We start from the raw sequence: 516,310 nt of genomic DNA on the forward strand, positions 1-516,310 counted from the left end.
AAGGTACCCTCCCAGACACTGAAGCCAAAATGTGGGACGCCATCCTCCCATTATTTATCACAAGAACACGGCAGCCCTTTTGGTTGCCATGATCTTGCACAATTCCCCCCCATGCTTTTTCCAGATACTATGCCCAAAAACATGCATTTTGGGGAGAATTCGCACAAGATCACAGCAACCGAAATGGCCACTGAACTCTTGCGATAAAAAGGAAGATTTTTCCGGGAATTTTGTGGGATATGCAATAAGGATTTAAATAATCCCCAGAACAGCTATGGACCATGGTAGCTATTCAAACAGTGGATATTCCCATGGTTGTTCTGCCAGCTTGTGGCACACACAGCTTTCATTCAGCCAATATTTTGCTTCCTCTGCTACACAACAAACTTGAAGTCAGTTTCTGTAACATGCTGGTTGTTTCTGCTCACCTTCTGATCAGAAATATAAGACGGGTGGATGACAGAGAGTTTATAAGACAACAAGAGTTTCAAAGTGTGCAGGACCCAAATGCATTTTGAGAAAAGCAACTGACTGCTTGCTCTTAGGAAAACGATGGGGAAATATACTGAGAAGTGTGGGATGAATCAATGATTAATGGGAAGACAGATAAGCACAACCATAGCTGTCAACGTTTCCCTTTTTTAAAGGGAAATTCCCTTATTCTGAATAGGATTCCTCGCAAGAAAAGGGAAAAGTTGACAGCTATGAACACAACATGAGCAAACCAGGGCGAATACTCATTTTTGTGTAATCTCCCCACAAACAAGTCGTAACAAAATGCTCAATATGCCAGACATTGTCTCACCCTGAGTAAGCTTTGTGAAAACAGATTAAATGACTGCTTAATAAACAGGTTATCCAGAGGAGCCCTTAATTCACTAGATGGCAGCATTTACTTCTTGTTCCTAAAAAAACAGCACATTATGTATACAGTGGGCTAGTGGGTGAAGTAATCTTTCACAGAAAGAGTTGCAGGTTATAATGTTGATCATATAAAAAGAGGTGCTAAATAATTAACAGTAATGGCAAACCGATCTTCACCATTTTGATATGTTGACAAAGATTTTTCCAAGGCCCAAATTTTGAAAGTTCTGTCATCCCTTTTCAGCTAAAAACATTTCAGTTAAATTCTTTTCATTTGCAGTATTCCAGTAACATTAGAATCCAGAAAGGCGCAAATTTATGCTGCTTTCACAGTTCACAATAACTTGAAAAAAGAAGCGGAAAAACTGAATGAGAGTCACACTCCAGAAAGCATGCACTGGTACCATAATTACATACAGTGGAACCTTCGTCCCCGAACTTAATCCGTTCTGGGAGTCTGTTCTATTCCCAAAACGGTTTGGGAAGCAAGGCTTCCTGCAGCCAATTAGAAGCCATGGAAGTCACGCCGGGCATTCAGCTTCCAAAGAACGTTTGAAAACTGAAACAATTACTTCTGTTTTTTGTTCGTTCAGGAGCCAAAACAATGGGCTCCCAAGGCGTTGGGGAGCCAAGCTTCCACTGTATACCCAAGGATAGGGTTCCCATATTTCAGAAAGTGAAAATGCGGACAGAGAAGTTGTAGAGCTTTTTTGGGCAAAGTTTTTGAGCTCTTAAACTATTTTTAAGGAAATTCGCCAAAATCTACACTTCCAACATGGGTTGCCATACGTCCAGGACGTTTCAGTGTTTTCTGCCCAGACACTGTTTTTGACTGCCCAACACCAGCCATGTCTGTGAAATTCTGGATGTGTGGCAACCCTACCCAAAGACGGGCTCTGCGGGGAACTGGCTTTAGGCAACAGGTCTGTTGGCAGACCAACTCTGCGTTACAAAGATGCCTGCGAACATGACATGAAGGCTGGCAACACTGTGTGGGAATCACTTGCAGAAGTCCACAGTGCCTGGAGACGGACAGACAGGTTGTGAATTCATAGCAGTGACCAGAGGAGGAATGACTGCTGGGAGGAATGCAAAGAAACACCATGATGCATCTGCAACAGCACAACCAGACACCTTCATCTTCCCCAGCTGCAACAAAACATGTCTCTCCTCTATCAGCCAGTACAGCCACAGCAGGCACTGTAACTCTCCAGCCGTTTGACTTCAGTCCCAAAGGCACACTTCTCCATTATCTTCTGAGACAGACAGATGCCAACCACATAAAAAGGTAAAGGGACCCCTGACCATTAGGTCCAGTCGTGCCGACTCTGGGGTTGCAGCACTCATCTTGCTTTATTGGCTGAGGGAGCCGGTGTACAGCTTCCGGGTCATGTGGCCAGCATGACTAAGCCACTTCTGGCGAACCAGAGCAGCGCACGGAAACGCTGTTTACCTTCCTGCTGGAGCGGTACCTATTTATCTACTTGCACTTTGACGTGCTTTCGAACTGCTAGGTGGGCAGAAGCTGGGACCGAACAACGGGAGCTCACCCGTTGGGATTCGAACCGCCAACTTTCTGATCGGCAAGTTCTAGGCTCTGTGGTTTGACCCACAGCGCCACCCGCGTCCCTTGCCAACCACATACCAGACTGCATTTCCTTTTCAGACATCACCCTAATCACTTTGGACTAAGACCATGAGAAGAGCCCTCCTGAGCAGACCCGTAGCCTACGTTCTCCACCATCCTGTGGCCAACAGTGGCCAACCATAGATGCATGTGGGAAACTCTCAGACAGGACCCGATCACAAGAACGCTCCCCCTCCTGCACTTTCCAGCCACTGCTGTTCAAGGAGAAAAGAGCGGGTTGGGAAGCAAACTCAGGCACCAATTCTTACATAATAGTTACGATAATGACAGGTTAGTATGGAAACAGTGTTGGGGTAGGAGGTGCTCGATGGATCTGCTTTTTCAGCAGAGCTGATGGAATGAGCCCTGCTTCCCATCTCTCCCCGATGGGATGGTTGCTGCCAGATTGACAGCTGGGGGAGGCCTGATGGATGCACATAGAGGGCCCAAAACTGTATTGCTGCTTCCTTCTTGGAGCAAGTGCATTCTATAATCCCCACCACCAGGAAGCAGTTTGGAAGGAGGACCCAAGTTTCCCATGCTCAGGGTTCTTCTGTGGTGTTAAACCAATCGTATTGACTCTCTTCTCTAAGCCACTACCATCCCCACATCCCAGGAGATGGGCAGAGTGAGTACCGTATTTTTCCGTGTATAAGACGAGGTTTTTTTATTATTTAAAAAAATGCTAAAAATTGGGAGTTGTCTTATACACGGATAGTGCAGAGGTGGTACAGGCAATTGGTGGCTGCCACAAGCAGGAGATTGTCAGCGGCGTTTGGGCGGGTGATTGGTGGCTGCGGCAAGATCTGCTGGCGATTGCTACAGCAATTGGGCTGGCGAATGGCGGCTGCTGGCGGCGAGTGGGCAGATGATTGGTGGCTTCGTCAACCCATGCGATTGGCAGCAGCAGTCAGACGGGTGAGCGATTGGCATCAATCTTCCCCCCGCCCCCCCAAAAAAAGCTCAACAAGTGTGGGCAATCCCCCCCGGAAAAAAAAGCTCTCCCCCCATTTCCTCAATTTGGAGTCTGAAAAAATTGGGGTTGTCTTATACACGGGGGGTGTTACACACGGAAAACTACAGTACAGTGCTACCTCGGGTTAGAATTTAATTCGTTCTGGAGGTCCGTTCTTAACCTGAAACTGTTCTTAACCTGAAGCACCACTTTAGCTAATGGAGCCTCCTGCTGCCGCCGCACTGCCAGAGCACGATTTCTGTTCTCATCCTGAAGCAAAGTTCTTAACCTGAAGCACTATTTCTGGGTTAGCAGAGTCTGTAACCTGAAGCGTATGTAACCTGAAGCGTCTGTAACCCGAGGTACCACTGTACTTATTCCTCTTCCCAACTGCAGCACTTACCCTTCAGCATTACCCAAATTGGGAAGAGGTGGCAAAAGGGTTTAGGGCAATCACCATCACTAATAAGTTAATTTGTTTCTCAATTAGCTCTCACTGGGATTTGCCTCCCTTGGCAGAGGGATGGGGCTATCCTGTGATCCACTCTCCAGAAACCTTGTCCACCTCCCAGAAACAAATAGGATTATTTCATGCTATGGCACTGATTTCTGAGACAAACTTCTACCTGCTGGGATGTTAAATTACGTGTTAAGTACATTTAAGATGCTTTATTCTGAGGAAATAAATCTCTATTCCTAGTGAAGAAACTCAAGAGATTGTCTAATTAATGCATAACTTACACTGCAATAGTTTTGAAGCTTTCAGAACACTGCGGGGAGGAAAACACTTTCCCCCCCCAATGGATTTGCCCACAAAACTTGCAGAAATTGAAGGTACGTTCCCCAAATGTCAGTAATTTCCATCAAAACATGGATACTTTCCAAAGATGATTTGTTTCCTGAAAATTATGGGTCTTCCCCCCTCAGAATCCCAAACATTTATCCAAAGCAAGAAAGCAAAGTTTCTTTCTTTCTTTCTTTCTTTCTTTCTTTCTTTCTTTCTTTCTTTCTTTCAAAATGCAAATATAATTCAACACTAGCTAAGCCGGTCAAGCAAGCTAAGAGAAAATGCCTCGATAAAACATACTACTATTTGTTCTGTCCTTCAATTCACAACACTTGTTAGCTACTTTTCTTCTTTAGGTTGATGGAGGATCCATCTTCTTTGGCGATCACTCGTATCTGAGTCAGATTGTCTTCCATAAACACAGTTTTAACAATGAAGCCGTAAGTGACTGTGGAGGCCAATTCTGGACCCACACGTCCTTCCACAGTGGGGACATTGGCTTCCAGGCGGGAGTTGATCATGGTGTGGATTTGCCAAGCGTGCCTTCCTCTTAGCACGTTTCTCCCTTACGTTCTGAGTTCAAGTGACTTCAAAATCCATGACACCTTTGGTAAAGGCTATTCTCCAACTGGAGCGCTCACAGGCCAGCGTTTCCCAGTTGTCAGTGTTTATACAGTGGTACCTTGGGATGCGAACGGGATCCGTTCCGAAGCCCCATTCGCATCCTGAATGGAATGTAAGATGTGATGGCGCGTCTGCGTGTGCGCGGGTCACCTTTTGCCGCTTCCGCACATGCGCATGACGTCATTTTGAGCGTCTGCGCATGCGTGAGTGGCGAAATCCAGAAGTAACACGCTCCGTTACTTCCGGGTTGCCGCGGAGCACAACCCGAAAGTGCTCAACCTGAAGCACATTCAACCCGAGGTATGACTGTACTACATTTTTTTAGATTTGCCTTGAGACAGTCTTTAAACCTCTTTTGTTGACCACCAGCATTACGCTTTCCATTTTTAAGTTCAGAATAGAGTTGGAAGACAATTGCCTTGGAAGACAATAATCAGGCTTGGCTGGAATGTCTTTGTTACACATAAACATGTCTTTGTTACACATAAAGAGCTGCATTGATCTGGAGATGATGCCTTCACACATAAAGAACGTATGCAATTTTCCCAGGGATGTTACCATGTTAAGACTGCTATCACATTGGGAGATATTGTCCACAAAGCAGATTATTTCAATGCCTTTCTATTTATACTTTTAAAATGGCAATTGCTGACTTTCCCTTTCTTATGCATTCTGATATTGGGCATATTTACGTTAAGTCACACTGGGTTCAATGAAACATATTCAGAGGGGTTTTAAAAATATCTGATTGATGAAAATGGAAGAAGGCTGCAAAACATGACCATTTTTTAGCTCCTTCTAAAAAAGAGTTATAAATGTTATAAATCCATAAATACAATATGAACTTCAGGACATCTGATTTTCCACTTTTTGTTTGTCTGGGCCTAAAATCATACTTCCTGTTGTAATACCCCAGCTAATTACCTGTTATTGTGCTAAAGGTTGTCTCTTAAGTTGATAAGGACTACTTTGGAGTAAGCAATTTGTGGGCTGCCAGCCACAGTTCTTGTTCTTCACCCTCCTACACGCTTTGACATTCTTTACTTGAGCCAAGTATTATTTCAAGAGCTGTTAAATAGTTTCTGCCTTTTAGAAATATGAGAAAAATTCTCAACAGGCTTCCTCCAGAATGCACATGAGGGTCAAAGAAGAGAAGAACCAAGAAGGAAATTATTGACATGAGAAGCACTTCTACAAGTTACGCAGAATGAAGTAGCAAGAGTCTGAGGTCTGCCTCTTCGAATGAATGATTGCTTTTTCTTTTTCTTTAGTGCTTTTCTCAAGAGAGAGAGAGAGATGATCATCCCTTCATGTAGAAAATTAGCACGTCGGTTAAAAAAGTTGAGTGCCACCACTTCTCCTGAGTAGGTTAGTTTTACCTACATGCAGGTGGTACCGTGGAAGATGTTCTCCTGTCGCCAGTGTTGAAATGTTTTAAGATTCACCTGTAAACCCAGTCAGCTTCTGTAGATAAAATAGGAAGAGTATTACATTGTCCTTCCCCTCTGACAAAGCATGTTCTCCTTCATGGAGAGCACGTGTTGCGGTGGGGTCTAACAGGACACCCCCTCTTGGTTGCTGGGTGGGATTGTTTAAATGTCCAGGATTGTGATTGGCTATTCTGGGTTGTTGGGCAAATTATGATGTTGCAAATTTGTGGGATGGCTTGAGGGTTTATATACTTAGCACGCAGCATTTAACATTCCCTTTTGCTGCATGCATCGGATCACCCACCCACCCTCCCTAAGTTAGGGCTTGTGTGTCTGACCTTGGAGTCATCTGGGGGCAGGGGCCTGGTAGGAATTTTGTCCATTTGGCGGATTGGCTGGTGCCATTTGTTTTTTGCCTACTGCGTAGCAAATCGTCACAACTTGTAAGGTTGCGGTTAGGCATTGGTTAAAACTGGTTGGTGGAGGGGATGTGGTTGGCTGTGTCTGCCTCTCCAATGCTGCTGCTGCAAGGAAATTCCGTTAAAGGAATCCAGGGGCTCATCATGCTTTTGTCCAAATCCCTGGTAAGGGCTTGGGCCGCTCAGGCCCCTGGGAGCATGCGGGGAGAGGTGAGGGTCTAGCGCCCAGCTCCATTCTCTCCCCAAATGTTTTCTGTTATGTACTAAAGTTCTCACCCTGGGTCAGCAGGGGGATACTGTAGATAGTTCAGGTCCACATATGCAAATAAGGGATCGAAAGTGACGTTCAGTGATTGGATAGTTACAGAAAATGGTTACTGTTGCGTTCTAGTGGAGCTCTATATAAGCAGGCTGGCTGAACCCTTCAGTTCAGTTCTGTTCTGGCCTGTGAATAAACAAGAGCTGTTTGAAGAATTGCTGTATCATCTGATATGTTCACCCACAACTCAACATTTTCCTTTACTGACTTTTGCAGGGTTGTGGAAGTAAGTTCTGTCCCTGGATGGAGACAGATAGTCTTAACCAATGCCTAAGCAACCACTCACATTATGTATTTTTATAAAGTTGTGGTCAAAATTATGCCAAAAAACCTAAACAAAAATTCTGTGTGAACTGTGATTTATTTAGGGGGTGGCTTGGTGACCTCAGCACACAACAAAACATCACAAGATGTAGTGATAACCATCAACCTGGATAGCTTTAAAGGGGGATTAGCCACCGATAAGGCTATTCATGACTATTCATTAGGCCTCTGAATAAAAATTGCTCGCGACTGCAAGTGGAAAGAGCACTGTGGCACTAAGGCCCTGTTTGAGGTCTTCTCAGGGGCATCTGGTTAGCCACTGTGAGAATAGGCTGCTGCACTAGACGCTGGTCTTTGGACTGATCCATCAGGATTCCTCTTATGCTATGTCTTAATCAGGGCCGTCTTTACTCCAGGGTGCAAGGGGTGCGGGGCACCCGGGCACCAAATTCTGGGGGGCACCAAGTGTATTCTGGGGGGTGCCAAATGTATACCTACTGTATACCGGTCCCTCTCGATCAGGGGCAGTGAAAAGCAATGGAGCGAAAGTCCCCGCCCCCCTCCTTCGTCGCTCTATTACTTCGTAGCGTCAAATATTCCCAAGTCAGGAAACAAAAGCAGTTATTTCCGCTGCATCATTGTTGCAGGTGAGCAATTTTCCTCCCCCCCAAAAAAGTCAACAACTTTGGCTTTCCCCCCTCCCAGCGGCACATATGCTGGTCTTAATGTTTTCCGAACTTGGGTCTCCAACTGTTTTTGGACTACAGTTCCCATCATCCCTGACCACAGGTCCTGCTAGCTAGGGATGCTGGGAGTTGTAGTCCACAAACAGCTGGAGACCTGAGTTTGGAAAACACTGTGACTTCAACCAACCCTGGCTGTCAGGGCAAGTGCCAGGGGATTGATTCAGAGGGTATTGCAAAATTTCTGATGCCCCTCACTGAATGACCGTGTCCACCCTTGATGGCCAGCCCTTTCAGGTGTGGATTTGGGTATGGCTTCCTGTAGCCATGGAAGATACTAACACGACCACCACTCACCTCGTAACACTGCGCCCTGACTTTGCACTAAAGACTTAACCAGGTTGGAAGACAACAGATCATTAGCCAGGTTATCTCTACCACCAGCACAGATTTTTTTTCCCCTCTTATCGTGTGCAGATATTTTGCCAAGTAATTACAGAGCACAGCTGGCACCCACTAAGCCACTCAATAGCACATCTAAAATTGCAGAACAGTTTTCTATTCAGTGCAAATTGGAATGGGGTGGGGAAAGGAGGTCAAGGAATTTTTTTTGGTATGATCTCTGCCTTTCACTCTCTCTTCAGGAGAATTGATTTTGAAACTAGGCTTCTCTGCTGAAGGTTCTTCGACTTTACCGGGAGGCAGCCCTTTGTTCGCTGCTCTTCCTTATCACAATAGTGTCTGCACTGTGTCCTTATGAATCGGGGGGAACCTGATGAGGAAGAAGAGAGATATGTGAATTCAGCACTTCTCATCAACACAGCCCATGTTGGGTGTGCAGCCATAAAGGAAACACAGCTCTTAAAAAGCACATTTATTGTCAGAAAGAATTTTAACGCTGCATGGGAGGAGGTCGGTTTTGTTATTTGCTATGAAAAAAGTGAGGGATCAGAATGATGAGTTGGAACATTCTGAGTCTACAGTCTTCGATGCTCTTAATGTTTTAAAAAATAGTTTATTATTATTTATTAAATTTACATCTTGCCCTATACCCTCAGGTCTCGGGGTGGTTCGCAACATAAAATCGCAATATAAAAACACAAAATACGTAATAAAAATAAGAACAGGAACAACTCAATAATCCCTCATCCCCAACACATTTCAAAAGGGCATTGGATGTCAGTCAGCCAAAGCTCTGGTAGAAGAGGAATGTTTTCGCCTGGCGCCTAAAAGTGCATAACACTCCCTGGGGAGAGCATTCCACAAATGGGGAATCACTGCAGAAAAGCCCCATTCTTGTGTTTCCACCCTCTGGGTCTCTTGTGGAAGAGGCACATGAAGAAGGGCATCAGAAGTCCGGGTAGATTCATTTGGAGAGAAGTGGTCCTCCTTATGTGCCATGAAAATGAATCCAAGCACATTTCAGATTGTTGGTTTTTAATCCAATTGGCTTCAAATCCAAATATATAGTGTGATTTTTAAATATATATAGGCAACCAAAATGATCAAGGGCATGGAATGACGCCCCTATGAAGAATGGTAGTAGAGTTTGGTACTTCTTAGGTTACAGGAAAGGTCCGTATAGTTAACGCTATGGTTTTCCCAGTAGTGATGTATGGAAGTGAGACCTGGACTATAAAGAAGACTGATCGCCGAAGAATTGATGCTTTTGAATTATGGTGCTGGAGGAGACTCTTGAGAGTCCCATGGACTGCAAGAAGATCAAACCTATCCATTCTAAAGGAAATCAGCCCTGGAAGGACAGATCATGAAGCTGAGGCTCCAATACTTTGGCCACCTCATGAAAAGAGAAGACTCCCTGGAAAAGACCCTGAAGTTGGGAAAGATGGAGGGCACAAGGAGAAGGGGACGACAGAGGACGAGGTGGTTGGACAGTGTTCTCGAAGCTACAAGCATAAGTTTGACCAAACTGCGGGAGGCAGTGGAAGACAGGAGTGCCTGGCGTGCTCTGGTCCATGGGGTCACATAGAGTCGGACATGACTAAACAACTAAACAACAACAACAGGTTACAGGAAAGGCAAGCAAGTGGCAACATGACAGAAGTTTACAAAATTACGCAAGGAGAAAGTAGGGAGAGAAAGGTTTTGCTCCCTCTCTCATGACAGTAGAACTTGCAAGCATCCAATGGAGCTGAAAGTTCAAAGATTCAGGAGAGAAAAAGAAAATACTGCTGCACGCGGTGCCAAGTTAAAAATATGGAACTTGTGCCCCCAGGAGGAAATGATGGCCACCAATTTGTATGGCTTTAGAGGAGGACTAGACAAGTTTATGGAATATAAGATTATCTTTGGCCACTTCTTCTTCTTCTTTGGTGATCACTTGTAACGGAGTAAGATTGTCTTCCATAAACATGATTTTAACAGTGAGTCCATAAGTGACTGTGGAGGCCAATTCTGGATCCACATGTCCTTCCACAATGGGGACATAGGTTTCCAGGCACGAGTTGACCACAGTGAGGGTTCGCCAAGCGTACCTTCCTCTTAGCACGTTTCTCCCTTTCATCCCTAGTTTGAGCGTCTTCAAAGCCCATGACACGTTTGGTAAAGACTGTTCCCCAATTGGAGCGCTCGCAGGCCAGTTGTGATGGCTTGGCACTGCCTCCATTGTCCGAGGCAGCAGTGCTTCTGAATACCATCATGACTTTAATTTCAAGACACATAGGCCATGTTTGGACAAAATATTAAACCACAGTTCAGTGCTGCAGCGTAGTGGAGTGTTGAGGGGGGTGTTGCTGCAGTTTTGGGTGGAAATGGTCTTCAGAAAGGTAGCTTGTGCATGGGTGATGTGTTGTGCTTTTTTTGGTGACAGCTAATGGTTTGACATGGGTGGCGCTGTGGTGTGGTGTAGTGGTTAAGAGTGGTAGACTCATAATCTGGTGAACCGGGTTCGCTTCCCCGCTCCTCCACATGCAACTGCTGGGTGACCTTGGGCTAGTCACACTTCTCTGAAGTCTCTCAGCCCCACTCACCTCACAGAGTGTTTGTTGTGGGGGAAGAAGGGAAAGGAGAATGTTAGCCGCTTTGAGACTCCTTAGGGTAGTGATAAAGCAGGATGTCAAATCCAAACTCTTCCCTTTTTGCCAATCAGAAGGTTGGTGGTTCGAATCCCCACGATGGGGTGAGCTCCCGTTGCTCGGTCCCGGCTCCTGCCAACCTAGCAGTTCGAAAGCACATCAAAGTTCAAGTAGATAAATAGGTACCACTCTGGCAGGAAGGTAAACAGCTTTTCCGTCCACTGCTCTGGTTTCGCCAGAAGCGGCTTAGTCATGCTGGCCACATGATCCAGAAAAACTGTCTGTGGACAAACGCCGGCTCCCTCGGCCAGGAAAGCGAGATGAGCGCCGCAACCCCAGAGTCGTTTGCGACTGGACTTAACTGTAAGGGGTCCTTTACCTTTACTGTTTTGATATTTGGGGCTCAGACACAATCTCTGTTTTGTACTCAGCTCCCTAGTAAGCAACCTGTCCCCTGGACTAGCCAAGCTCCCTCAGCAGCCCACAACACTGTCTCAGATTTGCAAATGCAGCCATGGGTTCCAAACGATCGGTGGCCCCAGGTATATTCAGTGAGAAGGACTTTCAGCTGACCCTCATTCTGTTCAATCCAGCGATAGTCCAAAGGAAAGCTTTAAATATATATATATGCAAATTTGTGTTTATGTACAGAGACAGTGGTACAATTCAACAGCCCGGTCCTGGAACTGAATCCCATCCAGAAAAGCACTTAAGCAATCTGTTGAACTGAAATGAAGTGCAGTTGGTGTTTTTGTTGGACGGAGGCTAAGCAGGTGAGAGCAAGGAGGCCTTTTTAGTACGTCGCTGAGTGGAAAAGACATCCTTTTATTCTGAAATTTGAAGGTGACATATCCCTAGATCCTTTTCACAGGGAAATTTGGAACATGCTGAATTTTCCACAAGATCCTGCCATCCCAAAATGATGATACTGGCAAGGCGTTATTGCTATTATCAAGGAGACAACAGTGTTTTTAAGGGCACAAGAAAGAATTAATGATTCCTTCTCTGGTCTTGAACGGAGACTGCCACAAAATAGATCACTTGGTGGATTTATTCGCTGTTGTTTGGTGTAACTAAACAGGATCCTACGAGTGGGGGAGAAGGACCAGTCTCCTTTCCCACACAAGACTGTATTTCATCCACACTTGAAGGGTATTCGCATAGCTGAACTTCTTGCTCATGAAAAGAGGTCAAGAAAAGGAAAACCATAATTCCAGCCAGTAAATATATATAGATCTGAAAACCTTCAAGCACAAAAGGAGCATTTATACTTTTACGACTTCTGTAGATTATGGGTGTTCCCTACGCTTTGTCTGTCTCTTTTAATTCTCACCTTTTAACCTTTTTTTGAGGTTGCAGATTGGATGGCATTAACTTGACTCCTCTCCTGCTAATTAGGAAGGGAAGAGGGAGAATCTTGTCCCAGGGGATAATTCTTTGAAAAGCTCGTTTAGAACGACTTCCAAGTCCTGTTTTGACTTAGTGTTTGTCAACAATCCAACAATATCAAGTGATCAAGCAAAATCAAGAGGGCAAGAGGAGGCGGCGGTGGCGACGTTTAGGTCTCCAGCGGAGAATATGAGATTTTATAATAAAAGATATCAAGTCACTGATCAAAGGGCTTCTTCAGACATTGAAACAGAAGTAAACCCCAAGAGGATGCTGAACTTTATGATATAGTTTCAAGAGATCTTTGAGCCTGGGGTGCCAGTAGGGAGCCTTGCAGAGTGGAGGGAATTGTGCTTAATCTTTTTCAAAAGGCTGCTTCAAAAGGCTGTTTTCATGTCAGCTGGGAGAGAGGACAATCTCCAGATTGCAAGAAATAAACTCTGCATGTAATTCAACTCATCCTCGTTGTTATTATTGTGCATACTTTATTTGGTAGTGCTAGAAACAGGGACGCAGGCGGTGCTGTGGGTTAAACCACAGAGCCTAGGACTTGCCGATCAGAAGGTGGGCAGTTCGAATCCCTGCGACCGGGTGAGCTCCCGTTGCTTGGTCCCTGCTCCTGCCAACCTAGCAGTTCAAAAGCACGAAGTGCAAGTAGATAAATAGGTACCGCTCCGTCGGGAAGGTAAACGGCGTTTCCGGGCCCTGCTCTGGTTCGCCAGAAACGGCTTAGTCATGCTGGCCACATGACCCGGAAGCTGCACGCCGGCTCCCTAGGCCAAAAAAGCGAGATGAGCTCCACAACTCCAGAGTCGTCTGTGACTGGACCTAATGGTCAGGGTCCCCTTACCTTTACCTTAGTGCTAGAAACATATATCAGACTGTGGGTCTGAGAAATGGGGCTGAACTGCTATTACATGATGGGCATAAGAGCCAACTCCTAATGGCAGAGGTCCCTTCATTCCCACCCCCATAAAATAGTTGAGGGGGCTGCCCCTCCACCAATGGATGGGCATTCAAATGGTCTGTGTGCCCCATGTCTTGTGATTGATTATGCGGAATGGGGCTTACCTGGGGCCTCAATATTTTATTCAAGTTTGCACTTCTGACAATGAGCAAATATTCTGACAACCAAAGGAAGAGATTGGCTGCAAAGTTGGGGTCAACAGCACCCATGACGTCTTCTGTCAGATGGGGGGCGTTACAGAGAAGGCATTTATTTGGTGAGACTTCCCATGATAGGAAGCTAAGGGAGAGGGGCAAGAAAAACTTTCCCGTTGGAGCAGCTAGGCTGGAAGCCAGATGCAAACACAATCCATGCAATCAAATCTGCAAGCGATTAATTGCCACTTGGAAGAACGTGTCTTTACTGCACACTGCCAAGGCTGAGAAGGCTTCAATTTACCTAAACTAAAAGGCACTACCGTGGTACCTTGGGTTACAGGCGCTTCAGGTTATAGACTCCGCTAACGCAGATAGGGTTAAGAACCTCGGGTTAAGAACTTTGCTTCAGGATGAGAACAGAAATCGTGTGGTGGCAGCGGGAGGCCCCATTAGCTAAAGTGGTGCTTCAGGTTAAGAACAGTTTCAGGTTAAGAACGGACCTCCAGAACGAATTAAGTTCTTAACCCAAGGTACCACTGTAGTTCCTTACATAGTGGTACATCATGATCACAAGCATACCCTCCAACGTTCCTCAGATGAAAATAGGGACATTTCTCACCCACCCCAACTGACCCTCCTCAACTCCCCATTTTCTGGCTTCTCCCTGCCCCTGTAGTGTTGAATTGGAGGCTTCCTGTTCTTTTTCACCCAGAGTCTATTTATTAAGTCTGTCAGATAACTTGATAGACAGCATCAAAGCCTCAGAAATGCAAAGCAATATATGCTTGCGATGACAGATGCATAACCAGCTTTGAAGTTTGATTCTGTTATGTCACGTGCTTGCTATATCTTTATTTGGGGGTCTATAATTAGCTGTAGTTACTGCTTTATTGCTGATTTTGTAGGGATATTTTTAGAGTATCTCAGTTTCAAACAAATGACTTTTAAAAAAAAGATGTCTTGTATGTTGATGTCTGGATTTTGAAAAACGGTGCCATTAAAAAAAGGGAAAAGAAAGCTACAAACATTAAGGCACTATACAAGTGCTATTAAATGAAATGGTAACCTAACCTTTGCAGAAGATTCAGAACATTTTAAAAAAGAATGTGGGGGGCAGGGAATCTGGACGACAATCAGTCTTTGTGTTCTGGTTTTCACATCTACACCACAGGGGGGGGGGTGTTCATTGTGCATCTTTATACATTCCAAGTTCCAGCCACTCCCATGGATGAAAGTAGATGCTATTAAAATTCTACTAAAAGCCATGATTAGTGGCATCACCTATAACTCCCTAATTATAGGGACTGAATATAGCAATCAAGAAAGTCCAATCACTTGAAACTGGTTATAATTAATTTTCTAGCATTGCTGGGTGCATAGTGCTTCTGAGCTTGAACTTCCAGTTTTAGCGTAAATGATCTCAAGACGATTCATGCTGTGTCCGTTGAAGAGAGGGATGGCCACAGGTATTTATTGCTCATAGGTGAGGCTTTGCAGATGTGAGGTTGTTGCCTGCAGGGAGCAGTAGGCTGGATGAGGGCCAAATGAATAAGATGGAGGTGGACTGGCGGTTTTTTGAGTCTGGGAGTTGAGTAGATGGCCTGTTCCGGATGAGGCTGCACTCTTTTTGAAGGTGCATAGCTTGGGGCTTGATCCGTCTTTCTCACTGTAGGCTCAGGAAGTCATAAAGTGCTTATTATCAGTTACACCCAGTTTGCTGGTTACAGCCACTCATGAAGAGATATACAGTGGTACCTCGCAAGACGAATGCCTCGCAAGACGGAAAACTCGCAAAACGAAAGGGTTTTTGGTTTTTTGAGTTGCTTCGCAAGATGATTTTCCCTATGGGCTTGCTTCGCAAGACGGAAACGTCTTGCAAGTTTGTTTCCTTTTTCTTAAAACCGTTAATACAGTTGCAACTTGACTTCAAGGAGCAACTCATAGCACGCGGTGTGGTAGCCTTTTTTGAGGTTTTTGAAGACTTTGGTGATTTTTGAAGCTTTTCCAAAACTTTTCCGACACCGTGCTTTGCAAGACGAAAAAAAACCGCAAGACGAAAAAACTCGCGGAACAAATTAATTTCGTCTTGCGAGGCACCACTGTAGTCCATTCTCTAGTAACATCCTGGCTAGATGATTACAATGTCCTTTTTCTGGGGTGACCCTTGCTCAGAATTTTCAACTAGTGAAAACTTACTGGCTCCCATTCTCTTGGAATCGAATTACACTGATTCATGAGAATCCACACGGGTTCCCTATACACTACTATATACTACTACTACTAATTTGTTATTTCTGTGTCGCCCATCTGACTGGGTTGCCCCAGCCACTCTTGGAAGCTTCCCACAAATTTAAACACCAAACATTAAAAACTTCCCTATACAGGGCTGCCTTTAGATGCCTTCTAAAAATTGTATAGTTACTTGTCTCCTTGGCTTAGGGGTCAGAACTCCATACCCTCCAACATTTCTTCGATGAAAATAGAGAAGTAGTGTAGAAAGTAGAATCATAGAAACATAGAATGGTAGCGTTGGAAGAGACCCTAGTCAAACCAGCTGCAATGCAGGAATCACAGCTCAAGAATCCATGGCAGATGGCCATCTGACCTCTGTTTAAAAACCTGCAATGAAAGAGAGTCTGCCATCTTCCAAGCTAGTCAGTTGCACTGGCAAAGAAGCACTTACTTGTCAGGAAGTTCTTCATGTTTAGTCAGAATCCCATTTCTTGTAATTTGAATCAACGAAAGTAGGGCCAGCGAAAGGTGTGGCTGGGGAGAGGATATGACACAGGGAGACTCCCAAGGGCCAGACTCATGGAGGGCCAGACTCATGGAGGGCCACAATTGGCCCATGTGTACAAGGTGCAGGTTAATTCTGTGTTCAGGGCAGCTGTTTACCAGCTCCATTTGGTACGCAGGCCTCAACCCTACCTGCCTGCAGACCGTCTTGCCAGAGTGGTGCATGCTCTAGTTATCTCCCGCTTGGACTACTGCAATGTGCTCTATGTGGGGCTACCTTTGAAGGTGACTTGGAAACTGCAATTAATCCAGAATGTGGTAGCTAGACTGGTGACTGGGAGTGGCCGCCAAGACCATATAACACCAGTCCTGAAAGATCTTCATCGGCTCCCAGTACATTACCAAGCACAATTCAAAGTGTTGGTGCTGACGTTTAAAGCCCTAAGCAGCCTCGGTCCTGTATACTTGAAGGAGCATCTCCACCCCCATCATTCAGCCCGGACACTGAGGTCCAGCACCGAAGGCCTTCTGGCAGTTCCCTCGTTGCGAGAAGTGAGGTTACAGGGAACCAGCCAGAGGGCCTTCTCGGTAGTGGCGCCTGCCCTGTGGAATGCCCTCCCAGCAGATGTCAATGCAATAAATAAATATTTGACTTTTAAAAGACATCTGAAGGCGGCCCTGTTTAGGGAAGTTTTTAATGTCTGACGCTGTATTGTTTTTAATATTCAGCTGGAAGCCGCCCAGAGTGGCTGGGGAAACCCAGCCAGACAGGCGGGGTATAAATAATAAATTATTACAATATTATTATACCCCTTTTTCAAAGCTATATAGGAGCTGTTGTGTAGTGTTGGGGCGTGGGGCAGAGGGGCTGTTTATCCGGGTGCAACTGCTTTGCAGGTTTTATTTTTTAAAACAAAAACGAAGCAATCAAGTGGTTAAAAAGTTCATAAAATAATTAATATTAATAAGATAAATGACCGCTGCCACTGTCCGTTTCCCTCTCTTTGCTGGGAAGACCCTTCCCCACCAATATCACTGCAGCCTGGCCCTGACAGGAACCGTGGGTTAAGGGGTGCAAGACTTGCTTTGCCCCGGGGCACTGGCAACCCACGCAACACCACTGTATAGGAGCTCCAACACTTCTCCTTTACAAATGAACCCTTGCTTGTTACATGGTCCAAACGTAATAATGAGTACCGTTTGAAGAAGAGATTTGCCTCAGAGGAGAAATAAACAATATGCTGGCAGGCACTCTGTGTGCTATTGCCAAGAGACAGACAAAATGAACTCTTGTTGTTCCTACACACACACACCCAAGGCAGAGGCAGATATGGCATAACAAATGCTGAGAAATGTCAGTAGGCGGGCACACCATCTTTTGGCAGGTGGCAGCAGGACGTGTAGAGACAGGAGAGGGGGGAAACAGGGGCATGCAGCTGTTCATTTTTAAAAGGCAAAGGGTGGTCTGCGCCGCATGTCAAAACCAGAAGGTCGGCCAGCGAGACGTCTGTCACTTCTCGGAGGAGGCATTTTGCAAAACGTGGCATTGAGAGCTGCCAAATGTCATAGGGGATTGGTAGGTAGGAATCTGCACTGCAGAAAGTCTTCATGGAGCAATTGTGGTGCTTAGGGAGGTGGGGCCCCCGCAGTGCTCAAGCCACTATTTTACCACCACTATTTGCTCTGAAATTTCATTTTAATGAACTGACGAAAGAGTGGGTGGCTTCCTAATAGTGGATCAGCAGACTTGCGTGATTTTGTTTCCCCTGGAGGTATTCCCAGACGGTCAGTGTTTTGCAGGAAGTATTAAAGTTGGGGAAATTTGGGTTTCCGCAATCAAAGAGGATTAAAGTACTCTGTTGCCCCAACGGAACATAATCACTTTTTAAAAGAAAGCCACTTCCGAGATGAGGAGGAGGTGGGCTTGCGGGCTTCACGCCCCTCCCCACACTTGCGAGGGCTAGCTCCAGCCCACACGATAACAGAGGGAATCCTCGCCGCATCATACCCCAGGCCAGCCAATCGGCTGGCTCCGGGGGCGTGGCCTCAGCTATTTAGAACGGCCGCAGCCGAGGCTCCTCCTCTTTCCCTCGCTGCAGCCGACACGGTTTTCCCTCCCTTCCCACCCCTTTAGGTTAGGTTCTTTGACGTTGCTATGAACTTCGGTTGGTCGCCGTCAAGGGGCCAATTTTTCCAATTGGCAGATTGGCACCAGCCACTTGGTTTTCACCTACCTCGTAGCAAACCGTCACAACTCCTCGGTATTGGCGGTAGGCATTGGTGGGGGTACAGTCTATTGTCATGCAAATGAAGGGGGAAGGAGCACCATCACCTTCCCCCAAAAGGGTAGTCCGGTAAAGGATTCCGGGGGGCGTGGCCTTGTCCTAAGCCTAAGGAGGTGTGGGCCCACGGCACGCCCCCACGCGGTGACGCCAGGGGGAGGTCCTAGTTGACGTGCCTCATCAGGACTCCTCCCACTGGTGGTTAACCCTTACCGGCTTTCAAGCCCGTTGTTTGTTAGCACCAATGCCTAAGCCAATACCGCTCAATTCCTGTAATCAATAAAGTTGTGGCCTAATTTGACCCATTAACCTGAATTCTTGTGTCCTGTGTCTTTATTTCATTGGGGGAGGCAGGAACTTGCCAACCAAACTGAACTTTTGCAGGTAGGAGATATGAATTGAATGGTGCGGAATAAGGAAATGATTAACAGGAAGTTGTGTAAACAGCCTGCAAGCAAATCAGAAAGAATCCAGCTCAAATGCTTGCTGTCATATAACTGCCCCACAAACAAATCCCAATGAAAGCTAGATGACAGGCCTGAGACAATCGAATCTCAGTGTAAGTTTTGTGTAAGCAAAGCAGGATGAGTATTCAATATGTAGACTGTCTGGAGAAGCTGAGAATCTCCTGATTTTCTCATGCACAAGCCTGGCATGACACCCTGAGGGTGTCAGGAGTGCGTGCAGGAGCCAGGCCCTGTGACCAGTAGGACTTTGCAGGACTGGGGCCTTCCTAAGTTGGTTCTGAAGAGGCAAGGTATGGCCGCACAGGTGAGGCCGATTGATAACTCACAGCACCTGGTGGCAAGAGCCAGGAAGGGATATAAGGTCAGCATTTCCCTTCAGCTCTTTGCCACAGCAACACATTCCCTGCCTTGGTGCGTTTAGCTCCTTGACTCCTTGCTTCTTGATCCTCGGACCCGACTTCATGACTCCTTGCTTCTTCTTCTTTTAAAAAAAAATTTAAAAAAAAATGACTCCTTGCTTCTTGATCCTCAGACCCTTGGCTTCCTGATTCCTGGCTTCTGGACTCCCGTTCCTGCTCCCACCCCGCCATCTTGCTCCCGGTCCCAACGTCCCCAGCCGGGACTTTGATCGCCCGTGAACCAGGCCGTGACATAGGGTCAGCATTGGCTGCTTCCATTGGCCACCTGGAGTTTGGCCGGCCACAGCTCATGAGAACGGTTTGTGGGGCTACCAGTGTTAACCACAGTGTGTGAGCCAAGGGTTGCATCCCAACATTTCCCACATTGTTCCGGGGGATACCACTGGTTGATTCACTCCTGCAGCTGCTTCCCTTGGCCACTTCATACTGGAGTATGAGGAGTATTTCCCTTAGCCACTCCCTTCAGCCAAATACCAACCTACAGAATGAGGGGAAGAGGTCACACACAGAGAAAAATGGGCCTGGGTCTCCATTTTGCTTACAGGCCACCATCTTGTATTGCCCAAACCTAGTGTAAGAAGAAATGTGGTAAATGCACTTCTACGTTCTGTATTCATAAGACCCCATATTAAGCAACTCCAAGCAGTACTTTTAGTTTGGCTGCCCCCCGTTCTGTGGAATTCAATTTCCTGTTGAGACATAACAGGTGCCCATTCTCTGTCCTTCCTGGAAGCAGCTGAAGACATTTTTGTTCTGGCAATCTTTCCCAGCAGGATGAATATCATGGCTGTGTCTCCTATTTTTCCCAGTTAATTTGCTGTTATTTTCTGTCCTAATTTTAACTGCTTTTTAAAATGCTTTTCACTATATTGTGTACATCACCTGAATACATCATATTAGTGGAAGGTGATATATTACTGCTGCCGCTAATAATAACAATCATAGAATTTTTTTCAAGAGCTGTGTTTCCAGGATTGTACAGTCGTACCTTGGAAGTCGAACAGCCTAGTTCTCGGACATTTTGGCTCCCAAACGATCGAAACCCGGAAGTGATTGTTCTGGTTTTTGAATATTCTGTCCTGTTCTGGGCACCACAGTTCAAGAAGGACACTGACAAACTGGAACATATCCAGAGGAGGGCAACCAAAATGGTCAAAGGCCTGAAAATGATGCCTTATGAGGAACGGCTAAGGGAGCTGGGCATGTTTAGCCTGGAGAAGAGGAGGTTAAGGGGTGATATGATAGCCGTGTTCAAATATATAAAAGGATGTCACATAGAGGAGGGAGAAAGGTTGTTTTCTGCTGCTCCAGAGAAGCGGACATGGAGCAATGGATCCAAACTACAAGAAAGAAGATTCCACCTAAACATTAGGAAGAACTTCCTGACAGTAAGAGCTGTTCGACAGTGGAATTTGCTGCCAAGGAGTATGGTGGAGTCTCCTTCTTTGGAGGTCTTTAAGCAGAGGCTTGACAACCATATGTCAGGAGTGCTCTGATGGTGTTTCCTGCTTGGCAGGGGGTTGGACTCGATGGCCCTTGTGGTCTCTTCCAACTCTATGATTCTATGATTCTTTTGGAAGCCGAACGTCCAACGGAGCTTCCACGGCTTCCGATTGGCTGCGAGAGCTTACTGCAGCCAATCAGAAGCCGTGCTTTGGTTTTTTGAACATTTTGGATGTCAAACGGACTTCCGGAATGGATTCCGTTCAACTTCCAAGGTACAGCTGTATAACTAAAAGATGCAGTTGGGGAACCATATTTTTGAATCATCTCCCTGCTGTTAGAAAAGCAGAGTATGAGTGAATGCAGATCTATCCTAGACTTCTGCCTAATTTTCATATGAAATGAGTTTTAACTGGGAGGAAGATTCTAACAATTTGCCATCTACACCAAGAAGCAGTATAGTTCATAGAGGACTACAGCATTTTAAAAGGAGGAAAGCCCTGATTAATCTCCTAATCTAGTTGTTTGCTGCCCTTTTGATCTCACTTTGTGATGTGCGAAAGCCATGGCAAGATTCTTTCACCTCATCATGAGTTGATTTTGTGCGTCAGTGTGATTGTAATCCCTACACAGAGATGGTTGATATTATATATTGGGAAAGACTTGAGAAGTAGCAGGCTCCAAAAGCTGGCAGATAAATCTGGGTGGAATCCTACTGTAAGTCAAGTGGGAGAGGTTTGGATACAAACATGAGTGTTATTTATGGATAGCTATGGCAACAAAGGGCTGCAATGGGAAGGACACATACAAAACTGCGATTGGTTGTTGAAATATTATGCCATAATAAGTGGTAAAAATGAGCGGAGACAGTTTGGTACTCTTGGGTGATGGGAGCAAAGGGTCTGGTCCAGCTGTGGGGAAACTTCAGCCCTCAAGATGTTTCTGAACTACAATTCCCATCACCCCTGGCCATTGGCAATGTTTTCTGAGGCTAATGGAAACGGTGAGAAAAAGAGGCGCAGCAGGAGAATAAGTGTGAGGCTTGTGGGCTTTCTGAATCAGATGAGGTGAAAACTATGATTTTATCCCTTGGGCCTAAAGAGGAACAGTCACAATGCTGAGATAAATCCTTAAGCAGACTCCAGCAACCAGGGGTACGCAGAATCCTGTGGGTTTAGAAAGAGAACCTTAGAAAACAGAAGTGCCAGCGTTATATAAAGGTAAAGGTAAAGGGACCCCTGACCATTAGGTCCAGTCGTGACCGACTCTGGGGTTGCGGCGCTCATCTTGCTTTATTGGCCGAGGGAGCTGGCGTACAGCTTCCGGGTCATGTGGCCAGCATGACTAAGCCGCTTCTGGTGAACCAGAGCAGTGTACGGAAACGCCATTTACCTTCCCACCAGAGCGGTACCTATTTATCTACTTGCACTTTGACATGCTTTTGAACTGCTAGGTTGGCAGGAGCAGGGACCGAGCAACGGGAGCTCACCCCTTCGCAGGGATTCGAACCGCCAACCTTCTGATCGGCAAGTCCTAGGCTCTGCGGTTTAACCCACAGCGCCACCCGCGTCCCTGCCAGTGTTATAATAAGGTGTAAACAGGAAGAGGTGATCCTTAAGGTACTGCAACTCCATGCTGCTTAGGGTCTTAAAAGGCATCCTGCAGTTTAAAAATAAACAAACAAAAAACTATGATCGTCATGATGCCAAGATGATCAAGGGGGCAGAGAGGCACAGGAGCAGTTGACTCACTTCTGCTCCAGAGTGATTTCCAGCGTTGCAATGAGAGACCCTTTTATGAGTTTGGGAGCCTTTTTTTTTCCAATTAGAGCGCACAGCTGCTCAAGAGAAAGTGATGCCTGTCTGATGGGTAGCAGACACAAGGCAGGCACTCACGGCCTCAATGGGGGCCATTGTTCAGGGGGAAATCTTGCCATTCCAAATGCCCAGATGCTAATGGACTATTTTCTCCTTCATCACGGTCACTCTCTTCGTTTATCTAGCTGGGCTCTTTGAATCGAAGCGGCGGCTTTTGTGCACTTTGTAGATGAAGCACCTTCCAGCTTGGGCTTCAGGAATGTCATCTGGCTATGCTTTTCACAAGGGCTGTATAACTAAAAGTAGAGCATTTGCTTTGCATGCCAAAGGCCCCAGGTTCATCTCCAGGTAGGCCTAAAAACCCAGGAGAGGCTGAACCCCTTGCAGCCAGCGCTGGTTTGAGACATGGCATAGGAAGAGCCCTGCCGGGGAAGGAAGTACTCACAGAGAGCCAGTGTGGTGTAGTGGTTAAGAGCGGTAGACTCGTAATCTGGGGAACCGGGTTCGCTTCCTTGCTCATCCACATGCAGCTGCTGGGTGACCTTGGGCTAGTCACACTTCTCTGAAGTCTCTCAGCCCTGCTCATCTCACAGAGTGTTTGTTGTGGGGGAGGAAGGGAAAGGAGAATGCTAGCCGCTTTGAGACTCCTTCAGGTAGTGATAAAGCGGGATATCAAATCCAAACTCTTCTTCTTCTCACAGGGTGACAAGAGGATGGCAAGGAGATGGAGGGCAATGCACAGAAACCAGAGCAGCAGGACCCATCACGAGAGCCAGAGCTTCTCTATAGACATGGCAGGCTCTCAGGTGTACAGAGCATTGGGAGGTATGCTCTAGGACAGCCTTTCTCAACCTGTGGGTCCCCAGATGTTGTTGAACTACAACTCCCATCACCCCTAGCTAGCAAGGCCAGAGCTCAGAGTGATGATGGGAGTTGTAGTCCAACAACATCTGGGGACCCAAGGTTGAGAACCGCTGCTCTAGGAGGCTGTAACAGGCAAGGGCCCCCAGCCCAGCTCCTTATTTGACCAGGTGGGGCTCACTAGCTCTGGGAGAAGGTGTGTGATTCCTCAGCTTTAGGCTTGGAACAGGTGAGGGTCACCTGCCTCATAAAGCCCAGACGTGGCAATCAGAGCAGAGATGCTGTGTCTGCTCGGCTGCCCATGTTGGTGGGCCTTGGCTGGGATGCCCCTGGACCTCTATGGGACTGAGCTTTGTGTTGGACTCTGGACTGTATCCTGACTGCTGGACTTCAGACTTGGATTCACCTTCGACCTTGCTTGCATGGATGGTCTTTTAACTTTGGACTTGACATACTGACTAGCCGCCAGGTAGGCCAAGGGTTCAGGAGACTTTGCTTCTAGCTGCTCTCGTTCTTATAGGTTTGCATGCCTTCACGACACCAAGGAACTCTCAATTAAATTCTGGTTCTGTGTCCCTCAACCTTCCTTGGATGATTTGGTCAACCTAGGGCCTCTAGAATTTGTTGAGAGCTGCCTTCTAGGTGAAGTTTAGGCTCGCTCTTCTGCTCTTGCAAAGTGAAGCAGGCAAGCTCAGAGTAAGCGGTACGTTGTTTTCTGGACAAGCCTTCCCTTTGACAGGCGGACAAAGGAAGCGGTGACATGTGGAATTGTTTCTCGTCCTCTCTCTTACTATGCTAAGAATTCCAATTTGCTCAACAGCTGCTGTCACAACCACCACCCAACCTTTGATCTGGTCGGTTTAAGCAATGTGCCTCTTAATGCAGCAACAGATGCAGCTGATTAAATATATAAAAATGCAACAAACCAAAGCCCCTCCTGGAAACAAATCGCTTGCCACCTTGGTGCCTTGGGAAGCAATCAACGCTTGAAAGAGACTTGCAGAGCAAATCAGGCTGGAGGGGAAGGGATGGAATGTCACTGTAACTAAGGATATGTCAACATTTTAGTTATAACCATTTATTTTTAGGATTGCTGGTTTGGCTTTCAACAACAAAATTCACTGAAAGCTGAAGTTTATGTTACAATGCTTTGGGATGGATCTTAACTCTCACCAAAACTGTAGGAATAGCCTTTGCTTTACCTCTTCACTGCAGCTGAACTAGAATCCAAGGCGGATATCTTACCAGCTCCACCTGGTACACCGGCTGAGACCCTACCTGCCCACAGACTGTCTTTCCAGAGTGGCACATGCTCTGGTCATCTTGACTACTGCAATGCGCTCTACGTGGGGCTTCCTTTGAAGGTGACTGGGAAACTACAACAAATCCAGAATGCGGCAGCTAGATTGGTGACTGGGAGCAGATGCTGGGACCATCTAACACTGGTCCTAAAAGATCTACATTGGCTCCCGGTACATATCTGAGCACAATTCAAAGTGTTGGTACTGACCTTTAAAGCCTCAAACCTCTTCGGCCCTGCATACCTGAAGGAGCATCTCCACCCCCATTTTTCAGCTCGGACACTGAGGTCCAGTTCCAAGGACCTTCTGGCAGTTCCCTCATTGCAAGACGTGAAGTTACAGGGAACGAGACAGAGGGCCTTCTTGGTAGTAGCGCACCCCCACCCCACCAGATGTCAAGGAGATAAAGAACTATATGACTTTTAGAAGACACCTGAAGGCAGCCCTCTATAGGGAAGTTTTTAATATTTGATGTTTTTATCGTGTTTTCATATTTTGCTGGAAGCCCCCCAGACTGGATGAGGCAACCCAGTCGGATGGGCGACATATAAATATAACAGTAGTGGTAATAATTATAATTATGGATATTAATAATAGCCCAGCCTCAATTTTCTAACAGTACAAGTTCTGCTTATGCACACACTCACACATGCAAACAGCCCTGTGGGGCAGGCTCCCCATTTGAGGAGGCTAGGCAACATGCCCTCTGATGAGCCCTTTCTCTGCTGTTGGGCCCTGGTGGACTTGCCTAGTAGCAACGGTGCACACTAGCAAGCAGTAGTGCCATTTGGACGGAGGCTGCTGCATTAATTCCTCGCAATTCCCTGAAGCAAAACTGCTGTGGAAAATTAAACTGGCAGCTTGCGCCGCTCGAAGCATCGGGACGGATTCTTTATTCTTTCAAAGAGTGTTCTAGAGCTGGGTTCTGGGGCTGCAGCAGCTGCCCAGGTGCTAAGGTTGGCTCAGACTGCTTCTGGACACCCCAAAACATAAGATCTACCTTAGGGAAAAAGAAAGGGGAAAACTAGGGGCTCTGACGGCCAAGCATGTGACTACCTGCAAGAAGAGCGCACCATGGGTAGGCAAACTAAGGCCCAGGGGCCGGATCTGGCCCAATCACCTTCTAAATCTGGCCCGCGGACGGTCCAGGAATCAGCATGTTTTTACATGAGTAGAATGTGTCCTTTTATTTAAAATGCATCTCTGGGTTATTTGTGGGGCATAGGAATTCGTTCTCATCCCCCCCTTCAAAATATAGTCCGCCCCCCCCCCAAGGTCTGAGGGACAGTGAACCAGCCCCCTGCTGAAAAAGTTTGCTTATCTAGAAGCACCGGCCCTCTGCCAGCCAGTAGCCAATTTTCAGACAGCACTCAGTGTGTGAGGATAAGGGTATTTGCTTGAACGCTTCTACTGTGAGACAGTGGAATCTGCTAAGCTGTGGGTGGAGCCTGGCAAACTCTGAAGTTTACTGGGTTTTCGGGAGCCAGTGCCAGACACCTGAGGCAGTTAAGAATAATGACAACGGTGGGAAAAAGAATCCAGAAGTAACAGTTGGGTAGGTACTAATTATTGCATTAGTTGAGGCCAACAAAAACAATAACGTGCCAACTGTTGTTCCCTGGAACTATATTATTATTATTATTTAAAACATGAGAAGAGCTTTGCTGGATCAGGCCAAGGCAGGAGTGTACCTAGGGCAGGGTTTCCCAAACTTGGGTCTCCAGCTGTTTTGGACTACAACTCCCATCACCTCTAGCTAGTAAGACCCCCATTGGTCATGGATGATAGGGGTTGTAGTCCCAAAAAGCTGGAGACCCAGGTTTGGGAAACCCTAACCTAGGGGTTGGTCAGGTTGGCCCCAGTCAAGGGTGCAGGCCCAAGGGCAGGGGGGTCGCACAAATCACACCTCTCCACTCTGTCTCGGAGTGGCTATGAGCCTGCCCACCTGCCTGCTCCCTGGGTTGCTCCTCCACTGCTCTGGGAGGCCAGGTGAGGGAAGTTTCTTGTCCATGGTCTCTCTCGGCTTTGGAGGCACTGATAAGGCTCTTTGCCAAGGGCACAAGGGAGCCTAGGTATGCCTTTGGGCCAAAGGACCATCTAGTCCAGCACCCTGTTGTTCGAGAAGCCAACTACAGAGCCAGTGTGGTGTAGTGGTTACAGCGGCGTAGCGTGGGTTGTCAGCACCCGGGGCAAGGCAAGTAATTTGCGCCCCCTAACTCCTAACCTGCCGCCGCTGCCAGCTTCTTCTTGCTGCTGCCTGGTCTGGTCTGGCGTGGTTCTCTCCCGCGCTCAGCGCTGCGCTGGGCGGCCGCTGCACTGTCCCTCCCCCAGATAGTCCCTCGCTCTCTCTCCGCACCGCACGCCTGGCACCCACCCCCTCCACAGTGGGCGGCGACCCAGCGGCTCGGATCGGATTCGCACAGCCAGCACTGCAGTGAGAGTGAGTGAGTGAGCCAGGTAGGGGCAGAGAGCTGCAAGTGTGAGCGCGCCCCCCCCAGATGTTGTGCCTGGTGCGGCCGGCCCCCCCTGCACCCCCCACACTACGCCACTGAGTGGTTAAGAGCTGTGGACTCGTAATCTGGTGAACCAGGTTCGCTTCCCTGCTCCTCCACATGCAGCTGCTGGGTGACCTTGGGCTAGTCACACTTCTCTGAAGTCTCTCAGCCTCACTCACCTCACAGAGAGTTTGTTGTGGGGGAGGAAGGGAAAGGAGAATGTTAGCCGCTTTGAGACTCCTTTGGGTAGTGATAAAGCAGGATATCAAATCCAAACTCCTCTTCTTCTTCTCTGGGAAGCTGAACCTGAGTGCAACAACCTTCTCCCCACTTGCAATTCCCAGGAACTGGAATTCAGGACTATGCTGTCTTGGTCATGGAGACAGAACACAGACACAACAATCGCTTGTGGCAACTGATCGTTTTATCCTCCGTGAATTCGCCTATATAAGAACATTAACGGGGTGACATTCCACTCTGTCTTCAAGGAGCTCAGAACAGTGTGTACTTTATGTGTAGAAGAGAAAGAGAAAGGCAGAGTCTGTGACCACACAACCTCACGAAGTGTGAAGCGAGCAGAGTCCTCGATCCTATCCCCACTTACCTGGGAGTAAGCCCCGTCAAACTAAATAGCATTTACTTCTGAGCAGCCACGACCAGGAGTGCCCTTAAACCGAGGCAGGATTAACAACGCCAAGGTCACGCGAGCTTCTGCCTTCCATTCGAGCTGCAGGCAGCTCCGTCTAATAATTAAAAAAAACTGTTTTTTTAAAGCAGCCCCACATTTCCTATGGGCTTATTATTACTTATGTTTGTTCTGTTAAACACTCTCTCTCTCTCTCTCTCTCTCTCTCTCTCTCTCACACACACACACACACACCTTTCCACCGCCTAGGTCTCAAAGCGGCTCACCCACACAAAAATACGCAAAACTGAAAACCTCAAGAATCTCGAAACAAAAACAAGCTTTGCCCTTCCAGGAAGGAAATGCTTGATCTCTCCGGGCCGGCGGCGCGGGAGCCCTTCTGCTTTACCCAACTCCGAAGTCTCGAGCTGCGCGCCCGTTTCCAAACTCGGGCTGCGCCCTTGCGCCGGAGTTTCCTCCTTCAGCCCGCCCCGTCCGTCCTTTCTCCCCCCCCCCCCACCCCGCCCGGTTCTCCCCACTGCTCCTCCCCTCGGCTCGCCACGCTGCAAGGCTGGGAGCGCTCGGGGGCTCTCCCTGGTCCCTCCCTCCCTCTCCTCCTCCTCCTCCCTCGTCCTCGACGACTCTCTCGCTCTCTTTCGCTCGGGCGCCGAGGAGAAGTCTTGCGCGCTCCTCCGCGCGCCCTCTTTCGCTTCCCTTGCCCGTCCGCCTGTCTGTGCGCGCCCTCGATCACATGGTGCTTCGAGAAATGCTCCAAAGATGGCGGTAGCGGCGGCCGGAGGGGGAGGCGGCGTCGGCCGGGTGCAGCGCAGTGGCGCGCTGGAAGTTTTGGTGCGCGACCGGTGGCACCGGCTGCTGGTGAACCTGAGCGACGAGGCGCTGGTGCTGAGCGCCGACGAGGGTGGCGCTCCCGCCGCCGCCGCCTACAACGGCATCGGGGCGTCGGGCAGCAACGGCAATGGGACTTTCTGCAGCGGGGCAGCGCTGGGTCCGGCGTCGGGGGGCGCCTCGGCCGCCTGCAGCCTTTCCGGCGGGGGTTCTCCGGAGTCGCCGTCGGGGGGCGGCGGCGGCATGAGCCCTAAATCGGGTTTGATGAGCGGGGTGCGCACGGCTTTCACCGACCTGCCCGAGCAAGTCCCCGAAGCTATCTCCAACAAGAAGCGGTGCGTCAAGGTGCTGAAGCAGGAGATGGGCGGGCTAGGCATCAGCATCAAGGGGGGCAAGGAGAACAAGATGCCCATCCTGATCAGCAAGATCTTCAAAGGGCTGGCCGCCGACCAGACCCAGGCGCTCTACGTCGGGGATGCCATCCTGGCCGTCAACGGCACGGACCTGCGCGACGCCACCCACGACGAAGCGGTGCAAGCGCTCAAGAGGGCGGGCAAGGAGGTGGCGCTGGAAGGTAAGGGGTTAACAGGGCCAAGTCCTGCAAAGTTTCCTAAGAAAGAGACGGGGCGCGGGGGGGGGGGGGAGGAATAGTGAGCTGGTGGAGCGCACAGCCCTGCCCCCCCCCCAAATCGTGAAACGCTTCGCGCGTGTCTTCTGTGTATGAAGAGAAAGCCTTGTTTTTGGTTTAAATCTGGGCTGTGCGCCAGAGGCGCTCTTCACATGCCGAGAGGCGCTCTTGCGCTTTTAATCGCTTTGAGTGAAAGGAACCCGGGACGGACCGAGGGCAACGTCGGGTCCACCTGCTGGGGGTGCGTGGGAATGTGTGCGCGCGCGCTGACGCGGCTCTGACTTTGCAAAGCATTTCGCCCGTTGGCATCGGAAAGGGCATTGGAAGGTAGTTGGCTGCACTTGCTTGCAGAAACACCCACGGTATAGTATTTGCCTGTGGTGTTCGGCGGTAGCCAGGGTGGGTGCCTTCCACATCCAGCTGCACTCGCAACTTGCCGTGGCCAGAGATGATGGGAGTTGTAGTCCCGCAACATCTGGAGGGCCCCACTTTGGCCAACGTTGCTATACTCACCCCCGTGGTGCAGCCTGTTGCCTGTCACATCGACAAGTTTGGCGGGGCTTGCTCACGAGTAAATGAGTGGTGGATCATCCCCCTAAGGGCGTGTGTGCTAAAGAAAGGCTTCGGGTTTAAGTTCTTTGTTACGCTGAATGTTTATCTTTTAAAGATACATAGTAATAATGAAAATAAATGAGAAAAACGAAAGGCGTTGGATTTTGCTGTGCTCGTAGCCCTTTGGGAACTGGCAAGGTGGGTTTTGAAGCTACTGCTGCAGGACTAGGACTTCTTAACCAGAGCTCGTTGAGCATCTCTTATCATTCTCTTGCTGGTATTGAGCCTCCGCCTTGAAAACACATTATGGTGCTAAGTTCCTAGGATATGGTTTGTTATTACTGCGCAGGTGTGGAGAGCCATGTGGTCTTTGCCTGGCTGTATTAAGGTGTTTGGGCTTGAAGCAAAATACACAATTAGGGGCTAATCCCCTAGTTGGAGCCTGCAGTCCTAAGCACACACTTACCTGGGAGAAATGAACCCGACAGAACAGGATGAGATTTACTACCAAGTAAACACACATGCTAAAAGGGACGCGGGTGGCGCTGTGGGTAAAAGCCTCAGCGCCTAGGGCTTGCCGATCGAAAGGTCAGCGGTTCGAATCCCCGCGGCGGGGTGCGCTCCCGTTGCTCGGTCCCAGCGCCTGCCAACCTAGCAGTTCGAAAGCACCCCCGGGTGCAAGTAGATAAATAGGGACCGCTTACTGGCGGGAAGGTAAACGGCGTTTCCGTGTGCTGCGCTGGCTCGCCAGATGCGGCTTTGTCATGCTGGCCACATGACCCGGAAGTGTCTGCGGACAGCGCTGGCCCCTGGCCTCTTGAGTGAGATGGGCGCACAACCCTAGAGTCTGTCAAGACTGGCCTGTACAGGCAGGGGTACCTTTACCTTTACCTTAAACACACATGCTACAAACTGAGATAGGAAAGGACCTCTCTGTTTCTCTCGGAGGAACCATTCCTGGTTTGTGCATGTGTGGAGCCTTCTTTGGAGCAGAAAGAACAGGCAGCAGAGAAAGTGTTAAGTGTGCTTCCCCCCCCCACCGTTGTCCTCTCTGCAAACACCCCCCCCCCCCGCAACCTCTGCTCCCAGTTGCTCACACCAGATTCTGACTTTGGATTGTACAAAGGAGAGAGAGAGAGAGAGAGAGGAAAATTAGGGGAAAGTTGCATGTTTTTATGTGCAGTGTTGCCTTGCATAGTATGGTGGTTAGATTGCTGGACTAGGAAGCTTGGAGGCCAGGTTTCAAATCCCCACCTTCAGCCATGACCAACTTTGCAACCTTGGGCCAAATAACCTCTCAGCTCAGCCTACCTAACAGGATTGTTGTGTGAGGATAAAATTGAGGAGGGAAGACAACCATGTCTTTATCTCCTCGGAGGGATATCAAAATAATCAGTAGATAAAATTTTAAAAAAATGAAATGAGAGACAGACTAGAGCAGGCATCCCCAACCTGCAGCCCTCCAGATGTTTTGGCTTACAACTCCCATGATCCCTAGCTAACAGGACCAGTAGTCAGGGATGATGGGAATTGTAGTCCAAAACATCTGGAGGGCCGCAGGTTGGGGATGCCTGTTCTAGAGGTAGAATATGCCAGGACAAACGTCAAGGGTAGACAGGAATTTTCAAGCCTTTGTATGTGAATATTGAAACGACTCAGTGTGTATAAAAAGCATGAGGATTTGTTTCATCTGAATAGGGGGAAACAGCTGAGCAAAGATACCTTCAGTGTTACGTTTGACAGCCTCTCACAGCCATTTGCAAGCACATCTAGCAAAACAGGATTAGGGGCTTCACCAAAGGTAAAGAGAGGTGGGTTTGTTTGTTTATTTACTTAAAAAGAAAAAGGATGACAATTGGGAGATGCTTTCAGAAGATCCCTCTGCTGTCCCCCCCCAACCCTGTGTGACACCTTGTAAGTTAATAAGGGGTTAACTTCTAGAACTTTGCCATCTTATCTGTTGAAACAGAGAACAGTGGGTCAGATCAGGTCTTTCTGGCAAGGTGTGTAGTAGATAAAGCAAGCTTGGCTGGATACTTTTTGTTTCCTCATATCCGAGGAGCACTGTTTGTTTAAACTACTCTAAAGTTCAGCTCTTTTTGCAAGTGTCTGTCTGTCCGCCCCCACAACTGAAAACGTGAATGCAGATGTCGGAACTGCATTGGCTAAGAAGGTACTATACGCTGCATGCAAAGTGGTTTGCTTTTTCGCCCTGCTGTCAACAAACCCTTGAGGCCTCCTACATTTTGAAAAAGGCCGTCTTACGGCCCAGTGATATTTAATCGTGAGGTGAGGCTTCCTTCCAAATAAGAACATGCAAGATTTAGTGGCGCTTGTGAGAAGTCGTTCGGGTCACAAACGTGAGCACCCATCCCTCTCCAGACTCACAGAGATTAAGGGTTGTGCAACTCTAGATTCAAAGCTTGATCAGTGATGAGTGACATGGTTGTCCTGCGTGCTCTGTTTGAGCAGGAGCAGTCTGTGTGATAAGCAAAGGTTAACAGCATTCTCCTGCAAGGGCACTGCCCTGTGGACCAAAGTTGAGGAAATCATAACTTTGGGTGTGCAAAACCTCCGCTTAGTACCCTCCAGCTGTTTTGGGCTAGAACTTGCATCGGGCTTAGCAAATGTGGCTGATTCATGGATGGTGGGTGCTGTAAAAGGACCCCTGACCATTAGGTTCAGTCGTGACTGACTCGGGTTGCGGCGCTCATCTCGCTTTATTGGCCGAGGGAGCTGGCGCACAGCTTCCAGGTCATGTGACCAGCACAACTAAGCTGCTTCTGGCGAACCAGAGCAGTGCACAGAAATGCCATTTACCTTCCCTCCGGAGGGGTACCTATTTATCTACTTGCACTTTGACGTGCTTTCGAACTGCTAGGTTGGCAGGAGCAGGGACCGAGCAATGGGAGCTCACGCCGTCACGGGAATTCGAACCACCGACCTTCTGATCGGCAAGTCCTAGGCTCTGTGGTTTAACCCACAGCGCCACCCGCGTCCCTGGTGGGTGCTGTAGTCCAACACAATGTGGACGCCACCATGTTAGAGAAGACTGCGGGTAAGAGAACAGAGATGATACTTGTCACCCCTCAAGAGAGATTATGGGAATCTTTGTCTTAATTGCCCCTCCTTCCCTAACTTTGAAAACTATGGACCGCATTTTTAAAAGGTTTCCGAAATGGGACTTTGGAAGAAGGGTTACACCTAAAAGTTGTTGCTGCTCTCTTCTCGGTGTTTGTCAAAAGTAACCTGTGAGGGCAGATCCCCAGGAGCCAAATAGCAAAAAGTTACAGGAACAAAACATCCATTTTGTGGTTTTTTTAGAGAGAAAATGCCCTTGGTGATAACTTGCGTGCACACACGAGTTCATTGTCCTAGAGATTCCCGACCTCCAGTTCATTAGCATTTGTGAAGAAGGTTGACAGGCAAAACACCACTCGAAATCTCCTGTCTTCTTTTGAAAAAGGTTTGCTCAGCACTTGAAGCCTTGAAAAATGATTGGAACAGAATGATGGAGTAACAGTGCTTCAGGAAGTTGGAAAGCTCGTAAAACTTTCTCTGTAGTTGGATCAGCTGAGCACAGGGTTGGAATTTGCAAGCTTTTGTGTTTCATAGAACTCCTCATAAGGCAAAGTCATATGTCCTAAGAGACTACACAGGCACCTGCGCCCTCCCCCTTCCCGTCTAGAGATTTAATCCTCTGTTGAAACTTTAGGGATGCTATGAAAGCCAGGTGGGCCAGAACAAAATCAACACACACCTGTTGCATTAAACAGAAGCTTGGTATGCAGAAGGAAGCACCTGAAACGTTATTCATCATTCATGATCATCTACGAGTGTCAGCAGATCAAGCTGATGTGAAATGCATAGGAGCAGGAAGCTGTAAAATGTTGACCACCCCGGTAGAACCTAACTAGCTGATCGGGTGAACCATAGTTACTGGTATTGTTAATAAGAAAAAAGAAAAACTGTGTATTCATGTGTTCATGATGAACACATGAACCTCCATCGTTCTACCCGGACACTGAGGTCCAGCACCGAGGGCCTTCTGGCGGTTCCCTCACTGCGAGAAGCCAAGTTACAGGGAACCAGGCAGAGGGCCTTCTCGGTAGTGGCGCCCTCCCTGTGGAACGCCCTCCCACCAGATGTCAAAGAGAACAACAACTACCAGACTTTTAGAAGACATCTGAAGGCAGCCCTGTTTAGGGAAGCTTTTAATGTTTGATGTATCATAGTATTTTAATATTCTTTTGGAAGCCGCCCAGAGTGGCTGGGGAAACCCAGCCAGATGGGCGGGGTATAAATAATAAATTATTATTATTATTATTATTATTATCAATGACAAGCGGCTTTAATGAAAACTTTGGAAGTTGAAGAGTTGTAGGTAGCTTGAATATGTCCTTCACAACACAGTCAACATGATTTGCATATGCAGTCGTGCCTTGGATCCCGAACACCTTGGTAGTCGTCCGTTTTCGCTCCCAAATGCCACAAACCCGGAAGTGAGTGTTCCGGTTTGCGAACATTCTTTGGAACCCGGACGTCCAACGGGGCCTCCGATTGGTTGCAGGAGCTTTGGAATTTTCGGAAGCTGAACATCCGGCGCTGCTTCTGATTGGCTGCAGGACACTCCTACAGCCAACTGGAAACCACACTTTGGTTTTCAAATGGTTCTGGGGGTCGAACGGACTCCCGGAATGCATTCTGTTCGAAAACCAAGGTACTAGTGTATTGTTGTCCACCCCCACATTTTTCCTTCACAAAAACCCTGTAAGGTATAGGTGAATGGCCCAAGATGACAGAATGAGTTTTGAGGCTGATCAGGAACTGAACTGTGTTTGCTTTCTTCACCGCACTGCACTGTGGGAACTGTGGAACATACTGCAATCCTCTGTATCTTTACTTGCAAATACCGTAAGCCCCAAAGAATTTAATGGGACATTCTGTCTCGCAGGTGTGTTTAGGATGGCACCAGGAGGCTAAAATACCATCCGTGGTTGGTTTGTTTTTGCAGTAAACCCAACTGAACTCAGTGGGACTTATTTCTGGGTAAGCATGCCTAGAATTGGAATGCATCTTACTCTGGATTTGGGCCGTCTTTGAGCTGCTTTGCAGTGAATCATCTGAAAGGTTATCAATGGCTATGTTCTGCCTCAACTGTCAGAGCCATTAGGTAATTAATGGGGTTTCAGTTTAGAGATGGTGTTTAAAGTCTGTTCAGGAGCCAGTGCCATGGGAGGGCCTCTTCAAGGAAAGTTGTAGAAGTTTGTTTCGCATGCACCACCCACCTTGCTTTCCAGTTGTTGCCACTCTCTGCTTCCTTTGCAAACTAGAAACTCGCAGGGGTCTGTATCTGGCCCTGGGCTGCTGATTCCTACTTGGATGTCTAGCAATGGACACGTTTGCTAAACAGATGCCCAGGCGGGCAAAGCGAGGTTTGCATTGCGCTGTGCAGTGTTTCATTTTCAGAGAACAATTCCTGGCAGGTTGCAGATCGTGCGACATCTGCTTCGCCTTGGCTAAGTCCCTCATCTGGTTGGCATGCCCCAGAGCCCTGGTACTGCTATAACTGGCGAGGTTCAGAATTGCAAATCAGGCTTGCTGAAGTCATGAGACTGGCTTAGAGAGAACCCTCAAACATCTGAGGGTTGTTGTGGTTTTTTTTTTCTCTTTTAAAAAAATCCTTCCTGATCCCCGATCCTCCTGAGAACATAATTGGCACCGTGTTGTCTCATTTGAAACTCTTGTATTTTAAAAAAAGATTAAGAGCTTCAGCATTCCTTTAATACAAGGCCATGTGTGTGTCTCCTATATGCATGATCCCAGGGTGCTTTCTTACATTCCACTAAAGTCTTGGAGATTTAGGCACTTAACTTTCTCCAGATGAACTGTCCCACCCTGCTTACGTTATGCACATGGCTAGTTAGCCCTTTCTCATCTTGACAAATCAATTCATGCATGATTTTTTTTTTGGCGTACGAGTGCCTGCCACAGGAGAAAGGATGCGGAGGATTAATTAAAATCCGTTGCCACAGACAGCTGATTGCAGACTGAAGGTACTGGCGATGTATTTTGGAGTGGAAGAATTCTTGGTTTCAGTTCATATCGGCCCCAGAACAAACTAAAAATGAAGAGTGAGCGTTTTAGTCGAGACTTTGGCAGCCGAGGCTGATGAACTCTGTATGTTGTGAGAACGGAAAGTGAGATCCCTGGCCTGCAATCCTGTAGAAATGGGCCCATCTGACTCTTTTTGTTCATCCATTTGGTCCTGGCCTTATGGTAGGCTTCATTTGACTGCCTCCTCCACCCTTCTGGTGAGCTGGGCAGTTCTTGGAAATATCTGCTGTGGCAGGGAGCACAGAAAGGGGACCGTGTTCTGCCACAGCCTTGTGGGGATGAATGGGTATGTGGGCATAACTTCGGAGAGAATTTGGCCTTTGCTGTTTAGTTGATGATTGATGTGAGCAAACACTGCTTTCTGAAGTACTTTTCCACAGCTGTAGCAACTCACACTCCAGCCTGGACATGCTGTACTTCAGAGGCAGCTATATTTCCTTGAGGAGCAAAATATGAAGGTATCTTGAGAGAAGAGTCCCTCTCTCCTAAGTTTAGTGCTGTGCAGCAAACTTTAAGGGCCCAGAATGTAACCAGGTCAAACCCGAGTAAGGATACTTTCTTGTGAGGGCAGGTGAACCAGGGACCATCCAGATGTTGTTACCAACTTTCCTAGCAGTGCAAAGCTAGTCTGCACAAGTGACCAGCCTGCACACAAAATTTGTGGCAACGGCTGGGAAGGGTGGCCTAAGGACCTGAGGAAAAAAACACCCAACTGCTTTTTTCAATTTCATAAAAGTTTCCTTTGCTTGCCGTGAGATTTACAAGCCTAAACTATTCCAGTGCCTGCAGAAGTAGGGCAGGAATTTCAGTGTGTTTTTGAAAATTGGATGCGTATTGTGTCCCCAGGAAAAGAAAAGAAAAGCTTCCCTGAAAGTTTAGCTTTCATTTAAAAACAAGCAAGCAAGTCTCTGTTCCTTTTTACTTGGGAGAAAGCAGGCAGGCAGTATTCTTCCCAGTATCTCATTAAGGAGAAGTCCGGCTCCTCCCTTTTAGCCTTCTGCATGACTCCAGAATAACTGAGAAGCTCTAGGCAAGATATCTTGCTTCTCATCATCTCTCTTCAGCCCCAGTCAACATGGGAGTTGTAGTCCAGATGTTGTGGAGGGTAAAGGTAAAGGGACCCCTGACCATTAGGACCAGTCATGGCCAACTCTGGGGTTGCAGCGCTCATCTCGCTTTATTGGCCGAGGGAGCCGGCGTACAGCTTCCGTGTCATGTGGCCAGCATGACTAAGCCACTTCTGGCAAACCAGAGCAGCTCACGGAAATGCCGTTTACCTTCCTACTGGAGTGGTACCTATTTATCTACTTGCACTTTGAGGTGCTTTTGAACTGCTAGGTTGGCAGGAGCTGGGACCAAGCAACGGGAGCTCACCCCGTCGCGGGGTTCAAACCGCCGACCTTCTGATTGGCAGGCCCTAGGCTCTGTGGTTTAACCCACAGTGCCACCTGTGTCCCATTGTGGAGGGTACCACACCTAAACAAATCAATGTACTTATAGAATTCTATTCACCTGCCTGCATTCAGGTTCTGGCAGGAAGGTCATTGGACTATGCTGCTCAGTATTGTCTATACTGACTGCCAGCGCCTTTCCATGATTTCAGGCAGGGAGTCTCTTCCAGTCCTTGCAGGAGATGCTAGGGATTGAACCTAGGACCTGCTGCATGCCAAGCAGTGTTAGAAATTAGCCAGGTGCCGCCAGGCGCGTTTTGCTGCTGATGCTGGTCCAGTTGTGACCACATGGATGCCAGGTTGGCGGCTGACATCTCCATCTGGCTGGCTCCTCCAGCTGTCTTAAGCAGAAGGGCATATTACTGCATTTATATCCCACCTTTTTCTCCAAGCAGTACATGGTTCACCGCCTCCTCAGTTAATCCCTACAACGCCCCTGTGAGGTAGGTTAAGAGGCTGTGACTGACTCCAGGGGTCACCCAGTGAGCTTCATGAACGAGTGGGGATTTGAACCCTGATCTCCCAGGTCCTAGTCTGACACTCTAACCCAGGGTGAGCAGACTTTTTCAGCAGGGGGCCGGTCCACTTGTGGGGGGCCGGACTATATTTTGAAAAGAAGAAGAAGAACGAATTCCTATGCCCCACAAATAACCCAGAGATGCATTTTAAATAAAAGGACACATTCTACTCGTGTAAAAACACGCTGATTGCCGGACCGTCCGCGGGCCGGATTTAGAAGGCGATTGGGCCGGATCCAGCCCCCAGGCCTTAGTTTGCCTACCCAATGCTCTAACCACTACACCACACTGGCTTCCTAGAGTACTTCTGCATCTGTACGAATTAAGTAGGTAAATAAATATCAGAAAATCAAAATGTCAGAGAAGGATCTGAAATATTTTCCTTGAAGCTTGAATTTGTTTTGTTCTGGGTTGTTTTATTTGATGCTTTAATGTGTTGTAAACAGCTTTGAGATTTTTTCTTTAAAATATGAAGAGGTATACTAATGAAATTAATAATAATAATAATAATAATAATAATAATAGTAAGTGCCATTGCAAGAAGAAGAAGAAAAGTACCTAGACATTCCAATGTGGTGACTGCAGCTCGGGTTTAAGGTGCCATTTGGTGATTAACTTATATATCTGAGTTTCTAACACTAATGTCAAGCTGATCCTCTGCTACTGAGCCACAGCCCTTCCCTGAATTCAGCATTGATTTCTGACTACACTGTGGGTTAAACCACAGAGCCTAGGACTTGCCGATCAGAAGGTTGGCGGTTCGAATCCCTGCAACGGGGTGAGCTCCCGTTTCTCGGTCCCTGCTCCTGCCAACCTAGCAGTTCAAAAGCACGTCAAAGTGCAAGTAGATAAATAGGTACCGCTCCGGCGGGAAGGTGAACAGCGTTTCCGTGTGCTGCTCTGGTTCGCCAGAAGCAGCTTAGTCATGCTGGCACATGACCCGGAAGCTGTACGTCTGCTCCCTTGGTCAATAAAGCGAGATGAGCACCGCAACCCCAGAGTCAGCCACGACTGGACCTAATGGTCAGGGTTCCCTTTACCTTTACCTTTCAGCTTCTCCTGCCACGAGTGCTGTGTACCCTCCAGGGACCACCACAAAGCTTTTGCAGGCTACAAGGCTTGAGAGGGAAGCGTGTGTTGGATGTGTGTGTGTTGTCCTCTGCAAAAAAGTATTGTGCAAATTAGGAAGTTCCTTCGAAGCAATTTTGATGAGATCTGGCTTCCCCTGCACCGAGCAATCTTTTTTTGCTGGGGCTGTTTTGAAACCTTCTTTCGTAACTGCAATCAGAAATTGCATCCACTGGTTTCCCCACCACTAAAAGCTTGGGCAAAGAGAGGGAGATGGCTCAGACCTCACACTGAGAACGATCTAGCTCCCATTTCAGTAGATGGCAATTTGGAGCCTGTGTCCTTTATCTTCCTTTCTCCCTAAAAGTGGCCTCCTGGTGGGGGGTGAATGCATATTAAAAACACTCAGCATGGTAGGAAACATGTACATGGGTATGGACAGAAGTCAAACCTCCAGAAAGTCGTCCTTGATTAAGAAGAAGAAAATTGGCAGGACAAAGGGATGTTGCCAACTGCTGTGCCAAAGGTATTACTTGTTTCCTTGCACTGTTACGGTGAAAGGTACAAGATCTGGTGCAAGGTGCTCTTTTAACACCTGGTACCCCGCAAAGTTGTCACAATAGCCTGTCAATCTCCAAAGAGTGCAAGTTGGGAAACCTTCGTGTGTTGTGCCGTAAAAGCAACCGAGAGTTTGCTGGAGCCTTAAAGACTAACACAGAATTATAGAATTGAAGAGTTTGGAAGGGACCCGAACATGAAGTGCTGGTGAAAGGGTTCGGACACTGGCAATGTTGATGGCCGTAAATTCCAAATTGGGCAGGGAAAAGTCAAGGAGGCATGCGGAGAGGAATGGAATGTCGATCGCTGCTCAGAACGACGTTTGGCCGGCTTAGGGCTGCGCAGCGAGACTCTTGTACAGCAAAGAATGCATAGCTGTAGTGTTTGCACAACTGAAGCATTTCCTTATAAGTCTGTTGCGTACACACAAGGGGACAGAAGCACGTCCTCCGTTATTCCCTAGGCATTTGCTGTTAGCTGGGTAACTTGCACATCTGACTCCGGGCTTTATGATCCCTACATTCCTGTAAAATAAATACTTAGCAGAAATCCCCTGGGTGGTTTTTTGTCCTTGCTCCATTTGAGAAAAGCGGATGTGTGAGGTTGCCTCCAGACTGTCACTGTTTCGGCAGGGGGAGTTTAGGTTTATGCACTGAAGTGGACGAAAGCACTCTCTTGCAACAAACCCAACTTTAGAAAACAACTTTTTGTGGTTAGGAAAGTGACAGGGAAACACACCAAAAAGTGTAACACGAGCGAGTGACAGGTGGATGTAAAACTTCTACCGGATTGTCTTGCCTCTGAAATGGAGTGGATGAGAGCCAATAAACTGAAGCTCAATCCAGGTAACACTGAGGCCTTGTTAGTGGGTGGTTCCCTAGACCGGATAGCTGGGAGGTGGCCTGCTTTTGATGGAGTTATATGTGGGGCTGCCTCTGAAGATGGTTTGGAAACTTCAGCTAGCGCAGACTTCAGCAAACAGGTTGCTCAGATGATTTGACCATATTGCATGTATCCTGGCCCGACTGCACTGGTCACCAGTTAATTTCTGGACCCAATTCAAAGTGCTGGACCCCTGCAATCATCATCTGAGGCCATTTTTCATGTGCCTCCTCCGTGTGAGATCCGAAGAGTGGCAACAGAAGAACAGGACCTTTTCTGCAGTGGCTCCCCATGAGTGGAATGCTCTCCCCAGGGAGTCTCACCAGGCGCCTTCATTATACGTCTTTACGTGCCAGGCAAAAATGTTCCTCTTCTCTCAGTACTTTGGCTCGTTGAACAAATTATGACCTTTTAAACAGTGTGTGGAGGTTATTGTTTTTGTTTGTTACTATGTATTTTTGTGTTTTTATATTGTGTTTTTTATATTGTGATCCTCAGATGAAGAGCGTTATAGAAATTTAATAAAGAATAATAATAATAAAAGAATCAGGACAGTATTCAGGCTAGGATGATGGAGCGGTCCCTGCTATTTATACAGTGGAACCTTGGTTCTCCCGAAACCATTAGAAAACCAAGGTGCGGCTTCCAATTGGCTGCAGGAGCTTCCTGCACTCAAGCGGAAACCATGTCGGACGTTCGGCTTCCAAAAAAACGTTCGAAAACCAGAACACTTATTTCCTGGTTTTCAGCATTCGGGAGCCAATTTGTTCGTCAGCTGAGCCGTGCGAGAACCAAGGTTCCACTGTACCATAATGGTGATGCAGAGATAGATTCACTGAGGGACGGGGGCCGTGAATAGGGGACTCCCCCCCACGAAAAAAACCACCCTGCTTTAAGTCAGCTCTGCTATGAGATGCAGAAGGTGGGAAGGAAATGAGAATCGCATGGGGCTGCTGGAACACTTGAAAAGCCTACTCTGAGAAATCTACTTTCCCTGGAGTTGTAGAAGGGCCATGTAAAGATTTATTGAAGAATATTATCTTAAGACCTAATGTATCTTGTACGCAGCATAGAATTCATCCCTAGGAGTGTTTTAATAAACCTAATAAACTTCTCCAAAAATAAAAGATGGTATGTACAGAGAAGGTATTTCTGCCTGTGGCTTTTTCTGTGTGAAGAGCGCCTGAATTTTAAACATGTGTTCCTTAACCGCATATAGTAACTCTGAGGCAACATAAGTGCCAAACTTGCATTCTATAATTCCGCTGAATTCTAACCCTTTCCCAAGGAGATCTATTATGCATGCAGGAAGCGCCCCCCCTCCCCATGATCCTTCCTTCCATAGCTGTCAACTTTTCCCTTTTCTTGCGAGGAATCCTATTCGGAATAAGGGAATTTCCCTTTAAAAAAGGGAAATGTTGACAGCTATGCTTCCTTCCCTCATGCTACATTGCCAAGGGAGTTGCAAAAGGTGGAAGGGATAGGAAAGTTAGTTTTTAAAAAATAATAAAGTTGGTTTTTTTGTGATAATTTTTTAGCTTTCCTCCAATGCTAAATTTGGTCTGTGATCAGCAAAAACATCTGGAAGATACTGGACTGGAGATCTATCTCTCCAGTTTCAAGCCATCTTCAGCTATTTGTAGTAAAGCTGTGCCAAATATTATGTTGCGGTGGAAAGGAATGAAAACACCCTTTAAAGTTGGGGGGGGGGACGTGGGAAATTTCTGAGATTATTACTATTATTATTATTTTGTAGGGCATTATTTTATGTCAGTTCTAGAGGTGTTGGCCAAGGTTGGTTTTTTTACTCACCCCTCCTCTAGGTTTGCACTTTTTTTAAAAAAAAGCCTTGCATCATCTCTGATACTAGTATGTGTCTCTCAGGCCCCCAAAATGGCACAGTTCCTGGTATGTTGTTGTTTAGTCGTGTCCGACTCTTCGTGACCCCATGGACCAGAGCATGCCAGGCACTCCTGTCTTCCACTGCGTCCCGCAGTTTAGTCAAACTCATGCTGGTAGCTTCGAGAACACTATCCAACCATCTCGTCCTCTGTCGTCCCCTTCTCCTTGTGCCCTCCATCTTTCCCAGCATCAGGGTCTTTTCCAGGGAGTCTTCTCTTCTCATGGGGTGGCCAAAGTATTGGAGCCTCAGCTTCAGGATCTGTCCTTCCAGTGAGCACTCAGGGCTGATTTCCTTCAGAATGGATAGGTTTGATCTTCTTGCAGTCCATGGGACTCTCAAGAGTCTCCTCCAGCACCATAATTCAAAAGCATCAATTCTTTGGCGATCAGCCTTCTTTATGGTCCAGGTCTCACTTCCATACATCACTAGTGGGAAAACCATAGCTTTAACTATACGGACCTTTGTTGGCAAGGTGATGTCTCTGCTTTTTTCTGGTATAGGGGGAGAAATTTCTCAAACCCTGAATTTGAGAAATTTCTCCCTCTAGACCAGGGATGGCCAGGCTTTTCCTCCCCAACGTCCACATTCCCTTATTATAAACCTTTGGGGGTGGCTGGGGCGCACACCATAGGTGGGTGGAGCTAAGGGCAAAAGTAGGTGGAGCAAACTGTGGCTAATTTGCTCAGTGCCTTTGTACAGCAGCCTAACTTCTAGACAATGAGATCAAAAAGTCTTTGCATCCCAGTCAGATACGCAGAGTACAAATAATAAAATTATTAAACACAATTATCCCCATGCCTTTCTCCATCCAGAAAAAGCATGAAATGTTCTCATGGGACTTTTGCGAACGGTCTTCTGTAGGTGTGGCTGCAGCATGGGGCATGTGTATGTGTGTTTGTGCTGGACTTTCCGCATTGCATTAGCTTCTAATCATTTCACACTAGATTTGAAATGACCTGGAAAAAACTTAAGGCCACTTCAACAGTGTTCGAAACCAGCCTGGCACATTTTGTACCTGGGTTTCAACCACTTGCGACCAAGTGAAGATGCCTGTGCTATGTACTGAAGTTCTCACCCTGGGCCAGCAGGGGGATACTGTAGATAGTTTTCACTCAGGTCCACATATGCAAATAAGGGATTGAAAGTGATGTTCAGTGATTGGATAGTTACAGAAAATGGTTACTGTTGCATTCTAGTGGAGCTCTGTATAAGCAGGCTGGCTGAACCCTTCAGTTCAGTTCTGTTCTGGCCTGTGAATAAACAAGAGCTCTTTGAAGAATCACTGTGTCGTCTGATATGTTCACCCACAACTTAACAGCCTGGGTGCCAGGATGAAGCCTGACATCTCCAGAATCTGGAGTTGCATGCCTGGGGACCCTTGGATATGGACAAATATGGATATGGATAGTGTTTTCAAACACTAATACCCTGTCCTGTAGAATTCTATCAGTTATATTTTGTCTGCACAATCGGGATGAATTTCTGGAAGCAAATTGCTTTTTCTGTGCAGCCTGAGCAGGAGCTGTCGCCTTTAAGGAAAAAGAGGTCGGAATAGGCCAATATAGATGTGGACTGTCCCTGGATCAAGGGACTTTCTTTCTTTAAGTTCTCAAAGCTCTTAACCTAGCTCAAGGTTGTCGTCTGAACTGGCCAGATGTTTAACTGAGAATCCATCACAATCAGTCCATTGTTTTAAAAGCAAGAGTTGAGCAAGTAGACATTCCGTTTTAGCGATTGCAACCTTGGTTTAAGAAGTCATTTGGCCCCTAGTTTATATATCTATATACAGTGGTACCTCGGGTTACAGACACTTCAGGTTACAGATGCTTCAGGTTACAGACTCTGCTAACCCAGAAGTAGTACCTCGGGTTAAGAACTTTGCTTCAGGATGAGAACAGAAATCGTGCTCTGGCGGCATGGCGGCAGCGGGAGGCCCCATTAGCTAAAGTGGTGCTTCAGGTTAAGAACAGTTTCAGGTTAAGAACGGACCTCCAGAACGAATTAAGTACTTAACCTGAGGTACCAATGTACAGTGGTACCTCGGGTTGCAGATGCTTCAGGTTACAGACTCTGCTAACCCAGAAGTAGTACCTCGGGTTAAGAACTTTGCTTCAGGATGAGAACAGAAATCGTGCTCTGGTGGCGCGGCGGCAGCAGGAGACCCCATTAGCAAAAGGGGCACCTCAGGCTAAGAACAGTTTCAGGTTAAGAACGGACCTCCAGAACGAATTAAGTTCTTAACCCAAGGTACCACTGTAAGCCCCAATGAAATCAGTACAAATGAAGTCCGTAGTTTAATTTTAGTATGCAACCCTGAGCACACTTGGACCTATTTAAATGAGTGAGACTTGCTCCTCAGTAGGTATTTTTCAGGTTAGGCAGCAAGTCCCATTGTATATAAGCGTGCACCTTGGAATCCATGCAATGTTGGAAGGGTTGTTTTTTTTGACTGATTCTTACAAGCTGTAAACTTACCACATGAAAGAGCCTTACGGACACTCTGTGGTTTGTGGGCTGTATGCTGCCCGCCCCTGTAATTGAGATGTTTGCTTAGAAGTGCGGTAGAAAGCAGTTGACCAAACAAGTAACACAGATTCATCATTCTGCTCCCAAGCCAAGTTTCCAAAAGCGCTTGCAAATTCTCTACTCTCTCTCCCTCTGTGCATTTTTGTTTTGTTATGTGTTCATGGAATAAACAGTAGTTCCTGGGGGGGTCAGAATGGAAAACAGTCCATTCTTAAAGGAACGGGGGAAATTCTAGCCCAAACTGGCTTTGGGTGCTTTTACGACAAGGAAGGAAGGAAACTAGGCAAATAAAAGGCCTGTATAAAATAGGAGTTTCCTTGTGATTCATCTGCATTGTCATAAAAATTAATTGGAAGGGAGATGGCTCACAGTCGGCATCGACCACATGTAGCAAAACGGCAAGTTCTGCCCTCAAGCGTTTTCGGAGTTGCTTCTGCCAGTTTTTGTTTTACTGTAAGAATCTGAGCTTTTGACTGTGGTTCACTACAAAGGGTTCCAGGACACTTGCTGGGTATTGGATATCTGTATTTTATTTTGTGGGAAGCGGGTGGCGCTGTGGGTTAAACCACAGAGCCTAGGACTTGCCGATCAGAAGGTCGGCGGTTTGAATCCCCGCGACGGGGTGAGCTCCCGCTGCTCAGTCCCAGCTCCTGCCAACCTAGCAGTTCGAAAGCACGTCAAAGTGCAAGTAGATAAATAGGTACTGCTCCGGCGGGAAGGTAAACGGCGTTTCCGTGCGCTGCTCTGGTTCGCCAGAAGCGGCTTAGTCATGCTGGCCACATGACCCGGAAGCTGTACACCGGCTCCCTCGGCCAATAAAGTGAGATGAGCGTCGCAACCCCAGAGTCAGTCATGACTGGACCTAATGGTCAGGGGTCCCTTTACCTTTTTCATTTTATTTATTAGAAGGACCTCTGGTCACAGGGGTTGCAGCGGAAAGGTCTGGCTGAGGCCCTGAAGGCTTGGCAGTCTCAATGTAAGTATATGCTGCCCAGTGAATGTGCTTCTGTTCACAATACCATCCATTCGTGGTCTTTTGCCTTTCTTCCTCCACCATTTCCTATCTCTTTTTCCTTGCCCCAACCTGCCAATTAGCTTTCTGTAGCTGTCCAGCATGCTCAGTCCTCACTGGTCACTTTTTGGGGGGCTCCCTCCCACTCTTAGCTCTCTGCCCCCTTAAATATTTTTCTCTGCTTCTGCAAACCCTGCAGTGTGCACCAAAAATGGGCAAAAGGTCATTTTTCTCCTTCCTTGTGCCTTAATCACCACTGAAATGAGTCATTAACTTATTAAGATTTGCAGGTCAACCTATCTGCAAGAGCTCTTGGCAACCTGCAATCTTTTATCAGGTAATGATACTGTTTTACTAGGTTATTAATCCTATATACAGAGGGCTGAGCATGTTAGGTAGCTGTGGAATGCTTAAACAGTGTCTGGATACAGGATGGGGGGGGGGCAAAGGAATAGTGTAGCGTGGAATACAGCATAGTTGGTTGCCTAGAGCATGCCATGCTGTGACATTTTGTTTCAGTTCTTGCTTACCATGAATAATAGCTTGCTGAAACTGGTAGGTGTTATGTACTGAAGTTTTCCCCCTGGGCCAGCAGGGGGATACTGTAGATAGTTTAGGTCCACATATGCAAATAAGGGATCGAAAGTGACGTTCAGTGATTGGATAGTTACAGAAAGTTGCTACAGTTACGTTGTACTGGAGCTCTATATAAGTAGGCTGGCTGAACCCTTCAGTTCAGTTCTGTTCTGACCTGTGAATAAACAAGAGCTGTATGGAGAATCGCTGTGTCGTCTGATATGTTCACTCACAACTTAACAGTAGGTGAAATACAGTAGTGCCCACAGTTTAAATGCGCTCTTTTTCATCCTTACAAGGCAGTGTTAGTGACCATCACTCCAGTTCAGGGTCTCCAGTGTGCATCAGCAGTCTCATTGTTCGTATGAAGCTCTGCCCAAGTGCCAGAAAAGCACTGGGAACGCAGAGTCTTTTGCCTCTGCAGGTGCTAAAAATGTATGCTTCTCGGACCAGATGCCTCTGCTTGTGAGGAATTATTTGTGAACTTGATATTCCTTTCTTCCCCTTTTCTCCTTCCAATAGGGCAGTGTGTTTATTTTTATTTCCCCCCGGCACATTTCTCTCCTCAAATCCTTCCGAAAATTGCAGAATATGAAACTAGTTCAAGCATCTAGCCCAGAAAATGCAATTTTGGAGTCTGTTAAGCATTTTTCTCCTGCAGCGTGGTGTTTTCGGATGCAACTGTCAACTCTTGTTTCTCACTTCCCTCATGTTTGCCCATCTTTGGCATCAATTGAAACTGAATAATGATTTGAACACACACAGTCAAGGAATGAGTGTGAGTTTAGAAATAATCTACACTGCATGCAAACCTTCCTTCTTTTTTAATTCCACGAGGCCCAGTGTAAAACTCCAGAATAGTTCCATAACAGTTACCTGATCTCATACTTCAAAAATTGATATGTGTTGGGGGTTTTTTGGTATGGCTTTATGTGTGACTTTTGTTAACCTCCTGAAGTATATTTTTAAAATAGAAGTATAAATTACAATTGCATCTTACAGAAGGGTTACGTTTTGGGGGTGGCACATACATGCAAAAACATGTACGGTAGACCCTTGGGTTACGTTACTCTTGAGTAACGTAAACTTTGGGTTGCGAAAGCGGCAAACCTGGAAGTATTTTTCTGGATTTCGCCGCTTGCGCATGCACAGAAGCACTCTATTGTGCCCTGCGTAGAAGCGGCACCTCTCGATATGGATTATTTAGGGTGCGCACGGACCCCAGAATGAATTAAATTCGTATCCAGAGGGTCCACTGTATACTCAAACCACCCATTAATGAGCTCTTAAGGACCCAAGCGATTCCTGTTGCCTAAAAAACTCACTTACCAGTTGCAACCCTGACTTCACTCATTGGCTAAAAACACAGAAAGCCAGGAGCAGCCAGGCTGGCCCATTCGCAAAATCCTGTGGAAGGGTACCTGCACATTTTGTTGCATAACTTTCTTCCTAGGAGGGCTGGAGACTTACTTGAAAAAGAAAGCTCAGAGTCTTTGGCTCCTGCTGGGAATACCAGCGAAAGCCTTCACGAGTGCCATGGTGCCTGCAGGCGCCCAGCTGGCGCCACCGATGTAGTGGATTTTTTAAAAAAAATTGCAGTCCCCATAACTGCTTGGAAACTCAGTAGTAAATGTGTTCTGGGATTGGGGATGGAGGGAGACTTTGTTCCTTTTGAGAAACTCTTAACAAAAGGCACCTCTTAGGGTTCTAAAGTGCCTGATCCTGCCAGTACAATGCGGTTTAATTGTCCAAATCTCTTGCCTCTGGAGCTAAGCCCAGATTTGGGGTCATTATGTCCATTCTTCACACCAGTAGCTTTGCAGAGGTGGAAGCCTTGGTGGGGGGGAAGGGGGGGAGAAGCTTTAGGCTTTCAAGGCCTCTGGTTTTTCAATCCAAGTACATTCTCTGGTGACACAATCTTGGTATTTAGGTAGGTAGCCGTGTTGGTCTGACGCAGTCGAAATAAATAAAAATATTGTCCAGTAGCACCTTAGAGACCAGCTAAGTTTGTTTTGGGTATAAGCTTTTGTGTGCATGCACGAAACAAACTTAGCTGGTCTCTAAGGTGCTACTGGACATTTTTATTTATTTATTACAATCTTGGTATGTCATGAAAAGGGATGCGGGTGGCGTTGTGGGTTAAACCACAGAGCCTAGGACTTGCCGATCAGAAGGTCGGCGGTTTGAATCCCGCAATGGGATGAGCTCCCATTGCTCAGTCCCTGCTCCTGCCAACCTAGCAGTTTGAAAGCATGTCAAAGTGCAGGTAGATAGCTAGGTACCACTCTGGCAGGAAGGTAAAAGGCATTTCCGTGCGCTCCTCTGGTTTGCCAGAAGTGGCTCAGTCATGCTGGCCACATGACCCGGAAGCTGTACGCCGGCTCCCTCGGCCAATAAAGCAAGATGAGCGCCACAACCCCAGAGTCGGCCACGACTGGACCTAATGGTCAGGGGTCTCTTTACCTTTATGTCATGAAACCAGGTTCTTGGGACTTTGCAAGAGAAGGAAACATTTGGAGTGCTTATGAGTAAAATCTTGGTTCTTTGGCAGCATGGGTATGTAAACTCACCATTTGCAATTGCAATAGCCAAGCAAGTGCTTCTCCTGTGACTTTTGCAGCCTGTCTTCAGAGAGTGCATTGCAGGCCACCAGTCCTCTTCTTCCAAGGAGGCCTTTTCAGGGTTTGAGTCAGCTGAGATTCGAACAATGATTCCCCCCCCCCGAATGTTCATCAGGATCCAATTCTTCATCATTTATTACAGATGCAAAAGGATTTTGCAATAGCAAATGTTAGCTATATAATAAAAATAGTATCTGAAGAAGTGTGTATGCACACAAAAGCTCATACCAATAACAAACTTAGTTGGTCTGTAAGGTGCTACTGGAAGGAATTTTTTAAAAATAAAAATAGTATGTAAGATTTGGTATGTCAAGATCATTGTTACCCACGGTTTCTTTGCTTCCTGCACCAAGTTTTGGGGGGGAAATCCCCACTCCCCACAAGTCATTGGATCCATAAATATGAACATTTTGGAAAAGAAAATTAAGTTTCAGAATGATACTCCTTTTTATGGCATGAAGAAGAGGGAGCCATAAGACTTGCCGTCCTCCAGGCATGGGATGTTTGGTTTGTCTAAAGCTTTAGATCTTCTGGGTGTGGAATTATAGCCATTGAGTTTACTTTGGTTCATTACACACAAATAGATTTAGGGTGTATAGCCTTTGGGGACCAGCCCTAAACATAAGCCATGCAAATTGTTTGTTGGCTTCTTTGATTAATTCCCAACCCTTCCTCCTAAAGGAGTCCAAGGCAGCAAACACACCAGTGGTCTTAACATCGAAACAACGTCAAAAGCGTGTGGTTTATTTCTAACACATAAGTGTCCAGCTTTATCATAAGATTGTGCAGGGCCTTTAATTGGTAAGGTTTTTGTTCTCAGTAGAGTGACCCAGAACAACCTGCTTGAATCTGAAATACCCTGGCTTTGTTGTCTGGGTTATGGAACACTGTGTTATACGTAGGCATTGTGTTCCTCTAACAAAGCTGTCTTTGCTTCTTCCAATGCCCCCCTTCCTTTTTGAAACAGGGGTCTTCTCAGTTGATGAATATTGGCTAAACCAGTTAGATCTTCAGTAGCTGACTTGCGCTGAGTTATTATCACGGTCCTATATGTTGTATGGATTAAAAAAGCAAGTCGAAAAACCTGTGCCAAGGCAAAACCGATTCAGTGTGACCGAGTATAACTCCTGCAAGATAGGCCAGCTGGCATGCTTGACCCTTTTTCAGCATGGAATCCATTGTAGGGCATTGCACAAAGTGCTTGCCTTGGTCCAGGAAGGAGGTAAAGGTAAAGGGACCCGTGACCTTAGGTCCAGTCGTGGCCGACTCTGGGGTTGCGGCGTTCATATCGCTTTATTGGCCGAGGGAGCCAGCGTACAGCTTCCGGGCCATGTGGCCAGCATTACTAAGCCGCTTCTGGAGAACCAGAGCAGCCCATGGAAACGCCGTTTACCTTTCCGCCGGAGTGGTACCTATTTATCTACTTGCACTTTGACGTGCTTTCAAACTGCTAGGTTGGCAGGAGCAGGGACCAAACAACGGGAGCTCACCCCATTGTGGGGATTCGAACTGCCGACCTTCTGATCAGCAAGCCCTAGGCTGTGTGGTTTAGACCACAGCGCCACCTGCATCCCTAGGAAGGAGGTACCTTGGTTCAAATGCTGATCAGCTCCAGAGTCTCAGTGATCACATGGAAACTAGCCACAACCCTGGTTTCTGTACTCAACACAGTTAAAACAAGCCAGAGTTTCCTACGTTTGTGCATCATGGGGAAACTATGGTTGGTTCAAAAGCAGGTGCCTTCAGCCTCCTATGTGAATGGCGTGTCAGCCTGAGGTTTGTCCCAGAAATGCCTGAGTAAATCTCTTGAACTAGGCTGCAGTCTTTGAAATATGAATGTATGTAAATTGGGGGGTTCACATGCCATTGTAAAAAAAACCTGCCTCCCCACTGGTGGGTTTCTCTCAGACTGCAAATGTGCCGCATTGTTATCAGAAGCTGGGGGAAACTTCCAGCATGTTTATCAGCTTGTGTTCTTCTGCATCTTTCTGTCTTTGTGGAATTTCTGGAATCCTCCTCATAGTTGCCGTAGATCTTAAAGCAGCCTGCTTATCACATGGGAAGTCGGCGAGAATGAATAAGCATAAGCCAGTTGTAATAAACTGTGGAATGTTTTTCATTGCCGGGGCCAAAAGCTGTCTGATATAACGCAGCGTTTCCTGCCAATGGCATGGCGTAGCTCTGTGGGATCTTTAACCCCAAACGAAGGAAGGAACCGGTGCAGGGTAGATTGAGGTGGTGAAATCCATTTGCCGAAAAGCAGCTCATTCGCTCACACTAACCGGGGAGAAATTGGTGGGAAGTTAGCAGGGAGTTGCTAGCTTAGGTAATCATAACTGCTGGAGAGCAAATAAATAAATGAGAGAATTATTTCTTTTCTGTGGTGGCTCTCCCTTTGTGGAATGCTCTTTCAGGGATGCTCACCTGGCGCATATCTTTAAGTGCCAGGTGAAAACCTTTCTCTTCAGCCAGGCATTTGGCTGATTAACATTCTACAGCTTTTTAAATGTGTTTGTGGGACGGGGGTTATTGGTTTGTTTTCTTTTATTGTGTATTTTGCATTCTGATTTTGTATTTTTCTGATGTGAACCAGCCTGGGATCTTCGGGTGCAGGGCAGTGTGATAATAATAATAATAATAATAATAATAATAATAATAATAATATACTTCAGTAAATCTGCACTGCAGAAGCTGCAGGCACACTTTGCCAAGGAGATCTGTGTTAGCCATTTGTAGTGTATTAATTGCCTGAAATGAGAAACATTCTCCTAGAGCAGCCTTTCTTAACCTCGGCTCCCCAGATGTTGTTGGACTACAACTCCCATCACCCCTAGCTAGCAAGGCCAGAGCTCAGGGATGATGGGAGTTGTAGTCCAACAACATCTGGGGACCCAAGGTTGAGAAACACTGTCCTAGAGGCAACTAGGCAAGTAAGTGGCTAAATCAGATTGCATAAACTAGATGGGGGGGGTGCCCTCAAGGTAATGGGATTGGAAGGGACACCGAGGGTCATCTAGTCCAACCCCCTGAAATGCAGGAATCATGCTACAACTTCCAGCATCTGAGACCTTGGGCCTTGCAGCCACCATGCTGGCAACCCCTACTGGGATTAAGGGCTAGTTATTGTGAGATCTTTGCCTGCACTGTGCCAGTGCAGATGGCAGCTGCCATGACTGAAAGCTGCCCATCAAAGTCCACTGTGGTTTGGCCCTGTATTCGGTGTCGGTTATTGGCTCTGCTACCTGAGCCACCTTTTTCGTATTGGGCTCTGGCCCTCCACCGTTATATTTTCCCACAGGTGGACCCCTCAGGGTTTCAGTAAAGAAAGAAAGGAAAACGAAATATCGCAGGTCTGAAATCTGCTTGCGTCCACATTTAGATTACCGTATTTTTCGCGCTATAAGACGCACCAGACCACAAGATGCACCTAGTTTTTGGAGGAGGAAAACAAGAAAAAAAATATTCTGAATCTCAGAAGCCAGAACAACAAGAGGGATCGCTTCGCAGTGAAAGCAGCAATCCCTCTTGCTGTTCTGGCTTCTGGGATAGCTGCGCAGCCTGCATTCGCTCCATAAGACGCACACACATTTCTCCTTACCTTTTAGGAGGGAAAAAGTGAGTCTTATAGAGCAAAAAATACAGTATATACCCCAATATCCCCTGCGATGTTCGGAGAGAGCCCTCTGCAAGCAAGCTGATGCATAATAATAATAATAATAATAATAATAATAATTTATTATTTATGACCTGCCCATCTGGCTGGGCTTCCCCAGCCACTCTGGGCGGCTTCCAACAAAATATTAAAATACAGTAATGCATCAAACATTAAAAGCTTCCCTAAACAGGGCTGCCTTCTCTGAAGGCAGAAAGTTTTTGAAAAGCGCCGTTCTCGAGAATTCTCAGGCTCTTTTGGTCAGGAAGTGAAGGCAGCACATAGCTTCATTGTTTGAGCCAGGTGCACGATTGGATTCCAGGCAAATTGAACGCTAATCCAATCTCGAGGCCTTTTTCATAAGAAAGGCATCTGGGCGCATGTCAGGAGGATGGCAATTTGTGATGTACACTATATGCCATTTCTGCTAAAAGTGACATAGCCCAATATGTTCTCATAGATTCGTTGAGCTGGAAGAGACCACAAGGGTCATCGAGTCCAACTCTTTGCAATGCAGGAATCTTTTGCCCAGTATGGGGCTCGATGTATAGGTGGGTTCCCACACAGTGATAACAGCAAGAATCTTTATTGAACTACATAACTGGGAGACAGAGGCAAAGCAACTACTTATATACATTCCTGAAAACCTGGGCCACTCCCACTCCCAATGTGATTAGCTAGCTAAACTTCCAAGCTGCGAATCACAACTCAGAGTTCAAGGGCCAATGGCAGAGGCCCAAATCCTGAAATGTTCTGTGATTGGACAACGTGTATCGAATCAGAGCACAGGAGCTCAGATTCCTTAGTCAAGCTCAGGCAAACACAGACCACTGAATACATAACTGGGCTTGAACCCCTGACCCATTAAGACCCTCATGCCTTTTGTTGTGAGATTTCTGCATTGGCCTGGCTTGTTTGCCATGCGAAGCCAAACCATGGCTTAGCATGAGTGCACAAGAGGAGATCAAGGCCATCAGGGACCTGAAACCTCTCTTTTCTGCCTACTTAATAATAATTATAATAATAATAATAATAATATCATTTGCAACTCACAGTACATTAAAATGCAAGAAAAGAGCATTTCATTTAAAGACAGGTTATGTTCTTGCATGTTTTCCTCTGTCCTTCAACTGGGGCCAGTGATGTTCTTTCATATTTCTTTAGCCGGTCATATTCCCTTTTTCTTTCTCCTGGTATTATTTTGCTGGTTGTAGATAGGAACCTTTGGATATGCAGCAAACAATTTCATCCAAGCTAAGCTGAACTACTTAACCAAGTAGCAGCAAAATGTTCCAAAAAAGGATGTACTTGTGCATTTTATATTTGACTTCCTTTAGTAATGTTCCAAGATTGTTTTGTTATTTCTGTTGTTTGGGATATATATTTATATTGACTTCCTTTAGTAATGTTTTCTTTTGAAATGTTCCAAGATTGTTTTGTTATTTCTGTTGTTTGGGATATATATATTTGACTTTCTCCGGTAATGTTTTGTTGTGGATTGTTTTATTTGATGCTTTAATGTGGGTTGTAAACCGCTTTGAGATCTCCCCCTTTTACATATAAAGTGGTATAGAAATGAAATTAACAATAATAAGGAACTATAATAAACTGTCAAAATTATATACAGGGAAGCTTTTTAATGTCCCATGTTTTATTATATTTTTATATATGTTGGAAGCCACCCGGAGTGGCTGGAGAAGCCCAGTAAGATGGGCAGGGTATCATCATCATCATCATCATCATCATAACGATGACAGTCATGGAGGGCGGCACGTTTGTGTCAGATCAGAAGCTCCTTGCATGTAGAAAGCTAACACCTTAGAAGATTCCAGCCTAGGCTTGTCCCTGATGCACATGCAAGGGGATTCTGAGTGTTCAAACACGTTATATCTCTTCTTTGGTGATCACTTGTAGCCGAGTAAGATTGTCTTCCATAAAGGCTGTTCTCTAACTGGAGCGCTCGCAGGCCAGTGTTTCCCGGTTGTCAGTGTTTATACTACATTTTTTAAGATTTGCCTTGAGAGAGTTTTTAAACCTCTTCTGTTGACCACCAGCATTACGCTTTCCGTTTTTAAGTTCGGAATAGAGTACAGTGGTACCTCGGGTTAAGAACTTAATTCGTTCTGGAGGTCTGTTCTTAACCTGAAAGTGTTCTTAACCTGAGGGACCACTTTAGCTAATGGGGCCTCCCGCTGCCGCTGTCACACGATTTCTATTCTTATCCTGAAGCAAAGTTCTTAACCTGAGGTACTATTTCTGCGTAAGCGGAGTCTCTAACCTGAAGTGTCTGTAACCTGAAGTGTCTGTAACCCGAGGTACCACTGTAGTTGCTTTGGAAGACGATAATCAGGCATCCGTACAACCTGACCAGTCCAACGAAGTTGATGTTGAAGAATCATTGCTTCGACACTGGTGATCTTTGCTTCTTCCAGTACACTGGCATTAGTTCGCCTTGAACGCTGAAGTGATGTAATCCTGAAGGGCTTTTTCACTTTATTTCCACTGGCTTTCAGTCTACTTAAGGAGGGGCAGTTGCTCACCCTTCCTTTCCAGGAGAGCTTGATTTGTGGCAAGCCAGTCCGTGAAACAGCTTCTGCCCTCCTCGCTGCTTAGAACGCTGACTGATCAGGACATTTTTTCTTTTGCCACCCCTGCCAAGAATTCCAAAGAGCCAGTGGAGGATGCCCACCCATGCTTTAGCAAGAATGCGCAAACTTTGCCGTAGTTGCTCCAGGACACGTATTTGCAGCGAACCATCCAACCGTGCAATGTGGGTATAATGAATTTAGTTACAGCAAAAGTGGGGAACCTTTTCTATATATATATATATATATATATATATATATATATATATACACACACACACACATACACATTTTTATTAATTTTTTAACATATCATTTCCAACAGTCATTTAACATAACTTCTTATCTTATTCAATATTTTAGACTTCCGCCAACAACCTCTGAAGATTTTCCGTTCTGCATTTCTTAGTTTCTCTATTACTTTTAATTATCATTAACTAATAATGCTCTTCATAATCTTCCTTGCAATATTTCACATAATCCTCCTTACAGAACTTCTTGCAGTCCTACTAGCATAATCTGTTTACTACAGTTGCTTTTCAAATAGTTCAAATATTTACTCCAGTCTTCTAAGAATCTCTGGTCCCGCAGGTTTCGAATCCTTCCTGTTAATTTATCTAATTCTGCATAGTCCATTAATTTCATCTGCCATTCTGAGTGGGGAATCTTTTCAGCCCAGCAGGGCAAGATCTTTACGATTGGCAAGCCCAACACGGTGGGTGGGAAGTGCATAGCTGTAAACCTTATTTGGCGGAAAAGTCCCTTATCCCAGCGCCGTGTCCCGCTGCTGTCCCTTATTGATGATGTCCCTTAAATTTCCCGGGTTTCAAAGGAAGCAGCTCCTCTCCCTCCCTCCCTGCCAGCCAGGGAGGAAGGAGGCTCCAACTGTGTTGCTTGGCTGCGTTGCTCATCCAATAAGGAGTCTAAGAATGACTGGGGGGTGGAGCTTGCATGCCTTGTGCCGATTAAATCGGCCGCGTTGCCTGGGGACTCGCCTTTGCTCAGCGCTTCCCAGCAGAGAGGTGACAGTGGTTTTCCTTGCTGCATCCCCTTTGCCGAGTTGCTGCACTGTGGGAACCACCGCTTGAGGCTTCGTTTGGCTGCTGGCTGGGCTTTCTGCCTTTGGCTTGGAGGGGCTCAGAAGGTGAACATACCTGTGCTCTGAAAATCCCTTATTTTGGCTGCTGGTCCCTTATTTTTGAGGCTGCTGGTCCCTTATTTTCAAATCTGTAAGTTGACAGCTATGGGGAAGTGCATGATACCCCATCCACGGAAAGCTAGCCTAAACCATAGTTCAGCGTCGCATCCAGACAGAGCCAGCGAATACACTTGCAAATCAGCTTTGCAACTCCACAAACATTGCATCTGCCTCTACTCTTTGACATCTTGTGAGCATAACATTTCAGTTGTCAGGGAAAGTCACAGAAAATAGTCAAAGTGCAAGTTTTAAACTGGCGACATTATAATCGGTTATTGGTAGAATTTCTGATTCAGTGGTATATTTTAAAACCCTCAATTTCTGAGTAAAGGAAAAACAAACAAACCAGTTTTCGCAACTCTCTTTGGTTCACATATATATTATGAGAGAAAAAGCAGATAAAAGGGGGGAAACGTTGCCAACTAGAGAGACTTCAAAGGTGGTGGCTACATTAAGTTAATTGGTTTCCTGTTTAAATATCTGCAACTCATCCGGTGTTATCTTATAGATTTAGTAAAGAATCCATTAAGAAACAGAAGGGAGCCTGGAGCAAGGAGAAGCAATTCAGCTTTGCAAACCTTTTTTAAAAAAGGATTGAAATTACACGGGCTTTTAATATATCACTCGTGCTCAAATGTAAGCCTAAACTGTCCTTTTCATTGCATGTTCTGCCAGTCTAGAAGTTGATCTGGGTTAAAACATCCTAAGATAAAAGCAATTTTTAAAGAGTTGGCACAATAATGAATCAAGGCAAGCCTTTGGATAGATGCGTTCAAAGATGCATTTGCTTGAAAACTAAACCCCAAAGGGAGTGAAATGCTTAGTATAAAGTATTTTCTTATGGTGCTGCTTTTCATTTGATCTGGCTTGATTGATCAGACTTCGATATAACTCGAGGATTCTTGTTGGCTACTTATGAGATGAGAATGGTTCCTTTGTTTTTGCCAAGACTTTGTTTTTTGCCCACCCCCCTGCCCCACACTTAGTTTGCTGGGAAGTATCCCCTAATGATCCACTTTACATTCCTAATCTTTTCATTTGTTGCCACCATAAGGATAATTCTGCGGCCTCCTTATCCATATTTCTCTGTCGGCCTCAGAAAATGGAACACAAGTATCTTATCGAGAGGCTGTATCAAGGTGTTCCCCAAACCAGCTGGGACAAACTAAATTAAATTTAAAGACTATTTATTCTAGCGCCAGCATTTTGAAACAACTGGATACATGGATGACAGGGTTTTGTTTTGTTTTAAGTTAACAGTTATTTTAAATATTCATATGGCACTTTTCAGAGGAAAATCTCTCTGAAGTAGCTTCTCGCAACATGTCAGAATTTATTGTTGTTGTTTAGTCGTTTAGTCGTGTCCGACTCTTCGTGGCCCCATGGACCAGAGCACGCCAGGCCCTCCTGTCTTCCACTGCCTCCCGCAGTTTGGTCAAACTCATGCTGGTAGCTTCAAGAACAGTATCCAACCATCTCGTCCTCTGTCGTCCCCTTCTCCTTGGGCCCTCCATCTTTCCCAACATCAGGGTCAGAATTTATAGTACACAATAAAAATGAAGTGAATAAATAAATAAATAACTATTGGCCATGATAGTTGGGGCTGATGGGGGTTGGTGTCCAACAACACTTTAAAGCAGGGGTCAGCAAACTTTTTTAGCAGGGGGCCGGTCCACTGTCCCTCAGACCTTGTGGGGGGCCGGACTAAGTTTTACAGCTGTATTCACTGTGGATGTTACAGTTAGATCCTGTAGCATTTGTTAATGCAGTTTTATTACGTTGGGTGTTGTCATTTTTAGGGTGTGTTGCTTTGTATATTTTTAGAGCATATCATTTTGCACAGTAGGTAGCTTTTTCTGGAGCACAAGCGTCATAGCATGTCTGATTTTCTGCTGGTGTCTGATCTTCCTCCCAGTCGCCTCTATGGCTCACTAGACTCTTCTGTCAAATGACGCTGTGTGCAAGTTGACATACTTTTTTCGTACTTACAGAAGAAAGAAACAGCACCTGTTATTAAAAAAAAAAAGCTAGGATGATCAGCCCAGTAATTTGAGTTTTTTAAGGGATTAGCTGACCCTTTAATGGATTGTCTTGATTTCTAAACACTTAATTGTTAATTAATTGATTAAATATACTTGCATATTGTAAATGAGGCACGTTGGCCATGAGGAGCAGCTCTTGAGCTTTGCAACTCAGATTCGTTTCCTCCTGTGCAAATGTACAATTTCTCTGCCTTAATAAAAACAAAACCAAGGAAAAAGTCATCATTCAAATGAATATATTGCAAGAAGGACTTGTTTAAACAGATGAAAGGGTATATTAAATAAATAGAGATACTAAAGGGCTTAGAGGAAGAGCCACCATTAATCACAACCGGGAAGAGACTTCTCAAACAATTTTACGGGCAGGTAGAGAGTTTCCAAATTGAAGCTACAATCACATCTTGCCGATAGAGCCAACTGTATATTGTGACATATTGCTGAAAGCTACCTTCGGATACTTTGTCCCTAAAGGCACCTTATGGATATTTTTAAATAAATGATAACTTTTTATCATCCAGGTGTTTCTTTTGCCAGCTATCTAATCAATTAATTTACCCCACTTTTAAAGGCAAACCATCACAAAGCATTTCACTTAATGAATACAGATGGCCACCATCTTTCCCAGACTGTTTTCCCCTTTTTTCTTTTGGTTCGTTAAACTTCTGAGAGGTAGTTCAGATATCCCTGGCAGCGCATCTCCACAACCACCGTTATATTTCTCTTTATAACTCCTCCTGGAATGCCGCCAGTAGCTGTTGCTCTCATTGACTTTGTGTATCGTTAGCTGGCTGCTGGGTTGCAATAAAACTGATGGATCGACTGTAGCTCTGCCGGGTCCGAGGAACCAATGCACTGTGTGGCTTGGCGGAGCCAGAAAGGACAGGATAACCCCAAAGACCTTCTAACCTGAAGTTAGAAATATTTTAATATTTTGTTGGAAGCTGCCCAGAGTGGCTGGGGAAGCCCAGCCAGATGGGCGGGGGTATAAATAATTAATTATTATTATTATTATTATTATTATTATTATTGTGCATGAAGCAACAAAGCACAGAGCTCGGTGCTTCTCAGTTCTTGTTTGAGATGTTCTCAACACCAGAGGGAAACAAGAGAACTGCCACTGGTAGGGAGATACAGTGGTACCTCAGGTTAAGAACTTAATTCGCTCTGGAGGTCCGTTCTTAACCTGAAACTGTTCTTAACCTGAAGTACCACTTTAGCTAATGAGGCCTCCCGCTGCCGCCATGAGATTTCTGTTCTCATCCTGAAGCAAAGTTCTTAACCCGAGGTACTATTTCTGGGTTGGTGGAGTCTGTAACCTGAAGCGTCTGTAACCTGAAGCATCTGTAACCCGTGGTACCACTAATTTGGAAGGAGATACGCAGGCATGCTGTTTGCAATGGGTGTTGTTGTTTTTTAAAAAATCATAATCCCTGAATTCAGAGCCAGATTTATGTATGAGCTAAACAAGCTCATACATGACGGGACGTGGGTGACGCTGTGGGTTAAACCACAGAGCCTAGGGCTTGCCGATCAGAAGGTTGGTGGTTCGAATCCCCATGATGGGGTGAGCTCCCGTTGCTTGGTCCCTGCTCCTGCCCACCTAGCAGTTCGAAAGCACGTCAAAGTGCAAGTAGATAAATAGGTACCACTCCGGCGGGAAGGTAAACAGTGTTTCTGTGCGCTGCTCTGGTTTGCCAGAAGCGGCTTAGTCATGCTGGCCACATGACCTGGAAGCTGTACACCAGCTCCCTCGGCCAGTAAAGCGAGATGAGCGCCGCAACCCCAGAGTCTGTCACGACTGGACCTAACGGTCAGGGGCCCCTTTACCTTTTTAAACAAGCAATAGCTAAGGGCAGGGGTTGGCAACGTGTAGCCCATGGGCCGGATGCGGCCCATGAAGACCGTTTTATCGGCCCACAAGCCACCCCGAACTGAGCCGCCTGCTCAGCGACTCCCCCTGCCCCTGCACTGCGCTAAACCGGCACAGCACAGCACGGAGACTCTCCGAGTGGCACCAGAAATCGCGTCTGCACATGCGCAGATGCCAGTACGCTGAAAATCGCTTTTGCGCAGGTGTGATTATTGGTGTCTGGGCATGCACAGAAGCAGTTTCAAGCGGACATGCGCAGATGCGATTTCTGGCGTCATGGCTGCGCCGGTCTGGCCCATGGACGATCTCAATAGGAGTGATCCGGCCCATGACCGGTAAGCCTTGCCGACCCCTGGCTTAGGACCCCACTCTCTTGGGGGCCCCAAAAAAATTAAAAGGGAAAAAACTGGATGTACATTTCCAAAATATGAGATAAAAAACAAATAAAATAAAACCTACATGCAGCAACAGTGTTTTGTGTTGTGTAGGCTCCTATGATGTAAGTAACGGGCTCTGCCTGCTAGCATATATTCTACACAAAAAACAGCGGCGATTTGTTGTTGACAAAGGACAGCTGGGCATATAAAGGGCCCCATTACCTTCCGTAACTTAGGGCCTCACCAAACTTAAATCTGGCCCTGCCTTAATTGCCCCCAAATTTCTTCCATTCCAGGCTGTTCAGAGAGATTCAGGATTTGTCTGAATCTTCTACACATGACCATGACAGGGCTATAGGTGATTTAGTTAAAGGCCCTGTGTCCTTTAAAGTTCGTTTTTTAAAAAGTGGCATTATTAGACTAGAGAGAGAGAGAGAGAATCCGAGAACAGCAAAGTTTCCATTCCTTGAACTATGTTTGCAGTGCAATGCCAGCACTAAATGACCTGGCGGGAATAAGGAGGCGTCATAATCTTGTTGATGATGCACCTTGTTCAGTAGTAAATAACAGAACTGTCTGGATTGCCCTTCTTACAAAGGGAAACAAAAGTTTTTCTTCCATAAACTGTAAGTGAAACATCAGCAGTTGGTATCGCTGGGGATATTCCAACCCCCCACCCATGCAAACAAACAAACAAACAAACAAACAAACAAACACCCTAATCCCTGAAGCAGATTCAGGAGGATACATGGGGAAGGGAGAGGCTGTGAAAGTTACATTGCACAGCTAAAAGTCATTGTACTAACGCAACTTTTTAGTGGAATACTGCCCCATACATTTGGAGATGGCTGGGGAGAGGGATTGATTGTTACACCACTCTGGGATTTACAGTGGCACCTCAGGTTAAATACTTAATTCGTTCCGGAGGTCCGTACTTAACCTGAAACTGTTCTTAACCTGAAGCACCACTTTAGCTAATGGGGCCTCCCGCTGCCGCTGCACTGCCGGAGCAAAATTTCTGTTCTCATCCTGAAGCAAAGTTCTTAACCTGAAGCACTATTTCTGGGTTAGCGGATGTAACCTGAAGCGTATGTAACCTGAGGTACCACTATATAGCTCCGCAAGGGGTCACTGGACAACTCTTGGCACCCTTCACAAACTACAGTTCCCAGGATTCCTTGAAGGAAGCCGTTCCTGTTGAAGTGGTCTAATAGTGCTTTAGATTTATGGTGCAGACAGTCGCCTGAGTTACAGTATTCCCTGTGGAGCAAATACTTTCTGGGCTCCTCTGGAAGCAAATGCATTTTGGTGAAAAACTGATTGCGCTCCAAAGTCAATCTGATGGTGAGGCAGGGGTTGCGAAGGAGTTTTTTCTGCGACTCCAGATATGATGGTGAGTTAGTGTGAGAGAAGCTTATCCACCAGATCTCCCCAACGGGATCTTTAATTGGCTAGAAGTCAGCATTCTGCCCATAGAACCATAGTAGAGTTGGGACCATGAGGGTCTTCTAGTCCAACCCCCTGCAAGGCATGAATAATAATAATAATAATAATAATAATAATAATAATAAGTTATTTATACCCCACCCATCTGGCTGGGCTTCCCCAGCCACTCTGGGCGGCTTCCAACAAAATATTAAAATACAATAACGCATCAAACATTAAAAGCTTCCCTAAACATCTCTTTGCCCAACGTGGGGCAAAAACCCCTGACCCTGAAATTATGGGTTGTATATTCTATTGACTGAACTATCCCAGTGGGTCATGCCAATGGCAATGTCTTAATGCACCAGAGGAAGTGTTCGTTGGGAAACCACTCAAGGATTACAATAGCAATGTAGGTTTCAGCCACTAGCTTAGAAGGCTTCTCCCCCTTTTAAAGAGCCTTTTGTGTTTCTTTCAGCCTTTGCCGCCATGCCATATTTTCCACTGGTGGCAAACAAAGGCCTACATTGTGTCTTCAATAGACGGCCGGGCTTTGGACAAAACTGCAACCGCAGCACGTTTAACATTTTGCACGATTGCCACAAAGCATTTAAAAAGGAAATAAAAGTGGACGGTTCTGTTTATCTTCAGGCAGGCTCCTGTCAGAAATGTCTGCTTCCATTCTTTCTTTGGGTGACCAGCATCCAGGAAGTTCACAAAAAAAACAGCCTGGCTAAGATGACCACCCCAGCTTAAACTTTTTTCCCCAGCACCCCAGCGACTGCAACCGTGGTTTAAGGAGCCATTTGCTTGCTAGCTTATACAGTGTTACCTCGGATTAAGTACTTAATTCGTTCCGGAGGTCCATTCTTAACCTGAAACTGTTCTTAACCTGAAGCACCACTTTAGCTAATGGGGCCTCCCGCTGCCGCCGCACATTTTCTGTTCTCATCCTGAAGCAAAGTTCTTAACCTGAAGCACTATTTCTGGGTTAGCGGAGTCTGTAACCTGAAGCGTATGTAATCTGAAGGCTATGTAACCCGAGGTACCACTGTAGATCTAAGTTTCTAACATTCCCTACTTCTGTCAAGTGATTTGCAGGTTTTCTGCCATCTGGACATTGACCCAGACCTAAACCTGCTTAGCTTCAGCAAAGTGTAAGACTATATTGCTTGATGAGTTGCTGTCCTAGTTTAAGTTGCCCCAAAGAGCCTCATTTTTGTGAGTGGCTTGGTACATTTTATGCTCTTTGTGAATTTTTGTTTGCCTGAAACTTCTGATGTACTGCACTTTTACTGCAAGCAGGTCCTTTTTTTTTTTTTTAGGTAGGGTTGAGCCATGCTGTGTCAACAGTAAAAACTTGCTGATCTTCATTAGAATTAGGAAACGTTGAACAGAAGTGGGTTGATTTCGCAAAAGGATGTTTCACTGTAAAGTTTGCTTCCAATTAGCACAGTGTTTTCTCCATAAGTGACGTAACCTAGAAACTATAGGAGAGACCTGGTCCAGTTCAAATGAAATGTTCAGGAGAATAATCTTTGTTCTGGGCAATTGAGCAATTGAAGAAGTTGCTCAAATGCTGTGCAGTTGCTCTCATAACAGGCTGAAAACTTTGGGGGTGGCTTTGCAGGTTGGCGAAACAGGGCCTGCTGCCATCTACAGAACACCGGTAGCAAAAACGGAGTCGTCATCAAGAGATAGTGCTCAAGCCCTGGAAAACCTTACTGAGATTTTTTGAAGGCAGAGCGAGAATATGCATACATTGGTACCTCGGGTTAAGTACTTAATGTGTTCTGGAGGTCTGTACTTAAGCTGAAACTGTTCTTAACCTGAAGCACCATTTAGCTAATGGGGCCTCCCACTGCCGCTGCGCTGCCAGAGCACAATTTCTGTTCTCATCCTGAAGCAAAGTTCTTAACCTGAAGCACTATTTCTGGGTTAGCGGAGTCCGTAACCTGAAGCGTATGTAACCCGAGGTACCACTGTATAAATATTGTTAGGGTAATGCCATAAAAACTTTTATCATGGTTAGTATTCATATAGGAAGGGACGCGGGTGATGCTGTGAGTTAAACCACAGAGCCCAGGACTTGCCGATCAGAAGGTCAGTGGTTCGAATCCCCGCAACGGGGTGAGCTCCCGTTGCTCAGTTCCTGCTCCTGCCAACCTAGCAGTTCAAAAGCACGTCAAAGTGCAAGTAGATAAATAGGTACCGCTCCGGCGGGAAGGTAAACGGCGTTTCCGTGCACTGCTCTGGTTTGCCAGAAGCGGCTTAGTCATGTTGGCCACATGACCCGGAAGCTGTACGCCGGCTCCCTCGGCCAATAAAGCGAGATGAGCACCGCAACCCCAGAGTCAGCCACGAATGGACCTAATGGTCAGGGGTCCCTTTACCTTTACATTTACATTCATATAGGAGTTTTTCTAGATACTTGAAGTGCCTCAAATGCATTATCTTGTAAACTGGCCATCAACCCTGTAAGGTAGACCAATGCTGAGGAAGAGTGTTTTTTAAGGTACTCAGTTCTTGGCTGAACTGAAATTTGTACAAAGTGCCCCCGCCTTACTGCTCATTCTCATCACTGTTCTGCTGCAAAGACACCCTGTTCTGGAAACTTCTGTAAGCATTTATAATTACTTCCGTCTTACTGCTTCCTAGATTCTCAAAGTGCTGCATCAGCTTTTAAGAATGTGCAATTAGTTGGCATATATATATATATATATATATATATATATATATCTTTCAAGTTGAAATCAAACGCATTCTGGTCCAGTGGAATTTGCTGAGCCTTTCATGTCCGCTTTGTCCACTGTTCCTCTCCATGTATAGCACTTTTTTATTTTATGTTAGCAGATATTTTCCATGAGTCATCACTCCAAGTGGAAATTGATTATGCTGGGCCTGGTATTAAAGAGCAACATTAATATGTCAACAAAATTCTTAAGCAGGGGGCTGTGCCAAAGTGCTGAATCCAGCTAACCCTGTCCCTCGGAGTTGGAGAAAGGGAGAGGTAATTTTGATTCTGCTAGAAGGCTGCCATTATTATTATTCTTCAGCTCCCACGCAGACATGATTTTATGGGTTTCCTTTAACCATGGTTAAGTACTACAGCTGCATCGAGAAAACCATGGTTAAGGCAATTTCCTTCCCTACCTACATGCGAGTTATGAAGCAGATCCTGCTGGTATCTCTCTCTTTACATCCTTCCAGAGAAAGCTTGACAGACTCAACCATGGTTCTGCCTTATGCCTGGGATGCTACCCAGTCTGAAGGTGCTTACCATTAACCACGGTTCAGCATTGTGTCTCAACCGAACCTTAACAGAATGCGTAGCAGTACTTTGGAAGAAAAATTGTGGTGGAAGCCACTGTCTTTTGTTCCCTGTGTTTCTAACGTTGAGCAAAGGAATTTGGGATGTGAATTTGGGACGCGGGTGGGGCTGTGGGTTAAACCACAGAGCCTAGGACTTGCCAATCAGAAGGTCGGCGGTTCGAATCCCCACGACGGGGTGAGCTCCCGTTGCTCGGTCCCTGCTCCTGCCAACCTAGCAGTTCGAGTGCAAGTAGATAAATAGGTACCGCTCTGGCGGGAAGGTAAACGGCATTTCCGTGCGCTGCTCTGGTTCGCCAGAAGCGGCTTAGTCTTGCTGGCCACATGACCCGGAAGCTGTACGCCGGCTCCCTCGGCCAATAAATCGAGATGAGTGCTGCAACCCCAGAGTCGGTCACGTCTGGACCTAATGGTCAGGGGTCCCTTTACCTTTACCTTTACAGTGTTTGCCTACCAGGGTAGAAAGGTTTTCACTAGCTGGTGGGAAACAGCAGGAGAGGGGCACACTGAACTGGGGCAAGGTGATGTACAAACTGGGTGCTTCTACAGAGAACATAGACAGGATGTAGGCAAGGTCTTCTGCATCAGATATTTAGGTAGCAAGCATGCTGGTGCAGGAGGAGATGGTCCTTTCACTGTTGCATCCTCCTGAATATTCTGATATTCTCTCTTTCTCTCTCTCTCTCTCTCTCTCTCACACACACACACACACACACACCCCTATACCTGCAGAGGAACCTAAGCTTTTGTCGCTCTTCCTCACTGATTCCGTTGCTCAGACGTTCCATTGCACGACTCATTTCCACACTTCTGACAACATCCTCAAACGTCACAGGTTGCTGCAGATGGAAAAGTTCGGTTTCGTTTGCATTTTAATGAGAAACAGCAACCCAATTGGCACTCTTTGAACCAATACGCAAACCGAAACCCAGCTAAGGTTTCAAAATGTTACATCTATTGAGTTTTGTAATGCGCTTCTCCACCCAAACATCGTGTCCAAAAATGCATTACGTTGGGGGAAATAGTTTGTAAAAATGGGCATATTAGTCAAAACTGCATGCAAAAATGTGGTTTTGGTGGGAGTTGCGCTTAAACACTGAACAATTTTCATGAAGATTTTTTTTAAATTTAAAAAACCCTTTGTGATGTGCTGCGGAAATGAATTGTAGAGTTAAAAGGGACCCAGTTCTGGAAGTTGCTTGTGCCAATTAGTCATGTAGGTGCATAAGAATTTAAGAAGTGTCACACTGGATCTGGCCAGGATCTAGATCCAGGATCTGGATCTAATCCAGCCCATCTAATCTCACAGGAGGCTGCAAATCATGAGAGCAGGCACTGTAAAAAAATCACGATACAGGAAAAACCGTGAAGCCAGCCAATGCCTCTACTGAGCTCTGTCCTTATTTCAGACATTGTGATATATCGGAGTATCACAACCTTGAAAGCCAGAGAAGAAGAAGAAGAAGAAGAAGAGTTTGGATTTGATATCCCGCCTTTCACTCCCTTTAAGGAGTCTCAAAGCGGCTAACATTCTCCTTTCCCTTCCTCCCCCACAACAAACACTCTGTGGGGTGAGTGGGGCTGAGAGACTTCAAAGAAGTGTGACTGGCCCAAGGTCACCCAGCAGCTGCATGTGGAGGAGCGGAGACGCGAACCCGGTTCACCAGATTACGAGACTACCGCTCTTAACCACTACACCACACTGGCTCAAGAGATTGCCCAGCCCTTGTCTGCATAAAACCTGCAAGCAGGACATGAGTGCAATTGTGGAAGTGCCTGCAGTAGATGAACAGCGACGAAGCCTGCATTGTTTAAAACAACAATAGCAACATATCCGTGTCGTTTGGATGATTCCAGGGGATTTACTAGTCCGTAATTGCCAGGCTGAAGGTGGGTGGTAATAAAGGATCTGGAAGTAAGCATTAGTCTCCTACAGCTTTTTGCTGTGGCTTATCGCTGTGTCTCCCATAATTCTTTTTGTCCTTTAGTTTCGATGAAGCACAGAGTACCCAGAGCTGGCTGTAAACAAGGCCACCAGGTCGCCGATACGTTCTGTTATTACAGCTCTCATCCAATGCTGTAAGGACACACCATGCTTAAAAGTGGGGCAGGGGAGAGGGAATCTGTTCTGACCCAAATTCTGTCCCACACCCAAAAAAAGCTGGCGTTTGCGGGTCCTGTATAAGTTATGCACATGAAGAGGAATTTGCGTGGATTATAACAGGGAACAGAGGAGGAGGGGGGAGAAGAAGAAGAAGAAGAAGAAGAAGAAGAAGAAGAAGAGGAAGAAGAATTGCAGTGGCAGCAGCCAAATACTGCTGAATATTTCTTGCCACCTGTTCCTGGTCTGCACACGCAGCAGAAGGAAGTGAGAGAATGCTGGCAGTGTGGGGTAGTGGTTAGAGCAGGGATTTGAGCACTCCAGATGTTGTTGGAGTCCAAATTCCATGCTCTCCAGCTGGTAGGACCAGTGGTACCAGCAATTATGGGAGTTACAGTCCAACCAACTGCTGGAGGGGGCAAAGTTTACCAAGTCCTGGGTTTAGAGGCCTGGATCAGGACTGGGAAGACTCAGATGGAATCTCCTACTCAGCCATGAAGCTCACTGTGGGACCTTGACTGAGCAGACCCAGTCTACTGACCTGTCATGCTTGCTGTGAGAATAGAATAAGGAATAGTATGGCATAATGGTTAGAGTGTTGGGCTATGACCTGGCTGACCAGGGTTCGAATCCCCACTCAGCCATGAAGCTCACTGGTCCACCTTGCAGTCAGTCACTGCCTCTCAGCCTAACGTACCTCCAAAGAAGAACGGCAGCTTAAGTTGACAGAATATGCACAACTTGCAGGCTTAACATACAGAATAAGAGAACACGAAGAACATATGTTTAAAGAAGATTGGAATATGTTTCTTGAATATATGGGGGAAATTGTGTCCACTTGAAAACGTTGGCAGAATTAAGATAAAATCAACAGCGTAAATAAGTTTTGATGGATGTAATAATGGAATGCTGAATGTTAGTTTATGTAAAATATGCAGGGGTTTATGATATGCAAAATGAACCATGGAAAGAGAAGAAGGGAAGTCAGTAATATTTTAAGGTTAAATGAATACAGTGGTACCTCGGGTTAAGTACTTAATTCGTTCCAGAGGTCCGTACTTAACCTGAAACTGTTCTTAACCCGAAGCACCACTTTAGCTAATGGGGCCTCCTGCTGCTGCCGCGCCGCCGTAGCACAATTTCTGTTCTCATCCTGAAGCAAAGTTCTTAACCCGAGGTACTATTTCTGGGTTAGCAGAGTCTGTAACCTGAAGCGCATGTAACCTAAAGCGTATGTAACCCGAGGTACCACTGTACTCTAAATTGTAAAACAGAATGTGTGTGTGTGTGTGTGTGTGAGAGAGAGAGAGAGAGAGAGAGAGAGAGAGAGAGAGAAATGGGGAGGAGAACTATGTATCCCTCATGAAATACCGTATTTTTCGCTCTATAGGATGCACCTGACCATAAGACACATCTAGTTTTAGAGGGGGAGAACAAGAAAAAAATATTTCCCTCTCTGCACAGCGCCCCTTCAGCGAAGCAGCAGGAGAAATGGAGCCCCTTCCATTTCTCCTCCCACTTCGCTGAAGGGGCGCTGCGCAGAGAGGGAAAGCTGCGCAGCGCCTCTCCAGCGAAGCGAAGCCAGGAGAGCAAGAGGGATCGGTGCGCACCCATTGCTTTCGCTGAAGCCATGGAGCCTGTATTCGCTCCATAAGACGCACACACAATTCTCCTTACTTTTTAGGAGGGGAAAAGGTCTCTTATAGAGCGAAAAATACGGTAGTCTATCCAGCTCCATATTGTCTACACTGACTGGCAGAAGCTCTCTGTGATTTGAGACAAGGGTTTCACCTGGAGATCTTGAGGATTGAACCTTGGAACTTGCAAAGCAGATCCTCTTACTACTGAGACATAGCCCTTCCCCTGAAACTCGGTTGGGACTCTTGATCTCAGGGTCGTAGGTTTGAACCCCATGTTGGGTGAAAAATTCCTGCATTGCAGGGGGTTGGACTAGATGGCCCTTGTGGTCATCTTCGTGCCCGACAAGTCTATGAAATATATTAAATTTCTCTATATGCAAAAGAGAGCAGTTGGCGCAATAGCTCCTGCATTATGCAACACCTTCCCGGGGGGGGGGGAGGGGGGATGATGCAGGTGCTGACATTATATAGATTTCGGCGTGCAGTGAAGATAGTCTTCTTTTAGCTCTAGCATATTAGGAATGTTAATTTTGATCTGGTCCTGTGTTCTTTTAGAGATCTCTATGATGGTGGGCAACTCATAAATCGTGAACAGAAATAACATAGACCAGACCTCAGTTTCCCTTGGGGATGTTTTGGAGGACGTGTGTTGCTGGTCTTGACTTTACAGAACAGATGGCGAAACTGGGTTTGTAGTTTGTTTGTTTTCCCCATCCAGAAAAAAACAAAACAAACGGCTTCTGCTCAGAACTTAGCATTGCCAATAAAGTGTTCCAGTAAAAGGGGTTTGTGTGCCTAATTCAATTGGAAATTACAGTCGAAAACCATTAGCTCAGAATGCTCTCCGTCATTGGAATGCCAACACCACCGTCGGAATAAAAATACATGCCCAATAATCAGAGCTGTGCATAGACTCATTGCTAGAGCGAAGTTAAAATTCTGCAGTAAGGAGAAGCTGGATTCTGTGACCAGCATAAAGTATGCAACTTGAGCTGATTTGCCCATTTCTGCGCTTGTTTTGCTCTATAAGACTCACTTTTTCCCTCCTAAAAAATAAGGGGAAATGTGTGTGCGTCTTGTGGAGCAAATGCAGGCTGCGCAGCTATCCCAGAAGCCAGAACAGCAAGAGGGATTGCTGCTTTCACTGCGCAGCGATCCGTCTTGCTGTTCTGGCTTCTGAGATTCAGAATATTTTTTTTCTTGTTTTCCTCCTCCAAAAACTAGGTGCGTCTTGTGGTTTGGTGCGTCTTATAGTGCGAAAAATACAGTATTCTGCTTCTGCAAGGCAGGGAAAACTGCAAAGAACTATGCAGGTCACTGAGGTGCTGCCATGTGAAATTCTTCTTTTGTTTCTGAGAGACACATAGGCTGCTTTCAGATGTAATGGCCAGGATCCCGGCTAACCCTGAAGAGTCATAGAGTTGGAAGGGACTATGAGGGTTATCTAGTCCATGGGTAGGCAAACTAAGGCCCGAGGGCTGGATCCGGCCCAATCGCCTTCTCAATCCGGCCCGCGGATGGTCCGGGAATCAGCGTGTTTTTACATGAGTTGAATGTGCCCTTTTATTTAAAATGCATCTCTGGATTATTTGTGGGGGCCTGCCTAGTGTTTTTACATGAGTAGAATGTGTGCTTTTATTTAAAATGGATCCCTGGGTTATTTGTGGGGCATAGGAATTCATGTTTGTTTTTTTCTTCCCCAAAATATAGTCTGGCCCCCCACAAGGTCTGAGGGACAGTGGACCGGCCCCCTGCTGAAAAAGTTTGCTGACCCCTGAAGTCCAACCCCCGGCAATGCAGGAATCTTTTGGCCCAACATGGGGATTTAACGTGAGGAGATTTAAGATTCCCACCCTCTACTGAGTGAGGTGTCAGACCCCATGGAGAAGCCCCCACCATAATGGACTTGGAATTGTTCATGCAAGTCAGAGGCAGCCCAAAGTGCCTTGTCTCACGGACGTCTCGACTCAGCCTTGCCCCCGATAACCTCTCTGACCACAAGCCAAGCCTTAAAACCAGAGTTCCTACTTTGAGTGAAACGGCAAGTTGAAGTTAGTTGAAAATGGAAGTAGCTGCTTTCTGTTTCCTCATCTTGGCCATACTGGAAGAAGAGACAGGATCAAGTTCATGCACATAATGCTAAACCTGTGATTTAGGGTTTAACATCCAAACCAGGTCACAGTCGCGCACGTCTTACGAAAAGGGCTAGAAATTTGGTTTTACTTTCTTTTGTAAAAAGTTTAGATTCTCAGTGGAAATTTGTGTGTGTGTGTGTGTGTCAGATGCCAGAATAAGTATATCATGGATATTTATTTCAAGGAATAAAGAATCATAGGAGAGAGGGACATGAGGAGAGAGACCCTATAACCTTTGGCATTTGGCAGATCATAGATTCCAGTTCCCCTCAGGCCAAACTGCCTCTGTGCCGTTCTCTAAATGAATTTGCATCGGGTAAAAGGAAAGCCACAGCAAATTTTGTCTGTCTGCCTGGACTCTTCTTCTTTTAAACGACCCTGGAGAGATTCCGACTTCGTTTTTAATATAATGTTGCTTCCTTTGAAGGGAAGGACGAATGCAGCCTGTGAGGGGGGAAACCTGAGATAAGACGGTTTGCTTTTATGATTTAGATAGTGTCGTAAAGGCAACATTTTATGGAATAATCAAGGAGCCTCTTTCCTTCCTGTGCAGAGTGTGGCTGTAACAAGCCGTCCCGACCAGTTCATCTAACATTGCAGCTGTGTTTTTGTTCCGAAACAGGACCTGAGCGGAGAAAGTGATAAAATATGAGCTTAAATACCAGGGATGTTTCCCACTCTTTCTCACGGACATCAAGACCTGGCCTTGCAGCTAGGGAGTGGATTGTATGTCCGGTAGAACGGAATCTCCTCTTTGGCCTCAGATTTCCCTTTGGAAGATTGAAGCGGTGTTTGTTTTAGTGCGGAACGGTTAAGAATTGGGATGGGGTGCAGTGTTGTGACTTGCGGTGGGTCAGCAGATCCATGGGTACCGGTTTTGATGAATCTGCTCTGCGTCCGCAGTCAGAGGCAGCGATGCTTCTGAAAATCAGTTGCTGGAAACGGAAGGAAGGCAGAGTGCTCTTGGACAAGATGGGCCATTGGGCAGATCCAGCAGGCCACTTCTCATCCAGCTGGGATAGCTCAGTTGGTAGAGCATGAGACTCTGAATCTCAAGGTTGTGGGTTCTATTCCCACGTTGGGCAAAAGATCCCTGCATTGCAGGGGACTGGACACTGATGACCCTTGTGGTCCCTTCCAGCTCTATAGCTTTGTGATTTTATGATCCTAAATCTAGCCTTGCCTTGGTAGCCAGGCAGAATTTGGTTTTGCCATGAGCATCCTCTCTCCCCTCTTCTGAGGGTCTTCTGAGATCACCGTATTTTTAGCTCCATAAGACACACCTGACCATAAGATGCACCTAGTTTTTAGAGGAGGAAAACAAGGAAAAAAATATTCTGCGCAGAGCGTGTAAGCGGCTCTCGCTTTTCTTGCTTTAAAGCAAGCAAAGCGAGAGCCGCTTACATGGCTTTTGTCCCGCTTTGTGCAGCTCTCACTTTGCTTGTCCATCCCTCCTCCCACCTTGCTTTACAGTGAGGCGGGAGGAGGGGCAGTTGGGAGCCATAGCTCCCATCCATCCCTACTCCTGCCTCACTGTAAAGCCAGCAGAGCAAAAGCCGCTGACACGCTCTCTGCGACTCTTGCTTTAAAGCAAGAAAAGCAAGAGCCTCGCAGAGCGGCTCTTGCTCTGCTGGCTTCACAGTGAGTGACGGACGGGAGCCATGGCTCCGTCTCTGGAGGCATCCCTCAGCTCACGACTCCAGCGGCAGCCAAAGGATCCCTCTGCCGTCCAGTACATTCGCTCCATAAGACGCACAGACATTTCCCCTTACTTTTTAGGAGGAAAAAAGTGCGAAAAAATACGGTACTCTGAACTTGATTCCCTGCACGACTAGTGTTGAGGTTACCCTGCCTTCTTCAACAGCTGTGGAAAGAGGGCAGGAGATTATCTGTTTACAATTTATTTGTAAATATTCAATAAACTATTTCCATTCTTTTATAAAAAGTTTGTTGATTTCTTATTCTTCCGGTAAGTTTTGCCATTTCTTCATATTCCATAATTTTTGTATCCATTCTTCCTTTGTTGGGATTTCTTTCCATTTTTGGTCTTGCTTTGGAGTCCAGGAGACCCTTTATGGTCCTTTCTAACTCTGAATTTTGAACCAAAGGCAGGACTCCGCTACATTAGTAAAGAAAAAGCGCTTTAACTGTGTTATAACACGGTGACACCAGAGTTCCGTCTTTCGCCAATGTTATTTCCCATTATGAGGTTTACAACACGCTTTTCCTGAACCTTTTTTTTTATGTGTCTAGATCCAGCTGTAGTACAATCAGCAGTATAAAGAGACAAAGGTTTTCAAAGAACATGACACTTTGGGCCACAGAAGTGCGAGTCACGTGCTTGTTTGCTAACCCCACATGCAAACATTCCCTGCACATAGAAGAGTAGCATGTCAGGGTGATGGGTGTGCTAATTTTCTATGTGCAGGGAGGTTTTTTTTCCCCCTCAAGAGGGGAAACCTGGCGTTCAAGCCGGCAGCCCTGTAGTGTGCAGCACAGTTTAGGAAAAACCTTTATTAGTGTTTGGTTCTCCTGTTTACTGATCCTGGCTTTCTGTATTCTTTGCTGGGAAAATGCACTAAGGTTTCTCACATGGAACGCAAGAAGCAGAACTATCGGTTTAACCTTACCATAATAGCAAGATAAGAACACCAATTTGGGAAGGACAGGTGTTAAAAGGACTGCGCCGGCAACGGTTATCTGATAAGAGCCAGTGACTCAGGAAGATGAATTGTCTGGAAACTGCAGTATCGTTTTTTTAGAACGCAGTGGAAGCATATAAAACGATTCCCAGCAGGCAAGAGTCAACATCCTTGGGCAGAGTAACACGTCCTGGCAGAATCAGGGAAATTTAAAAATGTGAAATCGTTTAAATCAAGCGTTCAGAATTTGTCTTGCTGAATAAACGGAGTACTTTTCTTTTTTGCCTGCAAGCTGTTAGGAACTTAGGGAATGTCCGTACACAGAGTCAGACCATTGGCCCATCGACTTCAGCATTGTGAGTCGAGGACCCTCCACCCACATAGGATTATAATAAGACACACAGACATGTTATTTTAGGTTAATGGGCAAAATTAGGCCACAACCTTTATTTGTTACAGCATGTAAGTAGTACTGGCTTAGGCATTGGATGAAACAGCGATACAAGACTCCACCCCACACAGCCGAGAGTCATATCAGGGTTAACAACCAATGGGAGGAACTTGTTGGTGCAAATACAACTGGAAGCTCCCCTATGACGTCACCGGGGGTTGTGCCATGGCCCTAGCCACCAGCAGCGCATTGGACAGGATCCACGACCGCCGGATTCCTTTAACGGAATACCCAAAAGAGGAGGGGTAGATGATGGCGCATACCCAATCCTCCAACACAGCACACATATTCCAATGCCTAACTGCCACCCAAGCCAAAAGGCTCACCGCCAATACCCTCACAGCTGGAACCAATTCCTAATACTTCTGATGATGTCTGCCAACCACACATCATTTGCTTGATCAGAAAGATGGACGCCATCGTCACGAAACAAAAATGTTAAGTTGTGGGTGAACATAACAGACGACACAGCGATTCTTCAAACAGCTCTTGTTTATTCAGAGGCCAGAACAGAACTGAACTGAAGGGTTCAGCCAGCCTGCTTATATAGAGCTCCAGTACAACGTAACTGTAACAATTTTCTAAAACTATCCAATCACTGAACGTCACTTTCGATCCCTTATTTGCATAACTATCTACAGTATCCCCCTGCTGGCCCAGGGTGAGAACTTCAGTACATAACAAAAAACACATCGCTGAATCGGATGTCAGGGTGTGCAGTCACATGGCCATTCATATATAGCAGCTTGCGGGCCACTGCACGATTCAGAACAGGAACAGAATGAGAGAAGAGGGCTGCCGCGGCTGTTTCAATGCATTTAGCCCCGCACACCAGCCGGCCCTATTGGTTGGCTGGGAGGCTTGGCCGCGGCAGCAGAACCAATCAGGAGGCTACTCTCGCTCACAACCCCTCCCCTCTGGGAGGAGGAGAGGCTTTGTCAACACTGACTGACAGCATCTCTGCATGGTTTCAGGCAGGGGACATTCCCAGCCCTATGCAGTGATACTGTGACTTGAACTTGGGACTGTCTGCATGCAAAGCAGATGATTTCCCCAATCGTCTGGAAGCCAGGATGCGCTTCTAGTTCTCCTGAACACCAAACTTTGTAGCTGAAGCTTTAGGTGCTAGTCATACAACTACATTCCTCTCGTGATTTAAACCGTGGTTAGAGAAAGTGTGTTCTCCTTCATGGAGAGCACGTGTTGCGGTGGGGCCCGCCAGGACACTCCAAAGTTGGGGGCGAGCTAATTGATTGTTGGCCACTGATGCGATTGGGGCTTCCCTTGTTGTTGGGAAGAAGTTAATGTTGCCATTTGTTGATTGACAGCCAGAAATTCTAAAACTCCTTGCACAAGGCTAGGGCTTCCTCTTTTCGCCCGTGCATCGGATTGCCTGTCCCCCCCCCCCCCATATTTAGGGTTGTTCGCTTTGACCTTGCTATGCCTGTCATGGGGTCGTCTGCTCTTGGGGCAGGGGCCTGGTAGGAATTTTGTCCATTTGGCAGACTGGCTGGTGCCATTTGGTTTTTGCCTACTGCGTAGCAAATCGTCACAACTTGTAAGGTTGCGGTTAGGCATTGGTTTATGGTTTGGTTGGTTGAGGGGCATGGATTGGCTGTGCCTGCCCCTCTAATGCTGCTGCTGCAAGGGATTCCGTTAAAGGAATTGGGGGCTAACTATTGCTTGTCCACTCTGTCAAGGGGTCTCAGGTCATAGCAATGAGCTCCTGGTTGCATTTGGGGAGGGCTGAGGGCAGTTTCCCTGCTCCGACGCTACCCCCAAGTGTATTCTCCTTTTCTGACTTTTGCATCGTGCGGAATGTCAGTCTGTCCCCCATGGTGGGGGCAGATAGTCGCAACCAATGCCTAAGCAACCACTCACATTTTTGTATTTTAATAAAGTTGTGGCCAAAATTATGCCAAAAACCTTAAACAAAAAATTCTGTGTGATGTGTGAGTTATTGGGGTGGCCCTGGGGACCTCGACACGCAAACATTTTGGTGTCTTTGCTGCAAGCTGCTTCGCACCTGCGAGTCATCCCTTGATTGAAGTGGGAGTTAAGCGCACAAGTTGCGTGTGCAAACCACATATCTAAGTATAAAAACTTTATTGATTTTGGTGTGATTCACTCCTGCCTCACTTTGTCTGGATTACAGTCTGTCTTAGAAACTCGGATATGCAAACTAGCCGCACCTTAAAGCTAGGTTGCAGTCACCACAACAGAATCATAGATAAATCATAGAATTATAGAGTTGGAAAGGGACCCTGAGGATCATGGGTCATTTAGTCCATCACCCTGCAATGCAGGAATTTGCAACTGTCCCATACGGGGATTGAACTTGCAACCTTGGCATTTTTCTCGGTGTTTCGATTTCTGGGAATGGAGTTGAGAGATGACCTAACCTGGGGAGAAAACAGCAAAGACCTGATGAAGAGAGCACAGCAGAGGTTATATTTTCTGAGACTCCTCCGGAAAAACAATCTCTCAGAGGACCTGTTGATGGCATTTTACCATTGTACTGTGGAGAGTGTATTAACTTATGGTCTGTGTGTGTGGTTTGGGAGCTGCACGGCCAGGGAAAAAACAATGCTGTCCAGGGTTGTAAAGACCGGAGAGAGAATAATTGGGTGCACTCTTCCCACCTTGGATCAAATCTATGCTTCCAGGTGCTATAAGAAAGCTGCAGAGAAAGAGATAGAAATGGTCTCTTTCAGCTTCTGCCTTCTGGAAGAAGGTACAGGGTTATAAAGACTAGAACTAGCCGCCTGAGAAACAGTTTCTATCCAAATGCGATTTTGGTTTTAAATGCAGTGTAAGGTAGTCTCTATGGGAGTATATTGTATTTAATTATGGGGTATCAGAGTTTTTAGGTGGTTAACCAGGCTGGGATAGCTGGCTTGTTGGTTTTTGAATGTCTGATGTAGATTTTTTTCTATTTCATTGTTCTGTATGGGACAATGACAATAAAGAGTATCGTATCGTATCGTCGTATCAGTGGCTATGTGCCATTTTCCCCACGGGATATTACTACTACTATTACTCTTACTATTATTTCTTCTATACTGCTTTTATATTTTAAATAAAAAAAACTCAGAGCAGTTTACAGCACATTAAAACATCAAATCACACAATTGGAGAAGGGTCTGGAATATTTTCCTTGAAGCTAGAATTTGTTTTATTCTGGATTTGATGTTTTAATGCAGGCATGTCCAACTCCCAGGCAGTGATCTACCCATTAGAGTGAGCTTTTTTTTGGGGGGGGGGAGGAATACCCAAAGTTGTTGAGCTTTTATTGGGGCTTCACCGAAGTTGTTGATGTTGTTGGGGCAATCACTCAGGATCACACGATCCAGCAACGGCCTGCGATCGACCGGTAGATTGCGATCGACTGGTTGGACATGCCTGTTTTAAATGTGTTGTTGTGAACCATTTTGAGACCCCCCCCCTCCCTTAAAAATATAAAGCAGTATAGAAATGGAATGAAAAATAATAATAGCAACAACAAATCTTACCAGGGAGGGGTGGGAATGGCTCCTAGACATTTTGTGGTGGCGACTGTAACCTGTGGTTTAAGGTGCTGTTAGGCGTTTAGCTTATATATCTGAGTTTCTAACACTGGAAGCACCCAGGGAACGTGTGTGTGTGTGTGTGTGTGTGTGTGTGTGTGTGCTTGCATGCAGGTGAGTGAGATCTGAGAAACTGCAGATGAGAGACATTATAAATGTTAAATTGTTTATCTCGCTGTGACATTTGCAGAAAAGCTAGGACTTCGTTGTTGTCCTTTAAAAACCAGGAGACAAATTGACAGTGGCAAGGACCCTAAAGGCCAGCTTGCTGATGGCAACTAGCACTGTGTTTGTTTTATTTCTGTTGTCCTTTCCTAGATGACAAGGCTTCGGAGAGGATTGGGGCTGATATATAAGGCATTATACATCCAGGTGTATAATGGAAGCATAGAATTGTAGAGTTGGAAGGGACCACAGAGATCATCTAGTCCAACCCCCCTGCAATGCAGGAATCTTTTGTCCAACGTGAGGCTCGAACCCATGACTCTTGAGTTTATAAGTCTCTTGCTCTACCAACTAAGCTATCTCATTCCTTAATAGTCAATGAGAGCAGTGACTCTTGAGTTTATAAGTCTCTTGCTCTACCAACTAAGCTATCTCATTCCTTAATAGTCAATGAGAGCAGTGCAATCTAAAGTATTACTCTCTCTCTCTCTCTGTCTATAATAATAATAATAATATAATAATAATTTATTATTTATACCCCGCCCATCTAGCTGGGCTTCCCCAGCCACTCTGGGCGGCTTCCAAAAAAAATATTAAAATACTGTAATACATCAAACATTAAAAGCTTCCCTAAACAGGGCTGCCTTCAGATGTCTTCTAAAAGTCAGAGAGTTGTTCATTTCCTTGAGATCTGACAGGAGGGCGTTCCACAGGGCGGGCGCCACTACCGAGAAGACCCTCTGCCTGGTTCCCTGTAACTATCTGTCTTTCTCTGGTTCATGCTCAGATGGTGAATGTGCTGGACAGAGTTGGTGCCCCAAGTTCATAGGATTTGAAGGGTCTCCAAGGGTCATATAGTCCACCCCCCCAAAAAGCACTAATAGGTGCTGGACACCAGAGAGAGAGAGAGAGAGAGAGAGAGAGAGAGAGAGACAGAGACAGAGACAGAGAGACAGAGACAGAGACAGAGACAGAGACAGAGAGACAGAGAGAGAGATATTAAAGTAAGCAACAACACAAACTTCTCCCTGCAGGTTCACCATCTTTTAAAAAACGAGACAAAAGGTCAGGGAAGTTGGAGAATAAGGACAAACTCCAGATAGCTTCCCAGCTAAATTTTTAAACTTCTTGTTAATGTACTTTTGGGTGGACTCAAGGCTTGTGGAATCTGCCTTGTTTTGGGGTGGTTTTTTTACACTATACAGTAGAGAGAGAGAGAGAGAGAGAGAGCGAGAGAGAGAGAGCACAAGGTAGCATCTTGTGTTGTTAATGCTCAGAGTAGACCCCTTGAAATTAATGGACCTGTGTGTCTACTCTGAGGATGACAAACACTGAATACAACCTAAAATGTCTTCCCCGCCTTCGCCATTAGGTCCCCCGGCAGGTTGCAGAATAGACAATTATAAAAAGATGGATTAAAGAGTCGCAATTATAAAACAAGTAAAACCGTTCCAAATGGAGCAGAACAGCATAAAACCAGCAACAGAGGTGGGTCACACAGAAACAAAAATACCTTAATTCTCAAATACCCATGGGTAAGTGGCGTGTTTTCAGCATGGGGTGGAAGCTATACAATGAAGATGCTAGATTCATCTATTTGGGGGTGCGTGAGAGTCTTCCACAATCTAGAGCAAGGTTTCCCCAAAAAAGGACCTCCAGCTGTTTTTGGACTACAATTCCCATCACCCCAGACCACTTGTCTTGCTAGCTAGGGATGATGGGAGTTGTAGTCCAAACACAGCTGGAGACCTATTTTTTGGGAAGCCCTGATCTAGAGGTTGCCACAAAGATAGCCCTCTTCCAGGCCTCCTTTCCCAAACTTCTGAGGGAACCTGGTTCAAAAGATGTACAAGTCAAAGAACTACGAGTCCAGGAATTTGCTTTGAGCACCAGAACTGGAGCACACAGAGAAAGGCACGACTTTTAGCTCCTCTTCAGCTAAAGACATGGGAATCAGAAATCTCTGCAAATCAGACAGAGATCTACCAGTAAATTAAATTAACTTGCAGTTCTCTGAATTCTGGCATTATTCTGACGGTTTTTGAAGAGTGGGCCTCTGTTCCTAGTCCTCAGTATGTTCAGGCAAGAGATTCCGAACGAATAATGACACTTGCCAGCTGATGCCGTACGGATGTAACGATAAGGGTTATCTGCAAGTTATGTAAGTATTCCTAACACCAGGGCTAATTGAGATAAACTGTGATTGTCTTGTTGCCAAGAACATGTGACATACAGGCGCCTCCGTTCTCCAATTTGCTCACTCATATAATCCCGATAAATGGTCTTACGGCAAAGCGAAAACTGGTGGAGGGACAAAGGGTTATCCTATGACAGCAGGGCCCAAGAATCAGGAACAACTTCAGTAAAACACCCAGATTACATAATGTGTTTCCAGACAATGAAAAAAACCTGCCTAGACATATTAAGCAATTTTTCCCCCTAGGGGAAAAGTTGTTGCAGTCCAAAATGCAGCAGTTGGAAAGATCCTGTTGAGTGAGCATGCAAATGCCCAAAAATGGTGCACCGACAGGAAATGTGTCACAATCCAAGTTTGAACAAGGAAACTGGCCTCCAATCAGAGGGCATTTTGGCTTGTGTGCACATGTGGATTTTAGAGTGAGTGTTGTTGGCATCACCTCCTCTGATCACTCCCCCCCCCCAGCTCCCCAAATCAGGTCACCCAAGGAAACACACATGCAGACATACTGCTTTTCCAAGGGATCTGGGTAAAAGTTAGCTCCGGTAGAACACATCTGAGCCTTGAAAAAGCACACGGAGCTGAAAGAGGAAGCGGGAAAGAGTTTCGCTCGTCCAACTTCCTCCTTCAGCTCTCTGCACTTTTTACCGAGACCTTGAGGTCATCATTAATAGCTCAGTGAAAATGCCAGGAAAGGAATTGATAGTGAAACTGCCAATATCTTTTTTTATATATACATTTTTATTGATTTCTTAACATATCCGTTCCAACAGTCATACAACATAACTTCTCATCTCATACAATATTTTAGACTTCCGTCAAGACCTCTGATGATTTTCCATTCTTTATCACTTATTCTTAATTTCTGTATTACGTCTAATAATAATTCTCTTCACAGTCTTTCTTGCAACATTTCAAATAATCCACCTAACAAAACTTCTTACAGTCCTACTAGCATAATCTGTTCATCACAATTACTTTTCAAATAGTTCATATATTTACTCCAGTCTTCTAAGAATCTCTGATCCCACAGGTTTTGAATCCTTCCTGTTAATTTATCTAATTCTGCATAGTCCATCAACTTCATCCTCCATTCTTCTTTCGTCGGTAATTCTTCTTGCTTCCATTTTTGTGCCAGTAATATTCTTGCTGCTGTCATTGCATATAAAAACAACTTACAATCCTGTCTTTTAATATCATCTCCTACAATGCCAAGTAAAAATGCTTCTGGTTTCTTTATAAATCATTTCCCAGAAGTTTTTCACTTTTTTACATTCCCACCACATGTGATAAAAAGTTCCTTCCTTTTCTTTAGTGAAACTGCCAATATCATAATGCCATTGTACAAATCTATGGCACAACTCATTTGGTGTACTGTGCAAAGTTCTGGTTGCCTCGCCTCGAAAAGGACATTGTAGAGTTGGAAAAGGTTCAGAAAATGGCGGCCAAAATGCTCAATTTGTAAATCACAGCAATTTTGGGCCCTTTAGAATTCCCAGGCAACTCTGGGTGCCTTCTGCCAGTCTGCTTGTTTATTTTGAGAAGTGACTTGTCTGCTCACTCTTCATTTGTACAGCTCTCAACATATCGTAACCCAGTTTTGCATGGTGGTTTCCGAAGACCAAGGAGCAGGTTTGGGTCTGTGTTTGTATACAGTTGAATGCCATTTTAAATTAAAATGGTGGATGGATAGCTCAGTTGGTAGTGCACAAGACTCCTAATCTCGGGGTTGTGGGTTCAAGTCCCATGTTGGACAAAAAGATTTCTGCATTGCAGGGGATGGGACTAGATGACTCTTGGGGACCAACTCTGTAATTATATGCTTCTGTGGAGCCTTTCAAAATTACACTGATTTTAATCATTGTTTAGGAACTGCGCGAATCATTTGCTTTCTTAGGATTCCTGAGCAATGCTGGGTATGAGACTGCTAGTAGATTTAAGCATGGGAAAGTGAAGTCAACATTCAGTGGGATGAAATTTGGACCAAATACATTATTAGTCTGTATACAAATATTTGTCAATGAGCTTTCATTGTTATGACCTGCCAAAGTGAAGGATCCTTTGTTGAGATTGGGTATGGTGAAAGGAGTACATCTCAATATGTAGTAGAAGCGTCCTGTAGCTTTCATTATTTTGTAGCATTATAAACCAAGTTCCTTGTTGTGTAAACTTTCTGAACTACTTTCATCCTTCAGTGCTACGATAGTGATTCATGGTCTCCCTCGCCCTCTTATACTTTCTCTCCTATCTTACCTGAATTGATTTTTTAAAACTATTTTGGCTATGCTGGCTGGGGCTGATGGGAGTTAAAGTCTAGTAACATCTGGAAAGACAGAGGTTGCCTACTAACTTGGGAATGAAATATTCAAAGGTAGGGGGGTCCAAATGCTCAACATGAAACGCAATGAAATATTTCAACTGTAGGAAGCACAAATTACTTTGCAGCCAAGAAAGATTCTGAATTTACGGCTAGGTACCCACGAACAGAAAACGTCTTTTTAAAGTATTTTGCGAGAAGAAGTTTGTCTTGTTTCGCAACTCCTGGCGTTCCCTGCCATGCTGCTCTGCAAATATTTGAGATTCACTCAAACATACTGAAAGCGCTATGCCTGAACTCCTGGTATGTGGCATTTCTGCGCCGTAAAGGGCAAGTCCCTTGTGAATTATCAAGTTGCTCATCTGACTTGGTAAAACAGAAATAGGTTTTATGTAGTGAGGGAAAGGAGAGCACCGGAGGTCTCTCTGCTACCCAGTATTGGGGCCTTGGGGGGGCAGCTTTGCAAAGGTGGCTGCATGTTTTGCCCTCCGTAAACCCTTGTTAAACCTGGGACGCGGGTGGCGCTGTGGGTTAAACCACAGAGCCTAGGATTTGCCGATCAGAAGGTCGGCGGTTCGAATCCCTGCGATGGGGTGAGCTCCCGTTGCTCGGTCCCTGCTCCTGTCCACCTAGCAGTTCGAAAGCACCTCAAAGTGCAAGTAGATAAATAGGTACCGCTCCAGTGGGAAGGTAAACGGTGTCTCGGTGCGCTGCTCTGGTTTGCCAGAAGCGGCTTAGTCATGCTGGCCACATGACCCGGAAGCTGTACGCCGGCTCCCTCGGCCAATAAAGCGAGATGAGCACCGCAACTCCAGAGTTGGCCATGACTGGACCTAATGGTCAGGGGTCCCTTTACCTTTAAACCCTTGTTGCTTCTTTCCCAGGCTTCTGTGAATTTCTGCCATGTACCAGAGAGACCATTGGAGGAGATCCTAAATGCATAGGCTTTAATACTGGGGGTGGGGTTAACAATATGTGCTTCCCCCCACTCAGCAATACGTGACAGGTTACAGAGCCTCCATGTTCAGGGGTAGTCTACCTGGTGCCAGGTCCTAAGCTACTGAACAGGGTTGGCTCACCTGTTTTGGCCCAAAGGTTGCACTGAGGGCGTACGTACTGATGATGGGCGTTGACTATTGTGGGAAGCATGATGCTTGACGAAACCTGCTCCGATCCAGTCGGTTTTGATGGGATTCTGGCATTCTGCAGGCTCAAGGTGATGATCCTCCATCCCAAGTTTTTTGCTTGAGGAGGTTGTGGCCACCATCATTCATAGAGAACAGCCTTTACCAAAGGTGTCATGGTTCTTTGAAGACGCACGAACTCAGGACGAAAGGGAGAAACGTGCTAAGAGAAAGGCACGCTTGGCAAACCCTCACCGTAATCAACTCCCGTCCGTAAACCTATTCCCCACTGTGGAAGGACGTGTGGATCCAGAATTGGCCTCCAGAGTCACTTACATACTTGCTTTTAAAACTGTGTTTACGGAAGACAATCTTACTCGGCTATGAGTGATCGCCGAAGAAGAATAAGGGTCTCAATAGGCGACTGCTGCCAAACGATGACTTCCTTTAAGCCGGGCTGATGGCTCTTAATCAGATCTTTGATTGATAATATTCTGTTTACATAGACAGCTCCAACTGGAGATGCTGGGGGATTGATCCTGACCTTCTACATGCAAAGCAGTTGTCCCACCTCTCAGCTACAGGCCCTCCCCAGACAATGAACTGTAGTCCCTTTCGTTGCTGCTTTTTGCAACCTGCACGAGTCATAAGATGCTCCGGAAGCTTCTTAGTCTCATATATTTGATCAAATTTGCCCTGTTGCCTTCCCTTCGTTGGACGCATGCTTTTCTTCTTTACTTCCGCCCCCCCTTCACCTTCCCAAATGTCATCTGCGAATAGTAACAAAGGATTAATTGTGGAAATGTTTTGGGGGCTTGGCAGGATTGCACACAAATGAAGTGCTCTTTTGAAACAACTGCTCTGCCTTGCCTTGCAAAGCAAGCAACAATCGCCGAGCCCTCGGCAAGTGCCAGAGGATTAATTTGTTCAATTGCCGCTTCCTCGTTTCCTGTCATTTTCGGCATGGAGGGTGAAAGTACCGGCAGTGGGGATGAGGAAGGAACTGAGCATTGGAATTTTAATTGCTTGACCGCAATATTATTGTTAATTTTTTTTTGTAATTTTCCATACACAAAGAGACCATGGATTATTAATTAGTATGAGATGATTAGAGCTTCTGCCTGAAAGAGGTTGTGGGGTCAGCGATGTGAGTTTTTCAGATGTCGCTTTTAGCCTGCATTTGTCTGTAAGCTTCAGATCAGGGAGAAACTGAGGAAGTATTTGGAACCCAGATATGTAAGCTAATCTCCAAAGTGCACCTTAAAACTATGTTGCAGTCGCTGCAACAATAATCTCTAGATGCCTTTTTTTGCAATGAAATTTGTTTTTTATTATTTGTTACATTTCTATTCCACTTTTTATTTTAAAGAAAAAAACACTTCAAAGCGGTTTACAACTTATTAGAACATCAACTAAAACCATCCAGAATAAAACAAATTCAAGCTTCAAGAAAAAATATTTCAGGTCCTTCTCTAAGTGACCTTTTGCTTTCGCCATGTTTGTTTACCAACTTAATTTATAGAGCTGCCCCATTGCAGAAGTGCTCCAGGAAGCCAGGGTGGTGTAGTGGTTAGAGTGTCGGACTAGAAGCTGGGAGATCAGGGTTCAAATCCCCCACTCAGTCATGAAGCTCACTGGCCATAGCCTCTTAGTCTACTTCACAAGGTCGTTTTAGGGATTCAATGAGGAATGGGGGTGAACCATAGACACCTTGGAGAAAAAGCTGGAATACAAATGTAGCAAATAACGTCTTCTGCTTACTTGCTTAAGAAAGTAAGCCAGCCAGATGGAGATTCCCAGCCTGGAATCCAGAGATCTCCATCTGGTTGCAAGTGGAGCCACACAAGTCGCAAAACGCGCCTGGCTAATTTCTAACACTGGTTAGGTCTAACCAACCTTGGTGCCCTCCAGATGTTTCTGGAGTACACCTCTTGCACAACTCCATGCTGGCTGGGGGGATTTGTAGTCGAAAAGAACAAAAACCACCCAATGGGGCACCAGGACTGCAAAGGCTGTGCTAAATCACAGCTTATTACAAATCATGACCCAATATCCATACAGAGACAAAACAGAGGCTGAGGCAGAGTGGGCATTTCCTAATACAGTGGTACCTCTGGTTACGAACTTAATTCGTTCCGGAGGTCCGTTCTTAACCTGAAACTGTTCTTAATCTGAGGTACCACTTTAGCTAATGGGGCCTCCCTCATCCTGAGGTAAAGTTCTTAACCAGTGTACTACTTCCAGGTTAGCGGAGTCTGTAACCTGAAGTGGTTGTAACCCGAGGTGTTTGTAACCTGAGGTACCACTGTACGGTTGGCTGTCAAAACACTTGGTGTGATAGACAAGAACGGATCCTGCCTGCTTGATAAACTTTATTGAACTTCTTTGAAAGCCACAATGGATCCTGTCCTGACCAGGACAAGAGGCCAGCTAATATGAAACTGAAACGTGGCCATCAATACCTGTCTGCATGTGGGATTTGTAATACAGAATTTGGCCTTTTAAAGTAGGAAGTGCAAGGAGGGAGGGCAATCGGGGCTTCTCATAACCAACCTCCCAGCCTTGCGCCTTCAGATGGGCTGTAAAAATGCAAAGTTCATACGACAGATGTCATCATTATTTGCTGCTCTTTTACACTTTTGACCCATCTGGAATTTGGAGACACCAGACTCACTCTGGTGTATCATGCTTCCTGTTTAAGACCAAAACGTCCTTTTACCAGGTGTGCAATCATAGCTTCCAACACATCGAAGGCAAAAATGATCTTCTGGGATGCCATCTTCCTGTTTTTTTCCTCAAGAGAGGATGGCCATTTTGGGCGCTGTGATCTCACACAATTTCACACCGTGATCCCCTTCCCTTGAAGAAAGCATTTTATCAGACACAGCGCCCCAAAAACATGTGTTTTGGGGCACCGCGCAAAATCACGCCCCCCCTGTACTTTTTCGGGGTGAAATCATAGCATGAAATCACATGAGATCATGGCACCCAAAACGGCTGCCATCTTCTCATGAGAAAAAAATGGGATGCCCTTCTTTTTTCCAGGACACTTTCGGGCTATGGTGTAACATAAAGCATTTAAAGCCATAGGTAGATACAGAAGCTTCAAGTTCAGAAAGGCAGTTGGAGTACAATGAATAAAAATAGCTTTACAGAAAATCAGGTTGCTTGGACTTCAAATCATAAAAGAAACAGGAATGTATTTCTGAAAAATTCTGTACCCTTCGGGAAGATGTTAGGATCATTCACCGCTGACTACTGCCAGGTCTTCAGAGTCTGAAAAGGCTTGAAGGTATTTATAGGAATACTAGGAATATGTGCTGGAGCTGTCAGACAGTAAAAGCAGATATGGCCCCTATTTTCTGGTTTTGTTCCAAAATAAGATATTTGGTATAGACATAATAAACAAAATTGAAATTATAACAGGTTATCAATTATTATTAGACCCCTTGATTGTATTGTCCAGTTTTGTAAAGCACTCAGTGTTAACTGAAGGCATCACAATGTGAGAGCATCTTTTAACTGCTTCTCGAATGTTGATTACTACAAATTGGAAGAAAATAAGAACTTCCAACGATTGATGACTGGATTGCGCACTTATGAGAAATTGTACATGTTTAAATTGACAAATATACTAAGAATGAAGGAAAGAAGGCAGCAGAATAATATTTTTATAGAGAAATAGAGTAGTTTTGTGGTATATTGGAGCAACAGAACTCCAGAAAATGCACAACCCTATGCACTATTGGAATTGTGGTAGCACAATTCAATTGATTTTATGTTAAAACGTGGTTATTCACACTCCTCTGAATTTTGCGTTGTGGTTTTCCTGCCCAAAAAAGTATATAATCTAAGCGCACACAAAAATCAATACATTAGTGATTAGTAGCATACAAATATGTATCATATTCAAGGGAATGGCTCGCAAAAAAAAAAAAGCCTATTATTGAGCAAAATGTCACCAAAAAAATCCATGCCAGTTTTCATGCAGGCTTTGCTTTTTTAAAAAATAAATAAATTGCAAATTGATGTTCAATTGGGACATGCTGCATTTAAGAATTGAGAAATGAGAAACAGAAGCTGGGACTTGGCAGGGCGAAGTGGAAGGATGTTTTACTCTTGTTGACAATGTCCTGGGAACTGCATTCACATCTGAATGTTCCAGCCTGTTGTTTAGTTTTCAGTCTGAGTTGCGCTCTCTGGCTTTGGTCTCCCATCCCATCCCCTCTCCTCTCCTCTTCTGCATTTTAAAGAGCTTAGCTCAAGTTGCTCCATGAAGCATTAAGCTTTGCAAGGCCAGAAGTAGGTCTGCTTTGCAGTTGCATGGTGGCCGTACTGAAGAACGGTCAAAGCACGTCCGGCCTGGATTGACTTGTACGAAAAGCGATTCTTCAAAACTGTTGCTAAGTCGACACAGTGTAAAAACAATTAGCAAACTGAGTTTGGTGTGTGTATGTTTGTGCGTAATGTTAACTCTGGATGTGTATCTTCAATTCTGACCAAACTATGCTTCCTAGAGCACAATATACACAGGAGGCTACAAACAAAGAAAGCCCCCTGTGTATATTTTGATGTAGGAGGCAAAGCTCAAGTACAGACATACCTTGGTTGTCGAATGCCTTGGTACTCATACGTTTTGGCTCCCGAACGATCGAAACCCGGAAGTGATTGTTGCGGTTTTTGAGCTTTTTTTGGATGCTGAACGTCCGACGGGGCTTCTGCAGCTTCCGATTGGCTGCAGGAGCCAATCAGAAGCCACGCTTGGTTTCCGAACGCTTTGGAATTCGAACGGACTTCCGGAACGGATTCCGTTCAATCTCCGAGGTACGACTGTACAGTGGTACCTCGGGTTAAGTACTTAATTCGTTCCGGAGGTCCATACTTAACCTGAAACTGTTCTTAACCCGAAGCACCACTTTAGCTAATGGGGCCTCCTGCTGCTGCCGCACCGCCGGAGCACGATATCTGTTCTCATCCTGAAGCAAAGTTCTTAACCTGAGGCACTATTTCTGGGTTAGCGGAGTCTGTAACCTGAAGCGTATGTAACCTGAAGCATATGTAACCCGAGGTACCACTGTATACACTTCCAGAGTTAATGCTCAATACATTATTTCTGGTAAATGAGCCACCATAGCTGCTAGAGAGGGATGTGACAATTTGTGTCTCTCGGGCTTTTTAGACTCTTCTGCCCATGTACTATCTGAAACGAAAGGGACACATGGGTTGCCAGGTGCGAAATGTATTGGTTATTTTCAGGTGTCCTACCCCACTCTACGTCATGGTGCGCTCCTTGTCAAGTGTGCCTTAATGTTTGTCTCGACTGAGATGAATTTGACCCTGAATGTTGGGTGAGGAAGTATCTTGAGGGGGTAAGCAGAGGAGGGTCATCTAGGTCAATGGAGGCAGCAGGGCACCACATGAGTTACTCATGGTCTAGTGCTTCAGCAAAGGAGTGTTTGGCTCTCGGAACATTTTTTCGCTTACTCACCCTTCATTCTTCTTCTTTTCTACAGTGAAATACATGAGGGAAGCCACCCCCTACGTCAAGAAAGGGTCTCCGGTTTCCGAAATCGGCTGGGAGACCCCCCCACCCGAATCTCCGCGGCTGGGGAACGCGTCCACCGACCCCCTGTCTCAGCTGTCCCTCTCCATCCACAGAGACAAGAAGACGATCCCGCTCAAAATGTGCTACGTTACGCGGAACATGGCCGTGTCGGACCCGGAAAACAGGTAATGGGCATTGCTGGGGAAGTTGGGGGGGCAGGGGGAAGGTGTTTGACCTTTGGGGGGGCGGAGATAATATGCACTTACGCAAAAGTGCCAGATCAAAAGAAGCACCAACCTCTTCAACCGGGGGCTGAGCCACACTTCTGTTTGTTCCGTGGTTTATTCCATTTGTCTTTTGATTTCTAGTCACAGGTCTGAGAGGATTTAGTTCCGTCCTGCTGCTTTCTTTAGGAAAGCCCGCAATATACTGCTGAATCGGAACGAAGATCAATGCACAAGAAACCCGATTGACATTTGTTCTGATTCAGTGGTAAGCAGTGGGTTTTCCGGGGGGAAATCCATGGAACAAAAGAAGAACCTCTTGGATTCATGGGATAAACAGAAGTGTGGATGATCCCTATACAAAATAATAATAATAATGATGAAGATAATAGTAATAGTAATAAGAATAAGAATAAGAATAACAATAATAATACATATACATATAAACTTACAAATCATTACACCTTCACTATTTATTTTTATTATTCTTAATTACTAATACTGCTACAAATATTAATATTATTAATAATAATAATAATATCTGTGTGTGTATCCAGAATTCATAGAAACTCAGGTACATCCAAATCAACCTTATGGAATGTATTTGTGGCTCTACATATACTCCATTTTGAATATTAATATTCCAATTTTTAATTAGCTGATTTATTGACTCATTCATAGATATACAAAAATGCACGCCCATTGCAAAGTATCTTTTTTATAATATACTAAGAAAGACAACTACTTAATCTAAACAAAGAAACAAAGTATAGTAAATCATAGAATCGTAGAGTTGGAAGGGAACCCGGCGGTCATCTAGTCCAACCCCCCGCAATGCAGGAATCTCAGCCAAAGCATCCATGACAGATGACCATCTGGTTGGCCGCTATGAGAACAGGATGCTGGATTAGATGGCAACTTACCTGATCCAGCTGGCTGTTCTGACTCTCGGGGTGACTTTTTCTTTTTTCCTTTTTCCTTTTATTAAAACAAAACCATGTGGAAGTCTATACATCAGATCTTTGTTCTAGGCCAGGCATCCCCAACCTTCAGCCCTCCAGATGTTTTGGACTACAATTCCCATCATCCCTGACCACTGGTCCTGTTAGCTAGGGATCATGGGAGTTGTGGGCCAAAACATCTGGAGGGCCGCAGGTTGGGGATGCCAGTTCTAGGCCTTATATAAGAATTCACACAATTCTAGTGTGCTAACAACGAGTGGGTGTGATTTCTGCTGGCTGAGGTGAATCAGATGAACACATTTTACCAGATTATCTTAACTGGGTGAAAATTCCCATGTTTTCATCCTGTAACAACCCCACTGTTCAGGAATCTCTTGGGTGTTCTGCAAAGACTTCGCCATGCAACAGGTTTGGGAAGCTTTTTTTTTTTTGGCTCAGATCGGGAAAGAGTACGAGCAAATACACTTCTTAAAACTATACCTAGCCTTTTCAAAGCTGGTCAGCTTTCTTATGACTCACAGAAGGATGCTTCCAACATCCCCTTTTTCTTACACAGACAATATTTCTAAGTGAGGGCAAGGGCCGGGAAGAATGCATGCCACAGCTACATCGTCATGCAACCACGTTTGTTTCACTCTGAACGCATAAGAGGATCTCTGCTGGTTCAGAAAAAAAAAGTCCACGTAGAGCAGCCTTCAGCTCTCACAGTGATCATGAGAAACCCACAGAAAACACGAGCATATCTGGTACATTTACAGGGAATATAGTTTACCCAGTCCTGCCTTATCCCCAGAAGCACCACACCCAAAGTAATACAGTGGTACCTCGGGTACCACTCCTCCCTTTAAGGAGTCTCAAAGCGGCTAACATTCTCCTTTCCCTTCCTCCCCCACAACAAACACTCTGTGAGGTGAGTGGGGCTGAGAGACTTCAAAGAAGTGTGACTAGCCCAAGGTCACCCAGCAGCTGCATGTGGAGGAGCGGAGACGCGAACCCGGTTCCCCAGATTACGAGACTACCGCTCTTAACCACTACACCACACTGGCTCTCCTGAATGAATTAAGAACTTAATTCATTCTGGAGGTCCGTTCTTAACCTGAAACTGTTCTTAACCTGAGGTACTACTTTAGCTAATGGGGCCTTCTGTTGCCGCCGCGCCACCACTGCACGATTTCTGTTCTCGTCCTGAAGCAAAGTTCTTAACCCGAGGTACTATTTCTGGGTTAGCGGATTCTGTAACCTGAAGCATCTGTAACCTGAGGTACCACTGTAATGGTACCCACGATGCTCCTATAAATCACCTGACTGGGTCATACGTGAGGCTTCTCCAGGCCAGCTGATCTGCTGTTGAAATTGCTTGACGCTGCTGTAGATCGTAGGCCAGCTGATTGCTTGGCGTTGCCGTGGGTCAGCTACCTACATTACCGCATTACAAGTGAATTCTGGAAAGAAAGAACGTTACGTTTTAGGCAAATTCCTCTTCTACGCAGTGAAACTAGCCGTTTGTGCAGTGCATTGCGCTTCCGGCAATGAAGCCTGCATTCAGCAAACTGGCTGAGCCGGGAAGATGCCACGGCATGATTGAGAACATTCCAACTGCACGTGGAAGGACGCTGCCAACGTTAATTTTGGGAGGAGAGGATTGCGCTGTGTTGTATGGAAGTGGTGGTGGGGGATGAGACAGGAGCAGGTGGTTAAAGGAATTAGCGGATGGGGAGAAAGAACGTGATGGGGTAAAAAGCAAGGATCTGAAGCAGGGGTAGGCAACCTAAGGCCCACGGGCCACAAGCAGCCCACGGGGGTTGTTTAACCAGCCCACAAGCCGCCCCCAAACCAAGCCGTGGGGACTTGCTTCTGCGGTGCCAGAAATCGCATCTGCTCAGATGCTGAAAATTGCAGCCGTGGTACGCGATCCGGCCCACGGAGGGATCTCCACTGGAGAGAACTGGCCCAAGCAAGGTAAACCTTGCCAACCCCTGATCTGAAGCAGCAATGAGTGGTGGAGAAATGGAAGATGGATCAGGAGCTAAAACTGAAGGTGGTTTGCAAGAGAATCTCATCTAAGGTTTTGAGACAGGAGTAGGGTACCTCTAGAAAGGAAACGGGCAAGGGGAGAAGGCCCTAGGGCAGGCATAGGCAAACTCGGCCCTCCAGATGTTTTGGGACTACAACTCCCATCATCCCTGACCACGGGTCCTGCTAGCTAGGGATGATGGGAGTTGTAGTCCCAAAACATCTGGAGGGCCTGCCCTAGGGTTACAAGATGTAGAGTCTTGATAAGGCGGAGGGCCTAAAATCCTCATATTATTTTGAATCGCCTTGTCTTGGGAACCTTCTGCTCACTAGGGAAGTGAGAAAGGCAGAACGGCACACGGTACTTCCATGGTCCTTTGCTTCCTGGCGCTAAAAATAGGGCGAGCTTGTTGGTCCCTATTTTAAACATCTGTGGAACCAGCTGCACCCCAGCACACGGCAGCTCAACGCCATTGTCTCTCTCGCAGTTGCTAACCAAAAAGAAATAAAAGAAACCAATGAAGTCAGAGGAAGGAGAATATTCAACCCCCCCATATCACATCAATGAGCTTTTTGTTCCTACCCAGTACAGAGGCTTTTAAAGAAATTGGCTGCAAGTTCGCTGGCTTTCAACACTTCTCCGTCTGAAGGGGGCTTGAAAGCTGAAGTTTTTCAAGTTTAGGGAGAGGGTTAGGAGCATGGAAAGCAGTCGTTCTCGTGACTTCGACAGCGGAACAGCTGGATCTCTCAAATCCTTGCGGAAATCCTTGGCTCAGCTGCGGCCACATCCACACCCTAAATTTAAAGCACTGTGATACCACTTTAAACAGCTATAACCCCCCACCCCCCAAAAAAACCCCCAATCCTGGGAACGATAGTTTGCGGGAAGAAATAGAGGCCGTGAGAGATTTTACTTTCTTGGGCTCCATGATCACTGCAGATGGTGACAGCAGTCACGAAATTAAAAGACGCCTGCTTCTTGGGAGAAAAGCAATGACAAACCTAGACAGCATCCTAAAAAGCAGAGACATCACCTTGCCAACAAAGGTCCGTATAGTTAAAGCTATGGTTTTCCCAGTAGTGATGTATGGAAGTGACAGCAGGACAATAAAGAAGGCTGATCACCGAAGAATGGATGCTTTTGAATTCTGGTGCTGGAGGAGACTCTTGAGAGTCCCATGGACTGCAAGAAGATCAAACCTATCCATTCTGAAGGAAATCAGCCCTGAGTGCTCACTGGAAGGACAGATCCTGAAGCTGAGGCTCCAATACTTTGGCCACCTCATGAGAAGAGAAGACTCCCTGGAAAAGACCCTGAGGTTGGGAAAGATGGAGGGCACAAGGAGAAGGGGATGGCAGAGGACGAGATGGTTGGACAGTGTTCTTGAAGCTACCAGCATGAGTTTGACCAAACTGTGGGAGGCAGTGGAAGACAGGAGTGCCTGGCGTGCTCTGATCCATGGGGTCATGAAGAGTCGGACACAACTAAATGACTAAACAACAACAAAAAGGATGCTGAGGATTGTCAATAGCCCCTTACTCCTCTCACAGAGCTACAATTGTCAGAGTGGTTTAATAATAAGCCTCTCTTCTGAGAATTGTCTTTACCTGGCCCTTTGCTCCATCCACTGCGGTGGCAAGAACCTCAGAGACTAATTGGATGACAATAAATTGAGGATGGTGCCCTCTTCCTCCAATCCATCATTGATGCTATTGCCATGAATGGAGCCAGGCCTGGGCTCTTGGGGCTTCAAAACAGACCATGACTTTCAGACCCTGGGGAAAGAGAGCTTCAATCTCGCTCAGGTGTGAGACAATGCTCTGTTTTAGATAAGAGCTCACACTGTCATGAATAACCTTTGCTATCTGCAGGAAACAAGTAGTTTTGAGTCTCCCACACATTAAAAGAGGGTTTATCAGTTCTTGTGGCGTTTATTTCCTGTGGAAACTCTGAGCTCTCAGTTGACATCAGACGCCGTTGCTGTGTCCTGTATTCCCCCAAATGAGGGGAGACGGTCTTGCAAAAACACTTTAAGAGACCCCCGCAGCTTCTGTAGCTCCTCCAGCCCAAATCAAGACATAACTGCAGCTTATGCAATGTCAGCGAGTCCAGTTAAAATATTGGCAACTCCACTGTCGGTGGAAATTGATGAATGAAATCATTTTCTGTTCCAAGGCTTCAGCCAGAGCCGCATTTGGGTTAGGTCCACAGCGGTTCTCAACCTGTGGGTCCCCAGATGTTGTTGGACTACAACTCCCATCATCCCCGAGCTCTGGCCTTGCTAGCTAGGGGTGATGGGAGTTGTAGTTCAACAACATCTGGGGACCTACAGGTTGAGAAAGGCTGGGTTAGGATCTCTCCCTAATCCATTACTTCCTTGCTTCCTCTCTTTCCTTGGGGGCATGAGGAATCATCGCAGCAAGACCCCATCTGCACTCTGATACCACTTTAAACACCCCTTGCTGCCCCCAAAGAATCCTGGAAACTGTAGTTTGCTAAGGCTCCTGAGAGTTGTTAGGAGACCTCTGTTGCTGTCACAGAACTATAATTCCCAAAGTTCCCTGGGGGAAGAGGGATTGACGGTTAAGCCATTCTGGGAATTGTAGTTCTGGGGGGGGAATTGGATTGGGGGTGGGTTATCTCCTGGCAACTCTCAGAACAAAGTACAGTTCCCAGGAGACTTTGGGGGAAGCCATAAAAGTGGTATGATACTGTTTTAAATGTGAAGTGTAGATAGGGCCTAAAATATAGGATGTTGAATTGCATAGCATTTTATCACCACACACACACACACACATACAGTCCAGACAGTTCCTGTAAGACAAAACTTGGCATCCTGTGGCCTTTTGTGGGGAGAGTCTCCCTGCAGTCCCCCAATGCTGTCTGATCCAGCAGAGGTCTTCTTATGGAGAGCCAGTGTGGTGTAGTGGTTAAGAGTGGTAGACTCGTAATCTGGTGAACCGGGTTTGCTTCCCCGCTCCTCCACATGCAGCTACTGGGTGACCTTGGGCTAGTCACACTTCTCCGAAGTCTCTCAGCCTCACTCACCTCACAGAGTGTTTGTTGTGGGGGAGGAAGGGAAAGGAGAATGTTAGCCGCTTTGAGACTCCTTCGGGTAGTGATAAAGCGGGATATCAAATCTTCTTCTTCTCTTCTATGTTCATAAGGAACCTGTCCAATTTCAGGCCTCAGTCGTTACAGGGTTGTTGTTTTTTAAGACCCTATACATGCCTCCCCTTGCAGAATGTGGCTTGTTTCCTCTATTCAGTTATCAGGTAGTACCTTTTTGGACATTTTGCCTTAGGGAAAGGAAGGTAGAATAATAGGAAAGATATTCAAGTCTCTGCTTCAGATGTTCTGCTCAGGGAGCGTATAGAAGAGGAGCCCACCCAGGGAAATCTCAAATATTGGAATCAAAACAAATGGTTTGTACAAGCGATGCAAATCTGCTGCTTAATCTGCATAATGTTCCTGGCACGGAGTTTGGGTTTTTGTCTTGCGTCAATGTCCCTGAGCATACCTCACTGCTCCAATGAGAAGTGCTCTGCTATTTTAAAACGCAGCCCATGACATGTTCATGCTCTCTAGCAAAGTAACTTGGCCATCCATGCCCATAAAAGCAAAATCAGGCGGCTGACAGAGCCTATACACTTCAGCTATGTGCATAATAATACGTCTGGAAATCGTCTTTGATACAACTTTGAAGTACAGCTTGCATCCATATAGGGAAGTAGGGAAGGTTTAAAAAACCTGAAGTCGACTGTGGTGCAGCCATGGTATGAAATGACATTTTAAAACCTAAATATTGTGTGTGTGTTTGTGTGTTGGAGCAATCCTGTGTGCAAGGAGCTGGTCCAAAGCAAGTTGGTGTAAATTAAGCCAGCGAAAAGTTAACCCCGGATCGAAAACCCATTCTGCAGTGGGGCTGTTGCCACTGCTCTGTACGAACATTGACAAGAGGGAAAGCAAACATTGACCAAGAATTGACAAACTGTCCTTTGTCAAGTTGAAGCTGAATTGACTTAGGATTCAACCTAAGCTTCCCCCCTCTCTGATCCTGCACCCCTTTTTTTTGGTGCTTACATTGGCTGATCCGGGATGAGCAAGTTATGTTGGCTTCTCTTTGGCTGAGTCAGGCTTGGGGACTTGAGATTTCTGAGTTTGGCGGAGCAAGAATCAGCTGGTGCAGCCGGACATCCGCTGCATCCTCAGCTGGTCATCCCAGCAGATTTTGCCATGGGATCACCCCCTTTGTGTGTGTGAGTGTTGGGGTGAGGCTGTGGGAGCTGCAGTGAGTGTGGCTGGAGATGGGCTTCCTTAAAGGGACCCTGGACGGTGAAGTCCAGTCAAAGGCGACTATGGGGTTGCGGCACTCATCTCGCTTTCAGGCCGAGGGAGCCGGCGTTTGTCCACAGACAGCTTTCCAGGTCATCTAGCCAGCATGACTAAACCGCTTCTGGAGCAACAGGGCACCGTGGCAGAAACCAGAGCGCACAGAAACGCTGTTTACCTTCCCGCCGCCAGGGTACCTATTTATCTACTTGTGCTTTTGTGCTTTCAAACTGCTAGGTTGGCAGGAGGTGGGACAGAGCAATGGGAGCTCACCCTGTCGCAGGGATTCGGACCGCCAACCTTCCAATCAGCAAGCCCAAGAGGTCCAGTGGTTTAGACCACAGCGCCATACAAGGCACTCGCACAGGCCAGAGTTAGGTGTTTGTTTGATGCAGCCAGGAGAACAGAAACTAAATGCACCATGTTATAACAATGGGCATTTTTAAAGAAAGAAACCAATAGTAGAAAGCTGGAATGGTTCTGCTATGGACAAGGGAGGCTACGATTGTAATTTGCAGTTGCATATGTTAAATCCTGTTTGCCATTATGTTGTCCGTTCAACAACAACAATTTAAATTTGTATACTGCCCTATGCCTGCAGGTCTCAGGGCAGTACAACCACATAAAATTGCAATCTATAAACACAAAATACATAATGAAAATAAAAACAAGAAAAACCCAGTAATCCCCTGTCCCCCCCAACACATTTTTAAAAGGGTGCTGGATATCAATCAGCCAAAGGCCTGGTTTAATAATAATAATAATAATAATAATAATAATGTATTATTTATACCCCGCCCATCTGGCTGAGTTTCCCCAGCCACTCTGGGCGGCTTCCAACTGAATATTAAAGACAATACAGCATCAGACATTAAAAACCTCTCTAAACAGGGCTGCCTTCAGTTGTCTTTTAAAAGTAAAATACCGTATTTTTCGCTCTATAACACGCACCCGACCATAACACGCACGTAGTTTTTAGAGGAGGAAAATCCGTAGGCATGCCACCCTTAGGCATTCCCTCCATAACACGCACAGACATTTCCCCTTACTTTTTAGGAGGGGAAAAGTGAGTGTTATGGTGCAAAAAATACGGTAGTTGTTTATTGCCTGGTGCCTTAAGGTGTATCATGAATGTGCCAGCCAAACCTCGCTGGGGAGAGCAACAAGGCCCTGTTAGGCTCTTCGCCTGATTATGGGAGGGCTAAATGCATGTCGGAGACAGGAAATATTTTGGAAGTGAAAGGAGGAATGCTGGGAAATGACCACTGGCAACTCGGACTCTTTGTTTTTGCAAAGTTAGCCAAACAGCCCCTGAGAAAACGTGATACCATTCCTGTGTGTGGCCGATTGTGTATCATGACAGCCACCTCACGCTTAAACGTGCCATTCCTTTGGGCTGGTGTGGGTTTTATCGAAAGCCATTCCACGCACTGTGTTTGCATAACTGCGGTGGCGTGTGAGGATAAACACAGCTGTGGCACTGCCTGAAATATTTCTAGGCCAGGGAGAGTGGAAAAGGGAACTTTTATCGCCAAATAGCAGATAAACATAATGTTGCCTTTCAGAAGGCAGGTTGCCAAAGAGCGTAACACGTTTTAAGCCCTTTTCAAATCGGAGCTGTCCCGTCCGTTTGGCAAACGCGCTCTGCTTGCAAAACGTTTGCGCGGCACCTCGGCGACTGTGCCCAGCATATCGATGTATTTATGCGGGCAGGATGGGTAGGGAAATCTTCTGTATGTGGAAGGGCCACAGCTCACTGGGAGAGCTTCTGGTTTGCATGCAGAAGGTCCTGCGTTCAATCCCAGGCAACTGGAGACACTACCTGAAGTCCTGGACACCTGCTACTAGTCCATAGTGGTGTTTGTTATTGATGCATGGCTAGCTCAGTTGGTTAGAGCATGGTGCTGGTAATGCCAATGTGGCAGGTTCGATTCCCGTATGGGACAGCTGCATATTCCTGCATTGCAGGGGTTTGGACAAGATAATCCTCAGGGTCCCTTCCAACTCTACAATTCTGTGATTCTATGGTTTTTCTCACTTGTCAAAAGTTCAGCTGTAAATGCCTTGCAGGCAGTGACCTCCTCTGTTTGCACGTGTCATTCCGTAAAGCACCATGTACATTAAGTCTAGCGTATTCTTTGCTATTTTTTTTTTTATTAACAATTGCAACATAACAAATCATCAATACTAATCATCTTCATTATTTCCTCCCCTTTTCCCCCTCCCACCTCCCCAACAAACCCTCCCTCTCTCCCTCTTCCCAAGACTTCCCTCAGCTCCTCTCTCTGATTTCTCAACTCATATTGTTCTCTGCATATTGTAAAATTGTATACATCCTTATATTATCTATCCACTATATTAACCCAATAAATTTGTGTATGTTTATTCAAAACCTGCCAAGGAGTCCAGTTCATTTTGTTGTCTTTAGCGTATTCTTTGCTATTTGGACACACTCCCCAATAACAACAATTTCCTCAAGTGCTCAGGGTGCTTCTTGCACATTGAGGAGAGTTCCCATGTTTTCCTCTTCCGTGATGGAGCTGCAGCGATTGCTGGCCTGATAGGCTCTCTGCTCTTGAGCACAAGGTTTGGAAGCGGAAAACTTTTGTTTCTACTTTTGAACAAAGCACATCCAGTTCTGTTCAAGTTCTAGTTAATTCAAGCCAACCACAACCAGCCTGTGATAATTCGTGGCTTGTTTGTTTCCTCTTCACTTCGCTAACTAGAATTTAAACTTCGCGACCCACACCCTGCGGTATTTTCATTTTCATTTCTTTTTGCTTTTTAATTTGTATACAGCCTACCTATATACACAAGGCGGTTTGCAGCAACAAAAAATGCAATAAAGAACGCACGCCTTCTAATGATCCGATGCAATACGAAAAATCATAATAAAACATAACTTTAAAGTAGAATGACTTGTATCAAATAAAGTAATATTCAATATTCTATTAGAATATAATAGTGCAATTTGCACAAAACATGACCTGCAGTGAGATAGATAGATAGATAGATAGATGATAGATAGATGATAGATAGATAGATAGATAGATAGATGATAGATAGATAGACAGACAGATAGATATTTAATGTTTGTATTCTAGCAAAGTTCATAGGACTGGGCTGCTTTGCAATAGCCACACTAAATATTTTGAGACTAAACCTCCAGCCATTATCCTGATTCTGCTATTTTCCCTCCTGCAGGCTCGTAGAAGTTCATTCGCCAGATGCCAGGCACACCCTGGTTCTAAGGAGTAAGGATTCCGCCACAGCGCAGGCCTGGTTCCACTCCATCCACTCCTGCGTCAGCGATCTCATTCCTAAGGCCATCTCGGAGGTCAAAGATCAGCTGGGCAAAGCAGGAATTGCTGGAGCTCGAGAGATCAGGCACCTTGGCTGGCTCGCAGAAAAGGTAACAAGTTCCTCATTCTGTCCACAGGCCTTCCCTCTTGGGCTTGCCGCTCAGAAGTTCAGCGGTTCGAATCCCCGCAACAGGGTGATCTCACGATGCTCTGTCCCAGCTTCTGCCAACCTAGCAGTTTCAAAGCACGCCAGTGCAAGTAGATAAATAGGTACTGCTGTGGTGGGAAGGTAAATGGTGTTTCTATGTGCTCTGGTTTCCATCACAGTGTCCCATTGCACCAGAAGCGGTTCAGTCATGCTGGACACATGACCCGGAAAGCTGCCTGTGGACAAACGCTACACCTCATAGTCACTTTTGACTGGACTTAACCGTCCAAGGGGCCTTTAGCTTTTACCTTCTGAGCATTCTGAGGGAGGAGCGAGAAGGGTGCTCCAGGAGGCTGAGGCAGGCAAGGGCCCCCTTTCAGCTTCCCCAGCTGGAGTAGACTCAGGATAGGTGAGAGTCACGGGCCTCATCAAGCCCAGATGTGGCAGTCAGCATGCAAGGTATAAAAGGGAAGCAGAACAGAGGTGCCGTGTCTGCTCAGCTGCCCACGTTGATGGACCACGGCTTGGTTGTTCCAGGAGCTCTCTGAGATGGTACTTTTGGGGGCTGTGTACACCAGTGGGAACTTTCTGCCAGGTATTATGGGGGTTTGGGACAACAAATTTGTCAGATCCTCTTTTTGAAGCAGCCCAAGTGGGGTGGCCATCACTGCCACCTTTGGGAACAAGTTCCATTGAGAGCCAGCAAGTTCCATTGAGAGCCAGTGTGGTGTAGTGGTTAAGAGTGGTGGACTCGTAATCTGGTGAACCGGGTTCACGTCTCCGCTCCTCCACATGCAGCTGCTGGGTGACCTTGGGCTAGTCACACTTCTCTGAAGTCTCTCAGCCCCACTCATCTCACAGAGTGTTTGTTGTGAGGGAGGAAGGGAAAGGAGAATGTTAGCCGCTTTGAGACTCCTTCGGGTAGTGATAAAGCGGGATATCAAATCCGAACTCTTCTTCTACTTTTCTTTTCTCTGTCCTGAATCTTCCAACCTTCGGCTTCGTTGCATGCGCACAATCTCTAGTGATACAGGAGAGGAAGAAGACCTTTTCTGTTCCCACTCTTTCCATGCCATGTATAATTTTATAAGGTTCCCCCATGTCACCTCTGGCTTGCCTAAAATCCCAGACGCTGCAGCTGTTCCTCACAGGGGTCTTGCTCTACTCCCTTGATCATTTTGATCGCTGCACAATTGACCCTGACCTTTGCTCCCATAGTTCTTCCAGATGTTTCTGAAGCATTGTGGGATTTCATCTAGGGCCTCCTCTGGATATGTTTAAATTACCCCCACATCTGAACATCTTTTTCTAAGGGTTGGGGACTCTTTGTTCATGATAGGCTTTTTTCCAGCTCCCTGCATCATGGTTTTCTCCTCCTCCTATGGACTCCTAGAAGCAAAACGCCGAACTCCTCATAGCAAAATTTGCCCAAGCTGGTTACCTCCAGCTGCTGCTTTGAACTTCAACTCGCATCAGCACCAGCCTGGCTGTGTTGGCTGAGGCTGATGGGACTTGTAGTCCAAAAACAGCCGGTTGGGACAAAGGCTGCTTTATTGGAGAGAATGGGGCTCCAGCTGAGTAACGTTTTGCAAATCCCAGTTGGCGTTTGGGTGTCCGTCTATGAAATGCTGTGTGCTGTTGCTGCATTAATGCTCAGGACAGCAGGCATTCTATTCTGTCGTGATCAACTGCTCGGTTGGAGGTGGTGGCAGTATATTTAGCAACGATCGCATGGGCACTTCAAGGTACCTCAGCTGTTCTCCCTGCCCTGGGTCCACAGACTCAGCATTCTTGATTAAGGCAGAAGCTTAGCAAGAGAAAGTTGGTCCCAGTGGATATTGAGCTCTTTGCCCATTTAGGGCTTGTAAGAGGCATGGATCTTGGACAGTACCCAGAACTGAAAGCCGATGCCAACGTGTGATGCTCTCATAACACTTGGTAGTGCTTGGGGCTGGGGTGCCCTTTGTGTGGTATGCATCTCGTGTTTGTCGTTCCAACTTGAAACAACCTGCGCCCTTCACTTTTTCCTTGGAGGTCACTGCTTCTGATCTTGTGATGAAGTGCCAGGAGTTACTTACCACAAATAAACTGGGGTGTTGGTTTTGTTTGTTATTCTTGCAAGTGCTCCCCGGGACCCCTGAAACACACCGGACAGCCCTTTGATTCTTTGCAAGGCTGTGATTTTATGGTTAAAACACCCCCCAAAACACAAGATTCTAGCTCTTGGGACTTCAGAGAAGAACCTGACAAATTTAGGCAGCTTTTGCTGTAAAGAGCAATCCAGCCATGTAGGATTGCTACGGTTTGTTCATTTAAAACCCACATTTAGTCCTTTCCCACAGAGTCTTTGGTTCAGTGTGACTGCCACTGGTAACTATAATATGGGGTGCTTCCAATTGTTCAAAAAGCAGGTTGTGTATAGCATACTGGGACAATTTTCAAGATGTCTCAGTTTTCCAAGATTTCTGAAGAGTTCCATGTTCATGGCTAAAATTGGACTCTACACATGCATGATTCCCCATGTAGTTGCATGTGCCTCGAAGAAGAGCGACCGATCACTACCCAAATGGTAATTGGATCACAGTTTCATTTGCAATTTTTGTTAAAAAAAGAAAGGAAGGTATAAATGTTTCACGCGCAACGCTTCAGTTGGCAGTGGTCCTTTGTAGTCGCTGGTCTTAGCCAGCAGTAATTCACGTCACACTGCAAATGTCAGCTAGTGGAAAAGAAGACCCATCATCTTATTTACAAAGATGCTTTGAAGCATTGCAGCTTAGACTTTGCTTTAAGTCCCCTCCTCTGCAGGGTTTCCCCCCCAAATAATCGGAGACTGTGTCACCAATCTTCCCTCCATCCTCTTCATGCCTCTTCTGGTACTGGCAGACGAGGGAGGGAAGGGAGCTTAGTTGCATCAGGAGAGGAAGACACCTGTATTTCTTCACCAGCCTCACCCACCTCTGCCTCTTGGCCTCCTTTCTCTTCTGCTTCTGCTTCAGCTTCTTCTTCTGGACTTCCCTCTGCCACAGACTCTCTCTGCTCACTAAGCCCTGCTACCTCTTCTGCTTCCTACACCTCCTCCTCCCAGGCTTCTCCCTCTTCGTTGTCCCACCAGCAGTCCCCAGGCTCAGAGCCTTCTTCCCCTGGTGGTTCAACAGCTGGTTCCTCCCACCATTCATCTGCATCCAGCCAATCCATGACAATAAGGGTTTTTGGAACCCTTAACAACATATAACCTGCAGGAGCATAGGAAGTTTCCTTACACTGAGTCAGACTACTGGTCTACCCAGCTCAATGTTGTTTACACCGGTCCTGAAAGATCTTCATTGGCTCCCAGTACATTTCCGAGCACAATTCAAAGTGTTGGTGCTGACCTTTAAAGCCCTAAACGGCCTCGGCCCAGTATACCTGAAGGAGTGTCTCCACCGCCATCGTTCTGCCCGGACACTGGGGTCCAGCGCTGAGGGCCTTCTGGCGGTTCCCTCCCTGCGAGAAGCTAAGTTACAAGGAACCAGGCAGAGGGCCTTCCTGGTAGTGGCGCCTGCCCTGTGGAACGCCCCCCCCCATCAGATGTCAAAGAAATAAACAACTATTTTACTTTTAAAAGACAACTGAAGGCAACCCTGTTTAGGGAAGTTTTTAATGTCTGATGCTGTATTGTTTTTAATATTCGGTTAGAAACCACCCAGAGTGGCTGGGGAAACCCAGCCAGATAGGCGGGGTATAAATAATAAATTATTATTATTATTATTATTATTATTATTATTATTCTGGTAGCAATTCTAGGATTTTCAGCAGCAGTCTCTCCCAGCTCTACCCAAAGATGTTGGGGATTGAATTTGGGTCCTGTTGCACACTGAGAAGATGCTCTTACCACAGATCGGCTGTCCCTCCCCTAAATGGATTAAGTGCTGCAGCCATTGGGTTAGGTGGACAAAGCATCTGTTGTTGTGTAAGGCTTATTACAGCATAAAATATTCTCAAGCAGAGCTAAGAAGAAAGGAACTGGCCGCACCAGAGCTTCCTTTTTCTCCCTTCCCTGTCTCTCTTCTCAATTTTTAATGAGGCTCTGTATTAGTTGTCATTCCGCCCTTCCCCCAGTGATTAGTTCGAAAAGCAAAAGCTTGCAACATGTATCGGAAAGAACATTCTGCAAAGGTGCTGACCTTTCCTTTTGCAATAAACTCTCATTTGAGAACGAGTCCCAGGACTAAGCATGTGGTTGGATCAATCATGTTAGTTGGGGGGAGGGGGGTTGGCTTGGACAGTAATGCGCAGCTAATGAGTTGTACGCTGCGGACATTAACCTCAGACCTCAGGTGATTTAGATGCAGAGCACATTGCAAGATCACCTTAGGGCTTTTTAAAGAAGGAAGAAATAACGCACCATGCTGGCATGTTAATTGAAGTGGGCCATTGGCACAGTGGCGCAGAACGCAGGTTTACTGCTTGTACAATGTAATCAACGGTGGGGAAACAAGTCATTTTCTGTCCCTTGTTTTTTTCCCCTAACTTTTCTTTAAAAAAAGATGACTACATCATGGAGGAACTTAAAGGGCTGTGAAACAGGAAGGAGCACCTGAATGTTAGGCAATGGCTGTGTTCAGAAGCAACAGTAAACCGTAGTTTAGTGCTTCGAGAACAAGCTTGGATCTCACTTGCATGTCCACAGAGCAGGTCTGTTTTCCATACTTCCTTTTGTGGTATGGAACACAATCACAATGGCAACATGTTAAAAACCAAGCCTTATGAGGAATGGTCGAAGGAGCCTGGAAAAGAGGCAGCTGAGAGGAGATAGGGACCCCTGACCATTAGGTCCAGTCGTGGCTGACTCTGGGGTTGTGGCGCTCATCTCAGTTTATTGGTCGAGGGAGTGGGTGTACAGCTTCCGGGTCATGTGGCCAGCATGACTAAGCCGCTTCTGGCGAACCAGAGCAGCGCAGAGAAACACCGTTTACCTTCCCACTGGAGCAGTACCTATTTATCTACTTGCACTTTGTGCTTTCGAATTGCTAGGTGGGCAGGAGCAGGGACCGAGCAACGGGAACTCACCCTGTCACAGGGATTCGAACTGCTGAGCTTCTGATCGGCAAGTCCTAGGCTCTGTGGTTTAACCCACAGTGCCACCTGCGTCCTCAAATATATTCAGGGTTCTTACATGGAAGAGAGGGAGAGCTTGTTTTCTCTTGCTCCAGAGGCTAGGACCTGAACCAATGGCTTTAAGTTGCAAGAAAGGAGATTCTGACTAAATATCAGGAAGAACTTTCTGACATTAAGAGCTGTGGAATGGAGTGGAGAGGTGGTGGACTCTCATTCCTTGGAGGTTTTTAAGTAGAGGTTGGATGTCCATCTCTCATGGATGCTTTTGTTGATATTCCTGCATTGCAGGGAGTTGGATTAGATCATGGTTGGGGTCCCTTCCAAATCTGTGATTCTGTCATTCAGTGTCCTACGGGTGCAGAAATGCTTATAGTGATTCATGCAGCCTATATGATGGAAGTTCACCCCGTCGTGGGGATTCGAACCGCCGACCTTCTGATCGGCAAGCCCAAGAGACTCAGTGATTTAGACCACAATGCCACCCATGCCCTGTTGCTCTGTCCCAGCTCCTGCCAACCTAGCAGTTCAAAAACACAACAGTGCAAGTAGATAAATAGGTATCGCTGCGGCGGGAAGGTAAACGGCATTTCCGTGCACTCTGGTTTCTGTCATGGTGTCCCGTTGCACCAGAAGCGGTTTAGTCATGCTGGCCACATGGCCCAGAAAGCTGTCTGTGGAGAAACGCCAGCTCCCTCAGCCTGAAAGCGAGATGATCCCCACAACCCCATAGTCGTCTTTGACTGGACTTCACCATCCAGGAGTCCCTTTACCTTTTACCTATGTGCAGTGCAATGCAAACCTAATGGTAAAACTGTGAGCAAATGTCTGGGCATGAAAAACTTGCTTTCTAGAAAGTTACGGGATCTGCTTTGTCCTGAAGTTTGTAAGATTTCTGATTTCCAACCACAGCGCAGCAAGCCCTGGGCTGCAGTCCCAGCACACAACAATGTTCTCCCTCTCTGCCATCTACTTCAATTTAAGGATTAGGAAAGAAAAACAAACACAGCACACACAAGCAAGGAGCAAACGAGCCTGAGCAGAAACCATCTGACGGCAGCAGGATGTTGGGCACACGGAGGTTAGAATAAGCAGAGGGTCAGCCTGCCAAATGCCATTCTAGGCCACCTTGCCTGCCCATTGCTCACACTGACCAATAAGGACCAAAGGAATGTTGCCTTCTCAAAAGGAGGGACCACAGCTTAAAAGCCTAGAGCAACAAATGAATATAATGGGAAGCTCTCTGGCTCAGCTCCCTGTTTTCTTACTTTCTTGGTCTTCATGATCACTGCAGATGGTGACAGCAGCCACAAAATTAAAAGACGCCTGCTTCTTGGGAGAAAAGCAATGACAAACCTAGACAGCATCTTAGAAAGCAGAGACATCACCTTGCCAACAAAGGTCCGTATAGTTAAAGCTATGGTTTTCCCAGTAGTGATGTATGGAAGTGAGAGCTGGACCATAAAGAAGGCTGATCGCCAAATAATTGATGCTTTTGAATTATGGTGCTGGAGGAGACTCTTGTGAGTCCCATGGACTGCAAGAAGATCAAACGTCTCCATTCTGAAGGAAATCAGCCCTGAGTGCTCACTGGAAGGACAGATTGTGAAGCTGAGGTTCCAATACTTTGGCCACCTCATGAGAAGAGAAGACTCCCTGGAAGAGACCCTGATGTTGGGAAAGATGGAGGGCACAAGGAGAAGGGGACAACAGAGGACGAGGTGGTTGGACAGTGTTCTCGAAGCTACCAGCATGAGTTTGACCAAATTGCGGGAGGCAGTGGAAGACAGGAATGCCTGGCGTGCTCTGGTCCATGGGGTCACGAAGAGTCGGACATGACTAAATGACTAAACAACAACAACAACTTTTGCACGGATACAGAAAGTGGGACACCGGATGGACGAACTTGGAAGGCAGGCTGCCTAGCCGCTGGTGAGCGGGGCAAGCTTTTCCTGTGCTCAGCTCAGCATAACTTCCAACGAATGTGTCCAGAGTCTCATCCCGAGCTCTTTCCCAGCCTGCCCTGCAACTTGAATATTTAACCAGACGTACTGCAAGGGCTTGGAATCTGGGACCTTTGACATCGCTGAGTTGTGGTCTCTCCCCATGAAGCCTATAGAAGTTGGGAGAGAGGGAAGAAATAGCACAGAACCTCCAAGCAGAAGGCGTAATGGGGAGAGATGAAGGCAAAGGTGTTTAAAAATGGCCTGGGTATATTTTAGGAACAGCTAAGCAAGGAGCAGCAGGTGAAAGAAGCCTTTGAAGGAGCACACCAAGCGATCCTGCCCTGCTAAAGGAAAAAAGCTAGGGAACTTGAACATGGCGGCGGGGGAATGTACTAGATAGAAAAAACCCCTCGGAGGTCAATTGTCAGTGCCGGCCTTAAACATTTCACACACAAAGCAAAGAGTCAAGGAGTTGCTCCCTCCTCTTAATCCACTACCATAGCTCCAGATCGAAGCATGTTTTCTAATGAGGTCACAAGACAGATTGGAGGAAGGAAGATGTTGCCCCCTTCCGTAACGTTCTGTGTGGAATAAGAGCGGACACCCCAATTGTGAGTGAGGCCAGAAGTAGACTTGTCTGCCAGAAATCTCAGTCATATTTGCACATGTATATTTGCATGGTTTTTACCATGCACGGGCAGTTTTTGCATCTGCTTGCCCTGGAAGATACAAACTATGGCCTGTGGTTTAGCACTGCATCTAAACCCAGGGAACATGGTTTGACTCACAAGAAACCACAACCTGTAGGCAAAGTCAGGATTTGGAGATCATGGTTTGCTTGGATGTCATGTTTAGCCAGGGATTGTGCTTTGAACTTAAAGGAGTTAGACAACCCAGCAATAAACCATTAATCATGGTTTATCATGGTGTGCAAACTGGGCAGTTTTCAGAAGGGCAAAGCAAACCGCAACCCCTGTTTCGAATATGATACCAAGGCAGGGATTATGGTTTATTACCTCCCAGTGTGAGCAACAAGGAGTCAAAGCTGCTCATGGTACAGTGTTAGCTATGGTTTACTGTGGTGTACAAACTTGGCCATTTTCAGAAGGGGGACTTAACACATACCAGGGAAAGGTGGAACATGAACCAAGGCTGAAGATTTATTGAGATTAAATATAAACAGATATGTGCCTAGAGAGGCTATTGGTAGATTTCGTAGTTCAGTGAAGTATGGTTGGCTCTAAGACCAATTTAGCCTCACTGACCTCAACAGGAAAAACTGGTCTTAGACTATTTAATTATCTTTATTTTTAATTATGGTTGCAAACTTTTTTTAAATTGGCTTGTATATTTTAGTCATGTCTCTTCTATGGTTGTATACTGTTTGGAGATTGCAGTTCATATTTTTTAAAAAAAATAAATAAAATACTTTTGTACTTTGGTTGTCAAATGCCCTGGAACTTGGACATTTTGGCTCCTGAACGCCGCAAACCTGGAAGTGATTGTTCCAGTTTGCAAATGTTCTTTGGAACCTGGAAATCTGACAGGGCTTCTGCGGCTTCTGATTGGCTGCAGGAGCTTCCTGCAGCCAATCAGAAGCCACAATTTGGTTTTTGGACTTTTTGGAAGTCGAACGGACTTCCGGAACGGATTCTGTTCGACTTCCAAGGTACGACTATAGATCTAAGCACAGGCCTTAAATGGTTTGTGGATCAGTCTGGGATCCTGATTTGCTTCCAGCTGAGACCAAAGTTTGGACCCATTTTATCCAGAAGAACATGCTTTGATTTTTTCAGACAAATCTTGCCATTCTTATCGCAAGCTTATCTTCGGGGGAAGGGGGTTTCTACAGTTATTCTTCGCACCCCCAGCTGTTTTGCATTTGGTTACCCTCAGACTTTCCCAATAGCCTAAAGGAACATCCAGCCTGAGTTACTCCTTACATGGTTCAAAAGTGCTTTTCACAGCTGCCTGCATGTTTTACTAGGGATAACCAGCAGCTCTGGGATGTGGTTTGGGATCATATCCAGAGGAATGGGAAAGTCCCCCACATATTTAAAATGGGAACCAAATGCTGCCTGATAACGGTTATGCACCTGTTACCTCAAACGATTCGTGACCAGCGAGTTGGCTCCGAAAGGAAAAAGAGAGATCTGACTCAGAGATTTCAGAGCAAGGAAAGGAAAAGGAGAACATCTGCCAATACCAGCAGTTTTATTTTTAAAGTACATATGTATATATGTATTTTACCTTACAATTGTGCAGATGAGAACCACTCAGTTTAATGGGCTGATTAATCAACAGGTAAAACTTTAGGGACAAGTTTTATTATCCTCATCGTTATTATAGGCAGAATGAAAAAGAAGTTGGGAGATTATGGCAGATGAGTTTCATGCAGAAGTTCCTAGTTTCAACCTTGCCATCTCAAGGTGGAACTGAGAGAGACGGCTGCCCCAAACACCAAAGACCTGCTGCCTTTGAGTGGTTTAAAAGAGGATTGACAGGTTAGGCAGAGGGAGTAATCCTATGCACAAGAAGCTGGTGTAAAGCAAGCCAATGTAAAGAGACACCGGATTCAAACCCCGTTCAACAGTGAGGTTTGCTGCTCTGTCACAGCCAGGCCAACAAACCTCTACTTCGTTGGAGGTGTTTAAGTGGAGGTCGACTGGCCGTATGTTATGGATGCTTTAGTTGAGATTTCTGCATTGCGGGGGGTTGGACTAGATGACCCTTGGTGTTCCTTTCAACTCCACAATTCTATGATCCTCTGATTCTGTAAAATAGTGCTGTGTGCCAGGTTGCTAGGTGTCACGGTCCAGTTCACGGGCGATCAAAGTCCTGGCAGGGGATGTCAGGACCGGGGGCAAGATGGCGGGGTGAGAGCAGGAATGGGGGTCCAGAAGCCAGGAGTCAGGAAGCCAAGAGTCCCAGGGTCAGAGAGCCGGGAGTCAAGAAGCCAAGGGTCTGAGGATCAAGAAGCAGGGAGTCAAAAAGCCGAGGTTCAAGGATCAGGAAGCTGGAAGCCCAAGGCAGGGAGCGTGTTGCTGTGGCAAAGAGCCGAAGGGAAAATGCTGACCTTATATCCCTTCCTGGCTCTTGCTACCAGGTGCTGTGTGTTACCAGTCAGCCTCACCTGTGAGGCCGCGCCTTGCCTCTTCAGAACAAACTTAGGAAGGCCCCAGTCCTGCAGAGTCCTATTGGTCACAGGGCCTGGCTCCTGCACGCACTCCTGACACTAGGTCAAGTGTCCAAGCTGAATGGGCTTCAGATATCCAGCCTAAGTCCCACCCTCAGAACGCCCCATTTTAGGGCTTGCATCAACCTTGACTAAGCCAGGACGGGACATTACAACAACAACAACAACAACAACAACAACAACAACAACAACAACAACTTGTTATTTATACCCCACCCATCTGGCTGGGTTTCCCCAGCCACTCTGGGCGGCTCCCAACAGAATATTAAAAACACAATAAAACATCAAACATTAAAAACTTCCCTATACAGGGCTGCCTTCAGATGTCTTCTAAAAGTCAGATTGTTGTTTATTTCCTTGACATCGGATGGGAGGGCATTCCACAGGCAGGTGCCACTACCGAGAAGGCCCTCTGCCTGGTTCTCTGTAACCTCACTTCCCACAGTGAGGGAACCGCCAGAAGGCCCTCGGAGCTGGACCTCAGTGTCCAGGCTGAACGATGGGGGTGGAGGCGCTCCTTCAGGTATACTGGGCTGAGATCCGTTGGCATATCTTTGGCTGGACGGGGGTTGGGGTTGGTTGAACCAGGAATCAGCTGGCTGAACCAGAGATGGGCTGCGTCCTAAGCTGCTCATTGGATCTTGCCACAGGACAGCTCAGTTGGTAACTCTTCATCTCAGAGTTGTGCGTTCAAGCCCCAGATTGGGGGAAAGATTCCAGCAGTGCATGGGGTTGGATTAGATGAGCCCCACGGTCCTTTCCAACTCTGCAATTCTGTGATCAGTCCCCACAGGCTATTGATGGCTACTAACCCCGATGGCTGTGTTCTGTGTCCACTTTTGGAGGCCGCAGTCGCTTGGTAGTGGGAGAGTTCTCTTCTGCTTGTGAGCTTGCCATTGGCATCTTGGTTGGTCATTATGGGAATTGGATGCTGAGCTCTGCTTGCATTCTTAAGCCAGTCATATTAGACAGCATTGAACCAGGTGGTCCAATGGTCTGACTCCGAACAAGGGCAGTTTCCTGTGTTCCTAACATGATCTGCGTGTCAGAGGAACACGGCTTTTCAGATCATGGAATACTGCAGCACTGTGTAGCAAAAATTCGGAAAACACCCAGAGAACTGGAGAGTCAAGTTAAAAGCATTAAACTTTAGAGTCTCCATTGCAGATAGCATGTAATTTCCTAATAGGATTTCGGTTTAAAGATTGACAGCCTTAGCAATCTTCCATCGTTCAGTAATCTGGAGGAAATAATGCTGTATTAGACTCCATCCGTTTGTGGTGTGCATATCTAATTTAAAACTCCACATAACTGTCAGGTAGGAGAAGATTAAAAATAAATAAAAAATCCTCCTGCTGCTACCTCACGTAGACTTGAGTTATAATGTCGAGAGTATCTAGCGTTTAGTTTGCAAGCAATGGTTTGTCTCAGATAATTGATTAAACCCAGTAGGAACGTAGATGCCAATTTGGGGGTTGTGATCTTGTCATCTCTCATAAGCCAAGCAGCAGAGAGAGATCCTGGCTGTGAGAGGTCTCCCCTAAAAACTCAGGAGAAAAATACAATAAAAAAAAAAATTATGTTCAATGAGATGCTGCCCTAGATGATGACAACAACAATTTTATTATTTATACCACACCCATCTGGCTGGGTTGCCCCAGCCACTCTGAGCGGCTCCTAGCAGAATAGTAAAAATGTGATAAAACATTGAACATTAGAAACTTCCCGAAACAGGGCTGCTTTCAGATGTCTTCTAAAAGATAGTTGTTTATTTCCTTGACGTCTGATGGGAGGGCGTTCCACAGGGAGGGCGCCACTACCGAGAAGGCCCTCTGCCTGGTTCCCTGTAACTTCGCTTCTCACAGTGAGGGAACCAGCAGAAGACCCTTGGAGGACAGTGTTCGGGGGGTGGAGATGCTCCTTCAGGTATACTGGGCTGAGGCCATTTAGGGCTTTAAAGGTCAGCACCAACACTTTGAATTGTGCCCGGAAACAAACTGGGAGCCAATGTAGGTCTTTCAGGACCGGCGTTGTATGATCTCGGCGGCCACTCCCAGTCACCAGTCCAGCTGCCGCATTCTGGATTAGTTGTAGTTTCCGAGTCACCTTCAAAGGTAACCCCACGTAAAGCACATTGCAGTAGTCCAAGCAGGAGATAAGCAGAGCATGTGCCACTCTGGCAAGACAGTGCACAGGCAGGTAGAGTTTTAGGCGATGTCCCAGACGGAGCCACTCTGGACGCAGAATTAACCTGTGCCTCCATGGACAGTTTTGAGTCCAAATTAACCCCAAGACTTCACCTAATGCAGACTTTCCTCCTACATATTCCACCCTATGCCTAATTTAATGTGAATCTTCACTTTGCTTCCTTGCTGCCATTGGTTTCCTCGACTTGCTGCCATTTCATCATTACCTACCTCCCCCTGTTTGCTTTGGCTTCTTTCTCTTTTCTAGAGTAAACCTAGACAATCATGGAAACCTAGACAATCAGGGATCACATAGTGTTTTTATGAAGTCACGATTCTTTGTAGACAGTCTGGTCCTGGTACATGACAATGTCGCTGCGGTTAAGTGAAGCTGGTTTAAGAGCGCTCAGCTTGGCGATACAAACAAATTTGGACCACTACTTATTATCAATCAACCAATCAATCATTGCAATTATGCATTTATCTGCTGCTGTCTTCCCTGAGCATTCAGACTCCTAGCACCCAAATGGACCCACAGCCCAGGCTGCACAATCTCTCCCCTTCCCCACCTTCAACTCGCACCTCTTGTTTTCGTTAGGTACTTCCAGCAGTTCCTATTGTGCCCCGCGGGGAATTTTGTATGCCTTGGCAAACGCCCAGATCTGATAGCGACACAAGCCTGCATTGTAGTGTGCATTGGGATCAGGAAGAGATTAGCAATGGAAATGTAACCGTTCGCTTCTTTTCATTTCCCTCTTGAAATAATTCTCCCAGTATTGCCTCCTTCGTCTGTGGCTGGGGTCAGAGGTATAGTGCGGCCCAATTTCCTGCCGCGTGGGATGTACCAACATCCTGTGCTTACGGCTGTCTGCTCTAATCAGCTCCACCGCTGGAAATCGCCTTGGTTTCAGTGAGTTCACAAATGTAGCTCGGAGGGAGACAGGACACTGTAGATGTCGTGCGATGCGTTTCTGCATTGCAGTTTATTTTGCATCGGCCAATCAAATTTCATTATTTTTGTATTCGGAATCGCCTCCTGCACTTGAATCAAGATTATCTACTTAAAATAAAAATAAAAATGTGGATGTTGTCATTAATCAACCAGCAAGAAAAGAAATAAAAATACATAGCCTAATATGTATTTTAACATCTGTCAAAACGGGGCCACTTCCACACTGTGCAGAGTATCCAAAGGGATTAGTTGCCTAGATGCAGGTGGCGCTGTGGGTTAAACCACAGAGCCTAGGACTTGCCGATCAGAAGGTCGGCGGTTCGAATCCCTGCGACGGGGTGAGCTCCTGTTGCTCGGTCCCTGCTCCTGCCAACCTAGCAGTTCAAAAGCACGTCAGAGTGCAAGTAGATAAATAGGTACTGCTCCAGCGGGAAGGTAAACGGCGTTTCCGTGAGCTGCTCTGGTTCGCCAGAAGCGGCTTAGTCATGCTGGCCACATGACCCGGAAGCTGTATGCCAGCTCCCTCAGCCAATAATGCGAGATGAGCGCCACAACCCCTGAGTTGGCCATGACAGGATCTAATGGTCAGGGGTCCCTTTACCTTTACTAATGTCAGAAACTCACTCCAGGAATATGGAAAGTCTCTACCGGCAGCCTTTAAGCAGAGATGCCTCCTCATAGTAGCTTTAATTCTGCTCCCCCTATACTCTGAAATGGGAAAAGGGGAAATAAAGTTTGAAGCACTGGTTCAATTCTTTACCTGATGTGCTCACCTGAGGAGATCACTTCATGAAGATTTTTATTAGGCGCTTGTCCAGAATGTCAACTTTATTTTAAACCTAGGCTTTCTTTTTCCTTTTATATTATTTATTTGAAAACATATTTTATTTTCCTATACGTTAAAAAATCAATGCAAATTTGTTGAAAATAAAACAACCCATTTTCTTTCAAACAGGAGAACAAAACAAAAAATAACAATCAAAATTTCTCTTTTTTTAAAGTTTCTATTCATAGCTGGTTTGTAAATCTAGTGAAACACGGATTTTTATATCCTGAAAACTAGCCTTTATAAAACATGAGACTTCCCCAAAGCCAACACACCCTTTGCTTAAATCTCACAGGCTGAATGCCTGGTGAAATTTTCAGCCTGCTGATACTGTGTAATTAGTTTAATAAAAAGGAATTATAATTGGAGTGGCCCTTTCCAATTAATGAAAAATACAGAATGGCTTTCCAAAGCAGGGCTCTAATTTAATTATCGATTAGCTTCACAGTTTGAAAATATGCTTTTAAACCATTTGGCAAAGTCTAGATTGCGTGAGTCACTTGATTTAAGAACAAAATGTGTGTCCCGCAAGAAACCTGGAGTTTAGAAAGAAAAACATGGCAGCAGCAGCTACCTTTTGAATGATTTGCCCCTAGGTGGGTGGGGGGAATACTTTCCTTAAAGGTGAGATATGTATTATTCTTAGAGCAGTCAGAGGACAGTCCTCTAATTTGAAGGTCTGCCAGAGGATAGTCCTCTGCTTGAAGGCAACCTCTGTTTGGTCCAAGTCTGGTTTGAAGGTAAAGGATCATAAGAAGAAAGCCGAGGCCTTGTAGCTGCCCATAGCAAACCTGTTGGGTTGCCGGAACTCAGTGGTAGAGAACAAGCAGCAGATCCTTGGCATTTGCAGATCAGGATGGGGTTCTTCCCTGTCTGAAATATGGGAGACCTGGACTTCCGGGTCAGCGCCATCGGTGAATGGCGGAGTTCCTCCGATCGGAGGAACGGGCTCCGTGGAAATTGGGTCTTCCCGCCGCGGCGAAGGTGGGGACCCGCTAGAAATCCCAGGCGGAGGAAGCCTGGGAATGTGGGGTTCGGCAGGGCACCAGGAGCGCCCCCCCACGCACCGGGAACCCCATTTTGGGGCTCCGGAGTGAAGTGGGGTGAGCGGCGCGGTGCTGCGAACTGATTGCTATTTTTACGGAGTGAAGCCGCACAGCCATTGCCGGAGAGCACTGACTTTTTCCTGTGGACAATTGGATTTAAAACAAGTATCCGTGAGTAGAAACGGAAAATTGGATCAAGAAATATCTTAATTTGGCACCGAAGCGGGAAGGTTCAAAACAGGAAGTCCGCCTTCCGCTTTCTGTATATAGTCTAAAGCAAAAACTTTGTAAGCTAAAGCCTGGAAAGCCGTTAAAAAAGTCTAAATTTCCTTCATCTATAATTACTGAAACCCCCTTGGAAGTAGGAGAAAAGGGGGGAGAATTTTGTTTAACCCCTGCAGGAGAGGGAGTGAAGAAGGATAAGTTTCCGCCGTCTCTAACCTGGAAACGGGGTGTCAGAGACAGAAATAGTTGGAGAGGTTCATTGACTGTGAATGGAATACTTTGACAGATAGCTAAAGAAGAGAAATAAACTGATTCCAATGTTGCCTTTTGCATTCTAAAGAAAGAAAATATCTGAAAAATGAAAGTAACTTTCCTTTGTTGGACTTGCCTTAAAAAAAATGGATACAAATAGAAATTGTCTCCCCTAGAGGGAGCTTGTTAAATTGTTGCTGCAGTCTACGTGAGGACTCAACAGCTGTGAGATTAAGATCATGGGACTAGTCTTTTCTGACCTTGACTAAAGATGAGCTGGGAGAAAGACTGGGTGCTTGCTTTATGCAAGACAAGTGCCTTGCTGGAACAGATGCACGAGAAGATGGATTTGATGAATGAGAAAATGGACTTGATGACTGTTGTGGTTAACAACTCTGGACAAACAGGGAACATTGATACAGAAACCATCCAGGGACCAACTCATGAACCTGTACTGATTGGGCAAGTGCAGAAAATAATGGAGGAGGATGCGGTTGCACCTCAAATAATACAAATGGAGAAACCCGAGGCCCTACAGGAGCATAAGCCGCTGCCATTGAAGATGGAAGTTGGATTGGGCCAGGGGGAGTCTGGAGCTGAGGAGGTTCCTAATTTTGGAGAGACCTTGAAATATGTTTTTAAACACTTTTTGGATTACACTGATGACTGTGGGGAGTGGGACTGTGGGGAATGGGTGGGTTTGATGAAGGGAGATGGAGACAATTTTGGGTTGGAACCCCCCCAGAGACCTACTCCTCAATGAGAAAGGAAAGAAATTAAGAAAGAGACCAACAAATGACAAGGAAAAGGGCAAGTATAAACAAGAAGAAGAAGATCTGCAGAAGGGACATGGAAGAGACTTAAGGGCCTCGGACATAAGACTTCCAGGTTGATGGACTAGATGGAATGGACAGTAAGGACTGACACGACCCGAGACCAGGAAGAAGAGACGTTGGATGAAGATTGGAAGAAAATCTATAAAGAAATTTTTTTATTTGGGGAATTAGCCTAAAATAAATGAATATTAGGGAAAATGTTGGAATGAAACTATGTGACTAGCAGAAATGATATCAGGAGCTATGTATATTTGAGCATTAAGATTCAAGCTTTAAGGTATTTTAGGGTAAGATAAGGTTAAATAAATCAAGGTAATTTAAATAATAGAATATGGGGAAAGATGGGAAGGATTTGTTGAGTTAACTATTAGGTTAAAATGTTAAGATAAATTATTTAACAAAAATTGAGAAAGATGCAAAGAATTTGCTGAAATAACTAATTAAACTAGAATACAAAAAGGGAGGTGTGAGGAGGTCAATGAAACAAGCAAATGGAAGTTAAAGATATGTAATTTGGGATTTGTGTTTTTTTTTCTTTTTTTGTTTTTTGTTGCATTGCTGTATTGGTTTTTATGTTTTGTGGTTTTTTTCTTCTTTATGTATTATAGTGTTGTTTTTTATTTTTTCTCTTTTTTCTATTATTCTGAAACTATTAATAAATATTATTTTTTTTAAAAATGAAATATGGGAGACCTTCTGCCAGTCAGGCTGGACAGTACTGGTCAGATTCAAGTCTAATGTAGCTTCCCTTGTACCTAGACTGCAGACTGCATATGCCGACAGGTCTTCTCTATTTTTCTGAGATGCACTTGTATTGAAATTATAGCAGTTACTTCTGGATTTGCATCTGTGCATACAACAATTTTACGCAAATCAGTGCACTCTTGGGGAGCTATGCATAAATGACCACTACTAGAGAAGTGATTAAATCAATGAACTCATTGCCTTCCTGGCAGCATGTGCTTCTTGTCCCCCCACTTCAGACTAGCTGGTAACTGCAATCTTGACTTCTTTCCTTGCCATCATTTCACAGGCTCCATTTCTTCTTTTCCTCCCCAGGTGCTGGGAGAGAACGAGAGGCATTGGAAAGCTGTGCTTGTTGTACTGACTGAGAAGGATCTCTTGATGTACGAGAGCATGCCACGGATCAAAGAGGCTTGGTTCAGTCCTCTTCATTCATACCCTCTGCTGGCCACCAGGTACCTTTGTTGATGTTTTGTCACTGCTTCCATAACTAGTGACTGTGCACTGGGCCTTGAGATGCTGAGTCATGTTCACCGGCCACTCACTATCATCATCATCATCATTTATTTATTTATACCCTGCCCGTCTGGCTGGGTTTCCCCAGCCACTCTGGGCGGCTCCCAACAAAATATTAAAAATACAATAAAACATCCGACATTAAAAACTTCCCTAAACAGGGCTGCCTTCAGGTGTCTTCTAAAAGTCAGATAGCTAGTGGTTGTTAAGCTCTGGCATCACAGAGGGCAAGCCAGACCCTCGTTTGGCATGTTTGATGTCACAGAGGACATAAACGCCTGGCTTATATACCTGAGATTTTAACACTGCTTTGGACTACATGAGCAAGGCTGAGAGGTGGAGGGTCAGATGGGCAGCCCCCAACCTCCATACACACTGCCCAGGCTTGCGCCCCGGGGAAGTCACTTCTGGCACAGCAGTTTGACTTCACTCCTAGAGGCTCACTCAATTGTCTCTTGAGACAGACAGATGCCAACAACAATAGCTCCCAGGGCCGATGGTCAGGGGTGATGGAAATTGTAGTCCAGCAACATGTGAAGGGCACTTTGTTGGTGACCCTTTCTACAAGGCAGATGGGTTTTGATGAGGCAGCAATGTAAGGACATAAGAAGAGCCTTCTGCATCAGGCCAGTGGTCCATCTAGTGCAGTACCTGTTCTCACCTTGGCCAACCAGATGCATTTGGGAAGCCCACAAGCAGAACATCAGCACAACAAGCCCACCTGTGATTCCCAGCGATTGGTATCTGGAGGCGTACTTCTGTAGAGATAGAACATCGCTTCCTTTCTTAGGAAGGGTTCAGAATTCTGTTCTAAGGTTAACAAGAAACATTTGTCAAAGCGAAACCCTCTTCAAGTATTCTTAATTGGTCTTCTTCTTCTTTGGCGATCACTCATAGCCAAGTAAGATTGCCTTCCATAAACATGGTTTTAACAGTGAGTCTGTAAGTGGCTGTGGAGGCCAATTCTGGATCCACACATTCTTTCACAGTGGGGACATAGGTTGATCACGGTGAGGGTTTGTCAAGCGTGCCTTCCTCTTAGCACGTTTCTCCCTTTCATCCTGAAGTTGAGTGCCTTCAAAGCTCATGACACCTTTGGTAAAGGCTGTTCACCAATTGGAGCGCTCGCAGACCAGTGTTTCCCAGTTGTCGGTGTTTATACAGTGGTACCTCGGGTTATAGATGCTTCAGGTTACATACGCTTCAGGTTACAGACTCCGCTAACCCAGAAATAGTACCTCAGGTTAAGAACTTTGTTTCAGGATGAGAACAGAAATCGTGTTCTGGCAGCAGCAGGACCCCATTAGCGAAAGTGGTGCTTCAGGTTAAGAACAGTTGCAGGTTAAGAACGGACCTCCGGAACGAATTAAGTACTTAACCCGAGGTACCACTGTACTACATTTTTTAGATTCACCTTCAGAGGGTCTTTAAATTTCCTTTGTTGACCACCAGCATTACGCTTTCCATTTTTAAGTTCGGAATGGAGTAGTTGCTTTGGAAGACGATAATCAGGCATCCACACAACATGACCAGTCCAACGAAGCTGATGTTGAAGAAAACTGGTGATCTTTGCTTCTTCCAGTACGCTGGCATTAGTTCACCTGTCTTCCCAAGTGATGTGTAAAATTTTTCAGAGACACCCTTGATGGAATCTTTCAAGGAGTTGGGAGGTGGTGTTTAATTTGTATCTGGGGGTGGAGCAAAGGCCTTCTGTGAACCATGAATGCATATATGGCGGCAAACAGCAGGCTCTGTCTCCCTTTGTGCATGTCTTCAAATGCAGATCTGTGTGTATGCCCAGTGCTCTACATGGCCAGGTACCCTGGAAAGGCAGTGTTCCCTGTTGCATGGAGCGATGCCTATCACCTGTGTGGCATCATTGCAGGGCATGCCTTTGCATACTTCTGCAGAGGCTGACCCTGTGTGTCCCTTGTCAATGCAGAGAATTTTGCCTTGTGTCAAAACGGTTTTCGTAGCTCACGATTCCACTATTGGAAAAGAAGGAGAAGCAGAATTCTCCCCAGTCGCCGTTTCTCTGTGCACTAAATGATTTTATAAGCCTGTAAGATTTGTTTTCTTTGGCTGGTACTCCATGTGTGCCTCGCTTTTGGAACCGGAATTTTGCTCTTTGATTCTGTAACGTTTAGTTCTGCTTGGGAGCATTATAATTTATTATTCCTGCTCGATTTCTGGAATTAATACTGCTGCCACCAAAGAGGCAGATCAGCCCTGGATATTGCCAAGCCCTCCAGAAACATTCCTGGTGTTGTATCACCCTTCCTTCTTTCTGCTGCCAGCTGTTTCCACCAGAGATGCAAGCCTGCAATAAGGAAGACACTTTCCCATTGGGATAGGAGATAACGGAGGAACATCTGGTTACCATAGAGTGTCAGGAAGCAAGAACAAGTAGATGGATAAGGTGGGACAAAGGGAACATCACAAAGAGCTGGCTTTTGGCTTATGGGCACACTCTAAAGCAGACTTCCTCAACCTGGTACCCTAGAAGTTTTGGGCTGCAACTCCTATCAACAGGCCAGCTAGTAAGTTAAAAATAATGACTTGTGCAAGGCCACTTCATTTTTTTCCAGGCTGCTGGGGGTTACACTGGGATGCTTGCCACATTAGACACGTGAAGCGCAAATGAATTAAAACATGCAGAAAAATCCAAGTGGGAACTTCAGCCAGTTGCTGGTTAGAATCATAGAATTGTAAAGTTGGAAGGGACCGCAAGGGACATCTAGTTCAACCCCCTGCAATGCAGGGATCTCAGCTAAAGCCTCCTGGACAGATGGCCATCCAAAAACCTCCAAGGAAGGAGAGTTCACAACCTCCTGAGGGAGACCATTCCACTGTTAAACGGGCTCTTACTATCAGAATTTTTTTCCTGATGTTTAGTCAGAATCTGCTTTCCTATAAATTGAAGCCATTGGTTTGGGTACTACGCTCCAGAGAAGGAGAAAACAAGCTTGTTCCCTCTTCCATGTAACAGCCCTTAAGATATTTGAAGTTGGCTATCCCATCTTGAGAGTCCCATGGACTGCAAGAAGATCAAACCTATCCATTCTTAAAGAAATCAGCCCTGAGTGCTCACTGGAAGGACAGATCGTGAAGCTGAGGCTCCAATACTTTGGCCACCTCATGAGAAGAGAAGACTCCCTGGAAAAGACCCTGATGTTGGGAAAAATGGAGGGCACAAGGAGAAAGGGACGACAGAGGACGAGATGGTTGGATAGTGTTCTCGAAGCTACCAGCATGAGTTTGACCAAACTGCGGGAGGCAGTGGAAGACAGGAGTGCCTGGCGTGCTCTGGTCCATGGGATCACGAAGAGTCAGACATGACTAAACGACTAAACAACAACAACAAAATCCCATCTCCTCTTACTCTCCTCTTTTCCAGGCTAAACATACTCAGCTCCTTCAACTGTTCCTCATAAGGCTTCTTGGTTCTTGGCCCACTTCTCAGTCCACGTTGCACCCCAAATGTTTCTGGGAGCCAGAGCCCAAACCACATCTGGCATAAAGCATGAAGAAGCTCTTTCCTAGCTTGATACCAGTTTACTGATAAAGATCATCGCAAATGTTTTCCATTATATCCAATCTGGTGCAGAGTAATGCGTTCAGCCAGTGTGAGGATTTCTACTTGCGCAATCAAACTCTCCCCCCCCCCCCACTGTATGCACTCTAAATCTGTTCTGGGGATTTTCCCAACCCTCCAGAGCAGATTTGGGGCATGCATGTTGTGTGTAGAATTGCATTGCACAAGTAGCAATCCTTGCACTAGTGGAACATGTTAGTTGAACACCATCCTGTTTCAGCATTCGAAACTCCCATTGTTCTAGGCACGTTTTGCGACAGGGAACTTCATTCATGTGAGCAGTTTCTGAGCTCTGGGCGCGGTCCTGCACCTAAAATTTCAGATTAAAACTGCCACTGCTGGAACAAAAGGAGGACCTTTTTCTGCCTATCCACTTCCAGCCACTCTCTTAAGGCTGGAGAAGAGACCCTCATAAGAATATTAGGGGGTGGGCAGGGGAAGCGTGGCCTTGTTTTTTTGCAGTCTTCAGATGAGGACTAGACCATGTGAAAAATGAAGATTTTAGCTGCAGTTCATTCATTTTCATATGTGTGTGTGTGTTTTAACATATCATTTACAACAATTATTAAACATACTTTTATATCTTACACAATTTTTTTGACTTCCATCAATCACACCTGAAAATTTTCCAATCTTTTCACTTAATTTACATTTCTTACTTTCACTATTACATTTAAATATCATAACTAATGTCTCTCTTTTTTCTCTTCTTTGCAATATTTCATATATTTCTCCTTACAAAATTTCTTGTAGTCCTACTAGCATAACTTATTTATTACAGTTGCTCTTCAAATAGTTTGTATATTTCTTATAATCTTCTGCAAATCTCTGGTCCCGCAGGTTTCAAGTCCCTCCTGTCATTTTATCCAATTCTGCGTAGTTCATTAATTTTGTCTGCCAATCTGCAGTTCATTCATTTTCAGCTTTGTATTCTTATCATAAAAAGCGCGCCTAGACATTCCGTTGCGGCGCCCATAACTTAGGTTTAAAGTGCCATTTAGCACCTAGCTTTGATATCTCAGTTTCTAACACTGCCCAGTTCACCAAATGCATGGACCATTTCCTGGCTGAAGCCGTGAGGCTCTGAACACAATCCAGTTAAAACGCTGTGTACTACCAAAGGTACTCTTTGTCTGAGCACTTGGTGGCTTAGGGTATGCTCTCATGTGTCTAGCTTTGAGCCGGCCACATGTAGTGACAACTGCCAAGCTGTTGCTAGGCGAAACATTTCTCACGTATCGGAGGACAGCAAATGGAGACAAATGTGGAGGCAAGTGTTGGCCCCAGCTTGCAGAAGACTTAACCCGCCCAAATAGTGCAGGATTCCTGCACTGCGAGGAAACAGCACAAGACACGAAGGTTCTCAGGCCGGCGAGTCGGCATGTTCCTGCTAGCAGTGGCGTGAGGGACTCTGTAGCCTCTCAGTGACCCCGAGAGAGTTAGTAAGGGCGTCTAGAACACCCAATCCCTTCTTTGTACTGGCAGGAGGGTTATCTTAGGACAGCCACTCAGGGAATGACAACTAAATTGCCACAAGCGTGGAGCTGTTTGTGTCAGAGCGACGGCGCACCAACACACAAAAATGGAAGTGCTTAGGAGCACAGCAAGCTGCCTTGCTGGAGGTATTTTAGCAGAGGTTGGGTGGCCATCTGCCATGGATGCTTTCGTTGCGATCCCTGCCTTGTGGGGGTTGGACTAGATGACCCTTGGCACCCCTTCCATTTCTACAGTTCTGTGATTCTATGAGTCACATAGAGCAGCGCACGGAAACGCCATTTACCTTCCCGCTGGAGTGGTACCTATTTATCTACTTGCACTTTGACGTGCTTTCGAACTGCTAGGTTGGCAGGAGCAGGGACCGAGCAACGGGAGCTCACCCCATCACGGGGATTCGAACCACCGACCTTCTGATCGGCAAGTCCTAGGCTCTGTGGTTTAACCCACAGCGCCACCTGCATCCCTTGCCTTTCCCCTACCCTGAAGCTATTTGCATTTCTAAACACCAGTCTGTACCTCAAATCTAGCTGGACGATCCAGGCTGCAGGTAAGCTTGAAAAAGAATAGCAAGCGAGTTTCACCATCACAATGTGAATGCTCTGCAAGTTGCAGTACTTGAGAAACTGAGGACTCCTTGCCAATTCCAGCGTGGGCTGATCTGATCCCAGACTAGTGTATGAATTGAAACTCGGTTATCCCTTAGATCCATTAGCGGTTCCCAATTGGTGGTCCGTGGACTGGCTGCTATATAAACAAGCAGATCAGTGATTCCTAACACTCTGGTTGTTTTGACAGCATTCTCAGCTAAAAAAAAAAGGGGGGAACCAAAATGCATTTCAAATGTGTGTTGCAAGAGAGAATACTTTCAGGAATGCAGTGTCTTGAGTGACAATATTCCGATGCAGATTTAGTTGTGGGTTTAAAATGTGCTCAGGTTAATGCAGAAATGGGGGGGGGGGTGAGAGACACAGGCAGAGAGGACATGGGCAGGAAATGGACTTATTCCATCCTTATCAAGCTTTAAGCATGAGCCATGGGTCTACATCTCCTTGAGTCCCATCAGGGGGAAAAGGGGGGGGGGTACAGTGGTACCTCGGGTTACAGACGCTTCAGGTTACAGACTCCGCTAACCCAGAAATAGTACCTCGGGTTAAGAACTTTGCTTCAGGATGAGAACAGAAATCGTGCTCCGGCAGTGCGACAGGAGCAGGAGGCCCCATTAGCTAAAGTGGTACCTCAGGTTAAGAACAGTTTGAGGTTAAGAATGGACCTCCGGAACGAATTAAGTACTTAACCCGAGGTACCACTGTATAAGTAAATATATTATTATTATTATTATTATTATTATTATTATTATTGATAATATAATAATAATAATAATAATAATAATAATAATAATAATAATAAATGTTTCTTCTTGATCCCCATATTCCTGCAATTCTACAAGTCTATGATACTCAACATGCTGGAAAAACCTGCGTTTGTTTTGGATTTTTAGCTCTCCTGTGCCCTCTGCTGGGAAGTGCCGGTCCTTGAATGCACACACCCAGGGCACTGTTGAGATGGACCTTTTACCTGGCAAAGCCTCTCCATCTGGCTAATCTTCAGGTGAACTCTCTCACCGAGAGCTGAAAGCTCTGAGCTCATACAGTTCCCTGCAGTATATCAATTGTTCATCAACTTCTGAATGGCCCTGCTTGTTGAAGGGTTAAAAAAAAAACCCAAAAAGCACTGCTACATGAGTAACAAGTGTTTTGGGTTTCTCTCAAGCTACTAAACCCATGTGCAAAAATGCCTTGTGGCTTTCCCCCCTTATCTTCTGAATGCAACATCAACTGCTTTTAATTGAATTGGCTCACTTGGACCACTAAAGAAACATGAGTCCAAATGATTCTTTGGCTCTCTTTTCTCCTGCTGATCCTTTCCTTCCTTTTATCTTCTTCTTCTAACATCAGCACGTGATAAAGTATGTTGAAAATGAGCTGGATTCTAGGATTCTGTGTTATAAATCAAGCACTGCCAGGAATTGTTTCTTTTTGTTTTCCAGTGTATTTCTTATCAATAAACAATTCGGTGTGCCACGAGAACATTTTTATTCTGAAAGTGTGGCTCAGAGAAATAAGTTTGAGAACCACTGTATTAAACTAGTGTTTTATGTGAACACACATCAGGCTGGTACCTGCTGCCCTGCTTCTGCTGCAGTGTTGATGAAGCAAGAGTATCTGTGGAGAACAGGATGATGCCAGACTTAGAAAAACCTTTGGTCTTACATACTTCTGCTCAAAGAGCTCAAGGGACAATTATTGCAATTACTTTCTGTAATGAGCTGGCCTCTCTCTGTTTCTGCAGAGCTGAAGCCCAATAGTGTCAGATTTGCAAATGAATTCTGACCCAGGGAGAGGTTGCGGGCTCCCTTTCCTTGGAAGGTTTCAAGAAAAGGAACAGGAGGTATGAGGCATGCATTGAGGATGGTCAGCCAGCTGGCTGAGAGGCCGAGCTGGTTCCTCAGAGCAGTTTCCACTGTGAGCCTATCAAATTTGAACCAAGGCGTGGCAAAGGTTTGCTGCTCCCAGTTTCCCTTTGAGTATAGACAGCTGCAAATGCTGTTAAGAGGTGTAAGAAAAGGAAAGAAATCACACTTTCATGGTAGACCTCCCTTTGGATTTTTGTTGTGACCTGGCTAGGCCCGCACACATATCCTCTGTAACAGAAGGGCTATGGCATTTGAGGGAACCCTTCCCGTATTGACTTGCCTACCACAGAACCGCAGTTGAGCAACAGAACATTCTGGGCCATCTTCTGTCCTCAAAGGTGTGTATGGCTGTGTCTCTTACCCTGTAGAAACCCTCAGACTTTGACTTGCAGCCCCGGGTGGGATGCTTCCTTACTAAATGGAGGCAATTAGTTAGAGACCTCAGTTGGTAGAGATGAAACCTGTCTGTTCAAAGGGTGCTATGGTGGAAACAAAATTAAATCATGCCTCAGAAGTTCAGACCAGCACCTTTCCTAACAGTCCTGTCACTTGTTGTTGTTTAGTCGCGTCCGACTCTTCGTGACCCCATAGACCAGAGCACACCAGGCACTCCTGTCTTCCACTGCCTCCCGCAGTTTGGTCAAACTTATGCTGGTAGCTTCGAGAACACTGTCCAACCATCTCGTCCTCTTTCGTCCCCTTCTCCTTGTGCCCTCCATCTTTCCCAACATCAGGGTCTTTTCCAAGGAGTCTTCTCTTCTCATGAGGTGGCCAAAGTATTGGAACCTCAGCTTCACGATCTGTCCTTCCGGTGAGCACTCAGGGCTGATTTCCTTCAGAATGGAGAGGTTTGATGTTCTTGCAGTCCTGGGACTCTCAAGAGTCTCCTCCAGCACCATAATTCAAAAGCATCAATTCTTTGGCGATCAGCCTTCTTTTTGGTCCAGCTCTCACTTCCATACATCACTACTGGAAAAACCATGGCTTTAACTATATGGACCTTTGTGGGCAAGGTGATGTCACTATCAACTTCCAAGTTCAATGGCACTCCAGGAAATGCTTGCTTCTCATCTAATCGTTTCGCCACCTTTAGATAAGTGTCACGGCTTTTGCAAGGAAACCTTGAATAATATACTTTGATCCGATCTCGTCTGCTTGATGCAACCTCCAGTTTGAGTGAAATTGAATTATATAGCAGATACTGCAACTGGGACCTTCTGCATACCAAGCAGGGAATCTACTATTGTGAAACCCTCCCTCTAACGCCAACTTCTTGTTTTGTTCATTCCCCTTTAGGTTGGTACATTCAGGACCTGGGAAAGGCTCCCCCCAGGCCGGGATGGATTTGTCCTTTGCTACCCGTACGGGTACGCGGCAAGGAATCGAAAGCCATCTCTTCAGGACAGAGACCGGCAGGGACCTCTCGCTGTGGACGCGGAGCATAGTTCAGGGTTGCCACAACGCTGCAGAACTCTCAATGGAAATCACTACCGGTGAGCCAAAGCCATAGGGCCACAGTCGGCAACTATCCTTTGAAATAGGGGTAGGGAACCTACGGCTCCCCAGCAGCCATGACCCCTAGGTGGGAGAAGAGGGCACAATATTGCTTACCTCTGGTCTGTTTGCTGTCCAAAATGGCCAAGGGGTGCTGAAGGTCCCTTTGTCTGCTATATCCAGGAGTGGGCAAAACGAAGGGTTCTCTCACAATGTACAGTGCCTCGGGTTACAGACGCTTCAGGTTACAGACTCCACTAACCCAGAAATAGTACCTTGGGTTAAGAACTTTGCTTCAGGATGAGAATGAGCTATGGTGGCTCATTTACCAGAAATAATGTATTTAGCATTAACTCTGGAAGTGTATACAGTGGTACCTCGGGTTACATACGCTTCAGGTTACATACGCTTCAGGTTACAGACTCCGCTAACCCAGAAATAGTACCTCGGGTTAAGAACTTTGCTTCAGGATGAGAACAGAAATTGCGCGGCGGCGGCAGCGGGAGACCTCATTAGCTAAAGAGGTACCTCAGGTTAATAACAGTTTCAGGTTAAGAGCGGACCTCCAGAACGAATTAAGTTCTTAACCCGAGGTACCACTGTATGCTGCTATTTGCACTAGGGAGAAGTGTGTTTTGAGAGCCTTTTGCTTTGTTCACGCAGAGCTGAATTATATAATCGTGGAGAAGCCTCAAGTTCAGGAGTTCTGCTGCAAGCCACAGAGGCTGGGCTTATGGGGTGGGCTCCCAGACCCGCAGTTGCCATAAGGAAGACTACAATACGATACGATAATCTTTATTGTCATTGTCCCATACAACGAAATTGAAAAAATCTACATCAGACATTCAAAAACCAACAAGCCTGCTATCCCAACTATCCCAGCCTGGTTAGCCCCCTAAAAACTCTGATACCCCATAATTGAATACAATATACTCACATAGAGACTACCTTAAAGGTAAAGGGAGCCCTGACCGTTAGGTCCAGTCGTGGCCGACTCTGGGGTTGCGGCGCTCATCTCGCTTTATTGGCCAAGGGAGCCGGCATACAGCTTCCAGGTCATGTGGCTAGCATGACTAAGCCGCTTCTGGAGAACCAGAGCAGCACACGGAAACGCCGTTTACCTTCCCGCCGGAGCTGTACCTATTTATCTACTTGCACTTTGAGGTGCTTTTGAACTGCTAGGTTGGCAGGAGCAGGGACCAAGCAACGGGAGCTCACCCCCTCACGGGGATTCAAATCAACCTTCTGATTGGCAAGTCCTAGGCTCTGTGGTTTAACCCACAGCGCCGCCAGTGTCCCCTAAGAGACTACCTTACACTGTGTTTAAAACCAAAATCGCATTTGGATAGAAACTGTTTCTCAGGCGGCTAGTCCTAGTCTTTATAACCCTGTACCTTCTTCCAGAAGGCAGAAGCTGAAAGAGATAATTTCTGGGGTGTGCACTATCCTGTGCTATCTCTGCAGCTTTCTTATGACACCTGGAAGCATACATTTGCTCCAAGGTGGGAAGAGTGCACCCAATTATTCTCTCTGCAGTCTTTACAACGTTGGACAGCGTTGTTTTTCCCCTGACCATGTAGTTCACTGACCAGGTGGTTCCTGGTTTGTGTCCCAGCTATTGTGAGCCAAGGCGCCTGTCACAGAAATCGTGCCTGGCTAGGACCAATTTGCAGGTTCAGAGAGCCTATTAACCCCCCATGCTTTTAATTATTACTATTATATACAGCTGCAGTTGGTATTACTTCCTGCCTTCCAGGTATCTTCTCAGCTCCTGCTGATGCTCAGCCACGTATGCTGAAATATTAGTGCTACGCTGTTTTCCTGCTTGCAGTCATCGGAGCCTGTTTTCAGTTGTCATGGAGCCAATTAGTTCCCTATCCCCAAGCTTCTCTGCAAGCTAGAACCAAAATATTCAAAAGCCTTCAAATAGGCTTGTGACTCCCCACCCATTAACTATTACCAAATCCTGTGTCTTTTTCCCTTCAGCTTGCACCTACAAAAGCCAGGAATGCCGTCTGACCATTCATTACGAACACGGATTCTCCCTCACAGCTGAACCCCAAGATGGTGCCTTCCCCAAAACCATTCTACAGTTTCCCTACGAGAAGCTAAAAATGTCCTCGGACGATGGGATTCGGATGCTTTACTTAGACTTTGGAGGAAAGGAAGGAGAAATTGTAAGATTTTTATTTTTGTATTTTCCCCGCGTTGCCGTGAATATAGGTTGTTGTCGTTTGTAGCATCTGATCCTTCGATAAACGTTTTGGTACCGGGTGACAGTGATTGTGCAGCGCTGTGCTGCGAATTAGGTGCTTAAGAATTTGGAAAGTCTTTGAAAAAGCAGGTGTCATGTTACTAGATTCCTAGTAATCAGGAGACAGCTCCTTGCAGGCCTGAAGGTAGATATGCAAGGCTATGTGTACGCTACAGGTTTTTTAAAGATGAAGTTTCTGATCCTGGGCAACACAAATTTTGCAGCAAGAATATCTGCCATTCGTGTAAAATATACAAAAACAAATACGCACAGCTTTCACTTGATTGAAGTATTTATAGGCCTACCGTATAGCAAAGTCATTTAAATCACAGGTTTAATGTGCATTGCCATTGCACAGGGCCAGTGAACAACCTAGAAGGAGAAACGATGGCGCTTGACAGTAAAGTTCCCATTATCATTTCCTGGAAAGTGAATGGGGATAGCTCAGCTAAGGGAATCCCATTTCTAAGCACACACTCATTTTCAGCTTAGGACAATTCATCACCTCTTTATCCCGTAGTTAATGGGCAAATGCTCCCACAAAGGGTAGGAGTCAATGTCCTACTGCCTTACTTTGAAACCAGCTACTGGAGGTGCGCCTAAGGTTAGCTTCTCCCCTACCACCTTGCTCCAACTACTGAAAGATCAGCAAAAACAAGGATCAGCTGCATAGTCAGGAGAGAGAACAGCTACATTTGACATCTCCAGCCGTTGCTTGGCAGAATTGCTTTTTTACAGCCCTATGGACCACCTGTCTGATTTAGTCTGCTGCATAATCTACAACCACTTCACTTTCAAAGTGATGCTTTCATTCTAGTTTTGAGCTTACTGTAAGGATACTGATAACTTTTTTTTTCTTCATACGATCAAAAATAAAATTGTGGGTTGCATCGAAAGATCCCATTTCTAGTTACGGAACCATTCGTTTTGTTAGCAAGGCACCTTCGGCTGCAACCCAGATTTCCTTCTGTATACATCCTTTATTGAGTCATACTTCTTCTCTCTTCTGATTTCAGCAACTGGACCTTCACTCTTGTCCAAAGCCAATTGTGTTCATCATTCATTCATTCCTTTCGGCCAAGATTACAAGACTTGGGTTGGTAGCATAAGCACAGTCTGAAGGAAGAACGGAGGAGCTGCCTGCACAATCTAAATGGCAAGCGACATCTTGGCAACAGCAGAAGCTGCTAGGAAATATATATATATATATATAAAAATATAAAATATTCTGCACAGGAGCAATGCCCACGTCTGGACCAGCTACGAAAACAGAGCACAGAAAGGAGGAAGAGTTGCCAAGATGCTCGAGAGCAGGACATTTGCTTCGACTAACACACTGCAGGGGAAACAAAACTGATTGTTTGTAAATAAAGGAAATAAATAAATAAATAAATAATTGAAGGAGTAAATAGCTTAATACTACAGCGTGGCATTTCCAGTATACATAACTGTGCCCGTAGCAGTGCTAAGAGAGCAGTGGTTTTCAAACTGGGCTCTGAGAAACTGTGGGATGCCTGAGTTAGAAAATCAGCAATGCGAGAACAGCTCCCCTGAAGTCCACCATTTTCCCTGGCGTCGCCCAGCCGCAGTGGGGCAACGGTCAGCTTTAGGGTGCCTCTCTCTGTTTGTGTAGCATGACAACTGCTCCCCACAGATGGGGCTGGCAGTCTTTGTGGACTGATAAAAGTGTGTCCCAAAACATCCCAGAAATCTGCAGCCCATTGTGGGTGAGGAGAACCGGTTGAACACAGATGTGGGCAGGAGTTCTGAGACTATGCAGTTTGAAAACCACTGATGAGTGAAAATAAGGCCTAGGCAGATAGCAGAGCACAGCATTTTATCCACAGAAGATCTGGTGAAAAGTTGTCAAGATCTTGTGCACCTGTGGACTTTGTCTCCGCTGAGCCATCTTTCCGTTTTCAGAAAACTCCACTTTCCTGCCATTAATGCACCAGCCAGAGTAGTTTGCTTGTCCGGACAAAGGTGGAAATGGTTTGGAAATCTAGTTCTCTGTGAACATTGCACGAAAGGGCACTATTCCCAGGTGGAGAGGTCAGACTGCGGCAGCGTTGCCAAGCCAGACCAGAGCAGGGGGAAACCTCAGAATTATCCTTTGGTACTGTAGCTTAAGGGTTACAATGGCCACATGTAACATTCGGCTGTAGAAGCCGCTGTGCCCATTCAGTTAATAAATCCAAGCCAACTTTCGTAAAATGGAGTTGCTCAGTTAACAGTAATAACTTGTGGTGAGAGAAACAGTCTATATGAAATTATGTGATGCATTTCAAATCGTTTTACTCTAAAGACATTGAAGGCAGCGAAGATCCTTCTGGAAGAATTCTAAGATGGGGAGGCTCATTTTGAATTGAGCTGCGGCTAAAGGTCCTTCAGTGGTGATGCTTTTGCTGACAGGCTTCCCATGAGCCAAGGAACAAGGGAAAGGTTCTTTAATTCCTTCCTTCCCAGCAAGAAACTTTGGCAACCCTATATTATTGCCATTTCTCTCCCATTTGCTGGCTTCTTGACCCAAGTATAGATCCGAACAGCTGTGGTGTAAGAACACCAGCAGCACTCGGGAGCAACCAATCGCCATGGCAAAGTACTGTTTTATTGGGCTGCAGCAGACCCAGGGAAGCGGGTGGACTTAATTCAGTCATGACTAACTTGTCCATCGATGTCAATGGGTCTCCTCTGAGTATGACTTGGTTGGATACGACCCACAAAGAATCCTGCTTGAATGCAGTCTTCCAAATGCATCAACACTAAAACCCTGTATTGTACACACACACACAGAAAGAGGCAGAAAATGTGATCGGGAGACCCTGAGCTGGTGGCTTTCAGTATAACAATTATCCTTATTATTCATGCTTCCTGGAACACTGCTCATTTTTTCGATGTTGATTCCCTCTGACAGACAAAAGGGAGCTCAGTTGTGTTTCATTTTAATTGTGTTCCCTGGAAGTGGGACACGGCAACTAAATCTCTTTTTAGAGTTATTTTTGTACATGGGGGAAAATACATTGTTTTATATACAGAAGATACCAAGCGGGATCCGTATTACGGTGCAGATCTTAACCATGGCTAACGGAGCAAATGTTGCTAAGCATATCATGCACTTAACTTCATCCAGAACCGAGGATTAAGCCAGAGTTTCCTAACCAGGGTTTGAAGCTAATAATAAAACCCTGGTTATAGAGTATATGCTTGGCATTAATAACAGCTATGCCTGGTACTGGTATAATTGTTAATGATTGTAAATGCAGGCAGAGGAGGAAAAGTACTGAAGCTCTTGAGAAGGGAGGGATATGACAATAGCGGTCTTCCAAAAAGAGGTCTAACACACAACTCCTTTCTGTGAATGTAGTATTTCCCTGATCTAGGGCCCCACGTCCCACTCCAGTGCGCACAGAAGACTCTATGGGCTTCCATGTTTCACTTGAATGGACTTAGGAGTGGAATGCATCCAGGGGTAGGTCTCGTTCCTGCATTTAAAGCATAGGAACACCTTTGCAGGTAAGAGATCTCTGTAAGTGGAATAAGGGTGTCCATGTCAGTTGAAGGATGATAGAGGGATATGTGAGGCTGGGCTGATTTTTTTTACTTTTGTGAAAAATAAAGGAACATGCACATATACAGATGGAGAACCATCAATCCATGCACTTGCCAACGTCATGCAAAATACAAGTTCTTCGTTCAATACAAATGAAATTGCAAAGGGAGAGTATTTGTGGATTTGAATGACAGAAAATAACCCAGAATTACTGCGTATTGTAGGGAAAGTAAATGCATGTGTAAATTATACTGTCCCTAAACACTTTTTTAAAAAAATCACTGGAATGTTATAGATATACCTGCATTGTAAATAATCAGAATTTATCTATTAGTTATCAATTAATAAATAACACAGTATGTCATGTAATTTACGGTGCTCAGATTACAATATAAAGAATAAGCGAATAATTTGCAAAGAGAAAAAAAATGTTATATATTTATAGACAAATTAAATACAGATTTTGGATCGACTCATATTTGGTTGGAGTTGATAGAACGAATTATACGGCGCTACTCAAGATTTGTAAGAATTTAGTTTAAAATATTTATATTTTAGAGGAAAAAATACTATATTTAATAAAAAATTTATTTACTGGAGTTTTTGTGGGGTTATAATTTATATGGCAAGAACAGAATGCTTTGAGAAAGCATTATAGTTACATTCAGTGACGCTAGCTTGATTAACCCCAATGGAATTTCTACAACTGAGTTTTGGCTTGATAGAAGCAATTATTCTAGCTAAGTCTCCTTTTACAATTATCTCCCTTGAATCTTCTGAAACTGGTTGAAACTTATTGTGCACATCTTTGCTTTGACTGAGGCATTCTTGGTTCATCTATGGGGGTCAGCAGTCAGGTCTAGAGGAAGAATATTCCTCCTGGTGGCCTTTTGGTTCAGGGCTTTTCAACCAAAGCCACTGTTCTTGACACTTAATTTGTTATCAAGCGCAAGAGGGTTTTGTCTATCTTGTAAAACTTTTATGGCTAGTTGGTTAACCACAAGGAAGGTACTGACAGAGTTATGTGTCTAGTAAATCAGGCAAACAGGAAAAGAAGATAACACTGTCAACCACTTAGAAACCTGGCTTTTATTTCCTAAATAAAAAAGCTGTACAAGCCACATATAAAAAAAAAAGTATAGAAGATTTGATTGTGTTATTTATACAGTTTGAAATAATAATTGTGTGTGTATATATATACACACATACACAGATATATACACATAAGGCTCAATTCAAAGCCATTTTTTAAATGTCAGAGATATTTGAGGGTATTACACTGCAGGAATCACTGCTTTTAGGGACTTCCGCAACGTAACAAGGCACTCCCACGCTGTCCATTTAATGTGCTGTGCTTGCTCAAAATTGCCATCCTGGAATAGCAATGGTTTTAGCACATGTCATTTCTCCTTGCTCTTGTCTAAAACCCATTCAATGACCTGTAAACACATCCCAAGAAATGCATTTAGAATTAAAAATGAACATAAAGAGGTGTAAAATGATGCAATACAGAAATGTTGAATCTAATTAATACTGGGGCAGTTCTTTATAATTCAAGGATCTTCAAACAAAATGATAGCCAACAACTCTTACCAAACTCTGAATTCGCAAAACAAAGGCAGATATTCTGCTGGGCAAACAAACCATTTTACAGATCACACTCCACAAATTAATACTAAGGGGACAGTTTGGTCATCTTTCAGACTCATCCAGCAGCCCTATGAAGCCACTATTTGAGGCAATTCAATCTAGATAACCATAAGAACCACTTTGATAAGCCAAGCCAAGCCTCAGTACGATTTGTAATATTCTCCAGTACAGAAAACATAATCTGGACACATGTACACATAAGAGAGTCTCACCTGCTTAACATTGCTGGTTGCAGCTTTCTTCATTTCATCAAATAGTCCCCTAGATGTTTTCAGATCCTAAATAAGAACCATATTGCATCACAAGCGGAAAACTTAATGGATCGCAGTGTTAGATTTAAGGTTAGCAAGAAGGAATAGATGTATTAATATTCTGGAAAACAGAGCACTAAAGTAACACCAAAATGCATAAACTTCAATGGATGACAGCTGGCCTGTAGTTCATAAAAGCTTATGCCATAATAAATGAGTTACTTTTTAAGGTGATACAAGCCTCTTTGATTTTTTTTATCGCAAAGAGACTAACACAGCTATCCCACTGGAAATGGCAACAAATGGTAGTAAAAGCTGTACTGAACATTTCCAAATTTTGATATTCCACAGCCAAACAAACTAGTAAAATTAAAAAATCCCAATGCTCAGTGTTTTTATTTCTTTTTACTCCCCGGGCTACTGAGTCCTCTTAGCATATTTTTGCGTCTTGTCTTTGCACTCCTCTCTTGCTTGTCCACATTGCTACTGAACCCAATTTGCTATTTCAACCCCCAGATTTCGTGTGTGAGCATTTCTGAAATCATTGTGCCAGGTGCGGGGTTGCGATGCTTAATCAAAATCACGTGGGTCACCTATGCAATGAAAAGGTAGCATGGGCTAATGGGGCAGAGAGGGGCTGAGGACTGTTAAGAGCACAGGTGGAGGAAAATGGCACAGAGGATAGTATTCAAGCAATGTGAATTTGATTGCAGCAAGTGCCCAGAAACCGCCACTTTAATAGAATGAAAAAGGACACCGAACAAGGTACTTTGGCTCATCCCTATCAGAAGTGCATAATACTCTTAATCTCAGGGTCCTTCCAACTCTACAATTCTATGATTCTAAGTCAGTAAAAAGAAGGCCAGTTTGAGGGCAGAAAACCGTACTTTTCCATGTATGAGACTTGGTTCTTTTCTTTAAAAATAATGCCAAAAAGTGGGGGTCGTCTTATGCATGGATAGTGCATAGGGTGGGCGCTTGATTGGTTGCTGCTGCAGCTGTCAGCGGCTATTGGGCGTGTTATTGGTTGCTGCGTCAATGGATGGTGTTGATAGGCTGACGCTGTGGCAATTGGGCAGGCGATAGGCAGATTCTGCCGGCGAGGGGACAGATGAGAGGCAGATTTTTGGATGCGTGTGGGCGAGCGATTTTTAAATTTGAGTCCCCAAATGGGGGCATCTTATACACGGGAAAGTACGGTATATCCCACAGGCCACCCTTCCTTGTCAACATATCAAACCATAACACAATCACGCACTGTTCTGCGCATGCGGAAGCTGGAGAAAAGTACCTTTAGATAATACTTGGATATCTCAAACAGACGCTGGCTGCACGCCGCAAAGCATTTGTGATCTTCAGCAATGCCGTGCTCCTTGAGGGTTTTCACCACCACCTCCTTCAGCATCTTGAAGAAAAGCATTGGCAATGTATTGCACTTCTAAGGCCCAACACCCCCACACACCCCACTTTCAAGTCCACATTTTTTATCGGAGCAAAACCGTGCTACTAACGAAGGGGCCTGGGCACCAGCATTTCTCGGCTCAGCCCTGCTATATAGTCAGTGCCTGCAGCATTTTCACAGGTAACACATCTAAGCGAAATTTAGGCTTACGATCCGCTCAAAAGAAAGCTGCAAAGATCAAAGCTGCCTGATGAATATAAACTCTACGTTGCATGTGGACACCTACACACATTTTGCTGCAATCATATCTTTGCAGGCTTAGGTGCCAGACTAAAACATGATAGACGTCCCAGTGAAAGATGTAATTATGACGTGACCCCCTCATGCTAGAGCAAGTAACAAAACTTGTTCCAATTCTTTTTTTATTTGAACAAGCAAACAGATCGCTTGTTTACCTACCTCACAGGAATATGAATAAAATATTCATATTGTCCTTTGAAGATGAAACACTAGCTGCTAGGCATTAAAAAAAAAAAAACCTATCACATACACACACAACATCCTTGTTTGGATTTTTATTTAGTTGTTGTTTTATCCTCCTTTAATGTCTCTTCACCCCTTTGACTAATTACTTAAGCTGACAGTTCCCTGTACTGAAACTATTCTCCATCTAGGGATAAAATGGATATTGTCTTCTGCTGCCTAAGTGCATAAACAAGCATTTCCCAGAGCTTAAGAAACTGTGCACTAACTCTGTAATATGAACTATTTATAATGCGGTGCTATTGCTCACCGCTCAAAACAAAACTAAAATACACATATCCTTGGGGCATGTGCAGAGTATGAGCGGAACAGAGTTTCTTGGCAACAGGAGCAGCATGGGAATTTGAAGAAGAGACTCAAAAGGGTAGCCAAAGAGGATGGCAAGTAATTTGTTGAATTTATGGCTCAAATCTTCGCCCTGCCTTATTCAATCTAGGAACAGCAAAAGCAAAGACAGAACTTCATTTTTAGCTATCCGGAAAAGTTCTTTACCCGTGTATGCTTCTGAGATCTCGATTCCCTTGTGGGCTTCGATGTTTCTGGCTTTCCCCCACACCTCTGGCTTGCTGAGCTGCTCTTTAGGGCTGCTTTATGCATCCGACTGTAAGACTGTTTCACAGCTACTGAAGGCAGAGAGACTGAAAGCTCCTGGCATTGCCTTGTGACAACTCCTGAATGGCGACTCCCGCTGCTTCCGCTTGCCTGGGACAAGAGAGAATCTGTACTTTCAGATTTCCGCAACCTAGAAAGAAGAGTTGAGGGAACAAATCAGATGTTAAGATTATTCTGTTTTGTGCGCAGCTCAATTTGTCATGAAAACACCTCAAATCGTGTCAGATGCCAGCAATTAGAAACTATCCATCTGAAGCAGGAGAGAAAACATGACACATTTCTGCATCTGATCTTTCATCCAATCTGGCAGTGAGTTATCTAAACAGAACCAGTTTGGTGGGGCGTGACCCTCACTCGGCATCTTGCATCACGCAGCCCTATGGAGCTTAAGCAAAAATGCCTTTGGGTCCTGTTTCGACATATTCAAAGCTAACAAAAGGTTACAGCACAGGAAAAATAAGGCAGGGAGGGAGGAATTAGCAAAAGAGGATTAAGATTATCTGAACATTATGCCACAGAAATCTCTTCGGAATGAAAAGAGAGCTGAATTTACACATACTCAAAATATCTCACTTTTTTTTTTAAAAGTGTAGCATATCACCACTAGCATAGCTGGGGTTGGGGGCGCACTGGGCAGCCACTTACCACTGGGGGGGGGGGCGGCGCCTGCAGCACACCTGAGCCCGAATGCCTGAGCAGCTAGCTACACCACTGCATATTACCTCTTGTTGGGATGAAAGCCGTCCAGGTCCTTTGATCTGCGTCTGGATGCCTCTGTTTGAAGCTCCCTCTGCAAAGATTCCCCATCGGGGACACTCCCAGGCTCTGACAAAACCGCAGGAGATGGCAGAGGGCTCAACGCACAGGGCACGGGACAGGACTCCTTTGTGCAGGTGGTCTGCGTTTCGTAACGGATAAGGCGAGTCTGAAGTTCAGCAAACGCCACGTCTCTCTCCAAAGCTCTCCTGTTGTCCAGGCAGTATCTAAAGCGAAACATGAAACAGCTTCAGAAGCCTGAGAGGAGCACTGCAGAAGAACGGAGGTGTTTTCCTAATTAAGGGATAACTTAGTGCCCCTTGTTTACGTTTCAATATGAGAATGTCTGCCCTTATTTGAATTGCTAGTGAACCTCTGAAAAGGTCCTCCTGCAGTCTGCTATGATATGGGGTAAAAACCAACCTCATGGATCAAACCGCCTTCCACCTTAGTTTCAGAGTACCACACCTCAGCCCACAATTCACTGGCATCAAAAAGAATGCTATTTGTATATCCTATGCATGCTTACTCAGAAGTAGGTCCCACTAGGCTCAGTGGAGCTTACTTCCTAGTCAGTGGGTTTTGGATTCCAGCCTAAAAGAAGCCAAATGGTTTACAACTGTTCTCTTGCTCAGCATGTTTCCAGCAATGCTGTTACAAAGTTGTTGTTTTGCTGTGTTATTATTAAATTGTCTTTTGTAGTGTTTGTTTGAAATGCACCCCGGTTTTTTCGTTGTAAGCTGCTTTGAGCATGGTGTGTGTGTGTGTTCAGCATACAAATAAAATGAAGGAATAGATATTCCATCTATCAGATAATCCCCCGCTTGAACCCGTATCTGCCATGAATGAACTCATTAGATGGCCTTATGCAAGCCTCTGTCTCTTGGCCTCAGTCCTCCCCATCTGTAAAATGGGGGATAGTAATGACAGATCCTGAAGCTGAGGCTCCAATACTTTGGCCACTTCATGAGAAGAGAAGACTCCCTGGAAAAGACCCTGATGTTGGGAAAGATGGAGGGCACAAGGAGAAGGGGACGACAGAGGACGAGATGGTTGGATAGTGTTCTCGAAGCTACCAGCATGAGTTTGACCAAGCTGCGGGAGGCAGTGGAAGACAGGAGTGCCTGGCGTGCTCTAGTCCATGGGGTCACGAAGAGTCGGACACAACTAAACAACAAAAACAATGACTTGCCTTAACAGTGATGCTGCAAGGCTTACAACTAGCTATTCGTAAATGCTTCGCATGCACTATACAAAAGTATTATTAAGTATTATCCCTCAGAGGATTGTTTTAAAGACTCACTCAGATGAGGAGATGGCATGTTTGTGATGACGGCTATTGTGGAGTCCCATACCGAGGCGAAAGAAGGTCCTTCTACAAATATTTGCTGCCAACAGGCATGGATGAATCAAACTCAGAGCACAAAGCAATCTCAAATATAGCAATCAATGGAGCACATCCACATATGGATTAGAAGAGTCCTGCTGGTTTAGACAAGTGGCAAGCATTCTGAGTCCAAAAGTGACCGACCAGATACCTCCAAGAAGTGCACAAATAGGACCCAAGGGCAATAACCATTCTCTGATCATTTGTCCTCTCAACAGGGAGGTTCAATTTGGCCATTACGCCTAAAAGCATATACTTTCCACTTTAGCAGATAAGATGGGCGGGATTGGCTTGCCTGACAATTCAATCAACATGGAGGCACATAGCTATTATAATTATCTGAGCACCAGTACATCGCGCTTCCACCAGACTGTCAGGACAAATCAAATCATTTTCCGTTACCAAGATAATATTGTCATACATAGCCTGAAGTCTATTCCCTCCTCTAAAAAGAGAGTTTTTAATCAACGTAAGTAATGAATTCAATTTTGCCACTAGAAACAAGCTCATTATCTGATAAGACAAAAAAACTTCTTGCTTATCCATTTCATGGTATTTTGAGTTTCCTTGTTTGTATTCTGAGTTAAGCTTTGCTGCCCATTCTACAGAGCTGACATATTAATTTATCCTGAGTAATGCTGTCACTTTGCTCACTCTTTTTATGGCAACATCTTCCTCTCCTTCTCTTCTTCCCCCCCCCCCCCAATCCAGCTGTGTCTGATCATTCATGACAATGAGAAAATGTTACGCAAATTGGTTTTGATCAGGCGCAGCACCAAAGAAACGTTAAAAAAAATAATCAAGAAATTCCAAACTGCCTTTTTTTTGTACACAGCCCCACTAAAATGTTTGGGTGCTAATAAGCATTCCACAATCTGCTGAAGATGGTATTTGGCTCTCCCACCCCATACCAGCCACGATGCACTTTGCACCTCTGGTTCTCGTCGCTAAATTGTCAATACCACTACCATCATAAAACACTAAGTAGTAAAATTAAATGGATTTCAAAAAGTAATGGAAAAACAGCTGACATTCCTTTCCAAAACACACACACACACACACACACACACACACACACACACACAGGCAGACACACAGAGAGAGAAAATGCTACAAGTCCCAGGCACCAAATAATAATAATAATAATAATAATAATAATAATAATAATAATAATAAATTTATACCCCGCCCATCTGGCTGGGTTTCCCCATTCACTCTGGGCAGCTTCCAACAAAATATTAAAAACACAATAAAACCAAACATTAAAAACTTCCCTAAACAGGGCTGCCTTCAGATGTCTTCTAAAAGTCAGATAGTTGTTTATTTCCTTGACATCTGCTGAGAGGGCATTCCACAGGGCGGGTGCCACTACCGAGAAGGCCCTCTGCCTGGTTCCCTGTAGCTTCACTTCTCATAGTGAGGGAACCGCCAGAAGGCCCTCAGTGCTGGACCTCAGTGTCCAGGCTGAACGATGGGGGTGAAGATGCTCCTTCAGGTATACTGGGTGTAATCCAAAAGGATTACAATCCCTATTGAACTCTGGAACGGATACAGTGCCCTGGGATGAACATCCAAAAGCAAAACATTTGACCAGCAACAGTCAATGCAGTGACGCCCAATTGTTGTCGACTATAGCTCCCACTGGGAATTGTAGTTCACAATTCCTGGAGGGCACCAAGATTGACTACTCCTGAATCTGAGTTTAGGTCTCATCATGCAAATAAAATAGAGGAGGGCAGATAGCCACCTAATGCCATGGGCTCTGCACAGCTACAGTGCCATGGAAGTCTATTTGGATTTATGGAGGATGCGGTTTGTTGCTTACCCCAAACTGCCTCTTTCATTTGTATTCAGCTACTGAAAAGAGCTTCTGTAAGAAACTAATGCTGCTTCTCAGTATGCACGTTGCGCTTCCCAACCCTTCAAAGTGTTTAACAATCAATGACAACCACCAACTTAGTCCATGAAAGCTTGGGGAAAGTCCTTTGAAGTAGATACTAAACCATCTGAAGCAGCCTGTTCTACTTAATTCTTCCTCTATTTCATACTTCAGTAAGGCAGGCAATCATCACAACAGACCAACTTCTCCAGGACAAAGGGATTAAGGACTAAACTTCACCCATTCATACTCGGGACTTCTCGGGTAAGATGGGCATTTCGCAGGGAGAAGAGTAGAAATACCTTGGCTCTAATAAGACGTTCTTGGAATGTTCCACCGCTGCTACTATGTATTGGGCATTCTTGAGATTTACCTTCATCCTCACAGTGGAAACTAAAACAAGCACAGGGCACTGCGGAATTCCCAGAAAGGAATCCACTTTGGACATTATTGCGCCATACTAGATACCTCATGAGCAGTCTGATAAATTCAGATCATTTTCCACTAGTAGGTTAGAGCCATCTTCTTCTCCCCCCCCCCCAAATTTTTATTGGAATTTTATTTACAACATAACATAAACCCCCTACCCCCCCAATACACAAATCCACCCTCATTAAACGTGAACATAACATACAGTGAGCATAACATACAACAATACAAACAACCAAATAAAAGACTTCCTTTATCTGGCCTCCTTATTTACTTCTTATAAACTGTTTCCTTTATGAATAATTATTAAGATTTTTCTAATTATAACTTAAATATCCGCAAAGTCTCCTGCAGACATTAATCGAAACAAGTCCAGGTGTGTATTTTAGGGCACTGTTTTGTGAAGTATTCTCTACATTTCCCCCATGCTTTTTGAAACTCTTGTCTAGTGTGATCTCTAATTGCCTCTGATAATCTAGCCAGTTCAATACACTCTTAACGGTCTGAGTTAGAGCCATCTTCATGTCAAATAGGGTACACTACACTAGACTCTATGACACCCACTGTGATAAAACTATCAGAGAGCTTTTTCTAGTGTAGAGAACATGGTCAACCTGCTACAGTGGTACCTCGGGTTAAGTACTTAATTCGTTCTGGAGGTCCGTTCTTAACCTGAAGCACCACTTTAGCTAATGCGGCCTCCCACTGCCACCGCGCCGCCGGAGCACAATTTCTGTTCTCATCCTGAAACAAAGTTCTTAACCTGAGGTAATATTTCTGGGTTAGTGGAGTCTGTAACCCGAAGCGTATGTAACCTGAAGCATATGTAACCCGAGGTACCACTGTACTTCTAAAGAAAATGGTGGTTGCTCCTCTGTTATCTGATAGGGGCCCTGTTTCCAAGCATGGAATGATTCAAAAACGCCAGAAGCCCAGGACAGCTGTGCTTCCCATTGCAGGATCCAGATGTAGCATAAATACACAGCAGCCTCTGTGAGTATGCAGAGCTGCTGTTAGAGAAGATGTGCGTGGAGCCTCAGCCCATCACTGGGCTCAATATCCTTTAATGTAGGCATCACAGCATATATTCTCTGTTCCAAGGCCTCCTCTGCTGTCTACCTCCCATCCTGGCATAACAGAACCGCAGACTTAATTCATGGGCTGTCAGCAATTTTCCTTATTGCTTTGATTTGAAAGTGAAAAGTTACTGTCATAACATCTTAAGCACCCATTACCATAAAAACGTATAACTATTCAAATCAAAGGCGTAACGCTTTCATTCCAGACAATTAATTATTGCAAGATGCTAGCAAATTCAAATGATGCTTCCACTCGCATAATAATTAGACCAAATCTGAAGTGTGCGTGTGTGTGTACATTGGATATACACTGAGTAAGAGGACCGAGCGAACAGTTCACATCACTCACTTATAAAGGAACTTACTCGAGACCGTGATAGTGGCAGCCAGCAGCCTTTTCAAAGGGCAAGCTTCTGAGTTTTCGAGGAGTCAGCTCTGGCGTCAGAAGGAAAGTATTTTCACTGAACAGGGTGGGGAGGGAGAAAGAACTGATTTTAATTTGCAGCTATGGCTTATTTATAGAATGGAGGATAACTTTTTTACAGGAAGAACAGCAACTGTCTGCCACATTGGCACCATATTATTAAAATTACACTGGCACAGTTAAACCTCAATTCATAGTATGCAACAGGGGTGGGGAACCTACAGCCCATGGCCCAGTTTTGGCCCGTGAGGCCGTTTTCCCCAAAACACACCCACCTTTCAACCGGTGGGTGTCACTTATGCTGTCAGCTAGCGGGCGGGAAGGTGGGGTTCAATTCTGCATTGGTCCTGGGTGCCTGGCTCCCAGCAGGTAACAGGCATGCACAGACAAAGGGGGAGGAGTTTACACCCAATTGACAGCTGACAAGCCAGGGTTTAATCCTGCTCAGTTTAGCTGTGCGCCCCTGTTCCCAGCAGAAAACAGGCACGCACAGCCGAACAAAGAAAGCACCCCCCCCCCTGCAACTATAGGCTATTTGAGAGAAAGAGACTTCCTCACCACACCCCATGCCACCCCACCCAAGCCAATGCTTGGAAAAAAACTTAGAGCTTGCAAAGTGCTTGTTTCTGCACTCACTCTGGGAGAGAGTGCCAAAATAAGCATGCTTTACAGGCTTTCTTGGGCTATGTGTGCCTATTTCCAGCAGGGAACAAGTGTGCACAGACAATGCAGCAGGAAATAATAATAATAATAATAATAATAATATAACAACAACAACAACAACAACAACAATAATAATAATAATGATAAATAAATAAATAAATAAATAAATAAATAAATAAATAAATAAATAATAATAATAATTTATTATTTGTACCCCGCCCATCTGGCTGGGTTTCCCCAGCTACTCTGGGCGGCTTCCAACAAAGATTAAAAATACATTAGAATGTCACACATTAAAAACTTCCCAGCCTTCAGATGGCTTCTAAATGCTAGGTAGTTGTTTATCTCTTTGATATCTGATGGGAGGGCGTTCCACAGGGCGGGTGCCACTACCAAGAAGGCCCTCTGCCTGGTTCCCTGTAGCTTTGCTTCTTGCAGTGAGGGAACCGCCAGAAGGCCCTCGGCGCTGGACCTCAGCATCCAGGCTGAATGATGGGGGCGGAGACACTCCTTCAGGTATACAGGGCCGAGGCTGTTTAGGGCTTTAAAGGTCAACACCAACACTTTGAATTGTGCTTGGAAACATACTGGGAGCCAATGTAGGTCTTTCAAGACCGGTGTTATGTGGTCTCGGCAGCTGCTCCCAGTCACCAGTCTAGCTGCCGCAAAGAAATCAACCAAATACCACTTTTTTGGTAACTCATTGGATTAGTTGTAGTTTCCAGGTCACCTCCAAAGGTAGCCAAGTAGAGCGCATTGTAGTAGTCCAAGCGGGAGATAACTAGAGCATGCACCACCCTGGTGAGACAGTCTGTGGGAAGGTAGGGTCTCAGTCTGTGTACCAGATAAAGCTGGTAGACAGCTGCCCTGGATACAGAATTGACCTGTGCCTCCATGGACAGCTGTGAGTCCAAAATGACTCTCAGGCTGCGCACCTGGTCCTTCAGGGGCAAAGTTACCCCATTCAGGACCAGGGAGTCCTCCACACCTGCGCACCCCTGTCCCCCAAGAACAGTACTTCTGTCTTGTCAGGATTCAACCTGCTGGTCAGCTGACAAACAGCTGGGTGAAATCCTGATCAGTTTGGCTGTGTGCACTTGTTCCCAGCAGAAAGCAGGCAAGCACAGCCTGAAAAATGCAGGCTTCATATTCCCTGCTCCCTTCAGGGGGAGGGGAGGAAAAAAAGCGCTTTGCCAGCCCTGCGCTGAGCACTTCCAAACTGCAATGCCCCTTGCGCTGCAGTTCCCAAGAGCCTGATGGGCAGCTGGCATGTGGAAGCCCGTCCAAGGGATTTTGACAAATGGTTGGGGCAACCCAACTCTCAAAGGACGCCAGGTGATTGACAGGTGGGCAGCCCCACCCACCCGTCAAACTTGCGCCCCCCCCCCCCAACAATCCTGATAAGAAAATGGTCAATGGAGCTGAAAAGATTCCCCACCCCTGTCCCGTTATTGATTTTGCAGGTGTGGTGCACACCTTCAGCGGCGGAGAAATTACTATTAGGCACCTGAAGGAGGTATTAGAAAAAACATCTCACATAGATTCCAAAAGGCAATCCCAGCCTTCAGGATTGCCATCTTAAAGAATGAACTATTCAACAGTGCGTTGTATTCCTAACAAGGCCTTACCTCTTTTGAACGTGTAGAGGCTGCAGATCCCCAATGGGCAGGCCTTCTGGGGTGAAATACTTCAGGAGCTCTTTGGCATCAAGTGATATCGCAGGGCCCTTTTGGCTTTCTTTACGGGCAAGTAATTCAGAAGCCCTGGAGAGGGAAACAAAACAGATGAACAAAAATCACTAACTACACCGATAGCTGATGTTGAATAGGCAGTGCGGTTTATAAAAAAACTGCCAACATTTAAGCCATGTTAATGTTACCTGGCTTTTCGTTTAATTTTTCCAGTGCTTTCCAAGTTCTGCAGGACGTTTCTTTCTGGCCACTTCAAAGGATTTGAATCTTTCAGCTCTAAATGTGAGACGTTGGAGGTGGGGGAAAGGGGGTGAGGAGGAGGAATAAAGTCAAAACAATACCATAACCCACTGCAAAATCTAGATGTGGCGTAGAATCTACCAGCTTCCCGTTATACCTCATGGGAGTCCTGTATAACTCAAAAGTCTGCATTTTTCTAGGCGTTTTGTTCAGATTCTGCAACGCCTGTGGCAACTACTGCCTACACCATTATAATGAATCCTATTAGCTCTGACTGTACTTTGCAGCATCAACAAAAGCAAACAGCTGGAATGATCAACGATGAGCGTTAGAACATAGCAAGATCAGAAAAGCATCTTAAAATATTAACTTTTGTCTAAAACATGTGCTGTGCATTTCGCTTTATGCATTTTGTACAGTGGTACCTCGGTACAGTGGTACCTGCCAACCTAGTAGTTTGAAAGCACGTCAAAGTGCAAGTAGATAAATAGGTACCGCTCCGGCAGGAAGGTAAACGGCATTTCTGTGCACTGCTCTGGTTCGCCAGAAGCGGCTTAGTCATGCTGGCCACATGACCCGGAAGCTGTACGCCAGCTCCCTTGGCCAATAAAGCGGGATGAGCGCTGCAACCCCAGAGTCGTCCGTGACTGGACCTAACGGTCAGGGGTCCCTTTACCTTTACCTCGGGTTACAGACGCTTCAGGTTACAGACGCTTCAGGTTACATACAGACTCCTCTAATCTAGAAATAGTACCTCGGGTTAAGAACTCTGCTTCAGGGTGAGAACAGAAATCGCGCAGCGGCAGCAAGAGGCCCGTTAGCTGAAGTGGTGCTTCAGGTTAAGAACAGTTTCAGGTTAAGAACGGACCTCTGGAATGAATTAAGTTCTTAACCCGAGGTACCACTGTACTTGAATGTCGATCTTAAGCTCTGCTCAACCGATTGGAATAATGGGATTCAAACAAACAAATAAATCAACCAAACACCACTTTTTTGGTGACTCATTAAAAAGGCACACTTTTTTTTCTTATGACTGGTCTGGAAGACTTGCATTTCACCTCTTTCTTGGAATTAAGCTGCTTGTTTCCCTCTACTCTCCGCTGTGTTTGTGTACTGTGTGTGCTCCATGAGTGTGTGCACATGCTGGCGCCCAGCCCTCAAGAAAGGTGGTGAACCCTCAACGTGGCCTTCAAGGCGAGAGAAGTCAGCCACTGCATCCTATATCTCTGCGTTTCTAGTGCCAGATTAAGGCACACTTGTTCACCCAGGCTGTTAGAATCATAGAATCATAGAGTTGGAAGAGACCACAAGGGCCATCGAGTCCAACCCCCTGCCAAGCAGGAAACACCATCAGAGCACTCCTGACATATGGCTGTCAAGCCTCTGCTTAAAAACCTCCAAAGAAGGAGACTCCACCACACTCCTTGGCAGCAAATTCCACTGTCGAACAGCTCTTACTGTCAGGAAGTTCTTCCTAATGTTTAGGTGGAATCTTCTTTCTTGTAGTTTGGATCCATTGCTCCGTGTCCGCTTCTCTGGAGCAGCAGAAAACAACCTTTCTCCCTCCTCTATGTGACATCCTTTTATATATTTGAACATGGCTATCATATCACCCCTTAACCTCCTCTTCTCCAGGCTAAACATGCCCAGCTCCCTTAGCCGTTCCTCATAACGCATCGTTTCCAGGCCTTTGACCATTTTGGTTGCCCTCCTCTGGACACGTTCCAGTTTGTCAGTGTCCTTCTTGAACTGTGGTGCCCAGAACTGGACACAATACTCCAGGTGAGGTCTGACCAGAGCAGAATACAGTGGCACTATTACTTCCCTTGAGCTAGATGCTATACTCCTACTGATGCAGCCCAGAATTGCATTGGCTTTTTTAGCTGCCATGTCACACTGTTGGCTCATTTCAAGTTTGTGGTCAACCAAGACTCCTAGATCCTTTTCACATGTACTGCTCTCAAGCCAGGTGGAGGAATCTGATTTGATTGGTTAAGGCCTGCTGCTTTAATTCTGCTGGCATTGTACCAGGGTGTTGATGACCATTCCCTTTAACATTTTTGGTGGTTGTTATAGTGGTCGTTTTAACTCTGCAATCTGTGTTTTATTGCTTTTAGGCTGTTTTACATGACACAATTGTAAACCACGCTAAGAGCTTGATTTGAAGGAGTGTGGTTCAAAAGTTGGATGAATATTAAAAAGCCAAGATACAAACAAGCTGCTTTTACTCGCTTCACTCCAGCCAAGCCAAGTAAGCTGCCGTTTACTGCAGCTTCCTGTTACATCTGAAGAGGGAAAATATGATTAGTGGCTTCTAAACAAGCCAGGATATTAAATCAGCTTTAAAAAATTTTTTGAAGTCAATGTTAAATCACATCTTCACATTCTGGCTTGCTTAGTTCTCCAGTTTTTGCTGCTCTCTAGCTTGTTTCGCTGCTCTCGCCAAGGGAGGAGCACGCTCACTGATGTTCTTAAGGGAAAGAATGTCATGATTGATAGGTACAGTCGTACCCTGGTTTTCGGACAGCTTAGTTCTTGAATGTTTTGGCTCCTGCAAACCTGGGAGTGATTGTTCCAGTTTGTGAACGTTCTTTAGGAACCTGGACGTCCGACGGGGCTTCCGCAGCTTCCGATTGGCTGCAGGAGCTTCCTGTAGCCAATCAGAAGCCACACTTTGGTTTCCGAACGTTTTGGAAGTCGAACGGACTTCCTTTCGACTTTGAAGCTACGACTGTAGACATATTGAGGATGAGGATGATGATTTATTACCTGCCCTTCACCCTAAGGTCCCAGGGTGGGTCGCAACACTGAAACACAATATTAAAACCAGTTTAAAGCAACTGACAGTCACAGAAATCAGGCGGGTCCTAAAATATACACCTCAAGTATCAAAAGCCAGCATTTTCCCAAGTGATAATAAGTATGCAACCAAATTATGCCTACCACAAGCTGTACCCTGGACTTTGGCTTTGACAGGTGCTACAGGACGATTTAGCTGGCTGGTGCTCCACAACTCCAAATAACGTTCTCTGGTACATGTCAGCAAGGTTTTCAGTTCGTCGCTTGAAACCACCGGGAGCTGCCTGGCAGATTCCTGCCTTTCTGCAACAGAGAACACAAAAGCTCAGCTTTTCTTCTTCTTTGGTTACTGACATGGTACTCTCAACGCGAGGTACTGTATATAGTGATGTTAATCAATAACAATTTACTAAAGTAACAACATCACCTCTGACCGAATGTTGCTGCCAAGAAAAGAAAGAAAAGCAATCTGGAGGCAAATGTGAATCACCTTTACAAAAAGCTACCTAGGAAAAAAATATGCATTTGTTCCGGTAATCTCTTCTCATTTGCAACCAATAACAACAATAAATGTTTGTCATTTCTACCAGACAATTAATAATGCACTTTTCTCCAAGGTATTCTTTTAATTAAATAAAGTCTTCATGATTCACTGAACTAGATTAAGACAAGCAGTGATTCCGGTGCAGCATGGAAATCAGAATGAACCAGTCAAGAACGAATTGTCAAGCAATACGGATAGAATTCCCATCTCTCGGTTGTCACAAACCTCAACAGTATAATCTACATAACATGCAAACCGTTCACTAATTCAGCAAATGAGGCATATTAATTCATGAATTTTGTGTATACTTCCAATAGTCGCCACAGGAAGTTTGGGAAGGAGTAGTGGGAAGTGTTGTTGTTTTTTAACCCAGCCATTTGCCAACGCCTAGCTATTTGCTCTGGGACGCAGGTGGCGCTGTGGGTTAAACCACAGAGCCTAGGACTTGCTGATCAGAAGGTCGGCAGTTCGAATCCCTGTGACAGGGTGAGCTTCCGTTGCTCGGTCCCTGCTCCTGCCAACCTAGCAGTTCGAAAGCTCCTCAAAGTGCAAGTAGATAAATAGGTACCACTCCAGTGGGAAGGTAAATGGCGTTTCCGTGCGCTGCTCTGGTTTGCCAGAAGCGGCTTAGTCATGCTGGCCACATGACCCAGAGGCTGTACGCCGGCTCCCTCGGCCAATAAAGCGAGATGAGCGCCGCAACCCCAGAGTCGGCCATGACTGGACCTAATGGTCAGGGGTCCCTTTACCTTTAGCTATCTATCAATTCACCAAAGCATGCGGGAAACATAGCTGGTGGCTATAGTCTCACCTTGCTTCTGCTGTTCCTGTAGTTGAAGGCTATGGGACAGCTCCCCACATATGCTTAAAAAAGAGGTTGCAGGGGGTGCTCCTTTTTCCAAGGCCTCACCTGGAGCTTTTGTCAAATGGGTACCAAAAACAAAATATCCTCCCTTAGCGCTTAGCTTGTTGTTCAGAAGAAAATGGAAGGTGCTTGTAGTCAGCCGAAGTAAGATTCAGGCAGCATTTTTTATTTATTTGGAAATACCCACATTGATCTTAGTGGGGTTCATTGGAACATACTCCTAAGTAAGGCTGTATAGGATTGCAGCCTTAAAGCCAATCTTAACGAGGTTCACACAGATTGAGAAGAAAGCCAATGGTCCCAATGGGATTGAATTACAAGTACAGCTGTACAGAGGCATTTATTTCCTTGACTGGAATCAAAATCCATGAGGTAGGGAGAAGAATGGCAGCTCTGCCTCCCCTAGTGTCCCCCTCCCAGGAGCTAAGTGAGAATCTAAGGTGAGCCTGTTCTGATCATTTACACTCCTCTCACTGTGTAGAGCACTGGGTTCATGACTAGCCCTGTTTTCTATTTGTTGCTTGCTAAATGTTTTTATTTAATCTTCGTATTACGTTAGCTCCAATAAGGAAGTGATTATTTCAACAATATACAACAAACCACTTATCCTGATGTTCCTACAGACTATTTGTGCCCTGTTGAAACGACAAAATCTCTACTGGATATTTGGTTTTCGTTTTGAACTTTCATCGCACCCTCCGATTCATCTATCTGCCCTGCAAGCAGGCAAAGACTCCCCTGCCCTCAAAAAACCAAAACAGAATATGTGATTTGAAGTAATTCGGGGATGACGGGACCAATTATCCTAAGCCTGGTTTGAGTTACCTGATGTGCAGTTGTAATTTTTCTTAATGACAACGCTTTTAAACAATATTTGAACTTACGAGCTTCTCCAGGGCTTATAAATGTAAATAGTGTCAAATTAAACTCCAAATTAAGATAAATGTGGTTTATATCAGTTCTCTCTGTTACTCACTCCGGCAGTGATTCAAAGCCAATGCTTGGGCACGAGCCAATTTCTTCTCTCTCTGTAAAATCTGTTCTCCGCAGAAATGTGGGAGAGATCTGATGAATTCTTCAAACAAACCTGTGTTGATAGGGAAGGGCAGGGAGATGAGAGGTGTTCTTAAAAAAATGCTGATCAAATTAGAATCTTAGAATCACATGAGAATCATAGAATTATAGAGCTGGAAGGGACCCCCAGGGTCATCTAGTCCAACCCCCTGCAATGCACGAATCTCACCTAAAGCATCTTGGGCAGATAACCACCAAACCTTTGCTTTAAAAACCTCCAAGGAAGAAGAGTTCACAAACTCCCGAGGGAGTCCGTTCCACTGTCAAACAGCTCTGACTGTCAGAAAGTTCTTCCTGATGTTTAGCCACAATCTCTTTTCTTGCAGCTTATCGATTGGTACGGGTCCTAGCCCCCAGAGCAGGAGAAAACAAGCTTGTTCCATATTCCATGTGGTAGCCCTTGAGATATTTGAAGGTGGCTATTGTATCTCCTCCCAGTCTCCTCTTTACTAGGCTAAGAATTACAGTGGTACCTCGGGTTACAGGTGATTCAGGTTACAGACTCCGCTAACCCAGAAATAGTACCTCGGGTTAAGAACTTTGCTTCAGGATGAGAAAAGAAATCGCGCAGCGGGGGTGCGGCAGGGGGCCCTATTAGCTAAAGTGGTACCTCAGGTTAAGAACGGTTTCAGGTTAAGAATGGACCTCTGGAATGAATTAAGTTCGCAACCAGAGGTACCACTGTAGTAGTATTGAAATAGTCCCTCTTAAGCTTTAAAGGCTTACCAAAGTGCTGGTTTGGCATTATGCGAATACAATGGTACCTCGGGTTACAAACGCTTCAGGTTACAGACTCCGCTAACCCAGAAGTAGTACCTCAGGTTAAGAACTTTGCCCCAGGATGAGAACAGAAATGCACAGCGGCGGGAGGCCCCATAGCTAAAGTAGTACCTCAGGTTAAGAACAGTTTCAGGTTAAGAACGGACCTCCAGAACGAATTAAGTTCTTAACCCAAGGTACCACTGTATATTGAATTATGAAATCTAACAATGCGACTGACAATGCTTAACGAGATGCCTAATAAGTACTACTATTAACATTCAATGACGTATTTCTATATTCAGACTGATCCCTTTCTATACCTGAAAAAAGCCCCCCCCCCCCCCCAAATTGGGAATAATATGAATAGGATGCTTATTAGCAGCTTTCCGAAACTGTTTGATCCATCAACAAACACGGGAAAAGTCACCATTGTCCTGTCCAGCTCTAGCAAACCCCCTGCAATGTTCTAATTCTGAGACATATTTTGCTGGGAAAAGCAATAAAAGAAAACAACTAACCCCATCTTTGACAACCTGGTGCCTTCTGTTTGTTTTGGACCACAACTCCCACCAGGAGGGCTGCAGACTGGCAAAAGCTGCTCTAACCCGTGCAATTGTAATACATAGCAGTGTGTATAATAGCTATTCCAAGATCTGTCTCATCAAAGTCAGTGAGAAAACACTCAGGAGAACAAGCCTGTACACAGATCTCATTCCCCGACTGAAAGAACTAATAGGCAAGCTCACAGGCTTGATTAGTTCTTAGACGTTAGAATTGGTTAAAATGATTAATATCCTTATTATCTTGGATCTAAGACTCCAAACATTGAATATATTAGATCTCTGTTTTTAAAAAGAAATTGGTGCAGTCCACATCTTGTTCTACTTGGAAGGAAAGTAATGCGCCATAATACTTACATGCTTCACTTTCTCCTGTCTTTGTGGTAAATTTTCCGGTTGTTTTTGCAAGAGTGAGTGATCCATTGATCTGACTGGCTGAATAGATCAATGTTGCTTTGCAACCTCCACGGCCGTTGCCTTGTACCAAGAAATAATAGTTGCACGTTTCTCCTTTCAGTTCAACTTCTGGAACTAATTAGAACACAAGAAGATGTGCAAGTAAAGGCTTCAGACCTTACTAAAGTAAACAGGAATTTGTTCAATAAACACATACAGAAAATCTAGAATAAATATTACTAAGTTATAGATTTAGGATAGCCAGGGTTCCTCTAATAAGAGAAGTAAATACATTTGAACTTTCATTAATTAAAACACACACACACACACACAAAATATTTCTTCATAAATTTAAAGAAAACCTGATAAATTATTCAGATTAATATATTTAGGCTGCAATGTTATATCCACTGGCTAGGAAGCAAGCCCACTGAATACACTGGGGATTACTTCTGAGTAAACACATATAAGGTTATGTTATTAGGTCATCCGAGTATATGAGCTCTTATTTGTATACTTAAGGAAATAGAAGCATTTCTTTTTTATACAGCTTTTAAAAAGCTTCAAAAGAGGTATTATTTTTATGCAAGTTTCACATACAATCAATAAAGATCTACCAAGAGTTTCAAGAGAAAAAAGATCAATTGGGGCAGGGGTGAAAAAAGTGGGCCAGCAGGACAGGGAAAGAGTGCAAATGTAGTAAAAAAAAGACAACTTACCATTAATGAGTCTGGGTTTCTGGGCTATATATTCTTTCCATTTTTTTGAGCTCAGCTGCACGGGTAAAGGAACCAACATGCTGCTTACTCTGCAAGGCAATAAAAATAAGGCTCCTACCTGCAGAAAAAGCATATGTACACTTTTCCATTACCACATAAACATCATAGGAGAAAGATTTTTAAAGGGTCAAGTAGTATGATTGATCTTTCAAGGACAGTTGAAACGATGACAAAAGAACGCTGCTCTACCACAAAAATGGGGGGGGGGGACCATGGCTTCTCTAGTCACAAAAGAGCAACTTCGCTAATCCCTTCCTCCTGCATTGCGGGGGTCATGCAAACAGGTCACTTGTGTGAACATTTATCTGCACATGTTAAGATGGCTGCCATAATGCATTACATGTTCTGAATCAAGTGAATGCAACAACATCCAGACCAATAAATCTGCTTGCTTCCTTTTTTCCTCTTTAAAAATATATCTTTATTAATTTAAAACAAATACATTTATGAAAAACAGACGCACATACAAGTAAACAAACGTACACTCAAACAAACAAATAACAGAAAAATCAAACAAACCACCACACTATAAGATATAAGAAGATTAATATAATTATCATCATATATACTCCTGGTATTGAACACAATTATAAAATTTATAGAAAAGAAATTTAAAACCGATTTCCAATTAATCTCACTGTACTTTGTCTATCCATTACTTATACTGCACAGTTACATATTTCTTATATAATTTCTTTTTACCTCCCTACAAACTTATATGTATACAATACAGAGGCCAACCAAAACAAAAAGCATATAAGGATTGGAGAATATTTAGAAAACTATGGAATAAAAGGAAACATCTTGGCAGAATTAGACTGATCCCTGTATTGTATAAATCTGCTTGATTCTTGTTACAAACTGAGGCCTCACTTTAGGGCACATATTCCCCTGTATTTTGGATATGGAAGATACTGAACTTTTATGCCCATTTCTCTTTATTCCATACATTTACAACCCTAGGCATATGGCTCGTAATTTAGAAACGATGTGCATTTCCAGTAAAAACACTAAACTACTGTTGAGTATTATTTGATGCGGGTGGCGCTGTGGGTTAAACCACAGAGCCTAGGACTTGCCGATCAGAAGGTCAGCGGTTCGAATCCCCGTGATGGGGTGAGCTCCCGTTGCTCTGTCCCAGCTCCTGCCAACCTAGCAGTTCAAAAGCACGTCAAAGTGGACCTAATGTTCAGGGGTCCCTTTACCTTTACCTTACTGTTGAGTATTATTTGAGCGATCCTAAAGGAGCCATGGGCTCATGCACTCTCTCTCTCGCCTCTGCTATAGCTGTGAGAAGTGGGGAAGCTTTCACTTTCACTTTAGCAACCCGTTCTAACCGAATTCATGGAAACCATGGTTAAAATACGGTTCGTTTAACCATGCCAAGGTCAAACCATGGTTTGTGAGCTTTGGCTTGCTGGCAATAGTTTAGAGTTACATTCATTAAATCAATGCTTCTCAACCTTGAGTGGCAAAGCTGTTGTTGGACTACAACTCCCATTATCTCTGTCTACTGGTACTGCTAGCTAGGGATCATGGGTTCTGTAGTCCAGCTGAAGACCAAAGGTTGAGAAACACTGCATTCAATATATAATTTATACTTAGAAGGTTTGTGAATAGTCCTCAGATACTACTGTGCTACAAAGCAAAGCACTTGCTATCTTTCCAAGAAACTCTCTACCCCAAATGGAAACTATGCTTATTTGTATTTAAGCTAATGTGCTCATTACTCATATTTACCCGAGAAATAAGGTGACACACCAGAGACCAATGTACATATAAAACTTAACATTATACTTGATTTTCCAAAGAGACCAGTGCTTTTTTTATTTAAAAAAATGTTTAGGGGTACTCTTATTTTCCTACTCATATTGAAATACTGCCCCTCAATGAGGCCAAACTTAGATGCACAAAATGTTTAGGAGTATGCGTCCCCCCAGAAAAAAAGCACTGCAAGAGACAAGATACCTTTCCACGCAGAGAAGAAATCTGATTCCAAAATAGCAGAGATTTCTCCTCCACATCAGTTCTTGCCAAGCTCCTACACAGAGAGTTAAAGAACCATTTTGTCAGGTGCTGGTGTGGTTGCTCAAGAGCAAACAGGCAAGACTCCAACCTGTCTTTTTCAGGCTTTATTATCTGTACAAACTATTTACAGTGCAGAGCGTTGCAAGTCCATGTCTGCTCAGTCGCTAGCAGAATCTGGGAGTGGGTGGTCCTTATACCTTCCCCAGCATAACAGCCGTGTGACCTCCCCTCTCTGCGCCAAAGACTACTGCACAGAATGGGCGCTGGCAAAGAGGGACTTGCCTCCCCTCCGGTTTGCTCAGGCTCAGTGTTGAGGCTCTCCCTAGCATCTTCTGATCCCAGCACCCCCTCCCCACTGGAGGTGGGGCTTCCCTCCTCGCCAGAGGAAGAACTGCTTCGCATGATCTTCGGAGGCTCCCTGTACCACACCTGCCCTCCCACCTCTCGCCTGAGCTGATAGCAGTTCCCTGACACATTTCTTCACAGAATCACAGAATTGTAGAGTTGGAAGGGACCAACGAGGGTCATCTACTCCAACTCCCTGCAATGCCCAACATGTGGTTCGCACCCACCACCCTGAGATACAAGGGTCTCATGCTCTACATCAGTGGTGCCCAAACTTTTTTTAAAGAGGGACAGATTTGAGGAAGTAAAGGGCCGTGGGGGCCAACCAAAGTTGTTAACCTTTTTTTAGGATTTTACACCAGGAAATAAACTGCCACAGGGCCCGAATTAAACCGACCGGCGGGCCGGATTAGACCCCCCAAAACAGACTTTGGACGTGCCTGCTCTACAAGCACTCAAAGCATCTAAATCGCGCGAAATGAGTCTGGTAACAAAAGGATACAGCTCAAACTGAAGACCCGACACTAAAGATGAAGGCAGATGTGACAGCATCACTATCTGTACAAATTTCAATGCAGGGCAATAATAATGGAAAACCTAAGAAGAAATTAAGTTGAAAGGGTTATTAGACAAACACATATACCACCAATGCCTCTAAAGGAGATGATTCTATATGTTTATGGCCAGAATTTTAAAAAAAAACTGTACACAGAGATTTCTGTACTTCCTTTTCTCTTGCACAGTCGAAAAGCCCCATAGTTAAAATACCCTCTGAAACGGCCAAGTCACAAGGTAATGGAAAGGAAAATCAACCATGATGAGCACAACCTAGGCTCAACTGAATTCCTTGACCAAAAATATATTTTTTTATCCCCAACAGCAGCCACGCTTTAAACACATGTTGCTACATTTACTTGCATTTCTCTTCCCTAATTTTCATGTGATTAGGTAAGTGTGATCTTTCCCCCCTTTTTAGCACAGAGAGAACCTGCAGCCAGATTTTCAAATATTCTCTTTCATTTTTGCCTGTGAATGTTTTCCAGTCTCCTTAAAACAAATCTTCAATTTTACCGCATGCCTATTGCCTAGATTTAGCCACTATTGATTCCTAAAGAGGAGAAGTGCCGTTTCAAAGACACGTAAAACACAGGCTTTACCTCCGACAAACAAGCATTAGTATTCTGCCTACGTCCAGTTTCATCGGCAGTAAAGTAAGAATTTAAAGCCAAGGTGCCGAGCTGCCTTCCTGATGCAGTGCCTTTTATACAGAAGTCTGGAAAAGTAATTTCAGATCCAAACTGAAGAAAACAAAAAAGAAAAATGTAAGTGCAAAAAAGTCTATAGTAGGAGTTGCATTTGTTTCTTTTTAAATTAGTCAAAAACACTTAAGGTGAAAAAAGAAAACACAACGAATGGAATTAAAAACAATGCATTACTAGATTTTTTGATTTTTTTAAAAAAAACACTTTCAAAAGCTTTTTCCTTGCTTGTGTGCTCAGATAAGCTGGTCCCACCTACATCCCCTGCCCTTCTTTCTGGGGAAGGAAGTGGATAGCAGAGAGTCCAGATCTGAATGCTGAATAATAGTAGTAGTAGTAGTAGTAGTAGTAGTAGTAGTAGTAATAATAATATATTATTATTATTTCTACCCCACCCATCTGGCTGGGTTTCCCCAGCCACTCTGGGCGACTTTCAACAGAACATTAAAAACAGAATAAAACTTCAAGCATTAGAAACCTCCCTAAACAGGGCTGCCTTCAGATGTCTTCTAAAAGTCAGATAGTTGTTTATTTCCTTGACATCTGATGGGAGGGCGTTCCACAGGGCGGGCGCCACTACCAAGAAGGCCCTCTGCCTGGTTCTCTGTAACCTCACTTCTCGCAGTGAGGGAACCGCCGGAAGGTCTTCGGCGCTGGACCTAATGCTTCTTTAAATGTACAAGTATTATTCCTCACCCCAACTCAAAATCTCCTGCTGTGGTAAGAAGAGAGGAAGGCATGTGCACAACAGGAAGTGGGAGACCTGCTTCCTTTGTGTGCCTCATGCCTCTTTACTGTTTAGATGCTTTTCTATCGCCTTCACTTCTCTGTCCCTCTGTGTTGGTATCTTCACCATCCAAGGTGGATATACAGTAGTACCTTGGACCCCAAATGCCCTGGAACTTGGACGTTTTGGCTGCCGGACGCTGCAGTGATTGTTCCGGTGTGCAAACGTTCTTTTGGAACCCAAACGTCCGACGGGGCTTCTGTGGCTTCTGATTGGCTGCAGGAGCTTCCTGCAGCCAATCAGAAGTCGCAATGTGGTTTTCGAACGTTTTGGAAGCTGAACGGACTTCCGGAACGGATTCCGTCCGACTTCCAAGGTACGACTGTACATGCGGATTTGGGATCTGCACACTGCGCTTGTAGTGACTGATGGTGCTTAAATGAGGCTTCTCTGGCAGGGAACTTGAAGCATGCCATCGTCGGATAGCCCTATTATCTTCCTTTGTCCTATCTGGCACCGGGCTTTGTGTGCTCTGCCAGTGAAGCAATTTGACAACTGGGGTGGAGGGACATTTTCTGGGTTTGCAGCTCATCTGAACGATCAAGGACATCCAGAGTTAGCATGCTTGGGTTGCTATCTCAAATCTGCAAGCTCTGCCCACCCAAACCAGAATACCAGGCTGTTTCAGCCACACACACCTTGATCACTATGCTTAAAGCAACACAGTTTTTCTCTGATTCACTAAATTCAATCAAGAGCTTTGAAGCCTTTCCGTGTACGAACTTAGCATGAATTTTTCATTAGTTTGATACAGGTTGAGTCAACATGCACCCACAGAGGGTTTCACACCAATACCTTTCGCTCCCATATCTGAATCTTTCCTCTCCACAAGTCTCTGGAATCAATGCTGTTTTTTAGATTCTCGGGAGCCACAATATCTGCAGAAAGATAGCATGCGATTTTCTGCCAACTGTTGCAGAAAGAAAACATGAGTGAGTTGTGCGTTCTTTACTCAAGTCTTTAAATCTTTACAACTTCAGTGTTTAAGACAACGGTACAACACCAGCTATCAGCCCAGTACTGATTTATCTTTTGTAAAAGTAATATATCTTAGTAGTTGCGGGCATTATCTATATGCCTTCATTTAACCAAAGTCACTCATTGATCTTATAATTCAAATTCAGTGGTCTCACAAGTCTCCCTTAGCATTCAGGTGTCTAGCTCAAGACTTCCTAACCCCCTAGGAAATCAAAAGGCAGGTTGATGGGCATAACAAGTTCACTTTGACACCTGAGAACACGATTCATTATTGCCAGAAAAACTTCAAACCCCGTATACAATTTCAACATAAATCAGGGCAGAGAAGAAATCTACCAGAAAGATACAATGCAAAGCTTTAGTCAACATTTTGAAGGTGTGCTGCTCTTGTTTCCTCTTTAGGTGCAAACTTACATTTTGTTTATAAGGGTGCCTGCCAAAATATTACAATATATGAATTGAGACGTTAAAATATTTTTACATAAAGTGACACAAACACTAAAATTAGTTCTCTCGTTTAAATGGCACTACTCACATTTTGCTTTCACTTGCTACAATAGTTATTTTTGCTCCATGCCATTCTCTCAGGTGTTTCAAGGCACCAATGGCAGGTAAGCAATCTTTTAATCTAGGGGCATCTCTTTCTGAAGAATGCAATATGACATCAACCATTGTTCTTCCTGTAGAAGCAATTTCAATAGATAAAACACACATGTACAGCAAAACCCCTCACTATTAAGCACAAGATAGGGTAAAGCCGTTTATCCCCCAAAAGCTATTATCAAGCAGTTTGTCAAAATTTATAGGCTTGTTTGCAGCATTTCTCAAACATCTGGTTGCAGAACACTCAAATTTAGCAAGATGCTTTAAGAGACGCAACCTAACTTAGACATCACACCTTCACTGCTATTCTTCATCTTCTACAGATAACCCCAGAAAAAGCTGCATTTAAGCTTCCTGATATCTTTGCAGTTCCAATTTTCCTTCCACTGTATATCAAGCTTCTTACTTCATGACCCCCCTTTCATTCCTCTAACACAGATCTGTAAATATGCCCTGGAAGGCACAGATAACTCTGTGATATAAAAATGGCTAAATAAATGCTGTCCAGCTCTGTTTGCAGCAAGCATCATCATCTTCCAAGTCCATTTGCAAGTCTATCACAGTAGCCACAGATAAAGTGTTGACTTCTTTCCATTTTGATTCCTGATCACCTTTAAGTTTTTTAAAAAACTAAATTTTGCCATACTGTATTTCTAGCAAACTGCTTTGCTGCAGAAACCTATTGCCATTTTGCTCCCAGACTATGAATGCTGGAAATACATAAGCGGAAGCACAACACCAGCTGGTGACAGCATCAAACTTTCCAGTAATGCAAAACTACTTGCCAAATACGAGAGGATTATATACAGGAGAGACAACATGCATGTTTACTTGAATAAGGACCGCCATACGAAAAAAATTGGAATAGATCTGTTATACCCCAAATGCATTTTAAAAAAAGATATTTCAGGGGAAAAGATTTGATTATTAAAAAAAGATTACCAGGAGCAGGAAGCTTATCTGCTAACAGATGTATACTCTCTGCAGACTCTTCATAGAGACTGAAACACAAACATTGAAAATAAATAAGCTATCATCTTTCAAGAATAAAAATGATTTAAAATATTCCAAGCATTATGCAATCCACATATTTGAATTGCAAAGTATCAACATGTTTTCAGTGTGTGAAACAGACAAGTAGGCTCGCTTCTTATTTGCTGTCTGGTACCAATGGAAGTGAGAGCTGGACCATAAAGAAGGCTGATCGCCGAAGAATTGATGCTTTTGAATTATGGTGCTGGAGGAGACTCTTGAGAGTCCCATGGGTTAGGGAGCCCATAAAGATCCCATGAAAACATCCATGCAAGGATGATTTAAATCAGGGGTCAGCAAACTTTTTCAGCAGGGGGCCGGTCCACTGTCCCTCAGACCTTGTGGGGGGCCAGACTATATTTTGAGGGGGGGGAAATGGACGAATTCCTATGCCCCACAAATAACCCAGAGATGCATTTTAAATAAAAGCACACATTCTACTCATCTAAAAACACCAGGCAGGCCCCACAAATAACCCAGAGATGCATTTTAAATAAAAGCACACATTCTACTCATCTAAAAACACCAGGCAGGCCCCACAAATAACCCAGAGATGCATTTTAAATTTTAAATAAAAGGACACATTCTACTCATGTAAAAACACGCTGATTCCCAGACTGTCTGCGGGCCAGATTTAGAAGGCAATTGGGCCGGATGTGGCCCCTGAGCCTTAGTTTGCCTACCCATGATTTAAATTTTATGTTTTAAAAAAAATATTCACTGCTTGTTAGAGCAGTCATATGCCAAGTCAAACTCTAAAAATGTCCCTCTAGCAAGTCATTTACTACCACTGTTTTGCTACTTATAACACAATCCTCTGTACGTTTTTTCAGAACAAACCCAACTGAGTTCAGTTGGGTTTATTCATAAGTATGTATGTGTAGAATTTCAGGCTAAAGAGATGAAGCAATTTCTGTTTGACATGTTTCAGTGATCAACACACTGGCTCCCCCTTGTGTTGGCATTTAGAGTTTTCTGCCATGCACCATTTATATCTGAAATAATAATGAAAAAATAATATCTGAAATAAATAATGTTTTAACATTCAACTAGTCAAAACCTCTCCAAGAAACTGCCAGGCTTACAAGGCCAAGACCTAATCAAAACTGTAGCCTGTATGCTGCCTCATAACAGCCTAACATAATCATGTTTTCACAGTCCACGAATGCATTTCACGTGTTCTGACAACCGAAGAAGCTAGCCAAGTTCTCAAAAGGTATGCCCTCTTTATAACTGCTTCAGTATCACAATTGCGTTGTAAAACTGGCGTGCCTGTATTGTCTCACTGCTTATGCTTCCTGAGAATTATCTTGAGGGACTCATTTGGCTGAAAATAAAGTTATAAAACACACACAGGCCTTCTGACCTCAGCCTGGCTATTTCACTGTTCTCACTCAGCTAACAGCATCCTAAGACAAGCTATCTTGCCCTTGTTCTCCCCTGGTATGTATCCCAGCTTCATTTTTGTACAGTGGCAATAAAACTACTTCCCCTCACCTTTGCATTGCCTCCTGCCTAGGATGCTGTGCTCCACTGCAGACTCTCCAGGTGAATTACAGTGGTGCCTCGAAAGACGAAATTAATCCGTTCCGCGAGTCTCTTCGTCTTGCGGTTTTTTCGTCTTGCGAAGCAACCCTATTAGCGGCTTAACGGATTAGCGCTATTAGCGGCTTAGCGGCTATTAACGGCTTAGCGGCTTTAAGAAAAAGGAAACAAACTCGCAAGAACTCGCAAGACGTTTCGTCTTGCGAAGCAAGCCCATAGGGAAATTCGTCTTGCGGAACAACTCAAAAAACGCAAAACCCTTTCGTCTAGCGAGTTTTTCGTCTTGCGAGGCATTCGTCTTGCGGGGCACCATTGTATGTGCAAGCCTACTAAAGTCAATGATTCCCACGGTTTTCTGGTTTGCAGCCTAGGTTTTCTGGTTCTTAAACTGTACTATTTGGGTGTATTATAAAATATTGAATCAGCTTACTCAATCAGGGATAGGGATTCCCGGCTATTACTGTCGTCGTCCTCAAAACTTTGAAAACCGCCAAGGCACGCTTCAATATTTCTTTGAATAGAGATTTTGCTTTCTTCCGCCTCCAGGTTAAAATTGATGTCCTCCCAGTCACAACTGCAAAACTATCCAATCAGAAGGAAATTTCGTAAGGGTCAGCCAAGTTATATTAACATTGTAGATAATGATGCAACTTGTACTAACTCACCTGAGAAAACCCACATATTGACTGAATTGCAAAATACCATCCCTTCACACCTGGAGTCCCAACAAGTGAACAAGCTAAAGGAAGGAAGGAATAGAAAGAAAGAAAGAAAGAAAGAAAGAAAGAAAGAAAGAAAGAAAGAAAGAAAAGGTATTAGTAACTAGTATCCAAACCCCATTTCCATCTTCAGATATGTTTAATGGACTGCAAAGGCTGAGTCAAGAACTGCAAGATGCTTTGTCAAAAAATATACACTAAGTAACAAAATGCAAAATATTACTGTAAACAATTGTCTTTTTGTTGCATTGTTAACTATCCTCTCTTTTCTCCCCATCACCCCAGTTCTTGCATGAAAAAGGTTTGCGAGTTGCTGCTGTTTTTCATTGTTTTCTAGTGGCCATATACAGTTAACTAAATCTGTGAGGCCCTCAATAAATGACTGCTGTGATTTTATAAATTACAGTAACTGACATCTCAAGCACAGACCTGAAAACATTTAAAATTTATAGAAATTTTTCTGTTTTCAACAGTGGCAAGTCAGATGCTTCTGGGAGGTTCACAAGCAACACAGGTTGGACCTACCCATCCCCTGCGAGTCCCCAATGTCTGAAAACATGGCATATGCTAATATTTGCTGTTTCACTTACCTGGGAAATCTTCAACTTTTGTGTTTAGTGAGGTACTGCAGTTTGTTTCTAATAAGTTATAAATACTTTCAGCAGTCAAACCTGCAAAATACAAATTTTATTTTATGTGCAAGAAGCATCATAGGAACACAAGAATCCACATTCCATCCTTATTAAGCATTCCTTAAATTTACAGTAGCATGCATGCCAAAATATATCTAGTATATAGCTATGAACCGGGATGACAATAAGCAAATGAGGTTCACATGCGTACACATAAATGAAATCTGCAATAAACATGACATTCTTTGCAATAAACCAAGAAGGTCCACATGCATACACATGAATTAAACCAGCAATAAACACACGAGGTTCACACATAAATGTGAATGATACTGCAACAAGCAAACAAGGCTCATATGCCAACATGGGAGGGCAACAATAAGCAAATGAGGTTCACATGCGTACACGTTTATTAAATTTGCAATAAACACACGAAGTTTACACACATACACGTGAATGAAACTTGCAATTAGCCAATGAGGTTCACATGCATACACATGAATTAAACCGGCAATAAGCAAATGAGATTCACACTGTGCACCTGAATTGAACCAGCGATAAACAATAGGTTCACACTGTACACGGGAAATAAATCTGCAAAAAACACACAAAGTTCACACACATGCACATGAATGATACTGCAATAAGCAAATGAGGTTCACATGCCAACATGGGAGGGAGACAAGAAGCAAACGAGGTCCACATGTGTACACGTGAATGAAACCTGCAAGAAACACACGACATTCACACGTGTACACATGAATGAAACCTGCAAGAAACACACGACATTCACACATGTACACGTGAATTAAACCTGTGATTGCACACACGGCGTTCACACATGCACACGTTAATTAAACCGGCAAGAAACACACGACATTCACACGTGTACACGTGAATGAAACCTGCAAGAAACACACGACATTCACACGTGTACACGTGAATTAAACCCGCAATAAACACACGACATTCACATGCATACACGTGGATTAAACCTGTGATTACACACACGGCGTTCACACGCGTACACGTGAACGAAACCTGCAAGAAAGACGCGACATTCACACGCGCACACGTGAACAAAACCTGACATAAGCCAGCGAGGTTCCCGCGGGAAGAAAGCGCGCACCTGGGCGGCCCTCGGCTCCGGCCTCCCCTCGCCGGCCTCGCCAGCTCACGAAGAGGAGGTGGCGGTCCATCAGGGCCCCGTCGCCGGGCGCCCGCTTCCCGCCTCCGCCTCTCCCTCGGCGGCGCTCCCGCCTCGCCGCCGCCGGCGCCGCTTCCGCTTCCCGAGGAGGAGCTACAGGCCTCGGCCGCCGCACGCCGCCCTCCTTCCGCTGGCGGCCGGCAAGAGAGGCCCCTTGGACGGCGAGGCCTCAGCCTCCGGGAGCCGCCATGGCCAGCTTCACCAAGGCCGCGCAGGTACCAAGAGGGAGCCCCGGCCTTCCCCTCAGGCTGCTGGATCCCGGGGCCGGGCTGGCTGCGCGCCTTAATCCGGAGTGAATCCGCATTCTTTAAGGGGGGGGTTGCCCTTAATGTATTGCAAAAGGTCTGGAGGGACTCGGCGCGCTGCAAATGTGTCTTCCGTTTTAAATCGGGCAGCTGGGGCGTAAAGGGATCTGTAACCGTGGCTGAAATGTGTTGATGTTGTAGTTAAGAATAAAGTCACATGGTTGTTACTATTGCTATTCACTGAATTGTTATACTGTACCACCCTTCCTCCTGAGATCACAAGGTTAATAATGATGATGATGATGATGATAATGCTTAGATCTGAATAGGTGATGCAAAATATATCCCATAGTGGAACGCAAGGTTTTTATTTGGTACCAGATATGTCAGATAATCCATGAACGTTACCAAATAAACTCATATATATTTAGTGGGAACGTGTGATTGCTCGGTTGTATAAATCGCAAGCCCAAGCTCTTTAGGTAAAACCATGTTCTGCCTCCAGCATTGAGGTCGGGGTGTCATATAACAGTGTCTCCCCGTTTCCTTCTGGGTGTAAAAATACAATGCTTATTGGTTTCCTTCTCGTTACGTAAAAGTAGGCTTTCAGGGGCACCTCCTTGCGTAGACTCCGCAGAAAAGTGACCAGGAAAGGACAAGGGACTTGTTCCTTCTCTTGCCAAGATGGTTATGTGCTGCCCTCCACTGTCGGAGGCAGTATGCTGGGGAGTCACAAGTTGGGTCCTGCTTGCGGGCTTCCTGTAGGCTGGGCGTTGTGACCCTCCAGATTTTTTTGCTGGACTACAACTACCATGACCATTGACTATGCTGGCTGGGATGTTGAATTACGCGGGATCCGCAAAAATCTGGAGAGCCACAGCTTTAAAGGGAAATTACCTCTGAGTCTTGTTATGCACATTTGCATGTGGCAAGTGGTGTGTGACACCCCCCCCCCCCCGCTTAACCCATTAATTGAGGGTTATGTTAGGAATTCTAATTATGGCATATACCATATGCATTAATGTGCTACAGAACTTCATTTTTATTATAATGTTGTTCCTTACATTTTGAATTTGTTCTGAATGTCAACTTCTGAATGACTTTTTAAAATATGGCTTCAGCCTGATGCATGCTTACTTTGAACTGATTCCCACTGACTATAAGCGGACTTACTCCCAAGTAGGTGTGTGCGGTCTATGTAGAGTTAGGTGCACTTAAGCCTATTATTTTCAGTTATGTTGGTGCACCTATATTGCATAGGATTGAGGTAAAAAAAAACAAACCTGGAGAAATTATGGCTTGGATGCCACTGTTGCTTTCCAACTACATGTTGGAATCTCTCATTGTTGACCATCTTCTGTGTCCCAGGGCAGCAAAAATGTCTCTTTAGGCACGTTGGTGTTACATTTTATTTTAATGCAACCGGTCCTAATTGACAAACCACAGTTCTTAATGTCATATGGATCAAGGAATGTGTGCTGTGGATGGCTCACTGAGATGAGCACATATATTTTTGTTTACTAGGAATACTAATATTTCTATATGTTAACCACGACCCATTATTCCTTTAAAGCAATGGGCCACATTTGCTCGAGCCTGGTATCTTATAGATGCGAAGATGCAACCGCCAGGAAAAATTGCAGCCATCACTGCCATCAGACTTCAGGGGAAGCATAAGCCTGTGTACCATGCACTAAGTGAGTTCTGCTTGGGAGTCAAATGTTTGCTATATCAGCACTGATTTGTTTTTATTGTTTAAAGCAGGGGGTCAACAATCTTTTTGGGCCAATAAACACATTTTCAGGCTGGAGGAATTGTGGGCACCACAAACACTGTCACCTGTTCTGTTGGATACAATAGAATTCTTTCAAGCCTAATTTCAGAGGGAGGGCAAAGAGTGGACTCTGAGGGCATCAGAGGGGATCTAGTGATCCAATGGGCACCACATTGACAAACCCCAGTTTAAAGCTGGCATGGAATGAATTGAGTTTTGCATTACCCTTTTGTTGTTGTTGAACTGGAGTCCTCTCAGTTAGCAGTCTACATGTAAATTTTCAAAATAAGTACATTGCATGACATCTCCTTACTATTAAAGGTAAAGGGACCCCTGACCATTAGGTCCAGTCGTGGCCGACTCTGGGGTTGCAGAACTCATCTCGCTTTACTGGCCGAGGGAGCCGGCGTACAGCTTCCAGGTCATGTGGGCCAGCATGACTAAGCCGCTTCTGGCAAACCAGAGCAGCGCACGGAAACGCCGTTTACCTTCCCACTGGAGTGGTACCTATTTATCTACTTGCACTTTGACATGCTTTTGAACTGCTAGGTGGGCAGGAGCAGGGACTGAGCAACGGGAGCTCACCCCATCATGGGGATTCAAACCGCCGACCTTCTGATCAGCAAGCCCTAGGCTCTGTGGTTTAACCCACAGCACCACCTGCGACCCCTCCTTACTATTAAGGCATAATTAATCTGTGTTGAATGATCCCGGGTATGCCTTCTTTCTTAAATACTTTCCTGAATCTTATGAAGGCCCATCTAATTCAGCATGCTTTGCAAGAATCCCAGCCATTTATCTGTGAAATACACTCATTTTGATGTAGGATAACCAGTTGCTTCTGATCAGAATATATTTTGCATGTAGTAGATTTAAGAATAGATGCAGAGCAAATGCAGAATTACTCTCATGTTCTCTTCTTTAAAAAAAGTTGACATGCTGCTGCTGCTGCTGCTGCTGCTGCTACTGAAACCTAAACCAAATGCACGCTTCACAAATTGAGTAGCTTGCTGACTGCACATTGCACACCCCTCTGTAGCTAATGAGGGCATGATTTATAAGGAGCTTTGCCAGTACAGTGGTACCTCCGTTTACGAACTTAATTTGTTTTGGAGGTCCATTCTTATGTCGAAAGCGTTCTTAAACCGAGGCGCGCTTTCCCTAATGAGGCCTCCTGCCGCTGGTGCTTTTCCATCGTTCGGCTTCCGGGGCAAAGTTTGCTAGCCAGAACACCTATTTCCAGTTTTGTGGAGTGAATGCATTGCCCGAATTCTTAGATCGAGGTACCACTGTAATGGATGCCATGAAAACTAATGCTTTTGATGCATGTTTCCTTAACATTGCACAGGATCATAGATAGTTCCTTGATATGGGTTCAGTTTGCACATAATGCTAAGCCAAATCATGCTTAGCATGAGCCCAAAAGTTTGCAGGCTCCTGAAGAGGAGGTAATCACTATTGTGCTCCTCCTCAGGTCCTGTTGCTGCTGCTGCTCTGCTGTGAACTAAGCTATGGTTTGACTTAGTGTCTTGCCCTTGTTTACAGTTTATGGTTTGTCCGGAGGAAATTGTGCTATACACCTGGAGTAGTTTGGTGGCTGATGATCCTGTTAACTGAAAACCTTTTTCTTTCTTTCTTTTTTAGGTGACCTTGGAGATCATGTTGTCATAATAAACACAAGGCACATTGCTTTTTCCGGCAACAAATGGGAGCAGAAGGTGTATTCATCACATACTGGGTAAGCTTTCAACATCTTAAGGATTAAAAACATGGAACAAATCAGTACTGTTGGTAAAATACGGATATACTGTAAATGGCTTTGAATGTTGTTACTGATAGAAAGTCGGAAAAGAGAAGCTTTGTATTTTTAGCATAAGGTATGCTAATATTTATTGGAAATGCTTGTGCAACTCCCATAGTAAAGGGTGGGGTTTTTTTAGCAAATAGCCCAGTGACAGGGTGGTCTACATTTTTGCTCACTACAGCAAATGTGCTGCCATCCTTTAGCAACCATTCTAAGTCTGAACCTTCCTTCTAACCTTGGAGTTGCAGAAGGGGATGGAGACAATTGCCTCTCCAGCTCCAAAGCGCAGAAGCAGGCAAGGGGATGTTTGGCCTCTGCATTGCTGAGGCACACAGGGCCAATCCAGCATGCCCCGCCTTCCTTTCCAGCTCCAAACCTGGAGCTGTCATAACATAACATACAAATTATTAATATTATTCTTATCTGCCCTTCACCAGCAAGTCCCAGGACAGCATACAGTCATTTAAAATTCAATATGGAAAACAAAATTTAAAAATTCCTTCCAGTAGCACCTTAGAGACCAACTAAGTTTGTTATTGGTATGAGCTTTCGTGTGCACTGAAGAAGTGTGCATGCACACCAAAGCTCATACCAATAACAAACTTAGTTGGTCTCTAAGGTGCTACTGGAAGGATTTTTTTTTATTTTCTTTTGACTACGGCAGACCAACACGGCTACCTACCTGTAACTAGAAATATGGAAAACAGTTAACACAAATCAGTCACGTGAACATGGTTGGTTCTGAAAATATCAATGAAACGACGAGATGATATGAATCAACATCAATAAAATACTTATAAAACCATAAACAATGCAATTCACTAGCGAGCGAGCTTACATTGAGCATATGCATGTTTTTATTTGCAAGATGGCAATCTTTGCTATCGTTCTCTTATTTAGATACGCTTCTGAATTTCCTTGTCATTTTGTATTATAGATACCCTGGTGGCTTCAAACAGGTGACGGCAGCTCAGCTTCATCTAAGGGACCCAACCGCAGTAAGTGAGCACGTTCTCTCGTCCTGCCTCTCTAAATGACTTCCCTTTGCAATGTTCTGCCTTCATTTCATGTGGACCATATTGCAGGCAGAGTGCCACAGTGGCATGTGCTCTCATCTCGGGGCTAAAGGTAAAGGTGAAGGGACCCCTGACCATTAGGTCCAGTCGTGGCCGACTCTGGTGTTGCGGCGCTCATCTCGCTTTATTGGCCAAGGGAGCTGGCGTACAGCTTCCGGGTCATGTGGCCAGCATGACTAAGCCGCTTCTGGCGAACCAGATCAGCACACAGAAACACCATTTACCTTCCCACCGGAGCGGTACCTATTTATCTACTTTGACGTGCTTTCGAACTGCTAGGTTGGCAAGAGCAGTGACTGAGCAATGGGAGCTCACCCCGTCACGGGGATTCGAACCGTCGACCTTCTGATCAGCAAGTCCTAGGCTCTGTGGTTTAACCCACAGCGCCTCATTTGCCTCCCACATGAAGCAGTGGCCAGGTCCTAGCATTGAGAGCCTTCCCATGCAATCATTGAGAGACTGTCACATCTTTGCAGTTGAAGGGGCTTGCTGCATGAGATTAGAATGATAAAACGGTGGTGTCTCTCCTGGACATAATAGTTGGTGGGTAACCATGCACACCATGATCAGCTCTCTTTTTTTGCAGGGGTGGGGAGTGACATTATGAGGCTAGATTATATGGGACTAAGAGGGTGGTTAATTACATTGCAGGCACTATACAGCAAGTGCCCACAGTGCAATGCAATTCAAAATGCCATGTGTCTTATTTCATTTCTGAAGCTGCAGCCGCCCCAGTCAGTTTTCTGGTCCTCATTTTACAGCTCTCAGTCTCTACACCAAACTTCTTATCATCAACATTTCATCATTTTTAATTTGTATACCGCCTTTCTATCATACAATACTCAAGGTGGTTTACAAGCTGAAGAAACAAAAAATGTACGTCTTATAACAATCTAATGCAATACAAAAATGTGATAATAAAACATAACTTTAAAATAGGCAGTCTGCATCAAAAAAGTAACATTCGACAATCAAATAGAATAGTATGAAACAATAATATCAACATATAAAAGTTAAACAGAAATCCACTCAACAGTTACAATAATATCTAAACTATAATCAATAAAACAACAGCAAGCCACAGTACATAAAACAATACAATACACATTGAGAAGCAGAGGGTAGAGCAAGGCAGGTGGAAGGAGGCCTTGCCTGATGGAGTCTCTCCCCTCACCTTAACTTTCTGTTCTCTCCCATGTGGCCGTTCTCGACGTTTCTGTACCGCCAAAACTCATTTCCATGCTTTCTGCCATGCTGTTCCCTGTGGCTGAATAGCTTCTCTATCTCTTGTCAAACTGCCTTCCCTCCTCTTGTTATTCAGATTCTGTGGCGATAGCCAAATTATTTTGAAGAGAAATTTCATAGTCATCTTAATAAATAATAAAAAACCTTAAATCCGGCTTTTTAAATCCTTGATATTTATCACACTTGTTAGGGGCCATGTTTTGTCCATGTTCTTTGGGGTACTTGGTGTATTGAGTCTGAGTGATTTGTGTAGGGTTTACTCCTGAGCCTTTTTCCCCCCTCCCATGGATATTCCGCATGGTAGTGGAGGTTTAGAATCAGAGTTTTCTTCTCCCAGATGAGCTAACTGGTAGTTGCCGTACTTTTCCGTCTGTAAGACGCCCCCATGGATAAGATGCCCCCTATTTTTGGGGACTCAAAATTCAGAAAATGGGGGGACATTACACAGGGTTGTTGAGCTTTTTTTGGGGGGGGGTTGCCGTAAATCGCTCACCCGCACGCGTCACAAAATCCGCCTCCCGTCTGTCCCCTCGCCGGCAGAAGCTGCCGATCGCCCGCCCAATTGCTGCAGCGTCAGCCGGTCAGCACCACCCATCGATACAGCAACCAATCACATGCACAATAGCCACTAACAGATGCAGCAGCAACCAATCAAATGTCCACCCTATTCACTACCCATGTATAAAAAGGTAAAGGTAAAGGGACCCCCAACCATTAGGTCGAGTTGTGGCCGACTCTGGGGTTGCAATGCTCATCTTGCTTTATTGGCCGAGGGAGCCGGCATAGTTTCCGGGTCATGTGGCCAGCATGACTAAGCTGCTTCTGGTGAACCAGAGCAGCGCACGGAAACGCCATATACCTTCCCTCCAGAGCAGTACCTATTTATCTACTTGCACTTGATGTGCTTTGGAACTGCTAGGTTGGCAGGAGCAGGGACCGAGCAACAGGAGCTCACCCCGTTATGGGGATTTGAACCGCTGACCTTCCGATCAGCAAGTCCCAGGCTCTATGGTTTAACCCACAGCGCCACCTGCGTCCCATGTAGAAGACGACCCCAATTTTTTAGCATGATTTTTCAAGAAAAAAATATAGTCTTATATATGGAAAGGTATGGTAAGTCATGTAGCAGCAGCAGCAGTAGTAGTAATAATAATGCAGTTTAAAATAAAAGTTTTCAGAAACCGACTTGGTGCTTACAGATGAATGATAGATTCTTTGACTAAATCAGCCTTTTGTGACAAATGGGTTTTCAGTTTTATTTTTTGTGTCAGTTGCACGTGTTGGCCAGTGAACACTTGAGGGCAGCATAACTTAACATGCCTCAATGTTAGACACAGAAGAACTGTGCTGCTGCCATTTGCTCTGGATTATGCGCTGGCAGTGCAGTTTTTAAAACCCACCTTAGATCATGTCAGGACCCAAGCGATGTAATAGACCAGGGATGTCCAACTTCCAAGAAAATGCGATCTGCTCCCAGATAAAAAAACTAGCAGTGATCTACCCATGGGGGGACGGACCTAAGATGTTGACCTTTTTTTTTAAGGGGAGCAAGGCAAAGTCGTTGACCTTTTTTTAGGAGAAACAGCAAATACTTCTGCCTATTTTTTTTGGGGGGGGGGGAGCACCATCTTCCGTTCTTGAAATCGTGCGCAAATACAGGAAAGAGTATTCTTTTCCCGCAGAGGAAAATGAGCCCGCGATCAACCAATATCAACCAGAGGTTGACCTGTCAAATCGCGGTTGACCGGTTAGACATCCCTGTGATAGACTATCCCAGTTAATAACTTTTCATCAGACTTGCCTAGACTAACAGAGGAACAAGTGGAGAAAAACCTTGTTCCAAAAAAATCATTAAAAGGTCTGCTTTTAATATCAAATGGGCTCTGGTTTTGTCTTCCTCTATCCCAATATTCAGAGCTGAGTACAGTGGTATCTCAGGTTAATCTATTCTAGAGGTCCGTTATTAACCTGAAACACCACTTTAGCTAATGGGGCCTCCCGCTGCCGCCGCGCCACCAGAGCACAATTTCTGTTCTCATCCTGAAGCAAAGTTCTTAACCCAAGGTAATATTTCTGGGTTAGCGGAGTCTGTAATCTGAAGCATATGTAACCCAAGGTACATTGATTAGCAGAGCGTTTTGGAGAAAGAGAGCTCAGAGCAAATAGAAAGGAAGAGCGAGATCAGCTGGGGGACTAGTAAAAGAAAATGAAGCAGGGAGATGGATGTGAAAGGGGCTTTGGAGAAAAGGACATTGGGTGGTGGGGCACACAGCATATTGCAGTTGCCTAAAAGTGCAGAATGTAGCATCAGTTTTGAAAGTAAAATTTGGAATAAATTGTGTAAGGATCAGAGCTGTAATTAGCTGTGTTGTTTAAGAAGTTTGTCTTCTCTCGGAAAGCGCTCCATTCATTTGGGAATGAATGTGCACTTATTTCAGTTGTTCTCCCATAAAAATTGCTTATCTTCATGTATTTGGAAGAAGGTATTGTGGGAGAAAGATGCGAACTTCCATTCCACCATGCGATAATTGCAATTCCCTTCTTGAAAAAAAACACAGCTGCACAACTCTACTTTAGAATTAAAATTGTTTTGTAGAAGAAATCCAGAAATAAGGCAGTTGGAACTAAGGTCTATCAAATTTGGCAAGCAAGTCCATTTAGCTTAAAACTGTATAGTTTTTACAAGTGGAAAAGTAGCCTAATCCTCTATAACGTGTGTCCCCCCCCCCCTTTGTAATTCTATGTATTTCAGAGACACTGTGCATGGTTCCTATATTATGCTCCTTGCTATATACCATTTTTTCTTTTAATTTTTCTTCTCTAAGATAAATCTCTTTTGTTTATGTAAGACAATCTCTGCCTAAATGTGCACCCATTTCGTTATTCTTTCCCTATAGTTCTGGGAAGGGAAGGTCTCCTATGTGCAGGATTCCCAGTCTGAGACTAACTTTTAACTACAAAAGCAATGACTCAAACACCTCTGAAAATTTATGGGGAAGGACAATAGCATAGTGGAAGTACATTTCTAGGTAGGGCTGGAGAAGACTGGCAGTGATTCTCAAAGGTTTTGATCAATGAAGATACCAAACTAGATAAACCAGGGGTCCAGTTTGGTATAAGGCACCTTCCTTTTCATTCATCAGCAGCACATTCCAGGCAATTCGTTTTATTTAGGGCTGATGCAGACAGCTTTTCAGTTCTAATGCTTTCATTAGTCAATTAGTTGGTATGGCACAATAGCTCTCACCAGCATATTTAAAAGAAGAATGACATTTTATCCAAAGACTTCCATCAATAACTGGGTTTTCTTTTCACCATGCACTCTCTCTTAACAGATCGTATCATACTATTTCCAGTGTGTGTGTGTTTGTGTGCTGGAATCAAACAGCATTATTCAATTTTTGAACCAGATTTTTCTTCTTGAATTTGATTCATTTATACCAAAGTCTTCTCAAATAATAATGAGTCGGCCAGATTTTCTTGGAAAGTTTAGTTACTTCTTCCAGATCTCTGCCTTTCCAACTATTATATGGGTGTATTTATATATACACATTTTTAAATTATATATATGTTATATATTTTCTTCACAGCTGTCTGTTTGGCAGTTTTATTAGTTCCTTACTAGAGAGCTTGTCCAAACTTTTCAGGAACTGCTTAATGTTAGCATTTTGCTTTTTCCCCCCTGCTGAGTTTTTATATTATATTTTAGAAGAGGAATAAGCAACTAGCAGCCCAAGGACTCGATGTCCTGTCAAGGGGGTTCCCCATCTGATAGTCCCTGATTTCAAGGAGTTGGACTTCCTCACCCCATAATGCTTCTCAGCTGCTAATTCCTATGTACAGGCCAAGACACATGTAAATAGAAATGCAAAACTGAAGAACCACAGAACTACTTTTTTGAAAAATGTGAACCAAATGAAATCAAGAGTTGGTTGACTCAGCTAGTGTCCGCTTTGTCCTGACAATGCCCCACACCATAATTTGGAGAACTGAGAAAGGGTTCTGCCCCTTGCTCCTTTTGCATGTGGTTTACTGTCTACCATGATGTCTGAATTCAGAAATTATGTTTAGTGCTAGTCTTCCAAACCTGGGTCAGTGACAAACTATGCAGAAAGTGACAAACTCTGCATGGGTTGAGAAAGGGATGCATACGCCCACATCTCATTTGTGACTTAAATCTTTCCCTGCTTTGGTTAATGCATCTAACTCCTGTTCACAAGTTGTGTCACGATCCAGCAGAGAGGACGTTCTACTTAAAGAGGTGGCAATTTGTTGCTAAAGAACATGATAACAAGAATTAAATAAAGATGAAATAGATGTTGCCTTATGAACTAATGTTGCTATTCTGTTGTTATTGGGACTGACAGTGAATCCTTAGGATATAAGCAACTGAAAAGTCTCTCTTCCCACATTTTCCTCCCGCTATAAGTGGGAGTTCATAAATCTCTGGTGGTGGTTTTTCTGTGTTTTATTGATGGGAGTATATTTAGTAGCTGCATTATATTTTTCATTTTTGCTTGCAAGCCAACCTGGGAACACACTGGTGATGAGTGAGGGGTATGCATTTCTAAAATAAATATGACCCTCCAGTCCAAACCATGTCCTCAAGAGGGCCCAACTGCATGTTATGTGAGAAAACTCTGTGATTGAATCTCCTAGCGTATTTGAGGGTGGCTGAGCTTGGAACAGGAGACTGGAATGAACCCATGTCCCAAGAGCGGCTATAAACTGTAGAGGGGGAAACATGAGGGCAAAATACAGGGGTGCAATTTGAGTAGTATAATAATAATAATAATAATTTATTATTTATACCCCGCCCATCTGGCTGGGCTTCCCCAGCCACTCTGGGCGGCTTCCAAAAGAATATTAAAATACTGTGATACATCAAACATTAAAAGCTTCCCTAAACAGGGCTGCCTTCAGATGTCTTCTAAAGGTCTGGTAGTTGTTGTTCTCTTTGACATCTGGTGGGAGGGCGTTCCACAGGGAGGGCGCCACTACCGAGAAGGCCCTCTGCCTGGTTCCCTGTAGCTTTGCTTCTCACAATGAGGGAACCGCCAGAAGGCCCTCGGTGCTGGACCTCAGTGTCTGGGTAGAACGATGGGGGTGGAGACGCTCCTTCAGGTATACTGGGCTGAGGCCGTTTAGGGCTTTAAAGGTCAGCACCAACACTTTGAATTGTGCTCGGAAACGTACTGGGGGCCAATGTAGGTCTTTCAAGACCGGTGTTATATGGTCTCGGCGGTCGCTCCCAGTTACCAGTCTGGCTGCTGTATTCTGGATTAGTTGTAGTTTCCGGGTCACCTTCAAAGGTAGCCCCACGTAGAGCGCATTGCAGTAGTATTGGGGATCGTTGCAGTACAGGGCGAGGATTGAATCTCTTTTCCCCGATTCAAAGTAGCACCCCAGGGGCCTTCTGTGAACAAAAGAAAAATACCTTGAATCTCCCTTAATTTAGCCAAGGTGGGTTTTTTAAGCCAACTGTAATATCAGGTGCAATTGTGTAAAACCACTTTGCCGGCATATGTGGAAACGTATAGAGCTCTCTCCGTTGTATTTGAAAGAGGAGCACGTGACGACTTGAAGCTTGGAAGTGAAAGTTTCTGGCTTTTGACTTGTGGCTTTTATGGTCCTTCCAGATTGCATTACTCTTACTGGCTTTGTAAACTGTCTGTTGAAAACTAACATTTATGGCATCTTTTGTGGCTTTTATTCAGGATTTAATGCACACACACAAAAAGCACCTGAAAAATATAGTAGTTTCTACTGTAAACAAATCCTAGACGTAAAACTATTGAAACTGCCCTGACGAGAAAGAAATTCCAGATGCAAAACGACACAGCAGTTCTTATTATAACGCATTCCAAGAGTTCTTAACTCCAAATCTGAAGGCAGGTTTATGTAAAAAAATAAAATAAAAAATAGACGTTTTAAAACAAAATGGGCAAAATATTTTTCAGTGTGTTATGCACACAGGGGCTGAAGGATCTCAAGGACCTCAATTCTGGGGTGTTCATTAGAAAAGCTGGGGAACTAAACCATGTTCAGAGTGGGAACACCAGCAATTAATATAGGTTTCTTATGGTTCTCATATGCACTTACTGGAAACAGTAATTTTTGAGTAAAAAGGAAGAGGATTGTGTTGTTCAAGAGATCTGACAAGTATAATAGAACTTGCACTCGTCATGAGTTTTTCTGCATATCTGATTATTGGGAATTGAAGTTTAACATTGATATGCACTGCAAAAATAAATAAATTGAAGCAAAGGATCTTCTCTTTCTCCCTCTCCCTCCAGAGGGACATGTGTAACTATCATTTTAGTTGTGTTCTCACTCTTCCTCCACTCCCAGATTTCCCTTTCATTGAGTTTTCCAATTACCGTATTTTTTGCTCTATAAGACTCACTTTTTCTCTCCTAAAAAGTAAGGGGAAATGTGTGTGCATCTTATGGAGCAAATGCAGGCTGCGCAGCTATCCCAGAAGCCAGAACAGCAAGAGGGATTGCTGCTTTCACTGCGCAGCGATCCCTCTTGCTGTTCTGGCTTCTGAGATTCAGAATATTTTTTTTCTTGTTTTCCTCCTCCAAAAACTAGGTGCGTCTTGTGGTCTGGTGCGTCTTATAGAGCGAAAAATATGGTACTTTTGTTGACCGTATTCCAGAACTGTGTAGTGACTATTAACTGCAGAGGAAGTTATTTTAGATTAGTTCCTATATTAAATACCTTACACAGGATATTAAATTACACATATATCAGCATTTTGCAGTGACTAATGTCTGTTCTGATTTTCACAATTCCAATTACTTGTTGGTTATTTTTTTTCATCACTTTATTTTGCACTCTTCAACCTAAGCTGCAGACACATATCTTGATCATGTAAACTGATCTTAAATTGCTGATTGATTTTTTTTTTTAAAGTACACCCTTGACAGATTGGCACGGTACAACCACAGTTCTAGAATTAGAAGTCCTCTGTTTTGAGGTTTGCTTTTATATAACAGTTTCCCTTTGAGTAAAGTCTGTATCGCTTTCCAGTTTTTATGCAAAGGAGCATATAGGCATACTCAGATCTTTAGGGTAAAGTTTTTAAGGTGTGATGTTTTACTGTGGTTTTATGATTTGCTGGAAGTCTCCCAGAGCTGGCACAACCCAGTCAGATGCAGTGTTCAAAATTAGCCAGGCACCAGGTGCATTTTGCACCTGGCTTTTGCACCTGGCTTTTGACCGCTTGAATCCAAGTGAAGATGCCTGGGTACCAGAATGGGACTGACATCTCCACCATCTGGAGATGCATGCCTGGGGATCATTGGATCTGGACTAATACTGCATCCTGTAGAATTCTATCAGTTATTTTTTATCTGCACAACTGGAATGAATTTCTGGAACCAAAATGCTTTTTTTCTGTGCAGGAGCTGTCGCCATTAAGAAAAAGAGGTTGGAATAGGCCAATATCTGTGTGAACTGTCCCTGGATCAAGTGACTTTTCTCCTTTAAGTTCTCAAAGTTCTCAATCTAGCTCAAGGTTATGATCTGAACTAGCCAGATGTTTAATGGAAAATCAATCGCAGTCGGCCCACCATTTGAAAAATATGACTTTAGAGCTGTCTTGCCCCCAAATGGCAACTAGACATTCCATTTAGAGCCTATAACCTTGGTTTAAGGAGCCATTTGGCCCCTAGCTTAAATACTGTATCTGAGTCTCTTAACTCTGGTCAGATGCCCGGCATGATGATGATGATATTGTTGTTAGCACTCAGCTGTTGTTCCTTTGTATAGATGAATATTGGCCCATAGATCTTGTTCACCTTTGCTATTAATGGGCCTGTTCATCTTGAGCAAATCGCTAAGCAAATAATTTTCATAGGCTTCAATGCCCGCAGTTAAAGACAAAGCTACACAGTACAGTGGTGCCTCGCAAGACGAAATTAATTTGTTCCACGAGTTTTTTCGTCTTGCGGGTTTTTTCGTCTTGCGAAGCACGGTGTCGGAAAAGTTTTGGAAAAGCTTCAAAAATCACCAAAGTCTTCAAAAACCTCAAAAAAGGCTACCACACCGCGTGCTATGAGTTGCTCCTCGAAGTCAAGTCGCAACTGTATTAACGGTTTTAAGAAAAAGGAAACAAACTTGCAAGACGTTTCCGTCTTGCGAAGCAAGCCCATAGGGAAAATCGTCTTGCGAAGCAACTCAAAAAACCAAAAACCCTTTCGTTTTGCGAGTTTTCCGTCTTGCGAGGCATTCGTCTTGCGAGGTACCACTGTACCTTAAAACTGGGAGGTGTGTCCTGCATTCCCCACCTGTCGCTGCCCTTCTTTAATATCTAGTTAAATTTGTTTTGTGTCCTATTAATTATTATTATTATTTATTCATTTGACATCCCACCCTTCCTCCCCCAAAATAACTTGAACTATATATGTTCAACTCCATATAATGATAATAGGATGCAAGGTGAGATGAACTAGACATTACTGTGTTTTGTGTGATTTGTGGTGCTGTCTAACCTCAATAAGAGGGAATAAGCACAATTGAGTTCAGTGGGAGCTACCTCAGAATAGACATGGTTAGAATTGCAGACCTTCTGCCGTTCTTCAGGTAGGCAAAGTTGCCTTTCTAGAAACAGAGATCAAAACTTGAAATTATTCTAAAATTATCTTACATTTTAAAAAAGAAGCCAGGTATATTTTGCTCACATGCGATACTTTAAAAATATTATTCAGATAAAGGAGGCACAACATATTATATTTTGGAAGGGAATTTATGAGTGTGTAGCTACATGGGGTGCAGGCTCTGTTTTTAAAACTGAAACCAAATACACTTGTACATTTGGAAAGAATTATTTGGATAAATGTATCTGTCGTTCACCTCTAAATATTTACAGTGTAGTCAGCATTTACTTATAATGGGGATAGTCAGAAATAGCCATTAACTGACCAATCCTTAGTGTGTTGTGCCAACAGGATTGGAAGAGAGAGAGAAGAATTGAAAGTGCTTTGTAGCTCAGAATAGTTAAGGCCAGTGTTAGAAATTGGGATGCGAAAGCTAGGAACATCACTGCCCCTGGGTCTTGAATTGTAGGCGCAAAAACAGAATGTCTAGTCACCACTTTTTAAAATTATATAGGGATTTCCTTTTTAAAGACACTGAAGGTTTTCTGTATTTAAAAAACAGATTTGGCACACATTTAATCCAGCCATGTTTAATAACATGAAATAAATCATAATTTAGCAGGGATTTTTAATGCAGCTATGTGAGTGTCATAGCTACCTGGCAAGAGCGATGGGGGAAATCCCATAATGAAGGTTCTTCTCATTTCCGATAGTAAACATTCCCTTCAGGAATATTTGTGGAAGAGAGCCTGCTAGGGGAGGTGCAAGAGATTCATTGCAAACAGTGATGAGGTGGGCTGGGGAAGATGATACAACAGGAAGCTCAAAGGACTGATTATTCCTCTTTGAAGGCAGAGTCACTTCCGCCCTACAGAGGAGGTGGGGTTGCGGGCTTCACAGCCCCACCACACACGCAGCGGCTGGAGCCCAGCCCCTGCGTGATTGGGGGGATTCCCGGCCGCATCACCCCCTGGCTGGCCAATCGGCTGGCTCTGGGGGCATGACCTGCCCTATTTAAGGCAGGACGCAGCCGGGGATCTCCCTCTTTGCCGCCCGCCAGCTGTTCCTGCTTTTTCCACCCTCCCGCCCTTTAAGGTTTTCGTTCCTTGACCTTGCTATGGACCTTGGTTGGTCGCCATTGAGGGGCCTGGTAGGAATTTTTCCCCTTGGCAAATTGGCACCAGCCACTTGGTTTTCGCCTACCTCGTAGCAAATCGTCACAACTTTCTTGGTATTGGCGGTTAGGCATTGGTATAGTTCTGTAGATGGAAGACGGGAGGTAGCGCCATCACCTGCCCCACATATTAAAGGGTAGTCCAATAAAGGATTCCGGGGGGTGTGGCCCTGTCCGAAGCCTGGGGAGGGGAGGTCCTAAGGCACGCCCCCCAATCAGTGACCCCGGGGGAGTTCCTAGTTGATGTGCATCAGCAGGACTCCCCCTTCTGGTGGTTAACCCTTCACAGACTTCAAGCGGACGGGCTGGAGTCGGATATAGTCAGTTAGGATCAATGCCTAAGCCAATACCGCTCATCACCTGTAACCAATAAAGTTGTGGCCTTTTTTAGCCCATTAATCTTAATAATTGTGTCATGTGTCATTATTTCCACCGGGTTGGGGGGGGGGGGGACTTGCCACACAACCTGAAATTCCCAGCCACATTATAAAGGGACGAAGAAGGAAGCATTGACACACAAGCATTGCTGTCTATGACTTCTTCAAAGGGTGCAAAATCACAAACAAAAGTGTTGTTGTTTTTTTTAAAAAGGTAGGTGCAGCTAGAGCCTTGAGAAAACATTTTAGGTGTAGCTAGGGGTTCAAGTCAGGCCAATTAAGAAAGGTGGGTGTTTAAAACTTTATCTTTTTATTTAAAATGAAAGATAAAATAAAATCCTCTTATTTAATTCTGTATTAGCTGGCTGAAGATTTCTGAGACCTTGAGATACCCAATGTTATGTGTTTTCTTTTGCAGATTGTAAAACTGGCTACGTATGGCATGCTCCCCAAAAACCTTCTCAGAAGAACTATGATGCAAAGGCTGCATATCTTTGCAGATGATGTAAGTTAGTTGCCAGTATTGTTTCTTGTGTACCAGTCTCGACTGTACCCATGCAAATTCTAACCTACATTTTCAGTCCATGTACAGTGGTACAGTGGTGCCTCACAAGACGAAATTAATCCGTTCCGTGAGTCTCTTCGTCTTGCGCTTTTTTCGTCTTGCGAAGCACGGCTATTAGCGGCTTAGCGGCTATTAGCGGCTTAGCGGCTATTAACGGCTTAGCGGCTTTAAGAAAAAGGAAACAAACTCACAAGAACTCGCAAGACGTTTCGTCTTGCGAAGCAAGCCCATAGGGAAATTCATCTTGCGGAACGACTAAAAAAACGGAAAACTCTTTCGTCTAGCGAGTTTTTCGTCTTGCGAGGCATTCGTCTTGCGGGGCACCACTGTACCTTGGTTCTCAAAATTAATCCATTCCGGAAGTCCGTTCCAAAACCAAAGCTTTCCAAAAACCAAGGCACGCTTTCCCATAGAAAGTAACGCAAAATGGATTAATCTGTTCCAGACTTTTAAAAACAACCTCTGAAACAGCAATTTAACATGAATTAATAACAAATGACATCCCCATAAATAAGAAAAGGATATTCTTATATGCATCTGCTGCCGCAAGAGTTCTTATAGCAAAGAACTGGAAGGGAGACAAAATAACCACAATAATAGATTAGCAAATCATACTTATTGGATTTGTTGAATTGGCCAAAATGACGGCAGCTATCAGAGGTCAAAAAAATCAAAATTTAATAAAAGAATGGAGTTGCATGAATGAATATATGAAAAAACACTGCTCCGGCACAGAAATATTGATATGTAAAGAACAAAGTTTGTAAGGGGGAAAGGTTACAAATGCAAGTAAAATCAGAATATTTGTCAAATACAATATAACAACACAACTGTAAAGATAAGTTATAGAATTAAGGTCAAGCAATGATGAAAGGAAGTCAGATTTGAACTCACATTTCGAGTTATGTCGAACCAGTGGTGATGGGGGTGTGTGAGTTGGTGGGATGCTTTGTGTTACTAACATGTACATGTGTGTAAACCTTTCTTTCTGTTATTTTATAGAGATAAAAACTTCAATAAAAATTAATTTAATTTATTATTATTTTTTTAAAAGGAGTGGGCAACCTGTAGACTTTCAGGTGTTGTTGGGTTATGGCTTTCATCATCCCTGACCATCACAGATGCTGGGAACTGGAGCCCCACAGCATCTGGGTTGCCCACTCAGAAAGGAATTGATGTAATTGATGACCGGTGGCCTTTTGTGTTTCCCTCTTCCTCAGGTTATCCCCGAAGAAATACGCAAGAATCTTGTAGAGCTGCTTCCGCAGCCCCGCAAAGTGCCCAAGAGGTTTGACGAATATACGCAAGAGGAAATTGATGCTTTCCCAAGGCTCTGGAGTCCGTAAGCGTCTAAAAGTCCTTGCACGGGGCTTTTATAACCGCACGTGATGGATTAGCTTTTAAAGAATGCATTCGCCTCTAAGCGGCTAGAGAAATGTTTTAAAAATGCCTTTGAAGCAAAGATGAAGACGGCTGCGCCATATAGATTTGTCCCTTCAGTTTTTGGATTACTTTGAGAGTAGATTTTGTTCTTATTTTGTGAGAGAGAGAGTGTGTGCATTTCCTTTTAAAATAATAGAAATCAAGGCACGCCTGTTTTTGGTCCTCTAGGAAAATGTTTTCAGAATAGTTTTATAAACGCGATGGTCTAACCCATAAAATATAGTATCCTGCTTCACGTGGAATACTTTACACACAGGTATTTGTAAGGCTTTGGGTGGATTAAGTTGCAGCCTTGAAAGCAGTCCATAATATGTGTCTTAGGCTTTATTTACAAAGAGAAGAAAGCAGGAAGCTGAGGAGATATTCCTTTACCAAACCAGAATGCAATCTTGAAACCAGTACTTGCGTCAAGTATTAAGGGTGTTTTGTGAAGGACTCTAGAGCCAAATCTAGCATGCAGGGCAGACCTTCCGAGTTCAATATCTACCTGCTAGAATATTGCCTTTTCGGTGGCATTTGAGGTGATGCTACCCAAGCAGAGCTTGTTTTTAAGTGCAGGGTAGATGCCTCTTTTCTTCCCACAACCATCTTTCCTGCCATAGAAGTTTTACCGTCACTGTGTCTGTAAAAATATGCCTGTGCAATTGTAATCAGCAGCGGTCTGTATGAGCTCTATGTATTCTGCGTGGTGCTACCTTTATGAATGACAATCCGGGAAGCAACTGGGCCTGGATCCCCGCCTTTGACCACCTCAGAAATCTGCTAGTAAAAGACCCACTGCTGAGATATCAATGTACAGTAATGATGCAGGAGTAAAATGTATTGCAAAACATTTGATGAGCTTCCTGGAACATTATATGATTACACTGGTACGTCGTGTTACGTACTTAATCCGTTCCGGAGGTCTGTTCGTAACATGAGGCGCGCTTTCACTAATGGCGCCTCCCGTTGCTGCTGCGCTGCCAGAGTGTGACTTCGGCCAGTGTGGTGTAGTGGTTAAGAGCGGTAGTCTCGTAATCTGGTGAACCGGGTTCACTTCCCCGCTCCTCCACATGCAGCTGCTGGGTGACCTTGGGCTAGTTACACTTCTCTGAAGTCTCTCAGCCCCACTCACCTCACAGAGTGTTTGTTGTGGGGGAGGAAGGGAAAGGAGAATGTTAGCCGCTTTGAGACTCCTTCCGGTAGTGATAAGGCGGGATATCAAATCCAAACTCTTCTTCTTCTTCTACCGCTCACATCCTCAAAGGTCGCTACAAGGGGTATCTACTTCCGGGTTAGTGGAGTGCGTAACCCGAAACATTTGTAAGGGGGATGGTATGTAATACGAGGTACCACTGTAGTAGCAAGGCCCATACATCAGAGTTCTAAATAAGAATTCCATACTGACCTTACTTTCACTTCAGATTCTCTGCATGTGATATAAGAGTGATGGGAGAACATAGGAAATCAATACTCTGCCTCCACAATTGGAAGCAGTTATGCTTCTGAATACCAGTTTGCTGGAAACCACAGGAAGGGAGAGTGCTCTTGTTCTCAAATCCTGTTTACTGGTCTTCCACAGGCTCTTCGTAGGTTCTTACGTTACAAAATATGGCAGGGACGGAGCCTCCCTTTCACTGCAGTGCTTTGAAATAATTCTGCCTTACCTAAAGAAAGTTATTTCGCTCACTGAATGAGTCTTCACCTTCATTAACTGTTGAGCCTTGGACTTCTTTTTTAAAAAAGATAGTTGGGCATTGTGGTTGTAGGAAGAAAGGAAAAGTTAAAAACATATTCCTCCTCCGTGGGTCTTCTGCTGGTTCCGTCACTGCAAGAAGCCAAGTTACAGGGAACCGGGCAGAGGGCCTTCTCCATAGTGGCGCCCTCCCTGTGGAACAGCCTCCCTTCAGATGTCAAGGAGATAAAGAATTGCACAACTTTTAGAAGACATCTGACGGCAGCCCTGTATCGGGAAGTTTTTAATGCTGGATGTTTTGCTATGTTTTTATATATGCTATAAGCCGCCCAGAGTGGCGGAAACCCAGTCACATGGGCAGGTTATAAGTAATAAAATTATTACTATTTTATTTATTCAGTATATTATATGGGCTTAATTTCTTTTATTTAGGGAGGAGATAAAAAGTGTTTTGGAAACTTAGTGTGCTCCTACCTCTTTCTCAATCCTGCTATGCTCTTATAATGAGCAGAATTTGAAATGTACTGCTGTTTACAAGTACTGTACGGTATTTCCATCTTATTGTGGCATATGCAGAATTATTCCATCCTGTAATTACGTAGGACAGAGAGAATCAGAAAGACAGAGACCACCCGAAAGAGAATTCTCAAGAGCTGGAGCTGGTCTCCTATGAGCTTAATTATTTAAAGCCATTCTCCTTCCAAATGGGACTTTACAGTCTGCTAACTTTGGAATAACGACGAGTCAAGGAAAAAGTTCCAGGAGAGTCCAGGTGTCTGACCCTTTCCCCTCTGTGAAACATTTCACCCTTCTAATATTATCTGGTGTAGTGTATGAACTTAGAGTGCGAGCCAAGACATCTCAGAATTTCGCCACAACTACAAACTCCCTTAGCTGCTTGTATCTCGCCTTCTGCGGTCCACTATGTCAGAACAGTGATACTGAATGGCCATGTAGCCCTCTTTGGTTTATAACATAGGAAGGAAGCTTGTATTTGAAGTACTTTGAACATCTGTTTAAAAAAAACCCCAATATATAAATGCTGAATATATATCCTTATGTCTGCACCCAGTGTCTGGAACAATGGAAAGATTGCAGATTTCCATAAACTAACTTCATTTTGCATACTTTCATCTGGCTATATTACTGGTTGTTTCAAAATCCAGATACCTTGGTGAGCACTATAATAGCTAAAAGGCAAGGAATTAAGAGTCTACCAGAATTGATGCCTGAGCTGCTGGTTCCTTAACCATTGGTTCCTGGCTGTCCTTTGCCTCTTTCTCCTGTCTTTCCTCCTTGATTGCCTAAAAGGTTTGTTTCTAGATTGTTGCCCACAGAGGATGAGAAACAAATAGATAACGGGTGTTGTGGAGACAGTTTGGTGGTTACTGTGCATGACATACGTGTATCTCACCAGTGTTAGAAACTCAGATATTTACGCTAGGGGCCAAATGGCTACTTAAACCAAGGCTATAGTCTCTAAATAGAATGTCCAGTTGCCATTTTGGGGCAAGACGGCTCTAAAGTCTTATTTTTCAAATGATGGGCCAACTGTGATTTATTCTCAGTTAAACATCTGGCTAGTTCATATCACAACCTTGAGCTAGGTTGAGAACTTTGAGAACTTAAAGAAGAAAAGTCACTTGATCCAGGGACAGTCCACATAGATATTGGCTTATTCCGACCTTTTTTTCTTAATGGCAACAGCTCTTGCTCAGGCTGTACAGAAAAAGCTTTCTGGTTCCAGAAATTCATTCCAGCTGTGCAGATAAAATATAACTGAGAGAATTCTACAGGATGGGGTATTAGTCCAGATCCAAGGATCCCCAGGCATGCACCTCCAGATCTTCACTTGGTTGCAAGTGGTCAAAAGCCAGGTGCAAAATGTGCCTGGTGCCTGGCTAATTTCAAACACTGGTATCTGCCTCTTGACCACTGGATGCCCTGTCCTGGCCCCCTTTGGTATCTGAGCAGTCAAGAGGTCTTGGCTTAGCGTTTCCCTTCAGAATAGAGATGGGGAGAAATATGAAGTTTATCTTGTTTCTGCAGAAGTGTGCAGAAGTGACTGTTACAACTGTTAGAATTCCTGCTCCATGATTGCAGTCATGGGATTTTTGTCTATCACATGGCGGTGTATATTTTGACTCCACAAAGTGGGAAGTGACGGAGACAGGATATTTGTGTTGCTGTGTTTCATGAAGTGGGACTATTGTCCCTTTTTTCCCCTCTTTGCTGTCTGATGCTAGAGAGAGACGGAGCCATGTTGCAGTGCTCCATGTGTGTTTATATGTAAATTAAGTAGATTAGCCCAAATGCTGAGTTGCTGAGGTCTGTCACGCAATGCTGTGCAAACCCTGTGGATCCCTAAGTGTGCCGGTGTCGGTTGGCATCGGTTGCTGTGATGTTCGGGCTAAAGAAAGCTTTTGAAGCTCCCGAGCGATTGACCAGGAGGGAGGGAACATGCCAGTCGGGCATGTGTCTCTGCCAGGGTCCTACTCGAGAGTAGGACTAGCTCCTGACAACAACACTATTAGGCTTGATTCTCCTTCAGATTCCCCCTCCCCACTCAAGAAATATTTAAGTATCTTGCTTAGCGCAAAAGAGGAAGTGAGAGAGGGGGTCAGAAAGCTTTTCTTCCCACTGCTGAGAAAAGGGGAAAGCACTTGACCCCTCCTTGTGTAAGAACAAGGAAGCAATCAAAGCACTGCATACTTGGGGATTAAGAGGCAGCAAGAATCTTTAGTGCAGAAAGGAGAGTTGTGAAAAAAATATAGTTGGGGGGGGAATGGAAATGGGTTGGGAGATGCCATAAGACTCCAGCCAAATTGATATTGATGCTTCTCCTCATATGGAAGCCAGGAGATGTTTTCATAAAAATCCTGCTAATGTTAGACCTTCACAGTTTTATGCTGTGAAATTGGAGTCTGTTACCACCACAATTAAGAAGGTTACAGGAAGCCAGTGGTTTTAACGCAGAGAAATGCCATGTGGAATTAAGCAGGGAAATGGTACTTAACGGCACAGCTTATAATTAGTAAAATGTGCGTGAAAAGTGTCTGCCTTCAGTTGTGAATATTAGGCACCGTTTTAACTGGAAAATTACAGGCCCCTTTCACTCCAGCTGCCTGAGAGAGACTGAGCATAAAATAACTTGCCCCAGGGAATCATGCACAGCTAAAAATACTTCTGTGGAAGTGCCCACTTACCTGCCGTTTTTTGTTTCTTCAGAGGAAAGATGAGCTGAGCGTGGCAGTGTTTCCCAGCTTCTCTATAGCAAAAGTTCTACAAAATTATTTCGGCTTTTGTTTCTCAGGGGTGGGAGCGCAACTTCAGCTGGGTCGCAGCTTAATGAGTGTCTTCATTTGCTGTGCATGCCAAATGAGTAGCCTCCTTTGCAGCTTTGAAGCGTGATCATCCCAACAGCCGTGAAGCGTGATCATCCCTCAGCTCTGCGGTTGGGAGGAAAACTGGGGTTGTTTGGCAGCTGCATGGCCAAATCACCCAGAGCAGGAAAGGATGGTTGCTGCCCACCAGAAGCACCCTGAACGCCTCCCCTTCTTCCCCCCGCCCCCTCCAAGCAACAGCAGACGAAACTGGCGTGCTCTTTCCCTAGGACCCATGTACCTCTCCTGGTAAGCCCTGCGTAGGACCTTAAGGTCCACAAATGACAACACTTTGGAGGTCCCAAGTCACAAGGTGGTTAGGTTGGTCTCAACTAGGGCCACGGCCTTTTCAGTACTGGCCCCGACTTGGTGTAACGCTCTGTCACAAGAGACTAGGGCCCTGCGGGACTTGACATCTTTCCGCAGGGCCTGCAAGACAGAGCTGTTCCACCTGGCCTTTGGTTTGGACTCAGTCTGACCCTTATGTTTCCCTCCCCTTATGGTTTTGATCTATGGGCTACTTTTAAAATGAGGCTGCATTTTAAATTGCATTTTAACCTATATTTTAAATTGTTTTGTTGTGTCCCCCCCCCCCCCATTATGTTTTTATTTTGCTGGTGTTCGCCGCCCTGAGCCCAGCTCTGGCCGGGGAGGGTGGGGTATAAATAAAATTTATTTTATTATTATTATTATTATTAGGGACGCGGGTGGCGTTGTGGGTTAAACCACAGAGCCTAGGACTTGCCGATCAGAAGGTTGGCAGTTCGAATCCCCGCGATGGGGTGAGCTCCTGTTGCTCGGTCCCTGCTCCTGCCAACCTAGCAGTTCGAAAGCACCTCGAACTGCAAGTAGATAAATAGGTACCGCTCCGGCGGGAAGGCAAACGGCATTTCTGTGCGCTGCTCAGTAAAGCGAGATGAGCGCCGCAACCCCAGAGTCGTCCGTGACTGGACCTAATGATCAGGGGTCCCTTTACCTTTATTATTATTATTAATTCCTCCCCACAGTAAATAGAGGCAGATTTTATTTGGCTGCTGCTCAAATGAGGTGCTCTGAGCTGCTCTGCCAAACATCAACAAAAGCCAACATGCTTCCCAGCTCTTTTTTTTACAGGTAGGGTGGGTTGGGGTGTGAGAGTCTGTAACTGACTGATATTGGGCAGTGATGTTGCTTCTGCCAAGCCTTGAAGGAACCTGAAGACCATAAATTTTGGCTTGGCTAGCAAAGCCACATTTTTTGTATTCTGTTTTACTTGAGGTGCTTTGAACTGTGCAACTGTTCGCTATTTTGAAGTGCAAAATAAGTTTTACGTGACCAACTTTTTCCTCTGTTGAGCTATCCTTTCATTCTGTCCAGGCTGAATGTTCACCAGACGGCATTAGCAAGATGCTTTTTTACCCATTTTCAATTTTGGTTGCTTTCAGTCATGAATGCAAGTGTGAGACAGGAAGCTGAAATAAAAGCTATTGAATTTCACTCTGCTTCTTCTGGAAACTGTTATGTGGCAGGTTAAATCAAACCGTTCCTACTTGGGTTTGAGCAGAACCTAAGCAGCAGATTTTATAACCAGCCTACTAAGCCTGAACCCAAATGGATTTGAGTCCCCAGTTCAAAATCTGCTTAATCCTTGAGTACCCCATGAATGCCACAGTTAATTACCTTCTCAACAAATCTTGCACTAAGTACAAATTGCAGCGAGAAATATTGAGCTCTGGGTTAACATGCCCGAATCATAACTAGATTTTGCAGTGGAGGGAACAAAAGCAAAAACCAAGCACTCTAGGGGGATAGAAAATAACTAAGTATTTTGCTGCAAGCAGCCTAAACCTAAACAGAAGTTATTTCTCCCTTGGGGGAAAATTGGGATCTATGATGTGGGCTTGTCTCCGCCCATCTCACCGCCGGCAGGAAGTCTTGAAAAAATATATTTGAGGGATACTTCGGGTGAGAGACCCTTGTTCCATTTCCTGCCTTTGCCACTGGTAGGAGGTCTCTTGCCTGCTCTGGGCAAAAGAAGAAGGTGGGAGAGTCATATTGGAAGGGATTTTTCTTTCCTTTGTTCTTCCTTTGTCTTCGTTTCTTGGAGCCACTTTTTCAGCACCCTTTGGGCCTACAGCCCTTTGGAGGCCTCTGGACTTAGGAGGAAAGCCTAGGAAAGGGTCAGGGGGAAAACCCAGCAGAAAGGAGGAGACTTTCTTTTCTGAGAGATGAGGCTTCCTCTGGATTCCTTGCTAGTGGCACCCGCCCTGTGGAACACCCTCCCACCAGATGTCATTGAGAAAAATAACTACCAAACTTTTAGAAGACATCTGAAGGCAGCCCTGTTTAGGGAAGCTTTTAATGTTCGATACATTACAGTATTTTAATATTGTGTTGGAAGCCACCCAGAGTAGCTGGGGAAACCCAGCCAGATGGGCGGAGTATAAATAAATAAATTATTATTATTATTATTTATTCCTCAGTGGAATCTGGGATCCCAGGCCGCCTGCGGAATTCCCTTGAATTTAACAGTAGCCCAAGCCGAGGAGGTTTCAGGCAAACTGCAAATGCTTGATCCAGCAGCTCCAGCACTTCAGGAAGTTGGGCTGGGAAGTTGGGCGAGTGGATTGCCTGTCTAGGACAGACTTTGGACCTCCCCATGGCCTCCACAGTCTCCCCACCCTGCTTGCTACAGACCTATCAGGCTATTGTACGCTGAATCTCGGAGGGTTGCCCAGAGGGGTATGAGACTTTTGCCCGAAGGTCCAGGGGCCTCCTATCTTTCCATCCCAGCTTTTCTGGCCTTCTCAGCCCATTATGAAGGTTATTTCCATTTTCCCTTTCTCCTGTGCTAGTTAAAGGGGCCACTAGGAACCTTTCCTTTCATGCAGTGATCAGGGGGGCATGTTCCTGAAATATACTTGGAGTCAAGAGTGGATTTCATTCTCTTTATTCAGCTCATAGTGGTGAGGAGGAATGGAAGTTCCCCCAGAATGTCTGCTTTATATACATTATTTACACAATGGGCCACACATGATTGGCTAATTCACCTGTAGGCCAATCTGGTTGCGGGGTCACGTTCACCTGGAGCTGGATTGGGTGGCTCCTGTGGACCAATCAGACTGCTGCATTCTGAATCCTATTGTTCTAGGACCAATCAGACTGCTGCCTTTTGGATCCTATTAAACTCAGTACATAACAGTACTGTGTTCCCCTCCTATTCCTTAGTTGCTATTGCAGTTACTTGCTTAAGCATGAGTTGAGCTGGGACGAGGGGCTTGTCTCTGCCCTGAAGCAGGGTGGATAAAAATCAACGATTAAAAAAAATAAATCAGATTTTTTTTATTTAAATCAGATTTTTTTTTATTTAAATGAATTTTAAAATAAAATGCTTTTGGAGGAAAAATCTTTCTAAATATAGTTTTCTATTTAAGTTACATTATAGTCCAAAGGCTATTCATCAGGAAATAAGGATTTGTTTTAAGTTTTGTATGTGTGTTAAAACTCAGTCTAAGTTTGTTTTTGTTTGTTTGTTTGTTTGTTTAAAAAAAGCTTAACCACATCAGTTAACAAACATGGATACATATCCTATATAAATCCAAACACTCAATAATGTTATTGCTTTAGTTAAATAAATTGCTTAAATTGTTATTAAGGAAATGATTATTTTTCTCCGTCCAATAAAGTACAGCAGAAACGTTGTCTCAATATAAACAGTTAACTTCTTAAACCTAACAATCATTTCATAATTATCTGTCTTATGTATTTCTAATAGTATAACCAAGTCAGTAATTTTTGATATAACTGTAAAAACTACTCTGAAAATTTATTATTCCAAAAATGAAACCTTCATCTGGTTGTAAATATTAAGATTATACCGGAAAGACTGAGTCTTTTTGTAAAAAAAAAAGAAGACTTAAATCAAGTCTTACTGACTAGTGATTTAGATCAAGTCTTACTGACTAGTGATTTAAATCGTGATTTAAATCAAATCCACCCTGCCCTGAAGTATCCTCAAAGTTTTGTTTTTTAAAAAATTCCTGCCAGTGGTGAGATGGGCAGAAACAACCCAGTTCTCCGTATAGAGAAGGAACTTATCACGGTTAAATACCAACGTTCGCTTTTCCCCCAGGGAAGCATTGCACAGGTAATCAGGTACTTCTAAAGAGGGGCTCTCATTCCCTTGGAGTCCTCAAATTTGCCCAGTGGCCAGATGCCAGAGTGTTGCTCTAATATGAAGGCTCAAAATAAAATTTTAAGAATCCGAAAGGTCAGCAAATCCACATATAAGCCTTTTTAGCTGTTTAAACCTAATCCCATGATTTCTTTATCCATGTAATGCACCCCTCTTTAAGTCTTCCACTGCCTTTCTCTCTAACCTTTCCCCCAGGTTAAAATTCCAGTTTGCAAGGATGTCTTTGTTCCTGTCAGATGAAGTGCATAAGCACTACCTAGTGAACCATGAGAGGCGCATCAAAATAGTAAAATATTTACATTCTATTGTAGTTAAACAGATACAGAAGGAATTGAAGCAGGAATATTGCTTGGTAAAAAATAAGCAATGCATTGATTTCCCGCGCCCCCCCCCCAGTATATTCTTGAAAACTTTGCTCTCTTAATGTTGTTATCATAATATATGCAATAATAATAATAATAATAATAATAATAATAATAATAATTTATTTATATCCTGCAGTCCCCACCCGAAGCCGGGCACAGAGCGGCTAACAACAGTAAAAATAACACAGTTTACATAAAATTACAATCAATTAATTGAAATACATACTAAAATCAATTCAGAATCAAATTAATGGCAACCCTGCCTTTTCCCCTGATGGGGCTCAATATACACAGGACCTGTTCAAGTCTGGTTCTAATCTGGCCTGTGACTAAAGAACAGTACTGCCATTTTGGCTCTGTCTCCTAAAGGGAGCTGGGACACGGGTGACGCTCTGGGTTAAACCACAGAGCCTAGAACTTGCCAATCAGATTCATCTGCATTGTCATAAAAATTAATTGGAAGGGAGATGGCTCACAGTCGGCATCGACCACATGTAGCAAAACGGCAAGTTCTGCCCTCAAGCGTTTTCGGAGTTGCTTCTGCCAGTTTTTGTTTTACTGTAAGAATCTGAGCTTTTGACTGTGGTTCACTACAAAGGGTTCCAGGACACTTGCTGGGTATTGGATATCTGTATTTTATTTTGTGGGAAGCGGGTGGCGCTGTGGGTTAAACCACAGAGCCTAGGACTCGCCGATCAGAAGGTCGGCGGTTTGAATCCCCGCGACGGGGTGAGCTCCCGCTGCTCAGTCCCTGCTCCTGCCAACCTAGCAGTTTGAAAGCACGTCAAAGTGCAAGTAGATAAATAGGTACTGCTCCGGCGGGAAGGTAAACAGCGTTTCCGTGCGCTGCTCTGGTTCGCCAGAAGCGGCTTAGTCATGCTGGCCACATGACCCGGAAGCTGTACACCGGCTCCCTCAGCCAATAAAGTGAGATGAGCGCCGCAACCCCAGAGTCGGTCATGACTGGACCTAATGGTCAGGGGCCCCTTTACCTTTATGGTTTGGCTTAGTGTGGTACTTGACTGATTACATTGACTGAAATAAATCGGTATATACATTCCCGCCCCCCTCTCTCTTTATACAGATAAAATAGAACATTAAAGAACCTGTTGAAAACATATTTTGTTAAGCAAGCCTGAAAGAGAAGTAGTGACACGTTATTACAGGGCAGCATTGCTGTCATCAACTAATAATAACTCCACATTCTTGTGAGCATGGCTTTCTCCTTGATGGTTTTTAATTTCTCGACTGCAGCTAGAACAAAGACTAGTCTAAAGCAAAGCAAATGGCCTGATTCGATCTCAAGTTCTTGAAGGAGATGGAATTTCTTTTCTCCTTGTCATCCGGGACCGCCGGGGCCAGTGCAGCTTTGAAGGGAGCATTTGGGGAGCAGACTGTGTGTTCCCTCCATTCCATACTCAATTCTGTTTGCAGAAAAATGTAAACCAGCGACGGCACAAAGATCTTGATTCTTCAGGTCCCTAATTCTTCAGGTCCCTTTTCACCCTAATAAGACCAGAAGCTCAAAGATGCATACAGTGGTACCTCTGGTTGCAAACGGGATCCGTTTTGGAGGCCTCTTCACAACATGAATAGAACGTAGCGGCGCATCTGTGCATGCGTGGTTTGCGATTCGCCGCTTCTGCGCATGCACGTGACATCATTTTGCGCATCTGCGTCTGCCATGCACGAGCAGCAAAACCCGGAAGTAACCCTTTCCGGTACTTCCGGGTCGCCGCAGAACGAAACCTGAAAAAAACGTATCCTGAAGCAAACGTAACATGAGGCATGACTGTACTAGACATTTCAGCGTTGGTTGTCCATTTTGAATCATGCAGATTTTTGTCTCTTTCTCTTCCTTTCAAAAACCTCTATTTTTGCACTCTGCTTAGCCTCCCCCACTTTCTTGGCCTTCTTCCTCCTCTTCCTCCTCCTCCTCTTCCTCCTCTTCCTCTTCTGCGATCACTCGTAGCCGAGTAAGATTGTCTTCCATAAACACGGTTTTAACTATGAGTCCATAAATGACTGGAGGCCAATTCTGGATAGCATAGATGAGAGGGATCTCTTTCAGGGTGCAGACTCTGTGCACTGTTCTTTGGCTCCCTTCCCTCTTGTGTCTCCTCTCCCTTCCAGTTTTGGCTGTCCTCCTGCTGTACTAGAACTGGGCAGGAGTCATATGTAGCTCAAAAGCCTAGTATTCTTTAACCACCCAGTCTTCAGACTTCAGCAGATTTTTCTGCAGAAATTGCCCAACCACTATTTTCAGTGCAGAATTGGTAGAGAGAGTGCATTGTTATTGTTTGTTTGGCAAGACTGGCATTGCCCTCAGGAGCCAGCCATGGATTGTAAAACACTTGGAAGTTACAGTGGTGCCCCGCAAGATGAATGCCTCGCAAGACGAAAAACTCGCTAGACGAAAGGGTTTTGCGTTTTTTGAGTCGTTCCGCAAGACGAATTTCCCTATGGGCTTGCTTCGCAAGACAGAACGTCTTGCGAGTTCTTGCGAGTTTGTTTCCTTTTTCTTAAAGCCGCTAATAGCCGCTAAGCCGCTAATAGCCGTGCTTCGCAAGACGAAAAAACCGCAAGACGAAGAGACTCGCGGAACGGATTAATTTCGTCTTGTGAGGCACCACTGTAATTCTGCAAGAAATCCGCATGAATGGAAGTGGGAGCAGCCCTGTGAGTAAAACGGTTGCACAACTCTGCAGAGACTTTCTGAGTGTCTGTCTTGATTCCATGTCTGGGAAAGTTTTCCCAGCCATTCACCCAAACCGGAGTTCAGACTCATTAGTACCCTTTTCAACTTCGTGTTTGTCCTGTTACTTAATCTCTTCGTGTCAGATTTGTTGGTGTACACCGCTAATAGATTAGCTGCAAGGCACTGACCTCCTGCAGTGCGTCAGAAAAGTCAGGTTTGTCCACGGCAAGGAGGTGATGAATACCTGCCACTCACTCCATGGATGGGAGTCATTTTTCTCACTTGACAAGGAGAGGGGGTTACCTGCAGGCAAATAGAAAAAATGCCATTTTGAAGGCTTCAAAGTCGTCATGCCAGGTGCATATTGCTGGCTTAGTAAGCAACTTCTGCTGACAAATCTTGGTATTTCTGTATTTGTGGGGTAATGTTTCATAGACTTAAAGACAGCTAAGAAAGCTGTGATAGTCTTCCAAGTACGTGTTAGAAGTGAAGGGGAAATTGGTTGTGCTAATTTTGACATAACGTTGAATATGTTCCTTGATGTTGCAATGTAATGGAGCTTTGAATGAAATAATCTGAGAAACATTTGTAAAGATTCCATTACTGTGGTACCTCGGGTTACAAACGCTTCAGGTTACAGACTCCGCTAACCTGGAAGTAGTACCTCGGGTTAAGAACTTTACTTCAGGATGAGAATCACGCGGCGGCGGCAGCGGGAGACCCCATTAGCTAAAGTGGTGCTTCAGGTTAAGAACAGTTTCAGGTTAAGAACGGACCTCCAGAATGAATTAAGTTCGTAACCAGAGGTACCACTGTACTTTTTGAAATCTGGACACCTTCTGTGTCACTATAATCCAGAGAGAAGGAATAACTCGCATTTAGCCAAGTAAAATGTTGGCTTATCTCTTTGTTGGATCTCCCATGCCATTTGGATAAAGACCTATGCATTGATTTTCCCCGCACTTGTATTTTCATAATTAGGATGGAGAAGAGGGTTTCGCCCTCCTTCTCAACTTCCATGATAGCTAATGTGAAAATCTTTTGGCATTCTTTAAAACTAGCTTTGCATCCTTGCTCTCTTGGGCGTTCTTCCTCCCTTTATACAACACAGTTCCAGTTTTTATCAGCCTTGCTGCTTATTCGCATTGAAATAATGTGGGGATACGCCTTGTCATTAAAGGCTGCAGAGTCTTGTTAATTACGTTTACTATGCTGTTAAAAATAAAATAGGCTGCTACTCCCACCATACAGCTTCAGCCAAACGCCAGCTTTTGGTCTGCAGAGCATTGCTAGGCAAAAAAAGGATCACCTTAACTGGAATGCACTGCCTCCGGTTTTGCTAAGGAGCAAACTCCACAGTGACTCTATTGAGATTGGGCTAAAAACTACCACGGTTTGCTGTCACTTATTTCAGCAGTTTCATCAGCAAATTTTCTAGCACACGTATTTTTTGTACCCACTGAAAATACCTTTTAACAAGGCTCTGGGGGTGTTAAATAGCATCGTACATGGGACGGGAAGACAGTATTTAGTTTGGGAAGTTTTTCCCTCTTTAAAATAGTGGCTGTCAAACATACAAAACTGCCTTAAAGCGAGTCAGTCTATTGCTTCATCTAAGCCAGTATTATCTACACTATGTGGCTGTTCATGGTTTTGGAGAATGTTCTTTCTTGGCCTTAAGATCATTTTTAAACTACACTAGTGGCCAAAATTGTGGGAACCTTTAGGGGAAAGTGTATTTCTGAGGTTTGATGGCTCATAGCACCACTTTCTTTTGGAGTAATACCATACAATTATATATCAATGGAAAGATAATTTAATGAAGACTGTAATGCAATATCTTTTATGCAGAAGAAATCCATAGCAGAAGCAGTACCTGACGCAGGTCTCTAGATCAGTCCATTGGGCTTCTTTTTCAAAGATGCAAGTTATTAATGCTAGATGTGTTAATTGCGATCACATCATGTGGTTCTTTCAGTTATAGCTTTCAGTTATGGGCACAGTAGGGTGGTGAGGAACTGGTAAAACAGACTGGCCCTCATCACAACCCACTTTTTATCCTCTCATGAAGACAGAGGCTTTCACAGGCCCTATAAGGCATCCATTTATTCATAAATTCTCTAAACCAGTTTCTCCCCCTCCCATTTGCCCAGATTTCTAACCCACGGCTTCCAGTTGTCAAAGGTCATGTACTTTCTTCGGTTACACTGTGCTGATTTGTTCCAAGTGCAGAAGAATTTTTATACAGTGGTGCCCCGCAAGACGAATGCCTCGCAAGACGGAAAACCCGCTAGACGAAAGGGTTTTCCGTTTTTGAGTTGCTTCGCAGGACGAATTTCCCTATGGGCTTGCTTCGCAAGACGAAAATGTCTTGCGAGTCTTGAGATTTTTTTTTCGCTTCCCCCCCCCTTTTTCTAAGCCGCTAAGCCGCTAATAGCCTTTTAGCAGCTAAGCCGATAAGCCTTTAATAGCCGCTAAACCGCTAATAGCGCTAATCCGCTAATAGGGTTGCTTCGCAAGACGAAAAAACCGCTAGACGAAGACACTCGCGGAACGGATTAATTTCGTCTTGCGAGGCACCACTGTATTTTGTTAAGGGAAACTCAGAGAGTGAAAGAGGAATGCCCCAGGTTTCATACGGCCATTGCTCATAGGGATATCGATTAACGCTCTTAAGGGCTTTCTTGGGATTGAAGATGTTTTGTTTCGTGGAGACCTCTGCTGCCAGAAGCAGTCTTCTTTGGGCCTGGCCTGCATTCGTGCCTAAAACTCTTTGGAAAGGCCAAAAAAATACCAGCAGCTTTTGAAAACCTAGCAGGGTTTCAGAGAAAGAGATTGATCAGAGAAAGAGATTGATCGTACCTTGGGTTAAGAACTTAATTCGTTCCGGAGGTCCGCTCTTAACCTGAAACTGTTCTTAACCTGAAGCACAACTTTAGCTAATGGGGCCTCCCGCTGCCGCCGCACCACTGCTGCACGATTTCTGTTCTCATCCTGAAGCAAAGTTCTTAACCCGAGGTACTATTTCTGGGTTAGGGGAGTCTCTAACCTGAAGCGTCTGTAACCCGAGGTACCACTGTATTTAGAGCAGCAGCTGCTTCTCAAGTCAGTGTTCAGATACCTGGTGTTGACTCTGAAACGCTGCAGAATAGCCTTTGCCTGTTCCCAGTCCCAGGTAACGAAACAGCATAGTAATGTTCCAATTAGCACTTGTCTTTTACGGCTGCCAGCTCATGACTCCACTGCAAGAGCAGAAGCAGAGAATGGGAGGAAGGGAGGGAGTGAAGCAACTCAGTAATGTTGACCAGTGGATTCCCATGCATCACTTGGGAGAAGGGTAAAGAACTTAATTAAATATGTGTAGATGTAGCAGTGCCTGGTGAGCATCTACATCATAGTCAGTCTATGTCTAACTATTATAAACACTTTTTAATAACTGCCATATTTGGGGGGGAGGGTTAAATAGCAGGGCCTGGCCTCCAGATCATTGGAGAGCTTGTGTGGTATACTGATTTGAGCTGATGCATGCAGCCTTGTTTCATTTTTATCAGCTGAGCAATGTGGTTGCCAATTTCTGCATTTCCCATCTGCTCAGCAGAACCCGGAGCTCTCCTGGGTCATGGGAATTGGGAGGCTCCCTCCCTTGTTGTATTTGCGAAACGAGATGATCTGATGGTGCTTTCCAGTTTTCATATCCAACATACTATGCAGTTCTCGGCCTGTATGTTCACACTGTCTCATTTATGATGGCTTGTTTATTTCCCATGAGTGGTGGTCAACTAAGTTTTGCTCACGAGTAGTTTCTTGAAATTGATGGACCTAACGAGTCATATTCATTCTTCTCAGTTGGTCTATTCTGAGAAAAACGCAAGTTGAATACAGTACACTCTCGGGTTATGTTACTCTCGAGTAACGTAAACTTCGGGTTACAAAAGCGGCAGACTCAAAATTATTTTTCCACAGTATTTCATTTCAGGTTATTGCGTCCCAAAGCATCTTTAGCTACAGAGATAGAGAGAGAGAGAGAGAGAGAGAGAGAGAGAGAGAGAGGGGGTTTGGTTTTGAGTGGGATGGGACCAGGACTACAGTTCACTTTGCTAGTTTCCTTTAGATGAGCAGAAATAAGTTACAGGAAACTCCATAAATGACCACCTCCTAATTTTTCTGCTTATTCTTTGGTACATTTTTTCACATATATTTTTTGCATAGCACAGACTGATGCACTGTTATTTTAGCTGCCAATATATCAAGGGCAAGGAACCTGTAGTCCTGTCTGAATGGCCACAGGTTCCCAACCTGTAATAAGAGTAATATTACCACCGTAATAATAGTTTATGATCTATTTATTTTTTCTTCTTTGTTTTATTTGACAAGCTGTCCTAGCATATTTATTCATCCCTGCTTCTTTTTTATTTGCAGACCTAAAGATTTTCGACCGGCGTAGCAGGAAGAGTGTTAAAGAATGGGAACAGGAGCCTACATGCTTCGTCCTCTAGAAGATAAAAGCCATCCAGCATTTCACAGTTTAGTTAATTGCATAAAGCTTTAATTGTCTGCTCTAAAGCAAACTTGATTTTTTTTTTCAGGTTTAGGGCAGTATTACTTCATTTGTTTATGCTTGGTAATCCCCTTTTTCTTCCGTGGACGGGGGAACGGGGCTGACAATAAAAAATACTTTTCTGAAATTAACTGCAGTATCTACTTCTTTTTATACAGTGTTCTGGCCTTTGGGTGAACTTGTTTTGTGGCACGCGTAACTGTATAATACGTAAAACATTTGAGCAAGTGTGCTGGCTGTTAGATTGTCGTATTCCTGCTGAAGCCTGCAGTTAGCCAATGATCTCACACTTAAGTTTAGGCGTCCTGCTCTAGCAAAGACTTTTGTACACACATCCCCTTACTGGAGCGGGAACTGTGCATGCAGAACAGGATTGATAGACAGCTAGGGCTGTCATTAGAGACAGTGCCGTGCTTCCTTCTGCCGAAAAGGAGAGTGAGGTTAAACTTGGATTCAGGGTCCCTTGTCTCACCTATAAAGTAGATTACCAGTGTACAAGTTAACATCACCAACCATTTATTGGGTAGCTAGCTGTAGTTGGAATTTGTTTTGTTTGCTGCACTTTCTCCATAGGCCCCTAGAGCAGCATGCATGCAGGCAATTAAAGCAGAAACAATAAAAATGCATGCAATTAAAGTACAAACAAAAATAAAAACCACAGCAATCCAGCTCCGTACACCACAATACAGTAACCAGTTACCATATTTTTCGCTCTATAAAATGCACCCAACCATAAGACGCACCTAGTTTTTAGAGGAAGAAAACAAGAAATAAAATCCCCATCTCTGCGCAGCGTCTCTCCAGCGAAGCAGGAGGAGAAACGGAAGGGGCTTTGTTTCTCTTCCCGCTTTGCTGAAGAGGCGCTGCGCAGAGATGGAGAGCTGTGCAACGCCATTCGCTCCATAAGACGCGCACACATTTCCCCTTTGTAAGAGGATAAAAGTGCATCTTATGGAGCGAAAAATACGGTACATAGAAGCAAGGAGACTAGAGAAGGAACACAGCAGCATTCTGATGCCCCACAAAAGAGAATGGTTTTCACCATCCACTGAACGGCAAAAGTGTAGTGACAAGTAGATAACAAACACTCAGCACACTGCTGTTGGGTGCATAGTTCTGGATTAGCACCAGTGTAGTTAACTCAGGGTGTGGCACTGTTCCTGAGGTCCTCTGGGCTGAAAACCCTTGAAATGCCACTCTGCTGATGGTGAGAGTTTTCCAGCGGTGAAATGAGAGGTCTACTGTCGGACCCCTCCTCCTGCATATTGGAACAGTTCCAGGAGACTCTTGACAGCAAAATTCCAGCCATGGGATGCAAGGTGTGTCTTGGCAGCATATGGAATGAGCACACCTAGACTGAATCTGAACTTCTTGTTCGGCAGGAATCTTTTGAGAGGACAAGATCTGGTGTAAGTAATTTCCCTCCCATTGACTTCCAACAGATGGGAGCGGTACAATGATTGCTTCTCTGGCCATGCTATTAATGTGTCTCTCTTGAGGTGGCGATGTTTGGACCACTGGTAGACTGGGAGCAATGCTCAGCGCTGTTGAGATTCCCAGATTGCTCAGTCTATTGAATAATGTATTTTGAACTGCTTCGGCAAAACACAGCATCTTTTCCTAAACTACAGTGTAGGTGTTTGAGTTAGGCCCTCTCAGTCGTTCCTCCTGTGTTAAATGCTTCGGAGTTGCTCTGACTTCTTAGAACATCTGGCAAAATCGGCAACTCTCCTAAGATTAAAAAGTGACTGGGTTTTGGAAGAAATCTTGAAGCTACACATCTGCCTCTTGCTTCTTTTGGCACGTGCATAAAATGATAAATAAAAATGTTCTAAAATCTGCAAAATGGGCATTCTTACTGAACTGTTTTCAGAGGGCATGAGGTTTTCTCCTTTCCTGGGTGCAACACAGTTTTCCTATGATTTGTCCAATTATTTGAACAAATTGAATATAGTTATCAAGGCTACAGGTATGATTTAGTTCTGACACAACAAAAAGTCAACCCCAGTGGCCATAACAAATGTTTTGGCAGTTGTTCCTGTTTTATGACATGCACTTAGGTCTTAACACTGTTGGCTGGAGTTAAAGAAGCCAAGTTACAAGTGATAAATTTTGGTCAAGGGGAAAGAACGTGCGAGATTAATATGCGGTGTGAACTTCATACAGCCTGCATAGCACAGCCGTCATTAAAAATTATAGCTCACTGTTCATTATGATCATTCTCACGCAAAAGCTGTGACTTGGGCACGCTGCCCTCCTGGCGAACTACGGTCAGTTTCTCTCTGAGCATTTTCCCAAGTCTACTCAGTTGTCCACTTAACTCTGCTCTATCGCTTCTTGAAAATCTTTGATCCAAGCTGGTCAAACAGAGGAATGTGTTACTTTCCACAGATAGTGAGGAGGAATTAAAGAACCTTTTAATGAGGGTGAAAGAAGAGTGCGCAAAATATGGTCTGAAGCTCAACATCAAAAAAACGAAGATCATGGCCACTGGGCCCATCACCTCCTGGCAAATAGAAAGGGAAGAAATGGAGGCAGTGAGAGATTTTACTTTCTTGGACTCCATGATCACTGCAGATGGTGACAGCAGTCACGAAATTGAAAGACGCCTGCTTCTTGGGAGAAAAGCAATGACAAACCTAGACAGCATCTTAAAAAGCAGAGACATCACCTTGTCGACAAAGGTCCGTATAGTTAAAGCTATGGTTTTCCCAGTACTGATGTATGGAAGTGAGAGCTGGATCATAAAGAAGGCTGATCGCCAAAGAATTGATGCTTTTGAATTATGGTGCTGCAGGAGGCTCTTGAGAGTCCCATGGACTGCAAGAAGATCAAACCTCTCCATTCTGAAGAAAATCAGCCCTGAGTGCTCCCTGGAAGGACAGATCCTGAAGCTGAGGCTCCAATACTTTGGCCACCTCATGAGAAGAGAAGACTCCCTGGAAAAGACCCTGATGTTGGGAAAGATGGAGGGCACAAGGAGAAGGAGACGACAGAGGACGAGATGGTTGGACAGTGTTCTCGAAGCTACCAGCATGAGTTTGACCAAACTGCGGGAGGCAGTGGAAGACAGGTGTGCTCTGGTCCATGGGGTCACAAAGAGTCAGACACGACTAAACAACAACAACAAATACATAGTTCCTGCTTACGGAATGCAATGCATTCCCTGGAAATCATTAGGCGAGCGTTTGCGTAACAAATCCATGATTCCCATTGATACCTGTGGGAATATTTCTAATCTCTGCTTTGTCCAACCTCCCTCCCTCCCTGCATGGTCTCTGCCTGAAAATGACGAACGCCAAACAGCAAACACAAGCATGTAAGGAAATGGGCAAACTGGCTGTTCGGATATCTGAATGTGCAGAGTATTACAGCAAGGTTTGGGCATAATCCTATACAGTATTTTATTTTACTTTCTTTGTCTTTCTGAGTTCTCTCTCTGCTTGCTCTTAGATAGTGAGCCATACTCGGTGAGGACGTTTTTCAGAGAAAGTTCTGGCCCTCTCCTATTGTCAATCCTGCATAACTGTTTATGCAAATATTTACATTGCAGGCCATTTAGCAAATTGGCCTTGCACTGTGCGTAATCCTGCATAGCATATGAAATACTAGGAGCCGTTCCCTCTCACGTTTAATTTTGGGAACAATTCCAAAAGGTTCTAGCATATCCTTGGGCCAGTCAGCGATTTACACTGCTTTCAGATTGCTTGTTAATACTGTATGCTTAGCTAATAGACCAGATATTCATCTAAGGTAAATCTTAATCACTGCAAAAAAAAAAAAACCCCACCAGCTGCAATATTAGGTCATGATTTTGTGGGGTGCTGGGTTAAAACATACTGTCAAAATCTTGGACAGGATATTATGGAGTATGTAATTTTAGGAACCTTACCGGAGCAACAAAAATCAGCATCAAGGAACATAATGTGGACCAATATGTGTGTCTACTGAGGCAATTTGGGCGCAGTGCATCTTTGGCCGGGTGTGTGTGCATACCAATTCAAGCCAATATACAGGGATTCTATTTCATTTTGGGTACAAAATTGATCTTTAGCCTACAAACTGTAAGATGTCTTCATTAAGAGGCAGCACTGATTTATTACCACCTCTAGTGCATTGTTTTCCAGACTTTGCCATCTGGTGCGGTGTTTTTCCCTCCGAAACTGAAACCGGAGCCACACTTAATTCCCTTTCTCTATTCATATTTGATCCAGATTAACTGAGTTTCACTTCGTTTCATTCCATTGTAGAACTGCAGCGTTGGAAGGGACCCAGAGGGTCATCCAATCCAACCTCCTGCAACGCAGGAATTGGCTAAACCAACCTTAGCTGGGAGCCAACCAATATATCTGCTTAATTTGCCTAATCAGTTTCCAGAGCAATGGGGAGGACTCCTGGCAACTGTAGGATAGTGCACTTAACTAGTCCCTGCTAGCATCCTCCTGTTCCATTTGCCATAGTCCTTACTGATGGGTGGATCCTAATTTGGGCCAATGGAGACGTTTCTAGGGTAGCTCTCTCCGTGCTTATCAGATGCCATGCAAACTGTTGCTATGGCATCTTGGTACCTTCTTACTCCCACTTGATGATGCATGTATGCTGGTCTAGAGGAGGCAAATCAATACCAAATAGGTTCTCCTCACTCTCCCCACCCCTGACTCCAACGCTTCTGACAGCCGTAGAGTGCTGGCTGCCCAACATGGTGGCTTACTTTTCACGGCACATCTCAAGCCCTCTTGCAGCATCTTAGTTTGGGAAACACAGACATGGACTTATTTCAGAAGCTGGCACTCATCAGACCTCAGAAGACAATGGGGTGAAGTCAAACCATTGGAGAGATACAATGCTGTAGAGACCAATGTAGGCGAGACATGTTTTGTTGCAGCTAAGGCAGATGAAGGTCTCCAGTTGTGCTGATACAGGTGTACCATGGTGTTTCTTCTGTCTGCGCTCCTCCTGGCCGTCATTCCTCTGCCGGTCACTGCTGCAGATGCACAACCTGGCTGCCTCCAGGCACTGCCGTCATTGATGTTGCTATCCTTCACGTCTCGTTTGCAGACATCTTTGTAGCACAGAGTTGGTCTGCCAACAGGCCTTGTACCCGAAGCCAACTCCCTGCAGAGCACATCCTTGGAGATCTTGCCATCTTCCTTTCAGTGTAGGTGACCAAGGCAGCACAGATGAAACAAGAATGTGAACATGCTGGGAATGTGGACTTGGGAAAGCACATCTTTGTCCCTGCTACTTGCACTGGAAATAAAAGTTCCTATCGGAACAAATGGAAGCTTTGGCACCAATGCAAACAGCATGTGCTTGAGGCCTGATGATCTGGATCAGAACTCTAAGGTAAAGATAAAGGGTAGGTAAAGGTAAGGTAAAGGGACCCCTGACCATTAGGTCCAGTCGTGGCCGACTCTGGGGTTTCGCTTTATTGGCCGAGGGAGCCAGCGTACAGCTTGCCCAGCATGACTGAGCCGCTTCTGGTGAACCAGAGCAGCGCACGGAAACGCCCTTTACCTTCCGGAGTGGTACCTATTTATCTACTTGCAGTTTGACGTGCTTTTGAACTGCTAGGTTGGCAGGAGCTGGGACTGAGCAATGGGAGCTCACCCCGTCTCGGGGATTCGAACCGCCAACCTTCTGATTGGCAAGCCCTAGGCTCTGTGGTTTAACCCACAGCGCCACCCGCGTCCCTAGTGCATGGCAAAGGGCCAAGGCCTCCTGTTCTAGATCCCAATGTAGATCAAGCTATCGGGCCACCAATTTGCTTTTAAAATCTAGAAGAAAGACCCTCGTTTATTTCTTCTGGTGTGCAGAAGCTTGAGAAATCAGCATTTTCTGGCAAAGAATAGCAGCATAAGAATGTACATACATCACGGCATGAAATGCTATCAGAATCAATTAATCTATACTATATCATTCCAACATTTCTGACATAAATTATCAGTGGGGGAAATAATCAGAGTCTTTCAGCAGCCTCAGATTTCCAACATATTCTGACCTAATTATAAGAGAATGAGAGGAATGAGTTGGCTACAAGGGACACCATTTCTGGAATAAATATGCAGCACATAGACATATGTGGCCATCTTGCTGGAGAATAGCTCATGGCAGCCTTTAAGCAAGTTTTATATGGGAAAAGGTTTTCACTTGCAGGGGAGGTATTTTCCTATAGTAATGCAATATACAGGCACGAGGCATCTAAAACACTCAAGGCGAGCTTGACTTCAGATAAACAAGATAGATGTTTGTAGCATACTAGGCTGGGGGGAAACAAAGATTCGATGGGTGAGAAGTGGGAGTTATTGTACAGCAAATGCCTGGGTGTTAAGCCGCAGAAAATACAGGTTGCTTACCTGCAACTGATGTTGTTCAAATGGTGCATTTGGGATCCATGCAGGCCTTGTGGAAAGTGCCAAAAACTAGCAACAGCATTGCCCCTCTGCTAAGGCAGAGAAACCCTCTGAAAACTTAGTGTGCCCCACCGAGGACACAGAAGGCACAGGGATGGTTGCCTGGGGCACAAAATTGTTAGGGAGTGCAAAATTTCAACACCCAGTGCTGTCTCAGTACAGCTGTGTGCTTCCGTCACTGAGCTCTGCTGGGCATGTGAAGCAGGAAGTGACCTCTCCGGACAACAAAATGACCCCTCTTTTTCTGTGGCTGCGATCTCCTGGGTGAGGCGGATGCTGTTAGGCAGTTAAATGCACATGCGTACTCCATCCCTTTCCCTCCCACCCACCCTCCTTGGCGCAGCCTTGGGCACTGGCAACTCATGCTACACCACTGCCATCAGTGAAAGGATTTATGCACTTACAACAGAACTTCCCGTCCTCTCTTTCCCCTGCGCATGCAACATGCTCTCCCCAAATCTGTCCAGAACAGATTTAGGGTTGATGCAGCGGAGAGGTACATCTTGTGAGCTGTGGAATGGCCCTGAACCGTCTGACATACGTATCCCAATCCAGGAAGGGAAACCTGTACACTGAATTAGAACTCGCTCTGTTTTAAGCGAACTTTGAAACTTGTAGAATCATCTAATCCAGCCCCAGCAATGCAGAAATCACATCTAAGAGGCAAACAGAAATGGTCCCATGGACAGAGCAATCTCACAACTGGAATTTGCAAGGATTGTGGGATGGTGTGTGGTTTTTTAATAGATCTCAGGGACCCTCAGATTAAACTTCGTACCACAGTCATGGGCTCTTAAAAATAATAAATACAATAGATGAAATTATTTATAAAAGTTTGCCACGTTTATTTGTATATAAAATAGAGTAGTGATAGATCCACAATAAATTATTAGTGTGTTTCTAATAGGTATTTAATAGGAATGCTGTGGGAAGAAAATCCCACTTTATATAAATCTTCGAAGGAAATGATTAAAAATAAAATAAAATCAACCAACACAGTTGGCTTCAGAAGGGTTACTTTGCAAGTAAAGCACACAATCAAAATCCAGGCAGAGAAATTCAGAAAGCGAGAAATAGTGGAATGAGCTCCTTGACTTATTCAGATATAACAGCTGGTGATGGAGTGTTTTGAAATGTGCATCGAACCATTCTAATGCAATAACTACAAAGATCTACAGAAATGTCCCTTGGAGTTTCCATCTAACAATAAACCCCTACAAAGCTAATAACTTCTGGCATGCAATGTAATTAGCTATCCCCACCCCACCCCTCATTCTGCCAAAGTGGTAATGTACAATATAATTTTTTCCCTTTAAGATATGAGCCTGTAAACAATTCCCACGACAACATTAGGCAACTGGACAGAGGCCTAAAAGATTCATGTATATAATGCACACAGAGAGAAAGAGAAATAGTTCGTTAAGAGGTTTTCTTAACCTTCCTCTTGAGCCTCAGAGAACTGGCGCTTCTTTTAGAGATTCTTCTTGAAAGGCGGCTTATTCCGGGGGATCTCAGTTCGAGAGCCCCCATTTCTTCCCGCACAGGTGTGAACTCTGGCTGAGCCAGGCGAGGTGCTGGGTAGGGGGACTGCGGGTGATGGTAGGATCCATGCACTAGATAAGGCTCTTGATCATCGTCATCGTAAAGGTCCTCTGAGTCATAGAGCTGGTAGGAGCTGTGCGGTAACGGCACGACAGGGATCTCTTGATCAGTTGGGTCCCCATAGCCACCTTAACTCGCCAAGAGGAGCCGCACAGTTAACGCAAGAGGAAAGCAAAATTGAAGCAATCGTTAGGAGCTTGGTTGAATATTGTTCTCTATAGAGCAACTTTCTTTCTCAACTTTGGGTCCCCAGATGTGGCTGGACTACAACTCCCATCATCCTTGACCGCTGGTCCTGCTAGCTAGGGATGATGGGAGTTGTAGTCCAATATCATCGAGTGGGGAGCCCAAGGTTGAGAAAGGCTGCTCTCGGCTGCTTCTTCTTACAAAGCAGTCGGCCTTGCAAGATTAAATCAGCACCAGTGAATGGGGGAAGATTTATGATTATCTTCCTGTTAGTTGGAAACCGACACCAGCAGTAACAGTGTGCTAATTGTATTAGATATGAGTTGTCTGTTACACAGCGTGGTTAGGGGCAGGGGAAACATGGAGCAGCTTAAGAACCAATTGACACAACCTAGCCCTGATTAAGTGTGTTTAGCCCTCATTTATTTCAGTGGGGAAATGATCCTGATTCAATGGAGAATCCTGCATATGGGATCTGGCTGGCTTGCTGGAGGCCTAAATAGGAACACTCCAACCTGCAATATTTTGTTGCCATTCCCACCTGTTTTGCTCTATCTCAAATAAGTGAAGCGCTCCCTTTCCAAAAGCTCTCCCAGGGCTTTGATACAATCCTGTTCTGGGTAACAGCCTGTCCAGTGGTTGCTTGTGCCTAGCAATGTGCACCATGGAGAAATGTGCCAAGTGTTTTAATTCTAGCAGAAAGCATAAGAAAACTAGAGCAGGCATCCTTTGTTAGTGGTGATAATAATAATAATAATCAGTGTTGCTGGTGGGAAAGCATCAAGGCTGTTCAGTAGTTGCCATTCTGACCTTCATCCATATGAGAAAGAAAAACCAGACTCTACCCGATTTCACCTTCCGTATGGGTAGCCATTGTAAGGGAATGAGCCTTCGGAAATCGAAAACGAACCAAGATGAGGGGTGGGGGGAAGAGGGGGAGAGGGAAAAGAGCAGGTGAACAACAGAGAAATACATACAGGTCAGTGAAACAAACAAAGGTCTCCAAGGCCAGTTCAACTACAGGTTAATCTTGTGACTTAAGCTGTACCCAAGACTGAGTCTCAAACTAATTAAGTACAACCTAAGGCTTTGCTTCATGCTTTGCAAACCGAAACAAGAAAGAATAAAAAACATTCACATGCAGTACATGAACTTGTGTCAAAGATCCTACACCTTCCTTCCGTGGCCCCTTGGATACCAAACAGTGTTTTTCAAGGTCCTCGAGGAGTTTTGCCATATCAGTTTGCTTACCATGGGAGCGTTGCACATGGCTGAGAATTCTGAGGCTTGGTTGACAATTCACCCAACAAACACACACACACATATGTTTGGCAGAAGATGATAATGCCAACAGTGGGTGTGGCCAAAGGCAAAAATGGGCGGAGCCAGTCAAAGATAATGCTCTCAAGGAACACCATTTGAAAACCACTGTTCAAGAAACATCGTCAAGACACAATCTCTCCATGCAATGGGGGAATTTTAGTCCGATTTCTTTTTTTTAAAAAAAGACTGTCATTCATGAATTACAACTATATGCCCTGCCGATTCAGATTACTACAAGAGGCTTAGTTAGTGACACTCAGGTCTCCCATGCTGTTTAGACAAACATGAACGAGGAGCTTCTCAGCTAGGGATCTCCCAACCAACCAACCACCCAAGGCAGATCAGGTTAAAACCAGGAGATGGATGACACAAACAAGACATTCAAGAAAGCTGGACTGGGTTATTTTAGACAATGTGACAATGGCACATGACAAGCACAAGAGACGGAGAAACAAAACGCCCTGCATTTCAAACGCTCTTTGGTTTTTATATGGGGTTTTAATTGCTTCAACTGTTTTTCCTCTTTGAATGAGATAACCGGGCACGTTCCTGTTAGAATTCCTGCTCCATGATTGCAGTCATGGGATTGTTGTCTTTCACATGACGGTATATGTTTTGACTCCACAAAGTGGGAAGTGATGGAAACAGGATGTTTGTGTTACTGTGTTCCGTGAAGTGGGACTATTGTCCTTTGTTCTTTCTCTCTTTCCTGTCTGATGCTAGAGAGAGACGAAACCATGTTGCAGGACTCCGTGTGTGTTTATATGTAAATAAAGTAGATTAGCCAAAATGCTGAGTTGCTAAGGTCTGTCACGCAAGCTGTGAAGACTCTGCGGATCCCTAAATGTGCCGGTGTCTGTTGGCATTGGTCACTGTGATGTTTGGGCTGAAGAAAGCTTTTGAAGCTCCCGAACGATCGACCAGGAGGGAGAGAACATGCCAGTCGAGCATGTGTCTCTGCCAGGGTCCTACTCGAGTATAGGACAAGCTCCTGACAGTTCCCTGACCCAATGAAGTAGACCACAATGTTTATGATTCCCCTCCTCAGCACTGTGGCTGTGCATGATTAGCTGTAGTTAGATATAGTGTTTAGAACTTACTGGCTGCTTGACAGGGACTGAGTCCCGACCATTTTCCTTTCCCTGCCCAACAGGCAACCAGAGCTATTCAAATCTGCAATGCGGACACACAGGTGCAGTTATGGCTGCTTAGCCTGTGTATGTGGTTCACACAGGGAGCACTTCAGATTAATCAGTAATTTTTTAAAGGTAGGCCTGAGGATTTATAACCATGTTTGGCAAGGATGCCTCTTTGTCCCCACAGTTACAATATCATTTTATGATGGTTCCCCTACTGTCCCTCTCCAAAATAATTCCTGCATTTCTGGAAGAGTGCAAGGCAGAAGAATGACAAGGCCATTCTGACGTGCTTCTCTGCCAAAATATGGTGGCAGCATTTCTAAGACCAGGGGGACATGAACATTCGGACACACGTAATGCTGGGTGATGTGACATCAGGGCTGAGTTGCAGTTAAGTGACGCAGCAGAGTTTCAGAAAGTTTGCGGCTTTTTAGCTTAGAGAAAAGGCAAGGAAGAGGTGATATATCAGAAATGTATAAAGGCATGGAGAAAGTGGATAGAGACGAGTTTTTCTCCCTCTCCCACTAACACTAGGACTCAAGGATATCCAATGGAGCTCAATGTCAGAGGATTCGGGACACATAAAATAGGCAGAGGGCAACCGCCCTATGGAACGCCCTCCCACCAGATGTCAAAGAGAAAAATAACTACCAAACTTTTAGAAGACATCTGAAGGCAGCCCTGTTTAGGGAAGCTTTTAATGTTTAATAGGTTATTGTATTTTAGTGTTTTGTTGGAAGCCGCCCAGAGTGGCTGGGGAAACCCAGCCAGATGGGCGGGCTATAAATAATAAATTATTATTATTATTATTATTATTATTATTCAAACAATGCAGAGTTAAACTAAGCAGGTCGCTCCCATAGGAGACAGGGATGGCCACCAATTTAGATGGCTTTAACAGAGGATTAAGACAAATTCACAGAGGAGAAGTACCTTTGAGCCTCCTATGTGAACAGTATGACCAGTTGACATAATTTTTTCCCGCGTCTCACTAACGCTACCACCATTGTGAAGGAAACCAGCAAGGGATTTTTTAGCCCGGTGGCAACAGCTCTCTGGAATTCTCTTTCCTTGGAATGGAAGCCAGCCTCAGCATTATGTTCTCATCTATGGAACTCCCTGCTTTGGGACAGCCACCTTGGCTACTTTACTGACATTTTTTAATAATAATAATAATAATAATAATAATAATAATAATAATAATTTATTATTTATACCCCGCCCATCTGGCTGGGCTTCCCTAGCCACTCTGGGTGGCTTCCAAAAAAATATTAAAATACTGTAATACATCAAACCTTAAAAGCTTCCCTAAACAGGGCTGCCTTCAGATGTCTTCTAAAAGTCTGGTAGTTGTTGTTCTCTTTGACATCTGGTGGGAGGGCGTTCTACTGGGAGGGTGCCACTACCGAGAAGGCCCTTAAAGATGAAAAGAAACCCCAAACTTCTCTAGGATTCACCCTTCAACTAAAAGTCCCTACAGTAAGAAACATGCAAACATGCTCCACGGTTCTGTCATTTTAATATGGCTTTGTTGCTTTTGTGCGCATTGAGATTCTGTGCGCTTGGATTTCTTTTGAAATGTTTAAAATGGTATTGATGACCGATCAGGAAATGTTTTATTTTTATATGTGGACACAGAGGGGATTCTCAGACAGGTGTGCCTGTGGGGAAGAGGAAACCCACTAGCTTTGTATCTGTAGTGGCCCAGATGCACATTTGTGTCAGAATACAAGGGTGTGTACTTCAGTGGTCACACAGGTATGTGTCCAAATGCACTTTCAAGGGTCTTCAGAGAGAAGGCAATGCAGTTCTGTTTGCTTTCGCTGCCGTGACCAAGTAAGTAAGCTGGTTAGGTTGCATGCCCCTATGATGCCATCACATTTACAATGAGATCCCTGGTGGGCTGGGGCAATTACAGTGGTACCTCGGGTTACATACGCTTCAGGTTACATACGCTTCAGGTTGCAGACTCCGCAAACCCAGAAATAGTGCTTCAGGTTAAGAACTTTGCTTCAGGGTGAGAACAGAAATTGTGCTCCGGCGGCGCGGCGGCAGCAGGAGGCCCCATTAGCTAAAGTGGTGCTTCAGGTTAAGAACAGTTTCAGGTTAAGTACAGACCTCCGGAACGAATTAAGTACTTAACCCGAGGTACCACTGTAATTACAAGGTCCTTTCAGGTAAAAAGAATAGCTCCAAAATCACTTGGGAGAGGAACGGCTGCAAACAGGTGCAACTACGGTGTGTGTGTGTGTGTTGTTTCTGATTTTGCAGATCCTTTCCCTCGTTCCCGGAGCCACAACTTACTCACTGAAAATTGAGCATCACAAAAATTCAGTATAGCGCTAGGATTGTAGAGTGGGAAGGGACCACGAGGGTCAAACCTCCTACAATGCGGGTATCTTTCACTCAACGTGGGTGTCAGGGAACTGCCATCAGCTCAGAGGCGAGAGGTGGAAGGGCAGTTGTGTTACAGGGAGCCTCCGAAGATCTTGCAAAGCAGTTCTTCCTCTGGCAGAGGAGGGAAGTCCCGCCTCTGGAGAGGAGGGAAACCCTGCCTTCAGTGGGGAGGGGGTGCTGGGATCAGAAGATGCTAGGGAGAGCCTCAACCCCGGGCCTGAGCAAAGTGGAGGGGAGGCAAGTCCCCCTTTGCCAACGCCCACTTTGCGCAGCAGGTTTGCGCGCAGAGAGGGGAGGAGAAGGATGGGGGTCACACGACTGTTATGCTGGGGAAGGTATAAGGACTGCCCACTCCCAGATTCTGCTAGCGACTGAACAGACATGGACTTGCGATGCTCTGCACTGCAAATAGTTTGTACAGATAATAAAGCCTGGAAAAGTCAGGTTGGAGTCTTGCCTGTTTGCTCTCGAGCAACCACACCAGCACCTGACAGTGGGACTAGAACCCACGACCATGAGTTTAAGACTCCCATGCTCTACTGACTGAGCTACCTCATTTTGAAGACATGTGTGTGGCAGGAGGAGGCTAACTGGGAAAAACATACTCACCACCTGTTCCATATCCAGCACAGGAAGAAGGATCACAGTATCCCGGTTGCCCTGAGGCACCATGCGGCCCAGGAACACCTGTATGGCCAGGTGGTCCTCTTGGACCAGGTGAACCTGGTGGCCCCGGGGTGCCTGTACGGCTTTCACCTGGAGGCCCTGCACAGAACACAGAAACGGCTGTCAGAACATCACCTTGCCACTGCTGCCGAACGAGAGAGCAACATCAGGTATGGACTACCTGAGTAACCAAACGTGATTTCACACGTGTTCTTTATTATACAGCCGCTCTGTGTAAAGGAGCCAGACTTTACTTGTCCCGACTATTGTTTATTATGTGTGGGAATGCACATTTAATTGTACTGACCCTTGCATATCATTTGGGCATATGGTCACTACGGCGAATTTACCTGCCGCTCCTGGTGGGCCCCGGGGGCCTTGGGTCCCGACACCTGGGCTCCCTCGCTCTCCCTTCTCTCCCGATAAACCTGTTAAGAGGAAAGGATAAAAATCAGAACAGATGGGGCGGGAGGGGGGGAGTTGATTAATGCTTCTCCATGAGCATCTTTTATTAATTAAGAAAAGGAAGGGAGGCCAAGGAAAAATGGCTCTGTTGCGTCTTCTGTTACAGCCTCGTTGGAAGGTGTTGCTATAGCTAGTTTCCTGTTATACAGTGGTACTTCGGGTTAAGAACTTAATTCATTCTGGAGGTCTGTTCTTAACCTGAAACTATTCTTAACCTGAGGTACCACTTTAGCTAATGGGGCCTCCCGCTGCTGCCACACCGCCGCACAATTTCTATTCTCATCCTGGAGCAAAGTTCTTAACCCAAGGTACTATTTCTGGGTTAGCGGAGTCTGTAACCTGAAGCGTCTGTAACCTGAAGTGTCTGCAACCCGAAGTACCGCTGTAGTGGCTCTTTACAAAGTCCTGTTGGGCCACTTTAGAAGACATTGCTGACATACAGCAAAATAAAGACCCTTCCTGGATACAGTAGTCAGAAGTTGCTAACGTATTTATATTAAAGCTATGTCGATTCACACAACAGTTCTGGCTTGGCCTCCACTTTCCCATTGCATGATCTCCTCAATCTTCTGGTTAAAGCATAAATCCCAGTTTTGTACAGTGGTACCTCGGGTTATAGACGCTTTAGGTTACAGACACTTCAGGTTACAGACTCTGCTAACCCAGAAATAGTGCTTCAGATTAAGAACTTTGCTTCAGGATGAGAACAGAAATTGCACAGCGGCGCGACAGCAGCGGGAGGCCCCATCAGCTAAAGTGGTACCTCAGGTTAAGAACAGTTTCAGGTTAAGAACGGACCTCCAGAACGAATTAAGTTCTTAACCCGAGGTACCACTTTACGCTATTGTTGACATTTGTTTTAGCAGAGAGAAGAAACGCCATGGTGCATCTGCAGCGGCACAACCGGATGCTTTCATCTGCCCCAGCTGCAATAAAACATGTCTCTCCTGTCTCTCTACAGCCATAGCAGGTGCTGTAACTCTCCAACAGTTTGACCTCACCCCAAATAGGACACACCTCCGCTGTCTCTCAAGACAGGCGGACGCCAACAATAAAACTAACACTTTCCAGAGAGTTTGCTGTGTTAGTCTTTAGCAACAAAAACTACAGAAGTGTCTTGTGGCACCTAAAAGACTGGTTGGCATCCCACTCCTACTTGAATCACACACATATACACACAATATGATCCACATTTAAGCTTAAATAAGAATAAATTATACGTAAAGGGTCATTCTTCAACAGATATTGCATTTATTTGGAATGCTGTCAAACTGATATTTATTTTTATTTCAGTATTTGTTTTATTAGAACCACAGAAATATATTTCATGTAGATGTTTGTGGTTCCAATATTTACATATTTAAGATAAACAAACCAACAAATTCCAAATGGACAGCGTTCCAAATACCTGCATCTGTCAAAGAATCAGCCTTGTTGTTCTGATCATTGAACAAACCGCATTTTCTTAAGAATGTTGTTCTCTTTCTTTAACTCTTAAGTAGCTAGACTTATAGCTAGATAGTAAGTTTTGCTATAATGGCATGCTCAAGGATTTTATTTTCCTCCTCTAAAACGGTAGGAATATCAGAACACTTCCCATAATTTGATGTAACAGTCGCTATCGGATGTAAGCGCAACTCATTCCTTAAGCTGCATAGGGATGGTTTTAGAATATTTTTAACAAAAAATGAGAGCTCAAATAGAGCAGGTGGCGCAAGCTGTGCCTGTTAAACGTAAAAATGATGTCTTCCTCCATTCCCTTTCGCCGCTATAGCTTCATGAACTCACTAATCAATGCCAGAAGGTGCAATGGCTCTCATTTATGGCTCGATTGTTTCAGATGCGCAACTCCTTTGCACCCACCTGTACACAGTTTCTGCAGCGTTTAACTGCACAGTGGGAATATTTCTTCCAATTCAGCACAGCGCTAGACCCGGGTCAAGAAGAATCACCTCACTCCCAGCCCACAAAAGATGCTGAGCAGAGAAGGTGTGAAATTCTAAACTTCCCCTCGAAGAATAAAAACGCCGCCGGCTGCCAAAATGACTTTCTTTAAAGAATGTGTTCCGATTCCTTACAGCTTTCAAAGCACAAACCTACACGTGTCTCACCAGATCACAAGCGCCAATGAGCACAACGGGTCTTGACCCCCAAGTACATGGGGCAAAGGATTGCAACTTGGGGGGGGGGGGTCTTCAAAAGACAGCCAAGGGACCATGAAGTTTTCAGGGATAGATGCTGAAATTAGAGACTGCTCCTGTTGAAAAGTGACAACAGCCACAAAATTAAAAGACGCCTGCTTCTAAGGAGAAAAGCAATGACCAAACCTAGACAGCATCTTAAAAAGCAGAGACATCACCTTGCCAACAAAGGTCTGTATAGTTAAAGCTATGGTTTTCCCAGTAGTGATGTATGGAAGTGAGAGCTGGACCATAAAGAAGGCTGATCGCCGAAGAATCGATGCTTTTGAATTCTGGTGCTGGAGGAGACTCTGGAAAGTCCCATGGACTGCAAGAAGATCAAACTTATCCATTCTTAAAGAAATCAGCCCTGAGTGCTCACTGGAAGGACAGATCGTGAAGCTGAGGCTCCAAGACTTTGGCCACCTCATGAGAAGAGAAGACTCCCTGGAAAAGACCCTGATGTTGGGAAAGATGGAGGGCACAAGGAGAAGGGGACGACAGAGGACGAGATGGTTGGACAGTGTTCTCGAAGATACAAACATGAGTTTGACCAAACTGCGGGAGGCAGTGGAAGACAGGAGTGCCGGGCGTGCTCTGGTCCATGGGGTCACGAAGAGTCGGACACGACTAAACGACTAAACAACAACAACCTGTTGAAAAAACACTTGCAGCATATCTCTTCCAACCACATTCTCTCTCCTATTATCTTTGCATACCTAAAATGAGTGGCCAAGATCATACAGCCTCTTTCTCTTTTAATTTTTCTTTTTTAAAAAATATATATAAGATGATCACACTCTCGTAGGCCTCTTACAAGGTATGGTTTGTAGCAACAGTTCCCAACTTAAGCAAAATATATTAAGACTGAATTCATGTTGACACGGATACTTGCCTTAAAACCCAAACTAACTAGTGGATGATAAGCTCCCGGGCCTCATCTGGGCGGAGAATGAGGCTGAATATCTTACAGTGTCGTTTCAGAGGCAAGACACAGTCAGGTGATTTGGCACAAGCTGAGCAAAGCTATTAGCAGAAACCAGACCAAGCTCCTAGGCTGGTATCCCAGTGTTTTTGGAGTTTTTTTTCTTTTTTTTTCTTTTTTTTGGACCGATGCTATCATATTCAGGCTTACAGGAAAGCTGAGGTCATGGCTTTCTGTTATAATTAAAGATTCAGATATGCATTCAGGAGGCCAGCTTTATGAAATGTGTGCTTTTAAACTCAGAAAGCAGGGAGTACAGGCAAGCGGCGAAAGCACCAGAGTGATTCTCCAGACCTCCGCCTTGGACCCAGCGCTATTTGAAACATTTCTATTATTTATACGGTAAACTTTCAGCATTACGTGACCCCAGAGCAGGTGACAATTCCATTCAAAATATAAAACAATTCTAACAGAATAAAGAGCAAGGAAAACACAGCACACCCACAAAAATCAACCGCAAAATCTTCAGCTCCATCTTACTAAAAAAACAACCCGAAGATCCCACAAAAAAGAAAAACCTACAGCAAAAAGGTAGGCATTTACATGATGCCAAAACCAGACCCCTGAAGCCAGGTGGGATAGGACAAAAGAACAACAACACACATTTGTGGTATGAAAAGTTGCAGGATTTCAGCAAGATACACATTGAATGGAAATGAAAAGATACATCTCCCCCAAAACTTTTGCAAGCAGAGGCCGGGGTCACATATAACTGCCCTGGAACCGTAAGGGACCCCTGACCATTAGGTCCAGTCGAGGACAACTCTGGGGTTGTGGCGCTCATCTTGCTTTATTGGCCAAGGGAACCGGCGTACAGCTTCCGGGTCATGTGGCCAGCATGACTAAGCTGCTTCTGGCGAACCAGAGCAGCACATGGAAACGCCGTTTACCTTCCCGCCAGGGCGGTACCTATTTATCTACTTGCACTTTGACGTGCTTTTGAACTGCTAGGTTGGCAGGAGCTGGGACCGAGCAACGGGAGCTCACCCCGTTGCGGGGATTCGAACTGCCGACCTTCTGATCGGCAAGCCCTAGGCTCTGTGGTTTAAAACACAGGCCACCCACGTCCCTGGAACTGTAAGGAACCACAAATAAACTATCCTCCAACTGTCCCAATTTTCCAGAGACAGTCCAGGAATTACGAAAGCCATCCCAGCTTCTGATTTTATCCAGGAATGTCCCTGCTTCCACCGCCAGTACTGCTGCCACCAAGCTCAGGGAGGAGAATGAGCTGGAGTTTATCCCGAGTGGTGGATTCGAGGTACTGTCCTGTTACCTCTCCATAGTCTCCACCACTGGTCTCCTCCCTTGGGCAGCTTGTAGCAGCTGCTGGAGAGCTGCTGGGTGAGGAGGAGCCACCACCATCGAGGCCCAGCCTTGTATACTGCACTGTCTTGCTTTTCTTTATTTAAAAAATTGCTTTGTGCATCCATGTCTAACCTTGTTCCTTTCTAAAATTTATTTATTCATGTTTGTTTTTCTTTTTTGTAAATCTACTGAAGAATAAAATAAAATCAGGATTAAGGGGATTTCTAGGAAATGATATATAATGAATTGAAAAAGATGTTTAAAATAACTTTTGCAAAAAAAAAAAAAAAACCCTGAAAGAACCCAGAAGCTTTCCTTTTGGGAATTATAGGGACAGAACTACTCAAACTGTATAGAGATTTATTCATGTACGCGACTACAGCGGCAAGAATGTTATTTTCCCAAAAATGGAAAGAAGAAGTCCCAATGAAAGAAGAATGAATACAACAACTTATGGAATATGCAGAAATGGCGAAACTAACTGGGGAAAAATAAGAAATCCAGATAAAAGTTTTTTATATAAAAGAATGGAAATGGTTTATTGAATATTTAAAAACTGTAAACAGATAAGAACACTGGTCTGTATAGTTAAAGCTATGGTTTTCCCAGTAGTGATGTATGGAAGTGAGAGTTGGACCATAAAGGCTGATCTCCAAAGAATTGATGCTTTAGAATTATGGTGCTGGGGGAGACTCTTGAGAATCCCATGGACTGCAAGAAGATCAAACCTCTCCATTCTTAAGGAAATCAGCCCTGAGTGCTCACTGGAAGGACAGATCCTGAAGCTGAGGCTCCAGTACTTTGGCCACCTCATGAGAAGAGAAGACTCCCTGGAAAAGACCCTGATGTTGGGAAAGATTGAGGGCACAAAGAAAAGGGGACGACAGAGGACGAGATGGTTGGACAGTGTTCTCAAAGCTACTAAAATGAGTTTGACCAAACTGCGGGAGGCAGTGGAAGACAGGAGTGCCTGGCGTGCTCTGGTCTATGGGGTCACGAAGAGTCGGACACGACTAAATGACTAAACAACAATAATGGGTGTCAACATCATGAATTCAGTCATAGTCGAGCCATTGAAAAGTTGCTTGCTCGCTCGGTCGCTGGCAAGCTAACATAGTTTATCTCTCAAAATTACTAACTTTTATTTTTTTAAAAAACAAAAAATTGGAATTGTTCGTGAGTATTAAAAATAACTTCTTATAAAGGAAGCATGTGCTTAGTGTCACTAAACCGCTAATGCAGGAATGAATTGTAAGCTATCTAATTTGGCAGAAGCACAAAAAAGGACTTCAGGGAGCCTTTCCCTTCCTTTACATCATCTTGATTTCATCCCGCCTCTTATGTGCAGTGACAGGGCAGACTGATGGTGCTTTTCGGATAGGAAAAATGCTAATGAGGAGCTCATTTGCAGATAGGAACCAGAGGGAAGCGAAAAGGGAGAGAACCTCCTTTTATGACAATTTCCACTGCTTTATTAAAACATAAATTATAGTCTTGTTTTACAGCATTCAGTTTAAAGACTAGCTTTTTGTGTGCATAGAAAGGATCAGAGAGTGTGCAGTACCTAAATAATCTGGAACATTATATAGGAAAAGGTGGGATACAAACAAAATAATCAAACAGAGATCAAGGAACACCTCTGCTAAATGCATTCCCACCCGAGCAATGAACCATCTGGGTGAAATTTCATCCCCTTTTGAACAGAACAGTTATTCTAATAGTCCAAACGCCTCTCTGCTCCCGCCCCAACTTCAACTTTAGCTGGCTTCTCCCAATTCTTTTTCACCACCTCGCCTTGAGAGTTACTGCTTCTCAGGCTGAGTGATTGCCCAAAACATGCATATCCAGGCAAATGAACATCTCTTAGCTATTTCGACATTATTTATGGCTTGTTTCTCTCCCCCCGCCTCCACCCAAAGAACATTGGGTTCCAAATTCTCAAACAGCCTAAATAAAATTTTAGGCAGGAGACTCGCTGAGATCATATCTAGTTTTAACAACAAGGAAGAATCCAGCTTGGGGGATGTGAAACTAGCAGCCTGATTCTGTCCTTTTGCTAGGACAACACAGTACTTATACTGGGGCTGCCATATGTCTGAAATTTTCTGGACATAGTCAGGATACTGCAACCGGAAGCAGTGGCCGGGTAAAGGTAAAGGTAAAGGGACCCCTGACCATTAGATCCAGTCGTGACCGACTCTGGATGATCAGAAGGTCAGCGGTTCGAATCTCCACGATGGGGTGAGCTCCCATTGCTCGGTCCCTGCTCCTGCCAACCTAGCAATTCGAAAGCATGTCAAAGTGCAAGTAGATAAATAGGTACCGCTCCGGTGGGAAGGTAAACGGCGTTTCCGTGCGCTGCTCTGGTTCGCCAGAAGCGGTTTAGTCATGCTGGCCACATGACCTGGAAGCTGTATGCTGGCTCCCTCGGCCAATAAAGCGAGATGAGCGCCACAACTCCAGAGTCGGTCACGACTGGGCCTAATGGTCAGGGGTCCCTTTACCCTTAGATGGGCTTTTGGTGTGACTCATCAGACTCTTCTTAACATTCAAGAGGAAATAATGTCCCCCACAACACAAAACTAACTTTTGTGCTTGCCTGCCAGAAGATGTAGCAATGACTGCTAAGTGACTCTGGCTGTGCCAGAGGTGGATTAGGCAAATTCATGGAGAGACAGGTCTGTAAATTAAGTTTTGATAGTTAAAGGGACTCAATATTCAGAGGGGTGTTGTCTTCAAGCCCTGCTTGTGGGCTTTCCAGAGGTGTCTGGCTAGCCTCTCTGACAGTATAATTGTTATTGTTATTTGTACCCCACCCATCTGGCTGGGTTTCCCCAGCTACTCTGGGCAGCTTACAGCACATAAATTGTAAAACATTAGACATTAAAAATTTCCCGATACAGGGTTGCCTTCAGATGTCTTCTAAAAGTCAGGTAGTTGCTTATTTCCTTGACATCTGATGAGAAGGTGTTCCACAGGGTGGGTGCTACTACTGAGAAGGACCTCTGCCTGGTTCCCTGTAACCTCACTTCTCACAGGGAGGGAACCGTCAGAAGGACCTCAGAGCCGGACCTCAGTGTCCGGGCTGGATGATGGGGATAGGATGCTCTTGAGGATGCTGGACTAGCTGAATCCTTGATCTGATCTACCAGGGCTCTCCTTATGTTCTTAATGGCATAATCAACTGGGAGGTTCAGTGCAAGTCCCACCAAAATGAACTGAAACTGTGCAACAAGCTCAAGGGTGCTTATTTCCACGGGGCATTTGCAAGTCTACTCTGACATAAGCCGTTTTTAGCCCAAGGTCAGCTTTCTGAACTATGCAATGTAGTTGGCCCTACTTCTGCATTGGCCTGGGACCAGTTTTTGACATTAGAAAGCATGGCCATTAATGCTGGTGAAGATGTTCGTATATATCAATTCCAAGCAAGTCCTGCCAAAAAGTCTCTTTTGCTTTGACAGCTGTTTTAGCAACAGAAATAATGAGAATGAGGGAACTTTGATCCCATGCCTTCTTCTTCTTTTCGTTATCGCAAACTATCGCTCCTCTGAAGAATTGCCTGGCAGGTTCCCTGCAAGCTACAGACAAGGCTATAAAGTTTGTTGTTGCGTGTTTGCGAATTATTACTACAATCCAAAACATAGTTCGTCCTCCTTTATCTTGTACATCTGCCTAATCCACACTCCAAGACATTTGCTTAAGTGGCACAAATAATTATGCTTTTCAGGCAGTTCCTCCAGCATCCCACAACTCTTTAGCCCACCCCCTTTAACAGTGAATCAGTCCCTTTCTTGTCTCCAACTTCCCCTTTCCCTCCTACCTCAACGCTCTTTTCCCTTATACCACTGAACAATGTCACTCTTTGTTCAGCTTCGCCATAGAAACCCGGGGCTGACAAGCTTGCCCTCCTAAATCTTTTCTCCTCTTACACTGAAGTAATTAGAATTATGGCCTCAGAGACTTTGGTTTTCTTTCCTTTTTCTCCTTCTTTTAGGTGGGAGGCAGTCTCAGAGGTCACTAAAAGGTTTCCTCATCAGAGCCAACAGCATGACTACTGAGCAAGATGTTTGACACACAGAAATGACTGAAGAGCTGCCATTACTGCATGCAAAATGGCTTTCACGCGCAGGGAATATAACACGCAATGCAACCTCCATATTGTGCACTCGAAGTCACTTAGGCTGTAATACTATACACATGTTTACCTGGGAGTAAGTCCCATTGAGCCCTGTGGGACTTACTAGCATCATTCTGTCAGTTGTATTTGCTCCCAAAAGACTCACGGTGCAATCATTTGCATGTCTACTCAAAGATAAGCACCGCTGGGTCATTTTTCAACCACATTTTACTGAAAGGAGACCCAATGAAAGTAATGAGCACGACTAATTTGGGTCCAATGATTTCAATAGGTCTGAGTAAAATTTAGTTGAATACCAGTCATTGAGTTTAATGTGGCTTACTCCCGGGAAAAGTGTGCATTGGATTGCAAAACTATAGAAGTATCCTATGCCTGTTTACTCAAAAGTAAGTCCAAGCCTCTGTTGGAATGGTTAAGAATTTTGGACCAATTGCAGATTCCAGATTGTTTGTCAATGCATTGTAATAGTCTAAACTTACACCCAGGGCTGTGTGTGTGTGTGTGTGTGTGTGTGTGCAGGATTTAAGCCTTAAACTAGTTAAGTGTCAGCAGGCTTAAACTCCTTGAAGATATTGCCCCCTCCACACAAACACACCCACCCTTGCTTTTGTGCCCTCTGTACTGCTGCCCCTATAAGTTATTTTTGGCACATTACAGAGCAAACAACTAAAGCAAAACCACCACAAAGAGCTTATTAGGAGGAAGGTGAGAGTTAAAGGTAACGATGGATGGACATGAAGACTCAGGACCAATTAAAAGAAAAACCTACTTCTTCATGCAATGCATAAATTATGGAGATAGCTGCCCGATTTCTGCAACACGCAAAGAGGATTATACATTATCTTAGGACGCAGGTGGTGCTGTGGGTTAAACCACAGAGCCTAGGGCTTGCTGATCAGAAGGTCGGCGGTTCAAATCCCCACGACGGGGTGAGGTCCCGTTGTTTGGTCCCTGCTCCTGCCAACCTAGCAGTACGAAAGGAGGTCAAAGTGCAAGAAGATAAATAGGTACCACTCCGGCGGGAAGGTAAATGGCGTTTCCATGCGCTGTTCTGGTTCGCCAGAAGCAGCTTAGTCATGCTACGCGGCCTATAAAGCGAGATGAGCACCGCTACTCCAGAGTCATCTGCAACTGGACCTAATGGTCAGGGGTCCCTTTACCTTCACCATTATACATTATCTTAATTGTTAGATGCAGATTTTGCTGAGTGATTTTACTGTACTGAACCTTCCTGGAATCTTGTCTATATGCCGACAAAGGTTTGGGAATTGAGAAATATTCACATAGATTTTTAACTGTATTTTCATTGTTTCTTTTATTACTTACCTTGCATTTTTATTATACTGCGATTTTGAATTCAGTGAAAATTAGCTATACCTGAAATACCTTCTTTCCCTGTCAAAATCCATTCCTTCCACAAAGCATTTTTTTTTATAGCACAGACTGATTCTGTCTTCAAGTTACTTCAAGTTACTTCCCCCTTGCCATGCTCACACACCCTCATTCCGGGGGAATGCTGGAAATCATTCACCATATAAGATCCATCATTCACAAATGGGGCTGCAATAATTTCAGGAGGCATATTAAAGGGAACACACACAGACTCCAACTTCCCTTAACTGTCAATGGGAAGTAGTCAGCTGAAACTGCCTTAGCTCAGTTACAAAATCCCACCTGCTGTAAAGTTTGGGAAACAAGTTCCTTCCTGTTCAGCCTCAGTGCTACTGACTGGTGTTCAACTTTTATTTGGAGTTACTAAAATTACAAAATGAAACTAGGCCGTAAAAATTAAGCAATTATATGAGAAAGACTGCACCAGCGAAGGAAAAATACAGTTCACTGGCTTTCCACTGTAACTATTTCCACAGGAAGAGCAGTGTTAGTCTGTTGCCGCAGAAAACAGCAGAATAGTCTTTTGGGGCACCTTAATGTTTTATAATGGCATAAGCTTTCTGATGCTGCTGATGAAATGGACTCTAGTCTGCAAAAGTATGTGCTCGTTTAAATTTGCTGGTCTTTACCAAAGACCCTTTGTTGTATTTGGGAGAAATTCAACATTGTGCTAAAGTGATCGTTCCATCTTAGGAAGCATTTGGGCATGCCAGGTGGAATTATCCCCCCCCCCCCTCCTATGGGGCAAGGGGAAAAACCCCATTGCATAAGTAACATTCTTGAACAGGGCCTTCTTGGTGGCTGCTCCCAGGCTTTGGAACTCACACCCTAGAAAAGCTAGACCGGCTCCTTCCTCATTGTCCTTCCACTGGCAGATGAAGAACTTTCTTATTCCAACTGGCTCTGGGGAACTGACTGCTTTTAATGAAAGAGTTGGTGCCGTGCTGTTTTTATGGTAATTATCTGTATGGTTTTAACAGATGTTTATATATGTCTATTGTTTTAATTCTATCAATGTTTAATTGTTTTTTATATATTGTTTTTTCTGTGTTTTTACCGGTTCCTGTTTTTATTTGTAAGACATCTTCAGTCCCATCAGGGATAAATTTATTGGCATTTATTTATTTATTAGCATGCATCTGTCTCGAGAGATAATGGAGTGTGTCTCTGAAGTCAAACTGCTGCATTAGCAGCACTGAACTGACCTCTTCGGGACACAAGCCTGGGAAGTGAGTCTGGAGGTCCTGGGCTGCCCAGATGACAAGACCTCTTGGCCTCACTGATGTGGTCCAAAGGAAAACAGAGCAATACGTTTGGCACCAGTTTGGCTGCAGGAGTTGCCGGAAGGAGCCATATAAGGCGCCATCCAACCATTTTAGGGACTTCAGTCCAGATTTGTGTAAGGTTTACTCCTTAGCCCTGTCTTTTCCTGAATATATCCTTCAAGGCAGCGGAGCTTTAGGATTAGAGTTTTCCTTCTCCTAGCTGGGCTACCTCCCCAGGTGCATGAGCCCCATCAGTCCCTCACTTCCCTCTACAGCACATGCAGAAACTGTTAGAATTCCTGCTCCATGATTGCAGTCATGGGATTTTTGTCTTTCACATGACGGTGTATGTTTTGACTACACAGAGTGGGAAGTGATAGAGACAGGATGTTTGTGTTACTGTGTTCCGTGGAGTGGGGCTATTGTCCTTTGTTCCCTTTGCTGTCTGATGCTAGAGAGAGAGGGAACCATGTTGCAGGACTCCGTGTGTGTTTATATTTAAATCAAGTAGATTAGCCAAAATGCTGAGTTGCTAAGGTCTGTCATGCAAGCTGTGAAGACTCTGCGGATCCCTAAATGTGCCGGCGTCGGTTGGCATCGGTCACTGTGATGTTCGGGCTGAAGAAAGCTTATGAAGCTCCCAAACGATCAACCAGGAGGGAGAGAACATGCCAGTTGGGCATGGGTCTCTGTCAGGGTCCTACTCGAGTGTAGACTGAACTCCTGACAGAAACTGCCTTCAGAGGGTCTACTCTAAGCACGACTTAGTTGAATGCAACCCCTAGGCTACAATCCTAACCCTGCTTTCCTCAGACTAAGCCCCACTAAATTCAATTCGACTTACTTTTGAGTAGACATGGTTAAGATTACACACACACACACCTATTCACCCAATGCCATGGAAAAGGAAGGTTTGATACGCAGTTATCAAGCAATTTGACCCCATTTTCACAAATGCTTTATACAGAATTATGCTTGGTATGAAATACTCTTTCTGAAAGGCCAGTTCCCAAAAAGAAACTCTTAATAGTGCTGCTCAGAGATTAATTAATTTTGGAAAAATTCAGCATGGTGTTTTTTTTTTTTATCACACTCAGTGCTATCCAGGAACTCAAAGCTATTTATATGTCTCCCACTTTCCATGTTCCCTCTGATGTCAGACACAAGTTTATTGTGTTTGGTACCCTTCATGCAAGCTCCAGTTTTATAAATCTCGATGTTCACAACTCACCTCTTTCGCCAGGTCTTCCAGGCTGGCCAGGACTGCCTGGAAATCCTGGCCTTCCCGAAGATCCTTGTTCTCCTTGAGGTCCGGGTAGCCCTTGCCTCCCTGGTTCACCGGGGGGTCCAGGGACAGTTCGTGTTGAGACAGACTGGCTTGGGATTTGATTTAAGATGGAGTTATACCTGGCCAGGTGACCTGCAAAGAAAGGCAGATCCTTAAAACTTGCCCTTCAACAACTGGTCCCAATGAAGGATTAATTTGACACAATTGGGCTGGTGGGTTGTTTGATCACAACTTCCACAACTGTGTTTTAGAACTGTAAGATGGAAATTCTTTTTACCCACCTTGGATAAGCTGTTCACATACTTGACGGGCTACTGCCCGTACCATGGCCTGGGACTGGAGGTCTCCCTGTGTGATAAGAACATTGTAATAACATGTTAACACCTGTTAGCTCCTTTAGATGTCCTTTAGAAGTCCCTTTCAAGTCTACAATTCTACGATTCCAGATTAACGGTTAATTGAGCCTTTGTCCTGATTTGTTTGCACAAAGTTTGCCATGGTAACCTTTGGCTGTCAACAGTACAATACTATGCAATGTCCACTTAGAAGCAAGTCCCACCGAGCTTCTCAGGATGAAAGGTGAGCTGTAAATATAGTAGGCAAACAAATAGCTTTTTTAAAGAATTAAAAGCTACAGTAATTCATATGTCTGCTGTGCTCTCTGTATTTACAGTGCACTTACACGTTCACCCCTCTCGCCTTTTGGTCCAGGAAGTCCCTGCGGGGGAACAAAAAAGAATAAAAATTAATTTGTGTGCGTGCCCTTTCTTCTGCTTCTGTGATTAATAGGGTTGTTTTTTAATGCAGTGACTGCAGGTCAGTGGGCCCGAACCATATTATAGGAGTAGTTATGACAATGGGATTGAATTGTATCTCACTGTACATTTCAAACACAGCTTCAGAGTTTGGCAGGTGAAGGGTTCGTATGGTATCATTGTGAGAAGCTGCAGTGTGTCCATGCAGATGTTTAGTTCCCTTGATCAGGGAAAGGTCTTGTTTTTTTCAAGCCTGAGGGCCACATTCCTTCCTAGGTGACATTCTGGGGGCCAGATCTACTGGGAAGAGTTGCTGTGCTCATAAGGCCTGGCATTGCTGAGCAGCTCTTGTTTCTTCTAATAAAGGGTTAACTTCACTTACTCCGTGTGATTTATTGCTGACCTGCTCCTGACACCACCTAGGCCCTGGAGGGAAGTTGTATATGCACTGTTGGGAATCCTAAGGTAGAGCTTATCCTGTGTACTGAACTTGTGGTAAATATCTCAAAAAGGATGGCCATAGCGATACATTCAGTAAAGTGTTCTGCTACTTACAGGTGCTCCAGCATCGCCTTGTGGCCCAATATTGCCGGTGACTCCTGGTACACCTGGAGCACCAGGTATTCCCTGCACAGAGAGAACAAGACAACACATCCATATACCAATTGAACTATACAGTCTCATACAGATAAAGTTCATACCTGCCAAGGGCCCTGGGGGGAAAAAAACAGGACATCTCTTTTTTTGCGCAAGATTGCAGCTGCCATTTTGGGTGCTGTAATCTCACATGCTCTCACGCTGTGCTCTTGCCCTGAAAAAAGTGCTTTTTGGGGGGCCATGGTCCTGCGTGGTGCAAAAAAAAAAAAGCACATCTTGCCCCCCCCCCCAGTATTTTTTTGGCATGGGTCACACCCAGAAGCGCATTCCAGAAGACATGCACCACATTTTGAGTCTCCCAAAGTTGGATGGTATTAAAGTTGTGTTTCATTTAAGTTTCCTAGTTGGCATTTTCTGACTCCAGAACTGAGGATGCACTCAATACGTCTTGAGAATATGCCTGACCACCTCTGCTGAAGATGGTGAGCTGCAGCCTAAATTTAAGTTTGACACAAGTTAACAGGACGATGCACAACCCCAAAGTAGCTTATTCATGGAGGCTTCCCCTATATCCTCACAACACCAAATAGCTGTATGTTCTGGTGTTTAGCTAGAACATACCATGCTGTAGATACCTTTAAAAGGTAAAGGTACCCCTGACTGTTAGGTCCAGTCACTGACGACTCTGGGGTTGCGTGCTCATTTCACTCTATAGGCCGAGGGAGCCGGCATTTGTCCGCAGACAGCTTCTGGGTCATGTGGCCAGCATGACTAAGCCACTTCTGGTGAACCAGAGCAGCGCACGGAAACGCCTTTTACCTTCCCGCTGGAGCAGTACCTATTTATCTACTTGTACTTTGACGTGCTTTTGAACTGATAGGTGGGCAGGAGCAGGGACCAAGCAACAGGAGCTCACCCCGTCGCAGAGATTCAAACCGCTGACCTTCTGATCGGCAAGCCGTAGGCTCTGTGGTTTGGACCACAGCGTCACCCGCATCCCTTCGTAGATACCTTTGCATAGTTAAACAAACATGTATTTCCTACCATATCAAATACTCAATCCACGTTACCTAGAATTTGGTGTATTTTTACTTACCACAGGCCCTGGTGGCCCTTGAGGGCCAGTGGGTCCGTCTTTGCCTGGCAGGCCCTAGATCAGAGGCAAGTACATAAATTAGAGTATTGCTTTTTATCCCGCATAAGACGCAGGAGCAATTTCCCATAGACTAGAACAGTATTGTTCACTAGACAAGGAAGGCCACAATCCCAGACTCCACAGAACTCTTGATGTTCTCTACAGGATGTTCAGGACAAGCACAAAACCAATCAATTCATTCAACCAGTTTTTTAAGCATTAAACCTGATTCGTTTCTGCAAAGTTTTCAGGGTGGTTAGACGATGTTGGCTTTTACTGAGCGTTCGTTCTGATCAGTTTGTGGGGAGGTTATATATGATGTTGCGTCAAGCAATTGTTTATCCCGCCCTTTCCCCGTTGCTTTCTTTGTCACTAAAAGCCTATGGGGTTTTTTTTTGGGGGGGGGGAGAAGCAGGTTTGTTGTTCAATCAACTTGAATTGTGCAACCTGGTATTGTGCTGGTTTTCGATGGAATCCCGCTTGAAAATCTCAACTGTCTGGAAGTCTCCAAGGTCCAAGAAAACTCCAAAAGAACTAGGATTTGCACATGGGCAACATACAACACTGATGTGAGCTGCGCAGTCACTGTTCAGAGGCAACAAAGTAAGTTAGGAATCTGTTTGTCCCTTTACCTGTTGGTGCTTGCAAACCACAGTGCCACCTTCAGTTCTTTGAAGATGGGGGTGAATTAACTTTTCTGCCGATTCTTCTTCAAATGAGAGTGAAAAGATATGCTTCTACCTGAGTTTCTTCCTAGCTTTCGTTTTAAAATCATACCACATGATACGTTTTCAGGTTTTGCGGCTTTCTCTTGTTTAGCTGCTAAATAATATATCCATGCAAGCCTTCCGGGCATATTTACTTTGGCACTGTTTCTGTATCTTTTGGCCGTTGACGAATTTCCTCCTACTGTATTTTGTTAGGTGTGAAAATGGGTCTTTTATAAATTAAGTCAAGCAGCAGTCTGTTTGAAGTTGGGGGAGCAGCACTGCTCCTGCAGTCCCTCCAACAAGAGATACATGCTAGCCTTTAGAAACTTTCAGAAGCTGCTACAAAACGTTGCTTCCCGGATTATCAAAAGGCAGGTATACATCTTAAACCAGAAATGCAGACTGCAGAGAAGGAAGGGGAATGCGTTTATATTGGGTGACTGCACCACCGCGTTAGATCTGTGAATTAGTGGGAAATATGGGACTTTTCAGATATTAGAAAATAAAAGAAATTCTGGTCTTTCCCCTTAACGCTATACTTGCATTAGCTTCAAACCAGCTGTAGCAGCACAATACTTCATTCCCATTTATGATTTTTTGGGGGAGGTGTTAGATTTTAAGATCAAAATTGGACCGTAAGCAGCAAAATGGGGATTCCCAGTCCTGTATTTGCTGGCAACCCTGCCTGTGCAGATGGGAGGAAATCTGCAGGGAAGAAGACGTTGCAAGATATTTTTAACCCCTTCCCACCCATCGGTTCCCACCAGATTTGTATTCTTCCAGCCAGACCTCTTTCCTGGCTCAGATTCTTTCAACGTCTCCATTAGAATGCATTCAGATCAGTTGGATTCTGCACTCTGACCTCTGGTATGTCTCCCATTTGTGGGGAGAAGAGAGTGTTCCTTTCTATTTCTTTCGCCAGTGATGCGATCTATTTGGGTACCGTTCCTTGAAGCAAGCAGTAGCCTCCAGCTTTTTCAGACCTGGGATCCAACCAAATCTGCAACAAGGCCCACTTTGACTTTTTAAAAATATGTTTTGGTTGGCCCACCAGCCTCCATCTGTGTTTCTCCTACCCTCTCCTTTGTATTCCATCTTTTTCTTTAAGTAAACGCAAATGGTGGTTGCAAATGCCGGGAGTCCCAGCCAACAAAGTTGGAGCAACAAAGGAGATGAAAAGTTCCAGTGTGGGCTCAGAACCGTATCAGCTGCCACTCAGCGTGGCTGCGTTGACACAGTATTTCTGGTAAAAGACCCAAATCCAGGCGTAGGAACTCGCTCAGTGCTGTTCTTGGAGCAAGGCACAGAAATTCTTGACTAAACGAAACTAACGTTGTGCTGCCAAGTCAATCTTGGACAGCATCTGCTGTCCAGAAACACACACACACAAACACAGGCACACACCCCCTCATTCACAGCTGCGGCATTGTCTACTGAGCTGATGGCCTAATGGAAGCCCTCGCTTTGCAGTGCCTGAATGCAGCGAAAGGCCCGCTACAATAACTGCATGTGGCAAGAAAGGGATTAAGCAAAGAGAGGCTTAGGAGAATAGATCTATATTACCACCTTTCTCATAAGTAACAGATGCCAGAATTCCCCTTGCTTATTCTTCGTGGTTTAAAAGCTTAATTCCAGAGGAGGTTCAGCAGGGCATATATAAGTTGAGTGGTTTGAGGACTGCAGAGGGTTTTTTTTTTTGTGATGTTGAAATGAAGGGAGCAGAGAAAGAGCAAGAGGGAATTGCAGGAGCCCAAGATCTGTTTCTAGATGTAGTCTAAGAGCTGATTGATTTGAACAGCCCTGCAGTCCTGCTCTTAAAAAAAAACCTTGTGAAATTGGTACCATTGGTTTAAACAGAACTTCTTGCTATATTTCTCTGCTTAGAATAATTACCTTAATGTAAGTTTGAAATGTGGTCTTATTTAATCCTGTTACCCGATATGGTTAAGCAAACTCAAGAGTCATACCTCTGAAATCAAGGGACTTCTTAAAGGTAAAGGGACCCCTGACAATTAAGTCCAGTCATGAATGACTCTGGGGTTGCGGCGCTCATTTCGCTTTACAGGCCAAGGGAGCCAGCGTTTGTCCACTTCCTCAGACAGTTTTTCCAGGTCATGTGGCCAGCATGACTAAGCCACTTCTGGCGAAACCAGAGCAGCGCACAGAAACGGCATTTACCTTCCCGCCGGAGCGGTAGCTATTTATCTACTTGCACTTTGACATGCTTTTGAACTGCTAGGTTGGCAGGATCAGGGACCGAGCAACGGGAGCTCAGCCCATCGTGGGGATTCGAACCGCTGACCTTCTGATCGGCAAGCCCTAGGCTCTGTGGTTTAACCCACAGCGCCACCCGCATCCCTAAGGGACTTCTTAGTTGTGCCCATTGTTTTTGATGGGTCTGTTCTGACTTGATATTGCTCAGTGGATTGAATCTAATTAAGGACAAAACCCCTCTTAAGGGTTTCTTACTTTATTAAAACACACACCAAAAGTTTGGCTTTTACCATCTTGAATCAGTCTCAAAACTGCAATCCTATCTGCCCTCAGCTATATATTTTATTGTATGTGCAATCCATCATGAAATTGATCTGTTTATTTCTGCAGGCTGGCTTGGGGAATGTGTTATAACTTCTTCCTTGTTGAAAGCACTAATCAGAAAACTTGAGATTAAAAAGAAAGAAAGAAAAATAAATCAACAGAAAGCTATTTCTGTGATCGTATAATTACAGGGTGGAAAACAGCAGTAAACATTCACAATCTTTTTGCAGCTTGTCATATATTTGATCATATGTTTTAAAACCTTAATAATTAAAGCAAAGGAAACAGAAAGCAAAAGGCAACTAGAGAAATCTTCCATCCAAGCGGGTTCACATTGCTGCTTCTGCTATTTAAATAATGCCACGCAGGTGTAATGAAATGACAGTGTTTACACTTGACACTGGATGGGGTTCCACTTCCTTCCATCTGTTTTGAACACTCTGCTCCTGCCAGTTACGTGGGACATCTGAGATGAAGGAAAGCACACACTGGTCTCTGCCACCACCCAGGTGACTTAGGGCCACTGAGAGGCTGCATAATAGCAAGGGGGGAGGGAGAGATGAACCTGTCCCCATTCATTAGCCAGTGAAGAAGCAACTGCTTGTTTCTTCTTCTTCTTCCCTCCCCATTCCTTTTTCCTTTTGTGTCATGTCTGTTAGACTGTGAGCCTACAGTAAGGGATTGTTTTAAGGGGTGCCATGAGGTGTGTGTGGTGATTATGAGAAATGAAGGAAGATATTGGTGTCAGAAATGTTTGTGGGGTTTTTTTTAAGAAAAAGCGAGCCAGAAGTGGAGCTATATTTCAGGCAGCAAAATGGCTCATGCTGGAACAGGGCACAGCTCTTTAGGCAATATAGCAGAGCACGGAGAAGAGCCCCTTTCTCTCTCTCTGCTCCATATTTCACACTCGGAATGAAATAATCTACTGCAATGCGCTCTACATGGGGCTACCTTTGAAGGTGGCCCAGAAACTACAACTAATCCAGAATGCGGCAGCTAGACTGGTGACTGGAAGTGGCTGCCAAGACCATATAACACTGGTCCTGAAAGACCTACATCGGCTCCCAGTACGTTTCCAAGCACAATTCAAAGTGTTGGTGCTGACCTTTAAAGTCCTAAATGGCCTTGGCCCAGTATACCTGAAGGAGCGTCTTCACCCCCATCGTTCAGCCTGGACACTGAGATCCAGCACCAAGGGCCTTCTGGAGGTTCCCTCACTGCGAGAAGTGAGGTTACAGGGAACAAGGCAGAGGGCCTTTTCAGTAGTGGCACCCGCCCTGTGGAACGCCCTCCCACCAGATGTCAAAGAAATAAACAAGGCAGCCCTGTTTAGGGAAGTTTTTAATGTCTAATGTTTTATTGTATTTTTAATATTTTGTTGGAAGCTGCCCAGAGTGGCTGGGGAAACCCAGCCAGATGAACAGGGTATAAATAATAAATTATTTACTATTATTATTATTATTATTATTATTATTCAGATATTATAAGACGAAAGGCAACACACAGAACATAGGAGACCGCTTAGATTAATTTCAGGCACTTAAACGTAGCTGGAATTTGTGCCAGTTCCTGGCACAAACCTACAGTCAGTGTGTTGCTGGTCCAGAAAGGGATAAAAAAAGGAGCCCCGGGCCAAGCCTTCCCTCGCCAGGATTTCTTGAGAAGCAGCCAATGTCACATGCACAAAACTGACTCACAGAAGACCTGGGGTTGGAACATTAACTTAGAAAGGACGACCCAGAGGAAGGAGAAGAAGCAAAAGAGGAGTCACTTGTCCAGTCTTACCCTTTGGCCTTGGCTTCCATCTCGTCCTGGGGATCCAGATGCTCCTGGGACCCCCTGCATGAAAGATAACGCATTTCAAAAGATACGACAACATTCACCCTCTGCTCAGGGGCGTCTTGCCCATAGAGGCAAGTGGCGCGGGGCAACAGGCGCCAAGTTCTGGAGGGCGCCAGGGAAGAGGCGGAGGCTGGACACGGCGCCTCCTGGCATCAGCTCGCTGCCCTCGCCCGCCTCCGCCATGCCACACCAAAATAGTGCCGCGCCCGGAGCCTCTGCCTGCTGTGGCCACCGCGGCACGGGCGCCAGGGAAGAGGCGGCGGCTGGGCACGGCGCCTCCTGGCATCAGCTCGCCACTCTTGCCCACCTCGCTGAAGCAGCGCAGTGCCTGGAGCCTCTGCCTCTTCTCCGCCGGAGGAGCCGCCCTCCAGTTGCTGCCCGCCTCCTCCAGCCCCGCAAAGCTGCCGGGAGTGCCGTAAAAAGGTTGGCAACTCTGGGAAATGGGAGGGCGGGGCGCCGAATATACTTAAGACGGCCCTGCCTCTGCTTGCAATTACAATGAGACAAACGGAGTCTCACGAACAGGCATTTCCAGCAGTTTGAGAGCTGGGAAGCAGAGTCATACCAACCTGTAGGCCAGGGCGGCCCATTTCTCCAGTTTCTCCCTTTTCACCAGTTGTTCCCTGTTGATAAATGACCACAGAGTTAATCATACCAGTGGCACATTGTTTGTCCAGCTATCCCATTTCTTTCATCAAAACAGAGGTACAAAACTGTGAACTACAGATTTATTTCTGGGGAAGAAGAGGGGGGGGGAGCAAAGGTGAGCTACAAACACGAGGCATGGTCTAACCAAAGTTTTAGATTCTACTGATTTCACGAGTAAAGCAAGCTCTCAATTCTCCCACTGAAATCAATTGGAATTGAGCTTTTCTGGATCAAAAACATGAATAAAAAAAGTGCTTTGAATGTGCTTTAAAGGTGCAGTGTGTACTGGAAGCCTTATAAGGGATAATTCTGTTCCTTTTTTTTGCTAAAGATTTGGGAAGACTTTGAAAGACTCTCGAATCAGAGGGCACTAAACAAGATCCCAAATCTGCCTTCAACCAGGGCTTGAACTGTGTAACAAAATTCACCTGGGTCTTCCCGGTTTTGGTCAAATATTACCCCCATAGGGAAAACCCCACAACCCCGTCCTCTGGAAGCACCTTGTGATTCTAGCGCTGCTTTTTTGCAGCTCAAGTATTGTACTGTTTTGCAAAACCCGGCAACTCTAACTGCTATGGTGCAAATAAGACCGGGCTGTCAACTGTCCAGAACCTACCGGAGGTCCTTGGATGGAGTGCCCACTTGGTCCTTGGGGTCCAGGAGGTCCCTGAGGACCAGGAGCTCCAATTTCACCACGAGGTCCATCTGGTCCCTGGAACAAAAAAGGCCATCATATCATGAATTAGAGGAACAGCCATCTACTCTGACTAGAAAGCCTCCAGCTCCCTCCAAACTGAACTAAAGTGACACATTAATTAACCCAATTGAGGAGATCTAAGAAAGTTCTCTGCAAAGGCCTGGTTGGATCAAGCAAAATATTTTCTGCATGTAGATCTGCTCCTAAATTAAAAATATTCCAATGAATATGTAATTCCAATGAATGTAATTCTACATTCATAAAAATATTTCAATGAATGCAATTCTACATTTTTCTGTAGAAATCCATGAAGTTATTAAAGACTCTTCCTCTCATCACCCTAACAGACAATGAAAGTTTCTGCAAATAGCATCTGTGATTGAGGAAATGCAATGGAAAAGAGAGCAGGTACAAGTCTCAAGTATCCCTTGCATCAAGGGGGAAAATCCCTATGGACCGGGATTATACCTACAGACTATTCAAATCAAAATTTTTACTATGCAATCACAAACCCATTAAAGAAGAAGCAACATGACAAATTACCTTTGGGCCAAGGTCACCTCGGCTACCTTTTGGACCTCGGAGACCTGGACCACCCTGCAAAACACATTTAGAGTTAGGAGAAAACCAAGTGGCTGCACATAATTTCCTCGAAATAGGTGGGCTGCCTTTCTCCAGGAAACTCCATCCCAATCACTTCCTGTTTTGCCTTTCAGTTGACCCTCAGCATCCCATGGCTACTGAATCTTCACCATCCTCAACAGGCTGTCCTGCTTTCAGGATTTGTTGCCTTTCAGCAAATGTGCAGGCTCCCCAGTGCATGCTGTTACTTCTCTCTTGGTTCTTCGTGTCCATGTCTTGGCTCTAGTCCTGGAGACACTCAGCACCCAAGTTCATTTTTAGGGAGAGTGATGATATCCCACTATCCCCAATACCTCCATTCTTCCTTTTTAAAGAAGAGTACATATTATTTTCCTCCCTAACTTATTGAGGAAAGCAGTGCTTCAATATTTGATAAAATGCCTCAAAAAGAAGAGACTGGGGAGTCTACTAAAAGCAGGTTATCTCCTCACATCAAGTTACGGGGCTGCTCTACAGCAGAGACCAGCAAACACATGAAGCTCAAACAGAGATTTTTTTGGGGTAGGGGGAGGGATTCAGTTCCCATTTTCATGGAAATATCTCTAATTCACATTTCTTGAAATAGTGCACAAACTGAACTGCAGCCCTCCTTTTTATTTTCCTGAATTTTGCAATTGAGTCCTCTGACTGACTTGTACACAAGTTGTAAATTTGTATAATTGGATTCCAACCCACTGGATGAAATCCAGTGCTTTAGGATATATCTCTCCCTCCCCTTTCCCAGTGCTCATTCTCTCCCTGTGTGCAACCAGCTCCCAACATTCTGTCAAACCTAAACATCACCAATAGCCAGAATCCGGAATGGGCCTTTACAAATGGAGGCTGGATTGCAAAACTAAGGGACATGGGGCAAGTGGTTTTTTGTTTGTTTGTTTTGCTATTTACTCTTCCGAGGAAAAGTAAACCACAAGGAACATGGTGAGTGAGACCGGTGGGTGTAGGGTGGTATACAAATTTAATTAACAACAGCAGCAGCAGGAGGATTTTCTGGGCTCAGTACATTGTATACAAAAAAGACACAAATTTAAAATTTCCACATGCTTCCACCTTGATTTGCCTGCCGACACACATGCACATAAGTGCATAGCTCTAAAAACCTGTATTTCTTTTTCCACATTTTGATTTAATTTGCTGAACTTAGACCAACTCCAATATTATTAGAGGGAATAAAAAGTCCAAATCACACTTGTTTTCTGTCCAAATTGAAACATGACGAGGAATTAGATTCCCTTCCCCCACCTCCGCCCTGTCTGTCTGGCTGATTTGGGTGGAATGAATGAGACATTTTATCTCCAGTGAAAAGTTGTGGTGTGTTTCTCATGGGACTTTACTTAGCGTATCAGTAGACTTGAGAGTTTTTTTTTACAAGCCACAAGCATGCCAGCAAACCAAATTGTAACGCTTAATGTGTTTTAAAGGTATAGTGTGTATGCAGCCACAAATTTGTTTTAAAACATTTTTGGTCATCGTGTAGGATGACTTCTGTCAGGAGAGAGACAGGGGATATAGGTCTCCACGTGATGGCGCTTGATTTCGACTTCAACCATCAGGTCAGGTTGATTTGATTCCACTCCTTGTTCCCAAATGAAATCTACACTCACCCCTTCTTCCCTGGCAGTGGGTGCCATTTTGTGGTTTGCCTCAGGTGGCAAAATGTCTTGGCTTGTTCTGGCTAAACTGCAAACCAGCTGAGGCAACATAAACCACCAAACATACAAAACTATACAGTGGTACCTCGGGTTAAGAACTTAATTCGTTCTGGAGGTCCGTTCTTAACCTGAAACTGTTCTTAACCTGAGGTACCACTTTAGCTAATGGGGCCTCCCGCTGCCACCGCCGCACAATTTCTGTTCTCATCCTGAGGTAAAGTTCTTAACCCAAGGTACTATTTTTGGGTTAGTGGAGTCTGTAACCTGAAGCGTCTGTAACCCAAGGTACCACTATACTCAAAACATACTCAAAGCATCAGACCTTTCTTGGTTCAAATAAGTTCATGTTCAACTTTGTCAAGCATGAAATCAAACATGACATGCTGGTCCATGGCAGAGAACCAAAGCAAACACATTATTATTATTATTATTATTATTATTATTATTATTATTAAAACCTTACTGGTGGTCCAGGGGGTCCATTAGCTCCCTTGCTGACTTCAGAACAGGAGCAAGAATGAGGTAGGGCAGGGCAGCTTTCTTCATCCCTCTGGTGAGAAAAAGAAGGCCCTGTCATGGCTGGTTCGGTAGATTCCAAATTAGGCATTAATCTGCATCAATCTTAAATTACCGTATTTTTCGCTCTATAAGACGCACCAGACCACAAGACGCACCTAGTTTTTGGAGGAGGAAAACAAGAAAAAAAAATATTCTGAATCTCAGAAGCCAGAACAGCAAGAGGGATCGCTGCGCAGTGAAAGCAGCAATCCCTCTTGCTGTTTTGGCTTCTGGGATAGCTGCGCAGCCTGCATTCGCTCCATAAGACGCACACACATTTCCCCTTACTTTTTAGGAGGGAAAAAGTGAGTCTTATAGAGCAAAAAATACGGTAAATTAGAACCACATGTCACCAAACAGAAGTTTTAAAAAGCGAGAGCTTACCAAAGCTGGAAGTTCACAACATTTATCTCTGTTGGCCCATGAAGTGGTGCAGACGATGTCAAACATCTGCAGCTGGAACTGGTTTGGAAAAAGGGGAAATATAACATAAGATGTAGCCACTTCAGAAGATCAGTGAAGGAGAGCCATCTCAAACAATAAAGGAATTGCCTTAGATTGGAGGATGGGGAGGGACCCTCCTGCCTACAGACCTAATTTGGTCTTCCTCACTTGCAGAGGCATAGCAAGGTGAGGTGGTACCCGGTGCAGAAATTTTGTCACGCACCACCCCGTCTGTGACTCCCAAGCCTACAGCAAGCCAGGGGAAGGAAGGGAGCTTTGCCACTGCTCGCTGTAGGCTTGGGAGTCACAGGCAGGGGGCTGAATGTCACACACCCCTCAGGATGACACCCAATGCTGCCCACACCCCCTTGCTCCGCCGCTGCTCACTTGACCCAAAAGGCTGTTTTGGCCAAGGCACACGCATCTGACCTCATATGTGATGTCAGACATGGAGCAGGTGGAGACATGTCTGGGCCAAAGGCACTTGCACAAGGCAATACAAGCACGATAAAGTCTTGACAACCAGCTGATCCTTGGTGCGTCCATGGTCCTTTGCAAGCCTCAACAATCAGCTGATTGCTCAGTTTGCAAAGCATGGAGCTATGCAGCTGCTGGCACAGATAAGGTAAAGGTAAAGGGACCCTTGACCATTAGGTCCAGTCGTGACCGACTCTGGGGTTGTGGCACTCATCTCACTTTATTGGCCGAGGGTGCCGGCGTACAGCTTCCGGGTCATGTGGCCAGCATGACTAAGCCGCTTCTGGCGAACCAGAGCAGCGCATGGAAACGCCGTTTACCTTCCCGCCAGAGCGGTACCTATTTATCTACTTGCACTTTGACATGCTTTCAAACTGCTAGGTTGGCAGGAGCAGGGACTGAGCAACGGGAGCTCACCCTGTTGCGGGGATTCGAACCGCCGACCTTCTGATCGGCAAGTCCTAGGCTCTGTGTTTTAACCCACAGTGCCACCTGCGTCCCTGCTGGCATAGATGCTTGGCTTTTAATAGTGTAGTGGTTTTGACTTGAAGCAATGCTTGCTCATCTGTACTGTACATTTAAAGGCGTATCATACCAGATTGAGCAGTCGTGGCTTCTCCCCCAAAGTATCCTGGAAACTAGTTTGTTAAGGCTGTGGCAAGATGTTAGGAGACCCCTGTTCCCCTCAGAGACCCACAATTCCCAGAAGGGTTTAGCAATCAATCCTTCTTCCCAAGGAACTTTTAACGTACTCCTTCTTGCTTTATGGCAGCTTCTTGTGTATAGGATTGCTTCCACAAGATCCTTACATTTCACATATTATAATATTTTTACAAACTTAATAAAAAGAGTGAATTTTAAAACTAGTATTTAGAAATATGTTCTATGTAAATCCTCTGTGTGTGTGTGTGTGTGTGTGTGTGCACGCGCTTAGGGGAATCACAGACTAAACATGATAAATTATTTTTTTACATTTTTTCAGCTGTTTCACATAATACGCCTCTTGTTGATACTTCTGGGTGCTCACAGGAATTCATCCCATCACAACAAATGAAAATGATATGCCCTTATTTCCTTATTGTATTTATTTATTTCACAACACTTTTATACTCCTTGTTTGTAATAAAAATCTCAAAGTGGGTTTCTTCTGTTTCATGGGTTAGTATTAATCAGACTAAGGATGCAATGTGATATTGCATTATTATTTTTTAGTAAATTACCAAGAAACAGTGGTTTGAATTGATTTATTTCATTGATGCTGAAAGCGGCTGAATCAGCCATTCTTCTGACTTTAAACTGTGACCTAGGTTGCTCTTTCTTATTCCAGCTGAGTTGCTAAACAAAGGTTTCTTTGTTTCTGAGGCATTTACTCTTGGACATTTACGTTTAAACTTCACGTGGTCAAGATTCAGATGCAGACAAATCCATAGAAATCTGTGCAGGATTGGACCGAACAGCACTAAAACTCATGTGTGTGATTTGGACAGCATAAACAAACAGCCTCTCTAGGGTGCTTTAAGGAACACAACATAAATGCAAAAAATATACTGTCCTAATTTGCTGGTGTCCACATGCAAGCTCTTGCATGTGCATAAGCAGGCACATTCATGGAAGGGAGAGGAAAGAGCTCTATCTGAAGATGCAGAGAGGTCCTCTTCAAAGAATATAAATAGGAAAGCCTTTTTGTGGTCAGAATATGTTCGTGTGAGCATCACAGTCTGCACATATGCAGGGATCAGTTGTCTGGGGTGCTCTTTGAACTTGATAAGTTGATTTAAATATCACAAGGCCTAGCCATCATTGTTGTTGTTGTTTAGTCTGGTCGTGTTTGACTCTTTGTGACCCCATGGACCAAAGCATGCCAGGCACTCCTGTTTTCCATGCCTCCTGCAGTTTGGCCAAACTCATGCTGGTAGCTTTGAGAACACTGTCCAACCATCTCATCCTCTGTCGTCCCCTTCTCCTTGTGCCCTCCATCTTTCCCAACATCAGGGTCTTTTCCAGGGAGTCTTCTCTTCTCATGAGGTGGCCAAAGTATTGGAGCCTCAGCTTCAGGATCTGTCCTTCCAGTGAGCACTCAGGTCTGATTTCGTTCAGAATGGAGAGGTTTGATCTTCTTGCAGTCCATGGGACTCTCAAGAGTCTCCTCCAGCACCATAATTCAAATGCATCAATTCTTCGGAGATCAGCCTTCTTTATTACTGAATATTTGAAAGCATTGCAGTAGATTACAGCAAGTTTGAAGACGTTGGAGCTGCTGGAGTGCTATTTATTTTGATTAACAATGATTTCCGCTGCATTTCTCCACAGTAAGATAGTTCCTAATTTGTAATCAAGGTGCCAGGCATAGTTGAGAAAGCCACTTCCGACCTCAGGAGGAGGTGGTGTTGCGGGCTCCCGCCCCCAACACTTGCGCGGAGGCTGGGTCCCAGCCCTGCGCGATCTGGGGAATCCTCTGCTGCGTCATCTCCCTGGCCAGCCAATTGGCTGGCTTGGGGGGTGTGGCTTGCCGCATCTAAGGCAAGCACAGCAGAGGAGCTTCCTCTTTGCCGCTGAAAAGGGACTAGACATCCCCCTGGCTCAGAGAAGACATGAGCACATCTGGGGGTTTACCTGCCTGAACCATAGAAAGCATTAAACCTTTGGATCCTTGAATTTGCATCATACAACACAGGCTTTATTAATGTTTAGGATAACATTGTAACTGATGTAACTGAGTGTACATTACAGAGCTGTGTTTCGAAATGCATGCTTGCGGACTTACATAACCACCAACCAATTCACATGAAGGCAACCAGCATTTTTCTGTGGGTGTAGATTTTGCTATGTCATTTATCCTTCATACAGTTCTGATTCTCTTTAACAAAAGCCATCATTTCTTTCTTTTTCTTTCTACAAAAGGCCCTTTAACTGCAACCTTTTATAAGTTCATCTTTGTCTTTTGCTGTTGGAATGTAGTCACAAAGGTTGTTTTGTTCAATTGTTCTGTGAGGCCTGATGTATTCATTCCCATATTTAAGCCTGAGGCCTGAAAGCAATTCTTCTTCTTCTTCTTCTTCTTCTTCTTCTTCTTCTTCTTCTTCTAGCATAATTTTGGGATAAATATTCCTGACAAGTCAAGAAGCAGTAGGTCCAGTGCTTTTTTTTCCTAAAAAAAATATGTTTGGCGTACTCTCATTTTCCTACTCATATTGAAATACTGCCCCTCAATAAGGCCAAACTTAGATTCACAAAATGTTTAGGTGTATGCACACCCCTGCGTACCCAGAAAAAAAGCACTGAGTAAGCCTATTTTGAGTTTTTGTCCTATTATGTTTAATGGAGCTTAGCTGCTCAGGAAAGGTCAAAGGCTATGGGTAGATTGTCCAACTTTGACACAAACCCACCTCTCCTCCTATAGCTTCAGCTTATTTCATTCTCTAATCCCCAGAATGCAATGGTACTGTTCCTGAAGACATTTTTGGGGATGATGAATGGGAGATCCAGTCTTGATAAGAGAAGGAGGGTTTGGTGTCTTGCAAAAGGATGATATCAAATCATTTGGAGGAAACAACAGTATAAGGGCAATGCTCTTCTTAGAATCACAAGTTTATGAACACAACTTAAGAACTCATTATCAAGATGATGGTGAAGAAGCAAGAGGGTCATCCAGTGTCCCTTTGCAAGAGGGAGATATGTTGGTACCTTTGGTAGCAAGCCAAGACGTATTTGCAATTTTGATAAAATTGCTCACATTCACCACAATATGGACTCCGTACTTAATGAAGTTCAATCTGTGAAGGCATCCAAAGCAAATGACTTTCAGTCTTCAAGGCTTGAGGCTGTTAACAAAGGTGCTTGGGAAGTCCACCTGTATGCTTAACCCTTTCACTTCCAACAAGTCGGTGTTTCAATGGGTCCAGGAGAAGGTAAATGTCTTGTTAAAAGGGGCTTATACCACTTTCACGAAAAGAATCCATAATTCAGCCACCACTGAAGACCCTAACCCAGTCCCCAAATAAACTATTGTTGTTATCGTTTAGTCATTTAGCCATGTCCGACTCTTCATGACCCCATGGACCAGAGCACGCCAGGTACTCTGGTCTTCCACTGCCTCCTGCAGCTTGGTCAAACTCATGCTGGTAGCTTCGAGAACACTGTCCAACCATCTCATCCTCTGTTGTGCCCTTCTCCTTGTACACTTAATCTTTCCCAGCATCAGGGTCTTTTCCAGGGAGCCTTCTCTTCTCATGAGGTGGCCAAAGTATTGGAGCCTCAGCTTCAGGACCTATCCTTTCAGTGAGCACTCAGGGCTGATTTCCTTCAAATGGATAGGCTTGATCTTCTTGCAGTCTACGGGACTCTCAAGAGTCTCCTCCAGCACCATAATTCAGAAGCATCAATTCTTCAGCGATCAGCCTTCTTTATGGTCCAGCTCTCACTTCCATACATCACTCCTGGGAAAACCATAGCTTTAACAATACGGACCTTTGTTGGTAAGGTGATGTCTCTGCTTTTTAAGGTGCTGTCTAGGTTTGTCATTGCTTTTCTCCCAAGAAGCAGGTGTATTTTAATTTCGTGACTGCTGTCACCATCTGCAGTGATCATGGAGCCCAAGAAAGTAAAATCTCTCACTGCCTCCATTTCTTCCCCTTCTATTTGCCAGGAAGTGATGGGACCAGTGGCCATGATCTTAGTTTTTTTTGATGTTGAGCACCAGTGATTGACATCGCCATTCTGGGCATTGTGCTCAAGCAAGTGGTTGCCACACAACTCCAGAAACAATTAGATGGGACTGGTTTTCTAGATCCACCTTGATCAGGTTTCAGGTTTGGTTGGGGGGGGTGGAAATGGTCCCATGGGATGACTTTCACCGGGACAGGGAAAGCATGACCCTTAACATGCTAAGGATGATTGTTTTAGATTCTCAGCAGCTCCCATTATCACTGTCCATGGTGCCCTTCTGGCGAAACTATTCAATGTGGGTGTTGTAGGCATCAATGTATCTAGGCATGGGATCATCCCTAGCATGTTAAGAACTTGTTAAAAAGAGTTTTCCTGATACCCAAGGCAGATATTTAAATCTTCTCACTGTCAGCTTTCTATATGAGCCAGAATTTCTCAGGCAAACATTTCTTTAAATAACCAAATAGCAGCTTTTTTTCCTCATTACACGCATTACATCATGAACATTATATTAATATGGCAACCCTTTAAAAAAAAGAAAATGCTCTCTTTTAGCTCAAAACACCAAGCTGCTTCACTTACTGGGGCAGAGTTGTCCCTCGGCCCTCTCGATCGAACCATTCTTCCCAGTACCTCTATCCCATCAGAAGAAATATTGCCTGCTGCATTGATCATCTTCTCACCCACTTGTTTGCAATCAATCACAACTTTAGCTGTAGTTTTGCTGATGACAACATGCAACTGAGGGAAGAAAATTATGTGTTTAATACCAAAAAAAGAAATGAAAAGAAAGAAAGCCCAGGAAAATACATATAGTTTTTTTTTATAAAATCAACAACAGATACACCTCCTAATTCCCCATTTTAGCACTCCTTTCGGTAGAGACAAAGCAAAACCAGAAAAAAGTATTCAGAATATTATCACTTCTTTTTACATGATCACATCCTTTCCCCCCAAATGTCTCAGCAATTCTCACCTTATGGAAACTTCCATAAAATATTTTCTTTATATCAGGTCCTTCAAAAGTGACAGTCTGGAATTCACCTTTGTAGTCGTAATTGAAGAAAGTCAATGTTTTGCCACCATCTGTGGAGCGTGAGACAGAACATGTTTCAGAGATATATGCTTACAGTGTTTTTTAAAGGAGGAACATCAACTTAGATACCTTCGAGTAATTTATTTTCTTTGAAGGCTTCATCAAAATGATAAAATAGAAAATAGAAATAGGATCTCATAAAAGGGTGTGGGAACAATGTACAGGGGTACAAGTTATAACTTTATTTTGGGGTGTGGCAGGGAATTCAGTAATGGCTTCCTTTGTCTCCTTGAATGGGAAGGCAGAATATAAACAAACCAAATCAATCAATCAAGGTCTGAGATAAAGACACAATGAACATACTATCCAAAATAACTCCAACCAGTGGCTCATATTCTTCATTCAGAATCTCCCAGAGAGCAAACGGTTCCTCGGGCGTTTCAGGGAGTATACGGAAGAGAAACGTAATGGTATAATCTGAAGGAAGTCCCTCTGGGTGTAGATATCTGTAAAAGGAAAATAAGGCTCCAGAAACTGATGTCATCACAGGAAATGGGGTCCTGAAAGCACACCTCCGCCCCACGCCCCAGTCGTAATTGCTCCTATCTTCTTGAATTAGCACTTCTGAGGTAAAAGGAAAGAACCAAAGAGCACTAATTTCAAACTGCTGCTTTTTTTACTGTTAGGTTTGTTGCTAATTTTTGTGGTTTATATCTTTTATTTGAAAGCCACCTTATGTATAATTTTATTATATGACTATGCATGCATGCATGCATACATACATACATATGCATACACTCAACATGTACATTACCAAAAAGCAAACATAGTTCTCAATGCATTTGTGATGTGGCCCTTCGCTGATCATTGGATGACAAAACCAGAAGGTTATGGAAAAGAAGACTGCTGCAGATAGGAAGTCTACTCAACTGAGCTTAGAAAGCAGTACAATGCTCTCACTGGCCTCATTCCAAAACGTTTAAACTAGAGAGCCTATGGTATTCTCAGTTTTACATATAACCACCTATTTCGCCTTTAAAACTTTTAATTAAATGACCTGGAGGTCTGGCTACAGTAGACTTGCCTCTTCTAGTTAAGCCACCCTTAAGCTGTTAGAAGATGAGTGGCCGACTGCCGCAAACTTTTTTATAATTATATTTCTGATGTCATTTCACACATCTTGAAACTGACATGCAGAAAAGAGTCTAACTACATTGCAGCCTTCAGACTTGCTCCCGTGGGGCAATTTCATCTCTTCAGGATGACTCCAGAGGAAGTGGTTTGAGGAGGGCAGCCAAGAAGAGATGCTTAATGCCTTTGCTGAAGCGAAGCCTATGATACAGTAACTGCATTTCATAGGATTTCATTTCCTCCTCCAGTTACTTGACAGAGACCAACCAGAGAGTTACTGTGAGAGCTATCCACCTTGTGCAAAACCCAAGACTCAACACCACTTAAGCAAATAAAACATCAAGCACAGCGTTGCATCCCAGGTAGCATTTGCCGCTGTAGGGTTGAATTTGAACCTGTTGTGCTTCTCTGCAAGCACTGGAACACAGAATCCGAATTTCAGCGCAACTAAGCTGCACACGCCTAATCAGGTACAGCCCAAACTCAGTGGCAGTAATTTGTTCTCGCATGAATAAAGCAATCTTTTGTCTTGCTCTTACCTCAGAGGTTCAGAGGATCTTTCAAGAACATGTTTTTTAACAATGAATTAAACATATAAGACCAGGGGAAAAGGCATCTTGTGAAAGGAATAAAGACATTTCTTACTGTCTTTAACTCTCAGCTTGGGGAAGGCTGAAATAAGGGCTGTGTGTGCAGTGCCGACCTGTTTCGTTCCGGCTAAGCATGACTTACATTTGAAAAACAACATGGCATGCTCTACAGAAGGGACGGGGAAATGTTTTCAGCTTGAGGGGCACATTTCCTTGTGAGAAACTTTCCAAGGTCTGTTTGCCGGTAGTGTGGGGGATCAGAGGCAAAGGTGGGCAAGGCCAAAGGCAAAAAGACCCAGGCCTGTCTCTTAACCTTTGTACACTAGGCTACATTTCTGTCACATGAAAACCAGAGCCTTCTAAACCCCAAAACACACACACCCTCTCCATCCAGGCCAACAAGGGGAATTATCACAATCACATCTAGTCAAGGAAAAGGAGCCACGCAAGGAGGACGCAGAGCAAGATCTGTAAAGGGTGGGGCCTGAGGAGAGGGAGGGTAGCCTGGGGAGCAGGTGTGTCCTAGGGAGGGTTCTGAAGGCCACATTTGGGCCCAGTCCTAAGGTTCTCCACCAATGCAAGTGGTCTTGGGCAGGATTCACCTAACAAGCCTCGTCTGTGGTAAAGATTTCTGCTTGTGCAGAAAAACAACCCCGCAAGGACTTTTGCGGGGAGTGGATGGTCGTGGAGCATACCCATGGTCCTCACTGGGACAGGATAATACTACTACAACAACTACTACTACTGCTACTAATTTATTTGTACCCCGCCCATCTGGCTGGGTTTCTAAACAGAACATTAAAAACACGATAAAACATCAAACATTAAAAACTTCCCTAAACAGGGCTGCCTTCAGATGTCTTCTAAAAGTCAGATAGTTGTTTATTTCCTTGGCATCTGATGGGAGGGCATTCCACAGGGTGGGTGCCACTACCGAGAAGGCCCTCTGCCTGGTTCCCTGAAACCTCATTTCATGCAGGGAGGGAATTGCCCTTGGCGCTGGACCTCAGTGTCCGGGCTGAAAGACGGGGTGGAGAGGCTCCTTCAGGGATACCGGGCTGAGGCCATTTAGGGCTTTAAAGGTCAACACCAGCATTTTGAATTGTGCTTGGAAACGTACTGAGAGCCAATGTAGGTCTTTCAGCCACATTGGGATACAGCTTCCTCCCATATGTCTCCTGCATCCCCTGAAATTGGCTCGAGTGTGGGAGCAGGAGAGCGCAGAGAACAGTGAACAGGGGGAGGGGAATATTCCATCTGGCAAGCACAAATCATTGTGCAGACAGAACAATTGGAAGTTTGCCATGCTGAACCCACCCTGTAAGTTCCCACTTCTTCCAGCACCGAATGCCACGTTACAATCTGTGCTATCCCGCAAGCCTTGCCTTTTCTAATCACCACCATTTTCAGAATCCACACATGGGTTGAGTTAGCTTTATCTCTCCACTTAAGCAGCGTGCTTCCCTTCCCAAGTTAAATCCTGCTCTTGGACTCAACTTTCTCCGAAACTCAATATGCTCCTCTCTCGTGTTTTCAGCACTCAGCCCTCATGCCAGAGTGTGACATATGACGAGGGGTTTTAATGAATACAGATATATATATATATATATATATATATAGGGGCAAGCACGGTTGGTTTGGCCAAGGTAAAGATTAATACTGGTAACATTCCAGAGGCAGTCTGGGCAGACTTGCGTTACAGGAGAGATGCTTACTGTAAATGTTTGGAAGGAGGGTTCTGCCCACGACTTCTTCTTGGGAAGCAAGCAAAAGCTTGGTTCAAGAATAATAATACTATAGCTAGATGCCCTAATTCAGACAGCTCCGAGAACAGTGCTACTCACAGACCTTCCACTCAACCCCTTCCCCTGCCAATCAAATGACTGACAGGAGGCAGGAATGTGACATCTGGAGAACTAAGGAAATCTCCTCTCGCCAGTAGTGGGGAGGGATTGTGCCTCCCAAGCAGATTTTGGAATTGGGATACTTATTTCATAATCAACCAGGTACACTGGGGGGGTGGAGAGAATTCCATAGATCTAGAGAAACTTGCATGTGATGGGGGAAATTCTGCACATGGAAACGTATTCTGTTGTGCAGAAGATCTTGCACTTGATTGTGCTCAGAGATGATAAAGCTGGGAAACACTGAGCATGTGAGTAACACACAAATAAGTAACTCACTACCATTCTGCATTTTCCTGAACTGCAAGGTGCTGCAGTTTCTTCATTTCCTCTCCCCAAAAACACTGTCCTGTTTGCTTAGTGAGACTGCTTCATTTGCATCCATAAAAACCCTCACCTTTTCACCAGTGAAAACATTTACCGCCATGCCCCCAAATAACTTGAAACCTTTGCTATTTTTTGTAATGGTTAAATACCATACGGAGCTTCTGAGATGGGCCCAAAATAGATATTTTGCTACCTGAGGCAGAAACTCAAATGTCCCTCTCTGTTACTCCAGAGGGTCTTCCAATCATTCAGAGCAGATTTTGGGGGTGCACAGTGAGGCTGCAGAGGGAAGGGAGGAAAGAAAAGCTCCATGGGATCTCACTCACAATTTGTCACCCAGAATCTGAGCTTGAGGTGGATTGCCTCTCTTGCCTAATGGTAGGGCCCGCTTTTACAAATCCAGTATTCAGATGCAGATTTAGAAAATGTTGCTATGGTTTAGCTTCCATGAGCTTTGGCTACAATTACACCAACATATTTTAAGAATACATCTAGAGTTCATACTTGGTTGGCTGGGAAACCAAAGCATCCTTATGCAGTCTGTAGCAGGAGTAGGCATTAAATGTTCCAGGCTCCATAGAAACCCCTTCCACAGTTGCAAACTCTTTTTCCACCAAACCAAACATCTCCATCATTTTGAATCCTGAAAAACATAAGACGTGTCACTGACTTCTCTTAATGTGGTTTGGGAGTGAAAATGACTGAAGATTTATACCACCGCTAAGTTTACTAGCACGGGCACATTTCCCTGGGAACTTTCAAATCACAAAACCCTATAAAATAATGTAAGAAGGTGGTTGTCAACTTGCTCAAGTGTCATATGTTTTAAAGGTGCTTGAAAGGAAAAGTGGAAAAGGTTGTCAGCTAAAAGAGATTGACGTTGCATGGTGCTGAGTCAGGCCATTGGTTCAATTAGCCCAGTACTAAATTCTCCTCCAACTGAAAGCTGCTGAACAAAATGGCAGGAATTGGCGGCGGCAGCATCCATCTGTCTTGAGAGACAATGGAGTGTGCCTCCAGGGGACGAAGTCAAACCACTGCATTAGAAGCACTGAAGTGACTTTCTAAGGTATATTTGTCTGGGCGGCATGTATGGAGGTCCTGGGCAGCCCAGATGACAAGACCCCTCTCCCAGCCTCACTGATGCGGTCCAAAGGGAGGCGAGCAATATATTTGGCACCAGCTTGGCTTAAGGAGTTGGTGGAGGGAGGTGTACAAGGCATCTGACAGGAATTAAACCTTTTGAAATCCAAAGCATGAGCTCTAGAGAATGCATATTTATTTATACTGGTGTAAGTTGAGCAGCAGCAGCAGAAAACCCATGGGAAAAAATAGATTTGCAATAGAATCATTATGGCCTTTCATAGCTCAGGTTCTCCAATGGAGTTTGTGCATAAGAGGCCAGCTTGGCCCTGAGAATGAAGTATTTAGGTTGGAGACTTTGTTCCAAGGTGCTTAGTCTTCCCGAACTCTCCTATGTGACCTTGACCAATCATTGACTGCATTCGGTGTAATGATAAACTATAGTTTATTGGTACCGGAATGAGTCTCATGCTCACATTCTCTCCCTTCTCTGCTCCTGCAGTGTAGCTCTAAAAGGGTTGGAAGATTTCGGTTCCGTCTTCAATTAGCCCCAGTTTAGTATTACATCTGAACCCTGACTGTGACTACTCTTGACTATGATTTATTGAAAGAAGACAGCTTCAGAGTTGGCTTGTTTCAGCAAACTATAGTTAAAACTAACCACCAGTTTGATCAGTATTGGACACGGCGCTAAATTGCAACTAGTCGAACGTAGAAGCAAAAGCTTCTGATCTCCTCAAGCCCTTGCCAAAGGGGAATAGAGGAGAGAGGATAACATGAGCCCAAGGTTTGCCCAGACACGTTCAGGCAACCATCAGCCATAAATCATTACTTCCAATGAAGCTGCTGTCTCTTATTATCTGAGCCCAGCAGTAATTTCCTAACTAGATTTGTTGCAAGCTGAAGTCCTGTAGTGTGTGTGTGTGTGAGTGTGTGTGTGTGTGTGATGCCATGAATGATTGACACGGCCCTGGCAGAGTGTACCAGACAGTCTCATTATATGACTACGGCTTTTAACAGTTGAACAATAAACCTTTCCAGAGCAGTAGTATTTTTAATGTATTTTTAATTTGTTGTTGGAAGCTGCCCAGAGTGGCTGGGGAAACCCAGCCAGATAGGCGGGGTATAAATAATAAATTATTATTAAATTTGTTATGTACTGAGCTGAATCCTAGAACAATAGGATCCAGAATGCAGCAGTATGATTGGTCCGCAGGAGCCACTCAATCCAGCTCCAGGTGGAAGTGAATTAGCGACCTGATTGGCCTGCAGGAGCAGCCAATCAGGCTTCTGGAGGAGGTGAATCCGCAACCTGACTGGCCTACAGGAGCAGCCCAGAATTAGCCAATCACTCGGGGCCCATTGTGTAAATAATGTATAATATATAGCTAGACTTTTGGGGAAAGTTCCATTCATTGCTAGTATGAGCTCAATAAAGAGCATGAAATTCACACTCGACTCCGAGTATATTTCAAAATTATTAGTAGTAGGCATGTCAGTTAGGGAAGTATCTGCAAATGAGAAATATAATCCTTTAAACAATTAACAGAAGATGAAGAGTCCGAGGGAGTGTTAGGGAAGCAGATACAGCAAGGTCTGCTCCTGTCAGTCTCTCCCCACTCCCAATTTCACGTGTTTAAATTTGTGCTTTAAACTTGTAAGCCACCTTGGGTGCCTTGGCAGGAAGGCAATATAGAAATGCAAATGAAGGAATGAAGAAGGAATGTATAGAAATACTATACCTGCTAGGCTGTTGCCATCTTTATAAACCAATGGGCAAGCTGCAAAAAGGAAGAAGAGAATATCTTTAAGCCTTGAAAGAGAGAAAAATTGTTGGCTACACGACATATTTCTAAATGGAAACCAAAATCTGTGCAATGAGATCAATAGACACCAGGACCTTGATGTGCAGTTTGGCACTGTAAGAACACACAAAACAAAAACCCTGATGAACCTCCAGTAAACAATGATAGTTTTACACTGTTGGTTTTAACTTCAGTCTGCAATAGTATTGTTTTAAATTGGTACTTAGCTAATTTTATTATTGTGATTCACTCTGGGCTCCCTTTGGCGAGGAAGGGTGGATTATACCTTTTAATTAAGGAGCAATAAAAAATAGTAAGTGCTATGAGGAACCTCTGTTTTCATTCTGGTCCCTGTTAACTGTGGAAAAACAGTGCCTCAGAAACATTCCAGGGCTGTAGTTGTCATGACTCCCTCGACGCCTTCAGGTTCAGATGAGGAGGGAGATGAGAAGGAATTGGGGGAGGGAAGAGGCGGGAGCAGGTGGAAACCCTTCCCTGCCTCTGAGAAACACTGTTGAGAGTCCCAGCTGCTCCTTCCCCTCCTCCTGTGGCAGAGAGAGCGCTGTCAGAGTCTAGGCATGGCTCAAAGCCACTGCCTGGGGTGACTGCACAGGAATGAGTTGGAGAAGCAGGTCTGACACTCTCTCCCCAGACAAGGCAACACCTCTGGAGAAGGAAGAAGATGCACCCACCCAAACATTGTGCCCGCTTGCATCCCACGGGAATAGAGATTCTCTCATGTAAGGGCTTTGCCCCAACCTAGCTTTAAAGGCTGGCAGGTGAGCATGAATAACTTGTAGGAACAATCTGTGCAGTCTTGACACTGAGGTCTAGCTCCAAGGGCCTTCTGGCGGTTCCCTTTCTGCAAGAAGCGAGGTTACAGGGAACCAGGCAGAGGGCCTTCTCGGTAGTGGCACCCTCCCTGTGGAATGCCCTCCCATCAAATGTCAAGGAAATAAACAACTGCAGTCATACCTCATGTTATGTTTGCTTCAGGTTGAACGTTTTCAGGTTACGTCCCACTGTGACTTGGAAGTACCGGAAAGGGTTACTTCCGGGTTTCGCCACTTGCGCATGCAGAGACGCGCAAAATGATGTCACGCGCATGCGCAGAAGTGGTGAATTGTGACCTGTGCACACGCAGACGTGGGTTGCGTTCTGCTCGTGTTGCGAACAGGCCTCCAGAACGGATCCCATTTGCAACCAGAGGTATCACTGTATCTGACTTTTAGAAGACATCTGAAGGCAGTCCTGTTTAGGGAAGATTTTAATGTTTGATGTTTTATTATTCTTTTATATTTGTTGGAAGCCGCCCAGGGTGGTTGGGGCAACCCAGTCAGATAGATTCAAATAATAAAATTGTTGTTGTTGTTATCTTGGACTTGTGAACCTCGACCCGTGCACCTAGACCAGGCTCTTCTCTGCCAACCCTATGCCTTGTGAGAGCTCTGAGACTGAATTGGCTCCTTTCCTGCTGCCGAGTCTATACCATTACTCTGCTTCGATAAAGGCCACTTCCTTACTTACAAGTAAGAGCATCTGCTGTCATGGTTTGGAGCCAGGGCAGCAGTGTGGAAACAACCTTAATCTGAAATGTGACATGATGCACATTCTGCTATATAGGTTTGATTGCAAAAGGATTGCAAAAAAGGTGAAGTACATAATTGTTCAGTGGCTTTTCCTTCGAATGCACAGAGTTCAACTGTTACTATCATACTGCAGGAGTATCATACACTACCATAGTTAGCAAAGCATCATTTTTATACGCTGTTTGGGCAATAAACCTATTATTGAGGGGAAGTGGTCTCGGTGTTTCAATTTCTGGGAATGGAGTTGAGAGATGACCTAACCTGGGGAGAAAACAGCAAAGACCTGATGAAGAGAGCACAGCAGAGGTTATATTTTCTGAGAATCCTCCGGAAAAACAATCTCTCAAAGGACCTGTTGATGGCATTTTACCATTGCACTGTGGAGAGCGTATTAACTTATGGTCTGTGTGTGTGGTTTGGGAGCTGCACGGCCAGGGAAAAAACAATGCTGGCCAGGGTTGTAAAGACTGCAGAGAGAATAATTGGGTGCACTCTTCCCACCTTGGATCAAATCTATGCTGCCAGGTGCCATAAGAAAGCGGCAGAGATAGCGCAGGATAATACGCACCCCGGAAATGATCTCTTTCAGCTTCTGCCTTCTGGAAGAAGGTATAGGGTTATAAAGGCCAGGACTAGCTGCATGAGAAACAGTTTCTACGCAAATGCAATTCTGGTTCTAAATGCAGCATAAGGGGTCTCTATAGTATAGTGTATTTTTTAGTATAGTGTATTTTATAGTATAGTATAGTGTATTTTAAAATGGGGTTTCAGAGTTTTTAGGGGTTTTTGAATGTTTTATGTAGTTTTTCAATTTCATTGTTCTGTATGGGAATGACAATAAAGATATTGTATATCGTATAAACAGAAGCAGATAAAAATGAAGTCTTAATCGCTAACTTGCTGATGCTGTCTCGCAGACAAAAGTGATCAGTTCATCTTCAATCTTCTTAAAGGCATCAAAGTCGTCCACAAAGAAGACATGCCTGTCACTAGGCTTGCTGCCAATGTTAACCAGTTCTGAATAATCAGCATCTGCTACTCCAATGGCAAATATGCTGAACCCTAGGTTGGAGGGAGAAAAACACAGATTAAAAAAAGCCTCAGATGCAACAACCGTTCTTCCTCTTGCGAATCTTTTAACTAAACGCAGTACGGAAAAATAAAACCAGTTTTCTCCATCGCGCACCAGAAGGCACAAATTCACTTCTCCACCCCAATAAACAACACCAGATTACTCTTTCAGCACTTTCATAAAAGGACTCTCCCTTTAGCCAGCCAAGAAAAAGGAATTCTCTCCCTTCAACCAGCCAAGTTTATTTTAGGAACAGAAACTACGTAGTGTGTCCAACAGACAAAGAAGCACACAGATTAATTTCCCTTTTTTCTTTCAATAATGTATGACCTAATTCTAACACTTCCTTTGCCAACACACCAATCCTGCAAGTTAGGGTGTCTTGACCATTGTGCCAACACAATGCAACAGACTAGGGGCTTGAGCCGTTGGTGCACTGAACCCACAATTTTATTTTATTTTTAGATTGGTGGATGCTAGTTTAATAGCCCATGCCCCAGATGCAGAAACTACTGCGTCAGAGAAGAGAAAGAGACCTGAGACTCCAATAATTGCAGCATCTTCTGCATTTTATCCCACACTAGCAAAAATCACTGACACAAATACGGTGAAAAAGCTCATTTGACTCTCTCTACCTGACTTTTATGAGAACACCTATAAAAGTGACAGGTAGGTAGCTGTGTTGGTCTGAAACAAAATAAAAAAATCCTTCCAGTAGCACCTTAGAGACTAACTAAGTTTGTCACTGGTACGAGCATGCACACTTCTTCAGATGCATGCACACCTATAAAAGTGGTTAATGGATGGTTGAAGAGTCTGCATATATCAGCAAAAGAGAAGCCCGAGAGAGAGAGAGAAGAAAGCAATTATGTGCCTTGCAAATTACTTCCTTTTAAAACATACATCAAGCAAACCAATCACATGGAGCACTGCTTTGCCACTTGCTTTTAAATTTTGTATTTTATGAAAGGCCTCCTGAGACAGTTAAGTTGGAACAGGTAATTCTTAAGAGAATGGCCATTTACCACCAATATCAGAGGGAAGATGGGCAACAGAAGCCTATTGCATTCATCTCCCAATTGGGGAATTTGGCCTGATCAAGGTGAGCTTTTCTTACATCCCTATGTTCTTACCATCTAGCTGCATCTCTCTGGCGACTTTGTTCACATCATCCTGTGATCGCCCATCTGTGATCACTACCAAAACCTTTGGGATCCCCTTTCTGGTCCCTGAATCAATAGTAAATAAGGCCTGTTGAGCATGTTTAATTGCCTTGCCTGTAAAGAAGAAGAAGAAGAAGAAGAAAGATAAACAGTGCACCGAAGTGTATTTATTTAATTTCTATCTCCACTTTCTCCACAAAAAACATGGCCCCGACGACGCCCATTGTTGAAATCAGCAATGACAAAATCTACCTGGCAATCTAACTCACCTGTTTTGGTATTTCCTCCCTTGTATGCTATGTGCTGGATGGCCTCCAAAAGCGTTTCCTTCGTTCGGTAGGCATTCAGTTTAAATTCTGTCCTGGGATCGTCACTGAACTGAGCAATGGCCACCTTCATAGAAAAGACATCTCACTCATTTATTGCAGACACAGCAGGGGCAAGTGAGAGCTGGTTAGGATCCACACTCTCTCAGACACACACACCTCAGGTAGTGGTAAATTTTGAAGTTTAGGAGCCTCATCATGAGAGCCACCGCAGCGGCACTTCCAAGGAGAGTCCCAAAATGCAGACAGTTGTGTGGATCCATTATTACACAAACATCAAAGATCAGTAATATATAATACCAAAGATATTAGGATCAGCATAATTTCAAACTTAGACATAGTTTCCTGCCAGTAAGCTCCACTGCCCTTAGTGGTATTTACATCTGACTGCATAGGTTAATAATAATAATAATAAATGTTAAATTTTATTTATATCCCGCCCTCCCCAGCCAAAGCCGTGCTCAGAGTGGCTAACAACAGTAAAATAATACAGCATTCTAAAATCAATTCATTATAAAATCAGTTCAGATCAAATTGATGGCAACCATTGGGCTAGAGTTCAGCTTGTAGAACACACTGAGCTTTAATAAAAGATCTTTAGCTAGTTGAAATGCAACCTTTAGCTTTGAATTTGCAAAGAAGCGTTACCCTTTCAACTGCTGGCATGAAGCAGGTAGCCCATCAAAGAAAAAGAAAGAAGTAACCAGCCTCTGCTTGACTATTTCTCTTGTTCCTTCTCTGCTAATCTATCACAAACAAACTTGAAAGCCTCATTATCAGTGCCAAAGGAAGGAGGGCATATAAGTTACCCTGGTACTCTGGCAGATGACAACCATTCTTGGTCTGCAATATCTGGACATGCGTTTCCCCTGCACTGCACCGCTGTCCTCAAGATCTCTATAACTTGCATCAGATGCAAGAAGGATAAAGTGGCAAACCCAAACTGCTCACTTCCTGCTTGGGTCATGAGAAACGCGAACACCAGACACCTCTTTTCTCATGTGTCCACCTTTCTAAAGACCACCATCTAGTCAAAGAAGAATGAAACAGGGACAAGTGGGAGTTAAACTGAATGGGTGTTTACACTGAACCCTCCTCCTTTGAACAGAGGTGGCCAGTGTAGCTTACAGCTGCTCTCTATGATACTTTGCTTATCAACACATCTCACCGAATTCTGTGTAGAGAAAGGGGCTTAGTCCTCCCAGTAGGAGCTATGTGAACACCTGCCATCTCCCAGTGGTGTTGAAGTCAGCTTGTGTGGCCCACTTTGAAGACCACAGCAAGCCTTCAAATTTCAGCAGACTTGCTCGGAAGTGTGCTATGCAAAAAATAACCTGTGTCATAAACTTACAGGTGGGTGTGTTTGGAATTGAGGCGTTAGGGGAATTTCAGTAACACAGTGAGTCTCTGTACAGGAATTAATGACACTCTGGAATATAAATATTTACTAAAGAAAGATCGCACCGCATGCTTTTCTAAAGCGTTCACCATAATATTGTATTTTCATTCATCCCATTCCAAGCCTCCTTTGAATTAAATGTTTGCTCACATTTTGAATCCTGTTAATTCTTTCTCACACTCACTCACTCACTCACTCACTCACTCACCTGAGTTCCATCAGGGCCAATTTTATCAAGAGCTCCAACAGTGCTGTACAGGAAGCCAATGATTTTGTTGAAATTGTCGTCTCCGATACTCCACGAGCCATCCACCAAAAAGACAAGGTCAGCCTTCGCAGCTTTGCAAACTAAAGACATACAAAGTACTTTGGAATCAAAAAAGATAGCAGGTTTTCCATCCTAAAGTGATGCCTCTCCTCCTTGACATGTGTAAACCTGCCTATGGAACCCAATAAATGTTAGGATTTCACTGAGTAACTATGAGCTCTACCCTGGAGAATAATAATAATAAAAACAGCTTTCAAAACAGAAGTTTCCTTAAGATAATCATTGCATCATTCACACCTGTTACTCTGCTACAGAAAGAGCTTACCTTCCTTTGCAGGAGGAATTGTAGGCTGTGGAGTGGTGGTTGAAGGAGTTGGTGGTGGTTGGGTTGGGAATGGCACTAGAAACAGAAAGAAAGAACAGTAACAGGAAGCTTGACTGTGTCAGCAGGTCAATTGTGAAAGCATTATTCAGATATTGGGAGAATGCAGGAAATGTGAATGTTTTGTTATATGCCCAGCTCATATTGTACTGAGCCCAGAATTTGGCTTGCTGGAGAATCTCAGTTTTCATCTGCTTCAAAAAGGAGTTGCTAGCTCTGACGGTTGCAAAGATTTGCCTGAAATCTGGAAGGCCTCACAGTCCATCTCCACTGGCAAAGTCTAAATGCATATAATTTCACTGACGAAATATAACTTGCGGTGCTCCTTCTGGTTCATCTTGCAGGGCTGGTGCAGTCTTTAGCACCACACAGGCATTTGAGTCAAGTTTAAGGTTATGAAGTAAGGTGAGAGCGGTTTCATACTTACCCCCAACAATCAATACACATCCCTAAGGCAGAGGGTAGGAAATGGGAGTTTGGAGGGGGGATTTAATCAGTATTAGATATGCATAACATTAGACCCAAACACACATCTGTCTTCTTTGTCTCAAAGCCAGACCAGGGCTGTACTGAAGCATTTTTCCACTGGTCCAGAATCCCATAGCTCAATATAGTAGAGCAGCCTGTCTCAACCTTGGGTCCCCCAGATGTGGTTGGACTACAACCCCCATCACCCATAGCTTGCAGGATCCATGGTCAAGGATGATGGGAGTTGTAGTCCCACAACACATATGGACCCAAGGTTGAGAAAGGCTGTAGTAGAGCATCTGCTTTGCATGCGCAGTGGTCCAAGGGTCAGTCCCTAGGTAGGAAAACCATGTCCCCCCGCATCTGAAACCATGGACAAGTTCTGCCAGACAACACTCAGCCAGATGGATGGATGAATGGACAGTCCTGGTAAAAGGCAGTTTCTGATGTCCAGTATTGGAACTGAAGGCTTGGGGTGTAACCAGGGAAAGATCCTGCTATGCTGACTAGGCATAAGTCAAAAAGCCAAGTTCCTTGTGCCTATACCAGGCCTAGCCAATCCAGAGGCTACATGTGGCCTACCAATCACAGAGGTCAGTGATGCATCCTTCTGTATCTGAAGAAGGATCTGTCTTTGAGGCCTAGCCACGCAAATTCCCAGGTAGCCTCTTAAGCTAGACTCTGTCCTCAGGTTCGGAGGCGCTTGCCTCCAGCCACGGAGTCCCTGATGCAAATGTATCAGATAACGGTGCCAAGTTTAGGAAACCAGGTGCGAAGGAGGTCTTAGTGCCTATGTCTGATGACAGCAAAATGAACCGAATTCCAATGGGATGTATACTTACAAGTGGTCTCCATTATGCTAACAGCAGGCCCCTCTATTTCTTGAAGCTGCGTATGGATGCTGATTTTGTATTCTGTACCAGGAACGAGTTCAAAGAAGCAATGCCGAGGAGTTCCTCCGCCAAGTAATGCTTCCCCCTGTGTCCCATCTGAAATTAGAAATGGAGCTGTTTAAAGATTAGGACTTTGGTCTAAAATAAAGGTAACACAATGAAGTGAAGCACAGCGAAGAAGAAGAAGAAGAAGAAGAAGAAGAAGAAGAAGACGACACTTTGAGCTGGATTCTATTAGCTGGTAATGCTAAACCAAACTATGACTTAGCAAGAATGTGCAAGCGCACATGCTCCTGGAAAGAACGCAAAGCATGTTCTCCTTCATGGAGAGCACATGTTGCCAAGGGGTCTTACAAGACATCCCACTGTTGCAGGATGTTAAAGGTAGTTGGCCACCCTTGCGATTGGGCTCCCCTTGTGGTTGGGGAGAATTTGATGTTGCCATTTTATGATTGACAGCCAAGAAGTTTTATTTTCCCTGCGTGCAGCATTGAGATTCCTCATTTCTCTGCACGCATCGGATTACCTGCCCACCCTCCCTATATTTAGGGTTGTTCGCATTGACCTTGCTATGCCTGTCATGGGGTTGTCTGCTTTTGGGGCAGGGGCAGGGGCCTGGTAGGAATTTTGTCCATTTGGCTGACTGGCTGGTGCCATTTGGTTTTTGCCTAATGTGTAGCAAATCGTCACAACTTGTAAGGTTGTGGTTAGGCATTGGTTTTATGAATTGGTTGCTGGAGGGGTATGGATTGGCTGTGGCTGCCCCTCCAATGCTGTTGCTGCAAGGGTATTCTGTTAAAGGAATCCAGGGGCTTGCCATGCTTTTGTCCGAACCCCTGTCAAGGGGCTAGGGCCACGCAGGAGCCCCTGGGAGCATTTGGGGAGAGGTGAGGGCATGGTTCCCAGCTCCATCTTTCTCCCCAAAATGTTTCCCCTTTCTGACTTTCGCGGGCGTGCGAATGTCAGTCTGTCCCCGGGCGGGGACAGATAGTCTCACCCAATGCCTAAGCAACCACTCTCATTTTCTGTATTTTAATAAAGTCATGGCCAAAATTATGCCAAAAACCTTACAAAAAAATCTGGGTGAATTGTGTTTTATTGGGGTGGCTTGGGGACCTCGACACGCAACTGCTTTTCTTGTTCTCCAGTCCTGCTGCCGCCGCACTGCTGTGAGCTAAGCCATGGTTTGACTTAACATTTTATCTGAACCCGGGACTATGGTTTGTTTCATTCCAGACAAACCAAAAGCCATAACCAAGGAGGACTGTGGGAAGAGTACATTCTTCATGATCTTTTCTTTGGGAATCCTCACGTTCCGTGCAAGGTGGGTCACTTTCATGAGAGTTAATCTTTGTTTAAGTTTCACTATAATATGGTAAGCAGATATTAATAATGAATCAAGCAACATAGTATCTTAGTAGTTGACAGATGTTATGGCATCACACTGATGCTAAGTCCTTATGGCTTACCAAGAGCTGATTCGATCACAACCCTGTATGCTGTTGCATGTCTTTGAAGTTGCCACTGAGCACAGATACTTGTCATGCGGACTTGATAAGCACTCGGATTTGTCACTCCCAAGTACACTGAAATGGAATACAGGGATAAAAAACATTCGTCATTTCTTTAGATGCAGAACCTACTTGTCGTTGATTTAAAATTTGGGTTTTCTCAACACTTGTCTGCCTTGTTTGTTCTGTGCGTTTTACTTTTTATGTACCTTAAACTTGAAGTAAGAACTTCATGCAGAAGAGCAAGCAAAAACATTTCCTTTAGGAACAGCGCAAAAGAAAAGTGGTTGAGTTCGAGATTCTGTTCAAGGCTAAGGTTACCAATGAAATATGGTCCATGGAGATTAGAAATTGGATAACAAGAAGTTGAGGTCTCTTACATGTTTTGGCTATGCCAGCTAAAGCATCGCTGAATCCCGTTGAGTAGGAAGCAAATACTTTAACGCTGTATTCGGTTCCACTGAGCAAATTCAAAATAAGGATGGTGCTGATATCATCTCCCACAAACGTCTCCAGGGCTGGTCCAGGGACTGCAAGAAGCAAGAGGAATATAAATGACTTAGGCAGGGAAACACAGCTTGAAGACACTGTGAAATTTCATTACTAGCTTCTGATCACATAAAATCATGCTCATTCTTAAAATGAAATATTTTCCTAACCCACTTTATTCCAGTTTACAAAACAGACACACACACACACACACACACACACACACACTGCTAGTTTCTTAAAGGCAATTCTCATTTGTCATGAGTGACTTGAGCATAAATAACCTTGGTCTAGTTGACAGTAGATAAGATGGTATACCTCTGTCTGGACTGCAGTTGGGAATTTGCATGACTGAATGCTCCCCCGTTATAAAAAATAAAAATCCCTGCATGCAGAAAGCTAGCATGTTAGGAAGAAGCGCTCTAGTCCAACATCTTCCAGAAATGCTAGTTTTTATGGCCAGGAATTCTTTTCCATGGACAGTCAGACTGAAAGTGGGATCTTCTCAGGAAGGAATTATTGTAACACAGGTTTCCCACCTTATCTTGTGAGAACTATACCTAGGCGAGTTGCATTCACACACCTGATTTAACATATTTACCCCACATTGAAATAAACTACATAAGCAACCATTTTAGACACTCACTGTTCACAGGTTTATATACAATCCTGTATCCCATTGTGGGAGATGGCGGGGCATCCCAGCTAATCCGCAATCGGTTGTACCATTCGTCAGAGACCCTGAGATTTTGAGGAGCAAACAGGGGCACTGCAAAATGAAAACGTATTACAAATGAAATGGTTCTCAGTACATCCCGGAGAAACAGCGCTTGCTTAAAAAAGGGACAGTTGCTTATATTACGACTTTTGCAGGAAGAGAAGCCTTTGTACTCACATGTTTTCCCTGGAGCTGACAGACTGACACCTTCCCCGTCAGAATAGATGGGGGTAACCATAACTTTATATTCAGTGTCCGAGAGCAAAGGCTGAAGAAGCAAACTGTTTTGCCTTGCAGGGACCATTACCTGGTCAGGGGAAACAAAACAAAAAAGATCTATGATTAACCTCTGTTTTTTGCATCTGTTTCAGAGCTTCTTGAGCCACTTTAGGTGATTAAACCTCCTCAGCACCGGTGGACTAGGTTCTAGAAAAATAAAAGGCATGTACATCCATGTACACTCTCCAACGTGAAAATGCCGATACTGTGTGGGTTTCATAGAATCATAGAATAATTGGAAGAGACCACAAAGGCCATCGAGTCCAACCCCCTGCCAAGCAGGAAACACCATCAGAGCACTCCTGACATATGGTTGTCAAGCCTCTGCTTAAAGACCTCCAAAGAAGGAGACTCCACCACACTCCTTGGCAGAAATTCCACTGTCGAACAGCTCTTACTGTCAGGAAGTTCTTCCTAATGTTTAGGTGGAATCTTCTTTCTTGTAGTTTGGATCCATTGCTCCGTGTCCGCTTCGCCGGAGCAGCAGAAAACAACCTTTCTCCCTCCTCTATGTGACATCCTTTTATATATTTGAACATGGCTATCATATCACCCCTTAACCTCCTCTTCTCCAGCCTAAACATGCCCAGCTCCCTTAGCTGTTCCTCATAAGGCATCGTTTCCAGGCCTTTGACCATTTTGGTTGCCCTCCTCTGGACACGTTCCAGTTTGTCAGTGTCCTTCTTGAACTGTGGTGCCCAGAACTGGACACAGTACTCCAGGTGAGGTCTGACCAGAGCAGAATACAGTGGCACTATTACTTCCCTTGATCTAGATGCTATACTCCTATTGATGAGGCCCAGAATTGCATTGTCTTTTTTAGCTGCCGCGTCACACTGTTGGCTCATGTCAAGTTTGTGGTCAACGAAGACTCCTAGATCCTTTTCACATGTACTGCTCTCAAGCCAGGTGTCCCCCCATCTTGTATTTGTGCCTCTCATTTTTTTTGCCCAAGTGCAATACTTTACATTTCTCCCTGTTAAAATTCATCTTGTTTGTTTTGGCCCAGTTCTCTAATCTGTCAAGGTCGTTTTGAAGTGTGATCCTGTCCTCTGGGGTGTTAGCCACCCCTCCCAATTTGGTGTCATCTGCAAATTTGATCAGGATGCCCTTGAGTCCATCATCCAAGTCGTTGATAAAGATGTTGAATAAGACCGGGCCCAAGACAGAACCCTGTGGCACCCCACTAGTCACTCTTCTCCAGGATGAAGGTTTGTCATACGTCCATCTCTTAGAAACAGATGCAGGCCATGACTTCTGAGTTTAACTGCGACACATGCAAGATTATTATGCACGAAGGCATGCACGATGTAGATAGTAACGTTCAGTGGTGCCCCGGGAAGGGTCCCCAGGTCCTGAGCTTTCATTAAAATAAAAAAGTAAGTACAGACTAGACTGGATAGCGCAGTCGGTTAGAGTGTGGTGCTGATAACACCAAGGTTGCAGGTTTGATATCTGTATGCAATAGCTGCATATTCCTGCATGATGACTAGATGATCCTGTGGGCTATGTTATTACTAGAGCAGTCAAGTACAACATTTTCCTGTTGCCTAGAATGGACACCCAGGGGAACATGGCTCCAGCCAGGGGAGACTTCCTGCCATACCTGCTTTGGAGCTTCCTCCCTCTGTAGGTGACCAGGTAGATGGATGTGACCCTAGCTGACCAGATAAAAGGGCTGGCCAAGCAACCATCTCTCTCTTGGCCTCTTGGCTTCTTGGACTCTTGCTCTCCTGGCTCTTAGCCAGCACATGGCTCAACCCTCACATAGGATGGAGCCTATGAGCAGAAAGTCTGAGATATAAGCTCAGACTTCTTTTTACTGTCACCACAAGATAAAGCCTGCCTTCAGATTACTGCTGAAAACCGAACGCGAGTAAAACTTTATGTGTTGTGTTATTATTATTTTAAGAGGAAAATAAAAGGGGAAACTTGCCAGGAACAATCCAGACTGGATTGCTCAATTAAAGGATTCTAACAAATCACCAAACTTGCTTCCAAATACGTTGCAAAGGCAATGTGCTCTGTTGTTTAGTTTACTTTTATTTATTTATTTATTTATTTATTTATTTATTTAACTTCTATACCGCCCTATATCTGAAGGTCTCAGGGCAGTTCACATAAAATATCGAATACATAAAATCAAAACAAAAACAACAACCCAATAACGCCCCCCCCAAAAGGAGCCAGCATTTTTAAAAGGGTATAGGGATGTAGATGAAGTCAGGCCAAGGCCTGGTTAAAAAGGAATGTTTTTGCCTGGCGCCTAAAGGTGTATAATGAAGGTGCCAGGTGAACTTCCCTGGGGAGAGCATTCCACAGATGGGGAGCCACTACAGAGAAGGCCCATTTTCGTGTTGCCACCCTCCACACCTCTTGAGGAGGAGGCACACGAAGGAGGGCCTCAGAAGATGTTCTCAGGGTCTGGGTAGGTTCACCTCAGGGTCCAGGTAGATTTACTCACTAGTTTGAGTGAGGAGGGATAATATCAAAACAATATCTCCTCTCTTACGTTCCTTAACATCCCACACTTCCAACTCTACAAGTTTACGATTCTATGATTCTAGACCTCCTAGAAAGAAAGCTATGGGGCTAAACGGGCAGACAACTTATAAACGTTTTATGTGATATATTAACAGTGGTGTGGCTACCTTATCTATATTTCCTGAAAGGACAAATGCTATTTGTCCTTTAATTAGACAGCAGCAACAGCAACTCTGTGTTTGTATGTGTGTGTGTTGGTGTGTGATCTCCATAACCAGGATGTGAAGGTCATGGCTGACTTCTTATGGTAAGCACAACATTATCAACAGTGGTATTCTCTCTGCTTTTGTGTTATCCCACATTCCCCATGGCAGCCAATTTGTGACTGGCACCCCCATAACTCCCTCAAAACTTGAAATGCGCCCAATAGTCCATAAAGGTTGTCAGTTGTTGGCTCTGTGAATATGCTGGAAGGGCAGAATCAAAGGGAAAAATAGAAGAGTTGAAAATAGGGCTCTGTGGAGATGGAGAGAATGTCCACAGATTAAAAAAGATGAATGGGGGAAGGGGAGACAAGAAGACGAGAGACAAGGTAAAGGAGTCTTGGAGTATTGCTCCAAACAACCTTTATGTTGTGATCAAAGCAGGCAGTTTCAGTTGGGGTTGTTCAAAACCATAGTTTTCAAACTGTCCCAGGAGAAAATAAGGGTTCCTTGGAAACTTATCAAGGGTACATAGATGGAAGAATAATTAATGACATATAAGCATCCCTGAAATACAGCTTGCTCATCATTTACATGTACAGTGATACCTTAAGTTACAAACGCCTCAGGTTACCAACGCTTCACGTTACAAACTCTGCTAACCTGGAAGAGTTACCTCGAGTTGAGAACTTTGTCTCAGGATGAGAATGGAAATCGTGTGTCGGTGGCGCAGCAGTAGCAAAAGGCCGCATTAGCAAAAGCACGCCTCTAGTTAAGAACAGTTGCAGGTTAAGAACGGACCTCCGGAACGAATTAAGTTCATAACTAAAGGTACCACTGTAATGGGCAGACAAAGGGGGGTGCTTCAATGCATTTTGGGGGCCTAGTCTCTGTTTCATGCAGGGGTGACAGTGAGGCTGAACAGGCACTGCCAGCATCCTGTGTCAACAGAATGTGCACTTGTCTAGAGCATGGCCCAGAATCCTTTGCAACATGCAAGAGATTCCATGGCAGACGCTCACTGGGTTTATTGGCCTTCAAGACAATATGGAATTGTTTGCTGAAGGTTAAGAAGGTTAAAAGGGGAGTTAAGAAAACCAACCGGCTGCTTTAAAAGGTTGCAAGAGCGCTAAGCGATATCATGTGCTACCGTCAAAGGGAAGAAAACAAAGCTCCAGCCTTCGTGACTTTATGGAACTGATTTTCGGTTCACGTCGTTCATGAAAAGGCTTGGCAATGTGCAGCGTAACCACAGCAAAAGCCACAGAGGCTTGGCGCAACTGGCCACATCACACATCTGGAGAGCAGCAGCAGCACATTCTAGAACCAAACGCATTGGTCTGAAGCCACACGTGACAGGAACAAATAGAAATTTCAGCTTTACAAAAATGGCAACTGTTGTCATCCATGAACAACGCATTTCTGCTGTTTAAAAAAGCTGGACAGAAGATTCTCTACTGCAGATGGGGCAACCTTTGGACCTCCAGATCTTGTTGAACTCTGATCTCCCATCAGCCCATCAAGAACAGCCAATGGTCAGGCATGGTGGGAATTGTAATCCAAGAACAACTGGTAGGCTACCGGTTCCTCAACCCCACTCCACAGCCAGCTCACAGGGATGCTAAATCAAGCCCAGGACTGTACCACTTCAGACTGCAGCTGGGATCTCACATGATTAAATGCTGCTAATTATACAATATACCATTGTTTACACACTTCTCAAAAAAAGATTTTGGAAGTTTGCACACTTTTTTACAGCCCGGGGAGAAGCACACATTGCTTTGACAGACTGCTTTTTATTATTATTGTTAAAAAAACCGCTTTCTACCAAAGCCTCATAAAACCCAAAAGAAACTGAAACGAAATGGGAGAGATCATCAATTAACACCCCTGCCTTTTGACGTTTTTATTAACAAGAGCTTCCTACAAATAGAGATCTGATTAAGACGGCAGACTGCAAGAAGAAACATGAAGCACTATTCAATGCAGCGAATAATCCTTTACAGTGGTACATCAGGTTAAGTACTTAATTTGTTCCGGAGGTCCGTTCTTAACCTGAAACTGTTCTTAACCTGAAGCACCACTTTAGCTAATGGGGCCTCCCACTGCCGCCGATTTCTGTTCTCATCCTGAAGCAAAGTTCTTAACCCGAGCTACTATTTATGGGTTAGGGGAGTCTGTAACCTGAAGCGTATGTAACCTGAAGCGTCTGTAACCCGAGGTACTAGTGTATATCTGCAAATGTCTGACAAGAACCTCATCAGAGCACAACAGGTTAGCAAACAAAGCAGAGAGATCAAATTGCATGGTGGGTCAAGGTGGGAGAGGAAAAACCTCACATTTCACGGTTGGAATTGTGGAATTGTAGAGTTGGAATGGACCATGAAGGTCCTTTAGTCCAACCCCCTGCAATATAGGAATCTTTTGCCCGACGTGGGGCTCCAACCAAAGACCCTGAGATTAAGAATCTAATTACCAACTGAGCTGTACTCACACAACAGAATAATAATAATAATAATAATAATAATAATAATAATAATAATTTATTATTTATATCCCGCCCATTTGGCTGGGTTTCCCCAGCCACTCCGGGTGGCTCCCAACAAAACACTAAAATACAATAACCTATTAAACATTAAAAGCTTCCCTAAACAGGGCTGCCTTCAGATGTCTTCTAAAAGTCTGGTAGTTGTTTTTCTCTTTGACATCTGGAGGGAGGGCGTTCCACAGGGCGGGTGCCACTACCGAGAAGGCCCTCTGCCTGGTTCCCTGTAACATGGCATCTTGCAGCGAGAGAACCGCCAGAAGGCCCTCGGCACTGGACCTCAGAATAAATCATTTGCTCTGTTTTTACAAAAGGAGAAGCATTTTTAGTTGTTCCCGGGGAGACAAAAAGATATCATAAGCCTTACAGGTAGGTAATGTAAGGAATTCCAGAGATCTCTGTTGCGATCCTCTAGGCCTGGAACTCACTCCCTGATCCTGTACTTGTTCTCTTCACTCAAATCCCTTCTTAAAAACCCACCTTTCCATGAGAACTTTGGCTTCACCCATTAATCAATATCCCAATTGCAACAGACCCCCTTCTGCAATCTGCATTTAAAGCAGAATCATACCACTTGGAACAGTCATGGCAACCTCCGAAAGAATCCTGGGAACTGGAATTTCTTAAGGGTGGTGAGAGTTGTTAAGACACCTTGGAGTTCCCTGGGAAGAGGGATCTGTTGCTAAACCACTCTGAAAATGTAAGTCTGTGGAGGGGAGTAGAGAGTAGCTCTCAGCACCTTTAACAAACTACAGTTCCCAAGATTCTTTGGGGGAATCCATGACCATTTAATGTGGCATTTGAGGAGGGACGCGGGTGGCGCTGTGGTCTAAACCACTGAGCCTAGGGCTTGCCGATCAGAAGGTCGGCAGTTCAAATCCCCATGACGGGGTGAGCTCCTGTTGCTCGGTCCCTGCTCCTGCCAACCTAGCAGTTGGAAAGCATGTCAAAGCGCAAGTAGATAAATAGGTACCACTCCAGCGGTAAGGTAAACGACGTTTCCGTGCGCTGCTCTGGTTTCGCCAGAAGCAGCTTAGTCATGCTGGCCACAGGACCCGGAAAAACTGTCTGCGGACAAACGTCGGCTCTCTCAGCCAGTAAAGCGAGATGAGCGCCGCAACCCCAGAGTCGTTCGCGACTGGACTTAACTGTCAGGGATCCTTTACCTTTACCTTTTATACTGCTTTGAGTTCATAGTGCATGCAAGGCCCAAATTTAACTGTACTTGCTCTCCTTTGTCCCTTGCTATCCTGCCAATTTTTCACTGTTGAAACTGCAAAATACTACATGCGCTGATGACATCGTAAGCATGCAAGTACAGTGGTACCTCGGGTTAAGTACTTAATTCGTTCCAGAGGTCCGTTCTTAACCAGAAACTGTTCTTAACCTGAAGCACCACTTTAGCTAATGGGGCCTCCTGCTGCCGCCGCGCCGCCAGAGCACGATTTCTGTTCTTAAATCAAATATCTTTAATACGGTCAATGACCAGGAAGCAATTCATAAAATATGACATTAAGAGTAGTATTGTGCTACAAGTAACAGTAAAAATATAGCCAATTCGCAGAATTGGTGCTTATATTTATGACCAGGTTTCGAGTTTTGAGTTTTTAAAATTCAATTCAGGAGTCGCTACTGTTTATTATCGTTCCTTCGATGTTTACAGTTTGAACTCCTTTGTAGACATCATTGCTCGTCTTATTCTTGTTGCAAGATTTCTGTTCTTATCCTGAAGCAAAGTTCTTAACCTGAAGCACTATTTCTGGGTTAGCGGAGTCTGTAACCTAAAGCGTATGTAACCCAAGGTACCACTGTATGTATAAACTCACAAGCATAATTATGTGTGAGGTATATCTCAGGGCGTCTGCTAGCATTTAGCCATTGTAGGATAAGTCATTTGCCTCCTTGTTATGAAAACTAAGACTCCAAGCTGAGCCATACAGAAAATTCATACCAACCGTTCTTACCGCTTCCTCACCCCGATCCCCATCAGCGGTGAGGTATGTCACCCTGAACTGACGAACATTGTAGTCCGAAATGTCCCATTTGACTCTCAAGCTTGAGGTAGTTTCGTCGTCTATGACAAGATTTCTTATTCCTGTTCGAAAGACTGAAATGATATCAAACATGCGTTTGTTTTCAAAATCTTTTTTAAAAACTGAATTTTATTAATATCACAGAGAGTTGCGGGCCACACAATACCATAGTTGTCTAGCTCATGAAGATACAACAGTAAAATACAATAATTAAGAAACATTATAAAACCATTGCAGTGCAAACATTTCCATATAACCGGTAGGGTACAGATTCAGGTTTTAAGATCACAGGTTCTAAAAATCTAAGTGGATAATGAGGTAACCCCTGGGACCAAAAAAATCTATAAAGAATGGACCAGGTGAGCCTCTCTGAGGAGTTTTTTCCATAACTGGGGTGCCACCACCAATAAGACTTTCTCCCTAAGAGCCATCAGCCACACTTCACTTGCAGGGCCTATGAAAAGAATTTTAAGTTAGAGGCGGGGATGTGTGAGGAAAATTCACATTCTGAAAATCTGTTTGAGACATATTGGCATGCTTTGCTTTCCTTTCCTTTTCATTTCTTTCTTTTTTACTTTTGCCAAAAAAACAAACAGGCCCAATAAAATTGAGGACAAAAATTGGCTGTACAAATATTTACGGTATTTTTCATCTTATAAATAAAAAAAGTAATTTGTACCTGCTGTTGTAGGCCGGAAAGTTGTGGTACTAGTTGTGGTTATGGTGGTCATTTCAGTAGTTGTTACTTCAACTGGGGGGGAACACACAATATGGAACCTTTCATGTGAAACATCATTTTAGCAATCACATCTTCAAGCCAGTCACATACATTTATCTACTGGCTGTGGAAATATAGGAACATTTTAGTAAATTCAACAGTCTCGCAGGCACTTATACATTAATACTACACTTTTAAACATGTAAACCCTTTTCCTTTTCTTTTTTTTAAGAAAAGCAGTGTCAGGAGAGGGAAATTTGAAAAAGAGAAGCACTGAGGAGGAGGAGGAGTGTTTAACCTTTGCCCTGTCTGCGGTTTCTCTATTCCAAATTCTACCACCCACAACACTTTTTCTCCTGTAGCAAATACACATTATTAATCCAGCAGAAGTGGGGTAGATTTGGGTAAAGCTGCAGACTGGAAGAAATTAAGCAACACACACATCCACAGTTTCTCCACTTCAAACTTCCCGCTTCTTAAACCTGTGACAGGGCTTACTTCCACACATCCCAGATATTTTGGAAGAGAGGATGGGTGAAATTATTAATAGAGTGATAATGCCGTTATTTAACATGAGACAATGCTTGATACTTCTCCTGGCATACCAGAGGTCAATTTTGAATGCCCAAACTTATCTTGGAATGCATAGGAACATAGGAAGCTGCCTTTATATTGAGTCAGACCATTGATCCCTATTGCTCTGTACTGTCTAAACTGACTGGCAGCCCCTCTCCAGGTTTTCAGGCAGAAGCCCCTCCCAACCTTGCCTGGAGATGCTGGGGATTGAACCCAGGACCTTCTGAGTGTAAATCAGATGCTCTACCACTGAGCTACGGAAGTTTCCTAAGTGGAGAAAGAGGGAATTGCCCTTGAGAAGGCTCCAAGTGACTGCAAAGAGTTCTCTTCACCCACCCACCACCCCGTTTATCAGGGAATTGTGGAATTGTGTTTTTGCAGCTCACAGGGCAGCGTTCCCAGACAGACATCTCCCTTTCTAGAAATTCAGCCCCTGGGGAGTAAGTGGGAGAGGAGGGGAAGAGAAGAGAAGGTTGCAATGTTTTTTCCTGTCGTACGTGTGGTCCCAAGGACAGCAATGACGTCGCTTTCGCTTTCGTCGTCAAAGATGGCCACCAAGGACACCTCATACTCTGTACTTGGCAGTAGGCCTTCGATCTCGTATGTGTCCACCTCTCCGCTGAGGACGATCTGAAGGAGACAGAATAGCAGATAGAAAGGCATACAATGATATCTCGGGTTAAGAACTTAATTCGTTCTGGAGGTCCGTACTTAAGCTGAAACTGTTCTTAACCTGAGGTACCACTTTAGCTAATGGGGCCTCCCACTGCCGCCATGCAATTTCTGTTCTCATCCTGAAGTAAAGTTCTTAACCAGAGGTACTATTTCTGGATTAGTGGAGTCTGTAACCTGAAGCGTCTGTAACCCAAAGCGTCTATAACCCGAATTACTACTGTATCATCCATCTCAGCTACTCAGTAGGATTTGCTACTCATACATACAACTCTGGGGCCTGCAATAACATGCTGCAGTGTGGATTGCTCATTTGTCATGCCCGTTTCCAGAATACTCCATTCCATTTCCTCGCCTTCTCCCTCCTCCAGTTTTCCACCCACATCCCCACTCCTAAAAAAGTCTGAATTCCATGGCCACTGAATATGCTCAGTCCTCACCGAGCTCTTTTTGGGTTTGCCCCCTCCTTAGAGTTGCTCTCCCCACCACCACCACCATTGGCTCCCAATACGTTTCCGAACACAATTCAAAGTGCTGGTGTTGACTTTTAAAGCCCTAAATGGCCTCAGCCCTGTATACGTGAAGGAGCCTCTCCACAATCATCATTCAGTCCAGACACTGAGGTCCAGCTCTGAGGACTTTCTGGCGGTTCACTGCGAAAAATGAGGTTACAAGGAACCAGGCAGAGGGCCTTTTCGGTAGTGGCGCCTGCCCTGTGGAACACCCTCCCATCAGATGTCAAGGAAATAAACAACTATCCGACTTTTAGAAGACATCTGAAGGCAGCCCTGTTTAGGGAAGTTTTGAATGTTTGAAGATTTATTCTGTTTTTAATGTTCTGTGGAAACCCGCCCAGAGTGGCTGGGGAAACCCAGTCAGATGGGCGGGGTAGAAAAAATAAATTAACATTAAATATTAATATTAAAGGGGTTTTTTTTTATACTTCTGCAAATCCTGAGTTTCCCCCAAGCCTGCTCATAGTTCTATCTTGTGCATGGATGTTGTTGTTTTGGCCAAAAGAGAAAGGACCAGTACAGTCGTACCTTGGAAGTAAAACAGAATCTGTTCTGGAAGTCTGTTCGACTTCCAGAACATTCAAAAACCAAAACACGGCTTCCGATTGGCCGCAGGAAGCTCCTGCAGCCAATCGGAAGCCGCAGAAGCCACGTCGGACGTCTGGCTTCCAAAACATTCGAAAACCAAAGGACAGCTTCCGATTGGCTGCAGGAAGGTCCTGCAGCCAATCGGAAGCCACAGAAGCCCCACCAGACATTTAGCTTCCAAAAGAATGTTCAAAAACCAGAACAGTCACTTCCGGGTTTCAATTGTCCGGGAGCCAAAACATTCGACAAATAGGGTGTTCGGAAACCAAGGTATGACTGTACTTGGAGCATGAGCTTGCTGTTAATATACAGGATACCATACGAGAGGTAAGAACAGTCACCTCTTCGGCTTCTTCCCCACCCAGTGGAATCCATGCCAGTCGAAGAAGGGCAGCGTCTGAGGATGGCAGCTTCCAGCTGACTGTAAAGCTATCTGTAGATACTTCGTTTATTTCCAGATACTGGGGAGATGGAACTTTTTCTGCAAGATAGTATCGCATCGGAAAGAAAACCTGTTATAAGGATCACTGAGATGATTGAAGAGAAGCACTATGAAAGCTCTCCATGGCACCCTATAAACACGATAGAATTAATTGGGCTGCATTTGTTCCATTTCCAAAAACTAGAGCAACCAAGGCGAGGAGGACAGAATCCCATGGAGTGATTTTCAGTTCAGTTCTTTGGCACAGGGGATTGCTTAGCCTGAAGAGGTTCAAATTTGACTGAATTGTGTGTTTTTTGTGGTTCAGAACACCCCAATGCAACTGAATGCTGGAAAGAAACTTTTCTTAAAGGAATTCTGAGGGGTTTACTTCATCTACATAATTTATTCAGCAAACTGGCAAAACCCAACTTGCCTCCAGCTATCCAATATTTAAATGCCTCCCTTTCTTTCTGTAGCCACCATTAGAAGATATCGGACAAAAATGCCTATTTGCATTTCTTTTAATTTCGAGTTTCTAAACTGTCGAGTGAATGAAAAGTCGAGGGGTTATTACGTTCCTTTTTCCGTAAAAAAAATAAAATAATCGCAGTGCGAGACTGTTGCAATTACTTTTCTTTCCGGAAAAGCAAAGGAATATTACGGTTGTGCTTGGATAGCTTTCAGAAATGCAGCCAAGACTTACTGGTGGTGAAGCTGCCAGTGAGTGCCTCAGACTGCCCTTCGTCATAGAGGGAGAAAATAGCAACAGTATATTCGGTGAGGGATGTCAAGCTCTGCAGAGTGTGTGTTGAAACACGGCCAACCTCTTCCTGCAAAATAAAAGGAGCCCCGTCAATCAGAAACCATGTGGAGAGTCTCAAGGCAAAACTCAGCTGGCTTGCACCGTCTACATCAGGATGCAAAAGGCAGGCTTGTATTGAGATGTGTGAGTTTCCTAACAGCTGAAGAAAGCCTTCTGGGCACCAGAATGTACCCTTCAGTGGTTTGGCAAAAGCCTCGTCTTACAGCAAGAAACGAATTGCTTCCTCTCCCCTCCTTCAGCTACAGGGGAGAGACGAGGGAGAAAAAGGGGGTGCTATACCCCTCTCCTGTTTACTGTCATAAAATACCAGATCCTGCTGCTGAAATGGACCACCAGGGCTTGGAAGGAAGGGAGAGCACCTGTACGACATGTTCTTCTAAAAGAAACAAACCGCAAAATGGCGCTTCTGTTTCAAGAGTCGTGCAGTTGCTCCTTAGCTGCCTTTGGAAAGGTTCGCCCTACCTTCCACTCACAGGGCTGGTGGCGAGGAAGAGGAAAATCTGGCTAACAGAAAATAAAGATGGACTCAGGGAGCAAGGGTGGAATCCAGGTTATGTACGTTTTTCAAAGCCTTGAAACATATTTTTCAAACAAAATGCAAGTGTCTCCCCACTTAGGCAGGGGTTATGTTCCTGGGCCCCATGCATAAATGTAAAATCGCATATTGGGGGGGGGGACCTTCTAAAAAGCTTGTAAACACCATCCCATTGGTCCCTCCAAACCTCCTTTCTCGAACTCGTAACTCTCCACAGTCCTCAAAGTTCAGTGCAAAGGATCATGGGATTGCAGTTAAAAATACTCCTGAGATTGTTAGCTGTTTTCCTGATCTTTCTGAGTCATTTTTGCAGTTTCCCCCCTCTCTTTTCGAGCTTTTTGCTGTTTTAATTGATTTATTTAAATATTTCATGGCGTCTTCTGAGTTTCTAAAAGGTTATCTTGTGAGTGGCATCCCTTGGCATCTCTCTAGGCTTGGAGCTTTCTGTAGGTCTTTGAAGTGTTTCTTTACCCAAAGAGAAGTACTTAATCTAATTACGATATCAGTAACTGGCAGATTGCAAACAGGATATAGGTATTTCATAATACATTTGCTCCTTAAAAAAACACAAAACCCGTTTCTAAAAATTTGCTTACCTCATTGGTTTCTGTTCCATCTGTTTTGACATACATAATCCTATAGCCTTTCACTTTTTTAGAAGCAGGATCCCATGTTACCTTTGCTGAATTGTGTCCCACATTTGAAAACATCAGGTTCTGGGGTGGGCTTAAAGGTACTGCAGAAGGTAGAGGGAAGTTCAAATTACAAACTATTTTTAAAAATAAAAAAAAAAATCTATACCTCTTAAACATGTAGAAAGAAAAAACACATTGAAAAGAAAACATGAACTTCATATGCTTGAATTCAAGCTGAATTAGTCCCAATGACTTCAATGGAAGTCAGCAATCATTCCAACAGCTGGTATGTAATGAGCCCCTGGAAATGTTGTCAAAATGTGCAAGTTGTATGCTTTTTTCTTCCCGTGTAACGAAGTGCATACATGCCATATAACGCATTTTTCCATGTATAAGACTAGGTTTTTTCATTTAAAAAATACGTTTAAAATTGGGGATCATATTATACACGGATACAATCTCCTCCCATTTTCTTAATTTGGAGTCCCCCAAAACAGAGGGCATATTATACACAGGGGCGTGTTATACACGGAAGAATACGGTATGCTATTTTTTTCTGCGTTGAGAGTTATTTACTTGTTTTCATCAGAGGGAATCCAAACATACAAATCCCTCTTTCCCTGGCAGTCTAAAGCAGAACTGTCCAGGTAGAGTTTTTAGTGTGGTTTATGTACACCAACACTTACTCAGTGGCCCTCTCGACCAAAATTATGGCTCTGTGTCTGCCACATCCCTCTTCTCATGGAGAAAAATGCATCTAGAATTCAATAGAGCAAGGAGAGGAAACCAGAAACTCTCCAAACTGTTTGGACTACAGCCCCCATAATCTCTGGCTGCAAACACAGCATACATGTTCCACAGGGCGGGTGCCACTACCGAGAAGGCCCTCTGCCTGGTTCCCTGTAACTTGGCTTTTCGCCATCATACATGACTCCCCCCAAAGAATCCTGGGAACTGTAGCTGGTCCAAGGTACTGGAAGCTGCAATTCTGTAAGGACTAAACCACAGTTCTCAAGATTATTTGGGAGAAGTCATGTGCTTTAAATGGTATGCTGTGTAGGTACCCTTAGACTTCTGGATGAGAGCTGGAGTCCAGCAATATCCTGAGGACCACAGTTTCTCCCATCCTTGCTATAGTGAAGAAAGCAGTTGCAAGTAATTATGAGCAAAAACAACAACAACCCAGTCAGCTGGGAAAGGATGAAGCACTGTATTACCCCTCAGGAAAAAACCACAGTCTCACAAGGCTGTATTATTTACATTTTTTAACTTCTTTTCTTTGCACACATTTGTAACGTTGCATGCAACTCGTTCTCTGATTTCATGACTACATGTTTACTAGCATAAGCTGTTTTGAATGAAAAAGTCTGGATCCTTTCATAACGCAACAGAAAAACGTGCCAGCTGAGAAACTTCTGGCTTTAGACACAATTTTCTAGGAAAATGTTCAGCGCAAGCCACGCGAAAATGAAAACACTGGTTTGGCATGAAATCAAAGAGACGGCACATGAGATATTTCCGCTGGAACTGTGCCTTACATGTAACACACATGTAATGACAAGGTTAAACCACAGAGCCTAGGACTTGCCGATCAGAAGGTCAGCGGTTCAAATACCTGCGACGGGGTGAGCTCCCGTTGCTCGGTCCCTGCTCTTGCCCACCTAGCAGTTCGAAAGCACGTCAAAGTGCAAGTAGATAAATAGGTACCGCTCCGGCGGGAAGGTAAACGGCGTTTCCGTGCGCTGCTCTGGTTCGCCAGAAGCGGCTTAGTCATGCTGGCCACATGACCCGGAAGCTGTACGCCGGCTCCCTCGGCCAATAAAGCGAGATGAGCGCCATAACCCCAGAGTCGGCCACGACTGGACCTAATGGTCAGGAGTCCCTATACCTTTAATGACAAGGACCTAAGGAGTTTCACATAAACCTCCCCCATGAATTGAAAAAGTACATGATGGGGATCGGGGGCCTGAGTGGTCTAGCCAGGACTAACCCTACCATTAGGCAAATTGAAACGACTGCCTCAGGCAGCGGATGCTGAGAGGAAGAAGCAATCACTTTAAAGGCCCCTGACCTTTCCTTTGTGATGGAAGACAGAGAAATGTATGGTACCCAGCTTGCCTAGCCACTCCAGACTGCCATGTTTGTTTCAGGTGCAGTGATGTAAGAAGAACTACTAGTCCAATTGGCTTCTTTATATGGAATGGGGAGGGGAGAACGGCTGCCAATCAGTCCAGAGAATACTGAGTTAGATGGACCAATGATGTGACTCAGCATAAGGCAGGTCTCTGTGTTCCAGCACAGGGGGGCAAAGAAAATATTTTCATGGAGGGTAAAATTAATATAATAGTAATAATATTTTATTTATTTATACCCCGCCCTTCCCGGTTCAGGAAACCGGGCTCAGGGTGGCTAACAACAAATTTAAAATTGATGCAACAAAAAACAGCATAAAATACAGTATAAAACGTGAATAACAATAAATTCAGAATTCAAAAATCAATTTAGGGGGGAAATCCATCCAATAAACATTAGATGATCACCAGGACTAGCTGGCTAAATTAGTCCTATTTGGGCCAGCGAGGAGACCAGGGGAGAATTAGCTGTGGGATCCCAGAGCGGGTAATCTTCATAAAAAGGGGAGGGGGAGGGAAGGAAGGGGAATAAAAGATCAGGCTAAGTTCAAATTGAAAGCCAGGTGGAATAGTTCTGTCTTACAGGCCCTGCGGAAGGAAGTTAAATCCTGCAGGGCCATGGTCTCATGGGACAGAGCATTTCACCAGGTCGGAGGCATCACTGAGAAGGCCTTGGCCCTGGTGGAGGATAAATTAGCAGGACAATGCTCTTCAATATCTTAAAACCAAATACAAACAAAAAGAAGAAGCAATGCATTGTGGTTACTTTGTTCTACTCCATCATAACCAGATATTTTGGTGGTTCTGGGGGATATTCATAGATGGTGCCCACCTGCCTTCCCTAAACGATGCTGTGGGAATGAATATTCTATGCCAGAAATTCATTTTCAAACACGCAAACCTCTCCTAGAGTTTTGCTCCTGGAGCATTGAATCACCTACATGTTGTTTCTTGTCCTGTAAGCGGGTCACTGGCTTCCTCTCCAAACATGGCGTAAACTGTGACCGTGTATTCTGTGTTGGGCAGAAGACCCTCCAGTTCGATGTCTGTCAAGCTTTCTCCAATTTTCATCTGTGGATGAAACAAAGGGACGGTTCATCATATATAAACCAAGGAAGCAGCATAAAAAGGGGAGAGGGAAGGCCTTATTTATTTAGTCAATTCTGGGTGCTTGAAAGTCTCCTCTGCCAAGCCAAGTAAGGAAGGCATGGAATCACAGATCCAGAACTCTTGGGTGAAAAATGACAACTGGGTGGAGGTGTGTCATGGGGAAAATGTTGAACACCCCTTTGTCTGCCACTTCCCCTCATAAATCATTGCCTCTTGATATAGTTTTGCAGAGGAGAAGCAGCAACGGATGTTTGAATATATGAAATTGAGGAAGAACACACAAGGCCAGCCTTGCGATGCATGAGAGTGAAGAAATCTGCCTCAGGGACCAGTACCAAGATGGAGAAAGAGACAGGGGAAGGTGGGAACCGGTGTCTTAATGGTACAAGAAGACTTTTGAAAGTGTTGGCTTTATCCAGAGGTGGGAGTACCATTTGGGATCTGGTCTTGAGTCAGAACCAGGTACATGTTGTATTGCCCATAGAGACACAGTACAATGGTTCATTTTAAGGACTAGAAATAACCACCCAGTATACAGGGGACGCTGTGGGTTAAACAACAGAGCCTAGGACTTGCCAATCAGAAGGTCAGCGGTTTGAATCCCTGCGACGGGGTGAGCTCCCGTTGCTCGGTCCCAGCTCCTGCCAACCTAGCAGTTCAAAAGCACGTCAAAGTGCAAGTAGATAAATAGGTACCGCTATTTATCCAGCGGGAAGGTAAACGGCGTTTCCGTGCGCTGCTCTGGTTTGCCAGAAGTGGCTTAGTCATGCTGGCCACATGACCTGGAAGCTGTACGCCAGCTCCCTTGGCCAATAAAGCGAGATGAGCGCCGCGACCCCAGAGTCGGTCACAACTAGACCAAATGGTCAGGGGTCCCTTTACCTTTACCTTTATACAGGTGAGAGGGGGAGGAGAAGGAGAAGGAGACCTCTGCACAAAAGGCCTCAAGGTTCCTCTTGCGAGATTACGGTTGTTACTCCAACAATAAAAGAAAACACACCTCAAAATGGCAGCTGGAATCAGATGGTTGTGGAGATGGCAGCTATGATTAGTGCATTTAAGAATTATTTCCATAGGGCGAGGTTTAGTTACTGCTAATGCAGTTTGCAATTTGAAGTGAGTCTTTCTGTCCCCTTGAGCTTCTTCACTGGGTGTAGTAATAATAATAATAATAATAAAGACTGACTTATTTGTTGAAAATCTGTCTATAGGGTGAGGTTCTCGAGCTTGCTGATTTCAGCAAGTTTTCATTGAAGGGGGTACATGCCCATAGCTACAGATCATGCAAAGAACAAAGCACAAGTCTATGCGAGCTCTCTACACCCTTACCAGAGCCTTGCATGCCTTTGCATGTTGTTAAATCTCCTTCTCTGAATGGGAATAAAGGCAATTTCAAGCACACAAACTGAGCAATGGGGCAGAGATGGTGCCCCTTCACACTGTCTAAAGGGGCAAGTTTTGTTCACCAGGTCAAGAAAATGTATACTGGTTCTGACTCTGGAGGGAAGGATCTGTAGAGTTCAGTTCTCGCAGTTTCTCATTCTGCTGATCTTAAATTCAACTCTTTACATTTTGCAGCTATTTGTGATTTTCTCACCCTTTAAAAAAGTCCTAATGAAAATTCATCAGCATTTCAATGAAGTTTTATCCTAATAAATACATTTTATATGTCATCTTAGCTAATGTGAAACATTTCTGCAAACAATTTCCCCTAATTTGATGCATTTCGGTATGCTGTTCTCAATAAATTCTTTATTTTTATGTACACTTTCCACTAATATATTGTTATTGTTGTTTAGTCATTTAGTCGTGTCCGACTCTTTGTGACCCCATGGACTAGAGAACGCCAGGCACTCCTGGCTAATATATACATACGCCACTAATATATACATTATTTTAAAATGCTTTGTTCAGTTGGAAAACTGCATCGCAAAATTCAGATGTGTGGAAATTTCAAGGGATAGCTGTGCTTCGATTTACATGTAGTTTCAGAAAGTGCAATTTTTTTGGGGGAGGTGGCTTTAAATGTGTAATGAATCAATACTCTCCTCTGTCTCTAATTCTGACTAAATCTTAGAAATTACCAAGGGCCAAACAACATGTTTCATGCGTAGAATGCAGCTACATCGTTGGTTTTTCTTTAATTGATTGATTACAGTTATGGTGGGGGGGTCTCAGTGCTAATTGTGAGCACAGCAAGATGGGAAGGGAGGAGTTTTACCTCTCTCCTCTGCAGCCACAATCCAGAAAAAAAAAAATCTTCACACACCCATCCACACAGCAACAAGGCTCAGGCACGGGCAACATCCTGCTTTTAAAGTAAAGGTAAAGGGACCCCTGACCAGGTCCAGTTGTGGCCGACTCTTGGGTTGTGGTGCTTATCTCGCTTTATTGGCTGAGGGAGCCAGCGTACAGCTTCCGGGTCATGTGGCCAGCATGACTAAGCAGCACACGGAAACGCCGTTTACCTTCCTGCCAGAGCGGTACCTACTTGTCTACTTGCACTGGGGTGCTTTCGAACTGCTAGGTTGGCAGGAGCAGGGACTGAGAAACGGGAGCTCACCCCGTCGCAGGTATTTGAACCGCTGAACTTCCGATCGGCAAGCCCTAGGCTCTGTGGATTAGACCACAGCACCATCCGCGTTCCTGCTTTTAGAAGAACATATAAGTCCTAATAAAGTGTCCTGTGAAGGCAGTGGAACTTTTCAAGAAAATAAGCACACGCTTTGATGAGAAGATTCATCATGTCCTTCAAATCATAGAGTTGGAAGGGCTCGCAATGGTCATTTAATCCAACCCCCTGCAATGCAGGAATCTTTTGCCCAACATGGAGCTCGAACCCACGACCTTATTCCACGAATATTCATATTCCACGAACATCTCTTCTGGTTGATGCCAAGCTCACCTCCTTTTCATCTGCAGCCAGCCCATCCGTTAGAGGAGCGTACAGAATCATATAGCCGGTTGCACCAGCTACTCTGTTCCATTTCACCCTCATGCTGCTGTGAGACACGTCATACAGCTCCAGACCTGAGGCCATTGGCAAGGCGACTGTAGGGGGTGGGAAACAATATGCAGTTACTTAGAGGAGAGCAGCTGAAATAAAAATCATTCTCTAACAGTAAATTCAAGGCTTCCTTTGTCAGGAATGAACAACCAACCTTATTTGAATGGTGCTGACCGGGACGACCTGCAGCAAATTATCAGTGCAAGGACTTTAAGATGAATGAGGCACAAAATAGCTTATTTCTTTTTGTGCTGCTATATGCATGGGAGGTACTGCCTGAAAATATCATTGCACTTCTAATTCTTCTTCATTTTGGATCATAGAATCATAGAGACCACAAGGGCCATCGAGTCCAACCCCCTGCCAAGCAGGAAACACCATCAGAGCACTCCTGACATATGGTTGTCAAGCCTCTGCTTAAAGACCTCCAAAGAAGGAGACTCCACCACACTCCTTGGCAGCAAATTCCACTGTCGAACAGCTCTTACTGTCAGGAAGTTCTTCCTAATGTTTAGGTGGAATCTTCTTTCTTGATCATGTTTCTTGTTTTTCCGTTAGATTCCTCATTTATCTTACTGGGATGAATATGGTGATAGAGCCATGTTGCAAAAGGTTTAGGTTTAGTAGATATTAGGATTTCATTAGAACTTGGATGTTATAACCGGGATATGTTATAAGACAGTCTCAATGTGTAGAAGAAAGGGGGTTATGAGAGGGATTTGTGGGGGTTTAATTAGTGTGCAAAGCCTGTGTGCCAGACTTTGAGAATGCAGTCAGGATCAGGCATAGGCAAACTCCGGCCCTCCAGATGTTTGAGACTACAATTCCCATCATCCCTGACCACCGGTCCTGTTAGCTAGGGATCATGGGAATTGTAGTCCCAAGCATCTGGAGGGCTGGAGTTTGCCTATGCCTGATCAAGATCCATGCGTAAGTAGGAAAGTGTGGACCTACTTCTGAGCATAAGCAGTTAGCATGTGAAGAGTTAATTAACCTGGGTAAAGTCTTAAGACTTTGATCCCAGTCAATCAACAAGTGTTGATGAAGTCAGGTTTGTTAGCTAATGCTTGAGGGAATTAGCCATTAGTACTTCAAAGCATCAAAAGAACTGACCGTTAGAATGCACACAAATAAAGGAGGCTCAGTTTTTAGGGACAGCAGAATTAGGAGATGATGATGATGATGATGATGATGATATATTTATACCCCAGCCACTTTGGGCGGCTCCCAACAGAATATTACAACCATGATAAAACATCAAACATTTAAAACTTCCCTACATTTCGCCAAATATGTTACCATATTGTGATAGGAGTCAGAATACAGATATAGCCTTGGATGAATTTTAAACACAGGCAATTCTGTATTTAGGCTTTTTGCACTCTGTATATACATATGATACAAGCAGCGGACATGGTCTTGGGAACATCACATTAGCATAAGTATTATTTATTATTATTATTATTATTATTATTATTACCCCGCCCATCTGGCTGGGTTTCCCCAACCACTCTGGGCGGCTCCCAACAGAACATTAAAAGCACGATAAAACATCAAACATTAAAAACTTCCCTAAACAAGACTGCCTTCAGATGTCTTCTAAAAGTCAGATAGTTGTTTATTTCCTTGACATCTGATGGGGGGGCGTTCCACAGGGAGGGTGCCACTACCGAGAAGGCCCTCTGCCTGGTTCCCTGCAACTTCACTTCATGCAGGGAGGGAACCACCAGAAGGCCCTCGGAGCTGAACCTCAGCGTCCGGGCAGAACGATGGGGGTGGAGACACTCCTTCAGGTATACTGCCTTGGTCTCAAGTGCTGTGGGGAACAAGCCCCTCTTGAGAGGACCGTGCTGTAATATCTGGACTCCCTCCATCTAAACTCAGGTGTAAATATGTGAATAAATCATATTTCTTAAAGCTACAACAGTCTTGATTCTCCAAAGCAGCACAGACCCTGGGTGAGCACCTGGAACCTTCCCCCCCCCCCCCGAAATCTTGCTACCACTTGGTAAAGTGTTGGCATGGCACCCAACTTCTGTAACAATATATTCCAATTCTTTGTTTCCATAGTCCAACTGAAGCATCACACCTATCTGCATGCTGAGAAACTGGCTGCCCCAGGTATGGTACAAGGATTTTCAAACGTTAGCTGCAAAAAACAACAACCCATCACTGCCACATTCCAAAGGGTACTAAGGCATCTTCCAAAACAGGAACATGTAAATTGTAGTCCTCCGGATGTTGTTAGACTACAACTCCCATCATCCCCGATCCCCAGCCATATTGGCTGGGGTTGATGGGTGTTGGAGTCCAAAAGCATTCATAGAGCCACACACCTGTTCGAGGATCAGGTTCCATTCACACAGCATTGGCTGAGCTTGTTGAATCCCTTCACCCTGAACTTACGCGGATTGTGCCCTCTGGGGCTCCCAAGTCTTCCCCATAGGTGCAACACAAGAACTGCAAACAAAATAATCCTAAAATAGCTCAGTCGTAGAATATGACACTCTTAATTTCAGGGCTGTGGGATGTCTGCATTGCAGGTGGTGGAACTAGACGATCCTTTCCAATTCAGCGATTTTTAAAAATGTCATATGTAGTAACGTATTAATTTTTATGCCCACGTTCCTCTAATACAGTGGTGCCTCTGGATGTGAACAGGATCTGTTCCGGAGCCCCGTTCGCATCCTGAAGAGAACGCAACCCGCGTCTGCGCATCTGTGCGTGCGCAGGTCGCAATTCGCCGCTTCTGCGCATGTGCATGACATCATTTTGAGCGTCTGCGCATGCGCAAGCGGCGTTCCATTACTTCCGGGTCACAGCGGAGTGCAACCAACCTGAAGCAACTTTAACCCGAGGTATGACTGTATGTGCATTTTTGGTAAACATCGGTTGATTGGTTGGTTGGCGAACTACATCACAAAATTCAGATAAGTGCAAATTTTGAAGGATGGATGCTTCATATTGCTTTGGAAAGTATATTCTCGTATATATTCTCATTTAAATGCAAACTAAATCCAATTTCACACACATAACCCATCCCAAGGTCATACTTTCTTCAGGTGCTCTGGAGGGTCTCCCATGATGTTATTGTTGACCACTTCTCTCTACACAAGGGCAGGGAACCTATGGCTCTCCAGATGTTCTTGGGCTCCCAAGTCTCAATAGCCTCAGCCAGCACAACCAATGGTCAGAACTGATGAGATTCAGAGTCCAGCAATATCTAGAGGGTCACAGTTTTTCCATCCCTGGTCTGACCACCCCACCACCAACCCCAAGTATGCACTTATCTTTAACATTTTCCATGTCTCAAACGCTTATGGCATGAATTAATTTATCTCTACGGCTGGCTGTGCTGTTCAGTCGAGATTTCATTTCCTGCAACCTATGCACAAATGTGTGGCTTTTCATATTTGCCGTTCATTTTAATCTGTCACCATCTTCCAACGAGGTCAAAAATGTAAACTATATTTCCCCCCGCAAACTCCCAAAGGCAGCATTAATATAGATATTTGAAATGGAGTGATTAATTATTTGCACATTTCAAGAGTATTGCTTTATGACACTCAAGCAAAGATTTGTTAAAACGGCGCTTGGAGACATTCAGCCTTGGGCAGTTGTGTGATCAGTTCTGAAAAATGTATAGGGATGGGCTTAGTCAGAACTTGAAAAGTGACTTTGAAAGTGCGCCAGGTGCTATGGGATGTGATGTTACTGCGTCAGTATGCAGCAATATTACCACGGAGTTACTCATTAACCAAATCCTGACCGGGATGGATCACATCCTAGCCTACACATAACTTAATTCTTATGCAGTGCAATCCAATGCATGTCAGCTCAGGAGTAAGTCCCACTGGGAACAATGGCGCTCATTCCCAAAGAAGCATACATAGCATTGATGCCCTAGTTCAATAATTCCCAGTGTTGGTGCACAGAAGTGTGCTGGGACCTGCCAGCATGACAACCCAAACAATCCACCTACACAGATGTTGCCCCCAGTGTCTCTGTATGATTCACTGCCCCTCCCCCGGTGGGAGGCATTTCTGTTGTGTCACTGCTTTGGGTGTGATTGGATTGAGAGATGCAACAGAGCAAGGTATAGCTAAAAAAGGTAAAAGACCCCTGGATGGTTAAGTCTAATTGAATTCAACTATGGGGTGCATAGTATGTATCCATTCTTAAGGAAATCAGTCCCAAATGCTCACTGGAAGGACAGATAGTGAAGCTGAGGCTCCAATACTTTGGCCACCTCAGGAGAAGAGAAGACTCCCTGGAAAAGACCCTGATGTTGGGAAAGATGGAGGGCACAAGGAGAAGGGGACAGCAGAGGACGAGATGGTTGGACAGTGTTCTCGAAGCTACAAACATGAGGCTGACCAAACTGCGGGAGGCAGTGGAAGACAGGAGGGCCTGGCGTGCTCTGGTCCATGGGGTCATGAAGAGTCAGACACAACTAAAACAACAACAAATGGGGTATGGCGCTCATGTCTGCTTTCAGGCCAAGTGAACTGGAGTTTGTCCGCAGACAGCATTCTGGGTCATGTGGCCAGCATGACTAAACTGCTTCTAGCACAATGGGACACAGTGACGGAAGCCAGAGCGCACAGAAATGCCATTTACCTTCCCGCCACATCAGTACCTATTTATCTACTCACACTGGTGTGCTTTCAAACTAGGTTGGCAGGAGCTGGGACAGAGCAACGGGAGCACACCCCCATCGCAAGGATTTGAACCGCAGACTTACGATTGGCAATCCCAAGAGGCTCGGTGGTTTAGACCACAGCGCCACTGCGTCCCTGTGAGGGCAGGGTATAAGGTCAGAGGTAGACCACCTGCTTTTCAGACTCAGTCCTGAAATGTCATTGAATGGCATTTCCCATTAAAGGTTTGGCTAGCAGATGATGGGTCCCAGAGCTTCTGCCAGTCGCAGGAGACACGGGCCTTCATTTGTAGGCAGATTCTTTTAAGGTTTGCACCGAGGAAGCAGCAAGATGCAGGAAATCTCTTGCATCCAGCTGCCCCCATAAAGCAGCGGTATTCATCAAAACTGCTTTTTCCAAAAAAAGAAAAGAATAGGAAGAAATATAAAACTGGGTCCGTAGGTAAGAGCATGTCAAGACACAAACCTCTTAAAAGCATCTGCGGCATCCCTAAAGATATGGTGCTTAAGCATAAATAAAAGACTCTTTTGCATGCTGCTTGGAATGCAGAGCACACACAGACTTCTAGAAAGACCATGCTAGGCACAAGCACCACATAATTACTCCTTCCTGGGTGATAGCTGAGGACTGGCACCAAGTATGGAAGCAGACCTTCCATTCCCTTACTAACACAACCTAGAATCAATCAGCAGAGAGGAGTTGGAGTGCAAGCTCTTATCAGAAGGCCTGCTGGTTTGCGTCTGGAGGATTAATCTCGCTAGTCAGCAACAAGCAACAAGATAAAAGCTGACCCCCAAGGACAGGTGTGCTTTTCTTGAGTGAAAGCACACTGAGGCTGTGATCCAGTGCATATTTACTTAGGAGTAAGTCCTAAGAAAAGGGACGCGGGTGGTGCTGTGGGTTAAACCACAGAGCCTAGAACTTGCTGATCAGAAGGTTGGCGGTTTGAATCCCCGCGACGGGGTGAGCTCCCATTGCTTGTTCCCTGTTCCTGCCAACCTAGCAGTTTGAAAGCACAGCAAAGTGCAAGTAGATAAATAGGTACCACTCCGGCGGGAAGGTAAACGGCGTTTCAGTGTGCTGCTCTGGTTCGCCAGAAGCGGCTTAGTCATGCTGGCCACATGACCCGGAAGCTGTACGCCAGCTCCCTCAGCCAATAAAGCGAGATGAGCGCTGCAACCCCAGAGTCGGCCACAACTGGACCTAATGGTCAGGGGTCCCTTTACCTTTACCTTTAAGTCCTACTGAATTTTATGGGACTTGGCATGGGCCTCGGCTGGTCAAGTGAGGCTTCAGGGTTGATTCTGGCCACTTGTTCTTAGTGCAGAAACCAGAGTGTAGGAACTCGCACTGGCGGAGGAAGAGGAGTGCGGGGGGAGCGCACCGCCCCTGGCAGCACAATCCTGGCTGGGTGCCATCGCAGGTGTCCCCCCTCCCACGCTGGGCGCCGTGCCCCCAGGACATGCGCCAGCCCCGCCCCGTCCTGCTCTCTACCCCCCAGTGCTGGAGCATGAAGCTCCGCCACTGGGAACTCGTAATGCAAATGTGGGTTATGGCTAATGTGGATTTAACATTCTCATCGCAAGCCAACTGGACCAAGAAACACTTTAAACCTCATGCATGGTGCAAAGTCAAACTGAGGCCGGAGCTACAATACTTGGGGTTCTTTTGACAGCAAGGTAAGCCTGTGGTTAATTTTACAAGCACTTTTTGCAAGGGGTGGCAGACTTCACCTGAAAACAAAGAAGTTACTATGTCAGAGAAAACAGTTCATATGCTAACAATTTTCCCGATGCAGAAGCTTTTAGGTTATTCCCAGAGGGGTCTATCTCATGCAGGTACCACTCTATTTGAAAGTAAGGTGGTCAGATCCCAATGAATGGGCTTTACTGCCTCATTAAGAAAGTAAAGCATTTGCTCTGACATGACAGGGTTGCCTCTGATTCTCCCCCGATAACTTTTCTTGAGAGAGTACCCATCGCCTGTTCAGAATTCACATTTTAAAAGCAGCATTATGTAGCTTGACCATAGGAGAGGGGCACCTTCACAGGTAAACTTATCTGGAGGAGAATGACAGGAGGAAGGAAACAGCAGCAGCCCAAAAGACATGAAAAGAAGCAAACTTTCAAATCTGATGCAATATCAGACACAGGTTTCAACCTATGCGGGCTTTCCATTGGCCACTGGGAGAACAGGATATTGCACTAGATGAGACACTGGCCTGATCCAGCAGGTTCTTCTCATGCTCTTAAACCTGGAGTTACCAAATGTACTAGAAGCATTGCAGAAACCCTGTTCAGGTGTTCTAAATCCTTCATGCAGTGAATGAGAGAGAGAAAGAGAACCAAGGTGTGGCGTTTGCCTCCTAGGATGGGTCATAAGGAAAGGGTTAAAATAGGTGTGATGTGATTAGCCAGTGAGAATACAAGGGGGGGGATAAAAGTTAGAGTGGGAGGTTTTAAAAGTCAGTTGAGGTTTGGGAGTTGAAGAAGGAAGAGGTGTGGGTTGGTAGAGTTGTATTGTGAGAGAGTGAGAGGAATTGTTAGGTGGAGTCAGATAGATAGTTGGAATAATCAGTTTGGAGTTGTTAGGAACTAAGAATAAGAAACTGACCAGAGAAAACTTAACTGAAACCATAAGCTTGTTCCTGCATTTAAAAATAAACTTGATTATTTGTTTATGTTAACTGACTGGACTCCGTGTGTCCCTGTGAGATACGGGGTGGTGGCAGCGGAAAAAGCAATCGCAGTGGTGGCACAGGGTCAATAGACCATCAAATGTCCGGGGGCCCTGTGTGTGATCGCCACACAAGCTACCAGCTTCATCAACCAAATACATTCCTGATTCAAATACATTCCTATCACCCTCCACCAGCTGGAGGGAGAACTTTTGAAGTGGGGAGCCTGTTTTTAAACCCATGGAAGCTCTACATGGATTCCATAACCTGGATTTTCCAAGCAGAGAAGGCTTTCCACTGCAGATGTTTGCCTCTAACTTGTGGAGGGTAGTCAGGAAGGCTATGGGGGGGAGGCAGGCAGAGCTAGCAAATTGTCACTGTTCTGTCTCATCACATCAAAGGTTTCGAATGCCTGATTAGGGCCGAAAGAATCCAGCTTCAGCACAGCTCAGAAACAGATATGCACCGACTCTTTGTTCTGTTCCATTACTTACGCGTAGTTTCAGTACCCCGGAGGCCCTCGCTGGCAGAAGTAATGTATATGGCAAAAACAGCGATCTGGTATTCGGTTATAGACATCAGGTTTTTCAGCACTGCCGTTGAATCGCTGCCATGCACAACCACCTGTAGGACGAGACAGACCGAATCAAATCAAGTTCTTTTAAAAAATTCATACCAAATCAGGTTTTCTCCTTTGCTTGGAAATGAGCCTTAACACAAGTCCAGGAGAAAGAGAAGTGACTGGTGAAAGATAGAGAATACCAGTTGATTAGCAGTCACTAAATATTTCCACCTTTCCCCCCAAAAGAGTCCTCTACTCATGCCCTGCCCAAAATAGAGGCACCCCATAACCCACAAGTGTCCCAGAAAAAAACGGGGCATCCTGTTTTCTCGTGCAAGAGCACGGCAGCCATTTTAGGTGCCAAAGTCTTGTGACGTTAACATATGAGAGTGCTGCGGACTTCCGGGGTGGTGCCATCGGTAATGGCGGACTCCCTCTGATCCGGAGGGACTGGCTCCACGGAAAACGGGTCTGTTCCGCTACGGCGAAGTGGGGACCCTTCAAAAAATCACAGGCGGAGGAAGCCTGTGACCATGGGACTCGGCAGGCACCTTTTGCGCCCCCCCAATCCGTAAAGGAACCCAACTACAGGCTCCGGAGCGAAGAGGGGCTAGTGGCGCGGTGCTGAGAGTCAACTGCTTCTTCCGTCAAGCGAAGCCGCACAGCCGTTGCCGGAGAGCGCTACCTTTTTCCTGGGACAATTTGGTTACAAAAACAACTACCCGTGAGCAGATCAAATTTGGACAATTGGACTTTAAACAACGATCTGTGAGTAGAAGGAAAAATTGGATTAGGAAATTCTTCTTAATTTGGCACTGAAGCGGGAAGGTCTAAACAGGAAGTCAGCCTTCCGTTTCTTGTAGATAGATTAAAGCAAAGACATGGCAAACTAGAGTTCAGAAAATCATTTGTAAAGGATCAACTTTCATCATCTAAAACTACTGAACCCCCTTCGGACGTAGGAGAAGAGGGGGGATTTTTTCTGGATGGTTTAAACCAGGAGAGAGTGTAAAGGAGAGAGTGTAAAGAAAAGCAATTTTCCACCGTCTTGAACCTGGGAGCAGGGTGTCAGGACAGACGTTTTTGGGAAGTTCATTGACTATAGACAAATGTTTCTGACAGATAGTTAAAAGAAGAGAAACATAGTGATTCCATTGTTCTCTTTCGCATTTTAAAGGAACAAATACTGACAAAATATCTGAAAAAGGAAACTTTGTTGTTAGATCTGCTGTTAAAAAAGAAAAGAAAAGAGATTGATACAAATAGAAGTTCTTCCCCTAGAGGGAGCTTGTGAAACTGTTATTAAACTTGAACTGGGGAGCTTCGCAGCTGCAAACAGATTAAGATCGTGGGAACAGACTTCTGACCTTGCATAACAATGTATTCAGAGGCTCTGGTGCGTGCTTTCTGTAAGACAAGTGCTTTATTGGAACAGTTACATGAGAAGATGGATTTGATGACTGTTGCAATTAGAAATTTTGGACAGGTAGTGGGTATCTATATAGAACCCACCCAGGAATCAACTCAGGAGTGTGCTCTGACAGATCAGATGAGGGAGGAGATTGTTGTTGGACCTCGGGCGGCAGAGATGGAGGGAGCTGTGGCCCAGCAGGAACATGAGTTGTTGGATTTGACAAATGAACTTGGAAAAAGCCAGATTTGGAGAGATAGAGTTTTGTTGGGCTTGGAGATGGGGGGCTGAATAGACCCCCCTATGCAGGGATGTCTTGACTTTTCAAGTCTGGCAATGGGCCGTGAGGAGTTTGGGGTTGTGGGGGTCCTCAACTCTGGAGGGACTTTGAAACATGCTTTTAAATACCACATGGAGTTCAGTGTGGATTATGGAAAAGGGGCTGATCTGTCGAGAAGGGACAAAAATACTGTCAAGTTGGAGTTTCCACGAGTGAAAGGACCAGGAGACAAAGTAAAGTACAGGTATAAATATGAAGAAGATCTGCGGAAGGGACATGGAAGAGACTTAAGGGCCTCGGACATAAGATTACCAGGTTAATGAACTAGATGGATGGGAAAGAAAGGACTGACAAAACCCGGGACCAGGAGGAAGAGACGTTGGATGAAGATTGGAAGAAAGTTTTAAAAATTTTTTATTTAGGATAGTTTTGTAAAATTAATGAGTATTAGAAAAATGTTGGAACGAAACTATTTGGCTTTAGCAGAAATGTTAAAAAGAACTATGCAAGAATATGTTATGGTTATGAGAAAATGGTATAAATAAGATTTAAGTTTTAAGTTCTAGGGTCTTTTATAGTAAGATAAGGTTAAAATGGATTAAGGTAATTTAATGACAGAATATTATGAAAAATGGGAAGGATTTGCTGTTATAATTAATAACTGGAATACAAAAAAGGGAGGCGTGAGGAGGTCGATGAAATAAGGCAATAACAGTTAAAGATTTGGGAATATTGGATCTGTTTTTAAATGTTTGTGGTTTACTTTTGTTTTTTGGATTTTGATGTGTGTGTGTGTTTTTTTTTTTTGATTTGTATTGTTTGACTGCTGTTTGCTTTTCCCTTGGGTTTTTTTCTTCTTTGTCTCTTTGTTTTTTCTGTAACTTTAAAATGCTTAATAAATATCATTTAAAAAAAAAAACATATGAGAGTGCTGGAGGTGAAATAGTTAAACAGGTTACCCAATCAGAACCCAGGGGGGTGGAGTCAGAGGGACTATAAAACCAGCTCTGGGAGGGGCAAAAGGGGAAGTTCGTTGGGAGGTTGGTTGGAGTGGGAGTGAATTGGGATAGAGTCTGTAGGTAGGTTGAGTTAGTGTAGCGAAATAAGCTGAGTCAGGAACAGTTAGGAGCTAGGAAGACAAGTAAATATCTGAGAGGTGGTTTAGTGAGTGAGAGCAGGTAGCGGAAGTTATAGGTCTGGATAGGCACCCTATGACTGTAATTGATCAATACCGTTTATGAAACCACACGCTTGTTAAACTGCTAGTATTGTCCCAGGTAGGGCCTGGGTGGTGGCAGCGAAAAATAAAGTGGTGGCACAGGGATCAATAGATGGTGAAACGTGATCGCCACAAGTCTCACCCCTAAAAAGCCATGAAGTCTAACAGATTGATTAGGCCAAAAGCAGATAAAATGGGCCTGCTTGTAGGCTTCCTGAAGACACCTTGAGTGGCCACAGGATGTTTGATTACATAGAAGTCTTGGCCAACTCCATCAAAGCTATTCTTAGGATTTTCTAAGGTGGCGAATTCCATCTCTCTCCCCCTCTCTCTATTGAACACATTCAGATGATTAAGTGCATGAGCATTCATTGCACCATTACCTCCTCTGGCTGTCCTCCTCTTGTGGGGTAGTAGACAACTCTGTATTTCTCCACTTTGCCTGGCGCATGAGTCCAGCTCACACGGAACCCTCTGGCTGTGACCTCGGATGTGACCAAATCTGTAGGAGCCCCCAGAGTGGCTACCAAAGTTCCTAAGTTTTAGGCAATTAAAAACAATCATTTTAACCACATGAAATGGAATACCGTCTACTTGTTGGGCTCTGTCGTAAGTTTCCTCATTTACCTTTGATTTCCTTTTCCTGTTCTTCAACTCTCGAGCACACGGTCTTGGTAAGACCTTCCACAATGGAGTTCATGAAGCTGAAGTCGGCAACGTTGTAGACGTGAGTGCTGTCTGGTTCAGAGGCAATTTCCTTCAGTTCGTTTTCGTCGGCATTCTTTACACCTAGCATTGGAAGAAACGCCACAAGTTGCAAGCCTCAGTTCAGCCTCAATTCACATTCGCACTTGGGATTCCCAGCCATCACCCCAAATTCCCATATCTGGTTGGCCACTGTGAGAGAAGAATGCTGAACTAGATGGGTCTTTAGCCTGTTCCAATGAGAGAAAACACTTTCCAAAGCTAATCAATAAGACAAGAATACACACCAATAGCAAACAATTCAATGCCAGCATCTTTCAGGTTCTTGGCAGGCGGGATGACATCATCTTGGGATTTCCCATCAGTGATCAATATCCCGATTTTGGGGACCCCGGGTCTTGCACCTGCTTCAGGCTTAAAGTTGTTTTCCAAAATAAAAGTTAAGGCAAGGCCTGTGTGAAAAGGAAGAGAGAGGAAAGCCTTACCCAAATTGACCATACATATAGTTAAAAGCTTCTGGCTGGTTGTTGCATGGATTGATAGCAAATAGCCCAGAATAGCTGGCTCATGTGTGGGATCATCAGTGGGAGCTAATGTTTAATAGATAGCTAGGATTGTCACTGTGTTTAAATGAGATACTGGAAAAGATGGTACCCTCCCTCTAAGGCAGAGGTGGGAAGATGTTATAGGACTTCAGTTCCTATCAGCCACAGCCAATTATTGGATTGTTGAAAGAAAAAACATCAAATACTTCCAATGCAAAGGCCCAAGTACAACTTCCTGCTCAGCCAGAATGACCAGCAACTACCTCTCAGTGTAACTTACCTCACAGTTATAAAGATAAGGAGTGTGTGGTGGGTTATGCTTGGAGGCATCTGTACAATGTTGTGTGGATGCCTGATTAACGTCTTCCAAAGCATCTTTCTCATTCACCCCCCCCCCCACAGCATAAAAAACAGTTCACACAATGGCATAGTAAAAGGTAAAGGGACCCCTGACTGTTAGGTCCAGTCATGGCCGACTCTGGGGTTGCGGCACTCATCTCGCTTTATTGGCTGAGGGAGCCGGCGGGCAGCTTCCGGGTCGTGTGGCCAGCATGACTAAGCCGCTTCTGGCGAACCAGAGCAGCACATGGAAATGCCGTTTACCTTCCCACCGGAGGGGTACCTATTTATCTACTTGCACTTTGATGTGCTTTCGAACTGCTAGGTTGGCAGGAGCAAGGACCGAGCAACGGGAGCTCACTCAGTCGCGGGGATTCGAACCGCCGACCTTCTGATCGGCAAGTCCTAGGCTCTGTGGTTTAACCCACAGCGCCACCCGCGTCCATATATAACACAATTAAAACAAACTGAATTGTATTAAAACAATTTCAGATCCAATACAGAGACCGATTAGCATGCAAAGCACATGCTCCACTACTAACTCCTCAGCAACCTTCCCAAAGACAACCGGGATGTTGAAGAGTGAAAAATTTAATTAAATCAAGGATTTGGGAACGGGATAATTAGAGGAATATGTATCCAAATGCTGCACACTGGGGGAAGGGGGAGCCTGTGGTATGTTATGTCAGCGGGAGTGTGAAGCTGGGATTCCGCATGACTAATTGAAGGTCTGAGACTCTTAAGCCTGGTATTGTGAATAATCATTACTCATGGGAAAGACTGGATCTTGTTCAGGGCTGAATCATGGATTGCAGTTACTCAAGTGAAATCCTTTAAGCCTCCTCTTTCAGCTTTCTAAGATTCTAAAGCTAACAGGTATTACTCAGTATCCTTTTAGATGGGCTGCAGTCAGCCTGAGCCAAACCAAACCAATCTGGGATGCAACCTGGTGCTCCAAATCTCCTGCGGCATTAGTCTGGACATAATGCTAAAGTTTAGCAGCTAAACTGTGGTTTAGACAATGCAAGAATCTCAAGCTCAGTATTCTCATCTCTTCCTCTGGCACCTAGCAGAGTGCGGGAATGGAACCATCTAAGTTCCTTGTTTAAACTAACCACAGTTTGTAAGTTTTGAGCAGGGAACTGTGGTTTGTTTAAACCGCACGTGTGGGCGTGCAACATTTTCTCTCAAGGGTTGCATTCCCTTGAATGTAACCTATCAGGGGCTGCATGCTGGTGGTTTGTGAGAAAGAGCCCAAAGTGGGTGGTGCCAACCCTGTTCTCCTTTGCTTGCTCCCAGTTCAGTGGGCTGCAGGGGGTGTCAGAGGTTAGAACCGATCGTCTCATCGAAAGAGGACTGTTGAACTTTAGGCTGAGGGTCACAAGCTGCCCGTCCCTGGTTTAAGCCATCGTTTAAACTAACCACAGTGGTTTGGATGCAATGATGAACTGTGGTTAGTTTAAACAAGAAAGCAGATGCTTCCAACCCCCTCCTTTGAGGTGAACACGGGGCACTGTGTGGTATGCAAGCCTACAGGAAAGGGGCCTTTTAACCAACATGTTCTGTACAGCTCCCAACACAATGCTGCTGGCTGAAATAAATAGCACATCAATGCAGTAAATTAAGCAGGGAACAACATTTCGTAAGATGCACCCTTCAAAATTGAAATAATATAACTGATTTGCGTCAGCTTGAATAGTTGGGTTGTTGTTTTCCTTCCCTGCCTCCTTCAATGTAGTGTAGTCTTTATTATTATTATTATTTTAAACCTAATGACACCGTGTAGAATGATTTAGAGTTCGGCGCATGAATTCCTGCACATACTGCCGACAAAAAAAAACCACACCTCCTTTCACTGACCTTATAACCAAACTACAGCAATAACACAGACCCTCATGCAAAAGAATGAATAGGATAACAGATCAATAGGATAACTGGGGAGCTCTGCACATTATTGAAGTGCATAAAACCATACTTGTACCTGTCAAGGTGTTCCCACCCTTATAGGGTAGGTTGCGCACCGCATCCAAGACAGCCTCTTTTGTGCTATAGGCATTCAGATGCCACTCTATCCGTGGGTCGCCGCTGTATTGTGCAAGGCCTGGGGAAGAAAGGAATGCACATCATCCCATAAGAAGAATTTGGAAGAAGAGTTTGGATTTGATATCCCGCTTTATCACTACCCGAAGGAGTCTCAAAGCGGCTAACATTCTCCTTTCCCTTCCTCTCCCACAACAAACACTCTGTGAGGTGAGTGAGGCTGAGAGACTTCAGAGAAGTGTGACTAGCCCAAGGTCACCCAGCAGCCGCATGTGGAGGAGCGGGGAAGCGAACCCAGTTCACCAGATTATGAGTCCACCCTATTTTTGCTAATTACATGCAAATAACAAAAATACAGACAAACTGCAGATACAAAGAACTAGGAAACTCAAGTCACAAGGGGCTAGTTCCCCCCCCCCACAAACTACATTTTGAAATATTACCTATTCTTGTTTTTTCAGATCCCACGTTGAAGGCAGCAACCAAGTTCTCCAGGAAAAGACGCACAAGTCGGAAGTTGAATCTGCCAATACTCCAGGAACCATCCACCAAGATCACTATGTCTGCGATGGCTGGAGTTTTGCATTTAAATTGGTTTTCTGTCAATTACAAAACAGCAAGCGAAAGAGCTTACTCCATGAAAATTTCCCAACAGAAGGTTTTTCCCCTCCTCTTCCTCCTCCTTTTTTTTTTTAATATAAAAAATATATAATACTTCTGTAAACACATAACAGAGTTCTTGACTCCAAGGAAGGCTTGCAGAAATTCTCTGCCTTGTCAAGAACTTGTTGGGGAGAAAGCAACAACAATTCATTGTAAGGTCAGCAGCTGCATTTTCGCAGGAGCAGCCTTCTTGTTAGTCTAGGTTAATGGCCTTGTTATATTAATGGGCAAGTCTCCTGCAGGTGACAAAGGAATTGCTCTTCTGTTTGACCCAATGACCTTGAAACCCCAGTTTATAATACTGAGCCTCAAGTTAGCTGAGAATGCAAAGACTTTTAACAAATAAAGGTGAGTGGATGGATTTGAAAGGAACAGCAGACGAGAGGGACACCTGCCAGGTGCCTGTGAAGAAAGCAACAGAAGTAAAATCAGAATAAAATCCATGCACAGTTGGTCAAATGCAATATAAGAGCAGAGAGTCAGCGACAGCAGTTGAAAGGTCAATACATATGCAGCCCTAAGACACTTAATAAAGACTATTAACACCTTATCTCCAAAATGCAGCACTGTCAACACAGCATTAATATTGCTGGCATTATTTCGAAAACAGTAAAAGCAATCTGATGTGCAGAAGGGCTTTGGAAATGGAGGCAATAGCCACCGGTCTTTATCACAATTTATCTGATTTTTTTTTTAAAAAGCAACAATGATAGATAACAATGGATGACGCAGAAGAGGTAATTGTTAAAAGCATATGTGTTTTATCTGTAAAGTATTAGTTTAATAATGAATGACTTAATGTCGCTTTATTTATGATTTTCTTTTTTCTTTATTAAGATTTAACTGATATGTTTCCTTTTTTCTTTTTTCTTTTCTTTTTCTCTTTTCTTCTTCTTTTTGTAACCTTTCTTAATTTCTTTTCTCTTTTTCAAGTTTGTAAGTTCTGATTTGTACATATTTGCAAAAAGAAAGAAAGATAACAACAATGCAAGCACATAAAAGCTAATGCAAATACACAAACATGTTGGAATGGAAATGATTTTGTTATAGACACTTACAGCACGCAATAGGTTAAATAAAGTACAATAACCGGAACAGCTTGCAAGTGTGCAATTGTGGTTAGGGTATACAACAGGGATAATCTGACGCAAGAAAAGCAAACATGATCTCATTTTCACAATTTTAGCCGACGCATGCTGCGATGGAAGAAAAGGGAAGAATTAATCAATACCAGAAGTGTGACTGTAAGACTCAAGTGGAACGCATAGGAAGGTTCATGACGCCATTCTAAAGATATTAATTTCAGTAGGGATCAGAGTGACTGGAGTGGAGCTGATGAACAAGGTTTACACCCTAAGCAGCTTTTAAAAATGTGTATATTTTCTTCCGTTATTTTTATTGCTCTATCTGTAACATAGGCACTGAAAAAGAGTCTCAATGAAACCACTGAAAAACCAGTCAACAACCTGGTGCACTGATGCAATTCTTACTATAAAGGCAGGTGGGCTATTTGGGTTCATAAAACTGGTTTACCCCCAAATAGTGAATTTTTCATGCTGAGCTCCACACAGAATTGACATGTTTGTTTCAGTGCAGAATCTCTCTGGTCCTGCTACCCAAATGATGGTTTTACATGGGATATGGGGACCAAGCTAGAGAACAGGTTATTTTCAGCTCAGTTGAAGATGAATAGGCCTAACTATGGCACCATCTGTTTCTCAAACTTGGGTCTCCAGCTGTTGTTGGACTACAACTCCCATCATCCCTAGCTAGCAGTACCAGTGGTCAGGGATGCTGGGAGTTGTGTCCCAACAACAGCTGGGAACCCAAACACGGATATTCTACCCAATACATTTAGAGCAGTGTTATGCTACTTAAAACAGTCGTGGCTTCTCCCACAGAAACCTGTTAGCTACACTTAACAGTCAATCCCTCTTCCCAGGGAACTCTGGGAATTAAATCTCCAGGTTAGAACAGGTAATGCAGGCTGAGAATCAACCACCTAAGCTGGCAACTCACTGTATCCTAAACTGTGCATCCCAGTGGACCTTGCCATAGGATTGCTCCCAAATCAAATGCATCGAATTGTACTTTAATCAAATTGAATTACCCCATCAGTAAGAAATGGGACCAGGTTAAGCTAAAATACTTGCTTCCACCTATGTATTCCACCTCAAGTAATTAAGAGCAAAATGGTTTAGATCTAATTACTCAGTTTTAAGAGTGCTGTGGATCGAAGCATTAAATCCCTCATGTCCGCATTACACATTTTTAAAGTAGGCTAACTTTGGAGTCCACTCACTCTTAGCTCAAAATTATCTGCTTCTTAAGATAGTTAGAATTGGGGTGCTGTGTGAAGCTATTACAATTATGCAGAAGAAATAAATTCAGCTTGGTTATATAAATCATTTTGCAAAATGACAGCAGCCGAGAAAATTTACAACTGCGTTCCTCACAATATTTTATTTCAAAATTATCAGAACAAAGCACGCCATTATTAAATCCCACAAGATTTATATTAACACCCAAGCATTAGTGACTTTGTCCCATATCATATTGCGCTTCCACAGAAGTCTGGAACGTCTATAATTCTTCACAGTTGCAATGAACTTGCTCAAAGCTTCTATTCATAAAACTTTTGCTACTTCCACACACCCACTAAGTTTATATATTTGATTTTCTCCTAGCACTTCACTTGAACTTATCGTCAGGTGTTGAGAGATCCTAAAATGGAATGACAATAGTGAGATATTAAAAACTGCAGATTTATATGAAATCACTGTGCTAACAAAACAACATAGAAAAGATCTTCATCAGAAGCATTTGTTTTTATTTGTTTAAACGCCTCAAAAATGCACTTTCTGACATTTTAAAGTCAATCCCACTTAAGCCATGTAAAATCTTTTTTAAAAATTCATTATCAAACAGTAAAGTGGTAGCACAGCAATCACAAACTGGTGGTTTGCACAAACAAAATTCTGGCACATTGAGCTACTCAGTTGGAATGTGTCAAATGAATAACACAAGCTGACCCACAAAGAGGCTGGTATCAATACTGCACACATGACCTCATGGCATGCTATCTTCAGCATGTTCTACCTGGAGCTCTTGAAACAAGTGACTGCTTGGGTGAAGCCCCCTGTTATTGCATTCCTACCTGGAAACCTTTCCACTAAGAGACAGCAGGGATTGTACCTGCGACCTCCTTGACAGGAGCGAGCCAGCAGTAAATCACACTGAGCAAGTTCAAATTAACTCTTTATTAGCAAAAACAGGATCTGCACAGGAGTGTTGGGCAAAGCAACTCATCTCCAGTAGGTCTTGCCCCCCATGCTGAGACTGAAGGTTCCTGCTTCTCGACAGTCGTCTAAGTCCCCTCCTCTCCAGGGTTTTCCCCAAGCAATCAGAGATTGCACCTGCACAAAGCCCTTTCTCCTCTGCCCTTTTCATGCCTCTTCTGGTTCTTGGAGACAAAGGGGAGAGGAGCTTGTTGCAGCAGGAGGGGCAGACACCCCTGACTCTTCACCATCCTGACCCATCTCTGCCTCTTGGTCTCCCTCATCCCCTGCTTCAGCTTCTGTCTCTGATTCTGGACTGCTCTCTGCCACAGACTCTCCCAGCTCACTAAGCCCTGTGACCTCTTCAGTTTCCAACACCTCCTTCTCCCAGTCTTCTCCCTCTGACCACTCATTGTCGTCCCACCACCAATCCCAGGGCTCTGAGCCTTCTTCCCTTGGGGGAAACCCAGCTGGTTCCTCCCACCATTCCTCTCTGCCCAACCAGTCCATGACACTCCTACAGATAACCAGGGCTCTTTTTTTCCAGCCAGAACCCATCGGAACTCAGTTCCAGCACCTTTCAGGTGGGCACCATTGCCAGTGTAAGAGAACAAGGGAGGTGTTCACGGTGAGTTTCGACACCTCTCTTCCTAGAAAAACAGCACTGCAGATAACACAGCTACTTGGGTCACTGGTCCCAAACACTTACATCTGACACTCTAATGCAAGGGTAAGGAACCTCCAGATGTTGTTGCAACTATAGCTCCCATAATCTCTCCCACAATGCCATGACGACCATAGATCATGCTGGCTGTGGTTGATGGGACTCAGAGTCCCACAACATCTGGAGGACCCCAGGCATTTCCATCCCTGCTCTGCTGGATGATGTCTTCATACTATGCCCATCCGCACTGTGGTGTGTGTTAATAAATATTTTAAATGCTGGTCAGGGTATGACCAACCACAAAGATAGCGGCTTGCTAAATATGTGATTTCTAGAGAAAGACGAGCAGGGCAATAATTGTTTTCTCTTTGTTGGCATATAGATAAAAGAAGGTTCCACTGTAAGATTTATGGTCTGTTTTTACTAATCATTCATTGATTGCTGCAATTGGCTGTTATTCAGTACCAAGCGCTGAATAGCTATCAACACAGTTTCCAAAAAGGAGTTATCCAGTCCAGAGCAAAGTGTTGCTTCCCCCTCTTTGAAATTTATGGGTAATGCTTCGCCTAAAGATAGATGAAAAGAATCCCAAATATTTTTTTGTAAAATGAAATAAAAAATATCTATAGACTGAACTGATGCATGGTTGTTAACAATCAGCGTAGCAAAGAGGCCATTAATCCACTGAAGATTTTTCTGAGGCTGTGGAGCTTCTACGTCCAACTACTTTTCTTAGGCTGGATTCCAACTCAAACTTGGGTCTTCAAAGCCCTTCATATTTCTTCTTCTTTTCAAGTTGGGGACAGGAGACCATTATAATACAGAAAGGCAGGGCAGCAGGTAGGTGCTTGAACTGTCCGCGTAACAGCCAATGAAATTCACTTGGGAGAAGAAGGACACAATGCAACACAACTTCAATGCATGTCGCTTCGCCTCAAAATCCTGGACAGAGAGGTGCATTTTCACCTGGCTGCAAAATGAAAACAACATTGAAGCATGACAGCTAAACAGAGCCTCCAGACTGAGACAAGTTTTGTCTGAATTCCAGGCACTGTGGGCAAGGGCTATTGCTTCCATGTGGGGTTCTCAGAAACAAGCTGGTTGGAAAAAGCATATGCGGCTAGGCAAATATTTAGTCTGATCCAGGAAAGCTCTTCTTCTGGACGGGTTATTTCCCTCTGCATGCTCCTGGGCTGTGCCACTGCTTTTCCATGAGGGGGCTCAGTCAAGACTAGAAGAGGAAGGAAGCTAGAAATGACTGGCCTACATCAGAAGATGTCATCATGGACTGGTTGGACATAGAGGAATCATGGGAGGGACCAGCTGGGGAACCACCAAGGGAAGAAGGCTCAGAGTGGTGGTGGGAGAATGATGAGTGGTCAGAGGGAGAAGAGAAGGTGTCGGAAGATGAAGAGGTAACAGGGCATGGTGAGCGGGGGGAGTCTGTGGCAGAGAGCAGTCGAGAAACAGAGGCAGAAGCTGAAGCAGGCAAGTGGGATGAGGGAGGCCATTTTAGGAGAAATATGAACTAAAATACTATTTTTTGCAACGGTTTTTTAAAATGCAGACCGATGCAGAAATGCAGCAAACTGAACTGAAGACTAGAAAAAATGGGAAGCAGAAAACCTCTGAAATTGCCAGATTTGTTCATCCCTCGTACTAGGTTACTTGTATCTTGTGCTTTTAATTGCACTTTACCATAAATCACCCCGAGCCATGATAAATTCCCGCTGCTCCAATCCGAGCTCGTTGTTTTGTGGGCTGTATTTCAACTGAATATGTGAGATGTCTCTTTTGGCAATAATCTAAAGCAAAAGCCTCCTCGGAACAAAAGCCACATCTGCCTCTTGCAAGCGCTGCAGCTTGTGCGATGTTGTTTTTAATTAATGTTTCTCTTTCCCAGTTTTCTTATAAATGGCTGTGAATGTTTAACTAAAAGTTTAGACTGTAAGCTTACGGAAAGTTGCCAACACTAACTTTTCACAACCCTCGAACAACAACTGACAATCCTGAATTGATTTAAAGATCCAAGAGGGAGTTTTGTTTGTTTCTAACATTAGGACTGCAAAAGGAATCAGTTAAAAAAAAAAATCAACTTGATCAGAATTGAAATAAGATTAATCACCTTAATCCAGGTATTTAACTACAAGTCTTATCAGCCCCCAGTCAACACTTCTATGTGAGGTGTGATAGGAAATCTGCCCCGAGGCGCACAGAAAAATGGTACAAAATGGACAGGGGTTGTAGAATTGTAGAACTGTAGCGCTGGAGGGGACTCCAAGGGCCATCTAGTCCAACCCACTGAAATAATAAATATGTTCCTTTCCTCCAGTGGGGCATAATCACAGTTTTACCAACGAAAGCAAATAGCAGCCTTAGAGGTGGGTGCTTTTCAGTGGGAAAATGATAGGGCAGGGGATTAATTCCCCTTTCCTCGTGTCCTGCAGTCCTGAACCAGAGTCATTTCTGGAACAAATTTATATTACATTTGAAAGACAACTGTAAGCAATTAACACCACTAGCAGGGTTATCAGAAGATCTGTAAGATGAAACTGCTACCTATTCAGGTGGAATAATATAATATTTTAGGTAACGATATAACAAGGATGGGAAATGAAGTGAAATGTAAAGATGTAAAGTTTAGTTTTGTAAACCATCAGACGGGAGGGAGGGAGGTAGGTTGTTAGGCTCAGTTGAGCCAAAGAGATAAAATAAGAGGGTATGATGTTAGTTTCTGTGCGCTGCTCTGGTTCGCCAGAAGTGGCTTAGTCATGCTGGCCACATGACCTGGAAGCTGTCTGCAGACAAACGCCAGCTCCCTCGAACTACAGAGCGAGATGAGCGTGCAACCCCACAGTTGTCCGCAACTGGACCTAGACCTAACAGTCAGTTGTACCTTTCCCTTTTAATGTGATTATATGTAAAACCAATAAAAAACATTTTAAAAAGAACCACAGTCACTTCCTGCCTCCCCCATTTTTTATCACTGCAAAAAAAAAAAAAAGTTTCAGTTTTGCAAAAAAAACAGAAACAAAAAAACAAAAACAGTTGCAGAATATCCACATCACACCTGGTTGGGTTTTTGACGGAGGCAGCAGCAATGTAGAGCGGCACAGACTAGCACATGCTCCCTGCCTTTGTGCCTGCGTCCTAACACAGCACAGCACATTCTGCTTGCTAATGTAGTTTCCAGGGTTGAATAATGTTGGCTGGGAAAAGATTGGGGGGGGGGGGAATCAGAGGCATGCAATTCTGGGCTGCAGCTGCTGATTAGAGAGCAGCCACCAGCAAACTTTTTTTTAAAAAAGCGTTTCTGAGCAGAAGCAGATTGAATGCCATGAACCCTTGGAATTTTACCAGAAGTCTTCCTCGAGGTCCACATTCTTCTCTCCCTCCAGTTTTTACTAATGACTCCCACAGGGGTCTGCGCAAGGATAACTCCTATTTTATACTTTTAACCCTTTGCCGCCATATATATATAGTGGTACCTTGGGTTACATACGCTTCAGGTTACATACGCTTCAGGTTACACACTCCGCTAACCCAGAAATAGTGCTTCAGGTTAAGAACTTTGCTTCAGGATAAGAACAGAAATCGGGCTCCGGCGGCGCGGCGGCAGCAAGCGGCCCCATTAGCTAAAGTTGTGTTTCAGATTCAGGTTAAGAACGGACCTCCGGAACGAATTAAGTTCTTAACCTGAGGTACCACTGTACACACACACACACACCCCAAGTGCGATTTTTGTGGCTCTGATTCTAGGAGGATATTCTGAGCCTGCCCCAGGCATAGAAAGAACTGTTGACAGCACTGACCTTAGCTGTACTTCCCTCCTCCTCCAAAGTTCAGCACCCAGAGGGCAGGCAGGTGGTGGCAAAACTACGGCAGATATTTCTGCCTGAAAAAAATTCACACTTTATCATGCTGTACTAGTAATGTAAACTTATAATAATATATTCACTCGTCTACGAGACAGAGAGATACTAATAGTGCATTAACCTGCTTCACTCGTGCTGATACGGTACTGTTACTTATCACACACACATTTTCTCTCAATCCATCTGACAGTTGAAGTAGTTATGGGCACTTCGTGACATGCAAACAACAAATTAATTAAGCCTGACAACATTCTTTGGAGACAAGTATTATCATGTGCTTTAAACGCAAGGGTGAATGGACATATCAAGTCCAGCCTTCCACTAAAAGCTGGCAACTTAAATTAGATGTTTAGTCAATGTGAAGGATGTCTTAAGATATATCTTGTGTTTTCTTTCCAATTTGGACAGGGGGACTCTGTGCAGCCAGAAAAAAAACACATTGCAACCTACATATGGGACATATTTGTGAAATAGAATGAGTCAAGGGTTCAAAAAGTATTCATTCTGCTTCACTGACTATGCAAAAGCCTTTGACTTTGTCCACCACGGCAAACTATGGCAAGTTCTTAAAGAAATTGGAGTGCCTGATCACCTCATCTGTCTCCTGAGAAATCTCTATGTGGGACAAGAAGCTACAGTTAGAACTGGATATGGAACAAGTGATTGGTTCAAAATTGGGAAAGGAGTACGGCAAGGCTGTATATTGTCTCCCTGCTTATTTAACTTATATGCAGAATTCATCATGCGAAAGGCTGGGCTGGATGAATCCCAAGCCGGAATTAAGATCGCAGGAAGAAATATCAACAACCTCAGATATGCAGATGACACAACCTTGATGGCAGAAAGTGAGGAGGAATTAAAGAACCTTTTAATGAGGGTGAAAGAGGAGAGCGCAAAATATGGTCTGAAGCTTAACATCAAAAAAACGAAGATCATGGCCACAGGTCCCATCACCTCCTGGCAAATAGAAGGGGAAGAAATGGAGGCAGTGAGATATTTTACTTTCTTGGGCTCCATGATCACTGCAGATGGTGACAGTAGTCACGAAATTAAAAAACGCCTGCTCCTTGGGAGAAAGGCGATGGCAAACCTAGACAGCATCTTAAAAAGCAGAGACATCACCTTGCCAACAAAGGTCCGTATAGTTAAAGCCATGGTTTTCCCAGTAGTGATGTATGGAAGTGAAAGCTGGACCATAAAGAAGGCTTATCGCCGAAGAATTGATGCTTTTGAATTATGGTGCTGGAGGAGACTCTTGAGAGTCCCATGGACTGCAAGAAGATCAAACACATCCATTCTTAAGGAAATTAGCCCTGAGTGTTCACTGGAAAGACAGATCATGAAGCTGAGGCTCCAATACTTTGGCCACCTCATGAGAAGAGAAGACTCCCTGGAAAAGACCCTGATGTTGGGAAAGATGGAGGGCACAAGGAGAAGGGGACGACAGAGGATGAGATGGTTGGACTGTGTCCTCGAAGCTACAAACATGAGTCTGACCAAACTGCGGGAGGCAGTGGAAGACAGAAGTGCCTGGCGTGCTCTGGTCCATGGGGTCACGAAGAGTCGGACACGACTAAACGACTAAACAACAACATACTTTTAAATTTTATTTATACTTTTCAAGTTTAGACATTTCACCAATTTTACAATCATTTTAACATTTCAAAACTTGACTTCCTTCCCCCTCTTTCTGCGGTTCCTCAAATTTATTTTTAATATTTTCTGCATATCCAAATTAACTCAATCTTGATTTCTTATTCTTCCGGTAAGAATAAGACCAGCGAAACTTACTGGTTTTATGTTTTGCTATGTTTTATATATGTTGTATTCCACCCAGAGTGGAAGGGGAAACCCAGACACATGGGCAGAGCATAAATAATAAAATATTATTATTACTATTCTGTCAAAAATGATCTCAAGGCAGGGCGCACAATTCAATCAAAGCAGCAGGTTTAGCATCAGATTTTTCCTTTTCCTAGATGGGCTCCCTTCCCAGCTGGGCAAGCTCCACCTGCCCCTCACTTCCCTCTAGGGCACATTCAGAAATTGCCTTCTTGACCATTGAATCCACCATTGGTTTCATCTGCTCAATCCGGTGGAGCCTATCTTCACACGCAGGGGAGACTCCCAACTCACCAAAGGACCAGACATATGAATAAACATGAGAGAATACTTTCACACTGCAAATGTTGGGTGTGCCCGTCCCTAGTCTCTGTTCCAGCGATGGCAAACCTGAAGCCTTCAAGATACCGCTGAAATCCAACAACAGCGGAGCAACATCTGGAAGACCACAGGGTCCCCATCGCTGTTCTCCATCACACTGCTTTTTCCACAGCTTGCGTGTGGAAAAGAAACAGCCATAAATACACTGACATATGTTGATTTCTTTTCCATACAGAGAAGTCTTTTTTGTGCCTGCATCATCATATCAGGGGCAAGTCCTTTAAACAGAATTATTATCCCTTGGCCTAAAGAATATAACTAAGTCTCGCACTGATAGTCAAGCCCCCCCCCCAAAAAAAAACATTTTTATATGTCTTTTTAAAAAAATTGGAACTTGTACAACTTTTAAATGAAAGTGATGCTCTAAATGAAAGAGCCCCTGAAGCTGTCTGCCAAGTTAAGTCTTGTTCCACCGAAATAACTGGAGCAACGTAGTTGGAGAACCATGACAAGACAACCAGACACAAGGCAACACAAAAGGCTTTTTGGGAGAGGCACCAAAGGCATTTAAGAGTTTCATGCCACGTGTACTCTTGCACAGAAAAGATTTTTCAACGCAGGGAAGCTCAGAAAAGCGACCGAAGGAATCGCTCTCTTGTTTGAAGAGAGCAAAATGACTTGAGTGGATTAATGAGCCATTGAGCTTAAAACTGTGGAAGCGTGAAGAGAAGCTAAGTGCCTGGCCAGGGAAGGTTGAGGATAGAAACCAGAAGAACAGAGACGCTTTTGATGATTGAACACACTATAAACCGTGGTTACATTTCCAGGGAGCTCCCATCAGTCATTAGTAAAGAAACCATTTGCCTTTCAGGACATCAGAACTGGGCTCACCTGTCCAGATCAACGTTCATCATTAGCTTTTCAATACCTGCTACAAAAAAAGACCTCTGAGCTTTGTAAGGCTGAACAATTTCCCTTATTATGTAACCTATTCTGCATTTCATGTTTTCATTCATAAATCGACCAGGATACATTCATTCTGAAGGGTGGCGTAAACTCTGGTTTCTCTTCAGATCATATAAATCTTTCACCTTTTACATTCCAGATAATGACTAAATAAAGGCGATTGCTTTCCTCTCTTTGTCCCCAGCATGTAGTATTCATTCAAAGTGATACCAACTCTGTAAAAAGGGAGGTTTCACTTTGCCATTATATCCTGTTGCCACTGACGGATCGATTCGCCACGAATCTGTGTAACCCTGTTCCTAGAGAGCAGTGCTGTGCATGTATACTTGAAAGCACCATCCCACTGGGGTCAATGGAGCTTACTCCCAAGTAAGCGTGTTTAGGACTAGTCTGGAGGAGCAATCCAAACTACAGGAAGCCAGCCAGCTATATGCTGGGCTAAACTATGCCAGTGTGTTGTTGTTGTTGTTTAGTCATTTAGTTGTGTCCGACTCTTCATGACCCCATGGACCAGAGCACACCAGGCACTCCTGTCTTCCACTGCCTCCCGCAGTTTGGTCAAACTCATGCTGGTAGCTTTGAGAACACTATCCAACCATCTCGTCTTCTGTCGTCCCCTTCTCCTTGTGCCCTCCATCTTTCCCAACAACAGGGTCTTTTCCAGGAGTCTTCTCTTCTCATGAGGTGGCCAAAGTATTGGAGCCTCAGCTTCAGGATCTGTCCTTCCAGTGAGCACTCAGGGCTGATATCCTTAAGAATGGATAGGTTTGATCTTCTTGCAGTCCATGGGACTCTCAAGAATCTCCTCCAGCACCATAATTCAAAAGCACCAATTCTTTGGCGATCAGCCTTCTTTATGGTCCAGCTCTCACTTCCATACATCACTACTGGGAAAACCATAGCTTTAACTATACGGACCTTTATTGGCAAGGTGATGCCAGTGTAACTCACCTGTATTCAAAACTCAATTCAGGAGCAGAGCTACTTCCAGCAGAGCTATTATTATTATTATTATCATCATCATCATCATCATCATTATTTGTATACCGGCCTTCATCCCAAGATCACAGGGTAGTTCACAACATAAAAATACAAAGTGAGAACACATAATACATAATAAAGCAAAAACTATCCTCCTCCCAGAAACACAAAGGTCATATATTGGTTAATCAGCCAAAGGCCTGGATATAGGGGAATTTTTTCACCTGGTGCCTAAAGATATGTCATGAAATCCCAGTATCTATGGCTGAGACAGCTCAGTCAACTTATTCCAAACTCAGCTCATCCCTGGGGATCTTCAGTTTGGATTACTTCCTGAATCCATCTAAAATAATGGCCGATGGACATATCTCTGGGTAGTGAATTCTTTGTAAGTCTCTGGCATGGATTCTGGACACATCTTTCTATGTATTCCTTCTGCGTTTAAGATACTTACTTGACACTTTAGTATGACCAATACTGCTCAAAAGCAAAGTATTTTTTACTGGTAATGCAAAAATAAGCCAGACTCTCTCCAGCAACCAATAAAAGAGATAAGGACAAATTTTCCCCACCAGCATACAAACCTGAAAAGACAGAGGGTTTCAGAAGTCTTGAGGTTGGAAATCTTAGGCTCTTGCATGTGCTTATTCTTTGCAAATTACTGCTAATGGGGTCTAAATACTTTGGAATGCTTTTTTTTTTTTTTAAGTGTTTTGAATTCTATAATAGCATGAAAAAATACCTGATTTGCTCCCAGAAGCTATTTAAGCACAAAGCATGTCTCATGATAAACGTACTCTACACTGGCACACAAAGATACCATCACCCTTGACAAATCTAGTTTGTTAATCAGAAAATGACATCATTCTCACAACAAAAGTGTTCCCTTGCTCAAGGCTTATGTTGACTGGCATGGAGTTAAGCTTGCTGTTTTCCAAGGACACATTCCTGTTGGTTTTTATCTTAATGGACAACTCAACATCCTAACCTTACTTGGCCAAGTCTATGGATGGGGGAGGATTTGGGTTCTTTCCACAATTTGAAGAAAACTTCCCAACTCCACATCTGGTGGACCATGCTCAGATTGGAATGTAGACTTGCAGAACAGCTCTACTTTTACAAACACCACTCCTAAATTTGCTGCTTTAACAGGTGCGCAGAGCACTGAAACTGAACCAAAATACATTATTGTTACTGATGTGTAGCATTTTGTTCTCATAATAATTAACGATGTATTTAAGAAGTCGCCGACGTGAGTAATGGTTGAGAAAGAACAAAACAAAATGTTGGCTTGCAACAATACCCACCGTGTATATTACAATGTGGCCTGTTTTAGAAAACACAGAAAACATTGCCATGTTACATTTCTTCCCCACAAACTCTGACCTTCTACTTCTGGAAGTTGTGTACTTTCAATATCCTTCGTTGGGGTGGCAGGCTTCACCTTGGGTTTTCCTGAGGTCTCCTTCTTCTTCTCAATATCTTTAACTGCAAAGGTGGACAGAGTTAAAACAGGAACACCTAAGCATAACAAACCCTGCATCCCAGTGATTAAATGGGCTTCTTTAGATGAAATTACCATGTTGTGCTACATGAGGCAGTCTGCGTTCCATTTCTCCCATGCTCTAATTTTGAATTCTGTTGTCGCCAACATATGCATATTAAATATATTAAAATGTTTAGGCTTCTTTTTGGGTCCGTAGCAGCTGCCAAATCATTTTTTGGCAAAAATAGAATAAAACAGTTTTTTTAAAAAAAGAAAGACAGCAAAATAAATGGTTCACCAGCAAAATGAGCAGAATTAGCAATTGGCAGGCATCAGGTCAGCAAAGGCTAGTCTCACTTAGCACAATGCGTGACTGAGGCCCAATCTGCACAAGACATTTAAAGCAGGCAACAAGGATGCAACAGAGCTTAACTCTAGCACCAGCCCATGTGAAAAGAGTCTTCAGGAGTTCCGGACTTGTGGGACTGATGCCACAAATTCCTCTCTCTGAGCCGTCAATGTCCAAATCTGGTGAGCAGAGAACCAACTCAAAAAGGCACGGCTGATTTGAATATTCAGAGACTGCAATGGGACAAAGGTAAAGGGACCCCTGACCATTAGGTCCAGTCGTGGCCGACTCTGGGGTTGTGGCGCTCATCTCGCTTTATTGGCCAAGGGAGCCGGCGTACAGCTTCCGGGTCATGTGGCCAGCATGACTAAGCTGCTTCTGGCAAACCAAAGCAGCGCACGGAAACGCCGTTTACCTTCCCGCCGGAGCGGTACCTATTTATCTACTTGCACTCTGACGTGCTTTCAAACTGCTAGGTTGGCAGGAGCAAGGACCGAGCAATGGGAGCTCACCCTGTCGCGGGGATTCGAACCGTGACCTTCTGATCAGCAAGTCCTAGGCTCTGTGGTTTAACCTACAGTGCCACCCTAAAAGGCTTTATAAACCTAAACCAACCCCTTAACTATTGGCTAACAGCGAATACAGTGCTAATGAAAGTCTTGTCTTTTTTCCAAGTTGTAATGAAGAAAAATGGTTCTTGGCGTTTCTGCCGAACTATTTTAATGTTACCCTTATCTGTTCTTCATTAGACTAGAAACAACCCTTTCAGATGCTTCTTATATCTCTGAATTCTTTATAACAAAAACCCCAACATCCATTGTCGTCAGTCTCCTCTGAATCCTGTCCAATTTGTACAGTCTTCCTGAAATGTGGAAAACTAAATATAGTCTTACTGCAGCAAGAACATGCCTCTATTATTGTGTAGCTGACTTAATAAAAGCCATCTATTAAAAGCATTTGTTGGGGAGGAGGTGGCTGCATCTTATTAAAAAATCATATTCTGCTCATGGCCCTCTTTCAGTCATGCTACTGATCTGTCAGTTATACATTTCCCCTTTTATATTTTTCATCCTTCCTTTGGGCCTTTTCACATATTATGGCTTGCTAGCGAAAAGACGCTCTTAAAGGCATCACAACCAAACCTTGGTTACAAAGTGAGGATACACGCAATACACTTAATTTGCAAACACAAGTTTGTAAAACTCCAGTTTGTTCACACATTTTTTTTATTCTCTTGTTACTTGGACTGCTTTAAATATGCATTAGTATGCATTTAGTAATGTTTTCTTTTGAAATGCTTAAGGTAGAAAAAATTGTTAACTTTGCTGCTTTTAATACGCATTCCGTAGCTGACCGCCTTTGTAATGTTTTATTTTGAAATCTTTGAGATGATATTTTAGTTTCCTGCTAGTTCTGTTGCTTTGAATGTATACTTTCTTCAGTAATGGTTTTATTCTGGATTGTTTTCTTTCAGTGTTTTAATGCAGCTTGTAAACAGCTTTGAGATTTTGTTCTTAAAAAATATAAAGCGGTATAGAAATGAAATGGAAAAGAATAGTAACAATAATATTTATGTGAATCAGCCGCTAAAATAAAGCTGAATCTCAGTGCTCTTAAGAAATGTTAACTATATACTACATTTCTCAGAGAGTTGCTGTTTTTCTCTTGAAGCAAAAGCAGTCACAGGGCACCTTAAAGACTAACCAATTATTAAGTTTTTGTGGACTGCAGTCTACTTTAGCAGATGTATGACCTGTTATCCTGAGTTTCAAGAATATCTTCACTTGGGGTGGGGGTTGGTGGGGAAATTATTTTATTTTTTAGATATATATACTGCAATTCATCAAAAGATCTTGGGGCGTTTCACAAGGTACAGTGGTGCCTCGCAAGACGAAATTAATCCGTTCCGCGAGTGTCTTCGTCTAGCGGTTTTTTCGTCTTGCGAAGCAACCCTATTAGCGGCTTAACGGATTAGCGCTATTAGCGGTTTAGCGGCTATTAAAGGCTTATCGGCTTATCGGATTAGCTGCTAAAAGGCTATTAAAGGCTTAGCGGCTTAGATAAAGGGGGGGGGGAGCGGAAAAAAAATCTCAAGACTTGCAAGACATTTTCGTCTTGCGAAGCAAGCCCATAGGGAAATTCGTCCTGCGAAGCAACTCAAAAACGGAAAACCCTTTCGTCTAGCGGGTTTTCCGTCTTGCGAGGCATTCGTCTTGCGGGGCACCACTGTAATGCATTCTTCATCGTGCTGCATGTGTTAATTGGCTTACCGATGTAGGTACACCTGTGTTGTCAACAGAATTGCATTTATTTTTGTGTGTGAATTACCACTGTTAATAAGACACTTAACACTGCATCTACGTTTTAGCATTTCATTTCCCTCTGACTTCACTGTTTTCCACCTCCTTCCAATGCCAACCATGTGTACATATTTACCTGCAACTCAGGATAACAGTTGTCTGCAAAAGCTTATGACATGGCAAACATGTCAATAAACACACAAGACGTAACCAGCTGTACTTTTGAAAAAAATAAGGTATACTATTCATTGTATCAAATTGTAGATTTCAACAGAAGTAGCTCATAAAGTTCAACGAAAAAAGCAGAAGACCCAGTGGATCAGTTCATTCTCTAATCAGTTCATGCATAAGGTCCATATACGTATAAGTGTCTATTCCATCTGTGTGTTCATAGAGTCCAACAATCCACATGAAAGGTTGTTACAGTTCCACAGACTCCTTTCACAGAGTCTAAGACAAGGATTTCCGGAATATTAGCCTTGTTTCGCCGTCCTGGGCTTCATCAGTAGTACAAACTCTAGGTAATGCTTTATGAGCTACTTCTGTTGAAATCTACAATTTGATACAATGAATAGTATACCTTATTTATTCAAAAGTACAGCCGGTTATGTCTTGTGTGTTTATTGAATATGTTTCACGTAACCAGAGGTTTGTTGTTGTTTTGCAAATGGCAAACATGTCAGTCTTTAAGGTGCCCGCAGAACTCTTTCCCATTTATAGCACATCCGCATTTAAGACAGAAAAGGCGGGCTCTGAGAGGCACAAATGTCTGATTTCATTCAGACAAGCTGTTATGCTTCCATGCGGACGTCTCGCTGCAGCCAATAAGCACAGACCAAAGCCAAGCTTTGGAATATACTGTCAGCCTTGCATTCTAAATCACACTGTCAACCTTGCCTTTCCGGTGGAATTAAGCAACTCTGAAAACAACCACAGCTAATAACTCAGAGCCTGGATCAACCATTCAACAGTTTGCTCTTTAACTTAAAAGCAGCATGTGGCTTGGCGGTTTTCTTGCATTGGGGTGTTATATCAAATAATACAGCCAGTTACACTGAGAAATGGCTCTGAGAGAGATTGGCCCAGCTTCTCTTCATCAACAGTCATCAGGCCTCTGCCAATGGATGCAAGATTTCCTTCTGGGTCGAGACTCATATATTTTAGGGGTCACTGCCAGTGACCCACCCAGGGCTGTAGCTGGGGGGGGGTGAGGTGGGCCCCCGCCAGGGGCGCAGGCAATTGAGGCACACAAAATTGGCTAAAAATATGTTCATAAATATAAATATTGTTTATTGCCTCATAAGAAATGGTTTTAAATAGAGGGTGAATTGAGGGGGGTTGGAGGAGAGGTGAAAAGAAGAGCTAATTTGTCTGCGGCTAGGGGGCACAATCTGGATGGTTCTGCCCAGGGTGCAAGATCACCTAGCTACAGCTCTGGACCCACAGCACCAATGGGCACAGAAATGAGCTAGAGAGAGCACTGGCCTCAAGAGGCAGAGACACGGAAGGGAAGATCTGATTCCATACCAGATAAGCGTCCAAGTCACACCACTCGGTTGTAGCAATGGAGAGCCTGCTCTGTGAGTTTGCCAGGGATGTTGCAGGCTATCAAAATCTCTGAGCAAATGCACACACCACATGAATTGGATCCCACCTGTACTCTGGTTTACATCTGACGGGAGAAGTCCACTGGTACATAATTGGCTCTGCACCTAGAAGGTATATGCGAGGGCTGCCATTTGTCCGGGTTGTCCTGGAAACATCCAGGAATTGGGAAGGAAAATGGCATCCAGGAGTATTTTTGTGCAGAATTGTCAAGGGGGATGATTTTTTGTTGTCATTAAATTCTTTAAAAAATCTGAAAAAGCTCAACAACTTCAACCTAATAAAATAAAGTTATAAAGGCTCAACAACTTTGTCCGGATTTTCCACTTTTGGGAATATGGCAACCCTAGTATATGCTCCAGCTCAGAGTTTTTTTAAAAATCAGTGTCTGGAGTTGGGAGAACTCAGACAGGTACCTTAGGACTCTATACAGTGGTACCTCGGTTTTCGAACATCTCCATTGATGAACATTTTGGTTTTCGAATGCCGTAAACACTTTGGTTTTAGAACACGCCTCGGAAGTCGAACATGCCATGAGGCTTCCGCCGAGTGCAAGATCCTGCACCCTAGCTGTCGGCTATTGAGTTTTTGGTTTTTGAATAATGATAATAATAATAATAATTTATTATTTATACCCCACCCATCTGGCTGGGTTCCCCCAGCCACTCTGTGTGGCTTCCAACAAAATATTAAAATACAATAGTCTATGTCTGAGAACTCGAATGGTCTTCCGGAACGAATTACATTCGAAAACCAAGGTACCACTGTACTGTGATTGGCACATAAGAAAAACAGAATCTGCCATATGCCAATTTGGGCCGCTGGTCCATTTAGCTTAGTATGGTCTACACTGACTGGCAGCAGCCCTCCAGAGACCCATACTGGGGCAGCCATAGCTGGAGATGTTGGGAATTGAACCTGCAATCTTCTGCATGCAAAGCAGGTGCTCTACCGCTGAGCTAAGACGCTTGCCCAAAGGCAGTGGTTCTCCAGAGTCTTATGCAGGGGTTTTTCCTACCACTTATTGGTTAGTATTTTAATCTTTTTCCCCATCCTCATTTTTTATGGTGTAAGGGATTGAAACTGGAACATGCAAAGCATGTGTTCTGCCACGGAGCTATGAGCTGGAACTGAAGAAGCTGGAGTTCTCTAAGTATGAGATAAAGTATGGCTGCATTGCCCAGGGAAGAGCTCAGAGGGTGCAAATCAATGTCACACTATTACAATCATTCCATAATCAGCAGCCAGATGGAATGAACTCCCCACTTTTCCTGCTACACACTGTTCTGGAGGTTCTCTTGCCCTTCCACCGAGCTGATTTGTGGGTTGTGATGGAAGTGGGGGGTAAGCCCCAGTTGCACTAGCAGGACTCATTGCAGTGGCTCCTGCTAACACAACTGTTTAGTTGAATCTGGCTCCCCATGTCTGCACCATCCTTGGGGGCTTTTCTTTTCGACTTTAGATCCTTGATGCCAAGACTCTGCAGTGTGATGACAGGCAAGAAAGCACACATTCCACATTGCAAAACACATTTCAAATGCTCATCTTGAAAACCAGCCTCTTGCAAAGCCCTGTGAGAAACATAGATAACGGGAGAGAAAACATACTTCGGAACTGGCCTTGAGCCGCTTTGCTTTCCTGATCCTTAGCAAGCGCCACAATCTGAACTGTATAGCCCTGATCGGGGATAAGGCCTTGAATAATTGCTTTGTTTGCATTGTTTTGAAGAGTGAGCTCGTTGGTTTTTCCACCTGCCGAAAAGGAAAAAAAAGAAAAAGACCAGAGTTGCATTTTTTATTTAAAAACAAAAATAGCACAGAGATCCACATTTTTGTATGTGCATGCAATGTTCCTGCTTCATAAAGGCAACATAAATCCACAGTTAAACTATATAAACATGCAAAGCTGTCTTATAACAAATCAGAACACTCCCATTTGTTCCAGAACTTTTTTTGTGTAACTTCCCAAGGAAAAAGGCACTGCATTCCATTACCCGCACCCCACCCAAACCCCTCCAAAATCCTAAAGTAGTTATTAAAGCCTCTTTAGATTCCAGCTTGGATATGGAGATACATAAATAAGTTGCTCTATGCATTCATATATTCTTCAACACAATACGATACTTCCTTGGCATCAGTTGGAACATACAACTTTAAATCGTGTTTCTACCTGTCTCTTCACTGGGAAATTACTCGTTAATCCTTTGCAATCATAGGCAGCAAAGTTACAGAGCCTTGAGCAATCTGGGATCCCTTTCCATAATATGAAGCACTACAGTTGAAATGTTTACACTATGAAACAAAAGGGATGGAGTCTGTGCGGCTGGATAAAAGGTAAAGGGACCCCTGACCATTAGGTCCAGTCGTGGCCGACTCTGGGGTTGCGGCGCTCATCTCGCTTTATTGGCCAAGGGAGCCGGCGTGCAGCTTCCGGGTCATGTGGCCAGCATGACTAAGCCGCTTCTGGTGAACCGGAGCAGCGCACGGAAACGCCGTTTACCTTCCCGCTGGAGCGATACCTATTTATCTACTTGCACTTTGATGTGCTTTCGAACTGCTAGGTTGGCAGGAGCAGGGACCGAGCAACGGGAGCTCACCCCATCGTGGGGATTCAAACCGCCGACGGTCTGATCGGCAAGTCCTAGGCTCTGTGGTTTAACCCACAGCGCCACCTGTGTCCCTATGGCTGGATATAAACCCCAAATAAAAAGTGCTGCTTACAGAAAACTTGCATGTCAAGAAGAAACATTCCTAAGGCATCATTCAAGCATGGTTGCTTGACCCACATTATGAAGCTGTTCATGCAGGTCCTGCTTTATGAACACAATACATTTCCTGGAAGTCGTTCATTAGGCAACTGTTTGCATAGCAAGTTGAAGAGTTCCGTTCATATAATGAGTTGATGAGTTCCATTGATTCCTATGGGGAAATTTCTAATGCGTTCCCAACCACAGAATCTGCAGTGGTTTGGCTACAAATTCCTCGTGTTGGCATGAGTGAATTTTTGCACAGTAAACATTCGTAAAGTGGGACCTGTGTGTATTATTTTTGAGAATTCATACCTGCTGAACTTTAGAGTCATGTTGGCATGTAGCAAGAGAGCATCACTCACCACCCCTAATATCACCAAATGCAAACAGACAAGGTCTGTTTATAAGGGAATAGGAAATGGTGGAGAAATCTGATTTGGCTACATTTAAAGTCAAATCTATCAAATGTGGACTTCCTGAAACTATATGTGAAATTTGCACTTATCTAAATTTTGCAATGCAGTAAAAAAATGTTTACAAAGATTCATGTAATGCGGAAAGAGTGCATTAAAATGATGATATTAGTGAAGAATAACAAATACAGACTACATTAAGGAAAACTGCTTGCAAAAATGTGTACATGTGTGCATATAGCCGATGTGTTTATTAGGAGAAATTCAGACTAAAATGCTGGTGAATTAAATGAGGATAAAAAAAAAAAAGTAATTGCAATTTCTGCAAAATGTGGAGAACTGAAATTTGAAAGAATGAGAAACTCCGAGAAATGAAATTGACAGGTCCTTCCATCCCTATAAGTAGGTGGCTTGCAAGCCTTCACCTCCAGAGAAGACTTATCTGCATCCAGCACCTGTCTGTTGCAGAAGATTCTGGTGGAACCAGTTCTATGGCTAGAGAGGGAGGGCTCCTTACAGCCTCCTAAGGGTTCAAGTCCCATGAAAGAGAAAGGAACAGAGACTCTGACATAGCTTGGATTGCAAAGAATGATCGTTTATTTAGGCATGGACATAATTCCAGAAAGGGAAGCTTAAAGTTGCCAGATAGTGACTCTCAAAAACTTATTATTGTTATTATTTAAACGGGTGAAGGTTAAACTTTTTGGCAGCTAGGTCAAAATCTGTACAAGTCCCATATACCCTCAGAGGCAGCAGAAGCAAAATCCCAATCTGAACACTGTGGGAGAAATGTTTGCATCGATTCATACAGCTAGCATGGCAAGAAGCTTGTGACCATATTGATGGGGTTGGTTGCAAAATGTCTGGTCCTTGGAATTGCTACATGACAATGCCTGCAGGCTAGTCAGGCCTGCCAGACTCCCCACTTGGCCCATGAGGCTGTCTCAGCCAAGCCATGCCTTATGTATCATACGACATCAGGTGTGAGGAAGTTAAAGGCAGGGCTTTGAGGCATCATCGATTGGTTGCGCCTGGAAAGTCCAGTGCACCAAGTTCTGCAAGCCCAGACAATCAGCTGACCACTCAGGGTTGCAAAGCATCAAGTGCAAGCACTGTCCCTTTGCCCTAACGGTTTGGTTTTAAGCAGCTCTGTGTTTTCAGTTCAAAACGGTTAACTGCCAAACTCTTCAGAACGGAACAGGCATGTTGCAGACATAAGGCATGCTCTCACTGAACAGCCTTTAACCTAATGCAAACTTTGTTTAACTAGGCGAAAGAGGAGGTTTAGAGGAATAGTCCAAATATATGTTGTTCTCCCCCAAACATACCTTTGATCACTGCATGAAGCAAGTACAACTTCTTCAGTTTCTTTACAACTAGCGTTTCTGCAGCAACAGCCAGAATGATATCTCTTCAGCAAACACTATCCTCAAGGGCAAACTACAAGTTACACACAGATGTGTGCAAGTGTTTCTGGGTTTTCTAAGGGCTTGCTAAAAGCTGCAGTTCTGAGCTCAACAGCAACAGCAGCATGATGCTGAATTTCTGCCGAATTTTAAAAGAATCCAGGCTGCATGATGTGTATAACATGCAATTTCCCCCTCAGTTACAATGATACTGTGAGTATTAAGCCAACGGAGTCTTGCATGCTGGCATAACGGTAATTCCAACTTCAGCTGTAAACCTTTTCCAAGGCCTTTGCACAAGCAGACTGTGTGAGTGAACAAGGTACCTGGGTAGGCCTGGTTTACAAGTCTCGCCAAGCCAAACCATGGTTACAGCTTGTGGTTAGCCTGGACAGAGTTAAACCATGAGCCCGGGTTCAGTGTGTTATCCCATACTATTCAGAACATTTCCCTGTCACTAGGGGTGCCAACTTACCATACTTTTCTGTGTATAAGACGAGGTTTTTTTACTCTAAAATAATGTTCAAAAATGTGCCTCATCTTATACATGGATAGTGAATGAGGGGGCGGGTGATTGGCTGCAGCTGTGAGCAGGAGATTGGGTGGCTGATTGTTAGCTGCTAGAAGAGCTGCTTTGGATTGGCTGCTGCTGCTCTAATTGGGTTGGTTTCTGCAGCAAGGACTGCTGTGGATTGGCTGTCGCTGCCGCGATTGGCGGCTGGTGTTCTGGAATGCGTGCGATTGTCAGTGGACAGCTTTTCTCAGTTGGGTTAGTGATTTTCTGGGTCCGTTGGCGATCAGCTGTCGCTGCGGCAAGTGGGCAGTGGATTGGTGGCTGCTGGTGATTGTCAGCATCTGTGCTGTGCGCGAGCAATTTCCGGCAACCCCCCCCCCCAAAAAAAGCTGTACAACTCTGGGTAACCCCCCCTCAAAAAAGCTCAACAACTCTGAGCCATCTCCCCCCATTTTCTTAAAATTGAGTCGTCCCCCCCAAAAAAATAGGGGGCATCTTATACATGAGGGAGTCTTATACACGGAAAAGTACAGTAAATAAAATATAGGGGAGGGGGATTATGCCCATCCTGATCACATGACAGGGCTCACCCTCACTATTTGAATGGCAATGTCCATCAACTTTGAGGGGCCCCGGCCCCTTCATATATCTTGTTGGGGGGAAGCGAAGGGACCTCAGCCCCTAGGAGTGAGCTCTGATGCCTGTTGTTTTCCTTAGAGCAAAGCATCCGACAGGAAGTGGGGAGAAAGCAGCTTTGTTGTTGCTGCCAAGACAATAGCTTAGAATGAAAGAACAATGCCTCAGCAATGCCAAGTGTAGAACCAGCCTAGGTTTTTAGCTCAGTGACTTGTAAAAATAAATAAATGGAGCTGTTATAAAAAGTCTGGGGTGTGCTGCTGTTGTCCCATCTTCAATGGACAAATCCCTCATCAGGTTCTTTGGAGCTCAGCTTGAAAAGTGTCAATACAGGGGAAAGATAGCATTTCATCCCCCTCCCCTTACCTGCATTTGGAGTGACGAGGAGTCTATATCCATCAATCTGCCCTTTAGGGGCTTTCCATGAAATCTGAACACTGTCATGAGCAACAACAGTGTATCTTAATCTTGACGGCGGGGCCACTGAAAGGGAAGCAAAAATATAAGCACTGAAGGACTTACCACACTTCGTTTGAAACTTAAGATTACAGCACATACAGACATTCAAATTAAACAAGAGACGACACAATTTTCAGACAAGACAAAGGATGCGGGTTATCAGGAGAGTCCCGTGATGAGCGTCTATTAGTTTGTAAAATGACGTTGAAATACGTCAAGGTGAATTATCAGTTCCCAAAGACATAAGCTACACAATAAATGTAAAAAAGCACTATTGTCCCCACAGGGAAAGACAAAGAAACGTTGGGGTTAGAGGTTAAAACATCCTAGTTTAGCAAGCAAAGTCAATGCACAAACTTTATTTTGTTGTGTATTATCTGTTCTTTGTTATGTTATGGTGCAGGGAACATTCTAATGGGCTCTTTATAGCTTTTGGGGGGTCTCCTGGAGAGTAGGGAAGTGGAGATGGCTCAAGGTCATATTGTGAAAGACTTGGGAGGGCATGAATTTTGAGTATGTTTTAGAGTGCATGCAGGAAAAAGGAGAATTGTAATTTTCAAAGGGTGGTGGGTGGAACAAGTTAACAACATGGAATACACTGATTGGCTGGAGCTCCCAAGCCTACCAGCAATTAAGTGTGCTAGAAGTCCCTTAGTTTTAGGCAGAATGTCCCTTAGAATAGGTCTACTCTGTAACCGCTTTGCAAATGACTAAAGCAATAATTTTTAACAAAATAAACATAAATTGCCCAACTGACATGGCTTCCCACCGATGGACCCTACAAATTTTAGTCCTCTGAAATTCTCCTCCAGAGAATTTCTAGACCATTTTAAATTGCCAGAATTCCCATGAGAGGTGTGGAAAAGCCATAGCAGTTAATTTATTTGACGTGGCTGTGTAGGCGATCCTGTATGCCGGTACATTACAACGTTTTAAAAAGGCATTCCACAGTGCACATACCACCCCCCGCCAAATACATCTATTCCTGATATCAGAATCACAGATCTGCCTGTAGCCCAGCGCTGCACAATTTGCAATCCACTCAATCAAACCAGGAGCTTAACAAGCTCTGGTTGGGTGCTGCTTGAGGCTGTAGAGACAGTAGGTTGTCAGAGATCTAGAAAGCCATCATATGCAGCTGGTGAGCTGGGTTTGGCAGGGGAGACAAGTTGTGCAGACTTGCCTTAGAGCTCAAAATAGCTAGCAAGGCACAAGCCTCGCAAATTGCCCGGAGTGCGATGGCATATGAGCAACTCTCCTTCTCCACCCAGTACCACGCCTTCCTCTGCTAAACGTGGCAAACCTCCAAGCAATTCCACCTTCACCCTATGCCTGCCTCGCTCATCCTTGCCAAACCAAAAGTTCCAATTTCCTAACCCTACAATATCCTCAAGCTTTCCACTGCAATGCCCTATTGCTCCTTCCCATCTCAGCCATTCAACTTGGTGAGGTTGCTGCATCGTCAGTAAAAGAAATGGGAACCCGTTGTGCTTGAAATGGTATTAAAAGGCTTCTCCTTCTGGTGTGTGGTCCATGCACATCCATGCATGAACTGATCAGGAGCTGCAAAAGTCTTACATGAAGGCACCTTTTGGGCTTCCTTCTCTGTGCCTGAACATCCCAGCAGTTCAGAGCAACTTCACATAATTAATGTATGTGCTAACTTTTTTAAATAATGAAGCTGAGCCCCAAAGCAAACCAGAAAAGTAACATGTGCACACACACACACACAGCATACATAAATCCTACCATTAAAACATCAGGCCAGTTTAATGCCCAACCGCACTTCCCCCAGTTTATCTGAGCAACGGTGAGAAGTGACTGGTCTTGTATATAGCCTCAAAAGGAATTTAATATACATGACAGCAACTGAGCGATTCAGGCAAGCAGAGACAAGCAACATGAGCTGGATAAATGGAGTCAGAGAGAGGAATTACAGAGAATAGGCCACCTTTGCCACATCTCAGTTAGGTATGTTCCCAGCAACCAAGCTACATGACCAGCAGAATCATATCTGAGATAGCTTTTCCGAGCTCTACCACTCCAGACATATTTGAACTGCCTTTACTGTAACATGGTGCTCTCTTGCTCTCACACACGCATGAACAATGAAACATACAATCCCTTTTCTGCAGTCTGAGTGGTACAGTTTAGAAAGAGTTGCGCTATGTGATTCTGCTGATGAGGGTGAAAATGCCCTAATAATGGGGTCTTACTATCACCACAGGGACACAGGTGGCGCTGTGGGTTAAACTACAGAGCCTAGGACTTGCCGATCAGAAGGTCGGCGGTTCAAATCCCCGCGACAGGGTGAGCTCCTGTTGCTCGGTCCCTGCTCCTGCCAACCTAGCAGTTCGAAAGCACGTCAAGTGCAAGTAGATAAATAGGTACCGCTCTGGTGGGAAGGTAAACAGCGTTTCCGTGCACTGCTCTGGTTCGCTAGAAGCGGCTTAGTCATGCTGGCCACATGACCCGGAAGCTGTACGCTGGCTCCCTTGGCCAATAAAGCGAGAGGAGCGCCGCAACCCCAGAGACAGCCATGACTGGACCTAATGGTCAGGGGTCCCTTTACCTTTACTATCACCACCCCAAGTCTTTGGGAAGCCATACCTATGCATTTAAATACAAACAAACAAGACTGAGTACCTGAGCAATCCATGCTTAATCAGAATCTGGTTGAACAATGGTGGAACTGCCCATAAAAACAAAAGGAGAAAAGACAAGGATCCAAAACCAACAGCACTTGAGTTCTCAACTAGGGCAACCTCACCAAGCAATTGAGACAAAACTTTTTAATGATTTGTTTGTGCGGAGGTTAGACAACGTTGCATCTGGTGGAAGTGCCAGGGTGCAACTCAGCTTGTGTTGCAGGCTGATGTACCTGCGTGAGAAAGGGTAGGTAGAAAGAGGAACCAGTTTGCTTCCTCAAGTGTCCTGAGCTGATCTGGCTTCATTGTTAGACTGATGCTGAAGTCACTTCCTGCTTTGCTACACTTCTTATTTCTTCTTCAAGTGTCAGGGTGCAACTCAGTATACTTCCAACAGTACATTTCCTATCACTTTCCTTGTTATAAAAATACCATTGCAATGCTACAACCTGAACTTGCTACAAAATGTGATTAGATCCTACTGCAAAATAGCAACAGGAGCCCCCAAGCTGGAGCGGGGGGCGGAGCAGAGATCACTTCTTAAGACCTGCCATTTGCATTTCAAAGGACGCTCACAGTCCTGTGGTTGCTCAGGCTTTTTGTGGCGATTTACATAAAACAGGCATGTCCAACAGGTAGAACGTGATCTACTGGTAGATCACTGGACGTCTGCGGTAGATCGCTGGTAGATCATTGGCTCCCCCAAAGAAGCTGAACAACTGTGGCTCCCCTAAAACAAGCTCAACATTTCCCCTCCTCCCTGAAAAAACTCAAAAACTTTGACCCGAACCCCCCCAAAATGGGCCTTCCTCCTTCCAAAAAAAATCTCAACAACTTTGACCTGAACCCCCAAAAAGGGGGTAGATCACTGCCTGTTTTTAACTCTAAGACTAGATTGCAGTCTCTTGAGAGTTGGCCACCCCGACATAAAAAATATGTACATTAATTGGATTAGCACAAGTACAGTGGTACCTCAGGTTAAGAACTTATTTCGTTCTGGAGGTCCGTCCTTAACCTGAAACTGTTCTTAACCTGAAGCACCACTTTAGCTAATGGGGCCTCCTGCTGCCACCGCGCCACCAGAGCACGATTTCTGTTCTCATCCTGAAGCAAAGTTCTTAACCCGAGGTACTATTTCTGGGTTAGCAGAGTCTGGGTTACCTGAAGCGTCTGTAACCTGAAGCGTATGTAACCCGAGGTACCACATCTAGTATGCTGCTACACTTACACACTGGCTTGACAAGAGCTGACAGTGTCATCAATTTGCACTCATTTGGGCAATGGCCTGACCCTTCCTTACCAATAACCACACCTTTCAAATCTGCAGTGGCAAAGACTGAGGGATCAGCCGTCTCTTGGGTGACCAAGAGTTCAGAGGGGGGTTCTGCTATGCTCAGTTGATCAGGGTCATGCTATGCTTCTAGTGATCAGCAGTGGCACAAATCATTATATAGCATGCTGATGACTGGTGGTTGCTGCTAAGAGGAAGGGTCCTTCCACTTGGCTGTTGCAGAATCTGGGGTTGTGCAGAGGTTGGTAGTGGCAGCCTCTGGAATCGGACCAAGATGGTCTGTCCAAATCAATTCACATCAGTATCTGTGAGATGAAAAGGATGCCTGACCTTCTCTGGAATGTGCTCATGGCTTTGCATTTTGGTCATGCTTAAAAGATGCTCACCACACCCACAAATACCCATCAACTGCAACGACCAACAGACAACCTTGGGCCAAGAGGAAACACACCAACCACCTCCACAGGTCTTTGAAAATTTGGACCTCTTTTGGGGCAGGGGTGAGGGGATGGAAGGAGAGGAGAAATATAACAACAATGAGATAAGAAGTGGCCTGCTGAAAGCTGGAGGTTAAACTCTGTTGCTTTGGATGCACACAGTGGTTTCCTGTGGGTAACTGGCCAGCTCAGCCAATGGAGAATTGAACTGTGCCCACCAGTTGACGTCACCCACCCATCAGTGTGACAGCAGCTGATTGACAGGTGGATGTGACTTTGGGAGAAATGGCCTCACAGGCCAAATCGGAGGTTCCTCACTCCTGCTATTAAGCGTAAGCCTACTGAGAAGCAGACATTTCAGTGCGCCTTGGCTTACTCACAAGTAAAATTGGTATAGAATTACAGCCTAAATAAACCTTTGGAGCAAGCACAAAAAAATGATTATCAGGAACTTTTTAATGTTTGGTGCCTTATTATGTTTTATGTATTCTGTAAACCACCCACAGGGTGGGGTATAAATAAAATAATTTGTTGTTGTTGTTGCTGTTGTTGTTTCAGGGTGTTTCCTCACCCTCTACAAAAAAGAAAGAACAACAATGGCAAAAGAATACAATTATAGCATTTGCCAGGTAAAACAGGATAGAAAGGGAGAGGGAAAGAGCTCTCAAATTAAGTAGAAGCAAGGAGACTTGTCTTGATATAAATTAAAAGACCCTGCACTTGCTGGCCAGACACAATCTTGTAATTAATCCTTGTAACCATAGGCAACAACGAATTGAATTCACTTGTTCTCTTCTTCCACCTCCATCCCTTTTTTTCCTTTTGTGCGGTGTCTTTTTAGATAGTAAGCCCAAGGGCAGGGACTGTGTTGTTTTCACTGATAAGGAAGCTGATCTGGAACGTTCTGGCTGAGGAGTGGGATACAGAGACTTTGAATGAATGAATGAATGAATGAATGAGTGAATGAATGAATGCAGGTGCACGAGATGCTAAGCCACGGAAGGAGTGGGGTGTGTGTGAAAGGATGCAATGGTCTGTCCTTCCTCTGTGGCCAGTATAGGAACCAGGTGGGCTGCCAGAGGGCGAAAGTCCCCTTCCTTTTCACCCATTATAGAAAGTCAAAGGCTACTGTGGGAGGGGTGTAGCTCTCCATCTGACAGCCTCCAGCAGGCTAGCAAAATATTTTCAGGCTAGTAACTTTTCTAGGCTCCTTTACAAAGTAGCCTTAACTGATTTCATTTTGGTTCCCACCCCCTGGCAAGTAAGCGTAATTCGGCCACATATTTAAAGCACCATGGCACCACTTTAAGCAGCCATGGCTTCCCCCAAAGAATCCTGGGAATGGTAGTTCATTGAGATTGCGGGGAATTGTTAAGAGACCCTAGCAGTCACGAAATAAAAAGACGCCTGCTTCTTGGGAGGAAAGCAATGACAAACCTAGACAGCATCTTAATAAGCAGAGTCATCACCTTGCCAACAAAGGTCCGTATAGTTCAAGCTATGGTTTTCCCAGTAGTGATGTATGGAAGTGAGAGCTGGACCATAAAGAAGGCTGATTGCTGAAGAATTGATGCTTTTGAATTATGGTGCTGGAGGAGACTCTTGAGAGTCCCATGGACTGCAAGAAGATCAAACCTATCCATTCTGAAGTAAATCAGGCCTGAATGCTCACTGGAAGGACAGATCCTGAAGCTGAGGCTCCAATACTTTGGCCACCTCATGAGAAGAGAAGACTCCCTGGAAAAGACCCTGATGCTGGGAAAGATGGAGGGCACAAGGAGAAGGGGATGACAAGGACAAGATGGTTGGACAGTGTTCTCGAAGCTACCAGCGTGAGTTTGACCAAACTGCGGGAGGCAGTGGAAGACAGGAGTGCCTGGCGTGCTCTGGTCCATGGGGTCACAAAGAGTCGGACACGACTAAATGACTAAACAACACCAACAATTCACCTCACAAAACTGCAATTTCCAGAGTGGTTTGAAAACATATCCATCTTCGCAGAGAACTCTGAGGAGTGCAGCTCTGTGAGGGAGGAACAGATGTCTCCTAACAACTCTCAGTATCCATAGTTCCCAGAATTCTTTGAGGGAAGTCATGAATGTTAATGCTTTAAATGCAAAGGGTCGATGGGGCACCAGTCATGTATTTGGCTGAACAAGACTAGTTTTCGCTGACCTGATGCCACCATACACCAGTTCTGTTGTTTAGCATTTTTGCTAATGAACAGTTTATTTTGTTATTTTTTAATCTTTTTTTAAAAAAAGAAAATTATTTAATTTTCCAAATTTTGAAATTTACAATCATCAAACAACCGAAACAAAAAGAGAATTCCACAAATTCCCATGGACTTCCCTCCTCCCCTTTGTGGATCCTTATATTAACCTTTTTCCTCCTGCGTCTTCTCTGTTAATCCAATTCTATTAAATCTCCATTACAACCATAGCCCAGTGTTAACCACAAGCGTCATTCCAATCCTACTAATAATTTTAATGGTTTGCAATGATTTTTAAGATAAATTATATCTTTTCCCCATTCCTTATTTTAAAAAATTGATTTTCCTGATTCCTAATTCTTCCGGTTATTTTTGCCATTTCGGCATAGTCCAGGCATAGGCAAACTCGGCCCACCAGATGTTTTAGGACTACAACTCCCATCATCCCTAGCTAACAGGACCAGTGATCAGGGATGATGGGAGTTGTAGTCCCAAAACATCTGGAGGGCCGAGTTTGCCTATGCGTAGCATAAAGGTAAAGGTAAAGGGACCCCTGATCGTTAGGTCCAGCCGTGGACGACTCTGAGGTTGCGCGCTCATCTCGCTCTATAAGCCGAGGGAGCCGGCGTTTGTCTGCAGACAGCTTCCGGGTCACGTGGCCAGCATGACTAAGCCGCTTCTGGAGAACCAGAGCAGCGCACGGAAACGTTGTTTACCTTCCCGCCGGAGCACTACCTGTTTATCTACTTGCACTTTGACATGCTTTCAAACTGCTAGGTGGGCAGAAGCAGGGACTGAGCAACGGGAGCTCACCCCATCGCAGGAATTTGAACCACCGACCTTCTGATCGGCAAGCCCTAGGCTCTGTGGTTTAGACCAGAGCGCCTCCCACGTCCCTATGCCTGGCATAGCCCATCAATTTAATCTGCATTCTTCTCTTGTAGGGACTGTCTCCTTTCCATCTCGAGATTTGTGTTTTAAATGGGCAATGAGCATGCCATCTTTGATCGAATAACAGCCGTTTCTTTCATAGGACTATATATGTATGTATGTAAATGTACAATGCAACTATATACGCACAATACACAAATACGCATCTGCCTCTTACTGAGTTAGATCACTGTACCCCAGGGACTTTGCAAGGTCCTTTAAAAAAAAAACCTCAATGTGCAACCCCGCAACACATATTTACATATGGTCATTTATATGTACAGAAGCTGCCCTGTAAGCAATGTAAGGGGGGTAGGGAGAAAGGAGATATTGGGTTTGGTGTAAAAATCCTGGGGCTTCGCCCAATAGACCATTTCTTTTAAAAAAATAAATCATTTTTATTAAATTTTCCACTTTAACAATCCAATCAAATCACATTAAATATTCCAAATTATACATATACATATACATATACATATCAAATAATCCAAATATTGGCCCAATAGACCATTTCACCCAGGATTTTCTACTCTGACTGGCAGCTGTCCTTCAGGCCAAGCTTTTTCCCAGTACTGTTATTGGAGGAGATCTTTTTAACTCTAGATCCGCGGTTCCCAATATGGGGCATATATGCCCTGGGGGGGGGGTGATTTGATTTTCTAAGGGGGGCAGTTTGGAAGCTTGTTTAGACCAGGCTTCCTCAATCTAGGTCCTCCAGATGTTTACTACAGTTCCCATCATCCCTGACCACTGGTCCTGCTAGCTAGCGATCATGGGAGTTGTAGACCAAAAACATCTGGAGGGGCGAGGTTGAGGAAGCCTGGTTTAAACCAAGTTAATGGCCCTTTAGGCTTCCTCCATGTGAATAGGAGTTCATTTTTTGAATAATAAGAATTATATGTCATGGGGGGGGCATCAGGATTTTAGAGATGCTTAGGTGGGGCATGGCCAAAAAAAGGTCAGGAACCACTGCTCTAGATGCTAGGGACTCTACATGGGTCCTGCTATTGAGCTATGGCCCTTTTCCTATCAGAGAAACAAGAGCACCAACATCACTGATAAGAAGCCGTCACCAAACAAGCCACATTTCCAGAACCCCTGAACCGGTCACTCGTCCAACACAGATAGGAAAAGAAAGACAAACTCAGTCAGGTGTTTCTGTGCATATACTGGAAACCTACAACACAACAGTCTAGAAGAAATGTGCAGAAAAGTCTTTACATAACTAGATTATCTCCACCCAGCGTTTGCTTGTTTCTTCAAATGGAAAGAGAGAAGAAACGAGAGCCGACAATTTCCGTGCCGATAACTGACCATATAAGGGCCAAAACAGTTCTTTAAAGCAAGTATTTAGCTTAGTTATGCAAAGACTATCGTTCCTGCACAAGAAAACACACACAACTAGAGAAAGTTGAAAATGAAAATAAATCTAACTCTCGGACAAACACAACAATATATTGATTGGAAGGACTTCAGGGCCACCAACCTGGAGAGGGAATCTTTATTTCTGTGGAGCACCTTTATAGCCTGTGGAATAAAATCTCACTTCTTGCAAAAGAAGAAAAAGAATCAGTCTACGTATCGGTGAAGTTAGCTGATAAAAATCAGAAGCTCAAGCTTGTTAAGCGATTTCGCAGGAATGTGCAAGCGTATGGCCGGCAGCGACATTAAAGCATTCATCCAAAAGGAGGCGAGAGACAAGTTCAAGGCCTTTGGGTTTATGCAGATCATATCGAAACTTGGACATTTTTCATTGTTGTTGTTAGTGCTCCAGATACATAATTCCTGACGACAGACGTGGAAGGTGGTCCGAAATGCTCAGTGTGTGAATCAGAAAGCTGGTGGCTTTCCTTACAGAAGAGAACCTCATTTTCTTTTAAAACAGCTTTTTTCCTTATATTGTTTGAATTGCAGAGTGTGCAGAGAAGCAAATGCAGAGTCTCATTCCGGTTGCTAGCATTGCCATTCCTGGCCCACCTCGCTTTTCTGCCTTACATTTTCCAGAATGCAAGGACAGGATATAAATTCAGTAGATTCAAATCAGCTTAATTTCAAGTAAGCATACATAGCACTGGTCCATAAAGTGCATAAGATCTTGCACTCGTAAAGTAGATTAGTAGAAATAAATTATGAACTTAGGAAGCACTTGAGAACACATATAAACAAGCATCCCCAGCTTTTTCCAGAAGGGTAACCATGTATTAGTCTACCAATCCTGCTGTTGTAAAAGGTCAGCGGTCTTATTCTGCACACATTTAACAGACAGTACATTTTTCATTTGATTCCAGCTTTTAGCTTTTTGTGCCAATGTGTTTATATACCTGGCAGCTGAGGATGACTCATTGTGCATCCGATAAAATGGACTTTATTACATCATAATAAATTTGTTAGAGTGCAATCCAGACCATCTCTACTCAGAAGTAAGTCACATGGAATATAGTGGAGCTTACTACCAGGTAAATGGGGTTAGGATTGCAGCCCTGATTTTCTAAAGTACCGGGAGAGTCTTAATTATTTATGTCCACCTATATTCATAAACGGAAAGGAATAGTCTTTTGCATACCCCTGCACACATCCAGTTGTCAAAAAGGGTCACAATTCCTAGGCAAACATGGCTGCAGTATTGTTATATTTGTTAAAAGTAAAACCAGCTGTTATGGAACCAAGCAGAAGTGATCAGTTATTGAAAGCAGGTGCTAGAAAACAGAAACTTTGAACAATACGGAGGGCATGCGTTAAACTGGCAAAGGCTGCATACATTCCACACCTGTTTCATGGAACTGGCAAAAAAATAACTTATTGTGGGGTAGAGGAAGAAGGTACCCTGTTATCCAGACCTGCTTCCTAGAACAATGGTCCACATGCTCTCAGAGGTAAAGTAAAATGAATAGTATGACCTGCACAAAAACATAAACACGGCATCCTGTCTGGGATTCAAAGTAGCCACTCCTCCAATCAAAACATTCTAGTTTGTCTAAATCAGGGGCAGCCAACATGGTGTCCTTGCAAAATTGTGGGACTACAAAACCCATCATCCCTGGCTACTGCGTTAGCCATTGTGACAGGGGATGATGGGTGTTGGAGTTCACATCTGCCAGCACCAGGTTGTCTTTCCATGATCTAAATGTTTCCATATGCACTGCTTAATGAGAGAGCGTGAATTGTACACAGGAGCCCCTTTTCTGCACATCAGAGAGCCCTAGTGAAATATAATGGTTTCTTAGAGATAAGTTTACCTTGACCCTGGACGTGCGTCATTAATTGAGTTGTGATGGCTATGAAGACAAAGAGGAACCAGCTCAACATCTTGAACCAGCGGTGGGTCTTCTCCTTTGCCATCGGATGTATGTAACATCAACAAACCTGTAATCGCACAGAAGTATTTAATCAACAGATGTTGCGGTCACCCTTTGGGATTTCAGTTGTGGCAAGCAAGATTCTCGTCAAGGTTATTTTCCTGTTAGCTGAGGGGGAAAGGGAAATGCAAATGCTATAAAATATATATATTGTCACATCCACACCATATTTAAAGCACATTTAAGGACATGGCTTACCCACCCCACAAGAATCCTGGGAATTGTAGTGTACCCCTCACAGAGCTGCAATTCCCTTAATAAATTACAGTTTCCAGGTTTCTTCGGAGGAAGCCTCGTGCTTTAAATTTATGGTGTCATTCACAAACAGCAAGACTTGCTTCTTGTTGCAATGCTACATTATCCAATGAACCCTATAGCTCAGTTTTATTCTTTAATTCCTTGGAAGAGACTGTGCACGCCCACCCCACTTTTTTTCTCCTGCAGCCCTCATCTAGTCAGAACGACTATTTTAAAACTGTAAAATAAATAAATAATAGGGAAACAAGGAACAAAGTCATCCCCTGCAGCCAAAATATGCCCTGTGCTCTATAGGTGGAGGGGACGTCACATATTTGCGATTTTTAATTTTTTTTATTTTTTGCTTGCTAGAAGCTCAAATATTGTTAGGGCATGCTTGGTGTCTCGTCATGCAGAAAGTCTCATTAGCCTAGTTCTCAGTGAGGCTGTCAGCCTGTGTCTGGGCTGAATCACTTTAGACAACAAATGGGTTGGGTTCTTTTGCTTTTTGTGGTTGAGTGCATGGCACACATTAAACCTCCCTGCACATATTCTAGACTTCTCTAGAATGCTTCTCCCTGAAATACTACTTTTCTTCATGCATGGATATTTCTCTCCTTCTTCTTTTTGGTATGGAGGACCATATCAGCAGGGGATTTCCCACCAGAAATCTGACATGGTTCTCCAAAGTGATTTATCACCTTAGCGATAGCTCAGCCTTAGAATGGGAGAAGCTGAAGACAAACAGTTTAAGAACAAAGTGCTCCAATCCAACTAAGATCTACCCAGAGGTAGACTAAGGTTACCAGACATCCCCGTTTCCCGGGGACAGTCTCCGGATTTACAAATCAGTCCCCTGACAAAATCCATCCATTCCAACTGAAGTTGGAAAGTTTCCCCAGATTCATTGAAAAAAATCTGGTAACCTTAAGTTAGACCCATTGGAATTAATAGACCTAAGTCTTAGCAGAGCTACCACGGGATGCAGCCCATAGGGCAGAGCAAACCATAAAGGTAAAGGTAAAGGAACCCCTGACCATTAGGTCCAGTCGTGACCGACTCTGGGGTTGCGGCACTCATCTTGCTTTATTGGCCGAGGGAGCTGGTGTACAGCTTGCGGGTCATGTGGCCAGCATGACTAAGCCGCTTCTGGTGAACCAGAGCAGCACACGGAAACGCCGTTTACCTTCCCGCTGGAGCGGTACCTATTTATCTACTTGCATTTTGAAATGCTTTCGAACTGCTAGGTTGGCAGGAGCTGGGACCGAGCAATGGGAGCTCACCCCGTTGTGGGGATTCGAACCGCCGACCTTCTGATCGGCAAGTCCTAGGCTCAGTGGTTTAACCCACAGTGCCGCCTGCATCGGCAAACCATAGTTTTTAAAAAAACAGAAAGCAAAGAAGGTCTGCCTCTGCTTACTCATCCCCATCCACAGAATGCTAATAAGCTCTTAAGTCACTTGGAGCTGACAAGGGGGACAACATCAACACATGTGGTGGCGTGGTTGAATTGGGGTAGCAGTGATCAGCCTCTCGCCTGCAGACCTAATCGTGGCCAACAGGCCTCCTCATTCAGACCATGGGGCCATTTCAGCCAAGCCAACCCATTTGCCCTACATCTGACAGTACATGTGACATCAGCTGTGGGGCAGCTAAATAAATGGACACCTGCTAAGTCCTTGGCACTGGGCTTTGCAAACCCAGACAATCAGCTGATTGTTGCAGCTCTGTGAGTTGTGTCTTTGCATGCTGTGACATCCGGCAGGTGAGCTGTCCCACCCACCTGTCAATCTTTGCCTGCAGAGTGGAGGTGGGGGAAAGATAATGATTTGGCCCCCTGTCTGGACCCAGTTCTCCATGCCTGGGCTAGGACCTGGGAGGCCTGGGTTCAGATCCTGCCGTAGCTGTGAAGCTCAGTGGCAAAACTGAGCTGATGTTGCCACACCATAAGATGACAGGAGCTGAGCCTAGGATTCCATCCCATAGTGAAGGGGATAAAGGTAAAGATAAAGGTCCAGTCACGGATGAGCTGCTTCTGGCAAACCAGAGCAGCGCACGGAAACGCCATTTACCTTCCCACCGGAGTGGTACCTATTTATCTACTTGCACTTTGATGCACTTTTGAGCTGCTAGGTTGGCAGGAGCAGGGACTGAGCAACGGGAGCTCACTCTGTTGCAGGGATTCAAACCGCTGACCTTCTGATTGGCAAGCTCAAGGCTCAGTGGTTTAGACCACAGCTCCACCCACATCCCTAGTGAAGGGGATACGGATGTCAAATTAATTCACTACTAGACCTTCAGCTGCCAGGATAAACATCATTTCTCCAGGTATTAGGGATACGAATATGCTAGGGGGCAGAATAGCAGAAAGGTTTGGAATAGAACCGTCAAGGGGGGAAAAAGGTCAGGTCAAAAATGTTTGAGATTTACTCCTTGGGCCCAACAGTCTCTTGTTGTAACTTGAATGGTTTACCAAGGAAGCTTTCACAAACGTGATGTTAAAACCAATGTAGAATCCAAAGATATTGTCTCTGGGATAAGACAGCATGACCAGACTAAGGGAGGAATAAAGCTTTCTGCACCATCTGTGTTATTTCAAGTTAAAGTGACATTCAAGTTGAAGATTTTAAACTCCAGAATTCACTATATATATTTTTAATCCCAGCTACTTAATTCAAACTATGAGGGTTATACATACACACATAGCAGGAAAGTTGAGCACATTGCTTGGTAAGGTTTTCAGGATTTTAACCTGAAAATCCCAACTCATTGCACCTGGGACAATGGAGGCCAGAAAGACAGGTGTGCTTGTGTTTTCTTTATACAACATGGGAAGGTGCCACTGGATTGCTTTTGAATTCTGGTGCTGGAGGAGACTCTGGAGAGTCCCATGGACTGCAAGAAGATCAAGCCTATCCATTCTGAAGGAAATCAGCCCTGAGTGCTCACTGGAAGGACAGATCCTGAAGCCGAGGCTCCAATTGCATCCTTAAAACCTGACAACTGATGTATGGCAGGCATGGCCAAACTTGGCCCTCCAGCTGTATTGGGACTACAAATTGGGACTCCAGCTGTATTGGGACCATCATCCCTAGCTAACAGGACCAGTGGTCAGGGATTATGGGAATTGTAGTCCCAAAAACAGCTGGGGGACCAAGTTTGCCCATGTCTGATTGTATGGTGTCCTTGCCCACCAAAGGCACTGGATACAAAATACTATATCAATAATATAGTAACACTTGTGCCTGTTGTTCAGGCACAGGAAAGCTACTGCAACAATCTGAGCAGTATCATCCCCCCCCTTTTTTTTTAAAGCTATTCCACACATGTTGAAAACTCATATAGGACAGGTGAAATGCAGCCCTGCTGTTTCAGCTGCTGTGAAGGTTCTCGGAAGCCAACGAAGACAGGCGCCAGCAATGCACCGCAACGGGAAGGCTGGCAGCAGTGATCAGAACAGGAGGGGCAAGACTTTTCTCTGTGCATCTGCTGAGCGGTTGTGTTCATCACACAGTGGCCACACAGGAGAATTCTTGAGCAATGCATATATGGTATGCTATTGGGGGCAGGCCAGCTGTGGGCAACCTGAGGGGAATGCAGAACCTATGGACGTGAGCCCTTTCTACAAGTGCAGCACACAATCTGTTTGTTTGTTTGTTTGTTTGTTTGTTTGTTTGTTTGTTTGTTTGTTTACTCACTCCACGGGTAGGCAAACTAAGGTCCAGGAGCTGGAGCCGGCCCAATCGCCTTCTAAATCTGGCCCACAGACAGTACAGGAATCAGCATGTTTTTACATGAGTAGAATGTGCCCTTTTATTTAAAATGCATCACTGGGTTATTTATGGGGCATAGGAATTCGTTCATTATTATTTTTCTCAAAATATAGTCCGCCCCCCCTAAGGTCTGAGGGACAGTGGACTGGCCCCCTGCTGAAAAAGTTTGCTGACCCCTGCTCTAATGGCATTAAAAGTTCTGCACTCACTATTAGATCACCAGTAGGATACAGTAGGGATGCAGGTGGCGCTGTGGGTTAAACCACAGAGCCTAGGACTTGCCGATCAGAAGGTTGGCGGTTCGAATCCCAGTGACGGGGTGAGCTCCCATTGTTCGGTCCCTGCTCCTGCCAACCTAGCAGTTCAAAAGCATGTCAAAGTGCAAGTAGATAAATAGGTACCGCTCCGGTGGGAAGGTGTGCTCTGGTTTGCCAGAAGCGGCTTAGTCATGCTGGCCACATGAGCCGGAAGCTGTACGCCGGCTCCCTCGGCCAATAAAGTGAGATGAGCGCCGCAACCCCAGAGTCGGTCACGACTGGACCTAATGGTCAGGGGTCCCTTTACCTTTAGGATACCACTCATCATATTACCTGCAACTCTGAATCAAAAGAGAGAAATGCAGGTTGAGTACATTCAACAGGTAAGCTTGCACACTTTTAAGTTTAGAAATATTGGCCTTTGTCATGTTAAAGTGTGCGGCAGGCCACGTGCCAGAACTGGAAGGGAATGACAGGAGACCCTGGCAGGATATTATTAAATAGTCAGCATCCCCACAAACAATTCAAAAGGAATGCTCCTTAGACAGCTGTCATCTAATCTCCCTGCAAACTAACCGTGATAAATGTACAATAAACAGGCCGTCAGGAAGTTCCCTCAATCAGTTTTTGGCACTTCCCACATCTGTCATGTGAACACATAGCTTCCAAAGGAAAGAATGTGCTCGGAAAACTCTCTCTTCCACTTTCTACCTCAAGTTAACAGCATTAACAGACTGCAAGGCAAATCTCCCCCCCCCCCAAAAAAAAAACCCAAAAACATTTCCACGCATGATACTCAATGTGTTTCTTGCATTTACCACATGTTGCAGAATACAAATATAAAAACCTAGGGTGGCTGGAATGTCCATTTCATTTCACAAAGGCCCCTCTCTGCATTCATTCGTGAATTAACATTCCTGCATAGTCACAAAACAAAACAAGGGAGCTGCAAGGTGCTATTTGCTACACCTGTGACAGGTTCGGATAATCACCGGTGAAAACGCAAGGCAATCATGGGGACGGGTGAGCAGAGGCGTTGTACAGTATTGACCTTTCTCAAAAAGTAGCTAAAACATTCCCGCAAGTTACTTATTTTATTGCCTTTCTCTAGTCTCAAAATAAATAAATGGCTTGAATCCCAACAACAAATCCTTGCATAGTGCTGAGGGAAGGCTCTCTGCACATGTTCAGAGGCACTCTGTACTTTCTTATCACTGCACCTACATAACAGGGGTGTGCCCTGCCATTGAGGAGTGAGGGGGATGGGGAAAAGACGTGCAGGTTCAGCCCGGGTTCAAACTGAAGCCTTGCGCATCTCAAGCGCACTGGCACTCTCGCCTTCGATATGGCTTCACTGACGGCCGGGGGAGCGTCCTGAGGGTTTCCCCCACCCCGCCGCGGCTCAGATTTAGCCTCGAGGGATTATATTGGGACAGGATCCGTTTCACACAGTCAGCGGGCCTGGCAAGCTCTCCTCCACCATCATCGCCGGCAGAATAGCAGAGCCCCAGGCGCCGAGAGAGGGCTGCTGCTTGCAAGGAAGGAAAGCTATCCATTTATCTGGCAAGGCGCGCTTTTGCGCATTTCTTGTCTGTTCCGATGAGGCAACCGCGCTCCACAGAAAGCGCACAGCACACCCACCCACCCAAATACACAGCCACGTCTCCAAAACCTACAGATGGAGACATTTCTCGCTTTCCCTTTAAACGAACGCGCGCACCCGCTCACTCCAAATCCCCTTCCCTTTCTTATCTACATCTCGCTGGGAAAATTATTTCTATACCCCATCATTACAGGGCGCACAGATATGTCTTTGTTCACTGATGAAACGAAGGTATGAAGAATAGGAAAGGGAGGGGGAATTAGTTATTTAGAATGTTTCGCCTTTCTTTCCACCCACCCCATCCTCTGTTAAGGGTTTGGTTTTTTAAAGACACACCCAATTACTATTTTATTTCATTTTTTAAATGGTCAAAGCCGGATGGGTTGGAAATCAAACAAACCTTTGCAGCCAGGAACAATTTTGCTTTAGTGCATTGCAAAGTGGGTGCAATTCCCTGCGAGAAAACCAGTCTTTGCAGCAGCAGCAGCGCGCGCCAAAGCTCAAAACCAAGCAGCAAACTCTTAGGAAAAGTTTGTTTCTCTCCCGTCAGTTGCCCTTTTCTTCTGTTTGATCAGCAGCAATGGGAGAGGAAGAAGGCAGCCGGTGAAAGACTGGAAGGTGGAAATGAGGGGAAAGAGGAGAAAAGGGGGGGGGGAGCAGCGAGGTGGGTTGGTGGGGGAGAGATACACAGCGATTCCAAGACGCAAGAATAATCCCCGCCACCCATTCCTTCTCTCCTTCCTGCAAGCCCTCACCCCAGTCCCTTACCTTCTCCACTCCGCTCCTGAGTTGAGGAAGGGCAGTCCCGCGGGAGGGTGGGGGGTGTTACCAGGTGTACAATGGGAACGAGGGAGAAATGTGAGCCTTTTGGTTCAAGCGAGTGGGTTTCTCCAAGTATGGGAAATGGGCTTACAAATCCATCTTGGGAGGAGAGGGGAGTGGTCTTTCAAAGGCACGGTTCCCACAACATTCGTTTGGCACATGGACAGCTGCCTCCCACCCCCCACCCCCGTCCCAGGAGGGGGAGGAAATCAAGGCATCTTTAAACACTACGGGTTTTAAAACTGGTTTAAGCTGCTGCACTGCAGCCCAACTTCGAAGTACAAGTACTCCAGCATTTACTTCTGAATAGAAATGTATAGGATTGCAGGATTAACCTTACCTAAGTGCAGGCGTATTTCTCTGTATCCTCCCTTAATTGGAATTCTCATGGGGGGGCTGTCACAGTGAAATTGTTATAAACACTCATAAATGCAGTGCTTTTTCCCCCTGGGGGGACGCAGGGGTACACATACCCCTAAACATTTCGTGAATCTAAGTTTGGCCTCGTTGAAGGGCAGTATTTTAATACGAGTAGGAAAATGAGAGTACCTCTAAACATTTTTTTAAAAAGAAAAAAAAGCACTTCATAAATGTGTAGCATACATCTGCCCTAAGTGATGCCCAAACAAACATTTTTTAAAAAAAATCCATTGCTATTGGAATGGAAGCATGCAAGCTTTCCAGTTGCACAGGACTCTTCAGCAAGCAGAATTCTTCATTTATTGGTTGCTCATGGCTGGGAACAAAGTTTCATCCACCTGATCCTCACCCCTGCTAAGCAGTTTACAATTTACATTTTAACATCAGGGGAGGGAAGAGAGAGAGCTGCATATTAGCAAAGTATTGATCTACAGTGGTACCTCGGGTTAAGTACTTAATTTGTTCTGGAGGTCCGTTCTTAACCTTAAACTGTTCTTAACCTGAAGCACCACCTTAGCTAATGGGGCCTCCTGCTGCCACCGCACCACCACCACGTGATTTCTGTTCTCATCCTGAAGCAAAGTTCTTAACCTGAGGTACTATTTCTGGGTGAGCGGAGTCTGTAACCTGAAGCATATGTAACCCAAGGTACCACTGTATTTATGTGTTTTTTAGGCTTGGTTAGGGGCTGGGAATGAGGACTGAGAAGATCTGCTGAAGGTTTCATGGAAAGGGGAGGGGGTTAAAAGCAGATTTCCCAACTGCACAAATTCTGTCATAAAGGCACAAATTCTCTGCATAAAGGCACACAAAAGCCAATGAACACAAAATTGCTTTGCTTTACACCCAGTGCTTTCTTTAAAAAGAAAAAAGGTGCCGGAACTCACCATTAAGTTGTTGCTCTGGCTGGGGGGGGGGGGGGAGCACAGCTTACACATAAGAGGCCATTTCACCATAGAAGTAATTCTGCGATTTGTTTATGAACCTGCCTTGGTTCAGTAATGTCACCTGTCCAAAGAAGAGGAGGTTCTGGCCAAAATAGAAGAAGGTGCTTTAATACGAGCATCTTGTTTTAAGTGTAGAAACTGCATGCATTCCATCCATGTGCAATCTGTGCACACACTGTCCCTGAAATTGCCTGTCAATTAAGGCAGTGGTTTTCAACCAGTCTGCCGTGGCAGCCTGGGGTGCCTTGAATGATGGTCAGGGGTGCCGCGGGCAACAATGGCCTCTGTCCCTCTTTCCTTCCCTCCCTCCTTTTCTGCCCTCTCGCATCTCTGCCTACAAAAGTCTTGCACAGATGTTTGTTGCAGCAGCCCTGACTACAGGCTCCCCAGGTGAATGGTGCCTCCGGGGCTGGCCAGGGGTCTTGGTTGCCAGGAGCTGAGGTGGCCTCAGAGTAAGGAAGCAAGTAGGAGAGGGAGCCCAGTTAGCCAGCCATTCCTCCAGCCCTTGCTGTTGGGAATGGACAGTGTGAGGAGTCATCTCTCTTTGGGGCAGGGGTGGGCACCTCAGAGACCAAGGGCAGCAGCAGCGGCTGCCTGGAGGACTCCCAAGGAGGAGGGGGAGGAGAGAAGGCAGAAGGAGCACTCCACAAGGGAGAATGTTTGAAAAAGGGCAAGAGGCAGCCAGCTCTGAGGGCAAGGGGTGACAGAACTGGGCTCCTGAGCGCCACAGGGGTGCCATAGAAAGAAGAAGAGTTTGGATTTGATATCCTGCTTTATCACTACCCTAAGGAGTCTCAAAGCAGCTAACAATCTCCTTTCCCTTCCTCCCCCACAACAAACACCCTGTAAGGTGAGTGGGGCTGAGAGACTTCAGAGAAGTGTGACTAGCCCAAGGTCACCCAGCAGCTGCATGTGGAGGAGTGGGGAATCGAACCCGGTTCACCAGATTTACAGGTACACCGCTCTGAACCACTACACCACACTGGCTCAAAGAATGTAGTTGGTCAAGGGAGCCATGGACTCAAAAAGGTTGAAAACATCTGATTTAAGGGATCTTAACACAGTTAATAAGCCTAATATGTCTAGTTTCCCACTTAGTTTTTCCATCTTCACATTATTAGTGCTCCAACTGTACAACCTTTCTTTTTGACAACTGTACATTTGGTGTCCAACTGCATGCCTGGAGGGCCACACCTCCAAGAGCAACCTATGCACCCATCTCCCAGCCATACATGATCCAGCATTGGATACCACAAGACTTTCGGACATGCTTATGAGTGCTTTGGTTGGGTGGATGGGTGGATGGGTGGCTGTTCCCACAAGGAGGTGTTTGTTCAAGGACAATCTTTGCCACTGCACTTCTATGGACCAAACAGAGGCTCCAATGTGTTGATGCAGACTTGCATTCTTCTTCTTTGGCGATCACTCGTAGCCGAGTAAGATTGTCTTCCATAAACACGGTTTTAACAGTGAGTCCGTAAGTGACTGTGGAGGCCAATTCTGGATCCACACGTCCTTCCACAGTGGGGACATTGGTTTCTGGGCAGAAGTTGATCATGGTGAGGGCCTGCCAAGCGTGCCTTCCTCTTAGCACATTTCTCCCTTTCGTCCTGAGTTTGAGCATCTTCAAAGCCCATGACACCTTTGGTAAAGGCTGTTCTCCAACTGGAGTGCTCGCAGGCAGTGTTTATACTACATTTTTTTAGATTTGCCTTGAGAGAGTCTTTAAACCTCTCTTGTTGACCACCATCATAACGCCTTCCATTTTTAAGTTTGGAATAGAGTAGTTGCTTTGGAAGATGATGATCAGGCATCCGCACAACATGACCAGTCCAACGAAGTTGATGTTGAAAAATCAAGGCACTGCATGTTGCATCCTTGGTCCATCCAGGACCTCAGTATTGTCTACACTGACTGGCAACAGCTCTCCAAGGTTTTGAACAGATTGGGAATATTCCTGGCCCTAAATGGAGATGTTGGGGATGGAACATGAGACCGTCTGCCTATTGTTAACTAATACCTTGCGTGAATTAATCCGGCCCTGAGAGGCATAATCCAAAACAGACCCCCTTATCTCCATTCTAAAAATAGAATAAAAAGCGCTGCATTCCATGCCCTCTTCTGCAGTACTGTGTGTGGAAATTAAAAGAAGGCATGCCTGGGTTTTTCTGCCCCAGCCCTCCCTCTGATGCAGAAGGACTCTGGACCATTTATTTTCCTCTCTGCAACTGTCACAAGGAACATTCGCTTCAAATGCCTGAAATTGTTGCATGCAGCTAAAGAAAGGGAGGGGAGAGGGAAGGAAGTGAGCAGGTTTAGCCGCAGATTCCTGAAGTGTTCATAAGGATGAAGAGAGAGAGAGAGAGAGAGAGAGAGAGAGAGAGAGAGAAATAATCGGGTTCATGCATGGTTGCTGCTTGATGCCCAGTTTCCAATAGAGTGGCTGGGATTCTGAAAGGTACTTCAAGGAACTGAAGTGAGGGAGGAGGGCCAGATTTCAAAGAGGAAAGTCTCTGGCTCCCTCTGCCTTTTGTGCCTTTAAAAGAGAGAGAGAGGAGGAAAATAGGAAAGTGTGTGACTGCCACCTTGTGTCAGATTTCAACTCTGTCCTGCCTGATTCTTGCAATCCACCGATGCAGCATGTTTCAATGTGCAAAGAACTGTACCTTTCTAATCTTCCCATGATTGTTGTAAAACAGGAGAGAGAGAGAGACTGATTCACCCAAGACTTGACCAGAGCCAGCCCTAGGCCTTAGCCTCTGATGCTATAATTCAGGCTTCCTCAACCTCGGCCCTCCAGATGTTTTTGGCCTACAACTCCCATGATCCCTAGCTAGCAGAACCAGTGGTCAGGGATGATTGGAATTGTAGTCTCAAAACATATGGAGGGCCGAGGTTGAGGAAGCCTGCTATAATTCTATTTTCTCCATTGCAGGAGGTTGGGCTGGATGACTGTTGGAGCCCCTTCTGACTCTACGATTCTATGATGCTATTGAGTCCACTGTTTCATTTGCTATTGTATTGAAGTGGCAGTAGGGTAGGCTGCATGCCAAGACCCTTCTCATTCCTGGATCCAGTGATTGTAGGCATCTAAGTAAGGATTGAAAGTGATGGAACAGCCAGGCAATCTTCTTGATAATGGCCCTCTAAATATGGGGCATTAAGGTAACAAAGGAAGTGGCTCTGTGCCAGATGGGCGGGGCATTAGAAAAGAAAAAGGCCACAGGTGAGTTGCGTGTGTGAGAGCTAGATGCTGGGGGAAGAAGCAAGCAGAAGCCTGTGAGCCAGAGCTATGCGGCCCGCTGCCGGATTTACATATAAGCTAAACAAGCTATAGCTTAGGACCCCGCTCTATTGGGGGCCGGGGAAAAAATGAAAGGGGAAAAAACACCTGGATGTACATTTCCAAAATATAAGATAAAAAATAAAAAAAATAAAACCTACATACAGCAACAGTGTTTTGTGTTGTGTAGGCTCCTATGATGTAAATAATGGGCCCCGCCTGCTAGCCTGCTCCCTAAAATATTACTGGTTTGCTCATTTCTATATATAGGGTGCCTACATTCTGCATGTGCAAAAGGCTTTAGAGACCTATTACTTCCATAAATTACCATACAGCATATATTCAACACACAAAAAAGTGACAATTGGTTGTTGACAAAGGACAGCTGGACATAGAAAGGGCCCCATTACCTTCAGTAGCTTAGAGCCTCGTCAAACCTAAATCCGGCCCTGGCTAGGCCTGATTTCTGCTCACTTCCAAGCTGTGACTATGGGTGACGCAAGACCCTCTTGGGGTGTTGATGCTATGAGCCCCTCCACTGTAGGCTCAGGTTGTATATAAACCATCTATCCTAAAAACACCACAGTTTTTGCTGTGCCTCATTCTAAAGGGAGCACGAACCCTGAGTAATCGCCTGCAACCAACCCCCAGAATATTGCACTGCTCAAAGATTTTTTTGGGGGGGGAGGGGTGTCGTGCAACATTTTTCTTGTATTCTTTTTATTTCTAGGGAGCGCAAGAAGTGCTTCTGGGATTCCCACCTCAGGTGCCAAAATAAATTGATCAGTCTTGGGTATTTTATACCTTGAATTTATGTCAGGCAGCAAAATGTTTTGGTCCAGCTTTGCCAGCGTGTGATGTATGGAAATGAGAGCTGGACCATAAAGAAGGCTGATCGCCAAAGCATTGATGCTTTCGAATTATGGTGCTGGAGGAGACTCTTGAGAGTCCCATGGACTGCAAGAAGATCAAACCTCTCCATTCTGAAGGAAATCAGCCCTGAGTGCTCACTGGAAGGACAGATCCTGAAGCTGAGGCTCCAATACTTTGGCCACCTCATGAGAAGAGAAGACTCCCTGGAAAAGACCCTGAGGTTGGGAAAGATGGAGGGCACAAGGAGAAGGGGAAGACAGAGAACGAGATTGTTGGACAGTGTTCTTGAAGCTACCAACTTGAGTTTGACCAAACTGCGGGAGGCAGTGGAAGACAGGAGTGCCTGGCGTGCTCTGGTCCATGGGGTCACGAAGAGTTGGACACAACTAAACAACAACAAACAAAATAGTATTTTCCATGGGAGGCAGTAACACAATGACAGTAAGAAGCCCGTTTCAAAGGGCATTTAAATACATTTAAAGACTATGGAGAATTTTGGTGGCACGGGTAGGTGTGCTCCTGTTAACAATCCTCCCCCCCCCCAAAAAAAACAACATTAAAAATACATGAATTCTGGCACACACCTTTCAGTTAGAGAACTGCATCACAAAATTCAGAGAAATGTGGATTTCAAAAGGTAGCTGTGTTTCAGTCTGCAAATTATGTAGGTTCCTATTGCAAACAAATTCTCTCCCTGGACACCCCATCACTCGCTGTCAAGCCAGACGTGCAATTAATTTGTCACATAAAAGCATAATGAGGGGGGCAAAATTAGTCGAAACACCTAGCATACTAACTGAAACAGTAAATCTCCCAGTGTTTTCTTTGTGCATAAACTTCGTTCCATGCTGTCATTTCTGGAGATGTGAGTTTTTTTATCAGTACACATACCTAGAAATCTGAATGGGAAGTCCACTTCCCTCCCCCCTTTTATTAGTTGAAATGCTGGTTGCCTGACTCATTTACCTTAATTTCCTCCATGGATTTTACGAGATCTCATCATCAGCTGTGATGACTGAGCTGTGTTGTACTCATGTCAATATGAAATGTCATTTATTAGGTAGCAACACGGTGAGGTATGTGTGGAAAAAACCAGGCTGCAATCAAATCAAGTGCAGTCCTGGATTAAATAGGAGTACGGTTCTGACAAATCAACCACAGAGGCCTGTGGACTCCTTCACAGGTTTTTGCTGTATTTTGCAAAATACAAAAAAATAAAATAAAAATAGAATGATAGAATTGTAGAGTTGGATGGGATCCTGAGGGTCGTCTAGTCCAACCCTCTGCAATACAGGAATCTCAGGTAAAGCATCTGTGGCGTTCATACGGAGCCCCCGGTCATCTCAAGGACTATTGACCCATACACCACTAATCCACTGCCACCAACCAGGTCCTCCCTGGTAAATCACTTAGTCTCAGTCAGGTTCTTAAGTTAACAATGAAGATTGTAAGGTAAAAGTAAAGGGACCCCTGACCATTAGATCCAGTCATGATCGACTCTGGGGTTGCAGTGCTCATCTCGCTTTATTGGCCGAGGGAGCCGGCGTACAGCTTCTGGATCATGTGGCCAGCATGACTAAGCTGCTTCTGGCAAACCAGAGCAGCACATGGAAACGCCATTTACCTTCCCGCCGGAGCGGTACCTATTTATCTATTTGCACTTTGATGTGCTTTTGAACTGCTAGGTGGGCAGGAGCAGGGACCGAGCAACGGGAGCTCACCCCGTTGCGGGGATTCGAACCGCCGACCCTCTGATCAGCAAGTCCTAGGCTCTGTGGTTTAACCCACAGCGCCACCCACGTCCCAAATGAAGATTGTAGTTTATTGCAAACACAAATAAATGCATGTAAATGCATTTTCTTCTGTCTCTAACTCTTCTACCTCCCCTCACACAAGAACCAGCTGCACTAACTGTCTCTCTATTTCTATCTGTCTGCCAACTGCTTTCCCAGCTGCCTTTTCCCAACCAACCAACTAACCAACTCACTCTCTAAACCTCAGACTAAGCCCTTTTTATAGTCAAGTCAAGTAACCTTTATTGGCATCACATAGGAACATTCAGAATACATTCAGAATAAATAGGCCAGTGCGATCTCATCTCCATTTCAACAGTACAGTCGTTTGCCAACGGGAATAAGAGGTGGGCAATCTGTATCATCTCTGTAGGTTTCCAGCAAGGGCAGGGTCCTGTAGCGTACTTCGGCGACAAAAAATCAAATAGAGGAACTTAGCTACTGTCTTGGTGAGCTCCTGGTCTCTCCCTGTAATAAGAAGCGTATGACCTCTGTCTCTGGTTTCCATGTTGGAATACATAGATGGTCCAGAAATTGTTGGTGGAGATCATAATACCTTTTACATTTAAGGGCCATGTGAGCTAGAGTTTCCACCAGGTGGGCATCGCATGGGCAGATCCTGTCTCCTTCTGCCATACCCGCAAACCTAGCCCAAAGGAGGTTAGAAGGAGTAGAACACGCTGAAGTCACAGAGAGAAAGCTCAATTTCAACCACGGACAGGAAACCTGCAACACTTTCTTGTAAAACATAAACTTACCCTACCAATTAAGCATACATTATTATCCTGTTTAGCACGCTTGTTACATTTAAATATATAGCCGTCATAATGTTATCAAAGCAATTATTACCGTATTTTTCGCTCTATAAGATGCACCAGACCACAAGACGCACCTAGTTTTCGGAGGAGGAAAACAAGAAAAAAATATTCTGAATCTCAGAAGCCAGAACAGCAAGAGGGATTGCTGCGCAGTGAAAGCAGCAATCCCTCTTGCTGTTCTGGCTTCTGGGATAGCTGCACAGCCTGCATTCACTCCATAAGACGCACACACATTTCCCCTTACTTTTTAGGAGGGAAAAAGTGAGTCTTATAGAGCAAAAAATACGGTACATGTATAATTACCTTTAAGAGGGAAAGGCTTTTGCTCCTGAGCCTCGTATATCTGGTTTGCATATATCTGGTTCATCATATGCAAGAGCTTCCTTCGTCACTTCAGATTTTCTCTGGAAAAACGGGGGAGCATATTTGGGGAGGGTGTGTGGCACACATGAGGTGGAGTCCCCCCCCCCCCCCACTGCGCAAGCCGAAATTCTTGCACTGATGGGACATGGAATCCCCCCCCCATAAGATTTTATTAAACCTTTTCCATGATGCAGTACAGTGGTATCTTGGGTTAAGAACTTAATTCGTTCCAGAGGTCCGTTCTTAACCTGAAACTGTTCTTAACCTGAGGCACCACTTTAGCTAATAGGGCCTCCCGCTGCTGCCGTGCCGCCGCCACGCAATTTCTGTTCTCATCTTGAAGCAAAGTTCTAAACCTGAGGTACTATTTCTGAGTTAGCGGAGTCAGTAACCTGAAGCGTCTGTAACCCAAGGTACCACTGTAATAATAATAATAATAATAATAATAATAATAATAATAATAATAAATTTTATTTATATCCCGCCCTCCCCAGCCGAAGCCGGGCTCAGGGCGGCTAACAACAATAAAACAGTACAAAAGTACAGCACAAACAACACTCTAAAATCATTCATTATAAAATTAATTAATTCAAGCCACTGGCAACCATTGGGCCAGAGCTCCGCGAAGATTGCCGAGGGAGGGAGGGAGGCTGTGCCCTGGCCAAAGGCCTGGTGGAACAGCTCTGTCTTGCAGGCCCTGCGGAAAGATGTCAAGTCCCACAGGGCCCTGGTCTCTTGTGACAGAGTGTTCCACCAGATCGGAGCCACGGCCAAAAAAGCCCTGGCTCTAGTTGAGGCCAACCTAACTTCTCTGTGGCCTGGGACCTTCAAGATGTTTTTATTTGAAGACTGTAAGTTTCTCTGTGGGGCATACCAGGAGAGGCGGTCCCGTAGGTACGAGGGTCCTAGGCCGTATAGGGCTTTAAAGGTTAAAACCAGCACCTTAAACCTGATCCTGTACTCCACCGGGAGCCAGTGCAGCTGGTATAGCACCGGGTGAATGTGATCTTGCAGCGAAGACCCCGTAAGGAGTCTCGCTGCAGCATTCTGCACCCGCTGGAGTTTCTGGGTCAGTCTCAAGGGCAGCCCCACGTAGAGCGAGTTACAATAATCCAGTCTGGAGGTGACCGTCGCGTGGATCACAGTGGCTAGGTCAGGGCGAGAGAGGTAAGGAGCCAACTGCTTAGCTTGGCGGAGATGGAAAAATGCCACTTTTGTTGTAGCTGCAATCTGCGCCTCCATGGAAAGGGAGGTGTCGAAGATTACACCCAAACTCTTAACGGACGGTGCTGGCACTAATTGCGCCCCCGCAAGAGATGGGAGTTGCCCCCCCCCAATCCCATATCGTCCCGTCCCAGCCACAGGACCTCTGTCTTCGAAGGATTTAGCTTCAACCGGCTCCCACGTAACCATTCAGCCACAGCTTCCAAACATCTGGTCAGTGTGTCTGGGGCCGAGTCAGGATGGCCATCCATCAACAGATAGAGTTGGGTGTCATCAGCATACTGATGGCAACCCAGCCCAAAACTCTGGACAAGCTGGGCGAGGGGAGTCCTCCTGGGCAGCAGAGCAGTCCTTTTGAGGCTTCAGGCCCCGCCCCAGGCCAGATGGTAAGTGGCAAGAGCAGGGCCCTCAGGCACTCACACAGGGGAGTCCTCCTGGGCAGCTGAGCAGTCCTTTTGAGGCTTCAGGCCCCGCCCCAGGCCAGATGGTAAGTGGCAAGAGCAGGGCCCTCAAACACTCACACAGGGGAGTCCTCCTGGGCAGCAGGCAGCAAGCAGCAAGCAGTCCTTGTGAGGCTTCAGGCCCCGCCCCAGGCCAGATGGTAAGTGGCAAGAGCAGGGCCCTCAGGCACTCACTCCACTTCAACCGGATATCCCCAGCCGATGTGGACAGACTCCTCCGAGCTGGAAAGCCCACCACCTGTCCTCTCGACCCGTGCCTGTCTTGGCTGATTAGTGCGTGTCCAGACGAGGTGCGGGCCCTCCTGGGGGATATCATCAATTTGTCCCTTGGCACGGGGACATTCCCAGGGGAACTGAAGGAGGCAGTGGTGCGCCCGCTCTTAAAGAAAACATCATTAGATCCTTTAGAGCTATCCAATTACTGCCCGGTTTCGAATCTTCCGTTCCTGAGTAAGGTGATTGAGAGAGTGGTTGCTGAACAGCTTGGTGGGTTTCTGGATGAAACATCGGCTCTGGATCCATTCCAGTCTGGCTTCCGCGCTGGTCATGGGACCGAGACGACTCTGGTTGCCCTAACAGATGATCTTCGTAGACAGCTGGATCGAGGTGGGTCGGGGCTGCTGATTCTTCTAGATCTGTCAGCAGCTTTCGACATGGTCGATCATGAACTTCTGGACCACCGCCTTGCCGACGTGGGGATCCAGGGCACAGTCCTTCAATGGCTGCGCTCATTTCTCTCTGGTCGGGGACAGAGGGTGGCGCTTGGGGGGGAATTGTAATCGCGCCACTCCTTCGTGTGTGGAGTACCTCAGGGTGCGATACTCTCCCCGATGCTTTTCAACATCTTTATGCGCATCCGGTAACGTAAAAGAAGCTAATTTAAATAAAAACAAAAGCAGAGAAAGAGAAAAGAAAAGGCAGAGCCTTCTCTCAAAGTTAGCTCTTAACCCATGGGTAGGCAAACTAAGGCTCAGGGGCTGGATTGAGCCCAATCACCTTCTAAATCCAGCCTGCAGACGGTCCGGGAATCAGCGTGTTTTTACATGAGTAGAATGTGTTCTTTTATTTAAAATGCATCTTTGGGTTATTTGTGGGGCATAGGAATTCATTCATTTCCCCCCCAAAAAAAATATTCTAGCCCCCCACAAGGTCTGAGGGACAGTGGCCTGGCCCCCTGCTGAAAAAGTTTGCTGACCCCTATCTTGACCCTTGTCACCTGCAGAAAGAGGTGAGCCCTCCCAGCTAACTGGGGAGCTTTCCTTTCTTCTATCAGTCTCTCATACTGGGAGATCTTCCCTTCCCCGCCTCTCACTCAGGGTCTTTCCACCAACCATCTAGGGATATGGAAGCTGAATAGTATTCCATCACTTGACTGGAGAATTGTGTTGCAAAATTCAGAGATGTGCACATTTTGATAGATCACTGTGTTTCAGTTTGCATATTGTTTTGGAAGATGCGAATTGAATTGAAAATTTCTCCCCCTTTCCTATCAGGAGAAACTGGTATGCATGTGTGTGTTGCCACTATTGCCTTCCCAAACATCCCATTACCTGATGCTTGAAATGGCCGCTTGGCTCTGCCTAATGGTAGGACCGGATCTGCCAGGGAATCAATATAGTTTTAGAAAAACTAAAGGCTGTTTGGGATGCGGGTGGCGCTGTGGGTTAAACCACAGAGCCTAGGACTTGCCCATCAGAAGGTCGGCGGTTCGAATCCCCACGACGGGGTGAGCTCCCGTTGCTCGGTCCCAGCTCCTGCCAACCTAGCAGTTCGAAAGCACGTCAAAGTACAAGTAGATAAATAGGTACCACTCCACTGGGAAGGTAAACGGCGTTTCAGTGTGCTGCTCTGGTTCGCCAGAAGCGGCTTAGTCATGCTGGCCACGTGACCCGGAAGCTGTACGCCGGCTCCCTCGGCCAATAAAGCGAGATGAGCGACGCAACCCCAGAGTCGGTCACGACTGGACCTAATGGTCAGGGGTCCCTTTACCTTTACCTAAAGGCTGTTTATGAAAACAAAGCATTTGTCCACACTTCCTCTTTACCCTGATCTTGATTATTATGTACCAATTAATTTCCAAGAGCTTTTCTCATTGTTCCACAGTTGCACCTAACAAAAATCCGATCTTATCTGCTCAATCGGATATTATCAGACGCTCGGAAAATCCGAAGAGAGCTTTTCACTTAACTGAGCTTCAATTCAGCAGGTAAGATTGGGTTTTTCTCAAGGCAAAGCCATGGAACAGCAAGAAAAGCTTGTAGACCCAGAGTAATTAATCGGTACGCAACACGATAAAAATGCAGGTCATGCGAAAGTGTGGCTGGGCTCTAAGCTTTTGAAAAGCCGTTGCATTCGTAAAAGTTCAGAAGCATTTTAAAGCAGCAGAGGGCAGCATTGTGTAAAATCTGATATTCAGGTTATTAACAATGCAGTCCTATAAGGCTCACTAAGCTCAGTGGGGTAAGTGCATATAGGGTTAACACCCGCCTAAGGACTCTAACTTCATTGTTAAAGTTCTGTGCTGGGAATATGCAACAAGATTCTGAAAAGTAATTTTTCAAATTTTAAAAAAAGAGAGAAGCTCTTTGCTTTCCACTGGGCAGGCAAAAGGTTAAGGTAAATATGATAAAGGTAAAGGGGTAAAGGGACCCCTGACCATTAGGTCCAGTCATGACCAACTGTGGGGTTGCGGCACTCATCTCGCTTTATTGGCCAAGGGAGCCGGCGTACAGCTTCCGGGTCATGTGGCCAGCATGACTAAGCCGCTTCTGGCAAACCAGAGCAGCGCACAGAAACGCCATTTACCTTCCCGCCGGAGCGGTACCTATTTATCTACTTGCACTTTGATGTGCTTTCGAACTGCTAGGTTGGCAGGAGCAGGGACAGAGCAATGGGAGCTCACCCCATCTCAGGGATTCGAACCGCCGACCTTCTGATTGGCAAGTCCTAGGCTCTGTGGTTTAACCCACAGCACCACCCACGTCCCAGCAAGGTAAATATGATAGCCATCTTCAAATATCTATAGGGTTGTCACATGGAGGATAGAGCAAGCTTGTTTTCTGCTTCTCCCAAGGCTAGGAGCCAAACCAATAGATTCCAAATGACAAGGAAGGACATTCCTACTAAACATTAGGAAGAACTTTCTGGCAGTAAGAGCTGCTTCACAGTGGAATGGATTCCTCCAGAAGGTGGTGTACTTAAAACAACAACAACCACAATGCATATTTATAAAAAGTATCCTTAGCAATTCAATAAAAGCAGAGCTAACATATGGGGCTGCAAACTTTAGTAGATGAATCAACTAATCCACTTTAATCGATTAGTTGATTAGTAGGGAGCTTTTCTGATTGGTGAAAGCACAATTGTTTGTTAAAGAGACCCCTGACCATTAGGTCCAGTTGCGGCCGACTCTGGGGTTGCAGCGCTCATCTTGCTTTGTTGGCCGAGGGAGCCGGCGTACAGCTTCCGGGTCATGTGGCCAGCATGACTAAGCTGTTTCTGGTGAACCAGAGCAGCGCACGGAAACGCCGTTTACCTTCCCGCCGGTACTTGCACTTTGACATGCTTTCGAACTGCTATGTTGGCAGGAGCGGGGACCGAGCAACGGGAGCTCACCCCGTCACAGGGATTCGAACCGCCGACCTTCTGATCGGCAAGTCCTAGGCTCTGTGGTTTAACCCGCAGCGCCACCCGCGTCCCAATTGTTTGTTAGGTCTGCTTTAAATAAAGTACTAGGTCAGTCAACGGTTTTTTGGTTTGATACCACTAGTGGGCACTCAAGAAACTGTTTATCTGTGTCCTGTATTTGTCTAGAAAGCAGCAAACACACCATAAATGTGAAGTGGAAGGACCATAGCTCAGCCAATGAGTAACTACTTGCATGTAGAAGGCCTTTAGTTTGATCCCTGACATCTCCACTGATCTGTATCTGGAGTGGAACAAGCAGGATTTTCAAATGAAGCAGATCTCCATAGTTTACATGAAAACTGTCTTGTAGCCTTTTGCCTACCTGGCACAGTGCTGTCTGTTCTGGCTGGCAAAAGGTCTGTTTTGAAGCTCTGTCTTCTGAGATTTTTGAGCTGGGGATCTAAAAGGCTGAACCAAGAACTTTGGGCATGCAAAGCGTATGCGTTCTAACAACCAGCCGTGACCCCTGGCCTTCAATTTAAAACATGATATTAATCACATTATTGCTAGAAGTGAAGATTGCCAGTCTTTTCCCCAGCTCAATCTGCTGACATTAGCAGGTGACAGGGGGCAGGGGGGAGTCGTGTATGGATTACTGCTTTGAAAGTTTCTGGAGCAGCTTAGGGGCTGATTTTTCTGAACATTTGGCAAGCCAGGCCGAGGTGTTGTGGAAGCAGCTTGGCTCGGGTGAAAGCAACTGGGGTTATCAGGTTTCAGAGCTGATCCACTGAAAATACATTTGAGGCCATTGGGGTTGCCCTGAGATGTTTATTTTAGATTGCGTCTCTGTAAGCAGAAAAGGACCATAGCTTGGATAACAACCAGGTCAAGAGCCAGTTCAGTACATGCTTCCTGGCATGCAGTCAGAGTTGAAAACAACTGATATAAAGTAGAAAGTTGCATGAGTTATAAAACAGCTTGAGAAATGGGTGACGTGAGGTCTATGCGCCGATGGTCCCTATTTACTCAGGACTTGCCTCTCGCTGGTAAAGATTGTCGTTATATTTACCCAGTTTTGAAAACCTGGGCTTTACGGTCATCGACTGAGACCCTGCTCTCTGCTTCGTTGGCAAGAGATGCTAGGTTAGCAACTATCGGGAACGGGGCCTTTTGGGTGTGGGCCCGCCATCTGATGCTTCTTCTTCTTTAAACCAGATTTGGTCTAGATGGCAATTCAAACAGAAGACTCCTTCAAAGAGAGGACTGTTCTCTGACAGTCCTTGAAATAGAGGACAGTCTTCTTTAAAGCAGGGTGCGTGGTTATTGTACTCAGTTCCCATGGGTGAATGCTGAAGGCAATAGGTGCTTTCAGACAACCTGTTTATTGAGCATTCATTCTGATTTGTTTGCAGGGAGGTTAGATGGTGGTTGCATTGAAGCAACCCATCACTTTCCGGGTCACCAAAAGTCTGATCTTTTAGGCAAGCGGGTTTGTGGTGCAAGACCTCCCGCGCAATCAGAATTTGCAAATATGCGATTGACTCCAACCCCTAAACAGCAACAGTCTGGATGCATCGTATGAGCTTAGACCCAGGAAAACCCATATTTGCTGTGCAAGTGCTGGCTGGGTTATGTGATTTGTTGAAACTCTGCACAGTACAGCAAAGGTGGTTGACAAATGTGGGACATTGCTCTGTCTTCCCACCCTCAGTTTTGGTTCAAAGCCCACATTCTGAGGAAGGGAGAAGAGGGGAATTGCATATCTGGAGTTCACGGTTCATCCTGGAGTGCCATGTCTTTTGTTGGCGTTTGTCTGTCTCAGAAGACAATGGAAGAATGTGCCGTTGCAGGTGAAGTGAAACTGTTGGAGAGTTACAGCACCTGCTGTGGCTGTAGGAGACACCTGTTTTATTGTAGCTGGGGCAGATGGAGGCATCCAGTTTCGCTGTTACAGATGTGCCGTGGTATTTTTTCTCTCTGTGCTCCTCCCAGGAGTCATTTCATCTGAAATAATTATTTATATATATATATATATATATATATATATATATTCATAAATGTACCAACCAAGCATGTACATCAATATATAAACACATGTCTGAAACCCCACAGAAAGTCCTGAAACCATTTTGTCCCTCCCAAATTGACCTCAAACATTTCTCTGCAAGGTCGAATGAAAATGGAAAAGCCTCCCCATTGTCTCCTCCTTCACAAATCCTGTCTTAAGGGTATGTCTGTGTATGAATAGGGTGAGCCCGTGACCTGGCTCAGGAACTAAGTATTTGTCATTACAAACGACTGGCCAGGCTCCCCAGAGTATCCAATCAAGTGACCATTAACAGGTCTGCCAGACAGGAGATAAACAATGCACTCAGATTTCTGTTGTAGACCGCCCTTTCTGTGATGAGGTATGATGTATCTGGGGGGTGGTCTTGAGCTACACCCCTTCTGTGAGGTAGGTATGATGTTTCTGGGGGTGGTCTTGGATTCCAGGGTGGGCAGTTTAAAATGTCTATATAAGGGTGGGCACACCTTTGTTTGGGGTCCTCCTCCTGCATGTGAAAGGGGCACCCTGTTGCAACAGTTCAATAAAGATCAGGCTTACTAGCTGCTTTGCTTCTCAATATTCTCTGGCTGGCCTCTGTTATTTTCTCTGACCGATGGAGAACCTACAAAGGACTCTATAAGGGCTCTTGTGTTTCCCATAAGGGAATAAGGGCAGATTTTTGTTTATTACACATTTATGGAGTCCAGGGCCTATCCTGGAGGGCCATGCCTTTAAGGCAAGATAAACATCTCACTGCTGATCAGATGCTATTTGGGATGAGAACAAATAAAACGCAACTGCCTAGAAAACAGGCCATAGAGTCCATGTAGTGAAACCAGCTCTTATGAAACCGTGCATTTACCACAAAGGCAAATTCCAAGTCACACATTTTCAAATAGCACTAGTGCAAATAAGAGAGGGTTCCTTGCACTTTGTGTAAACAGAAAGGAGGAGTGTTTCGTTTATAAAAAGTCGCATCTCGACAATCTATCATAATTGTGAGGTGTTTTTTTTTTATAAAAAAGGAGTTTGTTCACGCATTCAGATTCAGAGCTTGTGAATAGCTGCCATTGTCTAAAGAAACAGGGTTTGGCTGAAGAAAAACATTGTTGAAAAAGTAGGGTCATTTATGGGTCACAGTGCTGTTGTCTTGTGGCACTGTGAAGTTGAATCCAGAAAAGTCAGCAGTTCTTATGGTTGGCTGATCCAAGTGATCTTCTGTTTAGTGGTGTGGCCTGCCTCCCACCCATGCTAGAGCTAACCTTTTACAGCTACTGAAGCAATGCTGGAAGACCAGCGAATGAAGGCACAATCACAACCAGGGATCTACCGGAATAAGAAAGCAGTGCCCTTTCTTCTCTTTAAATCTCACAACGTTCTCTCTGTAACAGAGAGCCGGTCCCATGTCATGTGGGAGGTCTTGTGCCTCCCCATTCCTTTTTAAGTCATGCAAAGAAACACACCTTTGTGTGTGTGATTTCACATAGGGAGGGGTGCACCTGTCAATTACTGTTTCTCTCACTTTCTAATTCCTCAGTTCCTGTGTTCACTTCCTCACATTGCCACATCTGTTTGTGAATTTAGCACAGTCCTCGTGAAAATTCAGCAGCACTTTGGTAAAAATTTCACGATATACTGTTCTATGCAATTTTGCCTATCGTGACATTTTTTGCAAAGCAATTTCCACTAGCATAATGCATTTGGGTATGTTATTTTCACTTGCATGTGCATATTTATGTGTAAATTTCAGTCTACTATATGATGATGATGATGATGGTTTACTTATTGCATTGTTTCTTTTGCTGTGGATTTCCTTGCGAAATAATCATCTGCTTTTATTAGCACTATCAGCAGGAGTGGCTTTGATCCTGCAAACATTTTTCCCATATACCTTTCCCAGTCTGTCTTTAACCTCAGGCAGGTGAGAAGCTGTAAGTACGGAGTTTTAGCCTCCATTTTACCTCTGACAACTGGGGGGAAAAAGTTTATGCACATTTACTTCTCTGCTTCTACATAACTTTACTCCTCAGCCAACACCTGCATAGCCCAACTTTATATGAGAGACCATTTTCAAATTTATATTGTAAATTATGAAAATTCGTCAGCATTTTAGTATGAATTTTTCCAAATGAACACATTTTATATGCAGTTTGCTTTATTTGCATTTTTGGAGGCTTACATTTTGGAGGGCCCACATAATGAAATTTTATATATTATTATCATTAATATATGTGTTATTATGCACACCGTAGCATAGAATACGCATGTTTGTACACAGTACTTGACTGGAGAACTGCACTGCAAAATTCGTAGGTGTGTGAATTTCAAAGGCTGGCTGTGTTTGGGGGGGGAAATGTGAATTAAACAGTTTCTCATTGAAATGCTAAGAAAGTTTAATTTTTGCCCTATCTGAGAACACAGAACGAGGTACAGTATAACGTGAATCAGCAGGCAAGCAGATAATTCCCAGAGGTTTATACAAGGACCTATAATAACATGCACAAATTCACTCACCCTCACTGTATGGCACTGCACAGCTAAATTGTGACCCATTTTCCCTAAGCAGCAGAGGGGGAGGGGAAATGGCAAGAGATTATTAAGGAAGTCACAGGATGATATTACCTAAAAAGAAAGAAAGAAATACAAGAGCCAAACTGAGAGTTGGAGGAAAATGCTAGATTGTCTCGGGAACAAAGAAAGCCAGCGGATTTTATGCCGGAGAATAAATTAAGAGACTCTCAAAAGAATATGCTGAGATAAGCATTAGCCGTGCCTTTGCACTGTGCCGTTTCCCTTAATGGAATGCAGTGGGAACAGTACCAACCCCTAAATACTTCATAAAGATGTCATCTCACATAGGCATCAAACATCAGGCAGCTGACTCTGTGAAAGCCCCTTTGCTTAAGCTCTTTTTAAGCCGTAAAATATGCTTGGAAGAAGGTGCTGCACACATCAAACTGTTTCGTTGCTGTGACAGTGCATAGGATGGATTCCTTTGCAATGCAAAGAGCGATGCTTCGTCGTGTCACAAAGAATGCCATTTCCTGAAACCGTTGCAGATTTTGCCACTGGCTTTAGCAGCAGAGAAATGGTTGCATCCACCTCTTTCAGTGGCTCTTATTTTTGGCGGGGGTGTGTGTGTGTGTTATTGAGTTATTGTTTTTAGTTTGATTTTATATATTGTGATCTTATATATTGTGGCCGCCGGGACCACATAACACCGGTTCTGAGAGATCTGCATTGGCTCCCAGTACGTTTCCGAGCATAATTCAAAGTGTTGGTGCTGACCTTTAAAGCCCTAAACGGCCTTGTTCCTGTATACCTGAAGGAGCGTCTCCACCCCCATCGTTCAGCCCGGACACTGAGATCCAGCGCCGAGGGCCTTCTGGCGGTTCCCTCATTGCAAGAAGTGAGGTTACAGGGAACCAGGCAGAGGGCCTTCTCGGTAGTGGCGCCCACCCTGTGGAACACCCTCCCTTCAGATGTGAAGGAAATAAGCAGCTATCCTATCTTTAAAAGACATCTGAAGGCAGCCCTGTTCAGGGAAGCTTTTAATATTTAACGCTGTATTGTTTTTAACACTTGAGAACCACCCAGAGTGGCTGGGGAAACTCAGCCAGATGGGCGGGGTATAAATAATAAATTATTATTATTATTATTATTATTATTATTATTATTATTATTATCTATTCTGTGAACCGCCGCCAGGTATAGGGCGGCATAGAAATCCAATAAATAAAATAAAATCATAAATTGTTCAGGACATGTGCAATTGCAGAGGAAATCAGTCAAATAGCTGAAGAATTGTCACTTCATTTTCACACGCACCAACCTCCATGGGCTTAACTGTGTTATTATCCCTTCTATGGGTTTTTTTTTTACATATATAATTTTTTATTAGTTTTCAACGTATCATTTTCAACAATAATTAAACATACTTTCATATCTTACACCATTTTTTTTTACTTCCATCAATCACATCTGAAAAATTTCCAATCTATTCACTAAATATACATTTCTTACTTCTACAATTACATTTAACTCATAACTAATATCTCTATGGTTTCTCTGCTTTGCAATGCTCCATACATTTCTCCTTACAAAACCTCTTGTAGTCCTACTAGTGTAATTTGCTGATTGCAGTTGCTCTTCAAATAGTTCGTATATTTCTTCCAATCTTCTGTAAATCTCTGGTCCCGCAGGTTTCAAATCCTTCCTGCCATTTTATCTTATTATCCCTTCTATGTAACCCAGGGCCGACCCACCCATTAGGCAACTGCCTCAGGCGGCAGGATCCACCGGGGCAGCAGATCCCAATGTCAATCTCCTTCCGCCTTTGTTCCTGATGTAGATCTTCCCTCACTCCCCCTTCCATGGCACTGAGAGAAGCACAATTTTGGAGTCCACCTCAGGTGCCCAAATGTCTTGAATGGCCCGATATGTACCTCATAAGTATATCAGGACCCCAGTACCTCAAAGACCACCTCTCCCCCCATGAACGAACATGGACCTGCGTTCATCATCGGAGGCCCTACTTTGTGTGCCCCCTCTGAGGGAGGTGTGGAGGTGGTGACCACAGTCCCGACCTTCTTAGTGGCAAACTCACCATTTATGGAATACACTCCCCAGGGAGGCACGTCTGGTGCTGGGATGCTGGTGGCGATGTGGTCTAAACCACTGAGTCTCTTGGGCTTGCTGATCGGAAGGTCGGCGGTTCGAATCCCCGTGACGGGGTGAGCTCCCGTTGCTGCATCCCAGCTCCTGCCAACCTAGCAGTTCGAAAGAATGCCAGTGCAAGTAGACAAATAGGTCAACGCTGTTTCCATGCGCTCTGGTTTCTGTCACGGTGTCCTGTTGAGCCAGAAGTGGTTAGTCATGCTGGTCGCATGACCCAGAAAGCTGTCTGTGGACAAACGCCGGCTCCCTTGGCCTGAAAGCGAGATGAGCGCCGCAACCCCAGAGTCGCCTTTGACTGGACTTAACCATAAAAGGGGTCCTTTTTACCTTTTATCTTTACATCTGATGCCATCAGTATATGTTTTTTGGGGGGCAGGCAAAAACATTGTTCTGTCAGGTATTTGAATCTGATTTTCTTTTATTACATTTTAGTGGGATGGGATTGGGTTGGAAGACACAAGATCTACCCACCCTGGAAGAATGGCAGATGAAGGTGATGGACTATATGGAATTGGCGGAAATGACTGGCAGAATCCGAGACCAGGGAGAAGAGTCGGGGGAAGAAGATTGGAAAAAGTTTAAAGACTATTTACAGAAATATTGTAAAATTAATGAATGTTAGAATGATGTTGGATAGAAATTAAGTGGTTTTTAGCTGTAATACTATAAGGGAATATGAAAAATGGATTATGAATAGGTAAAAATTTAATGTTACAATATTTTAAGATTAAAGACTAGGATAAACAAAGAGGGGAAGGATTTGCTGAACTAACAAACTGAACTGGAATACAAAAAAGGGAGGCGCGAGGAGGTCTGGGAAACAAGCTAATGAAAAATAAGTAATGGAAAGATTGAGTTGTTTTTAACTATTTTTATTTTGTATTTTTCTTTTTTCTTTTTTCATTTTGTAATATCTTGAAAATTTTAATAAATATCTTTTTTTTAAAAAGGATGGGATTGGGTTGGATTTTGTGTATGTGTGTGTTGTCTATCCTTGTTTTTAATGTTCATATTTTTTAGTGGCTTTGTGTTTTGCTTTTCTGAAAAAAAAGTGACTAATAAATATAGTAAATAATGAAATAATAATTCCTCACTCATGGGAAGACATCCTGTGGGAGGTGCAGCAGATGGCTACAGAGAGCCAGTGTGGTGTAGTGGTTAAGAGCGGTAGTCTCGTAATCTGGGGAACCGGGTTCGCGTCTCCGCTCCTCCACATGCAGCTGCTGGGTGACCTTGGGCCAGTCACACTTCTCTGAAGTCTCTCAGCCTCACTTACTTCACAGAGTGTTTGTTGTGGGGGAGGAAGGGAAAGGAGAATGTTAGCCGCTTTGAGACTCCTTAAAGGGAGTGAAAAGCGGGATATCAAATCCAAACTCCTCTTCTTCTTCTACTATAGAGAGGACCTTTTCAGTGCTGGCACCAAGAGTAGAATGAGGACCCAGACAGGCTCACTTGCCTTTCAGCAGCAGGCAAATACATTATGTCTCTTCTTCTTTTTTAACCAATTTCATAAAATTTCTATACTGCTTGATTTTATTTATTTTTATTTTCAATTTGGTATTAATATTTTATCAAAAGAATTTTGATTCTAAAGAAATAAAGGGATACAGGAAAAAAAGAAAAACAAGGAAAGAAAACAAAGAACAAAAATGTGTAGGAAGAAACAAATACAAAACTGCAAATGATTGTAAAAACACGACTACCAAACCTCAAAGAGGCGCTATCACTGATTCTTATGAACATTAGTTACCAGCTGAAAACAGTTTGATTCACACAGGCATTTTCCTGGTTAAGAGTGTTGGGTTGTTTTCTGATTTATTTATTTTTATTTGGCTTTTATTTTTATTTATTTATTTATTTATTTATTATTTGGTTTTATTGTTGCTCTGGTTGCTGTCAGCTACCAATGACCTTGCTTTCTGATGTTTTGATGAAATGGTTCCATTGTTTTTTAAAAATGGTTTTTATCAAAACCTTCTCTGGGATCACTTACCGCTTAAATAAATAAATAAAACGAGTGGGTCAGGAGTCCATGCCCATTTGCGCTGCGATACACATTCAGGCGCAAGGTCTCCTGTCACACTATATGCCTGTCACTCAAGCACTGCCACAACTTGCCACAACACGGACCACCACCCCCAAAAAGAGGGGGTCGGTGAGTATACAGAACGCTCTTGACAAAAGCTTCTTGGTCGCGGCGATATGAATATACAAGAGATCTTTGCTTGTATGTGAGCAAAACAGTGAGTGAAGTTAAAGCTTGACCTCTTACTTATTACAAAAAGACGGGCCTTGTTAAAACTTTATTGATGAACATGGCCGTGAATCAACATGGCATTTTAGCTACTACTTTGCGTTCACCCTTTGCACATATACACAATAAAGTTGTTGTGTGACTGAGGGTGGAGAAGCCTTCTGGCTTATCAGAATCAGGCCAAATTTGACAAGCAGAAAAATTCACGCACAATTCTTGTGCACCCAAACTGAACAGGACTGAACCTCCCCACACACCAGCCAATGCAGGGTCAACCCTGCATTGCACAAAACTTCAGAAGCTCCTGACAACTGGAGTCTGCCAAACCCTTTTTGGCCGAATCCTGCCCCACAGGGTGTGGCTTGCAAAGGGTGTGGGTTGCCCCCAACGCCCCGATGTGCCAAGTTTGGCCCATGAGTCAAAGATCTCCTTTGCTGGAGAAGATTGCTGAGATAGTAATGTTTTCTTTTGCACGTGGCCACAAACAAATCCCATTTTAAAAAAGGTTTATTCAAAAACCCAACTGACATATATAAATCGAACAGCACCAGAATGCCTTTGCTATGTATAGCTTACACGGTCTTGTGGAAAACATATAAATATGTATACATTCAAAAAAATTATGGCACACCTTTCCTCATCGGAGCAGGAAATTACAAAGCTGGCGCAAATATTTCCCCCTCTTTCGAAATTTATCACATTTTACCATAGCTCAAAGCAAGCCTATGTCCAAATGTGCATTTTCCCTGCACAAACAGGAGTGAATTTCTCTAAAGTCACATTTGAAAGGGTCAAGTACAAGTATTAAGTGTTTGAATTTTGCTATTGAAGATATGCTGCCAAATTTTAAACACACACACACACTCACACACACCTTTCTAAAAGCTTCAACCAGAAATTGGGTTTTAAAGGGGGGATTCAGACATTTCAATCTAGGGGCTTCATCGTGGTGAATCTGAATTTATGCTGAAAACAGACAATATTTTGGATTTGGACCTAATGTGAAAAACCTGCTTATTGAAGCAGAATTGAATTGAGTGTCCACATCATGAGAAATAATTCATTCCCCCCCCCACTACCTTCAACACCCTGAAAAAAAAAACAACCCCCAAATCCTGTTGCCTAATCCCCTTAATATTTTGCAAAATTGGCTCTAAGGTAGGATTGGCTCCGTGGTTTGACGTAGTTCATTCAGCATTCTTCAAAACAATGATTCAGATGTGAGATTACAAAAAGTGACAGCTCTGCTCTTTTAAAAGCAAGCGCATATTATACTCAACAGTGAGAGAAGCACATTTTAATGCAGGTATGGCTGCAGCTTCCTCTATTTTTAGCGTTTCGAAAACGAGGCTAAACAAAGCCTCTCAGATCCAGTCATTCCACCCAAACGGTATACGTAATAGGCTCTTTTAAGCCACTGAGCATCATACTGTTAGTTATCGCTGTGCTATTAAAGCCACACTTTTCAAGGAACTATATGGCCTGTGAAAGCTCAGTTAATGCACGAGTTTGAAGGATTTTTACATTCACCACAAGCCCGGGAGGTAGATCGTTATTGTCCTCATTTTTAAGATGCGGCACCGAGACTGAGAAAATAATATTTTATTTGCTCATATTTACATCCTGCCACTTCTCCAGAGCTCAGGGTAACACGCAAGGGAGTTATCTCATTTTAGCCACACATGGGCTAGGATGAGAGATAGTGACTTGCCCAGGAAGCTTGAGGAGAGATGCAAACCCAGATCCTCGCAGTGGATCTCCAGGGTCTCTGCTAGAAGCTTTACTCATCGCTACTTGCTTGGCTGTAGCTGCCAAGTGTGGAGTCTGGGACCTTCTACATGCAAAGCATGTGCTCAGTCACTGAACAATGGTCAGTGGATAGAGCGTGGGACTCTTGGTCTCAGGGACGTGGGTTCAAAGGCCCCACATTGGGCAAACGATTCCTGCGTTGTAGGTTGTTGGACTAGATCACCCTTGGGTCCCTTCAAACTCGACGATTCTGCAACTTAAGACTTAACAGTGCCAGAAAAATGCACGGGGTGTATCCAAATTGTTCACTTAGGCCACATTTGCTGTATGGCGCTGTGGGTTAAACCACAGAGCCTAGGACTTGCCGATCAGAAGGTTGGCGGTTCGAATCCCTGCGACGGGTGAGCTCCCGTTGCTCGGTCCCTGCTCCTGCCAACCTAGCAGTTCAAAAGCACATCAAAGTGCAAGTAGATAAATAGGTACCACTCCGGCGGGAAGGTAAACGGCGTTTCCGTGCGCTGCTCTGGTTCGCCAAAAGTGGCTTAGTTATGCTGGCCACATGACCTGGAAGCTGTACGCCAGCTCCCTCGGCCAGTAAAGCGAGATGAGTGCCGCAACCCCAGAGTCGGTCACGACTGGACCCAATGGTCAGGGGTCCCTTTACCTTTACCTTTACCTTTACACCTCCTTTTAATTTATTAGAATTTGATGTTCTGCTACAGCATCCTGAAGCAATGCACACACACCACCTGGCAATGCTTTCAATTGGCACATTACAGTTCCGATAACAAGTGCGAATGAAAATATACGATACTGCCCAATTTCCAAGGTGAAAGTCCTTCAGATGATCTCAGCGGCGGCTCTGTCGCAGAAATAAAATTGTGAAGGAAAAGAGGAGCAGCATAGCATTGGGGAAACCTGTGAGGATGCAATTCCTGACATGATTCTGACCCTTCTGTTGGTACCACAGCCATCTGTGATGCAGGTCACCTGAGCTGGCTACATCCCGGATATGTAGTTGGCCCACAGCAAAGCATAGGTGAGTCTGCACATCAGTACCATGGGTACAAACATTGGCTGAAGAGCGTATCCACCCAAGTATTTATTACTGGTAAACTGGGGGTGGAGGGGAGGGAGGAAAGTACTTTGAAGGCAGGATAATTGTCTTGGACAAGGTATACGTCCTCATCTCAAAGTGTCCTCCTCAAGGCTCTATCTCCTCCATCACTTCCATGACGATGGTTCGAGGACCAGTCAGGATGAGGTTGCTCACTGTCCTGTAGTCTGCATGGAGGACGTTCAGCCCATTCACCGAAACCACAAACTGGCAGACCTAAAAGAAATGGGGGGGGGGGAGAGAGGCAAGGATGCTCATAGTGTTGGGCGAAGGCAACACATTCTGCTCCAGGGGCCCAACTCCAAATGCAGCAGAAAACACTTTGAAACTCACAGACAATGCGGAATGAACCATGTCAGCAAAACGTCTGCCGTAATCTTAAATCCCAAGCACTTCTGGCCATTTTAAACCTGTTATGTACCGAGTTGAATAGGATCCAAAATGCAGCAGTCTGATTGGTCCTAGAACAATAGGATCCAGAATGCAGCAGTCTGATTGGTCCTAGAACAATAGGATTCAGAATGCAGCAGTCTGATTGGTCCGCAGGAGCCACCCAATCCAGCTCCAGGTGGAAGTGAATCCGCAACCTGATTGGCCTACAGGAGAATCCCGGAATTAGCCAATCACGTGGGGCCCATTGTGTAAATAATGTATATAAAGCAGACATTATGGGGGAACTTCCATTCCTCCTCACCACTATGAGCTGAATAAAGAGCATGAAATCCACTCTCGACGCCGAGTATATTTCAAAACCCATTAACATTACATGCCATTTAATCTGATACACTGCTTACTCAAAGAACCCTGTGAGTTTAAACTTTCGCTCCTATGTTTTTTTTAAAAAGAAAGCTTATGCTTCTGTAATAAATTTGTTAGTCTACATAGTGTCACAAGATTCTTTCTGCTGCCATGGGGTAACATGGGCTACCCCTCTGAAAATTGTTAATAAGCTCAATGTGCTAAGCATGAGAGTTCATAATGGCAATAAAATGAAACAAAACAAAGGCTAGGAACGTGGAAGGCCTTGGCACTGAATCATTTAACTGGAACAAACCCAAAGCACTTCATTTTACAAAGCTTTTGGGCAAATCTTAACCCATAACTTTTTAATATTCGGTTGGGAGCCGCCCAGAGTGGCTGGGGAAACCCAGCCAGATGGGCGGGGTATAAATAATAATAATAATAATAATAATAATAATAATAATAATAAATCATTACAGTGAGCCAACCAATAGTCACCAATGTCAGCATGAACTACTGTCAACAAGGGCACCTGGTTGTTTTCTTGTACAGCAAGTCAGCTGGAGAAAGGGAGGAATCGGACACAACCTTATTACAATTCAGCAGAACGCGAGCACTTCCGTCGGAGAAGCTCAAAGTTACTGACTGTGGAACCTGAACAAACGTCTGTAAACCTAACGCTGATTTCCCATTACATGCAACAAGGAAGCAATTCCCACCACCGCCTTGGTTATTCCCAGAGGGCCTCTTATTAGAACTGGACTTTAGAAAACCTCAAGGCCAACAAAAAAAATATTATTTTTAACGTCTTCCTCTCCAACACAATGGTCAGCTTGCAAATCTGGGATGCTGTGCATTTCCTATCAAAGGTTCATTAATGAATGAATGAATAAATAACTAAATGTATTTATATACCAGCATCTCACAAAATATCAGGGTGGTGTTATTAGTTCTGTAAATTTTAAGTACTGCAGCTTCTCCTGCCCTGTTCTTCCACTGGTCCCCTTGCCCGCCCTTCCCCCAACTTGTTATGGGGCAAAAATCTGACTCCTTGTTTTATTTACTCAATTTATATTAAAAAATTACTGCTACAGTGAGTGGGGAAAGGGGACGGATGGAGAAACAGGGCACACCACGGCTATTTCACAAATAAACACACTAATTTGTGGTTCTCTGGAGGCAGGATCAGGCAGTGTGACTGACAAGGGTTGCCCAGAAACATCAACAGGAGAAAAATATTGGCTACTAATTGATGCCAGTTTGTTGTTGGCACCCATCTGTCTTGAGAGACAATGGAGTGTGCTTCCAGGGGTGAAGTCCAAATGCTGGAGAATCACAGCGCCTGCTGTGGCTGCAGAGACCGGCAATTCGTGAATGCTGCCTCCCACGTTGTTTTTGTTGGCACAAAGCTATGCAGTGTGTATGTAGGTCCTGGGCTGTCCAGATGACAAGGCCCCACTCTTGGCCTTGCCGACGTGGTGCAAAGGAAAGCAGAACAATACATTGGGCACCCCTTTAGCAGGAGTTTCCAGAAGGAGACATACAAGGCACCATCCAACCACCTTAGGGACTCCACTCTGGACGCCAGGTAGTTGGAACATATTACGCCAATTTGCACCTGTTTGTGCTCATTGCAGATATGTTCCCGGGCTCAATTCAAAGTGCTGGACATGATCTGTTGGGAAACACCCTGGGGTTGCCTGCAAACCCCCGGAACCCCACGTGTCCTCCGATGTGCGCAGCACTGGAAAAGGCACCTCCCTTCTTCTCTAAGGAGCTCAGCGACATATACAGTGGTACCTCTGGTTACGTACTTAATTCGTTCCAGAGGTCTGTTCTTAACCTGAAACTGTTCTTAACCTGAAGACCACTTTAGCTAATGGGGCCTCCTGCTACCGCCGCACGATTTCTGTTCTCATCCTGAAGCAAAGTTCTTAACCTGAGGTACTATTTCTGGGTTAGCGGAGTCTGTAACCTGAAGCGTATGTAACCTGAGGTACCACTGTATCAGCTTGATATATGCACACTAATTTTCTGGCATAACAGCAAGAAGAGACAGACACCGTAGATCTAAACGACTATTTATTTACACACTATATACAGACTACAGCATAATGTTGACCATTCTCAGCTCCGAGAAAACAAAAAAAAAGTGAAAGTATGTTACAAAGTACACACAGCGGAATACAGATAAGGCTGTCTTCCGTTCCCACAGTCTTCTCAGACAGGCATGTGATTCACACCAGTCACATTTACAGCATCGGCTGCATGAAATACTAACATGATCTTCCCTGTTTCTCCAGATCAGTCTGCTAGGACCCTGCAATGGACATCAGAGGGTCTCAACTGAAGTGTCTGCCAGTGAAGAAGAGATGTGGCTGTGGGTGGGTGGGTGGCACTGCTCACAGGGCCTTTTTGGTGGTGGCCCCACAGGGCTCATCCATATCTGCCTAGGCCTTGAAGGCCTCTCTCTTCCCTAAGGCCTTTGCTTTCCTGTGTGGGTTGTTCGGCTTTTAATGTCAGGAAATGGCTGTTTTAAAATTACTAGAGCCCATTTGAATCTCAATTACATTTTATATCTGTTGTGATACGACTTTGTTGACCATAGTTCTCAAAGTGTGGATCCTAAAGCAATAAATAAATGAGTGGGGCAAGAGCATGGCCCCACTCTCTTGCAAGTAATATGTGAAAGAGGCTTATATGCTTGTCTAAAGCATCATATAAACCTTTTTCGTGTGTGCCAAAGGTCTAATCTGATTAGTTCTGCAGAGAACTCCTTCCTTCTTCCTCATCTTCAGAGTGAAACTTTCTACAGACAGGGGCTCATTCACCATGCTCTACACCAGTAATGTATTTTGCTCCCCATTCCTTTAAAATCCACCCTTGGGAGGAATCTTTTTCTGCATACTACATTTTACTGTGTATGTGAGTATGTCTAGCTAGTGCGCCATTGGCTAAAAAGAGTGGGCGGTGTGGGTGCAGGCAGCAATCCAGCCCTTGCATAAACACAAGATTGCATCTCCAGAGAACTGGCATTCGCTTTCAGCCTTTAAGGCTCAAAACATGCCTAGTGTCATGTTCAAGACTTTCTGCAGAACGCTTGCTGCAAACCAGGTTTCAATTTGTGGAGGTGAGAAAAAACTTTGTCTAAGGAGAAATAAATAAACTCCTGTATTATTACTCCTTCTGTCCCGAGGTGCTATTTTCATTCAGATAAAACCCATCGCCGAGTGCTTACTGCTTTGGTAAAAGGAGAGAGAAAGCAGCCTGTTTGTAGGAAAGCTGCGCTGAGAGCTAAAACGTCTACAGTTTGCAGCCAGTTTGCTGAGTCAAGGCAATTTTGGAGTGCCAAACGGGGAGGGAATATGCATAGACAGGTTAGAACAAAACATTGGTTATTTACCATGAACATTCTCCAATAAACCGTAGAACAACACCCCCACTGGCCTGACTTTCTGCCTCCTGTTCTGACCATATCTGAGCATCTGAGCCAGAGACAGAGCAGGCAGAGAAGTACAGGTGGACAAAGGCAAGAAGACAGCCTAAGAAAGAAGCGAGGAAGAAGTAATCTCTCTGAACAAACGTGGCACAAACCAAATGCTGGAAGGTCAAGTCCATATTCAGCCACCTGTATAGGGTGGGTAGGGCAGGATGTTTAGAACTTGCCTAAATGAAGGTTCGGGTGGGATGCAGGTGGCACTGTGGTCTAAACCACCAATCCTAGGGCCTGCTGATTGGAAGGTCGGTGGTTCGAATCCCCGCGATGGGGTGAGCTCCTGTTGCTCGGTCCCAGCTCCTGCCAACCTAGCAGTTCGAAAGCACACCAGTGCATGTAGATAAATAGGTACCACACCGGTGGGAAGGTAAACAGTGTTTCTGTGCACTGCTCTGGTTCGCCAGAAGTGGCTTAGTCAGGCAGACAAATGCCGGCTCCCTCGGCCTATAGAGCAAGATGAGCACGCAACCCCAGATTCGTCCGTGCCTGGCCCTAACGGTCAGGGGGGTACCTTTACCTTTAAACAAAGCTTCATCGGAAGCACATGACAGGTGGCTATCCTAGAATGCTGCACCGGCCATTCATTAGCTGGAGTACCAGCCATTCAGAGAAGTAGTCCATCTTCTTCTGCAGGGGTTGGTTACTATGCCTATCTGAGCACCATTCTTTGCAGGGCGCCTTGGGATCTAGCCGCCATGTGCCATGAGTCACGGCTTTCTGATAAATCTCCAGAACTGCTGCCTCTCTCCCTCCCAGAGCATCAAGCATCTAGGAGATCACATAGATACCAGACCAGACCATCTGTTTCTCCTGGAGGAGCAGATTTGGAAGATAACTCAGGAATGTCCTTACTCAATGCATAGACTTCAAAGGATCTGATGAGTTTACCTGAGCTCCCAGGCTCAAGATATCTTGTACTGTGGATTTCACACGCTCCCATTGTAATAGTTGCTCTTACCCCATCAGCCTAGCATCTGCCCCCTCCTGAGGTTTGCCACTCCTTCAGCTGAGGGAAAGATCCAACTACAGTGGTACCTCGGGTTAAGAACTTAATTCGTTCTTAACCTGAACCTGTTCTTAACTGTTCTCCACAGCCGTTCACTGCCCCCCCAATTCAGATGTGCGAAGCGTCGGTGCCAAATATGCGAACAACCATGGTGGGGCGCTCCATTCACAGGTACCACTTTAGTTAATGGGGCCTCGCGCTGCCGCCGCCGTGCGATTTCTGTTCTCATCCTGAAGCAAAGTTCTTAACCCGAGGTACTATTTCTAGGTTAGCGGAGTCTGTAACCTGAAGCGTCTGTAACCTGAAGAGTCTCTAACCCGAGATACCACTGTAACCTGTTGAAAAGCTCGCCGTTTCATGGTCCTTCCTGGATATTGCGGGTAACCAGTGCAAACTTCTGATGCCCCAGAATTTCATTTCAATGTAAAAAGCCTAATTAAATAATCCTAATGGCGAGGATGCCTTTAAGCATGTGAAAAATGCCTCCCTTCACACACTGAACAGTCACAACAGGACCCACACATCTGGGATTATAAGGGAAGATTTACAGGTCAGAGGATGCCAGTTCTAAGCAGGGGTAAGCCTGGCACTTTCTACTTTAAAGATCAAGCAATTTTGTTAATACTATTGTTTAGTTAATTGATATGACGCCAAACCAGAGTTTTTCAGATTAGAACAGTAAGGCTAATGAGGCTCTTTTAAGTTCACCGACATCGATTTCCAAGTTAACAATTTAGGGAAGTAAATATGTCAGCTAAGCAGAACACAAGCCGTAAACTTGTTGACCTAGTTTAATGCACAGGTTGTAAATTTGACGGTGTAACGGTTAGGTTTTTTGGGGGTTTTTTCAGAGAAATGACAACAAGAATTGTTGTTTTCATTTCCTGCACATGTGAATGAAGCGGGGGGGGGGGGGGGAAGACCCAAATGGATCACAGCATCCATTTCATGCAAACTAGTTCATTTCTGTTTTCCAGCGGACATTAACAACACCCATAGTTTATGATAAGACTAACCCTGAAACAATTGTAATAAATAATTAAGCTTCCGGTTCCTTTTTAATAAGCTGCAGCAGGTAATTTCCCTTTTGCTTCATAACCGATTCACACTGTGTTACTATTCTCATTGAGTTATTTGCTCCAACATCAAGATCTGCATTGCAGGGGGACGGGGCTAGATGGCCTTGAGGTCCCTTCCAACGCTATGATTCTGCTTAGCCACCATCAGTTCAGAGCCACCATTACCTGCAGCGCATCATGATGTGGCACAGAGGAGAAGGCTGTACAGTGGTGCCCCGCAAGACGAATGCCTCGCAAGACGGAAAACCCGCTAGACGAAAGGGTTTTCCGTTTTGGAGGTGCTTCGCAAAACGAATTTTCTATGTGCTTGCTTCGCAAGACGAAAATGTTCCTGCGGGGTTTTTTTCCTCCCCCCCCCTTTTTCCCAAGCCGCTAAACCGCTTATCAGCTGATGGCTAAGCCGCTTAACAGCTGATGCTAAGCCGCTTATCAGCTGATCGTTAAGCCGCTTATCAGCTTATCGTTAAGCCGCTTATCAGCTGATCGTTAAGCCGCTTATCAGCTTATCGTTAAGCCGCTTATCAGCTGATCCACTAAGCCGCTAATACAGTACTGTAGCACTAATCCGCTAATGGGCTTGCTTCGCAAGACGAAAAAACCCGCAAGACGAAGAGACTCGCGGAACGGATTCTTTTCGTCTTGCGAGGCACCACTGTATCCCCCTACCTCTTTGACAGAAGGCGGACCTCCACACAAGGTACATTTTCAACCTTTGTATTGCTGGTTCTCCTGAGGGCTGAACATCTGCATGTAGAAAGGGAACAGGTGAAATTTTCCCTATCACTGGATCTAACATGGTGGGTAAAGCTATACCAGTAGAATTTTTGCCTGCATAGCAGGACTTCAGGAAACAAGGGGTGGCAACCTTAGCTCAAGGACAGCAATAGCAGGGCCAAAGAAACCGGGGTTGTCTACAACGCTATTAAGTTTCTGCATGAGAACAACACTCTTCCCAAACTTCCAGTGTCCAAATTGTCTTCCCGTTTGTTATGTACTGAGTTGAATAGGATCCAAATTGCAGCAGTCTGATTGGTCCTAGAACAATAGGATTCAGAATGCAGCAGTCTGATTGGTCCACAGGAGCCACCCAATCCAGCTCCAGGTGGAAGTGAATCCGCAACCTGATTGGCCTACAGGAGAATCCCAGAATTAGCCAATCACGTGGGGCCCATTGTGTAAATAATGTATATAAAGCAGACAGTTCAGGGAAACTTCCATTCCTCACTACTATGAGCTGAATAAAGAGAATGAAATCCACACTCGACTCCGAGTATTTTTCACCGTTGCAGCAAAAGCTGTTGGCCAAGGGCTATTTTAAGCAGTCAGCAAATGCTCCGAAAGGGCAAAAGGTCCCAGCTGTGCAGTCTGGCAACACGATGCATCTGTAATTGGGCTGCGGCCCAGGCAGGAATTTACAAGCTGAATTAACACATAAGCGCAGCACTGTTTCTGCGCTGGCATATGCACGTGGAGCGGCTTCGCCGCAATTTGAATAGGTACGGCTGTTGCGGCTCCCAGAACTCATGACGACAAGCAGCCCTTCATGTTTTATGCATTCCTAATCTAAATGGCCCTCCAAGCATCTTCTTACAAAAACTTTTTTAAAAAGTATTGTAGCCTCGAGATTGTCCTTGTTTAAAACTAATCCGAAAAAGGTAAGTGGCTAGCAATAGTCCTGTTGGTTTGACATAAGCAAGCCAAAATGGTGGGTTTATCAGAATTGTTATGCTTTTAAAGCTTTTTTTTAAAAAGGGGGGCACCGCTGTGATCCGCGCCTGGAGGTGCCATGGCAAGCTGCCCACAGAGTCCGCCTGGCAGACGCAAGCCCCATGCAGCTGTTTCGGGCAGTGCGAGACCCCGAGCCATTGCATCACTTCCAGGAGAGATGCGTGGCTCGGGCAAGCTGCAGGCCAGACCCCGTGGTAAGTGCTGCCCCCCATAGTGTGCCATTTGGTCACCCCTTCAGGGACGACACCCGGGGAGAGCCACACCCCCCGCCCTATGCCCCTGACTTCATAATAAAATAATAATAAATTTTAATTTATACCCCACCCTTCCCGGTTCAGAAAACCGGGCTCAGGGCGGCTAACAACAAATTTAAAATTGATGCAACAAAAAACAGCATAAAATACCGTATAAAACGTGAATAACAATAAGTTCAGAATTCAAAAATCAATTTAGGGGGGAAATCCATCCAATAAACATTAGATGATCACCAGGGCTAGCTGGCTAAGTTAGTCCTATTTGGGCCAGTGAGGAGACCAGGGGAGAATTAGCAGTGGGATTCCAGAGCGGGTAATCTTCCTAAAAAGGGGAGGGGGAGGGAAGGAAGGGGAATAAAAGATCAGGCTAAGTTCAAATTGAAAGCCAGGTGGAATAGCTCTGTCTTACAGGCCCTGCGGAAGGAAGTTAAATCCTGCAGGGCCCTGGTCTCAGGGACAGAGCATTCCAGCAGGTCGGAGCCATCACTGAGAAGGCCCTGGCCCTGGTGGAGGATAATCTGACTTCCTTAGGGCCCGGGACCTCTAAACTGTGATTATTCATGGACCTTAAGGCATACCAGGAGAGGCGGTCCCGTAAATACGAGGTGGCATTAGCTACTCCTCCTAGTTTGCAAATTTGATGAGCATCCCCTCAATTCCTTCATCCAAGTTGTTTATAAAGATAAACAACAACGGCCCAGGACAGAACCCTGCAACGCTCCACTTGTAACTTTTTTCCAGGATGACAAGGAATCATTAGCGAGTACAGTTTGGGTTCGGTCCATTAACCAGCTGCAAATCCACCTAACAGTTACCTCGTCCAGCCCTCCTTTTGCCAGCTTCTTTGCAAGAATATGATGTAAGTGTAAGTAAGTATGATGTCACCAGAGGAAGGACATGATTCAGTAGCACTTTGCTGATTAGTAGCTATATATCAAATACTTATAAAGTTTCTTCGGCTATGCTCATTCTCTAGTGTAACAGCAGGTGAAATCTATTATACTCTTGGCAGAGAATACAACCGACAGAAGAAATTCAGAGCCAAACTGCACAGTCAGCAGAAATCTGGAGACATTAATTATCAAAAAAGTGATGGAGGGAGGGTGCCATTTAGAAAGGAGAAGCAGCAGTGGAGAAAAGAAGTGAGCAATCCTTCTTCCATCTTCCACAGCCCACCTGCACTTCCCTTCAGCAGATGTTTCTGTCTCTGATGCAGGATTCTCTGGAGCTTCTTAAATGTGTGGGGTGTGTATACGATTTGCAGACTGAGAACTTCTGCCAAAGCTCCACTTTGGTCCTCAAACCAGCTGCAAAAGTGCTACTAGACCATAGCTGTCAGGTGTCCCTTATTTGAAGGGACAGTTCCTTATTCCAGCGCCATGTCCTGCTGCTGTCCCTTATTGATGGATGTCCCTTAAATGTCCCTTAAATGATGTCCCTTAAATTTCAAAGGAAGCAGCTCCTCTCCCTCTCTCCCTGCCGGCCAGGCAGGAGGGAGGCTCCAAACTGTGTTGTTTGGCTGTGTTGCTTACCCAATAACAAGTCCAAGAACGACTGGGGGGTGGAGCTTGCATGCCTTGTGTGTGGCTAGTTAATGCAAGCTGAGGGTTTTTTTGAATGCTGGACGCCATTTTGTTGCACGTGCTGCTGCAAACTTTGCAGTGCAAAGCCAGGCCAGGGAGCCATCTTAAGTGGAGGCTGCATAGGCCCTGTGGTGCATGTGATTCAGATTCTATTCAGTTGGACAGTGTTCTCGAAGCTACCAGCATGAGTTTGACCAGACTGCAGGAGGACAGGAAGACTGGAGTGCCTGGAACAGGGAGGCTGCAGGTCCCTTATTTTGGCTGCTTTTCCCTTATTTTCAAATCTGTAAGTTGACAGCTATATACTAGACCAATGCCAGTTCTGTTTCATCTGTCGTATTATTTAAAGAAAAGCCATCGAGTAAAACCATATCGGAAAACAGCTGATGTTTGTTCAAACTCCCAGACAACAACAAAAAAGTAGGAGAGATGTGTCACGCAGCTTACACTATCTGCTCTGTCTCCAAAGTAAGAACCAGCGCTGTTTTTCATTGTACAACTAGCATATTTGCCATATTTAGCAACACAATGAGATTAAAATAGCCCAAAACTAAACCCTGAGCAGGTGGTTTCACAGTTTTCATGCTGGAAACAGACGGCAGGCCTTATCGTGTCTATTTCTGTGCAATCTTTACATGGTGTGTCTTTAACATAGGGAGTGAGTTGCTGGTGTTTGCTGCAATCACAATGTTATCGCTGTGTCAATATTTACCCCACTTCAGTTTCAGTCTTGTGATGTAACGCCCAACCCTGTAAAGTGAATGAGGAAAACAAAGAGAGTTTTCCACTTCTCACCAGACTTATTTTCAAAGAGCTTGCAAGGACCTGGTGGGAAGACAGCCAAAGAGCCTTTCCAGACCTGTCCCACCTCCTCTGAACTTCTTTCTGCAAGAAGCAGTAGATCCACTCCATTGCCAACTGCAGAAGGCAAATGCTGTCCTTCTGCCATGATTTTTTCACTCCTCTGGCCATATAGCCCATGAGCAGCCCTCAGAAAGGGAAGAGGATGGGCTATGCAGGAGCAATGCCAGCGATTGCTAAGGATCCAGAATCTGCTTTCAATGCCAAAGACTCGCTCTCATCCTTATGAAAAGCCACCCCACCGAGAAAGTACAGAGCACATTTCTATCACCACTTGGCTACTACAGAGTCGTGCACACACCATAAATGAAGGCCTTCCAGACAGACCCAAGACTCATTTTTCTTGAAATTAAAATCCTGGCAATTTTCCTCGCCGTTACAAAGGCTTGGTTCAGGCCTCTCTCTCTGGAATCCACTGAGATTGATGGCTTTTGAATAAGTCGTCTTATGGAATGCAAGACACAGCGCTGGCTTTGTAAGTATATCTTCCTTACAGCTTTCTGGAACAAAAGGCCTTCGAGTGCACATGCGGAGCGGCGGGCCAAAAGTCCTGCCCCAGGAGTTTGCTCCACGCGGTGCAAAGGAGAGAAGCGTAACATGCGGAGCGTGGAGGGAGTGAAGACTGCAAGTTTTCTAAACAACCACAGCGTGCAGCCAACGTCCAGAAATGTGTAGACTTCTGGGTGCATCTCAACAAGGCAGGGAAGAGGGTGTTGCCTCGGTGCCAAGGACACTTCTAGAAAGCAAAACGCTGAGCTTTGGCTGCTCTTCAAATTCTTGCCCTTTCCCTCTTCGCCAAGTTTTCTTGGTCTGGTCTCTTTTGGTTGGTTGCTCCAAGCAATTCTGGCAGACAAAGCTTCTTAGAGCAGGACGGATTCTTCTTCGCTGCCAGCTCTTATTACTGTTGCGCTGAGCATAAAGAAGCCTAAAGGAGACTCGCGTCAGGAAAGGAAGACGCAAACCTGGCAGTGTCCTTGGCCAGCTTAAAACTCCTACAGGAATACATTTCTGCCAGGAAGGAGTGTGAAGATCCCATGTAGATAGTGGCATGCGATGATGGGGAAGGGCTGTAGCTCAGTGGGAAAATATCTGCATTGGATGCAGAAGGTTGAGTCCCCAACACCCTTAAGGCAGGGCTGAGAAAAGACCCTGGTGAGCTGCTGTCAGGCAGTACAGATAGCACTGAGCGAGATAGTCTAATGGTCTGAGTAAGCATAAAGCAGCGTCCTGTGTGGCAATATGTAATTACAGTCATACCTCTTGTTACGTTTGCTTCATGATACGTTTTTTCAGGTTGTATCCCGCAGCGACCCGGAAGTACCAGAAAGGGTTACTTCCAGGTTTCGCCACTCGCGCATGCGCAAAACGACGTCATGCACACGCGCAGAAGCGGCAAATCGTGCATGCGCAGATGCACAGACACGGGTTGCGTCCTTTCAGGCTGCAAACGGGGCACCGGAACGGATCCCGTTCGCAACCAGAGGTACCACTGTATATAGTTCATATGTAATTACTCGGGTGGCGCTGTGGGGGACACGGGTGGCGCTGTGGGTTAAACCACAGAGCCTAGGACTTGCTGATCAGAAAGTCGGCGGTTCAAATCCCCGTGACGGGGTGAGCTCCCGTTGCTCGGTCCCTGCTCCTGCCAACCTAGCAGTTCGAAAGCACGTCAAAGTGCAAATAGATAAATAGGTACCGCTCCGGCGGGAAGGTAAATGGCATTTCTGTGCGCTGCTATGGTTCGCCAGAAGCGGCTTAGCCATGCTGACCACATGGCCCGGAAGCTGTATGCCAGCTCCCTCAGCCAATAAAGCGAGATGAGCGCCCCAACCCCAGAGTCGGCCACGACTGGACCTAATGGGCAGGGGTCCGTTTACCTTTACCTAATTACTCATGGAAATCCTTACATATGCTTCAAGTGTGCCAATTTCCCCAGGACAATCCTGGAATTACAGAAACCACCCCAGTTCCTGATTTGATCCCAGAATCTCCTGTTTCCCACCAGTGGCGGAGCATATGTCCACGCTGCCCACGGCGGGCACGCTCCCAAGGGGGGCAGGGTGGGGAGGGTGCCCTCCCAGGCGCAGGATAGCCGCTCGGGTGCATGGAGCGGCGCATGTGCCCTGCAGCCAGGGGCGAAGCAAGTCGCCCATGGCGGACATTTGGCGCACCGCCCACCCGCCACTCCCAAGCCTCCCCCAGCTGTTAAAACAAAGGGGGAAGGGGGAAATGCTGCCGGCCAAGCGGCGCAGCTCCCCCCTTCCTCTGACGGCTTGGGGTAGGCTTGGGAGTCGCGGGCGGGCAGCGCGCCAAATGTCAACCCCTCAGCAAAGACACCCGGGGCTGTTCACCCCCACCGAACCCTCCTTCCTCTCCCCGTTTCCCCCTCCAGTGTCGCTGCCAAGCTCAGGGTGGAGGACGAGCTGGTGCTTGCTGTGATGCTGTGCTTTCACACGAGTCAGCTGGCTCCCACAAGCGCATGTCAGCAAAAGACATGCATCCTGATTCTCATCAGAGGAACGCTGGAGGGTATGTCCCTATACCAGGTGTATAGAGCTATGTTGCGTGGTGTCACAACTGAAGTAGTCCTGACTTCATGTCAACACATCCCCTCCCCCCTTTTAAAGTACTCAACCTGCATTCGTTAAAATTACCTTCATTCCTGCTGCAGCTGCTGGGCCGCTGGGATCCACAGCTTGGACGTGGCAAGGCTTGTTCCCACGCACCACAAATCCCCACCCGACGGCATCGCCTACAATCTTGAGAGGGAACAAGAAGGTGTGACAACGAATCCTTTAGCAATTCTCTTTGTTGCTGTTTTGATAGCAAGCCAAAACAACACAAGCATATTCTTGTGAATCCACTGTGATTCACCAGATTCTAGGGTCGCTCAGGGATTTTAGGCAAACCAAGCCACAATTTTAAGCAAGCTGGCCTGATTCACACACTTCCTGGACTAATAGGAACGCTGTTTTCACAGTCCGTCAGATTTTGTGACTAAAAACCCTCGGCTCAAAACTGTACCAAAATGCGAATGAAAATATTCCTTTATCTATTTTTGCATCCGTTATTATGTCTGAATAATGGATCAAAATGTCATGAAGTGCACTACACAACAGAAGATAATTGAGGTAATTGGAGACATACTGTGAAGGTTCTCCTGGCATACGGTGCCCCAGGCATCAGAAGTTCATCAGGAGTCACTGGTCTCTTCAATACTGCAAATACACAAGGAGAATGTTAAGGAAAGACTTTCACAAGAGCTGGCATTGCTTAGTCTGGAATCGCCATGTCTCCTTTACTCACATTGTCAACAACATTGTCATCCAGTTGTGATTCTCCTATGTTGCTTCCACATTAAAAAAACAAAAAAACCAAAAACCAATCTTCTAATTAGCAACGGAACACTACGATATTAGCAAAATACTGCTGAAATGAAAAACTATTGTTGCAATATTGGCGGGGTAGGAGAGCTGGAAAAACACACATGGCAACCAATACTCCCTTTGGGTTCCAGTCTCCTAGAGCACAATATACATCAGGGAGGCTTAGTATGGTTGGTCAGAATCAAGTATACACTTCCAGAGTTAATGCTAAATACATTATTTCTGGTAAATGAGCCTCCCCAGCTGCTAGAGGGCTGTGACAATTTGTGTCCCAGGCTTTTTAGACTCGCCTACGCGGATGGCGCTGTGGGTTAAACCACAGAGCCTAGGGCTTGCCGATCAGAAGGTCGGCGGTTTGAATCCCCACAACGGGGTGAGCTCCCGTTTCTCGGTCCCTGCTCCTGCCAACCTAGCAGTTCGAAAGCACGTCAAAGTGCAAGTAGATAAATAGGTACCACTCCGGCAGGAAGGTAAACGGCGTTTCAGTGCACTGCTCTGGTTCGCCAGAAGCGGCTTAGTCATGCTGGCCACATGACCCGGAAACTGTACGCCGGCTCCGTCGGCCAGTAAAGTGAGATGAGCGCCACAACCCTAGAGTCGTCCATGACTGGACCTAATGGTCAGGGGTCCCTTTACCTTTACCTTTATGGGATGGGATCCTAGGCTTGGCTCCTGTCATCTTATGTTGTGGCAACATCAGCTCAGGTTTGCCACTGAGCTTCACGGCTACAGCAGGATCTGAACCCTTGTCTCCCAGGTCCTAGCCCAGGGGTGGAGAACTGGGTCCAGACAGGGGTCCCTTTACCTTTACCTTTTACCTATGTACTATATGGAACCAAAGGGGCACATGGGTTGCCAGGTGTGAAATACATTGGCGTTATTTTCAGCTCTCTTACCTATCTATTTGTGCAAAGATCTTTTCCCTCAATTAAACACTTGCAATCTAATCTTTGGATCTAAAATGAATGCTGCTCCCTTGTTTCTTGGCACAAGGGTGGATAGTAGTGGGCAATAAAGGAACGACTGCTTACTGCTAAATAAATAATATGTGCTTTTGTGTTCCTTTTAGGTGCACTTCCCCGCCACAAGATATAAAACAGCAGAGCATCGCTGACAGGTACAGTTTCTGATTTTTGCTCACTTTTCAGAGGCCAGCGTGTTCACTCCCACACTTAACTGTGCAGCCAGGACGTGCCCAGATTCTAAAGAACGCAGATAAATAAATTTTAAATAAAACCACGACGTGGGGGAAAGGAGAGGGAATTGAACCATTAATCATGAGTGACGTCACAAGCGCTGTCCTATAGTTGCCGGAAACACGCCTGCACAGTGTTGTACACAGGGCAAGGCTTCAATCCTATCACTGCTCACTTGAGTTGGAGCCCTTGTATTCGCAGGTTAATGCCTTTGCAGAGCTACTGAAATCATCTTCAGAACACGCTGAGTATATTTATACGTAACTGAAGGGAAGACTGAAGTGAGAAAGGAGAGCGTGAGAATTCCCTTTGATATTCTGTTCTCCCTTTGAAGCAGATAACAGAGTGGATGGGAAAATGCATATTTCTTTACCGCCCTCCTCCGCCTTTTAATATCAGTCGGAAGAGCACAAAGGGGGGATGTTTCGTCTTTCTAGAGGCACAGGATATAGCTTAGAAAGAAAACAAGCTCGGAAGCTGACGGTTTTCATCTTATCATAGAGGGGCTTGTTGAAAACGAACCGATAGCTGAAGTATTCCTAATTCCTCTTAGCAAACAGCATGATCGCATCGTTACTATCCCCTTCCCTGTGCTGACCTCATTTATTAACGGCGCGAATAAAGTAAATGTCTTCACATGCGGGCCACTGCTGTCACTGTTCTCTCTGCGTAATGGAGAAGAATGACAGATTGATCTATAAACTGTTGCTAAGCGGGTCAGAAAACTTGGATTGTCAGCCGATTTAGGGCTGGTTGCCACAACCAGTGGGGGTGTGAAAGCGCTCGGTCAAGCAGCTGGTGTCCTTTGCCTAAGCTGACAAGGTACATAATTCCTTTCTGCGTTTACTTTTAGCCGGTTGCTGAATTCTGGCTATATTAGGTCTAAGGAATACGCAAATATTCCATCCATTAAAAAAAAAAAATTAAGGGAACTAGCCTGATTTATTCACGTATATAATTTAGAAACCGCTTAATATAAAAAGAAATCTCTGAGCAGTTTATGTAAGAGGTAATTTGGAGGAAAGAGGAGGAAATTCACAAAGTGCAACAACAATCAAACCAAAGCTTTCAAAACTTGGAATAAAAACGGAATAAAACTATACGCCGTTGATTAAAACCTGAGTCTTGCACAGAAAAGCTTAAGAATTAGGAATCAGAGGCCAGGAAAACTTGAACAGCTTTTGAGAGGTCTGTTGCTGGGCTAGACCAATTCAGGTTAAGCTTTGAAGACGAACGCTTTCACGTGTTAAACTCCCGTATATTCAGACATAGCCTATTAGAAGTCTGGTCTAGCCTTTCCTTAGTTTTCAGTGTACAAAAAAATTTATTTATTTTTTAAGATGAGGGAACATGCAAACACTTAGTCCTCCCCTCCTCAAATGTAAATTGGTTTAGGCCATATACACACTGTACATTTAAAGCACATTCAAAGCACATTATTTCCCATCAAAGCATTCTGGGTACTGTAGTTTACCCCTCAGAGAGTTACAGTTTCCAGAAACCCATAAGAAACAACAGTGCCCAGAATTCTTTGAGGGAAATAATGTGCTTTGAAAGGGTATTTGGTTTTGCAAAGAGATGCCCTTTCATTAAAAACAAATACACTCCTGCTATCTCAAAGCTAAATTGCCTGGATGTCTTCTAAGGGGTAAAGTATATGTGGATTTAAATGCATATTTGCATTTATAATGCAGTTTACAAAAATACTAACAGTGGGTGCTGAGGGTAGGGAATTACAGAAGGCTGACGGCGGGGGGGGGGTGTTTAATAATTTCTTCCCCCTCGAAAGCTGCTATTTGCAATGGTAGGAAAATCACTCCTCGAAAGCTGCTATTTGCATTGGTAGGAAAGCTAATAGCAGCTTTGGAGGAGCAAGCATCATCTAGACTACAGCCCTGTCCCTTTACAGTCATTCCAATTATCATATCAGCAGTTGCTATTTCTGGTTTGTTTTGTTTTTAAAGCATGCATGTGTAATGCGAAGGTGCATCTAAAAAAGTGCATGGTGTGTAACTTGGCTCCAACATTCGCCAATGGAAACAAGCCTTAGCAATCCTTACCAGATTTGGGGTTGCAGAGAACTGGAGGACTGCCGCTGATTGTTGGGCTGCTGCTGAAGTACCCACTGCTGCTACAGCTACTCATACTGCTCCGTCTCACTGCTGAGACAATCTTTATCTCCTTGGTGGGGCTCACTTTCCCAAGCAGAGGAGGAGGAGAAGGAAGGGAAATAGGCAGGAGGACATAAATTAAGTTCTCTCTCTCTTACAATTCTCTTTACTGTCATTCATAACAGGGGTCAGCAAACTTTTTCAGCAGGGAGCCGGTCCACTGTCCCTCACACCTTGTGGGGGGCCGGACTATATTTTGGGGAAAACAATGAACGAATTCCTATGCCCCACAAATAACCCAGTTATGAATTTTAAGTAAAAGGACACATTCTACTCATGTAAAAACACCAGGCAGGCCCCACAAATAACCCAGAGATGCATTTTAAATAAAAGGACACATTCTACTCATATAAAAACACACTGATTCCTGGACTGTCCACGGCCGGATTTAGAAGGCGACTGGGCCAGATCTGGCCCCCAGGCCTTAGGCTGCCTACCCATGATTCATAACTTTAGAAGTTTCTAGTGCAGGCACCCCCAAACTCAGCCCTACAGATGTTTTGGGACTACAATTCCCATCATCCCTGACCACTGGTCCTGTTCGCTAGGGAAGATGGGAGTTGTAGTCCCAAAACATCTGGAGGGCCAAGTTTGGGGATGCTTGTTCTAGTGCATCTTGTCACCGTCAATAGTCCCATCACTTTGATGACAAACTGCTCATTTAGTACAATGGTGCTTTTCGAAACAAATAAGCAAAACATTTTGGTTTTTTGGATGGTCTTCTAAGTCCATTTCAGCTGTATATAGTTATATCAGAAATGCCACTGCTGTGATTTTATATCCAGCGGTCACCTAAATTTCTAAAACTTGTGTTGCCCATTCATGAACAGCTACATCTTAGAAAGATTTAGGGTACTTCCATACACAAATGGTTTTTTTATTTGTTTGTTTTTTGCTTCAGGCTGCAATGCCGTGTGAACCCAATGGGACTAACTTTTGGCTAGGTATGTACAGTGGTACCTCGGGTTACATACACTTCAGGTTACAGACTCCGCTAACCCAGACATAGTGCTTCAGGTTAAGAACTTTGCTTCAGGATGAGAACAGAAATCGTGCTCCAGCAGCACAGCAGCAGCAGGAGGCCCCATTAGCTAAAATGGTGCTTCAGGTTAAGAACAGTTTCAGGTTAAGTACGGACCTCTGGAATGAATTAAGTACTTAACCCGAGGTACCACTGTATAGGATTGTGCTATAAGTCAGTTGCACAATACAAAACCTAAACTGGCCAGAATGCTCACTCACATTACTAACGTTTTTCTTCTGCTTTCTCTTCTAAATTAAGAAAAGATTTATGCTTTCATAAATAGCTCAAAAGAGGATCAACTTCAATATGGGAAGCTGCCATCTTGTACTAGATTGCTTACAGGGCACCTGCATAACGTAATGATTGAAACATTCTCCTCCCATTCTTCCCCTTTTCAGCTTCTGGATTTTTTCCAGCAGCTTCTGGAAAAAATGGAACCGCTGAACAATTTCCTCAGGGACAGAGGACCTAGCACACAGCTAATCCAAGGTGGCAATGACTTGCATAGATTGTGCTCTAACCATTTATTCCTCTCCTCTCTAGAACTCTATCACTTTAACCCTTTTCAAACAGCATTTAATGCATACTCTTCACTCCCCTCAAAGCAGTCTGCAAGTGCTCAGAGGCACATATTCCAGGTTCTATGAGTGAGCTGCAATGAATCTTGTTGAATCTTGGTTGAAAGTACTATAGAAATGTATAAACTACTATGTTTTCCTACTAATACCACGAAGACTTCCTTCTGCCTTGGTACTCAAATACCTGAGAGGAAACTGGTGTGCTTTTTATTGTCATGGTTCTGCTTTCGTAGACAAAAGGGACTGTCGTGACTCTCCGGCATCAAGCGGGACTTCTCAGCGAGCAGCTCCATCAATCTCCTCCTCCGGCGGAAATTCATCCGGAACTGGAACAGCAGATTGCTGTCTATAAAATGGTGTTTGTTGCACACTGGGAAGGAAGGTAGGTGAGAGGGAGAGAGAAGTGGAAAGGCCTTTTTAGTGGGACAGAGAACACAGAATGTGTCAGGAATAAGGGGACAATGCTTGCAATAAGCTACTTGAACTGGGGTGGAGAGGTCATCGGCAAAAATGGGAAGACGCAAGCAGATCGGGATGAACGCAAGAGAAACACTTATTGTTGTACAGGTGCCCCACAAACAAATCAGAATGGATGATCAGTGAAGACCAGGTATAATATAACCTCCATGTAAGCTTTGTGCAAGGAAAGGATGAATACTCAATAAACAGGTCATCTGGAGAGGCCACAGACTCAGATTTCATTGCTCTCTGTAGAGTCTTCCAAGCCGTGTATTAGAACTTACCCATTTGGAGTGGGGAAACTTAAAAAAAACCACCTGTTATCTTTGGCATTATGGGTCTATCAAGATGAACCAAGACTTGAACTGCATACTAATGCATTTGTCAGCCATTGGAGGCTACAGAATGAATGGAGGAAAGATCAACATTGTCTTTAGGCTACAAAGTGGCGCCATCCCCCAGAGAACAGATTGAGTCTCTATGTACTATAAATATTTCCAGATCAGTGTTAGTGATACCTATCTAACTCACAACCTTCCTATCTCCCACTCCATTTAGACAGATGCTTTCTTTTTGAGCTTGGCCAGCCAACCTGAGTTTTGGACTTCCCATTCATAGAATCATAGAATCATAGAGTTGGAAGAGATCACAAGGGCCATCGAGTCCAACCCCCTGCCAAGCAGGAAACACCATCAGAGCACTCCTGACATATGGTTGTCAAGCCTCTGCTTAAAGACCTCCAAAGAAGGAGACTCCACCACACTCCTTGGCAGCAAATTCCACTGTCAAACAGCTCTTACTGTCAGAAATTCCACATGAAGCTCTGAACTTCTGGCTCCTGGAACTCCTTGGTAATACCAGTCTCTGCTGCTGTACACACTCATAGTATGTCTCTGTGCTAACAGGGCCCCAGGACCACAAAACCTGGTGTTTATTATTTAGATCAGCCTTGATAAGTCAGGACAGGCTTTGCTATATTACATTTTCAACATGCACTCTCTCAACAGAGACATCAGTTCATTCTCACTCCTCGCCCTTAAGGCAGCAAGAGCTACTCACAACCAGGTGTGTTTCCTATCTATCTGCTGTTATAACTTCTGGAAAGGTCTATGCCAGGTTTGAGAACATGGTTGGTGCCAAGACGGACTGAATTTATATCCCATCCTTCCTCCCCAAGTTGCCCAGGGCAGCAATGAGCTCTTTACTTTTTGCAAAACTTTACACAACATGCTTTGATGTTGAATAAGAATGCCAGGCTCAACTCTGCACCCAGAAGTAGCTGCAGTATAATAAATGCATCTACGTTATTATTGCAGCAGTAATTGTCCAGAACCACTACTTCATAAAAGCTGCAGTCCCTGAATACCTTAGGCAACAGGGAGGATAAACTTCCATTTCCTAAAAGCATTGCAATTAATAACGGAGATAAATGTGTTGGACATTTGCCTATATATATATATATGAGAGAGCGAATGATGAACTTGAAGAAAGAATACAGAGTGGGGTTCATTTCTACTGCAAGGAATGTCCAAAACTGCTGAATACTGAGACTCATGTGAATGCTAACCATCCTAGATGAATTTTGTAACTGTCTAAAGATACCTGTTCCTCACTTCTCATTGGGCGCTGAACACTGAGAGTCACAGTTAGGTAACTGTCAGCATTCACATCTGTATGTTTTTTGGACATTTATTAGTTTGCTTGGGGTTGCCTAGATTCCTTCACAGTATCTGTGCATGATGTCAATTTTTCAAGTAGAAGTTTTGTACACAATTTTGCAAAATGCTATGCAAAACAAAACATTTCATAAGCAAAAGCATGAAAAGCAGATAAAAATCAAAAGTAATGAATAAAAAATGCTCGTAAGAATGTACCTTACTGCATAGTAATTCGATAACATAACCTGAACATCCACAATTCACTAGATTTTGGACAACAACTACAACATCAGCATTAAATATATCATTTTGAATATTACCTATTTGGTACTTTCACAGTGAATCATTATCCAGAGTATATTTTCATTCTTATGAAGTTACTGAATGTAGAAACATCGCCTACCATTCCGTCACACCACTCCATTTTAAAAAGACTCTATGGCTATGCTCACACATGCTCTTTGCTTGATGACTCAAACATTGACTTGCAAGCGTAGAGGAGCTATCAAATCAAATATTAAGACTAAAGGTGTTGTTTAACTCCAAACAATACTGCTTGAAGGAGACAGTTAACATGGTAAACTGCAACTCCATCTTGTGCTAAGTTTTCTTTAGTGATTCATTTAAGATGGTCTGATGTTTCCTCAAATTTTTGATGCTGACGTAAAAGATTAGAATTCAAGCATTTCTGTCCTGCTTAGAAAAGTGGAATAAGCCACATACTGTACTGGCTGGACATTGGTTAGCCACCATTTCACTTATGCAAATAATAGCTCATGCCAATGGGTTGCATCAGAGCAATGAATTCACGCAAACTCATGTCTTCTTCATGGAAGACAGCAGATATCTTTCATTAGCCTACAGCTCCAATACTACAGATGATTAGGCCATTCACATGTTCTTGGACTCAAACAGATGGGTCACTACTGGTTGTCTGAAGCATCCTTCAGACTATGGAGGGTGAGGACTGGATACCAAAAAAGTTACCTAACTATAAGGACATATACTAACATGGTTCTCAAAGCTGGAGCATTATGGAACAGTGGAATCATCACACAGTCCTGTCTAGGTGTAGATTTTTAATGATTAGCCACATGGAATTTCCTTCCATGAAATTGATTCATAAAGTCTAAGGTGGCCCTAAGATAATGACCACATGGCAACTTCCTATAACCTCAATTTTGTATGTAGCACAGCACTAGAAGAGAGAGAAATAGAAGGTTACAAGCAGTGTGGCATTTATGCACTGCACGCTTCCATGGGGATTGTGATGCTGGTCCTCCAACCGCGCAGTGGCTGAACTAGTGATGTGGATAACAGCATGGAGGAGATCAGGACATCTAAAGCTATCTTCTTGGACAATTGAGATGATATGGAAGTTAAGGAAGACAAAGATTGGAGCTGCCAAAATTTCATTATTCCAAATTGCTGCGCTCCCTGTCATTCACTTCTTCAACTGCTGCTTGCAATTGCGTGTTCAGACCCAGAAACCTCCCCCCTAAATAAATTCACACTTGACTCAAATTTTGGTTTGGTTTTTGGCAGAAACTAGGCCACAACTTTATTGATTACAGAAAGTGAGTGGTTCCATAGGCTCTGGTTCGACTAACTCCCTGCCATGCAGGTAGTGCTGACCCAGGGTCCCAGCATAGGTCAGCCAAGGGTGAACACCTGGATAAGCGGAAAGCTGGGAACAGGCTATCTCACACCCAAATGTCCCCCTGGACTCAGGCACAGGCACAACCCCCTCTCAGGGGTTGACCAAACCATTGAGTCCCTGGATTCCTTTAACGGAATACCCTTCACATAGGGATGGTGAAAGCGTTCTCCCATCCCTATCACCTGAACCAGTGCCTATCCGCAACCTTACAAGTTGTGACGATTTGCTATGTGGCAGGCGAAACCCAAATGGCAACAGCCAAGTGGGGAAAATTCCTGCCATCCCCCTGTCCCAACAACAGACAACACATGAAGGCATAGCAAGGTCAAGTGCACAAGCCCTAAAAGTAGGGAGAGGTGGGCGGGTGTTCCGAATGCATGCACCGAAAGAGGAAGCTCTGGGTCACGTGCATGGGCATAAATAGGTCCCTCAAACTGTTTGGACTGCGTCCCATTGGCCAGATTGCACCCAGCTTCGAGGGACCTACCAATCGGGTGTTGTGGCTGACCAATCGTACCCACCCACAACACAGGGTGTCAGTTTTCCAGGTCTCACCGCAGTACGTGCTCTCTTTAAGGGAGGACCTGATCTGCCAAAATTTCATTATTCCAAGTGCTGACAAAAAGACAAATTGCTGCGCTTCCTGCCATTCGCTTCTTCAACTGCCGCTTGCAATTATTGTTATTAAAGAGATTCCATCTCAGCCTGCTTTATTTCAGCTTTCTGGTTTATTTCAGTGGCAACTTTATTGGCTCGCCCCACCAGGTGTGCTTTCCAATCCCCCCCCAAGGCCTTCATTAAGCTGAATAGTTTTAAAATTAAAATTGCAGAGGATGTTACATTTTGTAGCAATTCATTTCCTGGTTCCTAGATTCTAATTACACCATGGATGGTGGCTGACTTCATTATGCAGAAAGCAGGTGATCTCATGGTTTTAAATATATGCAGTGATAACTGCGGGGCTGAGTGGGTGAGAATGAAACAGAGCTTCAGCACTGTAAGTAAAAACCAAACTCAGTGGTAGAGAACATAAGGCTAGCTGTCTCCTAAGTCTGATTCCCCCCGCCCACCACATACACTGAATATCCACTTTCGCCAGCTACATTATTTTCAAGTTTGGCCCAGCTCACAAAGAAAATATCTGAATAAAGTCCACTTTATTTTCCTACATTCACTTCCAAGAATCTTCCAAGAACTGAATAAAAAAGATTTCGAAGAAATCACTGTCATTATGGAAAACACCACAGATTTCCAAATCTTTAACTCCTCATCTTTTGAACATTTGGTGCATGAATCTTCTATAAATGCTTTAGGATAGTGACCAATTTTTAAAAATACTCATTTCTTTTGCATTTGCAAAATCCTGTGTTTTTCTGCCCTGCCCATATTTCCTAGAGATTGATGACCTGATTTTCATGTTAAATGTGCACCTTTCATCTCTGCATAACCCTGATGTGTCACACACTGCCCCACTAAGTACAATAGCAGAGGGGCTTCCCTTCCAATTTTCCTCCCAGTGGAGAATAAATACCGCAAGACAAAAACATATGATATTGCAGAGAGCTTTCCCCCATTCCTTCCAAAGGCTTTTTGGTCTTCAGAGCTAATCTGGCATCTGTAAATGTGCTTTAATGGTAGCATCAATTCAGAACATCTACCCTGTCATTAAAAATCCAGACGTTCAGTTACTGGTGTTCATCTATCTTTCTATCCAAGCCAATTCCCAATATTATATCCCGCTCTCCTAATATTTCATCATGTTTTACTGGGCTCAAGAAAAGAGACATTTGGTTGTTCCAGGGGGTTGGACTTAAACCAATGGGTTCAAATTACAAGAAAAAGGATCTAGACGAAACATTAGGAAGAGCTTTCTGAAGATATGAGTGGTTATGCAATGGAATGGACCACCTTGGAAGGTGGTGGACTATGCTTTGTTAGATTATTTTAAGCAAAGAGTGAACGGCCATCTATCATCTATGCTTTAAAGGTGAAAAGGTAAAGGACCCCTGGATGGTTACGTCCAGTCAAAGGCTATGAGGTTGTGGCGCTCATCTCACTTTCAGGCTGAGGGAGGTGGTGTTTGTCAAACTTCCTGTAGAGGCAGGCAGTAAGAATAGATTACTTTTGAGTGACCTTCCAATTCTATGACAGAGGACAGTTTGATCTCTAAAGGCAAGGAACAGTTTGTCCCAACTGCAACTGTGTCTACAGATGCTTTTACTTTTGCCATCCATTCCACCATGGGAGAAACACAACCTGTACCACTCCTCTCCCTTCTGAAGGTAGCTGAAATATTAGGGAAAGGGGCATTGCAACCCAGTCTCAGTGAAGGTGACAGATCTTTAGCTAGTCTACATTTCTAAAATGCTTGTGCTGCATTCCGTAACAGTCTAATGTCATACCAAGATATAGATCCCGGGGTGGGGTTATATGCAGATGTATAGTAGGGACGCGGGTGGAGCTGTGGGTTAAACCACAGAGCCTAGGACTTGCTGATCAGAAGGTCGGTGGTTCAAATCCCTGTGACGGGGTGAGCTCCCGTTGCTCAGTCCCTGCTCCTGCCAACCTAGCAGCTCAAAAGTGCATCAATGTGCAAGTAGATAAATAGGTACCGCTCCAGCGGGAAGATAAACGGTGTTTCCGAGCACTGCTCTGGTTTGCCAGAAGTGGCTTAGTCATGCTGGCCACATGACCCGGAAGCTGTACGCCGGCTCCCTAGGCCAAAAAAGCGAGATGAGCGCCGCAACCCCAGAGTCGGTCACAACTGGACCTAATGGTCAGGGGTCCCTTTACCTTTATAGTGGGGTTGTCAGCATGAGACAGCGGCTACACCCCGGGAATGGCTTTGACTGGCCAAGCTACACCAAGTGAGGGCAGCCAATGGGAGTTAGACTTCCCCTGCATACAAAGACAGGCCCTAGTGCATTGAGTGGACAAGACCAGTAGTGGGTCCAATGATCAAGAAGGAAGTTTCTGCATGGGCTGCAGAGGGAAGTGAGGAGCAGATGGGGCTCATCAACCTGGGAAGGTAGCCCATCTAGGAGAAGGGAGACTCTGGTCCTAAACCTCTGCTGCCTTGCAGGAGATCTTTGGGAGAAGAAAAGGCCCACACAAATCCAGAGTGGATTCCCTAAGACCATTGGATGGTGCCTTGCACGTTTTCTTCCAACAATTCCTGCAGCCAAGCTCTGAATGCAGTCATTCAGTACATGGTATGCATGCATCTCAAGTTTACCAAATTGGGAAAGACCAAGGCCAGCTTAAGGCACAGAGCATTGCCAGAAAGGGGTGGCATTTTCAGATAGAAGTTCAAGAGGAAACAGAAGGTTCTGGTTAGAGAGGGAGCTGGTGTAACATAGTGGTTAACCTAAAATTCTGGTTGGAACCTTGTCTCTGCCATCAACTCCACAGATGTCTGTCCCCTCAGTCTCACCTACTGTACCTGCAAAACTGGGATAATAGTACTGCAAGGGTTGTTGTAAAGGTTATGACAAAGTAATGCACATGAAATGCTATATACACTCAAAAGCGTTATAGAAACACAAAACATTTATTATTATTCAGACAGGCATTTAGATATGAAAGCTCTTGCCTCAATGCTTGGATCTGAACTAAAGTTGACAGTCAGGCCCTTTTCTATGACAATAAATTAACTAGAGAAGGAAACTGCATGCCATTATTCTTTGTGCTTATTCAGCAATAAGGGTAGCCGAGTTCTATTATAAACTGTGACAGCAGTTTATAAAGACAACCAATGAGGCACAAAGGTATTTTATCCTACACTCATTCGTCAGCCAAATATCTCATTCAGCTCTTGCCAGGCTACAGCAGAATGCCAATTAGTGTTAATTGAAACTGCATTGACAATGCTGACATATAAGTCACAAAGAATGGCTCGGCCCTTGGAGAGCAGAGGAAACTTGCCAGCGGATCCATGGTATTTACTTGCAAACTGAGCAGACTCTATAAAGATTGCAATAAACAGACAATGGAGTGAAAAGCAGGCAGCTGTTGTTATTTCAAAGTTAGCTTGCAATTTGGAAACAGGATGGGGGGGAGGTGAGAAGGGAAGATTTCTAATTTTTTAGCTATGCTCGTTTCAGTATAAGTACAGATGCAGTCATAGAATCATAGAATCATAGAATCATAGAGTTGGAAGAGACCACAAGGCCCATCGAGTCCAACCCCCTGCCAAGCAGGAAACACCATCAGAGCACTCCTGACATATGGTTGTCAAGCCTCTGCTTAAAGACCTCCAAAGAAGGAGACTCCACCACACTCCTTGGCAGCAAATTCCACTGTCGAACAGCTCTTACTGTCAGGAAGTTCTTCCTAATGTTTAGGTGGAATCTTCTTTCTTGTAGTTTGGATCCATTGCTCCGTGTCCACTTCTCTGGAGCAGCAGAAAACAGTCAAAACAGATGTTATTTTTGTTTGCTACAGCTAAAATCCATAATCATTCCATCTCAGCTGAGTGTAACCAATATCATTTCTAACTCGGGTGAAACACAATGAAATCTATAGAAACTAAGTCTCTAAACCAAATCTCCTACTGGCAAAGTATTATAAATAAAGAGCTTAGCCTCTCTGGGCTTTAATCAGATTTTACACCAGTCCTTTTCATCCTAAGTTCTTGGAAAGTCAATAAGAACACTCCATTTCTAACATTAAACAGGAACAAGGGAGTTGCATACATTTCCCCTGGCTGCAATTCCAGCGTGTTTCAGTTCCCCAGGGGAAATCTTGCATGACTGGGTCAGAAGACTGTCGGATTAGCCCATCAGTGCCCTTGGTAGCCGGCCAAAACTTATGGTTGCCAGTGGGAGGAAGTTGCTTGTTTTCAGGTGGTGCGTTAGAATGTTTTGATTTGATCGGGGAAACCTGGGTTGCAGTCCTGTTCCATTTTTTGTTTGTTTGCTTGTTTTAATTTTTAATCACCTTCATCCCATAGGATTCCAGGTCATCCAGATAAAGTATTCGAATAAAACACAACATGCAATCGCGCAATTATTAAAATCTTTTTTAAAAAAACCAAAACCTTCAATAATGTATTGAAATTTCAGCCACAACAATTACAGCACAGCAGCAGACAGAAGACTAAATTGGGCTTCACACATCCTTGACCTCTCAAAGGACCAATGGAAAAGGTATGCCTTCAATTGATACAGAGAATCTGGCAAGAAAAGATACGGCTTGTTGACAGGACAAACAGGGCTGGCAGATTTTGGAAGAGACACTCCGGGCTCAGTCCTGCTCAGAATTAGCTGGGCAGCAGTTCCATTGAACTCAGAGGTGCTTTCTTCTGACTGCAGAGGATGGTTTAACTCATAACACACTTTGAACTTTAACAAAAGATCTTCAGCCTGCTTTAGCTTTTTAATGACAAATGCAGTAGTCACAAAATCAAAAGACTCCTGCTTCTTGGAAGAAAAGCAATGACAAACCTAGACAGCATCTTAAAAAGCAGAGACATCACCTTGCTGACAAAGGTCGGTATAGTTAAAGCTATGGTTTTCCCAGTAGTGATCTATGGAAGAGAGAGCTGGACCATAAAGGCTGATCGCCGAAGAATCGATGCTTTTGAATTATGGTGCTGGAGGAGCCTCTTGAGAGTCCCATGGTTTGCAAGAAGATCAAACCTATCCATTCTGAAGGAAATCAGCCCTGAATGCTTACTGGAAGGACAGATCATGATGCTGAGGCTCCAATACTTTGGCCACCTCATGAGAAGAGAAGACTCCCTGGAAAAGACCCTGATGTTGGGAAAGATTGAGGGCACAAGGAGAAGGGGACGACAGAGGACGAGATGGTTGGACAGTGTTCTCGAAGCTACCAGCATGAGTTTGACCAAACTGCGGGAGGCAGTGAAAGACAGGAGTGCCTGGCGTGCTCTGGTCCATGGGGTCACGAAGAGATGGACACAACTAAACAACAACAACGACTTAGAATCATAGAATTGGAGAGCTGGAAATGGCCACAAGGGTCATCTAGTCCAACCCCCTGCAATGCAGAAATCTTTTGCCCAATGTGGGGCTCCAGCCCACAACCCCCTGAGATTAAGAGTCTCATGCTCTACTAGCTGAGCTATCTTGTGCATGAGATAGCAACCCTGTGAAAGGAAAGAAGCACCCAGCCTCTCTTTGTGTATCCATTCCATCACAAACCATAGCAAAACTTGAAAGCCTCATTCACTTGCCACACCAACGAGGGTCTGCCAACACCCTGGCATGCCAGCAGTTGATATTATCGCTCCTGCTCTAGCAGGGCGAGTATTGCAACTGTGTTTCAATTCCCCTTCCTAATCCACTATAATACTGGGACATGGGTGGCGCTGTGGGTTAAACCACAAAGCCTAGGACTTGCCGAGCAAAGGTTGGCGGTTCGAATCCCCACGACGGGGTGAGCTCCCGTTGCTCGGTCCCTGCTCCTGCCAACCTAGCAGTTCGAAAGCACGTCAAAGTGCAAGTAGATAAATAGGTACTGCTCCAGCGGGAAGGTAAACGGCGTTTCCGTGCACTGCTCTGGTTCGCCAGAAGCAGCTTGGTCATGCTGGCCATATTACCCGGAAGCTGTATGCCGGCTCCCTCGGCCAATAAAGCGAGATGAGCGCCGCAACCCCAGAGTTGGCCACAACTGGACCTAATGGTTAGGGGTCCCTTTACCTTTACTGGTACAAGGCCAGGTGCAATCCCCTCACTTTCTTCCAGGAAGAGGGGAAGGGCTGGAGTTTGTCTGTGCAATGAAGTGCTTTCAAGGCAATTTAGAGCAGGGGGAGAGAGGTTCAACATGGTGGTCAGGTTTGTGGATCCCTGGGACTGCACCATTCTGAGTGGAAGAGACAGTTTCACTGCTGGGTAAAGGCTCTGGGTGATATTCAACTATGTTTTACTCAAGGGTAGGCCCATTAAAATCAGTAAGCCCAACTAAGCTAGGTCCATTCATTTCAGTAGGTCTGAGTGAAACCTAACTGAACATCAGTCACATACTCCACCCCCCCCCCAAAAAAAAGCTCTGGTGCAAGTTCTTAACAAAGGTGGCAAGAAGTTATTCAGAATCCAGTTAGAATGAGGAGAATCTACTGTCCAGAGATAGCAAGTAAAAGTGGTGCTGTGATACTTTCATTTTTTAAAAGATGGACAGCCTGCCTGAAGCAGGGGGGGACTGAAGGTGCCAAGGCTGATGGTGGAACCAGTATCCAATCTGTGTGATGTGGCAGATTAAGAACCTGCAGTGGCTTCTCTCTTTCTCTCCCCCCCCCCCCGCATTATCTTATCTTCACCCTGTTCTACCTCTCCCTTTTATCTCCCAGTCCTTGCCTATAACATGTTCTTGCCACTTCAGAGGCCAAGGGAGTACACTTTACTTGTGCGCTGTGCCCTTAGCAGCTGGCACCCTATAAATTACTCTCTGGCAGCAAGATTAATTGCACAACTATGATGTAAGCTGGCAAAAAGTCATTCGTTGCGTTATTTCCAGCCCAAGTTGAAGAGCAGTAAGATTAAAAAACCAAAGCAAAAACCCTCAGAGTCAGTTGTAATTCAACCCCTTTGAGGGTTGGCATTGCCAAGGGACAACAAGGAGTGAGCAGATCGCTACAAGTAAATACAGGACAATATGAAATGATGGATGATGTGGCCCAAGCCCTACACTACCCAACTCTCCCCTGAAAATTACCTTCTGCTGGCAACAACCAGTCAGAATTGGACTTAAGATGTAAATAACTTTTGCTACTCTCACAGTTTGCAGCTTTTAAAATCAACTGGACTTAAAAATAGTCAAGACTAAGGGCTTATCCACAGTTTGTTTTGTCCTGCTGCTTTCCCCTGGAGAAAGTCACTCTTTAGTGCTCAATCAGACCAAACAGCAACTTGGGTTTCCCCCCCGGATTGGCATTTGTTCCGATCTATCACTAAAGAGTGGGTTCTTCCTTGGAAAGGAGCAGGGCAAGGGGAAAACTGCTCAGACCCCTGCTTCCTATGCACAGCAAATGCGGGGTGTGGATGAGCACTAAGGCTGCATACACATTCCTGGTTGTTCTGCATTCAGTGCACTCCCACCACTGGTTTGGAAAGCAGTGCACACCTGACATCAGCCGCAATCCCTATCTGCCCTGTATCTGCCCTGTCACTCCTTAGGAAATACTGCCTTATGATGAGCTTGCCCAGCTTCAATCAAAATATACAAAAAGGAAAACCTTGCTGTGTTCTGAGATGGCGATGTGTACACAGCCCAAGTCCTATGCTGTTGTTTTAAACTGGACTCAGGTCACAACTAACTTTTCCAACTTTGGGCTCTCACAGTTGGCAGCTTGTGCTGAACTCTGAATCACAGGTTTTCCAAAAGGAGGAGAAACCACCACAACCAAACCCTTCTTGGGTTCAGCTGAAAAAAGAAAGAAGGATATACCCTTCTCAGAAAAAGAAATATAAGCTGCTCAATAGGACATGGGTCAAAATGACCAATCTAATGATGCCAGAACTACACAAATTGTGACCCACCAAACTGACCACTAACTACTAAGTATTAAGTACTAAGTTACTTAATATAACTTTCTGTTTTGCTGCCTGTCTGGGATTGCAAAAGTGAGGAGAATTCACAATATATATATGCCCACCGCTTAAAAATATGTAGGGTTAAGCAGTCCATGTTCAAACATGCAACCACCTTATGAGATCCTTCGCATCTAGACAGAGCTCGCTAAAGCAGTGAACATTTCTCACCATGCTGTATAATTCCGTGCTCCAGCAGCCTGCGACCAAGTTGTTCAGCTTCAGGCCTTGTGGTGGCCTCTCCTTCCTGGATCAACCAGTCAATCAGCTGAGATGCCATGAAAGTGCGTTCATATTTTATTCCTTCCTCTTCCCTGGCTTGTAAAAGTGCATTTTCGGTATTCATCAGCCTGCGACGAAAGAAGGGAGGGAGAGGAAACGTGAGAACATGAAGGTTAAACTGCAGAAATGTGTTCTAATTCCACCTTTGTCCAGGTTTACCCAAGGATGGAGCAAGGACATTGCAAGTAATGCAAGTGGTTGCTTCCAGTTGGGAGCATTTAAGAAAGGAGCCGGCGTACAGCTTCCGGGTCATGTGGCCAGCATGACTAAGCCGCTTCTGGCGAACCAGAGCAGTGCACGGAAACACCGTTTACCTTCCCGCTGGAGTGGTACCTATTCATCTACTTGCACTTTGACGTGCTTTCGAACTGCTAGGTTGGCAGGAGCAGGGACCGAGAAACAGGAGCTCACCCTGTTTCGGGGATTTGAACCGCTGACCTTCTGATTGGCAAGTCCTAGGCTCTGTGGTTTAACCCACAGCGCCACCCGTGCACTGCTCTGGTTCGCCAGAAGCGGCTTAGTCATGCTGGCCACATGACCCGGAAGCTGTATGCCGGCTCCCTTGGCCAATAAAGCGAGATGAGCACCGCGACCCCAGAGTCGGTCACGACTGGACCTTATGGTCAGGGGTCCCTTTACCTTTTTACACATAGATCAGAGGGTGAGGACATGCTTTGTATGCAAAAGGTCCTGCATACAATCAACAGCATCTGAGCAGACTGAGCCATATAGTAATGAAACAAGGATGTTTTTGTCCAAACACAGCTCCCAGTTCTTCCCTGCAAGGGCCCCTCATCATCCATAACAAAGCATCTATCTGCTATGCATTTGAAAGCTTCCAGGATCAATCCCCAGGATCTCCCTGTAGGGCTAGGAAAGATGCCAGTAGTCTGCAAGATTCATACAGGTGGTCTGCGGCATGTTGGTGGTGGAAGACATGAGACAGCGCATCCATCACATTAAGCAGTCAGTCTCTAACTGTATAGCTACAGTCTCCTTAAAAATGTTCCTCTTAACTGCCTTGCAGGTTTGATAAATCAGGCTTATCTACCCAACTTCCTTATGAAATATATGACCAGGAACTTAGTGGAGAAAGCTTGCAACATATTAATTGCACAGTGAAAGCTAAAATTAGACCTATGTCGGTTGTTTCAGTGGGGGGTAGGAACTGACGGTTGCTAACCAAGGAATAGGTCAATGAACTCATCCGAAACTTCGTGTTACGTGAACTGTGGAATAAGTTCACTTGTTCCTTCGCCTGAGTTCTTCTCTTCCTGGCCTACAACGTGAAATAACAGGCTTGCACCATTCGCACTTGACAATTTTCCAGATTTCTTTCAGGTCCACTAATGGCTAAACAGAGGTACTTCTTCTGTTTGTGAAAGGGGCGAAATCCTGTGAATGGAACAAGCTCTGCTGTAGGCATTTTTATAATTCTAATGGTACCAAGAGGGACGCAGGTGGCGCTGTGGGTTAAACCACAGAGCCTAGGACTTGTTGATCAGAAGGTTGGCAATTCGAATTCCCAACGCGGAGTGAGCTCCCGTTGCTCGGTCCCTGCTCCTGCCAACCTAGCAGTTTGAAAGCACATCAAAGGGCAAGTAGATAAATAGGTACCGCTCCGGTGAGAAGGTAAACGGCGTTTCCGTGTGCTGCTCTGGTTCGCCAGAAGCGGCTTAGTCATGCTGGCCACATGACCCGGAAGCTCCCTCAGCCAATAAAGCGACATGAGCACCGCAACCTCAGAGTCGGTCACGACTGGACCTAATGGTCAGGGGTCCCTTTACCTTCACCTAATGGTACCAAGTGTTTTTATTTTAATAGAATTTATCAGCAGAAAATGAAGCTTGAGCTAAAATACTTCCCCGACAGCATCAATAAAAAGCGAATCAGATGCAATAATCATTTGACAAACCCCTTTCCGTTCAAATGCAAAACGTTAGTTCTTGACTGCTGATACAGAATAATAGAAATGGTACGGACAACATTTTAGAGATGATACCTTCGATCACATCCTGTTCTCTCTAAAGCCAATAAACATTAAACTTAGGCTTTTTCTAAGCAGCTCTTATCCCGGTTTTGTAGACTCTGAGTGGGAATTCTTTGTTAATAGTTCTTTGAGGAGTCTATAAATAACATGCCCGGCTGCTTGGTGTGGCCAGGAAGAACAAAAGAGATGCTAATGGCTGCAATGGACAGGCACATGAAAGGAATCTGGAAAACTGCCAAGTGGGGATTGTTGGTGGCAGCAGGGACCTCGCAGGACTTCCACATCAGGAATCCAGAAGAGATCAGCTAAAGAGCAGGAAGGACGGAGCAAAGACTCTGGAACTCCAGACCTATGCTGGTTTTATGCCACTTTAACCACCAGGACGTCTTCCGAAAAATTGTTCATGGGCTTGCTGGACAACTGCCACTTGCAGACAACTTCAAATGACAATAATGGATTGGCATAACAAGCTACAAGAATTTGCTGAAATGGCGCAGTTGACAAATAGCCTGAGAGGCAATTCAAAACAAAAATTCATGGAAAAGTGGGGTAGATATAAGATATATGTTCAAAAATATAGTAACGGTGCGCTATCTATGCTAGCATTCGATTGACGTTGGAGACAGACTGAGTTGAGAAATAAGACCAAGGGTACATATTGATATAGGAATGTATTAGATAAAATGTAAAGAAATATACAATAATAAGAGTGCATTCATTTGTAAAAAAGGAATATACAACGGGATAGACAGGAAGTCCAAAATGTGTTGGTACATATATGATTTTGGAATAGTTTTTTGTCCTTGTTTCTTTTCTTTAGGTATATAAACTTTGTATACATGCTGAAAATTATATTATAATAAGCCTTGTGAAGTAATATGATAATGTTTACCGATGTAACATAAGAACGTTAATAAATAAATAAATAAATAAATAAATAAATAACTCAAAACAAAACAAATGAAATGGGAATGATTGTTGACGCTGTTTCAGAGCTCGTCCACAATTTCTGTTCGTCCCAAGCCTAGAAAGAAAGGTCCGGGAAGTTTTCCGCTTGCCCCGTGCTTTCTAGGCATGGATCCGAATGGTTTTTTGGCTGCTTTCCCCTGGAAAACCTGTCTACCGCTGAATCAGAATGAACATCCAACTGCAGAAAAAAACTGTTGTTCTGATTCAGCAGTAAACAGTGGCTTTTCCCGGGGGGGAAGTAGCAGAACAAGTGGAAGTGTGGGCGAATGCTACATCTGCAGTGGGGATTTACCCTAACAATCCTGACCGCTATACATATAAGTAGGGCATGAATTTTGACAGATCAGATAAGGCATATCCCCAGAGGACACTTCTGCAGTCATGTCTGTTGTGAAGAAGAAGAAGAAGAAGAAGAAGAAGAAGAAGAAGAAGAAGAAGAGGAGGAGTTTGGATTTGATATCCCACTTTATCACTACCCAAAGGAGTCTCAAAGCGGCTAACATTCCCTCCTTTCCCTTCCTCCCGCACAACAAACACTCTGTGAGGTGAGTGGGGCTGAGAGACTTCAGAGAAGTGTGACTAGCCCAAGGTCACTCAGCAGCTGCATGTGGAGGAGCGGGGAAGCAAACCTGGTTCACCAGATTACAAGACTACTGCTCTTAACCACTACACCACACTGGCTCTCCACGGACCTGTGCAAGATCATCAATGAAATGCCAAACTTGGCGACAAGGAATAGCTTGAGCCAGTTGTGTTGCAACACTAGAGAGATGCGTATCAAAACGAACCTGATAAACCTCAGACATGAAAATATTCTTTTCTCATCAGTGTAATAGTTAAATCACCATACGCACGGGGCAGAAATCTTCAGTGAGCCAGTTTATACAGGCACTAGAACCAAACCTTCCTGTGGACTGCACCAGTTGCAGCTGCATGTAGTGGCGGCAGCATATTTCAAAAAAATCAGAGAATTGTTGAGTTGGAAGGGACCCAAAGGGTCTTTTAGTCCATATTTGAATGGACATAGCAGTTGGTCTCTATCAGTTCTTAGTACCTAGAGTAATCTAAATTTGTTCAACGAAGAAGGTTTTGTTCAAAATCTATGGAAATTCATTATAGGCTAGGAATCCACATATACAGTACATTAAAAAAAATCTCAGTTGCAGCATTCGAGGAACTTCAGTAATAGTTGCAAGGTAGATATAAGAAATTAGATATATTAAGAAAAGGTTTAATTATGATAAAAGTGAGTATTGGCAATAAGTAATATGAAATCGAAATATGGAATAGACGGGAGGTTGGGTCTTTAGTGTTAAGACCAATATATGTTTTATTGTTTGCTAAGAAAATTATGTGTCTATGGTTATTCCTGTGTGTAATTTGGTATTTGTGTTTTTTTCTTTTTTCTTGCTGTATCAATAAAAATCTTTAAAAAATAAATAAATCTCAGCAATGAAATGCAAAACTGAAGATGGTACTTATGCGATCCCTCGTGATATAAAATTGCTGATTTCATGCCCATTTGAGTGGAAACAGTAGGATACTGGATTATACACTAATCCTGGAAGTTTAATATAAAAAACATGTGTATATGCATTGCTAGAAAGATTACAGCAGAAAGAATAAATAATTGATCTGAAACTGAACCTCAGAAATGTCTGAGGTTATTTTTTGGGAGAAAAACCCCATCCTCCCTTCCAATAAAAATATAAGTTCTCATTTCTTGGGATTGTGTCTTATTAACTTTCAGTCTATGGGATGCAATGGGAATGATTCCTTTTAATTTAGTCCTCAAAACAGGGGCTAGAAAAAAAGGATAATCCAAACATAAATGAATAGCAATATTTTTAAGGAATCTGATTGGGGAAATTTTGAGCAAAACAAAAGTTCTGTTTTTGACCTATAAAGTCTCATCTACTGTAGTATGAATCCCTTCCAACACAGAGAAAGAGGGAGAGGGAGAGAGAAGCTCCTAAAATATATTGTGTGTCTTGGTTTTAATACTCTTAACCAAAGGATTTTTCTGGACATAAATTAGTTTAACTTTATTCATTATTGTCAATCTTGCCATGTGTATCACAGCTGATTTTAGGGGATTGGTTTCATTTGGTGAAAAGGCTCTGGATCCTGAAATGGAGACCAAATGGTCCAGAAGGCTTTCAGCAGCTACATTCCCCCTATGCCTGCCATGTTGTTATTTGGGGGTGGTAAGGCCTCCTTATGGAACGCGGGGGGTGCTGTGGGTTAAACCACAGAGCCTAGGACTTGCCAATCAGAAGGTCAGCGGTTCAAATCCCCGTGACAGGGTGAGCTCCCGTTTCTCAGTCCCTGCTCCTGCCAACCTAGCAGTTCGAAAGCACGTCAAAGTGCAAGTAGATAAATAGTTACCACTCCGGCGGGAAGGTAACTGGCGTTTCCGTGCACTGCTCTGGTTCTCCAGAAGCGGCTTAGTCATGCTGGCCACATGACCCGGAAGCTGTACGCCGGCTCCCTCGGCCAATAAAGCGAAATGAGCGCCACAACCCCAGAGTCGTCCGTGACTGGACCTAATGTTCAGGGGTCCCTTTACCTTTAAGGCCTCCTTACAACCAGCTACCTTCCCCCTATGGACGTGAATGTGCTTGCTATCTGATTTTGTAACCTCAAGATTCCCCGGTTCTCCTTATTCCATCAGCAGGAGGAAGCTGGGGTCTGATAATTACACCTTTCAACAGTCCCTGTTCTGGGGAGAAGCTAAACTGAGGCCAGAAAGCAAGCACAATCAACTGTGATTTGAAACCTCTTTACTGAGCAAATCTAGTTAGCTGCTTGCATCATGTATCCAGGTTGTTTACCCCATGTAATTCATGTACTTCACACACAGACACAAACTCTCGGAAGCTACGCATCTGCATGCGATGATAGCTAATGCCTCCTTAATTTTTGGCAGGGACAAAATGTTCTGGGTTTTAGAAAAGAGGGGAGGAAAAACAAGGATCTTGCCAGGGGGCAAACTAGAGAGTGATGTGTAAATCCAATAAACATTATCAAAAGCTATCTTAATTTGACTGTGTTTTATCCACACAGGGGACACATCCAAACAGTGGACAAAGAGTTTAAACAGAGTTTAATTTTTAGCTACTCAAGCATGCATGGTCTCGCCATGGTAACAGGAAATAAAAAACAAGGTGCAACAGGGAGATTTTATTGTCCAGACACAAGCCCACTGTGCAAATGAGCCCTGTAATTAAAATTAGTAGAAATATGCCCATCATGGTAAACATGTGTGTGTGTGTTCACATGTGTGCGTCTATCAAACGATAAACAATGTTAAACACATCCCATTGGTATTCACAGCAACATCAGTTTTGGAGTGTTGACTCTCACTGAAAGTGGAATTGAAGAAGGAAAGGCTTCAGTTCCCCCTCTCTGCCTGTCTTGATCTTGATCCTGAGCAGACCACCTAACAGGTTCTATAAGCAATTTTAAGAGATAGGTTGCAATGTTAGAACACACTCTTTTATGTTTAGTTTTGCAGGGGTAGATGAGTAAGGGAGGGCTTGCATCTGTAAGGCTGAATGGGCATTGTGTTGTGCTTGGGATACAGACAGACCTGTTGCATTTCCCATGGAAACTCTTGCAAGTGTCAGTACGGGGCAGGGAGGGGGGCAGATTTGCCCTTAACGTTAAATTGGCCCCCCAAATGCAGTGCTTTTCATCTCACATTTCATGCACATAGGGGTGAATGGCAAGAAATCACTTATTTTTTAATAATAATAATAATAATAATAATAATAATAAATTTTATTTATACACCTCCCTCCCTGGCCAGAGCCGGGCTCAGGGTGGCTAACACCAGTAAAATTACAGTAAAAACATAATGGGGGGGTGCAATTTAAAATACAGGTTAAAATGCAATTTAAAATGCAGCCTCATTTTAAAAGTAGCCCATGGATCAAAACCGTAAGGGGAGGGAAAACATAAGGGTCAGACTGAGTCCAAACCAAAGGCCAGGCGGAATAGCTCTGTTTTGCAGGCCCTGTGGAAAGATATCAAGTCCCGCAGGGCCCTAGTCTCTTGTGACAGAGCGTTCCACCAAGTCGGGGCCAGTACTGAAAAGGCCCTGGCCCTAGTTGAGACCTAGTTAAGACTTTTGTAGGAAGTCAAAGGGGAGACCATCGGTGTATGTTTCAGTACTGCACAAAACCTGTTCCCACCCCCCAGTGATCCCAATAATTAAAAATCAAGCAGGATCCCATCTCCATTCTGCTTTTAATTTTTGGTCATTCTAGAGCAGGAGTGGGAAACCTTGTTATGAAGCACTCTTGACCCACATTAAAAGTTTGCTTGGGGGTCACATCCAGTGGTGGTGGGTGGCATTAATGGGTGCTGACGGCATAGCTCACACAAACCTGAACTGAACTGACCACCTGCAAGGGTCTGCATGAAATTAGGCTGAAGGCCACCTGCAGCCACAGCTCTAACATATAACAGGAGATACATGGGATTTTTGTGTGTTAGACAGCTCTGCTTTATCTGCCTTGACAAAGTGATTGCAGGTAGCCTGACAAAGTGGATTTAAAAGTGCTGTTAGTAAGCAGATTTTGTACAGTCTCAGATGATAAAACAGCATCATGGGAATCTTTCAAATGGAAAAGCCTGTTAAGTCATCCTGTCTACTTCCCCTTTTAACACACAGTTATTCCCTAATGACTGTTTCATTCAGTGTAGTCTTTAAAGCCTCACATCACCAGACAGGGCATAGATCAGCAACCAAAAGAAAGCTGACTGCCACAAAAACAGAGAATGTAATGACTACACATGGGTAGTTTGCAGTCCTGGGGGGTCTGTGTGGAAAGGGAATAAACTAACTGAAACAGAAAATTATATTAAAGACACACACTATCACAGGATTTACTGACACTCAAAGACTAAACCTGAGATGGTTTTCCACTATTTTGTTATTATTTACTCTAGTTTTAAAATTCACATTGAAACAAATATCCGTTTATTTAAATATTAGTTAATATTAGTTTATTGAATATGAATTCAATATTAGTTCATATGAATGAAATTAATGCTAACATAACATGTGTGCATTTATTCTGAGCGCAGAAAACACGTTTCCTTGCTGTAGAATTTGGCTTGTCTTAAAACCTATGGAGAACACACAGGCCTTCCTTTACATTAAATTTTTCTGTGGTCGCCATGCACTATTTAGAACACTGTTATTTGAAGTAGGTGGGGAAGGGAGAATCTGAAGGATCTTTCTGCCTTTTAGCACTGGGGCAGAGAGCATCTTTCCCATCTCTTTTAGGCTGAGTTCCAAGTTGGAACATCTAACTTTAACCACAGCCATTAAGCCTTGCAATTTCCCTCTGTTTATGAAAACATTCTTCTATGGCATTAGGGAAGTGTATTGAAAACACAGCATGTTCTTCCATTTGCTGTGTTTGACATTTGAAAAGCAAGGGAAATTTGTTTCACTGGCTGCTGCAAACAAACGGAACAAGAAGACAAACACAAAAAGAAGGGAAATTTAAAACAAACAAACAAACAAACAAACAAACAGCACATCAATCCTACTTGGACTGAGGAACCATTATCGCAGTTTCCTCGTGCTCTTCTTATTATATTGTTCACTGAATTTCTATACCACCCTATACCCGCAGGTCTCAGGGCAGTTCATGGAATAAAATCAGAACATAAAACCACAAAATACATAATCAGAATGAAAACAAAATAAAAACAACAGCAACCCGACTATTCTGTCTGCCTCACACATATATCCAAAAAGTCACTATCCTTCTCAGTGTTTTACTAAGCCCACTTATTTGTTTACCATCTGCTGTGAGTCAACTACCTGAAAGAACAGAAACCACCTGAAAAATACAGTCAGTATCAGGGACACGCCCAGCAGAGAGGAATCTCCAGAGGAGGAGGAATTGGCTGCACCTGAGTTGCCAAGAAGTAGGAGGCGGAGCAAGCGATTAGAGCAGAAGGTGGGAAGGACATGGCGTATATCTGGCCTTAAGAGGGGTCAGAAGCTAGTCGAGTCAACTGACTCAGACAGTGAAGGATGTGTTGTGGAAGCTTGGACTGCTATAAGCCTGTTATTGAGAAATAAACCTCATCTACTTAAACTGCCAGTGTTCCATGTCTTGTGTGGGAGAAACGCTAAACCTGACAGCCAGCTTACATCCAATTGATCATGGCTTTGTTACCTGGTGGCCTGGCAAAGATATTTACTTACCACTGGTGACCAGATGAATAACAACTGACCTACCGTACTTGTTTTCTGTCTCTGTGCCTAAAGATTTACAATCCCCTATCTGGTGACTGTATCACCCAGTAGTGATGTATGGAAGTGAGAGCTGGACCATAAAGAAGGCTGATCACCAAAGAATTGATGCTTTTGAATTATGGTGCTGGAGGAGACTCTTGAGAGTCCCATGGACTGCAAGAAGATCAAACCTATCCATTCTGAAGGAAATCAGCCCTGAGTGCTCACTGGAAGGACAGATCCTGAAGCTGAGGCTCCAATACTTTGGCCACCTCATGAGAAGAGAAGACTCTCTGGAAAAGACCTGATGTTGGGAAAGATGGAGGGCACAAGGAGAAGGGGATGACAGAAGATGAGATGGTTGGACAGTGCTATCAAAGCTACCAGCATGAGTTTGACCAAACTACGGAAGGCAGTGGAAGACAGGAGTGCCTGGCGTGCTCTGGTCCATGGGGTCATGAAAAGTCGGACACGACTAAACGACTAAACAACAACAGCATCTGGTAAAGGCCACAGCTTCTTGCTTTTACAATGGTACCTTGGGTTACAGACGCTTCAGGTTACAGACTTTGCTAACACAGAAACAGTACCTCAGGTTAAGAACTTTGCTTCAGGATGAGAACAGAAATCGTACGGTGGTAGCGGGAGGCCCCATTAGCTAAAGTGGTACCTCACGTTAAGAACAGTTTCAGGTTAAGAACGGACCTCTAGAACGAATTAAGTTCTTAACCCGAGGTACCACTGTTTTTCCCAAGCCCTATTCTGATCTCCTACAGTCCCTTACTAGGGGCAAACATACTCAACATCCTTATTATTAAAATTTGTATATCGCCCATCATTACACGGATTAGCCATTTCTGTTATGCTAGGTAAGATTCCTGAGGACATCTGACAGACAAACCACTATTTGAGACAGCTCTGGAATGCAATTCTCAGTGTTACAAAGCACCTACTTTCTTTCATTTCTCACATGCATTTTTCCCCTCTGAGGGCAAGTACATGCCATGCAGTTCCCCAAGCAAGTAACATGTACAAGAATGCAAAAACTGGGGTAAAGAGTCCATGAAAATGCATATATTGCTACAAATATCATCATCATCAACAACAACAACTTTATGACGGTCACAGACCAGCATAAGTTAAAACAGAAAACACAGGAATTTAGGAAATAAAACAGATAAAAGGGGTGACTTAAGGGGATGCGTGAGGGAGCCTTAAAATCAGCTAGAAGGTTGAAAGCAAGCAGTTGCTAAAATAACTATGGAAGGGAAGGGTGCAAGAGAGGGCACGGGTCTTGCGTATGAGCCCTCAGTTTAGGTCAGGTGCGTGACCCAAACCATTCTTCGGCGAATGTCCATCATAGCAGCGCAAAATCTGGCTGCTGTGTATGTTACGTCTGGGTATGCGTCTTGAAGTAGCAAGGGGGTGTAGAGTTGCTCTGTCCGTCCAGGGAATTTGTGTAGTATTGGCAGGAAGAACCTGACTCATACATCTGCATAATATTGGCAGTGGAAGAAGACATTTTCTGTAGTTTCTAGTTGCCCTGAGGCACAAGGGCATTTCCTCTCCTCCTATGGTACCTTCCATAAAACGGCCTTCCTGGATAGCTGAGGGGAGGACCTGGCATCGGGCCAAAGTGAAGGCCCTTCGCTGTTTTGCTATTTCTAAGTTGGTTATGGACGCGGGTGGCGCTGTGGTCTAAACCACAGAGCCTAGGGCTTGCCAATTGGAAGGTCAGCGGTTCGAATCCCTGTGGCGGGGTGAGCTTCCGTTGTTTGGTCCCAGCTCCTGCCAACCTAGTGGTTCGAAAGCACCTCAGAGTGCAAGTAGACAAATAGGTACCGCTCCAGCGGTAAGGTAAACGGCATTTCCGTGCGCTGCTCTGGTATGCCAGAAGCGGCTTAGTCATGCTGGCCACATGACTCGGAAAAACTGTCTGCGGACAAATGCTGGCTCCCTCGGCCTATAAAGTGAGATGAGCGCCACAACCCGAGAGTTGTCCACGACTGGACCTAACCGTCAGGGGTACCTTTACCTTTACCTTTAAGTTGGTTATATATGGCATTTGGGCCTGAGGTATCTTTTGGTTTATTGGTAAGAGTAACACAGAAAAATGCTTTGTTTCAGGGGAAATTGTTTTGCAGAAGTGCATATATTAGGCAAAATTCCATACAAACGTGCATGTTAATGAGAAATTCACACTAAAATGCTGGTGCATTGTCTTGAGGACTTAGAAAAATTGCAGAGTAATGCAGGGGACAGAACTTAAGCTTGTGGAAACGAGAAAATGAGAGGAAACAAAGCTGACACGTTGGTCCATCCCTAGCTGCAGTCAGACAAATAAAAACACATTTCACTCTGTTCCTTGCACCTGAAAGAGCCACGTGTGCTGCTCATAAATGCTAGTGTTGTACCAAAACACCCCTCATGAATTGAACAATCTGTTCACCTTTTGCATATCCATTTCCAGTAAATGTCAGCTCACATGTTGTACTTGTTGCTACTTGCGCCTAAATCAGGCATGCTGCAAACAACCCCTTCAGTCTGAGCAAAAATGACACGGACCTCGTCGCAGGTGGCAAACTCCTCTGTTATTTGACCCATATAATCTGACAGGATATTAAGAATCTCCATCCAACCATCTGTTTCAAATCTTAATTATATGCTCAGGACTCATCTCTGTCAGTATAACCTTTCTCTTGGGAAAACTGAGGAGACGGAAGATGCCGTTCTTAATAAAGGATAATGCAATTCAGTAAGAACCTATGAATGTAAGACCATTTTTCTAGTTGTTAATCAACACAAGCCGATAAAGAGCAGGTAACACTGTCAACCTTCTGTGTGCAACCTACTTTTCATACAGCCTCTGTCCTCTCATGAAGGCCTTCACTTCGTTGTCAAGTGGGAACGTTCCATCATCTTTCCGAAAGCGGTAGAAAAGTTTGAGGTCCTTGAATTCCTTATGCTCATCGCAAACTGAAGTGCAAAACCCAGAAGAAGAAGAAATAGTAAACACTTCACATCAAGAACTTGCAGTAATCATCATTATGAATCTGGAAGCAATGCAGATACTAAATCATTGTTTTTCTTTACAAAAAAAAACAGGCTTCAAATAAACCACAAAAACGATTGACCTTTTATTGTACTTCGTTAAAAAAAACCTTAGTTTGTGAAGCTCTGCATGCATTCCTACTTTATTATCCACAGCCATTTATAGGCGGGGGGAATTACTGACCTTTTAAAAAATAATAATCTGTTGATTATAATTTATTGCATTTTTACCCCACCCTTCCACTAAGGAGCATGGGGTGGTGTTTCATTGTTCTCTGTCCCCCACCATTTTATCTTCATAGTGCCCTGTGTGATAAGTTAAGCTGGAGATACAACAATAAATAAATAACACATATTAAAACCAGCGTAACACGGAAACAGAATAACATCTAATCCTCATTGTGGCGATCACACAGGGTCCCCGGACGTTTCACTGTCTATTGATCCCTGTGCCACCACTTTATTTCTCGCTGCCACCACCCAGGCCCTACCTGGGACAATACTGAGTCCAGTCAGGGTTAAATTGGAACACAAACTTCTGTTTATTTATTGCAGTTTAACAAGTGTGTGGTTTCATAAACGGTATCGGTCAATTACAATCATGGGGTGCCTATCCAGTCCTATAACTTCCGCTACCTGCTCTCACTCACTAAACCACCTCTCAGATATTTATTTGTATTCCTAGCTCCTAACTGTTCCTGACTCAACTTATTTTGCTACACTAATTCAACCTACCCACAGACTCTATCCCAATTCACTCCCACTCCAACCAACTCCCAACGAACTCCTTCCTCCGCCCCTCCCAGAGTTGGTTTTATAGTCCCTCTGACTCCACCCCCCTGGGTTCTGATTGGGTAACTTGTTTAACTATTTCACCTCCAGCACTCTCATATGTGAACGTCACACTCATTCCTGTTTTAAACTGCAACACCAAACAAAAGCCTAAGTGAACAAGTGGACCTTCAGCTTGCATTGTGAACTAATAAGAATCAGCACCAGCCATTTCTTAGAAGGGAAGGCAATCCACAAACAGGGCCCCGCCATAGGTTTGCACCACTTATCAAAACTCTCTTTCTATCTTGTGATCAATGGCCGTGTTCACAGGTAATGATAGGTTTCTGGCTTATTGTGGTTTATGACGAATAAGCAATCTGCCCAATTGCAGCCACTTTGAGCCTCCTTTGGTGTGCGCAGGCTAAACAAACCTGGAAAACTTGGCTTCCCCCCTTACGTTCAAAGATGAGATCCTGAATCGTTGCTATCTAGAGAGTCATGGCCACTGGCCAACCTGAAACCATAGTTTGTTGCCGACTTACCAATGGCATCTTGTTCAGAAGCAACAAACCACAGTTCCCAGTTTGTTTATCCTGCTTACACCAGGGGAGGAGTGAAGTCGAAGCAAGTGGGCAGCATGCAGTGGCTAGATCTTTATTTAGCGTAAGCTACAAACCCCAGTTTATTGTTACATGTGAACACGGCCAATCAATTACTGGTCTTTTTATCTCTCAGCTGCAGCCTATCTCTGTTTGTCCACTTATTTCATTTTCTTTTATGCACTTAAATCTCTGTATATTTCTCTTTAACAGTTCCCTCCATTGTCCAATATTTATTCAAAACGTCTTATAAGTTTCAACTATCTTCAGAGTTCTACCTTCTTATCTTCCTTCATTAAACCCCCTTATGCAATTTCATGTTTTTCATCATTTATGACCCCCTTTTTGTTTTTCTCTGCTTTGCTCCCTTTGCTCCTTTTATTGTCGTTAGGTTAATTAACACATCTTATTTTAATTTTCTGCAAATTTTCTTTTTTGCTTTCTTGTACTCCTACCAAACTAGTGTTCAGTCTCTTATTTTTATTCAGATTTTGAGACTGTGGGTAAGAGAGACTTATGGATTTTATCTGTGCATGGGGTCTGATAGTGTCCAACATGTGGCTCACCATATGTTGTTGGACTTCAACTCATAGCTGTCAACTTTTGCCTTTTCTTGCGAGGAATCCTATTTGGAATATGGGAATTTCCCTTTAAAAAGGGGAAACGCTGACAGCTATGCTTCAACTGCCATAATTTCTGACCCCTGAAAATGTTAGCTGAGGCTGATGGGAGTTGTAGTCCAACATCATCTGAAGGACAAAACATTGGCTAGCCCTGGGTTTAAGTAATTAAACACACACACACATATATATACTGTGTATGTATATATGTGTGTGTGTGTGTGTGTGTGTATATATATATATAAATATATATATATACACACACGTGTGTGTGTGTGTGTGTGTGTGTGTGTGTATAATGATTTAATCCAGCTGCTTTTTCTTTAAAATAAACAGGGCTTTTATTACTTTAAAAAATGTGAATAATGCAGTGTTTGGTTTGGCCCTAAAATAACGCATGCTAAACACTCCAAATATAAATGCTATTATAATAGTTAAGCAATCTTCACAATCATTATTTAGGTTTTTGTTCTTTCATATTGACTAATAACACACGACGATCACCAGGTCAGACCTGCCTGCACCCTTAACTATAGTTTCTGGCTATGGGCTCAGGTGTGCTGCTTCTTTCCACCCACCGTGGTGAATGATGCTACGATCCAGTAATTTTTGCACTAGTTTAATTGCAGTCTCCCTGTCAGAGGCCTCCTTGTGATCAATCAGCCAGTCAATCAGTTCTTTGGCAACGAAGCAGTTTGGATATGTCTTCAGGTGATGTCTCCGATCTTTAATTATCTTTTCTTCATGCAGTCTGAGCCTGTGAACCAAACAATATCACGCCGTGAGAAATCTTTGCATAGCATCTGCCTCAACATTACAAACTGGAAAGAAAAAGCTCGTATCAGAGTGGTGTCAGCTAAATAATAATAATAAAAAACATATTTTGAAGGTATCGCTGGCCTTGTATCCTCACTTCCATTTAACACTTCCCTCTGCTATCTGTAGCCACACCCCTTTTTAACAGAACAGAATTACCTCAGAGCATGTACAAAGTGCCTTTCCCTTCCTCTCTCTGCCCCCCCCCCGAGAAACCGAAGTTCATGTCAGTGCATGTTAGCATTGCTAGAGATGTAAACTATTATATTGCCCCCATACAGTTTCTCCTCATACCATAATTTTAATATTGTTTACTCAGTCTTATTTCACATGCCCTGCCATGTTATTCTTTTGCGGTTGACATTTGGTATTTTAGTGCCCAAGACTGCAATATTACAATCACTTGCCTGGAATTAAGTCCCATTAAAGTGAACAGATATCCGAGTAGATATGCATAGCATTGCACTGTAAAACAATACAACTAGAAGAAGCTTGTGCTTATACTGCAGTTGCAGAAAGTCTGAATTTACACTGATATACTGTGCTGACTGCATATTTTCTCAGGTACATAAACATTGTACGTTTAAAGGCACTATCTTTCCCCCAGAGACTCCTGGGAGCTGTAGTTTCTTAAAGGTACTGAGAATCGTAGCTCTGTGAGGGATAAACTACAGTTCCCAGCATTCTTTGGGGAAAGCCATGTGCTTTGAATGTGTTATATGGATAGGACGATAGTTGCTTCGGCTACATTGGTGTGTGTGGGTGTGAAATCAATATGAAGTTGACACAGGAGTTGCAAGGTGGATTTTCAGAGTGGGAGTTTTGTTCTTTGTATTAAAATGGGGGGGGGGGTGTCATATTTCACAGTCTCTCATCCTCTGATAAGTCCTATAGATTTGGATGGAGTTAAACTTTCAGGTAAGCATACTTTGGGTTCAGGGCTGGCTCAAGAGACATTGTCGCCAGAGGCAAAGTCAAGGTATGTAATATCCAAGGCAGCAAAATAGTCAAGTTATTTTGGCACCTGAGGCAGGACATCCCACCGGTGTTTTTCCCGTGTCCTGTCAGTAAAAATATAACAATATTATTATTATTATTATTATTATTATTATTATTACTACTAAAAAAGTCCTGCTCTTTCACAAGACACAAAATCAGTTGCCTAATAGTAGGGCCGGCCCTTATTTTGATTTCCACCTTATGGTTCAGTTACAATTTGCATGCGGAAGTGCCTGCCCATCAAATAACCGCAGAGGTCTAGCAATGCATGGGGAGCAACGTTGGAAAGGGGGGGTTGCCTTATTGCTCCAGAACAGGGGTCAGCAAACTTTTTCAGCAGGGGGGCGGTCCACTGTCCCTCAGACCTTGTAGGGGGCCGGACTGTTATGTACTGAAGTTCTCACCCTGGGCCAGCAGGGGGATACTATAGATAGTTCAGGTCCACATATGCAAATAAGGGATCGAAAGTGATGTTCAGTGATTGGATAGTTACAGAAAGTTGTTACAGTTACGTTGTACTGGAGCTCTATATAAGCAGGCTGGCTGAACCCTTCAGTTCAGTTCTGTTCTGACCTGTGAATAAACAAGAGCTGTTTGGAGAATCGCTGTGCCATCTGATATGTTCACCCACAACTTAACACGGACTATTTTTTTTTGGGGGGGGGGGTGGAATGAATAAATTCCTATGCCCCACAAATAACCCAGAGATGCCTTTTAAATAAAAGCACACATTATATTCATGTAGAAACACGCTGATTCCTGGACCGTCCGCCGGCCGGATTGAGAAGGCGATTGGGCTGGATCTGGCCCCTGGGCCTTAGGTTGCCTACCCATGCTCCAGAAGAAGCATCTTTCCATTTGAAATATGCTAGCCTTAAAAAAACAACAACTAAGAATTAGAAGCATTTAGAATTAAGAAGCAAGCAGGCTTCCATCCAGGGAAGATGGCACGACTCCCACACAGGCCTGAGCCTTCTTGGCATCTCTTTTGGAAAGTGAGCAATGTCCCCGCTTCCCGACACTACTAGGAAAACACAATTATACACAAGACGGAAGCCACAGGGAGCCCAGATGTGATGGAGGTCTTCTATCGGAGAATTTCCAGGCCCTGTTCCCCCCTTTCCCCCTTTCATTTAAAAAGTAGCTCGCTCTCTGGTGTCTGGAGATCATGGAAGCAGCAGCAAATATAGAACTGAATAGGAAAATTAAAAAACAAACAAACACAAGGACAGTCTGAGAATGGAAAAAGGAGGGCAGACAATAGGCTTCTTCACACATCACACTGAACACAGCTGTCTCTACCCATGTACAAGTGTTTGTGTGAAAGAACGCACACTTGTTAGTTTGCACAGCTCGGGTACTGTGTACACAGGTACTTGGAGTGTACGCTCATGTGAATAACTATACAAGCGTTTCAGCTCAAGCATTCAAGTACAGTTGACGCTTGGCTTGCGAACGTGATCCAACCTGCAGCGTTTGCAACCCGGAGTGGCGCGTCTGTGCACGCACAGGTTGTGATTCGGCGCTTCTGCACATGCACGACAGCCGAAACCCGGAAGTAACCCGTTCTGGTACTTCCGGGTTTCGGCGGTCTGTAACCCGAAATAACGCAACCTGAAGGGTCTGTAACCCGAGGTATGATGGTACACACATACTGAGTGTGAACGTCCCTAGAATTTTGATTTTATTCCAGCTTAACTGTCCTTGCTTCAGCCAATATATCCTCTGCTAGAGATCTCTAGGTCCCGTCACAGAACTAAAATGACCGGAGTTACTTGCAAAGGGGAGATGATGGTTACACTAGTTTAACTCTCCAACAGAGACACACTCAAAGTACTTAAAGACTGTTGTAGGCCTGGCAGATGGTGAGACTGGTTCTTGGCCTGACGGAAAATAAAAACACGAGGAAACACGGAATCAGTTTTCCAGTGCCATATGTTAAAACAAATAAACACACTCCAGTGTGTCTATTAAACGAGTTTGAATGTCAGCAGCAGCCAGGAATAATTCTTCCACATAAGTGTTAACAAGCTTCTCATTACCACATTATTTGTGATACCCAGCTGCCAAAAGTTACGTTAACTACATCCAGAGCTACAGGAAAACGTTGTGGATGTATGCTGTAATATATACATGCACAGGTAAGTATAGCAGGAGGTTCAAACATCATGATCTGAGGTGCAAATGTGGTGACTGGTATCTAAGACTTTTTTTTTTTACTGTCCCTATATATTTCTAGCAAGGCTGGGGAACCTTTGGCCCTGCAGATGTTGCTGAAGTACAATTGCCACCAGCCCAAGCAAGCATGGGCAATCAGGAGGATGAATGCTGAGGGCTCTTCAGGATCTGTTGGTATGAGCTTCCTGGCCTGGGATTTTCCTCTTCTGCCAAATATGCTCCATAGCCGAAGCACTACAGTGAGGAACTCAAAAGGCCTTCCCCTCAATATTTGCTTGAACTACATTGTAGTTGCCCTATAGTTTTCCTGCCTAAGCTGGTGGAGGAGGTCTTGAACATGGTGGAGTACCCTTGTGTTATTTTATTGGGGGACTGTAGCGTTACATCAGGACTGGGCTCAGGTGTGATGGCCTGGGATTCAGACTCAGAGGCTGAACCTGAGGAATCCCAGCCTGCACAGGGGTCCCCGCCTCCAGAACCAGCTGAGCCGGGGCTGGGGCCTGAGCCTGAAGGGTCCTCACCTGTGCTGGATCTCAGGTGCAGGCACCAGCTGAGTCTGCTCTGGCCCCTGAGGTGATGGAGGACGCATTGCCTGCAGGTGCTCCACTCTCAGCCCCATCAGGGGAAGAGGAGGTTGCCTCTGGGTCCAGTAACCCTCCAGCCTCTCCTGAACTGCAGCAGCTCAGGGCAGAAAGGCGGAGGGAACTAAGTTCCTGCAGGAGGAGTGCTCGCCTCCAGGCCAGGAGAGGCGAGTCACCTGTGGACTGGGGTTGCCCTATGCCTCGAGGCAGATAAAAGCCAGTCAGCCCCAGTCTCAGGTTGCCGGAGCAACGTTGTTGCTAGCCTGTTCCCGCCTGCACTCTGTCCTGCTCTTCTGCCAGAGTTCCTGACCCCACCCGACTCCCTGCCTTGGACCCAGCTACAGCTTTGATGGACAGCCTCCATACTGCACCATCGACCTCGAACTGGAATCGGACCTCGCCTCTCAGTTAGCCCCCGGGACCAGCACATCAGGACTTCGTGGCAGCTACAAGGCTGTCCCAGAGCATTGCAGGCCTGCTCATATTGCAGGCCATACCATCTCCGTCTTCTGGCCCTTCTCCTCTCCTGCCTCTGAGTCTGGACTGCTCTCTGCCACAGCCTCTTCCTGCTCACTAAACCCTGTTGCCTCTTCAGCTTCCGACACCACCTCTTCCCCGTCTGCCCCCTCTTCTCCCTCTGACCACTCATTGTTGTCCCACCACCAACCCCCTGGAACTGAGCCTTCTTCCCTAGGGGGTTCCCCAGCTGTTGCCTCCCACCACTCCTCTGCTTCCAGCCAGTCCATGACATTCACTCACTCCTGACTAGGGAATCCAAGTTGACCCTCTGCTCTCTAGCAACATTTTCTGAAGAGCAACCGGGATCTGAACTGTCACTATGTACAGTATATATAGCTCAGGCTTCTAGCTACATATCCCACGACCATGACTGGAACTTCCTATTATTCCAAGCCATAACTGGCTTTTGAGGAAGAGACAAGGAGAATATAGTTCTCATGAGTGTCACTTGCTATGTGATCAGCATGTTACATGCAGTTAGATCACTGTCAGTTTGGACCCAAACAAGGAATTGACACATTAAAATTAGTGCTGGTGCTAAGCAGACTGTATGGACACCGTATAAATGTTTCCACATCTATTTTTGCGTACGAAAGGCAAGAGGCTTGGACCACGGTTCTTTGCAGCTTTTTTAAGCACTTTTGGCTGTACGGAAAGAGATAGGATTTCAGCCTAGACCTTGAAATAGGTGTTCTAGAAAATGTATTTTAAAATAAAGCAAGACTGGGTAATGCTTGGATAATTTGAAGAAGGGCTTTGGCTCAGTTCCAGAGAAGGTCCAAGTTTCAATATCCCTGGCATCTCAAAGTGGGGAGTTGAGAAAGTCACCTGTCCAAAATCCTGCACAGTTCGATGAACCAATGTTCTGACTCAGAAGAAGATGCTTCATGTGTTCCTAACTGTTCACAGAAGAGTAAAGTGACACCAGAAAGCACTTAGGTTATTTGGAAGAAGTTTGCTTTTAAGTTATTTCACAGATGAAGCAGTGCAGCCATTTTGGTTTGGAGCTACGGTATTAACTGAATTGTGTTAGAAGAGGTATGGCAAACCCTTAGCCCATAAGCCCCAATATATTTTCAGTGACAAAGTTTTAATATACCCCACAAGTGTCCCAGGAAAACCGGGGCATCCTGTTTTTTATCGCAAGAATACGTCGGCCATTTTGGTTGCCACAATTTCGCAACATGCTTTTTACCCGAGTGTGCGTTTTAGGGTGCCATGCCTGAAAAAGTGTGGGGGTCTTTTTTGGGGGGGGGGGGAACCATGGCGTGAAATCGCAGCAACCAAAATGGCTGCCACGCTCTCACAACGAAAAACAGGAAGATGGCATCCCAGATTTTGTGTGGCCTTTTATTTGACACACAAAAGCCAGCTGGCAGAAAACACACGGTCTAGGAGCTTTAGGAGGAGGCATTTCAAAGACACAATGCTCCTTGCTTAGGAAAAACTAGTTACATAGTTCTGGCAGCTGACTGCAGCTGGTGTTTGATGCTTTCTCACACCACGTTCCTCTTTCTAGGTGAGTCTCAGCCATGGAGATACTCTGTGTTCCTCAAACAGTGAGCCACCACCGGTGAGCCTTGAGCTTCAAGTGCCACCACAGTGTCTTTTGGTTGGATGAATGTCAGTACCAGCAGCTCCTTATATGCTGTGCAGAGGTGCCTGGGAGACAGATGCTCAAGGAGGGAGGTGGAAAGGAAGTTCTCCCTCCCTGGAGGGGAAAGGGCCAAAGGAGAAGTGGAAAGAAATCAGAAAGTGAAATAAAAGTTAATATTTAATCACCAAGCAAACAGGGTAGGGAAAGGAGGGAGAAATAAAGAGAGGGAAACTCTTATAGTAAGAAATTGGACCGAGGAGGAGGGGTGAAATTGGCCATTTGGAGGGTGGGAATAAGGTACAATTTGAGTACAAAAGGGGAATGGGAGAAGAAATGACAGGAGATGGGTAAAATACTTCAAGGGATAGCAAGGGAAAATATATATTTCAAAGTCTTCTCCACTTAGAATACCTGGCTCAGCAAATTCTGCCTAAAACGGGGCAGCTAAGTCACAATACCTTCGGAACAAATTTGAGGAAAGCTGAGCCATGGAACTCCTTGCTGTGAGGAAAACATGACGGCAAAGAATTTAGCACCTTTCCAAAGTTGTTTAGATAGCAGTAGAAAGTGATGTTTGTTTATTGCCTTGACATCTGATGGGAGGGCGTTCCACAAGGCGGGCGCCACTACTGAGAAGGCCCTCTGCCTGGTTCCCTGAAACCTCACTTCTCGCAGTCAGAAGACCCTCAGAGCTGGACCTCAGTGTTCGGGCTGAACGATGGAGGTGGAGATGGTCCTTCAGGTATACAGAACTAAGGCCGTTTAGGGCTTTAAAGGTCAGCACCAACACTTTGAATTGTGCTTGGAAATGAACTGGAAGCCAAATTAGCTCTTTCAGGACCAGTGTTATATGGTCCCGGCGGCCACTCCCAATCACCAGTCTAGCTGTCGCATTCTGTATTAATTGTAGTTTCCGGGTCACCTTCAAAGGTAGCCCCACGTAGAGCGCATTGCAGTAGTCCAAGCGGGAGATAACTAGAGCATGAACCACTCTGGCAAGACAGTCTGCGTACCAGATGGAGCTGGTAGACAGCAGCCCTGGACACAGAATTGACCTGCGCCTCCATGGACAGCTGTGAGTCCAAAATGACTCCCAGGCTGCGCATCTAGTCCTTCAGGGGCACAGTTGCCCCATTCAGGACCAGGGAGTCCTCCACACCCGACCACATGAGAACGAGATGGGGCAAAACCCCATGCTGTATGAGGATGGGAAGAAATGAGCAGGATGTTCAGGGAGCAGTGAAATTCACATATGCACGCACTCATTCTTATGTCAGACAGACAGACAGACAGACACACACAGAGAGAGAGAGAGAGAGAGAGACAGGGAGAGAGAGAGAAACTTAATGCCAGCCATTTTACAAGACCTTCATTAGAACAAACTTGACCCCGTGTTGCTTGCCAGCAAAATTCAATTCAATTTAAGGTGAAGTATAAATCTAGTTGTAATAAAACCTGTTGTAAACGAGGGCTGGTTGCATGTCAATTGGGATTATAAATGCTACATGGAATGTGGTTTTTCAACATATTGAAGAGGAGATTCTTGCCGTTAACTATTCTGATTGGGTAGTGGATTGCTTGCAATTAAGGAACAGTTTCCTAATAGCCACCCTTTCCTTGAAAATAATTTGTTAAGCTCAGTCAAGAATTTTATCGATTACTTGCAAATGCCTGGGGTTTTTTTAATTATTGGGAGGTCCACAGGCATGTGGCTATGCTTGTAGAGCCAAGTGCTTTTAAAATGCAACAGTAACACTATCACCTCGTTCCTTAGAGAATTTCACTCTTACCCTACAGATGGAGACCGCTGATAAAACAGCACCACACAACCCCATTTGAATATATTTCTCCACCACGATATCTAAAGCTATCAGTCTGGCAGAGATCAAACAACAGGCGAACTGTGAAGGAGCTTCCCACCCCCTTGAAAGCCTTCCAAATGAGCCCAAACAAGTTGGCAAAATGGCAGTCGCTGGTTCCATGTGAACTTGTGTAAATAACAACACTTTAAAATATGATAAAGAGGAAAAAAGAGGAAATGCTCCACCAAAAACAACAAGGTAACAAAACAGTTGAACGAAATTTCTATGTGCTAATTAAAATGCACAGATGAAAAGTTAGAAACAATCGCTCAAATTTAAATGGAAAGACCACAGTGGAATCACCTGTGACCAGGTGAGCTGTGAGCCTCCTCAGTCTGACAAACAGGTGATCACTATAGATGGGAAAAACTCAAAGCCTCTTCTCTCCCTTTTTATGGTTCTTTTGTTGTTGTTGTTAAACCAGACTTGGCCTTGACCCTTCAGATAGAAAACTCCTTCAAATAAAGGAGTTTATGAAGCACTTTGACACTCAAAATATGCTAATTCAGCATGTTTGCATTTATTTCTATTGCTGACTATGCACACTATGATCTGTTTTTAAATACTTTGGGGTGGACTTTACTTCCAAACAATTCTCTCTGGGGTTGGAATGTTAGTGGTGTCCTGTTGAAGGGTATAGAATGACTCCAGAATCCTGATGCAGACAGTTTGTTGACTTCAGTATAAAAATCTCCACTGATTATTGATACGCTTGAGTGGCTAGTCTTTGACACTTCCTCTCTTCTTCCCATGTTCCTCTTTCCAAAGATGCACAGTTTCCAAAGCAAAACAAGATTTAACAAGATCTTTGGAAACAGGCATCCTGGGCGAGGTGGTCAAGAGAATACCTGTGGCACTGCTGAGGCTTTTTCAAACTTAGAATCATTTTAAAGCTTTTAAATTTGTTTTTAAAAGCCTTTCTATGGACTGTTGCAAACTCGCCTGGAATGCCTGGACCCCATTTCTCAGAGAGAGGCAAGGAAGAAAAGGTGGCAGAGAAGACACCTGTGCTGCTACAGATAATGGAATAGCTCTCCACCCTAAAAATGGGGAGGGGAAAGAGGGATGGGGGGGGGAGAGAGGAGGAGAAGAAATGGGATGGAAGGAAGAGAATAGCTGTGTTGCTGCTATTGCCACAAAGAGGAGTCTATGGCACAATCTCTTGTGCCAGCCTTGGATCTCAGAAATAAACGGTTAGCAAAAGATTAACCGTTCCAGAGAATTAAAACAAAAGAGAGGTGTATTTACTACTGTTCAATGACTGGGAGTCAGAAATCCTTGCCTTTCAATCAGCCAGAAGTTTACTAGTAGAAACTATTCTACCTTGTGGCCACTGATGCCCAAGGCAAATTGTACACCTGTTCTGCCCTACCCAATTCCATTGCTTATTCCACCATGCCACTCATATTAAAAATGCAACACTGGTTAAAACACTTTTAACCACTTATAGACATCAGTCCACCTGCCTCACTACAGCATGTCAACAAGCTGTCCTTCAATCTTTTTTTATAAAATTCAACGTATGCGCCACAGAGTTTTGAAATAAATTTAGGGATGGACGGATCAGACTATTTCAGGCCCAGGTCAGTTTCTTATAGATTTTTCATAAATCCATTTCATCCTGTTGTCACAGTATTTTGCAACCACGCATTAAACAAGAAAGCACAGTTCATATTAAAATATGCAACGATCAAATTCCTCAGCCATCCCCAAGCATATTTCCTTGCAATGGATGCAAAATTTAGTAGTGTTACAAAGTTCTTCCCACAAGGGTTTCTTTATGATAATCCCTAGAAGCTGTTAATTTAGCTTACAAAGTTTATACCTTCATTTCTCAGGAACTAGAGGACATAGCAATAGATATGCTACTTTTTCTTACGTGGTTATTCATCTTTTTTTTTATTGCCAGGAAAATGGCAGGCAAGTGTCAAAGACACCTATCGGCTTTTGCCCTTGGTAACACAATTCCTTCCCTTTGCCATTTTGTGAACTTTTGGTTCTTCTTCTGCCGACTCCTATAAATATTCAGAGCTTTTGATTCCCTCCCCAACAAAGGCTATTTCTGGTCCCCTGCCATTCTGTGGAGCTTTTGCTCTTTAGATGTGTATGTTATGTGTATGTATTTATTTTTAGGCTGTGTCCTTCCCCATCCTCTCCTCCGTACTGTAGCACATACCTCTTCTTTCGGAAAATGGAAGGCAACAAATGGATTTCTCTCCATCTATTATCTGTACAGGCTACTGGCAAAGGGCCCGTATTTACGCAAGTATTTTCTAAAAGGATATGCACTGAGGTTGGAGAAGGCGGACGGTAAAAACCTCTCTGTCATGATACTAAAACTGGGGTCCATCCAACGAAGCTGAATGTTGAAACTTAATTCAGGGCAGACAAAACAAAGTACTTCTTCATATAATACTTAAACTATGGAACAGTATACCTGAAGGAGCGTCTCCACCCCCATCGTTCTACCTGGACACTGAGGTCCAGTGCTGAGGTCCTTCTGGCAGTTCCCTCACTGCGAGAAGCCAAGTTACAGGGAACCAGGCAGAGGGCCTTCTCGGTAGTGGCACCCACCCTGTGGAACGCCCTCCCACCAGATGTCAAAGAGAAGAACAACTACCAGACTTTTAGAAGACACCCTGTTTAGGGAAGCTTTTAATGTTTAACAGACCACTGTATTTTAATACTCTGTTGGAAGCCGCTCAGAGTGGCTGGGAAAACCCAGGATGAGGTAAAAATAATAAATTCTATTCTATTCTATTCTATTCACTGCCGCAAGAGGTAGCGATGGCCGGCCACCAACCAAGATGAATTTGGCAAATTCGTGGAGGATAATAGCTTCTGACCGTGGTGGCCAAGAACGAGTTCCAGTATGCCTCTTCTTTGAACACCCAGTTTCTGGGGAGTTCAAGTGGGAAGAGTGTTGCTACACTCCTGTCCTGCTTGCAAACTTTCTGTAGGCATCTGATTGGCCACTGAGAGATTAGGATGCTGGACTAGATGGGCTTTGGTCTGATCCTGGAGGGCTCTCCTAAGGAGATTTACATTGCTAAGAGAGAAAGGATCAGTGTTTAATTGCTTAAAGAGAAGTGAAGTTTTTTTAAAAAATATATGGAAAGGCCCCAAACCACACATTATTATACAGATAACGGGAGTCTGGATATGTGCTTTCCCCCTAATTCATAGAAACACACAATCATTTCCCCTTGAACCACATGTTAGAAAGTTGTATTATAATGACTTCTGCCCCTGCAGAATCCACCACCACCACCGTTACACGCTAGTTCTTAAAAATAGGGAAGGAAATGGGTGGGGAAAAACATCGTCATTCTGCTTAAGATGTGATCCTTCTTCCTTGGAAGTAAATCCTACTGAGAGCAACAGAATTTACTTTTCAGGAAACGTGTTCAGGATTGGGTTTAAGGGAGCAATCTTCCAAAATTAAATGTATTGCTGTGGTATTGGCACTTTTCCATTCATTCTTTGGGGGAATTAATTAATTTGGGACCGCATGAAAGATGAATAGAGTTTCCATAATGAGTTTAATGCCCAAGAGATGCTAAGACCTGCATTCTGATTACTCGCTTTCCTGTCTTATCTTATGACCTGGACTTTATGCAGCCTGAAGGGAGCTCAGCATGATTAACAGGTTTGGTCTGATATAAGCAGCTGCCCATGCTAAACACTCATGGCATACAAGGAATGCAGTCACTATCTTTCCTTTCTTACTCTTCCTCCTCCTCCTCCCTTTGCCTTTTTGAATTCGTTGGCTGACCTGCTGTCAAATAACCCATGCAGCAATAATTCACTGAACTGAACTGAAAATTGCACAAAATTACAGTAGATTACAGATACTGCAGGACGTGGCAAGACATTTCTCTACCCTGAAAAGTTTTGCCTATGGTGATTCATGCCGTTGAAGAATGCACATATGAAACTGGATGCATGAGAGTGTTCATTTTCTCTGTAAACCTTATAAAAAGACATAAGCGACAGGACAGGACAGTGGTACCTCGGGTTACATACACTTCAGGTTACAGACGCTTCAGGTTACAGACTCCGCTAACCCTGAAATAGTACCTCGGGTTGGGAACAGTTATGGACCACAGGTATGAAGTTTACGGCATGTAATGCCTTAAGAGAGAATTTAATGAAAATGATTTATAGGTGGTATGTGACACCAGTCAAGCTTGCAAAAATTTACCATCTGCCCGATAATAAATGTTGGAAATGTAATGAGACTGAGGGTACATTCTTTCACCTTTGGTGGACATGCCCAAGGATTAAGACATTCTGGGAGATGATCTATAATGAAATGAAAAAGGTATTTAAATATACCTTCCTGAAGAAACCAGAGGCTTTTCTCCTGGGCATGGTCGGCCAATTGGTGACAAAGAAGGATAGAACTTTCTTTATGTATGCTACAACAGCAGCAAGAATACTTATCGCAAAGTATTGGAAGACACAAGATTTACCCACCCGGGAAGAATGGCAGATGAAGCTGATGGACTACATGGAACTGGCGGAAATGACTGGCAGAATCCGAGACCAGGGAGAAGAGTCGGTGGAAGAAGATTGGAAAAAATTTAAAGACTATTTACAGAAACACTGTAAAATTAATGAATGTTAGAAGGATGCTGGAATGAAGTTATATGGCTTTAGCAGAAATGTTATAAATAATTAAGTAAAAATAGACTGTTAATGGGCTAAAGGGGAAAAAATAAGGTTAGATTGTGTTAAGATAAATTATGGGACAAAAACTGAGAAAGATGGGAAGGATTTGCTGAAATAGCTAACTGAACTAGAATACAAAAAAGGGAGGTGTGAGGAGGTCGTCGAAACAAGTAAATGAAAGACAAGATATGGAAATATTGGATGTGTTTTTAATTGTTTCTGTTTTTGTTCTTGTTTTTGTTTTGTTAAGATAAGCAGTGTTTTTTGTTTTTTATGTATTGTATTGTATCGTTTTGCTTTGTTTAACTCTTTTTCTTCTTTTTGTAATTTTTAAACTCTTAATAAACATTACTTTAAAAAAAGAAAAAGAAATAGTACCTCGGGTTAAGAACATTGCTTCAGAATGAGAACAGAAATCGTGCTCCGGCAGCGCGGCAGCAGCAGGAGGCCCCATTAGATAAAGTGCTGCTTCAGGTTAAGAACAGTTTCAGGTTAAGAATGGACCTCCGGAACGAATTAAGTACTTAACCCGAGGTACTACTGTATTCTCAAAGGTGCAGGTTTATCTTCTTCTTCTTCTTCTGTTTTCCAATTTCAATGCCGCCTCAGGGCCGGCCCACCCATGAGGCCAAGGGAGGTGACCGCCTCAGGTGGCAGGGTCCCCCAGGGCCAGCATATCCTGATGTCAATCTTTCCTCACCCCCTGTTCCTGATGTACAGTGGTACCTCAGGTTAAGTACTTAATTCATTCCAGAGGTCCGTTCTTAACCTGAAAGTGTTCTTAACCTGAAGCACCACTTTAGCTAATGGGGCCTCCTGCTACTGCCGCACCGCTGGAGCACAATTTCTGAAGCAAAGTTCTTAACCCGAGGTAATATTTCTGGGTTAGTGAAGTCTGTAACCTGAAGCGTATGTAACCTGAAGCGTATGTAACCACTGTCATCCACCCTGTCTTCCCTGATGGGAAGGGGAGGGCACCTTGGGGGCCGAAATGTCTTGGGCCAGCCCTGTCCAGTGCATCTGAGGTTAGGGAGTACAGGGCAGTGGCACATGCAACTCTCCCTGAAACCCGCTGCAGCCCCCTCACATTGCCCATGGCTCTAGGCCCCCCAAGTAGTGGTTCCTCCCACCTGTCCCCATCAGCAAAAAGATCTCCCACTCCCCAGTTCACTTTCACGACATTTGTGCAAAGGGAAAAGTCCAGGTCTCCTACCGTAACTGCTCCCCGGTTAGCAGGACCTCGGCCATGTGCTCCAGCTCAGTCGCTCTCTGCTGCATGGTGCCCAAGCTGCTTTCTTCCATCTCGCCACTAACCTGGCCAGGTGCACACAAGAGCCAGAAGGTTAACAGGGAGCAGATTTGGATTCCTTCCTCAGCCTCTCCAGTGCTCAAAGCTGCCGCTTTGCAATCTAACCTCCCAAACACCAGTTTGCTCAGTTGGCTAGGGCGTGGTGCTGATAACTTCAAGGCCGTGAGTTTGATCCCCACATGGGCCACCTTGATATACCTGCATTGCAGGGGGTTGGGCTAAATGTCCCTCGGGGTCCCTTTCAACTCTGAGAACCTTCAACATTACCCTGAGTCCCCCTCCAGCAGCTCAATTCTGTGCCTAACCCCGTCCCTCACGGTGGCATCTTCCACTCTGAGCTTTGCGCTCTTCAGAGACCATTTCTGCCCCGCTTCAATTAAAACTTCTGTCGCCCGTTGGCTCGCTGCATCTCTGTTTCACCTCCCGCCCTTGAGCTCTTTCGCAACTGGCAACGCGCAAACGCGTTTTATTCCTGGCTTTCACAAGTTTCCCTTTTCTCCTCGCGCGCTTCTCTCTTCTTTGCAGGAACCGAGGAGCTGCCTCGCTCCGATCCGTCCTGCAAGCCTTGCATTCAAGCGCTCTTGGGCAGATTCCCCCCACCCCCTTCTCCCCCCTTCATTTCACGTTGCAATAATTTTGCATGCAGCAGTTTGGGAATGTTAGCTGCGGACGGGTCGAAGGGAACGCAGCCTTTCTCCCCCCCCCCCCCCCAATCCTGCCGCAGGGAGAAATATAACAGCAGATTCTCTGTCTCCCGAGAATTGCATTCTTGCATCATCAGTCACGGGAGGAAAAGCCACCGCAGGCTCTCCAAGCTCAAACAGAAACTACCACCCCCCCCCACCCCGGGCTTTCCACTCACCTGGGCTGGGGGAAAGTCGTGCGTTCCTTCTGCAGGCGATCAAAAAAGATCCCCCCGCTGGCTTTCTTGTTGTGGTGTGTGACAGGCAGCTGGCGAGGGAGACACGTGGTTGCAGCAGAGGCGATCCAGCCGAGGCACCAGCGACCCCCTCCGTCCGGCACTGGCTGGGGACAGGCGCTGCTTGCGCAAAGCGTGCGCTCAATGTCAGCTGTGGCGCAGGATGATCCAGTTCAGGGCAAGGGCGGGGGGGCTGGGAAGGCTTGAAAGGGGAGGTGGAGAGAGGGAGGGAGGGCTCCCCTCTTCATTTACCACCAGCGACCTTTCACAAGATTGCAGAGCGAGCTAGCGAAATGGAGAGGCGGCGCTTCTTTCTGCGCGCCTGCCTTTCTGCCGAACAGGGGAAGCAACTCCAGCTGCTTGGGTCCCCCCCTCCCCTTCCCCCCCTCGACTTAACTGAGTTCTTCCTGTTCTTCTTCCTTCTACAACAGCTTGGGGGGGGGGAAGGAGGAGGAAAGAAAAAATGGGTCAAAGGGGGATCGCGGTCGATTAAGAAGCTGCGCTGCGTTTCTTCTTCCTAAGAATAAGTAACAGAAAGGCAATCGGGGCTCCGCCAGCCAGCCAGCCAAGTGCGGTGGTGCAGAATGGGAGATCATTATCTGCCTCTACCTCGCAGGGCTGTTGTGGAGCAAAAGGGGGAGGACATTTCTCTGATGAAAATAGGGAGGTGTTATTCCACAATAATTTTATTATTTGTACCCTGCCCATCTGACTGGGTTGCCCCAGCCACTCTGGGCAGCTTCTAACATATATAAAAACATTAAACATTAAAAAAGACCCCCTGAAGGGCTGCCTTCAGATGTATAGTTGTTTATCTCTTTGGCTAGGCGTCACATACCCTCCAAAATTTCTCCAATGAAAATAGGGACATCTGATGGAAAAGCAGGACATTCCAGGATCAAATCAGAAACTGGGATGGCTTCTGTAAATCTGGGACTGTCCTTGGAAAATAGGGACACTTGGAGGGTCTGGGAAGAGGAACACTGCCAGAGTAAACCCTGAAGAGGGCAGTCAAAATCTTGGGGGGGGGGGGTTCACAAATTATCTCCTAATACATTTTTATAATTTTCTTTCAAGATCAAATCAATATTACTTTGGTCAGTTGTTGTGGGGCCCCATAGGCCAATGCCTACTTTGCCTATTTGGTAAAGCAAGACCTTCATGCTGTGAGCGCCTCCTTCATAAGCTCGGGTTGTTTATATATGCAGATAAACCATATATCATGAAATATATATACCCCTCATTCCAAGGAAACAGAGGGCTGGGCAAACATCTGGAATTTTGCACTGCTTAGAGATTGGGGTGTGTACATCAGTAATATATACAGCAGGCATGTCCAACCAGTAGATCACGATCTACCGGTAGATCCCTGGTAGATCGCAGGATCATCCAAAAAATAGTTCAACAACTCTGTTCAATCCTCCTCCCAAAAAGCTCAGCAACCCTTGGCAGAGTCAGTGTGGTGTAATGGTTAAGAGCGGTGGACTCGTAATTAGGTGAACCGGGTTCGCTTCCCCGCTCCTCCACATGCAGCTGCTGGGTGACCTTGGGCTAGTCACATTTCTCAGCCCCACTCACTTCACAGAGTGTTTGTTGTGGGCGAGGAATGGAAAGGAGATTGTTAGCTGCTTTGAGACTCCTTAGGGTAGTGATAAAGCGGGATATCAAATCCAAACTCTTCTTGGCAACCCGCCCCTTCCACTCATCCACCCCACGCATGCTCCTCCTCCCTCCAATGACAATGGGTAAATCACTACCAGTTTTTTTATATATACTGGGAGTAGATCAGTCCCTTGGACATGCCTGATATACAGTATATAAACTTTTGAACTGACCTCTGCTTTGAACACTCCTGCCCTCTAATTCCAGATGTGTACCAGAGGTGTCCTGTGATTACATGGTCTGCTTCACTGCATAAAAGGTAAGGGGACCCCTGACCATTAGGTCCAGTCGCGGATGACTCTGGGGTTGCGGCGCTCATCTCGCTTTATTGGCTGAGGGAGCCTGCGAACAGCTTCCAGGTCATGTGGCCAGCATGACTAAGCCGCTTCTGGCGAACCAGAGCAGTGCACGGAAAAGCCATTTACCTTCCCCCCGGGAGTGGTACCTATTTATCTACTTGCACTTTCACGTGCTTTCGAACTGTTAGGTTGGCAGGAGCAGGGACCAAGCAATGGGAGCTCACCCCTTCGCGGGGATTTGAACCGCCAACCTTCTGATCGGCAAGTCCTAGGCTCTGTGGTTTAACCCACAGCGCCATAGTCTTGCCTTTATCTCTGCTTCTTTTAATTCTCTCTGCATTACACAGGTCCATTGGCTGAGGTAGACTTCTGAGTGCCAGCATGCATTTCTGCTCATCCTGGTACGCTAGTGCCACACTGCGCACCGTTGTGAGAAAATAACCACACCGAATAGAACCAAACAACAAAGACCTTGCAGCACCTTAAATACTAGGGGTTGTGTCCCACAGTAGTCCTACTCAGAGTAGACCTAGTGAAATGATTAGGACTGATTTAGGTGCATTAATTTCGATGTGTCTTATTTAAGGGGGGGGGAATAACTGAATACCACCTTTCTGACAGTAAGAGCCATTTGCCAGTGGAATGGTCTACCTTGGGAAGTGATGGACTCTCCTTCCTTGGAGGTTTTTAAGCAGAGGTTGGCTGGCCATCTGTCATGGATGCTTTAGCTGAGATTCCTGCATTGCAGGGGGTTGGAATAGATGACCCTTGGGTCCCTTCCAACTCTACGATTCTATGAACCCCAGCACATTTATTACCAAAATGGTCAAAGGCCTGGAAACGATGCCTTATGAGGAACGGCTAAGGGAGCTGGGCATGTTTAGCCTGGAAAAGAGGAGGTTAAGGGGTGATATGATAGCCATGTTCAAATATATAAAAGGATGTCACATAGAGGAGGGAGAAAGGTTGTTTTCTGCTGCTCCAGAGAAGCGGACACGGAGCAATGGATCCAAACTACAAGAAAGAAGATTCCACCTAAACATTAGGAAGAACTTCCTGACAGTAAGAGCTGTTCGACAGTGGAATTTGCTGCCAAGGAGTGTGGTGGAGTCTCCTTCTTTGGAGGTCTTTAAGCAGAGGCTTGACAACCATATGTCAGGAGTGCTCTGATGGGGTTTCCTGCTTGGCAGGGGGTTGGACTCGATGGCCCTTGTGGTCTCTTCCAACTCTATGATTCTATGATGGCACAAGCTTTCATGGAGTAGACTGCCTTTCATCAGATGCATAAAATGTTATCCTGAGTTACAAGTGTACACCTGGGGTTGGGGGTAGAACTGTAAACAGTGCAACCAGAGGGAAATGAAATACAGAAAGTACAAGGATAACAAAAGCATTTGGGGAGCTCCTGCAGACAACCTGTGTATTTCACATTTATCCTGATTTTCTCGCACTAAGCTCATGTGCCAATAGTTAACCTGGGTTTGAATTTACACACACCCTAGTGGAAAAGAGACGATTGTAACAAAATGGTTTATTGATTCACAACGATCAGTCCAGAAACTTTCTAAGAGGGCTACCTTTGACCTTGGGTGTGAGGTTCCTGCTGGAGACACATTAGATATCTACATTTCCCCCCAAAACAATCCAAGTTTGTTATGGTTTTGCCAACAGCACTGCTGCCTGATGATGGTCTCCTTGGCATCTTACCAGACACACTTTTCTTATCAAGTAGCGTCAACACAGGTGCCAAAGTCACACATTGGCTGTCAATTCTCTTCGGTACAAGGTTCGAACTCCCAAGCACCTTGCACGCAGCTGGACTTTTAAATTGCGGTCATCCATTTTAAACCCACCATGGCTGTTCTGATGTTTAATGAGTTCAGTGGTGCCTTACAGCTAGCATGGCTGGAGTAACACCAATTAAGGTAGACTATTCCCAGATGTTGCTGGGTCTCTAAAAAGTAATTTTATTGATTTTAAGGAATAAAAAGATTCAGAATAACCATACAATGTGGAAGGCACTTAGTTCAAGAAATAATTAATACAGAAATATGCAATAAACGAAAGAAAAATTCAGGATGCAGGGGTAGGAAGGGTACCGATTAGGAGTTTATTTACACGTTTCTTAACTATAAACAGAAAACAGAAAGATTTGTCTTGGATTTATGCATTGATGTATATAGAGAGCATATTGGAAAGGGGGAGGGAAGATTGTCATCTTAGAGCAACCATGGATCTGAATGCTGGTCACAGGTTAAAATTGTGCAAGTCATCCTTTACATAATTAATAACATCATAACATATTACAAATAATTTTTTTTGCCCTCTTGCTACTCTTAAAGTGCAAGTGAGTTTTTCCCAATAAGGCTATCTCCCACGGTTTGTTGTACCAGGTTAAGAGGGTAGCCCCATTTAAATCTTTCCAGTGTTTGGTAATAATTCCACTGGCAGCAAACGTTGAATGAGACACCATCTCTCTGCAATGTGTGGGGACATCTCCAGCTTCAGACAAACTGAGGTGGGGAAGTGACCACACGGTTAACAATTTAACTATTTCTTGACAAACTGAGTTCCAGAAGGGTTGTATTTTGGGAATCCACCAACCGGTTTCAAACTTCCTGTACTAATGAGAAATAATTTGATTTCCCCCCTGAGTATTGTCATATGTCCTTTTCTTTTTGTTGCTGCTCAAAATGTTCACAGTTTACTCCCTTCCTTCCTTCCGTGGCTTCACTATTCTGCAGCCAGAACCCATTGCTTATTTCTGCCTTATTTCCTGGCCCAATGTAACATCCCTGAGTAACTCTACCGTCAGTCAAAGTAGAGTGACTGTCCCAGGGAGCAGATGAAGGGTAATGTGGAGGCAAGTGGTCTCTTCCCTGCCCTGGCCCTGTGGACTACATTACATTACCTAAGCAAGCTGACTACCTCCAAGTGCTGTGGAAGATGGTGGTCCATCAATAGCATGGAAGCAAGATTCAACTGCCACTCAATCAGTTTTTGGATTGGGGTGGGAGAAATCACCCTTCTCAACAGGCAGCAAAATGTATTAAGCTGGTGCCAACGCTTCAAAAACTTACCAGTTGCAAGTAATTGCACGACAGCTCAGCAAAAGAAATAAGACTCTCTGCCATGTGTTTATTTGTTTTGCTTCCATTTATCTAATGAAATCATGTCAGTTCTCTAGTTTTGTTTTTACTTGAAGTCTATCAAATGTAATGTTTAGTTTTCATTTTGATCAGGTGCAACTAGAACTTGATTTCCCCCCAGTTTCAATTATGTTTAGCTTTTATTTTATTCTGCCTATTACAAAACAACAAACCTTATGTATGTGAGATTATCTCCTAGGAAAAGCAATTTGGGGGCGAGGGAGATAATCACAACTTTGCAACTACCTAATTTGGTTGTTACAATGTCACTTCACTAGCCTGATTCACACTTAATGTCCAGCCATGGTTTCTTTAAAAGACCATAAGTTAATCACAAGTTGTCCCTCAGATGATCAAATAAACCACAGCTTTATCTCCATTTTTTGTTTTGTTTTCCAGCTGCTCTTGCCTTGTTCCTTTGTAGCTCAGTAAGGATCTGAGGAATGGCTAAACAAATCAAAAAAAGGTGCTTGGATAGCACTTAACTCCAAGCCACAAGAGCTAAAACAAACCAAGGATTATAAACCAACAACAAATAATGGCTTCAGAGAAGTAATTTAACAAACCATGGCTTAGCATTATGTGCAAACTAGGCCATTTTATGACGTACGTTTAGGAAAACAGAAATAGAATTTTCGCCCAGCCAGTCCCTGACAACAAGAGAGATTGGCAGTCTTGAACTAGGCCTGCATGAGACAAAAGTGTGACTTACTCTGTGCAAGATACAAATCTATGGCTTTGGTGGTCCCACTAGAAATCTAATGAGGGTTGCAGGATCTGTTGGGAGTGCTAATGCTGTGAACCTTCCATCATACCCTCAGTATGCAATTATGTGCAAATAAGCCTTATATTTAGTTACCTTCTAATGTGAGCTTAAGTTGGGGAGATAGCAGCAGCCTTCTCACTTCAGTTGCTATCTACAAATACACACTTGTATATTGGATGGGTGGGGCTGGTTGTCTCTGCTGCATTTTGGATCTGCTCCGTAGATATTATGTCCCCATACGTTAGTTGTTGTAGTTTATATTGCTACTGAAGAGGATAGCTTGTGGTTTATATTGCTATTTAAGAAGATATCTTATCTAACCGTTCTGTGCTGCTCTAAAAATTTAGAATTTTAATTCTATACACATCAATACTTACTAATACCAAGGACCACCACACTGGTTGTGTCCACTCCGCTCTATTTCCAAAACATGTTTAACGTCACACACAATTCACAAACTCGTCACACCTAAACAAGAGACATCCTGTGGTTAAAAGAACAAACGCAACTAGCTTTTTAGGCCAAGCTACACTAGGCAATTGACAAACCCACAATATGTTTGTGGGCAATTTTCAGCACCTCCTTTCTCTAGAAGTCAATCGGCCCCATTATAATTGCCTCAATTTATGACGGTTATCTGTGCTAGTCATCTTCCATTTTTGCCACAAACAGCCTTGACTGATATGATCAGAGGCTCACGAGAAACCAAAAGAGGAGGCAAAAATCCTCTGTTTTTTATAGCATCACCAAGCCTTTTAAAAGTCTGAAAATTATTATTAACGTTGGTTCTTTCATTTTGGTGGCTGCTAACCAAATCCAAACCAAATATCTATATGTACATTTTACAGCAGTCCACAAACATGCTACACGTTAAGTCATACTTACCCTTCAAAGTATTCTACACCACCTGCATCACAGTATGCTACAAGTACATGCAAGGAGCTGTGTACCAAATGTGATCCTGCAAACTCAAGCAATAGAAGCACTTGAAACATGCACAGACAGCACAAGTATTTGCCATCACTTATCCTTCCCACACATCCTTCTGCAATAGGTAAGTCAATGCTCACAGTTACTGTTCTGCAAAAAGATGAATTAAGACAGTGAGACAATCACATGCTGAAGACCACAAGCCAGTGTGTGATCCCATTCCCAAATAATGTGCTCCATTTGCAAGAGTGAATCCAGCTGCTAGAGTCAGTAAGGTTTTTAGGAGGAGGTACATGCCACAAACTTTCTCCAGCAGTGAAAGCAAGCAGGAAATGAACAGTCAGTATCTGCTGGGCTTTCTGGAGTATATTTCTAGTTGTGTATCATGTTTGTCAATGCAACAGGTTTCACTTTGTATGTGCTGTGACAGTCTGCCCCCATGTGGCTTTATTTGGACATAGAATGAGACTGAGTGCCTTTCAATAGGGGTGGGGAATGTGTGGTCTTACAGATGTTCTCAGACCACTCTATTCCTTCCCATTAGTAATACTGGCTGGGAGAAGTAAAAAGTGAGGGTTCAACAGCAACTGGAAGGCCAAAGGTTATCCCTGCACTATAATGGTGTCCCCTTGAGAAATAGAAGATCTTCAATGATGGACAAAGGGTTGCCTAGTTGGTCACCAATGGTGAGGCAGTTGCTATTTGCCTCAACAGTGAGGCTAGGAAGGGCACAGCAATTTGCAAGTGGGCAGCAACAAAGGAACAGCAAGACACTTCTGCCCATCCCAAGGCTTTCTTTGTTGCTTTCACATCTGTGTGACCACCCCACAAGGCTAAGCTGTGAGCACTGGAGGCCATGGGTACTTTGGCACCCACTATAATATATTTGTGGGGCTGAGGCCCCACAAAGTCAATGGGCAAAGTTGAAGCCCTTTGTTGTGGGCACCCACAAACTTCGGCGCAAGAGCTGTGAGCACCTGTCAAGAGAGGAGCCAGGAGTTGTGTCAGAAACAAAGCTGAAAAGACCAAAGGTGCTCCAAAGTTCCAGCTGAAACACAAAGCCATTTAAGAGGATCCAGGGGCTAGCTTGAGTTTGGTGAGGCTGGTCTAGAGCCTGGGAATACTGTTCCGCACTGCCCAGGAAGACGATCCAATCTGCACCTCTGTGGTTCACCACAGGGGGAAGCCGCATGAAGAGAAAAACATGGTTCTTTATACAGCCTTTAATCTGCTTCCAAACTCAAAAGGAGAGGAAGTCTGGTGTGGACCCATTTAGAGGTAATATATACTGCAATGCGCTCTACATGGGTCTTCCCTGGGAAATGGTCTGGAAGCTGCAACACGGTTATTGGTTGCAGCCAGACAGGATCATGCCATTCCAATCCTAAAGATACTGCATTGGCAGCTGCTAAGTCGCCAAGCCCTGTTCATGGTCAGCTGGCAATCTGGTTTATATGTAAACTCCACTGAATTCACTGGATTAACATTTGCATAAATATGCATAGGTCTAGATGGAAAAACCTTAACTTTTGCTTTTTAAATAAACCAAAAATCCTTCCATGCTTTTCCCCCCCTTGTATGGTGCAAATAGTTAAAGATACTGTAAACTGCGAAGAGCATTGCGTTTTGAATACTGTAGAAATAGGAAAGTTAATTGCAAATAATCCAACACAGAATCATAGAATTGTACAGTTAGAGGATACCATAGGGGTTATGTAGTCCTGCAATGCAGGAATCTCAACTAAACACTAGTGAAATAATCCTGGATTAGGAGTAATTTTTTAAAACAGAGAACACAGAAGCTTTAGCTTCTTAAAAATTTACAGGGATAAAAAAAATAAAAATCTTCCCTCCCTCCCACCTTCTATTTCACCGAACATGCACAAGAACCACAGAATCAACCCTTAAGTAAAAGCCGCGCGCTCAGTACACCCGCAAGAGCGCCAGCAAATATTAGCTTCGCGCCCAATCACAGCCTTGCCGCTTTAAGCCCCCTCCCACCTACCAATCAGACACGTCGAGCGCCAGGCCCCGCCCACTCCGAGCGGTTTTTTGGCGCGCTTTTGGAGCAGGCCGCTTTTCCGCGCGCCGTTGCTAGGAGACGTCGGAGGAGGCCGTTATTTCCGTTACGCACCGCAACCCCCCCCGCCCCGAGGATGAGGAGCCGCGAGGAAGTAGACGCCACCCTGCACGTCGCCAAGTTGGACCCGGCGGAGCTGCTCCCCGCGGCGCAGTGCCTCAGCTTCAGCGCCGAGGCGGCGGACGCCGGGGAGTGCCGCCTCTTGCAGCTGGAGCCGGAGCTTTGCGCCGAGTTGGAAGCGGGGCGGAGGTACGCATGCGCACGCTTCCGGTGGGGGGGGGGAAGAGCGGGTAAAAACGGTACTTTCTAGGACTCGGCTCTGTGGTTGCGCTTGGCTCTAGTCTACAGCGACCCCAGACGGCGTGGAGGGTTAATAGCATTTCCTAGGGAGCTCCCACGTGGAGCGCGCATCACGGTTTTTATATACAAATTCAGAGACACCCCTTCCTTACTAGGAGCCCCTCAAAATCAGGATGACTGGCTTTTCAGATTTTGGAGCAATAAACATTTACCGCTTGAAAAGACTGCTTTGAAAGTGTGCCCCGCTTTAACTGACAGCCAGTTTTTTAAAAAAATATATATTTTAAAGTGTTATTAAACTTATTTTATTATTATTATGCATTAATTTTACCCAGCCTTTTCACCTTGGTGGGATTCAAGGCTGAACTACAGATGAAAACAGAGAACTGCCTTACTCGCCTTTATGTCAAGGCAGGATGATCAACATTTAGAAATTGTGGGTTGCAATGCATTCGTGTTTTATCAGATTGCTCTTCAATAAGTCCTGGTGGTTAGTGACTTCAGTTGGATGCATCCTGTATGCAGGATTGTAAGCATTTATACTTCTCGTTACACCTTAGTGGATTGCAGAGTGGTGCAGCCTTAGACTTGCAGGACATATTTGTACAGTCTGTATGCACAACAAAGTACTGAAATAGCAAAGACTGTTGTGGCCTGCCTTATTGTCTGCACTTCTGGGTTGTTAAAAATAACAACAACACAGTGAAGCATGTGTTGAAGTAGGGCCCAAATGTTGTGAATCAAATGGGGAGAATAAAGTTAGTTTGGCTGGGTTTTTTGCTTGTTTGTTTTTAACACTGAGCAAGTCAAATTTGCTGTTTTTATACATAATATCCTGATATTGTTGTAAATAAAAATATGCCCTTTTCCCTTATGGGGTATCCAAGAGCCCATATAGAGTCCTTACATAGGTTCCCTATTGGTAGGAGAAAATAACAGAGGCCAACCAGAGAATATTGAGAAGCAAAGCAGCTAGTAAGCTTGATCTTTATTGATCTGTTGCAACAGGGTACTCCCCTCACAAGCAGGAGAGGAAGAGGACCCCCAAAAATGCTATGCAAGGGCTTATAAAGACTTTTGAAATTCCCATCCTCTAGATCAAGACCACCCCCAGAAACATTATGCATTCATCACAGAAGGGGTGTAACCTAAGACCACCCCTCAGATAAGGCGGTCTAAAACAGAACATTTGCATGTTGTTTTCTCCTGTTGCTTTGTTTATTTCCTGTCTGGCAGGTTACTTGACTGGATTTCTTGGGGAGCCTTGGCAGTCTTTTGTAATGATAAGGCTCACACCCTTATTCAAACACAGATTAAGACAGGATTTGTGAAGGAAGAGACAATGGGGAGGCTTTTCCATTTTTACCATGCAGAGAAACATTTGCTCAGTTTAGGAATCAAAATGGTTCCAGGTTGGCTTTCCTGTGCTGATCTATGTACGTGTGGTTATGAACGTTGCCATATATCTAAAACCATAAAATTCCTATCACAATATATAGTAACATTAGTCACAATTGAAACCTAGCATCCTTTCATTATTTTAAAAGTTTGCTTGCTATTCAGAAGTAAATGCTGCTTTAAAAACCCAAACAAACCATTGCTGCAGTGACTCTGTATTTAATTGTTTTGTTTTGTTTTGCAGCCTGGTGATCCGTGGAGACCGCGATGAACATGCTGTGTTATGCAGCAAAGATAAAACCTATGACATGAAAATAGCAGATACCTCTAATACATTGCTTTTCATACCTGGCTGTGAAACCCCAGAGCAGCTTGGCATAAACAAGACAGCTTCTAATATACTTTACACTCAGGTATTTTGTGTGTGAGTGAGTGAGAGAGACTTTTCTGATGCCAACTGCAAATGGCTAACTATCTTTGAAAATGTAGGTTCTAACCCACTCCTGTTTATATACTCTTTTAAAAATAATCTATCACATTTATATCCTTCCTTCCTTCCATGGCATTCAAAGTGGTTTATAAGGGGTGGTCCTGTCTTATGCTTAGTGCAATTCTATGATTTGGGTTAGCGGAATAAGAAGGATTGATCCAAGATAACCTAAAAAAGTTAATGGTTGAACAGGAATTAGAACACAGGGCTGGTTTTGGTGGTTGGATGACCCAGTTTCAAATCAGGTGCCATCCATAGCATTATTTTTTCCCCATTTTTAGCTGCATGATTTACAAGCGTCTTACTTCTCTTAAAGAAAAAGTGTATGTGGCAGAACACTAGTATGAATTCTTTTCCTATTTGAAAGTTGCCATTCTGGTGGCAAGAAGACCATGAAGCAGATACAGGAGTTATTGTGGCCCTGCACGTTCATAGGGCAAGTCCTGTTTGTTTTTCATTGGCCACCACTCAAATGCAAAAAGAACAGGAAGGAGGCACGGAACCATAAATAATGCAAAAAGGAGAAATGTGTTCTGCAAAAGGGTCTTCCCTACAGTACCAGCTAGGCAGCAATGTTTGTGCAAGCAGCTTCAGCTGTTCTACAACATTTTGAAGTTTTAAGATTGCTCCCGCTTTTGGGAACACGTTTCTCCTTTTTGCATTCATTCTTCTTCTCACCACCTCAATGGCTACCTTCCGTTGGAAACTGAAAAGGTGCCCTCCGAAGGAGCATCTAATATGCCAAACAGAGGGGCATCCTGATATTTTCATTACAAGGTCTGATGCTGATCAGGGGATCTCTGTCTGCGACTGACAGATTTAAATATTAGTCATGGCAAATTCCAATTAAGGCTATTGCTATAGATTGCAGGCTTCTCCAATAATTACTGGGAACTAAGAAGATGCCGACCTAAGTTAAAGAAACTCAAGAAACTTCTGATGGAAAATCCTTATGAAGGACCAGACAGTGAAAACGAGAGAAGTTCGACTAAATCAAAGGTAAAAACAGGAGAGGAGTTGGTGGAAAAGCTTCTTTGGCATCAGCTTTTTAAAAATGCATAGTTTAGATTGCTCTTGTGAAAGAATAGAAATGAAGCTATTAATTGATTGCAAGGTAATGAGTGTAACTGGTGAATATCAAGTGATATTAAACACTGCCCTACCTTACACCAATCCTGTAAGGTAAAAGTGTGTATTATTCTCTCCCTGTTGGTGGAAGTGAGCTGAGTAGGAAGGGAGAGAGAGAGACTTGGCTAAGGTCACCTAACAAGCTCACAGCAGAGATGAACTTTGAATCCTCTGCTTCACCTTCTCTGTTACCCAATGCTAGTTCTCAAAGGCTTATGTTTCAAAACATAAAGCTAGCTCCAAGAGTACTAGAAGGTTCATTCCTTTTGGCTTCTCTGTAACCAACAGATTAGTGGATATGGTGTTCAAGAAGATGGGAATCTTCTACTATTTAACACATAATTCAAAACAATTAAGGTTGTCAGAAAAAATATATTTTAAAGAGTTTGAATTACTTCACAAATCTTAAAAATAAGTTGATGGGGGTTTTTTTTGTTTTGTTTCCTCTTTTTGACATTGTTACTTAAGTATCTGTCATTATGATAAGTGAGGCATGTGCTGAGATAGGACTTGCTTGCCTCAAGGACTTGGGATTGGTTCAGTGTACGCTTGTCCAGTTTGAGAGTAATAAACATTATCTCTCTTTCCTACATCCCCTTCCCACTGTGGGATGTAGCATTATGGAGGCTTTTATCCAAGGAAATGTAGTTATCCCATTAGTGCGAGAACTTCCACCTCCCCCACATCCCTCCCAATATGTTCTGGAGTACGCCCAACCTAACAAAAGAGAAGGGGGTGGTCACAGGAGAGGAGAAGAAGTCCCATTGCATGCTAACAGTATAAATTCATTGGATATAACCCTTACAGACAGATAGTCATAAAGTCTAGTATGAGAATAAATATTGGCTTAATAATTTTGTGTGTCTTTTACAGTACACAACAGAAGAGTTACTAGATCAAGTCCAAGCAAGTGAGGAAGAAATAATGGATCAACTGAAGATTCTAAAAGCATGCCAAATTGAAGGTATTTGGAGATAATATGGAGCTCATATTTTTAATGTGTGGGGGGGGTCTATTTGCATTGTTTTCTCCCTGTCTCTTAGAATTTCTTCTTATCTAAAGGTTTCTGAGCTTTAAAGGTTGATTTACATGATTCTACTGTATTGTAACAAGAAAAGGAGTGTATTAAAATTACTTGCAAGGATTTTGATGGATAATTATGGGCGTATCTTCTTTTGACTGACCACGGTGGCTATGGTGACTGTAGGAAGCTCTTTTTTCCAGAAAAGTAGCACAGCATTTTCATGTTCCTATTCTAGCCTACTTTCCTCAGTTTTTATTAAAAGCCAATTTTTGTGCTCTGTTTGTGTGGCACTCCATTTTTCAGGACAGAGGCTGTGCAGATAAGATTGGGTTCCATTTTCAGGGGCTCCCATTGAGTTCTATGAGACAAAGTAACAGGCTGTAATCTTGAACACCATTTGGGTGTGCATGTAGAGGAGCACATTGTGTGTGTGTGTGTGTGTGCGCGCGCGCATAGAAGAGAACCTTTTTTTTGACAACTATGCGAAACAAATCTGCTGTGTATGAATTGTCCCCGGTATCATAACAATGGGTACTTGGCTAGCATGTGACAAGTGCCTCTTCTTTAAAAAGATGTGGAAGATCATAGTCTACTTTCCATAGAATAAGTTTTACCATTTCTGCTGGTTTTTGATTATGACCTTGCTTCTCTGCTTGGCAGGTTGTTGGCGGATTCTAGACTTTGATTATGAGATGAAATTGTTGAATCATGTGACGCAATTGATATATACAGAGTCCTGGCCATTCAGCAAGGTCCCTTTAAGCATATGTCTTCAAGAACTCGGACCTTTAGAGCCCAAGTAAGTTCTTTTGTTAGCCCTTGCGTAAAAATGTAAGGTCCAGAATTTTAGTCCAGCATTTTAGTCCAGAAGAGAAGGGCCCACCCTCACCTTAATTTTTCATTCAGAAGGTGCTCTTGTTTATAGAATCATAGAATCATAGAGTTGGAAGAGACCACAAGGGCCATCGAGTCCAACCCCCTATGCCAAGGTTGGTTATAACAGCTCCATCCTCTGGACCACTTCAGATACATAAAATATCAGCAGGTGCTAGAGGGGATGTTCAGTAGAACCATAGCTGTCAACTTTCAGATTTGAAAATAAGGGATCAGCAGCCTCACCTGTCCCGGGGACAGTCTAAGGGATATCTAACAATCCGGGATAGCAGCGGGAAACGGCGCTGGAATAAGGGAATTTCCTGCAAAAAAAGGGAAGGTTGACAGCTATGAGTGGAACATCAACACATGGGATTTGCTTAACCCTATCCCCAATTATGCAGCTATGATCCCCAAACAAACAAAAAGAGTTCCCATTGGCACCATAACGAATGGAATACAGGCACAGTTTCTGGAAAACAGTAGGAGAATGGGGAAAACCCAGTTGCTATTTACAAATTTAAGTACAGGTGTTGTTTTTTTTCCCCCCAAACCTGATCCTGATGAGGATCAACTGAGATGGCCAAATTCTGTAACATATGGTAATATAATTTTTGTTCATATACTAAAAGTAGACAAAACATTTGTTCCAGGGAAATGATAGAACACATTCTTGTGAGTTATGGAAAGAGATACATTGATGAAGGTAAGTTAGTTCCATGAGTGCATGTTTTTTTAAAGTAATAATGTTAAAGCATCTGATTAAATAGTTGTAGGCAGGGATTGACAAAAGTGAAGACAGTGTATCTGGTCAAATGTGAGTAGCGGAAGCACTGGTGCCAAATTAGCTGTAATAGAGACAACCTGTTTGTTTATACCTATGCTGTGAAACACAGTTGCTGTTATGCAAATCTAAAATTATTGCCTAGAAGTTTAAACCTTCTCATGCACACTACGTAGGTCATTGTATCATCCAGTTTAAATCCAGGTTTGTGCCACATGCTTTGCTTGCAGCCAAGCCTCAGTGAAGGAGAAAAGGGCATAGGATGAGGGAGAAGGAGAGTGGCAGTGGTTGGGTCCCTAACTTGTAGAGTTATTTTATTCTAAAACTGACAGCATACTCCCTGGTGAATATACATTGTGAGGGCACACTTACGATATATCCAAATTTGCCCAAACTGCATAATTTTAAAGTGACTGGGTTTTTATTTAAGAACTCAGATAAAGGATGGTATTTAATTATGTTTTACTGAGAGTGGACCCACTGAAATTAATGAACCTAATTTAATCATGTTCATTTATTTAAGTGGGTCTGCTGTGAGTAAAAATTAGTTGACTACCACCCATAATTTCTTGTGTTCTTAATACTCATTCCTAGGCGAGACTTACTTTGAAATGAATGAAGAGAAGATATGCAGAGCAACAGCACAGATGCTCTTACAAAACGCAGTCAAATTCAGTCTTGCAGAATTCCAAGAAGTATGGCAGCAGAGCGTCCCTGAAGGAATGACGACTAGACAGGACCAGTTAAAGGTAAAATAAAGCCAGCAATTTACATCCATGGAAACGGTGTGTGTCAGGTGTAGAACTGGTGCTCTCAAGGCAGGAGAAAATGGAACTGCTCTGCAGGAGGAGACTCACTGTGTTTGAGTGGATCAGGCCAGAGTTCAAAACCCACCTTTTATGGTTTTTGTGAGGATGAGGAAAGGTGAGGGCTGGGTTCACCAACCCTGAGCTCTTCAAAGTAAGAGCAGGACAAAATGCAATGATTCTGTTTTCTATATCTTCTTATTTCAAGGGGTTGGCGCTTGTGGACAAATCCTCCAGACCAGAAACCATTTCCTTCCTAAATGTTGAAGACTTACCAGAAGATAACCAGGAAAGATTTAACAGTTTATTTGCTATTAGGGAGAAATGGACAGAAGCTGATATAGCTCCATATATACAGTAAGTAATAAAAATACTGAATGTTACAGAATCACAAACATACCTCATTTTTTGTTTCACAGGGCACAATTCACCATGAACATCTTCATATCTTTTAATGGAATGGCTTCACTTTTTGCAGCATAAACTTAAGTCTCATTGCTTTCAAAGCTGTTCACAACCCAAATTTCTCATTTCCTTCTGCACCTTTTCCTGTTACTGTATTTTTCGCTCTATAAGACGCACCAGACCACAAGACGCACCTAGTTTTTGGAGGAGGAAAACAAGAAAAAAAATATTCTGAATCTCAGAAGCCAGAACAGCAAGAGGGATCGCTGCGCAGTGAAAGCAGCAATCCCTCTTGCTGTTGTGGCTTCTGGGATAGCTGCGCAGCCTGCATTCGCTCCATAAGACGCACAACATTTCCCCTTACTTTTTAGGAGAGAAAAAGTGAGTCTTATAGAGCAAAAAATACGGTACTTTGTTCTTTGTTTCCACTGCTGTTCTTCAATCCAGAGTGTGTGGCATTTGATATGATGTACTGTAATACTAGGGATAAATCAATAATTTGTTTTGGAGTGTTTTAAAAGTAACTGAAGCAAATGGTCCTTCTGTGTGGTCTTTGAAGTTGCATGAATAGTGCTTGTATTCTCTTTTTCAGGGACTTATGTTCAGAGAAGCAAACGATTGGTACGTTGCTGACAAAATATGCTCGTTCTTCAGTGCAGAATGGACTTAAAGTTTATAATTCTAGAAGACCCGTTTCATAAGAAGTAATACTGATTACTGACTGAAGAGAACATACAGATTGGTGGCTCAAATTTGGAATGGGGTTGTTGGGATTTTGCAGCAATGGTTAAAATCCTAGGGATTTTCTGTTAATCATGTAACAATGTTGAAATGCATTGGAATTATTTTATAGATAAAACTGAACTGTTTTGAAAAGCTAAAAATGCAGTGTACAAATACTTTCTTTAAACATTCTGCAACTGTCTCTAGTTAATATTAAAACCTTATTCATAAAGCTGTGTTGGAATCTGAGGTAAAAATCTCTTGGACTGATGTATAGTAAAGCATATAGTAGTATCATATTGTAATATGTAGAGGGGCCAGTAACAAAACCTACTGAAAGAAGGAAATTGAGATATGCGTACATGTGGGGTGTTTATATATTTCTTGCCCATGGTACTGCAACCCATATCTAAACAGGTCTTGCCCTATTTGTAGACTCCTTGCTGTGGATGAAAGACATTGGATGTGAGTCACAGCTAAAATTCTCCTGTGTTGCAGCATGTCACTCATGCCCTGTCACATTTTAAACACACTTTGCACTGTGGCAGCATGCTACAGGTAATGTTGACTCGCGTGGTAAGTGCATTTGAACATGACAGGGTGTTAATATGTTTACATGGGTGACTTTACCAATGCTTCAATACATGTGTAATGATGATAGCTGTATGACAATTACAGGTTCAGGTGCAACTTGTTACTGTTCCAGGGAGCAATGATGGGAGCGGGCTATTTCCTTCATTCCCTTATGGGAATGATCAGCCTCTGTGGGAAACAGGATGCTGAATTTGATGGGCCTTTCGTTTGACCCCGTATGCGAAGCAGGCAGGCTCCAGCAAAATGAGCGGAAGAGACCAATAGTGGGGTCCAACGTTCAAGCAGGCGGTTTCTGCATGTGCTGCAGAGGGAAATGAGGGGCAGATGGGGCTCATCAACCAGGGAAGGTAGGCCATCTAGGAGAAGGAAGACGCTGATCCTAAACCACTGGGTTAGATTGTGTACAGCTGTGTTAATGCAGCAATGGTTACCATGAAAAGGGGGAGGGTGTCAGCATTTTCATTCTCCTGTTGCTGGATGTGGGATTGTTACATGTCTGTGTTTACATTCCATGCTTGGAAAGTGTGGGAACGGAAGCCAGTCCTATCTCTTCCGTTGGATTGTACTTCTGTACTATTTACTCTCTCTCTCTTGGAGAAGTTGTGAGAGGACACCATGATTGCTTTGTCCTAAATATATTGCTTAATAAATATAACTTAGATGTCACACCTTATCGCCTCAGCTTCCAGCCTTACTCTGCTGCTTGAGAGTGCACATATTTTCGGGTATGTGTCACTGCTGCGCACTGGGACTGAAGGGTTATGAACGTCCAGGGCTGCACTCCACAAGGAGAGGTTTGTCTCAGTTTGGGGGCTGTGCGGTGACACCCTCCAGCACTTCCGACAGAAAAGGCTCAGGAGTAACCCTACACAAATCCAGAGTGGAGCCCCTTAGATGGTGCAGATGTCAAATGTCTTGCTCTGCTTTCCTTTGGACCACATCAGTGAGGCCGAGAGGGGGGTTTTGTCGTCTGGGCAGCCTAGGACCTCCAGACAGACTGCCCAGGCTTGCACCCCGGGAAGGTCACTTTGGTGCTGGTAGTGCAGTGGTTTGACTTCATCTCCATTGTATCACCAGACAATGCCAACAGCAACAGTCTGATCCAGCGGGACTCTTGGCGTTTGCATGGAAGGTTTATCATTATGAAGGGTCAATGGGAAGATTTCCTCTATGAAAAGGAAAGAGGCACAATCTGCTCAGAAGCACATCTGCAAATCAGATCATAAAATGCTTCTCTGGGAGGCGCTAGGCATGCTGCTATATTTTATTTTGTTTATAAATGCAAACAAAAATATTAATTTTGTTTCCAAAGGGGACGCAGCCTGAGGTTGGTGTTTTCTGCAAAACGAAGAAGCCCATGCCGAAAAGTTACAAAACCTAGGCATGCTCCTTCTAACTTAAGGGAGAGCCACTAAAAAAAGCTCTGAAAATGAGAATTATTTCCCAACTGGCTCCTCCGCCCTTGCTTAGGACAGCCTGAGGGAGGAATCACTGCGCCTGCGCGCGAGCGCGAAACTCTTCCCTCAAACCACCTTCAAGCTTCCCAACGGGCGCGAGCCGCTTCCCCAAAGCAAATCCAGGTCGCCGTGGTAACGGGGTCCACCAATAGGCGGCTTCGTTTCGCTCCGCATGAGCATTCTTCGCCTTCGCGCGTACGCGTGAGTCGCGGCCTGTTGATTGGCGCGCTGACGAATCTGAAACGGGAGCGCGAGGGGAGAGGTGGGGTTTAACAAACCTACTGCGTCGACGACCTTCCCGCCCACTTTAACGTGAGGTCGAAGGTTGCGAGCAAAATGGCGGCCGCCTCGCCAGAAGCGAGCCGCTGATTGTGTACTTGGAAGCGGGCCTAAGGGGAGCCGCGGGCCGTGGAGAGAGACGCCTCGCTTCCTGGGAGCCGCTGACCGCCCAGACTTCGCTCTCAGGCCCCGGCGGGACCCTTCTAAAAGGAGGCCCCCGAGCTGCAGCCGCTGCCTCCCTCGGACGTCGTTGTTCCTCACAGGACACCTACCGCCTCCCTCGCTTTTCATGAGGACTAGCGACGGTCCCCTCAACGAGGCAGCCGCGCCCGCTGATGAATAGCCCCTCGGGAGTTGAAGTTGCGGCAGCTCCTCGCCTCAGAACAAGCTCTCCTTCCTCGTACCAAATTCCTAGCTGGAGCTTCAGTAGCCCTCATGCCCACCCCATTTCTAGCAACACATCCCTGCCGTGAAACGGGAATCATCCTGGGAGACCCACAGGAAAAGCGCCCCCTTCCTAGACACGCTCCAAAAGGAAGCCGGCTCCATGCTGGCTAGATCCCTCTATACTTGACCAGAAGTCCTTACAGCTGCCAACGCACCTGCTTAAACCAGATGCGACCTCGCAGATCAGGAGTCCCCTTGTTGGCATCGCCTTGGTAGAGAAAGGCTGTACCCAGCCCTGGCTCGAGGAAGGGTAACTACATACCCATAGGATAGTTTGGGGGCAGCTCGGCAGCAGCCTCGGCTGCTCCTAGGTCCAGATGCTGCCCCCGCAAATCGGGAAGGTTGCATACTGCATTACCCCGGGATTCCTTCTCCCAGATAGAAACCTAGTCAGTAACCAGTTTTTGTTCTAAAAGTGCGTCTATCAAGTTAGCCAGGAATCACTGACAACTGCTGTCGCTTCTTTAGTGAATAGACTACAAGACAAGAGATCTCTCTTTTTTAAAAAAAGTTGTAAATAGCTAAATGCCTACACAAAAAAGAGAGATGTATCTACTTTGCTTTGGTAGGTCTTTAGAGGATTCAGAAGTTGTCATCTTTTAACCTGGGGTAGGAGAAGTTCTCTTTCTAGGAAGCATCCCCTTACCTTACTAAATGTCAGTAAGTTGCACAACAGATACTAAGTTTGATACATATATAATTCTCCCTAATTTAAGAGGTCAGTATTAGTAGGTTAGGTCTCCCGAAATCTGAAGTATTCACACTCCGAAAATGCTTTATGGGCAATGTTGCCTCTTTGGACATTTCTTTGGACTATTCTAAAATTTTCTGGTGAAAGATCTTTAATGGGAAGAAATCAGCCAAGAAAGGAAGAATTAAAGTTACCTTTGAAAAGACTGCTAATGAGGCTTGTGATGTGTATTTGATTTTCATCAAGGTTCAGTACTACTATTTATGATGAACAGGAAGAAAGGAGACAAGGGGTTTGAGAGCCCAAGACCTTATAAATTATAAGTATCTGCTACTGTTTCTTTTCTTATGACCATAGGTTGATGTTTGTAAACTGAAGCAATAGGCCTTTGGAATCCAGAAAGCTGCAGATTGTTTAAAAAAACTACATTGTGATCAGGAAACTGGAGAGAAATTGAAGTTACATTTTAACAACTAGTTTGGTAATATAAATCAGTTCCATTAAAATGTGGGAAACTGCATTTTTTGTTTTTTCCTGTTACATGTAAATATGTACAGTGCACTCCTAACTATTTCAACTTGAAAGTACGGTAAGTCTTGTTGAATTCAGTGAGGCCTACTTTCAGGTACATAGAATTAGACTTGTGACCTTAGTTCCTTAGGCATCAAAATTTGCTTGGAACATGCAAGTACCATGCATGATCCACAAGCAAGTTGAACTGAAATATTTTTATGTAACAACAACAACAACAACAACAACAATGAAATACGTCTTCCATCGGTCTGGGTCGCCTCAGCCACTGTCAATTATTTCTATTGGTTTGAGAATATATTTTTTTATCTCAGCTTAACTTCTCATGTTATGCTATTGCATTGACTTCAGAATACTGTACTTTTGATACAGAAAATACTGGAAATTAACTACATTTGTTTCTGGTGATGGCTAATTGTGATGTGAAGTGCCAAACAAGCTGAGAACTATAGAGGAAAAAGGGTGCTAAAACTATTGCATGATTGTAGTTGGCCTCTTTGGGTTGGAATTGCTGGGGTGGATGTGTTTTAACTAGAATCCCACCCAGGAGAGAAGCTTCAGTTGTACATGTCTAGCTGCTTGAGTATATAATGGAATATTAGAAAATTTGCTGATATTTCTGATCCCACAACTGATGTTATAAATTGTTTTCTATTAATGTAGATAATATTTTCTCAGTATATATAGAAGGAATCTTCTCTATTTGTTGCAGTGTTAAATGTGGTGCATACTCACACATACAATATAGGCGTTGTTTACTTGATACCAGCTTGATACTTGGCCACTTATGGAGGGTGCAATAATTCTTTATGATGAAGTGCCCAGGATGGCCTGTGTCTAAAATCTGTTCTGTGACACATGAGTGCAGGCAGACAGATGGTCTGATAACTTATTTTCTAGTTCTCTGCAAGCTTATACACATCAAGATCTTTATTTTGATTTTTTTCTTCCTTTCCCCAGCACAACCCACCAGGTGGTCTGTATCAACAACATAAATTTCCAGAGAAAATCTGTTGTTGTAAGTATACAGTGGTACCTCGGGTTACAGACGCTTCAGGTTACAGACTCCGCAAACCCAGAAATAGGACCTCAGGTTAAGAACTTTGCTTCAGGATAAGAGCAGAAATCGTGTGGTGGGGGCACAGCGGCAGCGGGAGGCCCCATTAGCTAAAGTGGTACCTCAGGTTAAGAACAGTTTCAGGTTAAAAATGGACCTCCAAAACGAATTAAGTTCTTAACCCAAGGTACCACTGTATTGAGGGGAAGGGACTATAGAGCTCAAAGGAAGGGTACATGTTTTGTGTACAGGAGGTCCTAGGCTCAGTCCCTAGAATCTCCAACAAAAAGAACCAGGTACCAGGTGATGAAAAATATTTTCTGCCCAAGACCCCAGAAAGCCACTGCTAGTTGGACCAGGCAGTCCTCAACTAGATGGACAAATAGCGTGACCTGGTATAAGCCAGCTTCCCATGTTCCTATTTAATTAACGTAGTGAAAGTCTACGTCATAAGCCTCTACTCTTCTGGCTATTAAGGGATTCACTTTTATAGTTGGTTAATTGTGTTTTCTTCATGCTATGTATGCCATGCATCCCATTTTGTGACAACAAACAACCTCACATTTCTGCTGTAATATTTACAAAATACCAATGGCCAGAGAGGTTATTCTAGAGGAGTTTTATCCTTTTCTTTAGCTGCCTAGCCTATCCTTTTGTTCTTTACCATTAAGCTGGCCTGCAACTGCCACTGACTGACAATTTTACAGCTTGCTTGCAGAAGTGCTCAAAAGTTTCATGCTACCTCAGTTGACATTAGTGAGAGTTTACCCTGAACTGAAACCTGTTAAAATGATTGCAATCACAACAGCAGGGAATTGTTTATGGAGCCAAAAAAGCCACACCTAAGAAGTGTGAAGGATCAGCTTCACCGCCAAGACCTCAGGGATAGGTTAGGCATAAACCATTCAAATATTTAAAATATTAAAGCCAGATAAATTTTGCATTTACCCATTGGTTATTTATTTGTTTAAGATGGGCTCAGGTTAATAAACAGCAAAATTTATTTCTGAAAATAAAATCTTCAAAACACATCATAAAAAGAAAATAATAAAATTCACTTACCATGCAATACCCACTTAAAAGAGAAAATATTGTGGTCTTTTCCAAAAGCTGCCACAGGGAGGCTCAGGTATGTTTCTGTTGAAAGGGAATTCCACAACTCCAAAACCATTATGGAGAAAACCTTGTTCCACTTTCTGGTATAATTGATCTTGAGATGGCTGGTTTTTGACAGGATTTTTGTGTTTGATCTTAATAGCCAGATTGGCGCTTAATAGGAAAAGTGTTTCCTGAGATATGAAACATCAAAGCCATTGCATAATTCTTTAATGGGGGGGGGGCAGGGAGATGATCCCACTTCATCTACAAATTGTAGATACGGTAGTTTATAAATAGTGTTAAAAGTCAGTGCCATCACACTGAAAAGCTAAAAGGCAAAGGATGCAGTTTTACTCAGGTTTTATATGATGATACTGTTCCACACCTTTTTATATAGGTCTATTTTTATTGATACTTACATAAAAAATGTGGAACGATATCAACATATAAGTACTGTTCCACACTTGACAGGGTAGGTTGCTGTGTGTTGAAAGCCGTTTATGAGCAGTCCCAAAGAGCACATTGCAGTAGTCAATCCCAATGTTTACAAATAGAGGGAAGAAAATTCCTGTCTCCTGAAAGGAGTTATCGAGCAAATAAAACATGAATGACTGAATTATTGTTTGGAGGTTCTAGCGCAACATCCTTGTGTTGATGGAGATTGATGGATTTCAGTGCTAAATTCTTTCATTTTTCATGAGCTTTTGTGTTCCCAGGAACCCGTAATATATTCCACATGCTCTGTTTTTATGTGCTTACCCCTGGGCTGCAGATGAATGAGTGCCACCAACCAAGTTGTGTGTCTTGTTTCTTGGTTTCACGGGGGAGAACTGAATAGTTATGTTAGGGTGGGGTTTTGTTTTTTAGGTCAAAGCGAAGAAGGCATACTTGCTTTGATGGGATTGTGATCCTGCCTCTAGTTGTTTGTTGCTATACCTTCACATTTACTGTGAAGGAGCTGTGGTTGGGTTTAGTGTCTGAGTAGCTTCTCCGGGAACACGGACAAAATTTTAGTGCTCAGTTATGAAACTCGCTCCATGACGTTGGGCCAGGCACCTAACTCGCAGGGTAGTTGTGAGGAAAAGCGGGACGCTCTCATAAATGCTGCTGTGAGCTTGGTGTTAAAAGTGTGAACAAATAGGAAGGGGAGAACCAGAGACCAAAAGGACTGGTTGTGTCTCAGGACAAGCAGCATTTTCAAGTCTTGAAAAGTGTAGGAATGTGCCCCCTAGTTTCTGTGAAGGAGAGTTCTCCTGTGAAGGAGAATCATGGCACCTCATGCTGGATGTAGGGTGGCCAAAAAACAAACACACAAACAGGGCTCCTGTACCTTTAATATAGGAATAGGGTGCTGGTGATTTCAGATGTTGCATTGTAGCTCCCATCTTCCCTGAGCATTGGCTATGCTAGCTGGGACTGATGGGGGCTAGAGTCCAAGGACATCTGGAAGACTACAGGCTTCCCACCTCTGCTTTAATAGTTGCAACAATGACAAGCTGCACCTGGTGAAATTCCTCCTTCTGCACAGCTGCTAAAGATGTAAGAGCACTGTCCTCATTTGCATCTGGTCAGCCTAGCTGTACCTAGGACTTTCTTCATTGATTGAAGGGAACGTTGCACTCCTCTTGTTACTTTCTCACTTCTGACACCGAGTGTGTCCTTAACAAGCAGTATGAGAAGCAACCCGGTGAGAGCTGGTGCACTTTTTAAACCTTTCAGTTGATGCAAAAAGAAACTCATTTTGAAGCTATGATAGTATTTATAAAGCTAAATTGCTTTGGAGTGTAAACTTCTGCAGTTTAAGAAGAAAATATATGTGTGTCCCTGATGATGTTCTTTTAAATCTGTGCAGGGTTACGTGGAGCTGACAATATTTCCCACAGTTGCGAATCTGAATAGAATAAAGCTGAACAGTAAACAATGTAGGATATACAGAGTGAGAGTCAACGATCTGGAAGCAGCTTTTATTTATAATGACCCCACGCTGGAGGTTTGTCACCATGAGTCGAAACAGTAAGTAAATAGTTCATAGTTGCTACCGTCTCTGGAATAGTGATCAATATCTTTTTTTGATAGGGTATGAAGTGGGCTTCGAGTCATGAGTGTTCTTGAAGCACAAGATTGATCAACACATTTAATACGTGTCAAAAGTGAAGTAATGATGGGAAGTCTTAGCATTTCACAAATCCGAAGTTTTTGAGATAATATAGAACATACGAAGAGTCTGGGATCAAGCCAAAAATCCATCTAGTCTAGCGTCCTGTTCTCACAGTGGCCTGCATTGCTTACTTTCAGACAATGTGCAGGCAAAAGAAAATGCTGCACTTGACAGCTTGATAATGCCACAATTGGGCAGCCTTACCCAGCTGTCAAAGGGGCCCATGGTTTGGAGGACTTTTGAATTCAACCTAGCAGCTAGATCCTACTGTCTCATGGCCTGATCCTAACCATACTGACCCAAAATGATATGACATGGATTTCAATGAAATGGTTCCAATGAAGCATATTTTCACTCTGAAATATAATAACTAGGGCTTTTTTCAGGCAGAACTCACTGGAACTCAGTTCTGGCACCTCTCAACTGTGCACCATTGCCATTCTGAGAGAATGAAGGAGGTGTTCATAGTGAGTTCCAGCACCTCATTTTCCAGAAAAATAGCACTGATGAGAACGATAGCATTGGCCTGTCATGCAGGATGGTTGGAAAGATTGTTGAGATAAAGTATGTGAAGTGCTTTGACTATTTAGAGAAAGTGTTACAATGATGCTAAGTATTTCTTTTAGTGGACATTGGTGGGAAATGATGGCACATTCTTACACTTTAGGTTCCTGCTGCCTACCTGACTCCCAACGACACCATACCCTCTTGTATAAAAAGGACACACGTGCAAGCAGAGACTGGGTGGTACAAAGAAAGCTTTGCTGGCTTTATTTAAGACATGTGTTTGTGGAGGAGGACAGTGCTTTCCCACCAAATCATAAAATTGTGGAGTTGGAATGGACCACCAGGATCATGTAGTCCAACCTCCTGCAATGCAGGAATCTTTGGCCCATCATGGGGCATGAACCCACAACCGAGATTAAGAGTCTCGTGTTCTACCAACTATCCTGGTTTGCAACTATCTACCAACTATCCTGGTTTGCAACAGCAAGAATTGCCATTCTGGATACATAGTAATGTTGCGTATCTGAGCCAACAGGAAACAACCAACTCTTAGACCCATAATTCACAAATACGTGTATTTTTGAGTAAGACGCCTAAAAAGATTTCTTCTATGTAGCATCTTTATATATTAAGGTTGTGGTGAAAGAGGCCTCAACTAGTTTAACTAGCTGAAATAATAGTTTGCTGGAATAGTCTAGATTAACTATGCATCTTGCCAAATAAATCTATGACAGATGTACAACCCAGAGAAAGGTTTTTTGTTTTGTCACAACAAAGGCCAGAGTCTCTCTTAGCAAACAGTACCCCCGGGCAAAGTACATCTTTATTTTTGATACATTTTTATTTTTAATAAACGACTACAGGTGCCTAACAAACTCCATTTTCAGCAGTATGTAAGAAGCTTCTAACAGGCTTGCATGGATTTTAAGTTGAGACTTGGGCCTTCAGTATCAGTAAGTGCTGCGGAGCTTTAGTGTTAAATACAAATGAATATATAGTGAAAGGATGTCAATCCAGCTCTCCACTTCTCAGCTGCTACCATTTGTATGGAAAGTAAGCTTACCCATAAGACACCCCCTCCACCATAATGGTCCTCTAAATAGATTCCTCTTACATTGAGTCACATATTTGAACAGGACCAATGCACATGTGAAAAAGAGAACAAAATAAATAATGGTTTCTGTGCAATACTAGCCTCTGTTCCAAAGAGTCTACCTCTCGTTACATAAAATATGGCCCATTTCTGTCTGTGAACCCACTGGTATTTAGTATCTAACCACAAGTTCCCTCTAGATACAGACATTTCGGAAAGCTGTCCCTTGGTGATAATTAGAGGCAGAATATTCCTGTATCATATTTACTTTAAAGTAAGTTGATTTGAATATCCCTGAAATTCATATTGGAGTTGAGACTTGTGTTGTTTATTATTTCTGGTGCTTATTATGTGTGATAATCACTAAAAGATTTAAAATATGAAAATGCCATTAGGGTAAGGCACAAATTAAGAATTGCTTTACGGATGGTTTATTTTTGCTGTGCTGAGCTTGCATCTGCTTCTGGAAAGAATTAAGTGTACAGATAGACTGCATTTACTGGCATAGCATACGATTTGTTAAAGATGGTTAAAACAAAATAAAACAAAAAGGATTGCGAGGAGCTTCAAAAGGACCCCTCTCCAAAGTGGCAGTAAAATAGCAAATGTAAAGTGTAAAGTGGTAAATTAGCATGTGGTAGTTCTGACTTGAAATATAGTGGTACCTTGGTTCTCAAACTTAATCGGTTCCGGAAGTCTGTTCCAAAACCAAAGTGTTCCCAAACCAAGGCGCACTTTCCCATAGAAAGTAATGCAAAATGGATTAATCTGTTCCAGACTTTTAAAAACAACCTCTACAACAGCCATTGAACATGAATTTTACTATCTAACAAGATCATTGATCCATAAAATGAAAGCAGTAGTCAATGTTCTGTACTATAAAATAAATAAGACAGTATTGTAGATGATAAAAATTAAAATTAATTTTTTTTCTTACCTGCACTGATGATAGTCATTGTTTGGATGGGGGGCTTTTATCCCTTTTTGCAGTCACACAATCAATCAATCAGTCACTCACTCACTCATAAAATGAAAAACAAGCCACAGTCACAAAAATGAAAAAGGCACACAAACAAAAACGCAAAAAATAGCAAAAACAAAAGACCAAATATCACCTCAGAACTCTGTAGTCAGAAACGGAAGGCTTTAATTATGATTGGGGGGGGAGGACTTAAATTAGCTGCTCAAGGATACGAATGGGATGAAAAAAACCTTTATTACTTAAATTTGCTGCGCAAGGGTAAAACAAGATGAAAAAGCCTTAATTACTATGCGGGGGACTCAAATGAGCTGCACAACAGTAAAAATGGAAACTCAGGAGCTTCCAAGGCAAAGTACGAAAACCGAAACACCTACCTCCGGGTTTGCAGTGTTCGGGTACTGAGTTGTTCGGGAAGTAAGCTGTTCGAAAACCGAGGTACCACTGTAGTGGGTATCCTCTTGTTGTTCCTCTTGCTACTTAAGCTGGTAGTAACATGCTCCAAGCCTTCAGATTTGGATAGATTTCAACAAGTAAAAAAACATAATTGGAAAGCTAGGGCTAATTTGCACACCATGAACATTGATTGTTGTTGATCATCTCACTCAATGACTCCTTTTTGAATGTATGAATTGACTCCATGGAAGAGTACCATGTTTAATGAAGGTGTGAGATGGTAGTGAAAGTTCTGCCTGTGATGTTTGATCTGGAATTGCTTATTTATACATGCAAGTCACCACTTGTGCACCAGCCATAGTATTATCAAAGGCTAAAAACTGAGCTAACATGTTTTCTTAGTAAATGGTCAAAAATTCTTTCTGGCTTGAAGTTTGTCCTTCAGGACTGAGGTGTTTACATCCTCTGGACTATGCATGAATAACCTCTGGGCTATTCATGAATAATCAGTTTAGCCTCTTGAGTTTTCCACGTTAGATTTCAAAAATTCATAATGAAGTTTACTCAGTATGTGGTGGGTAGGGAATGAGGTGGAAGGAAAGCTTTGAAATGAGGTCATGTCTGATTTTTGTGAGGTTTTAATTTGGCTCAAACCCTTTCATTGTACAAAACCCTCGTTTTTCTGTGGAAGATGAGTTGGTGTGGGAAAGAAAGTATTGTGACTTCTTTTTTGTGTTTGAACCTTGTGGATCATGCTCCTGTTGGGCATATTGTAAAAAAGTAAGATATAGTGGAACAGCTAATAAACCTTTAAGTCAAACAGGGAAAGAAAGGGCAGTTTTATTCCCTCCTTTTAGTCGCTGAATTTTATTGACTCGTTTCAGGCATGATGATATTGCTAGTTTTGAAAAGTATCTCTTAGGGGATGTACTTGAGCTCATTGAGGAAAGAAAGCAATGCTACATATTTGTAAAACTAGTTCTGTGAAGAACTTGCTGTAGGACTCCAACTAAGAAAGGTATTCTCTGTTCTTCATTAGATCAGCCTTTAAAAGACTGTTAAGGGTATGGTGCAAAGCCACCCAGCCAAGGAGCTCAATTGACTGTGAAATCACCACCATTAGAGTGCAACAGGATGTAGATGAGTTGGCGGTAATGAATGGGATTCGTTGTGGCTTGGTTTTGGAAGGTTGCTTTTTTAACTCTGAGTTTCCAAGCGTTTGCGGCCTGAAATGTAATATGCAAAAAGTTAAAACTGAACATACAGCGCGCACGTTGTATATTATCATCCGTTTAGGAAAAGAACAGCGCCACAATAAGAATGGTTTCAGTAATATAAGGCAGTCTATAGTAGACAGCGGGTGGCGCTGTGGTCTGAACCACATAGCCTGGGGCTCGCCGATCAGAAGGTTGGCGGTTTGAATCCCCGCGACGGGGAGAGCTCCCGTTGCTCGGTCCCTGCTCCTGCCAAACTAGCAGTTTGAAAGCATGTCAAAGTGCAAGTAGATATCGTTGGGAGTCTCGGCTTCATGGCAGGTTCTTAAATGGCCGGGTGGGCCGGATTTAGGACCCCAGGGGCCGTAGTTTGCCGACCCCTGCTATAGTTATTCAGACCATTATTTTGTCAAATGTGAGAAGGCAGAATAATATTCAGCCTACTTTCTGGCAATCGTGCTGGCTGCTGATTTAGTTTCCTGGTCCAATTGATGGTGCTGGATCCTACCCTTTCAACGTCTTTTGTGGCCTGGGACTGATATATTTTGGAGATTCCCTCTCTCCATACGTGCTTAAGTCTCCAGTTCCATTGTGTAGGGCAGACCAAGCTCTGTGTGCCCTTGCCACATGAAGTCAAGATAAGTGGAGCGATGGACAGGATTTTCACTGCAATTGTCTCAAGCTTATCAAATGACTTTCTCAGTTAAGTTTAAAGCTTTTATTGTGACATTTCAAAGAGGGTGTACAATCTGCCCATGAGTGTTGAGTTGGCATTTCTAAGTGGTTACTGTTAGGTGACAATTTTAAGCACTTCTGTTGTGGGCATTTTTTATCTGCTTTTTTGCAGCATGTGAAGTCCCTTGACCCTGAATCCTTTTTTTGAATTTGAACTCTGAGTCCTTTGTGTTGCAGGAGAAATCTCAACTACTTTTCCAATGCGTATGCTGCTGCAGTCAGTGCTGTGGACCCAGATGCTGGAAATGGAGAGCTGTGCATCAAGGTGCCGTCAGAGCTTTGGAAGCACGTCGATGGTAAAGACCAGAAACCCTTAAAATGAAAGTGCTACAGACTTGCTAGCAATCTAGAATAGTTTTCCAGGCATGCTGCGCTTTGGCAGGGCTTCAATGGCTCTGCAATGCTGGTGCAGCGCTTTTGATTTTGAGGCATAGATCAGGCAAGCTGTTTGATTATGTGAATTACGGCAAGTTCTTAAGAGTTACTTCAAGCCCCATAGACTAGCTTCTGTGTACAGAAAAATATACCAAAATAAATAATCTCCCATGCATATTTTCAATAAAATGTGTTTTATAATAGAAAATTCTGTTTTGCTTTGAGAGTCCTGGGTCATCATCAAAGATCTCACCTTCATTCTTTCATCTTTTTCTCTTGCTTAGTTCATTGAAGTTCTGAGTACAAAGTGGTTTTGCAAGTTAATGAATAGTTAATGGTGGGTTTGCCAAGTTTCTCCCAGAAATACCAGATTAATACATATTTTATTATGTGGTTGCTCTTTTACTGCTGCAGAATTAAAAGTCTTGAAGGTACATATCAACTTTTCTCTGGACCAGCCAAAAGGAGGCCTTCATTTTGTGGTACCCAACGTGGAAGGAAGCTTAGCAGAGAGAGGGGCCCATGTCTTCTCTTGCGGGTATCAAAATTCTACAAGGTGAGAGTTGCAGAGTCTTATGCTCCCATTTCCCACGGGCCTTGAAATTGAAGAGTGCTGTTAGAGTTGTAAATGAGGTCGTATTTTGCTTTACGGTCATTTCAGAATATTTTAAGACCATTCATACATAGCGTTTTCCTTACATGGAAGAAAACAAATAACCCATGTGTGCACTCATTGCCAATAAATAGATATTGTACATGCTGCTCAGTAAATATAGGGTCAGTTGACCTGTGGTGCTTCATTACCCTCTCTTCTCTTTTTAATAATGTATATTTAATTTCCAGAGCTATCAGAGTCTGATTTATCATTGTTAAAACGAATGAGAAAGCACCTAAGACTGGTGGTCTGTCCGAATAGAAAAGGAAAAATCTTAGCGTTTTACCTGCTTAGCTTTCCATTTTTTATATGTTATGCCACTTTAAGAGAACCAGAATAGATTTCACATCCCCACCCCTGTTTGGTGGAGGAATGAATCTATACATTCCTGTATCAACAACAAGAAGAACAAAAAACAAAGGACTGAAGACATCACTGTTGGACCCCGGGAGCTCTCTTGCCAAGGTGCAAACATATTTCAAGTGTGCCTTGCAGTGTACTTTTCTGAAGGGGAACTTCCGAAGCCTCCCCAGGCTAGTCAGTCTTTCAGTATTGTAGAACTGAACTTCTTAACGTGGAGTAGCAGCCTCATGAGAGTCCTAAACTGGCTAGCTTTTTGTAGTTCTTTGTGTTTATGCATTGGCAGAATGCAGTTATCAAAGATTTGGGAAGGGTCAACTGCTTGCAGGATTGTACTGTTTTGGTAAAGCTAAGGCCCCAGATGCCTACTACACTTCAAGTACTGCAACATTTGTCGTGTATTGGGAAGATGATTATGGTTTTTAATGACTTCACTTTCTCTCCAGGTTTTGGTTTCCGTGTGTTGATTCATACTCCGAACTATGCACATGGAAACTGGAATATACTGTGGATGCCACAATGGTGGCGGTCTCAAATGGAGACCTGGTGGAAACGGTGTATACTCATGATATGAGAAAAAAGACCTTCCATTATATGCTGACAATTCCAACTGCAGCATCTAACATCTCCTTGGCCATCGGACCATTTGAAATCCTTGTTGATCCATACATGCATGAGGTAATTCTTTTCAAAGGCAGCCTCTGTGTGGCACTTCTCAGCCTCTGTCCTGTATACCTGAAGGAGCGTCTCCACCCCCATCGTTCAGCCCGGACACTGAGATCCAGCACCGAGGGCCTTCTGGCGGTTCCCTCATTGCGAGAAGTGAGGTTACAGGGAACCAGACAGAGGGCCTTCTCGGTAGTGGCGCCCGCCCTGTGGAACGCCCTCCCTTCAGATGTGAAGGAAATAAGCAGCTATCTTCTCTTTAAAAGACATCTGAAGGCAGCCCTGTTTAGGGAAGTTTTTAATATTTAATGCTGTATTGTTTTTAACACTCGATTGGAAGCCGCCCAGAGTGGCTGGGGAAACTCAGCCAGATTATTTATTATAAATAAATTATTATTATTATTATTATTATTATTATTATTATTATTATCCTATTCCACGTGATTTGTCCTGGTGTGAGGTTCCTGGGTGGTTATTGATTAGGGTTTTACTCTTGCTATATTGGTCATATAGGATTTTTCAGTGATTTTTAATTTGTCCTGTTATATTTCTTTGTTCTTAAGAAATCATGTTCCCTGTCCTGAATGCCCAGGGATAGAATAATAGCTAAAATAAGTTCTCAACAGCCAGAATCATAAAGTCGGAATATAAATTTATCGCTCTATTTATATTACTATTTCCCCTCACTATTGCTTTATAAAAGTTTTTTGTGTTGTCGTAAGTCTGTTGCCTTATCTTTGGGAAGTACCAATTCTTCTTGTAACTTGCAGTCGATTGCAATGGCTGGAAGTACCGTGAACACCCACTTGAAAGCTTGCTACTTTATGACACTTCATACTGCAGATAGGCTGTTGTACGTAGCCTCAGGCCGTGCCTCACATTAACTGTTTTCCTGGATCTCTGGAAAGCTGTGGAGGACTAGCAAAGCTGCATAGCCAGTTCACCACCTCATCTTCTGCATCTCTAAGCTATATGCATGCAGTGATGGTGACCTCAGGGTCAAACTTGCTAATCTTTATATTTTCCATTGGCAGCATTTTCTAAAGTTCTCTTTTAGCTATTTGCTAACTTGAATTTGGGACGCGGGTGGCGCTGTGGGTAAAACCTCAGCGCCTAGGACTTGCCGATCGCATGGTTGGCAGTTTGAATCCCCGCAGCGGGGTGCGCTCCCGTCGTTCGGTCCCAGCGCCTGCCAACCTAACAGTTTGAAAGCACCCCCGGGTGCAAGTAGATAAATAGGAACCGCTTACCAGCGGGAAGGTAAACGGCGTTCCGTGTGCTGCGCTGGCTCGCCAGATGCAGCTTGTCACGCTGGCCACGTGACCCGGAAGTGTCTGCGGACAGCGCTGGCTCCCGGCTTATAGAGTGAGATGAGCGCACAACCCTAGAGTCTGTCAAGACTGGCCCGTACGGGCAGGGGTACCTTTACCTTTACCTTTTAACTTGAATTTGGTTTTGTTTTTTAAAAAAGTTTTCTCCCTTGTTGTTGTTGTAGGTGACTCATTTCTGTTTACCCCAGCTTCTCCCACTCCTCAAACACACCACATCTTACCTCCACGAAGTATTTGAATTCTATGAAGAGATACTTACGTGCCGCTATCCTTACTCCTGTTTCAAGACAGTTTTTGTAGACGAGGCCTACGTTGAAGTAGCTGCTTACGCTTCCATGAGCATTTTTAGGTAAGTACTTATAACTAACTGGGACGTGGGTGGCTCTGTGGGTTAAACCACAGAGCCTAGGGCTTGCTGATCAGAAGGTTGGCAGTTCGAATCCCTGCGACAGGGTGAGCTCCCATTGCTCGGTCCCTGCTCCTGCCCACATAGCAGTTCAAAAGCATGTCAAAGTGCAAGTAAATAGGTACCGCTCTGGTGGGAAGGTAAACGGTGTTTCTGTGTGCTGCTCTGGTTCGCAAGAAGCAGCTTAGTCATGCTGGCTACATGACCAGGAAACTGTCTGCGGACAAACACCAGCTCCCTCGGCCAATAATGCGATATGAGTGCCGCAACCCCAGAGTCATCCGTGACTGGAGCTAATGGTCAGAGGTCCCTTTACCTTTACCTATACTTAGAACTAACCCATCTAAAAAGAAGTGATTTGAGAAATGCACAGATATCCATCACACTTCATCGTATCTCATGCTGGTAGAGAGATACTTCAGTCCAAATCACTAGAGGTTTTTTGTGTTTGCTGTTTTGTCTTTTTAAAGGAAACTCAGTGCCATCATTTAAGTTCATAGGACCAAGGATAGCGTTATACTGGGACCTGGGCTTTTGGCTGAAACTCAGCTGCGTACTTGCAAGGGATGCCTTTGAGCTAGCTCCACATTTCAATTCAGTTTCCAGCTTATAAAATGATGCCAAAGGTTGCCATAGAATCGACTGATGAGATAAGAGTTGCCAGAGTGACTTCAATCCAATGCATAGTATTAACAATAATAATAGTAACAACAACAACAATTTATTATTTATCACCCGCCCATCTGGCTGGGTTTCCCCAGCCACTCTGGGCTGCTTACAACAGAATATTAAAATACAATAGCCTATTAAACATTAAAAGCTTCCCTAAACAGGGCTGCCTTCAGATGTTTTCTAAAAGTTTTCTCTTTGACATCTGGTGGGTGGGCGTTCCACAGGGCGGGTGCCACTAACAGCTAGTTTAGAAACATAGGGTGTTTTAAAATGTTCCCAATTTTAATTTTGCAACCACAGTCCAAAATGCATTTGGCAAAGGAGGGATGCAGCCATGATTTTTACTCTGACTACACACACCTGTTGGTTCACACTTAGTGATGGTGTGGCTTCATGTTGCATGTGAAGCTGATCCATATAAGACTTAAGAAATGTGTTTTATACTTCTCGTTAAAATTCTGCTATTATTTGTTCATGTTTACTTGATTAAACTGAGGTGGAAAGTTTTGTTTCTCCTGAAGATTTTGTTTGCCACTGTTGTGCATATGCTTGTTTGTGTTTTTCGTTTAGCACAAACCTTTTGCACAGTGCAATGATAATAGATGAGACCCCGCTGACCAGGAGATGTTTGGCTCAGGCTCTGGCCCAGCAGTTTTTTGGCTGTTTCATATCTAGAATGTCTTGGTGAGTACATCTTAAAATAGATAACTCCCACGTTGAATTTTGGCTATGAGTATGAGAATCATTATAAAGCATAAATGCAAATAAATTCTATAGCTATTACAGCAATCATAGCACATTTGGGGTTTCTTAAATGTGCAAGATAACCTACAAGCTCTTAATGTCTATTTACTTACATAGATTTTTAAGTTTCTGTATAATAGAGAATATTTTAAATAAAAATACCAAAAGATGTAGTTGCCTAGATTTTAATTACACTTAAGGCTTTCTTTCACTGCCAGGATATATACATCTGTTCTTGGTTCATTAGTCCTTTAATTATCTAGATGGTTAGAGCTGTTAGCTTTTAAAGTATTTTCACTAGGAGTGCATTCAGCACAGAGATTCTGTAAATCAAGAGGGTTTGTTCTTGTGTTGCTTCTTCGCTTACAGGTCAGATGAGTGGGTGTTGAAAGGAATCTCTGGCTATATTTATGGCCTCTGGATGAAGAAAACCTTTGGTGTAAATGAGTATCGGCACTGGATCAAGGAGGTAATGAACCCCGATGGATTTTGAAAGCATCTTTATCCTTTTACACAGATACACAAGGGGATGCACAAATGGAGCTATCCTTTTCATTGATGCATTTTAGGATGAAGCTGTCACAATTGAGTGGGAGATTACACAACACCTATTTGTGCAGTTCTAGAAATATTTGGCAAAACAGTGTTCCCTGGGTAACTGACCAGTGAAGCTGCTTTGGGTGACATCATCATTATTACTATTAATAATAATTTATTATTTATACCCCGCCCATCTGGCTGGGTTTTCCCGGCCACTCTGGGCGGCTTCCAACAAAAGATTAGAAATACATTAAACCATCAGTCATTAAAAACTTCCCTAAACAGGGCTGCCTTCAGATGTCTTCTAAATGTCAGATAGTTTATTTCTTTGACATCTGATGGGGGGGGGGGCGTTCCACAGGGTGGGTGCCACTACTGAGAAGGCCCTCTGCCTGGTTCCCTGTAACTTCACTTCTCTCAGTGAGGGAACCACCAGAAGGCCCTCAGCGCAGTGTCCGGGCAGAATGATGGGGGTGAAGACGGTCCTTCAGGTATACTGGACCGAGGCTGTTTAGGGCTTTCAAGGTCAGCACCAACACTTTGAATTGTGCTCAGAAACGTACTGGGAGCCAATGTAGGTCTTTCAAGACCAGTGTTATGTGTTCTTGTGGCCGCTCCCAATCACCAGTCTAGCTGCCGCATTCTGGATTAGTTGTCGTTTCTGGGTCACCTTCGAAGGTAGCCCCATGTAGAGCGCATTGCAGTAGTCCAAGCAGCAGATAACTAGAGCATGTACCACTCTGGCAAGACAGTCTGCAGGCAGGTAGGGTCTCAGCTGGCATACCAGATGGAGCTGCTAGACAGTTGCCCTGGACACAGAATTGACCTGTGCCTCCATTGACTGCTGTGAGTCCAAAATGACTCCCAGGCTGTGCACCTGGTCCTTCAGGGGCACAGTTACCCCATTCAGGACCAGGGAGTCCTCCACACCTGCCCACCTCCTGCCCCCCCAAAACAGTACTTCTGTCTTGTCATGATTCAACCTCAATCTGTTCCTCTGTTTGAGGAAGCATTATGTTATAATGGGTTGGTTACATAAGCATTAACAGAACAGGTTTTTCTTTCTCTGGAAGTGTGTTAGCAACCCACCATGCCATCTTCGGGTCAAAGGTAATTACCCACCCTTGCAGGCCACAGGGTGGCACTAAACCGCCTCAGTGATGCTCTGGTGTAGTGACACAGAACAGCCATTCAGGTAGGACCCAGCAGTTCTTTCCCCACCCCTGCAGACGAGCATCTGACTTGCTGTCTGAGGAAAGAACAGCCCAGATACTGGTTTTCTACCTTAGTGAGAATTAGGCCTCTGTTTTAGGGGGTCCTACACCCTTCTGCCAAGTGAATGGTTTATGAATTAGTCCAGACCATCTGCCTCTTTTCCTTGCGTGTCTTTATTATATCTGTCAACAAGTGTGATGGGTTTTACCATAAAAAGCTTTCAAGTGATCTTGATTTAATTTTCTAACCCTGCACCCTGTCTTCATTTCCCCTTTTAAACAGCCTCATATGTTGTCGTCGGAATATTGCCCTGTGTTTTTTACAAATCTGCCCCCCCCCTCAAAAAAACCCATCCAGTTTTTCAGTAACAGTTCATCCTGTTCACTGAGAGTAAGGTACCAAGCAGCAGATGGAAAGGAAGGCAAAACGCCTACCTTTTCAAGAGTTGTGTAGAAAAGTGTGTGTGTATGTTTGTGTGTGTGTGTGTGTGTGTGTGTGTGTGTGTGTTTGTCTTATGATGCATTCAGCGCTCTCTGGCAATCACACATTGCAGGGGCAACTAACAGAGGGGCCAAGCTGTCTCTTGGGCACCCCAGGATTATCTGAAATGCACTTGAAAAACCACAGTGGTGTGCAGTTCTGCTCTTTGCAGATAATGTTTGTGCCAGCTTATCTTTAATGTGAAGTAGTGGAAGTTGAGTTAAAAGGGGAAGGGTTTGTGATCTGAATGCACAGTATTACCCTGATGGGTACATTTGTAAGGAGAGGAAAAGATGGAAACCAAATTGAATATGCTCATAATTTTAATATGCTTCAACAAGACCATGTACAGCTTGTCTTCTTTTTGTAGCCAAATACACCGTTGCAATATTATTGTTGTTATTATTTGCATTTCAGGAACTGGACAAAATAGTGGTGTATGAACTGAAGACCGGTGGAGTCTTACTTCATCCAATCTTCGGTGGAGGAAAAGATAAAGACAAGTATGTTTAGTAGATTTATAGGGCCAATAATACACACATGAACACACACACACTCTTCAGGTGAGTAATGAGACATTACCTCAGCTACCTAATGGTCCCATAAAGGACATCCTTGGTAAACATTTGCCTTGTTTGAATTACAGAATGGAAGTATATTAACAAAATATATGCTTAGTAGAGTAAAAACCTTTCCAAGGAAAGGGAAACTATTTTGCTACAGGTGTGAAAATCACTTTGAAATACACATTCTGCTATTTTTACAAGCACTAGAGTCCTAATGACTGATGCACATCAGCTTTGAGCAAACTGCAGTTGTTGTTGTTTTTTTAAAAAAAAATTAGAGCATATGGCTGACGAACCTCATTCTATGTAGCCATATGGAGGGAGGTGACTTTATTGCTCATTAAATGGTGCTGAAATACTACATCCAAAGTCTTAAACTGGTTATATTGGGATGGCAACATGGATTTATAAGCAATATGAGATGAAAGGGAACAGTTGTTCAGCTTGAGTTGCCCAATTCAAATGTCCGAGAATAGTTTTATTAAAGAGGCTATAATTGAAAGCAAAAGGCTGCTTAAATACCTCTTCTCCAGTAAGTTATAGATCCTTTTCACTGGCTCCTTACCACTGGTTTGCTGCTTGATGCACTGCTGGCTAGGCAGTTTGGAGGTGCCCAGTGATGGCTAAGGTGAAAGTCGCTTCTGTGAGGTCCAGCAGTGAGATGACTGCTTTTGGTGGCTCAAAGGAGAGGTTCAGGAGTAACATGTGCTACTCAGAGTAGACCCATTGATATTAATGAATGTATCTAAGATAGGTCCATTAATTTAATTGTGTCTGCTCTGAGTAAACTTAATTGAATACCACCCCATTGTAATTACTGCTGTCTTCCTTAGCCGAAAGAGTCTTTTCATATCTTTTTTAAAGTACTCAATGAAAGAGAATATAGGATAGTCATCATTTCTCCTCTTTCCTCCCTTCTGTGCTCCTGTCTGAACTGTTCATAGATTGTTACAGCCAGAAGTAAATTGCCGATGTTGAATGTTTCATATTTTGCAATTTACCCAGATAGTTTTAGTTTTACACCCACAGTTTACCTGGGAATATTTTTAAAAAAACACTGAGTAAAATTTGTAAGCGTACTTCTTGAGCCCCTGTTCTTAATATGATCAGAGTTTTAATTAGTACTTTTCAATTGCTGGATTAGGAGAATCATGTCTGACTCTTTGAATTTTTATTTTTGAACTTTCTACTGTATGTGGGACTTTCCCTTAAAATGCGAAATTAAATATTCCTGAAATGATCTTGATTTTATTTTCCAGCCCTGCATCACACCTGCATTTTTCTATAAAGCATCCTCACACATTATCATGGGAGTACTACACTATGTTCCAGTGCAAAGCCCACCTAGTTATGAGACTCATAGAAAACAGAATAAGCATGGAGTTCATGTTACAAGTAAGTGTTTGGACACTTTTAAAATTTCCTATTTATAATTACTTAAAAAAAAAAAATACTTGAATTTCAGTGCCTTCCATAAAAAATGTGACCCTAAAAGCAGACTATGAAGCTTATTACCGTTATACACAACTGGATGGTGCACACAGACCATGAACTTCCTCGTGGCCACATAAGTTTTATGCCAACCATAATTGTGGGCTCTCTTTCTAGAGCAGACTCCCCCCTACCCCCACCTAATTAATGTCTGTACTGACATCAGCACCATCTTCAATTAATGGCTTTCAACAGGGGTGACTAAGATTTGGCACTCCAGGTTTTTGGACTACAGTTCCCATCAGCCCTAGCTAGTATGACCAAAAGTCAGGGATGGTGGGAGTAGTCCTGCAACATCTAGAGAATCATGGGTTAGCAACCTCGTCCCCCTTTCTCCTTTTTTAAAACAAACTTTATTGATTTTTTTAAAAGATGACCAAAGTGTTGTCATCCAAAATAAATACATGTACAGGTGTTAAATCTTGTATACTGTCATCCACATGGCATCAAAACAAACTTGGAATATCTTTTATGTTACAGCTACCTCTGACTTGCTTAACCAGGGTTTTGTAAACAAGAACATGGTTAACAAAACCTAGTTAAGAGGTTTAGCCTTTAACCAAAGCTGACATTGGTCATGAGCTATCCATTAAGCTTCAATCACATGCATACTTAACCTTGAGAGTAAGCCACAATGGACTCACTGAGATTTACTTCTGTATAGGCATGTGTAGGAATGCATTGTTTTTCATGTCACTGCAGGAAGGTGGAAATTTTCTCCATAGAGTGTGTGATCCCACTGACTGCCCTTGATTATCTACCTAACCATGGTTAAGGGAGAGCCAGCATTCTGTTTTTCGTGCCCTGATCAATTTGTATTTATTTGTTATATTTGAATCCTGTATCAGAGCATCACATACAAAGTTGGCAGATAGTGTTAGAGGCCTGCATCTGCTCCACTTCAGCATTATAGCTTCATCATATTGCCTTAACCTCACTTTCTCTGCAGCCCAGACTGCACGGGCACCTCTCAGTGTGGTTAGCTGTTTGTATAATTGATTGGTGTGGTTTGGGCCGATTTATAACCACACCCGGGAAGTGAGGTTTCCTCTTTGTGTCATGGATCACATGTCATGGAAATCAGGCCGCGGCTTACAAAAACTAGGGTACTCACCATTTACTTAAATGATTCAATCTGTTTCCTGCAGAGAACTGTTTTGTTCAATGGAAACATTTTAGGTAAACACTTTCAGCAGCTTAATTTCTGCATATGGTAAAGGAAGCCACTTACAGACAGTGACTATATCCAAAGTTATGAACCTTCACAGCTAAATGTGATTTCCAGTATAGAGGCAGTGCTAGTAAATACAACAAGACAATGCAAGCAGTAAGACAGAGCTGAGGATCCTGTGACCCTTGCTTGCTGCTGGGCTGCATCTCTCATAATCCCTGACAATTGGCCATATTGGCTGAGGCTTAAGAGATTTGAACTCACAACATCTGGAGGGCCACTGGTTCCATCAGAAGAGGCCACCCACTTATGGTCCTCTTTCCAACTTCCAGAGGCATTGGCTGGTTGTTTTTGAAAGTAGGATGCTGTATAACATGGGACATGGGTTTAACCAACAAGGCACCACATCTGCTTGCAAAAAAACCCCCTCATCTTTTCTGTCGCGTCTTCATTTCAAAATAGTTGCAGGAAATGCGACCATCCCCTTTGGTAGAGATGTGGTTTGAAATCCTCTACCCATCTAGCAGTGCACAGTTTGAACGTAATGTCTGAATCACCTTGGGTCCTATCTGATTTTGTTTCCAATGAACTGTACCTATGATGTTACCGTCACTGATATTTCTTAAATGTGTAAGATCACTGGGCCTGTTTTGATTACTAACCGAGGCTAATTTCACTGTAGGTTTTCAACAAGCTCTTGAGCCTGGCCAGCACTGCCTCATCTCAGAAGTTCCAGTCTCATATGTGGAGTCAGATGCTGGTTTCCACATCTGGATTTTTGAAATCCATCTCCAATGTCTCTGGCAAAGACATTCAACCGTTAATAAAGCAATGGGTGTATCCTTTTTCGTTCTAGCTCCGGGCTAGTAACAAAGGAGATGAAAAATAGCTGTTCTTTGGCCCATTAAATGAATACACTGGGATATAAGAAGCAGCCCTAAATTTGTCTAGAGAGTTTCAAATAGTGAAGTTTAAGATTTAGCTCAAATTGCTGTTGTCCCTTTTGAATTGCATCTCGTGGCTGATTGTTTAGTTTTCAAGATGCTACTGTCGGAGGAGAAATGCCACATTTCGTACCAGTGTGCGCTGTTCTGAAAGACAAACCGCAGAGCCAAGCTACACAGCAAGGATCCAGAGGATTTTCAAAAACATTCTTAAGGCAGATATGGAAAATGCCACAGTCTGGTGCATTCTTAGAAGTGAATTCCAAAAATTTCACCCTGGCACCAAAACACTTGGGTCTGTGTACAAGGAGTTTAAATCACCCAAATGAATAGCAGAGAGATTGGCTGGTGCGGAACTCAGTTGGCAGTTGCAAAGCAGCCTGGCAATACTGATCTGGTGTGTTCAGTAATATTTCAGTCCACCTTGATAAAGGCAAAATAGAGTTATACGGAGTGAAGTTCACAGAAACAAATGCAATCAGCGTCTGGTATTTCTATAGGGGCTCATTCAGAACTGTGGATTTCATTCTCACATACTTTGTATATGGTAGTAGATTTTTTTCACAAGGAGAATTGTGCATCCTGAAGTCAGTTTCCAAGTTTCCACAAAGTGCTGTATGGTGGACAGAGGCACCCTGGAAAAGGGAGTCTTTTGTAGTAAATACGCAGACACAAATAAGCAGTTCAGTAGTATGGATTCATGATTCCCTTTTAGGAGTTAAAAGGCTTTGCTAAACATTGAAGGCTTTGCTAATCAAAGCAAAGCTTTTGCTTCCAAATGTTGATTAGTTGACTTTCACAAAATCACTCCTTTGCTACTAAAATGCCCTTTTCTTTTTGTGTTAGACCAAATGCTTCATATAAAAGTCCTGGTGAAATACATAAAGCCCGAATTAATGAAAACACCATGGAATTTTTTCAAAATGCAAGAATGTGTCAGGGCTTCAGGTGGGGAAGGGAGAGCAGACAACCTTTCCATGCTCAGCAAGCAGGTTTGAAAGGGGCTTGTAAGCATTTTTTGTGTGTAGATTGTGCTACAAGCCTTTACTCTGATAATACAGGGTACCTGGTTGCAGGGAGCCTTGTGTGTTCAGCCAAATGTGCTTAACCAGTCAAGCAATTCATACATTATATGAAATGAGTCCCTTTCACAACTTTCTGCTCAGTGTGGGAAAGTTGGAGTGGAGCAGGCAAGCACACATCCACTTCCTTTCCCTGGCTTCTACGTGTTATTTTGAACACACGGATTAGGGCTGTAGTGAAAGTCTGGAGGAGGATAGTAAGGACCATTTCCACACATGCTTTCCCATCCCTAGTTTGTGGTGACTCACCTGACTCTGAATGGATCCAGCTGTGTATTGTTGTATGTGACACGGGGTATAAGTTCAGCATTCCCCTATGCGCACCTCCCAATAATGAACAAGTCTTGAGACTTACAAATCAGAGCTTTCACGCAAGAGCAGCAAGCTATGAGCTTCAAAATGCATAAAGGGAGGGAAAGCTCAGAAGTTGAAATCTCCTTTTCGCCATTAGGGTAGGAATTGAAGGAATTGTGCAGTATTTTCAAAATCTGCATTTATGTTATACATCAAATTGCAAATTATGGACACAGTCCATCAGAATTTCCGTCACAAGCCTGATCGAAGCAAGACCGTCGTGCTTGTTTTGGATGTACTGTTGCAATTTTGTAAACTTGAGGAATTTAGTTTTTGCATATTTGTAAACCTATCTGATATTTTCCTATTTAGTCTCATAGAGATCAGAGTGGTGTGGTAAAGTTTTATGGCAGCTTTGCATTTAATAGAAAACGAAATGTACTAGAGTTAGAAATAAAGCAAGACTATACATCTCCTGGGACACAGAAATATGTGGTGAGTTTGTTTTACTCTTTTTCCTGAAAATTGCCAAAATTGCTACATATTTTCTGTGACTTTTACTTTTTACTGTACATATTTGTACCATCAACCTTTGGTGGGCAACTTGCTTGGAGCTCTGAACCATATCTGGTAGAAATTTGCATGTAATTTCTGTAGCTGGGCATCATGTTTATTATTAGATTATTGTGAATCAATATAAATTATAGTGAGGCTTTTAACTTACTCATCTGCAGTGTTCATCTAAAGTAAACTTTGAATCAACTGGCATTTAGACACAATATTCAGTGAACTCCTGACTTCGTCGTTTCCTATTGTTCACTACAGAAATACATTTTAAAATGAGATGGCAAACATACTCTTTGAGATCTAGAAACCTACTTTCATAGAATCATAGAATCGTAGAGGCTGGACCACAGTGTCTGGGCTGAACGATAGGAGTGGAGATGCTCCTTCAGGTTAAATCATTGCTACTGTCAGCCATTTATTCTGGTAATACAATACATTTTCCCTCTAAGGGCCCTTTGAAAGTGACGGTGCAAGAGCTGGATGGATCTTTCAACCACACGCTTCAGATAGAAGAAAACAGCCTTAAACACGACATACCCTGCCACTCGAAAAGCAGACGGTAGGGTTTAGACTATTTGTAGACTTCCCCTGTGAAACATATACCTGAAATAACTACTGCTTTCTTGTTTTTCGTATTCTCTGGCTTACTCCTCTTATTAACGTAAGCAGTATGGTAGCTGCTACTGTGCTAGGTAAAGGTAAAGGGACCCCTGACCATTAGGTCCAGTTGTGACCGACTCTGGGGTTGCGGCACTCATCTCGTTTTATTGGCCAAGGGAGCCGGCATACAGCTTCCGGGTCATGTGGCTAGCATGACTAAGCCGCTTCTGGTGAACCAGAGCAGCGTACGGAAATGCCGTTTACCTTCCCGCCAGATTGGTACCTATTTATCTACTTGCACTTTGACGTCTTTCGAACTGCTAGGTTGGCAGGAGCAGGGACTGAGCAATGGGAGCTCACCCCGTCGCAGGGATTCAAACCACCGACCTTCTGATCGGCAAGTCCTAGGCTCTGTGGTTTAACCCACAGCGCCACCCTGTCCCACTACTGTGCTACACCTGCCCAAATTGAATTGAAATACTTTACAAGAGACTAGGGCCCTGCGGGACTTGACATCTTTCCGCAGGGCCTGCAAGACAGAGTTGTTCCGCCAGGCCTTTGATCAGGGCGCAGCCTGACTCCCTCCTCTGGCAACCTGCACAGAACTTTGCTTAATTGGTTGCCATCAATTTGATTTAATTAATTTTTATAATGAAATATTTTTAGATTGTGTGATTATTTGATTTTTTGATTATTTGATTGTTGTTAGCCGCCCTGAGCCCGGCTTCGGCTGGGGAGGGCGGGATATAAATAAAATTTATTATTATTATTATTATTATTATTGTCAGTTGTACAACTTATAAGCCACCAGGGGGGTCCTTAGGCCCTATGGGAAGAACCCACCCTCTGGCTCCTCCCAGTGCCAGTTTCATTCTCCAGAAATAGGTAATTCTGTGTGGGTTCCTGCCCATGTGGATCGTGGCTTCTAAAATCAAGCCGACAGGTTGGGGGTGATTAGTGTTGTGGCCACTGTTTTAATGCAAGAATCATATTTGTAAGAAGATCTGATGGTTGTATCTAGTGCAGCATGGGACTTCCTTCCTTTGCCTGTGTACCCCCAAAGGCTGCTCCAGAGCAACTCCCCCAGCTCTCTGGAGCAGATTTGCAGGATATGCAGGGGGTCTGTGGAGGAGAGGAGGAGAAGCTTCAGTGTGCGAGTGGAAATCTGCTTTGTGATCCAAGCAACAGAGTTGGATACAACCCTTAGTCACTAATATGACCTTGAATCCTTACTTCAGGGATAAAGGTGTGTTGTAATAATTCACCGTTCTGCTACTGTTCAACCACTCTAGTAATAGATTCCCCTTGGTGATTGAAAAATATAAACAGGTAAGTATTATTCCCCCTCCCAAATAAAAGTGGTTTTCAGGATGCATTATTATGACTTCTGTCTCCAGGGCGTAGAAAGTATGAAGCTTAGGAAAAGGATAAACCTATGAAATGGGGAAGGGCAAAATATTTGGGGACAGTTCATATGATTAAATGAAGATATTCATAATATCATCATCAAGGATTTACTTTGCGGCCTTGTTAACGTGCTTGTATTTAAACATCATTTAATACATTTTTGTGGAATAAGGAAAAGAGAAAATTATTTTAACAGACATCTTTTTTTTGAAATGCAGAAATAAGAAGAAAAAGATTCCTCTGATGAATGGGGAGGAAGTTGACATGGATCTTTCTGCCATGGAGTAAGTTAATTTAGAAAAGTAAAGTGTGGCTGTTGCTTTCCCTGAAGCTCTTATATAGGATTGTCCCAGACACACAGAATCATACTGGCCCCAGTCCCAATAGTAGCACTATGAATGCAGAAGCTTAGTTTCACGTATCTGCCCTGTTAGGAGATGCTGCCTTTCTTCCTATGCTGTCCATATGAGCCACAGTCTCTTTATGACAGTGCTGAACATCCAGGGGAATGTAGGGCAAGTTCATGAAGTGCAGCAATTGGAAGTGGAGGCAAGGAAAGATTTAATTTCAGAGATGCCTGTTGTTCATTGTTTCTACACTGAAGCCCCTTCCACTGGGAAATTTATGAAGTGCAAAGCTGTCATCAAGCTTGTTCAGATTGATATTATCAGTTTGTAAGCAGCTGCATGATTGTTCAGACAGTATTAACCGAGAACTGTTGGTTTTGTGCAAAAAGAAGTAAACAAGAGTCCGGTTTCTTTTTAAGGTGCCATGTTTTAGCAGTCCCATGTTAAAATGTCTGCACACATTTGCTGTATTTTAAGTGCTGGTACAAAATCTGGTCCTCTCTTTCAGTGCTGATTCCCCCTTACTCTGGATCAGAATAGACCCGGATATGTCTGTACTGAGGAAGGTAGAATTCGAACAGGCTGACTTCATGTGGCAATACCAGCTCCGATACGAGAGAGATGTGGTTGCACAGGAAGAATCCATTTTGGCCCTCCAGAAGTTCCCTACTCCAGCTTCACGACTTGCGCTGACTGATATACTTGAACAAGAACAGTGCTTCTACCGAGTGAGGATAATGGCATGCTTCTGCCTTGCAAAGGTAGGAATGGGCCATGCCGGACAAACTTCATGAGATAATTTGGTCAGATGCAATCAAAGGTTCTGGAAATCTGTTGTTGTTGTTGTCGTCGTTTGTTGTTGTTTAGTCGTTTAGTTGTGTCCGACTCTTCTTGACCCCATGGACCAGAGCACGCCAGGCACTCCTGTCTTCCTCTGCCTCCCGCAGTTTGGTCAAACTCATGCTGGTAGCTTCGAGAACACTGTCCAACCATCTCGTCCTCTGTCGTTCCCTTCTCCTTGTGCCCTCAATCTTTCCCAACATCAGGGTCTTTTCCAGAGAGTCTTCTCTTCTCACGAGGTGACCAAAGTATTGGAGCCTCAGCTTCAGGATCTGTCCTTCCATTGAGCACTCAGGGCTGATTTCCTTCAGAATGGATAGGTTTGATCTTCTTGCAGTCCATAGGACTCTCAAGAGTCTCCTCCAGCACCATAATTCAAAAGCATCAATTCTTCGGCGATCAGCCTTCTTTACGGTCCAGCTCTCACTTCCATACATCACTACTGGGAAAACCATAGCTTTAACTATACGGACCTTTGTTGGCAAGGTGATGTCTCTGCTTTTTAAGATGCTGTCTAGATGCTGTCTACGTTTGTCATTGCTGGAAATCTGCACAGCAGCTTTTGCTACATGTAAATTGGGCAGCTCGCAGAGAATCTAAACTTGAACAATAGGAGAAAAATGCGTGTACAGTTTTCTGCCCCTGGTTACTTGAAAACTCTATAGCAAAGAGGACTTACCTTATCCAAAAAACGCTCTAGCTCCTCCCATGGGCTCGAGTTCCTATACTTATTTACCTGTGTAGCAATTCCTTCCCCATGTTTGTGAAATTGTGTGACCCCACCTTGTTCCCCCTCCCCTTGATCTGACCAGGTGTTGAATTATCATATTGAATAGAGTGTCAGATGTGTCAGGCTTTAGCCCTGTATAGCTTGATGTTCACTGTCAAAGGGGGTGGGCAGGCTAAATGGGTGCAATTTCTATGAAGTTTGGTGAATGTGTCTTTTCTAGTTTAAAGTGGTTTTGCCAATTATCAGTCTCCTTTACATATAGTGGTACCTCGGGTTAAGAACTTAATTTGTTCTGGAGGTCTGTTCTTAACCTGAAACTGTTCTTAACCCGAAGCACCACTTTAGCTAATGGGGCCTCCTGCTGCTACCGCACCGCCACTGCGCGATTTCTGTTCTCTCTCTTTTTTTTTTTTAATAGTATTTATTAGGGTTTTAAGTTTACAAAAAGGCAAAAGAAAACACACCAAATTAAACAATGACAAAACAACACATCACAATAAAAAAAATAAAGATAGAAACAATTAAAAAAAAACAACAACAAATCAAATCTTCCCATAACTTATCTTTCATTTGCTTGTTTCCCTGACCTCCTCACACCTCCCTTTTTTGTATTCTAAGTCAATTATCCGTTTCAGCAAATCCTTTCCCTCTCTTCAAAATTTTTATCCTGAAAATTTATCTTGATCTTAATATAAATTTACTTTCCCTCTTTTCACCAATTAACAGTCTATTTTTCTTAAATCTTTGTTACATTTTTGCTAAAATCACATAGATTCATTCCAACATCATTCTAACATTCATTAATTTTACAATGTTTCTGTAAATAGTCTTTAAATTTCTTCCAATCTTCCTCTTCTCCCTGGTCTCGGATTCTGCCAGTCATTTCCACCAATTCCATATAGTCTATCACCTTCATCTGCCATTCTTCCAGAGTGGGTAGATCTTGTGTCTTCCAATACTTTGCAATAAGTATTCTTGCTGGTGTTGTGGCATACATAAAGAAAGTTCTATCCTTCTTTAACACGTCGGCCAATTGGTGCCAAAGATGCGCGATTTCTGTTCTCATCCTGAAGCAAAGTTCTTAACCCAAGGTAATATTTCTGGGTTAGCAGAGTCTGTAACCTGAACCATATGTAACCCGAGGTTCCACTGTATTTTCACACATTAACAGCTGAGTAAGAGTTAAAACTTCATTACGTCTCCTAAACTGGTCTGGCGTCCAGCCTTATGGAAATATTTATCAAGTGCTTTTCAGTGACTGATGTCAAAACAAAGCAACATAGGTTTTTGTCTGTAAAAGGAATCTAGAAAAACATTTCATAACAACTGCTGAAGAAGAGACGAGACATTTGAACCAACAGTTTTATTTTTGCATTAATCCTCAGGTCTAAAGGAAGTTTGCTGTTCTAACATTTTAAAAGACAGCCAAAGTGTATGTTAGGTTTTTCTTTGAAGCTCTTTTGGCGCCTTAGAAATCTAGGGGAGTGGTGAAATTTTCACTTCAAGCTTAACAATCTGCTGACCTCCTTAGTTGTCGGATCCACTGTCTCACAGAGCCTCCATCTTGCCAGGATTCATACTCAATTCATTAGTCTTCATCCAGCTTACTACTGCATCCAGGGTCTTCTCAGCCATTCCCAAGTCAGATCTTGTAGAGAAATAGAACTGGGTATCATTAGCATGCTGATGAAACCTTGTTCAATATCCCCTGAATGACTGCTCCTAATGGTTTTGTGTAGATGTTAAATGCATTAGAGACAGTATAGTGCTCTGTGGCATTTTGTAGCTCAAAGGGGGCTGAGAAGCAGTGCTCCAACGCTACTTTCTAGAACCATCCCTGGAGATTAGACGTAACCCCTGTAGAACCCTCGAAACCCATCTCCTATAGACGGTCCAGGAGGATACCATGGTTCATTGTATCAGAAACTGATGAGAAAGCTAGCTAGAGCAAAATAGGCTTGTGCATTGGGGGAGCTGGGCAAACTTTCCCTCGTTATACTGATTGTTAACTTGATTTCAGCGGTCCAACTATATCTTAAAAGCTAGACAGGGTTCAGAATTGTCTGTTTCTCTTCGGGTGGTCTCGTTCTCCCATGGCGGCTAAGGCATGTTTGAAATCTGCATTGAGGTTATTGGCATGGTAAATTGAGAAAACTGGTAGTGCTCAGGCCACTTCCATGACTGTCTTCTGCAGAGACTGAATGAATATGTGGCTTTAGTAACTGGGGTGGGGGAGACTGTCTGAAATGTAAATGGGAGGAAAACAATTAAAACCAGATCGCGATTGTGGGAAAATAATTAGTTGCAGATGACCTGTAAAAACCATTTCCATATACTATAGTTCCAATTTATAGAAGAGGTGGTGAGAGACTGTCTGGTTTTAGGTAGTATATTTTGGTTTTCAAACTGTGTTCGAACCACGGGATTCCTTGCAAGCTCATCAGCATTCCTGAATTAACCAGATTGATAATGGCAAAGAAGCTGCCTGACAGCTGTTACTCACTGCTGGGAACCTTTCCTTGCTCTCCCCAGCTGTACGATGGTATTGGTTGTATTCTAGGGCACAGAAACATGGCTTTTACCCTACACACCATTGATTGCATATCCTGGGACAGGGATTCCCAACCCTTTTGGGCCTAAGAGTCCATTGAGAAATCTAAGAAAGTCTCATGAATAAGAATAAAAGTCTTGCTCAAAACCATTCCCCCCACCCCAAACACAAAAACAGGCAAAATACCTGCATATGTCCCAAAACATCAGAGAAAAAGCAGCCCCCCCCCAAAAAAACCCCTAGATAACTCCCCCACCTACCCAATCACCCTCTGTCAAACCCTTTCATTTTTTTTAAAAAAGACAAGGGGCAGGGGAGCTAGGTAGGTATTATGGGGTTGTCTGAGGGCATTGTGGTCCCCGTGGGCACCACATTGGGGATCCAGGTCCTAAGATAGGTTTCAGTATCTTCTGCAATGCAGTGATTCCACAAAAGCACCTTAAGAGGCAACTCAGAGTTAGGAAAGGTTTTTGGGGGGGGGGGCGAAATGCTGATTTAAAGTTTCTACAATGGTACCTCGGGTTACGAACTTAATTCGTTCTGGAGGTCCATACTTAACCTGAAACTGTTCTTAACCTGAAGCACCACTTTAGCTAATGGGGCCTCCCGCTGCCGCCGCGCCACCAGAGCACGATTTCTGTTCTCATCCTGAAGCAAAGTTCTTAACCCGAGGTACTATTTCTGGGTTAGCAGAGTCTGTAACCTGAAGCGTATGTAACCTGAGGTACCACTGTATCTGTTAAACTGTTACGGATTTTGTTCACTTACTACAGCTTTCTCTTCCCCTCAGTCCTTTGGAAATGAAAGTAAGAAAGAGTGGAGTCGGGGTTTGGGAGAGGGCAACAGATCAAACCTCGCAGTCTTGCTAATAATGTAGCTTCTCTCTTGCTCCCTAATTATGTAGATTGCAAATTTCATGGTGAGCACGTGGACAGGACCACCAGCCATGAAGTCGCTCTTCACCCGGATGTTCTGTTGCAAAAGTTGCCCAAACATTGTGAAAACCAATAACTTCATGAACTACCAGAGCTACTTTCTGCAGAAGGTAAAAGGCCAATTGCTGTCTAATTTAGCTTTTTCTAAACGTAGCAGCTTCTCTTACAGCTTGTTCAAGGCTGGTCTACAGTGGTGGATGCAAAAGAGAAATGGTTGTAGGTTTTGGATGTATTCGCCTGAAGAGTGGCAGAACTCTTTTGGAGATAGATGTCCTAAGTCCCATTCGCCTCAAAAAAAATGAAAGGGAAAAAAGTACAGAAGTATTTTCCCTATGAAGAGAAGCTAAAGAAATCAGGGTTTTTTTGGGGGGGGGTTGGGGGGGTGGACTTATAAAATTATGCGTGCAGAATATTGAATAAAAGGCAATATCCTTTCTATTTGTGAAATTATTGGAGCTGAAGGCCATTTAATGAAATGAGGCAGAGAGAGGTTCACGACTGACAAAAGGAATCCCACTTTTACAATAACACACAAGTTAAGGGAGTTCATTGCTGTGACCTATCGCGATGACCACCTTCCCAAATGACTTTAAAAAGCACCTGATAACTTAACAAACCGGGTTTTATTAACAGCTAGCTAGCACGTTCTTATGTTGATTTTCATGCTTCTACCTCCTGAATTACGGGGTGGAGGAAATATGGACTGGTAGACTGCAGAACATCATATGGCAAAGCAAAAGCTGTCGATTCTGATTTAATATTTAAACGAAAGCAGTTGCTCGTTTAATCTTGGTCCTTTTTTTTGCAGACGATGCCTGTTGCAATGGCCTTGCTGAGAGATGTCCATAATCTATGTCCTAAAGAGGTTTTGACGTTCATTTTAGATCTGATCAAGTACAACGACAATAGAAAAAACAAGGTAAAAAAAGATGTCTCAAAACATTGAGTTTTCTATCCATGATCCTGCTCTTTCGATGTGCAGAGAATTACTTTAAGGCAAAATGGCTTGTAATAGGAACAGGACCTGCAGCTAAATGTTGTGATGTGGAATACTCTTACCCTCTTCCATTAATTTTTAGACTTGCGTTTGTCTAAAAGAGCAGTGCTCTTCTTCTTAATTTTATTTATTTTTTGGTAATGCTTCTTATTTCATATTTTGGTCTTTGGCTTTAGTTTTCAGACAACTATTACCGTGCAGAGCTGATTGATGCACTAGCAAACTCTGTAACTCCTGCCGTCAGTGTGAACAATGAAGCCCGGACACTTGATAACTTAAATCCTGATGTTCGCCTCATTCTTGAGGAAATTACCAGGTTCTTAAACATGGAAAAGCTACTTCCCAGCTATAGGCACACCATTACAGTCAGGTACGGGTTTTTTAAAAAATGTATTTAATTCCTGCAAATACAAATCTAAAAGCACAGTACACTCCCATCTTTTTTCACATCTTCCTACTTTGCTGTTGACCCTGATGCACTCGTTCTGTTCTTGCACAATGTAGCTCTTCATAATATTCTCACTTTGATCAATAAACACAGAAGGGAGAAAGACAGTAGGGAGATTTGACGGGTGCCGAGAAAGTCCTTTTGTAAATTGTGCAAAGGCCTTAAGAGAAAATACACTTATAAAAACAGGATGTTTGTAGGACTTGAAACCACAGCTTTCTCATTTTCTTTTGATCTTATGCAACAAAGGGAAGATAAAATCTACTGTTTATGGTGGTGTAACACTGAGTTAAGTGTGTTTTGCATATCACATGTCTATGTTCAAGGCAATGCACATGCTCAGCCTCTTCATGAGCACAGATCTCCAGAGAGGGTTGATGCTGGTCAGCAGTAGGGGAATCCTAAACAAGGAGCCATGCACTTGGGAAGGATGCTGCAAGGGACTAGATTTTTCTGATAACGTATCTGGACTGTCCTCTTAAAAGGTAAAGGGACCCCTGACCATTAGGTCCAGCCATGGCCATCTCTGGGGTTGCAGCGCTCATCTTGCTTTATTGGCCGAGGGAGCCGGCGTACAGCTTCCGGGTCATGTGGCCAGCATGACTAAGCCACTTCTGGCGAACCAGAGCAGCGCACGGAAATGCTGTTTACCATCCTTCTGGAGTGGTTCCTATTTATCTACGTGCTTTCGAACTGCTAGGTTGGCTGGAGCAGGGACCGAGCAACTGGAGCTCACCCCATCGCAGGGATTCAAACTGCCGACCTTCTGATCAGGAAGTCCTAGGCTCTGTGGTTTAACCCACAGCACCACCCGCGTCCTCTTACTTACCTGCTAATCTTGGTGTCTTATGCAGGAGTGGGGGAACTCAGGCCTGGAGACAAAATATGTCCCTCTGGGCCTCTCTACTTGGCCCTCAGGATTCTCACCCAATCCATGCCACTCACCAGCCTTGCTTTGTACCCTCCTTTATTGTATAACTTCTTATTGGGCTTTTTTAAAGAAAATGCAGATAATAGGAGCAGATGGGGCTCATCAACCTAGGTAGCCCAGCTAGGAGAAGTATCAGCAAGGCCAAGAGGGAGGTCCTGTCGTCTGGGCAGCCCAGGACTTCCACACACACCGCCCACGCTTGCTCCTCAGGGACGCCAGCAACAACAAATAGGCAAGCCAAGACAGTCTTGTACCATTCAGACATGATAAAGTGAGGCATGTTAGGTTTGCTGTAACATCATAGACTTATGATTCGTTACCTGTAGCCAGTATTTACAAAGAGCCCCTTAAGCATTTTTGTCTGTCTGAAGTGTGCCCTCTGGGCCAGATTCACTTGTGAACCCATTGCATTCGCAGAAGCTAGTGCAAGGGCTCCTGCTACTCCAGCGGGGCTTCCCCTGCCATGACTCCCCCAAATCCCCTCTGAATCCTCAGAACAGCATGCAGGGAGAAGAGAAGGGGGATCATTCCATCTGCAAGCAGAAATGCTTGCATGACGGAACTATCAGAAGAACATGATGTTGAAATCCTCCCTCTGACTAATAAAATGCCTTTTGTTTGCCCGGATAGAGGGGTGTGCGCAGAAACAAATCTATTGTGCAAAGGTAACATTTACATTAGGGATGTGGGTGGCGCTGTGGGTTAAACCACAGAGCCTAGGACTTGCTGATCAGAAGGTCGCTGGTTCGAATCCCGTTGCTCGGTTCCTGCTCCTGCCCACCTAGCAGTTCGAAAGCACGTCAAAGTGCAAGTAGATAAATAGGTACCGCTCTGGCGGGAAGGTAAACAGTGTTTCCGTGCACTGCTCTGGTTCGCCAGAAGTGGCTTAGTCATGCTGGCCACATGACCCGTAAGCTGTACGCCGGCTCCCTCGGCCAATAAAACGAGATGAGCGCCGCAACCCCAGAGGCGGTCACAACTGGACCTAATGGTCAGGGGTCCCTTTACCTTTACCTTTAAAATTTACATTTCTTACTCCACTCGCTTTTGCTTCTGCCCCCACCCATCACTGGCACACGTGGCCCCTGGAACATTGCCAAGAAGGAAATGTGGCCCTTGTGCTGGAAAAGGTTCCCTACCCCTGCTCTTATGGGTTTGAAATTCTTTACTAGTGTATGTTGTGTTGGGTGAAATATCCAACAGAAGAAAGAAATATTAGGACTCTCCTTTCAGCTCAGGTTTCTTTAGAACTCTTCGGAAGTCAAGAATGATATTTTATTGGTGTTGCTGTTTTGTAAGAAATTTAACAGGCACCGTAAAAAAAAAGAATTCACATGAATTTGGTGTAATTCAGAGTTTGTGAAATTCATCAACAACTTGCTGTGATGATGCTAAAGTAAGTTTTTATTTCCAGTGACTGGAATGCAGGTTTTGTAACAGATTTTTCTTCCTTCCCCCTTCTCTATGTGCCTAGTTGCTTGAATGCCATTCGCATACTACAGAAGAACGGGCACGTCCCAAGTGATCCTGCTGTCTTTAAGTCCTATGCGGAATATGGGCACTTTGTGGATATCCGAATAGCAGCTCTGGAGGCAGTTGTTGATTACACAAAAGGTAAAGAAAAGTTGTTGCGCTGAACAGTTATTTGGCACCTAGACCATGGCCACTTCGTTAAGCTCTGAATCTTTGGGGCAGACAAGTAGTGCTTTGTGGGCTCTCTTTCAAGGAAACTTGTTTGCCATTACTGATCTTCTCATTGAGGAATCTGATGAGCTTCCATGGAAGACAATCTGCCATGAAATTTAGTTTGAAAACAAATGTAGTATGAGCTGGGAAACCTCATCACTGTCTGGATTGGGCAAAATTTATTTGACCGCTCAGTTTCTTGAGTATGATGCCATCTTGTAGCAGGAGGGTTTTGTGTGTAGGCAATTGATTTGCAATGAGAAATGTTTTGTGCTCAGATGTACAGGCAAAGTGTTGGAAGTATATATAGAATATATGCATTTTGCTAGGAGGCAATAGTCAGAATCCCAAATGAGCTGTTATACACAGGGTGGACTCCCACAGTGTGGCACCCAAAATGAAAAAACCCCAAACAGGTTTCACAGTTAAATTCCAGAAGTTTAAGCAACTGCATCCAAATACAAGAGAGAAGAATTGAGAGAAAATGGGAATTCGTGTGTCACAAAGAGCAAGATTTGTAGAGTCCATCCATCCTACCCACCCTCCCAAAATTATAACAGTGACACATTATAATGCATCAGTTCCATTCTATTTCTGAAAGGCGCTTATGTATTTTTGACGATATTTTTTTCTAATAACTTCTGACTTCTAGTTGTTGCAGTTCCAACATCTTACTTACAAAGAGATTCCTTTTGTCTTCATAGTTGACAGAAGTTACGAGGAACTACAGTGGCTGCTCAATATGGTCCAGAATGATCCTGTGCCTTATGTCAGGTTAGTCTTCCTTGCTGGCAACTTGAAAGGTGTTTCATTTAGGTTATAGATTTTGAACCATCTTGTGCTGTATATTCTAGTGGGAAGGATTTAAAATCGCCTATTGCTATGTTGCTTTTCTTCTGAGAAGCATGCATGGGGTTTTCAGGTAACAGTTGACCCTCAGCTTCAGATGATGGAAATATACGAGGCACTTGGGACACTTCAGTTGAGTTGCACCATCTCTGAGCATTGGCTGTGCTGGCTGTCAATGATGAGAGTTGTGGTGGAACAACATCTCAGTGGGTACAGGTTAGCATGGTGAACATTCTGGTTGCATTCTGGAGCAGAGGGTAATCTGTGGCTATTAAGCAAGAGGGCAGCACTCTCCCACTTCCTTAAGAGATGAGAACTATTCATGGCAAAGCCCTTAGAGGTCAAGGGGAAGGTCTTGTGCTTTTCCTTGCAGTCGTTCATACTTCTTTATGAAGGCCTTGCATCTACAGTGGTACCTCGGGTTCAGTACTTAATATGTTCCGGAGGTCTGTTCTTAACCTGAAACTGTTCTTAACCTGAAGCACCACTTTAGCTAATGGGGCCTCCTGCTGCCGGAGCACGATTTCTGTTCTCATCCTGAAGCAAAGTTCTTAACCCGAGGTACTATTTCTGGGTTCGTGGAGTCTGTAACCTGAAGCAAATGTAACCTGAAGCGTCTGTAACCCGAGGTACCACTGTACTTTTCAATTCTTGGCCATAGATGCAGGATCTTTCTTTACATCTTTCTTTAAAAATAAAATCAAAATCCACACTGGGGCTCAGTGTATCTAGAGTAGAGCCAGGCTTCGTTATGTTTAGATACCAAAGAAAATATAAATTGGTTTCTTGTTTGTAGCTGAGGGACAAAGATTATAAATGATACATTTGTAGTTGAACTTTTTGCCTGTTTGCTTTAAGTTAGACTTTGCCAGTACAAGTCAGTACCCCTGGTGACCTAGATAGTGACAACTTTGAACACTGCAGCCTCTTTTCAGGTTTCCCCCTCTCGGTTTCTTTTCCTGCTATTTCCACTGACTGTTACTGCCCCCAGGCCTTTTCACAAAAATGGCTGTTTGATACATTTTTAGAATCCTGTGTAAGGTCATTGATCTTGATTTCCTGCGATGAGGCGAGCACCAGGGACATGTTTTGAGTTTACGTTCAACCCTTGTAATCCTGATGTAAAACTATGGAGCCAAAAAAAGATTGGCGAAGACGCAAAGCCTAATAACTGGGAGGCCAGATTGTATATGGATTAGGAGCTGACTGTTGTCCTTTTTTTTAGACATAAGATATTGAACATGTTGACAAAGAACCCTCCATTTACCAAGAACATGGAATCTCCTTTGTGCAATGAAGCGCTGGTGGATCAGCTCTGGAAACTTATGAATTCAGGTTAAATATTATTATTACTATTATAATTTATTTATTATTATTCTTGCTACTCATTTTTTAAAAAATCTAATAACACAAATCAGCCTGGCTGTATGCATGTTTGCTTGAAAATAAGTCACCCTGGTTAGAGACTGGGTTATTTGATTTATTCTTCATTTATACCCTGCCTTTCTTACATAGTTCTCAAGGCAGCATACATGATTCCCAAGCAGTTTTCCATCCAGGCACTACCCAAAGCCAAACCTATGTAGTTTCGATCATGGTTGCTATATCCTGCATGCCTTCAAGACATATTGCACTGGATTGCAGATTAAGGCATGCAACTTGAAATTCTTTGTATTTTGCATTTTATTGAAGCATTTCCCTAACATCCAGGCTTGCGTTTTGGTCAGGACTAGATCAACCCTAATGCTGTATACATTCATAGCTGTCAACTTTTTCCTTTTTTAAAGGGAAATTCCCTTATTCCGAATAGGATTCCTCGCAAGAAAAGGGAAAAGTTGACAGCTATGATACATTAACAGGAGCCTCCCCAAACTCACCTACCCTAGTACCTGGTTGCTAGTTTGTCTTGTGTAGCTGATGTTCAGTACCAATGTTCTTGTTTATAACAAACTGTGATTCATTGTTATATCTGAATTGGGCCATACAGAAAAACCTTACGTTTGTTAGTTCTTTAAATCTGTGTGAATTTTGCAGGGGAAAGTCATTGAGCAGAATATTCATGTGCCTTTTCCTATAAGTTCAACATCCAATTGCTATTAATCTGTTTTCGTTTAGCAGATCAGCCTTATCCAGCACTGTCTTCAAAATCTGGCATGTTGCTTACAGTGCTTGCATACAAACTTTTATTTGTATTCTTCTAGGGGACATTAATGGCTGTGTGCACTCTATGCATCATTATTTTTAGAGCCTGGAAGCTTTCAGCTGCACTAGGGGCTGAAGCAACCTGGGGGGGAATGGGATCCGCCTTACTTAATTTTTTGGAAAGATTTAACCAGATGTCATACTCAGGAAGTAAACAGTTTACATCTACCCACCGGGGAGTTCATGTTCCCTTTTCTTTTCCTCGAGAGAATTGAGTGTACAAAGCTAGTCTTTAACTCATTGACCTTGTGGTAACAAAAGGAGTCATAATAGGAGATATGTTCCCTTCTCTATTTATTTATTGGGGGGGGGGGAGTGTTAGCAGCATAAATCTCTGTGCAAATCATGTGAACGCTCTACTCAAAATTTACTTTCTGTAAGAGCAATTACAAAATCTTAGAGTGCCAGTAAGAATATTTGTTACGGTAAACCTCCCATTCAGGTTTAATGATTTGAAACTTGCTGATGCCTATAAGCCCATAAAGGAGAACAAATGTTTTTGTTGCTTTTTGGAGAGAAAGAGTGAAATGCCAGACTCTAGAAAGCTAAAGCTAGAGGATTCCAAACCTTTTTAAAATGAGAGATGATATTCAACTATACTTAATATTTGTTTCAGTAACAGTTCAGATCTTCACTGATCAGTTTTTAAGTTAAGATAACAGTGCTAGTTTCTAGATTCAGGTGGGCAGCCGTGTTGGTCTGACGCAGTCGAAATAAATAAATAAAAAATGTCCAGTAGCACCTTAGAGACCAACTAAGTTTGTTCTGGGTGTAAGCTTTTGTGTGCATGCACACTTCTTCAGATAGAAAACTGCCTTTGCAAATGAACAACTTAATCCGTTAGTAAAATTTTGTTATTTTCCAGGTGCTGTAGAAACCAATGTATATTTAGTGATGACATAATTTGTGAAATAAAATGGGCGTGGTGGTGGTGGGGGAAATCCCTAGTTTCTTATCTCCTGTAAGACTTGTTCAAGTTTGGATGACATGAACAGCTGGGCTTTTGTTTCATTGTGTTTTCCCAGCTATTCCGAAAAGTCTTATCAGGGCAAAGGGGTCTGCATCTCCGTAGGCAACCCTGAGTATCATATGCTGTGGGCCCTCGTGACAGTTGTATCCATGGGAATCTTGTCTTGTAATTTTCCTATTTGCTCAGTTTTGTTTGAGACATGTGCCTTTTGCTTTGTTTGCTACTTAACATCTTTTTACTTTCTGGAAATCGCCTACTCTGTAAACTTACTGGAGTCACATGCTTTCAGATGACCAAAATCTGTCCATTTTAGCTACTCGTGCAGTAAACAGATCAGCTTGTGGGGTGCAGCTGCTGTTCACTGGCAAATTGTGCGACCTTCCTTTTGCCCAGTTATCTGTGACTTAAGACTCAGCACCATTGTTTGTGGTTTTCATTGAAGCTCGCAAACTGATTAGGCATCCACTACCAACTGGAGATTTTATTTTGTTTATTTCATTTAGGGAATTATTTATAGGCCGTTTGGGGGTTATAGTCCTTCTGTGTTAACTACCCTTTAAAAACACAAGCCAGTTATGACAGAGAAAACAAACATATGTCCTAACAGATCTTTTTTTAAAAAACACCATTTGTTCTAAAACAGCTCAAATGGGGTGTGTGTGGGTGTGTGAATATCACTGCCTTTGTATGGCATTATGGGCATTAGGGCTGGGCGATATATCAATATATTTTCCAAAACCAGTTTGAAGTCGATATCATTATGTCGGTTTCATAATTTTTGACCTGGAAATATATCACAAATCATGATTTGTGTGTGTGTGTGTGTGTGTGTGTGTGTGTGCATGCGCTATGCAAAAATCACAATGTGAGAAAAGCCATGAAGCCAGCCCACTGTGTATCTCTTGATTCCTGCAGTCCCTGTTAATTCTGCCAGCTCAGCCCAGCTCTCCGCTGCCTCATGCAGGGGGCAACGAATCACTGGCAAAAAACACAATTCATGAAAAACCGTGAAGCCGGTCAATGTCTCTACATAGCTCCATCCTTATTTCAGACATCATGACACATCAGTATATCGTGATGTTTAGCCGGTGATATATCACAATGTTGAAAACCAGATATCGGTCAGCCCTAATGGGCATGTTCAAATGCAGGCTGTCTGCCATGCTAACGAAAAAACCAGTTCTGACTAGTTAGTTGGTCTGGGCAGCCTGAGGTGGCATAGGGGATAGTGTGGCAAACCAGCCCGACTGTGTGGCTTAGTTGTTGTGCTCACAGTGAAATTGGGTTCAGGGAAAGAGTAAGCGCCAGGCCAGCCCAGTTCTACCTCAGCTGCTTGCCTTGCTGTCTGACAGCTGAGGACTTCGCTGCTAGTCTCACTGTTTGTGCTCCCTTTGCGAGCACAGCTGCATTTCAGGCTAGTGGAGAAGAGGCTCGCTGGTGAGTCTTTAGTGGCAGTGGCTGGATGTTGATGGTGGACTTCCTGGCAGGCCGAGAGAGACGGTTTGCACTGCAACTCTGCCTGCCTACAAGAAAAGCATCATTTTGTCTTTAAGATTAAAGATTAACACATTTGTTGTCCTGGCATAAGCTCTTGTGGACCAGAGGTGTGGTCCTCAGTTGCCAGTGTTATAATTCGGATTTCTACTCATTTATGACTTGTTAAAACTGTTTCTCATTAAAGTCATCTGTGTACAGGAACTAAAACATTTATCAAGCTTAATGGCAATGCTGTATTTGGAATGAGAAGGCAGTAGAAACTAGGCTTTTTTGTTTCAATGAGAGTACCGTATTGTGCTTATTGTGTTACAATCTTATACATAAAAGAGACTCCGTTCTATGGCATAAAAATACTTACAGAGGTGTCAGTCCAGCAAACTCTTGGAGTGGGTTTTTGTTTTTTAAGCAATGCTTGTGACATTCAGTATGTTTTTAAGTTTTGGGGAGCTTAGAGAACATCTGGGACAAGGCTTTGGCATTGGATAGGCTGAATGTCAGGATCTCGGAAGAGCCGTACTGGTTCAGCGCAAAGGCCCACCTAGTCCAGCATCTTCTTTTCTTGGTGACTGGGGAAAAATGGCCTTGCACAAAGATGATTTGGGATTTTGGGGGGGCAAACATTACCCTTCTCTGCTGAGGAGGGGGAAAAGATACTGTCGACTTAATGCACTGCGTTTTCTGTAGAATAGCTGTGGAATAGCCAGGTGGTGAAACTGTTGCTTGGTCCAGCTTGATTTAACAACTTCAGAATTATAAATGGCTATTTGTACTATGGAACACAAGCAGCTGGCTCAGGATAGAATTTGGCAAGGCGTAGGTTGTTGCTAATAATATTTCTAAGCTTATCCTTCTCCAGCAGGGCAGCCTTTTCTCCCCTGATACTAACTGTGCTGGAACAAGCGCTGCATTTTGTTGTAGGCCCGTGTATATAGATTTATGTCATCCTGTTCCGTGCAATTCCCTTTATTTGGGAGTTGACCTAGTTTTTAAATCCCAGGTTGGTCCACTGAAAGGCATGACGATACACTTAATTTGCCTTTGCTGAAATGGTGGTGGTGGCGATTAAAAATTGCTAGCAGAATGCATGCTATTATTACCGAGTGATGAGGCATCTCCTATTGGTCTCTGTTAGGGGTTGTGCTCCTGTTGATGCAAAGCAGCCGACAGGTACAGGAAGAATTGCTTCATTTCCTACAGTTTGCAGTAGAACCTGCTTCAAAAGGCACACAGACTGAGAGTGTGAGAAGATGGTTCCTTTTTTCCTTACTCCATAGGTACATCCCACGACTGGAGGCTGCGCTGTGGGGCTGTCGACCTGTACTTCACGCTGTTTGGCCTCAGCAGGCCTTCCTGCTTGCCTCTGCCAGAACTTGGGCTGGTCCTTAACCTAAAAGAAAAGAAAGCTGTGCTGAATCCTACCATCATTCCTGAGGCGGGGGCAAGTGGTCCGGAACCGCCTAACAATCCAAACAATCTGGGTCAAATAGTTGGCTTCCAAAGCACTGTAAGCAATTTCCTTATTCTTTCACAGCCTCCCCACGACTCACAGTAGTGGAGTTTAACACAATGCAACCAGTTTTCAGGCCTTGCTCTCTAGCCTAGTCTCATGCTTCTATCCTTGACCTTGTACTGCAAATCTGATCTGCTTCCACTTGCTGGGAAAATTTGTCTTGAAGTAGTATATGCCTCCTCCCCATCCCCACTTATTCATGAAGCCACAGGCAGTTCCTCATTCATATTTCTCAGAGTTTAATTTTGCCTGTCTCTCTTACAATATGTAATATTATTTTGTTGCGGGGGGGATCTCAGCCAGCGACACAGATTTCAGTGGTGTCTGCTTGTGGGGTGAATTTTGCCTCATAGATGAGTGATGGAGGTTGTCCCAAAGGAGTGGGGCTGTAGCCTTTTAAACTGACATTTTTACGTACAGCAGATGAAAAATACTCCTCTCAAAAAAGGCTATGCTACTTGTTGGATTGTGCAAAGGTATTCAAGCCTGAACCTATCTACTTTCAAGTCACAATGCAGCATTAAAAATATTCTCCCACCCAATCCCACCTACCCTTATGCTTGCTCAGGCAGGGATCTAATATCCCAAACCTCGGTCTGTAACAAATACAAATCATTGTTTCGAAACATATTGGTTATATGGCAGGTCTGGAGGACAGCAGCCTTTTTCACTGTATTTGATAAGAAGAAATGAGAGCTCCTGTATTCTCAGGAGTGACACCAGCTGCTGATACGACGAAGGATAGTATATGATATGTTTTTTGGGTTCCCAGAAGAATACTGTATTTTTCAGTGTATAAGACTAGGTTTTCCCCCTAAAAAATAATGTCAAAAATTAGGGGGTGTCTTATACTCTGGGCCATCCCCCCCCCCATTTTCTTAAATCTGTCCCCCCCCAAAAAAAATAGGAGGCGTCTTATAGACAGGAAAATACAGTAATTATTGCTGTTTATGTTCCTGTGATTATAACATCTTTTTCTTTTCTTTTTTGGATGTAAAGATTTTAAATCAGGTTTTTAAAATTGCTTCTTTAGGACGATGATCACATTGCCAAGGAAGCAGCAGTTATCCCCCTACCTCATCAGCAGGGGTTGAAGAGGAAGGCCGACACGCCTCTTGGGTCCCCGCTAGAACCAGGCCAGATACTTGAGAAGAATGAAGACAGCAAAGTCAAACTCAAAATAAGAGTGAGTGAATTATAGAGATTATACTGCGCTTTCCTTGGGCCCAAGAGTGTCTTGGAGAGACAGTGACTGAAAGTCTTCCATGGCGTGAGGGACTCTCCCTGCAAAGGCGAGAAAGGCAGAAGTAGGCAGCCAGCTCCATCCTTAAGCACCTGCTGATACTGCCAGCCCATCCCTGTGGCTGAGGAATCCCGTACCTTTGGAACGTGCTTTGCAAAAGGGACAGAGCAACAAAGTGCCGTATTTTTCGCTCCATAAGACACACTTTTTTCCTCCTAAAAAGTAAGGGGAAATGTCTGTGCGTCTTATGGAGCGAATGCGTGGTCCCTGGAGCCGAATTGCCCAGGGGTGAAAAGCAGATTGTGCTTCTTTTTTTAGAAAGAGGGAAGGGGGTGTTGAAACGAAGCCACTGATTAGCTGATCAGCAAGCGATCAGGAGGGAGATAAGGGACACTAGCAATAAAGGAGGCTGCCGGGGGGGGGAGGTAAAAGCACATGGATCCTCAGGATTTTTGCATTGGGTCACCCCAAATTCACCATCAGATCACATAGCATGTCCATGGCTACAGCCTGCACCAAAAAAATCACACATCCACTGTTTTGTGGGGCCACAATGGCGCAAAAATGTGGTTACAAAGCATGGATCCACATTGATCCTCAGGATTTTTGCATTGGGCTACCCCAAACTCACCATCAGATCATATATCATGTCTGTGGCCACAGCATGAACCACAAAAATCATACATCCACTGTTTCGGTCAGAATATATTTTTTTTCTTATTTTCCTCCTCTAAAAACTAGGTGCGTCTTATGGTCAGGTGCGTCTTATGGAGTGAAAAATACAGTAAACCCTGGCATTTGGTGCTAATCCAGTTCTCTCTGCATCACAGTGATGGGGAACCACCAGAACCCGCTGGTTGTGAATGAGTACCCCACACCTGGCTGCCCATTGTCTATTAAGTTCTTTTTAGCAATCGCATCTTAAGAAATGCCATAATCTGCTCCTCTTCAGTTTTTATTCTGCCTAGCTAGGGGTGCCTAAATCTGGGTAGGATCTGGCTGTTAATATACAGTGGTGATGTTTTCATGTGTGTTTTCTTTCGAATTATTTTCTATAGTAAAAATGGTTCATGCTTCAGAGGCGAGATGTATATATATAGAGAGAGAGATCCTTTAGCATTCCCTAACTCTTAGTTATGTTTGTTTTTCCGTTGTCACAGTTCTCAAACTCTCAGGAGGAAGAAGAGATTGATATGGACACGGTTCATGACAGCCAAGCGTTTATCTACCATCATTTGAATATGCTGGAAAGACCATCAACGCCAGGTCAGTTAAACTCATGGCAAGGCTTGGATAGTTTGCAGTTCATAAGCGCCATGTTCCTCCTAGGTATGGCTCTCAACAGTCCCATTGCCCTCTATCTCATGCTGTCTTCTACCTTGGTTAAGTTCAAGCTGAGAATTTGATCTGATTTCTCATGCAGAAGGTGTGAATGGGTTGTATGTGTTTGCAACTGCTGCATTCCCAGTCTTACCCACTCATCTAATACAACCCAGCTTCATATTCCTACTCTCTGGGAGGTTAGAACATGTGGCAAGGAGCAGAGCTTTGACAGCTGTCTCCTGAGTTAAATGTCCAGCACTGCTTGGATTCAAAGGTGTGTCTTTAATACAAGTATCTTGCTAATTCCATTTCCTAATTTGTCAAGTGACAAAAGGTCACCTTATTCACCTCACCTGAACGATCTGCAAATGAATCGAGTTTTTGTCACGAAGACCCAAAAGTGGCCTCTGGGATGCTTATGACTTTCCAGATTTGACAAGTTTCCAGCTATGACTAGTGTTTTTCCTGTTCTTAAGCCAGTTTTCTAGCACACTCTTGTACTGTTTCCATTGGGTTCTTTTTTAAAAATAATAATAATAATGATTGTTTTATTTTGCTAAGAATACTTAGCACATTTCATTCTGGGAAGTCTTAAACACAGTTTCCTACATCGACAGAGCTTCCTTTATCTCCGATGCTTTGTGGCCACATATTGACTGGCTTTCCCTCAGGCCCTTATAACATAGTGGACCATTGTAACTTTCAAGCTACGTGTGGCCTCTGCAATTTTTACTTGAAGCTTCTGATCATCTCAAGGTTGCAGAGAGGGAATGGTGTCCGTATCTTAAAAGTTCTTAAGAGAGGCATCAGAACCAAAATCCAAAACTGGAGATTTCCAGACGCACCCAGATTGTTCCCCAAAAGTGGAATGTCAAATAAGTGACAGGGTTTTAAAGTTGTGAGTCTTGTGAAAGAGTGTTAATGTTCAGATATTTAAAACTGTAGTGTAACAGGTCAACCCATGTAGTCCTTTTTGAAGCCTTACTGATGGAGCTGTATTGCCAGTTTCCATGTCCAGTTTTTATCCTTATGGATACAAATGGGGATGTTGCTGTCTTGTAGCATGAGAGTGGTCCCAACAGATGTGGCAAGAGTCCCGGCAGCATCTGCTCAAGGTGGTTCTTCATGCCTAAGAATGCATTTTTTATTTTTAAGTGAAGTTGCCTGTGCACTTTGCCCCATGGTGTGTTTTGAATCTGTTACCAGGGTTTATTTTCTGGCTTATCCCAGAGAACCGAGGGCATGTTCTAATATAGCTCATCAATCCTCAAAACGGTCCTGTAAGGTTGGTTTTGCTGGGAATGTGACTTGCTCTTTGGTAGCTGGGGGGGGGGGGGCAATTTGAAATTTGTTCTCCTATGGCTAATCCCTGTGACCCGCTGTCCACACTGTGCTAAGTGAGACTTGCCATCTGATCCAGGCCACACTCCTATCTTGAGGTGGTGAGTTCCAAAGTTCATTTCAGTGAATGGGCTGCAACACAGATTCTGATTATATCTGGGAAATTCAGAAAACATACTTTTTATAATAATAATAATTAAAAAACCCACAACAACAACCCTGCAGTACTGGTCATTACTAGTTCCACCCCCCCCCCTTTACATTTGGTATAGCATTGCACACACTAGGTGTTCCTAAAAATAATAATAGTACCATGTGCTAAGGTTTTAAATCAAATATCCAATAAACATGAGCCGATAGGATCACAGGAGTTTTAATTTAAATATTATATAATTAAAAACAGCAATTATTCCTCCGTGTGATAATAATAAAATGAGGTTTCCAGCAACGAAACAAGCCCTTCATATTTATAGCTCTTCCCTAGCATTTCATAATACTGTTTTTGTGCTATTCTTATACACCCTAATGGGGGGTATAAAGTCATAAACAAGAAATTCTGGATAATGGTGCCAGGAAGTTAAGAGATGTTTCTTAAGGGGCCCTTGTATCAGCAGCTGCACACTCTGGATCGTTCTGCGTCAAATATGCTGGGATGTTAGTGGGTGCGGTTCAGTATCTGGAGTTCTGGCCAGTATGCATATAAAATCTGCATCAGGCAAGGAAGCTATTTTTAGGATTCACATGTGCTCTGGATGACCACCGAGCACTGCAAGGCAAATTTTTACCTGTCAAAGCGAACCTATTCTGACTCTCCTTTAAACTTTAAAGACGAGAGTATATTCCAGACTTGCAGAATCTACTTATTTTTTATTTAAGAACCCGAAAGCTCACCAACTGGAGCCATGTGTAAGATAATGGGGTAGGGACAAGCTTGCAGGATTAAGGCACAGCCCAGGAATTTGTTCTCAGTACCAGAACCGAACTCACAGTCCTGCTACACACAGCTCCGCATACTGTTTAATTCACGCCAACCAACTTTCTTCATCTCAGCAGCCTAAGTTAGAAGGGGGAGTAAAGCTTTTTGTTGATGCTGGTGCTAAAAAAAAGGTGATCGTTTGAGTCCTTGCTTATCTCCTGCTAATTACTCAGATCCACTGATAGACCCTGAAATATGTTCTACCCACTTCTAACTTCTTCTTCTTTTAAGCAACAGTGTGCTGCTCTTTCCAGAAGGGTTTAGGATTTGAGAACGTTTTTTGCAGACTCGGAGCGGAAGCTTCTGCGTTCATAAGATTGTATGTCACTTATACTGACGGCTTCAGCGCTAGAGGAATACAGAGGCAGCTGGCTGTAGTGTCTATGTCTGATACATTGCTTTCTTGCCTGGATAAGATTCTAGCCTATGGGACATATCCAGCCCCCCCAAGGCTTTTTGTGCTCTGCCTTGCAAACTGTCCTAAGAAAGAAAGAGAGAGAGAGAGAGATGGCTCCCGCAGGTTCCCCCCAGATCCCCCGCTGCAATGCTGTGATTCAGTGGGGTTTCTCCTAGAGTTGTAAGCGACAGCAAAGCTACATCTGGTGAGCTTTCTGCTGCTTCCATATTATAGAGCAGTTCAGGAGTGCTTGGAAACCTTTGTCTTCCTGTTCTCAGTCTCCTAATAGTAGGTACTGAGGGGACACAGAATCAAGGAGGTCAGAACTTCCCGAGTCTTGAGTACTTTTCTACCCAAGTCTTCACTGAAGGAAGACAGCAGAGGGTGTTTTGGGGAGTTTCTAGCATCTTTGACTGGGGAATGCACAGACTCAGAAAACCTTGTGGATCGTGTAAAAGATTGTTCTGTGAAAGCTCTCTTTCCCATCACACTACTGTGATTAGAGGAGAGGGAGCTGCCTCTGTCTCTGAAATGCTCTGTCTCTGTATTTCTGAGAGTGTGGGTTGTGTGTGTGTGTGTACCCTATCATCAAGCTGATTCATAGGGCTGGGCCAGAGGGAGCTTTTGGGGTTCATCCGGAGTGGGACCAGATAAGCCCCCCTGCACCTGCTGTTAATTTTCACAAAGCCGTTCTTGCACTTAGTGTGTAAATGGTTTCTCTTGGGAGTTCAGCCCTGAGTTGCAAAAAGGTGTGTGACTATCTATCTATCTATCTATACACACAGAGAGAGAGACATATAATTTAAGGGGAAGGACTGAGCAAGAGGTCATTGCGGCCTGTTTTTTAATCAATCTCTTAATCGATTCAGTGTCTAATCCTGATTATTCAGATAGAAGCTGCACCGATAGATTCAATTTCACAAATACTCATTGAAAACTGCCGGTTGCAAACACTAACTTAAAGAAGGCATTTTCTCTTCTAAGGAATGCCTCTTATGAAATGATGCCTATTATGGCACATGTGGACATTACCTAAAAAGAGAAAGCATGCTTCTTGCTTCAGAGCCGCTGTTTTTATCCGCATGTAAATAATAGTCATCCTTGCAGGTAGCTGAAATCAATTGACAAAAAAACTCAGTTGACCAGCTAAGAGTTGTTTTATCAGGCGATGAGCCTTAGCCTAATAAGCAAACAAATACATCATTTCCAAAATAATAGTGGTAAGTGTTTCAACACTTATAAATAAATCTTGTTTTCTATCAAATCTTCATTGTGGCTTTAAGAAAGGCTGGGTGGGGTGATCCCTCCCTCTCTTCTTTTTGGTCCATGTTAATTCATTTTCAAGCTGTTTCTGTTCTGTCATCACTTCATGGAAAATGGATACTGTAGCTTTAGGCAAAGAGCCAACAGTAGAGTTCCTAATTCTTATTAATGAAGAAGTTTTTTTACAAGCTTGTAACATTTTTTTTCCATTACAAAAGAAACCCCGGATTCTTCAAAAAGCAAAGAAAAAATGCCCCTTGTTGTCTGTCTGTCCACTCTGATGTTGGCCCGTTAATTATAACTCTGATCTAACTGCAGTAGCTTTGAAGGCATCAGAACAAGACCTTTTAAAGTCTCTGATGTCATCCGGGATCTGACTTCTAATATGAAAAGCAGATTTTATTTGCTATTAAATCTTCAAAAACAGTAGGGAGTGTTCCACCCTCTGCCTTGCAGGGATCAAAAGAACCCAAAGGCCAGGCTGTATTCTCATCTTAATTGAGAGCTCCAGCTTTTAGGTCATGTTGCAAATTGTAGGATTGCATGCATTTCATAGCTCATGTTAGAGCACCGTTCACTTGGAAGACTTAGCATTATTTAAGAATTTATCCTTTTCATACTTAGGAATTTATCTTTATCCTGGCCTTTGTCCAAGGACACAGGACAGCATACATGGTTTGTGACTCCCCACACCTTCCCATTTATCCCCACAATTGCCTTGTGAGTCAGGCTAGCCTGAGAGTAACTAAAGCACCATCATCTGTTGAGCTTCATAGCTGAGTTAGGGGTTTGAAGACAGGTGTCTCCGATTAAACCCCAAACCCTGTTGATTGCACCAATCTAAATAATACTCTATTGTGCCACCAGTGTGCATGGTGCTGTATGAGTTGTGTTGGCACGTTGAGAGCCCCTGAGGGCGAGGATGTTGCCATCTGAACTGGAAAGTAGAGAAACAACAGTGAGAGAGATGGACAGACAAGAGATAGAGAGGAAAGAATGCAGGCAAATACCAATCCACGTACAGGAAGGAGCTGTTTTGTTGTTGTTGTTTAGTCGTTTAGTCGTGTCCGACTCTTCGTGACCCCATGGACCAGAGCACGCCAGGCACTTCTGTCTTCCACTGCCTCCTGCAGTTTGGTCAGACTCACGCTGGTAGCTTCGAGAACACTGTCCAACCATCTTGTCCTCTGTCGTCCCCTTCTCCTTGTGCCCTCCATCTTTCCCAACATCAGGGTCTTTTCCAGGGAGTCTTCTCTTCTCATGAGGTGGATAAAGTATTGGATTCTCAGCTTCAGGATCTGTCCTTCCAGTGAGCACTCAGGGCTGATTTCCTTCAGAATGGACATGTTTGATCTTCTTGCAGTCCACGGGACTCTCAAGAGTCTCCTCCAGCACCAGAATTCAAAAACATCAATTCTTCGGCGATCAGCCTTCTTTATGGTCCAGCTCTCACTTCCATACATCACTACTGGGAAAACCGTAGCTGGCACATCCAATATGTGCATGACTGCACACCGAACCCGGAAGTGAGCCAAAAATGTCGCAAAAAGGGAAGAATGGGGGGGTTTTTTGCAGGCATTTTCAGTGGTGCGTTAGATAAATGTGATTTCACTTAAACATGCGGTGCCTTGGAACGTAACCCCTGCGTAAATTGGAAGTTGCCTGTATTGAAAACTTCCAGTTGGGAATGAGGGTAAACCATATGGCAGGTGAAGTACAGACTATTTGCACTTGGCTTCAGACAGCGTGCATTGCAAGGAAACTTAAGAGCCTTGACGTACAAGCAAGCACACACCTCGATCTACTTCCTGGTGCATTATGATGTCTGAATCCACACTATTCAGGATTGATTTAATACTTAGGTTGCTATGGAAAAGCATTCCAGTTGTTGCAGTAATGCTAAAATGTGATCGCTTGGTTTGCAGGGCCAGTGTAAGCACCACCAGCAACAGTCCTCAGCCAGCCCCAGAATTAAGGGAAATGGTGGTAAATCCTACAGGGTCCCCCTTCTCTGCTTTTATTTTTATTTTTGTGTGTGTAGTGGCTTACAATGTCAGGTCTATGGGAAGCACTTGGCCTTATCCCCAGGGAGAGCCGTCCCTCTCTGATTCTAAACATCTGTTTCACAGTGAAACTAATAATTACGTTGGCCTCTGAACATCCAAAACCAGAGGAAGGTGCCAAGTGAATAGGCTAGTATAATGCATGTTCTCTTCCAAGAAATATTAGTAATCACTTCAAAAGCAAACTCAGAAGGACCTCACCCCTCTGCGGTTGGTTCAGCCAGTTACTGAGAGAGCCTGATTCAGTCCCTCGTGCCATAAGGAGAGCAGAGTACCCTTGCGGACAGCAGGGCATGCACTGCCAGTGCTTTCTCTCCAGAACAATATGAAGGCACAAGTTGTGATTAATCACAGAGAATGGTGGGTGATAAAGTGGAACAGTTTATGCATGTTGAGAAGCAGGATGCCAAGGCCCAGGGTTTATAAGCAACCTTGGAAATACATTTGAGGCAGAAAGTGGACTTCCGATGAGGGAGTAGAAGCATAAGGAAATAGGTGCCATCTCTGTCTGACGGGCATGTTAATTTTTCTGACTATAGCTGCATCCTCAGTGGATTAATGGAACTTCAAAAGAAAAGGGATCAAACTTTATGGGTGGTGAATGCTCACATCCTAGGTAAAGGTAAAGGGACCCCTGACCATTAGGTCCAGTCATGGTCGACTCTGGGGTTGCGGCGCTCATCTCACTTTAATGGCCTAGGGAGCCGGCGTACAGCTTCTGAGTCATGTGGCCAGCATGACTAAGCCGCTTCTGGCAAACCAGAGCAGTGCACAGAAACGCCGTTTACCTTCCCTCCGGAGCGGTACCTATTTATCTACTTGCACTTTGACGTGCTTTTGAACTGCTAGGTTGGCAGGAGCAGGGACCGAGCAACGGGAGCTCACCCCGTCACAGGGATTCGACCTTCTGATAAGCAAGTCCTAGGCTCTGTTGTTTAACCCACAGCGCCACCCGTGTCCTTGCTCACATCCTAGTGAGACTTTAATACTGATGATTTATGTATCTTGAGCAGTTCTGGGTTGAAGTGGGCATCAGCTGCGAACCTTTCATCTCACACATGCCTGTTGTGGAAGGGCTGTAGCTCAGTGGCAGAGCATCTATCTCCTCTGCAGGCAGAAGGTCCCAGGTTCAGTCCATAGCATCTCCTGGTAGGACCAGGATTGTCCTGGTCCCATCTGAAACTCTGGAGATCTGCTGGCAGCCAGTGTAGACAATACTGAGCCAGATGTGCAAATGGTCTGACTCAGAATACAGCAGTTCCTATATCTATTTTGTGTTCTGCTCCATGTATTCTTGTAAGTTTATTTTTTTAGATGTGTTAAACAGGTGAGGGGGAGCAGAAAGGATAAGCCTATCACTGTTTCAGTAGCTTTCCATCTTGTGGAAATCAGCTCTGTGCAGTGGGGAACCTTTTGTGCCCATGGAGGCCCTGTTGTAGTACAAAACATCTGAGCTAGCTGTTTTTCAATTTCTGGAATTAACAAAGAGGGATAATGTTTTAAACAAGTTTATTTTTATTTGCAGCGTATGTATTTTGTTCCTCTATTAAATGCACACGTACTGTGGCATCATTTGAAATCTGATGCATTCATTAGTGGAAGATTTAAAACCATGGTAGTATCCGAGAATTTCGGCCCCAGTTTTCAACTCGGAAGCTTACGGTATTGTGTTTCCTTGAGGCAAAAACTGCAAAGCTGTGGGCCTGGGGTTCACCTTCCTTTGTAATATGTTAGGCTGCAGTCCTAAACTGGCTTTCCTGGGAATAAGACCCACTGAACACATTATAAGCTACTTCTGTGAAAAGTTACATGATTGTTTAGGAACTTTAAAAAAAAAAGAGTTTCTTTATGATTGTGGCAACTTGGAGGTCTTAGTTTAAACTTCAGTATATCCCTGGGTTTGCCCGCTCTCTCATAGTCCCCATTGTGTTATTTCCTTTTGATAGGCTGCAAAGTTCATTTTGTACTTCTGCATTTGGTTTCTAAAACTTGTGTTTTGAAATGACTCTGAAATCTGGTATGGTTTAGAGTGTGTTAGATGTGTGTACCCAAATCATCCCGGGTGCACTTTTTATGTTCACGCAATGAATTGTGGATGACAGTTTCATAGTTACAACGTAAGCCTGTAATGCAGAAGCTGTAATTATGTGGTCAGAGGCTTGTCTGGGAATAGAACAAGTCAAGAAATCCAGCACATTAAAGAGATGGTAATGCTGAAGAGACAGTATAGTTGAGATTCCTAGGGAGACCTTTGCTAAGTTTTGTTTGTTTGTTTGTTTGTTTTTTGGTAAAAAAAAATTGAAACTTTTCTTCATATACCTACCGGTAATACAATAAAAAACAAACCAATCTATGTAAAAAGAAAGGAAAAAAAAGAGAAAAGAAAATACACAAAGCTCTTTCTCAAAGGTAGATATTAACTCTTGTCTTACACAGAAGTGGATGAACCCTCCCAGCTCTCACCTGAGAGCTTCCCTTTCTTTTCCCAGCCTCCCACCCTGGGAGATCTTCCCTTCCCCGCCTCTCTCTCACAGGTTATTTCATCCATCACCTTCCTGTGCATACCTGCATTGACCTAGAATAAAGAACATAAAAAACCAAACAAAAAATAACCAAGAGCAAAATTAATAAAGGAAGAAATTAAAAAAGACAGGAAGTAAAAAATAATAAAAAGGAAGGTAAAAGGTAAACAGGACCTTCAGATTCTCTGTCTGTCAATTATGTATACAGTTCTACCTTGGAATTCGAACAGCTTAGTTGCTCCCAAACGATCGAAAACTGGAAGTGATTGTTCCGGTTTTCGAACATTCTTTTGGAAGCCGAATGTCCAGCGGGGCTTCTGCAGCTTCCGATTGGCTGCAGGAGCTTCCTGCAGCCAATCAGAAGCAGCGCCTTGGAAGTTCAACATTTTGGAAGTCGAACGGACTTCTGGAACAGATTCTGTTCGACTTCCAAGGTACGTCTGTATAAAGATTATTCAGAGTGTTCACTCCAGGATGGTATCCAGCTGTTCCTTGATCTGCTTGGCAATGTTTTCCCAGTCTTTGACCCCAGACTTCTCAAGTCCCTTCATTTCCCTTTCCACACAAAAAGTCTAAAAGGGGACTCTCCAGTTACTATTACTGCTAAATGTCAAGAATAATTTTCCTCCAATCCGGTATAACAACTTTATCTCCCCAAAATCCCAACATCCATTATTTTTTGTTTTGTTTGAAGCAGCTACAGTGGTGCCTCGCAAGACGAAATTAATTCGTTCTGCGAGTTTTTTTGTCTTGCGATTTTTTCGTCTTGCGAAGCACGGTTTTAACGGTATTAACGGTTTTAAGAAAAAGGAAACAAACTCGCAAGACGTTTTCGTCTTGCGAAGCAAGCCCATAGGGAAATTCGTCTTGCGAAGCAACTCAAAAAATGAAAAACTCTTTCGTCTTGCGAGTTTTTCGTCTTGCGAGGTACCACTGTATGCCCCATCCTTTAGCCCAGAGGACTCCCAGAGCAGCTTATAAAAATCGGGGTAAGACAGCTCCTGCCCTAAAACAGGTTCCACACATGGGGTGCCACCACAGAGAGAGCCGCCATTTCTGCTATCCATGGAAGGAAGATAGTTAGGAACCTCTGAAGTCCCCAAAATCTGTAGCAGATGAGTCTGTGGTCAGGAGCTGAATGAGGTCCACATGTTGTCCTTCCCTGGGATGCACAGGGAAGGTAAAGGGGTATTTGGAGCAGTTGCTTTTAATAACTTTGCAGAATTGTGACCTAAAGTTCAAGGCAGGGGTGGCGAGCCTGCAGGCCAGATCCAACCTGCAGATTGAGCTCCTCTCACCTTGAAAAAGTAGTGTCTTGTTTCCCTTTGTTTCCTGAGCCTCTCTGAGCACTTCCTTCTGTTTTCTGAGTTTTTCTTACAATGGTTGGATCCAGAGGGAGAAGAGGCATTTTTTGAAGATAAAAAGAAGGCTTTCCTCTCCATTTTTTGCACCCCATGGCAGTGCAATAAATACCTCCTAACACAGCCACTGCCGGGGGGGTGGGTGGGAACGGGACAAAAATAGTTGTTGGTTGGACACCCACCCACCCCATTCATTTGCTGATTGTCAGAAGAGGAAGTGGACTCTGTGTGCCTGTCCACCTGAATGTGTGGAAACTATGGCTTGCGTGTGTGCAATGCATTTGTGGTATGTATGTGTGTGATCTGAACGCATTGAGCGTGTGTACATGTGTGAGTGACTTGAGTGTACTTTGGCTACACCTGTGTCTGGCAAGTGGCCTCCAAATGGTTGGCCAACTCTCAGTGTGGCCCTCAGACTGAGAAAGCTTGGCCACCTCTGGTTTAGGGAGGTCCTCTTTGGGTTAAGCAAACACTTTCTTAACTTGGATTAGACACTCAGAAAGTTTGTACATAGTCACCAGCATGCGCTGTTGCTGTAAAAGAAAAGAGCTGGTGTGATGCATTAGTCCAGGGTCAAGAGGACAAATGATATTTGTGTTGGAAGCATAAATGAAGATACTGAACTCATGTGAGGAAGAAGGATCAATTACTAAGCTGTGCAGGCTGGGGGCAAATTTTAGAACAGTAGATCCCTGCAATCTTTTGTATGACTCCTGTTTATCTCAGTGAGAGATAAGTTATCTTCGGGTGTGTGGGATTTAGGCCACAATTGATTTGTTCTAGAGTAGTCCCAACGATATTTGTATTGAGGCAGACTGGGCATAAATGGGCCAAAGACCTTCATGGATGTAGTGTCAGCGCCTTCCTGTGTCCCATGTTTCTGCCCCTTCTCCTCTTTTTTCCTGTTCAGATATTTATTCTTCCAAAATAATTATTGGCCCCATTTCGAGAGGGAACTATTGCCACCCATTTTCCTGTTTAACGTGTTGCAGTTCTCAACAGTGGAAAGAAATTTTCTTTCCCCCCTCAACGTCCCGCGCACCAAATCTTAAATAATGTTTAAGTTTCCTTTTCCATTCAGACTGTCGTTCAAAAGCCACTGCTCCAGGCTCTCTCTGTATATTCAGACACTGTGTGGGTGCTTTGGCTATAGTTCCTTGGATCATCTTTGGCTCAGAGAGTTGGTGTGAGACAGTAAACAGGATGTTGGACTCTGGAAGATTCGGGCTTTTGCCGACCTCAGGTTCCCATCTGTAAAAAAGGGGGTATATTTTTCAAAAGAAACCAGTTTACCTACTTTTTCTTTAGCGACTGATTTCTCTAGCCCAGTAACGTGTACCTTTTGGTTGATAGCAATTATTCAGGTTATGAGTCAGAGGTGCTTATCAGCCTTGCTTTCTAGAGTCCTTTACTCAAGATGCTATCGTTTAGGCCTGATATCATCCACATACAACTGGATACACTCTGTTGACAAGCGATAGGCCCACCCCATGCTACTTATTATTTTGAATTGTCTAAGGTTGGCAAAGGCTTCTTAAGAATCAGTTCTAGCATTTAGAAAGCTACATGGACAGTCATATGATGTGATTTCAAAGCAACCCTTATAATAATAATTATTATTTGTACCTTGCCCATCTGACTGGGTTTCCCCAGCCACTCTGGGCGGCTTCCAACAAAGATTAAAAATACATTAAAATGTCACACCTTAAAAACTTCCCTGAACAGGGCTGCCTTCAGATGTCTTCTAAACGTCAGATAGTTGTTTATCTCTTTGACATCTGATGGGAGGGAGTTCCACAGGGCAGGCGCCACTACCGAGAAGGCCCTCTGCTTTGCTAATGATCTCAGGGATGCTGTAGCATCTCTTGCAAAAACGTTCTCAAACACTTTGCCATCTCGAAAGCACCACAGATAAAGAAGCCTGCAGTGGGAAAACCTGCAAAGCTTGGATATAATAATGCACGTGGTTCCCCCCAGGGCCTCAGAATGACAAATTCTGTGTGTTGTGTTGTTCTGCAATGTAACGTCTGCCTTTCTGTTTCAGGCAAAGAACAGTCATCGCAGGAGCTAAGCATGCTGCCGATTCCGGTGCCCACGCTGCCCGGTTTTACAAAAGAGTCCAGCTCTTCCAAGCACAGCGACCACCACCACCACCACAAGAAGAAGAAGAAGAAGCACAAGCACAAACACAAGCACAAGCACAAGCACGACACCAAAGAGAAGGAGAAAGAGCCTTTCACCTTCTCCAACAGCCCTGCCAGCGGACGTTCCATTCGCTCGCCATCCCTGTCAGACTGAAGCAAGCCACTCCAGAGTTGTTAGAGCGTATGGAAGCAGTGTGCATGCTACCATTGCTTTATGGTTAAGCGCATGTCACTGCAGTGGCTCAGAAGGCGTGTTCAGATCGAAATCCCGTGGTATCTGTTGTCCAGCCGCAACCATTCATGAACCCCGTGATCGTTCACCGTGCACCTGCCTTACAACACCTTTGCAAAGAGAGAAGCAACTCATTTCAGATGCAGATGTCGCCTATCCACAGCCCGGCAGTGGCTATCCATGTATCTTGCCAGAACGAACTGTATTTTAAACGTTTGATAGCTGTCGTGAAGTGAAGTGTGTGTGTTAAACATAAGCTGACTGCCAAACTTGGAAAAGATGGGGTTCACTGTACAGTGTTCTATAACATAATGTAAGACTTCCTGAGGCTTTTGTACAATCTCTTTTCCACATATTTAACCATTGCAGTTGTCGCGCTCTGTGTTTTTTTAAAGCCTAGAATGTTGCATACTCAGTTAAAAGCTTCATTTTTTTATTTTAAGATGTCTGGCATTTTTAAAACACGTTTGAGCAGAACATTCAGCAATCCTTTTCCTTAACTGTTCTTCGCAAGGGAAAAATGCCACTATGTACACATGTCCCTGTGCCCTCTAATCAGAATCAGAATCAGAATTGTGTATAATGAAGTTAGTGCAAAAGCAAATCCTTAAAAGTGGGAAAGGATACTTTCCCCCATAGAATCTCAATTAGAAACACTCCTCGGGGTGAAATAGTTGTTGCAAAACTTCTTGAACTCTTCTGATTTCTAGTAAATTTGTTTAGAAACTCTGATTTTTTTTAAAAAAAAGGAAGTATTTTTAAATGTACAGTGAGTGAACACAAACATGAAACTGTGACAGGTTGCTTTATTACATAAAACAATAATATCCAAGTATTGCATTGCTGAGCTTAATTATGTGAAATGGGACTGCTTTTTAAAAACATTTTTATTTAATTTCTATGTTTTGTCGGTCCTTCCCTTCTTCCCCCAGTTTCCTATAATATTTTGAGTTGTTTCCCTATCCGTCTTTAGGTTAAGATTCCTTTAAAAAGACAACAACAAATTGTGTGCATAGATACTTTTAGTTACATAGCTTATTGATAGTGGAAAGAAACAATTCTGATCCATGAGAAGATACTTAATGAGAGGGACCCAATACGGATTTTTTAAAAAGAGAAGGCAATTAGTTAATAAAAAAATGCTTTTATACAATCTGCTGTTGTGTATTGTATATTCTTCCTGTGTATAATAATCAGCATAAAACAAGAAGCAGTCTACCCTATGCCCCTGTCAAAATGGGGGGCCGAGGGGCTCACAACCACCTCAGTGAGGACTGAGCATGCTCAGTGAGCATAAGACGTTGTTGGGGACCAAATGGGAGAGGGGAAGAGCTCGCTCCTTGAACAGAAGCACTGCAAATTGCAGGATTTTGTTACAGGGCCCCACTAAATGAAACATAAAACAGGAAGGTCGTCTTCCATCCCAGCCTCTTCTGGAGGGTAGGACTCGAACCACTGGCTTCAAGTCACGAGAAAGGAGATTCTGACTAAACATTTGGAAAACTTTCTGACAGTAAGAGCAGTGGAACAGACTCCTACGAGAAGTGGTGAACTCTCCTTCATTGGAAGTTTTTGAGCAGAGGTTGGATGGCCATCTGTCCAGGATGCTTTAGTTGAAATTCCTGCAATCTGTGATCTGGAGGGCACAATGTAGGCTACCTGTTTGGGGAAGCCTTTAATGTTTGATGCATTACTGTATTTTAATATTTTGCTGGAAGCCGCCCAGAGTGGCTGGGGAAGACCACCAAGATGGGTGGGGTATAAATATATTATTATTATTATTATTATTATTATTATTATTATTATTATTTTATTTATTTATTACCACGATTTAATGCTTGGGTAGGCTCATATGACGGAACGGGGGCAGCCCTGGTCCAAAGCTGTTTAGCACTTTTTAAAGCTCTGAAACGATCTCGGAAACAAACTGGAAACTGCAAATGTAGTGCAGACAGACCTTTGTCCTGGAGACATTTATTGCAGTTTATGCGCTTATGATTTATTGCTCCTTATATCTTAGTAGTTCCTTTTTTTCCAAATGGACTGTAGTCTCTTGTCTCTCTCCTGAGGCATGTTTATTTGCTTCTCTGGGAGTCCCTGAGCCAAACTGTGTTAAAATGACAACCAAACCCTCCCTTCACCCCTCTTTATTTATTGTTTCGCGTTATTCAGTGTGTGTGGCTCGGATTAAGCGGAACTAAAGACTCCCAAATGCTGAAGCCTTCCATCAAGCAACTCCCCCATGAGGAATGGTTACAACATTCAGGGCTTTAGTAAAAGAGAATGTTGCAGAGGTGAAATTTTTTTTGCACAGTGTGGAGAAAGAGGAGAAGAGGTTCTTTTCCTTCTATCATATTACAAACCCCAATGACTCCATCCAGTGAAGGTGAATAATGGGAAATTCAAGACGGACAAATTCTTTACATGACATGTTCTACCACGATACAGTGGTACCTCTGGATACGCACACCTCCGGTTTTGTATCCATCAGGATGCAGATGCGGCAAACCTGGAAGTATTTTTTCCGGGTTTCACCGCATGCGCAGAAGCACTTTACCGTGCCGCACACTTGTGCAGAAGCAGTCTCTCTGGTTGCAGAAACCTCAGGATCCGACCAGAGCTCCAGAGGTACCGGAGGTACCACTGTGGTTGTGTGTGTGTGTGTGTGTGTGTGTGTATTACACATGCCATACACAGTCATTATAATCCGAATATTAGTAAGAATATAATATAATACAATGCAACACATACTATTATATAAAGCTTTACATTTTACTGTACTATCTTAATGTAAAACCTTTAACGTTAGTTGTATTTCATATCTTCAGATATGTACGTTGGTTGTCACCTGCATTTTCAGCTGAATTTGGGGGAATCACTTGAAGCATCGGTTGTGTTGAACTATTTCAATTGCTTTTGTTTCAATTGCTTCTGTAAATTTTGGTAATGAAACCTGGTTTCCAAAGGGGGTTGAATGATTTCGATTGATATTTAACATATACGTACAGTTGCAATCTGTTTTTCTTAGCTAAATCTACACATCGCATTTAAAAACCTCAGTATCAAATATTTAAATGTCTGCTCATAAATGCCACCACAGTATTTGCTGCCATGCGATTAGATATATTCATGGAAGATAAGGTTATAAAATGGACATACGCAGGACATTTGACAAGAGGTGATTCAGACAGATGGAATAAAGCTGTTGGTATGGAGAGCCTGCGATTTCAAAAGACCAAGGGGACAACTACCCATCGCATGATGGCTGGACGATCCAAAACTTACAGCCGAGCTTACGTGAATGCAAGAAGTAAACATCATAGAAATATGGAGAAAACTTGAAGAGGCGTCTAATATATGGTATATCCAAATGGATGTGGGACACTGCAGAAGGAGAGGGAAAGGAGGAGGAGGATTAATAAGAAGGCCATAAATGTCTACTAGTTATGATGCCTATGTACTCCCTCCAGTATCCTAGGCACTCTGAGCGTCAGGTGTGCTTTTTTGTTTTAGAAAAAAAACAGCGGTACCAGTACTCCCCCATGAAGCTTTTACAGTAAGTGCCACACATTTAACATTCGGAAGAAAAAGAAAAAGTGCCAGTCCTCTGTAGCCTTGAGTCCCCCCAGGAAAAAGAACAAGTTGTATGCCTCTAAATGAGCAACTGGGAAACTTTCACAATACATTTCGGTCCTATTTCTTTTTTCTACCTCTAAACTTTTGATGAAGCATTTAGTCACTATGCAGCAGGAAAAATTTGGCAAAATAATTTATAAGATGGAAAAGCAGTGGGATTTTTTTTTTTAATGGCACTTCCTTTTTTCCAAGAGCTTCTGACTTTTTTATATATAAACAAGAGGCAGAAAATGTTTGTTGATGTATGAAGTTTTCCCGTTCGTCCTAATGCTGACCTTTGACCTGTTCTTCCTGTTCCGGGTCCATTTCCTGATAAACAATGTGGGAAACAAATTGGGAAACCCTAGCTGACAGAGCAATAATGTCACGGGTAGAAAAGCAGCCAACAAGTGAAACTCCTTTAGTTCACTCGAGGCAACACTTCCTGTGGACTTTGCAGTTCAACAGCAACCACCACAATAAGAACATCACAAGGCTTCATATTTATTTTATTTTATTTTGGTGTTCATCTCTCAACACCAACTCTGACCCTGCTAACCCCTAACCCTAAAAGTCACCCTTTGCAACATCCACACATCACAAACACTGTCTATAACAAACACACCACAGGGTGCAAATTCATTCCCTCTGTTTCTAATGTTCAGGCTGTGAGTGCAGAATGGGGCCATGGTAGAGCATCTACTTTGCATGCAGAAGGCACGAAGTTCAATCCACAACATCTCCAGGTAGGGAGACCCCTGCCTGAAACCCTGGCCAGCCACTGCACGTCAGTGCAGATGATATGGGGCTACATGGACCAAGAGTCTGACTCGGTACAGTGGACGCTTGGGTTGCAAACGTGATCTGTGCGAGATGCACGTTCGCAACCTGCTGCGGTGCGTCTGTTCACACGTGGGTTGCGATTTGGTGCTTCTGGGCATGTGCAACCACCGAAACCCGGAAGTAACCTGTTCCGGTACTGTTGTCGGTCCGCAACCCGAAAAAACTCAACCTGAAGCGCCTGTAACCCGAGGTATGGCTGTATAAGGAAGCTTCCCAAGTGGAGATGGTCATGTAGCCAAAACAATCATTCATGCACAAGGAGGAGATATCAGCAGGCTTGGCGAGAACCCTAATATTTATGTTTTGCAGAAATGCACAAAAAATACAGTGGTACCTCGGGTTACATATGCTTCAGGTTACATACGCTTCAGGTTACAGACTCCGCTAACCCAGAAATAGTACCTCGGGTTAAGAACTTTGCTTCAGGATGAGAACAGAAATCGTGCTCTGGTGGCACGGCGGCAGCAGGAGGCCCCATTAGCTAAAGTGGTGCTTCAGGTTAAGAACAGTTTCAGGTTAAGAACGGACCTCCAGAACGAATTAAGTACTTAACCCGAGGTACCACTGTATTTAGAAAAGGAATCCTAAGGGAGGGAAAATCCAAAAACAGCTCCACGAGGAAGCCTGCAAGCTTTAACATGAGTATTATATCACTCTCCTCACTGGTATTCAGAGGCAAACTACCTCCCAACAATGGATGCAGTGAAAAGTTACCACAGCTGTCATTGATGGCCCTATCCTCTCAGCAGTGGCGGACTTGGGCACTATGGTGCCCTGCGCAAGGCCAAAATTTTGCTCCCCACCCCAAACCCTCATGCTGCTTTCCGAAAGGGGAAAGGAGGTGACCGGCTTTGGGAAGGAAGCACAAGGGTTATGGTTGGGTCCTAGAGCCAAAGCTGGGAAAACGCTAACCAGGTTTGGGGAAGGAAGCGGGAGGACTCTAGGACTTTCTCAGAGCCCCACACTTCCTTCCCAAAGCATGCATACCCACACAACCCTAAATCTGCCCCTGCTCTCAGCCACATGCCATTTTTGTGTGAACATCGTGCCCAGCTGGGTAACCGCATCTAAACGTGCATGGACATTGCTGATATGGTCTTTAGCCCATGCTGTGTCCATTTTGGCCCTGAGAGATTCTATGTCGCTAGGCCACCTGGAAAATTTGTTCTCCAGTCCAGCGTCCTTGAAGTTAGTTGCTGTGAACTTTGCCTGAGGCCAAATCTAGTGGTTAACTTTACAGTTGAGGGCAATCTCTGCCCTGCCCTACCTTGAGGACTGTTAATAATCTTGATTTTTAAAACATGGCTGGCTTCCCTCAGAATTTTTACCTCAGGACAACTCCTGTGAATTTGGCTTGAAGGGGAATTTTGGTCTCCACTCTAGTTTCGATGGTTACCCATCCAAACAGCGCTCTCTCTCTCTCTCTCTCTCTCTCTCTCTCTATTTTTTAGAGAGAACAAAACCATAATCTTCCTAACTCTCCAGAAGCTGAGCACCACATACAACTTGACAAGGAAAGGGGAGGGGATTTAAAAGGAGTAATAAAATAAACTGAGGAGACACATACACTGAGAGGAAGGAAGCCCACAAGGTTCTTTGTGACTTCACTTGCTACGAAAGTGTTTGGGAACCTTTTGTGCCACTCATCTGACCCCTGAGGTGTCAGAGCAAGCGTACTAATTCCTGTTTTGTATCATAGTGGAGAGAGGATGATTAGAAAGAGCAGGCAAGTTTACTTTTACCGTGACTTGTCAACTGGATGTGCAAATGCTCATGAAAGACCTCACATGTTTGCTTTCACCAAGTCTAAGAAAGTTTGCCATCTCCCTTCCATTGCATTTCCACCGCGTCTAGAATATTAAGTTCAGTAAGCCCACAACTTAAGCACATTTGACTTGTGTGCATTCAGCTTTACATGCATGGCAAAAAGAGGGGGAAAAAATAGAAAGGGGTGGGGATTCTGGGAGCAATGGCTTTGGCAACCATACCTGCCATTGAACCCAATGTGTTTTGACTATACACAATTTTGGCTTTAGATGCAGTCCCCATAAGTTGCAGGCTTACTGTAACCAAGGTACACTTTTTCTGTTTCATAACACAGCACATGTTAAGACCAGGGCTGTGTACATATCATACATTTAAAGTGCATGACTTGCCCCAAAGGATGCTGTGTGAGGAGTGAGATTGTTAAGGGTGCTGGGATTTGTAGCTTTGTGAGGAGTGTACTACAGTTCCCCAGGTGTCTTCAGGGAAAGCAATGTGTTTTAAATGTGCTTTAAATGTGTGCTGTGTGTAAAGCAACCCTGGTTTAAAATGTGCATATGTTTTCCTTGAAATTCTGCTAGGACATCATTAAAAAATAATAATTTCCAGTCATTTCTTTGCCTTAAGGGAACATTGGTAATTGTAAAAGAAAGTAAGTTGGGTAATGCTTTTATTAAGACCAACCAAAAAGTCACAAAAATGTGGCTAGCTTTCAGGGTCTCCAGAACTCTTCTTCAGGCAAAGATGTTTCACAAAGCAGGAGGTGGCTGAATGAGGGGGCGAAACAGCAAAAAAGTAGAAAAATTAGGGTGGTTGTTAAAGTCCCTAGGTCTAAGATGGAAATTGCAGTTGAAAGTTCACACCCACACCAGATATTTAATGCCATGCCACTTTAATAGATATGATCTCCACCCCTCTCCAACATTCTGGGAACGATAGTTTGTGAAGGGTGCTAAGAGACTCTTAACAAACAACAGTTCCCAGGATTCTTTGCACAAAATCATGACTGTGAAAGTGGCCTTACTTGGAATAGTATTTGCTGGTTTGGAGGAGGGGACCACTTGCAATCTCCAATGGAAGCAAGTTTATTTATGCCAGTGTTCCTCAACCTTATGCTCCCATGTAGTGTGTGGGTGTGACACACGTCTGTGCCAGCAGAAACCCAGTTTCTGAGATACCAGGTAACTCTAGGCTGTCCACTTTCACAAAACCTAAATCAGAAGGAAACCAGTGGCGAAAAGAAGAAGGAGGGGGCAGTTCATGATTAAAGCATTCCAATGAAAGCAGGAGAAATTCCTCTGTGGATGTGTCCACTTCATCTTGGGCCTATTCAGCCAACCTTCTCCAACAGAAGTCTAGTCATGTGGCTACATCTCGGCTCTGTCTTTCCTTTGTTTTCCCCTCAGCTGTTCTCGGACATGGAAAGATGGCAATTACTGTTGTCACACAGCAGTTACAAATGTTCCTTTAATGCTGGCTTCACCGCTCCCGATAACACGCAACCTTGGAGTTTGTGACGTGGCTGTTTTGGCACCGTTCTCCATGCGAAAGCTCAAGTTGACTGTTTTGTTTACAGGATCCCCTAGCTACGGTTCTGAGGCAAGGAAGGGCATTATCTCCTTCAGGAAACTTGTACACAATGTCCAAGAATGAGAATTTGTGGCAAAGCGTGGTCTTGTGTTTGCTCAAGCCTGCAACTGATTGCGAATTGCTGGGGGGAACAAGTTGGATGGGTGCTGAGGGGGGCGGGGGGTTGGCAGTGCTTGGGAAGGTGCCACTGAGCTAAAGGTTTTGACTTAGCATTGGAGATAAGGGTTTATGTTTTGACTGGGAGGCCCCCTTCTGAATCTAGGGGTATAATATGGATTAGCGGATGAGAGTGGGGAAAGATTAGATAAAAGTACAACTGGATTTGGGTGCATTGAGCATCCCGGAGCTTATCAGATCCCAGTACAATTCCACTCTCTCAGAGATGCTGTGGACTGACGCTGTTTCTTCTGACCCACTTCTTGACCTAGAACATTGAGGGTGAAACTCTGCACAATGCAAGGCACACCAAGCTCCAGGATGCCTTGGACGATCCCCATTTATTGCTCCCATTTATTTGCAGCATTTGTGGACTGCCCCAAAACACAAGGTTCCCTTAGCAGCTTAAAATAAACAAAGCAAAGCAATTTATACCTGGTATGAATGTAAGAAGAGCCCTGCTGAATTCAGCCAAAGGACCATCTGTTCCAGCATCCTGTTCTCACAGTGGGCAATCAGTAGATGCCCGTAGGTGTAACAGCACTCTCATCTTAATAATAATAATAATAATAATAATAATAATTTATTTATATCCCGCCCTCCCCAGCCGAAGCCGGGCTCAGAGCGGCTAACAACAATAAAAGTAACACAGCATTCTAAAATCAATTCATTTTAAAATCAATTCAAAATCAAATTAATGGCAACCATTGGGCTAGAGTTCTGTGAGGATTACCAAAGGAGGGGGTCAGACTGTGCCTTGGCCAAAGGCCTGGTGGAACAGCTCTGTCTTGCAGGCCCTGCGGAAAGATGTCAAGTCCTGCAGGGCCCTCGTCTCTTGTGATAGAGCGTTCCACCAGATCAGGGCCACAGCCGAAAAAGCCCTGGCTCTGCTTGAGGCCAGCCTAACCTCCCTGTGGCCCGGGACCTCTAAGATGTTTTTGTTTGAAGACCATAAGGTCCTCTGTGGGACATGCCAGGAGAGGTGGTCCCGTAGGTACGAGGGTCCTAGGCTGTATAGGGCTTTAAAGGTTAAAGCCAGCACCTTCAACCTGATCCTGTACTCCACCAGGAGCCAGTGCAGCTGGTATAGCACCAGGTGAATGTGATCCCATGGCGAGGACCCCCATAAGGAGTCTCGCTGTGGTGTTCTGCACCCGCTGGAGTTTCTGGGTCAGTCTCAAGGGCAGCCCTTGAGTTGTTTGGAGACTCCTGTGTGGTCAAGTGACTAAAAAAAGAAAAGAATAACAACAGCAATCTATATACAGGCAACTCCCCATTATCATTTCCAGGCACCATGCATTTAAGCGAAATTTCGTATATTGGGAACACCATTTAAAAACCTTGCAAACACCCTCTAAATCTCTGGGAACCCTTGAAAAACCAGCAGCACTTACGAGATCCACCCACAATCACACTCTTCAAACCTCCTTACTCAAAGTCCAACTCTTCATTGGCCCCAAAGGTCAATGCAAGGACTCCTGGGATTGCACTTGCAAAGGCTCCTGGGATTGCTAGACGCTGTTTTCGTGCCATTTTTGTCATTTCCACACACTTTTAGGGCTGTTTTTTTCTCTTCCCGTGACACTTCCAGGTTTGCAGCAATGTGCGCGCACCTCGAACATGCGTAAATGGGGAGTTGCCTATATATAAAAATGTAAGGCTGTTGCCATGCTGCAGTTCACGTGGCTGCCAATAGGCGACCACACCAACTCCAATATGACAACAGAAACAGGCAGGCCAGTGAGCTGGGGTTGTGGCAAACCGTTCTCCAAAGTGCCTCGTCTCTCCTTTAAAAGGTTTGGGTGAGCTATGAGGGGACGTTGCGACTGACCGGGAATGCAGTCAACAGCAACTGGTGGCCGCAGGTTTCCAAATGATATAATAATAATAATAATAATAATAATAATAATAATAATAATTTATTATTTATACCCCGCCCATCTGGCTGGGCTTCCCCAGCCACTCTGGGCGGCTTCCAAAAAAAACATTAAAATACTGTAATACATCAAACATTAAAAGCTTCCCTAAACAGGGCTGCCTTCAGATGTCTTCCGAAAGTCTGGTAGTTGTTGTTCTCTTTGACATCTGGTGGGAGGGCGTTCCACAGGGAGGGCGCCACTACCGAGAAGGCCCTCTGCCTGGTTCCCTGTAACCTCACTTCTCGCAGTGAGGGAACCGCTAGAAGGCCCTCAGTGCTGGACCTCAGTGTTTGGGCAGAACAATGGGGGTGGAGACGCTCCTTCAGATATACTGGACCGAGATTCGTCCTTGGTGCAAAGCTCATTGCTCATTGAAAGTTTGGTCCTTATGGAAAAGGGCTCGCTGAACAGGAACAATCCATAAAAATTACATACTTAGTTCTTTAGTAGTATTTAAGATGCCAGTTGTGACCTGTGATTACTGGCCTATATTACAGAGTCTTTAATACCTGAACAGAACAAGAATCACCGCAGAGGGCTTGCTGCCAATAACATTTGAAGGAGAGCTCTCACATGGGTGGGGCAAACTGATGTAATCCCTTCTCGTGTCAGTGTTGCCCTGTCAGCATTACTAGAACTGTATTTTTAAAAAATCTTTATTTATTTAAAGCACTCGTTACCTGCTCCTCATTGTTTCCAACAATCCCAGAGAGGGATATGCAACGACTGCAAAATACAATTTCACCAACAGCAAATCGCGCCACGGCCCCAGCATTAATGCTCAGCAAATATACAAGAGAGAGCCATAGTGCACAGGCCATCTGGGTAATAGATATATGGCTCCTATCAATGAAACAGCCTGAAAAGACATCAGACCATTGGTCTGCCTGAGCTCAGTATTATCTGACCGTCTCTCCATACTGTTTTGCAGAGATCTTTCCTACCTCTGCTATCTGAGATGGGAAGACCCTAGGGCAGCGGAGGGAAGCCTTTTTCAGTCCGAGAGCCACATTAGCTTCTGGGCAACATTTTGAGGGCCGCATGTACCATATTTTTTGCTCTATAAGACTCACTTTTTCCCTCCTAAAAAGTAAGGGGAAATGTGTGTGCGTCTTATGGAGCGAATGCAGGCTGCGCAGCTATCCCAGAAGACAGAACAGCAAGAGGGATCGCTGCTTTCGCTGCACAGCGATCCATCTTGTTGTTCTGGCTTCTGAGATTCAGAATATTTTTTTCTTGTTTTCCTCCTCCAAAAACTAGGTGTGTCTTGTGGTCTGGTGTGTCTTATAGAGTGAAAAATACGGGTAGGTGATAGACAGGGCCTAAGGCAAATTGCTCACACAGCAACAAATGTAAATATTCCCCTTCGACACATATTCAGACCCCATTATCAGAGTTCGAGAGCACATGCCCAGTTAGGCAGGAATCAGGGCCAGTGAGGGGCATGGCCTGATAAAAGTTCCAAGGGCCACATAGAGAGGGTGTTCGGTTCCCCTGAGATCTTCAGCATGCAAAAATACCTGTTGCTCTATCACACAGCTTTGACTCTTTCCTGCAGGTATACTTTTAATGGCAATGGCCATCTCTCTTTGCACATATGTGCATACATGTTTGTGCACTGCACATGTGCACATGCATACACTGGCTCATGTTTATTTTTCTATGTGCAATTGCATGTTACAAGATCACATAAAAGATAAAAGAGGTGCTCACATATGCAAGGATAGGCTATTGTCTTTCCGATACATGTGGATGGTTCAAAATCCTGCATATCTACAAAATAGCTTGGTTCTTTGACCAAGGTGCCCTGCGATCATAGATCTGATACAAAAATGCAGTGTGATATTATTATTATTATTATTATTATTATTATTATTATTATTTTCATTTCTGTTATATTTTGAAGGGGGATCTCAAAGCTGTTTACAACCTACATTAAAACAGCAAATAAAACAATCCCAAATAAAACAATCCTGAAGAAAGTCAAAGTATGTGTTCAAAGCAACATAATTAACAGGAAACCAAAATATTGTCATAAAGCTGTCAAAAGAAAACATTACCAAGGAGGACAACTGCAGGATGCACATTTAATGCAGCAAAGTTAACAATATTTTTTAAAATCTTAAATCTTACAAAGGAAAACATTGCTAAGGGAAGTCAACTATAAAAATACACATTTAAAACAGCATAATTACCGGTAGCAAGAGAATAAAATAAGAGATTCCCATTGGATTCCCTGGAAAATTTGAGCTCTTCTCTTTGCACCCTGACAAGGAGAGTTTGCTTAAGGATCACAAGATCACATACACCTGTAAACAAACCTTAACATGTGCACTTAAAAGCCTAAATTACAGTACACAGGCTGAAGGTTGTTACTCACTGAAGTTTGCACCCTCGTCATATGCATGTTTATTTGAGAGAAAGTCAAAGTGAGATCCATTACAGTATGCTTTTTCTTAAGCATGCACAGAGCTCCAGCCAGGCCTACATACCTGAGATTTATAGCTGCAACCTTCTGTATTTATTATCTATTTATTACATTTTTGTACTGCCCTTCATTTCAGGGCAGTTCACAGTGTAAAAATACAAGATAAAAACACAAAAGACATAATAGAAACAATAACAAAACAATAACCTCCCCTCCTGCCTCAAACACATTTATAGGATGTTAAAGGCTTGATGGGAGAGGAACATTTCGCTTGGCTCCTAAGGTGGATAATGAAGGCACTAGGCGAATCTCTCTGGGGAGAGCATTCCACAAACAGGGAGCCACCACAGAAAAGGCCCCTTAATCTTTTGCCACCCTCTGGATCTCTCATGGAGGAGGCACATGAAGAAGGGCCTCAGAGGATAACTGCAGGGTCTGGGTAGGTTCATATGGGGAGAGGCGGTTCTTTAGGGTATTGTGGTCCTGAGCTGTCTAAAGCTTTATAGGTCAAAACCAGCACTTTGAATTGGGCCCAGAAACTAATTGGCAGCCAGTGCAATTGGGCTAGGATCGGTGTAATATGCTCAAACCGTTTTGCCTCGGCAAGCTTCCTTAACTCTGCAGGGGACTGGACTGCCAATCTCTTTCATTAAGGATAATGAGTCAGTTAGCAAGCTTCTTTTCTGTTTTGCAGTCTCTGGTTTGTTTGGGGATTTTTTGTTTTGTTTACCAATAAATCCCTTGGAAAATGCAGGATGTTGCCGAGTTGACGATCAAAGCACAGTAACGAAAGCTCCTCCTCTTTCTCCGCACCCCCCTTGAAAGTGAACTCGACGAAGCTATGCCAAAAAAGCTAAATTATAGATGCAGCTCAAAAGCATACATTCTGATTGCGGGATGCGACACAAGGCCGACCCTCTCAAATACCATCTCAAAGTAAACTTTTTCTGCTAATTGAACCTTTGGGCTTCAGTGGGCACCACAGTACTGCTGTCCAGTTCAAGCCACATTCATCTAAGGCAGCAATTGCCAAATGATGGGTTGCAACTATCAGTTGAGTCACAGGAGGCTGGCAGTGTTGGCGAGTTGGCTGGGGATAGTTGGCTGTCCTCCAGGAGGGATTTCAGAGGTTGACTGTGCATACATGGGAAAGCAAATCTCTTGCATTTCAGTAAGCACCTCTACCTCCCAGTGTCCGAGGGGACAGAACATTAGATGGGGCCTTGCTTGGGAAACCAGGGATAGAAATAATTGATGAATGTTGGCAGGGCCCACCCCAGGGGTCAACACTTCTGGGCCCCAACCAAGGTAGTTACAGCAATCAGCGGTTGACTACCAGCCCGGGGAACCTTCTGTAATGCTGCAGGAGATACTGTCAAGGAGCTGTCAAGGAGCCAGGTCAACCACAGGGCAGGCACACTCAGAGGGAGCATGGAATGCAATTAATAGTAATAATAATAATAATAATAATAATAATAATAATAATAATTTTTATTTATACTCCGCCCTCCCCAGCCAAGACCGGGCTCAGGGCAGCTAACACCAAATATAAAACAGTTGATTCGAAATAGAACTTA

General features: G+C 44.3%; 7 protein-coding genes and 2 long non-coding RNA genes across 15 annotated transcripts; 4 read left to right on the forward strand and 5 right to left on the reverse strand.

The window, feature by feature from the left end:
- Nucleotides 1-28,504: 28,504 nt before the first annotated feature.
- SNTB1 (syntrophin beta 1) lies at nt 28,505-133,829 on the forward strand. The gene is made up of 7 exons (XM_081012669.1): nt 28,505-29,366; nt 89,535-89,751; nt 100,303-100,510; nt 118,167-118,306; nt 127,229-127,425; nt 129,413-129,603; nt 130,697-133,829. Exons 1-7 carry the CDS (start codon nt 28,724-28,726, stop codon nt 130,787-130,789), a joined length of 1,689 nt encoding a protein of 562 aa, XP_080868795.1. The 5' UTR covers nt 28,505-28,723; the 3' UTR covers nt 130,790-133,829.
- Nucleotides 133,830-134,301: 472 nt separating this feature from the next.
- MTBP (MDM2 binding protein) lies at nt 134,302-165,190 on the reverse strand. Its single transcript, XM_081012569.1, has 22 exons — nt 165,073-165,190; nt 163,902-163,982; nt 163,258-163,331; nt 163,023-163,174; nt 160,958-161,016; nt 159,948-160,092; nt 159,230-159,344; nt 157,546-157,686; nt 156,891-156,985; nt 155,984-156,056; nt 153,956-154,073; nt 153,198-153,371; nt 151,421-151,531; nt 149,180-149,338; nt 146,185-146,272; nt 145,934-146,068; nt 143,584-143,679; nt 138,411-138,671; nt 137,569-137,818; nt 136,423-136,536; nt 135,093-135,158; nt 134,302-134,669 (listed from the first exon to the last, which is right to left on the reverse strand). Exons 1-22 carry the CDS (start codon nt 165,140-165,142, stop codon nt 134,631-134,633), a joined length of 2,616 nt encoding a protein of 871 aa, XP_080868695.1. The 5' UTR covers nt 165,143-165,190; the 3' UTR covers nt 134,302-134,630.
- A 47-nt stretch (nt 165,191-165,237) lies between these two features.
- On the forward strand, nt 165,238-200,440 carry MRPL13 (mitochondrial ribosomal protein L13). Its single transcript, XM_081012879.1, has 7 exons — nt 165,238-165,365; nt 166,969-167,092; nt 168,814-168,907; nt 169,911-169,971; nt 181,867-181,953; nt 183,234-183,355; nt 200,171-200,440. The coding sequence occupies exons 1-7, from the start codon at nt 165,339-165,341 to the stop codon at nt 200,193-200,195; spliced, it is 540 nt and encodes a 179-aa protein (XP_080869005.1). The 5' UTR covers nt 165,238-165,338; the 3' UTR covers nt 200,196-200,440.
- Nucleotides 200,441-207,543: 7,103 nt separating this feature from the next.
- On the reverse strand, nt 207,544-338,577 carry COL14A1 (collagen type XIV alpha 1 chain). 4 transcript variants are annotated; one of them, XM_081012466.1, is made up of 49 exons: nt 338,305-338,577; nt 331,547-331,673; nt 320,700-320,816; nt 316,223-316,366; nt 310,262-310,363; nt 296,729-296,884; nt 296,227-296,346; nt 293,649-293,813; nt 293,284-293,445; nt 293,040-293,191; nt 289,679-289,808; nt 281,745-281,890; nt 278,671-278,800; nt 275,559-275,698; nt 274,308-274,434; nt 273,522-273,661; nt 271,903-272,035; nt 270,791-270,862; nt 270,034-270,185; nt 262,745-262,874; nt 262,496-262,618; nt 261,741-261,890; nt 261,319-261,435; nt 259,799-259,945; nt 258,432-258,506; nt 258,047-258,186; nt 256,383-256,506; nt 256,084-256,227; nt 254,776-254,940; nt 252,227-252,265; nt 249,906-250,044; nt 245,813-245,955; nt 245,390-245,499; nt 244,996-245,154; nt 239,212-239,289; nt 238,733-238,819; nt 236,522-236,575; nt 235,898-235,993; nt 235,203-235,256; nt 234,577-234,630; nt 229,505-229,558; nt 228,367-228,438; nt 227,739-227,774; nt 227,338-227,404; nt 227,000-227,188; nt 214,386-214,463; nt 213,979-214,134; nt 209,321-209,399; nt 208,318-208,452 (listed from the first exon to the last, which is right to left on the reverse strand). In XM_081012466.1, exons 2-48 carry the CDS (start codon nt 331,647-331,649, stop codon nt 209,362-209,364), a joined length of 5,409 nt encoding a protein of 1,802 aa, XP_080868592.1. In that variant the 5' UTR covers nt 331,650-331,673; nt 338,305-338,577; the 3' UTR covers nt 208,318-208,452; nt 209,321-209,361. The 4 variants fall into 4 exon arrangements, with proteins under 4 accessions (XP_080868590.1, XP_080868591.1, XP_080868593.1 ...); XM_081012464.1 differs by lacking the exon at nt 209,321-209,399 and having other exon boundaries at nt 207,544-208,452; nt 338,305-338,575; XM_081012465.1 differs by lacking the exon at nt 209,321-209,399 and having other exon boundaries at nt 207,544-208,452; nt 270,043-270,185; nt 338,305-338,574.
- LOC308480981 lies at nt 299,393-305,218 on the reverse strand. The gene is made up of 2 exons (XR_013988383.1): nt 304,703-305,218; nt 299,393-299,672 (listed from the first exon to the last, which is right to left on the reverse strand). It is a non-coding gene; the product is annotated as an uncharacterized lncRNA (long non-coding RNA).
- Nucleotides 338,578-361,634: 23,057 nt separating the features above from the next.
- Nucleotides 361,635-425,766, reverse strand: DEPTOR (DEP domain containing MTOR interacting protein). Of its 3 annotated transcripts, none has more exons than XM_081012725.1 (10): nt 425,385-425,766; nt 424,427-424,522; nt 410,566-410,744; nt 407,796-407,919; nt 395,612-395,790; nt 383,299-383,484; nt 381,402-381,536; nt 377,907-377,977; nt 377,414-377,518; nt 361,635-364,227 (listed from the first exon to the last, which is right to left on the reverse strand). In XM_081012725.1, exons 2-10 carry the CDS (start codon nt 424,513-424,515, stop codon nt 364,099-364,101), a joined length of 1,197 nt encoding a protein of 398 aa, XP_080868851.1. In that variant the 5' UTR covers nt 424,516-424,522; nt 425,385-425,766; the 3' UTR covers nt 361,635-364,098. The 3 variants fall into 3 exon arrangements, with proteins under 3 accessions (XP_080868851.1, XP_080868850.1, XP_080868849.1); XM_081012724.1 differs by having other exon boundaries at nt 424,427-424,548; nt 425,384-425,766; XM_081012723.1 differs by having other exon boundaries at nt 424,427-424,527; nt 425,385-425,765.
- Nucleotides 425,767-428,918: 3,152 nt separating this feature from the next.
- On the reverse strand, nt 428,919-434,373 carry LOC308480941. The gene is made up of 2 exons (XR_013988329.1): nt 434,253-434,373; nt 428,919-432,397 (listed from the first exon to the last, which is right to left on the reverse strand). It is a non-coding gene; the product is annotated as an uncharacterized lncRNA (long non-coding RNA).
- Nucleotides 434,270-442,419, forward strand: DSCC1 (DNA replication and sister chromatid cohesion 1). Of its 2 annotated transcripts, none has more exons than XM_081012732.1 (9): nt 434,270-434,576; nt 436,270-436,438; nt 437,380-437,514; nt 438,517-438,607; nt 439,328-439,466; nt 440,194-440,246; nt 440,919-441,073; nt 441,339-441,487; nt 442,128-442,419. In XM_081012732.1, the coding sequence occupies exons 1-9, from the start codon at nt 434,404-434,406 to the stop codon at nt 442,234-442,236; spliced, it is 1,173 nt and encodes a 390-aa protein (XP_080868858.1). In that variant the 5' UTR covers nt 434,270-434,403; the 3' UTR covers nt 442,237-442,419. The 2 variants fall into 2 exon arrangements, with proteins under 2 accessions (XP_080868858.1, XP_080868859.1); XM_081012733.1 differs by lacking the exon at nt 434,270-434,576 and adding an exon at nt 435,048-435,156.
- A 2,195-nt stretch (nt 442,420-444,614) lies between these two features.
- TAF2 (TATA-box binding protein associated factor 2) lies at nt 444,615-503,571 on the forward strand. The gene is made up of 26 exons (XM_081012500.1): nt 444,615-446,045; nt 447,221-447,275; nt 450,265-450,425; nt 455,672-455,790; nt 456,284-456,425; nt 457,331-457,562; nt 459,046-459,230; nt 460,530-460,643; nt 461,073-461,172; nt 463,356-463,441; nt 464,764-464,899; nt 466,849-467,003; nt 468,867-468,981; nt 469,503-469,612; nt 471,279-471,344; nt 471,916-472,168; nt 476,433-476,573; nt 477,272-477,382; nt 477,637-477,830; nt 480,314-480,453; nt 481,230-481,299; nt 482,600-482,709; nt 487,318-487,547; nt 488,587-488,739; nt 489,957-490,062; nt 502,087-503,571. Exons 1-26 carry the CDS (start codon nt 445,990-445,992, stop codon nt 502,338-502,340), a joined length of 3,594 nt encoding a protein of 1,197 aa, XP_080868626.1. The 5' UTR covers nt 444,615-445,989; the 3' UTR covers nt 502,341-503,571.
- Nucleotides 503,572-516,310: the final 12,739 nt, after the last annotated feature.

The sequence above is a fragment of the Podarcis pityusensis genome, assembly GCF_964106645.2.
Source record: "Podarcis pityusensis genome assembly, chromosome: 7".
NCBI classification, from domain to species: domain Eukaryota; kingdom Metazoa; phylum Chordata; class Lepidosauria; order Squamata; family Lacertidae; genus Podarcis; species Podarcis pityusensis.

Coding starts and splice junctions, on each gene's coding strand:
- TAF2 (XM_081012500.1), top strand. CDS start 445,990: ATGATGAACAGGAAGAAAGGAGACAAGGGGTTTGAGAGCCCAAGACCT. Junction 456,426..457,330: donor GGGTATCAAAATTCTACAAG/GTGAGAGTTGCA, acceptor CTTTCTCTCCAG/GTTTTGGTTTCCGTGTGTTG. Junction 480,454..481,229: donor AGTTGTTGATTACACAAAAG/GTAAAGAAAAGT, acceptor TTGTCTTCATAG/TTGACAGAAGTTACGAGGAA.
- DSCC1 (XM_081012732.1), top strand. CDS start 434,404: ATGAGGAGCCGCGAGGAAGTAGACGCCACCCTGCACGTCGCCAAGTTG. Junction 441,074..441,338: donor CTAGACAGGACCAGTTAAAG/GTAAAATAAAGC, acceptor TCTTATTTCAAG/GGGTTGGCGCTTGTGGACAA. Junction 441,488..442,127: donor GATATAGCTCCATATATACA/GTAAGTAATAAA, acceptor TCTCTTTTTCAG/GGACTTATGTTCAGAGAAGC.
- DEPTOR (XM_081012725.1), bottom strand. CDS start 424,515: ATGGAAGAAAGCAGCTTGGGCACCATGCAGCAGAGAGCGACTGAGCTG. Junction 407,920..410,565: donor TCGTAGCATCATTCACCACG/GTGGGTGGAAAG, acceptor TTTGCACTTCAG/TTTGCGATGAGCATAAGGAA. Junction 377,978..381,401: donor TCTCTGCAACCCCAAATCTG/GTAAGGATTGCT, acceptor GTGTATTTGCAG/TATTGAAGAGACCAGTGACT.
- SNTB1 (XM_081012669.1), top strand. CDS start 28,724: ATGGCGGTAGCGGCGGCCGGAGGGGGAGGCGGCGTCGGCCGGGTGCAG. Junction 89,752..100,302: donor GTGTCGGACCCGGAAAACAG/GTAATGGGCATT, acceptor TCCCTCCTGCAG/GCTCGTAGAAGTTCATTCGC. Junction 127,426..129,412: donor CTCAATGGAAATCACTACCG/GTGAGCCAAAGC, acceptor TTTTCCCTTCAG/CTTGCACCTACAAAAGCCAG.
- MRPL13 (XM_081012879.1), top strand. CDS start 165,339: ATGGCCAGCTTCACCAAGGCCGCGCAG. Junction 168,908..169,910: donor GTGTATTCATCACATACTGG/GTAAGCTTTCAA, acceptor TTTGTATTATAG/ATACCCTGGTGGCTTCAAAC. Junction 169,972..181,866: donor ATCTAAGGGACCCAACCGCA/GTAAGTGAGCAC, acceptor TTTCTTTTGCAG/ATTGTAAAACTGGCTACGTA.
- COL14A1 (XM_081012464.1), bottom strand. CDS start 331,649: ATGGCAAAGGAGAAGACCCACCGCTGGTTCAAGATGTTGAGCTGGTTC. Junction 275,699..278,670: donor TACAGGACAAGAAACAACAT/GTAGGTGATTCA, acceptor TACCTTCTGCAG/TACCTTTAAGCCCACCCCAG. Junction 245,500..245,812: donor GGTTGGAGTTATTTTGGATA/GTATGTTCATTG, acceptor CACGCTCCACAG/ATGGTGGCAAAACATTGACT.
- MTBP (XM_081012569.1), bottom strand. CDS start 165,142: ATGGACCGCCACCTCCTCTTCGTGAGCTGGCGAGGCCGGCGAGGGGAG. Junction 138,672..143,583: donor TGCCACTATCACGGTCTCGA/GTAAGTTCCTTT, acceptor GTTTCGCTTTAG/ATACTGCCTGGACAACAGGA. Junction 136,537..137,568: donor GATCTCAGAAGCATACACGG/GTAAAGAACTTT, acceptor CTTTTCTTCAAG/ATGCTGAAGGAGGTGGTGGT.